Raw genomic sequence first — 566306 nt, forward strand, 5'->3', positions numbered from 1 at the left:
AAAGAGTCTCAAAGGTGAGTTGCGTCAAAATGGATATAAATATGGGTCAATTCCAGTACCCCACTCTGTACATTTTAAAGAAATACACAAGAAGCTGACAAATATTAAATATGAAGAACATTTGGATGGCATGTACTGACTGAAGTCGGGTTACACAAAAATTCCTTGCTTTTTGTGTGCGTCTCCGTAGCCAGGTGAGCAGGAGCAGCAGTGCGTAGCACACGCTTCTTGATTAGACCGGGGTTCGAGCCCGTGACCACCAAATACGGAGGATGCGAAAAGGTCAGGAAATGACCACCGCATATCCCCGGAGCCATATGGCCTTAGTTGCTAATGCTCCTAAAAACCAAATAACAAACCTTGCTTTTTGGTTTAACAAAAAACAAACCTTGCTTTTTGTATGAGTCGGGCAAGGAGTAAGCACTGGAATATAAAGGGGGCTGGTCAAAAAGAGGCAGTTTGTTGCCCGGATCAAAAAACATGGTTACATGTTTTTTGATCCACCCACTGGTGGATCCCATATCCTCCTTCTACCCTGGCACATAAAACTTGGTTTGATAAAAGTTTGTGAAAGGTTCGCATCAGGAAGATCCAAGCTTCAACTGTTATACTAAATGCCCATTGAACGCCCGAGAGTAGCTAAAATAAGGTATTTTTGTTAGACCTCAAATTCGCAATCCGATGAGGGACCATGATCGTGACGGAACTATGAACAAAAAACACCAGGTATGGATTACTTCAGGTCTGGTTTTGAGAACTTTGTTGGGAAGAACAAGGATCCAGTCTACAAGAATATAGTTGAAAATATGTTGCTGAACTTCAGAAAGTTGGGCTGCAACATGTTAAGGTATGTTTTTTACTCTTACATTGACTACTTCCAAGAAAATTTGTAAAGTGTTAGTAAGAACAGGGTGAGAGGTTTCACCAGTACATTGAAGACATGGAAATGAGGTACCAAGGTAGGTGGAATGTTAATATGATGGTGCTCTATTGCTGTATGCTGAAAAGGGACTGTAAAGTAGGTACCGCAAGAAAATCAAAGCAACGAAATGCTGACCCATCATAGATCAGATTTTAAAATGAGAGGTGAATGTTTAGTGGAGTTTTGACCACACTGCCCTTTTTAATACTGTGTTCAACATGTATTTAAGTATAAAAGTATCTCGTAAAAGTAGCATCTTGTTAAAATTTCAGTGTATTAATTCTGCCAAAATTAATAAATATTTGTGAATTTTGAAAAAAAACCCGATGTAATGGAAACGAACTAATTATTTCTGAAATCAGCATTATAAAATTATTTGGAAACGCCCTTTTCTGCAAAAACATCAATGAATTTTTTTCAAAATGCAGAAAGGTCTATATGTTATCGATATGCTATCGAAAGGTCTTGTACATTTTCATACAAGAAAAATCTAGTTCCTCAAACCAAATTTTACTCCAAGTTTAAATTTCTGTATGTTGGTTGGAAAAGAAATTCTCACTCAAGAATTAGTTGCAATCAATGGCAGCTTGTATGTTTGGGGGTACTGCGTCGTAAAGTTACATTAAATTGCCTTGGTTATAAGACATGTAGACATACACAGTAATAATAATAAGCAAGTTAAAAATACTACAAAACATTAACTATACATTTACCATTAACAGACTGAACTTTTATTTAAAAACAAAATCCATTCTTCGGTTTTTATTTGTTGAAAATAGATTAACTTTTTCATTCAAGTTTGGTGCACTGTTGACCAAGCTTTTCTCTATTGAAAGCATTGCTTGAGCATTTACCCTTTCCTGATTCATAGTGCTTAAAAATGTTTTTATTTTTTTTAATGTAGAATGGCAGCTAGGGATGACTACTTCAGTTCGGGCTCTGAAGTAGCCATCGGAATGGTCAAAAGAACTTATGAGTTTTGTAAGTTCACCAAGAACTTCAGCTAGATTATTTTATCAGATAAATTTCAGCAAGTCAGTTAATTTGCAATAATTGTGTAGAACATGTCTGCTATAGAAAACTTGCAATTTCTTTCAATCATGGGATATGCCTCAGTAGCCGCCCGTACCTCTTCCATGAGCATTTTCGTACGAAAAATAACAAAGTTCTCCTTGTTAAACAATTTAGCAAGAACTAATTGCTTTGTAAAAGAACATCTCTCACCTTTATCAACGATTATATATAGTCGCATACTTCCTTCGCTTCAATAATGAGCGTTTTTGAAGGATTTTCACAGTACATTGAATTCCTGATTTTTAGAATGGCATTCTTAGTTTCCTATATATTCATGTATTTTAACTGCCTCAATTTCTCGAGATTGCATTTGATCCACGTATGGCATTCTCTGATGGAAAAGTTCTAACGAGAACTGATCTAGAATTTTTCATTACTCAAGATGTGCAAAATTCCATTTGCCTCTGAAATCGTCTTAGTTACTCCATGCACTTTTTTAACGATTCAAAATTTTCATAAAAGCTGTTCACGGTGCGTATATATTGAAGTTCCATCTTGTAGGGTACGGTCGGGCAACACGGCTGTCCATATTCTTTCTGAGAACAGAGACGCTGTACTGATCTCGAGAAAAATGTTGGTTTTGACATGAGATTCGAAAAGAATATTTTTGAATCTCGGGTACTACTTGCTGCATTTCTCATCATCAGATTCAGTTAGTGTGCATAGCAGTCAATAATATGTGCATTTTTGTACACTTCTTTTTTTAGCCTGAACTCCCTCATTCATCAACACTTGCACCATCAAATGTCTGAGCAACCAGTCTTTGAGTATTTCCTTTGAGGATTATGTCTAACTGATCTAGAATGAACTTCGATATTCCATCTGCCGTTTGATTTACCGGAGTGAAAAAACTCCAAACGCAGTTCAGTTCGATATCTCAGAACAATTACCATTTGTATATGAACTGAAACATGTCATCAGTCATGACAGCTACGAATGAAGCTTCTTTAATTTGTCTTTTTATTTCATCCTGGCATATATGCAGCAAACAGTAAAGAATATCATTCTGAATAGTTTTTGAAATGCCTTTAAATGCTTCATTCCTCGTGCATTTAGCCCTTAAATGCCCTATCAATAAATCCACCTCACCCATGCATTTCCGATCGAACCAGAGAGCATGGATAACAATATCTCTCTTTGAGGATTGGTTTAAATGCTGCTTCATTCCAGAAGTTGAAAAATATTGTAAAGATAAAGTTCCTTTCAAGATTTTGCTTCTATTAGATAATGCTCCTGGACATCCTACGCATCTAGATGATTTCAATTCGAACGTGAGTCATATTTCTACCACCAAACACTACTTCGCTCATCCAACCTATGGATCAGGATGTTATTTTGAATTTAAAAGCATACTATTTATACACGACATTTGCTCAGGCAACGTCTGCAGTAGACGATGAGAAAAATTTTACGTTAAGACTTTATGAAATCTTACATTTACCACGGCATCTCAAACATTTAATAAGGCCTGGGCGGAAATTATTAAAAGTTAAGTGGCGTAAGGAAGAAAATATGCCCATGGCACGTAAAAGGCTTTGAAAAAGACGAATCACATGAAGAGTTTATAGATAAGATTTGGAAAGGTCGCCGCAGAGCTACTTCAGTTGGAGGAAGATGCCAAAGATGTGGAGTTAATAGAGGAAGAAGAGAAGGAATTATTTAAAGAACTTATTGACTTGCAGGCAGCGAAAGTGAAAGAAGAAAATGCTGACAAAGCTCAAGATGAACCAAATGAGGAGCTGAGACGCTACATCACCAGAGAGAGAGAGAGAGAGAGAGATGGCAATGGCATTTCATGGAATTGCATCGGCAATGGTGAGGTTTGAGTTGGATCCCGACAGCTGATTCTTTAAAGCTAACAGAGGGGTGAATGATATGCTTGCTTTCTACAAAGAAATCTACGATGAAAAGAAAAAGGCCACTGTCCTCCCTTAATATGTTCTTTCGTAGGGTTGAGCGGCCAACCCCTTCTAAATCTCTGCAGTGGTGTGCTGTTGAGCTGAAGACGCCGGGCAACAAAAACTGGAGACAGGTATACTGACATTATACCTGTCTCCAGTTTTTGTAATTTTATAAATTTGAAGTATTTTTAAATTGCATGCTGTTGTAATTTTTCCTGCGCATGAGATAAAAAAAAATTTAACAAACACAATAAATAATTCTATTTACCTTTTCCCTGAAAATAGATTTGGGTTTTCTCAAACTATGTATAATTGACATGATACAGTAAACCCAGATTTGTGAGAATGACGTCAGGCACATTAATACATATCCTGTATAATACAAGTATGCCCCTTACAGTTCTAGTTACGTTGGTATTTTTATTTTTAATTTAGATGAATATTTGTTGGTTACTACTAATATATACAGAAACGTTTTGTTCAAATTCTTGGTAGGGACAGTGGCGGCTTTCCGCACAGGAGCACACCTGGGGCCTCTTAAATCGAGGGGACCTCAAATCTCAGGAGTCAAAGAAAATTAAAATTGTTTAATTTTAAATTTTTACACTCATCTTTATTACCGTTAACTGAAGAAAACTATAATTTAATATGAGAAGTTAGTAAACTCTAATGCGAATATCCCTACATATCATGAGTAGATAAGGTTGGGGTTCTAACCGAGTACGGCTCTATGAATTTTGGCGTCAATTTTCGTGCATGCTGCCACCTCGGTCGCTTGTTTTGCCGTTTAGGTTTTGAGCATGTGCCGGTGAGGCGAGCCGAGGTTTAGGCTTAGCTGTTGCGCCGAGGCTTAGTTGCCGATTAGGAGGAAAAAATATTTTAGTTGTTGTTTCGCTCGCAAGATGGCGCCACTTATTTCCCGAGTTTAATTAAATTATAAATTTTTTTTTTTTTCCGAGGCTCGAACCCATGTCATTGTTACTGGCGGTCCAGTGCTTATCCCCACGGCTACCCTTTCGGTTGTACAAATATGTGCAAATGTCCCTGTTATAGTTAAGAGTGTGTGTGAGTGTGACGTAGGAAGATTGTATTTTGCATACGAGCTTTGTTCTGATTGGAGGGGGATATGAACCGGTGTGCTGATTGGTTGAGGGGTATAAACCGAGTACGGCTCGAGTTTGACGGTGATTTCTCGTCGGTTGCTGCTGTAGAAATTGTCTGTTTTTTGCCGCATTGGTTTTCAAGCTAGCGTTGGAGGTTGCAATGAATTGTGGGTTAGCGCGATCTGAAACAAAGGATTTGGCGGGAAAAACATGGACGTTGTAGACTTCGACTAACATACGGATACAGGGGGGGCCACAACAGTTCGCGCACGGAGATTGCCATGACAACAGAAACATCGGAAGACCCAGATATTGTGTCGCTATCTGTTGAGCCATTCTCAAAGTTGAAAATCTGAAATTAAGGTTGTTCTGATTGGAGGGGGGTATGAACCGGTGTACTGATTGGTTGAGAAGTATAAACCGAGTACGGCTCTGAGTTTGCCGATGATTTCTGGTCGGTTGCTGCCTTAGAAATCGTCTGTTTTTTGACGCGTTGGTTTTCAGGCTAGCGTCGGAGGGTGCACAATGAATTGTGGGTTAGCGCTCATGCACGAACATACACACAAGCGCGCGCGCACACATACACACACAAGAAAATCGAACAGCAGACATACTGCATTCTTTCCCAAGATCTGAAACAAAGGATTTGGCGGGAAAAACGTGGACGCTGTAGACTTCGACTAACATATGGGTACCAGGGGCCACAACAGTTCACGCATGGAGATTGCCATGACAACAGAAACATTGGAAGACCCAGATATTGAGGCGCCATCTGTCGAGCCATTCTGAAAGTTGAAATTAAGGATTTTATTTAAGGTGGTTTGATATAATATATTTTTACTTTGATAAAATATATTTTTACCCATAGTATGTATGTTTGTATGCTGGCTCCATCTGGTGTTACTATCTGCAAGTTGAAAGTTGTCAATCTGAAATTATTTTCTTTTCTTTTATGAACTTTAAAACTTTGCATTTTTAAGTTAAGGTGGCACCATCTACTGTGTCGTTCTGCAAGTTGATTTTTTATTTATTTTATTTTGTTGTTTTGAAATAGAACGATTTTACATGAATGTAGTTTTTATTTCTGATTCTTGAATATCTGTAACCCTATGTTTTTAGAGATAACCATCACCATTGAAAAGCTGAAAAGTTAAGGCTTTGCTCTGTATAATTATTTTTTACAAACTCCGTGAATAGCGATGACCGATTGAACTGCAAAGTAAAATTAGAATCACAGAAAATGTATCTTTTTTTTTTTTTTAAACACACACTGCTTTCAAAAATTGCATTTCAAAGCAAGAACACAAGATGACTTTGCATTTTTAAGTTAAGGTGGCACCATCTAGTGTGTCGTATTTAAGAGTTTAAGTTGGCGCCATCTAGGGAGTGTTTCTGCAAGTTGATTTATTATTTTTTTATTAGCTGACTACTATTCTTAGCAAGACAAGCATGTGATTTTGTGTTTTCTTAAGTTCATAACATTCCTTAGAAAGACAAAATAGAATCACAGCAACCAAATATCTTTTTACCCCAACACATTGCTTTCAAAACAGTAAAGATTTTTTTTTTTCTAACGCTCATTGCTTTCAAAAATGCATTTCAAGGCAAGTAACAAGTTCCATGACATGGTATATTTTAAAGTTAAAGACTGGCTCCATCTAGTCTGTGTTTCTGCAAGTTGATTTATTATTATTTTTTCAATCTGTTTAATCTCAAAATAACACGGTCACTTTATGATCACATGCTGTATCTCACACATATAACGGAAACAACTCATTTCCTTTTCTCACAACCAAAATGGCGACTTTGTTTAAAGTTGATTTATTATTATTTTTTATTAACTGGACACTGTTGTTAGCAAGACAAGCATACGATTTTTTTTTATTAAGTTCATAACATTCCTTAGAAAGACAAAATAGAATCACAACAACCAAATATATATATATATTTTTTTTAACTCCAACACAATTCTTTCAAAACAGTAAAGATTTTTTTTTTTCTAGCATTCAATACTTTTCAAAAAGCTTTTAAAATTGGATTTCACAGCACCAGCCATTCAAACCATACACTTTAATTACACACAACGTATGGGATGTACAAGAGCGAACTTGGAACACAGAAACCAAAAAGACAAACCAAACGCAATGTGCATACACAGGCCTTCTACTTCGCAGAAGGATTGTGAATGTTCGACTGGTTATGCCTACAGTGCCAATGTCACTTACTGCATACGGATTCCAAAATTCGATATCATCGGCAAGCTGCAAATCAACGTCATTGTTCGCAGCCTGGAACTGGTCAAGGGAGTATGATGATTACTCTGAATATGAACTAGGCATACATTTCAAAGCAAGAGCATAGTACAAGATGTACGATGACTATTTCAGCAAGTTGACTTATTATTTTTGGTCTATTTTGAAATATAAGCACTTTACATTATAAAGTAACTTACCAAAGTTTAAGCTTATTGATTAATGGAAAAAAATTACCTTATTTTCTAGTATCTAAGGAAAAAAAAAAAAAAAAAAAAAAAAGAGACAAACAGACATTATTTTGCCAAATACAAATAGCTGATTTTATTGGTTTAACTTTACAGACTCGAATAGTAGTAAAAAGATTTAAAATACAAAGAAAAATGCTAAACCTGACTGCAGTAGCCTGTATCTGGTGTGAGTTCATCACCGCTTCCATCACTCAACATGAATGGTTCTGTAGTGGCACCTGACGTTGAAAACACAGTGTCACTAGTGGCATAAGGGTTCCAAAATTCGTATGTTATCTTCAACCTCAAAGTCTACGACGTTATTAGCACCCTGGAACTGAACATAATTTTCAATGAAATATGAGGATTCATCTGAAAAGGACCTAGAAGTAATAGTCGATGTCAGATCACCATGGTAATCAGTGCTTGAAGCTTCAGACATTGAGCTTTCACTGAACGATACAGGTGTTGAGCATTTAACACTTGTAAAATTTAAATCAAGATCACTATTAAATTCATCGTCAAAGTCCACTGTATGTAAAATGTTTTCCATTTCACAGGAACCGAGAGAGTTGTTCAAGGTAAAACTTTCACAAGCCGATGTACAAGATGTGTGAAGATATGCCATTTTTAAAGTTTAAATTGAAATTTAAGCTTTGCGGTGTTTTGTGTGCGTATTTATAACTGCTCATCAACACGTAGTAGAGCCAAAGTACAGATACACAATGTCGCAATAAAGAAAAGACTTGAACTAAGGTAGTTTTTACAACCTATGGAATGTACATGAGTGTCCTTCGAACACTGGAACCACATAGCCAACCGAGCATCAACAGCCTTCGGCGAAACTGAATGGCTGTGGGAATGCTTTTTCTGATTTGCACCGACCAGTCAAACCAAACCTAATGCATAAGAAGGATTAGATACAGACCATCAGTAATGATGACATTGGGTTCGAACCTCAGAAAATAAAAATAGAGAAATACATGGCGCTTTTTCTTAGGAATAAGAAAAACAGAGAGAGAGACAGGGAAAAGTTTTTATTTCCCATGAAGGCAACCTTCTCTTGTGTAATTTTTGTAATTGCTTTTTCCAAGGCGAATCATGCATTAACTCTCACAGGGCAAACAAAACTTGCTCTGAAGTGCATCGCTGTACCATTTGTTTGTGCACTTTTCTTACCAATACAGCACACAAATGCATCGATCCTGACTTTTGTAGCCTCGATCCTTTTCCTAACAATATTCAAAGTATCGCTTCTAAGTTTAATGAAAAAAATATACTTTTATTCTGAAATCAAAAAAAAAAAAAAAAAAAATGGTTTAAACTATCAATGAAATTTAAGAGTTTAAGTTGGCGCCATCTAGGGAGTGTTTCTGCAAGTTGATTTATTATTATTTTTTATTAACTGACTAGTATTCTTAGCAAGACAAGCATGTGATTTTGTGTTTTGTTAAGTTCATAACATTCCTTAGAAAGACAAAGTAGAATCACAGCAACCAAATATCTTTTTACCCTAACACAATGCTTACAAAACAGTAAAGATTTTTTTTTCTAACGCTCATTGCTTTCAAAAATGTATTTCAAGGCAAGTAACAAGTTCCATGACATGGCATATTTTAAAGTTAAAGACTGGCTCCATCTAGTCTGTGTTTCTGCAAGTTGATTTATTATAATTTTTGCAATCTGTTTAATCTCAAAATAACAAGGTCACTTTATGATCACATGCTGTATCTCACACATATAACGGAAACAACTCATTTCGTTTTCTCACAACCAAAACGATGACTTTGTTTAAAGTTGATTTATTATTATTATTTTTTATTAACTGGATACTATTCTTAGCAAGACAAGCATACGATTTTTTTTTTTTATTAAGTTCATAACATTCCTTAGAAAGACAAAATAGAATCACAGCAACCAAATATCTTGTTTTTTTAACTCCAACACAATTTTTTTCAAAACAGTAAAGATTTTTTTTTTCTAGCACTCACTGCTTTTCAAAAACTGCATTTCAGCTTTTAAAAGTGCATTTCAAAGCGCCAGTCATTCAAACCACACACACACACACTGAGCATCAAATAAAAATAAAAATAGAGAAATATATGGTGCCAGCTAGGACACGAAATAAGAACTTTCGTTTTGTGTGTGTGTTTTACAACCGCTCAAGAGTGAACTTCGTACGATGGAACCACAGCCAATCCAAACGCACCACAGACCTTCTGCATCGCAGAAGGTCCCGTTTGTGGTTTCATCGTACGAAGTTTACTTTTGAGCGGCTGTAAATACTCACAGAAAACGAAAGTTCTTATTTCGTATCCTAGCTGGCACCATATATTTCTCTATTTTTATTTTTATTTGATGCTCAGTGTGTGTGTGTGTGTGGTTTGAATGACTGGCGCTTTGAAATGCAATTTTAAAAGCTGAAATGCAGTTTTTGAAAAGCAGTGAGTGCTAGAAAAGCAAAATCTTTACTGTTTCGAAAGAATTGTGTTGGAGTTAAAAAAAAGATATTTGGTTGCTGTGATTCTATTTTGTCTTTCTAAGGAATGTTATGAACTTAATAAAAAAACAAAATCGTATGCTTGTCTTGCTAAGAATAGTATCCAGTTAATAAAAAATAATAATAAATCAACTTTAAAGAAAGTCGCCGTTTTGGTTTTGAGAAAACGAAATGAGTTGTTTCCGTTATATGTGTGAGATACAGCATGTGATCATAAAGTGACCTTGTTATTTTGAGATTAAACAGATTGCAAAAATTATAATAAATCAACTTGCAGAAACACAGACTAGATGGAGCCAGTCTTTAACTTTAAAATATGCCATGTCATGGAACTTGTTACTTGCCTTGAAATGCATTTTTGAAAGCAATGAGCGTTAGAAAAAAAAAATCTTTACCGTTTTGTAAGCATTGTGTTAGGGTAAAAAGATATTTGGTTGCTGTGATTCTACTTTGTCTTTCTAAGGAATGTTATGAACTTAACAAAACACAAAATCACATGCTTGTCTTGCTAAGAATACTAGTCAGTTAATAAAAAATAATAATAAATCAACTTGCAGAAACACTCCCTAGATGGCGCCAACTTAAACTCTTAAATTTCATTGATAGTTTAAACCATTTTTTTTTTTTTTTTTTTTTGATTTCAGAATAAAAGTATATTTTTTTCATTAAACTTAGAAGCGATACTTTGAATATTGTTAGGAAAAGGATCGAGGCTACAAAAGTCAGGATCGATGCATTTGTGTGCTGTATTGGTAAGAAAAGTGCACAAACAAATGGTACAGCGATGCACTTCAGAGCAAGTTTTGTTTGCCCTGTGAGAGTTAATGCATGATTCGCCTTGGAAAAAGCAATTACAAAAATTACACAAGAGAAGGTTGCCTTCATGGGAAATAAAAACTTTTCCCTGTCTCTCTCTCTGTTTTTCTTATTCCTAAGAAAAAGCGCCATGTATTTCTCTATTTTTATTTTCTGAGGTTCGAACCCAATGTCATCATTACTGATGGTCTGTATCTAATCCTTCTTATGCATTAGGTTTGGTTTGACTGGTCGGTGCAAATCAGAAAAAACATTCCCACAGCCCTTCAGTTTTGCCGAAGGCTGCTGATGCTCGGTTGGCTATGGGGTTCCAGTGTTCGAAGGACACTCATGTACATTCCATAGGTTGTAAAAACTACCTTAGTTCAAGTCTTCTTTATTGCGACATTGTGTATCTGTACTTTGGCTCTACTACGTGTTGACTGTGAGCGGGTATAAATACACACAAAACACCGCAAAGCTTAAATTTCAATTTAAACTTTAAAAATGGCATATCATCACACATCTTCTACATCTGCTGGTGAAAGTTTTACCTTGAACAACTCTCTCGGTTCCTGTGAAATGGAAAACGTTTTACATACAGAGGACTTTGACGATGAATTTAATAGTGATCTTGATTTAAATTTTACAAGTGTTAAATGCTCAACACCTGTATCGTTCAGTGAAAGCTCAATGTCTGAAGCTTCAAGCACTGATTACCATGGCGATCTGTCATCGACTATTACTTCTAGGTCCTTTTCAGATAAATCCTCATATTTCATTGAAAATTATGTTCAGTTCCAGGGTGCTAATAACGTCGGGGGACTTGGAGGTTGAAGATTACATCGAATTGTGGAACCCTTATGCCGCTAGTGACACTGTGTTTTCAACGTCAGATGCCACTACAGAACCATTCATGTTGAGTGATGGAAGCGGTGATGAACTCACACCAGATACAGGCTACTGCAGTCAGGTTTAGCATTTTTCTTTGTATTTTAAATCTTTTTACTACTATTCGAGTCTGTAAAGTTAAACCAATAAAATCAGCTATTTGTATTTGGCAAAATAATGTCTGTTTGTCTCTTTTTTTTTTTTTCCTTAGATACTAGAAAATAAGTTAATTTTTTTCCATTAATCAATAAGCTTAAACTTTGGTAAGTTACTTTATAATGTAAAGTGGTTATATTTCAAAATAGACCAAAAATAATAAGTCAACTTGCTGAAATAGTCATCGTACATCTTGTACTATGCTCTTGCTTTGAAATGTACGCCTAGTTCATATTCAGAGTAATCATCATACTCCCTTGACCAGTTCCAGGCTGCGAACGTTGATTTGCAGCTTGACGATGATATCGAATTTTGGAATCCGTATGCAGTAAGTGACATTGGCACCGTAGGCATAACCAGTCGAACATTCACAATCCTTCTGCAAAGTAGGCCTGTGTATGCACATTGTGGATGCGTTTGGTTTGTCTTTTTGGTTTCTGTGTTCGAAGTTCGCTCTTGTACATCCTATACGTTGTGTGTAATTAAAGTGTATGGTTTGAATGGCTGGTGCTGTGAAATCCAATTTAAAAGCTTTGAGTGCTAGAAAAAAAAAATCTTTACTGTTTTGAAAGAATTGTGTTGGAGTTAAAAAAATATATATATATATTTGGTTGTTGTGATTCTATTTTGTCTTTCTAAGGAATGTTATGAACTTAATAAAAAAAAATAATAAATCAACTTTAAACAAAGTCGCCGTTTTGGTTGTGAGAAAAGGAAATGAGTTGTTTCCGTTATATGTGTGAGATACAGCATGTGATCATAAAGTGACCGTGTTATTTTGAGATTAAACAGATTGCAAAAATAATAATAAATCAACTTGCAGAAACACAGACTAGATGGAGCCAGTCTTTAACTTTAAAATATGCCATGTCATGGAACTTGTTACTTGCCTTGAAATGCATTTTTGAAAGCAATGAGCGTTAGAAAAAAAAAATCTTTACTGTTTTGAAAGCAATGTGTTAGGGTAAAAAGATATTTGGTTGCTGTGATTCTATTTTGTCTTTCTAAGGAATGTTATGAACTTAAGAAAACACAAAAATCACATGCTTGTCTTGCTAAGAATAGTAGTCAGTTAATAAAAAAATAATAAATCAACTTGCAGAAACACTCCCTAGATGGCGCCAACTTAAACTCTTAAATACGACACACTAGATGGTGCCACCTTAACTTAAAAATGCAAAGTCACCTTGTGTTCTTGCTTTGAAATGCAATTTTTGAAAGCGTGTGTTAAAAAAAAAATCTTTACTGTTTTGAACATTGTTAGGAAAAAAAAGATACATTTGGTGTGATTCTAATTTTACTTTTCAAAAGGATATGAATCCATATGAATTTAAGAAAATAATGTATACAGTAAAATGGAAATAATCTCCCTCTCACTGTAGTGCTTATTCTTAAGAAAAGGAAAGCAGGCATTTCAGTTGCATTATTATTATGGAGTTTCAATCTACTAGACCACACAGGAGCTGAGGAATGGGCTCTGAAAGTCGACCTCACCATATTTAAGTCACGAGTTTCATCGGTGTTATCTATTCACCTGTGTGTGTATGTGGGGATGAAAAGTGTGATTTAAACGTCAAAGTTGATAAAAGGAAAGAAAATAATTTCAGATTCACAACTTTCAACTTTCAGATAGTAACACCAGATGGAGCCAGCATACAAACATACATAGCTATGGGTAAAAATATATTTTATCAAATTAAAAATATATATCAAACCACCTTAAATAAAATCCTTAATTTCAGCTTTTCAACTTTCAGAATGGCTCGACAGATGGCGCCTCAATATCTGGGACTTCCGATGTTTCTGTTGTCATGGCAATCTCCATGCGCGAACTGTTGTAGTCCCCCCCCTGTATCCGTATGTTAGTCGAAGTCTACAACGTACACGTTTTTCCCGCCAAATCCTTTGTTTCAGATCTTGGGAAAGTATGCAATATGTCTGCTGTTCGTTTTCTTGTGTGCGCGCGTGTGCTTGTGTGTATGTGCGTGAGCACTAACCCACAATTCATTGCACCTTCCAACGCTAGCTTGAAAACCAACACGGCAAAAAACAGACGATTTCTACGGCAGCAACCGACCAGAAATCAGCGGCAAACTCAGAGCCGTACTCGGTTTATACCCCTCAACCAATCAGCACACCGGTTCATATCCCCCTCCAATCAGAACAAAGCTCGTATGCAAAATACAATCTTCCTACGTCACACTCTTAACTATAACAGGTACATTTACACATATTCTTACAACCGAAAGGGCAGCTGTGGGGATAAGCACTGGACCGCCAGTAACAACGACATGGGTTCGAGCCTCGGAAAAATAAAAAAAATTTATAATCTAATTAAACTTAAAAAACAAGTGGTGCCATCTTGCGAGCGAAATAAGACTAAAATATTTTTTCCTCCGAATTGGCAACTAAGCATCGGCACAACAGCTAAGCCTAAACCTCGGCTCGCCTCACCGGAACACGCTCAAAACCTAAACGGCAAAACAAGCGACCGAGGTGGCAGCATGGACGAAAATTGACACCAAAATTCACAGACCAGTATTCGGCTAGAACCCCAACCTTATCTACTTAATAAAATTTTATTGGATGATTGCGAACTAAGTGAATCTGAAGTAGAATACATATCATTTTATCTCCTCGGGTTCAGTGGGCCCAGTTCAAAGGTCAACCAATAAATTCTATAATTTTTACTCTGGACAGAGCCGAAATTCGCTATAGGTGAAGCCAGAACTGTTTTTTTTTTCGATTTTCCCACTTCAATTTTCAAAAATTTCTATTGCATTTCACACAAATGACAAAAATGTGACATCTAGTGTGAATATTTTTAGGCGTTTTTATGTTATTTTTCTAAACACACCCTAATTGTCACACAGATAAAAGGAATGCAGAACTGGAATTTTGGGAGTACGTCTACAAAAAGGTTAGGAACAGAGGAGGGATTATGCTATTAGTTAAGGAACACATAAAATCCAAGGAAGTGAAGCCAGTCGACATCGCTGGACAGTGCAGTGTCGAGTCAGTTTGGTATGACACTGGAAGATCAAAACTGAGAGTACGAGTGTGCTATAGGCCTAATGACTCTAATGAGTATAATAAGAAACTGTACAGGGAAATAGGTTGCTTGTTATTTGGTTTTTAGGAGCATTAGCAACTAAGGCCATATTGCTCCGGGATACGCGGTCATTCCCTGACCTTTCCGCATCCTCCGTATTTGGTAGTGATGGGCTCGAACCCCGGTCTAAACAAGAAGCGTGTGCTACGCACTGCTGCTCCTTCCCACCTCGCTACGGAAATAGAGTGGGCCAGTAAATCAAAGTCTCACATAATGCGGGATTTTAATTTCCCAGATATTGACTGCAATTTGTGGGTTGGTCACTCACATACTAGCTAGGCTTTTGTGGATTTATTGGATGATTGTTTTCTACATCAGAATTTCAGGGAGGCAACTAGACGGAGTAATACTCTTGATTTGATTATCAGTAGTGATTCTTCATGCATTAAGAATCTGCTGATAGAGGAACCACTAGTTGGCAGGGATCACAGTGCGCGACTACGATGGTCTGAGATGGTCTAAATATTTAAATTCTATACATTGGGACCAACTGATGATGTTACCAACAGCAAATTCAAAGTTCTACGATGGTCTGTATTTAAATTCAAAAATTGGGACCAACTGATGAAGTTATCAACAGCAAATTCAAAATGGGAAGCATTCAAAGAACTTATCTTGGAAGCTACTAGGCTTTACATACCAACTAAGAAATACTGTCATGTTTTAGGCCTAAATGGATGTCTGATGAACTAATGAGACATATGACAGAGAAGAAATATGCTTGGGATGCATATCAATTAACGCGTGACACAGAAACCTATGATAGATATAAGTTGATCTGTAACCAAGTTACAAAGGAGGTTAGGCAGGCGAAGGCAGATTTTTTTTTTTTTTTTTATGTGAACCCCAAACACGAGAGGTATTAGAACCTATAGTAATTAGTACCGTGCTTGGGTTATGGCTGAAAGAGAAGTATGGGGGGGAATGCTGGAAACTTTGCTCTACAGACTAAACATGGGTTTACGAGAAATCTTTGGCAAAGGATGCAAAGAAAAACAGTAAAGAGTTCTTTTCTTATGTAAACTCTAGAAGGAAGGGGATGAATCAGATTGGTCCACTTGATATCGATGGTTCAACTGTTGATGATCCTGCTCAGGTAGCTAACGAATTAAATGAATATTTGCATCGACATTCACACATGAGGAGTTATTCAGCGAGGGGGATGTCAGAGGTGTATTCAACTCTGGAATTAAGCTAGATAATCTTGTAATAACTGAGTGTAAAGTGGAGGATAAATTGTTGAAGATAAACACAAGAAAGGCACCTGGGGTGGATGGGATCTACGCAGCTATATTAAAGGAGGCAGCAAAGGAAGTAAGCAAACCCTTAGCCATAATCACGAGAGCTTCCTTGGATTCAGGGGAGGTAACCATAGATTGGAGATGACCCCAATTCAGAAAGGCTGACACAAGTAATTATAGACCTGTGAATTTAATTTCTGTTACAGGAAAAAGTAATGGAGGCATTGGTTAAGGAAGCACTACAGGATCATCTAGACAAGACTTCAGTTATAGCTCAGACACAGCATGGTTTTGTTAAGGGGAAGTCTTGCCTGACCAATTTGATTGCATACTATGATGCAGTCACAAAAGAACTGTATGCAGGGAATAACTTTGATATTATATACTTGGATCTTAGAAAAGCTTTTGATACTGTTGCACATGGAATCCATTTAGGCCTAAAACTTGACAGTATTTCTTAGTTGGCATGTAAAGCCTAGTAGCTTCCACTTTTTTTAGCATTAGTAGAGGCATTTGATGCAAGAAAGCAAGCTTATGCAGCATCAGCCAAAAAAAAAAAAAAAAACCCACTTTCACTTCACCCCTCTGTTCGTTCAAAATACCTGTCCAGCTGAGCCTTAAACTTATTTAGGCTATCAACCTCCACCACAAGGGATGGAAGTCTGTTCCACCAAACAACCACCCGCTGGCTAAAGGCAAATTTCTGCACGTCTCTCCTACATCTGTCTTTCTTCAATTTGAATTTATGCCGTCTCAGGTGATTTTTCTGAGCTAGAGGAAGAATCCCATCAGCTTTGAGCATGCTTAAACCATTCAAGGCTTTATACACCTCTATCAGATCACCTCGCTATTGCCTAGTCTCCAGACACTGTAATTTGCAAAACTTAAGCCTTTCTTCGTAAGGGCACCCCTTTGTTCCATTCACTAATCTTGTTGCCCTTCTCTGTACTCGTTCCAGCAGCTCTACATCTTTCTTGAAATGAGGCCTCCAGACCTGTATACAGTACTCTAGGTGTGGCCTGACCATTGGCCTTATACAATGGAATAATCACCTCCTTATCCCTGCTGGAAAAATTCCTGTATATCATTGACAATACTCCATGAGCTACTCTTGCATCCCGTCTGCACTGCTCAGAGAACTTCATATCTGCCTGCACAACCACTCCCAAGTCCCTTTCATTCTCTACCACTATCAGTGTAGTACCACAGAGTTGATACGTTGCTGTTTCCCATGTGAAGTACTTTACAATTGTCAATGTTAAACTTCATTTGCCACCTCTCAGCCGATCTGCTCAACCTTTCCAGATCCTGTTGCAGCAGCATACTGTCAGTAGTGTCCTTGACAACCCTGCCAACCTTTGTATCGTCTGCAAACTTGAACATTAAGCTTGATATACCATCATCAATATCATTTATAAATACAGAAAACAATAATGGACCCAACACTGAGCCCTGAGGGACTCCACTAATAACATTAGTCCACGATGAGCAGTGTCCATTGATTACCACTCTGTCTTCTCCCCCTCAACCACCCCTTTATCCATAGCAGCAATTTGCCTCCAATGTCACACTGCTCCAATTTGTGTAGCAGTCTTCCATGTGCAACAGTATCAAAAGCCTAAGATCCAAGTATATAATATCAAAATTATTCCCTGCATCCAGTTCTTTTGTGACTGCATCATAGTATCCAATCAAGTTGGTCAGGCAAGACTTCCCCTTAACAAAACCATGCTGTGTCTGAGCTATAACTGAAGTCTTGTCTAAATGATCCTGCAGTGCTTCTTTAACCAGTGCCTCCATTAATTTTCCTGGAACAGAAGTTAAGCTCACAGGTCTATAATTACTTGTGTCAGCCTTTGATCCTCCTTTGTGAATTGGGGTCACATTTGCACATTTCCAGTCTATGGGTACCTCCCCTGAGTCCAAGGAAGCTCTCATAATTATGGCTAAGGGTTTGCTTACTTCCTTTGCTGCCTCCTTTAATATAACTGGATAGATCCCATCCACCCCGGGTGCCTTTCTTGTGTTTATCTTCAACAGTTTCTCCTCCACTTTACTCCCAGTTATTTCAAGATTCTGTAGCTTACTGCTAGAGTTGAATACACCTCTGGCATTCACCATGAACTCCTCATGTGTGAATGTTGATGCAAAATATTCATTTAGTTTGTTAGCTGCCTGAGCAGGATCATCAACAGTTGACCCATCAATATCAAGTGGACCAATCTGATTCATCCCCTTCCTTCTAGAGTTTACATAAGTAAAGAACTCTTTGCTGTTTTTCTTTGCATCCCTTGCCAAGGATTTCTCGTAATCTGCCTTCGCCTGCCTAACCTCCTTTGTAACTTGGTTGCATATCAACTTGTATCTATCATAGGCTTCTGTGTCATGTGTTAATTTGTAAGTATCCCATGCATTTTTCTTCTCTGCCATATGCCTCATTAGTTCATCTGACATCCATTTTGGCCTAAACCTTGAACAATATTTCTTAGTTGGTATGTAAAGCCTAGTAGCTTCCAAGATAAGTTCTTTGAATGCTTCCCATTTTGAATTTGCTGTTGGTAACATTATCAGTTGGTCCCACTGTATAGAATTTAAATACTGTCTCAGTCCATCGTAGTCGCCTTTACGGAAGCAATAACCCCTCCCTTTACCCCTAATGGTAGTTACCTCTTTGAGTAAATCCCACTTCAGCACACTGTGATCACTGCCACCTAGTGGTTCATTTATCTGCAGATTCTTAATGCATGAAGAATCACTGCTGATAATCAAATTACGAGTATTACTCCCTCTAGTTGCCTCCCGAACATGCTGATGTAGAAAACAATCATCCAATAAATCCACAAAAGCGCTGCTATTCTTTGAGTAACCAGCCCCCAAATTCCAGTCAATATCTGGGAAATTAAAATCTCCCATTATAAGACTGCCGGATTTACTGGCCCACTCTATTTCCGTGTACAGTTCCTTATTATACTCATCAGAGTCATTAGGCCTAAATACATATAACGACTTAGATTACAAACGTAACATAATTAATTAATATATAACTTGACACCGCAGTTATATAAATGGAACTCGTAGTTAATATTTGACACTGAAAAATATATATAGCGTTATAACTGTGTTGGGATACAAGTTTAGGGTTATAATTTTGTACCGAAATTGAAATTAAATCGAAATCATGACTCAGACCAGAGCAGCAAAGCAAAAGGGACAAGATAATGGGAATGCTGTCGCTCAGAGGAGAACTGGGGGCGGGGGGGCAAATGCCCTCTGAATCACAGCCTTTTAAAATGCAATGCTTGCATGATGTTTGTGGAACAATCAAGAACGGGACATGATATTTCCATGGGGGATGTCTTTATGTGTGCGCGATGCAAGGAGTGCAACGAAATCAGACGACAACTCAGCGTTCTTATGGACCTGTAAGAGAGATTAAAGGCCAGGGTGGATGCCCTCGAAGGATCAAAAGTGAGGAGCCCATCACGTTCTCTGCAGTCCGCATCAACGCCAGAGCTTGCACTTGGTCATCACACAAAACAGCGGCAACCACCAAAAAAATGCACTGATCCCACAGAAACTAGTAGTTGTTGGTGACTCTATTCTCAGGGAAACAGGGGACATGCTTTGTAAAAAGGATAGGTTGAACAGGACCAGGGTATGTCTACCAGGGGCAAAGGTTGTTGACTTTGTAGAGCGGATATCATCTTTTAAGGGCACAAAAGGTGATATAGTTGTACACGTTGACACTAATCATATTAAGAGTTGGAGACCGGCAGAATTACTTAACAAGTACAGGTCACTTGAAAAAAAAAAGCCGTGAATTAGGGTTGAATTTGAAAGTGTCTGCAATTCTGCCCAGACACGATAGCAGGGAGTATATGATGAGAGCCTTGTCAATCAATTCGGCCCCGGAAAGATTGTGCAAGGCTCAAGGGGTAGAATTTTTTTTAAGCCTGATCTGTACTTTTAACAGAAGGGACTGTTTCTACAGGGATGGGATACACATAAATAGAAAGGGTGCAAGAATATTTACTGATGCTATCAAGGCAGTGTTAGGTGGGTCGGAAAACTGCTAGCTTGGGGGGGATACAAGGACTAATATATTAACGGTAGTCATTGGCAGAGTAGAAAGTGATTCTTGCACAGTTTCTATTGGAATGAGCAGAAGCCTGGAAAACAAGATGCAGGATATTTCAGAAACTGCTGGGAGTCATTGTGGTACTTGGGTTGCGTTAGGGTAGCTAATAATAGGAACAGGTGCTTGTATACTTGCGTGTACACCAATGTTAGGAGTTTGGTAAATAAATGATAAATTTGAGGTATTACTCAAAACATCAAAGGCAGATATTGTTGGGATATCAGAGACGTGGTGTCACACAGATAAAGGGAATGCAGAACTGGAATTTGGGGAGTACAATGTCTACAGAAAGAATAGACAGGGAGGAGGGGTTATGCTATCAGTTAAGAAACACATAAAATCCAAGGAAATGAAGCCAGTCGACATCAGTGCAGTGTCAAGTCAGTTTGGTGAGACATAAGCATTGGGAGATCGAAATTGAGAGTAGGAGTGTGCTATAGGCCTAATGACTGATGAGTATAATAACAAACTGTACAGAGAAATAGAGTGGGCCAATAAATCAGAGTCTTATAATGGGGGATTTTAATTTCCCACATATTGATTGCAATTTGTGGGTTGGTCAGTCACTCACACACTAGCAAGACTTTTGGGGATTTATTGGATGATTATTTTCTACATCAGCATGTTCGGAAGGCAACTAGAGGGAGTAATACTCTTGATTTCATTATCAGTAGAGATTCTTCATGTATTAAGAATCTGCAGATAGAGGAACCACTAGGTGGAAGTGGGATTTACTCAAAGAGGTAACTACCATCAGGGGTAAAGGGAAGGGTTATTGCTTTCTTAAAGGCGACTATGATGGTCTGAGTCAGTATTTAAATTCTATACAGTGTGACCAACTGATGATGTTACCAACAGCAAATTCAAAATGGGAAGCATTCAAAGAACTTATCTTGGAAGCTACTAGGCTTTACATACCAACTATGAAATATTGTTCAAGGTTAAGGTCTAAATGGATGTCAGATGAACTAATGAGACATATGGCAGAGAAGAAAAATGCATAGGATACATATAAATTAACACATGACACAGAAGCCAATGATAGATATAAGTTGATCTGTAACCAAGTTACAAAGCAGGTTAGGCAGATTATGAGAAATCTTTGGCAAAGGATGCAAAGAGTTCTTTACTTATGTAAACTCTAGAAGGAAGGGGATGAATCAGATTGGTCCACTTGATATCGATGGTTCAACTGATGATGATCCTGCTCAGGTAGCTAACAAACTAAATGAGTATTTTGCATCGACATTCACACGAGGAGTTATTTAGCGAGGGGAATGCCAGAGGTGTACTCAACTCTGGCAATAAGCTAGATAATTTTGTAATAACAGAGTAAAGTGGAGGAGAAATTGTTGAAGATAGACACAAGAAAAGTACCTGGTGTGGATGGGATGTAACCAGTTATATTAAAGGAGGCATCAAAGGAAATAAGCAAACCCTTAGCCCTAATTATAAGAGCTTCCCTGGACTCAGGGGATGTAAGCATAGACTGAAGATATGCAAATGTGACTCCAGTTCACTAAGGAGGAGGATCAAAGGCTGAAACAAGTAATTATAGACCTGTGAGTTTAACTTCTATTCCAGGAAAATTAATGGAGGCACTGGTTAAAGAAGCACTGCAGGATCATCTAGACAATACTTCAGTTATAGATCGGACACAGCATGGTTTTGTTAAGGGGAATTCTTGCCTGACCAATTTGATTGGATACTATGAGGCAGTCACAAAAGAATTGGATGCAGGGAATAATTTTGATATTATATACTTGGATCTTAGAAAGGATTTTGATATTGTTGCTCATGGAAGACTGCTGCACAAATTGGAGCAGTGTGACATTGAAGGTAAATTGCTGCTATACATAAAGGTGTGGTTGAGGGGGAGAAGACAGAGAGTGGTAATCAATGGACACTGCTCATCGTGAACTAATGTTATTAGTGGAGTCCCTCAGGATTTAGTTTTGGGTCCATTATTGTTTTCTGTATTTATATATAATATTGATGATGGTATAGCAAGTTTAATGTCCAAGTTTGCAGACGATACAAAGGTTGGCAGGGTTGATAAGCACACTACTGACGCTATGCTGCTGCAACAGGATCTGGAAAGGTTGAGCAGATGGATTGAGAGGTGGCAAATGAAGTTTAGCATTGACAAATGTAAAGTACTACACATGGGAAACAGCAACCCCAGAGCAACGTATCAACTCTGTGGTACTACGCTGACAGTGGTAAAGAATGAAAAGGACCTGGGGGTAATTGTGCGGGCAGATATGAAGTTCTCTGAGCAGTGCAGACTGGCTGCAAGAGTAGCTCATGGTGTCTTAATGATATACAGGAATTTTTCTAGCAGGGATAATGTGGTGATTATTCCCTTGTAGTATACAGGACTGGAGGCCTCATTTCAAGAAGAATATAGAGCTGCTGGAACGAGTACAGAGCAGGGCAACAAGATTAGTGAATGGAACAAAGGGTTGCTCTTAGGAAGAAAGGCTTAAGTTTTACAAATTAGTCTCTGGAGACTAGGCACCGGCGAGGTGATGATAGAGGTGTATGAAGCTCTGAATGGTTTGAGCATGCTCAATGCTGATGGGATTTTTCCTCTTGCTCAGAATAATCACCTGAGAGGGCGTAAATTCAAATTGAGGAAACACAGATGTAGGATAGATGTGCTGAAATTTGCCTTTAGCCAGCGGGTAGTTGGTTGGTGGAACAGACTTCCATCCCTTGTTGTGGAAGTTGATAGCCTAAATAAATTTAAGGCTCAGCTGGACAGGTATTTCGAACGAACGGAGGGGTGAAGTGGAAGTTTTTTTTCTTTTTTTTTTTGGCCGATGCTGCATAAGCTTGCTTTCTTGCATCATATGCCTCTACTAATGCAAGATTGCTGCACAAATTGGAGCAGTGTGGCATTGGAGGCAAATTGCTGCTATGGATAAAGGGGTGGTTGAGGGGGAGAAGACAGAGTGGTAATCAATGGACACTGCTCATCATGGCCTAATGTTATTAGTGGAGTACCTCTGGGTTCAGTGTTGGGTCCATTGTTGTTTTCTGTATTTATAAATAATATTGATAATGGCATATCAAGCTTAATGTCCAAGTTTGCAGACGATACAAAAATCGGCAGGGTTGTTAAGGACACTACTGACGCTATGCTGCTGCAACAGGATACGGAAAGGATGAGCAGATGGGCTGAGAGGTGGCAAATTAAGTTTAACATTGACAAATGAAAAATACTACATACGGGAAACAGCAACCCCAGAGCAACATATCAACTGTGATACTACACACACAGTGGTAGAGAATGAAAGGACCTGGGGGTAATTGTGCAGGCAGATATGAAGTAGCAATTTTTTTTTTTTTTTGTAGTTGTTGGCGCATCGGCTTCTGTGGCCATAACGCACCTCTCAAGGTTTTTTTTGCAGTACTGTGATCCAAGCCCGAGGTGGGATTCGAACCCGTGACCTGTGGGTTGCCAGGCAGGCATTTCGCCCACCTGGCTAGCCCGGTCGACACACAGGAATTTTTCTAGCAGGGATAAGGAGGTGATTATTCCCTTGTATAAGGCAATGATCAGGCCACACCTTGAATACTGTACAGGTCTGGAGGCCTCATTTCAAGAATGTAGAGCTGCTGGAAGAAGTACAGAGAAGGGCAACAAGGTTAGTGAATGGAACAAAGGGCTGCTCTTATGAAGAAAGGCTTAAGTTTTGGAAATTACAGCTGGAGACTAGGCACCAGTAAGGTGATCTGATAGAGGTGTATAAAGCCTTGAATGGTTTGAGCATGCTCAATGCTGATGGGATTCTGCCTCTTGCTCAGAATAATCACCTGAGAGGGTATAAATTCAAATTGAGGAAAGACAGATGTAGGATAGATGTCCAGAAATTTGTCTTTAGCCAGCAGGTAGTTGGTTGGTGTAACAGACTTCCATCCCTTGTTGTGGAAGTTGATAGCCTAAATAAATTTAAGGCTCAGCTGGACAGGCATTTCGAACGAACGGAGGGATGAACTGGAAGTTTTTTTTTTTTTTTGGCTGATGCTGCATAAGCTTGCTTTCTTGCATCATATGCCTCTACTAATGCTAAATCTAATTAGCCCAGGGCTTATGAAACATGATACTTGATTCGTTTATTTTGGAGCAGGAGTTTCTGTTTACGGAGCGAAATTGTTTTCGTGGAGCGGAGCATGAGAAAAACCATTGAACATCGAGAGAGTGCCAAGACATTCTTATGTCTCCGCGTGGTTATATCGGGACCGCTAAGAAAATAAACAAAAGCCACCAAAAGCTACAGTTAGTTGACATAAAGAAGCGATAAAGCGAAACACTAGCAACAACTGTTTATGAAAGGTGAACAGATCGTATTTCCTTTCTTCAACGTTTATTTCTCCTACGAACAGAAGATCAAGGAAATCCATCTGTTGGAAACGGGAAAAACTGATAACAGTGCAATGTGCACTGTTATCAGTGTGCATTGCACTGTTATTGTTTTTGTAATTGTTTTCAGTAAACAATATTGGAACAGCAGTTTCTTTTATTATCGTCTAACGAAATTTCGAGAAAAGATTTCTAATTATAGCTGAATCAAACTTCGAAAACTGGTGCATCAAAGAAAAGAAAAAAAATAAATAAATAAAATAAAATAAAAAAAAATCATCCAATATGAATAACGGATTGTTTCTTGAAATGTGTATTGTTCACCAAACTGCAATTTTTTTTTGGTAGTTGTTGGCACATCGGCTTCTGTAGCCATAATGCACCTCCCAAGGTTTTTGCAGTACTTTTGATCCAAGCCCGAGGCGGGATTTGAACCCGCGACCTTTGGGTTGCCAGGAAGGCACTTTATCCACCCGGCTAGCCAGGTTGGCACAAAACTGCAATATTTCTAACAATAGAAAGCTAACAGATTACGACTAACGGCTGCTGAAAAAGTATTGTTAGAAGATATTTGCTTGTTACGCTTTGATGTCATCGCAAATGGAGAAATTCTGTTTTAGTACAGAAGCCGAATAAATCCGTGGTCATCTGCTGTTCTGAGCTGTAATAAAAAAAAAAAAAAAAAAAAAAAAAATTCGCTGAAAAATAGATTTTCTCCCCACCACTTCTCTTGTTTTGCTGTGGTTTATGGCGGGCAATTTCACACAAGTCCGTGATTGCTAAATGAAGTGCGGTTTCTTGTACTCTCTCTCTCTCCATTTCGGGATCTCTGGCCGTGTGGTCATCCCGGAGTATAAACAGAAAATTTGTTCATCAAATTCTGCCCACCAATGGCACCAATTATCAACTCTTTTACTGTCCTTCTAACTTTCAATGTGTGCAGATAATCAACTTGGGCAAAATTCGAAACTGCTACTTCAATTAGGAGCAAAAACCGTTTCCCCCCAACATAATGAATTACTTTTGGTACAATAAAGGACCACTACTGATGATTTTACTGACTGGAATGAAGTGTCCACAATAAAACATCTGTACAAGGTGGTCACTCAAGGGAAAGTAACCGTAGTCATTTGTATTCAAGGACAAGCTATACAGCGATGTTTGAAAGGTATAATGCAGTTCACTGGCTAATATTTCCAGAGGGATTACTGTAAAACAATTACAGTAAAGCAAAGAGGGTGTTTTTATCGAATGCACACTGGACAAAAATCGGACTAATCCGAACCTAGGCATCCTACGATGAATCTCACTTATTAGAACTTTAGCATCTGTTGTTAAACTGAATGCAATAAAGAAATAGACTCAGAACTTTCGAATCCACGATGAAACTGACTTACTAGAACTTCAGCATGTGATGTGAAAGTCTCATTTGTGGACCTTTGACAATCTCCTGGCCTTCCCCCACCAAAAGAGTATTTTTATTTCTTTCTCTCTGTCTCTTTCCCTTAGGGTCGGACCAGAAAGGAGAACTCTCTCTCTCCTAAGGAGTTTTCCCCCCAGGTGAATGAAAGGAACTGGAAATTTCAGGAAAATGAACCCTGTTTTCCTTCATTTGGCAAACAGCTACTCTGTCAGTGCAAGAGAAGTGAAATTACATTTGCAGCTCAGAATGAAATTCAGGCATCCAAACATATGACACTTTATGGTGAATTTTTCGGGGGTGTATGTGATAATGAAAATTCAATTTTTCCCTCGTAAATTTTTGATGGTATCAAATGCATATCAAGGAAATATCGAAGTAAAGGATTGTGAAAACAATCCGTTATTCGAGCACATTTTTCTTTTTTTTTTCATTTGCACACCAGGTGAGATGAAGGCGAAGTTTCTTCGTCATAAATTTTCGAAGTTTATAACGCAGCTATCAATAGAAATATTTTGTTGAAAGTTCGTAAGATCAAATATGCATCCATGAAACTGCTGTTCCGATTTAGTCCTCTAAAAACAATTACAATAAAGTGAACTTTTTCATTTTTATGAAATGTGCGTTGTAGTGATCAGCTTTACGACAGTATTTTTTTCCCCCCTTTTTCTTCTGTTTCCAATAGATGAATTTCCTTGATTTTTTGTTAGTAGATACAATACATACTGAAGAAAGGAAATGTGATATTTTAGTTTTTCAATACCAATTCTTTCATACAACAATTACGAAAAGCAGTAAAGCAAACTGTTGTGAGAGAGCCATGCAAAATAGTTTTCGCAAGTAATGATGCTCAACTGTTTGTTTTCCACGAAAGTTGTTTAGTTTTATTTTCTTCTTGGGTCACCTTGGTAACGCTAATGACATAAGCTTGACCAATTATATCTCCATGTCTGTTGATTCGTTTTAGCTAGAGGCGCCGAGCTAAGGCGCAAATTTTTGAACAAATGCTGTAACGCGTTTTATCTACAAAGCTTGGATCTTGTTTTCCCGACATCAAAATTTAATAAATTGAAATGTGAGCGTACATTTTTGCTGTTTTAGAGTGAATAGCTTTTGCTGAGCGCTAAAGGTAGGAAATCAAAGAATATATACTGTTTATGTATATTGAGTAGAAATTATTCGTTTCTCTCAGTGGGGGACAATTTTCAATTGAGATTGAAAATTAGGGTTATGGGATAAAGGTAGGGTTAATGCTTAAATTAAACACTTAGTTTTTTCCTAGTGGAGGTAATTCCATGAGTGAAGAACCCTGTAATGATATTGCTCAAGAAACGATATTAGATTTGTTCACGGAGGCAGTTCAAAACTATTTGCAACTAACTGGGAACCAATAAGCAAGCGCAGTAGCTTTAAAGCCTCTGAAATCACTACAGCGCTGGCTCACATGTAACGGAGCATCGTCTTTTTTAATACCTTTCGGAACTAACATTTCACTCACGAATCTGTTACAAATTACTAGAGTTTGGTGTTTTAGTGTAGGAGTATTTTTGTTTTATCAAGTATCTGTAATATCTTATGTATTTATCAAAACGGAATTTTTTGACAAGGCGTGACATTTATAGTGTGATAATTGGGAATTAATTTTTTAATTTCCAATTAATAAAATATGTATGAAAGAATTGTGCAACCAAAATGATTAAAACCGCAACACCAAATCTAGAGTGTGTGTCATAGTAAAAACGTGCACGTAGAACGCACTGTAGTTGTACTGAAAATATTTAGAAGGGGGCCTCAAAATTGAATTGCGCCTGGGGCCTCTCAAGTGTTAAATCTGCCACTGGGTAGGGAATTCAAATTTTTAATTGTTGTAAATAGGTAGCTCTAACATAAAACTGGATAGCGTAATACATATCACTGCATTTATGATTCTATTATATAGTGTAGTATTGATAATTAAATTTATTGATCTTATTAATTTTCAATATCATGCCCTAGACTAGAGAAGCAAAGCAACAGGCACAAAGTGGCAGGAGTGTTGTGACTCTAGAAACAGGATCTAGAAAATTTGGGCAGATGGGCTGAGAAGTGGCAACTGAAGTTTAACCTTGACAAATGCAAAGTACTGAATATGGGTAGAAGTAACCCCAGAGAAACATACCAACTGTGTAGTAACACTTAAGGTAGTAGAAAATGAAAAAGACCTGGGAGTAATTGTGGTCAGATATGAAGTTTTCTGAGCAATGCAGATAGGCTGCCAGGGCAGGTCATGGGGTGTTGTCAATGATATTCACTGCAGGGGTGGCCAACTTAATTTGTGATGCGATCTACTTTTTCCCTTCAAAATGTGCCGTGATCTACCATCTCAAAAATTTCATTGCACAAATTGAGGGAGGACTGTATATTTCAAATTCGTTGTGATCGACCGAAATTAAATCCGTGATCGACTCGTTGGCCAACTCTGATATACAGGAATTTTGCTAGCAGGGAAAAGGAGGAAGGATGTAGATTTGCTTGGGCATGTACAGAGAAGGGCAACAAGATTGGTGAGGGGAATGAAGGGATCCTCTTACCAAGAGAGGCTTAAGTTCTGCAAATTGCAGTGGCTGGAGACTACGCACCTGCAAGGTGATCTCATTGAGGTGTATAAGGCCTTGAATGGATTGAGCACGCTGAATTCTGATGGGATTCTTCCACTTGTTCACATTACGAACCTAAGGGGCATAAATTGAAATTGAGGAAGGACGGATGTAGAATAGATGTGCGGAAATTTGCCTTTAGCCAGCGGGTGGTTAATTGCTGGAACAAACTTCCATCTGTTGTTGTGGAAGTTGATAGGTTAAATAAATTTAAGGAGGAATGGGACAAATATTTAGAGGGGATTGTTTTGAATTTTTTTTTTTGGCTGATGCTGCATAAGCTCATACACTTGCTTTCTTGCATCACATGCCACTACTACTACTACTCCTCAGGGGAGAACTGAGGCGGGCAATTCTCCAACTAGTGAAATGTTTGCCGAACTCTCTGGAACAGAACATGATCTAGCCAATGAGGTTGTCTTAGGTGCAGAGTGTCTAGAAATTAGGTGCCAACTGAGCATTCTGATGGGCATCTATGAGCTTCAGGAGTAGGGAAGATGCATTTGAAGTAATTAATATGAGGGGCCCATTAAGCTGTCAGCTGGCCAAATCAATGCCGGAGCTCACTCATGTGCATCAAGCAACACAGCAGCGATCTCCAAAGCACAGAACAGTTAAAATACAATAGAGTTCACTGAAATAAAATCTGAAATGTGAATATACTAAAATCAATAAATACACAGAATATAAAAAGCGATCACTGGTCCCACAGGAGTTAGTTATTGTTGGTGACTCTACTGTCAGGAAGACGGGTAATAGTGTGTAAAAAAGGATGAGGAATAGTGTTTGCAAGGGGCAAAAGTTGATGATGATGTTCCTGTTGGCACATTAAAAGTAGATCTGCAAATTTACTCAAGTACAGGTCAATGGTGAAAAAAAGTCGTGACTCGGTTAAATTTGAAAGTGTATGCAATTCTAGCCAGACACGATAGGAGGGAGTATATGATGAGAGCCTTGTAAATCAATTTGGCCCTGGAGGGATTGTGCAAGGTTAATGGGGTAGTATTTTTTACAGTATGGTCTGTTCTAGTTAACAAGAGAGATTGCTTTTACAGGGATGGGATACACTTAAATAGAAGGGGCACAAGTGTTTGCATTTGCAGATGCTATCGAGACAGCATTAGGTGGGTCGGAAAACTGCTTGCTTGGGGGGATTAACAAACTAATAAGTTAAAAGTAGCCCCAGAGAGAGGCGATTCTTGCACTTCTATTAGAACAAACAGCATCCTGGGGGTTTCAGGGAGTCATCATGAAACAAATAAATACGTGGGCTGTTTTAGGAGAACTAAGAATGACAATAGGTGTATGTATACTTGCATGTACACCAATGCTAGAAGTATAGGGAATAAATCTGATGAATTTGAAGTGCTGGGCAAGACATCAAAGGCAGATGTCGGGATATCACACAGCTGTAAGCAGTGTAGAATTGGAATTTGGAGAGTACAATGAGTAGAGAAAGGATGAGGAGGGCTTTATCCTGTTAATTAAGAAAAACAAAATCTAAGGCAGTGCATCCAGTTGACATAGATGGACAGTGCAATGTTGATTCAGTTCGTTGTGACGTAAGCACTGTGAAAGCAAAAATCAGAAGAGTGTGTTATAGGCCTAATGACTCTAATCAGTACAACGAACAACTGAACAGAGAAATAGAATGGGCCAATAAATCAGATTGTGTCATAATGGGGGATTATAACTTTCCAGATATTTACTGGAACTTGTGAGTTGGTCACTCACACACTAGCAAGACTTTTGTGAATTTATTGGATGATTGTTCAAGAGGTAACCAGAGAAGGCAATACTCATGATCTGGTTATCAGCAGTGATTATTTGTGCATTAAGAATTTGCAGATAAAGGAACCACTATGTTCCTTTATTGGCAGTGATCACAGTGTACTGATGTGGGATTTACTTAGATATATTTACCGTCACGGTTCAGGGAAGGATTTTTGCTTCCATAAAAGTGACTACAGTGGGACCAACTGATGTTACCAACAACAAATTCTAAGTGGGAAGCATTCAAGGAATTAATTGTGGAAGCTACTAGGCTTTTCATACCGATTAAGAAATATTATTCAAGGTGTAGTCCTAAAGGATGTCAGACGAACTGATGAGACTCGTGGCAGAGAAGAAAAATTCATGAGATGTATATAAATTATTAGGCGACACAGAAACCTACGGGAGGTATAAGCTGGTCTGAAATCAAGTCACAAAGGAGATTAGGCAAGCAAAGGCAGATTATAAGATGGCAAAGGATGCTATGAAAAACAGCAAGGACTTCTTTACTTATTCCACAGACTGGAGATGTGTAAATGTATCCCCAATTCACTAAGGGTGACACGAGTAATTACAGACATAATTTGTTCCAGGTAAAATAATGTAGCCACTGGTTAAAGATTCATTGCAGGATCACCTAGAAAAGGCTGCTGCAATAATTCAGACACAGCATGGGTTTGTTAAGAGAAAGTCTTGTCTGACAAATTTGATTGGATACTATAATGTGGTTACAAAGGAACTTGTCATTGTTATTTGGTTTTTAGGAGCATTAGCAACTAAGGCCATATTGCTCCGGGGATATGCGGTGGTCATTCCCTGACCTTTCTGCCTCCTCCGTATTTGGTGGTCACGGGTTCGAACCCCAGTCTAATCAAGAAGTGTGCGCTATGCACTGCTGCTCCTGCCCACCTGGCTATGGAGGCACCCTACAAAAGAACTGGATGCAAAAAATAATTTTGATGTATACTTGGATTTCAGGAAAGGTTTTGGACACTGTTGCACATGGAAGATTACTGTACAAATTGGAGCAGTATGGTATTAAGAGTAAGTTGCTACAATGGATAATAAGGGTGGTTGAGTGGGAGAAGACAGAGTGGTAATGAATGGACGATGCCCTTCGTGGGCTAATGTTATTTAATGGAGTCATGCAGGGTTTGGTGTTGGGCCACTGTCCTTTAGTAAATTTATCAATGATATTAATGAAGCTATATAAGGGTTATTGCCGAAGTTTGCAGATGATACAAAGGTTGGCAGGATTAATGACAATAATGGCAGTGTTCTACTGCAACGAGATCTAGAAAATTTGGCAGATTGGTTTAAAGTGGCAACTGAAGTTTAACATTGAGAAATGCAAGGTACTGACTGCATATGGGTAGAAGTAACTCCAGTATAATGTGTCAACTGTATGGTAGAAAATGAAAAAAAAAAAAGACCTGGGAGTGATTGTGCATTCATGTGAAGTTTTCTGAGCAATGGAGACAGGCTGCCAGTGCTGGTCATGGGGTATTGTCAATGATATACAGGAATTTTGCTAGCAGGGAAAAGGAGGTGATTATCCCTTTGTATACAGCAATGGTGAAGGTCCACCAAGAGCACTGCGTTCAGGTCTGGAGGCCTCATTTTAGGAAGGATGTAGTTGCTTCAGCGCGTACAGAGAAGGGCAACAAGATTGTTGAGGAGAACAAATGGGTCCTCTTACTAAGAAAGAATTAACTTCTGCAAATTGCAGTGGCTGTCTTCTGCTTGCTTAGATTATGAACCTGAAGGGCCATAAATTCAAATTTAGGAAAGACAGTTGTAGAATAGATGTGCATAAATTTGCCTTTAGCCAGCGGGTGGTTAATTGCTGAAACAAACTTCCATCTCTCGTTATGGAAGTTGATAGCTTAAATAAATTCAAGGAGCAAATGGACAAACTTTTAGTGGGAATGGATGTGTGAAATTGTTTTTTTTTGGCTGATGCTACATAACCTCATACACTTGCTTTCTTTTATCACATTCCTTTAGTACTACTACTACACTTTTGAACTAAAGTGAAGATGATGGGAACAATTTTTCCATTGATAAAAAAAGTAGTTGATAGGCAATATTTTAAAACAGAATTGTAAAATTTAAATGGTAATATCTAGTCCAATTATATCAAATTCTAAAATAATCATGGTCTACATATATACTACTAGCCTACTATTTAATATCAAGATACCCCTCCACTGATAGCTGGTCACAACCTACCTAAGCACCATGTATCAGACAACTATAAATATGCTCATAGGCCTTCAAGGAGGGACTTATTTGTGATTGCAAGATGCTACATTCCAGAATATTTTCAGAAAAACAGGGGCGCCAGCAATTAGTCTTTAACTGACATTTCAACTTCACTGAATATGCTTAGGCTGACAATATTATCTGCAAGGTAGCAGATTGGTACTGAAACAGCCAAGAAACAACCCCGGGAAACTTTAAAACTGATGAAATGTGATGAGAGCACTGCAGAGTTATCGACTAAGAATGCAGCTCAGCAAACTTGCAGCACAGAAAAGCCCTCAGAAAGACTATTGGGACCCAAGTAAAGTGAGCAGCATGCTGCATAACATAAGTGTCCATGGTCATGCCACCATCCACAAGCCATTAATCACAACCAATCCCAAATGCCATCCAGCTTTGTGTAAGGTTTGCCATTGTACAACTGTAGCACAATGGAAAGCTGTGCTTTGGATAATGAGCCATAGTACACGATCGAAGTCTGACAGTTTGCCTAGGTGCGGCAGTTGCACAGAGAAAGCTACCTGCCTGACTGTATCATCCCAAAAATGAAGTTTGGCAGAGGCATGATCATCTCAGGATGTTTTGGACAAAAACAATGAATACTGGTCAGTTTATTTGTTTTTAGTGCAACATTAGCAACTAAGGCTATTTTACACCAAGATCTGATAATAAAAAGAAAGGATTTTCAGAATATTTTAAAAGTTAAACTCATAAAAAATATACAAGTATAAAAATATGGTATAAAGAGTAAAACTAAATTCTCTGTATTACATATTAATCGTTTGTTAAAATTTAAAGAGATGACATATAGTGTCTAATAAAATCTGATTGGTTGTATAAGGGAGTATCAAAAAGTTTCTATCCTTAGAAAAAATAGAAACTTGGAACTTGAAAGCAGGAACTTTAATCCTTTTCTATGTACTCTCCATGTACACATTTCTCCCATCTATGGATCGGTTGTTTAATGCCTTGATCATAGAAGTCTGCACTTTTTGCCTGAAATTGCAATTCCACTTCACTGATTACTTTCTGAGACAAATCAAAGAGGCGTCCACGCAACGGTTTCTTCATGACAGTATACAGTATGAAATCAGGCATGCAACAAAACCCCATCCAATTTCTCCATGTTCAAAAGACAACTTTGGCTACTCAAATCTTAGCAACAGTGTGAGACAGATATTTCCTATGTCTAGTAGTTCCAATTGAGCTAAATATAAGTCTGATGGTGCTGCAGTAGTTTGAAGCCACACTGGGCAACGAAGTTGGTGGTGGCAAAGGCCGTGTGAGCCTGAGCATTGTCTGACACCATTTGGTTAACATTCCACAGCTTTTCACCTTCAAAGCATCACGTAACTTTTTCAAAAGATTTCTGTAGTATTCTCTGGTAAGTGTGGAACCACGAGATAGGTAATCTGTCGGGATAACCCCTTTTATGTCCCAAAACACAGACATCACCTTCTTTGCAGATGGAGTGGTCCTTGCCTTTTTGGGAGGTGGGCTTCCACTGCTTTTACGAGTCTTTAGTCTCCGGATCATACTGGTATACCCCAGCATTTGTCACCAACCAATCAAAAAAGTTCTCAACATCCACATTACACAAATCTAACAGTTGGTGAGAACACTGCATTCAATATTGCTTCTCAAAGGTGCCAGCAATCTTGGAACCTATCGTGTGAAGACCTTAGACACGTGCAGATGGTCATGTAAAATGCTGTGGGCAGCAGACCCATAACTAATGCTCACTGCACCTGCGATGAAATGAATTGTCACATGTTTGTCACTCAATACCAGCTTCTTAACCTTTGTAACTGTCTCACTGTCTGTGGACGTTGATGGCTCTCCTTCTACTGGCTCGTCAAAGACACTTGTAACTGCACTGGAACTCCCATTTCCACTTTTTTAGTGTCATAGGATGGACAATTCTGCCAACACACAACCTTCACTTCTTCGTCAATTTCCTGAGGTTTATTGCCCTGCAAATACAGGAACTTAATCACTGCTCAATACTTCACGTTGTCAACCATAGCATCCTTCCCCAGATTCCGAGCTCCACCTCTGGTGTACAATCACCTACAGGAATAAAATTTCACATTAGTTATTAAATATGTACACAACTTATATTAAAAACATCATCTTCCTACTGATGTTTTAGCTAGGTCAGGGCAAGAACTTTATGATATCCCCCTCATATAAGTCTTAGTCAGATAGGTAAAACAAATTTCATGGAATGGTACAATTACCACATTGAAGTAAAACATAGCCAGATGACTGTATCCTATGCAGAGCCAAGCAAGAACAACTTCCTCTTTACAACTGTGGCAAAGACTGGAATTCCATGTTTTGATTACAGGCTTAATCTGATCTAGTTTGCCCATGTCATGAATATTGTCATTGAGAGTCTAACTCATAAGTTGAACATTCACCACCCACTGCATGTTTTGGCATAAGCAGCTAGTCAGAGGACGACTAGCTAGCTTAGCGAAGGTAAGAATGATTGCTTGTTTGTTTGTTTGTTATTTGGTTTTTAGGAGCATTAGCAACTAAGGCCATATTGCTCCGGGATATGCGGTGGTCATTCCCTAACCTTTCCGCATCCTCCGTATTTGGTGGTGACAGGATCGAACCCTGGTCTAATCAAGAAGCGTGTGCTAAGCACTGCTGCTCCTTCCCACCTGGCTACGGAGGCACCTAAGAATGATTGCCTTGAGCCAGGCATCTGGAAACCAATCTTCAAGGAAGTGATCCATAAATTTTATAAAAATGCCCTCAATGATTTCACAATAGATGTTATCTATTGTGCTGTGTCCAAGCTATAACATCTAGACAAGACTTCAGTTCTAGCTCGGAAACAGCATGGGTTTATTACGGGAAGTCTTGTCTGACTAATTTGATTTGATACTATGATGTAGTCACAAAGGAACTGGATGCAAACAATAACTTTTATATCATATATTTGGATCTTATAAAAGCCTTTGATACTGTTGCACATGGAAGACTGCTGCACAAATTGAAGCAGTGTGGCACTGGAGGCAAACTGCTGCTATGGATAAAGGGATGGTTGAGTGGGAGAAGACAGAGAGTGGTAATCAATGGACACTGCTCTTCTAATGTTATTAGTGAAGTCCCTCAGGGTTTAGTGTTCGGTCCATTGTTGTTTTCTCTATTTATAAATGATACTGATGATGGTATATATCAGGCTTAATGTCCAAGTTTGCAGATGATACGAAGCTTGGCAGGGTTGTTAATGTCACTAATGACAGTACACTGTTGCAACAGGATCTAGAAAAGTTGAGCAGATGGGCTGAGAGGTGGAAAATGAAGTTTAACATTGACAATTATAAAGTACTACATATGGGAAGCAGTAATCCCAGAGTAATGTATCAACTCTGTGGTACCACATTAACAGTGGTAGAGAATGAAAAGGACCTGGGGGTAATTGTGCAGGCAGATATGAAGTTTTCTGAGCAGTGCAGACTGTCTGCAAGAGTAGCTCATGGTGTCTTGTCAATGATATACAGGAATTTTTCTAGCAGGGATAAGGTGGTGATTATTCCCTTGTATAAGGCAATGGTCAGGCCACACCTTGAATACTGTATACAGGTGTGGAGGCCTCATTTTCAGAAGGATGTAGAGCTGTTGGAATGAGTACAGAGAAGGGCAACAGGATTAGTGAATGGAACAAGGGGTTGCTGTTATGAAGAAAGGCTTAAGTTTTGAAAATTACAGCGTCTGGAGACTAGGCAATTGCAAGGTGATCTGATTGAGGTGTATAAAGCCTTGAATGGTTTGAGCATGCTCAATGTGGATGGGACTCTTTCTCTTGCTCAGAATAATCGCCTGAGGGGGCATAAATTGAAATTGAGGAAAGATGGTTGTAGGATAGATGTGCAGAAGTTTGCCTTTAGCCAGAAGGTGGTTGATTGCTGGAACAAACTTCCATCTGTTGTTGTAGCTGATAGCTTAAATAGATTAAAGGCAGAACTTGACAAACATTTGGAGGAAGTGGATGGGTGAAATAAGGGTTTTTTTTTCTTTGCTGATGCTATATAAGATTGCTTTCTTGCATCATGTGCCTTTGCTAATGCTAATCCCACAGCATTTGCTTAGTAATGGTTAGATCTCTTTGTAGCTCCTGCAGATAAGTGTACAGAGTACACAACCTGCTCTTGTATCCACACTGACTGACTGTTATCAACACCTTTGCCTGCACTGGGCATGGGAGCACCATTCCTTTGGCAGTGATTGGAAAAGACACTTAGTACAATTAACCAAAGTTCCAGTTCCATCATGCTGTTTTTGATGAGTAGTTGGAATAGCTGCAAACAGACTGCACAGGTTGCAGCTATTCAATTTGGGGATATCTTCATGGACTGGGTCACTATCAGATCTTACATAATTGTGTTGGACCAAATTTTGACCAAGTATCAAGATGGCACTGGACTTGAATTTGAACCAGAAATGCCCCGTGTCACAAGGACCACATTTCACATTGCTCCCATTGGACATTTCAGGGATGCAGCAATTGACCGTCCATGCTAGTTCTTGCTCTGAAACAACCTTATGGTGCATGATTTCCGAGGACAACTTCAATGGTCTCATGTATTCAATGCCATTCCAGGTACAAGCAGTCATCATAGCGAAAGGTAGCCCAACACACTATGGCCACCTATCTAAATAGGTGGCCATAATGTTTTGGCTTGTGAGTGTAGTTATCCATGTTCCACCTAAGTTTCTAATATCTTTTTAAATTTTATAACAGTGCCTTAACAGGCATATCTGATACACATTTAAAAACTGAGACAGCCAGAACAGCCATCTCTAAGGCTTCTATTATCAAAGTACGCAAACTGTGTGAATAATGTCTTTCATGTAAGTAAACAGCCAAACAGTACATGAAGAAGTAACTTTTATTTAAATAACTCTTGTGTGCACAGGGTTAGCAGAGCCACAGAATTAAGCTCTGGTTATCCTATGTAATATAAAATGACAGGATTGCATGGGATAATTCAATGCTCAGCTAATCATAGATAAAAAATATTAATATTTATAAAGTTTGGCATGTGTGTGTTAATAGAGATCGGTTTCCAACTGATCAGAAGCCAATAAGCTTTGAAGCAGCTGTCCTGGCAAACAGGATCTTAAATCTTAGATTTTTGAATTCATGGTGAGTTCATCTATTCAGATGACACTAAATGATTTCAAGATATTAGCAAGGCAAAAGTCTTAAGTGCAGCTTAGAAGCAAATACTCTTAGGGGATAATGGTATTTGCTTCTAAGTGGGACTTAATTCCAAGTTTGAGCACAGAGTTCTTTGTGTGAATCATCTGAGGGAGCAGAATGATCCATGTGAGTTTATATCTAACACACAGAATCGCATCCTAAGTTTATTTGATTTTGATTTCTATGTGGAATTATCCCTCCCCAGCCAGCAATCCTATATTAATAATTTATATAAGTTTAATTACTCAAAATCTCCAAAAATTATTTCTTACTATTCACCAGTAAGTCCACTTTCACTGGATAAAACTTTTCTAATAAATAAATGCCAGTTACACATGACCAATATCATGTGTAACTGGCATTGTTGGGTTATTTGAATTCTGTAAATACTTAAAAACAAATATAACATTTTTTTTGCTTCAATAAACCAAATAATTTGCTCAAATGTGTGGAATGCCACTTTCAGTTTACAATATTTTCTGTATTTGATTGATGATGATTTCTACAGAGCATGTTGAAGCCATAATTCAAAAAGAAAGACATTCAATAATTTTCAATCAATAACATAATTTTTGCATTAAAACATCTTGCATGTTTCCACAAAAAGTGTCTTGTAACAGAATTTTAGAGCACTGTGTGGTAGTTTTATGGCAGTTAGTTTGAACAGAAGTTCCCACTCTGATGAAGCAGTTTAGAATTATACAGTGGACCTCCCACTTTACGATATGTGGTAAGCACCAGTCATTGTAATCACATTTGCGAATTGAATTTTAGTTCAATCAAACAAAGATTCTAATAAGTGAAAATAGGAGGAATATTATCCACAGGCTATAAAAGTAGATATAAAGCACAAATTTATAATTTGTTACCTTACTAATTAACAAAATTAAATGATACGTGAAAATCGGAAGAATATTTTCCACATATTAGCAAAATAAAAAGAAATTTAAGCTTACATACATAGCTTAATTAATACTGCAATATGAACATACCAATTGATATTTCTGTTCACTGACTTTTTTTGTAAAATTTGAAACAGTAAAAAAAAAAAAAAAAAAAGCAATCAACAGCCATCTCTAAGGCTTCTTAGATAAAGAACACAGCACACACCACATTGCAACTAAAAAGCAAATGAAATATGGAGCAACCAAGTTTATGAAGCTTAAAAAATATAGGAATAAAGTGAAGATTGCAAAAATTTATGATTTTTATATGGCATGATTTCATGGAAGGGGCAACACATTTCACCATAGTAACGCAAAAATCCACAGAATTCCAGCTATTGATATTATCACAAGCGTGATAAGACAAGAGTTTACCATCCGTTTATAATAGATTGCACTAAGAGTAAAGTCCAATAAACTGGAAACTGCAAATTGCTTTTGTTTTATGGTTGTGAAATGTGCTTTAGAAAAATATCACAAAGGCATTCAAAAATTGACTCTCATAACCAAATACGATAATGGTGAAAGTGTAGTGCATTTTAACGATTTGAATTGTTTTTTTGAAATTTGATTTGATATGAAGCAACTGATTCTACTAACCAGTGATCACACTAACCGGCACCTACTTATTTCACAGGCGCCCCCGTAGCCAGGTGGGCAGGAGCAGCAGTGCGTAGCACACACTTCTTGATTAGACCGGGGTTCGAGGCAGTGCCCACCAAATATGGATGATGCGGAAAGGTCAGGGAATGACCACCGCATATCTCCGTAGCAATATGGCCTTAGTTGCTAATGCTCCTAAAAGCCAAATAACAAACAAAAGTATTTCACTTTATGATGGGCTTATGATTGTCTCTGACTGGAACACATGGTCTTTCCCTCTCAGCCAAGAGCAGCATTTATTTATAAACGTGTTGGCAGCATGTTTTGTTTGCATCCTTTAGTTGAAGTGATTTTTTGTGTTGTGCTCTAATCAATATATTAGTTTTAATTATTTTTTTTAACCAATATGTAAAAATCCCATTTTAGAGAGATAAATAGCTTAGTTATATAGCAAAAATTTCAACTTCTGAGGTTTTGGAACAAATTACCAAAGAAACCAATGTGTTATGGTTCACATTACGATGGTTCTTCTGGAACGGATTAATATTGTACGGTGGGGTCCACTGTATATGCAAAACACACAGAAGAGAATAGCATTGGTTTTAATTACCCACAGGAAAGATGCCCTTTTGATTATATTTGTGTATTCTGCTTTCTATGTAGCATGCTGTTTAATAGGTTACAAGTAGGATTACTTATTGTGCAGTGAAACAGGCTTAAACTGATGCCTTCCAACACAAATTCAATGGGAGGACTACAGATTTCTTTTTCAAAAGGAGAGTTAACTTACTCAACAGAGTAATGCTGATGCCTTAAATTACAATCTAATAAAACAAGATACTACTTGCCAACAGATTACAAGTGTGTTTTATAATATTATCTAAGATTCCATAATTATTTTAATTACCATAAGACTAACACGAAAATGAAAAGAACAAAATTTGTCTCTTATGCAAGTGAACAATGCTGAATGTGTTCACTGAAACAAGAACTTCAAATAAAGTTTTATTGATAATTAAAACAGAATCCCTTTGTGACAACATGAAATACTTATTTTTCACACATTAACAAATTGCTGATATTGGAATTCCAACATTTCAAAATTATGTAACTTCATATACCCAAGAATAAACTGAAAAATCCAGCCTATACCATAAATGTCAATTACAATAATGTTATAATGAGAGGTATGTGTCTATGAAATATACAGATGTAACATAACTGCTTATGCAAAAAATAAGGGCAGAGCTGGTACAGTTTATGTACTTGTTCCCAAGTGCATTAAATTTGTTTAAATTGTACATCTAGAAAGATAACAAAAGAATATCCTCTATAGAATTCTGCCAGTGATTGATTTATATGTCCTAAAAAAACTAAGATGAGGATATAGCTGCAAAACACATTATTATAAACATGATTTTTTAGTGGCAAACATTTTTTTCCCCTTTCTACTTCTATCACAGTGAAGCAAAACTTAGATGTAAAGGTCTCTTTTGCGGGCAAGCAGGTAGCTGGAATGAGTTGTCATTGGTAAATCCAACAATAACAGTAATGAATCTAGAATGCATTTGATATTTTTAATAAAAGTAAAGTTTGAGGAGATTACTACTGCAGGGAGCCTCATAACATTAAATGGGGAAAGCACTGGCATAATGTATATCTTATCCACTTCTTTAAGTATAGTAGCAAGTCTAAATTTGTGCACAAAAGGCTTCTGCTGTAGTAATACAGATGGTGTAATCTGAACCCAAGTGTTTAAAAAAAGTGCCCTTTTCCATCAGAATTTTCATAAACACAAGACAAATGTGTTACTCCTGTGAGTATAACTGTTTGGAGAACAGCATTATTCACACATTTGCAGCAGGCAATCTGCAGTAGCTTTCAAGATACATGAGGTACTTCACAGTTTTAGATTTAAATGCCCATATTAGAAACCTCATTTAAACTTGAAATATTTACTCCAATAAGGCCTACTGTGGTCCAGACACAGCACATTCCTCATATCCATAAATGAAGTCCCTGAAGACAATATGCAATAAACACTCCATTAAAATGTTGTCAAATTACCAACTTCTTTGGAATTTCCCATGGAAATTCAGGTCGTCCAAAATGACCATACACACTTGTTTTAAGATATATGGGTTTCTTGAGATTTAGTTCCCTAGAAGAAAGAAATAAAAATTTGTGTTATATCCCATAAACCTGATCTTAATGCAAAATTATTTTTCAAAAATAGCAGTCATTCAACTCAATCTAATGGTTAATACATTAGGATAAGGGATATGCATTTTTGAGTTTTATATATATAAAAAAAGTCACTATAATATACACCGATGAGCTAAAACATTATGACCACCTACCTAATAGGATGTTGGTCCTCCTTGTGCAGTCAAAACAGCTCGTAACCAGCAAGGCATGGACGCTAAAAAATTTCTAAATGTATCTTGTGGTATCTAGTACCAACACATAACCAGCAGATCTTTTAACTCCTGTAAGGTCTGTGGTTGAGACGCCACAGATCGGAGTTGCTGTTCCAACACAAACCACAGATGCTTGATGGGATCAATGTCTGGGGAATTTGGAGGCCAGGGCAATACCTGGAAGTCTTTGTGTTCTGTGAACCAGTCTCGAACAATCCGGGAGGTGTGGCATGGTTCATTATCCTGCTGAAAGAAGGCACCGCCATGAAAGGGTGTCAGCAATAATGTTTAGGTAGGTGGTAGATAGAATGCCTGGCACATGGATGACTGGACCCAGGGTATCCCAGCAGAACATTGCCCAAAGCATGACACCACCGCTACCAGCTTGTTTTCGTTCCACAGTGCAATCACTTCCCCAGATAAACGATGCACACGTACCCGGCCATCCACATGGTGCAATAGGAAACGTGATTCACAGGACCAGACTACCTTCTTCCAATCACTCAAGGTCCAGTTTCGATGCTTACACGACCATTGTAGGCATTGTTGCTGGTGAACTGTGGTTAGCACGGGCACTCTGAGTGGCCTGCGGCTACGCAGCCCCATTTTCAGCAGGGTTCGATGTACTGTGTGTTGTGACACATCACTCCCATCACCAGCATTCCAATTACCGGCGAGTTGTGCCACAGTTACCCTTTGTTGCTACGTACCATCTGGAAGAGCCTTCACTCACCTCAAGAATTCATGAGCCGTGGTCGTCCAACACACCTTGCCGGCAGTTTGTGGGTTTTCCCTCCTCAGACCACTTTTGGTAGGTACTAATCACGGCTGACCACGAGCATCCTACCAGCCATGCCATTTCGGATATGCTCTGACCCAGTCGTCTGGCCATTACAATTTGGCCTTTGTCAAACTTGCTTCAGTCCACTGCTTTTTCCATCTGAAAAACAAGAGTAACACTGATTAACGGAGCTCAGTATCGGGTGTTTTTTATACCGTGTCCCGACCCGTGCTGTAGTTCACCTGCAGTTGCTTCTATTTGCATGATGACTCAGGGGTCATAATGTTTTGGTTCATTGGTGTATATATAGGGACCTTTTTTTTTTATGTGCCTACAAAAAAGTTTTTGGGATGCTGTTTTTTCCCATTTTTCTGAACTAAATATAACATTGTTAAAAGTAATATATAATTTTTCAATTTAATATGGTAATTAACATTATCATAATAAATGGCACCCTTTTTACATTTTACATCTAACATTAAAGACAGCAAAATCTGTGACCTATTATCTCAAAAGACAGTTCACAGATTTTAGCAGCATCCTAATGCATGCACACTGACATGTGCTTTGGAGTATTAATTAACCAACAGCAATCTGAGCCAACCACGCTCAGACTGCTTCATATAGCACACAATAACTGTCAGCTTTTCAAAGTCAATGCCAATACAGGTAGCCCTCAGTTTACAACGGGGGTTCCATTCCTGAAGGAACTACCGAAAGAGGGAAAAAAAAAAAAAAAATGCGTAAAATGAACCTAATTATATTTAAAGCACTGAAATAAATTCTTTGAATGTAAGTAAAAACAGTATTTTTAAATATAAGTCAGTTCAATATAATGCAATATAAAATAACCAAACTATAAAACTAAATTTAATCAAATAAAAAATTAATTTTTGTACATTTACTTTGATGTTCAAAGCTCAGACCAAAAGTTTTTGTAAGTGCCAGTCATCTTTGATTTGACAGTGGCGCAATGCAGAGATTTTACTTCTCTGATGAAGTCCCTGGTTGAGGATCTTCCCTTTTTTGAAGAAAGCATGCAGTGCTGACAGTTGAGATTTCCTCTGTCTTTCTGGATAAGTCCCAGTTATGGTCAATCTCACAGAGCTCATCAGTGAGGGTCTCCATGGCTGAAAGGATGTGCTGTAGATCACTTGTACTTTTAGAGGTGGCACTTCATCTTTTTCTTTCTCTTCCTGTTGGCTTAGTTCTTTAACCAATTCTTTCAAGTCTTCATTGGAAAGCTGCAGTGCATGGCTATCCAATGGCTCTGTTACATCTTCAGCTGTAACCTCCAATCCCGCCCCTCTTGTGCCAGCCTGCTAACGTCTTCAACAATGTTCTCCACTAGTCCTGTGAAGCCGTGCATAAATTGTGGGAAAAGGTTGCACCACACTCCATTCAAACAGTTCACTGACACTTCCTCCCAAGCTGTGTTGATGTTATTAATGCCCTTCAAAACGTTGAAGGAGTGCCAATAATCCTTGATAGTTTTGTCTAACCTGCCCAAAACTCTCACCATGTCCATGAAGGTAATAGGCTTTAGACATTGCTATTATCCCCTGGCCAATTGGTTTCAAAAAGTGGTGTCTGGTGGAATGTAAACAACACTGAGGTCCAGAGATGTTCCGACTTGAGCAAGGTTTGCAGGGTGACTAGGGGTATTATCCAAGAGAAGAAGAGCCTTAGATGGCAACTTATTCTCTTCACAAAAACTGAGCACAGCAGGGCAAAAATGGTTTGTGTACCAATCCAACAAGATTTCCTGTGTCACTTGTTCCATTTCCAGTAGACTGGCAACATGGCTGTTTAAGCCATTGAGAGCACGTGGTGTTTGCGAATGGTACAAAAACATTGGTTTTAATTTTAAAGTGACAGAGATATTTGAACCCAGAAGAAGCGATAGCCTGTTTTTATGGCCTTGAAACCCGGTCTCATCAACATAAAAAAAATGGCTGAATGCACTCTCATTCATATATATCTTACAGTTATGGGTTTGTTTCAAGTGTAAAGTTTGGTTGTCCAGCATAAATTGTTCATTCTTTTTATAAGCATGTCTATATACAACATAAATATGATTTTGCTGTCAAATGCTCCTGGGTCTTTATGAGTTACTATAGGGTTTGTTGTTTGTTTGGTTTTTATGAGCATTAGCAACTAAGGCCATATTGCTCCGGGATATGCGGTGGTCATTCCCTGACCTTTCCGCATCCTCCGTATTTGGTGGTGACGGGCTCGAACCCCGGTCTAATCAAGAAGCGTGTGCTACGCACTGTTGCTCCTTCCCACCTGGCTACGGAGGCGCCTTACTATAGGGATACCATTTAGTTTCAGCTGGACGACCATAGGTGGTTTTCAAGTACCTCAAAATTAGTCTTTTGTAGATTTAGGACCAAGAAAAACAAATTTCTTTTAAGTACATAAACAATTTAAAATCTGCAATACCAGTTACAATCAAATGTAGCGATAAAGATTCTCTCTCAGTAAAGAGGAGTCTATACAGGACGTCTACAAGGGGGAGGTACTCTATGGACTGGGCATTGGAGGATCTGATTATCTGCACAACAATATACGGATCAACAAGTTAGTAGTTATCGCAGAAAATTAAGTATATCTTTTTATTTGGAAGGCATATTTTGGTAGATGAAATAGGTCATGTAACAGGCGGTTATAAAATAAGTTTTCCTATGCAGGAGACCCTAGTGTCAAAATGTTTAGAGATAGTGCTGTGAAAATCGGTGGGTATGTCATTTAGGATATGGGGAAGCGATTTGTAGAAGGAAAAAAAAAAAAAAAAAAAAAAGTTCAAATTTCTGCCACCAGGGGAGAAATTGGCACTGTACCGTGTGGACCACACTGACTGTGTGGTCCAAGACGTACACACGGTCAGGAGTTCACAAGGTAGAGAGAATACAAGAAACAGCACCGTATTCAGCAGTCACGGGCTTGAACCAGGGTCAGTCAAAGCATGTGTACTTATGCACCCCGCACCTGACCACTCGGCTATGGCAACTGTTGAATGAATACTTAACTTAGGATTAGATTTTAATATCATAACTTAGAAATCTACAGATATTGTTCTATGTGCTTCCCTTCACTTGAGATGACATTCCGAAAACAGAGGGCTGTATGCAACACAGTTTCGTGTAGCATCTCATTGGGAGGCTACATGCTGTTTAATGCTTACTTTCAAATCGAAAAGCATCTGTATCTAAACTCTTTCAGGTATCCCCATGGTCAGAAATCATAGGGATTGAGATCTGCTGATCGGGCTGTCCAGAACTGTTGAAAGTCTCTAGAAATGAATCAACCATTTCCGAATGTTGAACGGAGCCGTTGTTTGGTTTTTAGGAGCATTAGCAACTAAGGCCGTATTGCTCTGGGGATATGCGGTGGTCATTCCCTGACCTTTCCGCATCTGGTGGTGACGGGCTCGAACCCCGGTCTAATTAAGAAGCGTGTGCTAAGCACTGCTGCTCCTTCCCACCTGGCTACGGAGGCGCCTAATTTTGAACGGAGCAGTACCTTCACTTGTCGACCATTGTGGGGAGTGGGCACCATCGTGCATGAATGCTAGTCTCCAAGCATCGCCTTTCTTGCAGAGCAGGAAAAATGTTATCTCAGTACCGTGCACTAGTTACCATACACTTTACAGGGCCATGAGGTGAGACTCTTCAAAGAAAAATGGTCTGATTATAAACACTGCTGTGAATTCACAACACCATACTGTAATGTGTGCATGAAAGACCACTACTTTGTAGTGGTCTTTCATTCACAGCAGATGGATGAGAAGTTCCCCATATTTGGCAGTTTTGTGCATTTACAATCCCACGAAGAGTGAACTATAACATAATCAGGCCACAAGATCATTTGAGCCCACGTACCTTCAATTTCTATATGAGCCAGAAATCTTTGTTGCTGATCATAAGACTTTAGTTCTTGCACGGGAACCAGCATAAAATTATTTGAAGTACTTTACGTACAGTAGACAAAGGAAGGTTCAAGTCTCTTGACACACCTCTGGTACTACTGACTGGTAGTGTTTTGCATTCTGACCTCTAGACGATTGCAACCGCCACTTCATCCACTACCTCCATTCTGATACATGGTCGTCCCCTGTCTGGAATTACATGTCTGGAATTACACGTAACTCCACGATCGCTTCAAATTTCTTTATTAGTTTTCGAAGCCCACTGACATCAAAGGTCCTTTACACAAACCTTTAAGTTTCTGATATTCACAGAATGATGCATTAATGTTACTATTATTCTGGTAGAACAGTTTTATTAAAAGAGCACATTCCTTTTTGTAAGTCATAATGGTGGCCTTTCTGCTTTTATCTAACAGGATGTCATTTGCGCAAGCAGTGTCTTGAAGTAAATGACAATTTTTACACGTATGTGCAGAACTGTTTCCCCCTGGTGGCAGACATTTCAACTAAATTTTTATTCTTCTACAAATCACTTCCTCATACCCTAAATGACATACTCACCTATTTTCACAGTGCTAACTCTAATCATTTTGACACTAGGGTCTCCCGAATAGGGAAACTTATTTTATAACCACTCAGTACATATCAGCATATATTATTTTTTCCCCCTCCTCACTGATCTAAGGGAAGGCTTCACTTCTTATGTTTAACAAAAAATAAAATATATAAAATAACACATACAGAGGTTAGTATTAGAAATGTGACCAGGTGCATCACTGAACTTTGATTGATGACAAGCTGTTACATTTATATTAAATAAGCTTTGCTTTCCAGTGTTCTTAACTTATGTATTTATATATCTTTTTTTCTTATAAACACTAGCTGAATTGTGGTTTAAGAATGAAAAACCTTGTATTTAGTCAAACTAGGATTTTTTTTTACTATACATTACATTTTTGTACATGGTTAGAAACAATTTTGTTAAAAAGTTATCATTACCACATATAAGGCTTTCTGGCTGTTGGTGTTTAATTAATTTATTTATTTTTATTAATAAATATTTCTATCTGTTAGTGTATAGTTCAGGTTTTTTGTCCAGTATCTGCTCCATCAACTTTGGCAGTAGCGTTTTGTTAGTATTTACAAGTGTGGTGGCAGTGTGAATATATCCTACAGCACTTCACAAGGACAGGCCTTTGAATTATTGCATAGAAAACTGCACTTTACCGAAGTACAGAACCCGATCATCAACTCCTGCTGTCTTAGTGGCTCCAAAAGAGTTAATATTCTGTATTAGTGCTTCTTTAATAATGACAAGATTCATCTCATCATCAATCAATGAACCCAATCAGTCTCCACAATATGATCCACCCAAGCTTCTTCATCAAATTCCTACTAAGCAGCAATGTTGTATGATGTGAGGTGGCTTTCCTGTGGCAAGTGTCTTTTTTATGTAGTAGTTGTTTTTTGCTTTAAATTCATCCCTATTAAATGTTGCTCTGGCTGTGGTAGTGAATTCTGCCCTGTACACTATTTGAAACTTTCTATTTGTCATGTAGAGTTTGCTTTAGTTTAAACAAAAATATTAGACATAGTATCCCGCCAGTCTTTTGATCTCGATGATATTCTTATTACTTTGAAAGTGGTAAATACTGCAGGGTTTATCCAACTGGTTAGAAGAATTGTTGTTATGGTACTACATGTTAAAAGATTCTACTGTGAGATACAGCTGGCTCTACTATTTTCCCCTGATATCGAAGTCAATATATGGAAGCATTATGAGGATTGCAATTTGACTGTGACTGGATGAAAAATTAAGGCTTTATAACAATTAGACACTTACCAGAAGACAGAATTAGGTCAAATTTATTTTCACCTCTTGTGGGTTGGTCATTGATAACAAATATTACACTACAGAAGATTATTTAATATGGTATCAAGCTAGGACGTTGCAGGTTACAATTACCACAAATAGCAATTTTAACCTTCACCAAATACATGGGTGGTTGACAAATGTAATATGTTGAGAAGTGCCAGTCTGCTATATATATGTATATATAGATAACCTTTAACAGAATGGGTAATATCTCAAAGTTCCAACTCAGCAATGGAGACAGAAATGATTCTGAATCCTGTTTCATGCAAAAACCACTGCCCCCCCCCCCATTGCATTTAGCTCTCAATTTGAAATAGGCCTTGTGTCCCACAATACCAAGGGATTCGATGTGGCTGATGCAAGGAGCTAGGATGCTAGTTCTAATTTGTTCCACATGCTTCTACCATTTTGATAAAATATCTTTACCATGTTTGATGGTTTTATCTGTAATCTAGTAGGTCTTCTAAGTAGTATAGTTTTTGTGATGAATCACCTGTCTGGTAGATACGTTAGGAATAGCTAGATTCGTGTGTGACCGACACTGAGATTCATTGGCATTCATCTATTTTTGTATAGTACAGTAATACCCCGACTTACGCGAACTCGGAGTTACGCGGTTCTTGATTTTTTCGTTTGGCAACGCTGCCGCCCACTATCTTCAAGGTCGTTTTTCATATGTTATCGATATACGGTGCGACGGCGGAGAATGAGAGCGAAAGATGAACAAAATTCAACTTTGCTGCTTTTATGTTTTTTTATATCAGTGAAGGGGAAACACATTTCACCGTAATAACGTAAAAAACAACACAATTCCAGCTATCGGTATAATCGCAAATGCAATTAGATCGAGTTTACTACCAGTTTATAACAGATTTCACTAGCAGAAACGCAACTGGATTTTTATTGTTTTATGGTAGTAACCCCTAGAAATGTGAGGTGTTAATAGTGTATCTCTGACTTTATGGTGTTGTTTATTCAGTTGCTACATGCGCGCAGCTTTGTTTATGCGTATCAAGCGTGCCTCCTCGTTTTGTAATTGTGCTTTATTCCCTAAAAATGAGTAAAATACTTAATTAAAAAGGTATGAAAAGGAAGCGTCCTGGTGAAGACACTGCAGATTCAGAGAGAAAAAGAAAAGCAATTATCGATAAACAGAGGCGGACTGGATCAAAAATTCTTACCCACCGGGAATATTTATAGTGGCCTCATACTATGGTTTATGGACAAAATCACACTGGCCCACCGGGGTTTCCCCGGTAAGGCTTATGGCCAGTCCGCCTCTGTCAAGAGAAAAAATATGAAATTGTGAAACGCTTTGAGCAAAATGAAAGACCATGTGATATTGCACGTGCTACAGGCCTAAATGAAGCAACGGCGAAAAGCACATGACAATTGCAAACTTGACAGGTTGAAAATTGAAAAGGGCTCAATTGTAAAGGGCTTAAAAATTTTAGAAAACATAGACTCCAACGTAGAACGCGTTATAGCTACAAAGCAAGGAATAAAAAAAATTATTAGCTTGCTACGAAGAAATTCTGCGTGAAAAAAAGAACGCGCTGTGTCGTCAGACGAATTTGTTAGATTTTATGAAGCCATCGACATCGAAATAACTTTTTAACGTAAGTAATTTGTTTTTTTAATACATATTTTGTATTAATATGTATAAAGAACTGCAATTTTTTTTCTTCTAAACTAGTGTTTATGTTAGTCCTTGGTCCCAATTAAGCAAAATTTATATGTATTTATATGCAAAGTTGTACCCCGACTTAACGCGATTTTCGTCGGACCCACCTATCGCGTAACTTCGGGGTATTACTGTATACTGTTCAGCCTATTTGGCACATGGCTATTGACCCATTGTACAACATCCTAGATTTGGGGGAGGGTACTAGGCTGACTGGTACATGAAGTGACAGTTTCAAAACATGGCCATTCATTGCAGCCTTTGTTACAGTAACTCTGGTTTTTAAAATAAGAATTTAAGCTCCACAAGGGATTATTTGAACCACAGAATGTGGGACTAAGCAGTAACATGACTACCCAATTCAATTCTGTGCTTTTGCCGTTGCTGACTGTGACATGGAACTTTCCTCATGGCATGCTGGTATTTCAATTTCAGGGTTAGTGGAATCTGGAGAGTTTGAGCATGACTTAACAGAGACTTAACTGTGTAGATGGGGTTATAACGTGGGATCAGCTGCAACAATATTGTCAAATGCCATTCTTCTTTGCAAGTAGGGGATGAAATCCACAGTCATGGTAGCATGAGTCAGAGGCAATGGCTAATATGCAGAGAGACTGATCATCACAGAGCAGGATACCCCTTCCTTAAGATGAATTTTGCCATAGATGCCAAGGTTCTGCCACCCCCCCCCCTTATTCACTGGACTTAGCCTCGTGTGATTTCTTCCTGTTTCCATGTCTGAAGAAAGCTCTGAAAGGCAAGCGTTTCATGTCCAACATTGATGCTCGCAGAGCCACAATGGAAGCATTTTACAGTCTTTCGAAAAATGGCTTTTGCAAGAAGCATTTAATGCATGGGTACGATGGTGGTGAAAGTGTATCAAGTTCAAGGAAGGGTATTTCGAGAAGGAGAAATCCACAGAAGATTCAGATGATGACAAAAAGATAAGATCTTGCACCAATCCGTGAATTCTTAAAAAAAAAACAAAAAAAAAAAAAAAAAACGAGGGGTGATCTTTTAATTCACAGACTGGTGCAGGATCTTATCTTAATTCTTACTAAAGTACTGCTATAACTTGGACAGCATAAATTTTCAATATATCAATATATTATTATTATTTTTTTGTTCATTCCTACTTTCAAACAACTACAGAATCAACGAAAGTTGAAGTCTTCAGTGTTGCAGAATTTAACCACTGCAGTCTCAATTAGGAGTTGTGGGCTGTGAAGGTGATTACCAAGGAAGGAAACTCACCACCAACCACACTTTCCCCCAGATTTTACTACTTGCTCAGACCCTACACATAAAGATCTCAGAATATTTATTTATTTATTTCAAGCCACTCATGCCATAAAAATTGCCCAGACACGACTTTCAGCAGTTTACACTAATGTGTCTGCTGCACCACAAGCCTACACTAATGGATTAATTACGACAGCAGCCACAAACTGTAAGTTTGTGCTTGTAGGGCCGCCTTTAGTTTCATTTTCAGTTGTTTCAAAGAAAATCTGTTTGCACATGTTGACACAGTTATTCTAGGTTCTGCCTTCTTGAGGACAGTGGTGGAGAGGTAAGTAAAGTAATCACTTCGTGACACCATAGCCGTTGACGGTGATTGTTCTTTGGTAGGAACACTTGTTCCGACTCACTTTTGTTTATTGGGTGGGGGTAGCAAGGACTAAAAGACATACTGGACTCTTACAAATGGTGATATTCTTACACAGCTATGCTATAGCAAATTCTTTTCGTTAGCAAACACCCACGAAACTTATCACCCTTTTCGATCACTATTCTATTTGATACTACAGAGTAACACTTAATCATAGAATAAAATGTATTGACATTCATTATTCATACATATTATTTACGTTCTTTTCAAAAATATGTAAATTGTTATAAGCTTCTTTCAGTACACTAATTATATGAAATATTAACGATAAGCAGACTTGGACGGTAGTGGCATCTGAATTGAGACCAACTATGATAAAATTTTAATTAACTTAAACACGAAAATAGCAGTAAAAAGTTTTAACTTTTTAAAAGAAAGAAGTACATATTCCCATGAACCTCTTCATTATGCAAACTCACTATGCACATTTTGCATTATACCTTTGGCATTTTTGCCATTCTAAATGTGACCTTATAGCTTTGAAAAGGATGTCCTGTCCATTGTTCACAAAAATATATAATTGAATTAATAACAGGTGGCACGTTCTCATTCCTGTCTAAGAGAGAAAAATGTCTAGTTTTGTGAGTTTCCAGTATGCAATTATCATATCAGTGATGTACAATATTGTGTATGTGGAGTTTACCGAGTCTCTAATTGAGGCAGGAATGAGTCTTGTTTTTTATAAAAATTTAATTGCTAACTGGTAGAATACACAGCACAAGGGAATATAGTAACTCAATGGCATGCTTTTGGAAACCAAAGCATTAAATGGTTCTGTTTTTGTGAGATATGGGGATTCATTCCTCCTGAACTTATGCCCACTCATGCATGTATAGTCTCTCAGCAAGAGGAAGAATGCCATCAACATTAAACTCACTCAATCCATTCAAGGCCTTAATCTCCAAATGCTGTAATTTGCAGAACTGAAGCCTTTCTGTTCACCTAACCAATCTGGTTGCCCTTCAACAGCACTTGTTCCAGCAGATCTACATCCTTCCTAAAGTAAGGCATTCAGATCTGTATAGAGTACTCGAGATGTGGCCTAACCATGCCTTTGTACAAAGGGTTAATCACCTCCTTATCCCTGCTATCAAAGTTTCCACATTTCACTGACGAAATGCAGACAGGCTGTTCTGACAGCCTGTCTGCACTGCTTAGAGAATTTCATATCTGACTGCACAATTACTGCTTTGCTCCCTGAAGATCCTTTTCATTTCCCACTAACTTGAGTGTAGTACCACACAGCTGATATGTTAATCTGGGAGATTACTGCTACCTATATGCAGAACACTGAATTTGTCAACATTAAACTTAAACTGCCATTTCTCAGCCCATCGATATAATTTCCCCAGATCTTGTTGTGGTGACATACTTTAATCACTCTGCCAACCATTGTATATCTGCAAACTTTGCCATTAAGTCTGATATACCAACATCAATATCAATAATAAATACTGAAAACAACAATGGACCCAGCACTGATCAATGGGGGTGTGGTCCTCCACAAATAACACTGGTCCACAAAGAGCAGTGCCCATTGCTAACTACTCTGTTTTCTCTCATTCAATCATCTCTTTATCCATAGCAGTAACTTGCCCTTAATTCCACATTGATCCACTTTGTACAGCAGTCTTTTATGTGCAATGGTATCAAAAGCCTTCCTGAATTCTAAGTATATCAAAATTATTTTTTTTTTATCTGGTTCCTTGGTTGCTGCATCATGATATCCAATCAGACCGGTCAGACAAGACTGCCTCTTAACAAATCCATGCTGTGACTACAGTATAATTACTGCATTCCTGTCTAAATAGTCCTGTATTATTTCTTTAACCTATGACTCCCATCATTTTCCCTAGAACAGAAGTTAAGCAAATAGGTCTGTAATTACTCTTATTACCGTTTGATCCCCCACTGTGAACTGGAGATACATTCATACATCTTCCCTTAATCAAATGCTCTCATAATTATGGCTCAGGGTTTGCTTATCTTCTTTGCTGCCTCCCTTTAGATAATTGGGTAGATTTCATCTACCCCAGGAGCCTTTTTTATTCAACAAATTCTCTTCTGCTTTCCTTTCAATTATCACAAAATAATTTATCTCCCTGTTAGAGTTTAATAAACTTTTGGGATTCCCTTCCCTGAAGAATTTCTCAAGTGTGAATGTAGATGCAAAATACCTATTCAATTTGTCTGCAACCTGAGCAGGGTCATCAACAGTTAACTCCTTGATATCAACTAGTTCAATGTGATTTAACTGCTTTCTTCTACTGTGAACATAAGCTGCTGTTCTTTGCATCCGTTGCCAGTCTTCTCATAATCTGCTTAGCATGCCTAACCTTCTTTGTGACTTGATTTCAGTCAACACCACAAATTCCAGTCAATGTCTGGAAATCAAAATCCCCCATTATAAGACATTCAGATCTACGTAGGGGCCACTATTTCTCTGTATAATTGTTTAGTATACTCATCTCAGTAATTAGGCCCATAGCACCAAAATGACTCGCCATTGCAGTGGTCACCCATGTCAACTGGATGCACTGCCTTAAATTTATTATGCTTCTTAACTAAGAGCACAATCCTCACCCCTCTGGTCTTGTCTGTCCTTCCTGTATTGTACTCCCCATATGCAAATTCAGCATCACTTGTATCTGACTGACACCATGTCTCTGCTATTCCGATAATGATGACTTAATCAGTACTTCAAATTCATCAAATATACATACATACGTTCTTAGTCTTAGTTACCCTAACACAGCCCATGTACTTTTATACTTGTTCCATGATGACCCACAGCAGAGCACGAAATCCCCGACACCTTGCTTTCCAGGCTGCTGCTGCTGCTTGTTCCAATAGAAGCAGTGCATCTTTGTCAGTGGCTCTAGTCCTCCTCCCACACTGGCAGTTTTCTGACTAACCTATCCACTGCCTTGATAGCATCAGCAAATATTCTTACATCCCCTTCTATTTAAGTGTATCCATCCCCATAAAAGTCCCTCTCTCTCTCCTGCTAACAAACACAGAATACGTTCAGAAAAATTCTACCCCGTGAATCTGACATGGTCTCTCCAGGGCCAAATTGATTGACAAGAATCTCCATATGTATTCCGTCCTATCATGTCTGCACAGAATTGCACACTTTTAAATTAAATCCTAACTTGCAACTTTTTCCTAACACTGCTCAAGGTGGTCTAACGACTTACTTGACACGATTATGTCAAGTAAGTCTTTAGACCTTCGTACTCTTAAAATCTGTGTGTTCGACAAAACCTGCATCATTTTTCGTATTCCCCCTTCCAGGACATGTTCACACTTGCATTACACCTGAAACGGTGTAATGCAAGTGTGAGGCACAGTATATATCAGGGTTGTACTGTATTTAATAGGGATATCATTTGTCACAATTTTTCTGTCAGATTTTCTCGTTATCACCAGAAATGGATTTTAAAAAATTTTTAACGATTCATCAAGGAAAGATAAATGGATCAACCCACAAATTTGTATTTTATTGCTTGCCTTTCACACTCCATTTATTTATTATTATTTTATAAATAGCTAGTATACCCTTGGGCTGTTGGTAAAAATTCGTCACCGTGACAATGCAGTATTCACCATGGGAAAGTGCAGGTGAATTTTTGTAAGTAAACAGCCCAAATCAAAATTAATTAAAAAGTCATGTACTTATATTTGCAGAAGATACAAAGGTTGTCAGGATTAATAACACAAGGTATACTACTGCTGCAAGACTTGCAGCAGTAGGCAAATGGGCTGAGAAATATCAATTGCGATTTAAATTGGTAATAAAGCAAAATTTAAATTTAGAAATCAAAATCTAAATTACAATTCTTAGTCCAATTTTAACATCAAATTCAAAAATTCGACAGAAATATTACAAAAAAAATCCTTTCAAAATATCAAGGATTCACAAACCCAGTGAATGGTTTCAAACACTGGCATAACATTTAAAAGGAACAAGCAAAATACTTTATTCAACCTAGTAGATATGAACAGAATTTCTGCATATGTAACTATTATCTGCTTGCTTGGGATACTTATCATATTGCTTGTACCAGAATGATTTAGTTCTTTTCTTTTAGGAATTCAGTAATTTGTGTTGCTTCAAAATTTTGGGCAATGAACTGGATTTTCATTACAAGCCATTGTCACTCACCAGTGATTGCTAGCTGAACTTTAATTTAGTAAATTTTAAAAGTGATCAAATGAACTCTCTTAGCACTCTAACCTTTTCCTTAAATAAAGATATCAGAGGCTACCACTGTTATACTGGTCTCATTTTAACGAAACTGGTAGAACAGTGAAAGGGTGAAATATTTTTTTCTGTCTTTCCTTTTAGCATGTCTATAGATAACAGTAAATTCACTGATTTTCAAAGGTTACTATTAATCACATTACAAGAAGAGCCCAATTATGAAATTAATTTGATGGCAAGGAGAATGGTTCACAGTCCTCATTTAATATCCTTTCTACTAGTTTGTAAATCTACCATAACATCACGATTATTAGGACTAAGTGCCAGACACTTTTATAAATGAATACTACACTCTTTTAGGTTGGTCAAAAGATTTCCGATATTGTACCTTGTTGAGTCACCTAACAATGACACTGGGTATAAGGTGCTTTTGATTAATGATTTTTATGAAAGGAATGGTCAGTCACCACAATGGGATATAATTTGGAATAACTTTGATTATTGACATCTTTAACAAGTAAAATGGCATTATTTTTCAAAGCAATAACTATAGCTATTCTTTTTTTCTTTCCTGTTCCACTTAGTTAATTTATAGAACTTCTTAATGTGCCGTTATTTTAAAATTCGACTTAATGAAAATAATAGCAAAGCTTAACTGACAGTACTCAACCTCAGAGGTGAGTACCATCAGTTAAGCTTTGCTATTATTTTCATTAAGTCCAAATTGTTCCTTAAAAATGCCTGCTCTTTTTAATTCTTTTACACTCTTTTTCATTAATCAGGAACCATATTTCTGAACAATGAGCCTACAAAATCAGCAAAGCTCAGAGTAAAATTTGTTCCAAGAAGTGATGGGAATAAGCACTCAGCATGAATATCACATCATTCATCTTGGAATGTAACTAAACACTATCATTGTCACTACAAAATTCTTTTTATTTCTAAATCTCTTTTTGCATTACTTTCTTGAATTTTCCATTGTTATTATTAGTTTACAAATAACTGAAACTGAACACTAAATACAGTATACAAAGCATTCAGTGCAGCATGTAGAATTGTTACTCCTTTCCTATTTCAGGAATAAACAGAAATTTTAGAAGTGCCTTCTTAACTGACATTCATTTGGTTTCTTGCTGAAGGACATTTTCAAATCAAATTTAGCTTTGCACCATGCATACAAAGAAAATATTGCATGGTTTAATGTTGAAGTATATCTATTATTTTAACTGTTCCACATACCCTATATCCAACATATTAGAAAAAATAAAAAAACTTCAGAATCCCTTAATACCATTTGTGCAGAATTAAACTACTTCAGCCAAAACCAATTAAAATCTTAAATTCCTAAAAGGTAATCTTAAAATATTGATATCAATTTCCAGCATTATTAACACAGTGGTGATGGCACCTAAAATGGTGGCAGGTCAATGGGACAGGTGGTCAACTTTCTTTTTAATTTTTGAATAATGTTTTAGGTTTACCTGAATTATGCTTAAACAGTGCCAATATTTCATCTTTTCTTATTGGATTTTATTTCTTATGTACTTTTAAAGATTTAATGAAAAATAAAATTTTAAAATATGCTATTTATTTTCAAAGAACAAAAAAAATATTAATTCTGTTGAAAATTGCACATAAACAATTTTAGACATAAAATAAACACTTATCCTCTTCCATTTTCCAGCTTAAGACTGATAAGTACAGGTAGCCCTCGTTTTGCACTGATTCGCAATAGCACCGATCACTAACCACAATGCCATTTTTATTTTTATTTATTTATTTTTGCAATTTTTTTATACACTGAAAGTTTAAAATTGTCAGACAAAATTTATCGGTATCATACTGTGCTACGTATCATATACTGTTCACATGATTTAGGACAATCTGAGCCAATCAGCAATGAGCGCATCCTTATCAGAGACGAGAAAGATACCTGCCCTCAAAGTAGCCACTCGTGGATGAGGGTGGTAAAGGTCCACGTGGTGAAGCATTCAGTTGGTTGTTGTTTATGCTATTTACACGTTTTGGGAATTTATTACACTAACATTTTTTTTATTAATTGTGCTATTAATAAATTAAATAATAATAATAGTGATATCGTGTGCAGTTTTTGCCAATCACATTATAAAGTTTTTATTTTAATAGAATAAAGAGATGCCATGTCTGAAAGAAGTTCATTAAATCCTAGTGCAATATTCAGGGGATGGAATCTGGTGAGAGCTGCCTTAATGTGTATGTAGTGCTATGAATATGCCTCCATCGACCATTACTACAATTATGAAGAATGGTAATAAAATAAAGCAATTGATGCAAAGTGGTAGGTAATATTTTTGGTGCCTGGAACCTAACCCTGTGATTTCCGATTGACTCCATTATATAAGGTTCCATTTGAACTGGTCTCCCCATGTCGCCATTTTTGAGGAAAAATTAACTCCTACGTAAATCGAGGGCTACCTGTACATGAAATTCAAACATGTGCATGCCATATATTTATGCTTATTGTGTATATAAATATTATTAAAAAAAAAAAAAAAAAAAAAAACACACACACGCATATATTTGGTACTAGTAGTTCTGCTTTCAGGTTTATTTCAAATGTGTGCACTTCGTTACAGCATATTGAGTTTTGTTCTATTGTCTTTACAAAGTAAAGACAATAATTCTTTCCAAAACAACCAGGGTAAGACTGGGATGTTTATTGAACAAGTGGGAGAAAGAAAAACAGGTAACAGGAGCTTGTCTGGTATCACGTTACTCTTCAAAAAATAAGTCAAGTAGTTGTCATCTTTTCTTGGAAACAGGAAAGACTGTTTTTATAGGGGTGGAATTAGATAGTATGAATCAGAGCTGTAATACTCAATATGTTCTACGTTCTATTGTAATACTCAATACGTTCTTATTATTTTACTAATAATATTAGTAAAATAATAAGAGGAGTTTACCTCAGTATAGTACGTAGAACACTTCTGTATGATACCCTCCAGAAATTAAAACGGAAAAACCGAAAAAAAAAAAAAAAACCGACAACTTACCGGTACATTAGAGTAAAATATAAATAATTAAATAATCTATTTAACACAATACAAATCAATTTAAAACAATCAAAAATCAAATTAACGCAATTAAAAGAATCTAACAAAAATATTCAAAACGATTTTCCTTCCTGAAGCTGACAACGCTTTCTGACCGTATGTCGTGATCACAGGAATGAAAATTACCGAATTGGGTTAAACCTGAAACTTAAATAGTGATTATTTGTCTTCGCGCATGTGTGAAAAGGTCCATGCATCGGAGATCAAATATGGCCGCAGAACATTAACAGAATTCTTGTGTAATTTAATTTCAACCGTTTCTGCAATTAATAGTCGCGTATAATTACATTGAACGTTAAGTATTTTGGCCTCGTTAAATAAAAAAAGTATGTTTTTCGTTAATGGCATGAAAGGCTAATTCTGACGCTGCTGAACGAGAAGCATGAACTGAGGCTTCATGTTGATTTACACGAATTTTAAGAGAAAATCGCGTCGAACCTTGGTAAGACGAGTCGCAATCACCGCAAGAAATGTTGTATACCAGATCATTAATTTGTGTTGCGAACACGGAAAGAACCGAGCGATTGTTCAGTATAGTGTGTAACTTCCGTATTGGCCTAGCTACAATTTTAAATTCGGTATCTTTAAAGAATCTGTTAAGCTGTTTGTGCCACTGTTCAACATATGGGACAGAAATAAAGTATTTTTTGATATTACTATTGTTGATTGGTGTAGTATTTTGTATCCTATCCTGTAGTATTTTGTAGCCTGTACCCTAATTCGGTTTATTGTGGTAATGGAATAACCCCTGTTTAAGAATCTGCTAGTTAATATTTGTATTTCTGAGTCCAAAGCAGATTCCGTCGTTGAATATTTATAGGCATTTAGAAATTGATTAAAAATAATCGAAGTTTTGTAGGTGAACGGGTGATAGCTATTATAATGTAGAAGCATACCGGTGTTTGTAGGTTTTCGATAGATGCTAAATTGTATTTTATTTGAGTCCAGCGTAAGCATGAAATTTAGAAAGTTTAATGACTTTGTATCCGTATCCTCCCTTTCCAATGTAAATTTAAGTCTAGAATGAATATTATGAAACGAATGTAAAATGTCTTGGATAGTACTACTATCGGTAGTAACTAGAAAATCGTCTAAATACCCTCCATAGTATGTGATACGGGGTCGAAAAGGTGTCAAATGTATATGCTCAATTGTTGAGAGATAGATCTCTGACATTAAGCCACTCAGGCTCAAACCCATTGGTAATCCAAAAATTTGTTTGTACACCTTGTCTCGAAATGTGATGTAGTTGGCCTCAACTAACAGTTTAATTAAGTGAAAAATTTCCTTAATAGGTAGCTTCGTGTAATTAATCGGTGTTGAGTTTTTATTTAACATATCCCAAATAATATCTAATGTGTATTCAATGTTTACATTCGTATATAACGAGGTAACATCTAGTGAGAATAAATTGTCATTGTCGCCGAGTCTACAGTCTTTAAGATTATTAAATAATGTATCGTAGTTCTTAATCCCAAATTGTATTATCTGTCTAAAGGGTTTTATAATGTTATATACATGTGTGACTAAGGATGAAAATGCCGAGTTCCTGTAGGAAACGATAGGTCAAATAGGAAATCCAGTCTTGTGTAATTTTACCTGACCAAAAAGTGCAGGAATATTGTATGTTCTGGACTTCAATTCCTTTAACTGAACCATAGTAATGTAGTCGTTTTTTCGATACGTGGTTAATGCTTTATTGTATTGATTGACCAAATTGATAAACGGTGCTGGGTTTACGTCACGATAAGTGGAGGTATCTGACACAACTGAATCTAACTTATTAATATAATCATGTTTATCTAGTATTACTACTGTATCTCCTTTATCTGCCCTCTGTATAATAATGCCCTTATTTCCCCAAAGTTCTCGTAAAGCTGAACTGTCATGTGTATTCAATTTAGGAAGTCGCGTTTCTTTTATGTTATTCACTACTCGGTTAACTTGTTGAATAAATACATCTTTTTGTGGAACATTACGAAGTCCAAATTCAATATCAATTACGCATTGTTTTTTAGGTAGTTTTCGAGGTGGTAAATTATAATTTAGTCCTTTGGATAAAAGTGAAATCTGGTCCTGCGATAGTGTACACGAGGAAAGACTTGTAACCTGTTGACATGTCGGTTCGTTGAATACTGGGTGAGGGGGTGTTTGTGAACTAGCTGACATATTCTGTGGTAGTACGTTGTGTGTCTGTGGGGGGGGGGGGTTGTCACCCAACTCGTATGAACTTGGTCACAGATGTTACCTTGTTATATACGAATGTAAACGTTGAATACACATTAGATATTATTTGGGATATGTTAAATAAAAACTCGACACTAATTAATTATACGAAGCTACCTATTAAGGAAATTTTTCACTTAATTAAACTGTTAGTTGAGGCCAACTACATCACCTTTCGAGACAAGGTGTACAAACAAATTTTTGGATTACCAATGGGTTTGAGCCTGAGTGGCTTAATGTCAGAAATCTATCTCTCAATGATTGAGCATATACATTTGACACCTTTTCGACCCCGTATCACATACTATGGGAGGTATTTAGACGATGTTCTAGTTACATTCGTTTAATAATATTCATTCTAGACTCAAATTTACATTGGAAAGGGAGGATACGGATACAAAGTCATTAAACTTTCTAAATTTCACGCTTACCCGGGACTCGAATAAAATACAATTTAGCATCTATCGAAAACCTACAAACACCGGTATGCTTCTACATTATAATAGCTAGCACCCGTTCACCTACAAAAGATTGATTATTTTTAATCAATTTCTAAATGCCCATAAATATTCAACGACGAAATCTGCTTTGGACTCAGAAATACAAATATTAACTAGCAGATTCTTAAACAGGGTTTATTCCATTACCACAATAAACCGAATTAGGGTACAGGCTACAAAATACTACACCAATCAACAATAGTAATATCAAAAAATACTTTATTTCTGTCCCATATGTTGAACAGTGGCACAAACAGCTTAACAGATTCTTTAAAGATACCGAATTTAAAATTGTAGCTAGGCCAATACGGACGTTACACACTATACTGAACAATCGCTCGGTTCTTTCCGTGTTCGCAACACAAATTAATGATCTGGTATACAACATTTCTTGCGGTGATTGCGACTCGTCTTACCAAGGTTCGACGCGATTTTCTCTTAAAATTCGTGTAAATCAACATGAAGCCTCAGTTCATGCTTCTCGTTCAGCAGCGTCAGAATTAGCCTTTCATGCCATTAACGAAAAACATACTTTTTTTATTTAACGAGGCCAAAATACTTAACGTTCAACATAATTATATGCGACTATTAATTGCAGAAACCGTTGAAATTAAATTACATGAGAATTCTGTTAATGTTCGGCGGCCATATTTGATCTCCGATGCGTGGACCTTTTCGCGCATGCGCGAAGACAAATAATCACTATTTAAGTTTCAGGTTTAACCCGATTCGGTAATTTTCATTCCTGTGATCACGACATACGGTCGAAAAGCGTTGTCAGCTTCAGGAAGGAAAATCGTTTTGAATATTTTCGTTAGATTCTTTTAATTGCGTTAATTTGATTTTTAATTGTTTTAAATTGATTTGTATTGTGTTAAATTGATTATTTAATTATTTATATTTTACTCTAATGTACCGGTAAGTTGTCGATTTTTTTCAGTTTTTCCGTTTTAATTTCTGGAGGGTATCATACAGAAGTGTTCTACATACTATATTGAGGTAAACTCCTCTTATTATTTTACTAATAGGGATGGAATACATTTAAATAGCAGTCCAAGAATATTTACTGGTGCTTTTAAAACAGTGTTGCACCAGAAAACTGAAACACAAACTAATACATATTGTAACAGCAGACACATGAAGATGCAATATTAATTAATGGGGGGGAGGGGTCCTCAGGCAACAAGCAAATACATGGTCTCTGTTCCTAAGAGCAAAACTGGGCACATGAGTCATTGCTTTCACATAAATGATAAGTGTATAATAAATATATTTAATGAATTTGAAGTACCGTTTAAGTCATCAGATGTGGACATTATAGGGAAACAGAGACCATGTATTTGCTTGTTGCCTGAGGACCCCCCATTAATTAATATTGCATCTTCATGTGTCTGCTGTCACCAAGACATATGGGATTGAGAATTAAAATAGGGTGAGTATAGCGTGTACACAAAAGATCGTCAGGAAGAGTGGGGAGGGGGGCTTGACTCTACATAACAAGCACATAGAATCTAAGCACTGAGTTCACATGGGCAGTACAATGATGACTCAGTTGTGAGAGATATGCTAAGTCATCAAATGTGGATATTATATAGAAACGGTGTCACCGAGACATATGGGATTGAGAATTAAAATACGGTGAGTATAGCGTGTACAAAAAAGGTCGGTAGGATGAGTGGGGAGGGGAGTGTTTGATTCTACATAACAAGCACACAGAATCTAAGCACTGAGTTCACATGGGCAGTACAATGATGATTCAGTTGTGAGAGATATGCATTGGGGGATATTTCAAATGACTGATGGGTATAAAAATTATGCAGGCAAGTTTCAATAAATCAGTCCTCCATTGTTTTACAATGAAGATTTCAATTTTCCAGGTAATGACTAATCTTGTGGGTTATGCACACAGTAGCAGAACTTTTCTGCATTTACTATATGATTTTTTGATACCTGTACATTAGAGAGGCAACCAGAGAAAGGAACACTCTTGATCTGATCATCAGAAGTGATAATGGTGTAATGATATAGGCTTTACATAAACTTACTACTGTCAAGGGTAAAGGAAAGGGATTTTACTTTCATAAGGGCAATTACAATAGTCTTAGGCAGATTTAAATACGTTTCAGTTTAACCGAATAACTATGTTACCAATTGAAAGCTGTATATGAGTAGTATTCGGGAGGGATCACAGAAGCTACCAAGCATCCTTTTCAAATACATTCTTGGATTTTTCCCTCCTAGTACAAGAAGCTATCATAATACAACTACTAAAAATATCAGTATAAGTTAATTAGGATGATTTCATTATAAAATGCATGATGTTGGTACAATTACATTTTTATCGCATTTACAGTTTAAAGCCAAGACACTTTATACACATATTTAAAAATAATACAGTACACACTATTTTAAAAAAAAAAGATATTCACAATGTGCAGATGATTTCCTTTGGTACACTTTGTCTGGAATGTTGCAGTAGAACATTCATCAGTAGTCTGCCAACTATGCTTGTTCCAGAAACCTTGGTAGCAATTTTCCATTGACTTAATGCGTTGACAGAATTGATCACTCTTCTCATCATTCACCACATCAAGATTTTTAGGAAGGAAGTCTAAATTTGAATGAAAGAAATGAAATTTCAGGAACATAAGACATCTAATTTCTTTATAGGCATCAACAAGTCTCTGAATTCCATCTTTGCATGTGGGATATCTGTGGTCATCCAAAATATTTCCACAAAGCCATTTGAAAACCTACCGTGTTCTAATACATGAAATACATTTCAAAGCTTTCCGCAAATTTTTCAAGGTTTTATATTTGGAGAGAAGGTAGTTCTCTAATGAGGCCATTCAAACTCATTTTTGGATAAACAGCTTTGGCCCCAATGTCTCTTTCTTGGGTGGCACTCAAGATTAGCAGTTGTTGTTGTTATTTGGTTTTTAGGAGCATTAGCAACTAAGGCCATATTGCTCCGAGGATATGCGGCGGTCATTCCCTGACCTTTCTGCATCCTCCGTATTTGGTGGTCACGGGCTTGTTTTTTTTTTTTTTTTTTGGTAGTTGTTGGCGCATCGGCTTCTGTGGCCATAATGCACCTCCCAAGGTTTTTTTGCAGTACTTTGATCCAAGCCCGAGGCGGGATTCGAACCCGCGACCTTTGGGTTGCCAGGCAGGTGCTTTACCGACCTGGCTAGCCGGGTCGGCCACGGGCTTGAACCCCGGTCTAATCAAGAAGCGTGTGCTACGCACTGCCACTCCTGCCCACCTGGCTATGGAGGCGCCAAGATTAGCAGTTTCTCAGGTCTCTATCACATGCACCTTTATTACATTCCATTTAATATTCCAAAGAATCTAGTAGTCTCTGGAGGTACTGGAACAGCCATACAATTGTTTTGTAAAAATTTCATATTTGAACAGTGAAGTGAAGCAAGGAAGTTCGTAATCACTTTAATCTTTCCATTACAGAAACTAAAGAACTTGATTGAGTATGTGACCTCTTTACTATTTAGATTGAAGCAATTTTTATGTACTGTTATGCTCCCACAAATATTTGCTACATTGTAGAATAAGAGGTTACGTATTGATGAGACTGATTGAAATAGTTTTATTTTAGCAATAATGTGATGGACAAGTTTTTTCCCTAAACACTTGTGTGTCAAAGTAAGATGCACAAAAGTGAATATACTTGCAATAACTGGCACTACATTTGTTCCATGCTGCCACTGGTTAGAAAAAAAAGGGAAAATTTTTGAAATATAAATATTTGTATTTGATAATTGTTAAAAAGCAGTTTTTGGAAAAGAAAATGCTTGCATAAAATCAACAGATGTGCCGGATTATGTGGGGCAGTCCTGGATATGTAGCCTCCATACTTATCATGAATCACGATTTAGCATTTTTTATTTTATTCTCCATCCTTGCGATTTCTTTTGTCACAGATAAACAACTTAAAATTCAAATTAAAACTAAGAATGGATATGCAGTATCTACCACTCAATTTTACACAATCAGTTAACAAATTTAGAAGAAAATGGTTGCTCCAAAAAATGACTTCATTTCCAATGTGAACAGTTTTTATTTAGAACTCCACACATTTTCAAAATATTGATTGTTTTAGATGGATCAATCTTAAAAATTATGTTAATTTACAATCAAATAATTGTGTTATTTGAAAAAAAGTTTTGAATACATTTCAATGTATGATAAAATGAAGTTAATTGATGCAGATGATTCAAAAATAAAAGAATGGAATTACAAAAGAATGCCAACAGACACGAGGCGGATACTAAAATATTTAAACATTTTTACACAAGGGTCATACCATGTAAGCACTTGAAAGGAATAATTGGATTCACATTATGTTTGCTGGCAACCAATGGTGCAATGGAAAGTTTTTTCAGTATTAAATAAGCTGTCGAAACAACTGACCATAAAAACACTGAAAGCAATACCACAAGTTAAGTGAAATTTTGCTAATTCTTGTGAAGAATTTTACAAAGAAATAGCAAATAATGAAAAATTATTAAATAATTTAATAATTTCTTGTTAAAAGAAATTTTTTTTATTGTTAAAAGAAGTGTATATTTTTATTATTATTTCACAGAAATACCTATATAAATATAGGTGTTTCTGTGAAATAAAACAAATACAGGCACTCCAAGAAAATAAGTAATACTTGACTTACGGAAATTCGACTTTACGCAAGTTTTTGCCAGCTGGTGCAAACTTAAAAAAATCGCGGAAATGCATTTTGCATCCCGTAGGAATAAATGGAGGTATTTGAAAATATAATGTGAACCCAATAACATATTGGTTTTTTTTTTTTTTTTTTTTTTTGGTAATTTGCTCCAAGTTGAAATTTTCACCATATAACTGAGAGGGTATAAATTCAAATCGAGGAAAGACAGATGTAGGATAGATGTGCGGAAGTTTGCCTTTAGCCAGCGGGTGGTTGGTTTGTGGAACAGACTTTCATCCTTTGTTGTGGAAATTGATAGCCTAAATAAATTTAAGGCTGAGCTGGACAGGTACTTGGAACGAACGGAGGAGTGAAATGGGAGCGTTTTTTTTTTTTTTGGCTGATGCTGCATAAGTTTGCTTTCTTGCATCATATGCCTCTACTCATGCTAATGCTATATTTTTATAAATTGGTGCTACTGAGTGTTTTTTCCTTTTTTTGCAGTACTGCAAAATTTATAGCGTTTATTGTGTTGTTTATCTAAAATAGTGCATCTTTGATGAATGGGGAGAAGACATATTACTCTATTTTCTAATTTTGGAGATGTTGGCTTTCATTTATGCAATGATTAGCCCCCGGGGGCTCACATCTGGTATGGGCTTTGCACATCCCGGGTCCTGACCTGGATATCAACATTCTTCTCTTTCATGATTCCCTTGTATTTCTGACAAACTCTCTCTCTCTCTCTCTCTTTGTGTGTCAGGGGTAACTAAATTTTTTTTTTTTTTGGCTGGTGCAGCAAAAGCCTCACGCTTCCTTGCACCATAAAGCTAATTATAATAATAATAATAATAATAATAACTAAGCTCTCCAAAAGGTCATTTTTATAATGGAAATTGCACTACACTTCCATCATTATCATATGTTCCATTATAAGAACCAATTTTGAATGCCTTTGTGATATTTTTCTAAAAATACCTTTCTGGATGTCACTACCAAAATAAAAACAATTTGCACTTTGTTTTATTGGGCTTTTCTGTTAGCGCAATCTATTATAAATGGGTAGTAAACTCAATCTTATTGTATTGGAGATAATACCGATAACTGGAATTCTGTGGGTTGCTATGTTTCGGTATTATGGTGAAGTGAGTTCTCCTTCACTGAAATATTCAACCACATAAAAACATTTTCAGAATCTTCTCTTCATTCCTATTTACTTATTCCAATGGTGAAGGGAAAGGGGACTAATGGAAAGTGCAAGTGCTGGCAGTACTAGGAAATGAAACAAAACTGATTTAGAAACGAAGATAATTAATTAAGAAATGCAAAGCAGGAAAAGTGTCATCTATTGCATGGAATTAGGTCTTGCTGCTTCAACAGTGAATACAATTTTAAGGGATAGCATGCATATAAAAGAACATGTTAAAGGATCAACGCATTTACGATCAACAGTGATCACAAAACAGCATTCAGGTGCTATATCTAAGATGGAAAAGCTATTAATAATATGGATGGAAAATCAGATTCAGAAGCAAGTGCCCCTGAGCCCAACGGCCATTCAAGCAAAAGCAAGAAGTATTTATGAAGATATTAAGGATAAGTATGAGAAACCTCAAACCAAGTCCATGGCAAGCAAAGGGTGGTTTAACAGGTTCAAGCATCGCGCTGGTTTCCAAAACATTAAAGTATGCGGTGAAGTCAGCAGTGCTGATTCTGCAGCTGCAGAGAAATTGTGATGTGTTGGAAAAACCCCCTTCTAAATCTCCACAGCCCTCAAACTTCTGCAGTGGCATGCTTATCAGCTGGAGAGTTAATTCTGGCAACGATGCTCGAAAGGTAAAACTTGTTGACGTCATGCCTGTCTCCTCTCTCTTTTTGTAATTTTGTACACTTTTGTAATTTTTCCTGTGTGTGATAAAAAAAATTGAATAAATAATTTTATTTACATGTTCGCCGAACACTTCTTTTTTGCTTCAATCAAATTCAGCTGCCATAGTTGTGAGTGCTGCATAAGCATTCAGGGAAATTCCGACTTGCGTAGAGTTCTGCGGAATGCAACCTTTATGTAAGTCAGGGAGAGGCTGTATATGTGAAGGAAAAAAAAAAAAAAAAAAAAAACGGGTGTATATATATATATATATTTTAGGAAGTGTGATATTTTATTTTATAAGTTTAGTTCAAAGTATATGTATTTATTGTTTTTTTGGGGGGGAGGGGGTTGTAAAATGTCTTGCATTGGAATACTAAGGTCACTATGTTTGCAGCTTTTCGAAATGCTATTTAATTGAAGAGAAAATTCAAGTTTCAGATAGACAGTACAAAGGAATAATTTAGGCTGTGATAGCAAGTATTTATTATTATTATTTTTTATGTAAGCTAATTTGTTCTTAAATCAAAGATTAATATATTAATTTTTTTTGAAGAGTTTTTGAAATATTTTAAATGCAATCTTAATAAAATGTCAGTCAACAAACTAAAGGGAGCACAAGGTTTCTGGGCCTGTGCATCTGATAAAGGGCAACTCACGAATTTTAGATTATAGTTGTTGGGTTAGGAATACATTCTAGGGTGTTTGCGTGTGTCAGGAGTGGAGTGCAACGAACCTGTGTTTTGTACACTGTTATGTGTTTCATTCAGCCTATATTTACCAACCATCAAACCCTTACTATTTAGTTCTTATTCATGTCAAGATCACAATTATTCTGATTTGAGCTGTAATTTTTGAAGTGCGGAAAAAGGCACTGGAGCACATATAAGGGGACCAGAAACAATACTGTCACTGTGAGGAACTGGTCTCATTTCTGAATCCAGGGAACGAGACCAACATTTGCCCATGATATGGCAAACCACATTGACATTTTCCTTTGTCTCAACCAAAGATGAAATCCGTTTGAACAAGCTGTACAAATAACATGTGGCACCTAGAGGACAGCCAAAATATAACTCGTAAATCTTCCGAATATCTGTTGAAATTGTATGCAGTTATGATTTAGCTAGGAAAGAGCTGCACATGTATTAGAATTTCTGTTGGGGTGACTTTTAAACTTTCAAGGAATGATGATGAATGTGTTTCAGTAATTCATTGGATATTAACTGAAAGAATTTATAATAAAATAATTACATTATGAAATAACAAGGATGTAGATATATATTCAAACAATTATTAAACAGAATTGGAATCAGTGTCCAAAGATACTATCTTTTCCTTTTTTTTTTCTTGATGAAAAATACTCCATTGACTGTGTGGAGGAGGAAACTTACAGTATAACAATCGTGGCACCCCTAGGGGGGCCACGAGATGGTCCATAGGATGCACGATATAATCCCCAACAAAATCGTGAGCGCTGTTTTCCACACTGATATGTAATCTCGATATAATGCATACCATGTAAATTATTTCTATATAAATCAAATAGTATTGCTTTACATTTACTACACTTGTTACATTAATGATTTCTTATCATTCTGTACTTGAATTTCAATTTAATTTTTGTTTTGCATTTTTTAAAGATTATATGTGATTTTAGATATAATGCCTTTCACATAAATGATTTATAAAAAAAAAAAAAATATATACCGGTGACCCCTGCTTAACACTGACAACATATGTATTTGTGAGTTGCGGTCGGTGCCATAGGATATTTTCTAATCAATAATAAACGGTAATGAAAAGATGCACAAATGTCGGTCAAAATATTTAATATTCAAATATTTGTACATATAAAATATTCTGCATTACATACATATATAATTATGTGGTAGCTACTTATGTTACCAAAATTAAACTTAAAATTCCAATTAAAATTATGAATTTAATTTATCTAAATTTATTTAATTTAACTGATGAATTTAATTATGAACAATATGTCTATTTTGGGTTGTACTTTGGCCCACTTTCTGGTAAACTAAAAGGGGTTTTAATTTTAAATCCCCCCCACAGCATTACCACCCAACAATAAAGTCAACCAATCCTTTGCCGGTTTGAAACTTGGCATGTTTTTTTTCTTCTTTCAGTATAAAACTTCATTTAGGCATTTGTTTTCAAAAAAGTCCTGCTTCATCTTTGTTAAAAACTTGTTGAGAAGTATAACACATAATACCCCTCTTCAATAATTTTAACAAGTTCTTTTTTGAAAGTTTCGGCTCCTTGGTCTGCACTTGCAGCTTCTCCCTGGATTTTAAATCAATTAAACCAGCCTTAACTAGTTTTAAATGGTTCCACATTTTTTTTTTTTTTTTTAGGCGAGTTTTCTTCAGATCATCATATAGGCTAATCTCTCTCTCTTTTTTTTTTTTATAATATTGAACTTAACTGAATCATGCACTGGATATTATCTTCAATAAAATTAGTTAAAGTCTCTCCATTTCAATCCTAATAGCAGACCTAGCCATAGTTGCTTGCAGTGAAACAGTTATCTTTCCCGCTGCTAACATTAATTTTTTACAATTGTTCTTACAGTTAAACCTGCCAGTCCTAAATTATGGCACACATCCGTTTTTTGTTGACCGGAATCTTTCTGCTTCAAAACATCTAATTTAATTTTCAAATTTAGTCTTTTTCTTACATTTGTAGACTTCGTACTGTGTCCAGACGTTGCCTTTTCATTCTAATCCACCATTTTCTTCGAAAATATAACTGTGTTGGTTGCATTAATTATGATACAATGTTTGAGTAAATTGTCCGTACGCATGATGTCTAATACTGTACTGAGTGATGATTAGACTTCGGATAAATGCATATAACCAATGTTGATCATATTTTAAAATGTTAATCCCAGAACTACGTAAGTTACTGTACTGCAATTAAATTAGCGGGTGGGAAAATTTCTCATGTCAGCATGGGTAACGTTTTAATGCTATCTACTCCCACAAATGAAATGATCTTGTTAAATATGCCAAAAATACAATCCGTAAAAAGAGCGTTATAGTCAGATACGGGTTATAATATAAGAACAGCGTTATAGCAAATCAGCGTAAAGCGAACAGCGTTATAACTCCATTATTTTACCCGAAACAGAAGTTAAACTAACTTCTGTTCCGGGTAAAATAATGGAGTCACTGGTTAAAGATGCATTGCAGGATCATCTAGACAAGACTGCAGCAATAATTCAAACACAGCATGGGTTTTCTAAGGGAAAGTTTTGTCTTACAAATTTGATAGGATATTATGATGTGGTTACAAAGGAACTGGATGCAAAAATTAATTTTGATATCATATATTTGGATTTCAGAAAAGCTTTTGACATTGTTGCGCATCGAAGACTATTGTACAAATTGGAGCAGAATGGTATTAAGGGTAAGTTGCTACAATGGATAAAAGGATGGTTGAGTGGGAGAAGACAGAGGGTGGTAATTAATGGGTGCTGCTCTTTGTGGACTAATATTATTAGTGGAGTCCCACAGGGTTCGGTGTTGGGTCCTCTGTTGTTTTTATATTTATCAATGATATTGATGAAGGTATATCAGGCTTAGTGTCGAAGTTTGCAGATGATACAAAGGTTGGCAGGGTTGTTAATGACAGTGTACTACTGCAACAGGATCTAGATAATTTGGGCAGATGGGCTAAGAAGTGGCAACTGAAGTTTAACCTTGACAAATGCAAAGTACTGCATATGGGTATAAGTAACCCCAGAGAAACGTACCAACTGTGTGGTACTACACTTAAGGTGGTAGAAAATGAAAAAGACCTGGGAGCAATTGTGCAGTCAGATATAAAGTTTTCTGAGCAATGCAGACAGGCTGCCAGGGCAGGTCATGGGGGTTTTGTCAATGATATATAGGAATTTTGCTAGCAGGGAAAAGGAGGTGATTGTCCCTCTGTATAAGGCAATGGTCAGGCCATGCCTTGAGTACTGCGTACAGGTATGGAGGCCTCATTTTAGGAAGGATGTATATTTGCTTGAGCATGTACAGAGAAGGGCAACAAGATTGGTGAGGGAATGAAGGGATCCTCTTACCAAGAGTGGCTTAAGTTCTGCAAATTGCAGTGGCTGAAGACTAGGCACCTGCATGGTGATCTGATTGAGGTGTATAAGGCCTTGAATTGGTTGAGCACGCTGAATTCTGATGGGATCCTTCCACTTGTTCAGATTACGAAACTAAGGGGGCACAAATTCAAATTAAGAAAAGACAGATGTAGAATAGATGTGCGGAAATTTGCCTTTAGCCAGCAGGTGGTTAATTGCTGGAACAAACTTCCATCTGTTGTTGTGGAAGTTGATAGGTTAAATAAATTTAAGAACTGGACAAACATTTAGACTGTGAATGTAGGAATGGTTATGTGAAATTTTTTTTTTTTGGCTGATGCTGCATAAGCTCATACACTTGCTTTCTTGCATCACATGAAACTACTACTACTATAACAAGGGCCTGCTGTATATCAAACTTATATATTTAAATTTTTTTTTTCTTCCTGGGTACGTGCCAGTCGTTTTAAGTAAAATGAGGGTGAGTGACAAAAAAGTTTGGAGAGCACTGATCTAGTCTGCAATCAAGTCACTAAGGGAGTTAGGGGTAAGATAGACTACAAGAAGTCTCTGGCTAAGGATGTAAAGAAACGTAGTAAAGAATTCTTTACTACTTGCTAAAAATAAATAAGCACAAGGGGTCGAATAAATATATCCCATTATATTAAAAGAAGCAGAAGAAAGCAAACCTTTAACCAAAATGGAGACATGCAAACGCCTCTCCTATTCACAATTTTTTTTTTAAGGTTTTAATGAAACATCAGCTACAAAGACTATAATGCACAAGTCCTCCTTTAGAGCTTTAAATGAATAATAGCAGTGAGATTTTTAAACAATTGTGTAACAGTGGGAGAGAAAATAATGATGTTAATTAATAAGTAAATACATAAGTGGTAATGTTTTTTTTTTGCTTTCTTTCTTTCTTTCTTTTTTTTTTTTTTTTTGGAAATCCCCAACTGGTCTGACCGAAAGTTACTGATGAAAATACTTCCACAGTATAAAATTCAGCTTTCTGGATTAATATTTCATTTATTAAAATGACTTGTCTCCAGACTGGACATCAACCTGAGATTGCATGAACTAACTCCAATTTCTCACTAGCTACTTTTTGTGACAGGGACTTCACATTACATGAACTGTAGAACTTCAATGTCTTATAATGAAGTGAGTATTAATCAGTGGCTGTAAATCAGCCAATATCTGTGCAATATTTTAAATAGGTGGCAGGGTTGCCAGAAAAGCTGGCTGGGACAGCTTAATACAATAAATAAATAAATAAAATATACATTTGTTGGAGAAGTGTGGAAAGCACCTGCGGCAACACAAATGACATGATGATGGATTGGATCTAATCATTGAAAGGCAGTTTGTAGTTGATGCATAGCTGAGCACTGTAGTCAAGTTTGGACAGAACCAATGCCTGGTAAAAACAAAGAGGCACTCATGGATGTGTAAAACAGAGCTCCCAATGGATGATACATTTTGTCTGTAGTAGGAGCAGGAAGATATGCTGAACAAAGGCCAGCTTTTGATCAATTATAACCCATAGAAACATTGCATCTAATTAAACCGAAGAACTCCCATGTTAAATTAGGGTCAGGGTGGAGAATCTACTTAGGACAGAAATGAACACAGGGTGTTTTCTGCAATGAAAGCCCAACACCATTGTCTAGTGCCCATTTACTAATAAGATGACTGACAGCATGCTGCAGTTGTCAATGTCAAGAGCACTGGAAACTGCTGGTGATAACTAGGCTGCTACAGAATTTATCTTGATAGCAAATATTGCTACGCTTAGCACACAGCCACATGTTTCATTTAAAAGAGTGAGCGAAAGAATACTGTACCAGGAATGTAATGGTCGATTAAAGTTTAAAGTTTTTTTTTGTTTAAATATAAAAAGGGGGGGAAGAGATGTCACCTCAGTCAAAATTTACAAAGGCCCTTTAAAACTCCAAAATCTCCAGGCTGTGTCATAAGCTTTTTCAAAAGTATTAAACCCAAATGTCATCCAAGTTTGCAGATGATAAAAAGGTTGGCAGGGTCGTTAAGGACACTACTGACGCTATGCTGCTGCAACAGGATCTGGAAAGGTTGAACAGATGGGCTGAGAGGTGGCAAATGAAGTTTAACATTGACAAATGTAAAGTACTACATATGGGAAACAGTAACCCCAGAGCAACGTATCAACTCTGCGGTACTACACTGACAGTGGTGGAGAATGAAAAGGACCTGGGGGTAATTGTGCAGGCAGATATGAAGTTCTCTGAGCAGTGCAGATGAGCTGCAAGAGTAGCTCATGGTGTCTTGTCAATGATATACAGGAATTTTTCTAGCAGGGATAAGGAGGTGATTATTCCCTTGTATAAGGCAATGGTTAGGCCACATCTTGAGTACTGTATACAGGTCTGGAGGCCTCATTTCAAGAAGGATGTAGAACTGCTGGAACGGGTACAGAGAAGGGCAACAAGATTAGTGAATGGAACAAAGGGTTGCTCTTACGAAGAAAGGCTTAAGTTTTGCAAATTACAGAGTCTGGAGACTAGGCACCGGCGAGGTGATCTGATAGAGGTGTATAAGGCTTTGAATGGTTTGAGCATGCTCAATGCCAATGGGATTCTTCATCTTGCTCAGAATAATCACCTCAGAGGGCATAAATTCAAATTGAGGAAGGACGGATGTCGGATAGATGTGCGGAAATTTGCCTTTGGCCAGCGGGTGGTTGGTTGGTGGAACCGACTTCCATCACTTGTTGTTGAAGTTGATAGCCTGAACAAATTTAAAGCTCGACTGGACAGGTATTTCGAACGAACAGAGGGGTGAAATGGGAGTGGGGTTTTTTTTTTTTTTTTTTTTTTTGGCTGATGCTGAATAAGCTTGCTTTCTTGCATCATATGCCTCTACTAATGCTAATGCTAAATGCTCTGAATTACAAATGCATCATGGATGCTTGTTTCCAAAGTAATCAGGTGATTGTGCATTTGCCTCATTGAAAACCAATGGAAACTGAGTGAATTACAAGACTTTGCTTAGGCAACTAATTAATGTATATGGTATATCCTAACAAGTATATGGTATATCCTCTTGCACTAGGAATCTGGAAATTCCTTCAAGAAGTATTTACCAGGTACTTGAATTATATATATATATATATATATAATTCATAATACAAATTATATATATATATAAAATTGTGTACTACAGTGGTTTGACTTTTTTTTAAATAACGGCACCCCTACTCAATTTTCTGCCTGTTAGATCCGATTCTCTCCCTCATATATATATATATATATATATATATTAAAAAATATGTTATATGATAGTTATTACAATAATAACTATAAACAAAATTACAATTCCTAATACACAATTATATATATATATAATTTGTATTATGAATTGTAATTTTGTTTATAGTTATATTATTGTAATAATTATCATATAACATATTTTTTTAATATTATATATATATATATATAGAGAGAGAGAGAGAGAGAGAGAATCAGATCTAACAGGCAGAAAAAAAACACACACACACACACAATGATTTTATTCTTTATATAGAGGTACTAATCGCTACAAAATTAAAGATACCGTACACCTTTTTATAATGAAAAAAAAAAAAAAAAAAAAAGTTTAAGTAACTTCAACCCAAATCACGTGGCACCTCTGGAACGTTGTTGCAGCACCCAGTTGAAAACCACCTAGATGTAGAGAGGAAAAGAGCATTGCTCATCAGATGAACTGTCTGCGTAGCTTAAGAGAATTTCACCTGATTGCACAATTACCCCCGACACCATTTTAATTTTCCACTACCGTGAGGATAGTAACACACACACACACACACACACACACACACACACACACACACACACACACACACACACACACACACACACACACACACACACACACACACACACACACACACACACGGTACTGCTAGCGATATACCATTGGATCAGTATTAAACTTCAATTGCCATTTCTAACCCCATCAACCTAATTTTCCTATATTTTATTGCAGTAGCTCACCCTGATTGCTGTTATTAACCATCCAACCAACCTTTTCATCACCTGTAAAATCTTCAACATTAAACCTAATATACCTTCATCAATATCATTAATAAATACTAAAAACAACAATGAATTCAGCACTAAACCCTAGGAGACTCTACTAATAACACTAGTCCACAAAGAGCAGTGCTCATTGATAACCACTGTCTTCTCCCACTCAACCACCCCATTATCCACAGCAGTAATATGTGCAACAGTATCAAAAGCCTTCCTGAAATCCAAGTATATGGTACAAAAATTAAATTTTGCACCCAGTTCCTTGGTCACTGCACCGTAGTATACGATTCATGCTGCGAATGTGATATTTCTGTCTAGATGGTCCTGCATTTCTTCTTTAACTGTCATACATTATTATTTTCTCAGAATCAGATGTTAAGCTAAGTCTAATCTGCATCAGTAGAGGCATAAGATGCAAAAAAAAAAAAAAAAAACCCATCTTTCATAAAATGAGGCTGCCAGACCTGCATGCAGTATCAAAGTGTGGCCTGACCACTGCCTTATACAAAGAGATAATCACCTCCTTATCCCTGCTAGCAAAATTCCTGTATATCTTTGACAAGATACCGTGAGCTACTCTTGCAGCCTTTTTGCACTGCTCAGAAAGCTTCATATCTGACTGCACAATTACCCCCAGGTCTTTTTCATTCTCCACTACCTCAAATGTAGTACCACACAGTTAGTACATTACTCTGGGGTTACTGTTACCCATATGCAGTACTTTGCATTTGTCAATGTTAAACGTGGGCTGAGAGGTTGCCACCTCAAAGCACACCTACCCAACTTTTCTAGATCCTGTTGCAGTAGGCATACTGTCATCAACACCCTGCAAACCTTCATATTGTCTGCAAACTTGGACATTAAGCCCTTCATCAATATTATTGATAAATATAGAAATAAACAATGGGCCCAACACTGAATCCTGGGGGATTCCACTAATAACATTAGTCCACAAAGAGCGGTGTCCATTGATTACCACTCAACCATCCCTTTATCCATAGCAGCAACTTGCCCTTAATGTCATATTACTCCAATTTGTACAGCACCTTTTATGTGCAACAGTATCAAAAGCTTTCCTGAAATCCAAGTATATGATATCAAAATTATTTTTTGCATCCAGTTCCTTTGTAACCCATTGTAGTATATAATCAAATTGGTCAGACAAGATTTCCCCTTAACAAATCTATTTTGTGGCTGAACTATAACTGCAGTCATGTGTAGATGATCCATCCTTCTATGCTTCTTTAACTAGTGACTCCATTATTTTCCCCGAAACAGAAGTTGTCAGAATAGAATATACCACCTTTTCACCCCCCCCCTATGGACTGGAGACATATTCACACATCTCCAGTTCACAGGGAACTCCCCTGTATTAACTCATAATTATGGCTAAGGGTATGCTTGCTTCCTTTGCTGCCTCGCAACATAATTGGATAAATTCCATTCACCTCAGATACCTTTCTTTAAGATTAGCTTCAATAATTTCTTTTGCACTTTCCTTTCAGTTATCAAAAAACGATTTAGCCCCCTGTTTGAATTTCATGAACTTCTGGCATCCCCTCCCCTAAAGAATTTCACACGTGTGAATGTAGATGCAGAACACCTATTCAATTTTCAGCAAGGCCATCAACAGTTAACCCAATGATATCAAGTGGCCTAATGTGATTCTGCCCTTTATAAGTAGTCTTCAGAAGTCTTTGCTACTCCTCACCAGAGGCCATTCTTTGCCAGAGACATTTCATAATCTGCCTTGCCTAACTTCCTCTGTGACTTGATTACGGCTAATTTATATATGCCATAGGAGCCTGCTTCACCTGATCCTACTTTATATGCATCCCATGCATTTTTCTTCTTTGTCAGAAGTCTCATCAGTTCATTTTTACATCATAAACTTTCCATAAGGCTTTTGATACTGTTCCACATGAGACTGCCATACAAACTGGAGCTGTGCATCATTAGTGGCAAGTTACTGTTATGGTTAGGTTAGAGTGAGAGAGGCCATTTATTAATGGGCATTGATATCTTCATGGAATAATGTTATCAGGGGTCAAAGATCAGGGTCCAATACTGGGCCACTTATTGTTTTCAAAATTTACTAATGATACTGATACTTATAATGATAAAGGTTAGAAGTATAATTAATAACAGGAATAAGCGTATGCTACAAACACACTCAGAGAAATTACACAGACTGGTCGAGCAGATATGAATAGCAGTGAAGGTTTAATACTGATAAATGCAAGGTATTGCATTTTGATAGCAGAGTAATGTACCAAATGGGGGCTACCACATTCAAAGTAAGGAACAAAAAAGACCTGGGGTGTGGGGTAATTGTACAGTCAGTCAGACAGGTTGGACAGGAATATATAGGTATACAGGAATTTTGCTAGGAGGGCCATGGAGGTGATTATACCATTGTGTGATGCACTGGTTAGGGCACATCTTGAGTAGTGCAGTTCCATCTTCTGATGGAACAGGTAAAGAGAAGAGAAGAGTAACAAGGTAAGTCAGGGGCACAAAGTATACTCTTACCAAGAAAGAGTTCAGTTGTGTGAATTGCAGCATTTGGAAACTAGACAAGGAGACATGATCGAAGGATTTAAGGTTTTAAATTGATTAAGTAATCTAGATGCTGCTGTCATCCTTACTCTTTCACAGACAACTACTACCATCAGTGGAACTAAATTTAAATTGAAGAAGGATGGTTGCTGGATGGATATGTGAAAATAATTTTCTTTCATCCAGAGAGCAACTGATTGCTGGAACATTGTGTTGTAGATCTGGTGGTTTTAATAAATTTAAAGAAATATTTGACAAATTTATTAGAGGGAATGGACAGGTGGATAAGTTGGGATTTTTCTTTTCTTTCTTTTTCTTAGAATAAGCTTGATTCCTAGCAACATTTACCACTAAACTTAACAGATCAAATGGTTAAGAATAAAGCAAAATAAGAAATAAAGTTTTTCAGATGGATATCGAAGCGCACAACTACCAGTTCTCATTAGTGGAGGTCTTGATTTTGACAAGAAATGCAGGGGTTAGAAAAACAAAGATTTGTACCTGTGTGTGTGTGCGTTTTAATTACAAAAATCCCAGTAACTATCTTCTGAGAAGACAAGATAGCTGTTGACATGGATCTCAATTTCTACAGATTGTAATCAAATAAGTATTTAAGAAAAGGCAAGCGGCAGAAACAATGTCTGTGTGACAGAGTGGAGTCTCTCTGTAAGGAATAAGTTATTAATTAACCCGACTGCCCACTTTTGAATGGCATGAAAGCTGGAGATGTGCAAACCACATTCCCTAGAGCAGTGGTCTCCAAACCTTTTTGGTCACACACCCTTATTTTACTTAAAAGCACCCCGGAATAAAAAATTAAATACACAAGTTATATATTTATATATAATATATTTTTTCTTTATAAATCATTTACATGAAAGGCATTATATCTAAAATCACATATAATTTTAAAAGATCACAAATAAAAAAATAAAAAACAAAATTAAATTGAAGTTAAAGTACAAAATGCATGTATTTGAACATGCACGATTGATGGCATAATCAAATAAACCTGTGCGATCATACAAATCCGCATACTGAAGTATTAAAAAAACATTTATTTATAATTTTTATTTTCAATTATGTTTCAAAAAACTAAAGTTTTCATAATTAATAAATATTGATTTATTGCTGATCATCTTGCACACCCCACTTTGGAGACCACTACCCTAGAGGATCTGCGATTTATACAAAGTGAGTGGTTGTCTAGAAGAAAAGTACTGTCACGAGTGAAAAAAATATTAGGTTTCCTCTGATGCCAAGGAAGTGTGCTTATGCTAAGATAAAGCTAATTTACAACCAGCAGTCTTAAATAATGATAATGCAATTAATGTTTTTGATAAGAAATAATAAAAGGCAAATGGATTTTGATAATTTCATTAGAACTATTTCACTTTTACTACATTTTGGACTGTTTTAGCATTTTTGAGTATGCTTGGCTGGTAAACTTGATTAATAGCTTCATTTCAGCATTTGTACCTTTCTCTAATTAAGAATATATGAAATTTATATGAATTTTGAAAGGGAAAATAACTTGAATTGCTATGAGATTTTGGAAAAAAAAATTGTAGTTGCTCCATTTTATAGATTTATAATTTTTGTAATGATTCTTTTTCTATGTCTTGCTAAAGGGATTTTAAAAATTCAAACTACTATTGTGCTCCACTTCACAAGCACATTCAAGCCTTTCTTCACTGAAAAGAACTGAACAACATCTGGTTTTCCTACCAATATTTATATTGTTAATGAAGCCTCCATACATTTTGACCTTGAGAGGAGATGGATTTAAATATATTTTTTTCAATGTTCATTAGATAAAATTCAGCAAACGATGAAATACTGACTTATCATCTGTATGTCATCCACTTGTAGTATTTCTGTTTTAGGTGTCACAGATGCCAAACTGGACCTTCAAAAAAAATCAGGTCAGGTGTTTATAAGTAGAGGAAAACAGGAGGTTTCTGGGACAAAGGGTGAAAAAAGGAAGTATACTGCAAAAATCAGGAGTGCTTCCCTAAAAACAGAATGAATGAATGGGAGAATTTTCAGGAAAGCAGGTTCTTTTTTGAAAATTCCACACTACACTAGAAATTAAATTTTACGGGCAAAATACACATTTTATATTAAAATAAAAGCATAGGATATAGACCAACATAGTAGTGTTTCTCAACCTGTGTGCCGCAGCACATTAGTGTGCTGCTTCAAGGGTGCTGTGGAAAATGCAAATTAAAAAAAAATAATAATAATAAAATAAATAATAAATTGAAGTTTTATAATAATAATTAATTCAAACAAAAAATTCATTTATTCATGCTGCGCCAACCTGATCACCTTCCAGCAATCAATATGACGTCACGTTTTGATTCCTAGATCGGTTCGCCTATACTACACAAATAATAAGTGTATTATTAAATATTCCCAACAGAAATAATTTTCCACAAAGACACTGTTACAGCCTTTGCCTTCGTCAGAAATGTTGAGTCAAAGTTTTATTAATTAACCTGGTGAAGCTTTGGAAATGATGGCTGTCAGAAGCATTTCCAAATGCTTCACCAGAAAGAGAAGATCCGAATTGTTTTTGTGTCTTTATAAGTTGGCTGAATATTCTTTTAACTCAGTATTGCTATGAAGAACTGTTAAAATGACAAGCATGACTTATGATAATGTGTTATATTTCATGTTTTCCTATGCATCAGTAACCTAAGGACCACTATACATCAATTTGTTTTTCTTTCATAACAGTGTCGAGTAGTTCTTACACTGTAACTGACATAGCAGATGCAAAACATCTACTGCTTGTTCTATTTATCTCTTTGGCATCAACAAGTACCAGAAAATTGTCTTCAAAAAATTTCAAATTTGAAAATGATACATTTATAGTTGATGGAATTTGTGCTGAGATATTTACAAGAACATTTTTCAATGGCAAAGTACTTTATCACTTAGCAAAAGAACATAGTCTTCTCCACTTGTTTTAGACACTCCATGACCATGGCAGCACAAATGCCTACAACTAAGTCAGAATCACTGTTCTGGTGTAATCTGCTATGGTAATCAATTTCAAAAATGGAAGTGAAAGGTTTGAAAACTGCTGATGAAATAAATTTTCACATAAGATTCGTCAATGTATCTAGGAATAAACCTCAATACATGAAAGTCAGATACACTGAGCTGAAGAGCTATGTTCAGATTTTCAAACACTGGCATAATATTTAAAATAAACAAGCAAATTGCTTTATTCAAGACAGGATAGAGGAACATGAAGAGACTTTCTGCTTAAGGGATAGCATACCTAGAATTTTCAGCTTGCTTGGCCTGTTTTGGATTGCTATCAGAATTTTGTGATTATGAAGTTTCTTCTTGGAAAGTTTATTGATTTATCCTCTTTCAAAACTTCTTCGATCATGAAATGGATTTAGATATCAATCAGTGTGATTCACTAGTGATGGCTTGTACTTTTCAATTCGTGAACTCTGAAAGTGCTTGTATGCTTATGCATTTCTCACAACTTCTAACCACTTCGTTAACACATTTACTGCCACTTATATTTGTGAGATCCTTTATGTGTGCTTTTGGGTGGTTCTGTGGGGCACTGGAACAAGTAGACACTGCTTTTTAGTAAACAGAGGGGATTTCATCTGTGAAGAAACATCATATGTACAAACATACATCTGGTTGTAGCATTCTAACATTAACAGATGCATATGAACAAGATTCAGAATCCGAATCACTTAAATAGAATTCTATTTCAGTTGACATATTATAAAGAGTAGATTCAAAGTCATCAGCTTCAGCATACTTTCCATCTCTGTTCCTCTTCAATCCCAATGTCCCAAGATGTGGATCCACAACAACCCTATAGTGCAAAATGTTATAGGAAAATAATTTTAATTTAAATTTTCTAAGTAACCACATGCTAAAGATTGGTTTTTTTTTTTTTTTTTTTTTTTGTTTCCCTCAGAAACTAAGGAATGAAAATAACAAAGCCCAAAGAAATAGAAGAAATGGAAAGACTGCTAAGTATATGGATTGACGACCAAACAAACAAACAAAACAACAACAAAAAAAAAAAAAAAAAAAAAAAAAAATTAAATTAGCACTAGCTATACATGAAGACCTTGAAAATAAATCAATCACTAAATCCTGCAGGCTCCTTTTAATGCTAGTAGTGGCTTCAAACACCGCTACTCTTTTCACAAAGTTAAGCTATCTGGTGAAGCCACAAAGGCTTCACCACATTGGAACAGATTTTCAATTTTGATGAAACAGGACTCTATTGGAAATGTATGCCTTCAAGGATGCACTCTGCCAACACACGAACTTTAAAAGGAATTGTGAAATCCAGCCTTGGTGTTCACTATACGTCTAGCAAGAAAGGTTGGATGACTGGGCAAATCTTCACTGATGTTTTAGTTGAAGCTCACCATGATGTTTTCAAGAATTATTGCAAGAGGAACTTAGATTTTAAAATTCTTATAATTCTTGATAACGCACCAATCTATCCTCAGACGGTTGCCGAACTCACACCAAATATCAAAGTCATCTCTTTACCTCCGAACACACCTCTCTACTACAGCCCCCTGACCAGAGTGTGATAGCAGCATTTAAGGCTTACGATTTAAGGGAAACATTCAAGATGTTAATTGCTGCTAAGAAATTTAACATCAAAGTTGCCACTGATATGATTGTAGAAGCCTGGAATAATGTAACAAAAGACTACTTGCATCGTGTGTGGCCGAAACTTATATTCCTAATTTAATTTGCAATTTTGATGGCTTTGAGAACCTTCAGAGCAACTAAAACAAATCAAAGCAAGTTGTGTTGCTCTTACAAAAGAAGTTTCTTTCGAGAAAGTAGAAAATGATGATGTGGAAGAGCTTCTAGAGCCTCAACAATGAGGATCTATCTACCGAAGACTTGCAACAACTTGTTGCAGTCAGCCAAGTGGAAAGTCAAGATGAGGATGCAGGCTGCCCCACGAGAACTTAAAACAGCAGTTATCAGCTGCTTTAAGTGGGATTGAAAAGCACCTGCAGTGGATTGAAGATAATGATTATAATGCTGAACATAGTAGGATAGTGCTTCGTGGCATTTGGAATCACACTGGCAGCTCCAGTATGAAAGAGGGAGGCAGGAAAAGCAACCAAAGCTCGATAGCTATTTTAAGCCAGCACAGAAGAAAGAAAAGCAGGACAGTGAGTCAAACCCTTCCACATCAGGTGTAACAACATTTTGTCCTAAGAATGATAACCCTCCTTCTACCTCACCAGCTACAAACTTTTTTTTGTAGAGAGGTAAAGGGCTATATTTACTGTAATATTTATTTATTAGAAATTTAAGATGTTTAAACCTTAGCAATTTTATTGGGTTTCTAACTTTTTTTTAGTGTATTAATATATTACTTACCAGGCTGAACATTTCTCTTTGACTGCTCTGCCCTATCCCTATTTTCCCCATAAGCTGTCGTTTTTAATGTGTGAAATACCATAACGTGGTGATTTTTAGGAACACATGTTCAGTGTTATAGCAAAAAATGACTATATATATAGCTTTTACAGTGCTCTCTAGATAGTGCGACTAAGGCTAAGCAAAATCCCAGCCTTTGCTATTAAATATGCCATAATAGGCTTATTTTAACAATACTAATTGTAAGGCAATTTTTTTTTGAGGAATCCACATGCTTTCAGAACATTCTAATATCATTACCTGTAGTCACCTGTCAATGCTGACAGTGAGAGCAGCTGCTTTTGTTTTTGACAGAGTGGTGTTCTGTTTAATTTCTTTTCTTTTTTTTTTTTGTTGAAATATTGCCTCAGTGGCATAGAGCTAAGGATTACTTTGATTATTGTCATATTTAGCAATCAAAAACAGCCCAGTTTTCCTCTTCTTTCCTTAACAATGTCTGTTCTTTTTATTTTTCTACAATTTTTTTTTTTTCCCCTTCCTATTTCACCACTGGGAAACATTTCATAACAAACTGTCAGCCCACTCAGAGGAAGATTTTATTCTATGACAAAAGATGCAAATAAACATTGGGCACATGTAATATTATCATAAATTGCAAAACGATACATCTATTTTTCAATATCTTTCAATGCGCTACACATTTATTTGATTGCAAATGTTTGATTAACAACACATTTCTGCCAATTGAAATTTTCGCATACAGTTCACCAAGCAACAAGTGTTACCTTCTCCAGATTTTAGAATATGTGAAAAATCTTGAGTATGTCTTAAAATTTCACATCATATTTCTTTCACATCTTACCCAAACGATAATGTTATATAGCTTCACACCACACAAACACTATGAAATGATCACAGATTAGAGAGGATAAGACTATTTTTCCTGTATTTCTATTTTGCAACACATACACCCAATTATTTCAGAAAAATAAGCATAAATTCACAAAATATCCTTAAAAACTCTGGTTTACACAGTTTTACTCGTTTTTGTGAAATCATACAATTTGATGAGAGCCTTCTCAATTATTTCGGCATTGGAGACTGTGCTAGGCTCATGGAGTAGAATTTTCCCCACCATGATCTGTGCTTATTAATAGGACAGACGGCTTCTACAAGGATGGGATACACTTAAATAGAGAGAGTGCAAGAATATATGCTGAATCGAAGCAGTGATGGTGGGTCGGAAAAGTGCTAGTTTGGGGGGATATGGAAATTATCAAATTAACAATAGCTGCAGCCCCAAGAAAGCAAGGTACTGAGGAATCCAAAGCCTGTGGAGTCCATCGTGGAACAAGGAAATACATGAACTGTTTTAGGGTACTAAGAGCAAAAGCAGATGAATATATACTTGCATGTACACCAATGCTAGGAGCAGAGTAAATAAATTTAACAGAGTGCTGGTCAATTCATAAAATGCAGAAATTGTGACTGGAGACATGGGGTCACCCACACAAGCAATGATGAACTTGAATATGGGGTGGGAGTACAATGTATACAACAGGGGTGGAGGGGTATGCTCTTAGTTAATCTAGGAAATCAGAATGTCTTATAACAGGGGATTCCAAATATTGACTGAAACTTGTGGGTTGGTCACATACACACTAGCCTAATAAGACTTTTGTGGATTTACTGGATGACTGCTTTCTAGAGCAGCATGTTAGAGAGAGAGAGAGAGAGAGAGAGAGAGAGAGAGAGAGAGAGAGAGAGAGCAAGTAAACTCTTTATGTCTTCATGCACAGTCTGAGAGAATAATACTGATAAACCTTCTAATTATCAGCAGTGCATTGATTGTGGATTTACCTAAAGATCTAACTACCATCAAGGGAAAATAGAAGGATTTTTGTTTTCGTAAAGGTCACTATGGTGGGACCAACTGATGATGTATGAGAAATTCTAAATGAGAAGCATTCCAGGAATTAATTACATAAGCTACTAAGAAATTCATACCAACTTTGGTCCTTGAGGTTGTTGCAGACATTCTCTCAGATATGCCAGGTACTTACAACCTGGAAGTCTGAAACTCCGACGGAACTGATATTCGGGTGACACTCAAGTCAAGTGGACCCAATTTCTGAGAAGTCCGGACAGCCGACGGAACTGATATTCGGGTGACACTCAAGTCAAGTAGACCCAATTTCGGAGAAGTCCGGACAGCCGAATACTCTGCTTCTACCTTCAAGATGGTTGGACTGTTAGTAATCCTGGGTATAACCCACATGCACAAGTACATGGTGGGTGACCATCCAGGTGTGAACCAACGTAAGCAGGGGTCGAAGTGTGGCGCCCACACCACATGGAGGAACGTTGCCCCTCTATGTTACCAGGCAGTACTAGGTGGTAGATGACTCATCAACTGGTGCAATACCACCACTACTTTGCTTATTAATGTATTACTTGAAATGGTGGAATCCATGTTTAGTCTCCAGAGCTAAGTTCAGGTCAACCCTTCCCCATCTCTTACAACAAGCAGTAAGACTGATGTTTTTGGAGGTTATGATGGACATCAATGCAAGATCCAAACTTCCTTACATTTCAAGGGTACAGCTCTAAAACTGTGTTCGCAGCCCAGCCGCTAGTTAGTACATCGGACTGAACCTATTGGTAACTCTTTAGGAGACTTCTGGATCAGCTAGTGTATAATCTTGTTACCTCTACTCTGTTAGATAGTGACTGGAGGGAGTCGGAGTAGTGTGTATGCAGGGGACATTGTCGAGGCTGTATCATGTCAAGGATCTGGGTATATTCTTACCGTGTGAACGCCATATCCAAAAATTTCATTACTTCATACAGCATGTCACCCCCATTTTTTCTTACTATTGAATACACCAAGAATTGTCAAACTAATAGAGTAAGCTTACTAATCATTCCTAGCATGTCCATTCATTGTCTCCTGTGGTCTTCGGCCAAAAGGATGTCAGAAGAATTTTGATGAATTTTAATGCTAAGAAAGCTCCAGGCCCTGATGGTATTTCTCCACTTGTTTCCAAAACCTCTGCTCCAGAACTTACTCCTTTGTTGCCTTTTTTTCAGTTTCTTATTCCAAAGGTGTTTTTCCTTCTGCTTGGAAATTTGCTCATATCCAGCCAGTTCCTAAAAGGAGTGACAAATCCCTCCCATCCAATTATCATCCCATTGCAATTACTTCTACTCTTTCTAAAGTAATGGAGAAATCAATTAACTGCCAACTCTTAAAACTACCTAGAAACCTTCCATCTGATCAACGACTGCCAGTATGGATTCCGTCAGTGTCGATCCACTGGTGATATTCTGGCTTATGTTACACATTTATGGACAAATTCAGTGGAAAATTTTGTTGAAACACAAGCAATTGCTTTTGACATTTCAAAGGCTTTCGATCATGTTTGGCATAAAGGTCTTCTAAACAAGCTTTTATCTTATGGTTTACCAACTGTTCTTTGTAATTGGTTATCCAGTTTTCTCTATGATTGCTCACTGAGGGTGATGATAGATGGCTCTGTCTTCTAACTTCTCCACTAATGCTAGTGTCCCCAAGGTTCAGTTCTTTCCCCCCACTCTTTTCCTCTTGTATATTAATGACCTTCTTCCATTGACCGGAAATCCTATCCATAGTTTTGCCGACGATAGCACATTGCCATTCCACTTTTAGAAAAGTTGCCCTGCTCATTCAGCTTCAACTTCTCAAATATCTGCTACCAATTCCTTAAATGCCGATCTCCAGGTAATTCTCCAGTGGGGCAATGACAACTTAGTTGATTTCAATCCTTCTAAAACTCAGTCCTGTCTTATATCTCACAAAAAGGATTCTTCTGCTCCTATGCTTTGGTGACACTGCAATTTCTAGGCAAGATGATATATCTCTTTTGGGGATTACCCTGACTTTTAATCCGTCTTGGCACAAGCACATTACAAATAATGCTTCCTCTGTATCTAAAAAAAAAAAAAAAAAAAAAAAAACTTGGGTTTCGCTTTCACTCTCACCGTTACTTTTCTTCCAAACAGCTGTTCACTGTGTACAAATCGCAAATCTATCCTGCAATGGAATATTGTTCCCACATATGGAGCGGTGCCCCCAAAACCTCTCTCAGGTTCTATATTCCATTCAGAAGAGGGCAGTTAGGTTAATTAATGACTCATTTCTAACAGAGCGTCTCCACCCTGTCTTATAGAGTACTGTTTCTGCTGCATGCCTTTACTATAGATACTTCCATGGGCATGGAATTGGCTTCTATAATTCCAGCTCTCTCTTTCAAAATAGTCCGAACAAGTGCCGCCACCAGCCAATGTCCATTTACTGTCCAACTTTGAACTCATAGAACCAACTTTTCATTTTCCTTGTTTATTCATTCAACTGCCATTTTCTGGAACAACCTTCCTTCATACGTATTTCCTGAAAATTAGTCTACAGAAGTTCAAGACTAATGTCAACAAATATCTTCTTTCATCTTCCCAGCCTCCGACCCAAGCACGGTACCAAGTACAGTAATACCTCAAAGTTATGCGATAATTGGGTCCGTCAAAAATCGCTTAAGTCGAATTCGCGTAAGTCGGGGTACAACTTTGCATATAAATACATATAAATTTTGTTTAATTGGGACCATGGACTAACAAAAACACTAGTTTAGAAGAAAAATATTTAATAAAATTGCAGTTCTTTATACATATTAATACAAAATATGTATTAAAAAAATAAATGAGTTACGTAAAAGTTATTTCAATGTCCATGGCTTCATAAAATCTAACAAATTCGTCTGACGACACAGCGCCTTCTTTTTTTTCACGCAGAATTTCTTTGTAGCAAGCTAATAAATTTTTTTATTCCTTACTTTGTAGCTATAACGCTTTCTTCGTTGGAGTCTTGTTTTCTAAAATTTTTAAGCCCTTTTCAATTGAGCTGAGACCTTCTGTCAAGCTTGCAATTGTCATGTGCTTTTCTGGTGGAACTGGGTCAGAAGTGTCGGATACTTCAGTGATGCACCTCTATGAGCTCATTCACTGTCAGCTCTTGACTATGTGAATCCAACAGCTCATTGACATCATCACCATTGATTTCCAAATCTAATTGCCTGGCAAGATTAACAACTTCTATCACATGAGTGACATGATCAAAAATGGACAAAGTTTCTTCAATGATTTTTACGGCATCTAAAACATTGAATTGTTTCCAAAAGTCTTTAACAGATATCTCACTATTTTGTCTCATAGCTTCATTCAGATGTGCAAACGAACGACTCGTGTAGTAAGCCTTGAATGTTTTGATGACTCCCTGGTCCATCGGTTGAAGCAAGCTGGTTGTGTTTGGAGGCAAAAACACAACTTTCACACGTGGGTCGAAATTAATTAGAGTGACAGGAGGGTGACCGGGTGCATTGTCAATAAGAAGCATCACTTTAAATGGAATCTGTTTAGACTTGAATAACATTCAACTTCGGGTGTGAAGTCGAACGTTTTTCTACCAAACCAGTCCTCAAAAATGGAAGCTGTCACCCAAGCTTTATGATTTGACTTCCAAACCACTGGTAAGCTAATTTTAGATATATTTTTTTAAACTCTTGGGTTTTCGGAGCGATAAATTAAGAGAGGTTTTAACTTGCAGTCACCAGCTGCATTCCCGCCAACCATCACTGTCAATCGGTCTTTGGAAACCTTAAAGCCTAGAAAGTTTTTTTCTTCACGCGCAATAAAAGTTCTTTTAGGAATCTTCTTCCAGAACAGGCCAGTCTCATCCACGTTAAATACGGTTTCACTGCTATAGTCACCTTCTATCATAGCCTTGAGTGTCTCAGGAAAAGAAGACACAGCTTCTTTATCGGCACTTGCCGCCTCTCCACTCTCCGTGATACTGTGCCAGTTACAGAGTTTTAAATCGGTTGAACCAACTGTTGCTAGCTACAAAGTTTTCATCTTTGCCTGCCTCCCCAGCTTCTTTCAACCTCTCAAAAATCAGCTTAGCTTGATAGCACACAGTGTTCTGATCAACTGGACAATTCTTCACTTTTACTTGATTATCACACCATAATTTCAGCATTGTTTCCATCTTTTTTTTTTTTTTTTTTATGTGAACCCCCAAACACGAGAGATATTAGAACCTATAATACTTACTACCGTGCTTGGGGTTGGAGGTTGAGAAGACGAAAGAAGATATTTGTTGACATTGGACTTGAACTTCTGTGGATTGTAATTTTCAGGAAATATGTATGAAGGAAGGTTGTTCCAGAAAATGGCAGTTGAATGAATAAATGAGGAAGATGAAAAGTTGGTTCTGTGGGTTTGAAGTTGGACAGTAAATGGATGTTGGCTGGTGGCGGCACGTGTTCGGACTGTTTTGAAAGAGAGAGTGGGAATTATAGAAGCCAATTCAGAAGAACAGTGCCCATGGAAGTATCTGTAGAAGAGGCTGGCAGCAGAAACAGTGCATCTATGAGAAAGTGAGTAGAGAGACTCTGTTAGAGAGGAATCATTAATTAACCTAACTGCCCTCTTCTGAATGGAATCAAGAAGCCTGAGAGAGGTTTTGGGGGCACCACCCCAGATGTGGGAACAATATTCCATGGCAGGGCGGATTTGCGATTTATACAGAGTGAGCAGCTGTTTGGAAGAAAAGTAACGCTGAGAGCGAAAGAGAAAACCAAGTTTTTTAGATGCAGAGGAAGCAATATTTGTAATGTGCTTGTGCCAAGAGAGATTAGAAGTCAGGGTAATCCCAAAAGAGATATATCATTTTGCCTAGAAATCGGAGTGTCACTAAAGATAAGCATAGGAGCAGAAGAATCCTTTTTGCGAGATATAAGACAAGACTGAATTTTAGAAGAGTTGAAATCAACTAAGTTGTCTTTGCCCCACTGGAGAATTACCTGAAGATCGGCATTTAAGGAATTGGTAGGAGATTTGAGAAGTTGAATGCAATGTGCTATCATCAGCAAAACTATGGATAGGATTTCCAGTCAATGGAAGAAGGTCATTGATATACAAGAGGAAAAGAGTGGGAGAAAGAACTGAACCTTGGGGGACACCGGCATTAGTGGAGAAGTTAGAAGCCAGAGAGCCATCTACCATCACCCTCAGTGAGCGATCACAGAGAAAACTGGATAACCAATTACTAAAAACAGTTGGCAAACCATAAGATGGAAGCTTGTTTAGAAGACCTTTATGCCAAACACGATCAAAAGCCTTTGAGATGTCAAGAGCAACTACTTGTGTTTCACCGAACCTTTCCATTGCCCCACTTATGTTACTAATTCCATTGAATTAGTCCATAAAAGGGTAACATAAGCCAGAATATCACCAGTGGATCGACACTGACGGAATCCATACTGGCGATCGTTGATCAGACAGAAGGTTTCTAGGTAGTTTAAGAGTTGGCGGTTAATTGATTTCTCCATTACTTTAGAAAGAGTAGAAGTAATTGCAATGGGACGATAATTGGATGGGAGGGATTTGTCACCCTTTTTAGGAACTGGCTGGATATGAGCAAATTTCCAAGCAGAAGAAAAAACACCTTTGGAATAAGAAAGTGAAAAAAGGCAGCAAAGAATAGGAGTAAGTTCAGGAGCACAGGTTTTGAGAACAAGTGGAGAAATACCATCAGGACCTGGAGCTTTCTCAGCATCAAGATTCATCAAAATCCTTCTGATATCCTTTTGACGGAAGACCACAGGAGGCATTGAATGGAGCATGTTGGGAATGGTGGGAGGTGTTTTACCAAGATCATTAATACATGAGCTGGAAGAAAAATGGGATGCTAGCAGGTCAGCTTTATCCTTGGCTGAAGTGACAACAGAACCATCTGGTTTGGACAGAGGTGGGAGCAGAGATGGGCAAAAGTTGCGCCCAATGGCTTTGGCAAGAGACCAGAATGCTCTGCTACCATTAGGGCAAGAAGCAAGTTTTCTACTCTTAGCCTGTTCAAACTCTAGTTTGGACTGATTAATAACTGCTTTACAAATGTTGCGAGCTTTTGCAGAAAATGAAACTGAAGAATTAGAAACAAGCCAATTATGATATGCAACATTCTTCTCTTGGACAGCTTTAGCACATTTATTGGAAAAATCAAGGTTTAGATAAAGGACGAGATTTTAAAGTGGAGTGTGGGATAAAGGATTCCATTCCTGCAAGAATAATTTCACTGACACGATCTGAGCAAACATTGACATCAGAAGTTTTGAAACAGTAATCCGACCAAGGAAAAGAAGAAAAGAAGTCTCGCAGGTCATCCCATTTTGCATTCTTGTAATGCCAAACAACACAAGGTTGGGAATAGCCATGAGATAAAGGTTCCATTGGAGAAGAGATAATCACCAAGTTGTGATCTGAAGTGCCTAAAGGACCTCTCACCTCGACCGTGTACTTAGAAGGGTTGTTTGTGAGAAAAAGATCAAGCGTATTGGCTGTATGATTAGGAATTTCCGGTATTCTTGTAGGTAAATGAACAATCTGTGCTAGGTCATTAGTAATTGCAAAAGCCTCAGCATCTCGACCTGCTGGGTCGGTGTGACTGGAAAACGGAAGCTAACTGGAGTTGTGAACATTAAAATCACCAAGGAAAATTACCTCACTGTTAGGAAAGTTGGACTGGAGAAAGTCAAGTTGCAAAGAGAGAAGTCAAAGAGCTCCAAGTGATTAGTGGAGTTGGGAGAACGGTAGAGACTACAGATGAATTTGACACAATGAGGTAGAGAGATTTTAAGCCAGAAAAGATCAAAGAGAGGAGATTCCAAATTGCCAAGTCTCTGACAGGGAATATCAGAATGGACATATACACAAGTACCACCTTTGAGGCGAAAGGAATCATACAGCGAATAATTTGGGCATCTGAGATGAGCAGTAGTTGAATCAACCGATAACTGAGATTCTGTCAGAAAAAGTACATGGGGTTTGGCAGACTGCAAGTGGAAATGGACATCATTGAGATTAGAATTGAGACCAGTCAATCAACTTGGCTCTAGAGACTAAACATGGGTTCCACCACTTCAAGCCTCCAATAAGCAAAGTGGTGGTATTTCACCGGTTGATGAGAGTCATCTACCACCTAGTACTGCCTGGTAACATAGAGGGGCGGCGTTCCTCCATGTGGTGTGGGCGCCACACCTCGACCCCTGCTTACATTGGTTCACACCTAGGTGGTCACCCACCATGTACTTGTGCATGGAGGTTATACTCAGGATTACTAACAGTCCCACCATCGCGAAGGTGCAAGCAGAGGATTTGGCTGTCACAGACTGTCCGGATTTTGCCGAAATTGGGTCCACTTGACTTGAGTGTCACCCGAATGTCAGTTCCGTCAGCGTTTTAGACTCCCAGGTAGCAAGTACAGCTTGCCTGGCATATCTGAGAGAATGTCTGTGACAACCTCAAGGACCATTCTCAGCAATAATACCATGATTATGCTTGAGTTCAAGGACTGAACTTCGAGAATTCTCTCTTTATCTTTTATGATTGTTCTCACTGTGGATTCTGGTAGCTCAAACTTCTTTGCCAATTCACAAATTTTCATTCTATCAAAATCCTTGATAATGTTAAGTTTACATTCCAAAGATATCGTTTTCCTTTTCTTACTAGGTGCAGGAGAATCAGATTTACTTCGTTTGAATGACAGTTTTTTTAAGGGTTTAGAAAACGTATAACAAAACAATCTTAACTTCCGTCGATAGTAGAATCATAATTGTGCACGTAGAGTTCGTGTGAAACACATTCAACGCGTATCACAGCAAGAGAAACACTGAAGGTCGTTTTTCATATGCTATCGATATACGGCTCGACCGACGCGATCCATTTCTCTCGTGAAAACGATGTAATTTCCGACAAAAGCTGAGCATGAATTCGAACGCACACATATAAATATGACAGTTGAAATACAAATTCTTGTATATGTGTGCAGCTCATGCGGAAGCAAAGTTGAATTTTGTTCATCTTTTGCTCTCACTCTCTGCCGTCGCACCATATATTGATAGCATATGAAAAACGACCTTGAAGATGGTGGGCGACAGTGTCGCCAAACGAAAAAATCAAGAACTGAGTAAGTCAGGGCATTACTGTACTATAAGTTCTAATACCTCTCATGTTTGGAGCTTTCATATAAAAAAAAAAAAAAAAAAAAAAACACAACATTAAAAATATAAGAAATATTCTGAGGCTTAAATGGATGTCAGATGATATTGGGCAGAAAAGAAAAATGCATGGGATGCATATAAATTACAAGGTGACACAAGCCTATGGTATTTAGAAACTAGTCTGCAATCAAGTCACAAAGGAGGTTAGGCAAACAAAGGCAGATTACAAGAAATCTTTGGCAAAGGATAGAAAGAAATCAGCAAACACTAGAAGAAAGGGGATGAATCAAATTGGTCCACTTTATATCAATGGTTGAACTGATAATATCCTGCTCAGGCTGCTGACAAATTGAATGATTATTTTGCATCTACATTCACACATGAGGAATTCTTTAGGGAAGGGAAGGCCGGATTTTTATCAAACTCTAGCAGAGAGCTAAATGATTTTGTTGTTGTTGAGTTTAACAACACACAGGCTGCTAGGGCCATATTGTGTCGTTCTAATGGTGAATATGAAATAATAACTATATTTTATGATATATTCCTATCCGATTTAGGAAAGTAAATAGTTCTTTTTTTTAGGATCATCTCCCAGAATCTGCATTAAATTTATTGACGACGGCGTATTAGCAATTGATTTAAAGGTGTCTAAGCAGATATTTTGAAAGTGGGGACAGTCCACTAGCAAATGGCGAATGGTCAGTTGTACTTGACATGATGTACATTGGGGAGCACTGTCATTAGTTAATAGATATAGGTGAGTGAGATGAGTATGCCCAATCCTAAGCCTTCCTAAAATTGTTTCTTCTCGTCTGCTTTTCCGGAAGCTGGAGAGCCACAGCTTTGGTTCTGGTTTTATTTGGTATAGTTTGTTTCCTGGATAACCTCTCCAGATTAGTGACCAGCTTTGTTACAGATGATCAGTTTGAAATCGGAATATGGAACTTGACAATTCTGTAAAATAGAAGTATCTGGTTGTTTGGCTGCAAGATCTGCCTTTTTATTTCCTGCTCTACCAGAATGCCCTGGGATCCAGCAGAATGTCACAGTTTAGTTTGACTCATTACACACACAAGTAATTTAGATTGGATTTGTTTTATTACAGGGTGAGAGGAGGTGGTATTACTATTTATGGCAGGGACAGCACTGAGCGAGTCAGTGTATATTAAGGCAGACGAAATTAGAAGTTGAGCAATGTGATCTAGAGCCAGGTTAAAAGCATAAAACTCAGCAGTGAAGATACTGCATTCTACAGGTAATGAGACAGAAGTGGTGAATGACGGGAACATTGCCGCAGTGCCTACTTGGGTCTCAGTTATTGAACCGTATGTATAGATCTTACAGGCCTGTGAATTAGAAGCAGAGTGAGTTTCATGTAACTTTGAGATACTGAAGGAAGACAAGGTGTTCTTTCTCCACTGTTGGAAATAGTCATCGTAAATTGCAGGGATTATTTGTCCACGGTGGATCAGGCTGTGTCATGTCCTGATATATATTGCCGATTTCTATGTTCCATGTTTGAATTAGTTCTTTAAGTCTAAGTGCAGCAGGTCTGTTTTCATTTGGTTTACTGTTGTAAAATGACTCTCATTCGGTATTGTACAGATATCTACAACTAGGGTGAGAGGGAATACTGCGGATTTTTGCGACATAAATCAAAAGCAGTGTTTTCCTCCAAAGATGTAAGGGAGGTTCGTGGGCTTCAATGTAAAGGCTCTGAACTGGGGAGGTTCTGAAAGACCCTTGAGAAACTCTCAGAGCACTGTGCTGGATTATGTTCAATCGCTCTAAAGTAGTTTTTCTAGCAGAGTACTGGAGAGCCATAGTCTAAGTGGGAACTGATGAGAGCTCAATAAAGATGGAGCAGGGTATGTTGATCAGCACCCCATGACATAGATGACACACACTGGAGGATATTCAATTTGTTCAAGCAGATGGTCCGAAGGTAGGTCACGTGTGCTTGAAAGTTTAGTTTCCTATCTAGCACCAGGCCAAGAAAACGGACAGTGTGAGCAAGGAGTATTGGCATGTTATTGATCTTTAGTTCAGGATCAGGATGAAGTGACTGTAGCTTGCAGAAGTGAGTAGTGGTGGATTTCTGCTCAGCAAGATGATATCGACTGCGTAAGGTACAGGCTTCTATTTTGAACAGAGCAATTTGCAACTGTCTTTCGATAGTATTCATACTTTGTGATTGGCAGGATATAGTGAGGTCATCTGCATACATGTATATTTGAATTGTTTTTGGAAGATCTTCCAATATGTTGTTCACCCGAATTGCAAATAGGGTAGCACCCAGTATTAAACCCTGCGGGACACCCTCCTCCTGAATGAGAGATGCTGACAGCATGTTTCAATATCGGACTTGAAAGGTGCGTAATTTTAAAAAGTTCTGAATCATTTCAGGAAGATAGCCTCTCAGCCCCAACTGATGCATATCTTTAATAATGCCATGGTGCCAAGTGGTATCGAATGCTTTGTGAATATCTAGGTTGACCGTCACCAGATGCTGTTTCATGACAAAGGCATTTCGTATGTTGCATTCAAGTTTTACAAGTAAATTGAGGGTAGATCTGCTTTTTCAAGTATTGGTGATCAGAAAGAAGATTCTGGGAATCTAGAAACCAGGTGAGCCTCTCATGCACCATCCTTTCAAATATTTTGCCCAAACAGCTTGTTAATGATATTGGTCTGTAGTTCTGGACCAGAGTGGGATCTTTGCCTGGTTTTGGAATAGCACAGATATAGGAATGCCATCAGGACAGAGGATAATAAGTATTTTCTGAAAAGATACAGTTATAGAATAGTAATAATATGCCAAGGTCGGCTTCACGTAGATGTTTCAGCATCCTGTAGTGAATGCCATCTGGTCCTGCTGCACTATTTGATGATTTGCTTAAGCATTCCTTGAGCTCAACTAGAGTAAAAGGCTGGTTATAAGGAAGTGAGAGTCTAGTTTGAAAATTCAATTTTTGACATGCTTCATTAATTTTAATGTGTTGAAAGGAGGTCACATAAGAGGATGAGGCAGAAATGTTATAAAAAGACAATTCCTGCCCATTACATTGTATTATTAGTGATTGCAGCAGTAGAAATTTCCCATTGAGTGCTTGTATTTTTTTTCAGATAATTCGAGTGTCAGTATTTTTGTTAATGGATGAGGCGAATTTAATCCAGGATTCATGTTTTGCTTTTTTTCTAATTTGTCTTGCTTTAGTTCTGAGTGTTTTTGTAAACAATTAGGTTGGCGATAGTTGGGAATTTACGAAAGTGGTCCAAGCTCGGTTTTTATCACACTTTGCTTTGGAGCATTCTTCATTCCACCACTGATTTTGGTGTACACTCTTGCGCTGGTTAGATTTTGGAATGGAAATTTCTGCTGCAGATAATACATGGTTGGTAATGTGGTCAGTTACGTCATCAAGATTGCATTTGCTGTACATACTGCTTTTCAAGTATGACACAACCGGAATAAGTTTCCAGTCTGCTTTGTGGAAGTTCCAAGAAGTACGGCCTTTAGGATATGACACAACCTTGTGTTTGAATTGAGCTGGATGGATTGAGGAAAATGGTCACTGTGGAATGGATTATTTAGCACTGACCATTCCATGCTTGGAAAAAGAGATGCTGAACAGATGGATAGGTCTATGGCTGATGTAGCACCTGCAGGTAGTTGAACATGAGTTGGAGAGCAAGAATTTAACGGAGTTAGGTTATGGTTATCCAGGATTTGTTGTTGTTGTGGTGTTTTATTGGCGCATTAGCATGGTTATCCAGGAATGTTTCGATTAATTGGCCTCTCCTATCCATGGTGGAAGATCCCCACAATGGATGGTGACCATTGGAATCACCAAGTAAACAGACAGGAGGTGGAAGTTGTGTGATAAGACTGTCCAGTTCAGTCTGGGAGCAAGGATAATTCGGTGATATATAAATGGATGCAAGGGTAAACAATATTCCCATTGCTATCCAGACTGCTACAACTTCTAGGGAGGTTTGTAGTTGGAGATGTCTTGAGGGTATTGTAGATTTCACAAGTATAGCTACCCAACCACAAGCAGGAGAGTCAGAAACTCTGTCTCACCTAAATATAGTATAATTTTTGAATTTGACAGAAGCGGGTGGTGATAAAAATGTTTCCTGTAAGCACACACCTACTGCATTAGTAAATCTCTGAGGTTGTCTATATTACTGTGTAATCCTCTACAGTTCCATTGTAAGAATTTATTCATTGGTTGTGTTTGATTGAGGGAGATTGATCTGACTGTTTTTTCTGAGAAGGTTTCTGTCTGCTTGGTTTTTCGTTTCTGGGAAATGATTGAGCATCCTGTATCCATAATATCATTAGCATGTAACTCTAGTACTGTGTCGTCATCCTCTGATTGAACATCAGTTTCCATGTTGCTATTTTGTGGTTTCACCTTTTTGTGATTTTCAACAGTAGTTGATTTTGTTGTTTCCAGCAAGGCTGAGATAGCATCATTTGGGATGCTGATCGGCATATTGCTGGTTTCGTTGACTGTAGGTTTCTTATTGCATGATAACACAATTTTGGCCCAGGTGACAAAGGAAATGCTTGGTTCTATGGAGACATCTGTTTGAGTTGCAGTTGAGCGGCTGCTTCTGGTGACAGATGCATATGATTGGCTAGGCATGGTTAATAGCACTTGCTTTCTTGCTTCAGGGTAAGTGACTTTATGTTCCACTTTATATTTCTGGATTTTTTTGCCTGTTTTCCAAAGGTCACACGCTTTAGAAAATGCAGGGTGGTTTTCCTTACAGTTTGGACAAATAGGAGTGGAAGCTGTACAGTCTTCTTGAGAATGCTCCTTGGAACCACAAAGAGGACACACAGCATCGCCTCGGCATGCTGTTTGAGAATGGTTGTACTGCTGACATTTAAAGCAGTGAATGGGGTTCGGGATGTAAGGCTGAATCTTGCAATTTAGGTAACCTGCTTTAACAGAAGATGGAAGAGCTGGAATACTGAATTTTAAAATGGTGGACCTGGTTGGTAGCCGGTTGCAATCTTTTTTGGTCATGATTCTCTGTGCACGAGTCACTTTTTGTTCACTAAGCTCTTGTATTATTTCTTGTTCAGAGACATTTGCTGATAACACCTTTAGGAGGTGTTCAGAGTGTTATGGAGCATACTGACACTGGAATGCTGATGTCAATTTTAACAGTTTTTCTGAATGGCTTGGAAGCTTCAATTAGGTCTCCAGATTGGAGACGCTTCACCATTTTAAGGGATCCAACAACCGATTCTAAGCATTTCTGTATTAGAAACGGCGATAACTTGCTGACAAGTTGTGTGGATAATGAGTGCATTGTTAGAAATGCTGGCATATCTGCACTCTGTTTTTCAGGCCGTTGTCTCTTCGGACGATTCAAGTCATGTTCTGAGACTGAGGTAATAGGTCTTGAGCCTGTGGGCTCTAGCGATGGATATGCATTGCTATCTATCACTGCTCTTTTTAGCCCTGGAAGAGGGGATTCCTTCTTCCAGGTTACTGATCCCGCGTCGTGGAGGCAGGAGCGGTGCCACCAGTGACCAAGCGATCAGCAGAAGAGGAGAGCCGTATATTGCTAGCATTAGCAGTGACGTTGCTCAGTGAGGGAAGCAGTAATGTTGTGAGCGGTGGAGGGTTTATTAAAGCACTAGTACTCACGTAGGAAAAAATCCTAGAAAATCGCACTAGAAAGATCGCTTGGCACTTGGGGCCAAATGATTTTGTAATAACTGAGAAGAAAGTGGAAGAGAAATTGCTGAAGATAAACATAAGAAAAGCACATCTGATTTTCTGATATGTGTAACTTCAACCATAGGTCCCACCCCACTGAGTGGACGGGACTTATCCAATTATATTATGGGAGGCAGCAAAGGAAATAAGCAAAGCCTTAGCCATAATTAAGAGAGCATCCTTGGATTCAGAAAGAGATCAAGGGTCACTGGTAAAAGAAGCAATGTAGGATTATCTAGACAAGGCTGCAATTATACTTCAGACAGAGCATGGGTTTGTTAAATGGAAATTTTGTCTGACCAATTTGATTGAATGCTATGATGAGGTCACAAAGGAACTGAATGCAAAAAATAATTCTGATATTCATATACTTGGATTTCAGGAAAGCTTTTGATACTATTTCACATAAAACACTGCTGTATAAATTGGAGTGTGGCATTAAGGGCAAGTTGCTCCTGTGGACAAGTGGATAGTTGAGTTTTTTTTTTTTAGGAGCATTAGCAACTAAGGCCATATTGCTCCGGGAATGCAGTGGTCATTCCCTGACCTTTCCGCATCCTCTGTATTTGGTTGTCATGGGCTCGAACCCCGGTCTAATCAAGAAATGTGTGCTGTGCACTGCTGCTCCTTCCCACCTGGCTACGGAGTCACCTGGATAGTTGAGTAGAAGAAGACAGAGTGGAAATCAACCGACTTTGCTCTTTATGTACTAATGTTATCAGTGGAATCCCCCCATGGTTTGCCATTGGCCCATTGTTTTCTGTATTTATCAATCATACTGATGAGGGCATATCGGGCTTAATGTCCAAGTTTCAAATGACAAAGGTTTGCAGGGTGCTTAACGACAGTATGCTACTGCAACAGGATCTAGAAAAGTTAAGCAGATGGGCTGAAAAATGGGCTAAAATTTAACATTGATAAATGCAAAGTACTGCATATGGGTAGCAGTAACCCCAGAGTAACATTCTAACTATGTGGTACTACACTCAGGTAGTGGAAAATGAAAAATACCTGAGGGGTAATTGTGCAGTTGGATAAGAAATTCTCTGAGCAATGCAGACTGGCTGTCAGGACGTTTCATGGGGTTTTATCAATGATATACAGGAACTTTGCTAACAGAGTTAAGGAGGTGATTATCCCATCAGGCCACATCTTGAGTACTGCATACAGGTCTGGAGGCCTCATTCTAGGAATGATGTAGAGCTAATGGAACAAGTACAGAGAAGGGCAACGAGATTGGTAAGGCTAACAAAGGGGTGTTCCTGCTAAGAAAGGTATCAGTTCTCCAATTTGCTGCATCTGGAGACTAGGCATCTGCAAGGTGATCTGATTGAGCTGTTTAAGGCTTTGAATGGACTGAACAAGCTCAATGCTGATGGGATTCTTCCTCTTGTTTAGACCATACACGAGGGGGTACAAATTCAAATAGTGGAAGGACAGTTGCAGGATAGATGTGCAGAAATCTGTCTTTATTGTGATTGGTGGAGTAAACTTCCATCTGCTGTGGCAGGTGATAGCTTAAATAAATTCGAGGAAGAACTAAAAATAAGTGGAGGGATTGGATAGGTTTGAAACTGGTGTAATTTTTTTTTTTTTTTTTTTTTTTTTTTGCTGACGCTGTATCAGTTTGCCTTCTTGCATCATTTACTAATGCTAATATCCACGAAAGACAGCCTTGGTAAATTCACTGACACAGTTGTACACAAACACACCGCTCTGAATTCCACAGGCCTCTCCTTGATCAGAATCAACATGATTTCTGTAATGGAAAGTCTGTGATCACCAATATTGGCAACATACCTCTGAAGCTCTTGATAATCATCTTTACAAGTTGATTGTTAGAAAAAGTATTTTCTAACAATATTTTTTGAACAGCCCATTAGACACAATCCGTTAGTTTTGTATTGTTCGAAAATATTGCAGTTTTGTAAAAAATACACGTTTGAAAAATCAATCTGTTATTCACAGCGAACGATTTTTTTTTTTTTTTTTTTTTTTTTTTGTGCACCAGTTTGTGCATGAATAGAAATATTTTTTTGAAGTTTCGTTAGAAGATAAAATATACATCCAGGAAACTGGTGTTTGATATTGTTTCCTAAAAACAATTACAATAGATCAAACTATTGTTTTTTCCAAATGCGTATTGCAGTCTTATCAGTTTTACATCAGTTTTTCCCGTTTCCAGAGTGACTTCCAATAGATGAATTTCTTTGATTTTCTGTTAGTAGGTGCAATACACATTGAAGAAAGGAAATACAATCTTTTCGCTTCTTAGAAACAATTGTTATTACTGTTTTGCTTTATTATTTCTTATGTCAACAAACAGTACCACACTTTTGTCTTTTTTTTTTGCCTTCTCGATGAATTTGAGGTGTTGGTCAAAGGCAGATATTGTTGGGATATCAGAGACGTGGTGTCACACAGATATAAGGAATGCAGAAATGGAATTTGGGGAGTACAATGCATACAGGAAGGGACAAGGGGGAATGCTATTAGCTAAAAAACATAAAATCCAAGGAAGTACAGCCAGTCAACATACCAGTTAACGGTGAAGTAACTGGTATGTTAATTTTTTAATTATAAATCAAGAGGGATTACCTTTATTTTAGATATAGGGAGCTTCTTTCAAAACTCTCCTAGTCCAACTCACTAATAATTCTTGAGGATGGCGATATCTATTTTGTAAAGTAGGTGGGACATCTTCCCCACAGTCAGAACCGTAGTGTTCAGACCGTGCGGTCTCAACAATGAGCGCTCATGGCTGCTGTCTACAAACACCATACTTCTGGCAGCATGGAAACCATTACTTGGATTGGCATAAAATTAGATTTTGAGGTATAAACTGTTTAATAAATATAGACCGATTATTTCTTTCGGTCCTATAGCTGGACTTTAGAGTTTGATTTAGGGTTCTAATAAAATTGGATATGGGGGGGGGGATTATTCTCTACATTCCTTAAGTTGGACTAGAACTTTTCGGGCGTTGTGTTCACAGGAACGGAGCAACTCACAATTAATTCGAAACTTTTGTCTTATGTTGTAGTGTTTGTTCTTCACGCATGCATATAAGTGACCAATCGTCGGACAATAGGAATGGCCTACGGATATTGATTGAAGTTTCATGTAGTTTCATCTCTAAGGTTTCTGCAATAAGTAGTTTGTGATAGTTGTGTTGAATATTTATTTTTGTTTCATTAAAGCTGAATGAATGTCGTTCATTTATTGTGTGGAACGAAAGTTCCGATGCATTTGAACGACCCGCCCGCACAGAAGCTTCGTGTTGTTTTGCTCGAAGCAGTGCCACTCCCATGGTAGATCCTACATAGACAGCGTCGCAATTTTTGCATGGGATGCTGTGATTGGAATGTGGTGTTTGAAGGTCGATTTCTGAAGAATGTGTATAATTTGTTCATGGGTTTTGCTATGATTTTCATGTCGGTTCCCTTGCATATTTGATTAAATTTATTGTACCAGTGCTCGACATATGGAATTGTGATGAAATGTAGTTTGGTCTTGTCAAATTTTTTGTGCAAAGAAGCTTCCTATATCTAAAATAAAGGTAATCCTTGTTGATTTATAATATAATAGAATATAGGAATTATTAAGCATTTAATAGCTCTCAATTACAAAATTTATCAAATACCACAGATTGTCGACTCTACACTTCGCTTCTCCCTCTCCGCTCTAAATTCAAAATTTGATTGCTCCATTTAGAACTATACTTCACGCATACGTGTATACTGACTTAATTGATCACTCAAGTTATACATTAATATACAACACTATGACTGAATGGTTAACAGGGTTAAAACAAGACTATACTAGAATTACACTGAAATATGCGGCCCAAAAATATCATATCCAGTTTCTTAAACAATGTCTTTCTAAAAATTTAATACCGAAATTTGCTAAATTTCGGCTAGGTTTGAAAATCCAAGGATACAAAAATTAGTTCTTACCACGTCAAGTAACATAGTAAAACTAGCTTTAAAATCTCGATTTAATCTAAAAAAGATATATTTTAAACAGATTCAACGATATCGCAATATTTTTGGAAAAACACCTAAACAGTAATGATTGGAATACTCTAAAGCAAGCCATTCAATTAAAAATCGACGCCTAATCCTCCACATTAGAGAATAGACATAACCTAAAATTACAAGCCCTTAGGGGTTTCCCGCACAACAGAAGTCATCATTCGCCTCACAATCGTTTTGAAAATCAGAGTGCATACCGAAACACCAAAAATGCAGGTAAAATTCTTACACCTTTCTCAATAGAAATCTACCACATATTAATGACTTTCGGGTCAATTTAAACACTGGTTCACTAAACGACCCCCAATCCATCAGATAATGTAAAGAACTTATCACCTGTTACGCTAACTTCTCAGCAAATAGCCCCATTAAATAAAGGTTTAAATAATAATTTACCGCTGAGATTCCCTCCCCCCACCCAAGAAACAAATGATTATTGATCTTGAGTTCGCTCTTAGAGATTTGCCTCAAAAAAAACGTATTAATCCAACAGACTAATCGAATCATAAACCAAACTATCCCCTCAATATCAAAACGACATAGCGAAGAAGCAAAAGCTTTACACACACTTAGACAAAACCAAGATATCATTATTCAAAAGGCCGACAAAGGCGATACAGTAGTTATTCTCAACAAAGGAGACTATATAAATAAATTATACACCATTATTTCAGACACAACGACATACGAAGAGGTTGCACCATCAGAGTTCAACAGCTTAGTTAACAAATATAACAAAATGCTCACCACCTATAGGAAGATGACCACATCACTATGGCCCCAACTTACACAAATTAAAGCCTGCACATACAATATCCCAACCTTATTCGGCCAAATAAAATTACACAAAACAGGATACCCAATTCGTCCAATCGTGTCATATAAGAATTCAGCTTTTGCTTCCTTAGCCAAGTTCATCTACCCAATTCTAAAACCACTCCGAGAACTCCTAACATATAACATAAATAACTATGATGCTTTATTCAGGAACCTCAAAGATCTCCATATCAAGGAGGATATGAAGTTATATTCACTGGATGTGACTTCACTATACACTAATGTAAATGTACCTTACGCCCTAGACATAGTCTGGGCCTACTTAAACGATGATAATATAAAAATTAATAACACCAGACTCCCCAAAGACAGAATATTCGAACTAACAAAACTATTAGTAAATGCAAATTACATTCTCTTTCAAGAAAAAATATACAGACAGATTTTCGGCCTCCCAATGGGCCGAAACATCAGTGTACTCATTGCCGAACTATACTTAGACAAATTAGAAAAGATCCATCTTGATCCATTTATACCACAGATCACATATTACGGAAGATATCTGGATGACATTCTAATTATCACAGATAATTTGACCATAAACAATATTCTTCAGGTTTTTAATAACATCCATCAGAGATTAAAATTTGAATTAGAAATTGAAGCAGAAACCCACTCTATAAACTTCCTTAATTTTACTATACACAGATTAGGACAAAATCTAAATTTCAGCATATATAGAAAACCCACTAATAAGGGGATGCTTTTGCATTTCCACAGTTATCATCCCCAACCATACAAAAAAAATCGGTCATGCTGAACCAATTTCTTAACGCCTTTAAATATTCTTCCACCCAAATTTCTCTAACCACTGAAATAAATGAATTAACTACAAGTTTCTCAAATAGGGGTTACCCGCTAACCTATATAAACAAAGTCAAAACAATAGCCCATGATAAAATAAATAACAACAACCTCGCAACAAACATTGCACAAAAATCTGACAAGACCAAAATACATTTCATCACAATTCCATGTTGAGCACTGGTACAATAAACTTAATCAAATATGCAAGGGAACCGACATGAAAATCATAGCAAAACCCATGAACAAATTATACACATTCTTCAGAAATCGACCTTCAAACACCACATTCCAATCACAGCATGACCTCGTATACAGCATCCCATGCAAAAATTGCGACGCTGTCTATGTAGGATCTACCATGGGAGTGGCACTGCTTCGAGCAAAACAACACGAAGCTTCTGTGCGGGCGGGTCGTTCAAATGCATTGGAACCTTCGTTCCACGCAATAAATGAACGACATTCATTCAGCTTTAATGAAACAAAAATTATAAATATTTAACACAACAATCACAAACTAATCATTGCAGAAACCTACATGAAACTTCAATCAATATCCGTAGGCCATTCCTATTGTCCGACGATTGGTCACTTATACGCATGAGCGAAGAACACACATAAGACACTACAACATAAGACAAAAGTTTCGAATTAATTGTGAGTTGCTCCGTTCCTGTGAACACGATGCCCAAAAAGTTCTCCAACTTAAGGAATGTAGAGAATAATCCCCCCACCCCCATATCCAATTTTATTAGAACCCTAAATCAAACTCTAAAGTCCAGCTATAGGACCGAAAGAAATAATCGGTCTATATTTATTAAACAGTTTAGACCTCAAAATTTAATTTTATGCCAATCTAAGTAATGGTTTCCATGCTGCCAGAAGTATGGTGTTTGTAGACAGCAGCCATGAGCGCTCATTGTTGAGACCGCACGGTCTGAACACTACGGTTCTGACAGTGGGGAAGCTGTCCCACCTACTTTACAAAATAGATATCGCCATCCTCAAGAATTATTAGTGAGTTGGACTAGGAGAGTTGGAAAAGAAGATTCCTATATCTAAAATAAAGGTAATCCCTGTTGATTTATAATATAATAGAATATAGGAATTATTGAACATTTAATAGCTCTCAATTATCAGAGTTAATTTTTTAAGAACTGGGAAAGCAAAATAGAGTAGAAGTGTGTATTAGGCCTAATGACTCTGAGGATTATAATAAACGACTGTACAGAGAAATAGAGTGAGCCAGTAAATCAGTGTGTCTTATAATGGGGGATTTTAATTTCCCAGATATTGACGGGAATTTGTGGGCAGGTCACTCAAACACTACCAAGGCTTTTGTGGATTTATTGGACGATTGTTTTCTATAGCAGCATGTTTGGGAGGCAACTAGATGGAGTAATACTCTTGATCTGATTATCAGTAGTGATTCGTCATGCATTAAAAATCTGCAGATAAAGAAACCACTAGGTGGCAGTGATCATAGTGTGCTGAAGTGGAATTTACTCAAAGAGGTAACTACCATCAGGGGTAAAGGAAATGGTTTTTGCTTTCATAAAGGCGACTATGGTGGGCTGAGATAGTATTTAAATTCTATACAGTGGGACCAACTGATGATGTTACCAACAGTAGACTCTTAATGAGAACCATTCAAAGAATTAATCTTGGAAGCTACTAGACTTTTCATACCAACTAAGAAATACTGTTCAATGTTTAGGTCTAAATGGATGTCAGATGAACTAATGAGATATGTGGCAGAGAAGAAAAATGCATGGGATACATATAAATTAACAGGTGACACGGAAGCCTATGATAGATATATGCTGGTCTGAAACCAAGTCACAAAGGACGTTAGGCAGGCAAAGGAAGATTATGAGAAATCTTTGGCAAATGATGCAAAGAGTTCTTTACTTATATAAACTCTAGAAGGAAGGGGATGAATCAGTTTGGTCCACTTGATATCGACAGGTCAAATGGCGATGATCCTGCTCAGGTAGCTAACAAACTAAATGAGTATTTTGCATCTACATTTACACATAATGAGTTATTCAGGGAGGGGAATGCACGAGGCGAATTAAGCTCTGGTAGTGAGCTAGATGATTCTGTAATAACTGAGAGCAAAGTAGAGGAGAAATTGTTGAAGATAAACATAAGAAAGGCACCTCGGATGGATGGGATCTATCTATTTATATTAAAGGAAGCAGCAAAGGAAGTAAGCAAATCCTGAGCCATAATTATAAGAGCTTTCTTGGACTCAAGGAAGGTACTCATGGACTGGAGACGTGCAAATGTGTCCCCAATTCACAAAGGAGGATCAAAGGGAAACAGAAGTACAGTAAACCCTCGCTATTCGCGGGGGTTACGTTCCTGAGAAATGTCGCGAATACCAAAAACGCGAATACTGAGTTATGGCTCCCATAGTAATAAAGGGGTTCCGTTCCAAAGTATGAAATATATAAGAAAAACTAGTCTAAAATTTTGTCTATGTATGTATTATATGTACCTTCATAATGACTGTACATGACAGTACATAGTGAAATGCAAGCATATGGCATCGAAATGAAAATAAGAAACAATTTAATATTAAATGTAATATTTATTAGAAATTTCAAACAAATCTTTCAAATCAGCGCCTTTGCTAGCAAAAAAAAACATCCCGCCAGTGCTATCACCAGTTTCGCTAAAGTGTTGATAAAGAAGTTTTGCCTTTTCACGAATGATGAGTGAACTTAAAGGAATTTTATATTGAATTCGGTCTTCTATCCACAGATTTAAAGCTTTTCCATTTTTTTAAATTTAACATCAAGAGTTACAGAGCAAATTTTTGAAGCAATTAGCGCGGTTTCACGGACACTACGGCAGATTTTTTCTTCCGATTTCTTGATTGATCGTACCGTTGACTCATCGATTTTATAATGTTTTGCCACTGAGGAGACACTTTCACCTTTAGAAATTTCGTCTAATAACTCAATTTTATTCGCTAGTGTCATCACCTTCTGTGATATTTTCACATTTCTCTTTTTATTCGTAGCCATATTTTTGTAGGGGTTAGAAAGAACTTGACCACAATAAAGTCACTTTCTTCCGTTAACGCACTCGAAAAAGTCTATTTTACACTGCAAAACGGTAGAGTTATCATTTTTGTAAGCATATCAATTTATAAATTGATAAATTTATTGAATTTATAAACATATAAATTAAAATCAAACGACGAAACCTTCCATGACTAACACATACTGAACAAGGATTAGCGAGAAACATCCACGCTCGTGATTTTTTCACCCCTCTCCCCCCACCCACTGAGCGCTGTTTTGACCGGGAAAGATAATTTTAGCCACGCCCATGTTTTCTATGGCGGAAAATATTTACGGCGTTTTAAAATTCACATTTTTTTAGGTTTCATTTTATATTAAATCGGCGATCGCGAATACGCGAAACCGCGAATAGCGGGGGTTTACTGTAATTACAGACCTGTTAGTTTAACTTCTGTTCCAGGGAAATTAATGGAGGCACTGGTTAAAGAAGCAGTGCGGATCATCTAGACAAGACTTAAATTATAGCTCGGATATAGCATGGATTTGTCTTTTCTGACCAGTGACTATAATGTAGTCACAAAGGAAATGGATGCAAAGAATAATTTTGATAACATATATTTGGATCTTAGAAAGGCTTCTGATACTGTTGCACGTGAAAGATGCTGCATAAATTGGAGCAATGTGGCATTGGAGGCAAACTGCTGCTATGGATAAAGGGATGTTTGAGTGGGAGAAGACAGTGGTAATCAATGGACTCTGCTTTTCGTGGACTTATGTTATTAATGGAGTCCCCCAGGGTTCAGTATTGGGTCCATTGTTGTTTTCTGTACTTATTAATGATATTTGTCCAAGTCTGGAGACAATACGAAGGTCGGCAGTGTTGTTAATGACACTAATGACAGTATGCTGCTGCAAGAGGATCTAGAAAAGTTGAGCAGAGAGGTAGCAACTGAAGTTTAACATTGACAAATTTACCAAATTACCCGGGGGGTAATTGTGCAGGCAGATATGAAGTTTTCTGAGCAGTGCAGACAGTCTGCAAGAGTAGCTCATGGTGTCTTGTCAATGATATACAAGAATTTTTCTAGTAGGGATAAGGAGGTGATTATCTCCTTGTATAAGGTCAAGCCACACCTTTAGTACTGTATACAGAGAAGGGCCACAAGATTAGTGAATGGAACAAAGGGTTGCTCTTACGAAGAAAGGCTTAAGTTACGCAAATTAGGTGTCTGGAAACTAGGCACCTGGGAGGTGATCTGATTGAGGTGTATAAAGCCTTGAATGGTTCGAGCATGCTCAATGCTGTTGGGATTGTTCCTCTTGCTCAGAATAATTGCCTAAGAGGGCATAAATTCAAATTGAGGAAAGACAGTTGTAGGACAGATGTGTGGACGTTTGCCTTTAGCCAGCAGGCGGTGATTGCTGAAACAAACTTCCATCTGTCGTTTTAGAAGTTGATAGCTTAAATAGATTCAAAGCAGAACTAGATAAATATTTGGAGCGAGTGGTCGGGTGAAATAAGGTTTTTTTTTTTTTTTTCAGCTGATGCTATATAAGTTTGCTTTCTTGCATCATGTGCTTTTACTAATGCTAATGTTAAAGCTGTTAACATCACCATAGTTAAAGCACATCATAGCCTTGCTGCCCTTGCGCCGTAAAGCGTACAAAGAAACAAACAGCTAAAGCTGTATGGATGTTGTTACTGTTGTTGTTATTTGGTTTTTAGGAGCATTAGCAACTAAGGCCATATTGCTCCAGGGATATGCAGTGGTCATTCCCTGACCTTCCCACACCCTCCGTATTTGGTGGTCACGGGCTCGAACCCCTGTCTAATCAAGAAGCGTGTGCTATGCACTGCTGCTCCTGCCCACCTGGCTATGGAGGCGCCAGCTGTATGGAGAACTGTAACGCAATTCTGGAGGAAAGCATTTTCATGCTTCGCTCTGAAAAGAAAACTCCCCTCTGTAAACAAAGGCGCGTGCGCTCTCTTTAAAACAACACACGAATGAAGTATCATGTTTCATAAGCCCTAGGCTAGTTATGGAGGGGGGCAAAAAATAATTGTAAAAGGCTTAAAAAATGCTCAGTTGATGTCACACATTTTTGTCATTTCTGTGAAATTGAACAGAAATTTCTGAAAAATGAAGTCAGAAAATCGAAGAAAACAATTCTGGCTCCAGTTACAGAGTTTCAGCTCTCTAGATAGAGTAAAAATTATAGAATTTATTTGTTGAACTCAGTACGTACCAACAGACACGAATTTAATGACCTTCCTTCTTACATCAACACCTCAAAGATTCTGACAAGTTGATCTCTATGCAGATGACTTCAAGATCTATTTGGCTGTGAAAAAGATGAAAAAGATAAGCAATTCTAAGCAGCTTCAATGCTGCCTCGATAAATTTTCTCTGTGGCTGTCCTGGGTGTCTTGTCTGTTAAACTCTTGAAACATAAAGCAATATCTTTATTATCCTGCAGATACTTGCAACTAATAAATATGGAATTATTATCCCTGTGGTCACAGAAAGGTGTCACAACATCAGCAATTTGGTGATAACAGTCTCCAGTAGTGCTAAATTTCATGCCGGTGTCCTTAAAATCACATGCTTGTTTGTTGTTTGTTATTTGGTTTTTAGGAGCATTAGCAACTAAGGCCATATTGCTCCGGGAATATGCGGTGGTCATTCCCTGACCTTTCCGCATCCTCCGTATTTGGTGGTGACAGGCTCGAACCCCGGTCTAATCAAGAAGTGTGCTACGCACTGCTGCTCCTTCCCACCTAGCTACGGAGGCGGCAAAATCACATGCAAGGCATTCAAAAACTAGATATGTTGTTATCTTATTTAGTCAATTTATAGAACTTCTTAATGTACTTCCTGCTATCTTATATAAAACCACAGTACTGGCAATCCTTAAATTCAGCTCTCACATGAGGAATTCTCATACCAAGAGTACTTAACAAAATAGAAACAGTGAAAAAAAAAAAAAAAAAAAAAATTTCCTTTGCTATCTCACATTTTGTAACCCTCTGTCTCATCTCTCAGTATAATACAATATGAATCATGGTGTGACTACTTTCATCTGACACCTCTAAACACTAGAAGAATTATTGCTGACATCACCCCTCTTGCCAACTGGAACCTATGAAATAACTCATTTCATAAACAAAATTAATTTCCACGTTCCTGCTTAGACAAGTCAGGATTTTATGAAGTTCAACCCACTAAATATAATAAAAAAGGTGCAGTCTAATTCTCAGTTATTTTTACATATTTTTATTTATTTCATTTTTAAAATATTATTATTTCTGCTGCTGGTAATTAAACTTCTGTACACTTCTTATTATACACAAGATTTTAATGTTTGAACCTATTTTAATGGTTTATTCTACTGTTTTCGATTTATCTGTTATAATAATTATCAATTTTTGTATTATTCTGCTCTCAGACACACTCTCAATGGTTACTTTTTGTGTATCTTGTTATCAATAAAATAAAAATATTTCTTCTTTCCAAAGTACAAGACGGAATTGCACCATACTTGACAAAATTTAATAAAGAAATTTTAATGTTTCACAAGAGCAACCTGTTTAACTTTTGCACAAAGCAGGGAGGGGAGGTCACATGTGTAAAATGTTTCTAGTGCAAGAATGACATGTTTTTAAACAGAATCAGCTCAAAGCTACATTGTTCTGCTTGTCCACTTTTACATCTATTTATCGCTTGTCCACTGGCAATGTGAATGGTTTCATTAAATCAGTGTGTAGTAAAACAATACCCCCATCACTCTCTTGCCAATGTGAATGTGCCCTTAGATTAAATATGCTTCTTAACTAAGAGCGCCGACCGGGTTAGCCAGGTGGATAAAGTGCCTGCCTGACAACCCAAAGGTCGCGGGTTCGAATCCCGCCTCGGGCTTGGATCAAAGTACTGCAAAAACCTTGGGAGGTGCATTATGGCCACAGAAGCCGATGTGCCAAAAAAAAACTAAGAGCATAACTCCAACCACCTCCTGTCCTGTCTACTCTTCCTGTATACCCAGTATTCAAATGCTTCATCCCCTTATGTCTTAGTGACATCATGTCTCTGATATCCCCACAATGTCTGCATTTGATGTCTTAATCATTACTTCAATTTTATTAACTCTGCTTCTAGCATTAGTATAAATGCATCTGTTCTTACTCTTAGTTAACCTAACACAGCTCGTGTATTTTACTTGTTCCATGATGGCCCACAGCAGGGCTCGAAATCCCCGACATCTTACTTTCCAGGCTGCTGCATGTTCCAACAGAAGTAGTGCAAGGATCACTTTCACCTCTGCCTGTGGATCTAGTTAACTTATTAGTTTGTGTATCCCCCAAGCTATCAGTTTTCTGCACCTAACACAACCTCAACAGCATCAGCAAATATTCTTGTATCCCTTCTATTGAAGGGTATCTCACCCCTGTAAAAACAGTCCTCTTTTAACAAGCACAGACCATGCTGAGAAAAATTCTATCCTACGAGTCTTGCACATTCTCTCTACAGCTGAAGTGACTGGCAAAGAGGCACTTTCAAATTTAATAATCCTAACTTGAAACCTTTTCCCAACATGTACTTCTTAAGTCCTTAGGTCTCGATCCTGCATTTTTACTGGTTGTTACCAGTTGTGAAATACCCAATGGGATTTCTTGAATTTTATAGAGAAAAATAAAACATTTTTTTGAAATTTGTAGGAGAGTTTCAGCTGTGTAAATGGAATAGACAAAGACCATAAAATCATTAAAATTCAAAGTGGGTTGCAAAGACCATGCACACCTACTCTGGGGTTAATTCTCCCCCACTGCTAATTAAAACTTGGATTCTCAGGTAATCAGAACTGGTCATCATGCAAGACTATCTGATTAAAAAACTTAATTCACTTGCTTTCTGCTAATTTTTTTTAAAATTCCCTTTTTCTTAATTCCACCTGACCCTAAAATACCCACTTACATGGACTATACAATAGACATTTTTAATTTCAATGGTGGGTGAAACTGAGAATTGTGTTTGTTTGTTCTTACTGCAGATTTTGAAACAGAACTTAGGTTTCGGTATCTAATTGTCTTAAAACTAAAATATTTAGACCCCACAGTAGTATATATTCTGTATTTGGATAATAGAAAATCAAACCAATTAAGTTTTAATCTGTAAGCAATATTTCATACTGTTGACATGGATTTTTAAAATGGCACTTACTTCATAATGATCCAGGACGCAAATCAAAGTTGTGTTTTACAATCCTTAATAGTTCACTTTGGTTTTTTTCTGAAGTTCCATATGAAAAAACTGTGATAGAAAGTGGTTCTGCAATTCCAATTGCATATGACAACTGTAAAACAATTAAGGTAATTATTTACCAGAGATAAAGGAATTATATAAAAATTAATCTTATTTATAAAATCAAAAACATTTCTTCTAGAGTATACTCCAAGATGTGTTAAGTTAACAGGGCTGTTTATTTATACAGCTGGAAAATTCTGGATACAGCATAAAAGAAAAAATACACAGAATGGGTTTCAGGATGAAATTTTTATTTAGGACACATTTTTATATAATCAGATCAATCCTGTGCAATGGCTGAAAAGGAGAGTTTCTGACTGTGTGAATCAATGAGTAAAATCAATAAGAAATACCATCTAGTCTTCTGAAATCAAGGAAAAGGCTAAAAAGTCTTTACCAACACTTGATGGTGAAGAGTGGCAAAACAGGGAGAAGTTTTATTGCAAGTAATGGGTGGTATGGCTGATTTTAAGATAATGCAAATTTGAATAGCATAAAAGTAAGTGGTTATTTGATAGAGCATGAATTGGCTAAACTTTCAGCTATCCTTTCCTCTCTTTCCGGCACAGGGTATGGTACCTACCCTTTTTGTTAACACTGTTGCTGGCACCCTGGTCATCGCTCCTTTCACTTCCTGGCTGGGCTGTGGGAGCAAAAATTAATTTTTTTTATTTTATTTATTTATTTATTACTATTATGTATTATCCCCCCCCCCTCCCCTTTTGTACTCTGCCCTGAGCTGGGGCTCCCCAGGCTAGAGAAGCAAATCCTCTCTCTCTCATTTATTATTATTTTTTTTTTTCCAGTCTCTAACAATTATCCTGGATTGGGGCTCCTCTGTGCCGGGAAGTCCTCCTCCTCTTCACTTTGCACTTACTTTCTTTTCCTACCTGGGAAACTCATTCCCCAGGAGGAGGAGGGCGAGCAGATAGTAGGGAAGGCCTTGCCACCCCACAGCTAGGGATGAGTACCTTGGAAGCGGTTGTCCAGGTGATCACTGCTTCTCAGTAGCCAAAAGGCCAAAACAAAATACTATACTGCAGAACACACATATAAGTTCACAGACAAATTTTTTTCTGTTCTATCACTTTCTCCCATGTGGGATGACTAAAAACAGAACAGAGCAGCGAGGCAGAGAAGAAATTTTGTTCTAGGAACCACTCATACAAAAACACAATCTTTTAGAACACAACGCTTGACTGTATGTACATTCCCTATGTGTTTAAAAAAAAACCCACTTCCATTTCACCCCTCCGTTCGTTCAAAATACCTATCCACTTGAGCCTTAAATTTATTTAGCCTATAAACTTCCAACAACAAGGGATGGAAGTCTGTTCCACCAACCAACTACCCGCTAGCTAAAGACAAATTTCCGCACATCTATCCTACATCTGTCTTTCCTCAATCTGAATTTATGCCCTCTCAGGTGATTATTCTGAGCAAGAGGAAGAATCTCATTAGCACAGAGCATGTTCAAACCATTCAAGGCTTTATACAACTTTATCAGATCACCTCGCTGGTGCCTATTCTCCGTAAGAGCAACCCTTTGTTCCATTCACTAATCTTGTTGCCCTTCTCTGTACTCGTTCCAGCAGCTCTACATCCTTCTTGAGGCCTCCAGACCCGTATACAGTATTCAAGGTGTGGCCTGACCATTGCCTTATACAAGGGAATAATCACATCTTTATCCCTGCTAGAAAAATTCTTGTATATCATTGACAAGACACCATGAGCTACTCCTGCAGCCCGTCTGCACTGCTCAGAGAACTTCATATCTGCCTGCAAAATTACCCCCAGGTCTTTTTCATTCTCTACCACTGTCAGTTTAGTTCCACAGAGTTGACACATTGCTCTGGGGTTGCTTGGTTCGGTTTGGTTTTGATTTTATTGGCGCATTAGCTACTAAGGCTATAATGCGCCAAGACCAGGTAATTTATAAAAAAATTTAAACTTTCAGTGACCTAATTAGTTAGGTCACTATGTCAAAAGGTATAACAAATATATAAATGAAAAATGTAAATTTTATACACGAGTAAAAATATTTATTGATTTTAAAAAGCTAAAAACAGCAGACACATTGTCATTGTCAGATAAAATCTAACTGAGTGTATACGGCTCAGTCAGATGGTTAAAAGTGGTAAAACGGATATTGCTAAAATCTGGACAATCAATTAAAATGTGTCTAATTGATAAAATTGTGCCACAGGACTCACACATAGGAGGGTCATCAGCCCTCAGCAAAAAAGAATGTGTCAAATGACTATGTCCTATGCGGGTCCGGGCAAGAACAACTTCCTCCTTACGATTCCTGCGCAGACTAGACTGCCACGGTTCAATTACAGGCTTTATATGATATAATTTATTCGCAGTCTGTCTATTCCACGAATCCTGCCATTGGAAGTGTATTTTCTCGTGTATTATTTGCCTGTAGTCTGTATAGGGGACTACTCTGGGGTTGCTGTTTCCCATATGTAGTACTTTACATTTGTCAATGTTAAACTTCATTTGCCACCTCTAAGCCAATCTGCTCAACCTTTCCAGATCCTGTTGCAGCAGCATAGTGTCAGTAGTTTCCTTAACAACACTGCCAACTTTTGTATCGTCTGCAAACTTGGACATTAAGCTTGATATACCATCATCAATATCATTTATAAATACAGAAAACAATAATGGACCCAACACTGAACCCTGAGGAACTCCACTAATAACATTAGTCCACGATGAGCAGTGTCCATTCATTACCACTCTGTCTTCTCCCCCTCAACCATCCATTTATCCATAGCAGCAATTTGCCTCCAATGTGACACTGCTCCAATCTGTGCAGCAGTCTTCCATGTGCAACAGTATCAAAAGCCTTTCTAAGACCAAATGTATAATATCAAAGTTATTCCCCGCATCCAGTTCTTTTGTGACTGCATCATAGTATCCAATCAAATTGGTCAGGCAAGACTTTCCCTTAACAAAACCATGCTGTGTAGGAGCTATAACTGAAGTCTTTTCTAGATGATCCTGCAGTGCTTCTTTAACCAGTGCCTCCATTAATTTTCCTGGAAGAGATGTTAAACTCACAGGTCTATAATTACTTGTCAGCCTTTGACCCTCCTTTGTAAATTAGGGTCACATTTGCACATCTCCAGTCTATGGGTACCTCGCATGGGTCCAAACAAGCTCTCATAATTATGGCTAAGGATTTGCTTACTTCCTTTGCTGCCTCCTTTAATATAACTGGATAGATTCCATCCACCCCAGGTGCCTTTTTTATGTTTATCCTCAACTTTCCTCTCAGTTATTACAAAATCATCTAGCTCACTGTCAGAGTTTACTTCACCTCTGGCATTCACCTTCCTGAATAACTCCTCGTGTGAATGTAGATGCAAAATACTCATTTAGTTTGTTAGCCGCCTGAGCAGGATCCTCAACTGTTGAACCATCAATATCCAGTGGATCAATCTGATTCATCAATTTCCTTCTAGAGTTTACATAGGAAAGAATTCTTTTCTGTTTTTCTTTGCATCCTTTGTCAAGGATTTCTAATAATCTGCCTTTGCCTGCCTAATCTCCTTTGTGACTTGGTTACAGAACAGCTTATATCTATCATAGGCTTCCATGTCACCCATTAATTTATACCATGCATTTTTCTTCTCTGCCATATGTATAATTAGTTCATCTGACATCCATTTAGGCCTAAACCTTGAACAATATATCTTAGTTGGTATGTAAAAGCTAGTAGCTTCCAAGATAAGTTCTTTGAATGTTTTCCATTTTGAATTTGCTGTTGGTAACATCATCAGTTGGGCCCACTGTATAGAATTTAAATACTGTCTCAGACCATCGTAGTCACCTTTATGAAAGCAAAAACCCTTCCATTTACCCCTGATGGTAGTTACCTCTTTGAGTAAATCCCACTTCAGCACACTGTGATCACTGCCACCTAGTGGTTCCTTTATCTGCAGATTCTTAATGCATGAAGAATCACTACTGATAATCAGATCAAGAGTATTACTCCCTCTAGTTGCTTCCTGAATATGCTGATGTAGAAAACAATCATCCAATAAATCCACAAAAGCCTTGGTAGTGTTTGAGTGACTAACCCACAAATTCCAGTCAATATCTGGGAAATTAAAATTCCCCATTATAAGACTCTCTGATTTACTGGCCTACTCTATTTCCCTGTACAGTTTCTTATTATACTCATCAGAATCATTAGGCCTATAGCACACTCCTACTCTCAATTTTGATCTCTCAATGCTTATGTCACACCAAACTGACTCGACACTTCACTGTCCAGCGATGTCGACTGGCTTCTCTTCCTTGGATTTTATGTGTTTCTTAATAGCATAACCCCTCCTCCCTTACTATCCTGTCTATCCTTTCTGTACACATTGTATTCCCCAAATTCCAGTTCTGCATTCCTTACATCTGTGTGACACCACGTCTCTATTATCCCAACAATATCTGCCTTTGATGTTTTGAGCAATACCTCAAATTCATCAAATTTATTTACCAAACTCCCAGCATTGGTGTACACGCAAAAATACATGCACCTGTTCCTATTCTTAGCTATCCTAACACAACCCATGTGTTTACTTGTACCGCAATGACTCCCACCAGTCTCTGAAATATCCTGCACCTTGTTTTTCAGGCTGCTGCTCATTCCAATAGAAGCAGTGCAAGAATCAGTTTCACCTCAGCCAGTGCCTACTGTTAATCTATTAGTCCGTGTATCCCCCCCCAAGCTAGCAGTTTTCCGACCCACCTAACACTGCCTCGATAGCATCAGCAATATTCTTGCACCCTTTCTATTTAAGTGTATCCCATCCCTGTTGAAGCAGTCTCTCCTGTTAACAAGTACAGACCAGGCTGTAAAAAATTCTACTCCTTGAGCCTTGCACAATCTTTCCAGGACCGAATTGATCGACAAGGCTCTCATCATATACTCCTCCTATTGTGTCTGGGCAGAACTGTAGACACTTTCAAAGTCAACCCTAATTCACGGCTTTTTTTCAAGAGTGACCTGTACTTGTTAAGTAATTCTGCCGGTCTCCTACTCTTAATATCATTAGTGCCAATGTGTACAACTATATCACCTTTTGTGCCCTTAAAAGATGATATCTGCTCTACAACGTCATCAACCTTTGCCCTGGCAGATATACCCTGGTCCTGTTCCACCTATCTTTATTACAAATAATGTTCCCCGTTTCCCTGACAATAGAGTCACCAACAACTACTAGTTCCTGTGAGACCAGCGCATTCTGCCTTGAGGGTTGCCGCTGTGTTGACCATGTAGAGAGTTCTGGCGTTGATGTGGGCAGCTGAGAGCTTGATGGGCTCCTCGATTTAGATCCTTCGAGGGCATCCACCCTGTCCTTCAAGCTCTCATATAGGATCGTAACAACGCTGAGTTGTCACCTGATTTCCTTACATCGCGCGCGCACACACAAAGACATCCCCCATGGTAATATCATGTCCCATACCTGATTGCTCCACAAACATCATGCAAGCAGTGCATTTTAAAAGGCTGTGATTTAGAGGGCAACTGCCCCCCCCCCCCTCAGTTCTCCCCTGAGCCACAGCACTCCCATTAGCTTGAGCCTTTTGCTTTGCTGCTCTGGTCTCAGTTATGATTTCGATTTATTTTGATAATTTCAGTACAAAATTATAACCCTAAAATTGTATCCCAACACACAGTTATAACGATATATATATTTTTCAGTATCGAGTATTATCTATGAGTTCCGTTTACATAACTTCCGTATCAAGTTATGTATTAATTAATTATGTTACATTTATAATCTAAGTTGCTATATGTATTTAGTTAAAAAGTACAATTTAATTGACAATGAAGTTTAACAAGATTAATAGATTTTACTGATTGATTGACAATATTATATTGTATACTATACTAAGCTTACGCTATCTAGTTCGGGATATAATGTTGTATCGTATAACAATGGCGCCAAGTTATGAACGGTAAATCTACGGACACTTAAGTATTAATTAACTTCCAAATGTTGCTGTCTCAATTCAGAATAAACTAAGGATCCTGACTAAGTCTATAAGCTACTTATAGAAAATAATTTGATATAACAATTGGTCAACGAAGCGGCTAAATATGGCTAAAAAACTTCTCGTTCAGCGGAGCTGCAACTTGTAATACGTGGATTTGATACCCTTACTGATACTAAGTAATACCTACAAAATCTCTATATAAATTAAGTATCGTAACTAGGAATATAAAGCTATTCTAGAAAATAAGTTAATATGCCAATTTTAGCTAATAAAATAGAAAAAACTTCTCTATTCCAGGAGCAGTAAAAAAACTTCGCCTGCACAAGACTACTCTCGTTCTCGAGGAAATACGTTTGAGGAGATATACAGGACATTTCCTCAAGCCATCCAAAGCTACATACAGGCATGACTCTCTGGATAGTGTGTCTGCTGGCTTTTGGGATGTGATTTGTTTATGCCTGTCTAGTCTGGTTTTTTCCCTTTTTGGGAACATTGGTCTGCTGATGTCCATGTCCTCCTCCTCTGCATGAATTTCAAGAAGTGGTTCATCTTTGTGTGATTTTATGTCTACGTCCATCATATTGTTACTGGATTTTTGACTATTTCTTTCAGAACTAGCTTGCTTGCTTGCTTTACTGGCTGCTGTATAGTGTTTTTATCTGGTGGTATTGTCTGTGGTGTGTTTACCGAATGAGTTACATGCTGGTGGGTAGGCTGTTCATTTAGAGTAGGGGACTGATCTTGCCCAATCAGATATTGAGATGCTTGGCAGAACTGAACAGTCTGTACTGTTATGGAGCGTTGCTTTTGTATATAACTGAAGCATAAGATGCCGATTTATTAGAAGCTGAAAAATGTCTTTTTGCTTCTTGGTGTGACATCTTGTGTTCCATTTTGTATTTCTGAATATTGTTTTCTGTCTTCCACTGGATGCACTCCTTGAAAACGCTGAGTGATTTCCCTTATAATTTGGGCAGCATTGCATTTCAGTGGTGCAGTCTGTGTGAACATGATCTTTTGATCCATAGGAGGCATAGGTGGTTACACCTCTGCAGACTGCTTGCGAGTGTCCAAATTTTTGGCATTTAAAACACCAGACTGGGTTTGGAATATAAGGTCAAATTTTGCACCTTAAATATCCAGCTTTAAGAGTTGATGGTAGAACTGACATTTTAAATGTAAGAATGACAGTGAGTAGGAGTAAGAACTTCATCTTTCTTAACGACTATGCTTTTGATATTCATTACATTTTGATTGCTTAGTTCCTGAATGATCGCTTCTTCAGATACATTAAGGAGTCCCACTCTGCTATTACCCCCTTTAAGGAGTTTAGGGTGACATGTGGGGTAATCTTTGTAGGAATTCCACCAAAAGTCCATGTTTTTAATAGTCTTTCTAAGTGCTTATGCTCACTCATCTCCACTAGGTCTCCAGATTTTAACCTTCACACCATTTTTGGAGGGCTAACCACATTCTCAAGACATTTCTTATTAAGTTTGTTTGTTTGTTATTTGGTTTTTAGGAGCATTAGCAACTAAGGCCATATTGCTCCGGGATATGCGGTGGTCATTCCCTGACCTTTCCGCATCTTCCGTATTTGGTGGTGACGGGCTTGAACCCCGGTCTAATCAAGAAACGTGTGCTACGCACTGCTGCTCCTTCCCACCTGGCTACGGAGGCGCCTTCTTATTAAGTATGGGGAGGCTTACTTAAAGGAGGATCAGTCAAAGAATGCAATGATCAGGGTTTTCTGTTCCTTTTTTCTGCCGTTTTGCATTAAATGCATTTAAGTCATCTCTGTTTGAGAGATCTGGACCTTGAAATCCACAAGTGACATGCCTATTTATGTCCACCTTTACTTCTTTTAGCCCTGGGAGAGTAATTTTCTTCACCCAGGTTACCGGCCTTGCCACATGGAGGCAGGAGCGGTGCCATCAGTGGCCAAGTGGTTGAGAAAGTTAATTAGATTAGTACGGATTATATAAATATATATGCAAGGAAAGAAAGGTGAATTTCTTTCTGGATTTCTACTTCAAACCTTTTAAACAAAGAATCACTTATGAAAAACAGGAAGAAAAGACAATGGAAAATAAATTTAACTAATATGCTGAGAAACAGCACTATGTATTGCATAAAGGATCGCTTGGCACTTGGGGCCAACAACAGAGTAAGCATATTCTTCATATGCACATGCCCAGGCAAAGGGGCCTGTTTCATCTACATTAAAAACTTGTTGGGGAAGATGACTATCATTCTCAACAAGCTCTCAAAACCCCACCTTAAAGGCTTCAGCTACTTCTTGATTAGCACTGGCAGCCTTTCAATGTCATATGACACTTTTAATATCAACCTTTTCCTCAAGCAGCTGAACCAATCATTGCTGGCTTTAATGTCATCATACTGTGTGTGTTGAGGATGCTTTAGCTTTGAAGTTATCGAAAACATAATATCCAGAAATTGTTATCACTCTTTGTTTTTCTTTTATCCACAGTAATAAAAGCCTTTCCATGTTTACAATCAGTATTCTGCCTTTTTGCACTGTACTGGATTTGTCACTTTAACTTTCTTAAGGATTTTATGTTGTTAACTATGGCAGAAATGTTGGACTGGGAGAAATCAATGCACCAATGATCATCATGTGTTTTCACTATTTCTTATTTAATTTTAAGGGAAATTTCTTCTTACTTCTTGGTCAAGACTACAGTATCAGTTTACACAATGTTGTAATTATAAAACACAAATTCAATAATAAAAAAAAAAAAAAAATTCAAATAATTACACTACACATGCACATTATACATGTAGGTAAGCACAGCACACAGCCTCTTTAAATAAAGAAGCACAAACACTTCCTTTCCTCCATACAAATGGCTAAGATGTTACAAATGCTACTATTGGCTGAAACACTATCACTCCATCAGCCCACATTACTCATGAGGTCCAGGCATTGTAAAGTGCATATTTTATCACAATGTGAACCTTATGACATCATGGAAAGCCCATCTTAAAGTGGGTGGCCCACTGTAATATTTTTTTTCTAGGTTCTGATTCAATATCATTGTTAAGTATTTTTAATCAAGTGTCTTTTTCCACAAAGGCACAGGAAATGAACTTTGCTGAATGGATGTTCAATGACATGCATTCACAACAACAATTAGCGATAGTTTTTGTTTTCCCACACCATGTGAATAAAGGCTTGGACTCAAATTCAAGCAAGATAATTTATTTTGTGATAGTCTTTATTAAATTATAGCTGAATTATGCATGGTAAAAACCATGAAATCCTTGCCCACTGGCACAGGTTGCATGGTTTTACCTTGTGAAAGCTCATTTTTATCTGGTAAGATAGGCAGAGACCAAAGAATACATGTAAGCTTACAGAAACAATACACTGATGCACTGTAGCTTTAGGTACTTTGTGGCAAAAAAACAAGCACACAAACATTTTGAATAAAATTACCATAGTTTCTGTAAGAAATTATTTCTAGTTTATATCAGTTATATTTCAATGTAGCTCTTTATGATAATCCACAAAGCAGTTGAAACAAAGCACTGGCTTCTTGCAATAGTGTGTTGTATCTTTTCTTTTGCCAGACTGATGGCATAATTACATCTTTGCTGCATTAAAATGTCCTTTCATATTTAGAGGGAATTTCATAATGTATGAGGAATGTTTTTTGACATTCTAGTTATAGCAACTGGAGTAGTAGATAATCCCTGACCTTTGAACAAAAGTTCTCTTATGAGAGCAAGGCAAAAGTCATAAATTCATTTTAATCCCTAAGTGCTTATTAAAGAGATGAAAGGTATCCAGAAGCATAGTTTGAAAAATATGAATTGCTAGTTTTTTTTTTTTTTTTTTTTTGTAATCAATGAACTGTCTTTCTTTCACATGGATAGCAAGCCATCATTTGGTCTTTATGATATACACTGAAAGGACAGCATTCCTGGGATACCCAGTTCCTGGGCAATGCAATGCTGTCACCCCTCTCACTAGTGGACGAACTCACTGCTTAGCAAGTATATAGGTACACTGCATTCATGTAGACAGTAATTCGATGTCAGTATGGATAAACGTCATGAGTTAACCAACTTTGAAAGAGGGATGATAGTGGGTACCCAATGCATGGGTCACTCCAAATGGGATTGGTGGTACAGAAATTGCACTATCACCATTTGACAGTATCAAAAGTGTATCAGGAATATGCCATTTCTGGAATAATATCTCATCGTGGCACAGTGGATGGCGCTGTGGATGAAAGGTGGTGAATGAACGTGGCCGCCGATGTCTGTCTCGCATTGTTTCGGCCAACCGGACAGTGGCACAAATCACTGCAGACTTCAACGAGGGAGGTGCCAGAAATGTCTCCACCAAGACCATCAGGCGATCATTAGGCACAACAGGTAATGGGAGCCACCTACAACCCACCAGAGTCCCATTGCTAACACCATGACACAGGATTCTACGCTTCACCTGGGTGAAAGAACATTCGCACTGGACCTTAGATGATCGGAGAAGGGTCTCCTGGTCCGATAAGACCCCCTTTCCAGTTATTTCGAGCAGACGGGAGGGTGCGTATTGGTGGAAACTGCATGAAGCCATGCACGTCAACAAGGAAGTGTTCAGGCAGGTGGATGGTTGGTAATGGTCTGGGGCGTGTTCACTGGCACACATTGGCACGCTGGTACATCTAGATGCACCTCTGAACAGTCCAGGTTATGAGTCCATCCTTGCACACCATCTGCATCCCTTCATGGTCATCGTGCACCCGCAGGGCAATGTCCCCCCCCACAGAACGGTGGTGAGTAGAACATGGTTCGAAGAACATTCCACAGATTTTACCACCATGTAATGGCCTCCCTGTTCATGGACATGAACCCCGTGGTGCATCTTTGGGATGCTATGGAAGGTCCACTCAAGCTTTGGATCCTCCACACAGGAATGCGACGGAATTATGGACAGCATGCAGCAAGCATGAATGGAAATACCTGTGGAATGCTTTCGTAAACTAATGGACTTAATGCCTCGCCGTGTGACTGCCCTTATCCGGGTGAATGGTGGGCCTACCATTCAGGTATCTCATGATTTCTGTCCACTCAGTGTACTCCAGACATATATTTGTTATATTCAGTAATGGCTGCGGGCTTCATTTTCGTTTGGCCTCTCTTGTCTTTGCATTTGGGAACAGCTACACCCTTGGAATACATGCATACACAGATTTTGACCCTTCTTTAAGTTTGCTGTGGAAATATTCTTTGGAAATTTTTTTTTTTTTTTTTTTGTTAGCATGTAAATGTACCTATTGGCCAGTACAGTACAGTACCTATTGGCCTCAAGCAATTGTATTGTGAGAATACAAGAACTAAAAATTATCCATATGAAAAGAGTGTCCAAATGTACAGTTTCTCATCTATCAGTTTCAGAACTACATTTGCAGAACATCCTTTTCTCTCCCATTTCATCCGACACTCCTGGGAACACTAAACACTTCAATACCAGGCCACTTGGCTGTTAGTATGTATGTCTTTTATTTTGGTTGCCTTTTTATTTTGCATGCATTGCGTGCGACATGCTGTTTTTTTTGGATAATAAATTTTTAGCACTGTGCTGGTGCTGTTTAGGTGATCCAATAAAGGCTAGATTTTATAAAATTCAAGATTTTGGGAAAGTGCAGGCATCTCATTGTTACTGTTTTTTTTTTTTTTTTTTTTTTTTTCCCTCAGTAATCTTGGATTTTTAGTGCACAAATTGTTCCTGTGTGAAGAATCCCAATAAAATTTTCATCTATTCCACACTAATAGCTTTCCGTTCAATTTATTGGTGAGCAAGTTTCATACCTGCTTCACATCTTACGGTGGCTGCATAACATTTTCATTGAAGAACAACTGAAAAAATTTCAGTTGCAAGCAACTCAAAATAACCAAATGGATTATTTTTCTAGGGTGTGGAACAAGTAGGTACTGCATTTGAATGAGATTTAGAATTCGCATCACTTGAATAGATTCTATTTCAATACCATCAGCTTCAACATACTGTTCATCTGTGGTAAATGACTTTCATCAACCGGTGAAATACCACCACTTTGCTTATTGGAGGCTTGAAGTGGTGAAACCCATGTTTAGTCTCTAGAGCAAAGTTTCCGGCATCCCCCCTCCCCTCCCCCAATACTTCTCCTTCAACCCATGCACGGTACTAAGTACTATAGGTTTTGATACCTTTCGTGTTTGGGGTTTTAATAAAAAAAAATCCTTTTCAGTCCCAACGTCCCAAGCTGGGGATCCATTATAACAACTCTTTAGGGTAAAACTTTATAGGAAAGAACTTTTTACACAATATTTTATCACACTAAGGATAATGTTTTGTTTTTTCACAAACCAAAGAATTAAAAGTCAGCAAGCATAATCTTCAAAAAATTTTACATTTTCTTCTTATGGAATATACTAAACTAGATAAAATAACTTCAGCAAAGAACTGAAACAGAGAACCAAGTATACAGCTTTTACAGTGCTCTCTAGATAGTGCAATTGATGCTAAGCAAAATTCCAGCTGTAATGCAACTAGCCCATAACTTCAGTGTGCCAATATCGCTCACTTGGTCATTTATATGCCTTTCCTTTTACAACACTGTATTGATCACAATTTTTCTCCCTGACTGGGATCCACCTCATGATGGGTACTGGTACCAGGTGCACAGGGTGGTTTTTATATCCGGCTGTTATTACTGTTTGTCAAGGAACCTGCTCACTATCCTACAGGTGTTCTCTGGGAAACCTATTACTGCTAAGCTCTCATGTAGGGTCTTTTGGCACCATAACAGTGGTTGACACAGTAATCAAAATGGTCGTTACTTGTTCCACTTGCCACACCTCTTTGATCTCCTCTCTTAGGTCTATGCACATATTTTCCTTGTAGGTTTTCTGGAGGTTGCCAGCCTTGGGCATTGATATATAGATCAGATAGGTAGTATTTTCTTTCTTGTCAATGAGGGTTATGCCCGGTCTATTGTAATTATTATTATATATAGACAATATGAATACAAGATGGAATTTTTGGTCCGTTGCAGATTTGTATTCTACCCAAGAATCTAAGAATAAGTAAATCCAATCTGTCTTTCTGTTATCCTGTCTCTGCCAATTTCATACAGATGTTTCCTTATACCTCTTGCAGTTGCACTCAGTACTCCTAATTATTACTAGAATAACAGTTGCTTTTCTTTCCCAGAGCCTGGACTATTGTAGGTTTTGGTATTTTGAAATTTTTGCTTTTCGTTTCCTTCAATTCTGACATTTCCTGGGATGGCCACACTGATCAGTGTAATTGCTTCTACTCAACCATAGTGATGCCTGGAGTATTATGTCCCAGTTACTTATCAGTTTGGATTTTAAAATGACACAATATTTTAACATATTTGTTTTCAGCAATTTTTTTGTGTAAGTTCTAATGCAGCATTACAGCAACTTTATCATGAAGGTTTTTGTAGTTAGCTTGTGTGATATTACTGCACAGATGTCAGTTTTTTCATACTACACAGTTGACAGTTTCATTTTTTCTTTGTACTAGCTGCATTTACTTTCATTTCTAATCTTTTCAATTCTCAACTTCATGATATTTGTTTTCAAGTGCCTGTTCCTGTGCTGCATATTTCATGTTCCATTTTTGCAGCCATTTCCAATTATTCCCCTTGTCAATTTTACCTTCAATGTTCTTTGTATATTTAACATGTAGTTGTTTACTCTGGAATGCATCAATATGATTTTTTAAGGTTTCTCTTCTATTTTTGTTTCTTTTCTTTATTTTGCGCACTTTAATTATATCTTCTTTGCAGATGTCAGCCAAAGTTTCTCCTTCTTACTCTTGATTTAATCGTTCAGTCCTTTTTTTCTTCTTCTGCTGTTTTTTTCACTTGAAGTAATCATCAGCCACCATTACTTTGTGGTAAAAAAGAGTCACTCAACATCACTTCGAGGGTGTAGGGCATGATTACTTGTCATGATTTTTCTAATGTGTCCAATCAATTATTTCAGCACTATATTGATCACTGAATGGCCCTTTGGCCTATTTCTGCCAATTTACTGTTTTTATGTATTTAGCATTGGTCTTATTTTTTGCTATTTGTTGAAGATCTCCAGTTTGCAATATCGGCATTTATTTGTGATTTTCTTTGTAGTCAAGGCTTTAAATTACATTGTCATCTGCTAGAACTGCATCTGATCTAGCAATTTTTCCCCTACTGATTGATAACACTATATTATATATTTTTTTATTCTAAAGTCAACAGCAATATCCTGGCTAAATATTCTAACTGTATTTAGTGATTATTCAATTTCTGCTTGAGATTTACCATATAATTTAAGATCATCCATGTGTACAGCCAATGGGAAATTTTTCCAGATTGCTTTGATATTTCATAACTGCAATTCATTTTATTTGGCATTATTGATCATGATACACTATGTATAAGTATAGTGTGAAAGCATCAATAATACATAGCCAAATCTGAATGAACAGAATATTAGTAAAGTGGCATCGTTTTAAGTTATATCTCATATTGTGAATACCTTCACACCGAGTTGCCATGATATTGCACTACTTCGAATAAGTAACGCTTCACCTGAGGAAAAGACTAATGTTACTTATTCTCAGATGGATACCACCCAGACAGCACCGTTTCAGGGCTACTTGGCCCTTCTTTGGTGGGTGGGTAGGTAGGTAGGTAGGTAGGTAGGTACCCGAGTGATGCAATGATGGCAAAACAGTTATGAAGTATATCTCCACAATATGAGAGATGCCTGATGGTGTATGATGTATTTAGACTATAAAGCGTTTAGAGCATAAGCCTCAAGCTATGGAAAAGTCTAAACTATGTATAAGTATAGTGCGAAAGCATCAATAATACATAGAAGAAGGGCCAAATAGCCCTGAAATGGTGCCGTCTGGGTGGTGGTATCCATCTGAGAATAAGTAACATTAGTTTTCTCCTCAGGTGAAGCGTTACTTATTCGAAGTAGTGCAATATCATGGCAACTCGTTGTGAAGGTATTCACAATATGAGATATAACTTAAAACGATGCCGCATTACTAATATTCTGTTCATTCAGATTTGGCTGTGTATTATTGATGCTTTTGCACTATACTTATACATAGTCTAGACTTTTCCATAGCTTGAGGCTCACGCCCTAAATGCTTTATAGTCTAAATACATCATACACCATCAGGCATCTCTCATATTGTGGAGTTATACTTCATAACTGTTTTGCCATCATTGCATCGCTCGGGTACCTACCCACCCACCGAAGAAGGGCCAAATAGCCCTAAAACGGCACCAGGGGGAGCTTGATGATGTCCGGAGTTTCCAAGAATAGGTAACAACAGTCTTCTTCACTGGCGAAGCGTTGCCTATTTGAGGAGTTTGAGTTTTTGAGTGGTGTGAGTTGAAGGAGTTACTGTTCCTTTCATTCTTCTACACCGTTTCTTTTCCTCTTCCACTCCTATTACTTTCCCTCTATCTTTTTGCTTTTCTAAGTCTAATAGGGACAACTGGATAGTTGAGTTATTATCCCACACAAATACAAAATAGCCCTGAAACGGTGTCGTCTGGGTAGTGGTATCCATCTGAAAATAAGTAACATTAGTCTTTTCCTCAGGTGAAGCGTTACTTATTCGAAGTAGTGCAATATCATGGCAACTCGTTGTGAAGGTATTCACAATATGAGATATAACTTAAAACGATGCCGAATTACTAATATTCTGTTCATTCAGATTTGGCTATGTATTATTGATGCTTTTGCACTATACTTATACATAGTCTAGACTTTTCCATAGCTTGAGGCTTACACTCTAAACGCTTTATATGATCATGATACAGTAATGATGCAACATTCTATGTCTAATGCTGATACTTCCTAGTTTCTCTCCACTGACTGTCACTAGGGTGTTCGATTTTTTCACTACTGCTAATAATTTTCTGAAAAAGGGGTGATGGGTTTGTATTATTTTAATAAAAATCTAAGCTAAGTGCTCATAATAAAATTTTGTTTATTATTTCAAAATTTTGAAATAATTTCACTAAAATTATACATAATGGGTAATCACATTAATATTTAAGTTTACCTACAAAGTCTCTATCAACAACTTTTTCAATTTCATGAAGAAATCTGGGAAATTCTTCCAATAATTTGGAAGTTTTTTAACCAGAACTGTGTATCCCACTGAATACTAATATAGCTCTGGGTCCAACCACATCCAAGACCCTCAATCAAATGTTAAAAGCAAATTATCTCTATCCCCCCCCCCCACCACTAGTCTTCATCGTTCTTTTGAAATCTTCATTCAAAATCGATTTTCAATTTAAACATCACCAATGCCTGACATTTTCTTAACAAACTGAAATCTCCAATACTTGTAATTATTAATTTATTTAAAGAAATATTTATATTTAAAAAATCTAAATTTTTATCAATTGGAAGAAAAAAAAAAAAAGAGAAAAACACAAAACAGAAACCTGAAACTAAATCATATTTTAAAGTTCACGAAGCATGTGAAAATTTCAACTAATGCACATGCACCTATTGCTGTTTACTAATTTCAAATAACTATCGTTTATATAGTTATTTGAAATTAATATTGTTCCAAAAACTAGAGCAATAAAACTATATTTTAGTAAGCTCTAGCTTCCTAAATAAAGTTTTATGGCTCTAGTTTCTTAACAAACACTGCACATTTTGGAACATGTTTTTCAGGTGGTTCTGCAAAATCTTACACCACCACTGGCCGGCAAGTTAAATGAAGTAAAGATAAAACATACCAGAATAACCGATCTTACTTGAACAAGGCACCGCCTACAGAGTTTAGCTTTTACCAGAGATTTGGCAACCCATCGAGCTGCATATGCTGCTGATCGGTCTACTTTTGTTGGGTCCTTACCAGAAAATGCTCCACCTCCATGAGCACCCCATCCTCCATAAGTATCAACAATAATTTTCCTACCAGTTAAACCAGCATCACCCTAAAGAAAAATGGATGCTAAAGTTTACTGAAAAGCATAAATACATCCATATACACAGACACATTTCATTCAATTAGTTAAATGGAAAGTACATGAACTTACTAAATAATAACCAAAGAACTCAATGATTTGAATTAAGATTTTTATGTGATTTGATTGACAAATTTGGAAGCACACTATACCAGTATTTAAAAAAATAATAAAAAAATAAAAAAAAAAAATCAAAGAATAATGTGTAATACTTACAGTATCTAAATGTTTTAGTTGAAATATGCTTTGGGAAGGAGGATAAGAGGTGTTTTGGTCACTCTGTAGATGTTTATTTTTCATAGGGGTTTTAAAAGCTTTTTTTAAAAGTTTCTCCAGGTTTGAGGCCATGAATTGTAAAGGCAGAGAATTCTGAGCTCTTGGAAACAGAATTTTTTTTTTTTTTTGGAAAATATGGCCTTTTTCAACTTAATTAAGCTTATTTTATTTTTTGTTCTTAGCAAAGAAATTCTATTTGTAGTCAGGCTTGTTGTTGATATTAAGTTTAATGACAAAAGGGCTACATGTCCAAATTGTGTCAGTTCATAGTTTATTTCATATATCTTTTTTAACAATTGATTTATATACATGCATATAGGCCAGTACAATTTAAATATGTTAAGAGTTCTACATTTGCATGATTACCAAGAAACTGGGATAAAGCCTGGGCTTCGTTCAATTTGCTGAATGACCAAAAAGTGCTAGAATGGATAGAAAAGTAAAGAGGACAGTCTACAAGAAAGTGGTGGAATGTAAGTTGGGTGTGACAGGATGTGCACTGGGGCGGATTTTCTCCTAATAATAACAACAGGTATGTAATATGAGTATGCCCAATTCTCAGTCTTGCCAATACCACTTCATGTCTGTTTTGTCTGAATCTGGTAACTACAACTTGGGATCTTGTTTTACCTGGTCAAGTTTGTTGTTGGTATTACTCTTCCAGATCAGTGACCAGTTTTCATAACAAGCCTTGCGAATTACAGGCTTGTAATCCGCATAAGGAACTTGAAGGTGCTGTGAGGATGTGGTAAGATGTTTAGCGGCAAGATCAGCAGTCTCATTTCCCAGAATGACCTGTTATCCAACTAAATGTTACTGATTGATTGGACTCTCTGCATGAGAGCAACTGATAGTGAATAGTTTTCAGTGTAGGATTCCACGAATAGAAATTCTCTCTCTTATGTCAAAGACCATACTGAGATAATCAGTATAGATTAGAGGATGTGAAATTAAACATTCAACAATCTGGTTGAGTGCTAGCTTTATGGCATACAGCTCAGCAGTGAAGATACTGCGTGTGGCTTGTAACGAGGCTGTAACTCTAAATGAAGGGGAAACTGCTGCCACACCTACCATTGTCAGTTTTCGATCCACCACTGTACATTATACAGGAATTGCAGCTGAGATTAGAATGGGCTGCATGCAACTGTCTGATATTGGAAATAGCTAAAACATCATTCCCCATCGGAGAAAGTGATCATCATGAGAGGCAAGAAAATGTAATCAGGTAGGGTAAAAGAAGAGTGGTGTCCAAAATATGTCACTTAGATCAACATTCCAAGTACGAAGAAGTTCTTTAAGTCTGAGCGATGCAGGTTGGTTTTCATGTGGTTTACTCTCATAAAAGGAATCCCACTAGGATTCAGATATACAGATACTCCCAACTAGATGGGATGGGAGGCTTTGGATCTTAGCAGCAATCTGTGAAGTTGTAATGGCAGATCATGAACTTCAATATAAAGGCTACAGACTGGAGAAGTCTTGAAAGCTCCCAGGGCTGTCCTCAGAGCACTGTGCTGGATGACGTTTAGCCGTTCTAATATGTTTATCCTAGCAAAATCATATACCGGAAAACCTCTAGCATTAGAAACTTGTACAGGTGTAGTAAGGTATACCGATCAGCTCCCCATGACGTGGATGAGACTGATTGAAGTATATTCAAATGCCTTAGACAAGTACAGGCAACCCCCGTACAACAAGGTACGTCTACAACATGGTTTCGCTATAACATGATTGATAAATTGCGGCAATCCTCGCACAACACTGTTTTGCTCTAACATGGTTAATTTCAGTAAACTCACACAATGGGGTATTTTTGAGCTTTTGTGTGGGGAAAACCCTGCTACTATGTTGGATGTAATTTTTCAGCGTTTCCACTCTTTTTGAATCCCCACTGTTGACTCGCTAGTCAAAACAAAAATTGAGAAATTCCTGTATTTTATTGGGAAATGCCCCTGTTACGTTCTGTGCTATTGAACTTGTGGAAAAAATCTAGATTTAAAAGTTTTATTATTATTGGATAGCACACCAGGCCATCCAAAAGTTGAAGTTATGTTCCTACCACCACAGTTGTACTAGGTTAATACAACTTGTTACATTCAGCCATTAGATCAAGGCATTATATATCCACCTTTAAAACTCATTCCATCAGAAAATCGTTACAATGGATTTTGGAAAAAAAAAAAAGATTCTGAATCTATCAAATATATCTAAATTGTGGACTGTATCAGAATCATAGGTTTATTGCTGAAAGAAGTAAAACCGTTAATATTAAATGCATGGTCTGAGTCAGTTCATTCAGGAAATATGATCGAACAGGCAGAAAACGGAATCTGTGTGATAGTAGAACTTGTTACATTGGTAGGAGGGGAAGGTTTTGATGATATAACTACTGAAGCCCTCATGGGTAGCACAGCTCATAAAATCGCCCTCCTCTCCACACCGGCTGGAAAAGACCCAAGATCGAATCCTGTCGATGAAGGGAGGAGTTTTTATGGGTCTTTTTCACAACTTGGCTGAGTTAGTCGGGCGAGGGTAGTAAACAGAAAATTGACCTTGGGACATGCAATTTATAGACAATATACACAGAGTAACATGGCCTTAGTTGCCGAATGCTCCTAAAAAAAAAAAAAAAAAAAAGATGATTAGAATTACTGGTAGAAAGAGAAGCCAGCATGCTGGATTTGGTGCAAATGCCACCGGAGATAAAATCAAATCAATTCAGATGACGATATCGCAGATGAACATTCTAAACTTCCAAATTTTACACTAAAAAGCATAGGGGAAGCATAAAGCCGAGCAATTAGAATCTTATTTTTTGAATGCAGATTTTTGAATGAAAGGAGCCCAAAGTTCAAAAGGGAGCTTCAACAATGCTTAGTTCCATATGGTGAAATTTACAAAGATTTATCAAGCAAAAGTAAACAAACCAAGATTACTGATTTTTTAAAGATAGCAGAAGATACAAGAAATATAGAATGGTGCATTTTTGTTAACATCTTTTTAATAAAATAGCATATTTTTGTTAGCTTTTGGAATGTAACCCCCCCCCCCTGTACTTTTTCTTAGTCCCGTATAACATAGTTTTGCACAACAACATTTTAGAGGAACTTAATAACTGTGCTATACGAGGGTTACCTGTAGTTCTTAAATGAGCAATGTGAGCTTCGAAGTTTAGCTTGCTGTCCAATATCAGTCCAAGAAATCTAACGGTATTAACAAGTGGAATTGGAGTTTTGTTTATTTCTAGTTCAGGATCGTGATGGAGAGCCCGTAACTTGCAGAAGTGAGTGGCAGCAGATTTCTTTTCTGAGATTCGATATTATAACCATTCTGTGAAGTCCCAGATTCAACTTTGGTTATGGCTAGTAGGAGCTATGGTTTGATGGTACGTTGCGAATATGAGATTCAGCTTTGATAAGCATGTCTAGCATTGATCTGTTCTTCTGAACGTCATACTGATGATCTGGAAGGAGATGCTGTGACTCCAGGATTTGAGTGAGCCTCGTATGAACCATCTCTTCGAAAATTTTTCCTACACAGCTCGTGAGAGTTGTGTAGGAAAAAATGACAGAAATTATGGCCTATAATTTCGAACCAGGGAATGATCTTTGCCTGGTTTTGGTATGGCGATAATGAAAGAATGGCACCAGAAAGAAGGATAGGCATTTTCAGAGAATATTCAATTGTAGAAAATCAACAGGGTGCACAAGTCCTCTTCATGTAACTGCTTCAGCATAATGTAATGAACACCATCTGGGCCTGCAGCACTGTTGGAAGATCTATTTAATGATTCTTTCAGTTCTATTAACATAAAGTTGTACAGAAAGAAGCGGCATGTTGAGAAGTAATTTTATACTGTTCTCCACCATCTCTGATGCTCCGGAAAGAGGATGCATAGCAGGCAGAAGCAGAGATCATGGCAAAAGATTCTGCTGGCGCATTGGCAACTTCTTCAGGAGTAGACATGTCTTTCCCTTCCCAGTGAAGTATCGGAAAGGGCAGCCAAACAAATTTGCTATTTAGCATCTATATCCTTCTCCAGATGATCTGTGTGTTGGTATCTTTTGTGATGGCTGATGCAAAAGCAATTCACGAATCACATTTCACTTTCCGTCTAACTTGTCTTCCTTTAGCTTTAAGCCTTTTATCAGCAATTAAGTTACTGGTGGTAGGATACTTGCAGAAATATTCCATACACAGCTTTTCTCTTGTTCTCATACTCCCAACTAGATGGGATTCAACTGGTGATTTCAAAGAGTGCAATATGTCTTGGATTTTAGAATGAAAGCATTAGTCGCAGTCAGAATCTGATTGGTGATGTAAGTAGTTACATCATCAATAGGTTTCAGTTGAACATAAATTCTGTCTAAAAGCATTTTGGCAGAATAGCTATCCGAGTTCAAGTTATTAAATTTCCATTTGGATCGTCGATCAGGATTTTGAGTTACCACAGATTGTATTAAGTAAATAATTGGAAAGTAATCACTATTAAAGGGATTGGATAATACCGATCATGTCATGATTGGAAAGATGTACGGTGAATAAATTAACAAGTCAACTGTAATAGTAAATCATGTAGGTAGGTGACCTAGAGTTTAGTAAATTATGATTCATAAATTCCACAATCAGTTTGCCTCTTCTGTCTATTGCAGTGGACACTCACTGTGGATAGTGTCCATTAAAGCCACTAAAAAGACCAATTAGAGTTGTGTAATGAGATTGCGAGTTTGAATGAGGAAGAGGTACAGATTCAATGGGCGAATATAAACGGAAACAAGGGAAACTGGTGCACCAGCTGCAATATGAGTAGCTGCAGCTTCTAGATTGGATCTTAACTGGAAAAGCCTGGATGGCACGTTAGAATCGACAAAATGGCTACTCCTCCACATGCAGTGGGACTGAGTTGCTATCTTGTCTGTATACATTGTATAATTTGAGAATTTTGGAAAAACTTGGAGTGACAAGAATGTTTCCCCATAAGCAAACACCTATTGGATTGAATTGAGCTAGTAACTCCCTTAATTCATCAGAATGACTGCTTAGTTAGCATTAGTAGAGGCACATGATGCAAGAATGCAAGCTTATACAGTTTCAGCAAAAGAAAAAAAAAAAAAAAAAAAAAACCCTTCCCATTTCACACATTCATTCGCTCCAAATGTTTGTCTAGTTTTCCCTTGAATTCATTCCAGCTGTCAACTTCTACAAAGACAGATGGAAGTTTGTTCCAGCAATCAACCACCCGCTGGCTAAAGGCAAATTTCCGCACATCTATTCTATAACTGTCTTTCCTCAATTTGAATTAATGTCTCCTCAGGCAATTAATATGGGCAAGAGAAAGAATCCCATCAGTATTGAGCTTGCTCAGACCATTCAATGCCTTATACCCTTCAATCAGATCACCTCGCATGTGTCTAGTCTCCAGACAGTGTAATTTGCCAAACTTAAACCTTTCTTTGTAAGAGCAAACCCTTGTTCCATTCATTAATCTTGTTGCCCATACCTGTACTCGTTCCAACAGCTCTACATCCTTCCTAAAATGTGGCCTGACCGCTGGCTTACATAAAGGGATAATGACATCCTTTTTCCTGCTAGAAAAATTCCTGTACATCATTGACAAGACACCGTGAGCTACCCTTACAGACCGTCTGCACTGCTCAGGAAACTTCATATCTGACTGAACAATTACCCCCAGGTCCTTTTCACTCTCTACCACCCTCAGTGCAGTATATGCGTAACAATAACCCATTACTCTCGGGTTATTGTTACGCATATACAGCTGAGAGGTGGCAACTGAAGCTTAACATTTGTCAATGTTAAACTTCAGTTGCCACTTCTCAGCCCACCTGCTCAACACCTGCTCAACTTTTCTAGATCATATTGCAGTAGCATATGGTTATTAGTGTCATCTGGAAACTTAGACATTAAGCCTGATATTCCATCATCAATATCACTAATAAATACAGAAAACAACAATGGACCCAACACCACTGAAACCTGACATTAGTCCACAATGAGCAGTGACCATTGATTACCACTCAACCATCACTTTATCCATAGCAGCAGTTTGCCTCCAATGGCACACTGCTACAATTTGTGCAGCAGTCTTCTATGTGCAACAGAATCAAAAGCCCTCCTAAGATGCAAGTTTATGATATCAAAATTATTCTTTGCATCCAGTTCCTTTGTGACCAAATCATAGTATCCAATCAAATTGGTCAGACAAGATTTCCCCCTTAACAAACCCATGCTGTATCTGAATTATAACCGAAGTCTTGCCTAGAAGATTCTGCAGTGATTCTTTAACCAGTGCCACCATTAATTTCCCCAGAACAGAAGTTAAACTAACAGTTTGGGAATTACTTGTGTTACCCTTCGATCCTCCTTTATGAATTGGGGTCACCTTTGCACATCTCCAGTCCACAGGTACTTCTCGTGAATCCAAGGAAGCTCTCATTATTATAGCTAAGAGTTTGCCTACTTCCTTTGCTGCCTCCTTTAATATAAATACCATCCACCACAGCTGCCTTCCTTATGTTTATCTTCAAAACCATTTATCTCACTGTCAGAGTTTAATACACCTCTGGCATTCCCCGACCCCCGCCGAATAACTCCTCATGTGTAAATGTAGATGTAAAATACTAATTCAGTTTATTAGCTACTTGAGCATGATCATCAACAGTTGAATCATCGATATAATGTGGACCAATCTAATTCATCCCTTTCCTTCTAGAGTTTACATAGTACAGAACTCTTTGCTGATTTACTTTGCATCTTTTGCCCAAGATTTCTCATTATCTACTTTGCCTGTCTATCCTCCTTTGTGACTTGATTACAGACCAGCTTACAAATACCATGGACTTCCGTGTCACCTGTTAACTTATATATATCACATGCATTTTTCTTCTCAGCCACATGTCTCAATTAGTTCACCGACATCTGTTTAGGCATAAACCTTTTTTTTTTTTCTTAGTTGGTATGAAAAGCCTAGTAGCTTCCAAGATTAATTCTTTGAATGGTTCCCATTTAGAATTTGCTGTTGGTAGTGTCACCAGTTGGTCCCACTGTACAGAATTTAAAAAATGTTTCAGACCACTGCAGTCACCTTTATGAAAGCAAAAACCCTTCCCTTTACCACTGATGGTGGTTACCTTTTTGAGTAAATCCCACATCAGCACACTGTGATCATTGCCACCTAATGGTTCCTTTATATGCAGATTCTTAATGCATGAAGAATCAGTATTGATAATCAGATCAAGAGTGTTACTTCCTCTAGTTGCCTCCTGAACATGCCGCTGTAAAAAAACAAATCATCCAATAAATCCACAAAAGCCTTACTAGTGTGTGAGTGACCAACCCACAAGTTCCAGTCAATATCTGAGAAATTAAAATCCCCCATTATAAGACAATCTGATTTACTGGCCCAAGCCCATATCTTGTGAGTATGGGCTTGACACATCCAGGGTCCTGAGCTGGATATCATCATTCTTCTCTTTCTTGGCGATTCCTTTCTACTTCTAACTCTCTCTCTCAGGGTAACTCAGGAATTTTTTTTGGCTGGTGCAGCTTAAGCCTCAGGCTTCCTTGCACCATACAGCGAATAATAATATCCATCACAAAGTCATTTGGCCTATATAACACACTCCTACTCTCAATTTTGCTTTCCGGTGCTTATGTCACACCAAACTGACACGACATTGCACTGTCGACCCATGTCAACTGGCTGCACTTCCTTAGATTTTGTGTTTCTTAACTAATAACATAACCCCTCCTCCCTTTCTATCCTTCCTGTATACAAATTCCAATTCTGCATTCCTTATATCTGTGTACACCATGTCTCTGATTTTCCAACAATATTGGCTTATGATATTCTGATCAACACCTGAAATTCATCAAATTTATTTACCAAACTCCTCGCTTTGGTGTACACACAAGTATAGATACATCTGTTCGTATTCTTAGCTACCCTAACACAGCCCATGTATTTACTTGTTGTGTGATGACTCCCAGAAGTTTCTGAAATCCCCTGCATCTTATTTTCCAGGCTGGTGCTCATTCCAATAGAAATAGTGCAAGAATCACTTTCACCTCTGCCAGTGGCTACTGTTAATCTATTAGACCGTGTATCTCCCCAAGCTAGCAGTTTTCTGACGCACCTAACACTGCCTCGATAGCATCAGCAAATATTCTTGCACCCTTTCTATTTAAGTGTATCCCATCCCTGTAGAAGCAGTCACTCCTGCTAACAAGCACAGACCGGGATGAAAAAAAATTCTGCCCCATGAGCCTTGCACAATCTCTCCAGGGCAGAATTGACTGACAAGGCTCTCATCATATACTCCCTCCTATTGTGTCTGGGCAGAATTGCAGACACTTTCAAATTTAAACCTAACTCATGGCTTTTTTTTTAACATTGACCTGTACTTGTTAAGTAATTCTGCCGGTCTCTTACTCTTAATATCATTAGTGCCAACTTGTACAACAATATCACCTTTTGTGTCCTTAAAAGATGATATCTGCTCTACAACGTCATCAACCTTTACCCTTCGCAGACACACCCTGGTTCTGTTCCACCTATCCTTCTTGCACAATATATTCCCCATTTCACTGACAATAGAGACATCGACAACAACTAATTCCTGTGGGAACAGCGCATGCTGCCTTGGGGATTGCTGGGATGTTGCCTGACGTTCAAGCTCTGGCATTGATGTGGGCAGCCGAGAGCTTAATGGGCCCCTCAATTTAAATCCTTCGAAGGCATCTACTCTCTTCTTCAAGCTCACATATAGGCCTATAACAATGCTGAGTTGGTGTCCGATTTCCTCACACTCATTACATCGGGCACACACAAAGACATTGTCCCTTGGCAATATCATGTCCCATTCCTGAATGCTCCACAAACATCAAACAAGCAGTACATTTCAATGAGCTGTGATTCAGAGGACAACCCCCCTCAGTTCTCCCCTGAGCCTCAGCACTTGCACTAGCTTGAGCCTTTTGTTTTGCTGCCCTGGTCTGAGGCATGATTTAGATTCAATTTCAAATTTAATACAATTAACAATACAACACTATATACATAGTAGTAATATTGTATTGTAAAAAAGCAAAATAAGCAGTAGAGGGAGAAAAAATGAAAAAGCGAACATATGTCTAATGCTCCAAAAATGTGTGGGGCAGCATTAAGGAAGCAAAAGGATATAAACAATGTGTGGTTTGAAACAAATATAGTGTCTGTAAATTATATATATATAATTTGTATTAATATTAAATTAAATTAAGTAAGTATAAATGGATGTGAAAGTTACACAAGGTACCAGTAACTATAAGGGTGAGGAAAGTAGAAAAAGAGAGTAATAGATCAGTGAAAGGTGTGTTGTTTGGTTTTTAGGAGCATTAGCAACTAAGGCCATATTGCTCAGGGATATGCGGTGGTCATTCCCTGACCTTTCCGCATCCTCCGTACTTGGTGGTGATGGGTTCGAACCCTGGTCTAATCAAGAAGCGTGTGCTATACACTGCTGCTCCTTCTCACCTGGCTACGGATTCACCTCAGTGAAAGGTGAAAAAAATGTTAATATCCTAGAGGTTATGATGAATTAAGTAAATTATGGGCTGAATTGCCAAGCCAATATAAAGAGGAGGAACTGTAAAGTAAAATTAGAACAACAAAAATTGCAAATAAAAATAAAATGGTATAGCTATCATCTCTGATGATAGCTATACCATTTCTTCCCCCATATATCATGGGGGAAGAAATGTAGTGTAATATATTTATAAGTAAAAATTAATTGAGGTAAAAATAAGCATTGAGTTGGGATAAAAATGGATAATATCAATATGTTTAATATTAATATAAATATGTGGAATTTAGTGTACGATTTAATATTGTTTAGATAAGAAATCAGTGTATTTTAAAAATAAATTTGGAACAAGCAAATGGTATAAGGGTGAGGTATTAAATTGAGGATGGGGAAGGGAAAAGGAGTATTTTAAATAAATAAAGATGAAAAAGAGCAATAGAAGTAGAATAGCAGGAATGTTCATTTCACCCTATTACACTGTGTTGGGACTACCTTGTCCATACTGTATTAAAAAGTGCTAATTTCATTTCATTCCTTTTTTGGCCTTTCACTTTTTTTCTACTACTATGGACAAGTTTGTTATTTGATTTTTAGGAGCATTAGCAACTAAGGCCATATTGCTCCGGGAAATCAAAATTGAGAGTAGGAGTGTGCTATAGGCCTAATGACTCTGATGAGTATAATATGGGTTGGTCACTCACACACTAGCAAGGCTTTTGTGGATTTATTGGATGATTGTTTTCTACATCAGCATGTTCGTGAGGCAACAAGAGGGAGCAATACTCTTGATCTGATTATCAGTAGTGATTCTTCATGCATTAAGAATCTGCAGATAAATGAACCACTAGGTGGCAGTGATCGCAGTGTGTTGAAGTGGGATTTACTCAAGGAGATAACTACCATCAGAGGTAAAGGGAAGGGTTTTTGTTTTCATAAAGACGACTATGATGGTCTGAGACAGTATTTAAATTCTATACAGTGGGACCAACTGATGATGTTACCAACAGCAAACTCAAAATGGGAAGCATTCAAGGAACTAATCTTGGAGGCTACCAGGCTTTACATACCAACTAAGAATTATTGTTCAAGGTTTAGGCCTAAATGGTTGTCAGATGAACTAATGAGACATGTGGCAGAGAAGAAAAATGCATGGGATATATACAAATTAATGGGTGACATGGAAGCCTATGATAGATATAAGTTGGTCTGTAACCAAGTCACAAAGGAGATTAGGCAGGCAAAGGCAGACTACGAAAAATCCTTGGCAAAGGATGCAAAGAAAAACAGAAAAGAGTTCTTTACCTATTTAAACTCAAGAAGGAAAGGGATGAATCAGATTGGTCCACTGGATATTGATGGTTCAACAGTTGAGGATCCTGCTCGGGTGGCTAACAATCTAAACGAGTATTTTGCATCTACATTCACGCATGAGGAGTTATTCAGAAAGGAGAATAATGTAGGTAAAGTAAACATTGGCAGTGAGCTGGATGATTTTGTAATAACTGAGAGGAAAGTGGAGGAGAGATTGTTGAGGATAAACATAAAAAAGGCACCTGGGGTGGATGGGATCTATCCAGTTATATTAAAGGAGGCAGCAAAGGAAGTAAGCAAACCCCTAGCCATAATTATGAGAGCTTCTTTGGACTCAGGGGAGGTACCCATAGACTGGAGTTGTGGAAATGTAACCCCAATTCACAAAGGAGGATCAAAGGCTGACACAAGTAATTATAGACCTGTTAGTTTAACTTCTGTTCCAGGTAAATTAATGGAGGCACTGGTTAAAGAAACACTGCAGGATCATCTAGACAAGAATTCAGTTATAGCTCAGACGCAGCATGGTTTTGTTAAGGGCAGGTCTTGCCTGACCAATTTGATTGGATACTATGATGTAGTCACAAAAGAACTGGATGCAGGGAATAACTTTGATATTATATATTTGGATCTTAGAAAGGCTTTTGATACTGTTGCACATGGAAGACTGCTGCACAAATTGGAGCAGTGTGGCATTGGAGGCAAATTGCTGCTATGGATAAGGGGATGGTTGAGTGGCAGAAGACAGAGAGTGGTAATCAATGGACACTGCTCAACGTGGACTAATGTTATTAGTGGAGTTCCTCAGGGTTCAGTGTTGGGTCCGTTGTTGTTTTCGGTGTTTATGAATGATATTGATGATGGGATATCAAGTTTAATGTCCAAGTTTGCAGATGATACAAAGGTTGGCAGTGTTGTTAAGGACACCACTGACGCTATGCTGCTGCAACAGGATCTGGAAAGGTTGAACAGATGGGCTGAGAGGTGGCAAATGAAGTTTAACATTGACAAATGTAAAGTACTACATATGGGAAACAGTAACCCCAGAGCAACGTATCAACTCTGCGGTACTACACTGACAGTGGTGGAGAATGAAAAGGACCTGGGGGTAATTGTGCAGGCAGATATGAAGTTCTCTGAGCAGTGCAGACGAGCTGCAAGAGTAGCTCATGGTGTCTTGTCAATGATATACAGGAATTTTTCTAGCAGGGATAAGGAGGTGATTATTCAATTGTATAAGGCAATGGTTAGGCCACATCTTGAGTACTGTATACAGGTCTGGAGGCCTCATTTCAAGAAGGATGTAGAGCTGCTGGAACGGGTACAGAGAAGGGCAACAAGATTAGTGAATGGAACAAAGGGTTGCTCTTACGAAGAAAGGCTTAAGTTTTGCAAATTACAGAGTCTGGAGACTAGGCACCGGCGAGGTGATCTGATAGAGGTGTATAAGGCTTTGAATGGTTTGAGCATGCTCAATGCCAATGGGATTCTTCATCTTGCTCAGAATAATCACCTCAGAGGGCATAAATTCAAATTGAGGAAGGACGGATGTCGGATAGATGTGCGGAAATTTGCCTTTGGCCAGCGGGTGGTTGGTTGGTTGGTGGAACCGACTTCCATCACTTGTTGTTGAAGTTGATAGCTTAACAAATTTAAGGCTCAACTGGACACGTATTTCGAGCGAACGGAGGGGTGAAATGGGAGTGGTGTTTTTTTTTTTTTTTTTGGCTGATGCTGAATAAGCTTGCTTTCTTGTATCATATGCTTGTACTAATGCTAATATGTGGTGGTCATTCTTTGACCTTTCCGCATCCTCCGTATTTGGTGGTGACGGGCTCAAACCCCATTCTAATCAAGAAGTGTGTGCTACGCACTGCTGATCCTTCCCACCTGGCTATGGAGGAGCCCTATGGACAAGTATAGAAACACAGTTCCTGATACATGGTCAGGTGTAGTCCCCTGATGAAATACCTAATTATGTATCAATATTTATTTCTGCTGACATCAGATCAAGCATTTTTGCATTACCTATTTAGACCTCTTTCTAAAATTGTCTCTCCTCCATATCTGATGACACCTATATCGTTTTCATTTTATTTTTATTTGCAATTTTTGTTGTATTAATTTTACTTTACAGTTCTCCACTTTATATTGGCTTGGCAATTCAGCCCATAATTAACTTAATTCATCATAACCTCTAGGATATTAACCTTCTTTCACTAATCTCTTCTTTTTCTACTTTCCTCACCCTTATAGTTAATGGCATCTTGTGTAACTTTCACATCCATTTATACTTAATTTAATTTAATTTATTTAATATTAATACAAATTACATATACTCTTGCATCCTTTAATGCTGCTTTGCACTTTTAGGTGCATCTGTCATACCTAATTTATTAATCTTGCTTTCACTGAAACCATTTCATCTATTGTTTACCTCTTTTCTACATGACCCTTAACTTTTCTTAAACTTTCAAAGAGTTACATTAAAAACCCATTTATATTCCTTTAAGTTTTAGCTTTATGCTGCTTTGCGCAAAGCTATTCTTTAAAACACACCCACTTAATACTTCTTAATGGATTTGATTTTTACACATCTTGCTATATAAAATTTTCTTTCTATACCTAACACGAATAGCAAACCATAAATAAAAATGGTAAGTCAATGCTGTGTCACCTCTAGTGCTACTAGAAAATGTCTTGCATTCATTAGCATTAGTAGAGGCATATGATGCAAGAAAGCAAGCTTATTCAGCATCAGCCAAAAAAAAAAAAAAAAAAAACCCCACTCCAATTTCATCCCTCCGTTCGTTCGAAATACCTGTCCAGTTGAGCCTTAAATTTGCTTAGGCTATCAACTTCAACAACAAGTGATGGAAGTCGGTTCCACCAACCAACCACCCGCTGGCCAAAGGCAAATTTCCGCACATCTATCCGACATCCGTCCTTCCTCAATTTGAATTTATGCCCTCTGAGGTGATTATTCTGAGCAAGATGAAGAATCCCATTGGCATTGAGCATGCTCAAACCATTCAAAGCCTTATACACCTCTATCAGGTCACCTCGCCGGTGCCTAGTCTCCAGACTCTGTAATTTGCAAAACTTAAGCTTTTCTTCGTAAGAGCAACCCTTTGTTCCATTCACTAATCTTGTTGCCATTCTCTGTACCCGTTCCAGCAGCTCTACATCCTTCTTGAAATGAGGCCTCCAGACCTGTATACAGTACTCAAGATGTGGCCTAACCATTGCCTTATACAAGGGAATAATCACCTCCTTATCCCTGCTAGAAAAATTCCTGTATATCATTGACAAGACACCATGAGCTACTCTTGCAGCTCGTCTGCACTGCTCAGAGAACTTCATATCTGCCTGCACAATTACCCCCAGGTCCTTTTCATTCTCCACCACTGTCAGTGTAGTACCGCAGAGTTGATACGTTGCTCTGGGGTTACTGTTTCCTATATGTAGTACTTTACATTTGTCAATGTTAAACTTCATTTGCCACCTCTCAGCCCATCTGTTCAACCTTTCCAGACCTGTTGCAGCAGCATAGCGTCAGTATTGTCCTTAACGACCCTGCCAACCTGAGCAGGATCCTCAACTGTTGAACCATCAATATCCAGTGGACCAATCTGATTCATCCCTTTCCTTTTCGAGTTCAAGTATGTAAAGAACTCTTTTCTGTTTTTCTTTGCATCCTTTGCCAAGGATTTTTCATAGTCTGCCTTTGCCTGCCTAATCTCCTTTGTGACTTGGTTACAGACCAACTTATATCTATCATAGGCTTCCATGTCACCCATTAATTTATATGTATCCCATGCATTTTTCTTCTCTGCCACATGTCTCATTAGTTCATCTGACAACCATTTAGGCCTAAACCTTGAACAATATTTCTTAGTTGGTATGTAAAGCCTGGTAGCCTCCAAGATTAGTTCCTTGAATGCTTCCCATTTTGAGTTTGCTGTTGGTAACATCATCAGTTAGTCCCACTGTATAGAATTTAAATACTGTCTCAGACCATCATAGTCGCCTTTACGAAAACAAAAACCCTTCCCTTTACCTCTGATGGTAGTTACCTCCTTGAGTAAATCCCACTTCAACACACTGTGATCACTGCCACCTAGTGGTTCATTTATCTACAGGTTCTTAATGCATGAAGAATCACTACTGATAATCAGATCAAGAGTATTGCTCCCTCTTGTTGCCTCACGAACATGCTGATGTAGGAAACAATCATCCAATAAATCCACAAAAGTCTTGCTAGTGTGCGAGTGACCAAACTGTAAATTCCAGTCAATATCTGGGAAATTAAAGTCCCCCATTATAAGACTCTCTGATTTACTGGCCCACTCTATTTCCCTGTACAATATCTTATTATACTCATCAGAGTCATTAGGCCTATAGCACACTCCTACTCTCAATTTTGATTTCCCTATGCTTATGTCACACCAAACTGACTCGACACTGCCCTGTCCATCGATGTCGACTGGCTTCACTTCCTTGGACTTTGTGTTTCTTAATTAATAGCATAACCCCTCCTCCCCTCCTGTCCTGTCTATCCTTTCTATACACATTGTATTCCCCAAATTCCAGTTCCGCATTACTTATATCTGTGTGACACCACGTCTCTGATATCCCAACAATATCTGCCTTTGATGTTTTGAGCAATACCTCAAATTCATCAAATTTATTTACCAAACTCCTAGCATTGGTGTACACGCAGGTATACATGCACCTGTTTCTATTCTTAGCTACCCTAACACAACCCATGTGTTTACTTGTACCGCAATGACTACCAGCAGTCTCTGAAATATCCTGCATCTTGTTTTTCAGACTTCTGCTCATTTCAATAGAAGCAGTGCAAGAATCACTTCCACCTCTGCCACTGGCTACTGTTAATCTATTAGTCCTTGTATCCCCCCCCAACTAGCAGTTTTCCGACCCACCTAACACTGCCTCGACAGCATCAGCAAAAATTCTTGCACCCTTTCTATTTAAGTGTATCCCATCCCTGTAGAAGCAATCTCTCCTGTTAACAAGTACAGTCCAGGCTGAAAAAAATTCTATCCCTTGAGCCTTGAACAATCCCTCCAGGGCCGAATTGATCGACAAGGCTCTCATCATATACTCCCTCCTATCGTGTCTGGGCAGAATTGCAGACACTTTCAAGTTCAATCCTAATTCACGGCTTTTTTTCAACAGTGACCTGTACTTGCTAAGTAATTCCGCCGGTCTCCTACTCTTAATATCATTAGTGCCAATGTGTACAACTATATCACCTTTTGTGCCCTTAAAAGATGATATCCGCTCTACAACGTCATCAACCTTTGCCCCTGGCAGACATACCCTGGTCCTATTCCACCTATCCTTTTTACAAAGTATGTTCCCCGTTTCCCTGACAATAGAGTCACCAACAACTACTAGTTCCTGTGGGACCAGCGCATTCTGCCTAGGGGGCTGCTTCTGTGTTGCCTGATGACCAAGTGCAAGCTCTGGCGTTGATGTGGGCAGCTGAGAGCTTGATGGGCCCCTCAATTTATTTCCTTCGAGGGCATCCACCCTGACCTTCAAGCTCTCATAAAGGCCCATAACAACGCTGAGTTGTCGCCTGATTTCCTTGCACTCCTTACATCGTGCACACACAAAGACATCCCCCTTGGCAGTATCATGTCCCGTACCCGACTGCTCCGCAAACATCAAGCAAACAGTGCATTTTAATAGACTGTGATTCAGAGGGCAACTGCCCCCCTCAGTTCTCCCCTGAACCACAGCACTCCCATTAGCTTGAGCCTTTTGCTTTGCTGCTCTGGTCAGAGTCATGATTCCGATTTAATTCAATAAAATTCAAAACAAAAATTAAATCCTTAAGTTATATCCCAAAACAGTTATGTTATATATATATATTTTTTCGGTATCTAGTGTTTTCTACGAGTTCCCTTTTACAACTTCCGTATCACGTGTACCACTATAGTTATGTATTAATTATTTGTTATGATTAAGTCGTTATATATATATATATATATATATATAGAGTTAAAAGTCCAATTTAATTGACAATAAAGTTTATCAAGATTAATAGATTTACTGATTAATTGACAATATTATATTATGCACTATACGACACTAAGCTTATGCTATCGTGTAAAAATGGCGGGAATTCACGAACGGTATTTCTACGGACTCTTAAGTATTGATTAGCTTCCAAATCTCGCTATCTCAATTTAGAATAAACTAAGGATCCTGACTAGGTCTATAATCTACTTATAGAAGATAATTTGATATAACAGTTGGTTAATAAATCGACTAAATTTGGTTAAAAAAAAAAAAAAAAAAGACCTCTGGTTCAATTTGTGACACGTGGATTTGATACCGTTACCGATACTAAGTAATATCTAAAAAATCTCTGTCTAAGTTAAACTTTAAACTAAGTATCGTAACTAGGAATATAAAGCTACTCTAGAAAATAAGTTAATATGACAATTTAAACTAATAAAGCAGAAAATAAATCAGGAAAAACTTCTCTGTTTGAAGAGCTTTAAGGAGCAATGGCCGCACAGGCTAACCTCGCACCCAGACTCCTAATCAAAAAACGTAGACACTCATGTGGTAACAAAAATATAAAGTTTGATTTTAATAACTTACTCAGTTCTTGGGACCTTACATAATAAAATAAACCATTTCCTTCTTAACATCAAAAAAATCTATCCTTAAAGCCTTAGCCTTCTGTCAAAAATTTAGGTTTAATAATATCCAACTAAAACACATTATACAAGACATTGGTCTTTAGAGAATTGGCAATATTGCTCCCTACTGCAGTGAATTTTGAAATAGAATTTATACAAAAATGGTTTGACAATATATCATGGTCCTCATTGCTCAATAAGCATAATAACCTAATGCCCTCAAACAGCCTATACAAATTTGATATATATCATACGTAATCAACATGTTCGGGAGGCAACTAGAGGGAGGAATACTCTTGATTTGATTATCAGCAGTGATTCTTCATGCATTGCGAATCTACAGATAAATGAACCACTAAGTGGCAGTGATCACAGTGTGCTGAAGTGGGATTTGCTCAAAGAGGTAACTACCATTAGGGGTAAAGGGAAGGGTTATTGCTTTCTTAAAGGTGACTACGATGGACTGAGACAGTATTTAAATTCTATACAGTGGGACCAACTGATGATGTTACCAACAGCAAATGCAAAATGGGAAGCATTCAAAGAACTTATCTTGGAAGCTACTAGGCTTTACATACCAACTAAGAAATATTGTTCAAGGTTTAGGCCTAAATGGATGTCAGATGAACTGATGAGGCAAATGGCAGAGAAGAAACATGCATGGCATACATACAAATTAACACATGACACAGAAGCCTATGATAGATACAAGTTGATCTGTAACCAAGTTACAAAGGAGGTTAGGCAGGCGAAGGCAGATTACGAGAAATCTTTGGCAAGGGATGCAAAGAAAAACAGCAAAGAGTTCTTTACTTATGTAAACTCTAGAAGGAAGGGGATGAATCAGATTGGTCCACTTGATATCGATGGGTCAACTGTTGATGATCCTGCTCAGGTAGCTAACAAACTAAATGAATATTTTGCATCGACATTCACACATGAGGAGTTATTTAGCGAGGGGAAAGCCAGAGGTGTATTCAACTCTAGCAGTAAGCTAGAGAATCTTGTAATAACTGAGAGTAAAGTGGAGGAGAAATTGTTGAAGATAAACACAAGAAAGGCACCCGGGGTGGATGGGATCTATCCAGTTATATTAAAGGAGGCAGCAGAGGAAGTAAGCAAACCCTTAGCCATAATTATGAGAGCTTCCTTAGACTCAGGGGAGGTACCCACAGACTGGAGATGTGCAAATGTGACCCCAATTCACAAAGGAGGATCAAAGGCTGACACAAGTAATTATAGACCTGTGAGTTTAACTTCTGTTCCAGGAAAATTAAGGGAGGCACTAGTTAAAGAAGCACTGCAGGATCATTTAGACAAGACTTCAGTTATAGCTCGGACACAGCATGGTTTTGTTAAGGGGAAGTCTTGCCTGACCAATTTGATTGGATACTATGATGCAGTCACAAAGGAACTGGATGCAGGGAATAACTTTGATATTATATACTTGGATCTTAGAAAGGCTTTTGATACTGTTGCACATGGAAGACTGCTGCACAAATTGGAGCAGTGTGACACTGGAGGCAAATTGCTGCTGTGGATAAAGGGGTGGCTGAGGGGGAGAAGACAGAGTGGTAATCAATGGACACTGCTCGTCGGGGACTAATGTTATTAGTGGAGTCCCTCAGGGCTCAGTGTTGGGTCCATTATTGTTTTCTGTATTCATAAATGATATTGATGATGGTATATCAAGCTTAATGTCGAAGTTTGCAGACGATACAAAGGTAGGCAGGGTTGTCAAGGACCCTACTGACACTATGCTGCTGCAACAGGATCTGGAAAGGTTGAGCAGATGGGCTGAGAGGTGGCAAATGAAGTTTAACATTGACAAATGTAAAGTACTACACATGGGAAACAGCAACCCCAGAGCAACGTATCAAATCTGTGGTACTACACTGACAGTGGTAGAGAATGAAAGGGACCTGGGGGTGGTTGTGCAGGCAGATATGAAGTTCTCTGAGCAGTGCAGATGGGCTGCAAGAGTAGCTCATGGTGTATTGTCAATGATATTTAGGAATTTTTCTAGCAGGGATAAGGAGGTGAATATTCCCTTCTATAAGGCAATGGTCAGGCCGCACCTAGAGTACTGTATACAGGTCTGGAGGCCTCATTTCAAGAAGGATGTAGAGCTGCTGGAACGAGTACAGAGAAGGGCAACAAGATTAGTGAATGGAACAAAGGGGTGCACTTACGAAGAAAGGCTTAAGTTTTGCAAATTACAGTGTCTGGAGACTAGGCACCAGCGAGGTGATCTGATAGAGGTGTATAAAGCCTTGAATGGTTTGAGCATGCTCAATGCTGATGGGATTTTTCCTCTCGCTCAGAATAATCACCTGAGAGGGCATAACTTCAAATTGAGGAAAGACAGATGTAGGATAGACGTGCGGAAATTTTCCTTTAGCCAGCGGGTGGTTGGTTGGTGGAACAGACTTCCATCCCTTGTCGTGGAAGTTGATAGCCTAAATAAGTTTAAGGCTCAGCTGGACAGGTATTTTGAAAGAACAGAGGGGTGAAGTGGAAGTGGTTTTTTTTTTTTTTTTTTTTTTGGCTGATGCTGCATAAGCTTGCTTTCTTGCACCAAATGCCTCTACTAATGCTAATGGTAACTATGATCCTCCATTAGGCTTAAAAATTTGTAACTATAAACATCTAGTTACCAACATAGGAAATATTCTACCCACTGATCTCCCATGCCACTGCAATAACCCTATTTATGCCCTTTATATTGATCAACATCATGGGCATATTATTACAGGCAATCTTAACAGAATCAAGAACCATGACCTAAAAACTGCTATGAGCAAAGGTTTTTAAATACAGACCTATATGTAATGTTAAAATTAATAGTATCAACCAAGTATTATATTTAAATCTAATACCTTTTGCTAACAAACTGGCTTCTAAATACAACATTCCACATGAAGCATACCAAAATTGGAACACTATCATCTATCATGACATTGTAAAAGCTATATCTAATGCCCAAACTGTACAATAACTTTTACACATCCTACTACAACCTTAAAAGAACATAGAATTACAAGACAATTTTATCATCACCCCGGTAGATAAAGCTTCTACATTTTCTACATTTTGTAACTTTCTACATTTTGTAAGCAATTTTACTGTATTCAGTTAAAAAATGAAATAGAAAATAGTTACACTTTCACTGAAACAAATTGGCTTCTAAATACAACATTCCACATGAAGCATACCAAAATTGGATCACTATCATTTATCATGATATTGTAAAAGCCATATCTAATGCCTATAAACTGTACAATTAGCATTAGCATTAGTAGAGGCATATGATGCAAGAAAACAAACTTATCCAGCATCAGCCAAAAAAAAAAAAAAAAAAACCCTCCCACTTCACCCCTCTGTTTGTTCGAAATACCTGTCCAGCTGAGCCTTAAATTGATTTAGGCTATCAACTTCCACAACAAGTGATGGAAGTCGGTTCCACCAACCAACTACCCGCTGGCTAAAGGCAAATTTCCACACATCTATCCTACACCTGTCTTTCCTCAATTTGTATTTATGCACTCTCAGGTGATTATTCTGAGCAAGAGGCAGTATCCCATCAGCATTCAGCATGCTCCAACCATTCAAGGCTTTGTACACCTCCATCAGATCACCTCGCCGGTGCCTAGTCTCCAGACACTGTAATTTGCAAAACTTAAGCCGTTCTTCATAAGAGCAACCCTTCGTTCCGTTCACTAACCTTGTTGCCCTTCTCTGTATTCGTTTCAGCAGCTCTACATCCTTCTTGAAATGAGGCCTCCAGACCTGTATACAGTACTCAAGGTCCATTGTCCTATACAAGGGAATAATCACCTCCCTATCCCTGCTAGAAAAATTCCCATATATCATTGATAAGACACCATGAGCTACTATCGCAGCCTGTCTGCACTGCTCAGAGAACTTCATATTTGCCTGCACAATTACTCCCGGGTCCTTTTCATTCTCTACCACTGTCAGTGTAGTACCACAGAGTTGATACGTTGCTCTGGGGTTGCTGTTTCCCATATGTAGTACTTTACATTTGTCAATTTTGAACTTCATTTGAAACCTCTCAGCCCATCTGCTGAACCTTTCCAGATCCTGTTGCAACAGCATAGCGTCAGTAGCACCCTTAACAACCCTACCAACCTTTGGACATTAAGCTTAATAAACCATCATCAATATTATTTATAAATACAGAAAACAACAATGGACCCTGAGGGACTCCACTAATAACATTAGTCCATGATGAGTAGTGTCCATCGATTACCACTCTCTGTCTTCTCCCCCTCAACCAGCCCTTTATCCATAGCAACAATTTGCCACTAATGCCACACTGCTCCAATTTGTGCAGCAGTCTTCCATGTGCAACAGAATCAAAAGCCTTTCTAAGATCCAAATATATAATATCAAAGTTATTCCCTGCATCCAATTCTTTTGTGACTACATCATAGTATCCAATCAAATTCGTCAGGCAAGACCTTCCCTTAACAAAACCATGCTGTGTCTGTGCTATAACTGAATTCTTGTCAAGATGATCCTGCAGTGCTGCTTTAACCACTGCTTCCATTAATTTTCCTGGAACAGAAGTTAAACTGACAGGTCTATAATTACTTGTGTCAGCCTTTGATCCTCCTTTGTGAATTGGGGTTACATTTGCACATCTCCATTCTGTGGGTACCTCCCCTGAGTCTAAGGAAGCTCTCATAATTATGGCTAACGGATTACTTAATTCCTTTGCTGCCTCCTTTAATATAACTGGATAGATCCCATCCACCCCAGGTGCCTTTCTTGTATTTATCTTCGACAATTTCTCCTCCACTTTACTCTCAATTATTACAAGATCATCTAGCTCACTGCCAGTGTTTATTTCATCTATGGCATTCCCCTTCCTGAATAACTCCTCATGTGTGAATGTAGATGCAAAATATTCATTTAGTTTGTTAGCTACCCCGAGCAAGATCATGAACAGTTGAACCATCGATATCAAGTGGACCAATCTGATTCATCCCCTTCCTTCTAGAGTTTACATAAGTAAAGAACTCCTTGCTGTTTTTCTTTGCATCCCTTGCCAAAGATTTCTCGTAATCTGCCTTCGCCTACCTAACCTCCTTTGTAAATTGGTTACAGATCAACTTATATCTACCATAGGCTTCTGTGTCACATGTTAATTTATATGTAACCCATGCATTTTTCTTCTCTGCCATATGTCTCATTAGTTCATCTGACATCCATTTAGGCCTGAACCTTGAACAATATTTCTTAGTTGGTATGTAAAGCCTAGTAGCTTCCAAGGTAAGTTCTTTGAATGCTTCCCATTTTGAGTTTGCTGTTGGTAACATCATCAGTTGGTCCCACTGTATAGAATTTAAATACTGTCTCAGACCGTCGTAGTCGCCTTTACGAAAGCAATAACCCCTCCCTTTACCCCTGATGGTAGTTACCTCCTTGAGTAAATCCCACTTCAGCACACTGTGATCACTGCCACCTAGTGGTTCCTGTATCTGCAGATTCTTAATGCATGAAGAATCACTACTGATAATCAAATCAAGAGTATTGCTCCCTCTAGTTGCCTCCCAAACATGCTGATTTAGAAAACAATCATCCAATAAATCCACAAAAGCCTTGCTAGTGTGTGAGTGACCAACCCACAAATTCCAGTCAATATCTGGGAAATTAAAATCCCCCATTATAAGACTCTCTGATGTACTGGCCCACTCTATTTTCCTGTACAGTTTCTTATTATACTCATCAGAGTCATTAGGCCTATAGCACACTCCTACTCTCAATTTTGATCTCCCAATGCTTATGTCACACCAAACTGACTCGACACTGCACTGTCCAGCATGTCGACTGGTTCACTTCCTTGGATTTTATGTGTTTCTTAACTAATAGCATAACCCCTCCTCCTTTCCTATCCTGTCTATCCTTTCTGTAGACGTACTCCCCAAATTCCACTTTTGCATTACTTATATCTGTGTGACACCACGTCTCTGATATCCCAATAATATCCGCCTTTGATGCTTTGAGCAATACCCCAAAATCATCAAATTTATTTACCAAACTCCTAGCATTGGTGTACACGCAAGTATACATGCACCTGTTCTTTTTCTTAGCTACCCTAATGCAATCCATGTGTTTACTTCTACCCCAATGACTCCCAGCACTCTCTGAAATATTCTGCATCTTATTTTCTAGGCTGCTGCTCATTCCAATAGAAGCAGTGCAAGAATCACTTTCACCTCTGCCAGTGGCTACTGTTAATCTGTTAGTCCTTGTATCCCCCCAATCTGGCAGTTTTCCGACCCACCTAACACTGTCTCAATAGCATCAGCAAACATTCTTGCACCCTTTCTATTTAAGTGTATCCCATCCCTGTAGAAGCAGTCTCTCCTGTTAACAAGTACAGACCAGGCTGAAAAAAAATTCTACCCCTTGAGCCTTGCACAATCTTTCCAGGGCTGAATTGATCGACAGGGCTCTCATCATATACTGGGCAGAATTGCAGGCACTTTCAAATTCAACCCTAATTCACGGCTTTTTTTCAACAGTGACCTGTACTTGTTAAGTAATTCCGCCGGTCTCCTACTCTTAATATCATTAGTATCTTAATATAATTACAGAACTCAACCATACCATTTCTCTATATGATTGCAAAATTCCAGAAACAACCCATAGGTTTCAGATTCATTACTAGCTCCAAAAACAGTGGCTGCTACCTGCCAGCCAAACATTTTTTCAAGCTTCTAAAAACTATTTTTAATAATCTACTTGGGTAATTAATAAAAACCTAGCTGTCACCTACACCTTGAAATCTAATATTACCATAACAAACATAGAAACATTTGATTTTACAAACCTTTTTACCTCCATACCACATAATCTACTGATTTTTATGGTAAAACAGCTTTATCACAGATACAAAGATAAATTACCATATTTCCCCATGTATAAGATGCACCTTAATTTTGGGGCCTGAAATTTGAGAAAAAAAAAAAAAAAAAAAAAAAGTATGACATAAAGTTATTGAACTCAAGTTTTATTCATCATAAAATTCGTACCACTCCTCATCACTGTCAAAACTCCCATCCATTAGCTTGTCCTCATTTGTGTCTGATGACGAATCACTGTTTTCAAATATTGCCTTATCCTCAGTTCCACCTATGGAATTTGAAATGCTACACTTCTTAAATGACTTGACAACGATCTCAATCTTGATATTATCCCAGGATCTTTTCACCCAGGTACAAACTTCTCCTCTAGTTGGTTTCTTCACTCTTCCTGCTGGTGTCAAATTGTCCCCAGAAGATTTCATCATTTGTATGTCATGGCAGCTTTGAAGGGTTTGTTAATGCTAACATCAAGTGGTTGGAGCTGGGATGTCAAGCCTCCAGGTATGACGGCAAGTTTTGTTTTTTGCTCTGCAGCAATCTTCTTTGTGTTTTTTGTTATGTGTGCCCTGAACTGATCAAGCACCAATAGGGCAGGTTTGCATAAGAGCCCACCTGGTCTCCTGCTCCAAACTTTCTCAAACCAGATCTTCATCCCATCCTGATCCATCCAACCCTTGTCATGAATGTGGACAATCACTCCTCGAGGAATGTCTTCTTTTTGCATTGTTTTGCGTTTGAAAATCAGCATAGGAGACAGCTTGGTTCCGTCGGCACAACAAGCTAGAACAACCGTATAATGGCTCTTTTCATGTCCACTTGTCTTCACAGTTACAGTTTTCACTCCCTTCTTATCAACAGTTCTGTTACTTGGGACTTCAAATTGAAGGGAGACTTCGTCCATATTTGCAATCTGTCCCAACTCAAACTGATGTGTCTTCGGACATTGAATGACAAAACGATGAAATTCAAGGACCTTCTGCTCATAGCTTTCAGGCATCTTTTGGGCAAGTCTGGTGCATATACGCATGCTTAGCCCATTCTGTTTCATGAACCTAAAGCACCAATTGTGTCCTCCTTTGAAATGAGTAACTTCTTTTTCATCAGCAACACTTCTTGCCTCATGCTGAACCATCTTTGTGGACACAGGATTTCCAATTGCCCTTTGCTCTTCAATCCATATCTTCAATTCCCTCTCTAAATCAGGCCATTTTGCTGAATTGCCTCTCATGGCCTTCTGCAGTGGCGTTTTCAGTAGGGTTTCTTCTTCCCGTAGCCAGTCTCTGATTGTTTTCTCAGTTGGAGGAGGACCAAACTTACGTTCAGCAGCACAATTTCCACTCTCTTTTGCAAACTGGATCACTTTTAACTTGAATTCAGCACTGTACGAAAATCTTTTCTGAGCAGAACGTGGCAAAAAGTAACCTAATATACCGGTAACAAGTACGAAACAATGAGTTTTTATTTATTTTTATTTATGTGAACCCCAAACACGAGAGGTATTAGAACCTATAGTACTTAGTACCGTGCTTGGGTTGAGTGCAAAGACAACAAGCGCGAAAAAGCAGGAAATGCAAGTAAAAAAATCTACAACCACTGTATAAGATGCACCCAGTTTTTAGACCCCATATTTTTCGAAAAAAGGTGCGTCTTATACATGGGGAAATACGGTAAACATAAATGAAAATACATGGAACAGCTATGTAAACCTCTGTTTACTCAATAACTATATATCTGATGGCAAACTTACCAATAAACAAACTATTGGTGTTCCTATGGGTTCCCAAATATCAAACTTAATTTCCAACCTTTTCCTGCATTATTATGAAGAACAATACACCACAAATAATCCAAATTATAACCTATTAGCTTTTAGATATGTAGATGACATCCTAGTCTTAAATACTAACTTTGAACCTATAGCCAAAGCTATTTACCCTGGTGAACTTAAGCTAAATAAAGAAAACTCCACCAATTGCATACCCAACTTCCTTGACCTCAATATTACTATTAACAATACTTCTCCTCCATATAACATTAACATATATGATAAAAGAAATAAATTTAACTTTGATGTCATCTATCAACTGGCATTCCAATATATCCAACAAAATACATAAAAATAAAATAGGTACCCAAACCATAAGACTAGCTAATATATGAAGCAACCAAGTACACCAAAGCTCTACAACTCCTTTATAATAAGCTGGTCGACAATAATATCCCTATCTACTTTATAAAGTACTGTTTCAATATAGTTTCCCATGTTATCAGTAATAAATTCAGTTATAATTTACTATATACTGGTCAGTTCTAAATGTATATGTATAGTCGTATATTATCTGGTGGAATTCCACTACTTAGTAAGTAAAAGCTATACATGATTTCCGAGGTAACTATTTTCTTCGGATTGATGACTATGACTCTACTCACTAAGTTTCTACTCTTTTGTTTTCACTTCTCTCATATATCCAATGGATCTGTTTTAATAACACTACTTTACAAATTTAAGTTTGTTCACAGGGGTTTGAATTTCAATAGGTCCTACTGCCGAAATATGTTGCTGTGATTTCAAATATGACTTAGATTTTTTTCTATCACATCCAGATACATCACAATTTAATAAATAAAAAAAGTATTGGTTTTTACGAAAGTATATAACTTTACTGATAGGATTATATTTTCATATATCAAAAAATACGTAAATACTAACAAGTATTAATCAAAATTCTGAAACTTCCATTAATCAGACCTTAGTCTCTTTATTTGAAAAGAACGTTTAATCATTTTTCTTTTATGTACAGTGCCAGGTTTCTCTCTTTTAAACACCAGCAGTAGTCGGCCATCATGCTCGTATTCCACCTTCCCTGGTACCTCTGCTCCATTTCCTTTATGTCCTGATGGAATCTCTCCCCTTGTTCTTCACTCACTGTGCAAGATTTTCGGGGGGGGGGGGGGATCAAGATGGACATGCAAAAATTGAATTTTGATGCTCATATTGCAACCTAAATTGCAAAGCTTTTCGAGCATATTTTAAACAATTTTCTCATAATCCTGTGATTTATGATTTCCTAGGAAGTTTTCCATTACACTTTTAAAAGCAATCCAGGTTTCCCTTTCAAAGTCAGTCATAGTAGTTTCAAACTGACCATCTAAAACCAATTTTCTAATTTGGGGACCAATGAAGATACCCTCCTTAAGTTTTCATCAGATAAACCGGGAAATTGACTGCAAAGGTACTTAAAGCAGTTGCCATCCTTATTCAATGCTTTAACAAATTGCTTCATTATGCTTAACTTGATATGCAGTGGAGGTAAAAGTATTTTATCTGGCTTCACCAATCTTTTGTGCTTGTTGTTGTTGTTGTTATTTGGTTTTTAGGAGCATTAGCAACTGAGACCATATTGCTCCGGGATATGCGGTGGTCATTCCATGACCTTTCCGCATCCTCCGTATTTGGTGGTGACGGGCTCGAACCCCGGTCTAATCAAGAAGCGTGTGCTACGCACTGCTGCTCCTTCCCACCTGGCATCTTTTGTGCAAAATATTTTTTGACCCCTGTGTAAGATTGTGCCTCCGAGGCCATTGCTTCTTTGTCCAATGCAGCGCTTTAGCTCTGCTATCCCATTCATAACTCTGGAAGACCTAAGTCCCTTACCAAATCGTTCAGTTCGATTTGCGTGAATTGCTGCGGAGTTAAAATATTTTCTGGTTGATAACATTCCTCTTCACTAACCTCTTTAGCTTCTGCTTTGGTAGAAGAAGATGTGGACTCCAAGGTTTCTGGTGGAGGTTTTACAGGCAGATCCGGATATTTGATGTCCTTTTTATTTTTTGAATTGTAACCTTTAACGTCGCATACACAAAAGTAACATTCGGCATGGCTTACTGGATTGCGCCACACGATAGGAATAGCTAATGGGAAGCACAGCACATCTTTTTTCCTTGCCTCCATTTTCTAAGATGTTCGACACATGCATGGCATACTTTATGCGGTGCCCACGATTTATCCTGATTGCCTAGTTTTATGTCAAAGTATGCAATATTTCTCCACTGCTTTACAGGAACAAACAACCACATATGTAACAAAATATGTCGGGACTGTTTATACACTTTCTGGTTACCATACTAACACACAACGAGAGCTCACGACGGTTTTTACAGGAGTACTGCATAAGGGATGTGCCACTTATATAGGCTCTGTGGTTGAGTGGACTGTACAAACAAGTGAGTGCATGCTCAGACAAGTTTAACCCGTCTACCTTCCTGGGTCAAGGTCAGGTACCTTGCAGTGTGTGTGTGTGTGTGTGTGTGTGTGTGTGTGTGTGTGTAGTTACAGGCTAAACATGCACAATCTGTTGTATTTGAGGCAAATATTTGATACTGATTATGAATATAAAACTTGTAAAACATTGCAGAAACTATAGATATGTACACATTTGCATATAATACCTAGGTAATATTTTGTTAATGAATTGTGAAAAATCTTTACATGACAGAAACAAACGGACTTCGGTTCAGTTATCAGTAAAACTGCATAAATAACTGCCACATACCTTTACTCAAATCTCAGATACACCGTAAACCAGTGTAATCATTCATGAAATTACTTATTAGCTAAATTAGTATTTAACTAAATTTAGCTAAATTACTTATTAGCTTCCCTTCTTGAATCTTGGCTTACGCATATTTATCTGCCCATATTGTGTCTTAGCTGACTTTAATCATTTGTTTTAGGATATGGTTGATATCATATGTACAATTTACCTTGGGGTTCTTGGATTTTTCAAGCTTATGTTAACGTACATCCTTTGAATAACTATTTCTAGTTTTTTCCACTAAATTCATATAAAAACCCTCTGATTTTAGTGACTCTGATATATACCACTTAACTGTTTCATGTCCATAAAATTGTTTCTTGTCATTTTATAACTGTATTCTTAACTACATTTCCAATGGATTTGTCAACTGGTTCTTTATCCTGGGATAAATTTACTATTTCTTTCCACAGTGAATCTCCAAATGATACTAAATGTAGATATATCTTAATGGATATACATGGAATTATTTCCTGTTCTTACATACTGTAGTTAGTTCCTTGGAATTATTTTGTTTACATGGACTTATTTCCTGTTCTTTTATAATTGGATCCATAATGCCTTTGATGTCAAAACATCAAAGGCAGATATTGTTGGGATATCAGAGGCATGGTGTCACTCAGAGATAAGGAATGAAGAACTGGAATTTGGGGAGTGCAATGTGTACAGAAAGGATAGGAAGGGAGGAAGGGTTATGCTATTAGTTAAGAAACACATAAAATCCAAGAAAGTTAAGCCAGTCGACATCGCTGGACAGTGCAGTGTCGAGTCAGTGTGGTGTGACATAAGCATTGGTAGATCAAAATTGAGAGTAGGAGTGTGCTATAGGCCTAATGACTCTGATGAGTATAATAACAAACTGTACAGGGAAATAGAGTGGGCCAGTAAATCAGACAGTCTTATAATGGAGGATTTTAATTTCCCAGATATTGAATGGATTTTGTTGGTTGGTCACTCACACACTAGCAAGGCTTTTGTGGATTTATTGGATGATTGTTTTCAACATTAGCATGTTTGGGAGGCAACTAGAGGGAGTAACACTCTTTATCTGATTATCAATAGTGATTCTTCATGCATTAAGAATCTGCAGATAAAGGAACCACTAGATGGCAGTGATAACAGTGTGCTGAAATGGGATTTACTCAAAGAGGTAACTACCATCAGGGGTAAAGGAAAAGGTTTTTGCTTTCGTAAAGGTGACTACGGTGGCCTGAGATGGTATTTAAATTCTATACGGTGGGACCAACTGATGATGTTACCAACAGCAAATTCAAAATGGGAAGCATTCAAAGAATTAATCTTGGAAGCTACTAGGCTTCACATACCAACTAAGAAATATTGTTCAAGGTTTAGTCCTAAATAGATGTCATATGAACTAATGAGACATGTGGCAGAGAAGAAAAATGCATGGGATACATATAAATTAATGGGTGACATGGAAGCCTATGACAGAGATATAAGCTGATCTGTAACCAAGCCACAAAGGAGATTAGGCAGGCATAGGCAGATTATGAGAAATCCTTAGCAAAGGACACAAAGAAAAACAACACAGAGTTCTTTACCTATTTAAACTCTGAAAGGAAAGGGATGAATGAGATTGGTCCACTGGATATTAATGGTCAACTGTTAATGATCCTGCTCAGGTGGTTAACAAACTAAATGAGTATTTTGCATCTACATTCACACATGAGGAGTTATTCAGGGAGGGGAATGCCAGAGGTGAGTTAAACTCTGGCAGTGAGCTAGATGATTTTGTAATATCTGAGAGGAAAGTGGAGGAGAAATTGTTGAAGATAAACATAAAAAAGCACCAGGGTTGAATGGGATCTATTCAGTTATATTAAAGGAAGCAGCAAAGGAAGTAAGCAAACCCTTAGCCATAATTATGAGAGCTTCTTTGGATTCAGGGGAGGTACCCACAGACTGGAGATGTGCAAATGTGACCCCATTTCACAAAGGAGGATCAAAGGGCAACACAAGTAACTATAGACCTGTTAGTTTAACTTCTGTTCCAGGAAAATTAATGGAGGCTCTGGTTAAAGAAGCACAACAGGATCATCTAGACAAGACTTAAGTTATAGCTCGGAAACAGCATGGTTTTGTTAAGGGAAAGTCTTGCCCGACCAATTTGATTGGATACTATGATGTGGTCACAAAGGAACTGGATGCAGGGAATAACTTTGATAACATATATCTGGATCTTAGAAAGGCTTCTGATGCTGTTGAACATGGAAGACTGCTGAACAAATCTGAGCAGTGTGGCATTGGAGGCAAATTTCTGCTATGGATAAAGGGATAGTTGAGTGAGAGAAGACAGAGTGGTAATCAATGGACACTGCTCATCGTGGACTAATGTTATTAGTTGAGTCCCTCAGGTTTCAATGTTAGGTCCATTGTTGTTTTCTGTATTTAAAAATGATATTGATGATGGTATATCAAGCTTAATGTCCAAATTTGCAGATGATACAAAATGTTGGCAGGGTTGTTAAGGACACTAATGACAGTACACTGCTGCAACAGGTCTAGAAAAGTTAAAACAAATGGTCCGAGAGGTGGCAAATGAAGTTTAACATTGACAAACGTAAAGTACTACATATGGGAAGCAGTAACCCCAGAGTGACGTATCAACTGTGTGGTACTGCACTGACAGTGGTAGAGAAAGAAAAGAACCTAGGGGTAATTGTGCAGGCAGATATGAAGTTTTCTGAGCAGTGCAGACAGTCTGCAAGAGTAGCTCGTAGTGTCTTGGCAATGATAAACAGGAATTTTTCTAGCAGGGATAAGGAGGGGATTATCCCCTTGTATAAGGCAATGGTCAGGCCACACCTTGAGTATTGCATACAGGTCTGGAGGCCTCAGTTTAAGAAAGATGTAGAGCTGTTGGAACGAGTACAGAAAAGGACAACAAGATTAGTGAATGGAACAAATGTTTGCTCTTACGAAGAAAGAGCTTAAATTTTGCAAATTACAGTGTCTGGAGACTAGGCACCTGCGAGGTGATATGATTGAGGGGTATAAAGCCTTGAATGGTTGAAGCATGCTCAATGCTGATGGGATTCTTCTTCTTGCTCAGAATAATCACCTGAGAGGTCATAAATTCAAATTGAGGAAAGACAGATGTAGGACAGGCGTGCGGAAGTTTGCCTTTAGCCAGCGGGTAGTTGGTTGGTGGAATAGACTTCCATCCTTCGTTGTGGAAGTTGATAGCCTAAATAAATTTAAGGCTCAGCTGGACAGGTATTTCAAACGAACGGAGGTGTGAAGTGGAAGGGTGTTTTTTTTTTTTTTTTTTTTTTGGCTGATGCTGCATAAGCTTGCTTTCTTGCATCATATGCCTCTACTAATGCTAATGTTACTTATATCACTACATTTTTGGATATAAAGTCAACTGATTATTTATTCATACCTGATTCTACCTATGGATACTTCTAGTTTTATATACATGAAATTATTTTCTGTTCTTCAATACCTTAAATGTTTCCTTGTAATTGTTGCATTTTCATGGACTTATTCCATCATTAGTCACCATGTTACTTATATGCCTGGAGTTATATCACTTCATAATTGGTTTTATGTACTACTATTTCCACAGTAAATTCTCACTTGATACTACCTGTGAATTTATCTAGTATTATATACTTGGAATTATTTCCTGTACTATAAATGTCTCCTTGGAATAGTTTCATATACATTTTTTTTTTTGTTTTTTATGTGAACCCCAAACACGAGAGGTATTATAACCTATAGTACTTTGTACCATGCTTGGGTTGGAGGTTGAGAAGATGAAAGAAGATATTTGTTGACATTGGACTTGAACTTCTGTAGATTGTAATTTTCAGGAATACGTATGAATGAAGTTTGTTCCAGAATATGGCAGTTGAATGAATAAATGAGAAAGATGAAAAGTTGGTTCTGTGGGTTTGAAGTTGGACAGTAAATGGATGTTGGTTGGTGGCGGTACGTGTTCAGACTGTTTTGAAAAAGAGAGCAGGAATTATAGAAGCCAATTCAGAAGAACAGTGCCCATGGAAGTATCTGTAGAAGAGGCATGCAGTAGCAACAGTACGTCTATGAGAAAGCGAGTGGAGAGACTCTGTTAGAGATGAATCATTAATTAACCTAACTGCCCTCTTCTGAATGGAATCAAGAAGCCTGAGAGAGGTTTTGGGAGCACCACCCCAAATGTAGGAACAATATTCCATGGCAGGGCGGATTTGCGATTTATACAGAGTGAGCAGCTGTTTAGAAGAAAAGTAACGCCAAGAGCAAAAGAGAAAACCAAGTTTTTTTAGATGCAGAGGAAGCAATATTTGTAATGTGCTTGTGCCAAGAGAGATTAGAAGTCAGGGTAATCCCCAAAAGAGATATATCATTTTGCCTAGAAATCGGAGTGTCACTAAAGTAAGCATAGGAGCAGAAGAATCCTTTATGCGAGATATAAGACAAGACAGTTTTAGAAGGGTTGAAATCAACCAAGTTGTCTTTGCTCCACTGGAGAATTACCTGAAGATCGGCATTTAAGGAATTGGTAGCAGATTTTCAAGAAGTTGAAGCTGATTGAGCAGGACAAGGTTTCTCAAAATGGAAAGTGGAATGCAATGTGCTATCATCGGCAAAACTATGGATAGGATTTCCAGTCGATGGAAGAAGGTCATTAATATACAAGAGGAAAAGAGTGGGGAATGAACTGAACCTTGGGGGACACCGACATTAGCGGAGAAGTTAGAAGACAGCCATCTACCATCACCCTCAGTGAGCGATCACAGAGAAAACTGGATAACCAATTACTAAAAACAGTTGGCAAACCATAAGATGGAATCTTGTTTAGAAGACCTTTATGCCAAACAAGATCAAAAGCCTTTGAGATGTCAGAATATCACCAGTGGATCGACACTGACGGAATCCATACTGGCGATCGTTGATCAGACGGAAGGTTTCTAGGTAGTTTAAGAGTTGGCAGTTAATTGATTTCTCCATTACTTTAGAAAGAGTAGAAGTAATTGCAATGGAACGATATTAGATGGGAGGGATTTGTCACCCTTTTTAGGAATTGGCTGGATATGAGCAAATTTCCAAGCAGAAGGAAAAACACCTTTTGAATAAGAAAGTGAAAAAAGGCTGCAAAGAATAGAAGTAAGTTCAGGTGCACAGGTTTTGAGAACAAGTGGAGAAATAACATCAGGACCTGGAGCTTTCTTAGCATCAAGATTCATCAAAATCCTTCTGATATCCTTTTGACGGAAGACCACAGGAGGCATTGAATTGAGCGTGTTGGGAATGGTGGGAGGTGTTTTACCAAGCTCATTAATACATGAGCTGGAAGAAAAATGGGATGCTAACAGGTCAGCTTTATCCTTGGCTGAAGTGACAACAGAACCATCTGGTTTGGACAGAGGTGGGAGCAGAGATGGGCAAAAGTTGCGGCCAATAGCTTTGGCAAGAGTCCAGAATGCTCGGCTACCATTAGGGCAAGAAGCAAGTTTTCTACTCTTAGCCTGTTCAAACTCTAGTTTGGACTGGTTAATAATTGCTTTACAATTGTTGCGAGCTTTCGTGTAGGCAGAAAATGAAACTGAAGTATTAGAAACCAGCCAATTACAATATGCAACATTCTTCTCTTGAACGGTCTTAGCACATTTATTGGAAAACTAAGGTTTAGGTAAAGGACGAGATTTTAAAGTGGAGTGTGGGATAAAGAATTTCATTCCTGCAAGAATAATTTCACTGACACGATCTGAGCAAATGTTGACATCAGAACTTTTGAAACAGTAATCTGACCAAGGAAAAGAAGAAAAGAAGTCTCGCAGGTCATCCCATTTTGCATTCTTGTAATGCCAAACAACACGAGGTTGGGAATAGCCATGAGATAAAGGTTTCATTGGAGAAGAGACAATCACCAAGCTGTGATCTGAAGTGCCTAAAGGCCCTCTCACTTCGACTGTGTACTTAGAAGGGTTGTTTGTGAGAAAAAGATCAAGCGTATTGGCTGTATGATTAGGAATTTCTGATATTCTTGTATATAAATGAACAATCTGTGTAAGATCATTAGTAATTGCAAAAGCCTCAGCATATCAACCAGCTGGGTCGGTGTGACTAGAAAATGGAAGCCAGCTGGAGTTGTGAACATTAAAATCACCAAGGAAAATTACCTCACTGTTAGGAAAATTGTACTGGAGAAAGTCAAGTTGCAAAGAGAGGAAGTCAAAGAGCTCCAAGTGATTAGTGGAGTTGGGAGAATGGTAGAGACAACAGATGAATTTGACACAATGAGGTAGAGACATTTTAAGCCAGAGAAGATCAAAGAGAGGAGATTCCAAATTGCCAAGTCTCTGACAGGGAATATCAGAATGGACATATGCACAAGTACCACCTTTGCGGCGAAAAGAATCATACAGCGAATAATTTGGGCATCTGAGATGAGCAGTAGTTGAATCAACCGATAACTGAGATTCTGTCAGAAAAAGTACATTGGGTTTGGCAGACTGCAAGTGGAAACGGACATCGTTGAGATTAGAATTGAGACCACGTATATATTCGTGAAATGAATTAGGAAGTGCTTGGGAGGTTTAGATCTTTTCGCAGATAAGCTTGCTCTATTAGTTTGACAATTCATGGTGTATTCAATAGTAAGAAAAAGTGGGTGGGACATGCTGTATGAAGTAATGAAATTTTTGGATATGGCGTACATGTGGTAAGAATATACCCAGATCCTTGACATAACATGGCCTCGACAATGCTCCCCGCATACACACCACTCGAACCCCCTCCAGTCACTATCTGGCAGAATAGAGGTAGCAAGATTATACACTAGCTGATCCGGAAGCCTCCTAGAGAGTTACCAATAGGTTTAGTCCGGTGTACTATGTTGTTATTGTTGGTTTAGTTTTATTGGCGCATCAGCAACTAAGGCTATAATGCACCAAAACCTTGTCATGAAAATGGTAAAAATCTTTCAGTGACCTAACGAATTAGGTCACTAAGTCAGGGTATAAAAGCCACGTATAAATTGTAAAAGACGAATATCAGTAAACAGAGTAAAAATAATAAGATTTTTTAAATATGATTAAAAAGGTTTACTGATTTCAGGAAACTAAAAATAGCAGACACTTAGTCATTGTCGGATAAAATCTGACTGAGTGTATAAGGCTCAGTCAGATGGTTAAAAGCAATAAAACGAGCATTACTAAAACTGGAACAGTCACATAAAATATGTTTAACGGATAAAATGGTGTCGCATTGCTCGCACATAGGAGGATCATCCGCCCTCAGCAGAAACGAATGTGTCAGATGACTGTGTCCTATGCGGAGTCGGGCAAGAACAACTTCCTCGCTCCGATTCCTGCGCAGACTGGACTGCCATGTTTGTATTAGAGGCTTTATTTGGTATAATTTATTTGTTCTCTCTCTATGCCATAATTCTTGCCATTGGGAATATATCTTCTGGTGTATTATTTGCCTGTAGTCTGTATAGGGGACTGACAGGCAACGATTGTTAGTGGGAGCTGCTGATTTGGCTGCAGTGTCAGCCAAATCATTTCCCTTTATCCCAATATGGCTAGGAATCCAGCAGAAGCGGATATCAAATTTATATTTATGAAGAGAATATATCTTCTGCTGAACCCGAGAGAGAACTGGATGACAGTTGTGTCTCAAAGATAATAAAGCCTGTAATACACTCAAAGAATCAGAATATATTATTGACCTTTGGCATTGAGAAGTTCGAATGTGATCCAAGGCTAACTCTATAGCATGCAGCTCTGCAGTGTATATGCTGGATTCAGGAAGAATCTGCTGAGATATTATAGTGTCCCGAAAGACAGCAGCAGATCCTACGCACGATTCAGACTTCGAGCCGTCTGTGAAGACGGGCAGGAAGTCGGAATACTCAGCTCGGTGTGCAGAAAAGAGCTGATGGTAGACAGATGACGAGGTCTCAGATTTTACCCATTTCTTAAGGGAGAAGTCGCACAATGGAGTATGAGCATGCCAGGGTGGAAGAGTCTCTTTTGGTGTTTGTGCAATCTTGTCTACCATGATGTTAAACTCTCTTAGTAGCTCTTGGACACGAATACCAAAAGGTCGGTTGGCAGTCTGACGGGTATTGTACAAGTTTTCCCAACGTGGCTCAAAGATAGATGTCCACGTAGGATGGTCTGGCAGGGATTTCAACTTTAAAGCATAGCTTAAAGACAACTGCTTACGTCGAAGGGATAACGGTGGTTCGTTTGCTTCGACGTATAAGCTCTGGACAGGAGATGTTCGAAATGCTCCAGTAGCTATACAGATAGCCTGATGGTGGACGGGATCCAACCATCGAAGGACACTGTCTCTAGCGGAGTATACCTGGGCCCCGTAGTCCAATTTGGATCGTACAAGTGCACGATAAATACGTAGTAGGGTGCACCTATCTGCTCCCCAACGCGTAGAGGAGAGTGAACGAAGAATATTTAGTCCCTTCGTGCACTTTGTATGAAGCTGACGAATATGTTCAAGAAATGTCAACTTTTTGTCAAACACAAGTCCCAAGAATTTTGTGCTTGACGCCACTGGAATAGCATTTTGTCCGAGCATTAATTCAGGTTCAGGATGAAGATTACGCTTGCAACAAAAGTGTACGCAAACGATCTTCTCCGGTGAGAACCTGAAGCCATTAGCAAGTGCCCAGGAATTAAGGCGATCAATGGCTGTCTGCAGTTGTCTTTCAATAACCCTGATGTTGCATGACTGACAAAATATGCTAAAGTCATCAACATAGAGGGCACAGTTTACAGTTGGAGGAAGTTGTTCTGTGATGGAACTGACTTTGATGGCAAAAAGCGTGACACTTAATACTGATCCTTGTGGTACTCCCTCCTCTTGGCTGAAGGGACGAGAGAGTGAGGATCCCACACGAACTTGGAAAGATCGATTGGCTAAAAAGTTTTTAATAAAAATGGGGAGTTGCCCCCTAAGGCCAAGGCTATGCAGATCTTTTAAGATGCCAAATCTCCAAGTTGTGTCATACGCTTTCTCCATGTCGAAGAACACCGACACCAAGTGTTCGCGTTTTAGGAAAGCACCCCGGATGGATGCTTCCAATCTAATAAGATGATCCAAAGTGGACCGGTTCCGTCGGAAGCCGCACTGGATGTTGGAGAGAAGGTCATTTGATTCCAAGTACCATATTAAACGGGAATTAACCATTCTCTCCAGGATTTTGCACAGACAGCTGGTCAGAGCAATAGGACGATAATTGGTGGTGACTTTTGGATCCTTTCCTGGCTTAGGAAAGGCAAGAATGATTGCCTTTCGCCAGGAGTCCGGAAACTGCCCATCAATAAAGATTCTGTTATACAGAAGGAGCAGACAATCCATAGATTTTGGTGAGAGATGTTTAATCATTTCATAATGGATGCCATCTGGTCCAACAGCACTTGCTTTGGAAAGAGCGAGGGCTCTTTTCAGTTCCTGAATAGTGAAATCCCCATTGTAGGGATAAAAGCAATTAGATTTAAAGTTAAGTGCCCGTTTTTCAATTTTATATTTCAGGGCCAGGAACTTTGGGGAATACGAAGATGTTGCAGAGATGTTAGAGAATGTTTCCCCAAGAGAATTGGCTATTGCAGTTGAATCTGCAATAGCGCATCCATTATAATCTAGGATTGAAGAAGGGTGGGATGTATATTTTCCCTTCATTTTCCGGATTTTATCCCAGACTACCTTAGAGTTGGTAGACTGGTTAATAGATGATGTAAAACGGATCCACGATTCCTTTTGACTCTGACGACGGATGTATCGTGCTTTGGCTCGTGCACGTTTGAAGGCTATAAGGTTGTTTGTGGTAGGATATCGGCGAAATATCCCCCACGCTTTGTTTTGAGCCTTTTTTGCTGCTGTGCATTGTGAATTCCACCAAGGTTTGGGAAATGGTGGAAACCGGGCAGATGTTTTTGGAACAGCATTCGCAGCTGCTTGGACAATATTTTCTGTGATGTACTTAACTGCATCATTGATAGGCTCTTGACTGACCGTGCTAAGATCAAAAATTGCCTGATGTTGGAAGGCAGTCCAGTCAGCCTGATCAATCTTCCACCGTGGTAACCTGAAGGGAAGACATGGTATCCCACTGTGTAACGAGGTTATCACAGGGAAGTGATCACTTCCGTATGGATTCTCCTCCACTTCCCAGGTGAGTGAAGGGAGTAGAGAAGGGGAGCAGATAGAGAGATCAATGGCAGAAAAAGTACGGGTAGGCATGTGGAAGAAGGTGTTTGTTCCAGTATTTAGAAGGGAAAGGTCATTGTTATTGAGCATACGCTCTATGACTCGTCCCCTTCTGTTCATGTTAGCACTACCCCACAGGGTGTTATGTCCGTTAAAATCCCCGAGAAGTAAGAAAGGAGGAGGCAGCTGCGTTAGAAGATCATCAAGGTCTGCCTGGGTGATGTCAGTCCCAGGTGGCAAATAAATGGAGCACACAGTTAATAAAAATCCCACTGAAAGGCGAATTGCAACAGCCTCTATGCTGGTGGTAATTAGCAAAGGCTGCACTGGGGTCTGGTTACCCACAAGGATAGCCACTCCCCCATGTACAGTGCCATCCGCAATTCTATCCTTTCGAAAAAAAAAAAAAAAAAAAAGCACGAGCAAACTGGCTCGTGCTTTTGCAGGAGGGCCTTGATGTCATCAATATTTCGCCGGAATCCACGACAATTCCATTGTAGGAATTTAGCCATTATTTTGGCTTGGTGGGTCCATCAGGCAGCTTCCGAGGTGCTGAGGGCTTACTTTTATCAGTCTTGGATTTATCTTTTTTGGGGAAGAATGGACGCTGTCCCGTGTCCATTTCTTCCTCCGCAAAGAGTTCCAAGACTGAATCTTCGGGTACCTCCTTCTGCTCGACCTCCATGTTTTCTTGGGTTCTAGGGGGGGGGGGGGGTACTTCCCCTTTTTTATTCTTATCTTTCATAGTTACCTTTGTTGCTTGTGGAGCATTAGGAGGTACCGATATAGGAGTGGCAGCTGATTGGTCCTTCTGTGCAGGTTTTTGTGAACTTAAGAGATAACGCGCGATGGGAGTGAAAGACTCCTTTGGAGGAATGGTCATGTCCGTCTGAGTTCCGACGGAACATCTCCCTGCTACCTTCTGGGCGTAGGTAGGTTTGTTAATATTTAGGGGTTTGACCGATTTCCTTGCCTCCTGGTATGATATATTTAGCTCTGCCTTCAGCCGTTGAATTTATTTTTCTTCTTTCCACCTCTGGCATGCTCGTGAATAGGCCGGGTGTTCGCCTTCACAGTTAATACAGGTGGGTTTTGCGGCTGAACATGCTGTTGTTTCGTGGTCCTTTGCACCGCATTGAGCGCATGCAAGGACTCCGTGGCAGGCCATTTGAGAATGTCCATACTTCTGGCATTTAAAACACCGTAAAGGGTTCGGAACATATGGATGCACTGAACAGTTGATGTATCCAGCTTTAATCTCGTCAGGAGGTTTAGGAGAGTTAAAAGTCAGGATAACGCTCCTGGTTTTAACGATTTTTCCATCCCTTCGCGCAGTAATTCTCTTGACGGCAATAACTCCCTGGGGTTTTAATTCGGAGCAGATTTCCTCCTCAGTTACGTCGAGAAGGTCCCACTCCGAAATGACACCTCTCGATGAATTGAGTGTTCCGTGTGGTGTCACTGTTATAGGGATTCCTCCAATTGATGTTGTTCGGAGTAGATGTTCGGATTGCCTGTCATTTTTGGTCTCAATTAAAAGGTCTCCAGAACGAAGCCTCTTAACTGATTTGGGTGAACCTGCTAACCCGTCTAACCCTTTTTGAATAAAAAAGGGAGACATTTTACCAATTGGTGTTTCATTGGTGGAATGCATAATTAAGAACCTTGGGACAGGCCCTGATGGTAATTCGGTTCGCTGCCTTTTTTTAGCAATAATGCTATCTGTCTCCTTTTCATTGATTTCAGATAGGGACCGGGTTGGGGCCCCTGAAGAATTTAGTTTATCAGGATTCATAGAGATTTTTATATGGTTCAGTGCCCGGGCTCCCCACCCACCACGGAGCCCAAAGGGACGCCCACTACCCGGCATGCAATAAATGCGCTCGGGAGTGGGACGCCAGGGCTACCCAGACACTATACCCGCACCGCCGCCAGCCTGAATCCTGTCCCTCGGACCATGAGGGTAGGGGCGTGGCATTGACACGGTTGACCCTCGCAGGCGAGCCTACTAGCCAATTGATCCTAGCCGGGCCTTCCAGGACCACCCATCTTGTCGAAGCAGGGGCCAAAGTGGTGTACTGAAGCTCGGCCCCTCAACCACCAGGATCCCCCTTTCCGAATTTCCACGGGTCGCAGCGCACGGCAAACACGCCGGATTCCATTGATGTAAGCCTGGAACCTGGGCTGTGGGCGTTGGATCCCAGTGATGCTAGTCTGGAAGTCCAGCAGCGTCACTGGGAGGTCCCCTCACCACGTACATCCGGTGTACTAACTAGTGGCCGGCCTGCGAACCGTTTTAGAGCTGTACCCTCGAAATGCAAGGAATATTGGATCTCACCACGATGTTCATCATAACCTCAAAAGTCATCAATCATACTGCATGATGGAAGAGATGGGGAAGGGTTGACCAGAACTTAGTTCTCGAGACTAAACATGGGTTCCTCCACTTCAAGTCTCCAATAAGCAAAGTGGTGGTATTGCACCGGTTGATGAGTCATCTACCACCTAGTACTGCCTGGTAACATAGAGGGGCAACGTTCCTCCATGTGGTGTGGGCGCCACACCTCGACCCCTGCTTACGTTGGTTCACACCTGGATGGTCACCCACCATGTACTTGTGCATGGAGGTTATACCCAGGATTACTAACAGTCCCACCATTGTGAAGGTGCAAGCAGAGGATTTGGCTGACACAGACCGTCCGGACTTCGCCAAAATTGGGTCCACTTGACTTGAGTGTTACCCGAATATCAGTTCCATCAGCGTTTTAGACTCACAGGTAGCAAGTACAGCTTGTCTGGCATATCTGAGAGAATGTTTGTGACAACCTCAAGGACCCTCAAGACTAATACAATCAGTAACGGCCAGAGTTTAAAGTGATTTCTGCACTATTGGAACATGCAGCAGCCTGCAAAGCAAGGTGTCAGGGATTTCAAGCACTGCCATGGGTCATCACAGAACAAGTAAATACATGGGCTGTGTTAAGGTAACTAAGAGTAAGAATAGGCACATGAACACTTGCATGTTCACTAATGATAGGAGCATTGTAAATAAATTTGATGAATCTGAAACACTGATCAAGTCATCAAATACAGACATTGTATGTATAACCGAAAAATGGTGTCACTCAGATATAAGGATGTAGTGTTTGAACAGCAAGACCGTCACCACCAAATATGGAGGATGCGGAAAGGTCAGGGAACAACCACCACATATCCCGGAGCAATATGGCCTTAGTTGCTAATGCTCCTAAAAAAAAAACCAAACAGCAAGAGTATGTGTACAGTTTGAACATACAGAACAAAATGGGGGGGGGGGTTATGCTCTTAGTTAAGAAGCATATCAAATCTAAGGCAGTGCAATCAATCAACATCCAGCCAGTGCAATGTTCAGTCAGTTTGGTGCTACATAAAAACTAAGAAAATGAAAATGAGTATAGGAGTGTGTTATAGGCCTAATGACTCTGATGAATATAACAAACAACTATACAGAGAAAGAGTTGGCCAGGAAATCAGAATGTCTTATAATAGGGGATTTTAACTTTTCAGATAGTGACTGGAACTTGTGATTGATCACTCACACTAGCAAGATCTTTTGTGGATTTATTGGATGATTGTTTTCTACATCAGCGATTCTTCATGCATTAAGAATCTACAAGTAAAACGCCCACTCAAAGGGTTTAAGTAAATCCCATGTCGGTGTACTGACATGGGATTTACTTTGCATATAAAATATCAGGTGATTCAGAAGACTATGGCAGATATAAACTAGTCTGCAATCAAGTCTCAAAGCAGATTAGGCAAGCTAAGGTAAATTATGACAAGTCTCTGGCAAAGAAAAGCAGTAAAGGCTTCTTTAATTATGTTAAGAGTAGAACAGAACTGATGGTGGACTTGGTGCATGGCAAGGTTTCTCAAACTGTAAGGTAGAGGGTAGTATGCTATCACCAGTAAAACTATAGTCTTCAACATACTAGAGAAAAAGAGTGTGAGAAAGAGAATTTTGGGGAACAGCAGTATTCATGAAGCAGGTAGAAGACCAATAATCACAGTGAGTAGTTAGTGAAAAAAACTGGATATCCAAATGTAAAATGTGGGTGATCCATAAGATGGGACCTTGTTTAGAAGATTTTTATGTCAAAATATGATTCAAGGACAAATACAGATATATACAGTTATACCCAGTTATTTATTAACAAATAAAGTACAAATAAAATAAAAATACAAAACCAGTAGCTTTCGGAACGCGTGTCCCTTTATCAACTGATAAGTTAATATAAAATTTGAATACATTACAAGCAAATGTGGCACGCTAATCATGCGTCATTGTTGTAGCACGGACGTGTGCTGCTTTACGCCAGTGATCATCCATCAATAAAACGGTTGTTTCTAGGATTGGATGTAGACGCATGCCTTTCTGGCGATTTAATGCCTATTATGTTTAGTGACTCTAGAGTCACTAAACATAATAAACAATCCTAAGGCATTAAATCGCCAGAAAGGCATGCGTCTACATCCCATCCTAGAAACAACCATTTTATTGATGGATGATCACTGGCGTAAAGCAGCACACGTCCGTGCTACAACAATGACGCATGATTAGCGTGCCACATTTGCTTGTAATGTATTCAAATTTTATATTAACTTATCATGTTTAGTTTATTATTTTTTATTAACTTATCATGTTTAGTTTATTATGTTTAGTGACTCTAGAGTCACTAAACATAATAAACAATCCTAAGGCATTAAATCGCCAGAAAGGCATGCGTCTACATCCCATCCTAGAAACAACCGTTTTATTGATGGATGATCACTGGCGTAAAGCGGCACACGTCCGTGCTACAACAATGACGCATGATTAGCGTGCCACATTTGCTTGTAATGTATTCAAATTTTATATTAACTTATCAGTTGATAAAGGGACACGCGTTCCGAAAGCTACTGGTTTTGTACTTTTATTTTATTTTATTTGTACTTTATTTGTTAATAAATAACTGGGTATAACTGTATATATCTGTATTTGAACTATGGACCCCAGTACTCCAGGCCCATTCGTTACTATGATTCAAGGAATTAGGAATGTCGAGAGAAACTGCCTGTTTCATACTTTTCCATTGAATTTGCTGGCTTATGTTACTCATTCAAAGATGAGTAACACTATCAGTCACTACTGATAGATTCTGTACTGGCAAATGATGATGAAATGGAAGATTTCAAAAGAGTGTAAGAACTGGCCATTGATGGATTCCTCCAGTGGAATAAGGAAGTGTAAAGAAGTGAGACAGTAAAGGAGCACTTGATCTCAAAACCTAGGCTCAGGAGCATAGGTTTTGCAAGTGCAGAAATGCCTTCAGGACTTGGCATCAAGATTTGTTCAAAATTCTGACAAGCTACTGTCAGAAAACCAAAGAGGTATAGAGTATAGTGTACTGGGTCTAGCAGGAGCTGAAATAAAATTTGGATACTAGTAAATCAGCTATTTTTAGCTGAGCATGCAACAAAACTTTCAATAGTAACAGAGGTGAGAGTATAGTTGGAGTAAGTTTCAGCAATGTCACTAGAAAGGGACCAGAATGCTTGAGCACCATCTCGATAAGAAGCAAGTTATCGAATTTCAAAAATCAAACTTGTGTTCAAGCTAATTGCAATATGCTGCATTCTTACCTTATTCAGCCTTGGCTGTAAGGTAAGAAAATTGAATAAGGTATCTAAAACCATAGTTGAGATAAAGGAAGAGATTTTAGGGTAGAAAGTGAAGTAAACGATTTCATCACTATAAAAATAATTTTACTGCAAATAATGGGATCAGAACATTTCAAACAGCAATCCATCCAAAGAAAAGAAGAATAGAACTCATGTGCTAATGCCAAATTTCATTTTGCATTGGCATATGATGCAAGAAAGCAAGCTTATACAGCATCAGCAAAAAAACCACCCCATTTCACCTATCCATTCACTGCAAAAGTTTGTCCAGTTCTACCTTGAATCTATTTAAGTTATCAACTTCCACAATGACAGATGGAAGTTTGTTCCAGAAATCAACCACCTGCTGGCTAAAGGCAAATTTCTGCACATCTATTTAACAACTGTCTTACCTCAATTTGAATATTTATGCCCCCTCCAGTGTGTAATCTGAGCAAGAAGAAGAATCTCATCAGCAGTGAGTTGTTCAAACCATTCAAAGCCCTATACACCTCAATCAGATCAACCTCACAGGTGCCTAGTCTCCAGGCATTGCAATTTGCAGAACTTAAGCCTTTCTTGGTAAGGACACCTCTTTGTTCCCCTTACCAATCTTTGCCCTTCTCTGTATTCTTTCCAGCAGCTCTACATCCTTACTAAAATGAGGTTTCCAGACCTATACTCAAGGTATGGCCTGACCTTGCCTTGTACAATGGGATTATTACCTCCTTATCCCTGCTAACAAAGTTCCTGTATATTATTGACAAGACCTCACGAGCTGCTCTGGCAGCTTGTCTGCACTGCTCAGAAAACTTCATATCTGACTACACAACTACCTGCAGGTTTTTTCATTCTCTACTACCCTGAGAGTAGTACCGCAGTTGGTATGGGGGTCACTGCTACCCATATGCAGTACTTGGCATTCGTCAATGCTAAACTTCAATTGCCAAGTCTCAACCCATCTGCACAACTTCCAAATCCTGTTGCAACAGTGTACCATTATTACTGTCTCATTAGTGTAACACAGCAGACAACTTCTGACCATCAACCTGGAGATCAAGGAAAAAAAGTAATTTTTGGGACAAAATAGGCAAAAACCAGATTTTTGAAAGAAACCAGGAAGAAATAATTTGGGTAACTGAGATGAGTGTTGGTTAAAGCAATCAATAATTGAGATTATGTTGGAAAAGTGAGACTTATCAGACTTATGTGGAAATGGATGGACATTATTCAGATAGTACCATATATATTTGTGAAATGAATGAAGATTTTGCATGGTTTAGATCTTTTTGCAGATAAGGTTTTTCTATTTGCTTGACTATCCATTCAGTAGATAAGGTAAAGAAGCTAGAAACATTATGTATGAATTCATTAAATTTTTGGACATGGCATAACACACATAAAAGAATATACCCCAACTCTTTGACATAATCTGGTTTTAACAACTATATCAACTTTATGGAAACAAATTTCCACCAATACACAAAACAAAAATTAACTATTGAATACTCATATCAAGCAAGCGTCTTCATAAGATTATCAGTAATGATGATAACACACACAGTAATCCCCTAAACTTGCAAGTTTAACGTTTACAAGATCCACATATTTGGAAAACTTTTTGGAAAAAAAATAAAAATAAATAAATGAATAAAAAATTGTAAAACAAAAACAATTATACAGTAAAATATTATACTATTAAAAAAATATTATTACTTAGGGCCAGGCAATGGCTACTGGCTCTCAGTCCAACCTTGAGGTTCCCCAAGGTTCAGTGTTGGGTCCTTTGTTGTTTTCAATATTTATCAATGATAAATATTGAAAACAACAGGGGCTCACATCTGGTGAGTATGGGCTTGGCACACCCAGGGTCCTGAGCTGGATATCATCATTATTCTCTTTCTTGGTGATTCCCTTCTCTCTCTCTCTTTCTCCCCCCCCCCCCCCGGGTAACTCGGAAATTTTTTTTAGCTGGTGCAGCATAAGCCCCAGGCTTCCTTGCACTATTATGGCTAGTAATAATAATAATAATATTGATAGTATATCAGGCGCCCCAGACTATACGAAGATTGGCAGAGTGGCTAACAACAGTCATCAAGGTGAGTTACTGCAGCAAGATCCAGGAAAATTGGGTCAATGGGCTGAGAAATGGCAGTTGAAGTTTAACATTGACAAATGCCATGCTGCCAGAACAGCTCATAAGGTTTTGTTAATGATATATGGAAATTTTCCTAGCAGGTGATTATCCCTTTGTATAAGGACATGGCTAGACTGCATCTTCAACACTGCATACAGATCTAGAGGCATAATTTTAGGAAGGATGTAGATCTGCTGGAACAGGGCCAGATTGGTGAAGGGAACAAAAGTGTGCTCTTACCTAGAAAGGATCTATTTCTGCAAAATGTATCCTGAGACCAGTCACAGGTGGGAAGATCTGATTGAGGTGTTTAAAGTCTCTTGACTGGATCGAGTAACCTGAATGTTAAATGGTACTCTTCCACTTGCTGAGACTACACACAAGAGGGGGCATAAATTCAAGTTGAGGAAGGATGGTTGCAGGATAGATGTGCGAAAGTTTGTCTTTAGCCAGCAGGTTGGTTGATTGTGGGGGATATCTGTTGCTTCCATCTGTTGTTTTCAAAGTAAATGGGTTGAATAAATTCAAGGGAGAACTAGACAAATTCTGGGAGCTACGGTTGGGTTTTTTTTTTTTTTTTTTGCTGATGCTATATAAGCTTGCTTTCCTGCATCATTTGCCATCTACTACTACTACCTCCACATACAGGTTTGGAAGTCTCATTTTAAGAAGGATATGGATCTCTTGGAATTTGTGTATAAAACAGCAACCAGATTAGTCAAGAAACAAAAACAAACTCTTACCACAAAAGACTTCAATTCTCCATACCACAGCACTTAGAAATTAGGCACCTGTGGAGTCTTGAAGTGTTTAATGCTTTAAACAGATTGAGTAAATTAAATGCTGATGGTATTCTTACTCTTACTTGGATTGCACACAAATCTATGTGGAAAATGATGGCTGAAGGACATATGTGCAAATGTGTGCATTTAGCCAGGGAGTAACTGATTGGAACAAACTACCCAACCAAGAAGTAGGTAATTTGAACAAACTACCTACCTCTTGGTTGAGTAGTTTTTTTAGCTGATGCTGTATAACCTTGCTTCAATTCATCATTTCCTAATACAGGTACTGGACCATTTATCTGGCTTTCAGAAAACTGGCTATTTTTGAAACTGGTGGGCTTTTTTTTGACAACGTGCAGGTGTGGAATATACCAAGCATGAATTATAGCAATCAATTGTACGTCAGTTTCAGTATGATAGCTGTTGCGTACACTTGCCCCTCTACAGTTATGTAATTATTTGTTCCAATTTATTATAATTTTCATTTAATACCATGTCTAAAAGGAAACATTTTGTGCTCAGTATATACCGAAGAAAGTAGAGTTACTTATGAGACTCAATAAAGGTACTTCACACAAATGCTAGTGCAGCATTTGTGTGAAAATGTTTCCACTTGATCGTTCCATTATAATGGTCCAAGCTAAACTTTTTCACGAAGAATTAAATTTGACAACTCCATGTGAATATTCATCTGGGTGGTTCAACAGATTTAAACAAAAGGCACAGCATTCGCAAGCTGAAGGTTTGTGGAAAAAAGGCTTCTGCAGACCACGATGCTGCAGAGGCCTATTTAGATGAATTTGCCAAGCTGGTTTCTGATGAAGGACTGTCAGATGAACAGGCATACAATGCAGATGAAACTTCTTTATTCTGGCATTACATAGCAAGGAAATCTTTTGTAACACAAGATGAGTCAGCGTCAGCATCAGCAGGGTATAGGGATTCCAGGGATCGATTTACGATTCTTGCATGTTCCAACACAGCCGACACCCACAAATGCAAATTACTCACTGTTGGGAAAAGTCAGAATCCTAGGGTATTTAAGGGAGTCAGGAGTCAGGGTGTTTACTGTGATTTATAAGGCAAATAAGCGAGCTTGGATTACAAGCATGCTTATTTGCTTATCAGATTTTCACCGATTGGTTTCTAAAGAACTTTGTGCCTGATGCCAGGGTTCAATGTAAATCTGTGGGACTACCTGATGACTGCAAAATTATTTTAGTGCTTGATAATTGTTCTGCACACCCTTGCTCTGCTGCTGAAGTTCTAGTCAAGGACAATGTATGTGCTGTTTATTTGCATCCCAATTGTAGTTCGCTAATTCAACCTTTAGACAAAGGCATTCTTTGTATGTTCAAGTGCAGGTACAGGGATGTATTTCTGTGGAAAATGCTAGCTTGCAACAAAGGTACAGGGATAAAAGAATTTCAGAAAGCATTTAATGTTAAAAAAAACACTTTGGAGTGCAGCAGTTCTGGAACAATGTACCCAAAGATACTTTGATAAATGGCTGGCATAAACTATGCCCATCTAACTTATTTCTTGACAGTGAAGATGATGATGAACCTGATTTTAATGGTTTTCATATGTCTGGTGAGTCAGAAATAGTGAAGAATTTATTGGAATATGCAAAAGGTTTGTCCCGTGAAGTAGCCAAGATGAAGGGGCTATACAAGAGTGAATAAACATTGATGGCAATGCTCAAGTTGTGCTCCAACTCACTGATAGTGAAATTGTAGATATGGTAATGAATGCTGATAAGAACAAATCAGATGAGAGTGATGATGATGATGACAGTGCATTGAAAGAAGAAGAGAAAGTATTAGTGGCATGTGATGCAAGAAAGCAAGTGTATGAGCTTATGCAGCATCAGCCAAAAAAAAAAAAAAATTTCACATAACCATTCCCTCTAAATGTTTGTCCAGTTCTTAAATTTATTTAACCTATTAACTTCCACAACGAGAGATGGAAGTTTGTTCCAGCAATTAACAACCTGCTGGCTAAAGGCAAATTTCTGCACATCTATTCTGCATCTGCCTTTCCTTAATTTGAATTTATGCCCCCTTAGGTTCGTAATCTGAACAAGTGGAAGAATACCACCAGAATTCAGTGTGCTCAACCCATTCAAGGCCTTCTACACCACAATCAGATCACTGCACAGGTGCCTAGTCTCCAGCCACTGCAATTTGCAGAACTTAGGCCTCTCTTGGCAAGAGGATCCCTTCATTCCCCTCACCAATCTTGTTGCCCTTATCTGTACATGCTCAAGCAAATCTACATCCTTCCTAAAATGAGCCCTCCAGACCTGTACACAGTACTCAAGGCGTGGCCTGACCATTGCCTTATACAGAGGGACAATCACCTCCTTTTCCCTGCTAGCAAAATTACTATATATCATTGACAAAAACCCCATGACCTGCCCTGGCAACCTGTCTGCATTGCTCAGAAAACTTCATATCTGACTGAACAATTACTCTCAGGTCTTTTTCATTTTCTACCACCTTAAGTGTAGTACCACACAGTTGGTATGTTTCTCTGGGGTTACTTCTACCCATATGCAGTACTTTGCATTTGTCAAGGTTAAACTTCAGTTGCTACTTCTCAGCCCATCTGCCCAAATTTTCTAGATCCAGTTGCAGTAGCACACTGCCATTAACAAGCCTGCCAACCTTTGTATCATCTGCAAACTTCGACACTAAGCCTGATATACCTTCATCAATATCATTGATAAATATACAAAACAACAGTGGACCCAACACCGAACCCTGTGGGACTCCACTAATAACATTAGTCCACGAAGAGCAGCACCCATTGATTAACACCTTCTGTAAGTGTCTATAAATAGGTGCATCGGCCTGACTGGATAACTGATTCGGGGAATTCAGAGCAAAAGAGTTTCATCATCGAGCAGCATATAATCTGGATGTATAAAATACAAGAGGTTTTCATTAAATAAAAACCAAAGTATATGAAACAACAGGATCTGATATTTCCAAAGATCAACCAGAAACTTTCAAGTGAAAGCCTAAGCTTGAGCCTCAACCTTCAACGTATGTGCTTCTTCGCTTCTGTAAGTGTCACCCCCAGATGTTGAATTGCCTTCAGATGAAGATTAGTGGATAAATATTGATTAAACAAACTTTGATTTAGAAATGTATTAATTTGTATCTGTCAAATACAATTTCTTTCTTTACTTTTCATTGTTCATTTTATATTTTAAGTATATATTAAGCCTTGGTCCAGAAAAGCAGAAAATCCAGGAAAAGTCACTTCCGGTCCCAAGCTTGCTGGATAAATGGTCCGGTACCTGTACTAATTAACTTAAGATAATTAGTATTAGGAAGTTAATTACTTAAGTAATTAGGAAGTTAATTACTTAACTGCATTACTTAAGTAATTAATGCAGTTAATAACTTAAGTAATTAACTGCATTAAGTTAAGTACTAATTAACTCGTGGTTTTTTTATTTGTTTCTTCACAAACTGGGCTTAATTTAATACAATATTAACTCATGTAACAGAATTAACATATATGACAGAAACACACAAGTCAAAGTTCATAACTGACATTTCTTAAATTTTACCTATTGCTCCAAATTTTTGCCTTTCCCCTTTTGTTTATATCAGTAAGAGTGCTTTGATTACTTTAATAACAATATTTGAATTCAGAATGCAGCAACAGTGAACAGTAACCTAGCATTTTAATTGTCTTATTTAAAATAACAATCAGATAATAATCAAAAAATAAATAAATAATTACAACTGATGCTCTGGTGTTTTTGACTAGATTTAGCATAACGTGCCTAAGACAAGAAATGAATAAGTCTCTTCTCAAATTTATTCATATTATCCGTTTTCACAGCACCAGAAGGAAGTGTGTTCCAACAATCAATAGTTGATTGTTGAAACAAAACAAAACAAAAAAAAAAAAAAAGCAATCAACAAATAGAAAGCAAAAGCAAATTTTTGAACATGCTTACTCAGGTCAAACTTAAAGAAGTTTGTCAATGCGCTCACATCTGGTGAGTATGGGCTTGGCACACCCAGGGTTCTGAGCTGGATATCATCATTCTTCTCTTTCTTGGTGATTCCCTTCTATTTGACTCTCCCTCTCTCTCTCTCTCAGGGATAACTCAAATTTCTTTTTTTTTTTTTTGGCTGGTGCAGCAAAAGCTTCAGGCTTCCTTGCACAACATGGCTAATAATAACAGACACTACAATGATCTCCATGAAAATTACAAATAAAATTGCTTCCAATGCATGGTTCACAAGTGGGACGCTCTTAGAGCATGAATCCTTCAAGACTGAAGAATTCATGCTCGCCATCCAAGACCAGGTAATCAACACCAGGAACTATAGAAAATACATCGCCAAGAAGCCCGGCGTGTCCGATGACACATGTCGACGATGCCACCTGAACTCAGAAATGATCCAACACGTCACTGCGGAATGCAAGGTGATCAACCAGACTGAGTACACTAATAGACACAACCAGGTAGCCAGGATAATACATCAGAAGCTAGCAAGGAAATACCAGTTGATCGAAGAAAGTGTACCGTACTACAAGTACGAACTCTGGGCAGTACTAGAGACCCGAACCCACAAGCTGTACTGGGACCGCGCCATAACAATGGATAGGACAATCCAACACAACAGACCGGACATAACCCTTGTGGACAAGAAGGAAAAGGCTACCCATCTGATTGACATAGCGGTACCCAACACTGACCACCTGCAGAAAACCCATGGGGAAAAAATCAGGAAGTACATGAACCTAAGACAAGAGATCAAAGAGATGTGACATATGCAACAAGTAACTACCATCCTGATCGTGTCAACCACCGATATGGTACCAAAGACTCTACTTAGCAGCAATAGGTCTCCCAGCAAACACCTACAAGGAACTCCATAAAGTCACAATCCTGAACACCTGTAAGATATTCAGAGAGTTCCTCGACCAACAGTAACACTAGACATAACAACAACTACCCTGTGTACTTGGTAGCAATACCTGTCATGAGGTGGCACCCCCAATCAGGGAGAAATAATATAAGAATAATAATAACCGAGAAGCAACTCCAGCAAACTACTTCAGATCACCGAAGAATTCGGCAAGGACATCAGGATGGAATTTGGTCTAGACAAATGTAAGACCCACACACTGCACAAGGGAAAATTAGTTGGCCGAAAGTACCAGCTGCTGACTGGTAAAGAGATCGAAGCTATGACAGAAGGAGAGACCCACAAATACCTAGGGATGATGCAGGCTAAGCAGTTAGAGCACAAGGAAATCAAGAAGTGCCTGACCGAAAAATAACATCAGAGACTCAGAAGTCTGCTGAAAGCAAAATTGAACGGAGGGAACACAGTTAAAGCCATAAACACCTATGCAGCTCCAGTACTAACATACACCTCCGGGGTCATAGATTGGATTAACACCGAGCTAGAAGATATCAGGCGAAAGACAAGGACAATGATGACCAAGAGACGCCAACACCACCCGAAGTCAGCAGTGGAAACACTAACAATAGCTCAGAAAGAGGGAGGAAGGGGCCTGAAAGAACAATAAACAACAGCGATAGTTAACCCCGAAGGATTACTTTGAGAACAACACAGTACCACTCCACCAGGCCATAAAGAAGATAGATAAGTGGTATACCCCACTCAACCTAAGCGAGGAACCAAGACGGCACAAGAAACAAAGTTAGAAAGATGGGCAAAGAAGACACTCCATAGCAGACACTACAATGACCTCCACCAAGATCATATCGATAACACTGCTTCCAACGCATGGCTCACAAGCTGTTGTTGTTGTTATTTGGTTTTTAGGAGCATTAGGAACTAAGGCCATATTGCTCTGGGAATATGCGGTGGTCATTCCCTGACCGTTCCGCATCCTCCGTATTTGGTGGTGACGGGCTCGAACCCCAGTCTAATCAAGAAGCGTGTGCTACGCACTGCTGCTCCTTCCCACCTGGCTCACAAGCAGGACACTCTTCCCCGAGACTGAAGGATTTATGCTGGCCATCCAAGACCAGGTAATCAACACCAGAAACCATACAAAATACATTGCAAAGAAGCCCAGAATGTCAGATGACACATGTCGACGATGCTAGGTGGCATCGTCGACATGTGTCATGATGCCACCTGGCTTCAGAAACGATCCAACACATCACCATGGGTTGCAAGGTGATCACCAGACTGAGTACACTCATAGACACGACCAGGTAGCCAGGATAATACATCAGAAGCTAGCAAGGAAATACCAGTTGACCAAAGAGAGTGTACTGTACTACAAGTACGAACCCCAGGCAGTACTAGAGACCTCAACCCACAAGCTGTACCGGGACCGCGCCATAATAACGGATAAGACCAGACCGGACATAACCCTTGTGGACAAGATGGAAAAGGCTATCTACCTGATTGACATAGCGGTGCCCACACTAACAATGTCCAGAAAACCCATGAGGAAAAAATTAGGAAGTACATGAAGTCAAGGAGATGTGGCATATGCAAGAAGTATCGACCATCCCGATCATCGTGTCAACCATCGGTATAGTGCCAAAGACTCTACATAGCAGCAATAGGTCTCCCAGAGAACACCTACAAGGAACTAGAGAAAGTCGCAAGCCTGAACACCTGTAGGATAGTCAGAGATTTCCTCGACCAACAGTAACACCAGATATTACAACCACCCTGTGTATTTGGTAGCAGTACCTGTCACGGAGTGGAATCCCCCAATCAGGGAGAAATAATATAAGAGCAACAACAATAATAATGATATACAGGCTTTGTCAACAGGGTTAAGGAAGTGATTATCCCAATGCATAAGGAAATGAATTGGTCACAGATTGAGGAGGAGCAGTAGTATGATACAAATCTACCACTTGCTAGCTGAAGACAAACTTCCGCACATTGCAACATAGTATCAGGAAGAGGATGAATGCTATTAACATTCAGCTTACTCGATCCATTCACGCTTTAAACATTTCAATCAGATCTCCTCGCAGATACCTAATCTCGAGACTATGCAGTTTGCAGAACTGAAGCCTTTCTAGGTAAGAGCACCCTTTTGTTCCCTTCACCACTCTGGTTTCCCTTCTCTGCCCTCTTCCCAGCAGATCAACATCCTTTCTAAAGTGAGACTTTCAGACCTGTATACAGTACTCAAAATGGGGCCTAACTATGGTGTTATAGGGATAATCACCTCTTTATCCCTTCTAACAAAGTTTCTGCATATCATTCCTTTTCATTCTCCACTACCCTGAGTGCACTATCACACAGTTAAGTTATTCTGCGGTTACTCCTACCCATGTTCAGTACCTTGCATTTGTCAATGTTAAACATTAAGTGCCATTTATCAGCCTCGACCAAATTTTCTTAGATCTTGTTGCAGTAGCTCACCCTGGTGACTGTCTTTAAACACTGTGCCAACCTTTGTATCACCTGCAAACTTAGACATTAAGCCTAATATACTTTCATCAATATCATTGATAAATATTTTAAACAACAATGGACCCAGCACTGAACACTGGGGAACTCCACTAATAACATTCGTCCACAAAGAGCAGTGCCCATTGATAACTTCTCTTTGCCTTCTTCCACTTAACCATTACTGTATCCATAGCAGTAACTTGCCCTCAATGCTACATTGTTCCATCCACTTAACCATCCCTTTATCCATAGCAATAACTTGCCCTTAATGCCACATTGTTCCAGTTTGCACAGCAGTCTTTTATGTGCAACAAAAAAGACTGCTGTGATAAAGGGATGGTTATTTGCAACAGTATCAAAAGCATTCCTGAAATGTAAATATATGATGTCCATTATTTTTTGTATCCAGTTCCTTGGTCACTGCATCATAGTAACCTATCTGATTGGTTAGACAAGACTACACCTTTATAAATTAATGATATTATTGCAATATAATTGCATTTCTGTCCACACAGTCCTGCATTACTTCTTTAACCAGTGAATCCATATTTTCCCTACAGACGTCTAGCTAACAGGTCTGCAATTACTGATGTCTCCTTTTGATTTCCCTTTATGAATTGGAGATATATTCGTACTCCTCCAGTTTGTGGGGACCTTCCCTGAATCCAGGATGCTCTCATAATTATGGCTAAGGGTTTGCTTACCTCCTTTAATATAACTGAACAGAGTCCACCCATCTCAGGTGTTTTTTTTTATGTCCATCCTCAGCAATTTTTCCTACACTTTCTTTTCAGTTATCACAAAGTCAGTTAGCATCTTAAACTTCTGGCATCCCTTTCCCTAAAGAATTCTTCATGTGTGAATGTAGATGCAAAATACCTATGAGTATTGTATACAGGCTTAGAAGATTCAGTTTAAGAAGGATGGATGTGGATCTCTTGGATAGGGTGCAGAAAACAGCAACCAGGTTAGTCAAAAATAAGAAAGGATACTCTTAGCATAAAAGACTTTTCTGCAAACTGCAAGTCTAGTCACCTGCAAAGAGATCCGACTGAGGTGTTTAAAGCTTTGAATAGTAAGTAGGTCAGAGCTTCCATAGGCTCAATTTACACTACTTCATATTAAAATTCAAGAATAAACAAAGGAATTACCTTTATTTCATCTACAGGACTTCTTATCCAACTCTCCTAGAATGCTGATAAATTACAAATGATGATTTAAAATAATTTTTAAACTAAAAATGTGTTCCTCACCATCATCACAGCCCACGAGTAATTCAATATTGACTGATCAATAAAAAATATTTTATTACAATTCCATATATTGAACGCTGGTACAGACAACTTAAAGGTATGGAAACGAAAATAGTGACTAAATCGATACATAAATTACATTCAATATTAAAGAATCACTTGGTATTATCTTCTTCCGAACAGTCACATGACTTGTTTACAACATTTTTTGCAGGGATTGTGGTTCTGGTTACGTTGGATCAACCAGATCATTTTAAATCTTAGGGTTATACAGCATGAAGGATCTGTTCATGCATTGTGTGCCAATGCTTCAGAACTAGCATTTAATCCAATAAACAAAAATCACCATTTCTTTTTAATAAAGTTAAAATTCTGAATATTCAGTATAATTATACAAAGTTGTTAACTGCTGAAACTTTAGAGATGAAACTACAAAGTAATTCTATAAACATCCACCGACCATTTCTCATATCTGATTCATGGTCGTTCGAATGCATGTGCACTAAAAATTAATCTCCTATTAATAATGTAACACACATGCACAATATTCGTCACTTTTATTCCAACTTGAGACAACACATGTCAAAAAGTTTTCGTCCACTTTAGGAAGGAAATTTTTAGTGGATTTTATATATTTATATTGTTGATCGTATTCTAACTTATATTTTTAACATGTGCTTTTAATGACATAATGTCTTCCATCACTAGAGGTTACATGTGGTATGATATTTCTGGGGTGGGGTTGGGGTCTATGACTGCAAGGAACACATTTTGAGTTTTAAAATTATTTTAAATTGTCATTCATAATTTATCAGCACTCTAGGAGAGTTGGGTAAGAAGAAGCCCTATAGACAGAATAAGGGTAATTGCTTTGTAATTGTTAACAGGAGAGACTGCTTCAACAGGGATGGGATACACTTAAACAGAAAGGGTGCAAGAATATTGCTGATGCTATCGAGGTAGTGTTAGTTGGGTCGGAAAACTACTAGCTTGGGGGGGGGATACAAGAACGAATAGATTATAACAGTAGCCACTGGCAGAGGTGAAAGTGATTTTTGCACTGCTTCTATTGGAATGAGCAGCAGCCTGGAAAACAAGATGCAGGGTATTTCAGAGACTGCTGGGAGTCATTGCGGTACAAGTAAGCACATGGGTTTTGTTAGGGTAGCTAAGAATAGAAACAGGTGCATGTATACTTGCGTGCACACCAATGCTAGGAGTTTGGTAAATAAATTTGATGAATTTGAGGTACTGCTAAAAATATCAAAGGCAGATATTGTTGGGATATCAGAGACGTGGTGTCACACAGATATAAGGAATGCAGAACTGGAATTTGGGGAGTACAATGTGTACAGAAAGGATATCCAGGATAGGAAGGGAGGAGGGGTTATGCTATTAGTTAAGAAACACATAAAATCCAAGAAAGTGAAGCCAGTTGACATCGCTGGACAGTGCAATGTCGAGTCAGTTTGGTGTGACATAAGGGTGTGACATTGGGAGATCAAAATCTAGAGTAGAAATGTGTTATAGGCCTAATGACTGTAATCAGTATAATAAGAAACTGTACAGGAAAATAGAGTTGGCCAGTAAAGCAGAGTCTTATAATGGGTGATTTTAATTTCCCAGATATGCACTGGAATTTGTGGGTTGGCCACTCACACACTAGCAAGGCTTTTGTGGATTTATTGGATGATTTTTTTCTATATCAGCATGTTTGGGAGGCAACTAGAGGGAGTAATACTCTTGATCTGAATATCAGTAGTGATTCTTCATGCATTAAGAATCTGCAGATAAAGGAACCACTAGATGGCAGTGATCACAGTGTGCTGAAGTGGGATTTACTCAAAGAGGCAACTACCATCAGGGGTAAAGGGAAGGGTTTTTGATTTTGTAAAGGCGACTACGGTGGTCTGAAACATTTTTTAAATTCTGTACAGTGGGACCAACTGGTGACACTATCAACAGCAAATTCTAAATGGGAACCATTCAAAGAATTAATCTTGGAAGCTACTAGGCTTTACATACCAACTAAGAAATATTGTTCAAGGTTTAGGCACAAATGGATGTCAGATGAACTAATGAGACATATGGTAGAGAAGAAAAATGCATGGGATACATATAAATTAATGGGTGACATGGAAGCTTATGATAGACATAAGCTGGTCTGTAACCAAGTCACAAAGGAGATTAGGCAGATTATGAGAATTCCTTAGCAAAGGATGCAAAAAAACAACAACAAAGAGTTCGTTACCTATGTAAACTTTAGAAGGAAAGAGATGAATCAGATTGGTCCACTGGATATTGATGGTTCAACTGTTGATGATCCTGCTCACGTGGCTAACAAACTAAATGAGTATTTTGCATCTACATTCACACATGAGGAGTTATTTGGGAAGGGGGAATGCCAGTGGTGAGTTACACTCTGGCAGTGAGCTAGATGATTTTGTAATAACAGAGGAAAGTGGAAGAGAAATTTTTGAAGATAAACATAAAAAAGGCACCCGGGGTGGATGGCATCTATCCAGTTATCTTAAAGGAGGCAGCAAAGGAAGTAAGCAAACCCGTAGCCATAATTATGAGAACTTGTTTGGACTCAGTGGAGGTACCCATGGACTGGAGAAGTGCAAATGTGACCTCAAATCACAAAGGAGGATTAATGGGCAACACAAGTAATTATAGACCAGTTATTTTATCTTCTGTTCCAGGAAATTTAATGGAGGCACTGGTTAAAGAAGCACTGCAGGATCATCTAGATAAGACTTCAGTTATACTTCGGAAACAGCATGGTTTTGTTAAGGGCATCAACTCAGCGTTCTACTGGGTGTCTATCAGAGCTTCAGGTGTAGGGTAGATGCCCTTGAAGAAATTAATATGAGGAGCCCGTCAAGCTCTCAGCTGCCCAACTCAACGCCAGAGCTCACTCCTGGGCATCAGGCAACACAGCGGTAATCTCCAAGGCAGAATGCGCTGGTCCCAAAGGAACTAGTTATTGTTGGTGACTACTTTCAGGGAGACAGGGAATATACTGTGTAAAAAGGATAGAGAGAACTGGACCAGGGTATGTCTGCCATGGGCAAAAGTTGATGACGTTGTAAAGCATATGTCATCTTTTAAGAGCACAAAAGGTGATATTGTTGTACACATTGGCACCAAAGTGTATCATGAAATATCTGAATGTACCAATCTGTTGAGTTTTTTCTTTGAGCACTAAAGTTAGATTCTAACTTATGCAGGGAGAAATGCTTCACTTCCTTCAATTGGATTTCCAATATACCCATACACCATGCCACTTAAAGAGAATCTAAAGAAATCATTATTGGGTAAACAGTGGATAATGGAATGAGAAATAAATGATAGATAAAACAATCAATGTAAGAATAGCAAACACAACAGGAATAGGAAGAACAGGATAAAGTTGGGGTAATGACAAAGTAACTTTGCAGATGTTTGCCATGGGTGCTAGGTGGTGTGACAAACATCTCAGAGAAATTCAGTTTCCTCTCAACTTTATGGGGCATATCAGGAACTACTTAGGTGATAGCAATAATAATCATTTCAGTTCATTGTTAGAACATTGTAATGGATCGTGACAAACTGCATCTTCAATGCATTATACCTTTAATGCAATTTTATATCAGTTGTAATACACTTAAGAGGAGGTCACTTAAGGGAATTCCATAACTAGTTTAGTGGCTTGGGAATTAGATTTAGACGTGTGATAAACAGTTGAGGATCCTGCTCAGGTGGCTAACAATCTAAATGAGTATTTTGCATCTACATTCACGCATGAGGAGTTATTCAGGAAGGAGAATGATGTAGGTAAAGTAAACATTGGCAGTGAGCTGGATGATTTTGTAATAACTGAGAGGAAAGTGGAGGAGAGATTGTTGAGGATAAACATAAAAAAGGCACCTGGGGTGGATGGGATCTATCCAGTTATATTAAAGGAGGCAGCAAAGGAAGTATGCAAACCCCTAGCCATAATTATGAGAGCTTCTTTGGACTCAGGGGAGGTACCCATAGACTGGAGATGTGCAAATGTAACCCCAATTCACAAAGGAGGATCAAAGGCTGACACAAGTATGAGACCTAGAGATTTACTTAAGTACAGGTCAATTTTGCAAAAAAGTCGTGAATTAGGGTTAAATTTGAAAGTGTCTGCAATTCTGCCCAGACACGATAGGAGGGAGTAGATGATGAGAGCCTTGTCAATCAATTCGGCACTAGAGGAAATTGCAAGGCTCAAGGGGTAAAATTTTTTTCACCCTGGTCTGTGCTTGTTAACAGGAGAGACTGCTTCTACAGGGATGGGATACACTTAAATAGAAAGGGTGCAAGAATATTTGCTGATGCTATCGAGGCAGTGTTAGGTGGGTCGGAAAACTGCAGGATTGGGGGGGGATTCACAGACTAAAAGGATAAAAGTAGCTGCAGGCAGAGGTGAAGGTGATTCTTGCACTATTTCTATTAGAATAAGCAGCAGTGTGGATCGAGGGGTGTTGGGGGGTTTCATGGACTGATGGCAGTCATGGTGAAACAGGTGGGTATATGGGATGTGTTAGGGTAACTAATAATAAGAATACGTTCATGTATACCAATGCTAGAAGTATAGTAAATAAATTTGATGGATTTGAGGTGTTGGTAAAGACATCAAAGGCGGATATTGTTAGGATAGCAGAGACGTGGTGTCACACAGATATAAGGAATGCAGAACTGGAATTTGGGGAGTACAATGTGTACAGAAAACAGACAGGATAGGAAGGGAGGAGGTGTTATGCTGTTAATTAAGAAAAACTTAAAATAAAAAGAAGTTCATCCAGTTGATACAGATGAACAGTGCACTGTTCAGTCAGTTTGGTGTGACATAAGCACTGCGAAAGCAAAAATAAGAGTAGCAGTGTGTTATAGGCCTCATGACTCTAATGAGTACAATGAACAATTGTACAGAGAAATAGAGTGGGCTAGTTGTTTTTTTGTTTCTTACTTGGTTTTTAGGAGCATTAGCAACTAAGGCCATATTGCTCCGGGAATATGCGATGGTCATTCCCTGACCTTTCCGCATCCTCCGTATTTGGTGGTGATGGGCTTGAACCCCGGTATAATCAAGAAGTGTGAGCTACGCACTGCTGCTCCTTCCCACCTGGCTACGGAGGCCGAGTGGGCTAGTAAATCAGAATGTCTTATAATGGGGGATTTTAACTTCCCAGATATTGACTGGAACTTGTGGGTTGGTCACTCACACACTAGTAAGACTTTTGTGGATTTATTGGATGATTGTTTTCTGCAGCAGCATGTTCAGGAGGCAACCAGAGAGGGTAATACACTTGATCTGGTTATCAGCAGTGATCATTCGTGTATTAAGAATTTGCAGATAAAGGAACCACTAGGTGGCAATGATCACAGTGTACTGATGTGGAATTTACTTAAATATATAATTACCATCAGGGGTAAAGGAAAGGGTTTTGCTTCTGTAAAGGTGAGTACAGTGGTCTCAGACAGTTTTTAAATTCTATACAGTGGGATCAACTGACAATGTTACCAAAAGTACATTCTAAGTGGGAAGCATTCAAGGAATTAATCGTGGATGCTACTAAAAGTTTCATATCTCTTAAACAATATTGTTCAAGGTTTAGGCCTAAATGGTTATCAAAGGAGGTTAGGCAGGCGAAGGCAGATTACGAGAAATCTTTGGCAAAAGATGCTAAGAAAAACAGCAAGGATTTCTTTACTTATATAAACTCTAAAAGGAAGGGGATGAATCTGATTAGTCCACTTGATATTGATGGTTCAAATGTTGATGATTCTGCTCAGATAGCAAACAAACTGAATGAGTATTTTGCTTCTATATTCACACATGAGTTATTAAGGTTTGAAAATGGCAGGTTATCAAATTGTAGCAGGGTGCTTAATGATTTTGTAATAACTGAGAGCAAAGTGGAGGAGAAATTGTTGAAGTTAAACATAAGAAAGGCACATGGGGTGGATGGGATCTATCCAGTTATATTGAAGGAGGCGGGAAAGCAACTAAGCAAACCCTTAGCCATAATTATGAGAGCATCCTTGACTCAGGGGAGGTCCCCACATACTGGAGATGTGCAAATGTATCCCCAATTCACAAAGGGGGATCGAAGGGTGATACGAGTAATTACAGACCAGTTAGTTTAAATTCTGTTCCGAGTAAAATAATGGAGTCACTGGTTAAAGATGCATTGTAGGATCATCTAGACAAGACTGCAGCAATAATTCAGACATAGCATGGGTTTGTTAAGTGAAAGTTTTGTCTGACAAATTTGATAGGATATTATGATGTGGTTACAAAGGAACTGGATGCAAAAAATAATTTTGATATCATATATTTGGATTTCAGGAAAGCTTTTGACACTGTTGCGCATGGAAGACTATTGTACAAATTGGAGCAGAATGGTATTAAGGGTAAGTTGCTACAATGGATAAAAGGATGGCTGAGTGGGAGAAGACAGAGGATGGCAATTAATGGATGCTCCTCTTCGTGGACTAATGTTATTAATGGAGTCCCACAGAGTTCAGTCTTGGGTCCTCTGTTGTTTTGTATATTTATCAATGATACTGATGAAGGTATATCAGGCTTAGTGTTGAAGTTTGCATGGTTGTTAATGACAGTAATTGCATTGTGCTACTGCAACAGGATCTAGATAATTTGGGCAGATGGACTATGAAGTGGCAACTGAAGTTTAACCTTGACAAATGCAAAGTACTGCATATGGGTAGAAGTAACCCCCAGAGAAACGTACCAACTGTGTGGTACTACACTTAAGGTGGTAGAAAATGAAAAAGCCCTGAGAATAATTGTGCAGTCAGATATGAAGTTTTCTGAGCAATGCAGACAGGTTGCCAGGGCAGGTCATGGGGTTTTGTCAACGATATATAGGAATTTTGCTAGCAGGGAGGAGATGGTGATCGTCCCTCTCTATAAGGCAATAGTCAGGATGCACCTAGAGTACTGCGTGCAGGTCTGGAGGCCTCATTTTAGGAAGGATGTAGATTTGCTTGAGCATGTACAGAGAAGGGCAACAAGATTGGTGAGGGGAATGAAGGGATCCTCTTACCAAGAGAGGCTTAAGTTCTGCAAATTGCAGTGGCTGGAGACTAGGCACCTGCGCGGTGATCTGTTTGAGGTGTATAAGGCCTTGAATGGGTCGAGCACGGTGAATTCTGATGGGATCCTTCCACTTGTTCAGATTATGAACCTAAGGGGGCATAAATTCAAATTAAAAAAAGACAGATGTAGAATAGACGTGCAGAAATTTGCCTTTAGCCAGCGGGTGTTTAATTGCTGGAACAAACTTCCAGCTCTTGTTGTGGAAGTTGATAGGTTAAATAAATTTAAGGAAGAACTGGACATGCATTTGGAGGGAATGGTGTGATTTTTTTTTTTTTTTTTTTTTGGCTGCATAAGCTCATAACACCTGCTTTCTTGCATCACATGCCGCTACTACTATTGCTATTTGGATCTTAGAAAGGCTTTTGATACTGTTGCACGTGGAAGACTGCTGAACAAATTGGAACAGTGTGGCACTGGAGGCAAACTGCTACTATGGATAAAGGGATGGTTGAGTGGGAGAACAGAGTGGTAATCAACAGACACTGCTCATCGTGGACTAATGTTATTAATGGAGTCCCTCAGGTTTCAGTGTTGGGTCCATTGTTGTTTTCTGTATTTATAAATGATATTGATGATGGTATATCAAGCTTAATGTCCAAGTTTGCAGACGATATGAAGGTTGGCAGGGTTGTTAAGGACACTAATGACAGTACGCTGCTGCAACAGGATCTAGAAAAGTTGAGCAGATGGGCTGAGAGGTGGCAAATGAAGTTTAACATTGACAAATTTAAAGTACTACATATGGGAAGCAGTAACCCCAGAGTAACGTATCAACCCTGTGGTACTACACTGACAGTGGTAGAGAACAAAAAGGACCTGGGGGTAATTGTGCAGGCAGATATGAAATTTTCTGAGCAGTGCAGATAGTCTGCAAGAGTAGTAGCTCATGGTGTGTTGTCAATGATATACAGGAATTTTTCTAGCAGGGATAAGGAGGTGATTATCGCCTTGTATAAGGCAACGGTCAGGCCACACCTTGAGTACTGTATACAGGTCTGGAGGCCTCATTTTAAGAAGGATGTAGAGCTGTTGGAATGAGTATGGAGAAGGGCAACAGGATTAGCGAATGGAACAAAGGGTTGCTCTTATGAACAAAGGCTTAAGTTTTGCAAATTACAGTGTCTGGAGACTAGGCATCTGCGAGGTGATCTGATTGAGGTGTACAAAGCCTTGAATGGTTTGAGCATGCTCAATGCTGATGGGATTCTTCCTCTTGCTCAGAATAATGACCTGAGAGGGCATAAATTCAAATTGAGGAAAGACAGATGTAGGATAGATGTGCAGAAGTTTGCCTTTAGCCAGTGGGTAGTTGGTTGGTGGAACAGACTTCCATCCTTTGTTGTGGAAGTTGATAGCCTAAATAAATTTAAGGCTGAGCTTGACAGGTATTTGGAACGAATGGAGGGATGAAATGGGAGCGTTTTTCTTTTTTTTTTTTTTGGCTGATGCTGCATAAGCTTGCTTCCTTGCATCATATGCCTCTATGCTAACTTTGTAAGCTTTGAATGGACCGAGTAGTCTCAATGTTCATGGAATCCTCTCTTTTCCTCAGACTACACAGCATAAATTCAAATTAAGGAAGGAAGGTTCCGGGACAAATGTGCATATTTACCTTCAGCCAGTAGGTAGTTTGAACTCATTGAAGAAAGAACAAGACGACCTATTAGATGGGATTGATAGGGCTCCCCTCCTTTCTTGAACTGTTTGCACACTACTAAATTTATGTAGTCTCGTGTGTGTGTGTGTGTGTGTGCGCGCTGTCTGAACAAGACAAACAATATCTTTAAAAGTTACTTTATCTATATCTTTACTATATCTATATTTTATCTATATTTTTATCTATATTTCTATATTTATCTATATTTTATCTATCTTTATCTATATTTTTACTATATCTTTAAAAGTTAGATCTCTTTAAAAGTTACAGCTGTCAGTTACAGGCTCCGCAAAAACGATAAGTGTTTGCCTTTTATTTACATGATTGTTATTTTATATTGTACTTAATACGTAGTCATATACAATATAGTTACGCTGGTTATTTTTTATTTTTAATTTAGATAAAGAGTTTTTGTGGATTTTACTTACGATAGGTAAAACCGTTATTTCGTTCCATTTTTGTAGCCATTGTTTTTGGATATAGTGGTAGGGAATTCAAATTTTTTAATTGAGGTAGCTAGGTAGCTCTAACGCATAATTATATAGTAATACGCTTCACTGTTTCTATTCAAATACTATTGACATTTAATTTATTGATTTTATTAATTTAAACTACCATGCCCCAAACTAGAGCAGCAAAGCAACGGGCACAAAGTGGCAGGAGTGCTGTGACTCGGGGGAGAACTGAGGGGGGCAGTTCTCCAACGCATCACAGCCTAAAAAAATGTGCAACTTGTGAAATGTTTGCCGAACTCTCTGGAACGGAACATGATATAGCCAAGGGGGATGTCTTTGTGTGCGCGCGATGTAAGGAGTGTAAGGAAATCAGGCGACAACTCAGCGTTGTTATGGGCCTATATGAGAGTTTGAAGGACAGGGTGGATGCCCTCGAAAGATCTAAATTTAGGGCCCATCAGGCTCTCAGCTGCCCACATCAACGCCAGAGCTTGCACTTGGTCATCACGCAACACAGCGGCAACCCCTAAGGCAGAATGTGCTGGTCCCACAGGAACTAGTTGTTGTTGGTGACTCTATTGTCAGGGAAACGGGGAACATGCTTTGTAAAAAGGATAGGTGGAACAGGACCAGGGTATGTCTGCCAGGGGCAAAGGTTGATGACGTTGTAGAGCATATATCATCTTTCAAGGGCACAAAAGGTGATATAGTTGTAAACGTTGGCACTAATGATATTAAGAGTAGGAGACCGGCGGAATTACTCAACAAGTACAGGTCACTGTTGAAAAAAAGCCGTGAAATAGGGTTGAATTTGAAAGTGTCTGCAATTCTGCCCAGACACGATAGGAGGGAGTACATGATGAGAGCCTTGTCGATCAATTCGGCCCTGGAAAGATTGTGCAAGGCTCAAGGGGTAGAATTTTTTTCAGCCTGGACTGTACTTGTTAACAGGAGAGATTGCTTCTACAGGGATGGGATACACTTAAATAGAAAGGGTGCAAGAATATTTGCTGATGCAATCGAGGCAGTGTTAGGTGGGTCGGAAAACTGCTAGTTTGGGGGGATACAAAGACTAACAGTTTAACAGTAACCGCAGGCAGAGGTGAAGGTGATTCTTGCACAACTTCTATTAGAATAAGAAGCGGCCTGGAGCGAGGGGTGTTGGGGGTTTCAGGGACGGATGGCAGTCATCATGGAATAGTTGGGTATATGGGATGTGTTAGGGTAACAAGGAATAGGCATAGGACCATGTATACCAATGCTAGAAGTATAGTAAATAAATTTGATGAATTTGAAGTGTTGGTCAAGACATCAAAGGCGGATATTGTTGGGATAGCAGAGACGTGGTGTCACAAAGATATAAGGAATGCAGAACTGGAATTTGGGGAGTACAATGTGTACAGAAAGGATAGACAGGACAGAAAGGGAGGGTGTGTTATGCTGTTAATTAAGAAAAACATAAAATCAAAGGAAGTGCACCCAGTTAATATAGACGAACAGTGCTCTGTTGAGTCAGTTTGGTGTGAGATAAGCACTGCGAAAGGAAAAATAAGGGTAGGAGTGTGTTATAGGCCTAATGACTTGAATGAGTACAATGAACAATTGTACAGAGAAATAGAGTGGGCCAGTAAATCAGAATGTCTTATAATGGGGGATTTTAACTTCCCAGATATTGACTGGAACTTGTGGGTTGGTCACTCACACACTAGTCAGACTTTTGTGGATTTATTGGATGATTGTTTTCTGCAGCAGCATGTTCGAGAGGCAACCAGAGAAAGTAACACTCTTGATCTGGTTATCAGCAGTGATCATTCGTGTATTAAGAATTTGCAGATAAAGGAACCACTAGGTGGCAGTGATCACAGTGTGCTGAAGTGGAATTTACTCAAAGAGGTAACTACCATCAGGGGTAAAGGAAAGGGTTTTTGCTTCCGTAAAGGGGAGTACAGTGGTCTCAGACAGTTTTTAAATTCTGTACAGTGGGATCAACTGACGATGTCACCAACAGTAAATTCTAAGTGGGAAGCATTCAAGGAATTAATTGTGGAAGCTACTAGACTTTATATACCGATTAAGAAATATCGTTCAAGGTTTAGGCCTAAATGGTTATCAAATGAACTAATGAGACTCGTGACAGAGAAGAAAAATGCATGGGATGCATATAAATTATCAGGTGACGCAGAAGCCTGTGGCAGATATAAGCTAGTCTGTACTCAGGTAACAAAGGAGGTTCGGCAGGCGAAGGCGGATTACGAGAAATCTTTGGCAAAAGATGCTAAGAAAAACAGCAAGGATTTCTTTACTTATATAAACTCTAAAAGGAAGGGGATGAATATGATTGGTCCACTTGACATCGATGGTTCGACTGTTGATGATCCTGCTCAGATAGCAAACAAACTGAATGATTATTTTGCATCTACATTCACACGTGAGGAATTATTACAATTTGAAAATGGAAGAGGCTTATCAAATTGTAGCAGTGTGCTTAATGATTTTGTAATAACTGAGAGCAAAGTGGAGGAGAAATTGTTGAAGTTAAACATAAGAAAGGCACCTGGGGTGGATGGGATCTATCCAGTTATTTTAAAGGAGGCGGCAAAGCAACTAAGCAAACCCTTAGCCATAATTATGAGAGCATCCTTGGACTCATGGGAGGTTCCCACAGACTGGAGATGTGCAAATGTGTCCCCAATTCACAAAGGTGGATCGAAGGGTGACACGAGTAATTACAGACCAGTTAGTTTAACTTCTGTTCCGGGTAAAATAATGGAGTCACTGGTTAAAGATGCATTGCAGGATCATCTAGACAAGACTGCAGCAATAATTCAAACACAGCATGGGTTTGTTAAGGGAAAGTCTTGTCTGACAAATTTGATTGGTTATTATGATGTGGTCACAAAGGAACTGGATGCAAAAAATAATTTTGATATCATATACTTGGATTTCAGGAAAGCTTTTGACACTGTTGCGCATGGAAGACTACTGTACAAATTGGAGCAGAATGGTATTAAGGGTAAGTTGCTACAATGGATAAAAGGATGGTTAAGTGGGAGAAGACAGAGGGTGGTAATCAATGGGTGCTGCTCTTCGTGGACTAATGTTATTAGTGGAGTCCCACAGGGTTCGGTGTTGGGTCCACTGTTGTTTTGTGTATTTATCAATGATATTGATGAAGGTATATCAGGCTTAATGTCGAAGTTTGCAGATGACACAAAGGTTGGCAGGGTTGTTAATGACAGTAATGGCAGTGAGCTACTGCAACAGGATCTAGATAATTTGGGCAGATGGGCTAAGAAGTGGCAACTGAAGTTTAACCTTGACAAATGCAAAGTACTGCATATGGGTAAAAGTAACCCCAGAGAAACGTACCAACTGTGTGGTACTACACTTAAGGTGGTAGAAAATGAAAAAGACCTGGGAGTAATTGTGCAGTCAGATATGAAGTTTTCTGAGCAATGCAGACAGGCTGCTAGGGCAGGTCATGGGGTTTTGTCAATGATATATAGGAATTTTGCTAGCAGGGAAAAGGAGGTGATTGTCCCTCTGTATAAGGCAATGGTCAGGCCACGCCTTAAGTACTGCGTACAGGTCTGGAGGCCTCATTTTAGGAAGGATGTAGATTTGCTTGAGCGTGTACAGAGAAGAGCAACCCGATTGGTGAGGTGAATGAAGGGATACTCTTACCAAGAGAGGCTTAAGTTCTGCAAACTGCAGTGGCTGGAGACTAGGCACCTGCGCGGTGATCTGATTGAGGTCTATAAGGCCTTGAATGGGTTGAGCACGCTGAATTCTGATGGGATCCTTCCACTTGTTCAGATTACGAACCTACGGGGACATAAGTTCAAATTAAGAAAGGACAGATGTAGAATAGATGTGCGGAAATTTGCCTTTAGCCAGCGGGTGGTTAATTGCTGGAACAAACTTCCATCTGTCGTTGTGGAAGTTGATAGGTTAAATAAATTTAAGGAGGAACTGGACAGGCATTTGGAGGGAATGGTGTGATTTTTTTTTTTTTTGGCTGATGCTGCATAAGCTCCTACACTTGCTTTCTTGCATCATGTGCCACTACTACTATATCATCAGCATTTAGTTTATTCAATCCGTTCAAAGCCTTAAAAACCGAAATCAGATCTCCTTGCACATGTCTAGTACCCAGATGCTACAATTTGCAGCACTAAACCCCTTGTATCTTGATATCCTTCTCTGCAACCATCCCAACAGATAATACGAGTATAATTACATTATAATAATATGTAATTAGAATGGAAGAATCATCTCCTTATCCTTATTGGCAAAATTACTGTACATCATTGAAAACATCCATAACTATACTGAAAGCATGTCTGCACTGTTCATAGAACCTCACTTTTTACAAAATTATCCCCAAGCTTTCTTTGTAATCCAATAACCTGAGTATCGTACCACACAGTTGGTATGTTATTCTTGGGTTACAGATACCCATAAGTACCTTGCATTTGTCAATGCCAAATTTCAAATGCAATTTGTCAACCAAGTTTTCATCCTTAATTTTCTATATTTTGTTGCAGTAGTCTACCCTGATTACTGCCATTAACCATCTTTTGTATTTGGAAAAACCCAGATATTAACATTAAGAAATACTGAAAATAATAATGGGCTTGGCATTGAACCCTGGGGGATTTCACACTGATAATCATTGATAATTACTATTTGTATTCTCTCTTTCAACCATCCTCCTTTACACCCAGACACAGAGACTATGCTCAAAAGTGCTGCATGCTTTCTGGGGCATGAAACACGACCTATGTAAATCTCACATAAAGAGACCATCAGAAAATTAATTCATCCTCTATTACTTCAGATCTGTCCTGGGATATGCAGTGGAAATCTGGTCTGCCACTCCCACATCTACCTTGAAGATGTCTTTGGGGTCTAGAATTGTGGGTCCTAAAGTGGGCCAACAATTAGGCTCACCTGCCGTATACTACCTCAAAATCTTAGCTCTGAATCAACCTCCTCTACACTCTCAGAAGTCATCTGGTACTCTACGCAAATCTTCAGAGGCCCTCATCCTTCAAGCAGCACTTTTGCAACTGCATCATTGATGTACTGAATAAATCTGATATTGATTTTGAATTGTGGTCCAGGGACTCTACCGATAGAATCAGTAGGTGCAAATCTTTCTTCATTCTTGCAACTATCGAGACAATTAATCCTGACTCTGCAGTGAGACATCCACATTCAACTCTTGTATGTTAGCTACTATTTTCAGTTGTAATCGAATATACAAAGGGTACTAGGAAAGTTTTGCAATACAGCTTTGTTTATTTAATTTTTTCAAAGTAATTTCCTCTACATTCAATACACCGCTCCATCCTCCGAAACCAATCTTTAAACCAGTTCTGCCAAGTTTCACTAGAGAGTAAAGCACACTCGTTGTCCCAAGCCCGTAGAAGGTCCTCATCACTGGAAAACCGCCTCCCTTTTAGCTTCATTTTCACATGCGAGAACAGTGCAAAGTCGCAGGGAGCAAGGTCTGGACTGTAGGGAGGGTGCTCGAGAAGTTTCAGTCCTGTCGTGGTCAAATATTCGGTGCAGGCTTTGGCGCGGTGAGCTGCAGCATTATCGTGATGGAGGTACCAGGTGTCCATTCTTGACTTTGGCCGCAGGTTCTTCATAGATCCAATGACTTTAGGCAGGCATTGTTCAGTATACCACTTAGCTGTGACTGTCTTCTGCGTGTCCAAAACGACACGTTCCACAATTCCACTCGATTTGAAAAATACAGCTATCATTTTCTTCTTTACAGATCGGGATTTTCTAACAATTACGGGTGTGTCGTCATCATCAAAGACCCAAACTTTGTTTTGAGCCTTCGTCGGCAGATCGTAATAGTACAGCCAAGTCTCGTCACCTGTCACAATGTTGTTCACATACCGAGATTGTCCCTTATCAAACCTTTTTAACATCTCCCGGCACCAAGTCACACGTCGTGTCATCTGCTCTTCAGTCAGTTGATGCGGCACCCAGAGAGAACAAAGTTTCTTCACGTGCAAATGATCTTGCAGAATCGAACGAATTGCTGGTGCATTTAGGCCCAAAGTATCCTTTATCTGTTGGTAGGTCACTCGCCTGTTTTCGTCAAGCATTTTCCTCACAGCAGTAACGTTTTCCTCCGTAACTGACGTTCGTGGCCTTCCCGGCCTCTCAGAATCCTCCAGAGTGAAATTTCCCCTTTGGAATTCTCTATACCACCTGAATATCGTTGTACGATGTGGACAATCATTATCTAGTGCAAGAGTCATTTCTTCTAAGCACTGGTCTATGGTTAAACCACGCACGAAATTATACCGCAAAACTGTCCTTATCTCATTTCGTGACCACGATGCCATCGCAAGAACTTTACACTCTCACTACTAATGAATAACTGAGCCCATCGACTTGGCGCGGCGGCTACTATGCATGTATGAACATGTCTCAACATGCAGCAACAAGCAGCTTCCTGTGATTCATTGTTGCATCATATTGCAAAACTTTCCTAGTACCCTTTGTATATATATATGTATCTATCTATCTTTTTAATTTTATATCAGTCACAGTTAGCGTGTTGATTCCTCTGGTTGTCTAATGGTAATAATGTCTTGTACTTTTTTTTGGTTTGGTGATTAAGGAATTTTTTTTATTATTATGATTACAGTAACTTGACTCAATTCTACACTTACCCAATTTGAACAGCAGCCTTTGATTTGGACCAACAATAACAAATGCTTTTCTGAAATCATAGTAATAGTATATGATGTCAAAATTATTTTTTGAACCTAGTTCTTTTGTTAGTGCAACACAATGTCCAATCATATTGCTCAGAAAAGATTGCTCCTTAATAAATCCATGCTGTGACTTCCGTTTAACTGCATTCCTGCTGAGATGCTCCTCTTTTACTTTTTTTTTTTAAACTGGCACCTCCATTATTTTCCTTGGAAAGAAGTAAAGCTTACAGGTCTGTAATTATTCACTTCATCGTTTGATTGCTCTTTGAAACTGGGGATCAAAGGATGAAGTAATTATGTTCTCATAACTATGGCTCAGGCTCAAGGCTTGTTGTCTCTCAATATGAGGTTTGTTTGTTTGTTATTTGGTTTTTAGGAGCATTAGCAACTAAGGCCATATTGCTCCGGGGATATGCGGTGGTCATTCCCTGACCTTTCCGCATCCTCCGTACTTGGTGGTCACGGGCTCAAACCCGAGTCTAACCAAGAAGCGTGTGCTATGCACCACTGTCCTGCCCACCTGGCTACGGAGGCGCCCTCAATATGAGGATAGATCCCATTGGCTCCAATGGGATCTATGCTTATGTGTGCTTTACTTATGTTTAGCTTCAACAGTTTCTCTTTTACTTTCCTATCGGTTATCACAAAATCATTTACCTCCTTGTAATTTGATATACTTCTGGCACCCCATCCCTAACAAATTCCTCACATGTGAAAGTTAATGTAAAATATCTATCCAGTTTGTCAGAAATTTGAGGGGGATCATTAAGCATGTAATACCATTCATATCTAGTGGACCAGTGTGATTCATCACTTTACCTCTATATTTCCATAAGTAATGAAGTCTGCATTCATTGTCAGAAACTTCTCTTAATCCTCTGTTCTTGAGGCTGTTATAGACATTCTCTCAGGTATGACAAGCTGGACTTACTACCTGGGAGTACTACCTGATGGAACTGATATTTTCTGTCCACTTGACTCAAGTGGACAGAATTTTGGCACAGTCTGCTTGTTTTGCAACAACCAAATCCTCCACTTGTAATGTCATGATGGTGGGACTGTTCGTAATCATGGGTATAATCTGCGTGTGCAAGTCCTGAAACACAGTATACTGAAAGTGACCAGCCAGGTGTGAACCAATGTAAGCAGGGGTTGAGGTGTGGTATCCATACCACACAAAAAAAAAAAAAAAGTCCCCCCCCCCAGTGTTAGCAAGCAATATAAAGTGGCAGATGACTCTCATAAACTGGTGCAATACCACCGTACATTCGAGGGGCTTGATGTAGTGAAACCCATGTTTATTCTCCAGAACAAAGCTATGGCAACCCCCATCTCTTCCATCAATCACAGCAAGTTCCAATATTCCTTATATTTTGAGGGGACAGCTCTAAAATGCTGTTCACAGGCCACACTAGACAGCCCACTGGACTGAACCTATGGACCACTGGACTGACAAAACAGCAATTTAAAAGTTCACTGCATTTTTTGACATTCGGCTACTTTTCTCGGCAAACTTACTTCCAAAATTCCTTTTCTGATGATCTGGCTTATAGCAAGATATCATTTTCACAATGTAATAACTTCATTTTGAAGTAATATTTTCTGCATATGAAAAATTTCAGCGATTTTTTCTTCAATTTGTTTCATATCTAAGTCGACATTAAATGGATAAGAAATATATTGAACAATGTCTTGGATTGTTTTAAAATCACTGAATCTGGTTTCAAAATCATCCACAACTTTCTCAATTTCAGAAACATATTTCTGTCTATTAAATTCAAAAACACGATATTTTTGCAAATGATCTTGCATATTTGCAAAATGATCGAATTTTTTGTCTTTGAGATCCTTAGTCATTGGCAAAAATTGATATTTATATGCAGAAATACTACTAATCATGTCACCCACTTTTCATTTTTTCCTTGTAATTCCAAATTCAGATCACTTAATTTACTGGTAAAACTGGCAAAAAAAGCCAGATCACACCACCCCGTACCTTGTAGCTGCTGATAATCATCTCTCCTTTGATCAACAAATTTTTTAATTTCATTCAGCAAATTTCAAAATCTCAGTAGAAACTTACTCCGACTCAGCCACCTCACATCTGTGTGTAATATCAGATTTGGTTAATTTTCATCGAGATGCATTTTGAAGTCTCCTTTGAAGAGATTGCCCTCTGATGGAATTCACAATTTTGAAAGCTATGTCCATAACACTTTTAGTATTTAATCTTTTGCTGGCTAACACTTGGTGGATGATACAGTGGTAAAATAAAAAAATCTGGGAATTCATCCTTTTGGCACAATGCGATGAATCCGTTAAGATGCCCTGTCATTGCTTTAGCTCCATCTGTTGTTATTGATAACAGCTTAAATAGTGGTAATTTAATTTTTTCAATAAAAATTTTGAATGCGTTACATATATCAAGGCCTCTATAGTTATTTCATTTAACAAAACCATACCCAGCAGTTCTTTAGTTGTAGAATCATTGAAAACTGACTACGAATAAAAACTAGCAATTGAGCTGTATCACTTATGTCTGTAGATTCATCCAGTTGTAAAGAAAAGGACACAATTTTATTAGCAATATGAGCATGCAATTGTTCGCTCACATTCTTACTAATTTTTTCGATGCATCGCATCACGGTATTTCGAGATAATTGCAAATCTTGAAGAGCACTTCTAATTTCATTTTTGTTCTTAAAATTTTCAAAAAGAGAATCTGTTATTTCTAAAAATGCATCTTTGATGAATTAACCATCAGAAAATGGTTCGCATTTTTTTTGCAAGAAGGTGTAAATTAGGTGTCATGAAGAAATTTTGTTGTGCAAATAATCTGGATTTAAGTTCTTTTAATTTATTTTTTTCTAAAGTCACTATTAGGCGGAAAATCTTCGATTGGTATTTACCATGGAGTGCATTGAAGTGCCTTTCTAAATTTCCTTTTTTGGGTATAGCTATGGAAGCATTGCAAATCAAAAAAAATTTTTTTTTTATCATTACAAAAAATGTATTCTAGTTCCCACCCTTGATGAAAATGATACATTTTACTCTTTTTCGTAGTATTCAATTTAAATAAAAGGGTATTAAATTAAAGTATTAGTACTGCCCAGTTATTTATATTAAGTAAGCTAAATAAGAATTCGACAGATACACTATGCTCTCTACAACGTGACCGCGTGAATTTTCCTAGCGTCTGCGTGGCAACAAGAGTAGTCACGCTGTTCAATGGATAAAGGAAATATTTAAAATTCGTAGTGATTGACCAAAATTAAAGCCGCGATTGACTGGTAGATCACGATTGACCTTTTGGCCACCCCTGGTCTACTGGATTTTGGAATGGGCATTACTCCATAAATATTCCATTGCTGAAACAAGTAATTTTATTTTATCACAGTACTGTATCTTCTTAATAGGGGATCAGCAATATATGGACTAAAGCATTTTAACACGAAGCATGGCAGTTTGTCAGCAACCATCTGAGGGCAGTAATGCTTTAATGGCATGTAACAGTTGTGATGATGATCCTGTTAAGGATATTCCATTGGTTGGAATTATTCGGGACCTGGAGATTGGTGGGTATGGCATTTAAGAAATGTGTGATATGGTCGAGCCACTCCTGGGTTGAGATTCTGCAGGCAGTTTAACTGAACATTTGCACAAGGAGCTTTCCTTTTTTTTTTTTCTAAACTAGCGCTAAAATAGTTCTTTGGCTTGCAGCTTGGTCCGATTAAAGGTTGCTCTTGCTCTGGAGTGGATTGCCCGTTTCCTTCCAGATGGCATACAGGTGTTGACTTAGCATGAAGGTTGTGCTCAATAAAGACCATTTTTGAACAACCAGTCCCTGAGACACCTGCCCAAATTGACCATGCCCTCCAGCAGAGATCACCAACTTCAAAACTTCTGCAGGCTCTTTTAATAATAATTCTGAAATTGTTGATGTGTATCTTGACATACAATTGGCATTTGACATTAATATTGGGGCTCTTCTCCAGCTACTGGTTGATTGGCTGTTTAAGGGTTTTATGGTGCATTAGCATCTAAGGCAATGGTTTTCAACCTTTTTTTTAATAACGGCACCCCTACTCAATTTTCTGCCTGTTACATCCGATTCTGTGTGTGTGTGTGTGTTCAAATATTCAAGTAATAACTGGAATAGGTATAAACAGATATTTATTTTGCAAGTTGTAAATAAGCGACATTATAAGTCGTCATTGGAAGATTAGTGTACCTATTATCTTCCAATCCCCGTTGCCTTCACACCCGCTGCTAAAAAAAAAAACCAAATGTTTAGTTTGTTTTAGTGCATCACGTTTGATTGTTGTGTTCCGTTGCAGTGCAAAAGGACAAATTTTGTTTCTTTATTTATGTCAGGGATGTCAATTTGTTTTAAAGCAAATTATTTTTTTGTTTAGAAATCGCGAAATTGGTGGGTAAACGCAAGAGTTGCATTTTCAGTTAAACAAAAACTTGAAATTATTCAAAAGTTTGAAAACGGTGCACCCGTTAAATCTCTAAGGAATCATTATAATATAATGTTGGTAACCAAACCATATGCAACATCGTAAAAAATAAAGGGAAGCATTGTATTGGACAAGCGAGTAGTACATGGCAAGTTTTTTCGTTTTTTATCTATCACCATATTTTTTACATAGGTTGCTGAACATTTTTCAGTACAGTAAGTCCTCGACTTACGCAACTACGGATTTATGTAAATTTTTTTTCACTCAATTTTTTTTTCCCCCCTTAGGATTGTAAATTTAAAACAAATAAAAATAATAAATAAATAAAATAAGCAATCAATAACGACAATCACGGGAAGCACAAATTGCACAAGTAAGATATGGAGTAACAAGCAAAAAAATAGAAAAGAAGAGAAGATTCTTAATTTATTTATAGTTTTTTTATATGATTTAAGATTTCAGTGAAGGGGACACACACTTCACCATAATAATGTAAAAACTCACACAATTCCAGCTATCGGTATTATCGCAAATGCAATAAGATCGCGTTTACTACCTGTTTATAATGAATTGCATAAACAGAAAAGCCCAGTAACCTGAATGGTGCAAATTGTTTAATGGCAGTGACCTCCAGAAATGTGCTTTAGTAAAATGTAAGTTCACGTAAGATGATAATAGTGCGTTTCCCCCTTAATCTGGTGAAGTTCTTTTCAGAAAATTTCATTTTGACCGTTATCATGGTGCCAACTAAGAGAATAAGTGACAGCGCTACTAATAAATCTACCAACAAAAGGAAAGCCATTGACTTGGATCAGAAAATTAAAATAATAAGGATGTATGAAAATGGCCAAACTTTAACAAGTATCATGCGGAATTCAGATTTGTCAATAATAATACGGTAGCAATATGTTATTAGTCACTCCCGAGTTACACAAAACTCTATGAAGTAAGAAGTCCTGGAATATATCTCTTACGTATGTTGGGACTTTTGTATTTTTGATTAACTGGGAAATCAATTATCTGGGATTTGTTTTTTACCATCTATCCTGGAAAATCGACTCTACTGTATAAAAAATTATAAAGATGCAATCAAATTATGAAAGTCTTATCAAACAGGAATGAGCTGTTAGAGTTTATGCAAAATAAAATAATTGCTCACTTCCCTGTCACACGGGTACAGTTCCGGTTTACAATTTCACCCCCCCCCACACACACCACACGGGGCTACTTCAACTGACACATATATACACCGCAAGTGAACACTCAGCTCTTTCCTTCAATCACCATTGACTTTCAATGTCTGCCAGTCCATTCATACAGTAAGTTTTCTTGTTTTGCCCCATCTCTCAGAATTTTTTTTTTTTTTTTTTGAGTTAACATTTCATTCTTCTCTTTCCACAGGATTTTATTTATCATTATTATTTTATAGTTTTTTATTCTTCCTTCTGGTCTCTGTCAGGTTGGCTATGATGTCCCATTTTCGCTGCTGACCCTTTGAAGTAGTTAAAGTATTATTCATGTTAAAGCTAAAATCTCTCTATCCATATGGGCTTAACAACAAATTAAATCATAACATTATCACAAATAATATTACAGATATTTGCATATATGATAAATTCCAAGTAACCAAAAGGTATTTCTGCTTCAAAACCCTATAAGAAACACAAATCTGATAGTATAACCACACCTAAATATAAGCTTGGTACATTTCAATAGACCATTACTGAATGGGATACCAGTCAGTTCAATGTAAAAAAATATTCACGATCTACTATTTTGTACAAAGCACAGCATATTAAAAGCACTTTACAGATTCATTCTCTCTTTCAATTTTAAATCAAAACACCTACTTGACCTTATTACAGATATATGCAAATTTAGATTAAAATCTAATTTCAAGCTTACCAATAATAATACCAACATCATTTTTAAATTCAATTCTTGCCTAGACAACTTCAATATTAACATCTCAAATAATCTACTTCCAGAGGTTGCCGTAACTTGAACCACTCAGCATGGTTCTGTAAAGGGAAAATCATGTTTAACTAATCTTGTTAGCTATTTTGACAGGGTCACTCAAGAGCTGGACTTTGGGAATAATTTTGACATTGTTTATTTGGATTTTGGTAAAATATTTGACTCAGTCCCACATGAACGTTACTTTATAAGCTGGAACAGGTTGGAATCACAGGGAAAATCCCTAGATTGATAGCTGGATGGTTTCAGGGCAGGAGGCAGAGGGTTGTGATAATTGGTTGGGAAGTGGAGTTCCCCAAGGATCAGTATTAGGACAACTGTTGTTTTTGATTTTCCTAAACGACATCAATGAAGGGATAGAGAGCGTAATGTCTAAATTTGCAGATGATGTAAAGATTGATAGGGTAGTTAATGATTGCCGCCAAGCAGAGCTTCTTCAGAATGACCTAGGTAGACTTCAGGGATGGTCAGAAAAATGGCAGCTATGCTTTAATCCAGCAAAGTGAAAGGTATTGCACCTGGGAACAGTAATCCTAAAATAACTAATACACTTGGCAGAGTTGAACTAAAGCCAGTAGTGGAGGAAAGGGATTTGGATGTTACAATACGGTCAGACTTTAAGTTCTCTGAGCATTGTAGACAGGTTGCAAGGAAGGCCCAAGGTGTCCTATCGATGATTTATTGAACAATTTCTAGTAGAGATAAGGATGTCAAAATCTCATTATACAAGGCTATTGTTAGACCACACTTGGAATACTGTGTTCAGGTATGGAGACTGCACCTAAAGAAAGACATTGTGCTTCTTGAAATGGTCTAGAGACGGATAACTCGCCTGGTGAGATCGGTAAATGGGCATCCATAGGAGGAAAGGCTTCGAATATGTGGGTTGCAGAACTGGAGGTGTTTGGGGCTCTGAAAGGCATAAGCAAAATGAATGAGGATGAAATTTTCAGGGTTATAAATGCTTCTAGAACTAAGGTCCATAATTTCAAGTAACCGGGAAAATGTTTAGACTGGATTAGAGGAAGTTGTATTTTAGCCAGCGAGTTATAAATTACTGTAAAAGTTACCTACATGGGTGGTAGAGGCCAACAGTTTGGGGAAATTCAAAGTTCAGCTGGATAATTTACCTACGGGAGGAGGGAAACGCTTAGGTTGTCCATTTCCTTTACTCTTATTTATTATTATATCTATTTGTTTAATTTTCTTCTTATTATTTATTTTATTTTATTTATTTATTTGGCTGGTGCAGCATAAGCCATAGGCTTCCTTGCACCATGTGGCCATTGCTAATACTAATACTGACCTGACATTTCTGTTTGGATGTTCTATTATGTATCATTGCAGACTTTGTTCTCTTCAGAAATGCTGAGTCAATTTTTGAGAGTCAAGTATAGACAGCAGGGTCAACAATGGCCCTGCTGTATACACTTGGCTGCCAGGAGCATTTCCCAAGATTTACTAGAAAGAGGTCTAACAGTTTTTATCTTTCTAACCTGACTGAATATTCCGATACACTCAGCACTGCTATGAGGAACTGTTAAAATTCCATGCATGACTTGGAATAATTTGTTATATTTCAAGCTTCCTTGTACACTTGTCCATTCAAGGTCCACTGCACATTAATCTTTCTTCTTTCACAACAGCATCTGGAAGGTTGTCACACTGATGAGAGAAATGATGCTGCTAAACATTATTTCTTTTTCGTTAATGATACTAAGTACTGAAATCTTGTCCACAAAAAAAAAATTTCATTCAAATTTGAAAATGATGCACTGCAGCATTTATAAAAAAATTATTTTCCAATGAGAAGTTGTGCACTACATAACACTACATAGTCCCATCCACCCACAAAGTACTTACCAACTTAGGTAAAGACCAGAGTCTTCTCTGGTTGTGTTATCTCATCATGACCTTGACATTAGAAATGCCTATGACTAAGTTAGAATCATCTTACTAGGTTAGTCTGCTATAAGTAAACTTCCAAAATTAAACCGGAAATATGAAAATTGTTCGCAAAATAAATTTTCACATAACATTCTGCAGCATATCTTGGAGCAAAGACCTCAGTATATGTGGATGTGATGGGTTGGATTGAAGAGCTATGATCAATCTAGAAAACTGCTTTATTTAAGCAAAAGAGAGAAACAGGAACACTTTCCGCATAATTGAGGATAACGTGCCTCAGCCTTCTTGGTCTGTTCAGGAATGCTTTTACTAAAAGTTTGCAATTTAGAAATTCATTTCTCTGAAGTAATTTGATTCTTTCAAGTTCTGAACTATAAATTCAATTTAAAAACAAGTCAGTGCCACTCACCAGTGATCGCTTGCTGTACTTGCACATCATCATCATCATCATCAGCCATTTTCAATCCACTGCAGGATGAAGGCCTCTCCAGCAACTTTCCAGTTCCTTCTGATTTGTGCAATGGCCATCCATTTCTACCCACAAACTTATGAATTTCATCTATCCATCTCTGCCGTTGTCTTCCAGGTTTTCTTCTAGCTCCTCTTGGATACCATTCTGTTATTTTATTAGCCCATCTGTCATCATGTCTTCGAGCTGTGTCCTGCCCAAGACAATTTTAGTTCTTTAGTTTTGATAAGAATGTCCTTTATTTAAGTTTGCTACCTAATCCATGTGTTTCTGTTCTTATCTAACAGTCTTATTCCCAATATAATTCTTTCCATTCTTCACTGTGTAGTTCTCAGCTCTTCCATTCTTTTGGTGAGTGCCCAAGTTTCACTTCCATAAGTAATGGTGGAGAGTATACATTGGTTCATTATTTTATGTTTCAGACAAAATGGGATATTGCTTTACAGTATGTGACTATATTTCCTGAATCCAGGCAAAATTTATTCTTCTCTTGTCTTCCAGCCATTTATCATTATTACAGCTAATAACTCGTCCCAGATAAGTATATGACTCCACCTTTTCAATTACTGCTCCTTCAATCATTATGTCCCTTTCTGTGGCACACTTGTTAATCATTTACTTTTGTTTTAGCCATATTCATCTTTAGTCCAAAATCCTTATTAACTCTGCATAACTAATTAAGATTTTCCTCTAATTCTTTGGAATCGTGGCTTATGACTACAATGTCATCTGAAAATCGTAAATGGTTTAGGTACTCTCCATTCACATTGACTCCTTTCTGCGACCAGTCTAATCTTCTGAAAGCTTTTTCAAAGGCAGTAGTAAACAACTTTAGAGATATTGTGTCTCCTTGTCGAACTCCTTTCTTGATTTTAAATTTGCTACTGTCTTTGTCTAGTCTAATAAAGGAGGTAGCACTCTCATATATTTTTTTCAAAATCATAATATATGGGGTATCTATGCCTTGTCTTTCCAGTGCCCGAAACATTGCCTTATGCTGTATGGAGTCAAATGCCTTTTCATAATCCACAAATGCCAGGCATAATGGTGTTTTATATTTATTTGCTTTCTCCATTAGCTGTGATATTACTTGAATGTGATCCATAGTTGAAAATCCTGTCCTAAAGCCAGCTTGCTCTTTCGGTTGATTCTCATCAAGTATTCTTTCTAATCTGTTAGTACAGTCAGTCCTCGTATAGCACGATAGTTGTGTTCCTAGAAACTCTCGTGCAATGCAAAATCATGCAATATAAACAACAAGCCCTATGGGAAAAATAGGAGTTTGGGGTTTTTTTTTTTTTTTTTTTAGGAGCATTAGCAACTGAGACCATATTGCTCCGGGGATATGTGGTGGTCATTCCCTGACCTTTCCACATCCTCCGTATTTGGTGGTCACGGGCTTGAACCCCGGTCTAATCAAGAAGCGTGTGCTACGCACTGCTGTTCCTGCCCACCTGGCTATGAAGGCGGGAAAAATAGGGTTAGGTGCCGACCACCAAAGATTGAACACACATTTGTAACCAAAACATTACCAAACACAATAAATAATCGTAATAAAATACTTACGTATTTTATTACGATTATTTATTTTAGTCGTAATAAAATACTTACGTATTTTATTACGACTATTACGTAATAAAATATTGCTAATGCTTTTGCTTCTATCATAAGCAAACTTGTTTTTCGTTTGATTTTCTATCCAAACAGATAACAGCCATTCCATCTCTTCCAATTCTTTGTGTCTTAATCTAATGGATTTTAATTACACTTTGGTTCCTGATATGAAAGTTGTTTTTATTTTCTCTAAATTCTTTGTAATTCTCGGCGTTGCCTCATTTAGGCCTGTAGCACATGCAATATCACATGGCCTTTCATTTCGCTCAAAGCGTTTCACAATTTCATATTTTTTCTCTATCAACAGAGGCGGACTGGCCATAAACACTAGTATGAGGCCACTATAAATTTTCCAGGGTAAGAATTTGACCCAGTCCGCCTCCGTTTATCGATACTGCTTTTCTTTTTCTCTCTGAATCTGCAGTGTCTACACCAGGATGCTTCCTTTTTACACCTTTTAAGTATTTTACTCATTTTTAGAGAATAAAGCACAATTACAAAACGAGGAGGCACGCTTCATACACAAACAAAAAGCTGTGCGCGTGTAGGAACTGAATAAACAACACCGTAAAGGCAGAGATACACTATTAACACCTCACATTTTTCTAAAGCACATTTCTAGGGGTTACTACCATAAAACAATAAAAACAATTTCCAGTTGCATTTCTGCTAGTAGAATCTGTTATAAACTGGTAGTAAACTCTATCTAATTGCATTTGCGATTATACCGATAGCTGGAATTGTGTTGGTTTTTACGTTATTATGATAAAGTGTGTTTCCCCTTCACTGAAATAAAAAACATAAATACATTTTCAAAATCTTCTCTTCATTCCTATCGTGTTGCGTTTCACTGCCATTTCTTGTAAACACAAAGGCGAATCGTGCATAAGCGAATTCGATTTGTGTTATATAAGATATTGTTCCCCTATTTATAAATCGTGTATGATCGAATTTGTGTAAAGTAAACAAGTGTTATACGAGGACTGACTGTAATGACCCTTGTGAACAACTTGTAGATGTGGGATAACAAGCTAATTGGTCTATAATTTCCAATTTATCTCCTTTCTTATGCAGCAAAACTATGATTGCATTATTCCACTGCTTAGGTGTCACACGTTTTCTAATGCATTTTGTGAAGAGCCTTGCCAGTTTTTGTGTTATCTCTCTTCCTCCCAATTTCAACAACTCTACAGTAACTTCATCTTCCTCCGGGGCTTTCTGATTCTTCATTTTTCTTCAATGCATGTTCTACTTAATCAGGAAGAATATCAGGTATGTTGTATGTGTTGCTAATTTGCGATCCACCTTCTCCACTGCTGGCATCATCCCCTCGCTCCTTGTATAATTCTCTATAGTAAGCTTCTGCTATTTGAATTATGCCTTCTCTGCTATTTATAACTACACCATCGCTATTCTTCAGTTTCAGTAGTCTTTCTGTATTACTGCTCATGGCTGCTGATTTAAGTCCTTTGTTTTCCCTTAATGCTTGTTCTACTTTTCTCGTGTTAAATCTTCTTATCTCCTCTCTGAGTCTCTTTCTAATGGCTTTGCATAACTCAGTATACTCAATTTTCTCCTTGTCAGTGTTTATTTTGTTGTTCATTTGTCGCCTTCGGTTCACCATAACAAGTGTTTCTTGATTAATTTTTTCTTCTTGGATTTCTTTTTCCCTATCTTGGGCTTTATCACTTTCAGAAAGTTGTAATATTCCTCATCGATATCTTGGTCCTGAGCAGTCTGCAGAAGCTGCAAACTTGTTCTTACGTTCCAATTAGGACTTGCATAAAACCGAGAAATTTCAAAACCGAGTTTAACCGAAAAGTTTATTCTTAAAACCGATTTTCTCAGACTTAGGGAAAACAATTAAAAGCTTATAACACAAGTATTTATTTTATCTTGGGTAGATTGTACAAATCGTAATCAAATCTTTTAAACAAAATCTATCACCTCTTATAGTAAAAAAAAATAAAAAAATTAAAATGCTCCAAAAAGGTAACCAGCTTAAGATTATACAAAAAAATAATAAGCCCTATAATAATACTAAATAAATAAAAATAAACAGCTTGGGGAAATTACTTTACTATTTATTGCTCAGCTTTTTTCTGAAAATGGTCCTTTAAAAAACAGTATATTAAGCATTTTTCCTGATAGACGATCTTATTTTTGTGTTAAAGAGACCAGTGATCGAAAACACTCTCTCAGATTGGACACTTGTTGGTTTAATGGTCAGCAGTGCTCTATTAACTTTATCCAGCTTTTCACTTCTACTGCTAGTTGCCTCAAATTTTAAATTCTTTGCTGATTTCCAATTCACTCGGATATTTTGAAGGCTCTTCAGTTAATCTCTTTATTACACTATCATACTCTTGCATGAGTGTATCTCCAACATCGGAACTAGACGAGTCTTTGTTTTCTTCTAAAAGAACAGTTCGTTTATTTTCAGTTTCTTCATTCAACGCTAAGACTCCTTCGGAATGTTTTGCAAATAATCTCTGAGAAATCTCTTCAGCATGCTTTTTCAAAACTTGCTTACTTGGAAAATCAAAAGTTCTTGAACCTTAATCTTCTTTCCTAAACTTTTTGGGGTTGTGTAGATAGCTCAGCAAAGCCACAGTTCAGCAATTTCGTCTTACCATTGTAACGCTGCTGCAAAAGGCTTTGGTGAAACTTTAAGGCGAATGGGGTTTCTGCTGTATCAAGCTTAGCAAGCAGAAATTCTATTGAAGACTCTGCTTTAAGTAAGTCTGTATCTTCTGAGGTTATAGCCTTCAGAATCATTTCAACTGGTCGCAAAGTTTCACATAGCAATTCAAGTGTTTTCCAGTCATCGTCAGATACAGCTTCAGTTGACAGTACTGCACATAGAGCATTTGGAATGCAATTTTTCAATTTCAAAAATCTCTCAATCATATAGAATGTGCTATCCCATCTAGTCTTGCAATCTAATATAAGTTTATTTTCTTTTCCATTAAATTTTGCTTTAACAAAATTTTGTTATACTGTATGTCATTTTTGGTAGGCGATTTTTGAAAAAGCTTGCAAAAACTATTAACACAAACTATTTGCACAAACTATTAACAATATGTTAATAGTTTGTGCAATACTGGCCATTGGATTGAAGAAATAAATGAGCTCATCGGTAAAGTCGGTTTGATAAAGCATGCCTTGCTGTCTTTTTTCATCATCACTACTTTCTTCATTATTTTCATTTTCTTCGTTGTCTTTGGGAGACTCAGAGACTGTCGCACCATAATTGATTGCTTTTTCATAAAGTACATCTATAACTGACAGATGTAGACAATGGGCTATACATTGTTGATGATTAGGCATAATTTTCTTGCCAAACTTAATCATCATTGCTGCTCCATCGGTGGTGCAGGCAACAATATCCTCATCCAAGTTTTAACCAAATTCCTTCCAAGTGTCCATTCACAATTTGCTCAGTTCTTCTGCTATCAAGTGAACCATTAAACTCAATAAGACCTAACGACCAATGATTGTCTTTTGAATGCACATTTATATTCATATACCTTTTATTTTGAATAGACGTATATTCGTCTAGAGTCAATGAATATCGTGCACCCAAAACCAATGAATTTTTGAAATGCTGAATGAGTTCTTCTTTCTTAGTTTTATGATAATTCAGAACCATATTTTTAATTCCATTCACTGAGGCTGGTGGTAATTTATCTTATTTATTTCTCTGAAGGTGAAGGCTTGATTGTACAAACTCACTCTTGATAATTGAATTAAAAGAAAATCCATCTAAAGCAGCTAATTTTGAAATCTCTTCTTCCATAGATTTTTTAACGATAAAGTTTTCTAATGTTCTTACCATTTTTAAGTAAGGTTCACTGTTATCTTGTTTAATGTCAATCTGATGCATTTTCTTTAAATGCAACATCAGAGATGATGTAGATCCTCCAGACGACTTCATTATCTTCTGACATTTCGAACACTGTTTTCATCTTTGCTTTTTCGAGCAAAATAATTCCATACATTTGATTTCATCTTATTAAGAGTAATAAATATTAATTAGTAGGAATTTATATCACCGACAATTTTAAATAAAAATATTGAAGATAACAAAGGCACAATACTATGCATCACTCCCACAAGCACTGAATGAAGAGTCTAAACAAGGCAAGTTTCAAAAGATACAGGTGGGAAGATAAAAGGTACCCCTCCTAGATTTGGGCCACTTGCCCATGAGATTCGTACCGAAACATAAAATAAAAAACATGTTTAAAACATAAAGCAGTTGAACGATCCAGATAAACGAACAAACAAAAGAAAATGTGCGTAACAAAAAACTATATTTGAGGGCTAACTAAAAAAATATTCGAATCCGGTTTTAGAAGCTCGGTTTCGGTTTTAACAACTCAATATGAAAACCGGATTTAACCGGTTTATAAAACCGGTTAGCAAGCCCTAGTTCCAGTACATACTATTTTTTCACCTCTTCTGTTACCTCAAAAACCTTCGTATTATTTACTCAAGTCAGTTTTTTCCTTTCCTATATCAAGTGTGCATCCTACCATTCTGTGATCACTTCCAACATTTACCTTATTAAGGACGGTAACTTCATTCACGATATATCTTCTGTTAGTGAGGATGAAGTCGATTTCATTAGTTGTTAATCCACTTGGACTCTTCCATGTCCACTTTCTGTTCTTTTTTTTTTTTTTAATGAAAACCCCAAACACGAAAGATATCAAAACCTATAGTACTTAGTACCGTGCATTGGTTGAAGGAGAAGTATGGGGCAAGGGGATGCCGGAAACTTTGCTCTAGAGACTAAACATGGGTTTCACCACTTCAAGCCTCCAATAAGCAAAGTGGTGGTATTTCACCGGTTGATGAAAGTCATCTACCACTTTTATTTTCTTGAAAAAAGTGTTCGTTACTGACAATCCTGGAGATTCTGCAAATTCCACAAGTCTTTCACCAGTTCCAAAATTTCCTATAATTCCCCTTTCTGCATTGTTTTGTCTTTTTCCAACCTTAGCATAGTAGTGTAGTGGGTTTTCTACACTACTACGCTAAGGTAATAACAGTATAGGGGGTTTTCTGCTCATTTAGAAGACTCTCAATTTCGGTGTACATTTCTTCAACCTCTTCTTCATCATAGCTCGATGTTGGTGAATAAATCATTATAACCTTTAGTTTATACCTCTTAGAAATCTTGAGTATTAGCCTTGACACACTTGGTGATGTACTTTTGAATTCCAAAATGTTGTTTTTTATATCTTTATGGACCAGAAACCAAACTCCACCTTTGCTCCTTTCACTGTTTCCATTGGTGTAGGGCAGATTTCCACTTGGTAAAATTATAAGTGATTCGTTTCTTCTTGTTTCAGCCAAACCGATGATATTCCAAATCACATTTTCTAGTTACTTTTCCAGCTATAATATCCTGTCTTCACCGATGAGCGATTTTACGTTGTAACAGGCCACATTCAGTTTCCGTGCATGGCAGCCTGGTCGTACCCAGAGATTCTTAGCACCCTCTGCTTCCACTCTGATCCTCTTGCTGCTGTAAGAGGGGAAGTGAAAGCCGCTGGGGACTGAGGGCCATTTGTTTCATCGTGCTGTCATATGCTGGAGGGTTTGGTCTTTTCCTCTTCACGCTGACCAGGCGTCTTGAAGAGAACCACTCTACATGTTTGTTGCCACCTAAGTGGCGTAACAGGGCTTACCATCGAGAAGGTGTGTATGAGTGGATTTTAGGGAGGCAGGCCAACCAGACTTCTCCTAAATCTTCTGTAATAGAAAGATATTAGAAAGAAAGAAAGATATCTATCAGTGTTTTAGACTGAGTGTCTGATAACACGCAGAATACCTGTTCCCTTCTAAGTTTGCAATTCAGAAATTACTTTCTCTGAAGTAATTTGATTCTTTCAAGTTCTGGACAATGAATTCAATTTAAAAACAAGTCAGTGCCACTCACTAGTGATCGCTTGCTGTACTTGTACACCTTTAAAAATCTTTTTTAATTCGCCAAAATGCATCACTTAAATTTGTTTAAATCTATCTTTCCTTTTAGCACTTATTTCTAGATAGAAGTATATTTGCACCAAGTGTTCATTCACTTCTACAGGAAGGCATGCATATGCTTTTTCAGTACCCTAATTAATAGGATGACAGGGACAGCCTATTAACACCAAGTGGTCAATAGCTTCTTTTAGGATCCTTTTCACTCATATTTTAGACCCACCATAACAGTCACATTATCAGCACTAAGTACCACACAATTTTTTGAAAGAATCCTACTTGCTTTCAAGTTAGTCAAAAAAAGATGTTTAATGTTGCCATTTTCCAATGCAGCACAGAATATGCTGCTTTCAATATGATGATTTTTCTTTTATAAAAGGCCACATGATATATAGCTTGGAATCATTTCAATATCTGAAGCAATCAAAAATGGGTCATTTTGCAGAGTCATCGCAACTTCTTTTCCTATCTATGCAATTTAACAATGCCCGTTGTTTTTGTTCCTTCACAACAATTTTTATTATTATTTTTTTTGCTATTTCACTATCAGGAAATATATTTAAGAACAATACACCTGCACAAAGAAAAAGATTGTATCTATGGCAAAATATGCAAATAAAAATTTAGCACTTCTTTCATTACCTGTTTGCAGATGTCTACTTATATCATTTCCTGCTACTTTAAATTGAAAAAACCATATTTAAAAAAAAAAAGATGTGTTACCTTTTCCAGATTTTACGATACCTGAAAATCTTTGATTATGTCTTCTGAAATTTCACAACACAATTCTTTGGCATCTCACTGAAAAAGGACATTGTTAATCATGTTTACAGTATACAAATACAATGGAATGACCATACATAACAGAGAACAGTGTTAATACCCAGTATCTCTATTGTGCAAGGTTATGATAGCACATCTTACAGCCAATCCATTAACAATATAGACTGTTTATATATTTATAGTTATAGTTCAGACACAGCATCGATTTGTTAAGGGGAAGCCTTGTCTGACAAATCTGATTGGAAACTATGATGTGGTCACAAAGGAACTGGATGCAAAAATTAATTTTTGCATCCAGTTTGGTTGAGTGGGAGAAGACAGAGAGTGGTAATCAATGGGCGCTTTGCTTCGTGGACTAATGTTATTAGTGGAGTCCCCCAGGGTTCGATGCTGGACCATTGTTGTTTTCGGTATTTATCAATGATACTGATGAAGGTGTATCAGAGTTAATGTATAAGTTTGCAGACAATACGAAGGTTGGCAGGGTTGTTAATGACAGTAGTGATAGTATGCTACTGCAACAGGATTTGGTAAAGTTGAGCAGATGGGCTGAGAGGTGGCAAATGAAGTTTAACATTGACAAATGTAAAGTACTGCATATGGGTAGCAGTAACCCCAGATTAATGGATCAACTGGGTGGTACTACACTCAAGGGTAGTGGAGAATGAAAAGGTCCTGGGGGTAATTGTGCAATCAGATATGAAGCTTTCTGAGCAGTGCAGACAGGCTGCAATGATATACAGGAATTTTGCTAGCAGGGTCCCATTGCATAAGTCAATGGTCACGCCACACCTTGAGTACTGTATACATAATATACAGTATTTTCCTAAAATGAGGCCCCCAGGTTCATTTTAGGAAAAATGTAGAGCTGTTGGAATGAGTACAGAGAAGGGCAACGAGATTGGTGAGTGGAACAAAGTGTTGCTGTTACCAAGAAAGGCTTAAGTTCTGCAAATTGCAGCTTCTGGAGACTAGGCACCTTATACACCTCAATTATCTAATTGAGGTGTATAAGGCCTCAAATGGTTTGAGTAAGCTCAATGCTGATGGGATTCTTCCTCTTGCTCAGATTATTCACGTGAGGGGACAAATTCAAATTGAGGAAAGACAATTATAGAATAGATGTACGGAAATTTGCCTTTAGCCAGCTGATCACTGATAGTTGGAACAGATTTCCATCTGTTGTAGTGGAGGTCAACAACTTAAGTTCAAGGCAGAATTAGACAAACATTTGGATTGAATGGATGGGTGAAATGGGAATTTTTTTTTTTTTTGGCTGATGCTATATAAGCTTGCTTTCTTGTATCATATGCCTCTACTAATACTAATGAGGAGAAATTCTCAATTTTTTAAAGTTTTGTCATTTGTTGGAGGAAAAAAAAAAAAAAAAAAAAAAAAGATGTAGAAACTCTCTGTTGGTAACTATGATGGTGAGATGAAGAAAAGGTTATGACTGGGTAAAAGAGATGGATTTTTTTTCATTGTAAATTTAAAGAACAGCTACGAGAACCCATTCTTTTAGAGCAGTGTTTCCCAAACTTTTTCAGTTATGGAACACTTTTCATCTCAATATATTTACAGAAAACTTAAGAAACACAAGTTTAGCGGAAGCCAAAGAACTGTTTGCTAATATTTTATTAAATAGGAAACACTGTGCATCAGGAGCATCTTTACTGGGTAATGTGCTGTAAGAACAGGGTCACGTGCAATGCATTCACTATCTTCAGGGCTGTTTTATACACCAACTTAAATATCACTCCCTGAAGAGTATGCTGACTGGCGTAATTGATGCCCCAGTAATGATAACCCCCTACCTACCATTGCACTCTATACTGTCCAACCTGTGCTGTCTGAAGAATTTCTTCTCAAACAATGCAGTGAACCTTTTCAATTCATTGGCAACAGACCTTGTGAAATACTCCGAAAGCAAGCAGTGTAAATAACTGCATTTTGTAAATAACATTGTAAACATATGCATTTGTTTAAATAATTGTAATTCTTGCATTTTTGTACACCCTTCTGGCCGGTCAGCTGTGTATAAGGGATGAAAGCAAACACTTGCTACATTAATAAACGGATTTAATAATAATAATAATAATAATAATAATAATTTATTTCCAATACTTGTAAAGCCAAAATTCAAATAACTGTCATCATACTTTCATTTTGGTCTTTTATTAGTTGGTTCCTGTTTTCTTCATTTTGGAGATCAAAAGGCTGTGATTGTTCATCCTCACTTTGAAGTGTGACAATATTGTGTTTGTTTTCATCGATCACAGTTGCACTACCAGAAGCACTTGCTTCTCGTTTTAAAGTTCCTTTTTTTAACCACAAATCCATGGTCATTTATTTTAATAATAATAATATTTTGAAACTGATAATTAGCAAAAAAAATTTATACAAGGAAGTGAGTTTAGTTATGATATTGGTTCGCTTTCCCCTCTCCCTCAACCCGTGCACTCCAGGCTAAATTGCATACGAATGGCATATTATATCACTGCATTGCTTCTTTTTCATAGGTGTCATTACCTCTATGCATACTTCTCTATGCAAAGCCTGCAAAATAAAGTGTTCCGCAATCTATTTGATTATTAGTCTATGCCAGTATATTAATAACTGAAAAAAATGTGACAATTATAATGATACAAAAGTGGTGTACGCTACAAATATGCAAAATTTATTTATTTCATTATTATTTTTGTATTTATTAATTACGATTTTGAACGGAACACTTGTTCACATCTCACGGAACACTGGCGTTCTGCAGAAAACAGTTTGGGAAACGCTTTTGCTTCTTGGTGGTGCTACAGAAACTTAAGTGATCAGAGCAATACCAACTGAGTAATTTTGTATATTATTTAGATATTTTAGTATTATTTTTAAGAAAACTGAGTATCAAGTAGTCTTTAGTTTCATTTGGATAATCATTTTCATGCAGATATTGTTTTCAAACCTTTATATTGTTATTGTTATTTGGTTTTTAGGAGCATTAGCAACTAAGGCCATATTGCTCCGGGATATGCGGTGGTCATTCACTGACCTTTCCGCATCCTCCGTATTTGGTGGTGACGGGCTCGAACCCCAGTCTAATCAAGAAGCGTATGCTACGCACTGCTGCTCCTTCCCACCTGGCTACGGAGGCGCCACTCAAACCTTTATAGGTACACTTTACATACACCTCAACATTTTACACAAACTCCTTCCCTAAAAGTTTGGAATCACAGCATGACAATGTAAGAAGGTTTAATGTAAACAAAATATTTTTTAAGATTTTTTTTTTTATTAAGCAATGAAAAACTTACAGCAAAAAATACTGAAATGATTCATATTAACAATTATACTAGTTTTTCATCAAAATATCCTTTACAAGATATTTTCACTGCCTTACACAGACGTTGCATTCTGGTGATTAATTTTATAATAGTGTGTTGGCTAACATTATTCTAAGTAATCTGCAAGGTTCCCATAAATTTTGGGAAGTTTGGCAAACTTCACAGTCTAGATGATTTGTATAAAATAGAAACTCTATAAGGCAACTGGGGTGGCCACACCATAATTTGAAATACCACCCCTTGTTTAGTTGCTAGAAAGTACCTGCACAGTTTAGAGTTGTGCTCTGCATCATTTTCTCCCCAAATTCGAAGTCAAGTAGATACTGCACTATGTTCAAGAATCTCTTATAGCCTTCTTTTCTTAAATCCTTTAATTTTGAAGATCTCACTCACTCCAGAAAAACCGAAGCAATCCATAGATCAGATCATGATGGAAACACCACTGTGTTTGCCTGTAGGAATTAAACAAAGTGGCATATCCCCCCCCCCCAATTGATCATTTCACATAAAAGGATTTCTATCTTTTCTATGCTTAGATCCAAAAATTTGAAAATTGGATTCATATGTCCACAGTATGTTTTTACGCTCTTTGATTGATCAAAGTTGATGGCTCTTAGACCAAGCCAACCATTTCTTTCGATTTTCTGGTTTATTAAGGTTTTCAGACCTTAATAAAACTTGTTTGTTTAAAACAAAGTTTTACATGCGATGTACACACGGGAGTTTCTCTGGTTGATTTATTAAGTACAGCTCTTACTCCTGAATTTACATTATTGCATAACATTCTAGAATCACCTACAATCTTCTAGAATTATCTATGTTCTACCACATTCAGGAATCTTTCTAAACCTTTCTGGAATGTTCTCCAATATTCTAGAAACTTCTTGAATTAAGTTTTTTGATTTTTATACATAATAGAAAATATTTTAATAAAAATTGGTAAACGAGTTGGTGTTATTTTAATAAAATCCTTGAAAATTAGGAAAAATGAAATATGATCCCAAACTTTTAGGCAAGTGTATGCGTGTGTGTGGCCTGAAGTTGAGCGAAGCTTACCCACCCCCGATTCACACTTTTGAGAAACTATGTATACTTCTATAGCATGATTCTTCACTGTCAGAGGCATAACACATCCATCAAAATAATACCTAAATTATAAAAATTAACTTGAAACAAACAATGCATAGAAAGGTTCATGAAACGTTTTTAGAGAATTACTTAAAAGATTAACATTCAACTTCAAATAATGATGATAATAATTATAATAACAATAATAAAAAAATTTCTTGTCGAATGCTACACTTCTCTAAGTGTGGAGAGGATATTCAAGATACTTACTATAGGTCCACCCATGACAAATTTCCCACATGGATTAATATGAATTATAGTTTTTTTATCAAGGTATTTGGTTGGAATGACTGCTTTGATGACCCTCTCCATTATTTCACGGCGCACATTATCAAGAGATATTTTATCAGAGTGTTGTGTTGAAACAACAACTGTGTGAACACGAACAGGTACTGCAGCACCATGATGGAAATAGTATTCACATGTTACCTAAATGAAAGTAAAAGCATTGTGTATTTAGAAATGATTTTTACCAATATCAATTGCACAAAAACATATGCACTTGAACTGAAATATTTACATCATTATGTAAGATTGAAATTATTTTATTATCAGTTTATATTCTTATCAGTAAAATCAGTTGCTAGATGATGACAGATTCTAACTAGATGATGCTAATGGATGCCCGGTAACAAATGATGTTTTGGAGTGTTTAAATGATTTGAGGGCTGTACTTTACATTACTAAAATACCTATGTGTTTGAGTAATGTAAAGTTATGCGAGACCCACAAACAATCATTATATGATATAATTATGTGCTGCTGATTGCTGAAATGAATTACTACCATGGGGAAGTTCAAACGTTAGCTGGATAAACTGGTTATGCCTACTTCGTAGTTCTTAAATTTTACAAATCATTATAAAAATAGCATATTACATTATTTTTAAAATGCAGTAATTCACACTTTACTGTTATTTTGCACTATATTTTTATTATCAAATTTTATTTTATTTTTTTTGAGAACTTTTTAATTTAACACAGCACATGTCTAGTGTTTTTGCATGACTTTTGCAGAGTAAATGGTTAACTAATATTTTAGAAGTTATTATTTGCTGATCATGATTAAATTTATATAATTTACTTTATAAATTTATATTGGCCACATAGTATAGTTTTACAGTATTAAAAAAATGAATATTTTACACAAAATTAAGTGATATTTTTAATTGTTAACTTTTATGATTACAAATTTTGAGTATTATATTAGAGAATAAAACCATTTTATTTTGCCAATTTGCCAGTCTCTACCACCTGTACTCTGAAAGGGCAATACTTTCCAAACAACTGTAAGGGTAGTTGTCACCTTTTTCAATAAACAGTAACATCAGATAGATTTACATTTAATCAGGTTTGTAATGGTCATACAGGAACTTGCATTACTGTGATTAATTTGTTTGTATCTAACAACATGTATCCATTTTGTCAGCCTTTCATTCCAATGTATCTCTGCCAGCTCAAGTATCATCTTATTATCATTTTTTACAGTATTAATCTAACAATATCTCCCTGTATTACGGTTTGCTTAGTGTGTTAGTAACTAACCAACTAAACTAACACTGAGACATGAGAGCAGTTTTAGCGATGCATGCTGTTGATGATAACCAATCAAGAACCACAGCATTGCGCTCTCAATTAATCATTGTTTACTATTCAGGCTTAACTGGTGAGAAGCAGGATGACATTGTCACTGTTCTTCATATAGCACTGAATATGAAGGCCAGCATAGTTTTACTCATCATTCTGAATAAAAAAACAGCTTCCCATGTGGCTGACTTTCACTGTCAGAGGCAAATATTCAATCTTGCCAGTCTTCATGTAGATCAGAATAAGCTGATCTTTGAATATGGTCAGCTATAACTGACTGTCTCAGTGTTGGCCTATTGCTGACATCAAAATTCAAATTAGAAATGCCCAAAGATATGACAGTGACCAATATGTTTTGCAATGAATATCCCATTGGTAAGAAATAAGTTTAATGTACATTTTGTTTTCAGTTTATTTTTAAAATTATTATTCAGTTTCCCCTACCTAAAAAAAAAAAAAAAAAAAAAGTTCTGTAATCCACTCTTCATCAAGCTTCACAAAATATTAATTATATTGATCACTTTGTGGAGATAGGAGAGTGCTTGGCATGTAAAGTGAGTAGGGAAGGGGGAAGGGCAGATCTCCTGGTTTACTACATGTTCAGTTGTTACATTCTTCTTAGCCTATCATGTCGTGTGCTACGCACTGCTGCTCCTGCCCACTTAGCTACGGAGGCGCCACTGGAATGAGCAGCAGCCTGGAAAACAAGGTGCCAGGGATTTCAGAGACTACTGGGAGTCATTGCGGAACAAGTAAATACACGGGTTATGTTAGAGTAGATAAGAATAAGGACAGGTGCATGTACACCGGTGCTAGGAGTAGTAAATAAATTTGATGAATTAGAGGTGCTGGTCAAAACATCAAAGGCAGATATTTTTTGGATATCAGATACATGGTGTCATAAAGATATAAGGAATGCAGAATTGGAATTTGGGGAGTACAATGTGTAAAGGATAGGAAGGGAGGAGGGGTTATGCTATTAGTTAAGAAACACAAAAATCTAAGGAAGTGCATCCAGTTGACATGGGTGGACAGTGCAGTGTTGAGTCAGTTTGGTGTGATATAAGAACTGGGAAAGCAAAATTGAGAGTAGGAGTGTACTATAGGCCTAATGACTCTGATGAGTATAATGAACAGCTGTACAGAGAAACAGAGGGGCCAGTAAATTAGATTGTCTTGTAATGAGGGATTTTTTTCCCAGATATTGACTGGAATGTGTGGGTTGGTCATTCATACACTAGCAAGGCTTTTGTGAATTTATTGGATGATTCTTTTCTACAGCAGCATGTTCGGGAGACAACTAGAGGGAGTAATACTCTTGATCTGATTATCAGTACTGACTCTTCATGCATTAAGAATTTGCAAATAAAGGAACCACTAGGTGGCAGTGATTACTGTTTGCTGATGTGGGATTTACTCAAAGAGGTAACTACCATCAGGGGTAAAGGGAAGGGTTTTTTTCTTTTGAGACATTTTTTAAAGTCTATACAGTGAGATCAACTGATGATGTTACCAGCAGCAAATTCGAAATGTGGAGCATTCAAATAACTAATCTTAGAAGCTACTAGGCTTTTCATACCAACTAAGAACTATTGTTCAAGGTTTAAACCTAAATGGAGGTCAGATGAACTAATGAGACATGTGGCAGGGAAGAAAAATGCATGGGATACATATAAATTAAAAGGCGACACAGAAGCCTATGGAAATATAAGATGGTCTGTGATCAAGTCACAAAGGAGTTTAGGAAGGCAAGGGCAGATCACGAGAAATCTTTGTCAAAGGATGAAAAGGAAAAACAGTACAGAGTTCTTTACTTATGTAAACTCTAGTTGGAAAGGGATGAATCAAATTGCTCCAGTTGGTATTGATGGTTTAACTGTTGATAATCCTGCTCATGTAGCTAACAAACTGAATGAGTATTTTGCATCTGCATTTACACATGAGGAGATATTCAAGGAGGGGAATAACAGAGATGTATTAAACTGTGGTAGCGAGTTAAATTATATTTTAATAACTGAAAGCAAAGTAGAGGAGAAATTGTTGAAGATAAACATAAAAAAGGTGGATGGGATCTATCCAGTTATATTAAAGGAGGCAGCAATGGATGTAAGGAAAGCCTTAACCATAATTATGAGAGCTTCCTTGGACTCGGGGAGGTATCCATGGCCTGGAGATGTGTAAATATGAACCCAATCTACAAAGGAGGATCAAAGGATGACAAGTAATTACAGACCTGTTAGTTTAACTTGTGTTCCGGGGACATTAATGGAGGCACTGGTTAAAGAAGTGCTGCAGTATCATCTGGACAACACTTCAGTTATAGTTCGGACACAGCATGGGTTTGTTGAGGGAAAGTCTTGTCTGACCAAACTGATTGGATACTATGATGTGGACATGAATGAACTATATGCAAAAAATAATTTTGATATCGTATACTTGAATCTTAGGAAAGCTTTTGATACTGTTGCACATGGAATACTGTAAAATTGAAGCAGTATGGCATTAAGGGCAAAATGCTACTATGGATAAAGGGATGGTTGAGTGGGAGAAGGCAGAGGGTGGTAATCAATGGACACTGCTCATCATGGACTAATGTTATTAATGGAGTCCCCAAGGGTTCAGTGTTGGATCCACTGTTGTTTTTTGTACTTATTAATGATATTGATGAAGGTATATCAGGCTTAATTTGTAAGTTTGCAGACAAAACGAAGGGAGGCATGGCTGTTAATGACAGTACGCTACTGCAAGAGGATCTAGAAACATTGAGCAGATGTGTTGAGAGGTGAAAACTGAAGTTTGGCATTGACAAACGTAAAGTACAGCATACGGGTAGCAGTAACACCAGAGTAACATTAACTGTGTGGTACGACACCCAGGGTGGTAGAGAATGAAAAGGATCTAGGGTAATTGTGCAGGCCGATATGAAGTTTTCTGAGCAGTGCAGACGGTCTGCAAGAGTAGCTCATGGTGTCTTGTCAATAATATACAGGAATTTTTCTAGCAGGGATAAGGAGGTGATTATCCCCTTGTATAAGGCAATGGTCACGCCACACCTTGAGTACTGTATACAGGTCTGGAGGCCTCATTTTAGGAAGGATGTCCTGCTACTGGAACGAGTACAGATAAGGGCAACCAGATTAGTGAATATAACAAAGGGTCGCTCTTACGAAGAAAGGCTTAAGATTTGCAAATTACAGTGTCTGGTGACTAGGCACCTGCAAGGTGATCTGAATGAGGTGTATAAGGCCCTGAATGGTTTGAGCAAGCTCAATGCTGATAGGATTCTTCCTCTTGCCCAGATTAACTGCTTGGGGAGATATAAATTCAAATTGAGGAAAGACAGTTGTAGAACAGATGTGCAGAAATTTGCCATTAGCCAGAGTGTGGTTGATTGCTGGAACAAACTTCCATCTGTCATTGTAGAAGTTGACAGCTTAAATAAATTAAAGGCAGAACTAGACAAACATTTGGAGCAAATGGATGGATGAAATGGGAAGGTTTTTTTTTTTTTACTGAAGCTGTATAAACATGCTTCCTTGCATCATATTGCCTCTGCTAATGCTAATTTCTTAGCAAATCCTCTTGAAAAAGTGGCGAGTCAAAACCATGCTTTTAATACTATATTCTCATATGAGACTTCTTTCAAGATCTTTTCAGTGTTTTTAACACCATTTAGTAAAGATGCTAATGTAGAAAGCAATGGGAGATGATGATGTGTGTAGCTTCTTTCACACACCATTTAGTAAAGGTCATTATGTAGAAAGCAATGGGAGATGATGTGTGTAGCTTCTTTCTTTACCAAGAATCAAAAACAGTTATGTTGTCAAGAATCAAAACCAGTTATGTTGCCAAGCATCATACGTGTTCCATCTATGCACAAATACCAAGATTTTTCTCCTAGCCGAAATTTTGCTTGGAAAAAAACTCTTTACTGTTTTGAAGGCCTTTATAGTTTCCAGAAGAGGTTCACAAAGTAATTCTTTTTAATAGCCTCGGTGTGCAGATAAAGGACAATAAACACGGGCTGACAGCACCAATAGATATATTAAGCATACACACAAACTAGAATTTATTTATATTGCATTGAAATATAAATCTCTCTGATCATGAGTTCTTTTGCCTTCTTTTTGCTTGGCACTGCAATAAGCAACCTTTTTTAGGATGATTACAAGAAAAGGCTTTTCTGTTGAGGTAAATTCAAATTTTGATATAAAGTTTCGGCCTTTTCAAATTGAGCTTTCTTTGCACCAAAAAGATCCACACTATCCAATGAATCAGCAGTAAACCGTATCCATTCCATCCACTGCACTGCACGCTCCATGGAGCTTTATGAATTTATTCAACTTCCAACAACTACACTTTGTTACAGTATCCTTTCACAGGCAGGATAAATAAGAAATAATAACCAAAAATTGCTATCATAGCAGAATATGCATTAGTTATACTTTTAATTATATTTTGTATCAATACTATCTACTGTCCTTTTTAAACTTTGCAAATAAACAGAAAACAACATAACTTACAATGAACTTACTTGGGATTTTGAGTCTGGACCTGCCCACCAGAAAGTACCATCTCTTCTTAGAATAGCTAATTTTTCATTGAGTCTATGAGCTAATACTACAGTTAAAGGCATGCATTCATCTGTTTCATCAGTAGCATAACCGAACATTAGTCCCTAAAAAAAAAAAAAAATGAATTGAATTAAAATTATATACACCAAAGTGGCTTTGCAATAAAAACACTCCCAACTGTGGCTTTTGGTTGGACACTGTCTCTACAATAACAGCAGAGCCTGGCATTGCACCATCGAATGACTAATGATCCACACAAAGCAAAGCATGGGTCAGCAAGGTGCCCTTCCAATGAATATTTTAACCCCATTACTGGACGAGCGCATGTCTGACTACCACTTCTAAGATGACTGCTAAGAGTAGAAAACCTCAGCCAAAGATAAAGCTAACCTGCAAGCAAAGTACTTTCCTTCTAACTTGTGTATTAATAATGATCTTGGGAAATCACTTCCTACCATTCAAGTAGGAATGGTAGGAATTATTGGAAGAGAGTATGCCTGATTACCACTTCTAAGATGATTGCTAAGAGCAGAAAACTTGCTTTCAATGCCTGCCTGCCTGCCTACCATTCAATGCCTCCTGTGGTCTTTTGATACTAACTCTAAATCCTGATGGTATTTCACACTCAAAATTCGTTCTCAAAACCTGTGCACCTGAGCTTACTCCTGTTCTGTGTCATCTTTTTTCACTTTCTTATTCCAAAAGTGTTTTTCCTTCTGCTTGGAAATTTGCTCATACCAGCCAGTTCCTAAAAAGGGTGACAAATCCATCCCATCGAATTATGTTCCAATTGCACTTGCTTCTGCTCTTTCTAAAGTAACGGAGAAATAAATTAACCACAACTCAATTTATCTAGAAACCTTCCACCTGATCAATGATCACTAGTATAGATTCTGTCAGTATCAATCCACTGGCAATATACTGGCTTACGTTACCCATTTATGGACAAAATCAATTATACATATATATACAGTGATTCACTACCAGTGCGACAAACTTGCAGGAGATGTAGGGGACACAAAGATGAATCGGAATCACATAGCATTGCAGGGTCAGAAATGCCTTCATCATGCGGTAGAGGACGTTGAACGGGAGGTCGCGTGAACAGCGATCCCGCTGGAAGTCAGCATTTGCAAACCATTTCTGTTGAAGAAACCAAGTAGCAAAAGTCCACCACAGTGGATAATCCGCAGGCTCCAATGATTGGACGCACTGCAGATGGTATGAACTCTGGTTTGTTGACAGTATCCTCCAATACAGTGGATTGGGAAATACCCAATTGTTGACCTATCGCTCGAGTACTCATACTCTGATTGCCTTCTGCAAGACGTAGGACATTCTCCTCATTGTCTGGTGTCCTCGTTGTTCGCTCTCGATTCATGGTACCTCTCGTGAAACAACCAGTCTCACACCTTCTGTGCACACGTGCAAAAATCGTATGATGAGGAGCACGCCTGTGCAGGAAACATTCCTGGTACAAGCGCAGAGTGGTGTGCCCGTTACAGTCCGCAGCTCCATACGCGAGGTGCATGTCGGCCAGATCAACGTTTGAATACTCATCCATCCTACTGCCCCGGGAACCGGTTCACAAATGCTGACTTCCAGTGGGATCGCTGTTCACACGACCTCCCGTTCAACGTCCTCTACTGCATGATGAAGGCATTTCAGACCCTGCAATGCTATGTGATTCCGATTCGTCTCTGTGCCCCCCCCTATACCTCCGGCAAGTTTGTCGCACTGATAGTGAATCACCCTGTATATAATATCAGTGTAGACACACCATAGTTAATCCATAAAATTAAAATATGGATGTAGTGTAAAGCCATCGTTTTAATTATATCTCATATTGTGGCTACTTTCACAAGAAACCAGGTATTGCACTGTCATAGTCGTGAAGGCAGACACAATAAGTTATAATTAAATAATGCCTTTACACTACATATGTAGTTAGTTTAATTTTATGGGTTTAACTATGGTGTATCTACACCACAGTTAACCCATAAAATTATATAGTTAATTTAAACCCACATGGAATTATGCCTAGTGCATTTAGTCTTTAAATACAGGCAATTCTCAGTTTAGGAACATTTGCTATAACGAACGTCACAATTCATTCAAAATTTCTTAAAGTCACCAATAGATAGAGTTCCTTACAAAACAAAATGCCAAACGAATAGTGAACATAATTGTAAGGTTTAAATAAATAAACATTTTTTTTTATAAATGTATTTTTTACAATTATCAGAAAATTATTATATAATTACCCTGAACTGTTCTTGGATAATAAAACTAATCTAGCCAGTAAAAACACGGTTTACATGCCACGCCGAGTAGAATGTTTTCTTGTAGGAAAGAAATCGGCGATTCCCCTATTATAATATAACAGGATCATCATTTGCTTTGACTAGGTTAGCTTAGACGGTCAACCGTTGGTTCGCTTATGGTCTGGAAAAGGGAAGCTTCCCATCCATTTCTTTTCCAGTCGCAAAGTACCTGAAACAGATAATAGCAGCACTGCAAAAACACAGAGCAAAAAATGCACCCGACCGATCTTTCGCATTGCACAACAACAAACATAAGTCAGTTGTTTTATAGACACCGTTAAGTGTAGTTCTTCATTTGGTGACTTAAAAATATATTTTTAAAAATTTAAGTGACCATGGATCCAAAGTAAAATAGCAGTGGTTGTGCTGATAGCGGTAGTAATAAAAGACACACAGTATTAGTTTAGAAACTTTTTGAAGAAAAAAAGAAATTAACTGTGCATTCTTCTATAAAAACATATTTTAAAAAAGTGTAACATCCAGCTGTTTCTTCATTATCAGACGCCCTTTCATCTGCATCTAGTGTGACTTATGTGGAAAATATTGAACTCCAATGGAGATATTGACGAGTAAAGTTGAATACATATGTATGTACAGTACATACATTATGTTAGTAATCATTTTCTTTATCTCTATTTTGTAACTCTGTTTTTAATTACAATTAAAAGGTACGATAGCTTGTTTTTTATTCTTTTCTTATTTTATTTTACGTTACATATCATATACGAAAAACCATAACACATACATACATTATAATAAAAGGCATTGTATAGACCTGTGGTGGCGAACCTATGACACGTGGGTCAGATCTGACCCACGAAGGCTTTGTAAGTGACAAAGCCTCCACGCACACGCGTTTATTGAAATATTGGCCTACTTTTTTTTAATTATAACAGAGAGAAAAGATAATCGAAAATATTAAACAATTATAAAATATAAATATGTAATGTCAGATTTATAAAAAAATAAATAAAAAATAACAAAAATCCGAGTGGAATGTGGACGTTGTGCGTCGGCAAACAGTGTTCTATTGTATTAAACTACACGTGTGGGTGACTCATTACATTGTGACATAAACTTGGCACGATTTGTCGTTGCATTGAAGAACGGAGATGTATCGGGCTAGTACAAAGTTACCAGCTCACACTCTCGCAGTATTGGACTAAGAGGCAGACTTGACGTACGCGTCTAGAAGTGTTAATAATAAATTGATTATAACTTAATTTTTCTATTGTCAAATTTTCTCATCTACATAACCGATGTAAGTATATTAAGTGGGCCTACGTTTATAAAAGTTCATCTAAAATTATTGCATCTACATATATAATATATATGTAGGTTATAAAAATATATATTTTATATATATTTTTTGCAGGCGTAGCCCTGAATTATGTCAGTGGTTAAAAAATGGAAACTAAACGGTACAAGCTCCAGACAATATCAAACAGAATGGTTTGATAAATATGGTGTGATTGAAAAGAATAAAACAACTCTGTGTGTTATTTGTAACGAAAAAGTCGCCTCTCGTACATTCAATGTAAAAATACATTTTGAAAAGTTGCATTCAAATCTCGGTTTCTCAACAGACGAAGAAAGGAGAGAATATTTTTTATAAAAGAAAAAACAGAATGATTCACAAACAAGTGTTTTTAAAAACTTTTTTGACTCCGAAAAATAACATTATAGTGGCTAGTTTTCAAGTAGCCCATTGCATTGCTCGCCATGGGAAACCACTTTCAGGAGAGTTTGTAAAACAAGCATTTTTAGAATGTAGTGCTACTCTGTTTTCAGATTTTAAAGAAAAAGACTTGATTATAAAGAGTATAAATGAGTTACCAATAAGTCGCAATACTATTAAAGATCGAGTAATAGAATTAGAAAGAAATATTTCTTCTCAAATACATAACGACTTAAAAGTCTGTAGAAATGTAATCGATTGCTTTAGATGAGAGTACTGATGTAGTAGTAGTGGCATGTGATGCAAGAAAGCAAGTGTATGAGCTTATGCAGCATCAGTCAAAAAAAAAAAAAAAAAAAAAACACACAATTGCCTCCAAATGCCTGTCCAGTTCCTCCTTAAATTTATTCAACCTATCAACTTCCACACAACGACAGATGGAAGTTCGTTCCAGCAATTAACCACCCGCTGGCTAAAGGCAAATTTCCGCACATCTATTCTACATCTGTCTTTTCTTAATTTGAATTTATGCCCCCTTAGGTTTGTAATCTGAAAAAGTGGAAGGATCCCATCAGAATTCAGCGTGCTCAATCCATTCAAGGCCTTATATACCTCAATCAGATCACCGCACAGGTGCCTAGTCTCCAGCCACTGCAATTTGCAGAACTTAAGCCTCTCTTGGTAAGAGGATCCCTTCATTCCCCTCACCAATCTTGTTGCCCTTCTCTGCACACGCTCAGGTAAATCTACATCCTTCCTAAAATGAGGCCTCCAGACCTGTACGCAGTACTCAAGGCGTGGCCTGACCATTGCCTTATACAGAGGGATAATCACCTCCTTTTCCCTGCTAGCAAAATTCCTATATCATTGACAAAACCCCATGACCTGCCTGGCAATCTGTCTGCATTGCTCAGAAAACTTCATATCTGACTGCACAATTACTCCCAGGTCTTTTTCATTTCCTACCACCTTAAGTGTAGTACCACACAGTTGGTACGTTTCTCTGGGGTTACTTCTACCCATATGCAGTACTTTGCATTTGTCAAGGTTAAACTTCAGTTGCCACTTCTTAGCCCATCTGCCCAAATTATCTAGATCCTGTTGCAGTAACACACTGCCATTACTGTCATTAACAACCCTGCCAACCTTTGTATCATCTGCAAACTTCGACATTAAGCCTGATATACCTTCATCAATATCATTGATAAATATACAAAACAACAGTGGACCTAACACCGAACCCTGTGGGACTCCACTAATAACATTAGTCCACGAAGAGCAGCACCCATTGATTACCACCCTCTGTCTTCTCCCACTTAACCATCCTTTTATCCATTGTAGCAACTTACCCTTAATACCATTCTGCTCCAATTTGTACAATAGTCTTCCATGCGCAACAGTGTCAAAAGCTTTTCTGAAATCCAAATATATGATATCAAAATTATTATTTGCATCCAGTTCCTTTGTAACCACATCATAATATCCTATCAAATTTGTCAGACAAGACTTTCCCTTAACAAACCCATGCTGTATCTGAATTATTGCTGCAGTCTTGTCTAGATGATCCTGCAATGCATCTTTAACCAGTGACTCCATTAATTTACCCGGAACAGAAGTTAAACTAACTGGTCTGTAATTACTTGTGTCACCCTTCGATCCCCCTTTGTGAATTGGGGATACATTTGTACATCTCCAGTCCGTGGGAACCTCCCCTGAGTCCAAGGATGCTCTCATAATTATGGCAATGGGTTTGCTTAGTTGCTTTGCCGCCTCCTTTAATATAACTGGATAGATCCCATCCACCCCAGGTGCTTTTCTTATGTTTAACTTCAACAATTTCTCCTCCACTTTGCTTTCAGTTATTCCAAAATCATTAAGTATCCTGCTACAATTTGATAACCTTCTGCCATTTTCAAACCTTAATAATTCCTCATGTGTGAATGTAGATGCAAAATACTCATTCAGTTTGTTTGCTATCTGAGCAGGATCATCAATAGTCGAACCATCGATGTCAAGTGGACCAATCAGATTCATCCTCTTCCTTTTAGAGTTTATATAAGTAAAGAAATCCTTGCTGTGTTTCTTAGCATCTTTTGCCAAGGATTTCTTGTAATCTGCCTTCGCTGCCTAACCTCCTTTGTCACCTGATTACAGACTAGTTTATATCTGCCATAGGTTTCTGAGTCGCTTGATAATTTATATGCATCCCATGCATTTTTCTTCTCTATTACGAGTCTCATTAGTTCATTAGATAACCATTTAGGCCTAAACCTTGAATAATCATTCGTACGTTGGCATTCGAGGTGAGCGGACGCGCTTAGACAGGGCTCCTCAGTTAAGTGGTTTACTTTTGGATAGTGCTTTTAAATATTTGATTTATTTAAATATTGTTGGATTATTTTGTTATAGGTTTTCCTGTAACTGTTTGATTTTAATAATATTATAGATATAATTTTTTAAAGTTACTTTCATTAATATTTATTTAATTTTATAATGGTTGTTACGAGATCTGCCTTAAACACGTCACAGGGTATCGTGAGTCACACGGAAATAGCAGATGGCGATTTACGGGTGAGTCATGATTTAATCCGTTGTGGAACCTGTGGAATGTTTTCCAAGCTCGACCTGGTGACTAATCCTACCTCACCTGGTGATTCTTTTCTTTGTGATCGATGTAAGGAGTGCACCGATCTTAAATTACAATTTGGTGCACTGATGGAACAATTTGAGTCCCTGAAAAAACGAGTGCTTGCCCTCGAAAATAATGCTTCTGGGAGCTCGTCAGGGACTCAAAACTCCAGCAATCTACCAAGTGATGCACACCCGATTCGAGCCTCAAAACAGAAAAACCAAGTGCAAACTACCCTGGTTAGAAAGGACATTGTTTTATTAGGAGACTCCATTGTCAGGGAAACGGGGAATATTTTTTGTAATAAAGATAGGTGGAGCAGAACCAGGGTATGTCTGCCGGGAGCAACTATTGATGATGTCACCAACAGACTGTCGGATTTTAAAGGGGGTAAAGAAAATATTATTATTCATGTGGGGACAAACGATATTAAACGTACACGATCTGACGATTTGTTGGAAAAATACAGGACCATGCTGAGGAAATGTCGCGAGCTAGGCCATAATGTCTATGTGTCTGCAATTCTGCCCAGACACGATAGGAGGGATTATATGTTAAGAGCCTTGTGGATTAACTCAAGACTTGAAGGAATCTGCAAGGCTTTAGGGGGTAAATTTCTATCAGCATGGCCCACACTTGTAGGTAGAAGGAATTTGTTTTGTAGAGACGGGATACACTTAAACAAAGGTGGTGCAAAAGTTTTTGCCAGTATTATTGAGGATACCTTAAAGGCTCAGGGAAACTGCTAGTTAGGGGGGATGTGGGTAATACTGACACGCGTTTATCTGATAATATTGGTCAATGTAACTCTTGCACATACCTTAAGAGTTCTTATCTGTTACCCCAACTGGACGTATTATCTAGATGTTCTGGGGGCAAAGACGTTTCACGTGAGCAGGTAGCTAATATCAGGGAAGAGAGCCTAAAAAACTTCAAGGGTTGTGTTAGGGTTGTTAAATATACAAGAACAGTAAATCTTAATTGTTTATACAGTAACGTTAGAAGTGTCGTCAATAAAATGAGCGAATTCGAACTGCTGGTTAAAACAAGTAACGCAGACATAATAGGGCTTACGGAGACGTGGTGCCACCCGGAAATTGGGGATGATGAGTTTCAGTACGGCTTGTATAATGTATTTAGGAAGGATAGAGTAGATAGAAGGGGTGGTGGGGTAATGCTTCTTATCAGAAGCAGCCTGAGTGCGACGATAGCTTTCCCAGATTCAGACATTTCACATGCTAGTATAGAGTCTGTATGGTGTGAGATAGTTGGAAACAAAGGTATAATGCGAGTAGGCGTAATCTACAGACCAGGTGATTGTGAAGACTATGACAAAAGCCTCTACATGCAAATGGAATGGGCAAGTAAGCATCAATGCCTTATTATGGGTGATTTCAATTTGCCTCTAATTGATTGGAGTAAATGGGAAGGAAACTCGACAGGGGGAACAAAATTTTTAAATCAACTAGATGACTGTTATTTGTATCAACATGTCAGGGAAAGTACTAGAGAAAAGAATATCCTAGACCTCATCATCACACATGAATCAGATGACATAACAGGGCTGACAGTAGAGGAACCAGTAGCAGGAAGTGATCACGGAGTTCTACGGTGGATGATGACGAGAGAGGTAGCAGAAGTAAAAGGCAAAGGAATGGGTTTTAATTTCAGAAAAGGAAATTACGATGCCTTAAGGTACTACATGGCCTCTATTAACTGGGTAGATATCGCGCAGAGAATGAATACAATTGAACTGTGGTACGCTTTTAAAACATTAATCACAGATGCCTTGAATGCGTATATACCATTAAAAAAATACTCCACGAGAAGGGTTCCAAGTTGGATGAATAGTGAAGTTGCCACATTACTTGAGCAGAAAAAGGTGGCATGGAAACGTTACAGAGCAATAAAAAGTACTGAAGCCTATAACAGCTACAAGGTGGTGTGTAATAGAGCCACAGAAAAGGTTCGACAGGCAAAGGCAGTTTATGAGAAATCACTAGCAAACAGAGCATAGAGGGGGGATAAAGAATTCTTCACATATATAAATGCCAAGAAGAGCAGGACAAACCAGATCGGACCTTTACGTAAGGGAAAGGGGATAGTAATAAATACACCAGCTGCCGTTGCAGATGAACTCAACAGTTATTTTGCATCGATATTTACAAATGAAAAGCCTTTTGTGGCAATGGGAAATTGTGGGAGCGAAGTTAAAAAATATGTAATTAATGATATTGAAATTTCCCAAGATTATTTAATGAAAAAACTTTCGAGCCTACAGACTAGTAAGGCTCTTGGAGTTGATGGAATATACCCTATAATCTTGAGAGAGGCGGCAAGCGAGTGCATTGAACCACTGAGGCTGGTTATGCGAGCATCACTAGACTCTGGGGAGATTCCCTTGGATTGGAAAAGTGCAAATGTATCTCCCATACATAAGGGTGGCTCTAAAGGTGAAGTTGGAAATTATCGACCTGTCAGTCTGACTTCAGTAGTAGGGAAAATCATGGAGGCATTGATCAAGGGTGGAATTCAGGATCATTTGGATAGAATTGAAATTCTCAAGGATACTCAGCATGGTTTTGTAAAGGGAAAATCATGTTTAACAAATCTGGTTCGCTATTTCGAAAGGGTCACTCACGAGTTGGATTTAGGGAATAATTTCGACATTGTTTATTTAGATTTCAGCAAAGCTTTTGACTCAGTCCCACATGAGCGGTTGCTTTATAAGCTGGAACAGGTTGGAATCACTGGGAAAATCCTTAGATGGATAGAAGGATGGCTTCAGGGCAGGAGGCAGAGGGTTGTGATAAATGGCTATTCCTCAGATTGGGTTGATGTAAGAAGTGGGGTTCCCCAAGGATCAGTATTAGGACCACTGTTGTTTTTAATTTTCATAAACGACATTGATGAAGGGATAGAGGGCGTGATGTCTAAATTTGCAGATGATGTTAAAATTGGTAGAGTAGTTAATGATCACTGTCAAGCTGAGCTTCTTCAGAGAGACCTAGATAGACTTCAAAAATGGTCAGAAAAATGGCAGCTGTGCTTTAATCCAACAAAGTGTAAGGTATTACACCTGGGAAACAGTAATCCCAAAATAACTTATTCACTTGGTGGAGTTCAACTAAACCCAGTACTGGAGGAAAGGGACTTGGGTGTTACGATACGGTCAGACATGAAATTCTCTGAGCATTGTAAACAGGTTGCAAGGAAGGCCCATGGTGTCCTATCGATGATCTATCGAACTTTTGCAAGTAGAGATAGGGACGTGATAATCCCATTATATAAGGCCTATGTTAGACCACACTTGGAATACTGTGTTCAAGTATGGAGACCGCACCTAAAGAAAGACATCGAGCTTCTTGAAAGGGTGCAAAGAAGGGTAACTCGCCTGGTGAGATCGGCAAAAGGGCGTCCTTATGAAGAAAGACTTCGAATATGTGGGTTGCAGAGTTTGGAAACTAGACACCTTAGAGGAGATTTGATTGAGGTGTTTAAGGCTCTGAGAGGCATCAGTAAAATGAATGAGGACAAAATTTTCAAGATTATAAATGATGCTAGAACTAGGGGACATAAATTCAAGTTACGGGGGGAAATGTTTAGATTGGACTGCAGGAAGTTTTATTTTAGCCAGCGAGTTATAAATTACTGGAATAAGTTGCCTTCATGGGTGGTAGAGGCCGACAGTTTGGGGAAATTCAAAGGTCATCTGGATAGTACTTTCGGGTAAGGGAAGCGCATAGGATGATAGGATTAATTTCCTTTTTATTTAATTTTTAATTTCATTTTATTATTTTTATTTATTTATTAATTATTATTATTTATTTATTTAATTTTTGTTTTTATCATTGTTTTGTTCGGATTTTTTATTTTTTATTTTATTTTTTTTTATTTTTTTTTTTTTTTGGCTGGTGCAGCATAAGCCATAGGCTTTCTTGCACCATACAGCCGTTACTAATACTAATATTTCTTAATAGGTATGAAACTTTTAGTAGCTTCCACGATTAATTCCTTGAAAGCTTCCCGCTTAGAATTTACTGTTGGTAACATCGTCAGTTGATCCCACTGTACAGAATTTAAAAACTGTCGGAGAGCACTACTAGCAGTTTTTGCTCGAAATAATGCAGGCAATATAATGAAAGAAGAGTTAATAAAACTAATAACATTGAAAGGAAGGTGTACCGGTCTTGATATTTTTAAAGAATTTGATAATGCATTTAAAAAAATGGAAATTGACCTACAAAAAATTGTTTCTGTAACAACAGACGGTGCTCCCAATATGGTGGGAAAAAACATTGGTTTTATTCAGCAGCTTAAGCAAAATATTAGACATTCTCTGATAGAATTTCATTGTATAATAACACCAGCAAGTTCTACGTGTGAAGCAAGGTTTAAAAACATTTTCTAATGTAACGCCAGTTGTAATTAAAGTTATTAACTTTATAAATGCAAGAGGTCTTAATAAGCGAGAATTTGCACAATTATTAGAGGAAATTGAGTGCCAATATTCTGGGATTTTGACATACAACAATGTTCGATGGCTCAGTTGCAGCCAAGTTCTTAATCGGTTTGTCATTTTATTAGACGAAATAAAGCTCTTTTTTGAATGAAAAAAAAAACAAAAAAAAAAAAACAATAGTTATGACGAATTTTCAAATATAGATTGGCTAAATGATTTAATGTTCTTATGTGATATCACTCAGCATTTCAATGAACTGAATAAAAAAACTTCAGGGCCATGGACAAATTGCATTAATGATGTTTGAAAATATCAAAATATTTATGAAAAAACTTGACATCTTTACTAAAGATTTGGAAATGAGCACCATGAAATATTTTCCTCAATTACAAAAACATTTTCAAAATATTCTTGACATTCAAGAAAATGCAATTAAAAAATATTTAACCATTTTGCAAGAAATAAAACAAGCTTTCCATGAGAGATATAATCAATTTAAAAGTTTTTAAAATACATTTCGCTTTATTTTATGCCCACATAAACCAGAGTACGATACAATGCAGCTGAACGATTTTATGTGGCTAGGTATCACTAACTTAGAAATGGAATTAACTGAATTCCAAAGCAGCATAGTGTGGAAAAATAAATTTGAAAACTTGATTTTCAAAGTAGAAGGAAAAATTTCAGAAAGTAATGCAGATAGGCCTAATGAAGATCCCACACTAAAAGTTGAAAATATTATATTAAACGCATGGTATTCTTTACCGAACAATTTTACATGTATGAGGAAACTGGCTAACGCTCTTCTCACAATGTTCGGGTCCACATATTCACGTGAAAAATTGTTTTCCTCAATGAATTTTGTTAAATCTTCCAGCAGGAATAAACTTGGAAATGAATTGACTGCAAAATGTATTAAAGTAATGAACACGAAGTATGTACCTAATATTAAGAAACTGTCTGAAAGTAAGTAACAACAAATTTCGCATTAAATATACTTTTATCAACTTTATTACGCATACTGTATCTGTAATTATGTTAATTATTAATGAAGAATATTTCAAAATAAAAGCTTTTTCTTTTATTCCTTGTGCATTCAATACTTTGTGCAGAGGCAATACTGGTCATGATGTCACCTGGTGCGGTACAAGATATCAAATCAAGCTTCGATATTTACTTTTTTTTTAGCTTTTCACTTGCAAAAGTTAGTTATAAATCAAAAAGGAAACTAAAACCTTTTTTTTGGATTATTTCAAAAGTGAGAACCAAAAAGATTCAACTGTCAACTTTATCTCTTAACAAAATGTTTGATGTTTCCAAATAATTGGCGCCCTTTTTACCCCCCCCCCTTCTAATTGAGGCCACTAACTTATGACTCACGGGCTAGTATTTAAAAAAGAAATAAAAATAATTGACCCACTCTTCAAAAAGGTTTGCCATCACTGGTATAGACTGTTCAATGTTTAGTACAGTCAGTTCTGCTATAATGCACATTTGCTCCAACGAAACTGATATATTAGGGAACAATGCTGGTATAACATGATTTTCGCTTTGGCTCATGCACGATTTCTTGTGAGTAACATCAGGAGACTGCAAAACCCAGCACCAAGCTGAACATAGCAACCTGCACAACAATACTTACAAGTTTACGAGGCTTAAAAAATGTCAAATGTGCGAGAGCTATATTTTCAATTTATTGTAGTTGTATTGGTCAGACATTCTCTGATTGTCATTTGTTGTATTTACAAGATAACATGTGATATCGTAGGCAGACTCATGTTTTTAGGAGTTTTCAGATGCTCACATTTTTCAGTTTGAACAATAATATTGTGAGGGGTGATAGAGCAGAGGAATACATTTCTGGAGGTCACTAACAAAAAACAATAAAAACAATTTGCAGTTCCTAGTTTATTGGGTTTTTCTGTTAGTGCAATCTAATTATAAACAGGTAGTAAACACAATCTTATTGCATTTGCGATAATGGAATTCAATGGGTTATTATGGTGAACTCTGCTTCCCCATTCCATGAAATCTTCAATCATATAAAAAACAAATAAATTTTCAGAATCTTCTGTTCATTCCTATTTTTAATGCGCAAAATTGTTATTGCACATCTCACTTGTGCAATTTGTGCGTACCGTGTTCTTCATTATTGATTGTTTATATTTTTTACGGTTTTAAATTTTACGATCCAAAAAATAAAATAAAATAAAATAATGAACAGTGATAATAAGTATGTGTATATTACAGTTCTATACTTACTGTACTTTTTATTTATTAGATATTTAAGATGTTTAAACCTGTGTTAGCAATTTTAATGGTTTAACTTTTTTTAGTGCTTTACTTACCACACTGAACATGGTTTTTTTTTTTTTTTTTTTTGAGTGCTCTGCCCCTATCCCTATTCTCCCCATAAGCCCTGTTGTTTTTAATGCACAAAATGCCACAACGTGGAGATTTTTAGGAACACATGTACAGCGTTATAGCAGAACTGAGTGTACATGGTTTTAATGCTTTAAAATGGCTGCCAATGTATATGATCAAACAACATAACAAAACTTCTTTGAACAGAACTTTTTAATAAAGAGAGAGTTGCCTGTACAGGACAAAATCAGAGGAAAAGTCTGGCAAAGCTCAAGCAGCTGCTTGATCATGTTTCGCTTAAAGGTCTAAATAAGGTTCCATCTTATTTGATTGACAACTGTTTTTTTATAATTTGGTAACCAGTTTTCTTTACGACCAGTCTCTTCTGGTGATAGTAGATGGCTCTCTGTCTTCTAATTTCGCCAATAATGTTCCCCAAGGTTCAGTTCTTTCTTCCACTCTTTTCCTCTTATATATTAATGACTGGAAATCCTATCCTTGGTTTTGCTGATGACAGCACACGTTGCATTCAACCTTCCAGTTTGCCCTGCAAACTGGAAGGTTTGCTGAAGCAAACAGCTCTAGCAAATATTCACCCACTTATTCCTTAACTGCTGATCTCCAGGTGGTTGTTATTTGGTTTTTAGCAGCATTAGCAACTAAGGCCATATTGCCCCGGGGATATGCGGTGGTCATTCCCTGACCTTTCCGCATCCTCCATATTTGGTGGTCATGGGCTCGAACCCCGGTCTAATCAAGAAGCATGTGCTACGCACTGCTGCTCCTGCCCACCTGGCTATGGAGATGCCACCGATCTCCAAGTAATTCTCCAGTGGGGAAAGATAACTTAGTTGATTTCAATCCTTTTATAAACTCTAGAAGGAAGGGGATGAATCAGATCGGTCTACTTTATATCAATAGTTTGACTGTTGTTGATCCTGCTCAGATACTGATAATATGAATGAGTATTTTGCATCTACATTCGCACATGAGGAGTTATTCAATGAGGGGAATGCCAGAAGTTTATCGAACTCTAACAGGGAGCAAAGTGGAGGAGAAATTGTTGAAGTTAAACATAAGAAAAGCACCTGGGCTGGATGGGATCTATCCAGTTATATTAAATGAGGCGGAAAAGGAAGTAAGCAAACCCTTGGCCATAATTACGAGTGCATCCTTGGACCCAGGGGAAGTCCCCAACGGACTGGAGATGTGCAAATGTATCCCCAATTCATAAAGGGAGATCTAAGGGTGACAAATAATTACAAACCAGTTAGTTTAACTTCTGTTATGGGGAAAATAATGGAGTCACTGGTTAAAGATGTATTGCAGGATCATCTAGACAAGACTGCAGTAATAATTCAGACACAGCATTGGTTTGTTAAGGAAAAGTCTTGTCTGACAAATTTGAGATCGGATAATATGATCTGGTTACAAAGGAACTGGACGCAAAAAATAATTTTGACATCACATACTTCGATTTCAGTAAAGCATTTGACACTGTTGTGCATGGAAGACTACGGTACAAATTGGAGCAGTATGGTATTAAGGGTAAGTTGCTACAATGGATAAAAGGGTGGTTGAGTGGGAAAAGACAGAGTGGTAATCATTGGACACTGTTCTATGTGGACTAATGTCATTATTGGAATCCCCCAGGGTTCGGTTTTTGGCCCACTGTTATTTATTATTATTATTAGCTATGGTGCAAGGAAGCCCGAGGCTTATGCTGCACCAGCCAAAAAAAAAAAAAAAAAAATTCCCAAGTTACCCTGAGAGAGAGAGAGAGAAAAGTAGAAGGAAATCACCAAGAAAGAGAAGAATGATGATATCCAGCTCAGGACCGACCCTGGGTGTACCAAGCTCATACCCACCAGATGGGAGCCCCTGGGGATGTTGCTTTGTATATATATTAATGATATTAATGAAGGTATATCAGGCTTAATGTCGAAGTTTGCAGTGATACACAGGTTGGTAGGGTTTAATGACAGTAATGGCAGTGTGCTACTGCAACAGGATCTAGAAAATTTGGGCAGATGGGCTGAGAAGTGGCAACTGAAGTTTAACATTGACAAGTGCAAAGTACTGCATATGAGGAGTAACCCCGAGAAACATACCAACTGTGTGGTAGTGCACTTAGGGTGGTATAAAATGAAAAAAAACTTAGAAGTAATTGTGCAGTGAGATATGAAGTTTTCTGAGAATTGCAGGCAGGTTGCCAGAGCAGGTTAAGGGGTATTGTCAATGTTATACAGGAATTTTGCTAGTAACAAAAAAGGAGTTGATTACCCCTTTGTACAAGGCAATGGTCAGGCCACTTCTTGAGTACTGTGTACAGGAATGATGTAGGATGTAGAGTTGCTTGAGCATGTACAGAGAAGGGCAACAAAATTGGTAAAAATAATAATTCTCAGAAAAATTAATCATGCTGCCTAATAGGAAAAAAATAAAATAAAAAATGACACAATGCTACCTAGTGCTAACCAAATTTCAAAAGAACCCAAATGGTTTGAGGTTTATAATCAGCAGTAAAATCACCAAGTGTTCTGCTTGGCTTTGGTTTGCTTTTTGGCACATTATAGCAGCAACTAAGGCCACACATAATGTGCCAAAACCAGGTCGTGTAATACATTTTTAATAGTTAAACATATCAAAAGAAGAGCGTTTCAAATGAGGGTAGGTTTGGACTGATAAAAGTGAGAATAATATTTCTGGTAGATGTCAGTATATTGTCTCTTTTGACAGCAATTACATTTTGCTCCTGAAGCTCTCCTTTAATTTCTTCCTCTGTCACATTCAAAAGGTCCCAACTAGATATAACACTCTTAGATGTATTTAGGGTTGCGTGGGGAGTTACTTTCACTGAATTTTAGCAAAATTTGTCATTTGTAAGACTTTTTCAGAATGAAAAACTGCAGTTTACACTTTCAACAAGTAAGTCCCCTGATTGCAGCCTCTTAACCATCTTCGGAGACCCTGCAATATGTTCCAAGTGTTTTTGGATTTTAAAGGGGATAGCTACCTAAGACGCTGTTCTGATAATGATAAAAATGCAGGAAAGTCTGTAGCTGAGAAATTGGTTTTTTACCTCCTTGGTTGCAGCAAATCATGGTCATTTTCTGTCTCGAGCTGACAGCTTGTCGGTTCTAAAGAGGGAAATATATTGTGTTCCATATTGGCTCCTTTTAGCCCTTGGCAGATGAACTTTTCTGCCAAGGTTACTGGCCCTGCCATGGGGAGGCAGCAGCCTGGTGTGACCAGGTGAAATTAGGAGTTAGTCTATAAAATATGAAAAATAAAGAAGGGTTACTTTCTTTTCTTGCTCTCTACCAGTACTTTTGATACAAGAGTTGCTATTAAAATGATTTCTTAAGGAAAGGAACGTAAAAGAGAACTAGGATTTTTATCTTACTGCTGTTTTCTGGAACAACCTTCCTTCGTACGTATTTCCTGAAAATTACAGTCTATAGAAGTTCAAGTCTAATGTCAACAAATATCTTCTTTCATCTTCTCAACCTCCAACCCAAGCACGGTACAAAGTACTATAGGTTCTCTAGTGTTTGGAGTTTTCATAAAAAAAAAAAAAAAAATCACCTTTTGGAAAATTGCAGTGAAAGGACAGAGAAATCACTCAGTCACAATTGCTTGGCAACCAGGGCCAGCAAAATTATGACTGCATTATTCCACTTCTTAGGCATCACACCTTTCCTAATGTATTATTTGAAATCTTGCCATATTGTGTCATGTGTCTTCCTTCTAATTTTAACAACTCTAAAGTAACTTCATCTTCACCTGGGACTTTTTGATTCTTCAATGTTTTCCTGGTGAGGAAAGCATTGAAGAATGCTTTCCTCACCAGAAAAGATATTGGATATGTGCTGCTAATTTGTGATCCATCTTCCCCACTACTGACATCATTCTTTGCTCCTTATATAATAGTCTTCTGCTATTTGAATTATGCCTTCTCTGCTATTTATAAGTACACCAACACCATTCTTCAGATTCAGTATCATTTGTCTTTCTGTACTACTGCTCATGACTGCTGATTTATGTCCTTTGTTTTCCCTTAATGCTTGTTCTATTTTTCTTGTGTTAAATCTTCTTATTTCCTCTCTGAGTCTCTTTCTAATGGCTTTACGTAACTCAGTATACTCAATTTCAGTGTTTATCAATTCCATAGGGTCTTCAGTTAATCATGAAAGAGTTCTTGACTAATCTTTTCTTCTTTAGATTTCTTTTTACCCATAGGTTTCTCGGGCTTTATCACTTTCAGAAAGTTTTTGTATTCTTCGTCAATATCTTGATCCTAAAAGGTCTGCAGAAGCTCAAACTTGTTCTTAAGTTCTAGTACATACTGCTTTTTCTTCTCTTCTGTTATCTCTAAAGCATTTGTATTATTTACTCGAGTCAGTTTTTTCTTTTCTTAGATCTATATCAAGTGTGCATCTAACCATTCTGTGATCACTTCCAACATCAGGACTAGGGCTTGCAATACCAAGATTCTGGGATCCCGGGCATTTTTTTTTCAGGATTTGAAATACTGGTATTGATAAAAAAAATACCGATTTTTTGGTACTAATTTAAAAAAATAATTGTTTATGATTTATTCACATAAAGGTTATAAAATTGACAACAATAAATCATTAATATTACAGAATGTAATATTAATATACCTTATATTGTGAAGGTATTCACAACATGATATATACTCAATGATGCCAATTTATAACTACTTAAGTAGTTGGCTACATACAGAAATTATGCAATTGCACTAACTTCTACGCTAGTTAAACTCCCTAAGTAACCTGAGGCTCTTCTGAAGCTCTAGCCCTAAACTACACTGTAATCTAAATTACTCCACACCATCACGCATCTCTCATGTTGTGGAGTTATACTTTGCAACTGGGTTGTCATCACTGCAACACCAGGGTACCTGCCCACCCACTGATGAGGAGCCAATAAGCTCCGAAACGGTGCTGTATAGGGGGTGCTTTACACTGCCCTGAGTTTCCGAGAATAGGTAACAACTTCCCCACTGGGTAAGCATTGCCTATGAGTTTTTGAGTGGTATGAGTTAGTTCCTTTCATTCTTCTACACTGTTTCACTTCTTCTTCCTCTCCTACTATATTAGACTTTCCCAAGTCTAATAGGGACAAGTGAATAGTAGAGTTATTACTCAGAACATATACAATAAGCTCTGAAATGGTGCCGTATTGGTGATGGTATCCGCTGAGAATAAGTAACAATATCATGGCAACTCGCTGTGTAGGTATTTATGGTAAACAATGGTATGGCAGGTGTGGAAGGGTCACAATTAAAAGCTTCTGAACAATAGTTTATTCCCTCTATTACACAGCTACTTGAGAATGCCACACTTAGTGCATTTTAGAAAAATGCCATCCATATGGAGCAGTACAAATGTATTGTCAGCAGGTGATCTAGAGGTAAAAGATTAAAGAGTTTTGTTGTGTGGGAAAAAATGTTTTTCCCACCAAAGGAAGAAGAGTGAGTTTAAAGAATAACACCGTGATTGGGTCAGTTTTAAATTAGATGGGCAGAGATACATAAATGAAAGGAAATAAATAAGGTTCTCGTGCCAAAATAGTGGGTTGTTGTTCGGAGGGGTTACAGACTTGCAGTGGTAGTTCTGGGTTCAGTTCTGGAAGTGTCCCGCTGGGCTCACATCTGGTGAGTATGGGCTTGGCAAACCCAGGGTCCTGAGCTGGATATCATCATTCTTCTCTTTCTTGGTGATTCCTTTATACTTATCTCTCTCTCTCTTCTCTCTCTCTCTCTCTCTCTCTCTCTCTCTCTCTCTCTCTCTCTCTCTCTCTCTCAGGGGGTAACTCGGGGAATTTTTTTTTTTTTTTTTTTTTTTTGGCTGGTGCAGCATAAGCCTCAGGCTTCCTTGTACCATATGGCTAATAATAATAATAATAATAATAGTGAAGAGTTCCGCCGGGCATGTTCCTATGCTAGAAGTTAATCCGGAGGCCAAGTAGCAATCCAATCATATAGTGCTCTGACTTCTTCTACTACAGCTGTGGTAATTTCCTTCAATATTAACAAAGAACTGTTCCTGAAATAAGACAGTACTGGAAGAGCTATACGGTAGAATTCAACTAAGAAGAAAGATTTCACCGCACTCCGTGGAAGGAATCCCACCGTGAATGAGAAGGAAAGTAAGTCTTCTGAACTGTGTTGTATTGAAAAGGGTGCTTAGACAAAACTGTAATTATTTTAAAGTAAGAATGAAACTGAAGAAATTACGAGAAATTTACAGAAATGTTTAGTATTGAGTTGGTTTATTGGCTGAAGTTGTAAATAAAATTGATATTGCTAAATTAAGACAGAGATATACACCATTGAGCCAAAACATTATGACCACCTACCTAACATGATGTTGGTCCTCCACAAGCAGCCAAAACAGCTCTTACCTGGCGAGGCATGGACGTTACAAGATTTCTAAATGTGTCTTGTGGTATCTGGTACCAACAGGTAACCAGCAGATCCTTTAACTCCTGAAAGGTCCGTGGTTGAGATGCCGCAGATCGGAGTTGCTGTTCCAACACAAACCAAAGATGCTTGATGGGATTGATGTCTGTGGAATCTGGAGGCCAGGGCAATATCTGGAAGTCTTCCTCATGTTCTGCGAACCAGTCTCGAATCCAGGCAATGTAGCAGGGTGCATTATACTGCTGAAAGACGGCACTGCCAGAGGGGAAGACCGTTGCCGTGAAAGGGTGTCAGCAATGATGTTTAGGTAGGTGGCAGACAGAGTGCCCAGCACATAGATGACTGGACCCAGGGTATCCCAGCAGAACATCGCCCAAAGCATAACACCGCCGCCATTGGCTTGTTTCTTCCCATGGTGCATCCAGGCACCATCACTTCCCCAGGTAAACGATGGACATATACTCGACTGTCCACATAGTGTAACAGGAAACATGATTCACTGGACCAGACGACCTTCAATATGTATATTTTTTGTTAGAATATTTATTATTGTAATAAAAGTTTGATTTAAAACATGAATTCAAGTAATTACTTGTTCTTTTTTTCTTACTTTATTGCACCTAATTGCCATCAAAATTTATTGGGATTTGTATATATATTTTTTGGAATATCGGTATCCTGGTTTCATAAATTAAAAATACTGAAATACCGGTATTGTGAACCCTAATTAGGACGGTAACATTGTTCACAATATATTTTCTGTTAGTTAGGATGAAGTCAATTTAATTAGTTGTTAATCCATTTGGGCTTTTCCATGTCCACTTTCTGTTCAACCTTTCCGTGAAATAAAGTGTTCATTACTGACATTCCTTGAGATTTGGCAAATTCCACAAGTCTTTCACAAATTCCAAAATTTCCTATAGTTTCCCTTTCTGCACTGTTTTGTTTCTTTCCAACCTTAGCATTGAAGTCACCCATAATAATGGTGTAGTGAGTTTTCTGTTCATCTAGAATTGAGATTCGGAGTGTAATGTTTTTAATCATAGGTGGGCTGAAGACTATTTCTTCATTGGGTACGACGAAAAATCAGTGTGTTTGGTATGTAAGGAGACCGTGTGAGTTTTTAAAGAATATAATTTAAAACAACACTATGATTCCAAGCATAAATGTTACGATCAACATAAAGGAGTGCTGCGAATAGAAAAGTCTTCAGAATTACAAAACACACTGAAAACATACCAGTCAAAAAAATTTATATACTGTAAGTGCCAGCTATCAAGTTGCACTTTTGATCACGTTTGAAAGTAAACCATTCAGTGATGCAGAATTTGTTAAATATTGTTTGTTAAAAATCATGGAAAAATGTGTACGGAGAAACAAACAATGATACAGACATTAGTTTGTCTCAGCAAACAATTATGCAAAGAGCAGAAGATATTGGAAAGAATTTGTTCGAAAACAAAACAAATGAAATATTTTAGTGTGGCACTGGATGACAATACTGATGTAATTGACACAGTCCAACTCTATCTTCATACGTGGAATTAATGATAATTTTGTACCAGTTGAGGATTTAGCTGACCTACAGAGTATGCACGGAATAACTGCAAGCGAAAATCTTTTTTGAAAATTTTTGCTAATCTATTGAAAAGTTAGGATTAAATATTAAAAACCTGGTAGGAGTCACAACCGGCTGTGCAAAAAATTTGATTGGTAAAACATTGGGCTTATGGGTAGAATAACCAAGAAAATGATAGACATTGGAGCTGAAACTCCAACACATTACTGAAATTCACAGCATTGTGTATCAAGTACTGGATCTCCAACACATTATGAATGTAGTTATTTCAACTGTAAAATTTATAATATCACACGGCCTTAATCACTGAATGTTTCAATGGCTTCTTTCAGAAATTGAAACTGAATACGAAGATGTCATTTTATATTGTGCAGTGATGTGACTTAGTCATGGCAAAGTATTACACATAGGGTGGTAGAAAACGAAAAAGACCTGGGAGTAATTGTGCAGTCAGATATGAAATTTTCTGAGCAGTGCAGATGGGCTGCCTGAGCAGGTCATGGGGTATTGTCAATGATATACAGGAATTTTGCTAGTAGTGAAAAGGAGGTGATTATCCCTTTGTATAAGACAATAGTCAGGCCATGCCTTGAGTACTGTGTACAGGTCTGGAGGCCTCGTTTTAGGAAGGATGTAGAGTTGCTTGAGCAAGTACAGAGAAGGACAATGAGACTGGAGAGTGGAACCAAGGTTTGCTGTTACTAAGAAAGGCTTAAGTTCTGCAAATTGCAGCATCTGGAGATTAGACACCTGTGTGAAGATCTGACTGAAGTGTATAACCCCAGGGGCTCACATCTGGTGAGTATGGGCTTGGCACAACCAGTTGCCTGAGCTGGATATCATCATTCTTTTCTTTCTTGGTGATTCCCTTCTACCTCTACCTCTCTAAGGGTAATTCAGAAATTTTTTTATTTTTGGCTGGTGTAGCAAAAGCCTCAGGCTTCCTTGCACCATTTGGCTAATAATAATAATGCCTTGAATGGGTTGAGCAGATTCAATTCTGATGGGATGGTTCCTCTTGCTCAGAGTATGAACCTGAGGGGCATAAATTCAAATACTTTCATAAATTCGAGGGAAGACAGTTATAAAATAGATGCGTGGAAATTTGCTTTTAGCCAGCGGGTAGTTGATTGATAAAGGAACAAACTTCCATCTGTCATTGTGGAAGTTGAGAGCTTAAATAAATTCAAGGAGGAACTGTTTGTTTGTTATTTGATTTTTAGGAGCATTAGCTACTAAGGTCATATTGCTCCGGGGATATGCGGTGGTCAATCCCCTGACCTTTCCACATCCTCCATATTTGGTGGTCACGGGCTCGAACTCAAGTCTAATCAAGAAGCTTGTGCTACGCACTGCCCCTCCTGCCCACCCGGCTAAGGAGGAACTGGACAAACGTTTAGAGGGAAGGGATGTACGAAAATTTTTTTGGCTGGTGATAAATATATTTTTTTTTTTTGGTAGTTATTGGCGCATCGGCTTCTGTGGCCATAGTGCACCTCCCAAGGTTTTTTGCAGTACTTTGATCCAAGCCCGAGGCGGGATTCGAACCCGCGACCTTTGGGTTGCCAGGCAGGCACTTTACCCACCCAGCTAGCGCGGTCGGCTGGTGATAAACTTGCTTTCTTGCATCACACACTTCGATTACTATTAACATCGGTTTTTTAAACTACATCATGAAATTAACATTTTTTTGACATAAAAAGGGAAACCAATAAAACTATAAAATATGGAGAGGCTGTTTGATCTTACAATTCATACGGACATTTCTAGTAATTTAAAAGTACAAAGGAATGGAAAATTGGTCTCCAATTAGTCTGGTGACATCAAATCATTTCAGAAGTTATTATTTTAATCCCAAATTGAGCACGACAATTTAGTTCACTTTGAATGTTGTACCGAGCTAAAAGAGAAACACATTTCAAAAAGAATCATTGCCTCTCATTATTACAATTACTTTTTGGCGAGTTTGAAAATCCATTTGCTGATACAAGATCCCATGAAAAAGACATAAGCTTGTTTGAGAACCCATTTATTTCTATGGCTGAAAAATAAAATCCCGGATTGCAACTTGTAATTACTGATCTTCAAGCCAAAGCATAGTTCAAAAATAAGTACAGACAACCCCCCATATAACATGGTACTTCTATCACTCTGTTTCACTCTAACATGATTGTAAAGTGCAGCAATCCTCGCACAACACAGTACTTATATAACACAGTAAGAGAATTGTGGCAAACCTCACATAACATGGTATTTTTGAGTTTTGTGCTGGGAAGACTGATGCTGGATGTAATTTTTAAACATTTCCATTTTTTTTTTTTTTTTTTGTGAATCCCTGCTTTTGGCTCACTAATCATTATGCAAAAAAAAAACAGAAAATATATATATATATATATTGGGAAATCCAACAAAGGTTCTGTGCTATTTAACTTGTGGAAAAATCCAGATTTAAAAGTTTTATTACTATTGAATAACAATGTTGATGTAATGTTCCTACCACCTATTACAACTTCTTTAATTCAGCCATGAGATCAAGGCATTATATGTACCTTTGAAACTCATTACATCAGAAAATCATTAAAATAGATTTTGGAAAAAAATATTCCGAACTTAAGTGATGGAGGCATGAAAACATCTTTCAATTGTGGACTGTATCGGAATCATAGCTTTATCGCTCAAAAAAGTAAAACCGTCAACATTAAATGCATGTTGGAAAAATGTATGGTCAGAGTCAGTTCATTCAGCAAATATGATAGAACCGGCAGAAAACGGAATCGGTGCAATAGTAGAACTTGCTAAGTTGGTAGGAGGGGAAAGGCTTTGATGATATGACTACTGAAGTCCTCACGGGTAGCACAGTTGGTAGAATCATCATCCTCCCCACACCAGGTGCAAAGACCTAAGTTCGAATCGTGTTGATGATGGGAGGAATATTTATGGGTATTTTTCACAATGTGGCTGGGTTAATTGGTCTCAGGAGAGGTTAGCAAGGTTTTTTCTCCTGGAAACTCAGTTTTTTGTCCAGCAAAATATAAGATCAACTGCAGAACACATGAAATGTATAGACAATATACACAGAGTAACATGGCCTTAGTCGCCAATGCTCCTAAAAAAAAAAGTATGATTACTGAAGACTTTCAAGAATTACTGGTGGGTGAAGTGGATTTAGTGGAAATGGTATTAGAGAAAAATCAAATTAATTCAGAGGATGATAGCACAAATGAAAATTCTGAAGTTCCATAATTTACACTAAGAAGCACAGGTCGACCATCACTAATCCGGCAGTGTTGGGACGTGTGTGTGTGTGTGTGTGTGTGTGTGTGTGTGTGTGTGTGTGTGTGTGTGTGTGTGTGTGTGTGTGTGTGTGTGTACTAGTTCAGGGTGGTTCCCAGGCAAATGCCCATCTCCACCTAAATCATTTAAAACAGAAAATCTGTAAAGTGGACCTGATAAATAAAAAGATAGCTAAGAAATAAGAAGACAAAACATATTTTTGAAAAGAGAAGTAAAAAAAAAAAAAAAAAAAAATTTTAAGTTAAGTGTATAAACAAGAAATTTTGAATAGAAAAGAATAAAAGTAAATATAAGAGAAATGTTTGTGAGTGTAGTATGTTGTTTATGTCAGGTCACTTTGCCATCAGAAAGCAGCTGAACTCTTCAACTGCAATCTGATGCCCATCCCTGGCACGTGGAGCCGGACCTGGTTCTATCTTTAAAAGCTGAAGCGCCAAAGCGCAATTAAACACTCAACAGAGAGAGTGCTAGACTGTTGAGCACCAGCTGTCCAGCCTTGGGCCACCCAAACCCAAGAACTGAACAAAAAAAAAACAAAAAAAAAAATAAAATAAATAAAAAAAAAAAAAAAAAAGTGCCGGAACACCGGTGGTTATTTTAGAACATACAGTTTACCCAACAGCTAACCCCCTCCTCCCACCTTTAACACGTTGACTGCCAAGCCAGTTAAAGAAAAATTCCCCAGAGGCCAAAAAATATTTTTTAAATAATTTGATTCATAATTCTAAAATAAATATTGTAATGTCAGTGTTGTCGTTTTTTCGCTTATAAAAAAAAAAAAAAAAAAAAAAAAAGAGAGAGAGAGACTTTATGTTGCATATTATGTGGCCAACGTGGCCCAGTACGTTACTTTATTTCTTGAGAAGTCATGTCAGCCACATGTGTGATGCTATTACGGCATACATATGAAGGTTGTTTGTGATTAGTTTATTGCAAGGGTGGCAAGCGCTGCAATAAAACAAACTCTCAAACGTTGCAATAAGTTTGTCAGTATTGTTAGAGATTTTGTGAAAACAAGTTCGTTACACGCTGTATCATCCATCATATTGTGTTGTGTTTTTCTGCAAGTTTGTACTAGCGTGTTGATAAAAAAAAAAAAAAAAAAAAAAACTAAAAGGAATGGCTAAAAGAAAATTACTAAAATAAGAGGACCTGAGAGAAATTGCTGGAATTTACAAGGCAGAGTTAAACTTCTCACAGGACACACAGCTGTCGAGTTTTTTCTGAAGTTCAACTTTATCTGTTATGGACAATGTACAGTGTTTGCACTTTACACCACGAGAGGCACTTCCTTTATGCATTGGAGCATATCATTACATCAGAAAATCATTAAAATAGATTTTGGAAAAAAACATTCCGAATTTAAGTGATGGAGGCATGAAAAGGCTGGGGTTAAATGTGAGCAGGTTATAATAATAATAAATGCAGAAAAACAAGTGGGAATGGCTTCCCAGTGTTTACAAGTTTGCGCCAACAGCTGATGCTGCAACCAACGCCACCGAAACAGTAGCAGCAGGTCTGTGCGCCGACCCGGAAAATTTTAAATTACATTCGTGGAAATTATGTCCGAATTAGCAGTAGAACCGGATTACTGGTGGCCGAATTAGTGATGGTCGACCTGTATACAGGAAGTCAAAGTTAGCCGAGTAATTAGAATCTTATTTTATAAATACAGATCCTTTGACTGAAAGGAACCCAAAGTTCAAAAGGGAGTTTGGGTTCCTTTAGAATAGAAGGGTGTATTTTTGTTAGCTTTTGGAATGTAACCCCAATTTTTGTACTGGTTCTTAGTCCTGTATAACACCGTTTCACACTATGCAATATGTTATAGGAACCTGACTACCATGTTATCCGAGGGTTACCTGTATATTGACTGTGAAAATAACTACTTGAATTCTACAAGGCTCTCCCATCTGAATATTTTCCCCTAATAATATAAAATGCCATGAAAATGGCTACTTTCTTCGAATCAACATATGTTTGCAAGCAATTTTCTTTCATGCATGAAATCAAATAAATATTTAAAAAGAAACAGAATAACAGATGATCACCTTCATTCCGTATTGAGAATTAGCTTCACAAATTTTGAATAATTATCTAAAAACATCCAGCTTCAATCATCTCATTAAATGTTAAGTTTTGTTTAGTAAATTTTATTGTGTGTTGTACTAAAATAAAATATTCGAATATTTTCAAATTTCAGTTATATCATTACACTTATTTATTCATCTTAATATTGAAAAGTAGTGATCCTTTTGAGGTTGTAAATTTTCTAAAGTGAGAATTTAAAAGCAAAAGTAAGGTATTTAAAAAAAAAAGTCATATTTTTATAATTTTAATAAAACTAAAAAATAAATCACTGAAAGATTTGTTGTACATAAGTGTTGGGCATTTGCATTTTTTATATATGTAGCCTGAAAATAAAAAACAGTAACACGAAAATAGAAACTTTCTTTTACATGTAACAAGATATGGATAATGTAGCACACAATTTTTTCTCGAATCACTCAGTGTGACCCACAAAACAAATCTAACTTTGAATACGGCCTCCATACGTGAGTGGTAGTCTTGACACCCTTGGTGATGTACTTTTGAATTTTCCAAAAATGTCGTATTTTATATCTTTATGGACCAGAAAGCCAACTTCACCTTCACTCCTTTCACTGTTTCCATTGGAGTACAATGGATTTCCACTCGATAAACTTGTGATTCATTTCTTCTTCTTGATTCAGCCAAGCTGATGATATTCCAATTTACAGTTTCTAATTCCTCTTCCAGTTTTGTATTGCTTGAACCACTTGTGTAACACAGGACAAGTTCAGTTTCTGTTAATGGCAACCTGGTCGTACCGAGAGATTCTTCACATCCTCTGCTTCCACTCTGATCCTCTCGCTGCTGTAAGAGGAAGAGTGAAAGCTGCTGGGGACTGAGGGCCATTTGTTTTGTCATGTTGTCATATTTAATAAGTGCTGGAGGGTTTGGTCCTTTCCTCTTCACGCTGACCAGACGCCTTGAAGAGAACCACTCCACATGTTCATTGCCACCAAAGTGACCTAACAGGGCTTACCAATGAGGTATGCATGAGTGGATTTTAGGGAGACAGACCAACTGGACTTCTCCTAACTCTTCTAAAATAGAAAGATATTGGATCCATCAGTGTTTTAGACTGAGTGTCTTATAAAACATAGAATGACTGATATCCTCTCAAGATGGGTGATATCTTCATTGTATTGCTAAACCACTTGTGTGGGCCCAAAAACACAGTGCATTGTCATCTTGGAAGATCCTGTTTCTGTCTGGGGAAAAAATGCAATGCAACAGGGTGCATATGGTCTCGCAAACATGTCCCATATTAAGCAACAACTGCCACTCACTACTCAAGGCAGGTGGCAGTGGTTGCTTGCAACACACACACACACACCTGACAAGCACACTCATTTCCAGTCCGCCAGTGTCCAACCAGCATGTTTATGACACCACAGCATTCATCAGCGACGATGATCAGCAGTGAGGAGAGAGTGTCTTTTGGTCATGTGCTGTAGAATCCCATACACCCCAGTGAGCAGGGGCGGCATTCTTCCATGTAGTGTGGGCATCACACCTCGACCCCTGCTTACGTTGGTTCACACCTGGGTGGTCACCCATGGTGTGCTTGTGCATGGAGGTTATACCCAGGATTACTAATAGTCCCACCATTGTGAAGGTGCAAGCAGAGGATTTGACTGTCACAGACTGTCCAGACTTTCAACTCAACAGTTACTTTGCATCGATATTTGCAGAAGAAAATGAGTGCATTGAACCACTGAGGCTAATTATGAGAGCATCACTGGACTTTGCAATGATTCCATTAGATTGGAAAAGTGCCAATTTCCAATACATAAGGGCGGTTCTAAGAGTGAAGCGGGAAATTACCGACTAACTAGTCAGTCTAACTTCAGTAGTAGGGAAAATCATGGAAGCAATGATCAAAGGTGAAACTCAGGATCATAGAAATGGAATTCTGAAGGAATCTCAGCATGGTTTTGTAAAGGGAAAATCATGTTTAACAAATCTGGTTAGTTATTTTGCCAGGGTTAGTCATGAGCTGGATTTAGGGAATAATTTTGACATTATGTGGATTTCAGAAAAGCATCTGACTCAGTTCCATATGAGCAGTTACTTTATAAGCTGGAAAATCCTTAGACAGATTGGGTTGATATAAGAAGTGGGGGTCCCAAAGATCAGTATTAGAGCTACTGTTGTATTTTTAATTTTCTAATTTTATGGATTCATTTTTGAAATTAATGTTTTTTTTTACCATTTGGATAATACAACATTTTAATTGTTAAGTACTTTGGATCTAATTTCTAAACTCGTTACAAAGACCGTGTTCTAGGATTGCATCATCAGAATGTACAGAACATAAGGAGAACATGAGAGCATCACTGGATGCGGGAGTGATTCTGTTGGGTTGGAAAAGTGCCAACATATCTCCAATACATAAGGGCAGTTCTAAGAGTGAAGGAAGAAATTACTGGCCGATTAGTCCAACTTCAGTAGTAGGGAAAATCATCGAGACCACACTTGGAATACTGTGTTCAAGTATGGAGACCGCACCTAAAGAAAGACATTGAGCTTTGTTGAAAGAGCCCAAAGATGGGTAACCCGCCTGATAAGATCGGCAAAAGGGCATCCATATGAGGAAAGCCTTTGAATATGTGGGTTGCAGAGATTGGAAATTAGGCACCTTAGAGGAGACTTGATTGAGTGTTTAAAGGTCTGAGAGGCATAAGTAAAATGAATGAGGCCAAAATTTTCATGGTTATAAATGATTCTAGAACTAGGGGCCACAAAGTCAAGTAATGGATGGAGATTTTTAGACTGGACTGCAGGAAGTTTCATTTTAACCAATGAGTTATAAATTACTGGGATAAGTTAACTAAATAGGTGGTAGAGGCTGACAGTCAAAGGTCAGCTGGATACTTACCTACAAAGGAGGAGAGAAACACACAGCTTGTCTAATTCTTTTCCTTTTATTATTTAAAATGTTCTTATTCTTATTTTCTCCTTTTTTTTTTTTCTTGGCTGGTGCAGCATAAGCCATAGGCTTCCTTGCACTATGTGGCCATTGCTAATACTAATAATAAATACTTCAAGGAAGTATTTAGTATTAGTATTAGCAGAAGTTTACTAAATCGACTTTTGATTGTTCATGCATATCACTGTACATATTGTAAATACAGTCAGTTCTCGCTTTAGGAGTTCCCGGGTTTACGAGTTTTTTTTTTTTTTAAAGTAACAAGTATCAACAAAATCGAAAATATGAACATTAATTGCAAAAACTGAATGTGAAATATTCATAAATACCGCATTTCAAACCATGCATGTAGCTATACAATACAGTGTACCCCGCTTTATGGTATTAATCAGTTACCACCGCGTATCGCAAAAATATCGTAACGTGAACCCAATAACACATTGTGTTTTGATAATTCATTCCACGACCCCGGAAGTTAATTTTTGCTATATAACTTTCTAAAAGGTTGTTTTTGTGGTGTAAATTGTATTAGTTACCAATTCAAATCATTAAATGCACTACACTTTCATCGTTATCACACGTTCCGTTATAAGAACCAATTTTGAATGGCTTTTTTCTAAAGCACATTTCTGGAGGTCACTACCATAAAACAATTTACATTTTCTGGTTTATAGGGCTTTTCTGTTACTGCAAGCAATTATAAACGGGTTGTAAACTATGTTATTGCATTTGCAAAAATACCGATAGTTGGAATTGTGTGGGTTTTTATGTTATTATGGTGAAATGTGTTTGCCCTTTACTGAAATCTTCAATCGTATAAAAAAATAAATTTCCAGAATCTTCTCTTCATTCCTTTTTTTTTTTTTTTTTTAAGCTTCGTAAACTTGTTATTCTGCGCAAATCGTGTTAGTTGCAATTTGTGCATTCCGTTAAAAGATGATTATGCATTCTATTGAAATTTAGAAAGAAAAGAGATTATCTTGGAAACAAATGCTTCTTGAAGCATTCTGAATAAGACAACTCCTTGTGCAACAAACCAACGAGTGCCTAGCCAATAATGAGTGATCAACGAGTGTGCATTTAGTCGATGATGAATAATAAACATTCTTCAACATATGCAGGTCATAAATAATTTCGGGCGCCTCCGTAGCCAGGTGGGAAGGAGCAGTAGTGCATATCACATGCTTCTTGATTAGACCGGTGTTCGAGCCCGTCACCACCAAATATACGGAAGGTGTGGAAAGGTCAGGAAATGACCACCACATATCCCGGAGCAATATGGCCTTAGTTGCTAATGCTCCTAAAAAACCAAAACAACAACATAAATAATTTCTCTATTATTATAATTTGCTTGATTTTACAGGCTACGTTTTAATTTCTTTGGATAAATCAATAATTGTTTAAACAAACTATGTATATAAAGTGCTTAGCATCATAATACATATATCTGTATTATGATGCTAAGCACTTTATATACATAGTCTAAATTTGTTCGCAGCTTGAGGCTCTAGCCCTAAATGCGCCTTAGTCTTTGTTTAAACAAACTAATTTCATTGTTGATAACGTAACCCCTATTTTTAACATTAGGTCTATGGGAAAAAAATTCCCGCTTTACGAGCGCGTGCTAGGAACGAATTAACTCGTAAAGTCGAGAACTGCCTGTACTATTAACATGTATTGTAGACAAATTGTTGGAGGGGGATGGACAGGCAATGTGGGAAGGATTTTTTTTTTTTTGGCCGATTCCTTATAAGTTTCCTTCTTGAATCGTTTGCCACTTCTAATACTAAAATACTAACAACTTTAATGGATCAAATGGATGAAAGCAGTTCAACTATTAATACAAAATACTTTATTCAAAAATATATAAATCTGGCATTGAATAAGACTGGGTCTTTACCCCCTAGGGTTCACATCTGGTGAGTATGGGCTTGGCACACCCAGGGTCCTGAGCTGGATATCATAATTTTTCTCTTCTTGGTGATTCCCTTCTATTTTTGACTCACTCTCACTCTCTGTGTCTGTAACTCGGAAATTTTTTTTTTTTTTTTTGGCTTGTGCAGCATAAGCCTCAGACTTCCTTGCACCATATAGCTAATAATAATAATAATAAAAAAAATAATAATACACACAACAGAAGTGTACTAAATTGAGTTTTGATTGTTCGTGCATATCACTGTACATACTGTAAATACTATTAACATGTATTGTAAACATCTTTTTCGAACAGATCCTTCTCGCTCACTCTTTATTTCGATATTTTTGTTAATGCAGTGGATTGTGGTTATTTGGGCTACCAGTTAATCAGGGCAGCCGTTTATTTGGGGAAAATCTTAAAAAACAGAACCCAATCGAGAAATTAGCCAGGGTTTGCTTCACTTAATTGGGACAACATGCCGTTTAATTGGGGCAGGAGACCGCAGCACTGGAGATTACCCTACAGTTGTCTCCGACCGTACCACGTGGTTCGGTTGGATTTCTGGAGGTCACAACCATAAAACAATTAGCAGTCACCTGTTTATTGGGCTTTTCTGTGCAATCTATCATAAACGGATAGTAAACTTGATCTTATTGAATTTGCGATAATACCGACAGCTGGAATTCTGTGGGTTATTATGATGAAATGTGTTTACACTTCCATGGAATCTTCAATCAAATAAAAGAATTAATTTTCAGAATCTTCTCTTCATTCATATTTTTAAAGCTTCGTAACTTGCTACTCCGTTCTCAGTTGTGCGTGTCATGTTACAATTTGTGTGCTACGTTCTTTGTTATTGATTGCTTATCTTTTTACTGTTTTAAGTTTTAACCCCCACCCACAAAAGTCAGTGAACAAAAATATCAACTAGTTAGTATGTACATATTACAGTGCGTATTAATTATTCCGATTATCAAGTGTATAACCCCAGGGGTGCACATCTGGTGAGTATGGACTTGGCACACCCAGAGTCCTGAGCTGGATATCATCATTCTTCTCTTTCTTGGTGATTCCTCTCTCTCTCCTCCTATTTTTGGTAATTAGAATTAAAATTCAATTCACGCACGCGATCACAATGATCGGTGCTTACTACACGTTGTATAATGAACGGTACTTTACTATGGTGACTCCATCGTAACATGATTTGATTATACAGTGAACAAATTGTAAAGCAGGGGTCCATTGCATTTTTAACTTTTTTTACGTGAAACTTCGTATAACTGGGGCAGCCACTTAACTGGGTCAAAATGCACTAGTTCCGATGTGTCCCAAATAACCGGAATCGACTGTACTTTCTTTTATTAACACTACTTTCTCTCTTTGTTATTCGAATATAACACAGATATTATTAGCATTAGCAGAGGCATATGATGAAAGCAAGCAAGCTTATGCAACATCATCCAAAAAAAAAAACACACCTCCAACTTCATCCCTCCGTTTGTTCCAAATGCCTGTCCAGCTAAGCCTTAAATTTATTTAAGCCATCAACTTCCAGAACAAAGGATGGAAGCCTGTTCCACCCATCAACTACCCACTGGCTAAAGGAAAATTCCACACATCTATTCTACAACTGTCTTTCCTCAATTTGAATCTGTGCCCCCTCAGGTTCTTAATCTGAGCAAGAGGAAGAATCCTATCTGCATTCAGCTTGCTCAACCCATTCAAGGCTTTATACACCTCAATCAGATCACCTTGCAGGTGCCTACTCTCCAGGCACTGCAATTTGCAGATCTTAAGCCTTTCTTGGTAAGAGACCCTTTGTTCCCCTCACCAATCTTGTTGCCCTTCTTTGTACTTGTTCTAGCAACTCTACATCCTTCCTAAAATGAGGCCTCCAGACCTGTACACAGTACTCTAGGTGTGGTCTAACCATTGTCTTGCATAATGGGATAATCACCTCCCTGTCTCTCCTAGCAAATTCCTATTTATCGTTGACAATACTCCATGACCTGCCCTGGCACCCTTCTGCACTGCTCAGTGAACTTCATATTTGACTGCACAATTACCCCCAGGTCTTTTTCACTTTCAACTTCCCTGAGTGTAGTACTACACATTTGGTACGTTTCTCTTCGGTTATTGCTACCTATATGCAGTACTTTGCATTTGTGTTAAACATCAGCTGCCATTTCTCAGCCCATTTGCCCAACTTATCTAGATCCAGTTGGTGTAGCACACTATCTTTAACAACCCTGCCAACCTTTGTATAATCTGCAAACTTGGACGTTAAACCTGATATATGTTCATCAACATCATTGATAAATATACAAAACAACGGGCCTAACACCGAACCTTGGGGAACTCCACTAATAATATTAGTCCATTGATTACTACTCTCTGTCGTGTCCCACTTAACCATCCCTTTATCCATTGTAGCAACTTACTCTTAATGCCATACCTCTCCAATTTCTACAGAAGTCTTCCATATGCAACAGTATCAAAAGCTTTCCTGAAATCCAAGTATATGTTATCAAAATTATTTTTGACATTCAGTTCCTTTGTGACTACATCACAGTATCCAATCAAATTGGTCAGACAAGATCTCCCTTTAACAAACCCATGTTGTGTCTTAACTATTACTGCAGACTTGTCTAGATGATCCTGCAATGCTTCTTTAACCAGTGATTCCATTATTTTTCCCGGAACACAAGTTAAACTAACAGGTCCATAATTACCTGTGTCACATTTTAAACCCCCTTTGTGAATTAGTGATACATCTGCACACCTCCAGTCCATGCGGACCTCCCCTGAATCTAAGGAAGCTCTCATAATTATGGCTAAGGGTTTGCTTACTCCCTTTGCTGCCTCCTTTAATGTAACTGGATAGATCCCGTCCACCCCAGGTGCCTTTTTTAATGTTTAACTTCAACAATTTCTCCTCCACTTTGCTATATATTCTTTTCAGCCTCCAGGTTCTACACAACTACACATCATACTCCAAATGAAATTAGCTCATTTTGAACATGGAGCTGTATGGATCAGATTTGCCAGCTATGCAAGTTACAAATTGGTTTTATTTTGCTTTTATGCTGTTGTTTGAATTTCCAGGGTCTTATTCTAACTGAATTTAACATGTTTACTATCAAAGCTACTGCCAACCATAATTAGAATATATGCTAAAATTTTAAATTCACATAACACTTTAGGTCAATGCAATTGGTAGTCACAAGAAAATTACAAGTATTTTGGGCTTCTTTGGCAACTGAACCAACAGACTAGGAATCATTATTTGAACACTACTGAAGAAAATATTTCATTACTTATTTTTTTCCCTTTATGTTAATATTGTTTAAAACAGATGATAAAGTTGTTATGTGTGTTATTTGATAAAATAAGTGAAAAATTTTCTTACTTAGCCTTCAAAATTGCTTAATAATCAGTGTCAGAAAAATAGGCAATTCTGCCATGTTTGCTAGTGGTAAGTGAATTGAGATTTCACATTCTTTTCATATTCCTTTCTGTAGTTCTAGAGGAGTGGAATTACTATTAGAAGTGTTTCTCCTAAGGCTATTAACTAAGTTCATAACACTGTAAATGTAACAGTACTGTTCAATATGTAATGCTATAATGTAACTTGGTAGCTTATTAAAAAAAAAAAAAAAAAAAACTCAGTAGCATAACATATTACTGAGGCATAAGTAAACTGTGAACAGAATTCCTTATCATTGCATTTATATTAGTATAGAATTCCCAAACTGAAATGAATTTAAACAGAAATCACACCTCTGACTAAAGCAGCAAAGAAAGAGGCCAAAGTAGCAGGAGTTTTGTGGCTCAGGGTGAGAAGTGAATTGGGCAGTTCTACGAATAATGGAACTATAAAATGTGCTACTTATTAAATATTAACTGGCACAATCTCACTTAACTTTCTTTGTGACTTGATTGCAAAAAGCAGTCTACATCTACAGTATACTTCTGTATCGCTTGACAATTTAAATTCACATCATACATACTTCTCTGCCATGACTCGCTGGAACACCTGGCATCCATTAGGTCCGATCCTTGAACAGTATCTCTTAGTTGGTATAATAAGCCTGATAGCAGGTAAAAGCTTTCCATTTAGAATTTACTCTTGGTAACATTATCAGTTGATACTCACTGCATAAAATATATAAACTGTCTGTGATCATTGCAGTCACCTGTGCAAATGCAAAAACCCTTCCCTTTTCCCTCAGCATAGTTACATCTTTAAGTAAATCCCAAATCAATACTTGTGATCACTATCACTAGTGGTTCATTTATATGCAAATTCCTAATGCATGTAGGTTTGCTGTTAATAATCAGATCAAGAGTAGTAGTAGACATGTGATGCAAGAAAGCAAGCTCATGTAGAATCAGCCAAAAAAAAAAAAAAAAAAAAAAAAATCATTTCATACATCGATTCTCTAAAAGAATGTCCAGCTCCTCCTCGTATTTATTTATGCTATCAAACTTCCAATGACATATGGAAGTTTGTTCCAGCAATCACCTACCACTAGCTAAACGCAAATTTCCACATATCTATTCTACAACTGTCTTTCCTCATTTTGAATTTATGCCATCTCAGGTTGATGATCTGAGCAAGAGGAAGAATCCCATCAGAAATAAGCTTGCTAAACCCATTCAAGGCCTTATACACCCCAATCAGATAACCCTGCAGGTGCTTAGTCTCCAGCTGCTGCAATTTGAAAATCTTAAGCCTTTCTTGGTAAGAGGACCCCTTCGCTCCCCTCACCAATCTTGGAAGCTCTTCTCCGTACTTGCTCAAGAAACTACATCCTTCCTAAAATGAGGCCTCCAGACCTGTATGCAGTACTCAAGGCATGGCCTGACCATTGCCTTATACAAAGGGATAATTGCCTCCTTTTCCGTTCTAGCAAAATTACTGTACATCATTGACAACACCCCGTGACCTGCTCTGGCAGCCTGTCTGCACTTTTCAGAAAATTTAATATCTGACTGCACAATTACCCTTAGGTCTTTTTCATTTTCTACCACCCTAAGAGTAGTACCACACAGTTGGTACATTTCTCTGGGATTATTTCTACCAATATGCAGCACTTTGCATTTGTCAATATTAAACTTCAGTTGCCACTTTACAGCACATCTGCCTGACTTTTATAGAATCCTGTAGCAGTAGCACACTGTCATTAACAACCTTACTAACCTTCGTATCGTCTGCAACCTTGGACATTAACCCTGATATTAATATCATTGATAAATACAGAAAACAACAATGTGCCTGACAAGAAACCCTGGGGGGACTCCACTAATAGCATTACTCCACAAAGAGAAGTGTCCATTGATTATCACTCTGTCTTCTCCCACTCAACCATCCTTTTACCCTTGTGGCAACTTGCCCTTAATGCCATACTGCTCCCATTTGTACAATAGTCTTCCATGTGCAGCAGTATCAAAAGCTTTCCTGATATCAAAATTATTTTTTGCATTCAGTTTCTTTGTGACCACATCATAGTATCCAATGAAATTAGTCAGACAAGACTTCCCCTTAACAAACCCATGCTGTGTCTGAATTATTACTGCAGTCTTGTCTAGGTGATCCTGTAATGCTTCTTTAACCAGTGACCTCATTATTTTCTTCAGAACAGAAGTTAAACTAACTGGTCTGCAATTATTCGTGTCACTCTTTGTGAATTGGAGATATATTTGCACATCTCCAGTCTGTGGGGGACCTCCCCTGAGTCCAATGATGCTCTCATAATTATGGCTAAGGGCTTGCTTACTTCCTTTCCCGTCTCCTTCAATATAACTGGATAGATCCCATCCATCCTCAGGTGCCTTTCTAGAGTGACATGAATAATTGCAGATCAGTTAGTTTAACTTCTGTTCTGGGGAAAATAATGAGGTCACTGGTTAAAGAAGCTTTGCACTCAGTTATTACCAAATCATTTAGCTCCCCGATAGAGTTTAATAAGCTTCTGTTTTCCACTTTCCTACAGAATTCATCATGTGTGAATGTAGATGCAAAATACTCATTTAGTTCATCAGTTATCTGATCAGGATCATCAACAATCAAACCATCGATATCAAGTGGACCAATCTGACTTATCACCTTCCTTCTAGAGTTTATATAAGTAAAGTCTTTGCTGTTTTTCTTTGCATCCTTTTCCAAAGATTTCTCATAATTTGCCTTCACTTGCCTAACCTCCTTTGTGACTTGATTACAGACTAGCTTATATCTACCATAGGTTCTGTGTTGCCAGATAATTTATATGCATCTCATGCATTTTTTTTCTTTGCCACGAGTCTCATTTGTTCATCTGACATCCATTTGGGCCTTGAATAGTATTTCTTAGTTGGTATGAAAAGAATAGTAGCTTCCAAGATTAATTCCTTGAATGCTTCCTATTTAGAATTTAAAGTTGGTAACATCATCGGATGGTTCCACTGTATAAAATTTAAAAAAATCTGGGACCACTGTAGTCCCCTTTCCAAAAGCAAAAATCTTTCCCTTTACTCCTGATGGTAGTTACATCTTAGAGTAAATACCACATCAGTACACTGTGATCACTGCCACCTACTGGTTCCTTTATCTTTAAATTCTTAATGCATGAATAGTCAGTGCTAATAATCAGATCAAGATTATTACTCCCTCTGGTTGCCTCTCAAAAATGCTGCTGTAGAAAACAATCATCCAGTAAATCCACAAAGGTCTTGCTAGTGTGTGAGTGAATAACCCACAAGTCCCTGCTAATATCTGAGAAGTTAAAATAACCTCTGCGTGCAGCTACTGTTAATCTATTAGTCTGTAAATGCCCTCAAGCTAGCAGTTTTCCGACTAACCTAACACTGTATCAATAGCATCAGCAAATATTCTTGCACCTTTTCTATTTAATTGTATCCCATCCCTGTAGAAGCATCTCTCCTGTTAACGAGCACTGTAATATTCACTGTTATCCTGTAATTTATTCACCAGAGATGGCAAGTTACCATTTGCAGAAAGACATCAGTGCAGTGGTGTCTCTGTGGTGGGATTCTACCACGAAGTTCATTAATGAGTTTCATGGTAGGATCTGATGAAATCGAAGTTCAGTTGTTGTACCAGGCTAAGCAACTGAGTCAGGATAAACCTTTCTGTGATGCATAGTCAGTGTTTATTTTGACATGGGGAACCTCCAGTTGTACCAGCAAGAAGTTTAACAGTAGCTGTTAGCCTGATGTCTCTTATTTTTGTTGGTCAGTCTGGGAATGCAATTGCATTTGCAAAATCGGTGGTTCTATTACCGGCTGTCTCAGACAGTGGTGCTTGTAGGCAGTCCATCTAAACAGCCAGAATTCCTGTGCAAACAGTCACTTCAGAGTAGTGGCAGCATGACATCCCCACAGTTTTTGTTATGCAAAGGGCTCAACATATTGCTTTGCATTCCATTTCAACTTCTGCATTCTTGCTGTGATGATATCAAGATGATTATTGAATGTGTGCTTCATGCCAAAAACAGCTCCTAAATTAGTGTACTGCTCAGTTAGGGAGATGGATGGATCTGTTTGGCATCATCTCAGTGAGAAGCCCTTGCTGCACTGAATTTAGTATTTATTTTCATTCCATATCAGTGGCAATGTATTCTGATAGCTGGCTAAGCTCATGGTTAATTAGCTGGGTTATAATTTGGAGATCATAATTTGCTTGAGTGGTTGTCAACAGCTTGATATCATCAGCATAGCTTATGAAGTTTGGTTTTCCTTTAAGGAATAGTAGCAAAATAGCAGCAAGTTTGACATCACATCATCCCGAAGGACCTCTGCTGTTATATGTCTGTATAATGTTTTTTGGCCAAATTTTAGGTGTAGCACTCTTTCTGCTAATAGGGTTTTATTAATTCAATATGTCACCCTTGATATTAAAATAGGTTAAGTTCAGTCTGCCTAATTTATGAATTGATGATGAAAATTGATAAATGCAAGGTGCTGCATTTGGGTAGCAATAAACACATTTGGAGAGTGGATTCAAGCCAGTTACCCCCAAGGTAACTGTACAATCCAGCATGAAATTCAACTTCAATATTAAGCTGATGATGTCAATCAGTTTAGCCTTGGAAAGAGAATACAAGGCTCATGAGGTATAATTTTACTCACCAAGATCTGTTTTGCAGGATGGGATACACTTAAATAAAAAGGGTGCAAGAATTCTTATGGATGTTTAGGAGGTTTAAAATAGAAATAAGCTTAATTAATGATGCAGCTACATGTAAAAATACTTATAAATTTTATACCTGTTATAAAAAATAAGAAAACAGTAAATCAGATTACAAAGTACATAAACCTCCACTATTAGCAAATATCATTAGAATTCTTACTACTAAATTTAGAAGTCAGTATTAACCTCTGATTTTAATACAAGTATCATGATAGAGATTGGAAAAAAAAAAAATAAAAAAATACCTTACCTGATCTCCTGCTCCAATTTCTTCCTCTGCTTTATTCATGTGTACACCTATAGCTATTTCAGGACTCTGCTGTTCTACGGCAACCAGGACATTACAAGTTTTATAGTCAAATCCTAGGGCAATGGCAAACGTTAATACCAGGAAAACAATGCATAGTATTTATCACAGAATGTATATATTATCCTAACTCTGACTATACTTCCAGAGCACAAGTTGCAGATTCTCTCTAATCCCACTACAGGAAAATTAATCCACTGATTCCAAAATACAATACCAAAATTATATCTCTGTTATGTTGCCATTAAAAGATATACTGAAATTTTAGTAAATTAAATGAACAACCAATTTCAAATATCATAAGATTATACATATGCTATCTTAAAAATTGATCATATTCATTTTAAAACATGTTGATCAAACAATGCACTACACACATTAATGTTTACTATTATAATTAATAATAATAATTATTTATCCCTATTTTATGTTACACTTTTTTTCGGAGATAACAGCAAAAAGGGAGGGAGAATACATAAGCCGATGGCTTTTTAGGGGTGTTCCCTTAAAAAACGATGAATATACAAATATACAGTTCTGAAATTGTATAAGTAATTTTCAACAGAAAAGACATAAATAAATTGGAGTTTTTTTTACATTTCTTTACAGAAGACTTTGTAAACCATCACTACTTATAATATCATTGTGAACATTTTTACAATTAAATTAAATGATGAGAGAAAAGAAAAATGATCAAATATATGCACAGAAATTTACAAACTATTTGCTATCTGCTTCCTTTTAACATTTGTACATTATTTCCATATTGATAATGATTTCCTCTGTTCTAATATAGTTGGGGGAAGGATGTTATGTGGTTGTTATCCATTAAGAATTATTAATGTATAATTAATCACTCTTTTACCACGTGGAGTTTTTAATATATATTTTATTAAGCATAGCCTAAACTAATATAGGGGCTTAGAGGGGAACAGGTATCTTGTGTGTTATCAGACACTCAGCCTAAAACACTGATGGATCCAATATCTCTCTATTACAGAAGATTTAGGAGAAGTCCGGTTGGCCTGCCTCCCTAAAATCCACTCATGCACACCTTCTCGATGGTAAGCCCTGTTATGTCACTTAGGTGGCAAAAACATGTAGAGTGGTTCTCTTCAAGATGCCTGGTCAGCGTGAAGAGGAAAAGACCAAACCCTCCAGCATGAGAGCTCAACAATACAAATGGCCCTGTCCCCAGCAGCTTTCACTCTCCCTCTTACGGCAGCGAGAGGATCAGAGTGGAAGCAGAGGGTGCTAAGAATCTCTGGGCACGACCGGGCTGCCATGCATGGAAACTGAACTTGGCCTGTTATAACGTACAATCACTCATCGGTGAAGACAGGATATTAGAGCTGGAAAAGGAATTAGAAAATGTGAATTGGAATATCATCGGTTTGGCTGAAACAAGAAGAAGAAATGAATCACTTATAAGTTTATCAAGTGGAAATCTGCTGTACACCAATGGAAACAGTGAAAGGAGTGAAGGTGGAGTTGGGTTTCTGGTCCATAAAGATTTTAAAAACAACATTTTGGAATTCAAAAGTACATCACCAAGGGTGTCAAGGCTAGTACTCAAGATTTCTAAGAGGTACAAGTTAAAGATTATAATGATTTATGCACCAACATCGAGCCATGATGATGAAGAGGTTGAAGAAATGTACACTGAAATTGAGTCTTCTAGATGAGCAGAAAACCCACTACACTATTATTATGGGGGACTTTAATGCTAAGGTTGGAAAAAGGCAAAACAGCGCAGAAAGAGGAACTACAGGAAATTTTGGAATTGGTGAAAGAAATAAAAGAGGTGAAAGACTTGTGGAATTTGCAGAATCTCAAGGACTGTCAGTAATGAACACTTTTTTCAAGAAAAGGGTGAACAGAAAGTGGACATGGAAGAGTCCAAATGGATTAACAACTAATGAAATCGACTTCATCCTCACTAACAGAAGATATATTGTGAATGATGTTACCATCCTGAATAAGATAAATGTTGGAAGTGATCACAGAATGGTAAGATGTACACTTGATATAGATGTAGGAAAGGAAAGGAAAAAACTGACTCGAGTAAATAATACAAAGGTCTTTGAGATAACAAAGGAGGAGAAAAAGCAGTATGTACTGGAACTTAAAAACAAGTTTGAGCTTCTGCAGACTGCTCAAGACCAAGATATCGACGAGGAATATTACAACCTTCTGAAAGTGATAAACAGAAATCTATAGGGAAACAGAAATCCAAAGAAGAAAAAATTAGTCAAGAAACACTTGTCATGATGAACCGAAGATGACAAATGAAGAACAAGAAAAACACTGACAGGGAGAAAATTGAGTATATTGAGTTATGCAAAGCCATTAGAAAGAGACTCAGAGAGGACATAAGATTTAACACAAGAAAAGTAGAACAAGCATTAAGGGAAAACAAAGGATTTAAATCAGCAGCCATGAGCAGTAATACAGAAAGACAAATGATACTGAAACGGAAGAATAGCGATGGTGTACTTATAAACAGCAGAGAAGGCATAATTCAAATAGCAGAAGACTACCATAGAGAATTATACAAGGAGCGAGGGAATGATACCAGCAGCGGGGAAGATGGATTGCAAAGTAGCAACACATACGACATACCCGATATCCTTCCTGATGAGGTAGAACAAGCATTGAAGAAAATGAAGAATCGGAAAGCCCCAGAGGAAGATGAAGTTACTGTAGAGTTGATAAAATTGGGAGGAAGAGACATAACACAAAAACTGGCAAGGCTCTTCACAAAGTGCATTAGAAAACGTGTGACGCCTAGGCAGTGGAATAATGCAATCATAGTTTTGCTGCATAAGAAAAGAGATAAATCAGAAATTGGAAATTATAGACCAATTAGCTTGTTATCCCACATCTACAAGTTGTTCACAAGGGTCATTACTAACAGATTAGAAAGAATACTTGATGAGAATCAAACGAAAGAGCAAGCTGGCTTTAGGACAGGATTCTCAACTATGGATCACCTTCACGTAATATCACAGCTAATGGAGAAAGCAAATGAATATAAAACACCATTATGCCTGACATTTGTGGATTATGAAAAGGCATTTGACTCCATACAGCATAAGGCAATGTTTCGGGCTTTGGAAAGACAAGGCATAGATACCCCATATATTAGGCGCCTCCGTAGCCAGGTGGGAAGGAGCAGTGGTGCGTAGCACACGCTTCTTGATTAGACCGGGGTTCGAGCCCGTCACCACCAAATACGGAGGATGCGCAAAGGTCAGTGAATGACCACCGCACATCCCGGAGCAATATGGCCTTAGTTGCTAATGCTCCTAAAAACCAAATAACAACAAACCCATATATTATGATTTTGAAGAAAATATATGAGAGTGCTACCTCCTTTATTAGACTAGACAAAGACAGTAGCAAATTTAAAATCGAGAAAGGAGTACGACAAGGAGACACAATATCTCCGAAGCTGTTTACTGCTGCCCTTGAGGAAGCTTTCAGAAGATTAGACTGGTCGCAGAAAGGAGTCAATGTGAACGGAGAGTACCTAAACCATTTACGATTTGCAGATGACATTGTGGTTATAAGCCACGATCCCAAAGAATTAGAGGAAAATCTTAATCAGTTATGCACAGTTAGTAAGGATTTTGGACTAAAGATGAATGTATGGCTAAAACAAAAGTAATGATGAACAAGTATGCCACGGAAAGGGAAATAATGATTGAAGGAGCAGTAATTGAAAAGGTGGAGTCATATACTTATCTGGGACAAGTTATTAGCTGTAATAATGATAAATCACTGGAAGTCAAGAGAAGAATAAATTTTGGATGGATAGCATTCAGGAAATATAGTCACATACTGAAGAGCAATATCCCAGTTTGTCTGAAACGTAAAATAATGAACCAATGTATACTCCCCACCATGACTTATGGAAGTGAAACTTGGGCACTCACAAAAAGAATGGAAGAGAAGCTGAGAACTACAGAGAAGAATGGAACGAATTATATTGGGAATCAGACTGTTAGATAAGAAGAGAAACACATGGATTAGGCAGCAAACTCAAGTAAAGGACATTCTTATCAAAACTAAAGAACTAAAATGGTCTTGGGCAGGACATATAGCTCGAAGACATGACAAATGGGCTAAGAAAATAACAGAATGGTACCCAAGAGGAGCTAGAAGAAAACCTGGAAGACAAAGGCGGAGATGGATAGATGAAATTCATGAGTTTTTGGGTAGTAAATGGATAGCCAGTGCTCAAAACAGAAGGAACTGGAAAGTTGCTGGAGAGGCCTTCATCCTGCAGTGGATTGAAAATGGCTGATGATGAAACTAATATATATACAGTAGTGTGATGTTTCAGGTGTCTTGCCTGAAACGTCACACTACTGTATATATTAGTTTAGGCTATGCTTAATAAAATATATATTAAAAACTCCATGTGGTAAAAGAGTGGTTAATTATACATATTAATAATTCTGAATAGATTTCCTCTGTTTTAAAAATCCAGGCGTTGAGTGGGAAGTAATTTGAATCAGACATCCCTGGTGATATGTTCAATTGGTAGTTTCTTGAATCGGTTTAGTGAAGTGACATTTTTGATTTTTTCAGGAATCTTTGTTCCAGGTTTTAGCATTAGTAAAGGCATATGATGCAAGAAAGCAAGCTTATGCAGCATCAGCCAAAAAAAAAAAAAAAAAAAAAAAACACGCTCCCATTTCACCCCTCCGTTCATTCCAAGTACCTATACAGCTCAGCCTTAAATTTATTTCGGCTATCAACTTCCACCAACCAACCACCCGCTGGCTAAAGGCAAACTTCTGCACATCTATCCTACAACTGTCTTTCCTCAATTTGAATTTTTTATATACTCTCAAATGATTATTCTGAGCAGGTGGTAGATGACTTTCATCAACCGGTGAAATACCACCACTTTGCTTATTGGAGGCTTGAAGTGGTGAAACCCATGTTTAGTCTCTAGAGCAAAGTTTCCAGCATCCCCCTCCCCCCACACTTCTCCTTCAACCCATGCACGGTACTAAGTACTATAGGTTTTTGATACCTTTCGTGTTTGGGGTTTTCATAAAAAAAAAAAAAAAAAGGAAGAATTCCATCAGCACCTTTGTATTTTATATTTTTCTGACCTATGGCTTGTCTGAAAAGCGGAACCATCAGGTTTGCTTCATTTCTTAGTTTGTATGATATTTCTTCTTCTTCTATCGTTAAGAAAAAGGATCTGAAGAGGGGGGGGGAAACTCTGGTGTCTTCAAAGCATTGTAAACAAAGACCGCCTCGGTTTTCTGCAGAGCTGATAGATGCTGAGGAGTCTCACTTCCTTGTATCTCGAACTAACCGATGCATTCCAAGGAAGGCTCAAAATTGAATGAAATGCATTGATTGAGAATGGAGTTTATTCTCGCAAGGTTTTCCTGGCTGGTGGTACTCCATGAGATAATTCCATAGGTGAGGTGTGGCTGCATTGAAGAAAAGGATACTAGTCAGAGAAGGGAAGGAGACACCCAGGCAGAGGCCCTGGCAAGTATTCCCACTAGTGACGAAGTTTTCTTTCATAGGGTTATCATTTGTTATACCCAACTTAGCTTATCATCTACTTCGATTCCGAAAAACTTGGTTTCATTCACCCTTTCAAGTTGTTTTTCTTTGTATGTCTAAATCAATATTTAGTGGTTTGTTTTTCATTCTAAACACCATGTATTTTGATTTCAAAATATAAGAGCAATGAAGTCCAATCCTTCCTACTTAAGTACAATTGTAAAATATAAGAGAACTCCTCATACCTTTTTATAGGAAAATTCTTCAGCTGAACACACAAATTTATAACGTGATATTTTGCTTTTTAAAAAATAAAAAAAAAAAAAAAAAAATGGTTAATATATACGGATTTCCTAAAAACTAATCTTGTATTCAATTTCCATTATCCACTTACTGCTAAAATTTTGGTTGCTTTGCTCTTCCTTTTTAGCAGTAAGTAGATAATGGGAATTGAATACAAGATTAGTTTTTAGGAAACCCATATATATAATAGACTCTCAATTTTCCGGGATAGATGGTAAAAAACAAATCCCAAATAATCCAAAAATACACAAGTCCCCGACATATGTAAGAGATATGTTCCAGGACTTCTTACTTCGTCCAGTTTCACGTAACTCAGGAAGGACTAATAACATACTGCTACTATATTATTATTGATCTGAATTCTGGGCGATATTTGTTAATGTTTGGTCATTTTGATTACATCCTTATTATAATAATTCCTTAGAGATTTAACAGATGCACGTTTTCAAACTTTTGAATAATTTCAAGTTTTTGTTTAACTGAAAACACAACTCTTTTGCGTTTGTCCATCATTTTTTATTTTTGCAATTTCTAAACAAAAAAAAAAAAAAAAAATTACTATTAAAAAAATTCCGACATCCCTGACATAAATAACGAAACAAAATGTCTTTTTGCGCTGCAACCGGAACACAACAATCGACGCGACGCACTAAAACAAACTAAACATTTCTCACTCTCTCTTTTTTTTTTGAGCGGCAGTTGTGAAGACAGTGGGAGTTGCAAGATAATAGGTACACTAATCTCCCAATGACGACTTATAATGCCGCTTGTTGCTTATTTACGACTTGCAAAATATCTGTTTATATTCCAGTTATTATTTGAATTTTATGATTTCTGGTTGATTATTATTATTTTTTTTTAAATTTGGAATCTTGAAGTGTCCCAGTTAATCGTGAGTCTGCTGTATTAACAATTTTTTAAAAAGCATAATATCGCATTATAAATTTAGACCTTTTGCATAATGTATTAACCAGATCAATTTGATGTGAGCATCAGGCTGGAGAATTTTCCTATAAAAAAGGTTTGAGAAGTTCTCTTATATTTTACAATTTGATTTTTGTGGATTCAGTATAAGCTGATTCTTTTGAAGCCAACTATGCATCACAGAGAGCAAGGCAGAGATTGAGTTGAAGCTGATTAGGGTCTTTATCTTTATCTGTGATCAGAATGGAAATATCAATCGGCATACGCTACTATATGGGAAGATGGGGGGGGGGGAGAGAGAGAAATTCATCGACGTAAAGAACATATAGGATAGGTCTGAGAAGTGAGCCCCTGGACAAATAACAGATGTCGGAGTATGATTGATTTGTTCTTACGACAAACGGCCAATCAGTAAGGTAGTCTTAAAGGAGAAGGCTAATTTTCCCTCTTGAGCCAAGATTGAGTTTTTGTTAAGTAGAATATTATGGTTTATGCAATCAAAAGCTTTACATAAGTCAAGAAACAGTGCTATAACATAGTGACCATTTTCAAGACTGTCAATGATCCTTGAGCAGAAGTCAACAACTGCAAGATCAGTGGATCTTTTAGAGCAATAAACATACTGTTGTTGATGAATGAGCCGATTTAATTCAAGAAAACCCATGAGTCTGCTATGAAGAATTTTTTCGATTAATTTTGCAAAAATTGAGAGTAGAGCTATTGGGTGAAAGTTGTTGATAAAGTTACAATGGTTCCCTTTGGAACAGAGATGATTATTGCTTTTTTGAATTTAGAAGGGAATTTACCAGATTGAAAGGAGAGATTGAATATATACTTGAGTGGTGTAAGAATTCAGCAGAGAAGGAGATATTTCATCAAAGCCGGGGGTGGGGGGGCTCCCTTTTCTTTCAATTGATGTCCTGCCTCTAAAATCTCTTGATCGGAGAGGGGAGCAAAAAAAAAAAAAAAAAAATTTCTGATTGTGTACTTGGCAGATTCTCTCATTTCACTGTCTGTGAAGTAAAGTTTGTCTTGAAAGAGGTTATTCACACTTGATATAAAGTGGTTACAGAAGGCAATAGCTTTTAGCTTGTATCTGAAATGAGTACCTCGTTTACAACCACACCTCCAATGTAGCTGTGTGATTTCAGTTTCCTTCCCGGTAATAGCTTGTTCAAAACTGTCCATTTTTTTCTTGCTTGTTATGATACCTATAAGTTGAGAACTATGGTACAGTAAACCCCCGCTATTCGTGGTATCTGTATTCGCGGTTGCTGATTTAATACAAAATGAAACCTAAAAAATGTGAATTTTAAAGCGCCGTGAACATTTGCCGCCATAAAAAACATGGGCGTGGCTAAAATTATCTTTCCCGGTCAAAACAGCGTTTAGTGGGTGGGGGGAGAGGGGTGGCAAAATCGCGAGCGTGGATGTTTCTCGCTAATCCTTGTTCAGTATGTTTTATGCACTTGTCATGGAAGGTTTCGTCGTTTGTTTTTAATTTATATGCTTATAAATTGAATAAATCTACCACTTTGCAGTGTAAAACAGACTTTTTCGAGTGTGTTAATGGAAGAAAGTAACTTTATTGTGGACAAGTTCTTTCTAACCCCTACAAAAATATGGCTACGAATAACAAGGGAAATGTGAAAAGATCAAAGAAGGTGATGACATTAGTGAGTAAAATTCAGTTATTAGACAAAATTTCTAATGGTGAAAGTGTCTCCTCAGTGGCAAAACATTATAAAATCAATAAGTCAATGGTACGATCAATCAAGAAATCGGAAGAAAAAATACGCTGTAGTGTCCGTGAAAACGCGCTAATTGCTTCAAACATTTGCTCTGTAACTCGTGATGTTAAATTAGAAAAAATGGAAAAGGCTTTAAATCTGTGGATAGAAGACCGAACTCAAAATAAAATTCCGTTAAGGACACTCATTCGTGAAAAGGCAAAACTCCTTTATCAACACTTTAGCGAAACTGGTGATAGCACTGGCGGGATAAGTTTTTTTTGCTAGCAAAGGCGCTGGTTTGAAAGATTTGTTTGAAATTTCTAATAAATATTACATTTAATATTAAATTGTTTCTTATTTTCATTTCGATGCCATATGCTTGCATTTCACTATGTACTGTCTATGTTCATAGTCATGTTATGAAGGTACATATAATACATACGTAGACAAAATTTTAGACCAGTTTTTCTTATATATTTCATACTTTGGAATGGAACCCCCTTTATTACTATGGGAGCCATAACTCAGTATTCGCGGCATTTCTCAAGAACGTAACCTCCTCGAATAGCGGGGGTTTACTGTATTTTCTTTTCTCTGACCAAATGCAGTCAATGACTTTGTTTCTGTATGTTGCGTATTTATTTTTATCTGCATCAATTCCTGTTGCTCCAGCAATTCTTGCAAGGTTATCTCTTTTCTTTAACATATTACGGATCTTGTTTGAGAAGAACAGACATTTTCCCTCTTGGCCTGGTGGTCTTTTTATTCTCTGGGCTCCTGATATATGACACATTTTTTATAGCTATTTAGGATATGCTTAAAAAAGCAGTTCGTGGCAATTTCAGGATCACTTGTAGCAAGCACTCCAACCCACATTGACAGCTGCAGGTTGTGACAAAGCTGACTGACAGAGTCTGGAGTGACAGATTTGAAAGTGTGTATGATCTCTGCTTCGTGTATTTCATTTTCAATTACCATTAAGATGGGACAATGATCCGAAATAGTTGTATGTGAGAGAGCATTCCCCAATTGCGAAGTTAAGAAGGGAATTGTGGGACTCTGATTCTAGTTGGAATATATCTCCATCAGTAAGAACAGAGAAACCATTTGAAGTAATGACATTTAGGTGGTCTTGCATATGAGAGGAAGAGCTTTGAAGAATGTTAATATTAAAGTCACCAAACAGCAGAAGGCTTAGGGATTTGCTTGTGAAATGAGATAGAGTATTGTCAAGAGTTACAAGGAAGCTGTTAACTGAAGCTGAGGGAGATCAGTATAGTCCCGATCACCAAAGAGGCAATGCGGATAAAAGTGAGTTCACAAGCTTGATCAGGCAGATTTGAGATAGGAAAGGCAGAGCATCACAGATGACCATGAACATAAATAGCAACTCCATCACCTCTGCAACTTTGAAAAAGAGAGTAGCCAGGAATTTGGATTGAAACCTCAGGAGAGAACCAGGTCTCAGTAAAAACAATCAGGTCTGAATGCAGATTCCATGATGTCAGTTGAGCAAGGATTTCATCATTATAATTTACAAGACTGCATGCATTCATATAGAATACAGTAATTGCATCTTTTGATGCTGCAGGAAGGCATAAGTTGTTTGGCTTAATTGTTGACAAGTGACAGGGTAGAAAGATGTTTTCACAAGAGTTAGTGTCATTCAAATTCTGATAAGCTGAAGAGAAAGACGAATCATTTGTAGACATTAACTTCCTGTAGAGATTCCTGAATATCTGAAAATTGCACGGATTGTCATTCATGGTCACTTGTTTCGATAGCTAAGTCACTAGCTGGTAACCTGGGATCAGGAAGAGGGGGCTGTCCATAGAAAGGCCGAATGATGGCTCCCACAGGCCAACAGTGGTCTTTCAGTAATTCATCTAAGTCTGTTTGCTAACAGTGAATGTAGAAAGAGCTGTATGACTCTTGTTTAGAAATCATTTTTATTACCTTTGCTTCTATCTGCAGTTCAGTTCTGATATGCTTCTCTACTTCTGTATTGCAGAGTTGGAGTTCTAGTCTCAAGATAAAAATACCCTTGGTTGAACTTTTGGTTCTGGGGATTGCTCTGATTGTAGAGGTGGTGGCTGTTCCCACAACAGGAGGAGGATGTCGATATCTGCCTGTGTGATTAGAGGCAGATAGATTCTATTGTCTTCTGATGTGATTGTCTGCTGCCTAGAGGAAATGACATCTTCTAGGAGAGGCTTTGCAGTTCGATTGCCATCCTTAGATGTTTTCTGCGGCTGACTGATGACAGGAGCATATACTGGAGTGTATGAAGTTTGCTTTACAATAGATGCGCAAGTGGCTTCTGCAACAGGAACAGGGGTTGGCTGGAAAGTAGAATTTTCCATAGGTTTTGTCCAATTGTAGGTAGGACTTAATGATCTACTGGACTTTCGAACAAGATCTGTCAAATCCGAAATTTCCTGTAGTAAAATAATTAAATTCATGCAGTTCAGTGTGTTTTCCAACCTGATTTTTTTAGTTTCATCAAGAAGAGAGACCATCATGGATTTGTGAGTGTCCAAGATTTGAAAAATGAGTTGTGGTCAGTTCATTTTGATTTTCATCTTGTGAAACTTCTTGGTTAAGGATGTGAGAGAAGGAGCAATTTGTCTGCTCTGATGCCACATCTTGAGGTATGGCCTTGGATAGCCCACTCTGCAAAGTAGCCATCGATGTTGAGGGAGTTGAAACACTGAGGTTCACAATCAGGAGGGCTTGAAGCATCAGCTGGGCTGGATCCTGTTATTTTCATGTTTCATCTGCTTTTACTTTGATTGCCTGTGATTTAAACAACTGCAACTTTAAACGTTAAACAACTGCCCTTCCACGAGTTGATCGCTGCCCGTGACATATTTTTCCAGTTCACTGTTGACATATCTATGCATTTAATGCAGTACACAAGACCACATTCCTATCAAGACCGTATCTACACCGATATTATATTTCACACCATCATAGTGTGAAAGGCACCAACCAATGAAAAGCCAACTAACTTTGAAACAGTGCCGTCTGGGTGGTGGTGCCCACTGAGAATAAGTAACTGTAGTCTTCTCTATTAGTGAAGCATTGCTTGTTCGAGGTAGTGCAATACATAGTAACTCGTTGTGAACGATGATCACAATATGAGATGCAATTAGATCCATGCCTTTACACTACGATTGTAGTTTTTCTTTTACGAGCTATCTAGATATAGTATCTATATAGATATAGTAACATATTTAGTACGGTTTTAACGTGATGTATTTATAGCTGAGGAAGAGACACTGAGTATTTTACTAATATGTAAGTATTTTTTTTTATTTTTATCAAAAGAAGCGAGCGGAGCAAGCGAAGCCCCCTAGTATTATATTAAAAATATAATATTAGTTACTGAAATTTCAGTATTTCTCTTATGATATTTAATTTTTACATGTTAAACCCTTGGAACTGCCGCCGAGGCTATATGGTGTTTGGATTGCTTTTTGAGGGTTACTAAATGTAATTTTATTACACTTAAAAAAAAAAAAAAAAAAAAGAGATTGCATTTTATCTTTTGCTAGAATTCTGTAATTTATGACTCTATTTATACCTATTGTCTCGGTGTTTGGGAGCTAATTTTGTATGTAATCATCAGCGCAGAAGAATAGTACAGTTTTAATGTGATTGATAAGTAGTTTGAAGGTTTTAATCACTTGTTGGGCACATCTTTTGTATTTAGCTAAAGATATAACTAAATTAATGTTGTGATTGTTACGGTTTGTTTGTTATTTGTTATTTGGCTTTTAGGAGCATTAGCAACTAAGGCCATATTGCTCCGGGATATGCGGTGGTCATTCCCTGACCTTTCCGCATCCTCTGTATTTGGTGGTGACGGGCTCGAACCCTGGTCTAATCAAGAAGCGTGTGCTACACACTGCTGCTCCTTCCCACCTGGCTACGGAGGCGCGTGATTGTTACGGTATAGCGCAACTTGATAGTGTATATCTTGAACTTCACTGAAAAGTGTAACGTAAAACTAGATAGCGTAATACGCATCACTGCATTAGCTTAGTGTAGTATTGTAATTTAAATTGTATTTAAATGAAAACCATGACCCAGATTAGAGCAGCAAAGCGACTGGCACAAAATAGTGGGGGTTCTGTCGCTTGGGGAAGAACTAAAGGGGCAATTCTCGAACGCATCGCAGGTTTCTAAAAAATGTGCAAACTGTGAAATGTTTGTGGAACTTTCTGAAACATGACATGATCTAGCCAACGAGGATGTCTTTGTGTGTGCTAGGCACAGAAAGTGTCAAGAAATTAGGCACCAACTCAGCATTCTGATGGGCGTCTATGAGAGTTTGAAGATGAATTAAAAATGAATTAAAATGGAGCTCATCAAACTCTCAGCTACCCAACTTAATGCTGGAGCTCACTCTTGTGCATCAGGCAACACAGCAGCAATCTTCAAGACAGAATGCTGTTGTTATTTGAATTATAAGAGCATTAGCAACTAAGGCCATATTGCTCCGGGGATATGCGGTGGTCATTCCCTGACCTTTCTGCATTCTCTGTATTTGGTGGTCACGGGCTTGAACCCCAGTCTAATCAAGAAGCATGTACTATGCACTGCTGCTCCTGCCCATCTGGTCAAGACAGAATGCATTGGTTCCTCAAGAGCTGGTTATTGTCGGTGACTCAATTGTTAGGGAGACAGGAAATATATTGTTCCAAAAGGATAGGTGGAATAGGACCAGGGTATGTCTTCTAGGGGCAAAATGTGATGATGTTGTAGAGCAGATATCATTTAAGGGCACAAAGGGTGATATTGTTATAAACGTTGGCACTAATGACATTAAGAGTAGGAGATCTGCGGATTTACTTAACAAATACAGGTCAATGTTGAAAATGTGATTCTCTGTTCATTTAGAATTTGCAGATAAAGGAACCACTAGGTCACAGTGAGCACAGTGTACTAACACGAGATTTACTCAAAGATGTAACTACCATCAGGAGTACAGGGAAGTGTTTTAGCTTTCGTAAAGGTGACTACAGTGGGACCAACTGATGATATTACCAACAGCAAATTCTATATGGGAAGCATTCAAGGAATTAAACAGAATAAAAACTTGAACAGTATTTCTGGGTCGGCTTTTCATGCCAACTCAGAAATACTGTTCAAGGTTTAGGCCAAAAATGGGTGTCAGATGAACTAATGAGACTTGTGGCAGAGAAGAAAAGTGCATGGGATGCATATAAATTATCAGGAGCCAAAGAAGCTTATTGTAGGCTAGTCTGTAATCAAGTCACAAAGGAAGACAGGCAAGTGAAGGCAAATTACGAGAAATCTTTGGCAAAGGATGCAAAGAGTAACAGCAATGACTCTTGCTTATATAAACTCTAGAAGGAAGGGAGGATGAATTGGATTGTCCCACTTCATGTCAATGGTTTGACTGTTTATGATCCTCCTCCTCCTCAGGTAGCTCACAAGCTAAATGATTATTTTTCATCTACATTCACACATGAGAAGTTATTTAGAGAGGGGAATGCCAGAAGTTTATCAGTCTGTAACAGGCAGCTAAAGGATTTTGTAATAACTGAGAGCAAAGTGGAGGAGAAATTGAAGTTAAACATAAGAAAGACAACTGGGTTGGATGGAATCTATGCAGTTATATTAAAGAAGGCAGCAAAGGAAGTAAGCTGACCCTTAGCCTCAGGGGAGCTCCACATGGACTGAAGATGTGCTAATGTATTCCCAATTCACAAAGAGGGATCAAAGGGCGACACGAGAAATTACAGACCTGTTAATTTAACTTCTGTTCCGGAGAAAATAATGGAACCCACGAAATGGCTATTAACATCGGCCACAAGTGCAGAGCATTCTACCTCTTCACGGTGTGGGCCAGACAGGCAAATCCGGGATAAAGAGGTTCTGTTATCTCATGACATCAAAGAAACGGAATGAGCAAGACTAGTAGCTGCAAGCTAATGGCAATAATGGTTCACTGTATTGAAGATCATCACCCTGTAGTGGGGCTGTAGACTCATTGCTGTGGACCCAGCATTATGTTCCCAAAACTTTAAAAAAGACTGCAAGTTAAAAAAGCCCATCCAGTTCAGGCAAATGAGAATATCGACATTGAGCGTTCCAGGTCCAGATGGAGGGAAGAAGAGGTACAAGCACCTTGCCAACGCGGAAGTTGAGTTGAAAGCTTTTCGTGATAAGAATATCAATCAGTTGCTGCAAGCCCACTTTCCTCAAAGAACTATTCAGGCCATAAAATGTAGAAGAAAGTTGCCATCTTTCATATAATATCGGTGTAGATACACCTATAGTGTATCTACACCGATATTATATAGAATCTTAAAATGTTATGCCTTGTTGCATTTAGTTTATTTAAATAAATACGTTACATATGGAAATCAAGAATGGTACCATGTGGTCGTTCTAGATAAACAAAGCACAAGCATGAGGTTAATCTAACATGATCACGCTAAAACAGAAGCTTGTTTTATCACAGTAAAACAAGCTTCTGTTACATATTTTAGTATTTGTTACTTATTATCACGTAACCCGCATCTCTCTTCTCCCATGGGCTGAATAACACATGATAACATCGGTTTAGTTATCACTTTATTCACTTTTTATTTTCTTTCTTTACATTAAAATTATTTTAATGTGTTGTCTTATTAGTATTATTATTGAAATCAAATATTATAATAAAATTTTGAAATTGTTAAAACTAATACTGCATTGTATTGTATTGTATTTATTATTACAGCTTCCAACTTTTGACTTTCAAGAGAGCTGGAAATTAGGTAACTGTAAGCAGAAGGAATCCGGTTTTTTTGGAAAATGCAGTTTTTTTTTTTGTAACAGCCATACTGCAGAAGACATTAAAATTCACTAATATATGGATTTTATATTATAATACAGCCACAGGACTGTTACTGGCACACTATGCTTCCAAACATTAACTTATCTAGGATTTTCCATGAATTTGTTTGGATTGTCTGTTCGACAACTGATATGGTTACTTTGAAAAACATAATATTGTACTTTGACTCAGCATTTCTGAAGAATGCAAAGTTAGTTCTGTTTTGTTCTTGGCTGTGAAGAGCAATTCCAAAGCTTTCACAGAATGAGATCTGAGTTCATCCCCGCACAAGTGGTTAGTTATTCTCTGACACTCCATATTACTAGGAGGAATTAGTAAAATGCCAAAAACTACTGGGATAATAGTTATATTTTGAGCTTCCATATGTGTTGGTTCCCCAACCAAGGACCACTTCCATTCTTTCTCATTCATAATGGTATCTGATATATTCTTACACTGAAAATAACAGAGCTGATGCTGCAAAACATCTATTGCTTCACCAAAAATTACTGAAAAAGTGCCAACAAAAAATTTTAAGTTTAAAACCGTTGCACTGATAACTGATGAAATCATTTACATGAACATTATTTTTGAATGGAAACTTGTGCGCCATATAGACACATGTAGTACTAAAGTACTTCCTTACTGAACAAAAGAAGGAATCCTCTCCCCTTGTTTTAGACATTGTAAAGCCTCAGAAGTAGAAATGCATATAACTAAATATGCATATATATGTGTTTATATGTCTGTTATGGAAATCAACTTCCAAAATGGAAGTGGAAGATTTAAAAACTACTGGTATAAATTTGCACATTCTGTCCATCATAACTAGGAGTAATGACTTCAGAACATGGATGTGAATTACGTTGAATCGAAAAGTTATGTTTGGATTTTCAAACTTTGGCAGCAAAGGTAAAGAAAGTCAACACGAGAACGACGACAACAAACATCGGATAACTTACGCGAAAAATTAGTTTCCCGATACAGCACTCTAGCACTGCTCGCTTGGTAAACAGATGGTAGGTGTTGTCGGTCTAGAGCAGAAGTCAAGAACAATATATTGACTGACAGGTAGGCGTGGCAAATGATGTGCTGATTGGCGCATCAACACAACACATGATAACATCGGTTTAGTATCACTTTATTCATTCAGAAGCACTAATGGTCACTTGCCTCAATGGTAACGTGACCTAATGAATGCATTCCATAATGGTGAAGAAAAAAAGGTCACATTTCTATAATGGTGAAAAAAAAATAAAAAAAAATAATTTTTTTTATGACTATTTTTATTTTCTTGTTCAATAATATGCCCTAATGGTGAAAAAAGGTCAGGTTACCTCCACTTGAATCCCATGGGTGGGGGGGTTAGGTTACCCCTTCCCAAAATGGATGGGGTAACCTAACCTTTTTTCTTTAGACTCATGGGTGAACTAGCGCATAAATTGTTTATCAACAAAATATTAATTTTTTATTACTGTGCTTTTATTTTTAAAGACACTCGTGTGGATACACACGTATCATAATGTCAATCAACACCTCAATAGCTATTCAATAAAAGAATCTTTCTTTCTTTTCCTATTATTTCCTAACCTAACGTTTAAGGTTAGGTCATGAAATATAAGAAAACCTTTTCTATTATTTCCTAACCCACTGTCTAAAGGTCAGGCTACAAAATATAACAAAAAAGAAAGAAAACTTTTCCTTTTTTTGTAACCAAACCTAAATCAGTAATACAGTAAAAACACTGATGAACTCCAAAAATCTGCTTTTAATAATGAGAAAAAAACATAATGAAAAACATAAAAATGAACAGAACAAAACTTTTATTAATTTAGTTTTCATCAAAAAATCAACCAACGTTTTATTTTCCTTACAAATTTCTTCCATCTTTAAAAGATTCATCACTACTATTATCTGTTTACCGTTCATCACAAAACTATCGTGCACCATTCTTTACTCATAAATACACATTATAATGCCAGCCAATGACTACACAATAGCTTGTCTTCTGTCGTGCCCACCACCAATCATTTCATTGTTTGCCACGCCTACCTGTCAATCAATATATCCTTCTCGATTTTGGCTCCAGACTGATAACACCTACCGTCTGTTTACCGAGCAAGCAGCACTAGAGTCTGGTGTCGGGAAACTAATTTTCCACATAAGTTATCCAACATTTCTTGTCGTTCTCGTGTTGGCTTTCTTTACCTTAGCCACTTTGGCATATCACTGAAAATAAACAAGCAAACTGTTTTAATGAAACCTGAAAAGAGCAATGAACAGACTTTCTGCACAAGTGAGGATAATATGCCTGGAATTATCAGCATATGCTTGGCCTGTTTATGACTATTTTCATCAGAAGATGGTTCATTTTCTTTTGCTGTCCTCTCTTCAAACTTCTTTTGGATCATAAACTTGATTTGAACGAGGCAGTGGCACTCATTAAAAAAAAAAAAAAAAAAGTCATCACTAATTGCACATTTTAATCTGGTAACTCTGCAATTTGCTCATAAGGAATTTCTGACCACTTCTAACCTCTAAATAGATTTATCAAAGGTTGTCACTGTTCTACCAGTCTGGTTACAAATTTAACCAAAGATAAAAAATGTACAGAGATGATTCAAAATACTTTGATTATTGCCATCTGCAACAAAAAAAAAAAAAAAACATACTACACTTAGCATGCTGGAGGTGACCGGCTCAGATGTGAATTAATGTAAGCAGGAGCTCAAATATGCATCACAAATATTTATTTGAGCAAAAGTGAAATACTACCACCTTGTTGAATGGAATCATGAATGGGGAAAATTATTTTTGTCTGATATCTCCCCATCTCTTCTATCATAAGTCATGTTTTTTGCAGTTATGATGGGCATCACCAATATTTCATACACAGCAGCCACCAAATATTCCACCATGCCAAATCACTAGCAAAATTGTAGGAGGCATCTGGATCGGCTCTACTCTTCCAGCTGTGAATGGAGGGACCCGAAGTAGTATGTATGCAAGGGCTCCCTGTCTTGGTTGGAAATATACCATATTTTAAAATTTCATGAATTAATATATTCCCTTATATTTTACCTCATAATATTCAATTAAGGAAATAAATTTATCTGTGAAAAGATCTAAACCAACTCTTTACAACTTCCTTATTCGTTTCCCAAACATGATCTAAGCTCCAATATAATTGTCCATATAAAATCACCGAAGCCTCACTTTATTCCCTGTAGTGCTTCATTCAGAGGCAGCAAAAACTACCACTCATCTCATTTATCTTAATTATTCCCTCTATGATTCTTTTGCTTTAAAGGTGATGCTTGCACACATGCCCACCCTGATATTACTTGTCGGATTTCTTAATTTGAAATCTCCTATGGCTTTAATCTGTTCCGTTTGTTGCCTCTATTAGTCCCAAACTACAAATTGATGAAAACTACGACTTTCTTTCTTTGAAACTACTTTCTTCACGCTAACTTTTGTTTTCTAAAAGCACATTAATTTTCCTTGGCATTTTAACATTTGTAACTCCAGCTGGCTTCAAATTTTACATGGGCCTAGCTAGGAATATTACGCTTTTGCTATTACTAATGAGCTTTCACAAATTGTTTAAGAGTAAGAAAATTTGTTCATTCCAAATTGAGCTACCTGGTCTCCAGCCAAAGCTGCTAGCCACAACTTTCATCCATCCAATTAACTATTTTTTTTTAACTAATATTTTTCTAATTTTTTTTTTTTTTTCAATATCAGGTTTTATATGCCCAAGTGAAATATGTGGGTATGTATATATCTCCATTGTGTATACATATGAGTGCTATTAAGCAGATATACTGAAACCATGTGTACATCCTAAATCTCATTCCCTTTGTCTTGTGACAGGTATTTTGGCTGTTTGTTTTAATATTTTCCAGTGCATCAGTTGCGATGGCTGTAGGGTACCACAGAAGTCTATAGTTCAAGACAGCATTTTTCCACTTATTCTTAAAACCACTGCTCCAGACATAACCTTTGGTCTCATTTCTTTTTTAAACTCTTATTCCATTGTATTTTTCCATCTGAATGAAAATTTGCTAACATCCAGTCAATTCCTAAAATGATAGTGTAAATCTCTCCCTTTCAATTATTCACCCACTGCACTCACCTCAATCTTTCCAAAGCAATGGAAAAAATCTAAAAACTGTCTCATCCACCTGCGATGGATGAGATCTATCCAATTTATGAAGGAAGTAAGCAAACACTTAGCTATAATTATGAGTGCACCCTCAGATTCAGGGGAGTTACCCACAGACTGGAGATGTGCGAATATATTCACAAAGAGGATCAAAGAGTGACAAGAGTAACTTTTTATCTCGTGTGCAGTAAAAATTGCAAAGCGTGCAATTTAAAAAAAATTTAAAATTACAAAAAAAAAAGAGAAAGGCATAACGTCAATAAGTTTTACCTCTCGAGCATCATTGCCAGAATCAACGTCTTCAGCTGATAAGTACACCGCTGCGGAGGTTGAGGGATGTGGATATTTGGAAGGGGTCGGCCGCTCAACCTTACGAAAGAATATATTAATGGATGACTAGATGGTGGCTTTTGCTTTTCATCATAGATTTCTTTGTAGAAAGCAAGCATATCATTCACCCCTCTGTTAACTTTTAAGAATCGTTCGCTGTCAGGATCCATCCTCTCAAACCTCGCCATTGCCATCTCTCTAGTGATGAAGCGTCTCGGCTCCTCATTTGGTTCATCTTGAGCTTCGTCAGCATTTTCTTCTTTCACTATTGCTGCTTGCAAGTCGATAATTCCTTCCCTTCTTCCTCTTCAACTCCTCCATGTCTTTGGTATCAACCTCCAACTGAAGTAGCTCTGCAATCTTTACAATCTTATCTATAACCTCTTCATATGATTTGTCTTTTTCAAATCCTGCGAAGCGTTTTACATGCAGTGGGCATATTTTCTTCCATGCACCATTTACATAACTTTTAGTAATTTCTGCCCAGGCCTTATTAATGTTTAAGATGGTGTGGTAAATATTGTAAGATTTCCAAAAGTCTCTTAACGTAAAATGTTTCTCGCCGTCTACTGCAGACAATGCCTGAGCAAACGTTGTGTGTAAATACTATGCTTTTAAATTCGAAATAACACCCTGATCCACAGGCTGGATGAGTGAAGTCATGTTTGGTGGTCGAAATATGACTCTTAAGTTTGAATTGAAATCATCTAGATGCATGGGATGTCCAGGAGCATTATCTAATAGAAGCAAAATCTTGAAAGGAACACCGTTGTCTTTACAATATTTTTCAACCTCGGGAGTGAAGCAGCATTTAAACCAATCCTCAAAGAGAGAGATTATTATTATTAGCCATATGGTGCAAGGAAGCCTGAAGCTTATACTGCACCAGCCAAAAAAAATTTGAGTTACCCTGAGAGAGAGAGAGAGAGAGAGAGAGAGAGAGAGAGAGAGAGAGAGAGAGAGCAGTAGAAGGAAATCACCAAGAAAGAGAAGAATGATGATATCCAGCTCAGGACCCTGGATGTGACATACTCACCATATCCAAGCCCTCTGGGTTCGATCAGAAATGCACACGGGAAGGGTGGCTTTATTGATGCCCTTAAATGCACGAGGATTTCCAGAATGGTACACAAGCAGTGGTTTTAATCTGTAATCTCCCACTGCATTAGCCCCAAGCAAGAGCATGGCCCTATCTTTTGACACCTGGCATTGTATTTTCCTCTTTGGCAATGTATGTTTTATTCAGCATTTTTTTTTTTTTTCCAACACAGAACGTTAAAAATTTGCTGTATTGAATAGCTGCCTTCATCAATAATAATAATTTTTTCCAATACATCACAAAATTTCTCTGCAGCTGCACAATCGGCACTTTAATGTTGTGCAAACTAGAGCGATGCTTGAACCTATTAAACCACCAGTTGCTTGCCACGAACTTGGTTCGGGTTTGGCATGCTTACCTTAATATCTTTATAAATACTTGTTACTTTTGCTTGAATGGTCATTAAACTAAGGGGCACTCGCCTCTGAGTCTGATTTTCCATCCATATTATTAAGAGCTGTTCCATCTTCAATATAGCAACTGAACGCTGTTTTGTGATCACTGTTGATCCTTTGATATGTCTTCTGTCCTTTAAAATGGTATTCACTGTTGAAGCAGCAAGACCTAATTCCCTTGCAATGGATGACAAATTTTGTCCTGCTTCATACTTTTAAGCATTCTTCTTTCCAAAAGTCTCTTTGCCACTGATTTGCCAGTGGTGAAAAAGCTGAGCTGGACAGGCAGTTGGAACGGATGGAGGGGTTAAATGGGAGGGGTTTTTTTTGGATGATGCTGCATAAGCTTGCTTTCTTGCATCGTTTGCCTCTACTAATGCTAACCTGACCAGTTGGGTCAGCGTGAGTAGAAAAAAGGAAGCTGGCTGGAGTTGTAAACATTAAAATCACCAAAGAAAATTACCTCACTTTCAGGAAAGTTGGACTGCAGAAGGTCAGGTTTCCAAGAGAGAAATTCAGAGTTACAAGTGATTGGTAGGGTTGGGAGAACGATATAGGCAACAGATGAATTTGACAGACATAACTTAACATATCTTATTAATTTTCATTGTTAATGAAGCAAATTGTATTTAAACAGAAATCATCCCCTAGACTAGAGCAGCAAAGGAACGGCCACAAAGTAGTGGAGTACTGTGGCTCGGAGGAGAAACAAAGTGGGCGATACTTGAAAGCATTCCAGTCTAAAAAAAATATGCAACTCGTAAAATGTTTGCAGATCTTTCTGGAACAGAACATGATCTAGCCAAGGAGGATGTCTGTGTGTGTGTGTGTGTGTGTGTGTGTGTGTGTGTGTGTGTGTGTGTGTGTGTGTGTGTGTGTGTGTGTGTAGAAAGTGTGAAGAAATTAAGCACAAACTTGGCATTTTGATGGGAGTCTATGACAGTTTGAAGAATAGGGTAGAATGATTTGAAGGAATTAAAATGGGGGCACCATCAAGCTCTCAGCTGCACAACGGAATGACAGCGCTCACTCTTGTGCATCAGCCAAAACAGTGGTAATCTTCAAAGCAGAATGTGCTAGTCCCACAGGAGCTAGTTATTGTCATTGACTATTGTCAGCGAGACAGGAAATATACTGTGCAAAAAGGATAGGTGGAATAGGATCAGGGTATGTCTGCCAACAGCAAAAGTTGATGAAGTAGGGCAGATATCATCTTGATATCTGCTCTACGTGATATTGTTGTACACGTTGGCACTAATGAGATTAAGAGTAGGTCTGCAGATATACCTAGCATGTACAGGTCAAAGTTGAAAAGTCGGAGTTAGGGTTAACTTTGAAAGTGTCTGCAATTCAGCCCAGATACGATAGGAGGAGTGTATGATGAGAACCTTGTCAATCAATTCGGCCCTGGAGAGATTATGCAAGGCTCATGGGGTAGAATTTTTCCCACCATGGCCTGTGCTTGTTAAGAGGAGAGACTGCTTCTACAGGAATGGGATACATTTAAATAGAAAGGGTGCAAGAATATTTTCTGATGCTATCGAGGCAGCATTAGGTAGGTCGGAAAACTGCTAGTGTGGGGGGGGGGAGTCACAGACTAATACATTAAGAATAGCTGCAGGCAGAGCTGAAAGTGATCCTTGCACGGCTTCTATTGGAATGAGCAGCAGCCTGAAAAAAAAAACAAGGTGCTGGAGATTTCAAGGACTGCTGGGAGTCATCGTGGAACAAGTAAATACATGAGCTGTGTTATGGTAACTAAGAGTAAGAACAGGTGCATGTACACCAATGCTAATAGTACAATAAATAAACTAATCTAGAAAAATATTATAGTAAATCAACGGATAGCTAAGATTCTGTCATAAAAAGTATATGGGATCTGTCCAATTGTAAATGCATATGAACATCATTGAGATTAGAACTGAGACCATGTATATTTGTGAAATGGATGAGGAAATGTTTGGGAGGTTTAGATCTTTTCACAGCTAATTTTGCTTTATTAGTTTCACAATTCCTGATATAGTCATTATTAAGAAAGGATGAGGGGGGGGGGATGCTGTATGAAGTAATGGAATTTTTGGATATGGTGTACACATGGTAAGAATATACCCAGCTCCTTGACATAATGTGGCCTCCAAAATCCCCCCCCCATACCCACTACTCAGACTCCCTCCAGTCACTATCGGGCAGAGTAAAAACAAGTGTACAGTCAGTCCTCGTATAGCATGATAGTTATGTTCCTAGAAACCCTTGTGCAATGCAAAATGGTGCCATATAAATAACAGGCCCTATGGAAAAAATAGGGTTAGGTGCAAACCACCCAAGATTGAACACACATTTGTAACCAAAACATTACTAAACAATAAATAATCGTAATAAAATACGTATTTTATTATGACTAATACGTAATAAAATACTGCTAATGCTTTTGCTTCTATCGTAAGCAAACTTGTTCTATGTTTGATTTCCTATCCAAACAGATGACAGCCGTTCCATCTTTTCGTCTTGATCTAATGGATTTTATTACACTTTGAGTTGTTACTGCTATGAAAGTGTTTTTATGTTCTCTGCATTCTTTCTAATTCTCAGTGTTGCCTCATTTAGGCTTGTAGCACATGCAGTATCACGTGTTCTTTCATTTTTGCTCCATAAGCCTTACCAGAGAACCCCGATGTGCCAGAGGCCGGTATGATTTTGGCCATAAACGCTATAATTTTTGACCCAGTCCACCTTTGTCTATCCATATTGTTTTTCTTTTTCTCTCTGAATCTGTAGTGTCTTCACCAGGACGCTTCCTTTTCACACCTTTTAAGTATTTTACTCAATTTTAGAGAATAAAGCACAATTACAAAATGAGAAGGCACGCTTGATACACATAAACAAAGCTGGCATGTGTAGCAATTGAATAAACAACACCATAATGGCAGAGACATTATTAATACCTGACTAGCTCACATTTTACTAAAGCACATTTCTAGAGGTCACTACCATAAAACAATAAAAACAATTTCCAGTTGCGTTTCTGCTAGTGGAATCTGTTATAAACTGGTAGTAAACTTGATCTAATTGCATTTCTGATAATTCCGATAGCTGGAATTGTCAGTTTTTACATTATTATGCTGAAATGTGTTTCCCCTTCACTGATATAAAAAACAAAAATACATTTTCAGAATCTTCTCTTCATTCCTATCGTGTTGTGTTCAGTTGGGGTATTTCCGCATTGGACTGCTATTTCTTGTAAACACAAAGGTGAATTGGGCATAAGCGAATTTGTGTTATATACGACCTCGTTCCCTTATTTATAAATAGTGTATGATCGAATTTGTATAGCATAAACACGTGTTATATGAGGACTGACTGTATACACTATCTGATCCAGAAGCCTCCTAGAGAGTTACCAATAGGTTTGATCTGGTGTACTAACTAGTGGCTGGTCTTTGAACACAGTTTTAAAGCTGGACCCTTGAAATGTAAGACTGGATCTTGCCATGATGTCCATCATAACCTCAAAAGACATCAATTACACTGCATGATGGAAGATATGGGGGAGGGTTTACCAGAGCTTTGCTCTGAAGACATGGGTTACGCCACTTCAAGCCTCAGTAGCCAGGTGGGCAGGAGCAAAAGTGTGTAGCACACTCTTCTTGATTAGACCGGGGTTCGAGCCCGTGACCACCAAATACCAGATGCAGAAAGGTCAGGGAATGACCACTGCATATCCCCGGAGTAATATGGCCTTAATCGCTAATGCTCCTAAAAACCAAATAACAACAACTTCAAGCCTACAATAAGCATGGTGGCAGTATTGCACCAGTTCATGAGAGTCATCTACCACCAAGTATTGCCTGATAACACAGAGGGGCGGCACTGTTCAATGTGGTGTAGATGCCACACATCAGACCCTTCTTATGCTGGTTCACACCCATAGTGTACTAGGTGCCATATTTCAGGACTTACAAATAGGGTTATACCCAGGGTTACTAACAGCCTCACCATTGTGAAGGTGCAAGCAAAGGATTCGGCAGTCACAGACAGACAGGATTTCACAAAAATTAGGTCCACTTGATTTGAGTGTCACTCGAATATCAGTTTCATCAAGATTTTAGACTCCCAGGTAGCAAGCATAGCTTGGCATATCTGAGAGAATGTATGTGACAAACGCAAGGGACCTGGTATGCTACTGCACCAGGATCTAGAAGAGTTAGGCAGATGGTCTGAGAAAAGGCAGTTGAAGTTTAACATTGACCCCAGAATACTGAACCAACTGTGTGGTATTAAATCATCTCTAAATATGAAAGACTTAATTGTGCCGTCATATGAAGTTCTCTGAGCAATGCAGACAGGCTGCCAAGGCAGCTCATGGAATTTTTCTAGTAGGGATAAGGAGGTAATCATTCCATTGTATTAGGCAATGGTCAAGCCACATCTTCAGTACTGGAACTGGATCTGGAGACTTCATTTTCGGAAGGATGTAGAGCTGCTTGCTGGAACGAGTATAGAGTAGGGAAACAAAAATGGTGAGGAGAAGAAAGCGGTGCTCTTAGAAAGGCTTCGGTTCTGCAAATTGCAGTGTCTAGAGGCTGGGCATCTGCAATGGGATGATTGAGCTGTTTACAGGCTTTGAATAAATTGATCAAGATGGGTTACGCCACCTTGGTGATGGATTCTTCCTCTTGCTCAGACTACGCACATGAGGCACAAATTCAAATTGAGGAAGGACAGTGCAGATTAGATGTTTTGCCTTTTTCAGGAGGGTGGCCGATTGTTGGAACAAAGTTCTATCTGTTGTTGTAGAAGTTGATAGAGCTAGACAAACTACTGGAGGGAATGAACAGATGAAATGGGAAGTTTTTTTTTTTTTTTTTGGTCGATGCTGTATATTGCCACTACTAATGCTAATGTAAAAATTGCAAAATGGGATGATCTGCAAGATTTTTTATTTTCCTTGGTTGGACTACTGTTTTAAATCTTTCGATGCAATGTTTGCTCAGATTGTATCAGTGAAATTGTTCTTGTATGAACAAAATCCTTTATTTTACACTCCACCTTAAAATCTCATCCTTTATATAAATCTTGGTTTATCCAATAAACTTGCTAAGGCTGTTCAAGATAACAATGTTGCATATTGCAATTGGCTTGCATCCAAATCTCCAGGTTCATTTTCTGCTTACAGCAAAGCTAACTACAATTAAAAGCAGTTACTAATCAGCCCAAACTCAATTTTGAACAGGGGTAGGAGTAGAAATCTTGCTTCTTGTCCAAATGGTAGTTGACATTCTGGTCTCCTGCCAAAATTATTGGCCACAACTTTTGCCCACACCTCTTTCAAAAACAGGTGATTCAATTGTCGCTTCAGCAAAAGATAAAGCTGTCCTGCCAGCATCCTATTTTTCTTCTAACTGATGTATTGAAGACCTTTGTAAAAAAAAAAAAAAAAAAAACACACTACTATTCCCAAGATACTTCATTCAATGCCTCATGCGGTCTTCTATTATAAGGAGGTCTCGATGGTATTTCTCCAGTTGTTCTTAAAACCTGTGCTCCTGAGCTTCTTCTAGTACTCAGTCGACTTTTTACATTTTATTACATTAGTGTCTCCACTTCTACTTGGAAATTTGCTCAAATCCAGCCAGTTCCTACAAAGGGTGATAAACCTCTCCTGTCTAATCATCCCATTGCACTTAATTTTATTCTTTCTCAAGTAATGGAAACATACATTAACTGCCAACTCCTAAGCTATTTAGAAACCTTCCATCAGACCAATGATCGCAAACATGGATTCTGTCAGTGTCGATCTACTGTTGACATACTGGCAAATGTTACCCATCTGTGGACAAATTCAATAGAAAAATTTTGGGAAAAAGTGGTTTCTCTTGACATTTCAAAGACTTTTGGTCATATTTTGCATAAGTGTCATCTAAATAAATTTTAATCTTATGGTTTGCCAACTGTTTTTTGCAACTTGGTATCCAGTTTTCTCTCTGGCCACTCACTGCACGTGATGGTAGACTGCTCTCTGCCTGCTAAGTTCTCCACTAATACTGGTGTTCCCAAAGTTAATTTGTTTCTCCCACTCTTTTCCTGTATATATTTATGACCTTCCATTGACCAGAAATCCTATCCATAGTTTTGCTGATGATAGCACATAGCCCTCCTTCTTCCAGTTTGAGCTAAAACAGCTTAAATTTTTTTCAAATATCCACTATCTTAAATGCCAATCTCCAGTGGGGCAAAGAAATTGGTTAATTTCTGTCCTTCTAAAACTTGTCTTAGACCTGTTCTGTCTTATATCTTGTAAAAAAATGTAAGATATGCTTATTTTGATACACTGATTTCTAGACAAGATCACATATCTCTTTTAGCCATTACACCCCGACCTGAATTCTAAACTGTCTTGGCATAAGCACATCACAAATAATGCACCCTCTGCATCTAAAAGATTAGATTTTTCTGTTTCACTCTTGGCATTACTTTCTTCTAAACAGCTACTTACTCTGTACAAATCTCTAATCCTTCCCTACCATTGAATATTGTTTCCACATCTCAGGCAGTGGCCCAATAACCTCTCTCAAGATTCTAAATCTCATTCAAAAGAGGGCAGTTAGGTTAATTAGTGATCCATTTCTAACAGTCTCTCTCCGCTATCTAATTGCCATTCTGTTTTTGCTGCATGCCTTTTCTATAGATACTTCCACGGGCACTGTTCATCTGAAATGATTTCCATAATTCTCTCTTTCTTCGAAACCAGTCCAAACATGTGCCACCACCACCACCAGTAAGCATCCTTTAACTATCCATTTCAAAGTCAAAGAATGAACCATTTCTTTAACTTCCATTTTCTGGAACAATCTCCCTTCATATATATTTCCTGAAAATTACAATCTACAGAAATTCAAGTCCAATATGAGTATAAGTATCTTCTCTCATCTTCTTAACCTTCAACTTACATTTACGGTACTAAGTAATTTTGTTAAATATAAAAGAAATTCTCATACCTTACTATAGGAATGCTCTTCAACCAACACTCACCCCCACAACTTATCCATTATGAAAAAAAGGTTAAAGTTAGTAATGTGATATTATCTATTTACTGCTAAAAAAGGAAAAGTGAAGCACAGTCAACGTACATTGAACCACCCAAGACTAAACCAACTCGCAATAACAGACCGGGAATCGAAGACAATTTGTCAAATTTTCCTCATTATTTTCAGTTAAACTTCTTTATAAGTGACTAAGTTATTTCAGTTGAAATCCATGCTTACAAGAAGTAAAATGACAAACTAACAATATCCACTCTCTTATAAAACCAAATTTAACACTACACTGAGTGAAGATTATTTTTGTTAACCAATGTGAATACAACTATTCACACATACACGTAAAGGTCCATGAATCTGAAATAATGTATGGTCTATGAACATTTATAGAATTAAAATTTAACTTAAATTTCAAGTGTTTCAGCTATTAAGAGTTTTATATATTCATTTTGTGTATTAATTAATAACTTTAGCCTCATTAAAAAGAAAAACATGGGTCTCATGGATGGCATGAAAGGAAAGTTTAGAAGCACCTATCCTTTTTGCCCTCACTGATGCCTGGTGCTGTTGTATTCACTCTGAAAGGTAATTTTGGGTAGAACCAATGTAAAAAGAGTTACATTTCCCACATGCAATGCTATAAACTATGTTGGTACATTCCATGTTAGAGATTGAGGATTTTTTCATCTTCAATACATTGTGGAGTTTACATATAGGTTGTGCCACTATATTAAACTCTGTATTTTTTTAAAAATATTAATAAACTGTTTATACCACTATTGTACAGTGGTATAAACAGTTTATTATGGACTTGTATTTATTAATTACATTTATTAATTAATTACAGTGGAACTTCTCTATTACGAACTTCTATTTAACGAATTTCTCTATATTACGAATTTTTTCGCAAAACATTGCACCTTGAAACGAAATTACATGTAAAAATTAACACCATATAGCGAAGTGTTAGTCTCTCTATAACGAATTTTTTAAAAAATCAGTAAAAGCATTTTTGAAGATTTTCAAGCATATATTGCTAAACAGCTGCTCAAATATATGGCCTCCTTCCCTCCAAAATTGCACATTAGCATCTGGAATTAATCATCCTTTTAGTGAATACTTGTGGCCATTGACGCCACAAGTATTCACTAAAAAATGAAACAGACTCGTAGGAGGGTCTTTGTTTCATTTTTGTTACAATTATTAAACCAAACGGGTTTTCTTAAAAGTGGTCGTAAACTTTACAAAAACTTTTCCACATCCTCCGTATTTGGTGGTCACGGGCTCGAACCCCAGTCTAATCAAGAAGTGTGTGTTACTCACTGCTGCTCCTGCCCACCTGGCTATGTAGGTGTAGTGTTTTGAAATATAGTCATTATATGGTGTCATTGATTCAGTCATATAATGTTGAGTGTTTCTGATATTTCCTCTCTCCCCTCTTTCATTATGTGCCATATTATTTCCACTATAGAAGTGTGTATTGTTAACTATTCGTACTCCATGTCTGTTATTTACCATAAGTAAACTGTGTATTTTTTTTATGTCGTGTTTAATTCTATTTCTAATGCTTTTTTTCTAATTTCAATTACTGACTTCAGATGATTCCAATCATTCAAATGCAGATATCTTTTACCTTGTACTAAGTAATGTAGGTTCTAATACCTTTAGTGATCATGATTTTCATGAAAAAAAAAAAAAACATTTTTTACCGCAGTGAAATAAGGTTTAATGTAGCATTATTCCTTTTGATCTTAGTTTTGTGGGTTGTTTTTAAATTAAATTTAGACTAAAATCATGCCTCAGACTAGAAGCTGCTGCTGTTGTTTTTTTGGTTTTTAGGAGCATTAGCAACTAAGGCCATATTGCTCCGGGATATGCGGTGGTCATTCCCTGACCTTTCCGCATTCTCCGTATTTGGTGGTGACGGGCTCGAACCCCGGGCTAATCAAGAAGCATGTGATACGCACTACTGCTCCTTCCCACCTGGCTACGGAGGCACCAGACTAGAAGCAGCAAACCAAAGGGCTCCAAGTAATGGGTTCTCCTTTGGTTCATGGGAGAACTTTCAAAGCTGGTTCTCCTACAAATCAGAATTATGTTTTGTTGGTTACCTGTGCCTGCTTTGTGAAACTATTTTTAGCAGATCATGATATGACCATAGGAGGATACCTTTGGGTATATTCACTGCAAAGAGCATAAAGAGATTAAGTGCAAATTTGACTTTTCTGGTCTGATTATGTGATAGCTTGAAGAATAGAGTGGATGCCCTCAGAAGAATTAAAAAAAGGACTCATCAAGCAGTCAGCCCCCTAGCTCAATGTTATTCAGTTATTGTTTGGTTTTTAGGAGCATTAGCAACTAAGGCCATATTGCTCGGGGATATGCGGTGATCATTTCCTGACCTTTCCGCATCCTCCGTATTTGGTGGTGACGGGCTCGAACCCCGGTCTAATCAGGAAGTGTGTGCTGCTCCTTCCCACCTGGCTACGGAGGTGCCCTAGCTCAATGCTTGAGCCCATGCCCTAGCATCAGACAACACAATGATATCCTGCATGGCAGACATCCTTAGTCCCACGGGAAGTAGCTATAGTTGGTAACTTGATTGTTAGGGAAATCAGATATAAACTGTGCAAAAAGGAGAGGTGGAATAGGACCAGGACATGTCTGCTAAAGGTGATGACACAGAGCAACTATCAACTTTTAAGAGCATAAAAAGTGACATTGTTTTATATGGTACTGCATTCACACATGAGTTATTTGGGAAGGGGAATGCCAGAGGTGAATTAAACTCTGACAGTGAGCTAGATGATTTTGTAATAACTAAGAGCAAAGTGGATGAGAAATTGTTGAAGATAAACATAAGAAAGGCACCTGGGGTGGATGAGATCTATCCAGTTATATTAAAGGAGGCAGCAAAGGAAGTAAGCAAACCCTTAGCCATAATTACAAGAGCTTCCTTGGACTCAGGAGGTACCCACCTCCTCTGAGTCCAAGAGGAGATGTGCAAATGTGACCCCAATCCACAATGGAGGATCAAAGGGCGACAAGTAATTACAAACTTGTTAGTTTAACTTCTGTTCCAGGGAAAGTAATGGAGGAACTGGTTAAAGAAGCACTGCAGGATCATCTATGCAAGATTTCAGTTACAGCTCAGACACAGCATGGGTTTATTAAGGGGAAGTTTTGTCTGACCAATTTGATTGGATACTATGATGTGGCCACAAAGGAACTGGATGCAAAGAATAATTATGATATCATATATTTGGATCTTAGAAAGGCTTTTGATACTGTTGCATATGGAAGGCTGCTGCACAAATTGGAGCAGTGTGGCATTGGAGGCAAATTGCTGCTATAGATAAAGGGATGGTTGAGTGGGAGAAGAAAAAGTGGTAATCAATGGGCACTACTCTTTGTGGACTAATGTTATTAGTCGAGTCCCCCACGGTTCAGTGTTGGGTCCACTGTTGTTTTTCTGTATTTATTAATGATATTGGTGATGGTATATCAGGTTTAATGTCCAAGTTTGCAGACGATACAAAGGTTGGCAGGGTTGTTAATGATAGTATGCTGCTGCAACAGGATCTAGAAAAGTTGAGCAGATGGGCTGGGAGGTGGCAACTGAAGTCTAACATTGACAAATGTAAAAAGTACTGCATATGGGAAGCATTAACCCCAGATTAACATATCAACTGTGTGGTACTACACTGACAGTGGTAGAGAATGAAAAGGACCTGGGGGTAATTTTACAGGCAGATATGAAGTTTTCTAAGCAGTGCAGACAGTCTGCAGGAGTAGCTCATAGTGTCTTGTCAATGATATACCGGAATTTTTCTAGCAGGAATAAGGAGATGATTATTCCCTTGTATAAGGCAATGGTGAGGCTACACCTTGAGTACTATATACAGGTCTGGTGGTCTCATTTTAAGAAGGATGTAGAGCTGCTGGAACGAGAAGGGCAACAAGATTAGTGATTGGAACAAAGGGTTGCTCTTACAAAGAAAGGCTTAAGTTTTGAAAATTACAGTGTCTGGAGACTAGGCACCTGTGAGGTGATCTGATTAAGGTGTATAAAGCATTGAATGGGTTGAGCAGATTCAATTCTGATGGGATGGTTCCTCTTGCTCAGAGTATGAACCTGAGGGGCATAAATTAAAATTGAGGAAAGACTGTTGTAGGATAGATGTGCACACGTTTGCCTTTAGCCAGCGGGTAGTTGATTGCTGGAACAAACTTCCATCTGTCGTTGTAGAAGTTGATAGCTTGAATAGATTCAAGTCAGAACTAGACAAACATTTGGAGCGAGTGGATGGGTGAAATGAGAAGGGTGTGTGTGTGTTTTTTTTGGCTGATGTTATATAAGCTTGCTTTCTTGCATCACGTGCCTTTACTAATGCTAATCTGAGGTTCTAATTAACAAGTACAGATTGAAATTGAAAGTGTCTGCAAATTCTGCCCATTCATAGTAGGAGGGGTACATGACAGCCGAGTCAATGAAGCTGGCAAGGTTTTCATGGGGTTTTTCTCAGCTTTGTGCTGGTGAACAGTTGTGAAACTGCCAGCCTGGGGGGGGGGACACCACAAACTAATAGATTAACAGTAGCTGCAGGCAGAGGTGAAAGAGTCTTGCACTGCTCTTATTGGAATATGTAGCCACCTGGAAAACAAAGAATTGCACATTGACCTGTGGGCCCTCATGGAACAAGCAAATACACAGGCTGTTAAGAGTTACAGTAAAAACATTTGCATACATACTTGCATGTATACTAATAATAGGAACGTAGTAACTAAATTTGATGAATTTCAAGAACTGATTAATCATCCAATGAAGGTATTTTCTGGATATCAGACACATTGTGTCACAAAGATATAAGGGATTCAGAATTTGATTATGGGGGAATACAATGTATATTCTCTTATGCTCTTAGTTAAGAAACCCATAAAATCTAACACTGTGCATCCAGTGGTTGCACTGTACGCACAGCCTTAAACAATATGGTTTAGTCAAGATCACCCCCTTAAATTTTTATTTGCTATGGATAAATGGATGATTGAGTGGGAGGTTAAAGAGAATGGTTATCGGTGGCACTACTCTTCTTGGACTAAAGTTATTAATGGAGGCCCCCAGGGGGTAGTGATTATCCCATCACTGTTTTCTATATTTGTCAATGATATTGGTGAAGGCATATCAGCCTTAATGTCTAAGTTTAAGATAATACCAAGTTTGTAGGGGGGGGGGGGAATATGACAGCAATCAGGGTATGCTACTGCAACAAGATATATAAAAATTAGGCAATTAGGTGAGAAGTGGCAATTGAAGTTTTGCTTTGATAAATCAAGGTGTAGGGGGCACAAAGACGAATCGGAATCACATAGCATTGCAGGGTCCGAAATGCTTTTGTCATGTGGTAGAGGACGTTGAACGGGAGGTCGCATGAATAGCGATCCCACTGGAAGTCAGCATTTGTACTGAATGTACTGTAATGTACTGAATACAGGGAGCAGTAATCCCAGAATAATGTACCAACTGTATGTTACTACAATCAGGGTAGTGGAGAATGAAAAAGAATTGGGGGTAATTGTGCAGTCAAATGTGAACTTCAATCTGAGCAGTGCAGAAGGCTGCCAGAAAAACCATGGGGTTTGCCACTGAAATACAGGAATTATGTCAGCAAGGAGGCAATTATCCCTTTGTACAAGGCAATGCAAGTTAGGCTACATGTTGAGTAATGCATATTTTAGAAGCCATAGACTATTTTAGAAGTCTAGAAGCCATATTTTAGGAAGGATACGAATTTATTGAAATAGGTGCAGAGAAGAGCAGTGAGATTAGTGAGGGAAACAAAGAGGGTGATAATACAAGGAAAGGATTAATATCTGAAAATTTCGGAATTTAGAGTCTAGGCACCTGTGAGGAAATCTGATCGAGCGAAACTACGCACATGAAGGTGTGTAAATTCAAACCAAGGATGGATGGTTGCAGGGTAGATTGTGTGGAAATGTTCACTCAGGTGGGTGGTTGATTGTTAGAACAAATTCCCAACCAGCGTTGTAGAGGTGGGTCATTTATATAAATTCAAGGAAGAACAAGACAAACTCTGAGAAAAGATAGACAGGTGATATGGGAGGTATTGGCACCATTTTTTTTTTCTTTGTCTTTTCTCTCTTTTTTTGATTCTGTATAAGCTTGCTTACATTATTTTCAAGTACTAATAAAAAACCTTTATTATTCAACCTATTGACAGGAATTATATGTGCGAAACATTTTAAAAAATTAATAAAGTAATTCAGTTATAACTACAAGGATACAATTGATATTAGTGGGGCATTGACAAATGTGTCACCAAAGTGCCAAAATGGTGTCTGGGGATAAAAAAAAAAAAAAAAAAACACAATGGCTGGAGGACACTGGTTGAATGATGTTTCCATTTTGAGAATTGAAGATGTTGCTGAGTTAAAAGGAACTGACTGAAATAATTCAACTACTCATTAGAATGATGCTCTGAATTTGTTTAATTTCTACCAAAAATTATGAAATGAAGAGGGCACACAATTAGATAACCTACGGGAAGATGTTGGAAAATTCAACTGAAGGAAATCCAAAAGTATTTTCTATTAAAGAGGACTTGGCAGTTTTCAAATATGATCCTGATCAATTTGAATTTGAAGTGCTGGTCAAGACATCAAAGGCAGATATTGTTTGAATATCAGAGAGTGTTTCACACAGATGTAAGCAGTGTAGAACTGGAATTTGGGGAGTACAATGTGTACAAAAAAGAGACAGGATGGAATGGGATGAGGGGTTATGCAGTTAGTTAAGAAACACAAAATCTAAAAAAAATTTTTTTTTTTTTTTTTTGGTAGTTGTTGGCGCATAGGCTTCTGTGGCCATAATGCACCTCCCAAGGTTTTTGCAGTACTTTGATCCAAGCCCGAGGCGGGAATCGAACCCATGACCTTTGGGTTGCCAGGCAGGCACTTTACTCACTCGGCTAGCCCGGTCGGCTATAAAAAAGTGCATCCAGTTGACATAGATGGGCAGTGCAGTGTTAAGTTCAGTTTGGTGTGACATAAGCACAGGGAAAACGAAAATGAGAGTACAAGTGTATTATAGGCCTAATTATGAGTACAATTAACAACTATACAGAGAAATAGAGTGGACCAGTAAATCGGTATGCCTTATAATGGGGATTGTAACTTCCTAGGTATTGACTGGAACTCGTGGGTTGGTCACTAGGACACTAGCACAACGTTTGTGGATTTACAGGATGACTGCTTTCTAGAGCATCATGTTTGAGAGGCAACCAGAGAGAGTGATTATCAGCAGTGATTATTCGTGCATTAAGAATTTTCAGATAAAGGAACCACTAGGTGGCAGTGCACTGATGTGGGATTTACTGAAAGATGTCACTACAATCAGGGATAAAGGGAACGCTTTTTGCTTTCGTAAAGGTGACTACAGTTGTCTCGGACAGTTTTTATATTCTATACACTGGGACCAACTGATGATATTACCAGCAGCAAACTAAATGGGAAGCATTCAAGGAGGTAATCGTGAAAGGTACTAGGCTTTTCATACCAACTAAGCAACTGCTCAAGGTTTAGGCCTAAATGGATGTCACATGAACTAATGAGACTCGTGGCAGAAAAGAAAAATGCATGGGATGCATATAAATTATCAGGCAACACAGAAGCCTTTGGTAGATACAAACTACTCTGTAATAAAGTCACAAAGGAGGTTAGGCAAGTGAAGGCAAATTACGAGAAACCTTTGGCAAATGATGCAAAGAAAAACAGCAAAGACTTCTTTACTTATATAAACTCTAGAAGGAAGGGGATGAATCAGGTTGGTCCACTTCGATGGTTCACAGCTGAACAAGTATTTCGCATCTACATTCACAAAGAGGATTTCTGAAGGGAAGTGGAGACCAGAAGCTTTTCAAACTTTAATGGGGAGACAAATGATTTTGTAATAACTGAGAGCAAAGTGGAGGAGAAACTGTTTAAGTTAAACATAAGAAAGGCACTTGGGATTTATCCAGTTATATTAAAGGAGGCGGCAAAGGAAGTAAGCACACCATTAGCCAAATTTATGAAAGCATCCTTGGAATCAGGGGCCATCCCCATGGACTGGAGATGTGCAAATGTATCACCAATTAACAAAGAAGGATCAAAATGTGGCACAAGTAATTACAGACCTGTTAGTATAACTTCTGTTCTGGTGAAAATAATGGAGTCTGATTAAAGAAGCATTACTGGATCATCTAGACAAGACTGCTGTAATAATTCAGACACAGCTAGGGTAGGTTAAGGGGAAGTCTTGTCTGACCAATTTGATTGGATTCTATGACGTGGTCACAAAAGTACTGGATGCAAAAAATAATTTTGATATCATATACTTGGATTTCAGGAAAGCTTTTGATACTGTTGCACATGTAAGACTACTGTACAAATTGGAGCAGTATGGCATTAAGGGCAAGTTGCTACAATGGATAAAAGGATGGTTGGGTGGGAGAAAACAGAGGTATAATCAATGGACACTGCTCTTCATGGACTAACGTTATTAGTGGAGTCCCCTAAGGTTCGGTGTTAAGCCCATTGTTTTGATATTTATCAACTGTTGTTTTGTATATTTATCAATGTATATCAGGCTTAATGTCAAAGTTTTCAGATGATACAAAGGTTGGCAGGGTTGTTAGTGAGAGAAATGAAAGTATGCTACTGCAACAAGATCTAGAAAGTTGGGCTGATCGGGTGAGAAGTGGCAACTGAATTTTAAACATTGACAAATGCAAAGTATTGGTAACCACAGAGAAACGTACCAACCGTGTGGTACTACACTCAAGGTGGCAGAGGTTGAAAAAGACCTGGGGATGATGGTGCAGTCAGATATGAAGTTTTCTGAGCAGTGCAGACAGGCTGCCAGAGCAGGTTATGGGTTCTTGTCAATAATATAAAGAATTTTGCTACAGGGAAAAGGAAGCGATTATCCCTTTGTATAAGGCTATGGTCAGGTCATGCCTTGAGTATTGCGTTCAGGTCTGGACGCCTCGTTTTTGGAAGGATGTAGAGCTGCTGGAATAAGTAGAGAGAAGGGCAACAAGATTAGTGAATGAAACAAAGGGTTGCTGTTATGAAGAAAGGCATCTTAAGTTATGCAAATTAGTGTCTGGAGACTAGGCATCTGTGAGGTGATCTGATTGAGATATATAAGGTCTTGAATGGTTTGAGCAAGCTCAATGCTGATGGGATTCTTCGTCTTGCTCAAATTAATCACCAGAGAGGACAAAAATTCAAATTGAGGAAAGACAGTTGTAGAATAGATGTGCGATAATTTGCCTTTAGCCACGGGTTGTTGATTTCTGGAACAAATTTCCATCTATCGTTGTAGCTTAAATAAATTAAAGGCAAATTATCGCACATCTATTCTACAATTGTCTTTCCTCAATTTGAATTTATGGACAAACTTCTGAAGCTAATGGATGGGTGAAATGGGATTTTTTTTTTTTTGCTTGTTGCTGTATAGGCTTGCTTTCTTGCATCATATGCCTCTACTAATGCTAATTACTCCGTTACAGTGTCAGGAGACATGGATCATATTTGGGGATTGCTATTTATAAAGAAATATGTAGCGGATTAAAGCATCAATCTTTATTTTAGTAAAAAATAAGTAACCTTTCAATGTATGTTGTTTTACTTTCTTATTTTAATTTCAATTGCAACTGCATAGTTCATTGTATACAGGGTGATTCACTACCACTGCGACAAACTTGCAGGAGGTGTAGGGGGCACAAAGACGAATCGGAATCACATAGCATTGCAGGGTCCGAAATGCTTTTGTCATGTGGTAGAGGACGTTGAACGGGAGGTCGCGTGAACAGCGATCCCACTGGAAGTCAGCATTTGCGAACCGGTTCCCGAGGCAGTAGGATGGATGAGTAGTCAAAACGTTGAACTGGCCGACATGCACCTCGCGTATGGAGCTGCGGACTGTAATGGGCGTGCCGCTCTGCGCTTGTACCAGGAACGTTTCCCGCACAGGCGTGCTCCTCATCATACGATTTTTGCACGTGTGCACAGGTTACGCGAGACTGGTTGTTTCACGAGAGGTACCATGAATCGAGAGCGAACAACGAGGATGCCAGACAATGAGGAGAATGTCCTACGTCTTGCAGAAGGCAATCCGAGTACGAGTACTCGAGCGATAAGCCAACGATTGGGTATTTCCCAATCCACTGTATGAAGGATACTGTCAACAAACCAAACAAGTTCATACCATCTGCAACGCATCCAATCATTGGAGCCTGCGGATTATCCACTCCGGAGGACTTTTGCTACTTGGTTTCTTCAACAGAAAATGTTCGCAAATGCTGACCTCCAGAGGGATCGCTGTTCACGCAACCTCCCATTCAACGTTCTCTACCGCATGACGAAGGCATTTCAGACTCTGCAATGCTATGTGATTCTGACTCGTCTTTGTGCCCCCTACACCACCTGCAAGTTTGTCGCACTGATAGTAAATCATCCTGTATATGTAGAGACGTGTATCTAATAACATTACTATGTGCTTTCCTGCTGTAAATATGCTGCACTATATTTACATTCTTTTTGCACTCTCAATATTACCTTCATGAGCCTTTCTCAGTGTAGCCAAGTTAGGTCTGGATGGAAAATCAGAAACTTGGGTGACAAAATAATGCATTTACATGATTTTTCACCTGCAGTAGTCATAAAACTTACATCTCTTATTTTTGTATGTATCTAACTTTTTACATAATTTTCTCTGGAATTTCAATTTGCCTGATATGAAACTTGGAATCCATCTCTCACAATGAGCAGGCATTATTACCTATACTGAATCATTCAGTTCAGTTTGTTCGTTTAAGGTGTAGTTCTTGCTATTCTGAGGAATAGCACTTGGATCTCCCAGTGGATCTTCTTCTTCACTGGAATGTGAAATTCTCTCCAGTTAATTGAAGATCTGTTTTATATAAAACATGTATGGAAATTCAATTTACTTTTTTGCTGTTAATCAAAAAATTAATAAAAGTTTTTTGTAAGAAAGAAATATGTCTATTTGGTTTCCACAATACCACATTTTTTGGGTTGGTTGTTTATTAGGAGTTTCATAGCACATCAGCATCTAAGGCTATTGTGTGTCAAGTATAAAGGTAATAAAATATAAAGATATAGGAAATATGTAAGTATATATAAAATAACATATCTAGTTAATATATTATAAACAAATATATGGCATAAAACATTTATAACATATTAAACATTAAAGCAATCTAAATAAAACTTTATAGATTAATCAGTTGTAAAAATCTGAATATATCTGACACATTATCATCGTCCTATTTGTTTTGTTTTTTTTTTTGGTTTTTAGGAGCATTAGCAACTAAGGCCATATTGCTCCGGGATATCCGGTGGTCATTCCCCGACCTTTCCACATCCTCCGTATTTGGTGGTGACGGGCTCGAACCCCGGTCTAATCAAGAAGCGTGTGCTACGCACTGCTGCTCCTTCCCACCTGGCTACGGAGGCGCCCATCGTCCGATAAAAGCTGTCCGAGTGTATAAGGCAAAGACAGATGGGTAAAACATAAACGGTGTTCATTACTAAAAGATGTACATTGTACTAAGATATGACATATTATGGGGGACTTCGATGCTAAGGTTGGAAAAAGACAAAACAGCGCAGAAAGGGGAACTATAGGAAATTTTGGAATTGGTGAAAGAAATAAAAGAGGTGAAAGACTTGTTTTTTTTTTTTTTTTTTTGATTTGCTAGTTGTTGGCGCATCGGCTTCTGTGGCCATATTGCACCTCCCAAGGTTTTTTTGCAGTACTTTGATCCAAGCCCGAGGCGGGAATCGAACCCGCGACCTTTGGGTTGCCGGGCAGGTACTTTTACCCACTCGGCTAGCCCGGTCGGCTGAAAGACTTGTGGAATTTGCAGAATCTCAAGGACTGTCAGTAATGAACACTTTTTTTCAAGAAAAGGGTTAACAGAAAGTGGACATGGAAGAGTCCAAATGGATTAACAACTAATGAAATCGACTTCATCCTCCCTAACAGAAGATATATTGTGAATGATGTTACCATCCTGAATAAGGTAAATGTTGGAAGTGATCACAGAATGGTAAGATGTACACTTGATATAGATGTAGGAAAGGAAAAAACTGACTTGAGTAAATAATACAAAGGTCTTTGAGATAACAGAGGAGGAGAAAAAGCAGTAATGTACTGGAACTTAAAAACAAGTTTGAGCTTTTGCAGACTGCGCAGGACCAAGATATCGACAAGGAATATTATAACTTTCTGAAAGTGATAAAGCCCAAGAAACCTATAGGGAAACAGAAATCCAAAGAAGAAAAAATTAGTCAAGAAACACTTGTCATGATGGACCGAAGACGACAAACGAAGAGCAAGAAAAACACTGACAGGGAGAAAATTGAGTATACTGAGTTATGCAAAGCCATTAGAAAGAGACTCAGAGAGGACATAAGATTTAACACAAGAAAAGTAGAACAAGCATTAAGGGAAAACAAAGGATTTAAATCAGCAGCCATGAGCAGTAATACAGAAAGACAAATGATACTGAAACTGAAGAATAGCGATGGTGTACTTATAAACAGCAGAGAAGGCATAATTCAAATAGCAGAAGACTACTATAGAGAATTATACAAGGAGCGAGGGAATGATACCAGCAGTGGGGAAGATGGATTGCAAAGTAGCAACACATACGACATACCCGATATTCTTCCTGATGAGGTAGAACATGCATTGAAGAAAATGAAGAATCGGAAAGCCCCAGGGGAAGATGAAGTTACTGTAGAGTTGTTAAAATTGGGAGGAAGAGACATAACACAAAAACTGGCAAGGCTCTTCACAAAGTGCATTAGAAAACGTGTGACGCCTAAGCAGTGGAATAATGCAATCATAGTTTTGCTGCATAAGAAAGGCGATAAATCAGAAATTGGAAATTATAGACCAATTAGCTTGTTATCCCACATCTACAAGTTGTTCACAAGAGTCATTACTAACAGATTAGAAAGAATACTTGATGAGAATCAACCGAAAGAGCAAGCTGGCTTTAGGACAGGATTCTCAACTACTATGGATCACCTTCATGTAATATCACAGCTAATGGAGAAAGCAAATGAATATAAAACACCATTATGCCTGGCATTTGTGGATTATGAAAAGGCATTTGACTCCATACAGCATAAGGCAATGTTTAGGGCTCTGGAAAGACAAGGCATAGATACCCCATATATTATGATTTTGAAGAAAATATATGAGAGTGCTACCTCCTTTATTAGACTAGACAAAGACAGTAGCAAATTTAAAATCGAGAAAGGAGTACGACAAGGAGACACAATATCTCTGAAGCTGTTTACTGCTGCCCTTGAGGAAGCTTTCAGAAGATTAGACTGGTCGCAGAAAGGAGTCAATGTGAACAGAGAGTACCTAAACCATTTATGATTTGCAGATGACATTGTGGTTATAAGCCACGATCCCAAAGAATTAGAGGAAAATCTTAATTCAGTTATGCACAGTTAGTAAGGATTTTGGACTAAAGATGAATGTATGGCTAAAACAAAAGTAATGATGAACAAGTATGCCACGGAAAGGGAAATAATGATTGAAGGAGCAGTAATTGAAAAGGTGGACTCATATACTTATCTGGGACAAGTTATTAGCTGTAATAATGATAAATCGCTGGAAGTCAAGAGAAGAATAAATTTTGGATGGATAGCATTCAGGAAATATAGTCACATACTGAAGAGCAATATCCCAGTTTGTCTGAAACGTAAAATAATGAACCAATGTATACTCCCCACCATGACTTATGGAAGTGAAACTTGGGCACTCACCAAATGAATGGAAGAGAAGCTGAGAACTACACAGCGAACAATGGAACGAATTATATTGGGAATCAGACTGTTAGATAAGAAATGGATTAGGCAGCAAACTCAAGTAAAGGACGTTCTTATCAAAACTAAAGAACTAAAATGGTCTTGGGCAGGACACATAGCTCGAAGACATGATGACAGATGGACTAAGAAAATAACAGAATTGTATCCAAGAGGAGCTAAAAGAAAACCTGGAAGACAAAGTCGGAGATGGATAGATGAAATTCATGAGTTTTTGGGTAGTAAATGGATGGCCAGTGCTCAAAACAGAAGGAACTGGAAAGTTGCTGGAGAGGACTTCATCCTGCAGTGGATTGAAAATGGCTGATGATGATGATGACAAATAGTTAAATTTGCTTTACAATTGTCTACACACAGGACAATCATCAGCCCTCAGTAAATACGAATGCGTCAGGCGAGAAAGTCCTATGCTTACCCAAGCAAGAACTACGTTCTCACTTTCTCCTGGCAAACCCTGTGCTGACTAGAATGCCAATGCATTATTACAGACTTAATTTCATTTAGCTTGTCGGTAAGGCACCCATTCCAAGATTCTTGCCAATGTGCACATAATTTTTTGTGGATTAGTTGTTTGCAGTCTGTATAGGCTGCAACAAGCAGATGCGACTTTGTGGCATTTCTGATTTTGCTGCTGCATCTGCCAAGTCATTGCCTCCGATACTAACATGGCTAGGGATCCAGCAAAAATGAATATTAAAGTTTAAATAGACAAATTCTGTATGATTCAGTAAAGTTTTAATAATAAATGAAATGTTGCTTTCAAGGTTATATGGACCCCTTCTTCAGCACAATTCTAAAGTGATAAAGACAAATTTAACAGATACAGCGTTGTGCGTGCAGTGATGCGTACATGAGATTAAACATTCAACTACTAGGATGCTGCTCATTGTTGTTGCACGGACATGTGTGGATTTGCTGCCAGCATTTATCCAGTTTCAAGATAGTTGCCTCTAAGATAGGATGTAGCCTTGTACCCTTGAAGCAATTCATAGTTCTTGAATTGCACGAGATGTTAAGCGACTCTAGCCAAAGGAGGTGGCAAGTGTCAGGACTGGTCACTCACTTTGTAGTCGTGCTTGGGATTAAGATCATGGTGGGTCTCCCAGATGTATTCTGCAATTGCGAATTGGTCAGTCTCACCAAGGCGGTCTTGAAGGAGTCTCAAACTCTTCCCTATCTAGCAGTTGCCACAATCTTTACAAGATATGTGGTATACCACACCGCTGGGCAAAAAAGGGGCTATCGGAGTGTTCACGTTAGAAACAAGAGAACGCAGCTTCTACCGGGTAGTTGCATGCATTTTATGCGGTATTTTTCTGGAGAATTTTTGAAATCTGGCCCAGCATGCCTGGATAGTAGGGAATGTAGGCAGTAGGTGTATTGTCACATGTTGATGATGGTCCCGGGTGGATCGAGAGCTCTTGCGCTTGCAGTAAGCACTTGTCCAATATGTGGGTTGGATAGCCACAACTGACCAGCCATCTCAACTGCACCCTATTCTCCCATGCTTGGAGCCATTCCAGCATAGATGAAGCTAGGTGTACCGAGATTTTCAGAGTGAGAACAGACCTGGTCAGTTGTTTTTTTTTTTTTTTTTTTTTTTGGTAGTTGTTGGCGCATAGGCTTCTGTGGCTATAATGCACCTCCCAAGGTTTTTGCAGTACTTTGATCCAAGCCCGAGGCGGGAATCGAACCTGCGACCTTTGGGTTGCCAGGCAGGCACTTGACCCACCCAGCTAACCCGGTCGGCCTGGTCAGTTGTGGCTACCCAACCCACATATTGGACAAGTGTTTATTGCAAGCGCAGGAGCTCTCGATCCACCCGAGACTGTCATCAACACGTGACAATATATCTACTGCCTGTATTCCCTACTATCCGGGCATGTCGGGACAGATTTCAAAAATTCTCTGGAAATAACCACATAAAATGCGTGCAACTACCCGGTAGAAGCTTGCGTTCTCTGGTTTCTAACGTGAAGACTCCGATAGTCCCTTTTTTGTACAGCAGTGTGGTATACCACATAACTTTCAAAGATTGTGGCTGAGCTTGAGATGCCTTCAAGACCGCCTTGGTGAGACTGAATAATCTGCAATCGCAGAACACTTCTGGGTGACCCACCATAATCTTAATCCCAAGCGCGACTACAAAGTGATTGACCAATCCCAACACTTTCGCCACCGCCTCTGGCTAGAGTCTCTTAACATCTCGTGCAATTCAAGAACTATGAATCACTGCAAGGGTACAAGGCTACATCCTATCTTAGAGGCAACTATCTTGAAACTGGATAAATGCTGGCAGCAAATCCACACATGTCCGTGCAACAACAATGAGCAGCATCCTAGTAGTTGAATGTTTAATCTCATGCATGCATCACTGCACGCACAACGCTGTATCTGTTAAATTTGTCTCTAACATCTTTATCGTGTTAGGATTTTGCTGAAGAAGGAGTCTATTTAACCCTGAAAGCAACATGTCATTTATCGTTTATTATTAAAACTTTACTGGATCATACAGAATTTGTCGATTTATCTACAATGGAATCTAGTACAACAGGCCCATTTATCTACATATAAAAGTTTAACTCTGAGAGGGTGTGTAATATTTGCTGCACCCAACAAGGGTGAGTGTTTCTCACATTGAATAAGGCTTATAATACGTTTAGAGAGCCAGTGTGTGTTATATACTACAACTGTTGGGTGCCACTACAAGAAGACAAAAGTTGGCCATGCCAAATTCTGTCTTGATGTAGTGGCACCCAAAGTAGAGATAATAAGCACTTTTAACTGTTTACAGTGCGATCACCTCAAATGAGAACACACGAAAATCTGAATAACTTTGTGTAAGAGATAGGGACATGAGGTTTACAAGTAACATTCTTTATTCTATTATGTTTTAAATTGTCACAGAAAATGTTAAATGATCACTATGGTGATCAAAACATAACTGGACATGACAAAGCATGTTTGAAACCCCTGCCTCAGTCATAAAAGTTGACACATGAACATGACTCACATTCCTAGTCTTCTTGAACATTTTCACCTGCTTCCATATCAGAATCTGATGATGCCTTATGTCAAAATTGCCCACACAAATGTTATAGAGCTTTAAATGACTGTTCATGGTTAAAGACTGCCTCAAAATACACCACTGTAATGCAGTGTTTCTCAACATGTGGTGCATTAAACCACCAGTCGTCTGTGGGAAGGTAAATTTTATTATTAGTATAAAATATAATCACAAATAAAATTAAAATTGGCAATGAACTGTTTACTTTGTAAAAGAAAGCAGGCACAACCATCACATTAAAATTTAAAGCCCTTTTTTACTTCTATTATTTTCAATAAAAAATATGACAACATATATATTTTTCTTTCTTTTAAAATTTCCCTTACCATTTGTATATTATTACCACCGATTCATTACTTATCAGAGCTAATTATAAAAGAAAAAACTATAGATTTGTCAGGAAAATTCTTATAAAAATGTAAAGAAACCCTACCCAGTGGTCTGTGGTAAGTAAAGAATGGTTGAAGTGGTATGTGAATGATAAAAGGTTGAGAAGCACCGCTCTAATGTAAATACCATGTCTGCGCTAAATATTCACATTCATAGTTTTACAGGTTGTTGACAGATGGTGACAATGCACCAAATAAAGAATGTTACTTGTAAATGTCATCTCTAGCACTCTTTCATGGTTCCTGTTTAAAATTATAATTCTGTGGTATAGACCAGGGGTTTCCAAAGTAGGATGCACAAGATCCATAATATCGATATAGTAATCCATAATAAATAAAATTTATTAATTATGAAAACTTTAGTTTTTTGAAACTTAATTGAAAATAAAAATTATAAATAAATGCTTTTTTAATACTTCAATATACAGCTTTGTTTGATCATGCCAACGGTTTCGCCCATGTCTGAAACGAAGCAGTCATGTGCTCGCTTTGGGTTCGGAATATATCTTTCATGCTTGTTCAACTTACAGAACAAATGTACATCAAGAAAGGATGGACCATGCTTGCTGCTATTGCTGAGCTGTACTGCTACCACGAGCGTTGTAGCTGTATTTGTCCACAGGCTGTCGTTACTTGCGGAACTGTTTTTATGTTTTAAAAACACACCACAAAACCACAGTAAGAATCTTCACATATATTTATCACCAGAGCTGGGAAGCATTTCAATAATATAAAATACTTTTAGTAACTTAAATACCTTTTATTCTCAGTATCTTGTATTTAAAATGAAAGATAATTTTGAAAAAATTATAATTAAGGCGATGTTTTAGAATGTGCGAGAAGGTAACGGGAAGACTTTTAGAAAAAAAACTCGCACTCTGGAGAGAGCAGTTTGAAAAAGGATGTTTGGAAATGTTTCCATCATTAAGTGATTTATTTTTCTGTCGAAAATGATTTGAATATATCACTAATAAAAACAACTATACTTGAGCACTTACAAAAATTGGAAACAGAATTAAAATTTATTTTTAAAATATGTCAAACGAGGAATATCAATGGGTTTTGAGTCCATTTGTTCAAACCGTAAAGATCACTGCCCAAGAACAGCTGATTGACATTATGGTCCTTGAGGTTGTCACAGACATTCTCTCAGATATGCCAGACAAGCTGTACTTGCTACCTGGGAGTCTAAAACGCTGATGGAACTGATATTCGGGTGACACTCAAGTCAAGTGGACCCAATTTCGGCGAAGTCCGGACGGTCTGTGACAACCAAATCCTCTGCTTGCACCTTCACGATGGTGGGACTGTTAGTAATCCTGGGTATAACCTCCATGCACAAGCACATGGTGGGTGACCACCCAGGTGTGAACCAACGTAAGCAGGGGTCGAGGTGTGGCGCCCACACCACATGGAGGAATGCCGCCCCTCTATGTTACCAGGCAGTACTAGGTGGTAGATGACTCATCAACCGGTGAAATACCACCACTTTGCTTATTGGAGGCTTGAAGTGGTGGAACCCATGTTTAGTCTCTAGAGCTAAGTTCCGGTCAACCCTTCCCTATCTCTTCCATCATGCAGTATGATTGATGACTCTTGAGGTTATGATGAACGTTGTGGCGAGATCCAATATTCCTTACATTTCGAGGGTACAGCTCTAAAACGGTTTTCGCAGGCCGGCCGCTAGTTAGTACACCGGACCGAACCTATTGGTAACTCTCTAGGAGGCTTCCGGATCAGCTAGTGTATAATCTTGCTACCTCTACTCTGCCAGATAGTGACTGGAGGGAGTCCGAGTAGTGTGTATGCGGGGAGCATTGTCGAGGCCACGTTATGTCAAGGATCTGGGTATATTCTTCCCACATGTACGCCATATCCAAAAATTTCATTACTTCATACAGCATGTCCCACCCACTTTTTCTTACTATTGAATACACCATGAATTGTCAAACTAATAGAACAAGCTTATCTGCGAAAAGATCTAAACCTCCCAAGGATTTCCTAATTCATTTCACAAATATACGTGGTCTCAATTCTAATCTCAACGATGTCCATTTCCACTTGCAGTCTGCCAAACCCCATGTACTTTTTCTGACAGAATCTCAGTTATCGGTTGATTCAACTACTGTTCATCTCAGATGCCCAAATTATTCGCTGTATGATTCCTTTCGCCTCAAAGGTGGTACTTGTGCATATGTCCGTTCTGATATTCCCTGTCAGAGACTTGGCAATTTGGAATCTCCTCTCTTTGATCTTCTCTGGCTTAAAATCTCTCTACCTCATTGTGTCAAATTCATCTGTTGTCTCTACCGTTCTCCCAACTCCACTAATCACTTGGAGCTCTTTGACTTCCTCTCGTTGCAACTTGACTTTCTCCAGTCCAACTTTCCTAACAGTGAGGTAATTTTCCTTGGTGATTTTAATGTTCACAACTCCAGCTGGCTTCCGTTTTCTAGTCACACCGACCCAGCAGGTCGAGATGCTGAGGCTTTTGCAATTACTAATGACCTAGCACAGATTGTTCATTTACCTACAAGAATACCGGACAATCCGAATCATACAGCCAATACGCTTGATCTTTTTCTCACAAACAACCCTTCTAAGTACACGGTCGAAGTGAGAGGTCCTTTAGGCACTTCAGATCACAACTTGGTGATTGTCTCTTCTCCAATGGAACCTTTATCTCATGGCTATTCCCAACCTCGTGTTGTTTGGCATTACAAGAATGCAAAATGGGATGACCTGCGAGACTTCTTTTCTTCTTTTCCTTGGTCAGATTACTGTTTCAAAACTCCTGATGTCAACGTTTGCTCAGATCGTGTCAGTGAAATTATTCTTGCAGGAATGGAATCCTTTATCCCACACTCCACTTTAAAATCTCGTCCTTTATCTAAACCTTGGTTTTCCAATAAATGTGCTAAGGCTGTTCAAGAGAAGAATGTTGCATATCGTAATTGGCTTGTTTCTAATTCTTCAGTTTCATTTTCTGCCTACACCAAAGCTCGCAACAATTGTAAAGCAGTTATTAATCAGTCCAAACTAGAGTTTGAACAGGCTAAGAGTAGAAAACTTGCTTCTTGCCCTAATGGTAGCCGAGCATTCTGGTCTCTTGCCAAAGTTATTGGCCGCAACTTTTGCCCATCTCTGCTTCCACCTCTGTCCAAACCAGATGGTTCTGTTGTCACTTCAGCCAAGGATAAAGCTGACCTGCTAGCATCCCATTTTTCTTCCAGCTCATGTATTAATGAACTTGGTAAAACACCTCCCACCATTCCCAACACGGTCCATTCAATGCCTCCTGTGGTCTTCCGTCAAAAGGATATCAGAAGGATTTTGATGAATCTTGATGCTAAGAAAGCTCCAGGTCCTGATGGTATTTCTCCACTTGTTCTCAAAATCTGTGCTCCTGAACTTACTCCTATTCTTTGCCGCCTTTTTTCACTTTCTTATTCCAAAGGTGTTTTTCCTTCTGCTTGGAAATTTGCTCATATCCAGCCAGTTCCTAAAAAGGGTGACAAATCCCTCCCATCCAATTATCGTCCCATTGCAATTACTTCTACTCTTTCTAAAGTAATGGAGAAATCAATTAACCGCCAACTCTTAAACTACCTAGAAACCTTCCGTCTGATCAACGATCGCCAGTATGGATTCCGTCGGTGTCGATCCACTGGTGATATTCTGGCTTATGTTACCCATTTATGGACTACTTCAATGGAAAGGTTCGGTGAAACACAAGCAGTTGCTCTTGACATCTCAAAGGCTTTCGATCGTGTTTGGCATAAAGGTCTTCTAAACAAGCTTCCATCTTATGGTTTGCCAACTGTTTTTAGTAATTGGTTATCCAGTTTTCTCTCTGATCGCTCACTGAGGGTGATGGTAGATGGCTCTCTGTCTTCTAACTTCTCCACTAATGCCGGTGTCCCCCAAGGTTCAGTTCTTTCCCCCACTCTTTTCCTCTTGTATATCAATGACCTTCTTCCATTGACTGGAAATCCTATCCATAGTTTTGCCGATGATAGCACATTGCATTCAACTTTCCATTTTGAGAAACCTTGCCCTGCTCAATCAGCGTCAACTTCTCGAAAATCTGCTACCAATTCCTTAAATGCCGATCTTCAGGTAATTCTCCAGTGGGGCAAAGACAACTTAGTTGATTTCAACCCTTCTAAAACTCAGTCTTGTCTTATATCTCGCAAAAAGGATTCTTCTGCTCCTATGCTTATCTTTAGTGACACTCCAATTTCTAGGCAAAAGGATATATCTCTTTTGGGGATTACCCTGACTTCTAATCTCTCTTGGCACAAGCACATTACAAATATTGCTTCCTCTGCATCTAAAAAACTTGGTTTTCTCTTTCGCTCTCAGCGTTACTTTTCTTCCAAACAGCTGCTCACTCTGTATAAATCGCAAATCCGCCCTGCCATGGAATATTGTTCCCACATTTGGGGTGGTGCCCCCAAAACCTCTCTCAGGCTTCTTGATTCCATTCAGAAGAGGGCAGTTAGGTTAATTAATGATTCATCTCTAACGGAGTCTCTCCACTCGCTTTCTCATAGACGTACTGTTTCTGCTGCATGCCTCTTCTACAGATATTTCCATGGGCACTGTTCTTCTGAATTGGCTTCTATAATTCCCGCTCTCTCTTTCAAAACAGTCCGAACACGTGCCGCCACCAGCCATCATCCATTTACTGTCCAACTTCAAACCCACAGAACCAACTTTTCATCTTCCTCATTTATTCATTCAACTGCCGTTTTCTGGAACAACCTTCCTTCATACGTATTTCCTGAAAATTACAATCTACAGAAGTTCAAGTCCAATGTCAACAAATATCTTCTTTCGTCTTCTCAACCTCCAACCCAAGCACGGTACTAAGTACTATAGGTTCTAATACCTCTCGTGTTTGGGGTTCACATAAAAAAAAAAAAAAAAAAAAAGGGAAGATGGAAATTTACGAGCTGAATGTCAAAAGAAACCGTTGCATAATTTCTTGATGGGTTTGAAAAATGAGTATCCTGATTTGGTAAGCAGAGCGAGCAATGCAATCCATCCATTTAGATCAACCATGTTTAGAAATAAACTTAACTTGGAACCAGATCTTCAGGTAGCTGTTTCCCAAAATATGAAAGCAATAAATGGCAATTTTATTTATTGATTTTAGATATAATGCCGTCCGTAAAAAGTGCTGTTGATTTGATTTATACCACTTTGTACTTTAATTTCATATCGTTTTGTATTTTTGCATCGAATTACATTGTGTTCCTTTCTACATTACATTTACTACACTTGTTACATTAATGATTTCGTATCATTTTGTACTTGAACTTCAATTTAATTTTGTTTTGTATTTTTTTTTATTTGTTATCTTTTAAAATTATATTTGATTTTAGATATAATGCCTTCCATGTAAATGATTTATAAATAAAAAAAAATTAAACTTATATATTTAATTTTTTATTCTGGGGTGTGTGATATGCCATTTAAGTAAAAATAGGGTGCACAACCAAAAAAGTTTGGAGACCACTGTTTTAGACCATGTGATTTGAGTGTGTAAACTCCGCACATGTATCAAAAATTGTCCGCTGAATACTCACACAGCATGGTGGTGCTGTTTCTTCATACTGCTTGTCAGAAAATTATTCTTATACAAGGAAGAACAAATAACACTGGTACAAATTAAAATTTTCTTCTGCAATTCTTAATGCGAATAGGTGAATCAATTTTCTTGTGAAAAATGAAAAATAACTACAGGAAAATAAGTGTCATTAAAGCATATCTGAAATGATTTGGAAGAGATAGAATTACATATGGGAATTCAGAAGGCCAGTGTTCATGGAAGAGTATGTGTTGGAAGGCAATAAAAATGTAATGTCAATGAAACAAAGGCTGGAATGAGTTTAAGAATCAGGTCATTAATTAACCGAGTGTTTTCCCCTTTGGATAGAGCTGTTCTTATCTAGTATGATGGGAACAGCTTTGAATAGAGCTGTTTCCATCATGCTAGATGTGTGAACAACATTCGTGGTAGGGCAGATATAACTTTTTGTACAGAGCCAGTAGCTGTTTAGAAGAAAAGTAATGCAGGGACATAGCTATTTTCTTTTTTTTTTTTAAATTATTAATGCACTGAAGAAGCAACTTATTGATGTGGCTATGCTGAGAGAGAGAGAGAGAGAGAGAGAGAGATAGAAATCTGAGTGCAGATGAAGGTGAGCAACATGGAAACAGCAAAATCTTTTTTGGCAAGTAGTAATACAGAGCAGAGTTTCAGAAGGCTTAAGGTAAAGCTTTTTTTCTTCCTACCAGAGGATTAACTGGAGATCGGTATTTAGCAATTAGCTTCTTGTGCAGAGTACCATTTATCAAACAGGAAGGTGAAATGTAGTGTGCTATCATCGGCAATACTATGGACAGGATTTCCAGCCAGGAAAACACATTTGTTAATATGCAAGAAGAGAAAAGAGTGAGAGAGAACTGAACCTCTGAGAACTTCATTATTCTACATGAGGGTGATGAGTGAAATTGCAAGTGGATGAGTGAAATTTGAGCTCCAAGAAATATATGTTTCTTGCCATTTTATTTACTTGATTGTCATATATCATACTTTATAAGTAGCCTTATAGACCAAGTTATTCTTGTTATTTTACTTTTAATTTAGATAGATTTTGTAGATTACTGCTTAATATATGTAAAACTGTTGTTTCATTCGATTGGTAGGGAGTGAGTGGTAGGGAATTCAAATTTTTAATTGTGGTAAACAGGTAACTAACGCAAAACTATGTAGCATAGTACGCATCACTGCATTTAGAAATCTATTAGACAGTAGTATTCATAATTGATTAATTAAATTGATTAATCTTATTAATGTTCATTGTATGCAACCAATTCAATCATGTCCCAGACTAGAACAGCAAAGCAACGAGCACAAAGTAGCAGGAGTGGTGTGGCTTGAGGGAGAACCGAGGAGACCAGTTCTCCAAAGTATCACAGCCTCAAAAAATGTGCGACTTGTGAAATGTTTGCGGATCATTCTCGAACAGGACATGATCAAGCCAAGGAGGATGTCTTTGTGTGTGCTAGGTGCAGAGAGTGTCAAGAAATTAGGTGCAACTCAGTGTTCTAATGGGCACTTATGAGAGTTTGAAGAGTCAAGTAGATGCCCTGAAAGGTTTTAAAGTGAGGGACTCATCAAGCTCTCAGCTGCCCAACAATGCCAGAGCTCCCTCTTGTCCATCAGGCTAAACGGTGGCAATCTCCAAGGCAGAATGTGCTGGTCCCTCAGGAGATAGTTATTGTCAGTGAGACAGGAAATATTGTGTAAAAAGGATAGATGAAATAGAACCAAGGTATGTCTGCGAGGGGAAAAGATTGATGACGTCGTACAGTAAATATCTTTTAAGGTCACAAAAGTACAGGTCAATGTTGAAAAAAGCTGCAAGTTATGATTGAATTTGAAGATGTCTGCAATTCTGCCCAGACACGATAGGGAGTGTATGATGAGAGCCTTGTTGATGAATTCGGTCCTGGAGAGATTGTGCACGGCTCGTGAGGTAGAAATTTTCTCAACCAGTTCTGTGCTTGTTAACAGAAGAGACTGCTTCTAAAGGGATGGGATACATTTAAATAGAAAGGGTGCAAGAATATTTGCTGATGCTATTGAGGAAGTGTTAGGTGGGTCAGAAAACTGCTAGCTTGGGGAACCATGGACTAATATTTTAACAATAGCTGCTGGCAGATGTTAAAGTGATTCTTGCACTGCTTCTATTGGAATGAGCAGCAGCCTAGAAAACAAGATGCAGGGGATTTTGGAGACTGCTGGGAGTCACTGCAGAACAAGTAAATACATGGGCTGTGTTAGGGTAGCTAAGAGTAAGAACAGGTGAATATATACTTGCGTGTACACCAATGTGAGTAGGGGTGTAGTAAATAAATTTGATGAATTAGAGGTGTCAGTCAAAACATCAAAGATATTTTTGGGATATCAGAGACGTCATACAGATATAAGGAATGCAGAATTGGAATTTGAGGAGTACAATATGCACAGGAAGGAGAGACAGGATAGGAAGGGAGGATTAACAAAAGTATTAGATTAGAGGGTGGGGTGCTGGGGTTTTCAGGGAATGGTGGGCGTCACCACAGAACAAATAAATATATGGGCTGTTTTAGGGTAACTAAGTAGGTGATTATCCCTTTGTATAATGCAATGGTCAGGCCACGCACTAAGTACCGCATACAGGTCTTGAGGCCTCGTTTTAGGAAGGATGTTGAGTTATTTGAGCGAGTACAGAGAAGGGCAACAACATTGGTGAGGGGAACAAAAGGGTAGTTTTACCAAGAAAGGCTCAAGTTCTGTAAATTGCAGCGTTTGGAGACTAGGTACCTGCGAGGTGATCTGAGTGAGGTGTATAAGGTCTCGAATGGGTAGAGCAGGCTCAATTCTGATGGGATTTTTCAATTTGCTCTGATTACTAACTTCACGGGACAAAAATTCAAATTGAGGAAAGACAGTTACAGAATAGATGTGTGGAAAATTGCCTTTAGCCAGCAGGTAGATGATTGCTGGAACAAACTTCCATCTGTCGCTGTGGAAGTTGATAGCTTAAATAAATTCAAGGAGGAACTGGACAAATGTTTAGAGAGAATGGATGTACGAAATGGGTTTTTTTTTTTGGACTAATACCACATAAGCTTGCTTTCTTGCATCACATTGCCTCAATTACTACTACTACTATTAGTTGAGAAGCTAGAAGAAAGTCACCTACGGTGATCTGTTGAAGAGTAAACTGGCTATCCCGTTGTAAAAACAAAAAAGGAAACCAATAAATGATATATTGTGTAGAAGACCTTTATGATAAACAAGCCTGATAAAAAATATCACGAGCAATTGTGTCACTATCTCGAACTTCCAATGAATTTGCCAGTGCTGAGTAACTGTAGGCCAAAGACATCACACCAGTGGATTGACTGACAGCAATCTCTACTGATTAAATCATTAATCAGATGGGAAGTTTCAATATAGCATATAGAGTGTTTAGTAGCCAAGGGAGCTCCCTGTAAAAATGATGCTGATGGCATCTTAACTCCTGCTTCGGCGACACAGATAACGGAACATGAATTTAAATTGAAAAAGGGGTTGTGGAAGATCGGGGTGATTGTTCTCCAAATCACAGTATTATGAAATGTACTGCTTTGTAGTCTAATGTTTGTAGATCTATCTGGAACAGGATGTGATATTGCAAAGGGGGATGTTTTTGTGTGTTTGATGTAAAGAGTATGAGTATGAGGATATTAGGTGCCAACTCAGCGTTATTATAGATCTCTATGAGAGCTTGAAAAACAGCATGGATACCACTGAAGAATTTAAATTGGGGGCCCATCAAACTCTCAGCTACCCACATCAATACAACAACTTGCACGTGATCATCAGGCAACAGAGTGGACAGCAACCCCCAAGGCACAATGCATTGGGATCAACAGGGATGGGATACACTTAAATTGAAAGGATGCACAAATATTTGCTGATTCTCTCAAGGCAGTATTAGGGTCGGAAAATTGACAGCTTGGGGGAAGGGAATACAGAGTGATAGATTAACAATAGCTGCAGGCAGAGGTGAAAGTGATTCTCGCACTGCTTCTATTGGAATGAGCAACAGCCTGGAAAACAAGGTGCTGTGGATTTAAAAAACTGAGTGTCATAAATGAAACAAATAAATACATGAGCTGTGTTAGGGTAAGTAAGAGTAAAAACAGGTACATGTACTGGAGATGTGAAAATGTATTCCCAATTCACAAGGAGGATCAAAGGGTGACACGAGTAATTACTTACCTGTTAGTTTAACTTTGTTTCAGGGAAAATAATGGAGTCACTGGTTAAAGAGGCAATGCAGAATCATCTAGACAAGACTGCAGTTATAGTTCAGACAAAACACGGGTTTAAGGGGAAATCCTATCTGACCAATTTGAATGGATACTACAATGTGGTCACAAAGAAACTGGATTCAAAAAATAATTTTGTTATCTTAAACATGGATTTCAGGAAAGCTTTCGATACAGTTGCACACGAAAGACTGCCGAACAAACTGGAGCAGTATGGCATTAAGGGAAAGTTGCTGCTATGGATAAATGGATGCTTGAGTGGAAGAAGACAGAGTGGTAAATGGACACTGCTCTTCATGGACTAATGTTATTGGTGGTGTCCCCCAGGATTCGATATGTTTGTTTGTTTGGTTTTTAGGAGCATTAGCAACTAAGGCCATATTGCTCCGGGAAATGCGGTGGTCATTCCCTGACCTTTCCGCATCTTCCGTATTTGGTGGTGACGGGCTCGAACCCTGGTCTAATCAAGACGCATGTGCTATGCACTGCTGCTGCTTTCCACCTGGCTACGGAGGCGCCCCCAGGATTCGATGTTGGGCCCAATGTTGTTTACAATATTAATCAATAATACTGATGAAGGTATATTAGGCTTAATGTCTAAGTTTGCAAATGATACAAAGGTTGGAAGGGTGGTTAACAACAGTATGCTACTGAAACAGAATCTAAAAAAGTTGGGCAGAATGGTTGAAAAGTGGCAACAGAAGGGAGTGCTTCTACAGGGATGCGATACACTTAAATAGAAAGGGTGCAAGAATATTTGCTGATGCTATCTAGGCAGTGTTAGGTGGGTCGGAAAAACTGCTAGCTTGGAGGGATATAAGGACTAATAGATTAACAGTAGCCACTGGCAGAGGTGAAAGTGATTCTTGCACTGCTTCTATTGGAATGAGCAGAACCCTGGAAAACAAGATGCAGGATATTCCCGAGATTGCTGGGATTCATTGCGGTACAAGTAAACACATGGGTTGTGTTAGGGTAGCTAAGAAAAAAGAACAGATGCATGTATACTTGCGTGTACACCAATTCTAGGAGTTTGGTAAATAAATTTGATGAATTTGAGGTATTGCTCAAAGCATCAAATGCGGATATTGTTGGGATATCAGAGACGTGGTGTCACACAGATATAAGGAATGCAGAACTGGAATTTGGGAAGTACAACGTCTACAAAAAGGATAGACAGGATAGGAAGGGAGGAGGGGTTAGGCTATTAGTTAAGAAACATAAAATCCAAGGAAGTGAAGCCAGTCGACATTGCTGGACAGTACAGTGTCGAGCCAGTTTGGTGTGACATAAGCATTGGGAGTTCAAAATTGAGTGTAGGAGTGTGCTATAGGCCTAATGACTCTGATGAGAATAATAAGAAACTGTACAGGGAAATAGAGTGGGCCAGTAAATCAGAGTCTTATAATGGGGGATTTTAATTTTCCAGATATTGACTGGAATTTGTGGGTTGGTCACTCACACACTAGCAAGGCTTTTGTGGATTTATTGGATGATTGTTTTCTACATCAGCATGTTCGGGAGGCAACTAGAGGGAGTAATACTCTTGATTTGATTATCAGTAGTGATTCTTCATGCATTAAGAATCTGCAGATAAATGAACCGCAAGGTGGCAGTGATCACAGGGTGCTGAAGTGGGATTTACTCAAGGAGGTAACTACCATTAGGGGTAAAGGGAACGGTTACTGCTTTCGTAAAGGCGATTACAATGGTCTGAGACAGTATTTAAATTCTATACAGTGGGACCAACTGATGATGTTACCAACAGCAAATTCAAAATGGGAAACATTCAAAGAACTTATCTTTGAAGCTACTAGGCTTTACATACCAACTAAGAAATATTGTTCAAGGTTTAGGCCTAAATGGATGTCAGATGAACTAATGAGACATATGGCAGAGAAGAAAAATGCATGATTTTTTTTTTTTTTTTTTTTTTTTGTAGTTGTTGGCGCATCGGCTTCTGTGGCCATATTGCACCTCCCAAGGTTTTTGCAGTACTTTGATCCAAGCCCGAGGCGGGAATCGAAAAATGCATGGGATGCATATAAATTAACATGTGACACAGATGCCTATGATAGATATAAGTTGATCTGTAACCAAGTTACAAAGGGTTAGGCAGGCGAAGGCAGATTACGAGAAATCTTTGGCAAAGGATGCAAAGAAAAACAGCAAGAGTTCTTTACTTAATGTAAACTCTAGAAGGAAGGGGATGAATCAGATTGGTCCACTTGATATTGATGGTTCAACTGTTGATGATCCTGCTCAGGTAGCTAACAAACTAAATGAATATTTTGCATCGACATTCACACATGAAGAGTTATTCAGAGAGGGGAATGCCAGAGGTGTATTCAACTATGGCGGTAAGCTAGAGAATCTTGTAATAACTGAGAGTAAAGTGGAGGGGAAATTGTTGAAGATAAACACAAGAAAGGCACCTGGGGTGGATGGGATCTATCCAGTTATATTAAAGGAAGCAGCAAAGGAAGTAAGCAAACCCTTAGCCATAATTATGAGAGCTTGTTTGGACTCAGGGGAGGTACCCATAGACTGGAGATGTGCAAATGTGACCCAAATTCACAAAGGAGGATCAAAGGCTGACACAAGTAATTATAGACCTGTGAGATTAACTTCTGTTCCAGGAAAATTAATGGAGGCACTGGTTAAAGAAGCACTGCAGGATCATCTAGACAAGACTTCAGTTATAGCTTGGACACAGCATGGTTTTGTTAAGGGAGAGTCTTGCCAGACCAATTTGATTGGATACTATGATGCAGTCACAAAAGAACTGGATGCAGGGAATAACATTGATATTATACACTTGGATCTTAGAAAGACTTTTGATACTGTTGCACATGGAAGACTGCTGCACAAATTGGAGCAGTGTGGCATTGGAGGCAAATTGCTGCTATGGATAAAGGGGTGGTTGAGGGGGAGAAGGCAGAGAGTGGTAATCAAGGGACACTGCTCATCGTGGACTAATGTTATTAGTGGAGTCCCTCAGGGTTCAATGTTGGGTCTATTATTGTTTTCTGTATTTATAAATAATATTGATGATGGTATATCAAGCTTAATGTCCAAGTTTGCAGATGATACAAAGGTTGGCAGGGTTGTTACGGACGCTACTGACGCTATGCTGCTGCAACAGGATCTGGAAAGATTGAGCAGATGAGCTGAGAGGTGGCAAATGAAGTTTAACATTGACAAATGTAAAGTACAGTCAATCCTCGTATAACACGATTTATAAATAGGGGAACGATATAGTGTATAACACGAACCGAATTCGCTTATGCACGATTCGCCTTTGTGTTTACAAGAAATGGCAGTCGAACGCAGAATCACCCCAAACGAATGCAACACGATAGAAATGAAGAGAAGATTCTGAAAATGTATGTTTTTTTTTATATCAGTGAAGGGGAAACACATTTCACCATAATAAAGTAAAAACCCACACAATTCCAGCTATCGGTATTATCGCAAATGCAATCAGATCGAGTTTACTAACAGTTTATAACAGATTCCACTAGCAGAAACGCAACTGGAAATTGTTTGTATTGTTTTATGGTAGTAACCCCCAGAAATGTGCTTTAGTAAAATGTGAGGTGTTAATAGTGTATCTCTGCCTTTACGGTGTTGTTTATTCAGTTGCTACACACGCGCAGCTTTGTTTGTGTATCAAGCGTGCCTCCTCGTTTTGTAATTGTGCTTTATTCCCTAAAAATGAATAAAATACTTAAAAGGTGTGAAAAGGAAGCGTCCTGGTGAAGACACTGCAGATTCAGAGAGAAAAAGAAAAGCAATATCGATAAACAGAGGCGGACTGGGTCAAAACTTCTTACCCGGGAAAATTTGTAGTGGCCTCATACTAGCGTTTATGGCCAAAATCACACCGGCCTCCAGCCCACCGGAATTTCCCGGGCAAGGCTTATTTATGGTCAGTCCGCCTCTGTCGATAGAGAAAAAAAATATGAAATTGTGAAATGCTTTGAGCGAAATTAAAGACCGTGTGATATTGCACGTGCTACAGGCCTAAATGAGGCAATGCCGAGAATTAGAAAGATACATAAAAAAAAAAAAAAAAAAAAAAACTTTCATAGCAGGAAACGTAAAGTGTAATTAAAATTCATTAGATCAAGACACAAAGAATTGGAAGAGATGGAACAGCTGTCATCTGTTTCGATAGAAAATCAAACAAAAAACAAGTTTGCTTACGATAGAAGCAAAAGCATTAGTAATATTTTATTACATAATATTCGTAATAAAATACTTACGTATTTTATTACGAATTATCGTAATAAAATTATCGTAATAAAATACTTACGTATTTTATTACGATAATTTATTGTGTTTGGTAATGTTTTAGTTACAAATGTGTGTTCAATCTTGGGTGGACGGCATCTAACCCTATTTTTCCCATAGGGCCTGTTGTTTATATTGCACGATTTTGCATTACAAGAGGGTTTCTAGGAACACAACTATCGTGCTATACGAGGACTGACTGTACTACATATGGGAAACAGCACCCCCCCCCCCCCCAGAGCAGCGTATCAACTCTGTGGTACTACACTGACAGTGGTAGAGAATGAAAAGGATCTGGGAGTAATTGTGCAGGCAGATATGAAGTTCTCTGATCAGTGCAGACGGGCTGCAAGAGTAGCTCATGGTGTCTTATCAATGATATACAGGAATTTTTCTAGCAGGGATAAGGAGGTGATTATTCCCTTGTATAAGGCAATGGTCAGGCCACACCTTGAGTACTGTATACAGGTCTGGAGGCCTCATTTCAAGAAGGAAATAGAGCTGCTGGAACGAGTACAGAGAAGGGCAACAAGATTAGTGAATGGAACAAACGGTTGCTCTTACGAAGAAAGGCTTAAGTTTTGCAAATTACAGTGTCTGGAGACTAGGCACCGGCGAGGTGATCTGATAGAGATGTATAAAGCCTTGAATGGTTTGAGCATGCTCAATGCTGATGGGATTCTCCTCTTGCTCAGAATAATCACCTGAGAGGGCATAAATTCAAATTGAGGAAAGACAGATGTAGGATAGATGTGCGGAAATTTTCCTTTAGCCAGCGGGTAGTTGGTTGGTGGAACAGACTTCCATCCCTTGTTGTGGAAGTTGATAGCCTAAATAAATTTAAGGCTCAGCTGGACAGGTATTTCAAACGAACAGAGGGGTGAAGTGGAAGTTTTTTTTTTTTTTTTTTTGGCTGATGCTGCATAAGCTTGCTTTCTTGCATCATATGCCTGTACTAATGCTAATGCTAAGGTATATCAGGCTTAATGTCTAAGTTTGCAAATGATACAAAGGTTGGAAGGGTGGTTAACAACAATATGCTACTGCAACAGAATCTAAAAAAGTTGGGCAGAATGGTTGAGAAGTGGCAACTGAAGTTTAACATTGACAAATGCAAAGTACTGATAAATTTGTAGCAGTAAAATTAGAGTAACGGGAGAACTGTATCATACTACACTCGGTGCAGTGAAGAATGAAAAAGACCCGGGGATAATTGTGCAGTCACATATGAAGTTTTCTGAGCTGTGCAGCCAGAGAAGCCCATGTTGAATTATCAATGATATACAGAAATTTTGCTAGCAGGGATAAGGAGCTGATTGTAAGGAGCTTCTCTGTACTCGTTCCAGAGCTGCTGGAACGAGTACAGAGAAGGGCAATAAGATTGGTGAGGGGAACAAAAGGGTGCTCTTACCAAGCAAGGCTTAAGTTCTTCAAATTGCAGCTTGAATGGTTTGAGCAAGCTCAATGCTGATGGGATTCTTCCTTTCTCAGAGTATGCAGAACCCGACAAATGTTTGGAGAATATGGATAGGAGAAATGGGAAATGGTTGTTTTTTTTTTTTTTTTTTTTTTTTTGGCTGATGCTGTATAAGCTTGCCTCCTTACATCATATGCCACTACTAATACTTATGTACACTTGCACATACACGAACAATGCATTTAAATAATCTGGGAATTTGAAGGTCTTGTCACAACATAAAATACCATTGTTGGGATATCAAAGATGTGGTATCACTCAGACTTAAGCAATGCAGAACTTGAATATAGGGAGTACAATATGTACAATAAAGAAAGACAAAATAGGAGGGGAGGTTATGCTCTTATTTAAGAAGCACATAAAATCTAAGGCAACGTGTCCAGCTGTATGGGTGGCCAGTGCAATGTTGCATCAGTTTGGTGTGACACAAGCAAAGAAAAGCAAAATTGAGAGCAGAAGTATTATAAGCCTAATGACTGATGAATACAAAGAACACCTATACAGAGAAAGAGTGAACCAGTAAGTCAGAATGTCTTATAACAGGGGATTTATCTTTCGAGATATTGACTAGAACTTGGGGATTGATCACACACTAGCAAGGGTGGATTTATTGGATGATTGCTTTCTACAGTAACATGTTAGAGAGGCAACAAGGAGTAATACTCTTGATCTGATTATCGGCAATGATTATTCATGAATTAAGAAATGGCAGAAAAAAGAACCACAAAGTGGCAGTGATCACAATGTATTGATATGGGATTTACTTACAGGTGTAACTACCATAAAGAGCAAATTTAAGGATTTTGCTTTTGAAAAGGTGAATTTTATTCCCTACGACAGTTTAAATTCTATACAGTGAGACCAACTAATGGTGTTCCCATTAGTAAATTTTAAATAGGAAGAAGCTACTAGGCTTTTCATACTGACTGAGAAATATTGTTCAAACTATAGGCTTAAATGGATGTCAGTTGAACTAATGGGACTCGTGGCAGAGAAGAAAAATGCGTGGGATGAATATAAATTATTGACACAGAAGCCTATAATAGATATAAAGAAGTCCTCAATAAAATCACAAAGGAAGTTAGGAAAGAGAAGGTATATTACAAAGAAATATGTGGCCAAGGGTGCAAAGAAACACAGCAAAGACTCCTTTACTTGCATAAACACTAAAGGGAAGGGGATGAATCAGATTGGTCCACTTGATATCGATGGCTTGACTGTTGATGATACTGCCCATGTTGTTGCCAAACTGAATGACTATTTTGCATCTACATTAACAGGTGACGAATTCTTTAGGGAAGTGGATACCATAAGATTATCAAACTGATAGGGTGTTAAGAATTTTGTAATAAGTGAGAGGGAAAGGGAATAGAAATTGTTGAAGTTAAAAATAAGAACGCAAAGGAACCTGGGATGGATGGGATCTATCCAAATATATCAATGGAAGCAGCGAAGGAAATAAGCAAACCCATAGCCATAATTATGAGAGCATCACTGGATTCAGCAGATGTCCTCGTGGACTGGAAGGTGTGAAAATGTGTCCCCAATTCACAAAGGAGGATCAAAGGGTGACACAAGTAATTACACACCTGTTAGTTTGATTTCTGTTGCAGGGAAAATAATGGACTCACTGATTAAAGAAACATTGCAGGATCATCTAGACAAAATTGCAGTTATAGTTCAGAAACAGCATTGGTTGTTAAGGGGAAGTCTTGTCTGGCAAATTTAATTGGATACTATCATGTGGTCACAAAGGAAATGGAAGTAAAAAATATTTGATTTCATATACTTGCATTTTTGGAAAGCTTTTGATACTGTTGCAAATGGAACAGTGTTGTGCAAATTGGAGCAGTTTGGCATTAAGGGCAAGTTACTACAAGGGATAAAGGGATGGTTGAGTGGGAGTAGATAGAGTGGTAATCAATGGAACTGCTCTTCGCAGATTAATGTTAATGTTATTAGTGGAGTCCCACAGGGTTCAGTGCTGGGCCCATTGCTTTTTTCTGTATTTATTAATGATATTGATGAGGGTATATCAAGGTTAACATGTAAGTTTGCAGTTGATATGCTATTGCAACAAGATCTAAAAATTAGGCAAGATGGGCCGCCGTAGCCTAGCGGTCTGGTGTGCGGGTGCATAAGTACATGTGCCTTGAATGACCGGGGTTCAAGCCCGTGACTGCTGAATACGGTGCTGTTTCTTGTATTCTGTCTATCTTGTGAACTCCTCTGACCATCCCGGAGTATAAACAGATAATTTATTTATTTATTATTTTAAATTGGAATTGAAGTTTAACATTCACAAATGCAAGGTACTGCATATGGGCAGCAGTAATCCCAGAATAACATATCTTGTGGTACTACACTCAGAATAGTGGAAAATAAAAAGGACTCTGGAGTAATTATGTAGTCTGATATGAAGTTCTCCAAGCAGTGTAGGCATGTTGCCAGGACAGCTCATTGGGTTCCGTCGATCATATACAGGAATCTTGCTAGTATGGATAAGGAGGTGATTATTCAATTGAACAAGGCAATGGTCAGGCCACATCTTGAGTGCTGCATACACATCTGGTGGCTTCATTTCAGGAAGACTATAGGGCTGCTTGAGAATGGATACAGAGGGGGGGGGTAATGAGACTGGTGAAGGAACGAAGGAATGCTCTTACCAAGAAAGGTTTCAGTTATGCTAATTGCAGCATTTTGAGATTTGCACTTGTGAGGTTATCTGTTTGAGGTGCTTAAGGCTTTTAATGGTTTAACAAACTCAATACTGATGGGATTCATTCTCTTGCCCAGACTACGTACATGATTGGACATAAATTCAAATTGAGGATGGAGGGTTGCAGAATTTATGTGCAGAAGTTTGCTTTCAGCCAATGGGTGGTTGATTGCAGGTATAAGCTTTCATCTGTTGTTGTGGAAGTGGATAGTTTAAATAAATTGAAGAAGGAACTAGGTAAATTATTGGAGTGGAGGGGATGGATAAGTGAAATGGGACTTTTTTTTTGACTGATGCTGCATAAGCTTGCTTTCGTGTATCATTTGCCACTATTAATACTAATATTAATTTAGTATTATGTCTCTATCGATAAAATTCTTTAGTTGAAACTTACTGAATATGAAGTTCATAAATTGCTATTCCTACCTTTGGAGCAATCATCATATCCAATCTTCTTCACTGTGTCTCTGACAACTCTCTGATAGTCTACTTGTGCATTTGAAGTTATTTCACCAAATACCATTATCATACCAGTTTTGGTGGCTGTCTCTACAAAATAATAATCATGTTATTGCAAAGCAATCAGCAAACCATACAATTCATATATTTTTTAAAAGAATGGCAAAAATAATGTGCATGCACAAGTTTCTAAATGGATGGCAAAAATTATACCATATTTTCTACCTCTAAGACACACTTATTTGAAAAATATTATTGGCCTGCCATAGCAAATAATTAAAATAACATAAAATGTTTAATATGTATGAACACAGTGGACTTTTAATATTTTTTAAGTATCCGCTGCAGCGGACCTTAAGTCGTTTCCTTTCATTTATCAAAAATCAGTGTTACAACCACTAAGAGAATACTGCAGTGTAGCCATATTGAAATAAATAAGTGTTGAAAACCTTCGTGGTGAAATTTCCCATAAAAATAATTGCAACTTAAAATTACTACAGTGACCCCCAGAAAACACTTTGTGGCCCCCTTGGGGATTGCGATCCACAGGTTGGGAACCCAGGTTATAGAGTATCAGTCAAAAAAAAAAAAACCCCCTTCCCATTTCACCCATCCATTTGATCAAAACGCTTGTGCTGTTCTTCCTTGAATTTATTTAAGGCTATCAACTTCCACAGCAACACATGGAAGTTTGTTCCAGCATCAACTACCTGCTGGTTAAAGTCAAATATCTGCCGCACATCTCTTCTACAATTGTCTTTCCTCAAGTTGAATTTATGCCACCTCAACTGAGAAATCTCAGCATTGAGTTTGCTCAAACCCTTAAAGGACTTGTACAAATCAATCAGATGACCTCGCAGGAGCCTAGTTACAACATGCTGCAATTTGCAGAACCATCCTTTCATGGTGAGAGCAACCCTTTGTTCCCCTCACCAATCACTGTCTTCCTTTGCACTCATACCAGGGGCTCTATGTCCTTTCTAAAATGAGGCCTCCAGAACTGTATGCAGTACTTAAGGTGTGGCCTGACCACTGCCTTATACAAGGGAATAATCACCTCCTTATCCCTGCTAGCAAAATTCCTGTATATCACGGACAAGACATCATGAACTGCTCTGGTTGCACTGCTTAGAAAACTTAATATTTGACAGCACAATTACCCCTTCACTGCCTTCATTTACCCCATTTTCATTCTCCACTATGCTGAGTGTTGTATTGCACAGTTGTTAGATTACCATGGGGTTACTGCTACCAATATATGTAGTACTTTGCATTCAATTGTTAAATTTCAGTAGCCATCTCTCAGGCAATCAGCCCAACTTTTCTAGATCCTGTTGCAGTAGCATACTGCAACTAACAACCCAGCCATCTTTTGTATCGTCTGCAAACTTGGACATTATTGATAAATACAGAAAACAACAATAGGCCCAACACCATGAGTGGCATTCCCTTGGGGACTCCACTCATAAACATTAGTCCACAAAGATCAGTGTCCATTGATTACCACTCTTTATTGATTACCATCCCTTCATCCACAGCAGCAACTTGCCCTTAATGCCAAACTGCTCCAATTTGTATAGTATTCTTCCATATGCAACAGTATCAAAAGCTCTCCTGAAATCCAAGTATATGATATCAAAATCATTTTTGCATCCAATTTCTTTGTGACATCACAATATCCAATCAAGTTGGTCAGACAAGACTTCCCCTTAACAAACCCATGGGGGGCGTGTGTGTGTGAGCTATAACTACAGTCTTGTCTAGATGATCCTGCAATGCTTCTTTAACCAGCGAGTCCATTATTTTCCCCAGAACAGAAGTTAAGCTAACAGGTCTGCAATTACTCGTGTCACCCTTTGATCCCCCTTTGTAAATTGGGAATACATCTGCACATCTTCAGTTTGTGGGGACTTCCCCTGAATCCAAGGATGCTCTCATAATTATGCCTAAGGTTTGCTTACTTCCTTCTTTAATATAACTGGATAGAACTCATCCACTCCAGGTACCTTTCTTATATTTAACTTCAACAATTTCTCCTCCACTTTGCTCTCAGTTATTATAAAATAATTTTGCTCCCTGTTAGAGTTATATAAAATGGCTTCATCTTCAATCACATGTAACATTTATCTTTAAAATCTTTAATAAAGGAGTAGTGTGCAACTGTACAAACAAAAAAACTACTCACCTTATCTGTCCAATTCAAATATCAAGCTGAACCAACTTCTTATATGGACAGTAATAAAGTGTAGCACTAATAAATTAAATACAAACCAAGGACTTACTTTGGGATTCACCACTGCCACGTCAGAAATAAATTAAGTTTACATAGCTTTCTCAGAGAAGTCCAGCACTGTTATCTTAAGATTCAATTTTTTGTTATCTTATGAGGGACATATTTATTTTCTAAATTAGGACAAGAGGAAACCCCTTATTCTCTTTTCTCACATGTGGTGCTGCCGCAAATGGGTAGTGTGGTAGGTGTCACTTACAGGTGGGAGTTCAAGAGGGAGCCAAACATTTTTTTGCCATTGCTTTCTGATAGTAAATGTTTATCAGTATTGAACATTTGCTCACATTTGCCTTTGTGCAATACATCAATACTTGTGAATTATAACTATCTATTGGCTGCTTTTCTGGTATTATTTTTTAGTGCTTCGTTTGATAGCCTTGCAAGTTTTGATAAAAGCCAACAGAAATGCCACAATGCAATTAAATATCTCCTGAATAGAATATTGGTTGCTCTGTGTCCACAATCAGCTGCAGCATATGCCATTACAGGAACAAATGAGCAATTACAGGGCACTTCATGGACGTGCCCCAAAATCGCCATTCCACACTGGCTAGTCTTCTAAACTTATAGCCATATAGAAAGTGAACTCCTAGAAATGAATACCTGTGAGCAGTGATTCTAGAAAAGAGTCAAAAATTAAAGCAGATTTTTTTTTTTTTTTATAAATAGAAATTGCTGGGTGCTACCAGACAAGCAATCTTCAAAGTTTTTGTAAAGAAATGTGATAAGATGTTGATTATTGGGTAAATTAATAAGTGCAAGACACTCACCTCCATTCCTTATATCTTGGAATTATACTAGTGAGTAAATTTTTCTGCATGAAGTAAAGGGTGGTTAAAATTAAAGTATCCCTATGTAGAGTGGCCTGGAGCAAGTTCTAAGGCTTGTATTGAAGAGAAATTTGGACAACTGGTACAATAAAGAATGCGCTCGCCATTTATTGAAAAAAAAAAAAAAAAAAAAAAAAATTAGTTACAAAATTTGTCACTTTATGGCGCGTAACTATCTTAGTTACGATTATGCAAATAACTTACATTATTTCATAATCATAAGTTATTGCCACAGTGCCACTACTCAGCTCTACTGTACTGTATAAAAGCAAAGCAGCGGCACTACAGCAACAATGCCAACAACGTTGCAGGAAAAGGTGCTATTACTGAAGCTGTACTATCAGAACAGCAACAATGCAGCTGCACTATCAGAGAATTCCGGCGTCAGAAGCGCATAAGGAATGGACCTATGACTGCTTGTGCTGTCTGCAAATTGATTGAGAAATTTGAAGCGACAGGACATCTTGGTGTTCAACCAAGTAGAGGTTGTTGTTGTTATTTGATTTTAGGAGCATTAGCAACTTGGCCATATTGCTCTGGGGATATGCGGTGGTCATTCACTAACCTTTTCGCATCCTCCGTATTTGGTGGTCACCGGCTCGAACCCCGGTCTAATCAAGAAGCATGTGCTATGCACTGCTGCTCCTGCCCACCTGGCTACAGAGGCACCCAGGTAGATGTCGAAAACATAGTGGCCTCCTCTCGTGTTGAAGATGTGGATATGGCTGTCGTGGATTTATCAAGTCAATCTTCATGTGGTAGCACAAGTGTGCCAGCTGTTTCTCGTGATGTGGACATGCCGTATTCCACTGTAAGGCTAGTAATGCGTCAGGTATTGCAGTACAGGAAACCCTTGATTAGTGCGGTTAATGAATCCTTGAAATATACCGCACTATTAAAACCGCACTAATCAAACTTAAGAAACAATGGGAATAATTATAATGAATCCTTGAAAATTATGAAATTGTAAAAACATTTTTTCTTACTAAATACGTACCTATAATGCACTGCATAGTTCTTAAATTATTAAGGAATAAATTTAAAAAAAGATAGTATGATTTAAATTTTATTTTTTGCAAAAAAAAAAAAACTTATCTAACTTCAATTGAACAGTGGTAGCTTTCTTCCTTTCCTCCATGATTTTGCGATAACAATCAATTTGCTTATCTAACCCTCGACGAACGTTCATGCTTCTCTCTGCATCTGGATCAATCTCTACTATGAGTTCTTTTGCTTTTTAAAGTGTATTAAATAGTTCAAGTTTTTTGAATGAAATTTCTTCGGGAGCAAATTGCTTTTCTTCTGCTTCATTTACGTCTTCTTCCTCGTATGCATGTTGATGCTCAATTTCAAGAATATCGTTGTTACTTAAGTCTTTTGAATGCGATTCCAATAATTCTCTTAACGTTTTCTGAATCTACTTCCTCAAAGCCAAGGTCTTTTCCCAATTGTAGTAATTTCATCAATAGCTTTGTTGACAGGATTAATGAAAACACAAAAATTATTTGCGCATTCAGGCAAAAGATTCTGCCAGACTGCTCTCATGCAGCTGTTCGTCATTTCTTTCCACGATTTGTGTATGTTCTCAACTGCTTCTTTAATATCATATTATATTATTATATTTATTATATTATATTATGAGAGCTTCCATGGACTCAGGGGAAGTACCCATGGACTGGAGATGTGCAAATGTGACCCCAATTCACAAAGGAGGATCAAAGGGCGACAAGTAATTATAGACTTGTTAGTTTAACTTCTGTTCCTGGAAAATTAATGGAGGCACTGGTTAAAGAAGCACTGCAGGATCATCTAGACAAGACTTCAGTTATAGCTCAGACACAGCATGGTTTTGTTAAGGGGAAGTCTTGCCTGACCAATCTGATTGCATACTATGATCCAGTCACAAAAGAACTGGATGCAGGGAATAACTTTGATATTATATACTTGGATCTTAGAAAGGCTTTTGATACTGTTGCATATGGAAGACTGCTGCACAAATTGGAGCAGTGTGGCATTGGAGGCAAATTGCTGCTATGGATAAAGGGGTGGTTGAGGGGGAGAAGACAGAGTAAAGTAAAGTGCAGCCATTATCAACCCACTGCAGGGTGGAAGCCTCCTCAACAATTCATGCTGAGGGAAAATGGACCATAATCTGCCACGCTGGTCCAGTGCGGGTTGGCAGATCAACCGTATTCAGCAGTCGGGGGCTTGAACCCCGGTCTACTCAAAGAGCGTGTGCTACTGCACTCCCGCTCCTGCCCACTCGGCTACGGAGAAGACAGAGAGTGGTAATCAATGGACACTGCTCATCGTGGACTAATGTTATTAGTGGAGTCCCTCAGGGTTCAGTATTGGGTCCATTATTTTTTTCTGTATTTATAAATGATATTGATGATGGTATATCCAGCTTAATGTCCAAGTTTGCAGACGATACGAAGGTTGGCAGGGTTGTCAAGGACACTACTGACACTATGCTACTGCAACAGGATCTGGAAAGGTTGAGCAGATGGGCTGAGAGGTGGCAAATGAAGTTTAACATTGACAAATGTAAAGTACTACATATGGGAAACAGCAACCCCAGAGCAACGTATCAACTCTGTGGTACTACACTGACAGTGGTAGAGAATGAAAGGGACCTTGGGGTGGTTGTGCAGACAGATATGAAGTTTTCTGAGCAGTGCAGACGGGCTGCAAGAGTAGCTCATAGTGTATTGTTGATGATATATAGGAATTTTTCTAGCAGGGATAAGGAGGTGATTATTCCCTTGTATAAGGCAATGGTCAGGCCACACCTAGAGTACTGTATACAGGTCTGGAGGCCTCACATCAAGAAGGATGTAGAGATGCTGGAACGAGTAAAGAGAAGGGCAACAAGATTAGTGAATGGAACAAACGGGTGCTCTTATGAAGAAAGGCTTAAGTTTTGCAAATTACAGTGTCTGGGGACTAGGCACCAGCGAGGTGATCTGATAGAGGTGTATAAAGCCTTGAATGGTTTGAGCATGCTCAATGCTGATGGGATTCTTCCTCTTGCTCAGAATAATCACCTGAGAAGGCATAAATTCAAATTGAGAAAAGACAGATGTAGGATAGACGTGAGGAAATTTGCCTTTAGCCAGCGGGTGGTTGGTTGGTGGAATAGACTTCCATCCCTTGTCGTGGAAGTTGATAGCCTAAATAAGTTTAAGGCTCAGCTGGACAGGTATTTCGAACGAACAGAGGGGTGAAGTGGAAGTGGTTATTTTTTATTTATTTATTTATTATTATTATATTTTATTTGTGGCTGATGCTGCATAAGCTTGCTCTCTTGCATCAAATGCCTCTACTAATGCTAATGCTATCGTAATATTAAAGAAGTTTAATATTAATAATAAAAGAATGTTGTTGTTGTTTGGTTTTTAGGAGCATTAGCAACTAAGGCCATATTGCTCCAGGATATGCGGTGGTCATTCCTTAACCTTTCCGCATCCTCCGTATTTGGTGGTGACGGGCTCGAACCCCGGTCTAATCAAGAAGCGTGTGCTACGCACTGCTGCTCCTTCCCACCTGGCTACGGAGGCGCCTAATAAAAGAATAAAAGAATATGAGTTACCAGAGCAAATTTCAATTTCAGAGTGGTATGGGGTGCTGCTGTCGAGCGTTTTGGAGTCGATTCCCATTCATTTAAGTTAGAAGACCCTGGTGAGTGCGTGTCACATATTTGCCGCTTCAGGCCACGTTGTGAGTTGCCAAGCACCGCAAGAAAAAAACAGCGCAATAATCAAATTTGATAAAGCATATATTAAGGGGATAGTATCAAAAAAATTTTGCGGACTAATTAAAACTGCATTGTTCAAAACCGCATTAATCAAGGGTTTCCTGTACTATCCTTACAAGATGCACATGCTACAGCAGCTAAAGCATGGTGATGCAGATATTCATTTCACAGAAACTTCAGTTTCTGGCACGAATGACAGTGGATATCACTTGGCCATGGAACATCCTCTGGAGCGACAAAGCACACTTCTGCTTAAATGGACAAGTGAATATGCGCCACTATCACATTTGGGAAACAGAAAATCCTTGAGTTATCCAAGAGGTCCCGTTGCATTCTCCAAAAGTGACAGTGTGGTGTGGATTTACGGCCACATTCATGATCGGGCCATATTTTTTTGAACAGGTAACACCAACCGGATCCCACACCTGTTCGGTCACTGGATAGCAATATTATGAAATGTTGGAAAATTTTGCAATACCAGAGCTGCAAAAATGTGGGTGCCTTCAGGATACCATATTCATGCAAGTTGATGTGCCATCCCACATCCAACGTGTCCAAAGATTGCTAAGGCCACACTTTAGAGACAAACGGGTCATCGGCTGTTGTTTCCAGACATCTTGGCCACCCCGATCACCGGACCTCACCCCATGAGACTTCTGGTTGTGGGGTTTTTGAAGAACCAGGTGTATCGGGAAGAATGTCAAACTCTGGCAGATCTGAAGGACAGCATTAGATATGTGCTGGCTATTCCAGTTGAAATGTTACGTTCAGCTGTAAAAAATGCTTTGAATGGAAACTGTTGCTGATCAAAATGGAGGACACATTGAACAATTGTAGCACTGTTCAAGTGATTTGTATTGCCACAGCGCATGTAGTGACAAATTTTGTAACTAATTCCCCCTCCCCAATAAATGGCAAATGCATTCTTTATTGTACCTGTTGTCCAAATTTCTCTTCAGTACGAGCCTTAGAACTTGCTCCAGAGCCCTCTACACATGGATACATTAATTTTAACAACCCTGTACTTCATGCAGAAAAAAAATTACTCACTAGTATAATTCCAAGATATTTGACACTTGAATATAAGGAATGGAGGCGAGTGCCTTGCATTTATTAATTTACCCAATAATCAACATCTTATCACATTTCTTTACAAAACTTTGTTGATTACTCAAATACTGCACTGAAACAAGTCAGTCACTGAAACAAGAAGGATATTCGTATTCTTCACTGACTGACAGCCATCAGAGCTTATCAGATGCACTGGCAAAATCAATAAATAAAGCTAGACCATATTTATTTTCTGGCAACGAATCAAATTATTGATTTGATTCATTACTGGAACAAGGTCACCTTTGGTTCTTCTGCCCTTAATAAAGCTATACTTGTAAATTAATCTTACCACAAGCAACGTTTCATAAATCTTCCCTAGAACAGGCTACAGTGCTATGTGGCAATGCAACTTTCCAGTTGTATCTGTCTTTGTCCACAATCTTCCATTGTGCTGGGTTCTTGATAACATTGACCTCAAAAGTCAATTCCTGGTGTTTTACCAATTTGGTTGTATATACAGAATTATTCAGTTTTTCTCTTATGAATTCAATCTCATTTTCCTCTTTAAAACCACTTAGAAAAAAATCACTCTGTAAAATCACCAAGTTAGTTTATCATCCTCACTATGTAATCTTATTGTTGAGAAGTACTGCACTAATCAACTAATTCACTGCAACTTTGTACATCACATTAAGGGCACAAAAGGTGATATAGTTGTACACGTGGGCACTAACGATATAAAGAGTAGGAGACCGGCAGAATTGCTTAACAAGTACAGGTCACTGTTGAAAAAAAGCCGTGAAATAGGGTTGAATTTGAAAGTGTCTGCAATTCTGCCCAGACACGATAGGAGGGAGTATATGATGAGAGCCTTGTCAATCAATTCGGCCCTGGAAAGATTGTGCAAGGCTCAAGGGGTAGAATTTTTTTCAGCCTGGACTGTACTTGTTAACAGGAGGGATTGCTTCTACAGGGATGGGATACACTTAAATAGAAAGGGTGCAAGAATATTTGCTGATGCTATCGAGGCAGTGTTAGGTGGGTCGGAAAACTGCTAGCTTGGGGGGATACAAAGACAAATAGATTAACAGTAGCCACTGGCAGAGGTGAAAGAGATTCTTGCACTGCTTCTACTGGAATGAGCAGAAGCCTGAAAAACAAGATTCAGGATATTTCAGAGACTGCTGGGAGTCATTGCGGTACAAGTAAACACATGGGTTGTGTTAGGGTAGCTAAGAATAGAAATAGGTGCATGTATACTTGTGTGTACACCAATGCTAGGAGTTTAGTAAATAAATTTGATGAATTTGAGGTATTGCTCAAAACATCAAAGGCAGATATTGTTGGGATATCAGAGACTTGGTGTCACACAGATATAAGGAATGCAGAACTGGAATTTAGAGAGTACAACGTCTACAGAAAAGATAGACTGGATAGGAAGGGAGGAGGGGTTATGCTATTAGTTAAGAAATACATAAAATCCAAGGAAGTGAAGCCAGTGGACATTGCTGGACAGTGCAGTGTCGAGTCAGTTTGGTGTGACATAAGCATTGGGAGATCAAAATTGAGAGTAGGAGTGTGCTATAGGCCTAATGACTCTGATGAGTATAATAAGAAACTGTACAGGGAAATAGAGTGGGCCAGTAAATCAGAGAGTCTTATAATGGGAGATTTTAATTTCCCAGATATTGACTGGAATTTGTGGGTTGGTCACTCACACACTAGCAAGGTTTTGTGGATTTATTGGATGATTGTTTTCTACATCAGCATGTTCGGGAGGCAACTAGACGGAGGAATACTCTTGATTTGATTATCAGCAGTGATTCTTCATGCATTAAGAATCTGCAGATAAATGAACCACTGAGTTACAAAGAGGTAACTACCATTAGGGGTAAAGGGAAGGGTTATTGCTTTCGTAAAGGCGACTACGATGGACTGAGACAGTATTTAAATTCTATACAGTGGGACCAACTGATGATGTTACCAACAGTAAATGCAAAATGGGAAGCATTCAAAGAACTTATCTTGGAAGCTACTAGACTTTACATACCAACTAAGAAATATTGTTCAAGGTTTAGGCCTAAATGGATGTCAGATGAACTGATGAGGCATACGGCAGAGAAGAAAAATGCATGGGATACATACAAATTAACACATGACACAGAAGCCTATGATAGATACAAGTTGATCTGTAACCAAGTTACAAAGGAGGTTAGGCAGGCGAAGGCAGATTACGAGAAATCTTTGGCAAGGGATGCAAAGAAAAACAGCAAAGAGTTCTTTACTTATGTAAACTCTAGAAGGAAGGGGATGAATCAGATTGGTCCACTTGATATCGATGGGTCAACTGTTGATGATCCTGCTCAGGTAGCTAACAACTAAATGAATATTTTGCATCAACATTCACACATGAGGAGTTATTTAGCGAGGGGAAAGCCAGAGGTGTATTCAACTCTAGCAGTAAGCTAGAGAATCATGTAATAACTGAGAGTAAAGTGGAGGAGAAATTGTTGAAGATAAACACAAGAAAGGCACCTGGGGTGGATGGGATCTATCCAGTTATATTAAAGGAGGCAGCAAAGGAAGTAAGCAAACCCTTAGCCATAATTATGAGAGCTTCCTTGGACTCAGGGGAGGTACCCATAGACTGGAGATGTGCAAATGTGACCCCAATTCACAAAGGAGGATCAAAAGCTGACACAAGCAATTATGGACCTGTGAGTTTAACTTCTGTTCCAGGAAAATTAATGGAGGCACTGGTTAAAGAAGCACTGCAGGATCATTTAGACAAGACTTCAGTTATATAGCTCGGACACAGCATGGTTTTGTTAAGGGGAAGTCTTGCCTGACCAATTTGATTGGATACTATGATGCAGTCACAAAGGAACTGGATGCAGGGAATAACTTTGATATTATATACTTGGATCTTAGAAAGGCTTTTGATACTGTTGCACATGGAAGACTGCTGCACAAATTGGAGCAGTGTAACATTGGAGGCAAATTGCTGCTGTGGGTAAAGGGGTGGCTGAGGGGGAGAAGACAGAGAGTGGTAATCAATGGACACTGCTCGTCGTGGACTAATGTTATTAGTGGAGTCCCTCAGGGCTCAGTGTTGGGTCCATTATTGTTTTCTGTATTCATAAATGATATTGATGATGGTATATCAAGCTTAATGTCGAAGTTTGCAGACGATACAAAAGGTAGGCAGGGTTGTCAAGGACACTACTGACACTATGCTGCTGCAGCAGGATCTGGAAAGGTTGAGCAGATGGGCTGAGAGGTGGCAAATGAAGTTTAACATTGACAAATGTAAAGTACTACACATGGGAAACAGCAACCCCAGAGCAACGTATCAACTCTGTGGTATTGCTCTGACAGTGGTAGAGATGAAAGGGACCTGGGGGTGGTTGTGCAGGCAGATATGAAGTTCTCTGAGCAGTGCAGACAGGCTGCAAGAGTAGCTCATGGTGTATTGTCAATGATATATAGGAATTTTTCTAGCAGGGATAAGGAGGTGATTATTCCCTTGTATAAGGCAATGGTCAGGCCACACCTAGAGTACTGTATACAGGCCTGGATGCCTCATTTCAAGAAGGATGTAGAGCTGCTGGAACGAGTACAGAGAAGGGCAACAAGATTAGTGAATGGAACAAAGGGGTGCTCTTATGAAGAAAGGCTTAAGATTTGCAAATTACAGTGTCTGGAGACTAGGCACCAGCGAGGTGATCTGATAGAGGTGTATAAAGCATTGAATGGTTTGAGCATGCTCAATGCTGATGGGATTCTTCCTCTCACTCAGAATAATCACCTGAGAGGGCATAAATTCAAATTGAGGAAAGACAGATGTAGGATAGACGTACGGAAATTTGCCTTTAGCCAGCGAGTGGTTGGTTGGTGGAACAGACTTCCATCCCTTGTCGTGGAAGTTGATAGCCTAAATAAGTTTAAGGCTCAGCTGGACAGGTATTTTGAACGAACAGAGGGGTGAAGTGGGAGTGGTTTTTTTTTTTTTTTTTTTTTTTGGCTGATGCTGCATAAGCTTGCTTTCTTGCATCAAATGCCTCTACTAATGCTAATCGCATCCTATGGATCATCATCCCCAGAGCTCTCACTAAAGCCTTCCAGCATTGAAATATTTTTAAACTTAAATTCATGTTATGATATCCTTGCTTGTTTACACCTCACCTTTATCTCAAATATATTCAAACATAATCTTCTTGTATTCTGATATTTTTTTTTCCTTAATTTACTAACTAATTTTAAGAGTAAAGTCATAGGACAGTCCTTTTAAACTCACAGATAAAATTTCAAGGACTGATTGTGCAAGTCTACCATCACGCTCTTCTCTCCTCCCTTTCTCTTGTGCACATATAGATTTTGATCTATAAGAAACACATTCTACTAAATCTATTCTAAGTGGTAGTTCTTACAGAATCTCTTCATTTCAAAGCTTTGGTTATTTAAATCATAACTTAAATGAAATACAGTGGTGAATGCTGGTAGTATAAGTCAATATTATCCTTTCAATTTTTGATCGTTTACAACAAATATGAAGTTACTTTCCCCTTTATCTCAAATATATTCAAACATAATCTTCTTGTATTCTGATATTTATTTCCTTAATTTACTATATTATATTCATCATGAATGTTATAATGTGTATGTTCTTGTCCCGGAGAATTTTCTATTTCCAGATTTGTGGAGATTAAAAAATTCTCCAGCAACTCACCTCTTTCATCAGTACTGGACCCATCACAAGGCAGAGGATGAATGTGTCCATTCCAGTAATAATTTTCTCACCTGTTAATTTATCAACTGTATTTTGAAGGAACACAGGTAAAACTATTCAAATACTTTATACACCATAATAAATAATTTTAATAAATGAGTGTCATGTTCTTGTTCATAATGAGTCGAAACAAGGATTAAAAAATTTGTCTTTCTCTAACTGCTCAGATCATGTATCCAATTGATCACAAGTCTCCAATTCAGCATCTAGTGTTTTCACAACCTCTCATTCCCCAGCTCCCTCCATCTATAACACTTCATTAGTTCCTACTAAATTTATTACTGAAAAGCTCATTCTACAGTTCTCCCCACATTTCTTCCCTTGCTTCTTTTATTTCTCTCTTTTCAAAGTTTCTTCTCCCCACCTCCCCAACTGCCACAAAGTTCCTATCACTGTATGCTTGAATACATTCCAACTCATGTTCTGCCAATTCTGATATTGTACCCATATTGTAAATAATTATAGAACTTTATTTAATTGGCAAAGTTCCTTGCACAAAGATGCAAAGAGACTTCCCAATTCATTGGCCTTAATCTCCAGGGCAGCTCTAGAGTCGGACCATACGACAAGGACTAGGCAAAAGCTAGGGGATAAACGTTGGCAAAAGCTAAGGGGTAAACCCCATGAAGGTCCATCCCCAGGAGCTTGTCCAGGACAACCCTGGGAGACACTTCTTGTGACTGTCTGAAATTTGGTGATAACCTGCACTCTTCTGTCTTCAAGATATGATCTAATGTAGAGGTTGCTGGATATTTTAGCCTGTTGGAGTTTTTGAAGGACGCTGGACCACCACAGCCGATTGAAGGCCCAGGGAAAATCAATCATAATAGCCAGGGAATATTTAGCTTCCGTCTGGTTGCCTGAGCAATGAGTATGTGGATGGTGTCTTCTGTGCTGCATTCAGTCTTGAAGCTAAATCAGCGTGGGGGATGAAAGTTGTTTATCAACATATCAGTTGGTGAGTCGGTAGAGTAAGAACAGTTCCTGGAGTTTCACTAGGACAGATAAAAGTGCAATTGGTCTGTATGATGCTGGAGGCTGTGGCGGTTTTTCTGGATTAATTTGAGTGTAGCTATTTTCCAAGAAGTGGGGAAGGTTCCATTGGCCAGACATCTCTTGAAAAGACTGAGCAAGGTGGTGGGGTAGTATTCAGCAAATTTCTTAATGACATCTACCTTCAGGAGGTTGCATCCAGGTGTCTTCCTTTCTTTTGCTTTGGCCAGGGCCATATACAATTCTAAGGCTGTGAATTGGTTTCTGATCTGTAAGCTGCATTGCTGAGACCAATCTGTTGTTGTTCTGGGGATAGTTGTGGGTCTACTGTCAGGTATATGGAGTGCAAAATGTAGTTCAGTGAGTCCAGCCAGGAGTAAGTAGAGGTCCCGTCAGGCTTGCTTCCAGGAATTTCCCACTGGACAATGTGTTAGTAACAATTCGGAAGACAATTTGCCACAGGCTATTGTTTCCAGAGGTAGGGTCTGCCATGATGCCTTCTTGCATCCGTGCATTTCCTGAGTATAGTTATAGCGCAGCACATGGTAGGCCTCGTGCGGCTTCAACTTCGAGGAGTTGAAGGTAAACTCAGGCCTGTTGGAACGTTTTCCAGGCATGGTGTTTCCTCAAGTCGTGTAGGCCGACATTCCACCACGGAACAGGGTACTGATATGGTTCCCTTTGAGGAATAGATGCATCACAGGCTCTTCTTATCTTTGTTATCTTATTTACACAATCCTCAGGAGGGCCGTATTCCTTTGCTTCAGTCCATTCTGAATTTCTGTTGTGAGATAGGGGAGCCCGTTCGGCTGATGACGTTAGCCTCATCCTCCCAAATTACCTCCCCCCAACTGTTGTTGTTGTAAACATTACAAAACGTGCATTGTGTAGGTTAGAAGTGAATTATTTTATTGTGAAGTTTTTGTATTTTTTTAAATTTTCTCTCGTTTAGTTATTTATTATGCACTTCTGTTTATGTTTTATTAGCATTTGGTTTTACAAACATGTCTGACAGTCCAATGTGGCGATTTTTGAAGATGAGGTGCGAGATGGAAGAGGAAAATTCTAGGCTAGGCCTACGGATAGTTCTGATAAGGTTAGTGATGAAGAATACTGTCTTCTGAGTCATTTCACTGCACTAGTGCAACAAAGGACAAAAAAAGTCGGTCTTGACATCAGCTAGTAATCAAAGTTGTCCTGTTCCATTGTGTGTTGTCTATGTAAAACAACTTACAAATGCAGCAATGTCACCAGCAAAATTGAAAAGACAACTACAAATCACAGCCATTTGACAAGTAAAGGCACTGATTATTTTAAAGATATTGGAATCTCAAAATAAAGAGTAAACATTTGTTAAAAAAGCCACATTTGGTGAAATGGCTCAGGACGCAAGTTATTTAGTAGCAGAACTTATTGTCCAGAAAAGGAAAAGTAACACAATTAGGGATAACCTAATAATGCCAGCATTAATTTTACAGTGAGTAAAATGCTAGAACAAGATGCAGTATGAGAAATTAGCATTAGCAGAGGCATATGATACAAGAAAGCAAGTTATGCAGCATCAGCAAAAAAAAAAAAAAAAAAAAAACCACTTCCACTTCACCCTTCCCTTCATTCGAAATACCTGTCCAGCTGAGCTTTAAATTTATTTAGGCTATCAATTTCCACGACAAGGGATGGAAATCTGTTCCACCAACCAACTACCCGCTGGCTAAAGGCAAATTTCCGCACATCTATCCTACATCTGTCTTTCCTCAATTTGAATTTATGCCCTCTCAGGTGATTATTCAGAGCAAGGGGCAGAATCCCATTAGCATTAAGCATGCTCAAACCATTCAAGGCTTTATACACCTCTATCAGATCACCTCGCTGGTGCCTAGTCTCCAAACACTGTAATTTGCAAAACTTAAGCCTTTCTTCATAAGAGTACCCCTTTGTTCCATTCACTAATCTTGTTGCCCTTCTCTGTATTCGTTCCAGCAGCTCTACATCCTTCTTGAAATGAGGCCTCCAGACCTGTATACAGTACTCTAGGTGTGGCCTGACCATTACAAGGGAATAATCACCTCCTTATCCCTGCTAGAAAAGTTCCTGTATATCGATGACAAGACATCATGAGCTACTCTTGCAGCCCATCTGCACTGCTCAGAGAACTTCATATCTGCCTGCACAATCACCTCCAGATCCTTTTCATTCTCTACCACTGTCAGTGTAGTACCACAGAGTTGATACGTTGCTCTGGGGTTGGTTTCCCATATGTAGTACTTTACATTTGTCAATGTTAAACTTCATTTGCCACCTCTCAGCCCATCTGCTCAACTTTCCAGATCCTGTTGCAGCAGCATAGTGTCAGTAGTGACACAACCCTGCCAACCTTTGTATCGTCTGCAAACTTGGACATTAAGCTTGATATATCATCATCAATATCATTTATATATACAGAAAACAATAATGGACCCAACACTGAACCCTGAGGGACTCCACTAATGACATCAGTCCACGATGAGCAGTGTCCATTGATTACCACTGTCTTCTCCCCCTCAAGCATCCCTTTATCCATAGCAGCAATTTGCCTCCAATGCCACACTGCTCCAATTTGTGCAGCAGTCTTCCATGTGCAACAGTATCAAAAACCTTTCTAAGATCCAAGTACAGAGAAACTTCTCCTAACGGACACCTCTCGTTAACGGACATCTCTCTACAATGGACATTTTCAAATTCCCCAACTCACCTCCATTGGTTTTAACGTGTTTGCAGCTTCTGTCTAGCGGACATTCTATGTAACGGACGCGGACAGGCAATCTGCACTGTTTTGTTTAGATTAGCAGTTAATTTGATCTCCCCATAACGGACAGCGGGCGAGCTCACGGCCCTTTTTCTAGGAACGTTTCTTCCACGTATTGCCTCAATCGTGTGTTTATTTTCTGTTTCCAATTCTCTGAATTTTATCAAGGTTTACGTCGCAGTTCTAAGCCCTTTTTCAAGAATTTTAAGGCACGTGTAAAACTTCTGATGAATTCGGTGTGTTCAGGTGGGGGGGGGATATGGTCAGCCTTTCGTCTTTTCAGTTTCGGTTTTGTTCGGTGTTGTGTGAAGTGCACAATGTCTTCTCGTAAACATTTAACTTTAAAAGATAAAGTCGAACTCATTAATGCGTATGATCGGCAAAAAAATAGTGTTCGCAATCTCGCTGCAAAATTCAAAACCGGGAAGACGCAGGTAAGCGACATCCTAAAGAAAAAAAATGAACTGCTCAAACAATTTTGGCAACACGGAAATGATCAGGTTCAAAAATCATTCCCGAAAATTGTTGAACTTTAAATTTGTCGCGCACGTGCTAAAAATATTCCCATTAATGGGCCTATTATTAGGGAAAAGGCTTTGGAGGTTGCGAAATCTATGGGAGTAAATGAGTTCAAAGCTTCTGTGGGATCGCTAGACAAGTTCAAAACTCGGCATAAAATTTCTTGGAAAACCGTAAGTGGTGAAGGTGGATCTGTTGATACTGGGGTTGTAACAGAGTGGACTGTCAAATTGGAAGATTTATGTCGTGATTTTGAAGCTAAGGATATTTACATCTGTGCCGAAACAGGGTTGTTTTTTTAAAGCTCTTCCTGAAAAAACAATGAGTCTTAAAAACGAAAAGTGCCAGGGCGGAAAAATTTCTAAGGAACGTTTGACTGTACTATTGTGTACAAATATGCTGGGAGACTTTGAACAACCTCTTGTTATAGGAAAACCACAAAATCCTCGTTGTTCCAAGGGCATAAAGTTGAATCTTTTGAATGTTGACTGGAAGTCTAATAAAAAAGCGTGGATGACACGAGATATCATGAGCGAATGGATAAGTCACTTTAACCAAAACATGATTCATCAAAACAGAAAAATTATTCTTTTCATGGATAATGCTGCATCTCACCCGCACATTGAATTGTCCAACATTCAAATCATTTTTCTGCCACCAAACACATCTGCAGAGTGTCAGCCCTTGGATCAAGGGATAATAAAAAATTTTAAACTTCACTACAGAAAACGTGTTTTAAGACATCTCATTGCAAACATGAACGATGTAACATGTGCGAGTGACCTTGCAAAGAAAATCAGCATCCTAGATGCGATTCGATGGATTTCCACTTCAGTAAACGCAATTAGAAAACAAACTGTCGTGAACTGTTTTGTAAAGTCTGGCTTCTCAAACGCAAAAATTGAAGTTGTGAACAGCAATGTGGAGCACCAAGAAAAACAAGAACTTCAACATCTATTGATAATGCACGATACTTCCGCTGCAAGTGACCCTGGCTACAAAGATATAGACTCAAACCTCACTATAGAAGATGGTGCTCTAGATATCAACGACATTATCATCGATATTTTTCAAGAAGTTCCTCATGAGGATGAAGAAATGGAAGGAGGTCATTCATTCTGTCGAAGAACATATTAACGACGAACAACCGATGAAAATAGAAGCGCTCATACAAATCAATTGTTTAAATATGTTTTTCGCTGCTGAAGAAGATACTGAAGGACTTTCGATGGTTTCTTCACTCCAAACAAATGTTGAAAACAAAATTATCAGCCGGAAGAAGGTGCAGAAGAAAATAAGTGATTACTGTATGTATTTTTCTTAAGATAAAGTCATAATATGCATAGCACAATTGTATGTATATTATTTACAAAAATATTGTGCAAAATCTGTATATAATTTAATTTAATTTTACATTAAACTTTTAATGATTTTTCTTTATCTCTTGTGTATGTAATTGTATATTATTTACAAAAATATTGTTCAAAATCTGTATATATTTTAATTTTACATTAAACGTTTAACAATTTTTCTTTCTTTCTTTTTTTTTTTCTCCCTCAGACTTCTTGTTAGCGGACACTTCTCTCTAACGGACACATTTTCGTTCCCCATGGCTGTCCGTTAAAGGGAAGTTTCACTGTATATAATATCAAAGTTATTCCCTGCATCCAGTTCTTTTGTGACTGCATCATAGTATCCAATCAAATTGGTCAGGCAAGACTTCCCCTTAACAAAACCATGCTGTGTCCGAGCTATAACTGAAGTCTTGTCTAGATGCTCCTGCAGTGCTTCTTTAACCAGTGCCTCCATTAATTTTCCTGGAACAGAAGTTAATCTCACAGGTCTATAATTACTTGTGTCAGCCTTTGATCCTCCCTTGTGAATTTGGGTCACATTTGCACATCTCCAGTCTGTGGGTAACTCCCCTGAGTCCAAGGAAGCTCTTCTAATTATGGTTAAGGATTTGCTTACTTCCTTTGCTGGCTCCTTTAATATAACTGGATAGATCCCATCCACCCCAGGTGCCTTTCTTGTGTTTATCTTAAACAATTTCTCCTCCACTTTACTCTCAGTTATTACAAGACTCTCTAGCTTACTGCCAGAGTTGAATACACCTCTGGCATTCCCCTCGCTGAATAACTTCTCATGTGTGAATGTCGATGCAAAATATTTATTTAGTTTGTTACCTACCAGAGCAGGATCATCAACAGTTGACCCATCGATATCAAGTGGACCAATCTGATTCATCCCCTTCCTTCTAGAGTTTACATAAGTAAAGAACTCTTTGCTGTTTTTCTTTGCATCCCTTGCCAAAGATTTCTCGTAATCTGCCTTCGCCTGCCTAACCTCCTTTGTAACTTGGTTACAGATCAACTTGTATCTATCATAGGCTTCTGTGTCATGTGTTAATTTATATGCATCCCATGCATTTTTCTTCTCTGCCATAAGTCTCATTAGTTCATCTGACGTCCATTTAGGCCTAAACCTTGAACAATATTTCTTAGTTGGTATTTAAAGCCTGGTAGCTTCCAAGATAAGTTCTTTGAATGCGCTTCCCATTTTGAATTTGCTGTTGGTAACATCATCAGTTGGTGCCACTGTATAGAATTTAAATACAGTCTCAGACCATCGTAGTGGCCTTTACAAAAGCAATAACCCTTCCCTTTACCGCTGATGGTAGTTACCTCTTTGAGTAAATCCCACTTCAGCACACTGTGATCACTGCCACCTAGTGGTTTCTTTATCTGCAGATTCTTCTCCCTCTAGTTGCCTCCCGAACATGCTGATGTAGAAAACAATCATCCAATAAATCCACAAAAGCCTTGCTAGTGTGTGAGTGACCAACCAACAAATTCCAGTCAATATCTGGGAAATTAAAATCCCCCATTATGGGACTCTCTGATTTACTGGCCCACTCTATTTCCCTGTACAGTTTCTTATTATACTCATCAGAGTCATTAGGCCTATAGCACGCTCCTACTCTCAATTTTGATCTCCCAATGCTTCGACACTCAACACTGCACTGTCCAGCGATGTCGACTGGCCTCACTTCCTTCGATTTTATGTGTTTCTTAACTAACAGCATAACCCCTCCTCCCTTCCTATCCTTTCTGAAGAAGTTGTACTCCCCAAATTCCAGTTCTGCATTCCTTATATCTGTGTGACAGCACGTCTCTGATATCCCAACAATATCTGCCTTTGATGCTTTGAGCAACACGTCAAATTCATCAAATTTATTAACCAAACTCCTAGCATTGGTGTACACGCAAGTATACATGCACCTGTTTCTATTTTTAGCTACCCTAACACAACCCATGTGTTTACTTGTACCGCAATGACTACCAGCAGTCTCTGAAATATCCTGCATCTTGTTTTTCAGGCTTCTGCTTATTCCAATAGAAGCAGTGCAAGAATCACTTTCACCTCTGCCAGTGGCTACTGTTAATCTATCAGTCTTTGTATCCCCCCCCAAGCTAGCAGTTTTCCGACCCACCTAACACTGCCTCAATAGCATCAGCAAATATTCTTGCACCCTTTCTATTTAAGTGTAACCCATCCCTGTAGAAGCAGTCTCTCCTGTTAACAAGTACAGCCCAGGCTGAAAAAAATTCTACCCCTTGAGCGTTGCACAATCTTTCCAGGGCCGAATTGATCGACAAGGCTGTCATCATATACTCCCTCCTATCGTGTCTGGGCAGAATTGCAGACACTTTCAAATTCAACCCTAATTCACGGCCTTTTTTTCAACAGTGACCTGTACTTGTTAAGTAATTCTGCCGGTCTCCTACTCTTGATATCATTAGTGCCAGGGTGTACAACTATATCGCCTTTTGTGCCCTTAAAAGATGATATCCGCTCTACAACGTCATCAACCTTTGTCCCTGGCAGACATACCCTGGTCCCGTTCCACCAATCCTTATTACAAAGCATGTTCCCTGTTTCCCTGACAATAGTCACCAACAACTACTAGTTCCTGTGGGGACCAGCGCATTCTGCCTTGGGGGTTGCCGCTGTGTTGTGCGATGAACAAGTGCAAGCTCTGGCATTGATGTGGGCGGCTGAGAGCTTGATGGGCCCCTCAATTTAATTCCTTCGAGGGCATCCACCCTGTCCTTCAAGCTCTCATATAGGCCCATAACAATGCTGAGTTGTTGCCCGATTTCATTACACTCCTTGCATCGCACACACACAAAGACATCCCCCATGGCAATATCATGTTCCGTACCTGATTGCTCCACAAACATCATGCAAGCAGTGCATTTTAAAAGGCTGTGATTCAGAAGGCAACTGGCCCCCTCAGTTCTCCTCTGAGCCACAGCACTCCCATTAGCTTGAGCCTTTTGCTTTGCTGCTCTGGTCTGAGTCATGATTTCGATTTACTTTCAACATTTCAATTTCAGTACAAAATTATAAACCTAAACTTTTATCCCAACACAGTTATAACGGTATATATATATTTTTCAGTATCAAGTATTAATTATCTACGAGTTTCCTTTATATAACTTCCGTATCAAGTTATGTATTAATTAATTATGTTACGTTTGTAATCTAAGTCGTTATATATATTTAGTTAAAAGTACAATTTAATTGACAACGAAGTTTAACAGATTTTACTGATTAATTGACAATATTATACTATATTATACTAACGCTATCTAGTTCGGAATATAACGTATCGTATAACAAAGGCAACAAGTTATGAATGGTAAATCTACGGACACTTAAGTATTAATTAACTTCCAAATCTTGCTGTCTCAATTCAGAATAAACTAACGATCCTGACTAGGTCTATAAGCTACTTACAGAAAATAATTTGATGTTGGTTTTTGGTTTTTTTTAGGAGCATTAGCAACTAAGGCCATATTGCTCCGGGATATGAGGTGGTCATTCCCTGACCTTTCCGCATCCTCCGTATTTGGTGGTGACGGGCTCGAACCCTGGTCTAATCAAGAAGCGTGTGCTACGCACTGCTGCTTCTTCCCACCTGGCTACGGAGGTGCCCATAATTTGATTTAAAAAATATTCAATAAAGCTGATAAATATGGCTAAAAAACTTCTCGTTCAGCAGAGTTGCAACTTGTAACACGTGGATTTGATACCCTTACAGATACTTTTATGCAATTACAAGGCCGAGTAAAGAATAAATACACCAGATTAATCAGAAAATCACAAAATAATGCTATACTACTAAATTAAAATCAGAAGTTTTAGAAAAACAATAATTTCAAATCAATAAATAAGAAAAATCCACTTAGCGGCTTTGAACATGTCTGGCTGAAATTGAAAAGGTTTCACTCTCAAACAGTACAATAAATCAATGTATTGATGACGTGTCGCATGACGCTGAAGAAATTGTGTAATAAACTGAAAAGTTTATTACACAAAATCTTTTCTCTATCCAGGTCGATAAGTCAACAGGTTTCACCAATAAATGTCATGCTGCAGCATTTGTAAATGATGGTGAAATTCAAGAAAACTTTTTCTACTGCAAAGAGCTGCCTGAAACAAGTAAAGGCCAAGATATATTTAATGTTTTGTCTTTGTATATGGAAACAAAAGGTCTGTCTTGGAGGAATTGTGTTGGCATCTGTACCGATGGTGCCCCATCAATGATTGGTTCCATGAGAGGTTTCGCCTCTCTTGTAAAAAAAGAAAATCCTGACGTTGTCATAACACACTGCTTTCTTCACAGAGAGGTGCTGGTGTCAAAAACTCTTGGATATGAAATGAAAAAAATTCTGGATGATGCTATAAAAATGATTAACTTTATTAAACAAAGACCAGTTCACTCAAGAATGTTTACTTTCAAGAAGGAAAAAGATTTTGCTGAGTGCTTTGAAGACGAAGAATGGCTGCAGAAACTAGCTGACATTTTTCATCACATGAACCAGTTGAATAAGTCACTGCAAGGCCCTGGAGAAAATGTTTTGACTTCAAGTGACAAGATTCCTGAATTTAAAAGGAAACTGACTCTTAGGAAAAATCATGTTGCAAAAAAAAATCTTGAAATGTTTCCACTGCTGCTTGGGCTTGAAAGTGAGGAAGCATATCAGAAAGTCTCAAGTCTTATTGAAAACCACCTGGAAGAACTGCAGAACAAAACTGAACAGTATTTTCCATCTCTTTCAACACAAACATATGACCTGGTGAGGGATCCTTTCTCTGAATCTTGTGCTCAGCCTGAGAACTTGACTTTGAGAGAAGAGGAAGAACTTTGTAATCTGCAGTCTGATTGTACACTTAAGATAAGATTTACTGATCTGCCCCTAGACAAGTTCTGGATTTCTTTGAAAGAAAAGTATACTGCCATTCATACGAAAGCGATGAAAATTTTGCTGCAGTTTTCGACATCTTACATGTGTAAGATAGCTTTTTCTTGTTCAACAAGCATTTAGAGCAAAGACAGAAATTGTCTCATTTCGGTTGAAGATGAAATCCACGTGTGCTTATCTGAAGTTCGACTCAGAATTGAGTATTTGTGCAGCAAAAAACCAAGGACAGGTTTCACATTTTAAGAAGTAAATTTCATTCTTTATTTTTACTTTCAAAAATAACATTTTATGCATATATAGGCCTATAAAAGAGATCAAGAAACCAATACGTGCATATAAATAATTTTTTTAACTGCTAGGCCTATATTTGAGCTTGATCATGTCACTCAGCAAGAAAGCGTCTTTTTCAAAGTCTTGTATAAAATTGTGACGGGCTATATTTTTATTCATATTGCTTTGGCTTATGGTTTTAGTAGCTTTACTATTCAACTTTGTCAATAAATTTTCATGTTGTAAATAACATTAATTAAAATCAATTTACAACCTTTATTTAAATTAAATCTATCGAGACTACCTTTAGAAAAATTAAATCCCATTTTGGCTTAAGCAAGTTATTTAACAGAAATTTATTATTAGCATTAGCAGAGGCATACAATGCAAGAAAGCAAGCTTATGCAGCATCAGCCGAGAAAAAAAAAAATGCTCCAATTTCACCCCTCTGTTCATTCCAAATACCTGTCCAGCTCAGCCTTAATTTTATTTAGGCTATCAACTTCCACAACGAAAGATAGAAGTCTGTTACACAAATCAACTACCCACTGGCTAAAGGCACACTTCCACACATCTATCCGACAACTGTCTTTCCTTAATTTGAATTTATCCCCTCTCAGGTGATTATTCCGAGCAAGAGGAAGAATCCCATCAGCATTGAGCATGCTCAAACCATTCGAGGCTTTATACACCTCTATCAGATCACCTCGCAGGTGCCTAGTCTCCAAACACTGTAATCTGCAAAACTTAAGCCTTTCCTCGTAAGAGCAATCCTTTGTTCCATTCACTAATCTTGTTGCCCTTCTCTGTACTCAACAGCTCCACATCCTTCTTAAAATGAAGACTCCAGACCTGTATACAGTACTCAAGGCGTGGCCTGACCATTGCCTTATACAAGGGGATAATCACCTCCTTATCCCTGCTAGAAAAATTGCTGTATATCATTGACAAGACACAATGAGCTACTCTTGCACACCGTCTGCACTGCTCAGAAAACTTCATATCTGCCTGCACAATTACCGACAGGTCCTTTCCATTCTCTACCACTATCAGTGTAGTACCAGAGTTGATACGTTACTCTGGGGTTATTGCTTCCCAGTGCCTCCATTAATTTCCCTGGAACAGAAGTTAAACTAACAGGTCTATATTTACTTGTGTCGCCCTTTGTGAAATGGGGTCACATTTGCACATTTCCAGTCCATGGGTACTTCCCGAGTCCAAGGAAGCTCTCATGATTATGGCTAAGGGTTTGCTTACTTCCTTTGATGCCTCCTTTAATATAACTGGATACATCCCATCCACCCCAGGTGCCTTTCTTATGTTTATCTTCAACAATTTCTCCTCCACTTTCCTCTCAGTTATTACAAAATCATCTAGCTCACTGCCAGAGTTTAGTTAACCTCTGGCATCCCCCCCCCCACCGAATAACTCCTGATATGTGAATGTAGAGGCAAAATACTTATTTAGTTTGTTAGCCACCTGAGCAGGATCAACAGTTGAACCATCAATATCCAGTGGACCAATCTGATTCATTCCCTTCCTTCTAGAGTTTACATACGTAAAGAACTCTTTGCTGTTTTTCTTTGCATCTTTTGCCAAAGATTTCTCATAATCTGCCTTTGCCTGCCTAACATCCTTTGTGATTTTGTATTCAGCAGTCACAGGCTTGAACCCTGGTCACTCAAGGCATGTGTACTTATGCAACCTTGTGTCTGACTACTCAGCTACAGCAGTCACAACTGGAAATCATGACAACCAAACATACACTTTATTGTATTTACATGTACAAACTGAAATGACAAGTTAACGTAATCGTATTATGTACTGTAAATCAGCAAAATAAGTCCTCAATATTTTGTTGTGAGTGCTCCTTTAGTAACAGTATCATGAACACATGATGCTGTTACTAAATACAGTGTATTCCGGTTAATTGGGGCGCCGGTTAATCGGGTCAGCCGCTTATTTGGGACAAATTATGACGAACAGAAACAAAACAAATATTTAGCCTGAATTTGTTCTGCTTATTTAGGCCAACTCGCCGCTTAATTGGGGCAATGAAGGTCTTGATTAAACAATAAACTATATCTAGATGGCAAGCACAAACATCTAAATATAATTTATTGAACAATAAACTAATTTAGATGGTTCGTAACAAAGAGATCATGTGGGCAGCAGCCGAATCAGTTATTGCAAAGTCGGCTGTACAGTAGTTGTTTTACGTTTGTTCTGTGTCGTGGTAATCAGATTCTGAAGAAATTTTGCTTGCAGTTGTTTAAGATCGCACTAGGTAGATATGTATATATCTTGTGGGTTAGAATAGATTAAAAACTGTACCAAACAGTACACTGATTTTGGTTTCCCCCTCTCCTTTTTTTTCAGTACATTTAAGACCCCTGTCAAGATGCCATGTAAAGATTTGTTGCTTTCAGAAAAAAATCGCTATTCTTGACAAGATAAAAAGTCAACTTCCTAACATCAGTCATCGTCAGCTAGTGGAGATAATAAAGGTGCCAAAATCTACAATTTCACGACTGCTACAGCAACAAGTAAAACTTCGAGAGGAGTGGACACTGCACATGGATTTAAAGAAAACATCTCATAAGCGAAAAAGGGAAGGAAAAGATCCGGACATCTAAGATGCTTTGATCAATGGTTTTCCACTGTATCTAAATGAGGAGTGCATGTAAGCGGCCCTATGCTAAAAACAAAGTCAGAAGAGTTGGCCAAAAAGCTGGGTCACGTAAATTTCAAAGCGACGGATGGTTGGTTGTCTCGATGGAAGTGTAGACATGACACTAGTTACAAAAAAGCACATGGCGAGAAGGACAATGCTGATGCTACGAGTGCTGATCAATGGAAATATGAAAAACTGCCAGAGTTGATTAAAAAATTTAGTGGGGATGACATTTACAACGCTGATGAAACAGGTCTGTATTATCGTGCTACGCCGGATGGTTCCCTCAGCTATCAACACATAACACTGTCTGGTTCAAAGAAAGCAATGGATCGTGTAACAGTGTTGTGCTGCTCAAACATGTCAGGAAATGATAAACTCAAACTTTTGGTTATTGTTAAAAATGCCAAACCTCGTTGTTCCAAGGGGCTTACAATAGGCAGTTTGCCAGTTTCGTATTATGCAAATAAGAAGGCGTGGATGACCACATATATTTTTACACAATGGCTAATGAACTGGGACATGGAACTGCAACGGAAGTCCAGAAAAATCCTGTTGATATTGAACAACTGCACCACACACTCTAATGTAACTGGTTTAAAAAAATATTTAACTGGAATTTTTACCCCCTAACACCACATCCCTGATACAGCCAATGGACGTGGGAATTATAAAAAATTTGAAGACCTATTATCACGGAAATCTGGTTAATCACATCCTTGAAGCAACTGAGGAAAATCTGCTGATATCATCTTTGAAATCAATAGAGGTTAGCGCAAAAGTTTCAATGTTAAAAGCTGTACAATTTATCGCTGATAGCTGGCCAGGAATAAGCAGCAAAACAGTTCGGAATTGTTTTGCTAAATGTGGTTTGACAACTAATTGTGATTCAGACGCGATAAGCTGTACAGAAAATGAAATGGCTTTGGAACTGCAACAGGTCCAAAATTGTGAAGAATTTTTAACGATTGACAATAACCTTCAATGCCACGATGAAAATGAAGATTATGAGGAAACGATTATAGAACAAATTGCGGAAAAACACTCAGACAGCAAAAGACCAAGAAAATGATAACGATGATATACCTAAGCGAGTGACTAACCAGGATGCTATGAAATGTATCGCTGAACTGAGATGTTATTAGATATCTAATAAAGTATCTAATAACATCTAATACCAGCATTAGATACCTATGCCGACTTTGTTCAATTGCAGTCCATAAAGAGAACACGTCACGGTACACTTCATAATTTTTTTTCAAAGTAAGAACCCTTAAGTATGTGTAACCTTTGCTTTACACGGACATTATTCTGTACTGTATCTTCATTTTACATATGTACATTTTGTTTGCTTTTAGCTTTGGTTATATTTAAATAAATGTTTGTACAATATAACTTAAATACAGTGTATTTAGCATTAGCATTAGTAGAGGCATTTGATGCAAGAAAGCAAGCTTATGCAGCATCAGCCAAAAAAAAAAAAAAAAAACCCACTTCCACTTCACCCCTCTGTTCGTTCAAAATACCTGTCCAGCTGAGCCTTAAACTTATTTAGGCTATCAACCTCCACCACAAGGGATGGCAGTCTGTTCCACCAACCAACCACCCGCTGGCTAAAGGCAAATTTCCGCACGTCTATCCTACATCTGTCTTTCCTCAATTTGAATTTATGCCCTCTCAGGTGATTTTTCTGAGCTAGAGGAAGAATCCCATCAGCATTGAGCATGCTTAAACCATTCAAGGCTTTATACACCTCTATCAGATCACCTCGCTGGTGCCTAGTCTCCAGACACTGTAATTTGCAAAACTTAAGCCTTTCCTCGTAAGAGCACCCCTTTGTTCCATTCACTAATCTTGTTGCCCTTCTCTGTACTCGTTCCAGCAGCTCTACATCCTTCTTGAAATGAGGCCTCCAGACCTGTATACAGTACTCTAGGTGTGGCCTGACCATTGCCTTATACAATGGAATAATCACCTCCTTATCCCTGCTGGAAAAATTCCTGTATATCATTGACAATACTCCATGAGCTACTCTTGCAGCCCGCCTGCACTGCTCAGAGAACTTCATATCTGCCTGCACAATCACCCCCAAGTCCCTTTCATTCTCTACCACTGTCAGTGTAGTACCACAGAGTTGATACGTTGCCCTGGGGTTGCTGTTTCCCATGTGTAGTACTTTACATTTGTCAATGTTAAACTTCATTTGCCACCTCTCAGCCCATCTGCTCAACCTTTCCAGATCCTGTTGCAGCAGTGTAGTGTCAGTAGTGTCCTTGACAACCCTGCCAACCTTTGTATCATCTGCAAACTTGGACATTAAGCTTGATATACCATCATCAATATCATTTATAAATACAGAAAACAATAATGGACCCAACACTGAGCCCTGAGGGACTCCACTAATAACATCAGTCCACGATGAGCAGTGTCCATTGATTACCACTCTCTGTCTTCTCCCACTCAACCACCCCTTTATCCCTAGCAGCAATTTGCCTCCAATGTCACACTGCTCCAATTTGTGTAGCAGTCTTCCATGTGCAACAGTATCAAAAGCCTTTCTAAGATCCAAGTATATAATATCAAAGTTATTCCCTGCATCCAGTTCTTTTGTGACTGCATCATAGTATCCAATCAAGTTGGTCAGGCAAGACTTCCCCTTAACAAAACCATGCTGTGTCTGAGCTATAACTGAAATCTTGTCTAAATGATCCTCCAGTGCTTCTTTAACCAGTGCCTCCATTAATTTTCCTGGAACAGAAGTTAAGCTCACAGGTCTATAGTTACTTGTGTCAGCCTTTGATCCTCCTTTGTGAATTGGGGTCACATTTGCACATCTCCAGTCTATGGGTACCTCCCCTGAGTCCAAGGAAGCTCTCATAATTATGGCTAAGGGTTTGCTTACTTCCTTTGCTGCCTCCTTTAATATAACTGGATAGATCCCATCCACCCCGGGTGCCTTTCTTGTGTTTATCTTCAACAGTTTCTCCTCCACTTTACTCCCAGTTATTTCAAGATTCTGTAGCTTACTGCTAGAGTTGAATACACCTCTGGCATTCCCCTTGCTGAATAACTCCTCATGTGTGAATGTCGATGCAAAATATTCATTTAGTTTGTTAGCTACCTGAGCAGGATCATCAACAGTTGACCCATCAATATCAAGTGGACCAATCTGATTCATCCCCTTCCTTCTAGAGTTTACATAAGTAAAGAACTCTTTGCTGTTTTTCTTTGCATCCCTTGCCAAGGATTTCTCGTAATCTGCCTTCGCCTGCCTAACCTCCTTTGTAACTTGGTTGCTTATCAACTTGTATCTATCATAGGCTTCTGTGTCATGAAATAATTTGTAAGTATCCCATGCATTTTTCTTCTCTGCCATATGCCTCATTAGTTCATCTGACATCCATTTTGGCCTAAACCTTGAACAATATTTCTTAGTTGGTATGTAAAGCCTAGTAGCTTCCAAGATATGTTCTTTGAATGCTTCCCATTTTGAATTTGCTGTTGGTAACATCATCAGTTGGTCCCACTGTATAGAATTTAAATACTGTCTCAGTCCATCGTAGTCGCCTTTACGGAAGCAATAACCCTTCCCTTTACCCCTAATGGTAGTTACCTCTTTCAGTAAATCCCACTTCAGCACACTGTGATCACTGCCACCTAGTGGTTCATTTATCTGCAGATTCTTAATGCATGAAGAATCACTGCTGATAATCAAATCAAGAGTATTACTCCCTCTAGTTGCCTCCTGAACATGCTGATGTAGAAAACAATCATCCAATAAATCCACAAAAGCCCTGCTAGTGTGTGAGTAACCAGCCCCCAAATTACAGTCAATATCTGAGAAATTAAAATCTCCCATTATAAGACTCTCTGATTTACTGGCCCACTCTATTTCCCTGTACAGTTCCTTATTATACTCATCAGAGTCATTAGGCCTATAGCACACTCCTACTCTCAATTTTGATCTCCCAATGCTTATGTCACACCAAACTGACTCAACACTGCACTGTCCAGCGATGTCGACTGGCTTCACTTCCTTGGTTTTTATGTGTTTCTTAACTAATAGCATAACCCCTCCCCCCTTCCTATCCTGTCTATCCTTTCTGTAGACGTTGTCCCCAAATTGCAGTTCTGCATCCCTTATATCTGTGTGACACCACGTCTCTGATATCCCAACAATATCTGCCTTTGATGTTTTGAGCAATACCTCAAATTCATCAAATTTATTTACTAAACTCCTAGCATTGGTGTACACGCAAGTATACCTGCACCTGTTTCTATTCTTAGCTACCCTAACACAACCCATGTGTTTATTTGTACCGCAATGGCTCCCAGCAGTCTCTGAAATACCATGCATCTTGTTTTTCAGGCTTCTGCTCATTCTAATAGAAGCAGTGCAAGAATCTCTTTCACCTCTGCCAGTGGCTACTGTCAATTTATTGGTCTTTGTCTCCCCCCAAGCTAGCAGTTTTCCGACCCACCTAACACTGCCTCGATAGCATCAGCAAATATTCTTGCACCCTTTCTATTTAAGGGTATCCCATCCCTGTAGAAGCAATCTCTCCTGTTAACAAGTACAGTCCAGGCTGAAAAAAATTCTACCCCTTGAGCCTTGCACAATCTTTCCAGGGCCGAATTGATCGACAAGGCTCTCATCATATACTCCCTCCTATCGTGTCTGGGCAGAATTGCAGACACTTTCAAATTCAACCCTAATTCTCGGCTTTTGTTCAACAGTGACCTGTACTTGTTAAGTAATTCTGCCGGTCTCCTACTCTTAATATTATTAGTGCCAACGTGTACAACTATATCACCTTTTGTGCCCTTAAAAGATGATATTCGCTCTACAACGTCATCAACCTTTGCCCCTGGCAGACATACCCTGGTCCTGTTCCACCTATCTTTTTTACAAAGCATGTTCCCCGTTTCCCTGACAATAGAGTCACCAACAACTACTAGTTCCTTCGGGACCAGCGCATTCTGCCTTGGGGGTTGCCTCTGTGTCACGCGATGCCCAAGTGCAAGCTCTGGCGTTGATGTGGGCAGCTGAGAGCTTGATGGGCCCCTCAATTTAGTTTCTTCGAGGGCATCCACCCTGTCCTTCAAGCTCTCATATAGGCCCACAAGAACGCCGAGTCGTTGCCTGATATCGATACACTCCTTGCATAGCGCACACACAAAGACATCCCCCTTGGCAGTATCATGTCCCGTACCCGATTGCTCTGCAAACATCAAGCAAACAGTGCATTTTATAAGTTATATTGGTACAAGTTATTGGTATTTAAGTTATATTGGTACAAGCTTTCTTTAAATACCACATTCCCTTTATTTTATTCATACCTTTTTGCTCCGTTAGAATGTGCTTTTCAGCTCATTAAAAGTTCGCTTAATTGGGCCAAAGTGATCTGTCCCAATTAACCAGAATCGACTGTACCATCTGATATAAAAAAGCAAGTGGATCCATAGAGATGCTGCATTTGTGCTAGTCGGTGCAGGATGAAAGGTTTAAGGTGACATGGTAGTCAGTATCAGTCAGCCAGTACAAATATCTCATAAACTGCAACCCCCTGGAGATTTTTTACATAACACCTCATCTCGGGTGTATCAAGAATGGCCAAAATAAATAACAATCTGATTCACACTTTGGTCATAATCAGCTCTTGATGTCAGATGCCAACAGCTACTGACAAGACTTGTGCAAGCAATGGAAAGGCTGCAGTCTTTCAATCCCCAATATAACTGTGGTAACTAACTAAAGAGGCATTTCAAAATGCACAATTTGTTATACTTAAGTCATGGGATATTGCATCAGACAACTGAAACAGGTCTTGCACCTATCACAAAAAAAAAAACAATGAACAGTTATAGTAGGCCCAGAAAAAATGATGCTTTTGCACTAATCTACATGTTAGTCAAGAGATATTAGAAACATAATAATTCCCTAACAGAGCTATGTGATCTTGTAATGAAATTGGAGTTGCATCAAAGATGAGCATGGGAATAACATTCTTCGGGACCTTTTTTTTTTTTTAATGAAAACCCAGAAACACAAAAAGGTATTAGAACATGCAGTAATTAATATCATGGGTGGGTTCAAGGTTGAGAAGATAAAAGAAGATACCTGTTGACATTAGACTTGAATTTTGTAGATTGTAATTTTCAGGAAATATGTGAAAGGGAGATTGTTCCAGAAAAGAAGTTAAGCAGTAAACAAACTGACTGGTTGCAACCCGTATTCATACTGGTTCGAAGGGGGGGATGATAGAAGCCAATTCAGAAAAACAGTGCACATGGAAGTATCCATAGAAAAGGCATACAGCATAAACAGAACATCTATGAGACATTAATGACCCATCTGTTACAGGTAGAGACACTGTAAGAGATGGGTCATTAATTAACCAAACTGCCCTCTTTTGGATGGAGTCTAGAAGCCTGAAAGAGGTTATGGGGGTACCGCCCCAGGTGTAAGAAAATATTCCATGGCACGGCAGATATGAGATTTGTACAGAGTGAGTAGCAGTTTAGAAGAAAAGTAATGCTGAGAACAAAAGAGATAACCCAATTTCTTTAATGCAGAGGAAGCAATATTAGCAATGTGCTTATGACAAGAAAGAGATTAGAAGTCAGTGTAATTGCTAATAGAGATATGTGATCTTGTCTAGAAATCAGTGTCATCAAAGATAAGCATAGAGCAGACAAAACCTTTTAACAAGATAAGAAAGGGTTTCAGAAGGAGAGAAATAAACCAAATTATCTTTTCAACACTAGGGAATTACCTGGAGATCAGTATTTAAGAAATTGCTAAATGCCATTTGTGCAAAGCAAGGTTTCTCAAACTGGAAGGTGGAATGCAATGTGATATGAGACAGCACATTGCATTCCATCTATGGATAAGATTTCCAATTTATGAAAAAAATTGTCATTAATATATACAAGGAAAAGAGTAGGCGAAAGAAGTGAACTCTGGGAACACCAGCATTAGTGAAGAAGTTAAAAGACAGAGCATATACGTCACCCTCAGTGAATGGTCAGAGAGAAAACTAGTTACTCAATTTCCAAAAAAAAGTTAACATTGGGGGATATGATAGAGCCCTCAAGACTGCCAATTACAGAGGTTCAGCCATAGCCGAACATGCCTGGGAAACTGGGCATGGCATTACAACTAAAGGCATGATCGTGGATAGGGCACATGGCTTTTGGAACCGGAAATGGCTAGAGTTTAAGAATATGTTCGTCAAAGGCTACAGTCTTAATAGGGATAAGAGCTGTCACATTCATCAACTCTTTGAAGCCCTTATCCTAAGAAGAGACGAATGGTTTAGAGTGGCCCGTCCAATTTCCAGTTCCAATGCACGAGAAGTGAACCATGGGCAGAAGCCATAGTTCGTGTCGCAGACCTGATGAGACGTGTAACAATTATTGCTGATGAAGGTGGCTGCTGCTGCTGCCAAAAGCTCCTCTTCTAGTGGTTCTTAGTGATTTTAAACTTTTTTAGTGCTTTTGACTTTATATTTTATCGCATTTTATTTTTCTTATAGATCATTTTATTTTATTTTATTTTATTATTATTTTAATATAAAGTTTATACGATCAGTACACATATAATTTTACGTTATTTTATATTTTTATCTTTACATTATAATAAAGGCATTTTATAGAGTTGAGTCAGTGTTTTTTTAGTAGCATCACAGATGAATTATGGAGTTCCTAATCCAGAGGCCTCTTCAATGCCTCTCTTATGTTTAACTTCAATAATTTCTCCTCCACTTTTCTCTCACTTATTACAAAATCATTTAACTCCCTATTAGAGTTTGATAAACATCTGGCCCTCTCCTCCTTAAATAACTCCTCATGTGTGAATGTAGATGCATTCACTATCTGAGAATATCATCTACAGTCAAACCATTGCTATCAAGTGGACCAATATGATTCATCCCCTTCCTTTTGAGTATACACTGGTGTTCAAAGAAAGTGTAATCCGAATAACTTAAGTATATGGCAATATTTCTTACAGATTGTATCAGATAAGACTGACACGCATAGGTGATGATGAAATATTGCATTAGCTTTTACTTTCAGCTATATAAGCACACTCTGCAAGAGTTGCAGTCATTCCTTGCTTGTGTCAGGATGGAGAGTTATGTGCAGTTGATTACACGAAGAAAGAATGCTACTGTTGCTTTACGCGAGGAAGATGTTCTTCCCCTCATATTGCTTATAGTGTCTTGTAAATCAGTCGACAGTGAGTAGATTTCTTTCCAAACTCAAGAACACTGGTTCTGCTGATAGGAAAAAAAGGAACCATATGCAAATGAGTCTCTACGCCAAAACAGGACCACATTTTGAAGCACTTGTCTTAAAAACCATAAAGCTTCTTCGTCTGAGCTGAAAAGAGAATGGGAAGTACAGGAGTGGTAGCAAGTGCAGTAAGTCAGAAGACGCCTCATAAAAAATGGACTTGTAGCCCATCTTCCTAAGAAGAAGCCCCTCCTCACACAATAAATGAAAAAGGCCCAATTAATTTGGTGTAAGGAGCATGTGAAATAACTGACCTCCCGAGCAGTGGAGGTCAGTTATTTTCTCGGATGAGAAAAATTCAACCAGAATGGCTCTGATGGGAGACAAACGATTCGCCATAGAGTACCATCCAGACTGTATGGTGTCTACAGTGCCTACCAACCAAATGATATATGGGGGGTGCATTTCATATCATGGAGTAGGTCACCTGCAGTTTATAAAAGGTTCCATAAATGCCAATGGATATCTGGCTATATTGGAAGGCAAATTGCTGCCAACCATTAGAGACCATTTCAACCTGCCAAGTAACTGCATCTTTCAGGATGACTCTGCTCTTTGTCATTGGGCAAAAAGTGTAAGTAAACACTTCTGTAGTTACTTTCTGCATTAGAGGTTCGACAGTAATGTGTTTACATTTGTTACAGGTAAAAAAATGGTTGGAAGAACAGTCCATTACAACTCTTAGCTAGCCAGGAAACAGCCTGGACCTGAATCCTATAGAGAACTGTTGGCATTGTGTGGAACCTGCAGTTGCCAGAAAGAAACCAAAGACCCTTCATGAAGCCATAATTCGTGTTTGGAACCTTGAACTATTAGTTGATTATCTTCAGAAATTGATCTTGTCAATGCCTCGATGGAGTGCTGCTGTCATCAGGGCCAGAGGCGGTTTAACTAAATATTAGTTTGCACCTGAACTTTTCATTTTGTTTTCCATTTAAAATGATAAACTGAAGCAAACTGAGAGTTTCTAATAACATTTCAGCCATAACTGTCATGTTTAACAAGGCTGTTATATAAAGTTTCCAAATGCTCATTTTGGAATATTTTGAAATCACCTGTCAAATATTAACTATTAATAAATATCTTTTGATTATATTTCTATTTGTGATGCTAGTCATTAATGTACCACACCATCATGAAAAAGGGTTAGAAATGTGAAATTCCTAGGTGATGCACTTTCTTTGAACACCAGTGTAAAGTCTTTGCTGTTTTTCTTTGCCAAAGATTTTTCATAATCTGCCTTCGCTTGCCTAACCTCCTTTGTGACTTGATTACAGATTTGCTTGTATCTACCATAGGCTTGTGTCACCTGACAATTTGTGCATCCCATGCATTTTTATTCTCTGCCACGAGTCTCATCAGTTCATCTGGCACCCATTTGGGCCTTAACCAAGAGCAGCATTTCTTAGTTGGAACAAAGTACCTAGTAGCTTCTAAAATTACTTCCTTGAATGGCATTTAGAATTTGCTGTTAGTAGCATCATCAGTTGGTCCCACTGTACAGAATCTAAAAAATCCCTGAGACCACTGAAGTTGCCTTTACGAAAGCAAAAACTCTTTCCTTTACCCCTGATGGCAGTTACACCTTTAAGTAAATCCCACATCATTACATTCTGATCACTGTCTCCTAGTGGCTCCTTTATCTGTAAATTCTTAATGCATGAATAATCACTGCTGATTATCAGATCAAGAGTGGTACACCTTGTTGTCTCTCTAACATGCTGCAGTAGAAAACAATCATCCAATAAATCCACAAAAGCCTTGCTAGTGTGTGAGACCAACCTCAAGTTCCAGTCTATATCTGGGAGGTTAAAATCCCTCATTAAAATACACTGATTTCCTGGCCCACTATTTCTCCGTATAATTGTTCATTGTACTCATCACAGTCATTAGGCCTATGACAAACTCCTACCTTCATTTTTGCTTTCCCAGTGCTTATGTCAACACCAAAGTGAGTCAATATTGCATTGTCCATCTATGTCAACTGGATGCACTTAGATTTTGTGTTTTTTTAACTAACAGCATAACCCTCCTCCTTTCCAATCCTGTCTATCCTTTCTGTACACATTGTACTCCCTAAATTCCAATTCTGCATCTCCCTTATATCTGAGCGACGCCATGTCTCTGATATCCCAACAATATCAGTCCTAGATGTCTTATCCACTTCAAATTCATCAAATTTATTTACTATACTCCTAGCATTGGTGTACATGCACCTGTTCTTACTCTTAGTTGCTCTAACACAGTCCATGTATTTACTTGTTTCATGACTCCCAGTAGTTCCTGAAATCCCCAGCAACTTGCTTTCGGGGCTACTGCTAATTCCAATAGAAGCAGTGCAAGAATCATTTCCACTTCTGCCTGCGGCCACTGTTAATCTATTAGTCTGTGAATCTCCGCAAGCTAGCAGTTTTCTGACGCACATAGCATTGCCTCGATAGCATCAGCAAATATCCTTGCACCCTTTCTATTTAAGTGTATCCCATCCCTGTAGAAGCAATCTCTCATGTTAATAAGCACAGACCACGGTGAGAAAAATTCTACCCCATGAGCCCTGCACAATCTGTCCAGGGCCGAATGGATTGACAAGGCTCTCATCATATACTCCCTCCTATCGTGTCTAAGCAGGATTGCAGACACTTTCAAATTTAACCCTAACTAGCAACTTTTTTTCAGCATTGACCTGTACTTGCTAAGTAAATCCACAAATCAACTGACGATGTTACCAACAGTAAATTCTCAGTGGGAAGCATTCAAGGAATTAATCGTGGATGCTACTAAAAGTTTCATACCTATTAAGAAACTGTTCAAGGTTTAGGCCTAAATGGTTATCTAATGAACTAATGAGACTTGTAACAGAGAAGAAAAGTGCATGGGGTGCATATAAATTATCAAGCGACTCAGAAGCCTATGGCAGATAAAAGGTAGTCTGAAATCAGGTCACAAAGGAGGTTAGGCAGGCGAAGGCAGATTACAAGAAATCCTTGGCAAAAGGTGCTAAGAAACACAGCAAGGATTTCTTTACTTATATAAACTCTAAAAGGAAGGGGATGAATCTGATTGGTCCACTTGACATCGATGGTTCAACTATTGATGATCCTGCTCAGATAGCAAACAAACTGAATGAGTATTTTGCATCTACATTCACATGAGGAGTTATTAAGGTTTGAAAATGGCAGAAGGTTATCAAATTGTAGCAGGGTGCTTAATGATTTTTTATAACTAAGAGCAAAGTGGAGGAGAAATTGTTGAAGTTAAACATACGAAAAGCACCTGGGATGGATGGGATCTATCCAGTTATTAACATTAGCATTAGTAGAGGCATTTGATGCAAGAAAGCAAGCTTATGCAGCATCAACCAAAAAAAAAAAAAAAAAAAAACCACTTCCACTTCACCCCTCTGTTCGTTCAAAATACCTGTCCAGCTGAGCCTTAAACTTATTTAGGCTATCAACCTCCACCACAAGGGATGGCAGTCTGTTCCACCAACCAACCACCCGCTGGCTAAAGGCAAATTTCCGCACGTCTATCCTACATCTGTCTTTCCTCAATTTGAATTTATGCCCTCTCAGGTGATTTTTCTGAGCTACAGGAAGAATCCCATCAGCATTGAGCATGCTTAAACCATTCAAGGCTTTATACACCTCTATCAGATCACCTCGCTGGTGCCTAGTCTCCAGACACTGTAATTTGCAAAACTTAAGCCTTTCTTCGTAAGAGCACCCCTTTGTTCCATTCACTAATCTTGTTGCCCTTCTCTGTACTCGTTCCAGCAGCTCTACATCCTTCTTGAAATGAGGCCTCCAGACCTGTATACAGTACTCTAGGTGTGGCCTGACCATTGCCTTGTACAATGGAATAATCACCTCCTTATCCCTGCTGGAAAAATTCCTGTATATCTTTGACAATACTCCATGAGCTACTCTTGCAGCCCGTCTGCACTGCTCAGAGAACTTCATATCTGCCTGCACAATCACCCCCAAGTCCCTTTCATTCTCTACCACTGTCAGTGTAGTACCACAGAGTTGATACGTTGCTCTGGGGTTGCTGTTTCCCATGTGTAGTACTTTACATTTGTCAATGTTAAACTTCATTTGCCACCTCTCAGCCCATCTGCTCAACCTTTCCAGATCCTGTTGCAGCAGTGTAGTGTCAGTAGTGTCCTTGACAACCCTGCCAACCTTTGTATCATCTGCAAACTTGGACATTAAGCTTGATATACCATCATCAATATCATTTATAAATACAGAAAACAATAATGGACCCAACACTGAGCCCTGAGGGACTCCACTAATAACATTAGTCCACGATGAGCAGTGTCCATTGATTACCACTCTCTGTCTTCTCCCACTCAACCACCCCTTTATCCATAGCAGCAATTTGCCTCCAATGTTACACTGCTCCAATTTGTGTAGCAGTCTTCCATGTGCAACAGTATCAAAAGCCTTTCTAAGATCCAAGTATATAATATCAAAGTTATTCCCTGCATCCAGTTCTTTTGTGACTGCATCATAGTATCCAATCAAGTTGGTCAGGCAAGACTTCCCCTTAACAAAACCATGCTGTGTCTGAGCTATAACTGAAGTCTTGTCTAAATGATCCTGCAGTGCTTCTTTAACCAGTGCCTCCATTAATTTTCCTGGAACAGAAGTTAAGCTCACAGGTCTATAGTTACTTGTGTCAGCCTTTGATCCTCCTTTGTGAATTGGGGTCACATTTGCACATTTCCAGTCTATGGGTACCTCCCCTGAGTCCAAGGAAGCTCTCATAATTATGGCTAAGGGTTTGCTTACTTCCTTTGCTGCCTCCTTTAATATAACTGGATAGATCCCAACCACCCCGGGTGCCTTTCTTGTGTTTATCTTCAACAGTTTCTCCTCCACTTTACTCCCAGTTATTTCAAGATTCTGTAGCTTACTGCTAGAGTTGAATACACCTCTGGCATTCCCCTTGCTGAATAACTCCTCATGTGTGAATGTCGATGCAAAATATTCATTTAGTTTGTTAGCTACCTGAGCAGGATCATCAACAGTTGACCCATCAATATCAAGTGGACCAATCTGATTCATCCCCTTCCTTCTAGAGTTTACATAAGTAAAGAACTCTTTGCTGTTTTTCTTTGCATCCCTTGCCAAGGATTTCTCGTAATCTGCCTTCGCCTGCCTAACCTCCTTTGTAACTTGGTTGCTTATCAACTTGTATCTATCATAGGCTTCTGTGTCATGAAATAATTTGTAAGTATCCCATGCATTTTTCTTCTCTGCCATATGCCTCATTAGTTCATCTGACATCCATTTTGGCCTAAACCTTGAACAATATTTCTTAGTTGGTACGTAAAGCCTAGCAGCTTCCAAGATACGTTCTTTGAATGCTTCCCATTTTGAATTTGCTGTTGGTAACATCATCAGTTGGTCCCACTGTATAGAATTTAAATACTGTCTCAGTCCATCGTAGTCGCCTTTACAGAAGCAATAACCCTTCCCTTTACCCCTAATGGTAGTTACCTCTTTCAGTAAATCCCACTTCAGCACACTGTGATCACTGCCACCTAGTGGTTCATTTATCTGCAGATTCTTAATGCATGAAGAATCACTGCTGATAATCAAATCAAGAGTATTACTCCCTCTAGTTGCCTCCTGAACATGCTGATGTAGAAAACAATCATCCAATAAATCCACAAAAGCCCTGCTAGTGTGTGAGTAACCAGCCCCCAAATTCCAGTCAATATCTGGGAAATTAAAATCTCCCATTATAAGACTCTCTGATTTACTGGCCCACTATTTCCCTGTACAGTTCCTTATTATACTCATCAGAGTCATTAGGCCTATAGCACACTCCTACTCTCAATTTTGATCTCCCAATGCTTATGTCACACCAAACTGACTCAACACTGCACTGTCCAGCGATGTCGACTGGCTTCACTTCCTTGGTTTTTATGTGTTTCTTAACTAATAGCATAACCCCTCCCCCCTTCCTATCCTGTCTATCCTTTCTGTAGACGTTGTACTCCCCAAATTGCAGTTCTGCATCCCTTATATCTGTGTGACACCACGTCTCTGATATCCCAACAATATCTGCCTTTGATGTTTTGAGCAATACCTAAAATTCATCAAATTTATTTACTAAACTCCTAGCATTGGTGTACACGCAAGTATACCTGCACCTGTTTCTATTCTTAGCTACCCTAACACAACCCATGTGTTTATTTGTACCGCAATGACTCCCAGCAGTCTCTGAAATACCATGCATCTTGTTTTTTAGGCTTCTGCTCATTCTAATAGAAGCAGTGCAAGAATCTCTTTCACCTCTGCCAGTGGCTACTGTCAATCTATTGGTCTTTGTCTCCCCCCAAGCTAGCAGTTTTCCGACCCACCTAACACTGCCTCTATAGCATCAGCAAATATTCTTGCACCCTTTCTATTTAAGTGTATCCCATCCCTGTAGAAGCAATCTCTCCTGTTAACAAGTACAGTCCAGGCTGAAAAAAATTCTACCCCTTGAGCCTTGCACAATCTTTCCAGGGCCGAATTGATCGACAAGGCTCTCATCATATACTCCCTCCTATCGTGTCTGGGCAGAATTGCAGACACTTTCAAATTCAACCCTAATTCTCGGCTTTTGTTCAACAGTGACCTGTACTTGTTAAGTAATTCTGTCGGTCTCCTACTCTTAATATTATTAGTGCCAACGTGTACAACTATATCACCTTTTGTGCCCTTAAAAGATGATATTCGTTATATTAAAGGAGGCGGCAAAGAAACGAAGCAAGCCCTTAGCCATAATTATAAGAGCATTCTTGGACTCAGGAGAGCTTCCCACGGACTGGAGATGTACAAATGTATCCCCAATTCACAAAGGGGGATCGAAGGGTGACATGCGTAATTACAGACCAGTTAGTTTAACTTCTGTTCCGGGTAAAATAATGGAGTCACTTGTTAAAGATGCATTGCAGATTCATCTAGACAAGACTGCAGCAATAATTCAGACACAGCATGGTTTTGTTAAGGAAAAGTCTTGTCTGACAAATCTGATTGGTTATTATGATGTGGTTACAAAGGAACTGGATGCAAAAAATAATTTTGATATCATATATTTGGATTTCAGGAAAGCTTTTGACACTGTTGCGCATGGAGGACTATTGTACAAATTGAGCACAATGGTATTAAGGGTAAGTTTCTACAATGGATAAAAGGATGGTTAAGTGCTAGAAGACAGAGGGTGGTAATCAATGGGTGCTGCTCTCCGTGGACTAATGTTATTAGTGGAGTCCCACAGGGTTCAGTGTTGGATCTACTGTTGTTTTGTATATTTATCAATGATATTGATGAAGATATATCAGGCTTAATGTCGAAGTTTGCAGATGATACAAAGGTTGGCAGGGTTGCTAATGACAGTAATGACTGTGTGCTACTGCAACAGGATCTAGATAATTTGGGCAGATGGGCTAAGAAGTGGCAACTGAAGTTTAACCTCGACAAATGCAAAGTACTGCATATGGGTAGAAGTAACCCCAGAGAAACATACCAACTGTGTGGTACTACACTTAAGGTGGTAGAAAATGAAAGACCTGGGAGTAATTGTGCAGTCAGATATCAAGTTTTCTGAGCAATGCAGACAGGCTGCCAGGGCAGGTCATGGGGTTTTGTCAATGATATATAGGAATTTTGCTAGCAGGGAATAGGAGGTGATTGTCCCTCTATATAAGACAATGGCCAGGCCACGACTTGAGTACTGCGTACAGGTCTCGAGGCCTCATTTTAGGAAGGATGTAGATTTTTGCTTGAGTGTGTGTGTGAACAGAGAAGGGCAACAAGATTGGTGAGGGGAATGAAGGGATCCTCTTACCAAGAGAGGCTTAAGTTCTGCAAATTGCAGTGGCTGGAGACTAGGCACCTGCACGGTGATCTGATTGAGGTGTACAAGGCCTTGAATGGGTCGAGCACGGTGAATTCTGATGGAATCCTTCCACTTGTTCAGATTACGAACCTAAGGGGGCATAAATTCAAATTAAGAAAAGACAGGTAGAATAGACGTGCAGAAATTTGCCTTTAGCCAGCGGGTGGTTAATTGCTGGAACAAACTTCCATCTCTTGTTGTGGAAGTTGATAGGTTAAATAAATTTAAGGAAGAACTGGACAGGCATTTGGAGGGAATGGTGTGATTTTTTTTTTTGGCTGATGCTGCATAAGCTCATACACTTGCTTTCTTGCATCACATACCACCACTACTACTAAATCTCCTACATGTAAGTCATTAGCGCCAATGTGTACAATATCATCTTTTGTGCCCTTAAAAGATGACATCTGCTCTACAACATCAACTTTTGCCCCCTATCCTATACTTTTTACACAATATATTTCCCGTTTCTTTGACAATTGAGTCACCAACAATGGGACCAGTGCATTCTGCCCTGAAGGTTGCCGCTGTGTTGTCTGGTGCAACAGAGTGAGCTCTGGTGTTGAGTTGGCAGCTGAGAGTTTGATGGGTCCGTCATTTTAATTTCTTCAAGGGCATCCACCCGACTCTTCAAGCTCTCATAGACACCCATCAGAACACTGAGTTGGCACATAACAAATAGCCTAATTTCTTCACATTCTCTGCACCTAGCACACACACACACAAAGACATCCTCCATGGCTAGATCATGTCCTGTTGAAGAAAGATCAGCAAACATCTCGCATTTTGCACATATTTTCAGACTGGTGCATTGGAGAATCGTCCTCTTTGGTTCTCCCATGAACCACAGCACTTTCGCTACTTTGCACTCATTGCTTTGCTGCTCTATTCTAGTCTAGTCTAGTCTATTCTAGCAATTTAATTAACAATAAAAATTAAAAGGATTTATAAATTCAATTGATTAATTGCCAATACTATACCAAGCTAACAGATTCCTATCTACCCTAGAGTTCTACGTATTATGCTATCTAGTTTTACGTTATACTTTACGCTAACGAGATATATGTAATCATCATCATCATCATCAGCCATTTTCAATCCGCTGCAGGATGAAGGCCTCTCCAGCAACTTTCCAGTTCCTTCTGTTTTGAGCACTGGCCATCCATTTACTACTCAAAAACTCATGAATTTCATCTATCCATCCATCTCCGCCTTTGTCTTCCAGGTTTTCTTCTAGCTCCTCTTGGGTACCATTCTGTTATTTTCTTAGTCCATCTGTCATCATGTCTTCGAGCTATGTGTCCTGCCCAAGACCATTTTAGTTCTTTAGTTTTGATAAGAATGTCCTTTACTTGAGTTTGCTGCCTAATCCATGTGTTTCTCTTCTTATCTAACAGTCTGATTCCCAATATAATTCGTTCCATTCTTCGCTGTGTAGTTCTTAGCTTCTCTTCCATTCTTTTGGTGAGTGCCCAAGTTTCACTTCCATAAGTCATGGTGGGGAGTATACATTGGTTCATTATTTTACGTTTCAGACAAACTGGGATATTGCTCTTCAGTATGCGACTATATTTCCTGAATGCTATCCATCCAAAATTTATTCTTCTCTTGACTTCCAGCCATTTATCATTATTACAGCTAATAACTTGTCCCAGATAAGTATATGAATCCACCTTTTCAATTACTGCTCCTTCAATCATTATTTCCCTTTCCGTGGCATACTTGTTCATCATTACTTTTGTTTTAGCCATATTCATCTTTAGTCCAAAATCCTTACTAACTGTGCATAACTGATTAAGATTTTCCTCTAATTCTTTGGGATCGTGGCTTATGACCACAATGTCATCGGCAAATCGTAAATGGTTTAGGTACTCTCCGTTCACATTGACTCCTTTCTGCGACCAGTCTAATCTTCTGAAAGCTTCCTCAAGGGCAGCAGTAAACAGCTTAGGAGATATTGTGTCTCCTTGTCGAACTCCTTTCTCGATTTTAAATTTGCTACTGTCTTTGTCTAGTCTAATAAAGGATGTAGCACTCTCATATATTTTCTTCAAAATCATAATATATGGAGTATCTATGCCTTGTCTTTCCAGTGCCCGAAACATTGCCTTATGCTGTATGGAGTCAAATGCCTTTTCATAATCCACAAATGCCAGGCATAATGGTGTTTTATATTCATTTGCTTTCTCCATTAGCTGTGATATTACGTGAAGGTGATCCATAGTTGAGAATCCTGTCCTAAAGCCAGCTTGCTCTTTCGGTTGATTCTCATCAAGTATTCTTTCTAATCTGTTAGTAATGACCCTTGTGAACAACTTGTAGATATGGGATAACAAGCTAATTGGTCTATAATTTCCAATTTCTGATTTATCTCCTTTCTTATGCAGCAAAACTATGATTGCATTATTCCACTGCTTAGGCATCACACCTTTTCTAATGCACTTTGTGAAGAGCCTTGCCAGTTTTTGTGTTATGTCTCTTCCTCCCAATTTTAACAACTCTACAGTAACTTCATCTTCCCCCGGGGCTTTCCGATTCTTCATTTTCTTCAATGCATGTTCTACCTCATCAGGAAGAATATCGGGTATGTCGTATGTGTTGCTACTTTGCAATCCATCTTCCCCATTGCTGGTATCATTCCCTCGCTCCTTGTATAATTCTCTATAGTAGTCTTCTGCTATTTGAATTATGCCTTCTCTGCTGTTTATAAGTACACCATCGCTATTCTTCAGTTTCAGTATCATTTGTCTTTCTGTATTACTGCTCATGGCTGCTGATTTAAATCCTTTGTTTTCCCTTAATGCTTGTTCTACTTTTCTTGTGTTAAATCTTCTTATGTCCTCTCTGAGTCTCTTTCTAATGGCTTTGCATAACTCAGTATACTCAATTTTCTCCCTGTCAGTGTTTTTCTTGCTCTTCATTTGTCGTCTTTGGTTCATCATGACAAGTGTTTCTTGGCTAATTTTTTCTTCTTTGGATTTCTGTTTCCCTATAGGTTTCTTGGGCTTTATCACTTTCAGAAAGTTGTAATATTCCTCGTCGATATCTTGGTCCTGAGCAGTCTGCAGAAGCTCAAACTTGTTCTTAAGTTCCAGTACATACTGCTTTTTCTCCTCCTCTGTTATTTCAAAGACCTTTGTATTATTTACTCGAGTCAGTTTTTTCCTTTCCTTTCCTACATCTATATCAAGTGTACATCTTACCATTCTGTGATCACTTCCAACATTTACCTTATTCAGGACGGTAACATCATTCACAATATATCTTCTGTTAGTGAGGATGAAGTCGATTTCATTAGTTGTTAATCCATTTGGACTCTTCCATGTCCACTTTCTGTTCACCCTTTTCTTGAAAAAAGTGTTCATTACTGACATTCCTTGAGATTCTGCAAATTCCACAAGTCTTTCACCTCTTTTATTTCTTTCACCAATTCCAAAATTTCCTATAGTTCCTCTTTCTGCGCTGTTTTGCCTTTTTCCAACCTTAGCATTGAAGTCCCCCATAATAATAGTGTAGTGGGTTTTCTGCTCATCTAGAAGACTATCAATTTCAGTGTACATTTCTTCAACAACTTCATCATCATGGCTCGATGTTGGTGCATAAATCATTATAATCTTTAGCTTGTACCTCTTAGAAATCTTGAGTATTAGTCTTGACACCCTTGGTGATGTACTTTTGAATTCCAAAATGTTGTTTTTAAAATCTTTATGGACCAGAAACCCAACTCCACCTTCACTCCTTTCACTGTTTCCATTGGTGTACAGCAGATTTCCACTTGATAAACTTATAAGTGATTCATTTCTTCTTCTTGTTTCAGCCAAACTGATGATATTCCAATTCCTTTTCCAGCTCTAATATCCTGTCTTCACCGATGAGTGATCGTACGTTATAACAGGCCAAGTTCAATTTCCGTGCATGGCAGCCTGGTCGTACCCAGAGATTCTTAGCACCCTCTGCTTCCACTCTGATCCTCTCGCTGCCGTAAGAGGGAGAGTGAAAGCTGCTGGGGACTGAGGGCCATTTGTATTGTTGTGCTCTCATTGCTGGAGGGTTTGGTCTTTTCCTCTTCACGCTGACCAGGCGTCTTGAAGAGACCACTCTACACGTTCGTTGCCACCTAAGTGACGTAACAGGGCTTACCATCGAGAAGGTGTGCATGAGTGGATTTTAGGGAGGCAGGCCAACCGGACTTCTCCTAAATCTTCTGTAATAGAGAGATATTGGATCCATCAGTGTTTTAGGCTGAGTGTCTGATCCCTGTTCCCCTCTAAGCCCCTTGTAATGCTTGTAATGCTTGTAATGTAATGCTATTCTGTATCGATACTACACAATGGCGGGAAGTTTCAAATGGTATAAGTTTCACCAATATTAAGTAATAATCCACAAAATCTCTATCTAAGTTCAAGATAAACTAAGTAGCGTAACTAGAATTTTATAAAGCTACTTCTAGAAAATCAATTAGTATGCCAATTATTCAATAAAATGGTAAAAATTTAAGAAAGACTTCTCTATTAGCTGAAGCCGTAAAAAATTCGCCTGCACCAAGCTAACCTCGTTCCCACTCTGGATGGGAGTACAGATGAGAAGACACCTTCTGCAAGGGACCAGAATGCTTAACTACTGTTTGTACAAGAAGCAAGTTTTTTACTCTTTGCCTGAAATCTAATTTAGACAGATATATGCAGAAAAGAGATATATTTTGGTATAGACAGAAAATGAAGCTGGAGATTTCAATATGAGCCAATTGTAATAGAAACATTCTTATCTTGAACAGCCATAGCACATTAATTAGAAAACCATGGTTTAGAAAAAAGAGAGAGATTTTAAGGGTGAGTGCGGAATAAAGGATTTCATCCCTACAAGCATAATTTCACCAACCCAATCTGAACAAATACTGACATCAGAATATTTAAAACAATCTAAAGAATGTACAAACTATCGAAGAGGAGAAAGAAAAACTCTGGAATTGTCTCTTCCCCAAAGAACTGTCCCTTACTTGACCTTTTAACCCTTCTCGACCAACTGTACTATTACATCTCTCTCTCAACAACAACCCTCCCACAAGGGTCTCAGAAATCTTTTCAATCACTTTGCCCAAGTTGTGATTATGCAGTTGTCTTTTTCACAAGGCAGCTCATTCTCAACATTCTTAATATTTTCTTCCACAGAGTTCCACCCCCAAAGGGAAGTCAGGATGAAAAGCTCATCAGTAAGTCCTATCTACCCTAAATAACGGCTAAAGTATAAGTACTGTTCTTTGAGCTAATACAGTTCAAGATACCAGTCATATCAGCATGTAAAGTATGCAATAGTTGGTTCGGTGGGATATTATTCAGGGGTTTTGAATCAATTGAGTTTCACTCTTGAGCACCAGTACTGCATCATAACCTATCCCCTGCATCCACTGTAACATCTGAAATGTTGAGATGCTGCTTTGTAACTGCATTTTTCATTCCTTGCAAGGACTGGCCTTTCTTCTTATCAGAAGAGTTACCACTGTATCCTAGAGATGTATCAGTCACAGAAACTGAGAGACACTGACCTCTTAGTATTCTCTACTATAGATCCCTCATATTAAACCCTAACAACCCATAGTTTGTGTGGACGGGTGTTCACATAAACCGTGCCACACAATCTTTGTCAGTGGATTCGTCATGTGTTGCATCCAAATATGCAGAACCTTCACTTCCTATCACTGTATCAGCACAATCACCATTTCCATTATTACTTTGATTGTCATTAGTTTTAGGACAGCCACCAGCATCAGCCAGAACAGACCCGTAGCCGAGTGGGCAGGACTAGGAGTAGTCGCACATGCTTTTTTTTTTTTTTTTTTTTTGAGTAGACCAGGGTTCAAGCCCCTGATTGCTAAATACGGTTGATCTGCCAACCCGCACTGGGGCCAGCGTGGTAGATTATAGTCCATTTCCCTCAACACGAATCATTGAGGAGGCTTCCATCCTGTAGTGGATTGGTAATGGCTGCACTTTACCTTTACCACCAGAATCAATAACAATTGATGGTAGTCATTAATATTGCAAGACTCCTTCAAGGGATACACCTTATGGAAACATGATCTGCAATCAAATCATTACAGCTCTTTCCTCCATAAAAACCATGTAATTCATCCTGATCTACTTCCAAAGATAAGATTATTAATGCCAAAGGCACACCTTAAGTCTATTTGAAACTTGTACAATCCACAAAGCACCTCAAATCAATCTGTTTACAATCTTGAAACATTCTCTAATATGTCTGGACCAAGAACAATATTCCTTGCTTCAAGCACTAGGTTCGCCATTTATGTAGTTCCCTTTGACAAGTGTCTCTCCTAACAGTTCATGTCCACTCACTTTCACTCTTTATAGTCCATTTCCCTCAACACGAATCATTGAGGAGGCTTCCATCCTGCAGTGCATTGGTAATGGCTGCACTTTACCTTTACCACCAGCATCAATAACAATTGATGGTAGTCATTAATATTGCAAGACTCCTTCAAGGGATACACCTTATGGAAACATGATCTGCAAATCAAATCATTGCTCCCAGTAACAGTAACCTTAGTTTGACATTTTTCTTTCCTCCCCCCAATTTATCATTACTTGCCATTAATATATAAAAAAAAAATTAAAATTAAAATTTCTGTTTATACTCCGGGACGACCAAACAGTCAGGAGTTCACAAGATAGACAGAATACAAGAAACAGCACCGTATTCAGCAGTCACGGGCTTGAACCCTGGTCACTCAAGGCACATGTACAATATGCTCAGTTAGTTTATCAAAACCCCTTCTAAAACACTACTCCTTCAAATAGCAGTAGTAGTAATGAAGGCATATGATGCAAGAAAGCAAGCGTATGAGCCTATGTAGCATCATCCAAAAAAAAAAAAAAACCTAATTTCACACATCCATTCCATCTAAATGTTTGTCCAGTTCCCCCTCTAAGGCAGGGGTGGCCAACCTATGGTGCATGCACCAAACGTGGTGCTTTGGAAGATTACAAGTGGCACATTTCATCATAAAATTTCTCAAGTACCCAAAGCTCATATTGCCGATTCTTTGGTTTTATTTCCTTTCATTTCAGATCCTTCCGCATATGGCTTAAGACACTCACCAGCTTCTTTCCACTTACACGCACATAAACGTGTCAATTCCCTCAATTTAGCAAAAGAAATAAATTAAATAGTCTCCAAAAAAACGTATTTCTGAATTTTGACCGTAAGTGATCTATGGCTATGAAAATATATCGAGCACCTAGTCATCCATTCTTTTGTACGGCCGTTGCCTCCGGCACCCGACTCTATGCACAAGTGGGAAAATAAATGCAATACGTGACTTTTTCAGGGGACTGAGAATATACAAATAGATCCTTTGTCGGAAGTCTTTCAAGTTAAAAGGAAACAGCGAAATGATAAATTTGAGGTATTTTCATCTACGAGAAATTTCCATCAATCGCATTTTGCCAACTCAAGAAATAGTAGGAGGGAGCTCCCCCCCCCAGGTCGCACCTGCTCATCAGTTCAAAAATTTTCGACAGTTTACAATTGATATTCTGTGTGATACGACGTACATACTTGTGATCTGTTTTTTCTTTTTCAACATTTAGACTTCAAGAATTTTGTACTTTTTTTTTTTTTTATTCCTTCTATCCACCACAGTGCAAAAGAAAATGAGCAAAAGAAAAGCAGAAAGTGATATTAAACATGAATTTAATGAACAGTGGGAAAATGAGTTGTTATTTATAGCAAGTTCATCAGGAAAACAGTTTTGCATTGTTTGTGCAAATATTCTTTCACATAATAAAAGACATGATCTTAATAGACAATATAAATCACAGCATCAGACTAACATAGAAGGAAAAATGAAGCTCGTTCTTGGGTCTGAGCTACGAAAAGAATATGTGACTAAGAAAAAGGAAGATATCAGAAAAAGACAAAATATATTTGCTAAAGTAAGTTGTGAAGACTTGGCAATGATAGAAGCGTCCTATGAAATTGCTTTAGTACTGGCGAAAAAAAAGAAACATTTTTCTGACGGGGAAGAAATTGTTAAGCCTTGTCTCCAAATATTTGCACGCCATCTTGGTAATAAAGGTATTGAAAGGAAAACAGACGAAATTGCTATATGAAGGCAGACAGTTACGAGACGTATTGAGGAACTCTCTCAGGATGTATCTCAGCAACTGGAAGATCTTGTCCATTCTTGTACTTTCGTTTCTCTAGCTTTGGATGAATCAACGGACATATGTGATGTAGCCCAGTTAAGCATTTTTATAAGAGGAATTGATGATAATTTTAATGTCTTTGAAGAACTTGCCAGTCTGGAGTCATTGCCTGGTAAAACAAGAGGATCAGACATATTTGAAAAAGTAAAATCATGCCTAGAAAATCTAAAATTAGATTATAGTAAACTCATCAGTGTGTGTACTGACGGAGCGCCATCAATGATAGGTAAAGCCAATGGCACTACAACTTTGCTTGAAAATTTTTTATATCGTCCTGTACTAAAATATCACTGCATTATACACCAAGAGGCACTGTGTGGAAAAACTTTAAATATGCAGCATGTTATGTTAGCAGTTGTGAAATTTGTGAATAAAATTAGAGAAAGAGCATTAAACAGACGAGAATTCAGAGAATATTGTGAGTTGTTAGATTTGGAATATGGTGAACTTGTCCTTCATTGTGAGGTGTGCTGGCTTTCTGGAGGACAGGTTCTGAGTAGATTTTGGAAATTGAAAAATGCTGTTTATAATTTTTTAGAACAGGAAAATGAACTACCTGATGAAAGAACCTTATTATTAGATAACAACTGGCTATTTGATTTGGCATTTTTAGTTGATGTTACTAGTCATCTCAATGATCTAAATTCTAAACTACAAGGCATGAATAAATTATTTCCTAGCTTAGTAAGTAGCATCAATTCATTTAAAATTAAATTAAAACTGTTCATCTCTAAGTTAGAAAATCAGGATTTAAGTCAATTTGAAAGTTACTTGAAAGAGCAGAATGAATGTGCTGTGGATGATAGCAATTGGACCAAATATCTTGAAAAAATTAATAAACCCATTTTTACTTAGTAAACAAAACATAATTGAGATGCCTAGTAATATACAAAAGGAACTTATTGATTTAAAAACAAATTCATTATTAAAATGAAATTTGATGAGCTTTTTTCAGATCAAAATGCTTCTGACATGATTAATTTCTAGCGTTCATTACCCTGTGAACATTTCCCAGAACTAAGAAAATTTGCAAAAAATTATATATGTCGTTTCAGAACGATATACAGATGTGAACAAGCATTTTCATCCATGAAAATGCTTTTTTGATTTTGATGGATTTTCATCCATCAAAAGCAAAATGAGGTCGCGAATGACTGATTCAAATTTGAAGAATTCTCTGCTGCTCTCAGTAACAAATCTAACACCAAACATTGAAAGACTGGCAAAATCCAAACAGGCTCAAAAGTCTCATTAATGATAAGTAATGTTTATGTGCTGTAATAGAAATTGCTTTATATACAATAATTAAATCATTTAAAAATGTTAATTATGTTCATAAACATACTTTTATTAAAAAGGTTATTAAGGATATGCCTGGACTCCTTCTAGCAAGCAGAGAGAACAGACGACTCCAAGTTCCAACCTGATCTCGCTCTCTGTGCTCCATCTCGCTCAGAGCTCTCTCTCTCTCTCTCTCTCTCTCTCTCTCTCTCTCTCTCTCTCTCTCTCTCTCTCTCTCTCATCACATCCAACAACTGTGGTACAGAGCTATCTTCACCAAACGAGACTCTCCGGCAGCTGTAGCACCATCAGCGGGTTCAACGACAGCAGTCGCCCTCTCGTCCAAGAGATCATCTCTCACTATTGTAGATTGGTGCCCCAATAAACATGTGTCTTTTGAACTGGCGTACATTATTTAATTTAGTTGCGTGTTTGAGTTATTCTTTTTCCTCCCTTAAGCGAAGAAGATCCTACCCCTATCCCTATTTTCCAACCCCAACCATGAACATAAGAAGGTAGAAAAGGTGCTTGAGTTGTATGGCGCATCTGAACTCTTATGTGAAAAAATTGGCGCATGGTACGTAAAAGGTTGGCCACCACTGCTCTAAGCTATCAATTTCCACGACTGATGGAAGTTTGTCCTACCAATTAACCACCTGCTGGCTAAAGGCAAATTTCCGCACATCTATTCTACAGCTTTGGTATATGCAGAAAATGAAGCTAGATATTTCAATATGAGCCAATTGCAATAGAAACATTCTTATCTTGAACAGCTCTAGCACATTTACTAGAAAACCAAGGTTTAGAAAAAGATGAGATTTTAAGGATGAGTGTGAAATAAAGGATTTCATCCTTACAAGTATAATTTCACCAACCCAATCTGAACAAATATTGACATCAGAATATTTAAAACAGTAATCAAACCAAGGAAAAGAAATCTTGCAGATCATCCCATTTTGCAACCTTGTAATGCCAAACAATATGAAGTTGAGAATGGCCAAGAAAGGCTCCATCACCAAGTCACTCACTTGGACTATGTAAGCGGAAGGGCTGTTTGTAAGAAAAAGATTGTCTGGTATTCTGGTAGGCAAATAAACAATCTGTGCGAGGTCATTAGTAATTACAAAGGTCTCAGCATCTCTACTAGCTGGGTCCATAAGACCATTGAAGCTGCAGTTGTGAACATTAAAATCCCCAAGAAAAATTACCCCACTGTTAGGAAATTTGAACTGGAGAAAGTAGAGCTTCAAAGAGTTCCAAGTGATTCTTGGAATTGGGAGATCAATAGAGGAAAAAGTTAAATTTGACAGAATGGGGTAGAGAGATTTAAGCCAGAGAACACCCCTGGGGGCTCACATCTGGCTTGGCACACCCAGGGTCCTGAGCTGGATGTCATCATTCTTCTCTTTCTTGGTGATTCCCCCCTCTCCCTCCCTCTCAGTAATTCAGTTTTTTTTTTTTTTTTTTTTGCCTGGTGCAGCATAAGCCTCAGGCTTCCTTGCACCATATGGCTAATAATAATAATAATAATAAAAAGGTTGAAAAGAGGAAATTGAATTACGAAGTCTCTGACAGGGCCTTAATCACAGAGTGGACATATTCACAAATAACTTTGAAGCTTACGGAATTGTGCGAATAATGAGGATAATTGAGATGAGCAGCCAATCAACTGATAATTACGATTCTGTCAGAAAAAGAAAGTGGGGCTTGGCAAACTAAGTGGAAATGGACATCAGTGAAATGAGAACTGAGACATGTATATTTGTGAAATAAATGAGAAGTGTTTGGGAGGTTAGATCTCTTTGCATAATTTTGTTCTATTAATTTGACCATTTGTGTTTGACTACTCAAGAGTAAGAAAAGGTGGCAAAATGTGTTGTATGAGGTAATGAAATTTTTGGATATGGTATACGACAAGAATGTAATCAGTTCCTTGACATAATGTGGCCTCAACAATCCCCCCCCCCCCTGCACACAGACTACTCAAACTCCTTCCAGTCACTATCTGGCAGAGTACAGGCAGCAGAATTTCACACTAGCTGATCCAAATGCCTCCTAGAGAGTGATAAATAGGTTCGGTTCAGTAGACTATCTAGTGGCCAGCCTACAAACACCGTTTTAGTACTGTACCCCCGGCAACCCAAAGGTCGCGGGTTCGATTCCCGCCTCGGGCTTGGATCAAAGTACTGCAAAAACCTTGGGAGGTGCAATATGGCCACAGAAGCCAATGCGCCAACAACTACCAAATCAAAAAAAAAAAAAAAAGTACTGTACCCTCAAAATGTAAGAAAGATTAGATCTCACCATGATGCCAATCACAACCCCAAAAGACATCAATCATACTGCATGATGGAAGAGATGGGGTGGATGCCAGAGCTTTTCACTAAAGACAACATGGATTTAATTACTTCAAGCCTCTAATAGCAAAGTGATGGCATTGCAATGGATGAGTCATCTAACACTTAGTATTACCTGGTACCACAGAAGTGCAGCATTCCTGAGTGGTGCAGATGCCACACCTTTATACCCCTGATTACTTTGGTTCACATAGGGGTGGTCACTTCCAATATAATAGTGCCATATTTCAGAACTTGCAGATGGGTTATACCCAGGGTTACTAACAGTCCCACCATCATGATGGTGCAAGTAGATGATTTTGTTGTCGCAGAACTACAGGACTTCACTGAAATTCAGTCCACTTAACTCAAGTGTCACTCGAATATCAGTTCCATCAGCACTTTATAGAGTCCAGGCCCCAGCTTTTCATACCTAAAAGAATGTGTGTGACAGCCTTAAGGACCACAAGCTTTAAGACTGAGTTCTAGGATTGTATTAAGTAATCTTTGTCCCTTCAAGAGGAAAAGACCAAACCCTCCAGCACATGATAGCACGATGAAACAAATGGCCCTCAGTCACCAGTGGCTTTCACTCTCCCTCTTACAGCAGCGAGAGGATCAGAATGGAAGCAGAGTGTGCTAAGAATCTCTGGGTACAACCAGGCTGCCATGCACAGAAATTGAACTTGGCCTGTTACAACGTAAGACTGCTAATCTGTGAAGACAGGATATTAGAGCTGAAAAAGGAATTAGAAAATGTGAATTGGAATATCATTGGAATAATATTGGATTTGGCTGAAACTAGAAGAAGAAATGAATCACTTATAAGTTTATCAAGCGGAAATCTGCTATACACCAATGGAAACAGTGGAAGAAGTGAAGGTGGAGTTGGCTTTCTGGTCTATAAAGATAAAAAAAACAACATTTTGGAATGTTGTTTTTATATATCTGTTTTTATATTTGGAATGTTGTTGTACTTGGTGAAGTACATCACCAAGGGTGTCAAGACTTCTACTCATGATTTCTAAGAGGTACAAGCTAAAGGTTATAATGATTTATGTACCAACACCGAGCCATGATGATGAAGAGGTTGAAGAAATGTACACCAAAATTGAGTCTTCTAGATAAGCAGAAAACTCACTACACTATCATTAAGGGGGACTTCAATGCTAAGGTTAGAAAGAGACAAAACAGTGCAGAAAGGGGAACTATAAGAAATTTTGGAAAGGTGAAAGAAATGAAAGACTTGTGGAATTTGCAAAATTGTGAGGATTGTCAGTAATGAACACTTTTTTCAAGAAAAGGGTGAACAGAAAGTGGAAGAGCCCAAATGGATTAACAACTAATGAAATCTACTTCACCCTCACTAACAGAGGATATCAGAGACGTGGTGTAACACAGATACAAGGAATGCAGAACTGGAATTTGGAGAGTACAACGTTTACAGAAAGGATAGACAGAATAGGAAGGGAGGAGGGGTTACGCTATTAGTTAAGAAACATAAAATCCAAGGAAGTGAAGCCAGTCGACATCGCTGGACAGTGCAGTGTCGAGTCAGTTTGGTGTGACATAAGCATTGGGAGATCAAAATTGAGTAGGAATGTGCTATAGGCCTAATGACTCTGATGAGTATAATAAGAAACTGTACAGGGAAATAGAGTGGGCCAGTAAATCAGAGTCTTATAATGGGGGATTTTAATTTCCCAGATATTGACTGGAATTTGGGGGTTGGTCACTCACACACTAGCAAGGCTTTTGTGGATTTATTGGATGATTGTTTTCTACATCAGCATATTCGGGAGGCAACTAGAGGGAGTAATACTCTTGATTTGATTATCAGTAGTGATTATTCATGCATTAAGAATCTGCAGATAAATGAACCGCAAGGTGGCAGTGATCACATGGTGCTGAAGTGGGATTTACTCAAAGAGGTAACTACCAATAGGGGTAAAGGGAAGGGTTATTGCTTTCGTAAAGGTGACTACGATGGACTGAGACAGTATTTAAATTCTATACAGTGGCACCAACTGATGATGTTACCAACAGCAAATTCAAAATGGGAAGCATTCAAAGAACTTATCTTGGAAGCTACTAGGCTTTACATACCAACTAAGAAATATTGTTCAAGGTTTAAACCTCAATGGATGTCAGATGAACTAACGAGACACATGGCAGAGAAGAAAAATGCATGGGATACATACAAATTAACACGTGACACAGAAGCCTATGATAGATACAAGTTGATCTGTAACCAAGTTACAAAGGAGGTTAGGCAGACGAAAGCAGATTACGAGAAATCTTTGGCAAGGGATGCAAAAAAAAACAGCAAAGAGTTCTTTACTTATGTAAACTCTAGAATGAAGGGGATGAATCAGATTGGTCCACTTGATATCGATGGGTCAAGTGTTGATGATTCTGCTCAGGTAGCTAACAAACTAAATGAATATTTAGTTTGTTAGCTACCTGAGCAGAATCTTTTGAAAAATATTTTGCAGAACCTGAGAAGAATATTTTGCATCGACATTCACACATGAGAAGTTATTCAGCGAGGGGAATGCCAGAGGTGTATTCAACTCTGGTAGTAAGCCTGAGAATCTTGTAATAACTGAGAGTAAAGTGGAGGAGAAATTGTTGAAGATAAACACAAGAAAGGCACCTGGGGTGGATGGGATCTATCCAGTTATATTAAAGGAGGCAGCAAAGGAAGTAAGCAAATCCTTAGCCATAATTATGAGAGCTTCCTTGGACTCAGGGGAGGTACCCACAGACTGGAGATGTGTAAATGTGACCCCAATTCACAAATGAGGATCAAAGGCTGACACAAGTAATTAAAGACCTGTGAGTTTAACTTCTCTTCCAGGAAAATTAATGGAGGCACTGGTTAAAGAAGCACTGCAGGATCATCTAGACAAGACTTCAGTTATAGCTCAGACACAGCATGGTTTTGTTAAGCGGAAGTCTTGCCTGACCAATTTGATTGGATACTATGATGCAGTTACAAAAGAACTGGATGCAGGGAATAACTTTGATATTATATACAGTCAGCCCTCGTATAGCACGATAGTTGTGTTCCTAGAAACCCTCGTGCAATATGAACAACAGGCCCTATGGGAAAAATAGGGTTAGGTGCCGACCACCCAAGATTGAACACACATTTTTAACCAAAACATTACCAAACACAATAAATAATCGTAATAAAATACTTACATATTTTATTACGACTATTACGTAATAAAATATTGCTAATGCTTTTGCTTCTCTCGTAAGCAAACTTGTTTTTTGTTTGATTTTCTATCCAAACAAATGACAGCCCTTCCATCTCTTCCAATTCTTGTGTCTTAATCTAATGGATTTTAATTACACTTTGAGTTGTTCCTGCTATGAAAGTTGTTTTTATTTTCTCTGCATTCTTTGTAATTCTCAGCGTTGCCTCATTTAGGTCTGTAGCACATGCAATATCACATGATCTTTCATTTCACTCAAAGCATTTCACAATTTCATATTTTTTCTCTATTGACAGAGGTGGACTGGCCATAAAACTTACCGGGAAAACCCTGGTTGGCCGGAGGCCGGTGTGATTTTGGCCATAAACGCTAGTATGAGGCCACTATAAATTTTCCCGGTTAAGAATTTTTGACTCAGTCTGCCTCTGTTTATCGATATTGCTTTCCTTTTTCTCTCTGAATCTGCAGCGTCTTCACCAGGACGCTTCCTTTTCACACCTTTTAATTAAGTATTTTACTCATTTTTAGGGAACAAAGCACAATTACAAAACGAGGAGGCACGCTTGATACACATAAACAAAGCTGCGCGTGTGTAGCAACTGAATAAACAACACCGTAAAAGCAGAGATACACTATTAACACCTCACATTTTACTAAAGCACATTTCTAGGGGTTACTACCATAAAACAATAAAAACAATTTCCAGTTGCGTTTCTGCTAGTGGAATCTGTTATAAACTAGTAGTAAACTCGATCTAATTGCATTTGCGATTATACCAATATCTGGAATTGTCTTGGTTTTTGCATTATGTTGAAATGTGTTCGTCCTTCACTGATATAAAAAACAAATACATTTTCAGAATCTTCTCTTCATTCCTATCGTGTTGCGTTCGGTTGGGGTGATTCTGCGTTCGACTGCCATTTCTTGTAAACACAAAGGCGAATCGTGCATAAGTGAATTTGGTTCGTGTTACATAACATATCGTTCCCCTATTTATAAATCGTGTATGATCGAATTCGTGTAATGTAAACACGTGTTATACGAGGACTGACTGTACTTGGATCTTAGAAAGGCTTTTGATACTGTTGCACATGGAAGGCTGCTGCACAAATTTGAGCAGTGTGGCATTGGAGGCAAATTGCAGCTATGGATAAAGGGGGTGGTTGAGGGGGAGAAGACAGAGTGGTAATCAATGGACACTGCTCATCGTGGACTAATGTTATTAGTGGAGTCCCTCAGGGTCCATTATTGTTTTCTGTATTTATAAATGATATTGATGATGGTATATCAAGCTTAATGTCCAAGTTTGCAGATGATACAAAGGTTGGCAGGGTTGTCAAGGACACTACTAACACTATGCTGCTGCAACAGGATCTGGAAAGGTTGAGCAGATGGGCTGAGAGGATACAAATGAAGTTTAACATTGACAAATGTAAAGTACTACATATGGGAAACAGCAACCCAGAGCAACGTATCAACTCTGTGGTACTACACTGATAGTGGTAGAGAATGAAAGGGACCTGGGGGGTGGTTGTGCAGGCAGATATGAAGTTCTCTGAGCAGTGCAGACGTGCTGCAAGAGTAGCTCATGGTGTATTGTCAATGATATACAGGAATTTTTCTAGCAGGAATAAGGAGGCGACTATTCCCTTGTATAAACAATGGTCAGGCCACTCTTTGAGTACTGCATACAGGTCTGGAGGCCTCATTTCAAGAAGGATGTAGAGCTGCTGGAATGGGTACAGAGAAGGGCAACAAGATTAGTTAATGGAACAAAGGGGTGCTCTTACGAAGAAAGAGCTTAAGTTTTGCAAATTACAGTGTCTGGAGACTAGGCACCAGCGAGGTGATCTGATAGAGATGTATAGGGCCTTGAATGGTTTGAGCATGCTCAATGCTGATGGGATTCTTCCTCTTGCTCAGAATAATCACCTGAGAGGGCATAAATTCAAATTGAGGAAAGACAGATGTAGGATAGACATGTGGAAATTTGCATTAACCAGAGGGTGATTGGTTGGTGGAACAGTCTTCCATCCCTTGTCGTGGAAGTTGATAGCCTAAACAAGTTTAAGGCTCAGCTGGACAGATATTTCGATCGAACAGAGGGATGAAATGGAAGTGGTTTTTTTTTTTTTTTTTTTTTGGCTGATGCTGCATAAGCTTGCTTTCTTGCATCAAATGGTAATATCATGAATGATGTTACCATCCTGAACAAGGTAAAAGTTGGAAGTGATCACAGAATGATTCTTCAAACAGGCCTCTGAGGTTGGGTATATTCATACTGTAGATTTTAGTGTTTTGCACCAACCTTACGTAAAAATAAAAACATAAAGGAAACTGGACTTTTAATAACTGTGTTTATAATAAATTATAATAACCTGTATTTACAATAAATTTAACTTTACGATAAACTATACATATAAAATATTAAAATCTGCTACATTAAGAACAATAAAATGCAATAAAATATACTAAGTTAAAAGCGATAAAAAAACCATAGCTTTCAAAGGCTCCAGCCTTCTTCAGCGGTATTTTCTTATTCTGCAGTACATCTTTAAATATCAGCAGGTTCATGGTACTCATCACGTGTTTCATTCTCACGCATTCCGTTCTCTTGCGTTGTGGAACCGGAAGTGGCTCGAGCGGGAGTCATACGGAACCGTTCATCCCTTCTGAGGATAGTGGCCTCAAAGAGGGGATGAATCCGCGTACCTCTATCTCTATTAATGTTGATTGTAGAACAGATCCGCAAACTCTCGAGCCACTTACGGTCCCAGAACTTATGCGCCCGATCGGTGATGATAGCATCGTCCGGGGAGATCTGGTGCTGCTTCTCCCAAAAATGTTCGGCCACGGCGGATTTGCCATACTCCGCATTTCTTATTGCCTTAGTGTGTTCTCCCAGACGATCTTTGAGACGGCGTTTTGTTTCCCCTACATAACATTCCCCACAATCCGGGCATCTAATGCTATATACGACCCCACTTGTGTTCTCTTTTTGAATGGGGTCCTTAACCTGAGACACGATTGTGTGCAGCCTCCGCCCCGGAAGCTGCACACAACGTGTCTGGTACTTTCTTAGTATTCTAGCTATATGATCAGTCAGACCCGGATAATAGGGAATGTATGCAGTGGATGTTGGTGTAAAAGACTCGCCTCTCCTCTGATTTCCTTTAACATATTTATCTATAATCCTCTGGGGGTAACCACATTTTGCAAGATCCGTCGTGACCCGTTCATACTCTAACTTCCTATCATCGGAGGTACTACAATGTGATTTTGCTCTATCAACTAATGTTCTTATCACACTGTTCCTATGATGGTTGGTCTGAGCTGAACTGTAGTGCGAATACTGCCCTTTACACATGGATTTCCTGTATACCTTAGTCTTTAGCTGTCGGTCTTTCTGAATATAGTATTAAAGATAGTAAAGATTTTGTGCATTTTATTAGAAGCCAACGCATAGAAGAGAATGAAATCATGATATCTTTCGACGTGAAATCGCTATTTACATGTATTCCGATTGACCATGTGGTGTGGTGTGCACACATGGCATTACGGAGGGACACCACCCTAAATACTAGAACACAACTAGAGCTAGAGGATATTGGGAAAGGAATAGTTATGCCTCTCAAGCACCACTATGGTGTTTGACAATACTATGTATAAGCAGGTTAATGGTACAGCCATGGGCTCCCCCATTAGCGCAATTGTAGCTAATTTAGCTATGGAGGAGCTTGAGGCCAGAATATTTAATGGTAGTGTTCTCCCTATGCACCCCTGGAAAAGGTACGTAGATGATACGTTTTCTATCATTCGGAAGGGGAGTGAAGATCAGGTGTTGAACATCTTAAATGGCTTCTCCCCATTCATACAATTTACATCGGAGGCAGAAGAAGGAGGAGTTTTGCCGTTCCTAGATGTGTTGGTCTGTAGGGAAGACCGACAGCTAAAGACTAAGGTATACAGGAAATCCATGTGTAAAGGGCAGTATTCGCACTACAGTTCAGCTCAGACCAACCATCATAGGAACAGTGTGATAAGAACATTAGTTGATAGAGCAAAATCACATTGTAGTACCTCCGATGATAGGAAGTTAGAGTATGAACGGGTCACGACGGATCTTGCAAAATGTGGTTACCCCCAGAGGATTATAGATAAATATGTTAAAGGAAATCAGAGGAGAGGCGAGTCTTTTACACCAACATCCACTGCATACATTCCCTATTATCCGGGTCTGACTGATCATATAGCTAGAATACTAAGAAAGTACCAGACACGTTGTGTGCAGCTTCCGGGGCGGAGGCTGCACACAATCGTGTCTCAGGTTAAGGACCCCATTCAAAAAGAGAACACAAGTGGGGTCGTATATAGCATTAGATGCCCGGATTGTGGGGAATGTTATGTAGGGGAAACAAAACGCCGTCTCAAAGATCGTCTGGGGGAACACACTAAGGCAATAAGAAATGCGGAGTATGGCAAATCCGCCGTGGCCGAACATTTTTGGGAGAAGCAGCACCAGATCTCCCCGGACGATGCTATCATCACCGATCGGGCGCATAAGTTCTGGGACCGTAAGTGGCTCGAGAGTTTGCGGATCTGTTCTACAATCAACATTAATAGAGATAGAGGTACGCGGATTCATCCCCTCTTTGAGGCCACTATCCTCAGAAGGGATGAACGGTTCCGTATGACTCCCGCTCGAGCCACTTCCGGTTCCACAACGCAAGAGAACGGAATGCGTGAGAATGAAACACGTGATGAGTACCATGAACCTGCTGATATTTAAAGATGTACTGCAGAATAAGAAAATACCGCTGAAGAAGGCTGGAGCCTTTAAAAGCTATGGTTTTTTATCGCTTTTAACTTAGTATATTTTAATGCATTTTATTGTTCTTAATGTAGCAGATTTTAATATTTTATATGTATAGTTTATCGTAAAGTTAAATTTAATGTAAATACAGGTTATTATAATTTATTATAAACACAGTTATTACAAGTCCAGTTTCCTTTGTGTTTTTATTTTTACGTAAGGTTGGTGCAAAACACTAAAATCTACAGTATGATCACAGAATGGTAAGATGCACACTTGATATAGATGTAAGAAAAGAAAGGAAAAAAACTGACTCGAGTAAATAATATGAAGGTCTTTGTGATAACAGAAGAGGAGAAAAAGCAATATGTGGAACTTAAGAACAAGTTTGAGCTTCTGCAGACTGCTCAGGACCAAGATATCGACAAGGAATATTACAACTTTCTGAAGGTGATAAAGCCCAAGAAACCTATAGGTAAAAATAAATCGAAAGAAGAAAAAATTAGTCGAGAAACACTTGTCATGACGAACCAAAGACGGCAAATGAAGAGCAAGATAAACACTGATAAGGAGAAAATTGAGTATACTGAGTTATGCAAAGCCATTAGAAAGAGACTCAGAGAGGACATAAGAAGATTTAACACAAGAAAAGTGAAACAAGCATTAAGGGGAAACAAAAGACTTAAATCAGCAGAAAGACAAATAATACTGAAACTGAAGAACAGCAATGGTGTACTTATAAACAGCAGAGAAGGCATAATTCAAATAGCAGAAGACTACTATAGAAAATTATACAAGGAGCGAGGGGATGATGCCAGCAGTGGGGAAGATGGATCGCAAATTAGTAACACATACTACATACCCGATATCCTTCCTGATGAGGTAGAACATGCGTTGAAGAAAATGAAGAATCAGAAAGCCCCGGGGGAAGTTAAAGTTACTGTAGAGTTGTTAAAATTGGGCAAGACTCTTCAGAAAATGCCTAAGGAGTGGAATAATGCAATGATAGTTCTGCTGCATAAGAAAGGAGATAAATCAGAAATTGGAAATTATAGACCAATTAGCTTGTTATCCCACATCTAAAAGTTGTTTACAAGGGTCATTACTAACAGATTAGAAAGAATACTTGATGAGAATCAACCGAAAGAGCAAGCTGGCTTCAAAACAGGATTCTCAACTATGGATCACCTTCATGTAATATCACAGCTAATGGAGAAAGCAAATGAATATAAAACACCATTATGCCTGGCATTTGTGGATTATGAAAAGGCATTTGACTCCATACAGCATAAGGCAATGCTTTGGGCACTGGAAAGACAAGGCATAGATACACCACACATTATGATTTTGAAGAAAATATATGAGAATGCTACTTCTTTTATTAGACTAGACAGACAGTAGCAAGTTTAAAATTGGGAAAGGAGTTCGACAAGGAGACACAATATCTCCAAAATTGTTTACTGCTGCCCTTGAGGAAGCATTCAGAAGATTAGACTGGTTGCAGAAAGGAGTCAATGTAAATGGGGAGTACCTAAACCATTCACGATTTGCAAATGACATTTTGTTCATAAGCCATGATCCCAAAGAATTAGAGGAAAATCTTAATCGGTTATGCAGAGTTGGTAAGGATTTTGGACTAAGTTGAATATCGTTTGAATTTCGGTTGATGAGAATGAAATGAAACACATGGAAACGGAGCATGTGCAGGTACCATAGTATGCCCTGGGTCTGCTGGGCTTAGTACTTTATAATAAATTGTTAATGCAGCACTACTTATGTTGAGAAAGGCAGCAGATGCTGCTGAAAGCTTCAGTTTTACAGTAGTACAGGTTTAACGCTTTTAATGTATAATATTTTTATTTTTAATATATTCGTATGATTTATTGTATTTTTATTGTATGTTTATAAAGTTATAATTCGTCAGAGTTGGAGGCATCAAATATGGATATATTTCCTGACCACAGATGTCTTTTTAGTGTAAAGATGAATATGGCTAAAACAAAAGTAATGATGAACAAGTATGCCACAGAAAGGGATTATGATTGCAGGAGCAGTAATTGAAAAGATGGAGTCATATACTTATCTGGGACAAGTCATTAGCTGTAATAATGATAAACAGATGGAAGTCAAGAGAAGAATAAATTTTGGATGGATAGCATTCAGGAAATATAGTCACACACTGAGGAGTAATATCCCAATTTGTCTGAAACGTAAAATAATGAACCAATGTATACTACCCACCATGACTTATGGAAGTGAAACTTGGGCACTCACCAAAAGAATGGAACGAATTATATTGAGAATCAGACTGTTAGGTTAGATAAGAAGAGAAACACATGGATTAGGCAGTAAACTCAAGTAAAAGACATTCTTATCAAAACTAAAATGGTACCTAAGAGGAGCTAGAAGAAAACCTGGAAGACAACGTTGGAGATGGACAGATGAAATTCATGAGTTTGTGGGTAACAAATGGATGGCCATTGCACAAAACAGAAGGAACTGGAAAGTTGATGGAGAGGCCTTCAATCCTGCAGTGGATTGAAAATGGCTGATGATGATGAATCTTTGTCCCATTGGAGAATTACCAGAATTTGGAACCAGAGTGGTGATTTAATAGTGCAAAGGCTACTATAGCCAAATTGCATCTGGAAATACCAGAGATCAGCATTAAAGGAATTGGTGTTGGATATGTGAAGAGCATGGCATGGTTTCTCCAACTGGAAAGTGGAATTGTGTGTGCAAATAGCAAAATTATGGATAGGATTTCTAGTTGGTGGAAGGTGGTCATCAATTTAATAAAAAGGAAGAAAACTAATCTTTCAGGGAATGCAAGCATTAGTGGAGAAATCAGAACATAGACTGCCATCTACCCTCAGCTGCAGTGAAAAAACTGGATATCTACCAATCACAGTGAGCACCGACAGAAACCTGGATACCCAGTTGCAAGAAAGTCAGCAATCTATAAGATGTAGCTTGTTTAGACCTTTATGCCAAAAATTATCAAAAGCCTTAAAAATGTCAACAGCAACTACTTGAGTTTCACCAAATTTTTTCATTGAATCTGTCCAAAGATTGATAAACCAACATATCACCAAGATTGACACTGACAGGATCCATATTGGTGATCATTAATCAGGTGGAAGGTTTTGAGATAGCTGGCAGTTGACAGAGTCTACAGCTGAGGAATGAGAGTAGAGCTACGTGCAATGGGACAATAATTGGATGGGATGGATTTGTTGCCCTTTTTAAGAAATAGATGAATATGAGCAAAATTTACAACAAATCTGGAAAGCAGCTGAGTTAAAATGGATGGATGGATCAGCATCTCTGCGGCACTCTTTCAACATCTTGTTGAGTCCATACTATAATGAACCTAGGCTGTTCTGTGGACTAAGAGGGACCTACTAGCTATTAAGTGTATCTAATAAAATGGCCCCTTGAATGTATTTTTATTAGGATCTCTACTTCAAGTTTAATCTCATTTATTTTTAAGAGAATATCTAATGATTGTTTGGACAGTAATGGACATGTAACGAGAAGGTTTTTTTTTTAAGAACTGGTACCAGGACATCAATTCATTTGCCTTCCACACCTATGTACATTTTTGTCTGTTCAAGTGTCTGTATAACTCACAATCCAATTGGCATATTTCGCAAACTGAAAAAACACCAGAATAATAGGGGAAAATTCTTAGTCCTTCCACCTGAAATTAGTAAATCCAGCTCCAATTCTCTAGACCTTTAACCTGGCAATGGTAGCAACCCCATCTGTAGAAAAAATTGGTAGTGCAACAACATTAGCACTTGTCCAGTACCATGCCATTTCTGAAGCAAAATCCATATACAGTAATTGCAAGAATGATAGTGGAGCGGCACCTGGTGGGTTCTCACACCCAATTTCTATGTGAAAACCATAAGAAAATCACTTTTTATGAAATTATTGCAGTAAAAATCTCAGATTCTTAATCACCGATTAACAGTTAATGTGGGAATATTAGTATCAACAGACACCTGTCAGGTGGCCAGCCACTAGTGTCAGGTTAATAATTCTTGCAGTCACCAATGTAATTCAAACCCAGCCTTTTCCAAAGGACAGTAGACTATTTTTTCGGATAGATGGTAAAAAACAAATCCCGGATAATCAATTTCCCGGTTAATTCAAAAATACAGGAGTCCTCGACATACGTAAGAGATACGTTCCAGGACTTCTTACTTCATCAAGTTTTACACAATTCGGGAATGACTAGTAACATATTGCTACTATATTATTATTGACAAATCTGAATTCAGCGTGATACTTGTTAATGTTTGATCATTTTCATACATCCTTATTAGTAATTTTCTGATCCAAATCGATCACTTTCCTTTTGTTGGTAGATTTACTAGTAGCGCTATCACTTATTCTCTCATCGGCACGATGATAACAGTCAAAATGAAATTTTCTGTAAAGAACCTCACAGGGTTAAGGTGAAAACTCACTATTATCACCCTGCACAAGCCCACATTTTACTAATACAAATTTCTGGAGGTTAACAATTTGCACTTTCCGTTTTATTGGGCATTTCTGTTAGCGCAATCTATTATAAACAGGTAGTAAACTCGATCTTATTACATTTGCGATAATACCAATAGCTGGAATTCTGTGGGTTTTTACGTTATTATGGTGAAGTGTGTGTCCCCTTCACTGAAATCTTGTCATATAAAAAAAAAAAAAAAAAAAAAAAACCCATAAATAATTGTAAGAATCTTCTCTTTTTTTTCCTATTTTTTTTGCTTGTTACTCCGAACTCACTTGTGCAATTTGTGCATGCCGTGTTCGTCGTTATTGATTGCTTATTATTATTATTATTACTTGTTGTTTTAAATTTTACAATCCTAAAAAAAAAAAAAAAAAAAATTGAGTGAAAACAAATTTACGTAAATCCGTAGTTGCGTAAGTCGGGGACTTACTGTATCATAAAATGTTCAGCAACCTACATAAAAAATTGGCAATAGATAAAAAACTTACCACATACTACTCGTGTGTCCAATACAATGCCTCCTTTTATTTTTTACAATGTCGCGTATGGTTTGGTCACCAACATTATAGTGGTTCATTAGAGATTTAACAGATGCACCGTTTTCACACTTTTGAATAATTTCAAGTCTTTGTTTAACTGAAAGCGCAACTCTTGCATTCACCCATCATTTTCACGATTTCTAAACAAAAAAAAAAAAATATATATATATATATATATATATATATTTACTATAAAAAAAATTGACATCCCTGACATAAATATCGAAACAAAATTTGTCCTTTTGTGGCGTGACGGACCACAACAATCGATGCAACGCACTAAAACAAACTAAACATTTGTTCTCTCTCTCTCTCTCTCTCTCTCTCTCTCTCTCTCTCTCTCTCTCTCTCTCTCTCTCTCTCTCTCTTAATTTGGAGTCTTTGAAGTATCCCGGTTAATCCAATCCCGGGAAATCGAGAGTCTGCTATAAATGGCAAAACCATCATACTATACTATCATTTTTTTTTTTTTTTTTTTTTTTTATGAAAACCCCAAACACGAAAGGTATCAAACCTATAGCACTTAGTACCGTGCATGGGTTGAACGAGAAGTGTGGGGGGAGGGGGATGCCGGAAACTTTTCTAGAGACTACACATGGGTTTCACCACTTCAAGCCTCCAATAAGCAAAGTGGTGGTATTTCGCCGGTTGATGAAAGTCATCTACCATCATGGGTGATCTTAAAAAAAAAAAAAAAGGTAAGGCTTAAAATCAGATATTTACTAAAAATCTCAGGAAATTTATTCAAACAAATCAGTTAAGGAAAACTTACCACAAGCAACCTTAGCATTGGGATCTTGAGTGAGATGTGCATCCAAAATTGCATCACTTATTTGATCACAGATTTTATCTGAAATAGGAAATTATTAAATATTATCAAAAATTTATTTAAAGAAATTAAACAATATGAGCAATAATAACATGGTAATAGTGGCCTCCCACCTTGTACATCTTGTTTTCAAATGATTGTACTCGTCATAACCTGACAGTGGTACCACAGCTATTGTAACAAAAGTGGTTAAAATATAATTTGAGAAGGATTATCTATGGATTAATTTTTCAAATTAATCACTCCTTTTGATAATGCAAAATTAATGCCTATGTTAGTATTATAGTATTAGCAACGGCCACATGGTGCAAGGAAGCCTATGGCTTATGCCGCACCAGCCGAAAAAAATAACAAAAAAATAAATAATAAAATAAAATAATAAGAGAAAAGGAAATAGACAGCCTATGTGTTTCCCTCCACTCATAGGCAATTATCCAACTAATTATTCAGTAATTTAAACTCATTGGCTAAAATAAAACTTCCTGCAATCCAGTCTAAACATTCCCCCTCTATAACTTTAAATTATGGCCCCTTGTTCTAGAATCAATTATAACCGTGAAAATTTTGTCCTCATTCATTTTGCTTATGCCTCTCAGAGCCTTAAACATCTCAATCAAATTTCATCTAAGGTGCTTAGTTTCCAAGCTCTGCAACCCACATTTTCGAAGTCTTTCCTCATATGGACACCCTTTTGCCGGTCTCACCAAGTGAGTTACCCGTCTTTGCACCCTTTCAAGAAGCACAATGTCTTTCTTTAGATGTGGTCTCCATATACGAACACAGTATTCCAAGTGTGGTCTAACAATAGCCTTATATAATGGGATTATGACATCCTATCTCTACATGCAATTGTTCGATAAATCATTGATAGGACACCATTGGCCTTCCTTGCAACCAGTCTAAAATGCTCGGAGAGCTTCGTGTATGACTGTATCGTAATACCAAAGTCCAATTCCTCTACTACCGGCTTTAGTTCAACTCTGCCAAGTGTATAAGTTAATTTGGGATTACTGTTCCCCAGGTGCAAAACTGGATTAAAACATAACTGCCATTTTTCTGACCATTCCTGAAGTCCATCTAGGTCACTCTGAAGAAGCAGCGGTCATTAATTACTCTACCAATATTTATATCATCTGCAAATTTTGACATCACACCCTCTATCCCTTCATCAAAGTCATTTATGAAATTCAAAAACAACAGTGGTGCTAATCCTTGGGGAACCCTACTTCTTACATCAACCCAATTTGAGGAATAACCATTTATCACAACCCTCTGCCTCCTGCCCTGAAGCCATCCTGCTATCTGTCTAAGGATTTTCCCTGTGATTCTAACCTGTTCCAGCTTATAAAGTAACCGCTCATGTGGGACTGAGTCAAATTCATTGCTGAAATCCAAATAAACAATGTTGAAATTATTCCAAGTCCAGCTCTTAAGTGATCCTGTCAAAATAGCTGACCAATTAGTTAAACATGATCTTCCCTTTAGAAACCATGCGGAGTATCCTTTAGAATTTCATTTCTATCTAAATGATCCTGAATTCCACCCTTGATCATTGTCTCCATGATTTTCTCTACTACCGAAGTTAGACTAATCGGCCAGTAATTTTCCAATTCACTCTTAGAACCGCCCTTAAGTATTGGCACTTTTCCAATCCAACGGAATCATTTCAGAGTCCAGTGATGCTCTTATGTCCTCTTTATGTTCTGTATGGTCTAATGATTGGACCCTAGAACACAGTCTTTGTAACAAGTTTAGAAATTAGATCCAAAGTATGTAAAAATTAAAATGTTGCATTATCCAAATGGTAAAAAAACATTAATTTCAAAAATGAATCAATAAAATTAGATGCACCACTGCTTGACTTTTTTTTTTTTTCTGAAAAATGTTGTAAGTTAACTTTAATTCTGCTTGAAGTATATCGGTGCATGACCTGTAATGAATGTCCTGCATTAACACAGAGCATTCAGCTTATACTAATCAAAGAAAATGTTAAAATCCAGATAACATTTTTTTAATTACTTTTATGACGTCCTGAACACACATATACTAATTTTCAAATGTTATTTCAGTAATTTTGTGAATTTAATTCTTAACTTTTCTACAGTATCTGATAAGTTAAACAGTGAAATTATTTCAGATAAATTAAATACAGTAACTTAGGTAGCATATTTCAACTTCACTAGTGGATAAAGTCTTAGTTACAGTTTCATTTTTGTAATACTTTTGCTAATTTAAATTCTCTAATACAGTTAGTCCCAACTTCCATTCCCAAGTCATGTAAATTCAGACTTGTGTCATTTTTTTTTGGTAAAATCGTAAAGATACTTTCTGTAAAATTTTTAAGAGTGAAGTCGAATGAAGGAATAATAAGTTTTTATTTTCGTTCCCATAAAAACTATGTTGGATAATAACCTGTGGCATAACTAGAATCTAGTTAATAAATTTAATTTTCTGCTTTAAAAATTCTGAAGAAATATTCAACATGTTTTAGACAGGTGAACTACGTTGAAGCACTTCAGAGAAACCTCCGCAATATTTAAGCCACGTGGACTGTGTCCCATTGGCTATTTCTTTGGAGAATTATACTCTAGATCTTTAACATCTTTGATGGAATACACAACATTTCGTGAGCCTGGAATGATATGACAACTTGTATGAGCGGAGTTTGGAAAAATATTCTAAAAAATTCCGAGCTTAACAATGAAGGCTTCAACAAAGATGAGCTAATGTCTTCTGTTACCAAAGAAATTGTAAACTTAGCCCAGAAGTTCTGGGCTCTGTTTAGCCCAGAAGTTCTCCTGGAGAACAAAGGTTTAGACGAGCTTGTGGATGAACGAGTGAAGATTTAAAAACAGAAGACCTATTCCAGTTGAATGCGCAAATTTTTTGAGGAGCAAGGGAGAGCCAAATCCGTTGAGGAACCGGAGCAACCCAAGAAGCAGTTAAAATTAAAGGAAATGGCAGAAGCATTTTGTAAAATTCAGGAAGGCCTATGTTTGATGGAATGGATGAAAACACTGAAAGTTTCTTGAAAACAGAAAGAAAAGTTCAAGATTGCTTATCGCAAAATTTATAAAGAGAGAAAAAAAAAAAAAAAAAAAAAAGCATACGAAACAGATGAAGTTATTATAACTACTTTTCTTCATTCTTCTGAGAATATTATGTGGTTTTTGTAATTTTGACATATCAGTGATATAGTAGCAATATTTTATTAGTCATTCCCAAGTTATGTAAAAATTGACTTACATAAGAAGTCTTGGAACATACCTCTTATGTATGTCGGGGACAGATTGTATATTGTAAATTTGAATTTTGTAACCTTTAAGTTAAAATTTCACCTAAATAATGGATGTTATAGGATCCAATTTCAATACACTGTACAAGGATATCATGACTCACAAGAAAATGCCTGCAGGCATTTCCAGAATGGGTCTTCAATTTTGTCGCTTTTACAGCCTGTGGAATGTATTCTAAGGTCTGTATAGTAGAGAAACCAAGCTACACTGACAATTCTTTTCTTTGCAACTGATGTAAGGAGTGTAAAAATCTCAAATTAAAACTTGGTGCAGTACTAAAAGAAGTTGAGTCAGCGAAGAAATGGTGCTTGCCTTAGAAATAAATGCAATTGGGAGGTTGTTAGTAGTAATAATGGCAACTAATAGAAATAAACTATCTGCAAAAAGATTTAAACCTCCCAAACACATTCCTGTTCATTTCACAATTATGTGGCTTCAGCTCCATTTTTAATGATGTCCATTTCCACCTACAGTCTGCCAAACACCCCAGATACTTTTTTTGATAGAATTGCAATTATCGGTTGACTCATCTCAGTTATCCTAATTATTCACTGTATGATTCTTTTTGCTTCAAAAGGTGGGTACTTGTGCATATGCCAGATCTGATATTCACTATCAGAGATTTAGTAATTTGGAATCTCCCCTTTTCAATGTTCTCTGTCTTAAAATCTCTTCACAACACTGTCTTATTCATCTGTTGCCTCTCTAGTTCTCCCAACTCCACTAATCACTTGGAACTCTTTTCCACTCTTTGAAGCTTGACTTTCCCCAGCCCAACTTTCCTAACAGTGATGTAATTTTCCTTTGTGATTTTAACGTTCAACTCCAGCTGGCTTCCATTTTCTAGTCACACGGACCAAGATGGTCGAGATGCTGAGGCTTTTGCAATTACTAATGACTCGCAAGATTATTCAATTACATACCAGAATAACAGACAATCCTAACCACGCAGCAAACATGCCTGATCTTTTCTCAAACAGCCCTTCTAAGTACACTGTCGAGGTGAGTGGTCTTCTAGGCACTTCAGATCACAACTCGGTGATGACCTCTTCTGGAATGGAGCCTTTCTCTTATAGCCATTCTCAACCTCTTGTTGTTTGGCATTACAAGAATGAAAAATGGGATGATATGAGAAATTTCTTTTCTTCTTTTCACTGGTCGAATTCTGTTTCAAATCCTCTGATGTTAACATTTGCTCAGATCATGTTAGTGAAAGTATTCTTTATGGAAGAAATTTGCTATTCCACACTCTACCTTAAAATCTCATTATAAATCTACACCTTGTCTTTCCAATTAATGGGCTAAGGCTGTTCAAGATAAGAATGATGCATTTTGCAATAGGCTTGCATACAAACACCCAGGTTCGTTTTCTCCTACACCAAAGCTCTTACCAATTATAAAGAGAGATTAATCAGTCCAAACTACATTTTGAATGGGCTAAGAGTAGAAAACTTGCTTCTTGCGCTAATAGTAGCCGAGCATTCAAGATCATCAATACACTTCCAACTCGTGTATTGATGATCTTGGTAAATGACCTCCCACCATTCCAAGTATAATCTATTCAATGCCTCCTGGTGTCTTCCGTCAAAAGGATGTCAAGATTTTGAACAATCTTGATGCTAAGAAAGTTCTGGGTCATGATGGTATTTCTCCACTTGTCTTTAAAACCTGTGCTCCTGAACTTACTCCTGTTCTGTCTCTTTTTTTCACTTTCTTATTCCAAAGGTGTTTTTCCTTCTGCTTGGAAATTTGCTCATATCCAGCAAGTTGCTAAAAAGGGTTACAAATCTCTCCCATCCAATTATCATCCCATTGCAATTACTTCTACTCTTTCTAAAGTAATGTAGAAATAAATGAAATGATATATGTATATGATATATAAATGAAATAATAAATGTAGAAATGATATACAGGAATTTTTCCAGCAGGGATAAGGAGGTGATTATTCCATTGTATAAGGCGATGGTCAGGCCACACCTAGAGTACTGTATACAGGTCTGGAGGCCTCATTTCAAGAAGGATGTAGAGCTGCTGGAACGAGTACAGAGAAGGGCAACAAGATTAGTGAATGGAACAAAGGGGTGCTCTTACAAAGAAAGGCTTAAGTTTTGCAAATTACAGTGTCTGGAGACTAGGCACCAGCGAGGTGATCTGATAGAGGTGTATAAAGCCTTGAATGGTTTAAGCATGCTCAATGCTGATGGGATTCTTCCTCTAGCTCAGAAAAATCACCTGAGAGAGCATAAATTCAAATTGAGGAAAGACAGATGTAGGATAGATGTGCGGAAATTTGCCTTTAGCCAGTGGGTGGTTGGTTGGTGGAACAGACTTCCATCCCTTGTGGTGGAGGTTTATAGCCTAAATAAGTTTAAGGCTCAGCTGGACAGGTATTTTGAACGAACAGAGGGGTGAAGTGGAAGTGGTTAGTTTTTATTTATTTTTTTTTAATTTTTTTTTTTTGGCTGATGCTGCATAAGCTTGCTTTCTTGCATCAAATGCCTCTACTAATGCTAATGCTAAATTAACCTCCAACTCTTATTAAACTATCTAGAAACCTTCCTCTGATTATCAGTCACCGGTATGGATTCCATCAGTGTTAATTCACTGGTGATATTCTAACTTATTTACCCATCTAGGAAGAAATTCAATGGAAAAGTTAAGTGAAACTCAAGCACAGTTGCTCTTGACAACTTAAAGGCATTTTATCGTGTTTGGCATAAAGGTCTTCTAAAGAAGCTTCCCTCTTATGGTATGCCAACTGTTTTTTGTAATTGAGATCCAGTTTTCTTCCTGACCACTCACTGCAGGTGATGGTAGATGGCTCTCTGTCTTCTAACTTCTCCACTAATGCTGGAGTTCCTAAGGTTCAGTTCTTTCTACCACTCTTCTATATACAGGGTGTCTCAAAAATAATAGTACAAACGTTTAAGGGAAGTAGGTAACATCTAAAGGAATGTGAATCGCACAGGAACCCATAACCGGAAACGTCACGGAAAAGTAGTAGCAGAGACACAAGAAGCAGAAATGACACACAGTAATTAGTGGCAAACATTTATTTGACATAATATTAACAATGTATGCATTTCATGATGTTATAAAAGATGCTCGAAGGTTCCACCATGAGACGCGATGCATGCGTGACACCGACGCAGCATGGATTGGCGGACATGGTCGAACACACCTGGAGTTTCTTTGACAGTAGCAGCAGCACAGACGAGTCTCGCCACGAGATCCATTTCCGTCTCCACAGGCGATTCATACACAATAGATTTGAGGGCCCCCCCACAGAAAGAAATCAAGGCTCGATAAATCAAGTGAGAACACACCTTCCATAATGGGCAGGCGCCCCATCATGTTGGAACCAAATTTTGCGTCTCACATTTGCTGGAACATCGTCAAGTAACACTAGTAGAACTTGTTCAAGAAAGATCCGATATTTAGCGGAGTTCATGCGGGATGGTAACAGGTATGGGCCGACTAAGCAGTCACCGACCATACCTGCCCACACATTTATTGCGAAGCAATATTGTGCCGCATGGGGGTGCACACCGTGTGGGTTGTCATGGGCACACACGAGCATTGTGCTGATTGAATAAGCCTTCCCGAGTGAAATAAGCTTCATCCGTGAACAAAACATAAGCTGGAAAATTCAAGTCTTGAACACTTTCTTGGAGAAACTACTGGGCAAAAGCCACACGTGCAGGATAATCTTGGGGGAGCAGTAACTGAACCCTTTGGAGATGAAAGGGGTGTAAGGAATAGTCGTGCCAGACATGCTGTACACTGCAACGAGACACTCCTAAGGCAGAGGCAACGGCACATGTGCTAGTAGTAGGATTATTTATTCTGGACGGCATTCAACACACTTTCTTCCATGATTGGAGTTCGCTTCGAACGTGGTCTGCCTGCACACTGGTCCTGTTACCTCTAAATGACCCATAATCACACAAATTTTGATGCACACGCACAAACAAACGGTGGTCCAGTACGTTCTCCATAAATTCGTTGAGCGGCTCATCCATTTCCCTCTGCTAATCCATACACTAGGTGCATGTCTGCAAGCTCACAGTTCGTATATCGATGCATACTCTTCGTGCGGCAACTACTGCTTGAATGAGTAAACCAGAAATTTTCCCTCTGGCGAACTGACGAACAGCGCCGTCTACCGACTTACAGTGACGTTTCCGGTTATGGATTCCTATGCGATTTACATTCCTTTAGATATTACCTACCTCCCCTAAATGTTTGTAACAATATTTTTGAGACACGTGTATATTGTATAATAATGATTGTATACTAATGACATTATTCCATCAATCAGAAATCCTATCCATAGTTTTTCTAATAACTGTGCATTATATCCCTTCCAGTTTACATCCCCACCATGCTCTGCACATCTCCACTACCAGATCATTAAATGCTGATTTCCAGGTTATTCTCCAGTGGGGCAAAGGTAACTTAGTTAATTTCAATTGGTCTTAAACTCAGCCCTGTCTTATATTCATCTGCTCCTCTGCTTATCTTTGACAACACTCTGATTTCTAGACAAGATCACACATCTCTACTGGGGATTACTCCAGTAGATCTCTCTTGGCATAAGCACATTACAAACGTTGCATCCTGTGCACCTAAAAAATATGTTTTCTCTTTCACTCTTGGCATTAATTTTCTTCCAAACAGGTGCTATATGCGAAAATCACAAATCTGCCACACCATGCAATATTGTTCCCACATCTGGGGCAGTGTCAGTGTCACCAAAACCTCTCTTGGGCTTCTAGATTCCATTCAAAGTAGAGCAGTCAAACTAATCGAGGCCTTATCGCTAACAAAGTCTCTACAGTCATGCAGCAGAAACAGATGTTCTGTTTCTGCTGCATGACTAAGGACCCAATTGGTTAAGATGTTCTTAACCAATTGGGTCCATTTAACTAGAATATCCAAACCTTTCTCATTACAAGGTCTGAACCCCACCCCACAAACAAAAAGTGTTCAAAATTCAATGTGTAACTCACAGTCCACCATATTAGCATTAGTAGAGGCATTTGATGCAAGAAAGCAAGCTTATGCAGCATCAGCCAAAAAAAAAAATTAAAAAAAAATAAATAAAAACTAACCACTTCCACTTCACCCCTCTGTTCGTTCGAAATCTAGTTTAGTAGCATTAGTAGAGGCATACGATGCAAGAAAGCAAGCTTATTCAGCATCAGCCCAAAAAAAAAAAAAAAAAAAAAACCCTCTCCCATTTCACCCCTCCGTTCGTTCGAAATACCTGTCCAGTTGAGCTTTAAATTTGTTTAGGCTATCAACTTCAACAACAAGTGATGGAAGTCGGTTCCACCAACCAACCACCCGCTGGCCAAAGGCAAATTTCCGCACATCTATCCGACATCCGTCCTTCCTCAATTTGAATTTATGCCCTCTGAGGTGATTATTCTGAGAAAGATGAAGAATCCCATTGGCATTGAGCATGCTCAAACCATTCAAGGCCTTATACACCTCTATCAGATCACCTCGCCGGTGCCTAGTCTCCAGACTCTGTAATTTGCAAAACTTAAGCCTTTCTTCGTAAGAGCAACCCTTTGTTCCATTTACTAATCTTGTTGCCCTTCTCTGTACCCATTCCAGCAGCTCTACATCCTTCTTGAAATGAGGCCTCCAGACCTGTATACAGTACTCAAGATGTGGCCTAACCATTGCCTTATACAAGGGAATAATCACCTCCTTATCCCTGCTAGAAAAATTCCTGTATATCATTGACAAGACACCATGAGCTACTCTTGCAGCTCGTCTGCACTGCTCAGAGAACTTCATATCTCCCTGCACAATTACCCCCAGGTCCTTTTCATTCTCCACCACTGTCAGTGTGGTACCGCAGAGTTGATACGTTGCTCTGGGGTTACTGTTTCCCATATGCAGTACTTTACATTTGTCAATGTTAAACTTCATTTGCCACCTCTCAGCCCATCTGTTCAACCTTTCCAGATCCTGTTGCAGCAGCATAGCGTCAGTAGTGTCCTTGACGACCCTGCCAACCTTTGTATCATCTGCAAACTTGGACATTAAACTTGATATCCCATCATCAATATCATTCATAAACACCGAAAACAACAACGGACCCAACACTGAACCTTGAGGAACTCCACTAATAACATTAGTCCACGTTGAGCAGTGTCCATTGATTACCACTCTCTGTCTTCTGCCACTCAACCATCCCCTTATCCATAGCAGCAATTTGCCTCCAATGCCACACTGCTCCAATTTGTGCAGCAGTCTTCCAAGTGCAACAGTATCAAAAGCCTTTCTAAGATCCAAATATATAATATCAAAGTTATTCAATGCATCCAGTTCTTTTGTGACTACATCATAGTATCCAATCAAATTGGTCAGGCAAGACCTGCCCCTAACAAAACCATGCTGCGTCTGAGCTATAACTGAATTCTTGTCTAGATGATCCTGCAGTGCTTCTTTAACCAGTGCCTCCATTAATTTACCTGGAACAGAAGTTAAACTAACAGGTCTATAATTACTTGTGTCAGCCTTTGATCCTCCTTTGTGAATTGGGGTTACATTTGCACATCACCAGTCTATGGGTACCTCCCCTGAGTCCAAAGAAGCTCTCATAATTATGGCTAGGGGTTTGCATACTTCCTTTGCTGCCTCCTTTAATATAACTGGATAGATCCCATCCACCCCAGGTGCCTTTTTTATGTTTATCCTCAACAATCTCTCCTCCACTTTCCTCTCAGTTATTACAAAATCATCCAGCTCACTGCCAATGTTTACTTTACCTACATCATTCTCCTTCCTGAATAACTCCTCATGCGTGAATGTAGATGCAAAATACTCGTTTAGATTGTTAGCCACCTGAGCAGGATCCTCAACTGTTGAACCATCAATATCCAGTGGACCAATCTGATTCATCCCTTTCCTTCTCGAGTTCAAGTATGTAAAGAACTCTTTTCTGTTTTTCTTTGCATCCTTTGCCAAGGATTTTTCGTAGTCTGCCTTTGCCTGCCTAATCTCCTTTGTGACTTGGTTACAGACCAACTTATATCTATCATAGGCTTCCATGTCACCCATTAATTTATATGTATCCCATGCATTTTTCTTCTCTGCCACATGTCTCTTAACCAATTGGGTCCATTTAACTAGAATATCCAAACCTTTCTCATTACAAGGTCTGAACCCCACCCCACAAACAAAAAGTGTTCAAAATTCAATGTGTAACTCACAGTCCACCATATTAGCATTAGTAGAGGCATTTGATGCAAGAAAGCAAGCTTATGCAGCATCAGCCAAAAAAATACCTGTCCAGCTGAGCCTTAAACTTATTTAGGCTATCAACTTCCACGACAAGGGATGGAAGTCTGTTCCACCAACCAACCACCCGCTGGCTAAAGGCAAACCTCCGCACGTCTATCCTACATCTGTCTTTCCTCAATTTGAATTTATGCCCTCTCAGGTGATTATTCTGAGCAAGAGGAAGAATCCCATCAGCATTGAGCATGCTCAAACCATTCAAGGCTTTATACACCTCTATCAGATCACCTCACCGGTGCTTAGTCTCCAGACACTGTAATTTGCAAAACTTAAGCCTTATCTTCGTAAGAGCACCCCTTTGTTCCATTCACTAATCTTGTTGCCCTTCTCTGTACTCGTTCCAGCAGCTCTACATCCTTCTTGAAATGAGGCCTCCAGACCTGTACACAGTACTCTAGGTGTGGCCTGACTACTGCCTTATACAATGGAATAATCACCTCCTTATCCCTGCTAGAAAAATTCCTATATATCATTGACAATACACCATGAGCTACTCTTGCAGCACGTCTGCACTGCTCAGAGAACTTCATATCTGCCTGCACAACCACCCCCAGGTCCCTTTCATTTTCTACCACTGTCAGTGTAGTACCCCAGTAGTTATTTACCAGTGTAGTACCACAGTGATTATACTTTCTTCTGTTAATTTATTACCTGTATCTATTGCTATTTTTGTTCCTTGATATAAACTCTGTATTATTTTTGTAAGATGCTTTGGGTATCCTTTATTACTCTATGTCCCATAGTTTGTCTGTTTACTCGATCAAATGCTTTTTCATAATCTATAAATGTTAGATGCGTTTCTAAATTAAACTCTTTTCGTTTTTCTATTATTTGTTTTAATACAAATATTATCTGTACATGATCTTCCTTTTCTGAATCCTGCCTGTTCTTCTATTAATATTTCATCAGAGATAATTTTAATTCTATTATTTATTATTTTACTATACATTGTATGTACTGTATTAACTATGCTAATCCCTCTATAATTCTTTGTATCATTTCTATTTCCTTTTTTTAAATATTGAAATAATTTTTGCTATCTTCCATTCCTCTGGTATTTTATATTGTTCCCAACATTTATTAAATAAATTTAGTATCCTATCTTTTAAAAAACTTCCTCCATACTTGATCAGTTCTGCATTTATACCAGCCATTCCCACTGCTTTCCTATTTTTTGTAGCTTTCAATGCCTTTTCCAATTCTTTCTTCGTTATCGGATCTATGTCACTAACTGGATCTCTTCTGTTTGATATGTTGGGTCTTTCCACAATTCTTCATAATGTTTTTTCTATTGTTCTTCCTTTATTATATTTATTCTTGAAGTGTCTTTCTCTGTGCTATTCAAGTGTTCATTTTATATGCCAAATTTTGTCTTCCAAGAACATTGCATTATGTTGTACTTATAAACCTATCCCATGACTCTGCTTTAGCCTTCCTTATTATATCTTTAGTTTTATTACGTTCTTGTTTATATATTTCTTCACTCTCCTGTTTTGTATATATTTAAGATATTTATCTTGTTTGTCTTGTACTGCTTTAGCTATTTCTTCATTCCATATCTTTACCCCCCTCTTCTTATAGTTTTTCCTGAATTGTCCTAGTGTGTCTTTTGCTATCTTTTAAATATTTCATACATTATTCCATTCTTCTTCTATTTGTTCTCTCTCTCCAATGTTTTACTTATTTCGTCTTTAAGCCTCTTTTCATATAAATTTTGTATACTTTCTTCTTGAAGTAGATACACTTTGTAATCTAACTCCTCTGTTTAATAGCTTTTCTCTTCTTCCATTTAGCCCATAACTCTACTTTTGAAGCCATTAAAAATGATCTGAATTAATATCACATCCTCTAAACACCTTAGTATCTCGACATTGTTTTTTCATTTACTATTACATAGAGGCGCCTCCGTAGCCAGGTGGGCAGGAGCAGCAGTACGTAGTACACGCTTCTTGATTAGACCAGGGTTCAAGCCCGTGACCACCAAATACGGAGATTGTGGAAAGGTCAGGGAATGACCACTGCACATCCCCGGAGCAATATGTGCCTTAGTTGCTAATGCTCCTAAAAACCAAACAACACTATTACATAGTCTATTATTGATTGTGTACCTCTTGCCGACCATGTATATCACGTTTTCTAAAAAATGTATTTGTTATCTTTAAATTATTAAATGTTGCAAAATCTCTTAATTTATATCCATTTCCATTCACTTTATTTCGCAATTATAAATTTTAATTCCGAATATTCTTCTGATATTTTAGGAATAACATAACCTTCGTTATTTGTAATAAATCGTGAATTTTTTTTGTGATACACAAAAAATGAATTTTTTTTGTGATACACATTAAGTTTCCCAAAGTCAAAATTATTGCTTTCATTTGTGACAGCATTAATATCAAATACTTTCCAATTGTTTAATTCATCAGGAAATCTGTTATCTAAGTGATCACATACATGTTTGATAAAGCAAATTATAGCTGCAGTGTCAAATCACTTTGAATTTTTGATACTTCTTTCACATTTTCACTGCAGAAAATATTTTTTCCAAGATATTGGCTTCTTAATTTGTTTATTTTAGCTTTAACATATTGATGTGCATCAATAATGTTTAAACAACTTTTTTGTAGATATTTGGAAAGTGATGCAAGCTCGCCTAATACATCATTGAGCGCAATTAATGCCACATGATATTGTGAATTTGTCAAAATTTGTAAACAGTGCTTACTAATAGGAACATTCATTAACCTGCTCATTACAATATTCAATTAATATTTCATAATATTTTACTAAAGTATCAACTGCAAAATGTCTGGATAACCATCTGACTTCATTTAATGGTCTAAAAGATACAACATAGTGTTCTGTAACCTGGGCTAGTTCTTCTAATTTTCCTTTTTTATGCTAGACCTGCTAAACATTGTGTATACAGTTCTAAGCAACATCTCTATATCTTGCATAATAGATACATTTTTCCATGCGTCATCCAATCCTAAATCTTCTCAGTGTGCAACACAATATTGTTCAGATAGATGTAATATTTCCTTTTTGAGAATTGCTGCTACTCCATTTTTCCTTCCAAGCATAACACTTGCTCCATCTGACATGAACATTACCATCTTTTGAACATCATGATTATATACATCGTAAAAATTTTTTATTTTTTCTAAAATGGACATACCTCTTTTCATACTTCATTTTTCATGAGAAATTTAAAATAAAAAATTAGCTTTTTGTACTGAAATATCAGTACTTTCGTCTACAATTAATGTATGGAAAGTAGATTCTCTTATTTTGTTCATATTTTTTATGAGAACAGAATTTATACATTCAACAAATTCAAATGAATAATTTTTCACTTCTCCAATTTTTAGATATATCTATAAATTTTTCCATGTGTTCATGGATGTCTTGTACAGAGTTCATTGATGCATTAATTTTTATGGCTAATATCACATCATTAATTAAAACTTTAACCATATCAAAATTTGATTTCAATCGTTCACTTCTTTCCTTTTTTATGTTACGTACTTCTACAGTTTCCATCAAAATACTTAAACCACCTTTTTTCAGATTACATAACTGCGCCTATATGTATCTTCTGACTTAGATGCTGTTTTAAATAATCTAGTTTCCATTCTTCCCATTTTCTTCCTGTACTAAATTCTCCTGCAACTTTTGCTTCTGCACAAAAAGTACACAGGACTACACTATTTTCTTCATTGTATTGAAAAATATCTCCTAGTTTTAGGCTTTGCTTTTTGTTTGATGATGGAATTTAAGCATCAATTTGCTTTAAAAGCCAATCCTTTTTAAATATTTTGCAAGTTTTTTTTATTTACATCTTCAGCTTTTCTTTTGGACATTTTTTATCTGAAAAATTTAGAATTTTATTAATTCTCTGTATTTTTTAAATGAAGTTATCATAAAATATTATGAAAAATCACAAATTTTTAACACATTATTAAAATAGTTTATAAAAAAGTTTATAAACTATTTTAATAGTTTATAAAATTTTTCATATTTTACATTCTTCAACAAAATATTAAGTAATACTAAACGTTTTTGATTATACATAAAAAAAAAAAAAATCCGGATTAGTAGATCCGCCAACATTGGCCCACATATTTTTACGTATTAATTAGTAAAAATTAATGCGTAAAAAAAAAAGTAGACTGAAAATTTTCGCAATCACAATACATTCCTTATACACTCTACCCCCACACATACTGTGTATGTGTGTGGTTGAGTGGATGGAATGTAAAAATGCTGACCTTCCCTATTATATCGTATTTATATTATTTTTATAACAATAAACTCGCCTTAAACTTATAACATAAACTACAACCGCTACAGTCCTTTATATATTCGTAATGTAATAATTTTTTTCATGTAAATAAAAATCAACACTTTTCACTGTGCAATATGTATTTGCAATGCACTATGTATTTGTAAATAAAAGATATGGGAACATGTCATGCGATAGTGAATCTTATGGCATGAGCTATCCCCCCTTCCTCCATCTAGTATGTTGACTGTGTGCACAGGAAGTAAAAGCACCTGTGCAACTTCATAGAAATCAGTGCGCAGCCGCACACATGCACAGCTTTAAGGGAACAGTGGATATCGGTAAGATACCCAAAACGCCACCCTAATGTATAGTAATGTAGGCAAACAGCTAATAAACTATATTATCAATTTTCATGTGGTATAAGAATGGCTTTAATATAATAACCTTATCTATCCTGCAATCATCCTTTTTCAATTTAAATTTATATCCTCATGTAGCCTCTTCTCAAAGATAGCTGTAGTGGGATATGATGCAGCCAAATGGTATTTGTACGCGCTCGTTACAAAAAGTGCGAGATCAATCACAAATGCAGCATAGCATTCCGATGAGCATATATGAGTATCTGAAGAAAGGGTTGATGACCTAAAGGAATTGAAATGAGGGACCCATGAAGGATTCAACTGCCCAACACAACATCACATCATCAACCAATGGCAGAGATCTCTGATCCCACAGGATATAACTATTCTCAGTGACTATTTTCTGAGAAATTTAAAATATACTGTGTATAGAAGATAGGTAGTATAATAGTAGTGGCATGTGATGCAAGAAAGCATGTGTATGAGCTTATGCAGCATCAGCCAAAAAAAAAAAAAAAAAAAAAAATCACACCATTCCCTCCAAATGCCTGTCCAGTTCCTCCTTAAATTTATTCAACCTATCAACTTCCACAACAACAGATGGAAGTTTGTTCCAGCAATTAACAACCCGCTGGCTAAAGGCAAATTTCCGCACATCTATTCTACATCTGTCTTTTCTTAATTTGAATTTATGCCCCCTTAGGTTCATAATCTAAACAAGTGGAAGGATCCCATCAGAATTCAGCGTGCTCAACCCATTCAAGGCCTTATACACCTCAATCAGATCACCACGCAGGTGCCTAGTCTCCAGCCACTGCAATTTGCAGAACTTAAGGCCTCTCTTGGTAAGAGGATCCCTTCATTCCCCTCACCAATCTTGTTGCCCTTCTCTGTACACGCTCAAGCAAATCTACATCCTTCCTAAAATGAGGCCTCTAGACCTGTACACAGTACTCAAGGCGTGGCCTGTTTGTTTGTTATTTGGTTTTTAGGAGCATTAGCAACTAAGGCCATATTGCTCCGGGAGATGCGGTGGTCATTTCCTGACCTTTCCGCATCTTCCGTATTTGGTGGTGACGGGCTCGAACCCCGGTCTAATCAAGAAGCGTGTGCTACGCACCGCTGCTCCTTCCCACCTGGCTACGGAGGCGCCCAAGGCGTGGCCTGACCATTGCCTTATACAGAGGGATAATCACCTCCTTTTCCCTGCTAGCAAAATTCCTATATATCATTGACAAAACCCCATGACCTGCCCTGGCAGCCTGTCTACATTGCTCAGAAAACTTCATATCTGCCTGCACAATTACTCCTAGGTCTTTTTCATTTTCTACCACCTTAAGTGTAGTACCACACAGTTGGTACGTTTCTCTGGGGTTACTTCTACCCATATACAGTACTTTGCATTCATCAAGGTTAAACTTCAGTTGCCACTTCTCAGCCCATCTGCCCAAATTATCTAGATCCTGTTGCAGTAGCACACTGCCATTACTGTCATTAACAACCCTGCCAACCTTTGTATCATCTGCAAACTTCGACATTAAGCCTGATATACCTTCATCAATATCATTGATAAATATACAAAACAACAGTGGACCCAACACCGAACCCTGTGGGACTCCACTAATAACATTAGTCCACGAAAAGCAGCACCCATTGATTACCACCCTCTGTCTTCTCCCACTTAACCATCCTTTTATGCATTGTAGCGACTTGCCCTTAATACCATTCTGCTCCAATTTGTACAATAGTCTTTCATGCGCAACAGTGTCAAAAGCTTTCCTGAAATCCAAATATATGATATCAAAATTATTTTTTGCATCCAGTTCCTTTGTAACCACATCATAATATCCTATCAAATTTGTCAGACAAGACTTTCCCTTAACAACCCCATGCTGTGTCTGAATTATTGCTGTAGCCTTGTCTAGATGATCCTGCAATGCATCTTTAACCAGTGACTCCATTATTTTACCCGGAACAGAAGTTAAACTAACTAGTCTGTAATTACTCGTGTCACCCTTCGATCTCCCTTTGTGGATTGGGGATACATTTGCACATCTCCAGTCCGTGGGAAACTCCCCTAAGTCCAAGGATGCTCTCATAATTATGGCAATGGGTTTGCTTAGTTGTTTTGCCGCCTCCTTTAATATAACTGGATAGATCCCATCCACCCCAGGTGCTTTTCTTATGTTTAACTTCAACAATTTCTCGTCCACTTTGCTCTCAGTTATTACAAAATCATTAAGTATCCTGCTACAATTTGATAACCTTCTGCCATTTTCAAACTTTAATAATTCCTCATGTGTGAATGTAGATGCAAAATACTCATTCAGTTTGTTTGCTATCTGAGCAGGATCATAAACAGTCGAACCATCGATGTCAAGTGGACCAATCAGTTTCATCCCCTTCCTTTTAGAGTTTATATAAGTAAAGAAATCCTTGCTGTTTTTCTTAGCATCTTTTGCCAAGGATTTCTCGTAATCTGCCTTCGCCTGCCTAACCTCCTTTGTGACCTGATTACAGACTAGCTTACATCTGCCATAGGCTTCTGAGTTGCTTGATAATTTATATGCATCCCATCCATTAGGTGAAACAGGACTAAGTATGCCTGCCATGGACTGGCTGGTTATCAAAAGTTTCATGGAACATCTTTTAAATTTGGGCCACTACAGTTATAGTGGTCCAAATTAAAAGATATAAATATATAAAAACATTTAATTAATATTAGGTAAGGCGACTATGATGGTCTGAGACAGTATTTAAATTCTATACAGTGGGACCAACTGATGATGTTACCAACAGCAAACTCAAAATGGGAAGCATTCAAGGAACTAATCTTGGAGGCTACCAGGCTTTACATACCAACTAAGAAACATTGTTCAAGGTTTAGGCCTAAATGGTTGTCAGATGAACTAATGAGACAGGTGGCAGAGAAGAAAAATGCATGGGATACATACAAATTAATGGGTGACATGGAAGCCTATGATAGATATAAGTTGGTCTGTAACCAAGTCACAAAGGAGATTAGGCAGGCAAAGGCAGACCACGAAAAATCCTTGGCAAAGGATGCAAAGAAAAACAGAAAAGAGTTCTTTACATATTTAAACTCAAGAAGGAAAGGGATGAATCAGATTGGTCCACTGGATATTGATGGTTCAACAGTTGAGGATCCTGCTCAGGTGGCTAACAATCTAAACGAGTATTTTGCATCTACATTCACGCATGAGGAGTTATTCAGGAAGGAGAATGATGTAGGTAAAGTAAACATTGGCAGTGAGCTGGATGATTTTGTAATAACTGAGAGGAAAGTGGAGGAGAGATTGTTGAGGATAAACATAAAAAAGGCACCTGGGGTGGATGGGATCTATCCAGTTATATTAAAGGAGGCAGCAAAGGAAGTAAGCAAACCCCTAGCCATAATTATGAGAGCTTCTTTGGACTCAGGGGAGGTACCCATAGACTGGAGATGTGCAAATGTAACCCCAATTCACAAAGGAGGATCAAAGGCTGACACAAGTAATTATAGACCTGTTAGTTTAACTTCTGTTCCAGGTAAATTAATGGAGGCACTGGTTAAAGAAGCACTGCAGGATCATCTAGACAAGAATTCAGTTATAGCTCAGACGCAGCATGGTTTTGTTAAGGGCAGGTCTTGCCTGACCAATTTGATTGGATACTATGATGTAGTCACAAAAGAACTGGATGCATTGAATAACTTTGATATTATATATTTGGATCTTAGAAAGGCTTTTGATACTGTTGCACATGGAAGACTGCTGCACAAATTGGAGCAGTGTGGCATTGGAGGCAAATTGCTGCTATGGATAAGGGGATGGTTGAGTGGCAGAAGACAGAGAGTGGTAATCAATGGACACTGCTCAACGTGGACTAATGTTATTAGTGGAGTTCCTCAGGGTTCAGTGTTGGGTCCGTTGTTGTTTTCGGTGTTTATGAATGATATTGATGATGGGATATCAAGTTTAATGTCCAAGTTTGCAGATGATACAAAGGTTGGCAGGGTTGTTAAGGACACTACTGATGCTATGCTGCTGCAACAGGATCTGGAAAGGTTGAACAGATGGGCTGAGAGGTGGCAAATGAAGTTTAACATTGACAAATGTAAAGTACTACATATGGGAAACAGTAACCCCAGAGCAACGTAACAACTCTGCGGTACTATACTGACAGTGGTGGAGAGTGAAAAGGACCTGGGGGTAATTGTGCAGGCAGATATGAAGTTCTCTGAGCAGTGCAGACGAGCTGCAAGAGTAGCTCATGGTGTCTTGTCAATGATATACAGGAATTTTTCTAGCAGGGATAAGGAGGTGATTATTCCCTTGTATAAGGCAATGGTTAGGCCACATCTTGAGTACTGTATACAGGTCTGGAGGCCTCATTTCAAGAAGGATGTAGAGCTGCTGGAACGGATACAGAGAAGGGCAACAAGATTAGTGAATGGAACAAAGGGTTGCTCTTACGAAGAAAGGCTTAAGTTTTGCAAATTACAGAGTCTGGAGACTAGGCACCGGCGAGGTGATCTGATAGAGGTGTATAAGGCTTTGAATGGTTTGAGCATGCTCAATGCCAATGGGATTCTTCATCTTGCTCAGAATAATCACCTCAGAGGGCATAAATTCAAACTGAGGAAGGACGGATGTCGGATAGATATGCGGAAATTTGCCTTTGGCCAGCGGGTGGTTGGTTGGTGGAACCGACTTCCATCACTTGTTGTTGAAGTTGATAGCCTAAACAAATTTAAAGCTCAACTGGACAGGTATTTCGAACGAACGGAGGGGTGAAATGGGAGTGGTGTGTTTTTTTTTTTTTTGGCTGATGCTGAATAAGCTTGCTTTCTTGCATCATATGCCTCTACTAATGCTAATGCTAATATATTTCACGATCACAATACATTCCTTATACATTCTACCTCCACACACACACTGTGTATGTGTGTGTGTGGTTGAGTGGATGGAATGTAAAAATGCTGACCTTCCCTATTATATGGTATTTATATTTTTATAACAATAAACTCGCCTTAAAAAAAACTTACAATATAAACTACAATATGACATAAAACAGTTATAAATTATTAAACAATAAAGCACTCTAAATAAAACTACAGGTAGTTCTCGACTTTACAAGTTAATTCGTTCCTAACACGCGCTCGTAAAGCGGGAATTTATTTCCCATAGACATAAGGTTAAAAATAGGGGTTACGTTCTCAACAATGAAATCAGTTAGCTAATTAGGTTATGTTTAAAAAATGATTGATTTATCGAAAGAAATGCAAATGTAGCCTGTAAAACAAGCAAATTATAATAATAGAGAAATTATTTATGACTTAAAAATATTAAAGAATGTTTATTCTTCATCATCATCGACTAAATGCACACTCGTTGATCACTCATTATTGGCTCGGCACTCGTTGATTTGTTGTACAAGGAGTTGTCTTCTTCAGAAATGTTTCAAGAAGCATTTGTTTCCAAGATAATCTCTTAATTATAATTTTCAAGATTGCATGCATAAGCAATTTTTAACTGCAGCACACACAAATTGTAACTAACACAATTCATGTGGAGTGACAAGTTTACGAAGCTTAAAAAAAAAAAAAAAACAAAGAAGAGAAGATTCTGAAAATTTGTTTTTTTACGATTGAAGATTCCAGTAAAGGAGAAACACATTTCACCATAATAACACAAAAAAAAAAAAAAAAAAAAAAAAACCACACAATTCCAGCTATCGGTATTTTCGCAAAATGCAAGATCGAATTTACTACCTGTTTATAATTGCTTGCAGTAACAGAAAAGCCCAATAAACTGGAAAGTGCAAATTGTTTTTATTGTTCTACACGTTCATCGTTTTCATATGATAACGATGAAAGTGAGTGCATTTTAATGATTTGAATTGGTAACTAATACTAAAACCATGCTCGTGACCTTAAAATGACATTTAGAGATATAAATAGCTTAGTTATACAGCGAAAATTTTAACATCCGAGATCTTTAAACGAATTACAAAAAACAATGTGTTATTGGGTTCACATTACGATATTTTAATGATACGATGGTGTCTCTGGAACGGATTAATATTGTAAAGCAGGGTACACTGTATTGCATAGCTATGCATGTGGTTTGGAATGTGTTATTTATAAATGTTTAACAGAACTCTCTCTCTCTCTCTCTCTCATATATATATATATAAGCTTCAGGCTTCCTTGGGCCATACGCCTAATAATAATTACATACATCACCTTTTGATCCTCCTTTGTGAATTGGGTATACATTTACACTTCTCCAGTCCATGGAAACCTCTTCTGAATCCAAGGATGCTCTTATAATTATAGAATCAACAATTTCTCCTCCATTTTCCTGTCAGTTATTACAAAATCATTCAGCTCCCTGTTATAGTTCGATAAACTTTTGGCCTCTACTTCCATACAGAATTCCTCATGTGAATGCAAAATATTCATTCAGTTTATCAGCTATGTGAGCAGGATCATCAACAGCCAAACCATCAATATCAAGTGGACCAATATGATTCATCCTCTTCCTTCTAGAGTTTATATAAGTAAAGAAGTCTTTACTGTTTTTCTATCACAAGTCTCATTAGCTCATCTGACATCCATTTAGTCCTAAAACCTTGAACACTATTTCTTAGTTGGTATGAAAAGTCCAAGCTTCCAAGGTTAATTCCTTGAATGCTTCCCATTTAGAATTTGTTGTTGGTCCCATTGTATAGAATTTAAAAACAGTCTGAGACCGCAGCAGATCATGGGGTATTGTCAATGATATACAGAAATTTTGCTAGTAGGGAAAATGAAGTGATGATCCCTTTGTAAAAGGCAATGGTCAGGCCGTGCCTTCAGTATTGCATACAGGTCTGGAGGCCTCACTTTAGGAAGGATTGCTTGAGCAAGTACAGAGAAGGGCAACAAGATTGGTGAGGGGGAATGAAGAGGTCCTCTTACAAAGAAAGGGCTTAAATTTTGCACATTAAGTGTCTGGAGACTAGGCACCTGAGAGGTAGTAGTAGTACTGGCATGAGATGCAAGAAAGCAAGTTTATGAGCTTATGCAGCATCAGCCAAAAAAAAAAAAAAAAAAACACACACCATTCCCTCCAAATGCCTGTACAGTTCCTCCTTAAATTTATTTAACCTATCAACTTCCACAACAACAGATGGAAGTTTGTTCCGGCAATTAACCACCCACTGGCTAAAAAGGCAAATTTCCACACATCTATTCTACATCTGTCTTTTCTTAATTTGGATTTATGCCTCCTTAGGTTCGTAATCTGAACAAGTGGAAGGATCCCATCAGAATTCAGCGTGCTCAACCCATTCAGGGTGATCCGGTTGAGGTATATAAGGCCTTGAATGGGTTGAGCAGGCTCATTCTGATGGGATTCTTCCACTTACTCAGATTACGAACCTGAAGGGGCATAAATTCCAGTTGAGGAAAGACATTTGTAGAACATATACGCAGAAATTTGCTTTTAGCCAGCAGGTAGTTTGCTGGAACAAACTTCAATCTGTCGTTGTAGAAGTTTATAGTTTTAATAAATTCAAGGAGGAACTGTACAAACTTTTAGAAAGAACGCATGTGTGAAATTGTTATTTTTTATTTATTTTTCCAGGCTGATACTACATAAGCTCATACGCTTGCATTTCATGCATCTACTATTACCACCATAATCACCTTTACGAAAGCAAAAACCTTTCCCTTTACCCCGATGGTAATTTCATCATTAAGTAAATCCCACACAGTACACAGTGATCACTGCCATCTAGTGGTTCCTTTATCTGCATGTTCTTAATGCTTGAATAATCACTGCTGATAATAAGATCACGAGTATTATTCCCTTTGGCTGCCTCTCAAACATGCTGCTGTAGAAAACTTATCTAATAAATCCACAAAAGTCTTGCTAGTGTGCAACTGACCAACCCACGTTCCAGTCAACATCTGGGCCAGGAATTGAATCTGGGCCTCCTGGGTGAAAGCTAGGTATCCTAGCCACTAGACCACATGGGATGATCCCCTTTATGAATTGTACATCTCCAGTCCATAGAGCTGATAATAAGATCACGAGTATTATTCCCTTTGGCTGCCTCTCAAACATGCTGCTGTAGAAAACTTATCTAATAAATCCACAAAAGTCTTGCTAGTGTGCAACTGACCAACCCACGTTCCAGTCAACATCTGGGCCAGGAATTGAATCTGGGCCTCCTGGGTGAAAGCTAGGTATCCTAGCCACTAGACCACATGGGATGATCCCCTTTATGAATTGTACATCTCCAGTCCATAGAGATCCCCCCCCCCCCCGATTCCAAGAATGCTCTCATAATAATGGCTAAGCATTTGCTTACCTCCTCGCTGCCTGCCTTAATATAATTGGATAGTTTCCATCCACCCCAGGTGTCTTTTTTATGTCCATCTTCATCAATTTCTTGTTCACTTTAGTTTCAGTCATCACAAGTCATTTAGTTGGATATTAAACCTGATATACTTTTATTAATATGATATACCTCATATTGTGATATAATTAAATTCTGTGAGAATGAAAAGCTTAAATATTTCTTGGTGTAACCAAATTTTATCTTATATGTTAAGTTAATCACAAAAGATCAATTATTAAGAAACACAATTGGAAAAACATAATAAAAAATTTCATGTCAGTTAAATCAGTTTCAGAAAATTTTCCAGCTGACTATTAACAGGATTTCTTGAATGTTAGTTATAATGTGAAATGCTGTTATGAAAAATTGGAGATTATTCGTTACAGAAAATAATGACTGCACAATGCAACTCTGCACAGATTGTTCATTTACCTACAAGAATACCAGACAATCCTAATCATACAGCCAACACACTTGATCTTTTTCTCACAAACAACCCTTCTAAGTGCACGGTCGAAGTGAGAGGTCCCCTTTAGGCACTTCAGATCACAACTTGGTGATTGTCTCTTCTCCAATGGAGCATTTATCTCATGGCTATTCCCAACCTTGCGTTGTTTGGCATTACAAGAATGCCAAAATTGGATGACCTGCAAGATTTCTTTTCTTCTTTTCCTTGGTCGGATTACTGTTTCAAAACTTCTGATATCAACGTTTCCTCAGATCGTGTCAGTGAAATTATTCTTGTAGGAATGGAATCCTCTATCCCAAGCTCCACTTTAAAATCTTGTCCTTTAACTAAACATTGGTTTTGCAATAAATGTACTAAGGCTGTTCAAAAGAAGAATGTTGCATATCATAATTGGCTTGTTTCTAATTCTTCAGTTTCATTTTCTGCCTACACCAAAGCTCGCAACAATTGTAAAGTAGTTATTAATCAGTTCAAACTAGAGTTTGAACAGGCTAAGAGTAGAAAACTTGCTTCTTGCCCTAATGGTAGCTGAGCATTCTGGTCTCTTGCCAAAGCTATTGGCCACAACTTTTGCCCATCTCTGCTCCCACCTCTGTCCAAACAAGATGGTTCTGTTGTCACTTCAGCCAAGGATAAAGCTGACCTGCTAGCATCCCTTTTTTCTTCCAACTCATGTATTAATGATCCTTGTAAAACACCTCCCACCATTCCCAACACACTCCATTCAATGCCTCCTGTCAATGTCAGAAGGATTTTGACGAATCTTGATGCTAAGAAAGGTCCCTATGGTATTTCTCCACTTGTTCTCAAAACCTGTGCTCCTGAATTTACTCCTATTCTTTGCCGCCTTTTTTCATTTTCTTATTCCAAAGGTGTTTTTCCTTCTGCTTGGAAATTTGCTCATATCCAGTTCCTAAAAATGGTGACAAATCCCTCCCATCCAATTATCGTCCCATTGCAATTACTTCTACTCTTTCTAAAGTAATGGAGAAATCAATTAACCGCCAACTCTTAAATTACCTAGTAACCTTCTGTCTGATCAACGATCGCCAGTATGGATTCCATCAGTGTCCATCCACTGGTGATATTCTGGCTTATGTTACCCATTTATGGACTAATTCAATGGAAAGGTTCGGTGAAACACAAGTAGTTGCTCTTGACATCTCAAAAGGCTTTCAATCGTGTCTGGCCTAAAGGTCTTCTAAACAAACTTCCATCTTATGGTTTGCCAACTGTTTTTAGTAATTGGTTATGCAGTTTTCTCTCTGATCGCTCACTGAGGGTGATGATAATGGCTCTCTGTCTTCTAACTTCTCCACTAATGCCGGTGTCCCCCAAGGTTCAGTTCTTTTCCCCACTCTTTTCCTCTTGTATATTAATGACCTTCTTCCATTGACTGGAAATCCTATCCATTATTTTGCCGATGATAGCACATTGCATTCTACTTTCCATTTTGAGAAACCTTGCCCTGCTCAATCAGCTTCAACGTCTCGAAAATCTGCTACCAATTCCTTAAATGCCGATCTTCAAGTAATTCTCCAGTGGGGCAACGACAACTTAGTTGATTTCAACCCTTCTAAAACTCAGTCTTGTGTTAAATCTCGCAAAAAGGATTCTTCTGCTCCTATGCTTATCTTTAGTGACACTCCGATTTCTAGGCAAAATGATATCTCTTTTGGGGATTACCCTGACTTCTAATCTCTCTTGGCACAAGCACATTACAAATATTGCTTCCTCTGCATCTAAAAAACTTGGTTTTCTCTTTTGCGGTCGGCGTTACTTTTCTTCCAAACATCTGCTCACTCTGTATAAATTGCAAATCCACCCTGCCATGGAATATTGTTCCCGCATCTGGGATGGTGCCCCCAAAACCTCTCTCAGGCTTCTTGATTCCATTCAGAAGAGGGCAGTTAGGTTAATTAATAATTCATCTCTAACAGTCTTTCCACTCGCTGTCTCATAGACGTAATGTTTCTGCTGCATGCCTCTTCTACAGATGCTTATCGGCAGGCAATGTTGTTCTGAATTGGCTTCTATATTTCCCACTCTCTCTTTCAAAACAGTCTGAACACGTGCCGCCACCAGTCAACATCCATTTACTGTCCAACTTCAAACTCACAGAACCAACTTTTCATCTTCCTTGTTTATTCATTCAACTGCCGTTTTCTGGAACAACTTTCCTTCATACGTATTTCCTGAAAATTACAGTCTATAGAAGTTCAAGTCCAATGTCAACAAATATCTTCTTTTGTCTTCTCAACCTCCAACCCAAGCACGGTACTAAGTACTATAGGTTCTAATACCTCTCGTGTTTGGGGTTTACATAAAAAAAAAAAAAAAAAACTGCACCAACCTGTAAGTGTAAAACATACAGTAAACATGTCAGAAAGTTTACTTCAGGTTTTATTTAACCTATCAGCTGCATAAGTCTGAAAATACCTACACAGATTCCTCCTTTCACCAGGATTTTAAATTTTCTTTAAATTATCAAGTGCAATTTAAAAGACAATAGTTCATCCTTTGACAGACTACTATGTTCGAAGGACACACCATCATATTTAATGCACACCATACGTTCAATAGATTTTAATCTTGCCACTCTCACATGTAACAAGATAGGAAAATCCAGAAAAAATTTGTTGTAAAATGAATGCCTGACACACAAGAGAAAAGCGGTAATCACTTAAAACTTTGCGCATGCCAAGTTCAGAATTTACTCTCATTTATCTCTAAATGGCAGTTACTGTAATGTACTGAATTAGTGTTACATATAAGAATAATCAGTGCAAGTAATGCAAATTTTATATTGAGATTACAATTAAACAGTTTTTATAATTATATAAAATTATATTAGTGATGTGAATGAAGACAACGATTGATAACACAACTAAGTCATTAAAAGAAATTGAACAGTAAAAATAACTCCATATTACCAGTGAAAAGTAATGGAAGGAACATCTCTGGAGATCGGTCATGGAAGGCAGAAAGTTATAGAATTATGTTATACGGAAAGAACAGTACAGAGTAAGGAAAGTAAAAATTATAACGTGTAACTTTTGCAGAAACTGATCAGAATTACAAGATTCAGCGGCTGAAATCCATTTCATATCTGTCAAGGCACAGAATTTGCTGGAACAATCAACCGTCAACAGATGCAGCACTGGAAAGTTTGAAAGATTTAGCTTGTCATAAGACCATATTACACAACAGTATGGCCTTTATAATCTGTACAAACCACCTGTGACAAGATGCAAAATGAAACAGTTCAAATGGAAGAGATGACTGTTTACCATAAATTTACACTCAGACAAAATATACCTTTTTCACAAAGGACATAGTCTTCATACTCTTAAATACTGAGACTGTTTTTTGATATCACTGTATGACATTTTATGACGATTAAAAAAAAAAAAAAAAAAAAAGTGTCTGAAGACACAAGAAGTGCCATCACTTATTTTACCAATAAATTACAACAAATTAAAAATGAGCAAACTTTCTCAATACAATTATCATATTTAGCAACCACCATTGTATGTGTGGGTACAGAAAATCATCTTGTACTCTGTATAATATAAATTTCCAACAGTGGAAATCTAAAACCAGAAAGCTATGTCACCACTGTTTATGATAACTTGTTTTTGGAATGTATCATGAAATGTGGTATACGGAAGTTTCACGAGTTCTGATAAACTCATGAAACAAACTGGAGGATCAAGATCATAAACATCACAAGTTATGAGTTTGCTTTTGACACATTTTAATAAAAATACTGTGACCAGAAGATTGAACAATGTGGATTTAGCAAGCATAGTGGTTATATGCTTTCTGGTTTCACTGCCAGCAGAAGCATAATAATAAATGAACTCACCAAAATGTAAGTATTTCATTAAATATTTCATTCAATGGCAACATATGTAAGATTCTTTTGTGTAATAAATGTGTTATAATAAATATAACATGTTTATAATATTCATATTAGAAATAAGATTAAAAAGGATGTGTGTTATAATGAATTTCCTCTAGGCATTACAATAACAGATGATCATTTAGAGATAAGTGAGGCATGTTTTGAAACATGGCACACAGAATTATAATGATTACCAGTACCCCTTTTTCTTTTGTGATTGGCATTTCACAATGCAAGTATTCTTTCTGTATTACATTTTAAAACTGAATAAGTTAAAATCTAGCAATATCATACACTAATCTTCCGTGTTTCGGCATCGTCCATGTGTTCTATCAATTTAGTAGGTCTTGTGAGGGATTGCAGGTTGTGAACAGCAATGCGAATTAAAATAAGAGTACAATTTCTGGGCGATGTGGCAGAAAGATATAAAATTCTGGTTAAAGGATGAAACCATATTAACAGAAAACCCATTTATTTGTGATCAACTTTTTCGGGGAAAAGGTTGGTTGATTTCGTTTTTAAGGCGCATTATTGGAAAAAAGGTTACTTTTGGTGGTGGTGCAATTCCATGACGTGAAGATCTTTAGAAAACACTTAATTTCCTTTAGGGTAATTCTATAATAAAAGCTCAGTATCAATGACTACTGCAATATGAACTCGGCCAGCTGCTTATAAAATAAATTTTGTCCTTTGTTCATTAATAACAAAAATTATCAGGCCAAACAATAGATTTCATCTCTTTTGTCGTTTTAATTATTTATTTTTGTAGTGTGTTATTTCTCAGGCATGCAAAAATCTAAACAAAAGTTATTAATAAATTTCATGGAGTGTGACTTGAATTTACTTCAGCCTTACCTGGATGTCCTTCACCTACAGATTCAGATGTAAACAAAAAGGTATCCAAGCCATCATCAATACTTTCTACGCCGTTTACCCCAACAAACTGTATTTCTGACATTCCGCTAAAATAAAAACACAACTTTATTGTTCCGATTGAATGGAAAAGAGACCGGGAATACTCTTCCTAACACTTTTATTGTGCTTTTCTTTCTCCCTTAGGCACGTGTTCCGAAATGGAAAGTTGATTGGTTGTTTGTTGGTTCCCTGTCTCAACTATTATGATCATTTTCCAAAAATTTAATGGTGACTGACTGACTCCGATTGTGTGGATTGGGAGATTTATGGCTCACTTATTTTTGAGATATAAACCTAATCAAATAATTCTGCCACCCACAAGACACCGGATGTTTCTTTGTTTGTTAGGCTAAACAATTTCTTCATATTCAACATACAGAACATTATATACAAGTTTTATTTTTTTTTTAATTATTTATTTTCGTAAAAACAAAGTGGACTTTTATACAGGAAAACTGATATGATGGTACAATATATATATATATATATATATATTTAGATCGGCCGAATAATTATATTCATCTGCCGCACTGGGTCTTATGTCTGTTAATTGCGGGTGTTCTATGGTCGATTTGTTTGTTTGTTTGCTGGACGAAAAACCCCAGTTTCTGGGGGAAAAAAAACCTTGCTATCTATGCCTGAGACCGACTAACTCAACCGCGGAGTGAAAAAAGCCCATTAAAGTTCCTCACATCATTGACGGGTTCGAACTCGTCAATGATATATATATATATATATATATATATATGCACTCACTGATCAGTGAATTATGGCCACCCTTATGGAAAGTGAATGCGACCCGTTGACCACGAGAAGTACGAGAGTACGGAGTTAATCGGCCAACATAGCATAGATAAGGTGTCAGTGGTTCAGTAGGGAGTAAAATTTCAATCGTGATGGATAAAAGGAATGATAAAGGACAAAGTGTCCTTTATCAAAGGATAAAGGACACTTTGTGTGGAGCTCGACGAGCTGCTGCCTCGATTTCCCAAAGGGCTAAACTGGTGGGGTGTCCAAGAGCCGCTGTAGTTAAAGAGTACCAGGATTGGCGTCAAAATCTTCAAACGACGACTCAACAGCAAAACTGCAACGGTCAGCGAAAGGTTGAAGTTAGAAGTGAACTCCGGGTCTGACGACTCGTACAGGTGAACAGGCGCAGCACTATTGAAGAGTTGACTACCCAATACAACATGGGCCAACCGGGAACAATATCTGGCATGACCATGGTCGCACGCTCGCACATATGGGCTGTACCAGCAGAGGACCCCTACAGCATCATCTCCTAAACAAGGTTCATCGGCGTAAAAGACTAGCCTGGTGCAAAGAGCATACCAGTAAGACGTTAGAAAACTGGAAGAAGGTGTGCTGATCGGATGAGTAACGTTATTTGCCGTCAACAGCATGAAGCTCTTGATCCATCATTCATGGTATCAAAAGTGCAGGCAGGTGGAGGCGGTTATATGGTGTGGAGCTTGTTTCACTGACAGCAACTTGGACCCAATGTGCATGTGGAACAAAGTATCAGTGGTCTCCGCAATGGTCAACTATTTGCTAACTGTGTACAGCCAACTATGTTACACTTTCTCCCGACTGGTGATGGTGTCTTTCAAGTTGACAATGCACAGAGCCATCGGGCATTTGTTAGCATTAGTAAAGGCACATAATTCAAGAAAGCAAGCTTATATATCAGGGGTGGCCAACGAGTCGATCGCGATCTACCAGTCAATCGCAGATTTAATTTCGTTCGATCACGACAAATTTTAAATATACAGTCATCTCTCGATTTGTGCACCTTGTGCAATGAAATTTTTGAGATGCTAGATCGCGGCACCTTTTGAAGGAAAAAAGTAGATAGCATCATAAATTAAGTTGGCCACTCCTGTTATATAGCATCAACCAAAAAAAAATCTTTTATTTCACCCACCCACTAGCTCCAAATGTTTGTTTAGTTCTGCCTTGAATCTTTAACCTATTAACTTCTACAACGACAGATGGAAGTTTGTTTCAGCAATCAACCACAAGCTGACTAAAGGCAAGCGAGTGGTTGATTGCTTCCGAACATCTATCCTACAACTGTCTTTCCTCAATTTGAATTTATGCCGTCTCAGGCGATTATTCTGAACAAGAGGAAGGATCCCATCAGCATTGAGCATGCTCAAACCATTCAAGGCTTTATGCACCTTAATCATATCACCTCGCAGGTGCCTAGTCCCCAGACAGTGTAATTTTCAAAACGTAAGCCTTTCTTCGTAAGTGTAACCCTTTGTTCTATTCACTAATCTTGTTGCCCTTCTCTGCATTCGCACCAGCAGCTCTATATCGTTCCTAAAATGAGGCCTCCAGACCTGTATACAGTACTCAAGGTGTGACCTGATCATTGCCTTATACAAGGGGATAATCACCTCTTTATCCCTGCTAGAAAAATTCCTGCATATCATGACATGACAGCATGAACTACCCTTACACACCGTCTGCACTGTTCAGAAAACTTCTTATCTGCCTGCACAATTACCGACAGATCCTTTCCATTCCCTACCATTGTTAGTGTAATACCACACAGTTGATATTTGTATTACTCTGAGATTACTGCTTCCGGATATGCAGTACTTTAATTTGTCAATGCTAAAATTCAATTGCCACCTCTCAGCTCATCTTCTCAAATTTTCTAGATCCTGTTGTAGCAGTATAGTGTCATTATCAACCCTGCCAACCATCGTATCGCCTGCACACTTGGACATTAAGCCTGATATACCATCATCAATATCATGAATAAATACATAAAACAACAATGGACCCAACACTGAACTCTGGGGGACTCCACTAATAATGATAGTCCATAAAGAGCAGTGTCCATTGGTTACCATTCTCTGTCTTCTCCTACTCAACCATCACTTTATGCATAGCAGCAATTTGAATCCAATGCCATACTGCTCCAATTTGTGCAGCAGTCTTCCATATGCAACAGTATCAAAAGCCTTGCTAAGATATAAATATATGATATCAAAGTTATATCTTGCATCCAGTTCTTTTATGACCACATCATAGTATCCAATCCAATTGGTCAGACAAGAGTTCCCCTTAAAAAAACCAAGCTGTGTCCGAGATATAACTGAAGTCTTGTCTAGATGATCATGCAGTGCTTCTTTAACCAGTGCCTCCATTAATTTCCCTGCAACAGAAGTTAAACTAACAGGTCTGTAATTACTTGTGTCGCCCTTTGATCCTCCTTTTGGAATTGGGGTCACGTTTGTACATTTCCAGACTATTGGTACCTCCCCTGAGTCCAAAGAAGCTCTCATAATTATGGCTAAGGGTTTGCTTACTTTCTTTGCTACCTCCATTAATATAACTGGATAGATCCCATCCACTCCAGGATGGGATTCTTATGTTTAAATTTTTAATGTATGCGAAGTTTGTGACTTCATCTCATCTGCTAAGCTTTGAAATTCGGGAATATACTGTAATAAGCCAACCGTAAAGAATCTTCTGTATGTAATTCCGTAAAAGTAGAGCAATTCTTCGTCTTTGTTTTTTTTTTTTTTTTTTTTTTGAAATACGAAAAGGCCGATTCACATGGATATGTGGAACCAAAACACGAATTTAAAAGTTCACTGCACTTTTTTTTACATTTTGGTAATTTTCTTGGCAAACATGTTTCCAAAAGTCTTTTTCTGATGATCTGGCTTTTAAGAAGATATCGTTTCGCAATATAATAATTTCATTTTCAAGTAATATTTTCTCCACGTGAAAAATCTCAGTAGATTTGTTGTGCAATTTGTTTTGTATTTAAGTCGACATTAAATGGATAAAAAATATATTGAACAATATCTTCAATTGTTTCAAAATCATCCACAACTTTCTCAATTTCAGAAACGTATTTCTCACTATTAAATTCAAAAACAGGATATTTTGGCAAATGAACTTGCATATGTGCAAAAATGACGGAATTTTTTTTCTTTGAAATCCTTCGCCATTACCAAAAATTGATATTAAATGCAGAAATATTACTAATCATGCCACCCACATTTTTATTTTTTCCTTGTAATTGCAAATTGAGATCACTTAATTTACTAGTAAAATCTGCCAAAAAAGGCAGACCACACAATCACTCTGTATCTTATAGCTCCTGATAATCATCTCCCCTTTGATCAACAAATTTTTAAATTTCATTCAGCAAATTTCGAAATCCCTGTAGAAACTTACTCCGGCTCAGCCACCTCACATCTGTGTGTAGTATCAGATCTGGTTCATTTTCATCGAGTTGCATTTTGAAAAGTCTCCTTTGAAAAATTGCCCTCTGACAGAAATCACGATTTTGAAAGCTATGTCCATTACACTTAATATTTAATGTTTTGCTGACTAGCACTTGTTGTTGGATGATACAGTGGTAACTCAAAAAATGCGATGAATCCGTTAAGATGCCTTGTCATTGCTTTGGCTTCATTTGTTATTATTGATAGAAGCTTAAATAGTGGTAATTTAATTTTGTCGATAAAATTTTTGAATGTGTTAAATGTATCAAGACCTCTAGTTCTTTCTTTTAACAAAACCATACCCAGCAGTTCTACTCTAGTGGCAGAATCACTGAATAAAAATTACGAATTTTATACGAATAAATTTTATTCGTATAAAACATACGAATAAAAACGATCAATTGAGCTGTATTACTGACGTCTGTAGATTCATCCAGTTGTAAAGAAAAGGACACACATTTAGCAATATGAGCATCCAATTGTTCGCTGACATTTTTAGTCATTTTTTCGATGCGTCGCATTACAATATTTCGAGATAATTGCAGATCTTGAAGAGCATTTTTAATTTCATTTTTGTTCTTAAAATTTTCAAAAAGAGAATGTGTTATTTCTAAAAATGCGTCTTTGATGAATTGATCATCAGAAAATGGCTTGCATTTTTTTGCATGATACTACAGTTAGTATTAGTTAGTACCGTTAGCTTTAGTTAGTATTACTAATCAAGTCACCCACTTTAGGTGTCATGAAGAAATTTTTGTTGTGCGAATATACTGAATTAAAGTTCTTTTAATTTATTTTTTCGAAGGTCACTATTAGGCGGAAAATCCGATTGGTATTTACCATGGAGTACGTTGAAGTATCTTTCTAAATTTTCTTTTTTGGGTCTAGTCACGGAAGCATTGCAAATCAAACAACAACATTTTTCTTTTATCATTACAAAAAAAGTATTCTATTTCCCACTCTTGATGAAAACGATACGTTTTACTCTTTTTCGTAGTAGTAGTGGCATGTGATGCAAGAAAGCAAATGTATGAGCTTATGCAGCATCAGTCAAAAAAAAATCACACCATTCCCTCCAAATGCCTGTTCAGTTCCTCCTTAAATTTATTCAACCTATCAACTTCCACAACGACAGATGGAAGTTTGTTCCAGCAATTAACCACCCGCTGGCTGAAGGCAAATTTCCGCACATCTATTCTACATCTGTCCTTTCTTAATTTGAATGTATGCCACCTTAAGTTCGTAATCTGAACAAGTGGAAGGATCCCATCAGAATTCAGCGTGCTCAACCCATTCAAGGCCTTATACACCTCAATCAGATCACCGCGCAGGTGCCTAGTCTCCAGCCACTGCAATTTGCAGAACTTAAGCCTCTCTTGGTAAGAGGATCCCTTCATTCCCCTCACCAATCTTGTTGCTCTTCTCTATACACAATCAAGCAAATCTACATCCTTCCTAAAATGAGGCCTCCAGACCTGTACGCAATACTCAAAGCGTGGCCTGACCATTGCCTTATACAGAAGGACCTCCTTTTCCCTGCTAGCAAAATTCCTATATATCATTGACAAAACCCCATGACCTGCCCTGGCAGCCTGTCTGCATTGCTCAGAAAACTTCATATCTGACTGCACAATTACTCCCAGGTCTTTTTCATTTTCTACCACCTTAAGTGTAGTACCACACAGTTGGTACGTTTCTCTGGGGTTACTTCTAGCCATATGCAGTACTTTGCATTTATTATTTTTTGCATCCGATTCCTTTGTAACAACATCATAATATCTTATCAAAATTGTCAGCCAAGACTTTCCTTTAACATACCCATGCTTAGTATTCATTTTAAATCAAGGGATATTAAATTAACGTATAAGTACTGTCCAGTTATTAATATTAAGTAAGCTAAATAAGAATTAGATACATACTCTATGCTATCCACAACTAACTGCATGAGTTTTCACTAGACACGCCTAGCTGCTGCGCGGCGACAAGCGTAGTCGCGTGGTTCAACGGATTTGTAATAAGCGTATGCAGTGGGGCCTCTAATAATAATAACATTTAGATTTGACTAATCTATTTTTTTTATGAAGGTGTCCGCTAGGTGGCGGTGAACAGTGAGTTATTGAATTCAGTGCTCCGTTAAAATATTCAAATATCAAAGTAAACCTAAAAGGATTATAGACGAATTACATATTGACAGAGAGCTTATGATGACCGGAATCTGGATATAGAGTCCGCTAAAGGAATCCTGGACAGGTAATATGTTAATATTTAATTTTTAGGCATGTGTGCTTCGGTGTTTTGTTGTAATGAACAGTCAGTCTATAGTTGACTCAGCAGCGGAATGCAGCAATAGTCGCTTAAGATAATACGGTGCTTACAAGGTCAAGGATACGTCACGTGGCGACAAAGTTAGGGATTAAACCCTCCCCACTTTCCTTCTATTATTCTCACAGGCAATAAGTTGCTTTGCTGTGAGATATTTTAGGAATCTGTGGCCTTTTGTGTGCCTTAAGGGACAAACTTTAGCTGAAGACATCTGAAGCGGATATAATTAAACTGCATTTAGTTCGTGTGTTTTCTTTAACCCGCTTAAACCTACGCATGGATGACAAACAACTTCCTAATACTGAGGAGTTTCTTCTGCCAGTATCTACGGCTGAAAGTTCTAGGTTATTAAATCCACAAGTTGCCCTCGAGGGATCGGATGATTCTGAGTCTTCGCAAGATGAAACTTTTCGTCAGAAATGTCTTTCCACTGAGCAGATGGAATTGGATGGCTCATTGCAGGACCCTGCAACGCAAAAAACACTGGCTAAAAATATACAGTCAGAGTTGGACAGTGATATCGCAAAGGGGAAGCCAACGAATGACAAGTTGGATACAGGCTCCGAAGATGAATTGAACTTACAAACAGAGCTAAATGAAATGGACGCACCTGTCATTCTGGGTACCATATCGAAACTGCATAATGATTTTTCTGGGTTTCTCTCCCAAGAGGGAAACAAGATTACTAAAACAGCTGGTAACATCCTAAGAGAAAAGTGGCATAATTTGGAAACCGTGACAATGTCACTTCTCATTGAAAACGAAAAACTAAAGGCGCTTAATCAGGAGGTACAAAACAGAACAGATCTCCTTGATAGAATTATAAATACCTGCCCGGCATTCGTGATGAATTCAGATACGGCCAGACAAGAGAAATCAAAGGATCTGATGGGATCCGAGGTTATCGATTCTCAGCTGATAAGGGAGCCACACCTGTCATGTTCAGAACCTAATCATTCTGAGTTACTACCTGCTTCTCCTGTTCCTAGATCATATGCAGACACTGTTCGAATATCGGTACAAAAGACTGGACAACGGAAAGTTAAAACTGATAATGTTATTATTCTTCGAGCTTCAGACACTAGTGGGTGCAAAACAAGTGGCGATGTTAAAAATCTCGTTACTAAGACCCTCAAGTCTGATCTTAAGACTGTTAAAATTAAGTCCCTATGCATGATACGAAATAAAGGAGTTATTGTAGAAACTGCTACCAAGACAGACTTAGAAAATTTATCTGCTTCTGAGTCTCTTACTTCGGCTGGCGTCTCTCTCGGTCGCCCTCGCATGGGAAACTCCTCTTTGCTTCTTTCCGACATTCCAAAAGATTTAACTAAAGAAGAAATAATCGAAAATCTTCATGTGAAAAACTTGGCTGACTATGGATTTTCCTTAGAGGAATGTAAACAGGAAATTGCTCTCAGATTTACTACATGTGCAAGATCGTCGTCACTTGTGAATTGGGTAATAAGCTTCCCGCCAAGAATGTACAAACGCCTTCTGTCCCAAGAAAGGATTTTCTTATCTTGGAGTTCTCACAAATTCCGTCGGTTTACAATTGTAACCAAGTGTTACCTCTGCTTAGGATATGGGCACACTACACAGTTTTGTTCCCACGAATCCCCTTCGTGCGATCACTGTGATCGCAGTGGTCATGTTTTCTCTGAGTGCCCTCATAAGGAAGAGGCGGCTTGCTGCGTAAACTGCAAGCGACGTAAACGGGAGTACAGCCATTCTGTAAAGGACAGTGAATGTCCTGAATATGGACATCGTTGTTATGGGCCTATATGAGACCTTGAAGGACAGGGTGGATGCCCTCGAAGGAAATAAATTGAGGGGCCCATCAAGCTCAGCTGCCCACATCAACGCCAGAGCTTGCACTTGGTCATCTTGCAACACAGAGGCATCCCCCAAGGCAGAATGCGCTGGTCCCACAGGAACTAGTAGTTGTTGGTGACTCTATTGTCAGGGAAACGGGGAACATGCTTTGTAAAAAGGATAGGTGGAACAGGACCAGGGTATGTCTGCCAGGGGCAAAGGTTGATGACGTTGTAGAGCAGATATCATCTTTTAAGGGCACAAAAGGTGATTTGGTTGTACACGTTGGCACTAATGATATTAAGAGTAGGAGACCAGCGGAATTACTTAACAAGTATAGGTCACTGTTGAAAAAAACCCATGAAGTAGGGTTGAATTTGAAAGTGTCTGCAATTCTGCCCAGACACGATAGGAGGGAGTATATGATGAGAGCCTTGTCGATCAATTCGGCCCTGGAAAGATTGTGCAAGGCTCAAGGGGTAGAATATTTTTCAGCCTGGAATGTACTTGTTAACAGGAGAGATTGCTTCTACAGGGATGGGATACACTTAAATAGAAAGGGTGCAAGAATATTTGCTGATGCTATCGAGGCAGTGTTAGGTGGGTCGGAAAACTGCTAGCTTGGGGGGAGACAAAGACTAATGGGTTAACAGTAGCCACTGGCAGAGGTGAAAGAGATCCTTGCACTGCTTCTATTGGAATGAGCAGAAGCCTGAAAAACAAGATGCAGGATATTTCAGAGACTGCTGGAAGTCATTGCGGTACAAGTAAACACATGGGTTGTGTTAGGGTAGCTAAGAATAGAAACAGGTGCATGTATACTTGCGTGTACACCAATGCTAGGAGTTTAGTAAATAAATTTGATGAATTTGAGGTATTGCTCAAAACATCAAAGGCAGATATTGTTGGGATATCAGAGACGTGGTGTCACACAGATATAAGGAATGCAGAACTGGAATTTGGGGAGTACAATGTGTATAGAAAGGATAGACAGGACAGGAGGGGAGGAAGGGTTATGCTGTTAGTTAAAAAACACATAAAATCCAAGGAAGTGAAGCCAGTCGACATTGATGGACAGGGCAGTGTCGAGTCGGTTTGGTGTGACATAAGCATAGGTAAATCAAAATTGAGTGTAGGAGTGTGCTATAGGCCTAATGACTCTGATGAGTATAATAAGATACTGTACAGGGAAATAGAATGGGCCAGTAAATCAGAGAGTCTTATAATGGGGGACTTTAATTTCCCAGATATTGACTGGAATTTGTGGGTTGGTCACTCACACACTAGCAAGGCTTTTGTGGATTTATTGGATGATTGTTTTCTACACCAGCATGTTCGGGAGGCAACCAGAGGGAGTAATACTCTTGATCTGATTATCAGTAGTGATTCTTCATGCATTAGGAATCTGCAGATAAAGGAACCACTGGGTGGCAGTGATCACAGTGTGCTGAAGTGGGATTTACTCAAGGAGGTAAATACCATCAGAGGTAAAGGGAAGGGTTTTTGCTTTCGTAAAGGCGACTATGATGGTCTGAGACAGTATTTAAATTCTATACAGTGGGACCAACTGATGATGTTACCAACAGCAAATTCAAAATGGGAAGCATTCAAGGAACTAATCTTGGAAGCTACCAGGCTTTACATACCAACCAAGAAATATTGTTCAAGGTTCAGGCCTAAATGGTTGTCAGATGAACAAATGAGACATATGGCAGAGAAGAAAAATGCATGGGATACATGCAAATTAATGGGTGACATGGAAGCCTATGATAGATATAAGTTGGTCTGTAACGAAGTCACAAAGGAGATTAGGCAGGCAAAGGCAGATTATGAGAAATCCTTGGCAAAGGATGCAAAGAAAAACAGAAAAGAGTTCTTTACCTATTTAAACTCAAGAAGGAAAGGGATGAATCAGATTGTTCCACTGGATGTTGATGGTTCAACAGTTGAGGATCCAGCTCAGGTGGCTAACAATCTAAACGAGTATTTTGCATCTACATTCACACATGAGGAGTTATTCAGGAAGCGGAATGTCGTAGGTGAAGTAAACATTGGCAGTGAGCTAGATGATTTTCTAATAACTGAGAGGAAAGTGGAGGAGAAATCGTTGAGGATAAACATAAAAAAGGCACCCGGGGTGGATGGGATCTATCCAGTTATATTAAAGGAGGCAGCAAATGAAGTAAGCAAACCCCTAGCCATAATTATGAGAGCTTCTTTGGACTCAGGGGAGGTACCCATGGACTGGAGATGTGCAAATGTAACCCCAATTCACAAAGGAGGATCAAAGGCTGACACAAGTAATTATAGACCTGTTAGTTTAACTTCGGTTCCAGGAAAATTAATGGAAACACTGGTTAAAGAAGCACTGCAGGATCATCTGGACAAGAATTCAGTTATAGCTCAGACACACCATGGTTTTGTTAAGGGCAGGTCTTGTCTGACCAATTTGATTGGATACTATGATGTAGTCACAAAAGAACTGGATGCAGGGAATAACTTTGATATTATATATTTGGATCTTAGAAAGGCTTTTGATACTGTTGCGCATGGAAGACTGCTGCACAAATTGGAGAAGTGTGGCATTGGAGGCAAATTGCTGCTATGGATAAAGGGATGGTTGAGTGGCAGAAGACAGAGAGTGGTAATCACTGGACACTGCTCAACGTGGACTAATGTTATTAGTGGAGGTCCTCAGGGTTCAGTGTTGGGTCCATTGTTGTTTTCTGTATTTATAAATGATATTGATGATGGTGTATCAGGCTTAATGTCCAAGTTTGCAGACGATACCAAGGTTGGCACGGTTGTTAAGGACACTACTGATACTATGCTGCTGCAACAGGATCTGGAAAGGTTGAGCAGATGGGCTGAGAGGTGGCAAATGAAGTTTAACATTGACAAATGTAAAGTACTACATATGGGAAACAGTAACCTCAGATCACCGTATCAACTCTGTGGTACTACGCTGACAGTGGTAGAGAATGAAAAGGACCTGGGGGTAATTGTGCAGGCAGATATGAAGTTCTCTGAGCAGTGCAGACGAGCTGCAAGAGTAGCTCATGGTGTCTTGTCAATGATATACAGGAATTTTTCCAGCAGGGACAGGGATGTGATTATTCCCTTGTATAAGGCATTGGTCAGGCCACACCTTGAGTACTGTATACAGGTCTGGAGGCCTCATTTCAAGATGGATGTAGAGCTGCTGGAACGAGTACAGAGAAGGGCAACAAGATTAGTGAATGGAACAAAGGGTTGCTCTTACGAAGAAAGGCTTAAGTTTTGCAAATTACAGAGCCTGGAGACTAGGCATCGGGGAGGTGATCTGATAGAGGTGTGTAAGGCTTTGAATGGCTTGAGCATGCTCAATGCCGATGATATTCTTCCTCTTGCTCAGAATAATCACCTCAGAGGGCATAAATTCAAATTGAGGAAGGACGGATGTCGGATAGATGTGCCGAAATTTGCCTTTAGCCAGCGGGCAGTTGGTTTGTGGAATAGTCTCCCATCGCTTGTTGTTGAAGTAGATAGCCTAAACAAATTTAAGGCTCAGCTGGACAGGTATTTCGAACGAACGGAGGGGTGAAATGGGAGTAGTGGTTGGTTTTTTTTTTTTTTTTGGCTGATGCTGAATAAACTTGCTTTCTTGCATCATATGCCTCTACTAATGCTAATGCGAATATAAAAGAGCATTAGAAACCGCAAGAATAAGGACCGCTTATGAGTAATTTGACTCATTGCTCTGTACATAATGTAAACAACACTACCTCTCTAAACGGTTCTACGCCAATTTCGTCTGTGAGGGAGAAAGACCATCTGAGGATTATGCAGATAAATGGGCAGCAATCTCGGGCAGTAGCTGACGAGATTAGGCTTTCTGCCGAGACAAATTGTATCGACATTGTCGCTATACAAGAGCCTTATTTTGCACGCGTCCAGTCTGGACCACAGTCTAAAATCCTGGGTTACTCGTTAAAAATGAGAATAATACAACCCGTTGACCAGAATCCCAAATCTTGTATATTAATTCTTAATGACTCTTTAGACATCACGGTTCTTCATGGATTTTGCACTCAGTTCTCTACCTGCGTTCTTGTCACACACTCCGTAATGAATTTTTACTTAATTTCTCTCTACTGCCCTCCATCGGAGGACTTTAGTCACTCTCGTGCTTACCTAGAGACTGTCATAAATACTTTGGGACCGAACAGCAATATATTGATCTCATCGGACGTCAACGCAAAATCAAACCTTTGGCACAGCTCTTCTGCAGATGCACGTGGCCTTCTCTTGGAGGAGTTCATAATTAATCATTGTGTTTCAATTCACAACAAGCCTAATCACCCTCATACTTTCTCAAGTTATGCAGGAGAATCTAATATAGATATAACGATGACAAACTCTCACTTCGATTTGCGGCTTACTGACTGGACCGTGTATACGGACTGGTGCACCAGTGACCATAGAGTCATCTATTATATGCTTTCCCCTGATTCTACCGTTCCATCTTCACACACTTTCTCGCATCCAGAATTAATAAGATTTTCCATCAGAAACATTGACTGGAATGCTTTTGACTCTTCCATTCTTCTGGACCTTGACGAACAGAAACTTGCTTCTTTTGAAACCTCACCTATTTCTCATCAAGTGAACTATATTCAAAATGCTATAATAAAAGCGTCATATAAGTCTTCTAGGAAAAAGAGGGTTAACCAGAAGACGTGCTCATGGTGGACGCAGGAGTTATCGCAGTTAAGAAGGGAAGTTCATCGAGCCCGTAGGTACTACCAAAGGCATAGTGACTGGCCCCCAAGCCGACGTTAATCGTTTTTACCAGTAGTATTCTTCATTGAGGAAAAGCTATGTGAAGGCCATTGCCTCTCGAAAGCGTGAAACGTGGATGAATTTCGTTCACACCTCTGGAAATGCTAACCCTTGGGGTCTTCTATACAAGATTGTAAGAGGAAAAACCTCTAGTTCTAACATATTTGGCTCAATTGTGGCAGACTCCGTGGAAACACTGAACTGGCATGATTCTACAAATGCAATCTTAGATGCTCTTTTTCCGTTGGATGATCCTAACTCAGACTTACCTATTCATTCTAAAATCCGATCAGACAATGAATTTTATGTGTCCTCAACAACCACCGAACCTTTTACGTTGGATGAACTGCAGGCTGTCTCCCATAAAGTTAATGTTCAGAAGTGCCCAGGACTAGATCTTATAGAAAACATTTTTATCATCAGAGTCTTGAAATTAAAACCTTACGTTCTTCTAAACTTATTCAACAGATGCCTTCAGGAAGAAACTTTTCCGGAAATTTGGAAGGTCGCTCTAGTTAAGTTGATCAGAAAGCCGGATAAGCCTCCTGGAGCGGCTAGATCGTACAGGCCGATCGCACTGCTGGTTAACTTGGGTAAATTGCTAGAGCGACTAATGGCCATTAGATTGAATACCCTACTGGTAGAACAGGATCTGCTTTCAAGAAGTCAATATGGGTTCTGTCCCGGACGTTCCTGCGAGGATGCTCTTGTGGACTTTGTCTCTTCAGTTCAAAACTCGGTACATAAATATACCCTGGCCGTTTTCATCGACTTCGAGGGTGCCTTCGACTCCCTTTGGTGGGAGAGCGTCCTGGAGCGTCTGCGATCGGCTAGGTGCTCCAACCACCTTTACCTTTTAATCCGCAATTACTTTGCCAATAGAACCATAATAGTCAAGGCTAAACATAGCCAAGTATCACGATCAGTATCTAGAGGGTGCCCACAAGGCCCTATATTAGGTCCTTTTACATGGAACATGGTGCTGCAACAGTGGCTCTCCCGATCTTTCGGTAACGTCAAAATAATAGCGTATGCAGACGATCTCACCCTCTTGGTAAATGGTAATTCTAGGGCCGATCTTGAAAATACCGCAAATTTTGTTCTCCGGGATCTCTACGATTGGACTGCGGCCAATAAGCTTAAAATCAGCTTGTCAAAAACAAAGATGATGATTCTTGGATCAAAGTTGGATATCACTCGTCCTCCGTTGGTCAAGATCAACAACATTCGTCTCCTCATAGTTGTTGTTGTTGTTATGGGCGTTTAATGGCGCATAAGCTACTATGGCTATAATGCGCCTTAGTCTCCTCATAGTTAAAGAGTACAAGGTTCTAGGAGTGGTAATTGATTCCAGTCTCAATTTTATTCCTCATTTGACAAACTTATCATCTAAAATACGTAGATTTACTGGTGCAATTGTTAGGGTGTCCCGTGTTGAATGGGGGCTGTCCAGAAAAACTTTAAGGATTTATTACAATGCAGTTTTCCTCCCTCTAATCACGTATGCTGCCGGTGCATGGTTTCACAGGGCACGGCTCAAACACTTCATTACAAAACTCGCCTCATTGCAGAGAACCATTTTGCGGTGTTTAGTTAAGGCATGCAGGAGTCTCGACGCAAGCTCTGCAAGTACTAGCCGGAAAATTACCTTTAGACTTGCAAGTTATTTATAGAGGATTTTTATACAGACTGAAAAAGCAGATCGAGACTGAATTTCTTGGAATAACCATCAACCTTCAAGATGATGCTAAAAGAGAAAGAAGGAGACTGTGGAACGAGTTAGTTAACATCTGGCAGTCTCGATGGGATACAGCTCCCGTTGGTGCAACAACGAGAAAATTTATACCACAAGTTTCATTTCTCCTTGATAAACGTGTTCGATTGTGGTTCTGCATGGACATATTCACGTCGTACCTGTTGACAGGACATGTATCGATGAACCAGAGTCTTCTTAGGTTCAATTTATCACAAACAGACCTCTGTTCGTGTGGATCGCCAGAGAGTTGGGATCACATCTTGTTTCATTGCTCCCTGTATGACGATCTCAGACTTCCTCTTCAAGCACTTACTAATTTTCAATCAGGACAGGAGTCGTCTCTGCTTCAAAGCTCGGAGTCATTTCAGATTCTTCAGACTTTCGCTCAAGGCGTATTTCTTCGAAGGCGTTCAGTGTCGACAGATCTCAACAGGATGCAGCACAACGGTCCTGCTGATGCATAGCTGGTTAGATCTCCTTTAATAATACATAAACTAAAATCCTCAAGAAATGAAATTCTCCTCGGCCTGCAGACAAAATTAAGTGCTTTCTTCCTTTTTTTAATTTTATTTTATTATTTATTTATATAAATGTTTTATTTTAATAATTTTGGTTCCAAATCCAGCACCACGGGTGATCATTTTTTTCCCCTCTGGAATGGGCCCCCAGAGGATCCTGGCCTACCTTCTGACAACATTAGGTGGGTCAGAGTCTCTCTTGAGACAGTACGTGCTTTACATGGAATGGCCCACCTTCCCGTGGTGTGGACGAGTACCCAGAATCATCTGTCCAGGTGACTGATGCTTCTGGGTAGCCAAGCGGCCAGAACAGAACAACAAAACACACACATAATACGCACAAACCGACGTCATGCACATATCTGGCCCATTTGTAGTGCTACTGTTCTTCACAGAGATACGAGGCGGAGTTGAACAAACGTTCTAGGAGCCGCCCTTTACATAAACACATGTCCACACATGTCCAATCTATTTTTTATATATGTTTAAAAGTCGTCGTTATCGACCGAAAATAAACCCGCGATCGACTTGTTGGCCACCCCTGCCGTATAGAATTTTAATACTGTCTCAGGCATCCGTAGTCGCCTTTACGAGAGCAAAAACTTCACTTTACCCCTGATGGTAGTTACCCCTTTGAGTAAATCCCATATCAACACATTGTGATCACTGCTACTTTGGTGGTTCAATAAAGAATCGCCGTGACCTAGCTGCAGAGGTGCTAGCCTGTTGATTTTTGTCACAGGTTTTTTCTTCTCTACATGGCCACCGTGAAGATTTACACATTTTTCCTATCGATGGATGAGGCTACGGATAGCGTTTTTGTAGAAGTGGTGAGGTTGGTCTTTGAACCAGGGCTGTGTTGCAGAAATGAGTGTCTCGTCGTCTGGGAAGTGGGTCCTCCGAAGAAATGATTTGTGGGAAGGAAACAAGAAATCCGATGGTGCAAGATCGGATGAGTAGGCTGGATGGGGCGGTATTTCATATCAACAAGTGGCCGCTTGTGTTCTTGCAATTTCAGAAATGTGAACTGGGGCATTGTCTTGAAGCATTCTCACACCTTTGGACAACATGCCACGCCTACATGTTTTGATTTTCTCCCGTAATTTTGTGAGTAAGTTGGCATAATAGGCATCTGTAATTGTTCTACCTTTCGGCAGGTAATCAGTCATTATTACGCCTTTCTCATTCCGAAACGCTGTCAGCAAGAACTTTTCTGCTGACGCTTGGACTCTTGCCTTCTTGAGGGTGGGGAACCACGATGTCGCCATTCCATGGATTGCTTTTTAATTTCAGGGTTGAAATGGTGTATCCAACTTTCATCCTGAGTGATTAGATGAGAGAAAAAGTCTTCCTCATTTTTTGTCAGAGGGCTGACAACTCTTGTGATTTCTGTTATCGATCAGCCTTCTGGAAACCAGTCAATAATCGTGGAATCCATCTTGCACTCAATTTCCGTAAATGGAGTTGGTCACGAAGGACTGTTTCAAAAGTGCCCACAATAATCTTCACTTCCTGGAACAATTCACGCACCGATATCCGGCCATTTTCCATGATTAATGACTCCACTTTTCTGATCGTGCTGTCATCAATGGCTGAATGGGGACAACCTGGAATCGGCTCAGATTCTACTGATGTCCGACCACAACTAAACTGCCTATGCAAGTGCATCACAATGCCATAGGATGGCGCTTCATCCTTATATACAGCAGTCATCTCTTCATGGATTTCTTTAGGAGATTTGCCCTTCAAGAACAGATATCGGATTACAGCTCTGGCTTCAACTTTGTCCATGATGCTACTTTGCCACACATTCAGCTCTGAAGGAGAAAAACAAAATAAGACACATGGCTGAAATTTTGTACCTTTAGTACAGAGATATGTATGATGCTATACACAAAATAACATGACACTGCGATATGTTGAAGTAGGTGAGGGCGATTCTTTACTGCGATTCTCTGGTATCCCACCCTCGTACCTTATGGTTACTTTATTTGCAGGTTCTTAATGCATGAAGAAGCACTACTATCTGCAGATTCTTAATGAATGAAGAATCACTACTGTCTGCAGATTCTTAATGCATGAAGAATCACTACTATCTGCAGATTCTTAATGCATGAAGAATCACTACAATCCGCAGATTCTTAATGCATGAAGAATCACTACTGATAATCAGCAAATATCTATGACCAAACAAAAAGCATCAACAGCAATTAAAGCAATTTTTTCTTAGGTCCTAGCCACTGAAATCTGAGGAAAGTAGGTGGCAGGACCTGCCAGAGTATTTTTTACTGGTAACACCTGGCTAGCCTCCACGTAGCGCAGTATGGGCAACGTCGGGTCCCATCAGGGGCCCGATGTCCAAAAGCTATTTGAACAATGGGCATACAACATACACGATCCACACACTTTAAATATCTGCCTTGACAGGGTACTGTCACTCAATACAGAGAATACCGCGGAGATCGGAGAATTCCCAGGAGCCGCTAGACCCACAACAAACCAAATACCAAATACTGATAATCAGATCAAGGGTAATACTCCTTCCAGTTGCCTCCCGAACATTCTGCTGTAGAAAACATCATGCAATAAATCCACAAAATTGTGTGAGTGACCAGCTAGTGTGTGAGTGACCAACCCACAAATTCCAGTCAATATCTGAGAAATTAAAATTCCCCATCATAAGACTTTCTGATTTACAGACCCACTCTATTTCCCTGTACAGTTGCTTATTATACTTATCAGAGTCGTTAGGCCTATAACACAGCCGTACTCTCAATTTTGATTTTTCAGTGATTATGTCACACCAAACTGACTCGACAGTCCAGCCATGTCGACTGGCTGTACTTCCTTGGATTTTATGTGTTTCTTAACTAATAGCATAACCCCTCCTCCCTCTCTATCCTGTCTATCCTTTCTGTACACATTGTATTCCCCAAATTCCATTTCTGCATTCCTTACTCTGTGTGTCACCACGTCTCTGATTTTTCAACAATATCTGCTTATGATATTCTGACCAACACCTCAAATTTACCAAACTCCTAACATTGGTGTACACGCAAGTATACATGCACCTGTTCCTATTCTTAGCTACCCTGACACAGCCCATGTGTTTACTTGTACCGCAATGCCTCCCAGCAATTTCTGAAATCCCCTGCATCTTGTTTTACAGTATGCTGCTCATTCCAATAGAAACAGTGTAAAAATCACTTTCGCCTCTGCCAGTGGCTACTATTAATCTAGTATTCCGTGTATCCGCTCAAGGTCGCAGTTTTCCGACCCACCTAACACTGCCTCGATAGCATCAGCCAATATTCTTGCACCCTTTCTATTTAAGTGTATCCCATCCCTGTAGAAGCAGTCACTCCTGTTAACAAGCACAGACCGGGCTGAAAAAAATTCTACCCATTTAGCTTTGCACAATCTCTCCAGGGCCGAACTGATCGACGAGGCACTCGTCATATACTCCCTCCAATCGTGTCTGGGCAGAATTGCAGACACTTTCAAATTCAGGCATAAGTCATGGCTTTTTTTTCAACAGTGACCTGTACTTTTAAGTAATTCCACCAGTCTCCTACTCTTAATATCATTAGCGTCAACGTGTACAATAATATCATCTTCTGTGCTCTTAAAAGATGATATCTGTTCTACAACATCATTAACCTTTGCCCCTGACAAACATACCCTGGTCCTGTTCTATCCATTATTTTGCACAATATGTTCCCCGTTTCCCTGACAATAGAGTCACCGACAACTACTAGTTCCTGTGGGACCAGCACATATTGCCTTGGGGGTTTCCACTGTGTTGCGTGATGTTCAAGTGCAACCTCTGCTATTGATATGGGCATCTGAGAGCTTTGGCATCCTTCGTGGACATTCACTCTGCCTCTGGTGGGTGCGTGATTTTTGGTGCAAATTTCACTGACAGAGCAGTAGACCCTGGCCCAGCTTCATATGTTACGAATAAGCGCCAGGTGTCAGGCACTCAGATGGTGCCTGCTCCTTGGTGGCAAAGAAGCCTGTATTTATTATTATTATTTTTTTTATTGATACAGAATATATAGGTGGAGATGGACATTAGTCTGGGTGCCACCCTTGAGATGTTTACATACAATACAAAAAAAAAATACCCTGTCCTTCAAGCTCTCATATAGGCCCATAACAACACTAAGTTGTCACCTGTTTTCCTCACACTCCTTACATTGTGGACACACAAAGATATTCCCATTGGCAATTTCATGTCCTGGCCCTGATTGATCCACAAACATCAAATAAGCAGTACATTTTAAAAGGCTGTGATTCAAAGTAAAACTTCTCCCCCCCCCCAGAGCCACAGCACTCCCATTAGCTTGAGCCTTTTGCTGCTCTGGTTCGAGTCATAATTTCGATTCAATTTCAATACAAAATCATAACCCTAAACTTATATCTCAATTCAGTTAATAACACTATATATACAGGGTGTCTCAAAAATATTGGTACAGACGTTTAGGGGAGGTAGAATGTGAAATGTGGAATGTGAATACCATGGAATGTGAATCGCATAGGAACCCATAACCGGAAATGTCACGGGAAAGTAGTAGCAGAGGCACAAGAAGCAGAAATGACACAAGACAGTGATTAGCGGCAAAAACATTTATTTGACATGGAGTACAAGATGGATGCATTTCATGATGTTACAACAGCTGCTCGAAGGTTCCACCTGAGACGCGATGCATTCGTGACACCGACGTAGCATGGATTGGCAGATACGGTCGAACACACATGGAGTTTCTTTGACGAGTTTCTTAGCAGCGCAGACGAGTCTCGCCACGAGATCCATTTCCGTACACAGGCGATTCATACACGATAGATTTCAGGATCTCCCACAGAAAGAAATCAAGGCTCGATAAATCAGGTGAGCGTGGGGGCCAGGCAACGGGTCCACCATGGCCAATCCATCGACGCCCAAAACGCCTGTTCAAATGGTCACGAACACATCTTCCATAATGGGCAGTCGCCCCGTCATGTTGAAACCAAATGTTGTGTCTCACATTTGCTGGAACATCGTCAAGTAACCCTGGTAGAACTTGTTCCGATATTTAGCGGAGTTCATGCGGGATGGTAACACGTATGGGCCGACTAAGCAGTCACCGACCATACCTGCCCACACTTTTATTGCGAAGCGATGTTGTGCCGCATGGGTCGCCGCCTTGGTTCTCTCCTGGCCTCTACTGTACATATATTATAACTGGACATGGCTCTATAAATTATAAGTTGACTACTATCTTGGGAATCATCAATAACCCCTACGGTATATGTGGAGAAATTGAAGATTGGGACCATCTTCTTTATAACTGCCCAATTTATGACGATCTTCGAGGAACACTATACACCAGACTCCAACACATACCTGAAGGACAGGAGCACCTGTTAATTTCTGGAGAACAATATTACAAATTATTAATGGAATACGCACAGAACCTCTTTTCTAGGCGCAGGACTCTACAACCAACTCAAGCTAGGGATACAAACCTGTGTGGGACTTACTCAAACTTGAAATAAAAAATCTGTACTTGAACGTTTTACCAGCATCGACTTGCTAACCCTGGAACATCCAAGGTAGGATTACCTGCTAACTCACCCACATGGTTGGGTAGGCTCCAGTGGTCTTGACCACTCCACCGCAAAATATGTCACACTCAGCACCCTCGCTTAGTGGCTTTTCTACCCTTCTGGAGTTATCCCCTCCCCCCTTTTCTCCTGGTGGAGCATACGCTCCACTGTCAATTTAGGGGATGCCCTCACCTACATCTCCTTACTCTTACTTTCATCCCCCATCTTCTTCCGTACACCCTGTACTTCTGCACTCTACCTTATTTTTTATTTATTTATTATTTTTTTTTATTATTTAATATATTTTAATTTTAATTTTTTTATTATTATTATTTTATTTATTATTTTTATTATTAATATTATTTTTTTATTTATTTATTTTTTTCATTATTATTTTATTTATTATTTTTATTATTTTTGTTTATTTATTATTTATTTATTTTTATTTTTATTTTAATTTTTTTTTAATTGGTCTCCGACCTGCCAGAGAATAATGGGCAGCCTGGCTACCTCCTAGTGGTGTATGCGGGCAATGTGGGTTCCATCAGGGATCCTGCGGCCAAATGCCAGGACACACAACAGAACCCAACACAATACTACACATTCAACACACTACACTTTTTCTGGCATTTACAGTGTTCTGTATTCCTTCACAATGTACATATGGCGCAGATGTGGGAAACCACAGGTGGCGTCCGACACTAACACTATACACACTATGTGCCGCTTGGGGGCGCACACCGTGTGGGCCCTCTGCTAATCCATACACTAGGTGCATGTCTTTGCGAATTTCGGATTATCGAACTTTTACGGATAATCGGAGTTCATGAGGTCCCGCGTGAAAGAGCTCGTGGAGGTGAGCAAGAGGCCTCCTTCGTCAAGTCTCTGTTTGAATTTGGAACTGAATAGTCCTTCAGCGAAGATTTTGGGCTAATCCCCCTCTGTCACTTGGGGTGGGGGAGAAACAGCCAGATGTGGAAATGCCCCTAGAAGAATGGGGTTAATTTCCTATTGGGTAGTTTATATCGGCGAAGACGTTGGTAGTGTTATTTTGTTGAAGAGATCGTCGGAACAGAAGTGGCTACTCTCCATGGTCAGTTTATGGTAGAGGAGGGAGGGAAACAAAAATCATCGTTTCCAGTTGGAATTTCACTAAGTTGATAGGAGTTAGTTGGGACACAATCACTGTTCAAAGTAAGTGATGACAGATTTGCTGTACAGGTCTTTATGCCGATGGTGAAAATTTGCGCCGCATGCGTGCAACAAGCATTGAAACATCAAGTATTGAAACAAGCACTGGGTAAGTGTGAGAAGGAAGTAAACACCGGAGGCACAAAACGGTGAAAACTGTTAGCTCCGATGCGACGCCCGTCCAAGGTCACGGAAGGGGATAAATATCCCCAGTCAAATTAGCGAGAATAGACTGTGGTGGTCAGGCAAAGGAGTGGCTACCTCCCTAAAGCTTCATGGCGCCTAAGCGGAGTGACCAAAGAACAATAGCGGTGAGAAGAAAATGGAAGAAACTCGAAAGAGAGCTCTAATAACACAAAACTATGCTTACCAACAGAATCATCAAGTTGTAATTATCCATTTGGTAACAAACTGCACTTTTAACACGAAGTAAATCCATAGTTTTGACACGATAATGCAGGAGCTAAAAATAACGTGACCGCTATGCTACCCTCACCGTCTATTCGTACTGCAAAGTCTGCAAAGTATTTTTGTATGATACTGGCGGTATCCAGGGTTTCCCCTATATCCGTCGTGTGTTAAGCGTTTATTTTGCCAGCAGTAAGTTGAAATTCCTCTAAATTTAAAGTTTTAAATTTTTGAAAAATATAAGAATAAGAATAACCTTAATAAATAACATAATTTTTAATTAGAATAATAAAGAAAAGTAACCTTATATGTGAGTTTAAGATGTGTGTAGTGTGTTGTTCCTGTTGGTTGTGGCTGGCGTCTGGCATTTAGCAGCAGGGAGTCGAGGGCAAGGTGTGCCCCGACCCCCCGCTCCCATCCCTAGCCACGTGGAGGCAGCCAGATTCTACTTCACTATTTAAAGAGGGGGGGAGCACACATGCCCCTTCTTGCAGGGCTCAATCCTGTCCTAGAAGGGTCACATGTGGGGTTTCGTTGCATTGCCCGCTCCATGCGGGGCCCAACCCGCCCAGTGCGGACGTGCAACACAATAATATATGACTTACTAAAACTGTTCTTTCTCTCTTCCCTCTTCGCTTCCTTCCCCTTTCTTTCTTTTTCTTATCTTCACCCTTTCTATGTTGTATGAATTCTAATTATAATGTTCTAAAATTCTAAGTTTCTAGAATTATTTCTAAAATTATTTCTAAAATTATTTCTATTTGTCCCAGTGCCAGCTCTCGCAGGGCTCATCCTGGCCTAGAGCTGACGCCTGGCACTTGTCAATTGTCCGGGCTCCCACACTCACAGGGCCCAATCCTGTCATAGTGGGGAGCCCAGCACCCTTGTTTATCTCATATCTTGCCACAACCCAATGCGCGACAATATGTACTTTGTGTTCTCACTAGTGGTACTCTGTGCGCAGCACAGTATGCTTTCGAAATTTTCATTCATTGTTCCCTACACAGCTTGTTGGTTTCAGCCTCATGCATTAGCTTTACATTGGGTACTTGTTAGGCTTAAGTATAATTCACATCTGTATGTGACAAGACAAGGCAATACATAATCGTGCTCTTTTCTTACAGGCTACTCAATATTCACCTGCAGCAGCCGTCTGCTGTAGCAGGCATGACAATATGCCATGCCAGGATGAAACAGCAAAGCAGTGTGGCAGGGTTGCATCTACCTATTTAACCAGATCCACTTTTAACTTAAGTTTACATAAGGTAATACATATTGAGTCACATACTATTGTTCATCTTGTCGGTAGACAGTTACCCTTTCATTCATTGTTCCTTAGACAGCTTGTTGATTTCAACAACTTACAGTAGTTTTACATTGAATGCTTGTTAGGTTTAGGTATAATTCACATTTGTATGTGACAAGGTAAAACGATGCATATAATTCATTCTATTTAACCTTCCCAATCAGTACTCAGTTGCTTTATCCGACATTAACCTGCTTATTTCAGGAAGCTCACAGTTATTTGGATTGTCACAACAGGTATACTGTGCACATAACTGTGGATGTATAGTTAGTGATTATATTACTATACCTATAAGTGTAGTCTTATGGTTGGGCATCTTTTTAATATTTAGTTAGTCATAATTCTGCTCTTATTTTACATGAAGTACACTCTAACTTAGGTTTACTTAAAGTAATGCATATGAATCATATACTATCGTTCACCTTGTCAGTATACAGTTACCCTTTCATTCATTGTTCCATGCACAGCTTGTAGATTTCAACATCATACAGTAGTTTTACTTTGTGTGCCTGTTTGGTTTAGGTATATATTTGTATGTGACAAAACAAGGTATAGTTTTTACTGTTTTACCTTCCCAGTGAGTACTCAGTTACTTTATCCTACATTAACTTGCTTAATTCAATAACTCACAGTTAATTTGATTTTCACAACAGGTATAACAATGCATATAACTGTGATATATAGTTGGTGATTATTTTACTATACCTATGAGTGTAGTCTTCTTGTTGGTCATCTTTTTATTGTTTAGTTTACCTTGGTCTTGCTCTTATCTTACAGGCTACTCAATATTCACCTGCAGCAACCCACTGCTGTAGCAGGCATGACAGAATTATTCCATGTCAGGACAAAACAGCAAGGCAGTGTGGCAGGGCTGCAACTGCCTCTTTAACAGAACACACTTTAACTTAAGTTTACATAAAGTAATACATATTGAGTCTTATATGCCATGCCTAGAAAACAGTAAGGCAGTGCAGCAGGGATTCATCTGCCTGTTTAACATATATTATTGTTCATTTTGTCAGTGTACAGTTACCCTTCCATTCATTGTTCCTTACACAGTCTGTTGATTTCAACATCATGCAGTAGTTTTACATTTTGTGCTTGTTAGGTTTAGTTGTAATACACATTTGTGTGTGACATGATAAGACAATACATACAGTTCATTCTACTTAACCTTCCCAATCAGTGCTCAGTTGCTTTATCCTACCTTAACCTTCTTATTTCAAGAAGCTCACAGTTATTTGGATTGTCACAACAGTTTTAGCTGTGCACATAACTGTGGGTATGTAGTTGTGATTATATTACTACACCTGTAAGTGTAGTCTTCTAGTTGGTCATCTTTTTAGTATTTAGTTAGTCTTAATCTTACTCTTATCTTTCAAGAAGTACACTCTAACTTAGGTTTACATAGAATGATGTATATTGAGTCATTTACTATTGTTCATTTTGTCAGTATACAGTTACCCTATCATTCGTTTATTCCTTGCACAGCTTGTTGATTTTAACATCTTACAGTAGTTTAGGTATAATACCCATTTGTCTTACATTAACTTGCTTATTTCAATGAACTCACAGTTAATTTGATTATCACAACAGGTATAACTATACATATAACTGTGGTTATATAATTGGTGATTATTTTACTATACCTATGAGTGTAGTCTTCTTGTTGGTCATCTTTTTAGTATTTAGTATAACTTAATCTTGCTCTTATCTTACAGGCTACTCAATATTCACCTGCAGCAGCCCAGTGCTGAAGCTGGCTTGACAGAGAAATTCCATGCCTAGACAAAACAGCAAGGCAGTGTGTTTGGGCTGCAACTGCCTATTCAACAAGAACATACATTAACTTGGTTTACATAAGTAATACATATTGGGTCATGTATGCCATGCCAGGAAAACAGCAAGGCAGTGCAGCAGGGATGCTTCTGCCTATTTAACAGCAGATTACTTTAACTTAGGTTTGCATAAAGTAATACTTATTGAGTCTTATGCATTGTTCATTTTGTCGGTATACTGTTACCCTTTCATTCATTGTTTCCTGCACAGCTTGTTGATTTTACATCATGCAGTAGCTTAACATTGAAAACTTGTTAGGTTTATGCATACTACTCATTTGTGTGTAACAGGATAAGATAATACATATAGTTCATTCTATTTAACCTTCCCAATCAGCACACAGATGCTTTATCCTACGTAAACCTGCTTATTTCAAGAAACTCACAGTTACGTGGATTGCTACAACAGGTATAACCATGCACTCAACTGTGGAAATATAGTTGGTGATTAAATAACTACACTTATAAGTGTAGTCTTCTAGTTAGTCATCTTTTAGTATTTAGTTAATCTTAATCTTGCTCTTATCTTACATGATGTTGTTTCATTTTAGCAATTTTCTAATTACAACAGGGCCAGTCCATTAAATCCATGTTCTTTGGTGTTGGTATCTTGAATTATTTGTCCATTTGCCTCTGCTCTTGCAGGGCCCAGTCCTGTCCCAGAGCGGGGTTACAGGATTTAACAATATAATTCAGTTACTGTTTTTTATCATTCGTACTATTACTCTCCACCCTCTATGATTACTTAGCTTCGCAATACTATTATTCCTTTATTATACATATATTTATTTATGAAAACCCAAAGGCCAGAGGTATTAGATCCTTTAGTACTTAGTACAGTGCCTGGGTAGGAGGTTGAGAAGCTGAAAGAAAGTATTTGTTGATGACAATATTTGATGAAAACATTTGACTTAAAATTCTGTCGATTGCAATTTTCAGGAAATAAGCATGAAGTAAGGTTGTTCCAAAAAACGGAAGCTGAATGAATGAATAAATGAGCAAGAAGAAAAGTCGGTTCTATGAGGTTGAAGTTAAACAGTAAAAGGACGTTGACTCGTTGAGGCACGTGTTCAAACTGCTTTGAAAGAGAGAGAGCTGGAATTATAGAAGCCAATTAAAAAAAAACAGTGCCTATGGAAGTATCTACAGAAAAGGCATGCAGCAGAAACACAGCATCTAGAGTGGAGAGACTCTCTTAGAGATGAGTCATTATTTAATCTAACTCCCCAGGTTTGGGGAGGGGGGGCAGCTCCCCAGATGTGGTTACAATATTCCATGGTTAGGTGGATTTGCGATTTTTACAGCGTGAAATTAATAGGAAATAATTAATAGGAAAAAAAATTAATAGGAAAATGGTGAGAGAAAGAACTGAACCTTTGGGAACACTAACATTAGTGGAGAAGAAAAGTAACGAAAAGAGCGAAACAGAAAACCGAGTGTTTTAGATGCAGAGGAAACAATATTTATAATGTGCTTCTGCGGAGAGAGATTAAAAGTCAGGGTAATCAGCAACAGAGAAATATAATCTTGCCTAGAAATCGCGCTGTCATTGAAGATAAGCATAGGAGCAAAAAAATCCTTTTTGCGAAATACAAGACAGGATTGAGTTTTAGAAGAATTGGAATCAACTAAGTTACCTTCGCCCCACTGAAAAATTACCTGGAGATCAGCATTTAAGGAATTGATAGTGGATATTCAAGACGTTGAAACTTTTGAACAGGGCAAAATTTCTCAAACTGGAAGGTGAAATGCAATATGCTATAATCGCCAAAGCTATGGATAGGATTATCTGTTCAATGGAAGAAGGTAATTAATATATAATAGGAAAATGGTGAGAGAAAGAACTGAACCTTTGGGAACACTAACATTAGTGGAGAAGTAAGAAGATAGACAGCCATCTACCATCATCCACAGTGAGCAGTCAGAGCGAAAAATGGATACCCAATTTAAAAAATGGTGGAAAGACATAAGATGGCGCTTATTTAGAAGATCTTTATGCCAAACACGATCAAAAGCCTTGGAAATGTCTAAAGCAACTGCTTCAGTTTCACCAAAATTTTCAATTGAATTTTTCCATAATGGATAACATAAGCCAGAATATCACCAGTGGATCGATACTAACGGAAACCATACTGCCAATCGTTGATCAGATGGCAGATTTCTAGATAGTTTAAGAGTTGACAGTTAATACATTTCTCCATTGCTTTAGAAAGAGTATAAATAATTGCAATGGAACGAAAATGGGATGGAATACATTTGTCACCCTTTTTAGGAACTCACTGGATACGAGCAAATTTCCAAGCAGAAGGGAAAAATCTTTGGAATAAGAAAGTGAAAAAAGGCGACATATAACAGGAGTAAGTTGAGGAGCACACGTTTTGAGAACAAGCGGAGAAATACCCTCAGGACCTAGAGCTGTCTTAGGATCAAGATTCATCAAAATCCTTCTGGACATCCTTTTGATGAAAGACTACAGGAGGAATGGATTATACTGGGTGGGAATGGTGGGAAGTGGTTTACCAAGATCATCAATAAACGAGTTGGAAGTAAAATTGGATACAACAGGTCAGGTTTATCCTTGGCTGTGGTGGCAATAGAACCAGCTGGTTTTGAAAAAGCAGGGAACAGATAGGGGCAAAAGTTGCGGCCAATAGTTTTGGGAAGACACCAGAATAGTCGGCTGCCATTCGGACAAGAATCAAGTTTTCTAATCTTGCTAGTAACTGCTGTACAATATTTGCAATAAGACAAGGATTTCTTTACTTATATAAACTCTAAAAGGAAGGCGATGAATCAGCTTGAACCACTTGATATTGATGGTTCGATTGTTAATGACCCTGCTCAGAAAGCTGACAAACTGGATGATTATTTAGCATTCACACATGAGGGAGGAATATTAAGGGAGGAAAATGCCAGAAGTTTATCAAACTTTATCGCAGTAGCACACTGCGTATAATCAACGTTTATCCTACACTAGAGTGAAAAGTGGCCGGGTTAAAATCTGCCCACGATGCCAGAAATTTTATGCGAGGTTTTTTCACATTCTGGTTGAGTTATTCGCTGCCATGCGAGGGTTGCATGGTTTTATCTCCCAGAAGCTCTGTTTTTCGTCCGTGCATAGGTAACGCGACAATAGAATACATACAATTTACAGTGAACTGGAAGAATATGCTGATTCTTTACAGCTTAAGTTGTTTTTGCACTTAATATAAACACAGTGAACAAAAAGTTCTGTAAATTTATTTTTCGTCCAGTAAAAGGAAAATTATTAGAACCAGAACAGAGTAAACCCTTGTTCTTATAGTGGTAATATTCGCAGAGGGATAATAATTGCCTTCTACCCCATGCCGGTTGGAGATAGAAAGGGTTCGTATTGCATTATTAATGTGAGGAACAATTAAGGTCACGTTTTACATGATGGATTAGTTATCTGGTCTCAGGCGAGGGCAGAAAGTTTTTTCTCAAGGAAACATGAGTTCTTCAGCCAGAAAACAGTAAATCTCTAAACAACACATGCAATATATGGACAAAATACACTGAGTGGACAGAAATCATGGGATACCTATCTTAGTAACGGGTTTTGCCCAGAAAAGGGCAGTCAGATGGCGAGACATTGAATCCACTAGTTATAGTGTACAGTGTGTTCGTGTCTAACGGCACCAGGGGTTTCCCCCAGCTCCGCGTTGCTTTCATTGTAGGTGTAACAGTTCACTGTAAAGGCCAGAGATTTAAAAGTGTATGGATATTGTATGAGTGTAGTGTTGTGTATCGTTGTTCTTCTGCTTGTTTGTTTGTATTGAGGTTTAATGGCGCATGGACTACGCAGGTCATAAGATTGTGTCCGGCTGTCTGTATGATGTGCTCCGTAAACTTTTCTTGATTTGTGTGTTCTTTTAATTAAAGTATTAAGTTCCTATTAGTGCCACCAGATAAGGATAGGCCCTTGGATTGCCAGGTGCAAGTACTTTATTATTTGAAAATATGGCTACGAATAACAAGGGAAATGTGAAAAGATCAAAGAAGGTGGTGATGACATTAGCGAATAAAATTGAGTTATTAGACAAAATTTCTAATGGTGAAAGTGTCTCCTCAGTGGCAAAACATTATAAAATCAATGAGTCAACGGTACGATCAATCAAAAAATCGGAAGAAAAAATCTGCCGTAGTGTTCGTGAAAACGCGCTAATTGCTTCAAAAATTTGCTCTGTAACTCGTGATGTTAAATTAGAAAATATGGAAAAAGCTTTAAATCTGTGGATAGAAGACCGAACTCAAAATAAAATTCCGTTAAGTTCACTCATCATTCGTGAAAAGGCAAAACTCCTTTATCAACACTAGCGAAACTGGTGATAGCACTGGTGGCATAAGTTTTTATGCTAGCAAAGGCGCTGGTTTGAAAGATTTGTTTGAAATTTCTAATAAATATTACATTTAATATTAAATTGTTTCTTATTTTCATTTCGATGCCATATGCTTGCATTTTACTATGTACATATTCTAATATGAAGGTACATATAATACATACATAGACAAAATTTTAGACTAATTTTTCTTATATATTTCATACTTTGGAACGGAACCCTTTTATTACTATGGGAGCCATAACTCAATATTCGCGTTTTCGTTATTCGCGACATTTCTCAGGAACGTAACCCCCTTGAATAGCGGGGGTTTACTATATATATGTACTACCATTACATATTGACAAAAGTTAGCTTATGTTTTATTTTATTTAATTTAAAAATATATATATATATATATATATATATATGTATATATTACATTTACATATAAAATTACATTTCATAATACAAATTATATATACAGGGTGTCTCAAAAATATTGGTACAAAGGTTTAGGGGTGGTAGGTAATATCTAAAGGAATGTGAATCGCATAGGAACCCATAACCGGAAACGTCACCGTAAGTGGGTACACGGCGCTGTTCATCAGTTCGCGAGAGGGAAAATTTCTGGTTTACTCATTCAAGCAGTAATCGCCGAGCCGACCGTGCTATCCTAGTGGGTAAAGTGCCTGCCTGGCAACCCAAAGGTCGCGGGTTCGAATCCCACCTCGGGCTTGGATCAAAGTACTGCAAAAACCTTGGGAGGTGCATTATGGCCACAGAAGCCGATGCGCCAACAACTACCAAAAAAAAAAAAAAAAAGTAGTCGCCTTACGAAGAGCATGCATCGATATACGAACTGTGAGCTGGCAGACATGCACCTAGTGTATGGATTAGCAGAGGGCAATGGACGAGCCGCTCAACGAATTTATGGAGAACGCTTCCCATACAGACATGTACCGGAACACCGTTTGTTTGCGCGTGTGCATCAAAATTTGTGCGATTATGGGTCATTTAAAGGTAAAAGGAGTAGTGCGGACAGACCACGTTCGACGCGAACTCCCGCCATGAAAGAAAGTGTGTTGAATGCCGTCCAGAATAATCCTACTACCAGCACACGTGCCGTTGCCTCTGCCTTAGGAGTGTCTCGTTGCAGAGTACAGCGTGTCTGGCACGACGATTCCTTACACCCCTTTCATCTCCAAATGGTTCAGTTACTGCTCCCCCAAGATCATCCTGCACGTGTGGCTTTTGCGCAGTGGTTTCTCCAAGAAAGTGTTCAAGACTTGAATTTTCCAGCCTATGTTTTGTTCACGGATGAGGCTTATTTCACTCGGGAAGGCTTATTCAATCAGTACAATGCTCATGTGTGGGCTCACGACAACCCACACGGTGTGCGCCCCTATGCGGCACAACATCGCTTCGCAATAAATGTGTGGGCAGGTATGGTCGATGACTGCTTAGTCGGCCCATACCTGTTATCATACATCCCGCATGAACTCCACTAAATATCGGATCTTTCTTGAACAAATTCTACCAGGGTTACTTGACAATGTTCCAGCAAATGTGAGATGCAACATTTGGTTTCAACATGACGGGGGGCCTGCCCATTATGGAAGGTGTGTTCGTGACCATTTGAACAGGCGTTTTGGGTGTCGATGGATTGCCTGGCCCCCACGCTCGCCTGATTTATCGAGCCTTGATTTCTTTCTGTGAGGGGCCCTCAAATCTATCGTGCATGAATTGCCTGTGGAAATGGAAATGGATCTTGTGGTGAGATTCGTCTGCGCTGCTGCTACTGTCAAAGAAATGTGGGGGGGATGAGAAATGAAATATATATATACTTTATATATCCTTTTGTTTTTTTGTTTCCCCTTTAATTATTATATCCCCATTATAATATCTCCCCACTTGCGCATCTGACTATTGCTTCACAGAAAATTCTAAGTTCAAGGGGAAAGCTCCTTAATGTGTTTATTTCCCTTTGGATAGGCTTGTGCCCAGAACAACAAAAGACACACACAAATATTGTATAAAAAAAATCAGTTTATTATACATATTTACATGAGCATAATTAAACCAAATAATAATTGAATTCATACATATGACTACATGATTTGGTCTCACCTACATGTGTATATATACATCATATTCATACTTCAGTAAAAGTCATCAACAAGCTAATATCAATCCCTTCCTTTGTTAATATATTTATCCTGCATCCTCTAAATACCATTAGTAAAAAAATATCCCTCCCATTCTATCCCCTTCTACATATGTTTAATACTGCATCAGTTAAATACCATTAAGAAGATATATCAATTCCATTCCTTTCTACATAGACTTAATACTGCTTCATTTAATTACCATTAATAAGAACCATCAATTCCATTCTATTCCTTTCTACATATATTTAGTACTGCACCAATTAAATACTATTAACAAGAATTATCAATTCCATTTCCTTCCTCCCTACATATACTTACTACTGCATCAATTAAACAAGAAATATCAATTCCATTCCATTCCCTCCTACATATACTTACTACTGCATCAATTAAATATCTTATATCTAATAAATTTCCCCCTTTTTAATGTTCTTCCTTCCTGATTCTTCCCTAAACTATCTTTACAATTTGTTATTTCTAAAGTTCTGCTGACCAATTTACTGGGTTTCTACAGTTCTTTGTGTATGTGAAGGTACTATGTACTACAAACTAGCGACTTACTTGTAGAACTCGGCGGGGCGTCATCTTTCATCCTTCCTATCAGGTACAGCTCATCTTCACTATCTGGGGCGGCGTCTTACTATTCTTGAAGAATTAGGCACTGGTAGTAAAATTGAATTGTATTACTAGGATTTAGAGTCAAAATCCTATTATCTTTTGTACATATGTAAATATTTACTTTTTTTTTTTTTTTTTTTTTTTTTTGCTGGTTTCCAGGTTTGGGCAACCTGGGGACGGGATTGCTGGCACCCACCGGTATTGCACTATCTCCGGTGGGTGTGGGATTTGTGCCCATGGCACTTAAGGTAATAGTAGACCCAGGCTTGGCTGCTTGTGCCTGGGGGCAGGCAGCGGCTGCCTGGGTGTTGGCTGCTCCCTGATGGCAGGGTGGACATACACAAGCGATAAAAAGCTTGCTGAGTTTCTGCACCACCACAGACGTGCAAGGTGGAGATGGGCTAAGGCCTAGGAGCCACCCTTGATACAGGTAAAACACACACACACACACACTGGTAGTAGGGCTGCCAGGTAGGTTTTTATTCAGGCCGCTTGATTCACTTCTCCTGTTTCGGAATGGCTTTTCTCATGTCGGTCGGGGTTCTGATTCCATCCGATCCTGCACTGTGCTTTCCAAGATTTCAGGAATCTTGGCCCTTTTTCGGCAGATTTGATTTCACCTTTTTCTTTGTGAGAGACTCGTTTGTCTTTCACATATTTCTTCCCAACTCCTAGACGATCCAAAGAACCAACATTGACTATTTCCACTCAAAAAAAGAACTCTGACTTCCTCAACGACTAACCCATTCTTACTAGCACCGACCAAAATCTAAACTTGTGTCTGACTAAACCATTCTTACTCACACCGCCAAAATCTCAACTTAGTGCCCTCCTAAACCATTTTCATTCACACTGCCAAATCTCAACTTATTTTTTTTTGCAACTCGTTCACTGCCTTTTTTCTTCCTCTTACTGCCGATTTCGCCACGCCCATTTCCCAGTGACTTCTACCAATCTTACATTTACTTTCGGATTCTATCTCATTCCATTTGTTGGAAAACCCCTTATTCCGCCGGCCCAGTAGCACGTGATCAATACACCCCTATTTTACAACCTGCTGGATCTGCAGCCATCCGGTGTGCCCTTTGAAGTAGCCGGTTGTCCAAAAACAACACTTTACCCTTCACATATAACGCCTTGTCTCCATAACGTTCTAAAACCACAAAAAGTGACATTAGTGACCACAGCATCTATATTTGGAAACTTGTGTGTGCGTTTAAGAACCGATTTCCGGTCTAGCGACTGAAGTAAATTGCCCCTACTATATTGACCTTGCATAAACATTAACTTGTTTGTTTCGCAAAACCACTTGCTGCATTTGCCGTAGTATTCACCGTCTATTCCCTGCTTTACAACGGAAGTTATGCTAATGGCTCTGTTTTTCATTTCATTACTTTTCATTTTTCATTATTGCCCTCTAGCGGCCGGGGGAAGGGGTAGACCGCCCCCTGTCAGTTTGATGCGCCCTCTAGTGGCCGGGGGGCAGGGGGTACACCCCCTGGTCAGTTTGGTTCAAAGTGCCCCCACTCCTACTGACATAAGCACTGATAAAGCAACAATGAGAATAGGAGTGTGTTATAAGCCTAATGACTGCAATGAGTACAACGAACAATTCTACAGAGAAAGACAGGGCCAGTAAATCAGATTGTCTAATAATACGGAATTTTAACTTCCCAGATATTGACTGGAACTTGTGGGCGGTTAATCACTAGCAACAATTTTGTGGATTTGTTGGATGATTGTTTTCTGCAGCAGCATGTTCGAGAGGCAACCAGAGAAAGTAATACTCGTGATCTGGTTATCAGCAGTGATTTTTGGTGCATTAAGAATTTGCAGATAAAGGAACCATTGTGTGGCAGTTATCATAATGTAGTGATTTAAGATTTACTTAAAGATATTACTACCATCAGGGTTAAAGGTTTCCTTTTGTGGTCTCAGACAATTTGCAATTCTATACAGTGGAAATACCAATAGCAAAATCTAAATGGGAGGCATCAAACGAGTTAATCGTGAAAGCTGCTAAGCTTTTTATACCAATTAAGAAATGCTGTTCAAGGGTTAGGTCTAAATGGATGAAAGAGGAACAATGGGACTCGTGGCAGAGAAGCAGAATGCATATAAATTATCGGGTGACTCAGAAGCCTATGGTAGATATAAGCTAGGCTGTAATAAAGTCACAAAGCAGGTTAGGCAAGAGCAGGCAGATTATGAGAAATCTTTGGCAAAAGGGGCTAAGAAAAATAGCAAGGATTTTACTTATATAAATTCTAGAAAGAGGGGGGTGAATCAGATTGGTCCACTTGATATCGATATTTCGACTGTTGACCGTGCTCAGATGGTTGACAAACTGAATGAGTATTTTGCATTTACTTTCACACATGAGGAATTCTGTAGTGAAGTGGAGGACAGAAGCTTATTAAACTCTAACAGGAACTTAATGATTTTGTAATAACTGAGAGCAAAGTGGAAGAAAAATTGGTGAAGTTAAACATAAGAAAGACACCTGGGGTGAGTGGAATCTATTCAATTATATTAAAGGGGCGGCAAAAAAAGTTAGCAAACCCTTTGCTAACTTCTTTTGCCTTCTATAAAGTGAAAATACCAATAGCAAAATCTAAATGGGAGGTATCAAACGAGTTAATCGTGAAAGCTGCTAAGCTTTTTATACCAATTAAGAAATGCTGTTCAAGGGTTAGGTCTAAATGGATACCAGAGGAACAATGGGACTCGTGGCAGAGAAGCAAAATGCATATAAATTATCGGGTGACTCAGAAGCCTATCATCATTAAGCCTCTTTACCTTAATGATGAGAGCATTCTTGGACTCAGTAGATGTTCCCACGTACTGGAGATGTATCCCGAATTCACAAAGGGGATTCAACAGGTGACACGAGTAATTACTAATTTGTTACTTTTGCTTTTGTTCTGGGGAAAATAATGAAGTCACAGGTTAAGGAACCATTGCAGGATCATCTAGAGAAGACTGCATTAATAATTCAGACACAGCATGGGTTTGTTGAAGGAAGAAGTAGAAAAAGCCATCAGAGAACTGACGTGTGGCAAGTCACTTGGAATTGATGAAATCCCAGCGGAATTGATTAAAGCTACAAGTGTGAAGGACGCCAAGTATTTTCATAAAATGATTGTAATAATTTGGGGAACGGGACGGTGGTCCTCAGATTGGAAAAAAATCAATTTTCATTCTCTTCCCAGAAAAAGGAGATCTGAAAATTTGCTCAAATTACAGGACCATAAGACTAATTTTGCACCTTAGCAAGATTCTTCTTAAAATCATATTAAACAGAATCTGATGAAAACTTGAAGAAGAAATGCCAGAAGAGCAAGCAGGTTTCGGAAGGGGCAATGGAACCAGAGATTAGATCTCAAGTCTATGGCTGATTATTGAAAAATGCAAAGAATTGAATGTTCCAGTCGTTTCGTGTTTTATAGATTATGCAAAAGCATTTGATTGTGTTCAACATGAGAAACTATGGGGAACAGTGGCTAATATGGGTTTCCCAATCCACATAATTCAGCTGATTAAGCTACTGTACCAGGAACAGGAAGGAACTATGAGAACCAACATGGAAAACATGGACTTTTTTACAATAGGTAACGGTGTCAGGCAGAGCTATATTTTGTCACGTCACCTTTTTAATATTTATGCCGAAGATATCATGCGTGAAGCTTTGGAAGATTTAGAGACTGGCATCAAAATTGGAGGACTGAAGAACAGCCTTCATTACGCAGATGATACTGTGCTAATTTGCAACTCTAAGGATCATCTTAAAGAAACTCTGAGGAGAGTATGTGAAGCAACTAAGAAAAAAGAGATTGTTTCTGATGATTGGCGATAATCTCGATTCCAGTAAAGTGAAGGTTAACGGGCAAGATATCGAAAACGTTGATGAATTCGATACGTAGGGAAAAGAATAAATAAAAATAGTGTCTGCTCAAACGATGTAAAGAGACAACAAGCAATTGCTAAAACGTTGATTACTGATCTGACAAAATTATGGAGAGATCAAGATCTGCCCCTAAAGACGAAACTGAAAATCATTGATTCGTTAATTTTTTCAGTTGCAACTTATGGATCTGAAGGATGGAATCTGAAGAGAGTTGACAGGAAGGAAATTGAGGCATTTGAATTGTGGTGTTACAGGAGAATACTGCTTATTTCTTAATTAGATCGAAGAACGAATGAGTTGGTATTGAATAAAATTGGCAGGCCTAAAATTCTACTTCATAGCATCAAAAAAAAGAAAACCCAAGTTTTTTGGTCATATAGTAAGAAGGGAAAACTTTTTGTTGAAGAATAAAATGGAGGGAAAAATCGAGGGGAAGAGGTGCAATGGAAGGAAAAATCGAGGGGAAGACCTGCAACTAGGGGGAAGGATGGGATCAGTGCACTTCTGGGCATGACACTTTGCGATGCCGCTCGTAGAGCAGACGATCGATGCGGTTGGTGGAATTTGTTGGTGGCCACAACAGCTCCTCAGGGAGCTATGTAACTGGAACAAGAAGAATGGGTTAGTTTAGAGTAAGTGTTGTATGACAAATTTTATTGGACATTATGATGTGGTTATAAAGGAACTGGATGCAAAAAATAATTTTGATATCGTATACTTGGATTTCAGGAAAGCTTTTGATACTGTTGTGCATGGACGATTACTGTACAAATTGGAGTAGTATTAAGGGCAAGTTGCTACAATAGATAAAAGGATGGCAGAGTGAGAGAAGACAGAGAGTGGTAATCAATGGACGTTGCTCTTCGTGGACTATGTTATTAGTGAAGTCAGTTCCCCAAGATTCGTTGTTTGGCCACTGTTGTTTTGTATATTTATGAATGATATTGATGAAGGTATATCATGCTTAATATTCAAGTTTGCGGATGATACTAAGGTTGGCATGGTTGTTAATGACAGTAATAGCAGTGTGCTACTGCAACAAGATCTAGAAAAGTTGGGCAGATGGGCTAAGAAATAGCAACTGAAGTTTAACATTGACAAATGTAAAGTTCTGCATATGGGTAGAGGTAACCTCTGAGAAACTTACCAACTGTGTGGTTTTATAGGGTGGTAGAAAATTAAATAATACCTGGAAGTAATTGTGCAGTCAGATAAAAAGTTGTCTGATCAGTGCAGACAGGTTGCCAGAGCAGGTCATGGGGAATTGTCAACGATATACAGAAATTTTGCTAGTAGGGAAAGGAGGTGATTATCCCTTTGTATACTGCCTTGACTACAGCATACAGATCTGGAGGCTTCATTTTAGGAAGGATGTATAGTTTCTTGTGCGAGTAGAGAGAAGGGCTACAAGTTTGGTGAGGGGAACGAAAGGGTTCTCTTAACAAGAACTGCTTAAGTTCTGCAAATTGAAGCGTCTGGAGACTAGGCACCTGTGAGGTGATCTGATTGAGGTATATAAGGCCTTAAATGGGTTGTGCAGGCTTAATTCTGATGAGCTTCATCCTCTTGCTCTGATTACCAACCTGAGGGAGCATAAATTCAAATTGAGGAAAGACAATTTTAGAATAGATGTGCGGAAATTTGTCTTTAGCTAGCGGGTAGTTGATTGTTTGCCACGGTCTACTACTACACTACAGGCGCCCAGTGTTCAGACGCTGCAATTTTAAGGACCGAAATATAACCTAACGTGATCATTGAGAATAAAAATAAACAAGCTGTACACTGAGGGATAACCGAATTATGATCACCCCATCCCTAATGGCCTATGCTGCTTAACTCGTGGTATCAAAAGCCAAAGAAATTTGTTTCAGCCATCAACCACCAGTTGGCTAAAGGCAAACGTGGGCACATCTATTCTACAATCTGTTGCTGAACTTAATTCCGTGCATGGTCTCCAGACGTTCCAATTTGTAAAAATGAAGTGCTTCTTGTAAGAGCACCTTCTTCGTTTCCCTTCTCTGTACTCTTTTCAGCATCTCTATATCCTTTTTAATTTGAAGCTTAAAAACTTGTATGCAGTACTTATACACCAATGAGCCAAAACATTATGACCACCTACCTAATATGATGTTGGTTTCTCCAGCTGCTGCCAAAACAGCTCGTACCCGGCGAGGCATGACGCTACAAGATTTTAAAATGTGTCTTTTGGTATCTGGTACCAACACGTAACCAGCAGATCCTTTAAATCCTGTAAGGTCCGTGGTTGAGACGCCGCAGATCGGAATTGCTGTTCCGACACAAGCCACATATGCTCGATGGGATTGATGACTGGGAAATATCTGGAATTCTTCCTCATGTTCCGCGAACCTGTCCCGAACAATCAGGGCTGGTATGGCGCATTATCCTTCTGAAAGACGGCACCGCCAGAGGGGAAGACCGTTTTCATGATAGGGGGTACCTGGTCAGCAATAATGTTTAGGTAAAGTGTAAAGTGTAAAGTGTGTTATTGTCATACGGCACCAGAGGGTTCCCCTATCTCCGCGTTTCTTTCATTGTGTTAGTCATACGGCACCAGAGGGTTCCCCTATCTCCGCGTTTCTTTCATTGTGTGTGTGTGTGTGTACCATTTCGCTGGGAAATGCCAGAAATTTAAAAGTGTGCGGGAGTTGTTCATGTGTAGTGTCGTGTATCATTGTTCATCTGGCCATTTAGCCACTAGACCCCTGTTGGAGCCCAGCGGTTCCCCACCTTCGCCCCGTGGAGGCAGACCAGGAACCCAGTAGACTTAGTTATCTGGCAGTTCCTGCCGCGTAATTTCCTGAGATTTCGGCGGCTAGGACCTAAAAAAAAAAAACTTATGTACACATACACGTATAAGAACATATATATGCACATATACACAACAGTGATACATATATATAAATATATACGCATCCATGCAGTCGTAATTACTTTGGATGTTTGCATACAGCACGTGTGTATGCATTCATATGGCAGGAGCAAGGCAATTCGGGGGATAATTAGGCCGAGACTGGGCGAAGATTATTTTTGGGCTAGATTAAATTTAGTGTGTCGATCGTTCCGTCGTGTATAGGTAGAGTGTGAGAGGGGAGGGAGAAAGTTGGGGGTAAAGGCAGAAGTATGGGGGCGACAGATGAGAGTCCCCCAGGTGGTCAGTGAGGCATGCCCATGCCTCACCAGAAGGAAAAGTGGGGTAGCAGGGGGGCGAGGCGACTAGTCGTCCTGGCCCCCTGCCAGGAAGGGGTGTCAAACGAGAGCCTGGCTAGGGCTTGGTTCAGGCCGCCAAACGGCTGCTATTCGTCCTTCATTCAGATCTTTTGTCCATCTTCATGGTTGCTCGGTAGGGGTCCTCTTTGGTGTTCTGCACATTTTGGCTTCTAGCCATTATGTGGCTAATGTGCGTTCAAGTCCCGTCTTCTGTACAATTCAGCAAACTTGGAGAAGGCAACATATTCTTGCCTCCCGTCCAGGAGAGGTGTTGTTCTCTATCTCTGGGCAAAAAGGTGATAAGGGTGATGAGCTGGAAGCGGAGGTCATCATAAATCTTGCATTCATGCATGAGGTGGTACCAGCTCTCCAACTCTCCACAGCAGCAAGTAGGTTCATCTGTAATGCCCAGGGCTGTAAGTTAACCCTTAAAGGCACCGTGTCCCGTTAGCAGGTAGGTCCCGTGGAGTCCCGGCGTAAACCATGCATTTGGTAGAGTTTTCCAATGTTGGGGAAGAATCGTTTTGTGACTTCTCCTTTTGGGGAATTCTTCCATCTGGTTTGGTAGTAGACCTTCTGGTTCTGCTACGCCCCCTATGTCGTATGCACTAGCGACACAGCTCTATACCCCTACACAAAGTATTGCTACCAAACAGGGAATAACAACAAACATTCACAGCAGCAGCATGTGATTTTAATTAAGGCTCAGGAGGGCAGTACCTTTTATACCAGCAAGGAGATCAGACATGAAATAAAAACAAAACTGTCATCAAGGACGTCAAAATAAAGTTTATGAGAAAAATAAGAGCAAACGGAGTTCTTATTGAGACGGCTACGTCTCAGATCTGCAGAAGATTAGAAACTGTCCTAGACTGCGAGAGTGCGGTCTTAAGTCGGAGACGCCTAGGAAATTAGGCCATACTGCCGTAATATATGACATATACAAAGACGTAAAGATAGATGATATAAAGACGTAAAGATACTTGATATAAAGACTTAAAGATAGATGATATAAAGACGTAAAGATACTTGATATAAAGACTTAAAGATAGATGATGATATAGTGGCGATATCTTTCACAAGAACTTGAAAGATCACGGTTTCACACCTCAGGAGGTCAATGAACAAATAAAGCCGCATTTTTCTATGAAGCCTAAACCAAATAACTCAAGTGTGAATTGGATTCTTGAGGTCTCAAGAAATATTCGCAAGATTCTTTTATCTGTTAGCAGGGTATATGTCGGTTGGATCTCACACACAGTGAATGACTACATCATTGTTCCCAGGTGTTTGAAATGCCTGGGATATGGCCACTCTGCAAGAGTTTGTACTCAGGAGCAGCAAACCTGTAGGCATTGTGGAATTACGGGTCATAATTTTGGTGACTGCCCAAATAAAGATAACCATCAGAGTGTCCAAATTGTTAGAAGAGGAAAAGAAATTGTGAGTATTCATTTAGGGATTGGAAATGTCCTGAGTATTTAAAAGCTGTTGATATGATTCGGTCAAATACCTCTTATGGATAGGACACCATCAACAGGTAGAGCTTCAAGTTGAAATTACCCCAAACTTAAATTCTTGCAACTGAATTGCCAGCGGTCAATTTCAATTACGAACGACCTCACTATTGCTCAAGAGCATTCCATACAGGTTCTTGCTGTTCAAGAACCTTATTCATATAAAGGTTTTGTTAAGAGTCTACCTATTCGTTATCAGATTGTACAGTCCAACCCTATCACAGTAGGGACTGGCGGAAATGCTCGACAATGGATCTGGGCTTCAATCGTGATTACAGATCCAACCTTGACGGTTACAAAGATTCCCAGTCTGTGTTCCACGCATGCTGTGTATGTTTAATTGGAGGGTTGATTCGGCCAGATTTATCTCGTCTCGCTTTATTGCCAGTGCTCACAGTACCGGGATTCTCTTCAATCTTTCATGGATCATCTGGATGCAACATTACGATCCCTTTCGGATAAACTGGTCATCGTTTTGATGGATGCGAATGCAGAGTCCACCTTGTGGAATAGCCCACAGACAAATCTAAAAGGAGAGTTGCTGGAGGACCTTATTCTTGAATTCTCAATACTTCTGGACATCCCCCGACTTGTGTAACCCCTCAAGAACATTTCTACATCGATGTGTCTCTTGTTACCTCATCCATTGCCTCCAAGATCAGTGATTGGAAATTACACACAAGCTGGTCCACTAGCGACCATGTAATCACTTTCTGTTTGGCTGCTGACATCTCTAGAACCACATCGAATACAACTGATGACCCTGGGTATCATACAGAATCGGCCAAATGGCAAATTTTTGAGAGTTCCCTAAAGGACTCTCTTTCATCGGACAAGCTGAACGTCATGGAAACTTTCTGTTGACAACCAGGTAAATTTCATTCAGGACAATATACTACAGGTGTGTGACAAATCGATGAGTTTTAGGAAGAGGATACTTTATCATGTGCCCTGGTGGTCACCAGTTTTATCGAACCTAAAATCGCTAACCGGACGAGCACGACGTGAATTTCAGAGAGCAAAACTGGATAGAACCCGTTCATCCCTGGAAATACTGGTGTTACAAAAGAGATATAAGCAAGCTCGACGGCAATCTCACCAAGAGATATATAGATAGAAAAAGGCTTCATGGAAAAGTATGGTGAGTTCTCAGGAAAATGCTGATCCCTGGGGACTAGTGTACCAGTTACTGAGTAACCAGATCCCCCCTGGAGAGGTGTTCGCTTCAGTTAAAACTGCAGAGAATCAGGACACCCTTTCGTGGACGTCTACTATTAATAGAATTCTTGATGTAATCATACACCAGGACGATGGAACGCGTGAACTCCCAGAGCAGGTGGAAATTAAATCTAAAAATTCGACTTATATTGGACAGTCTGAAGAGCCTCCTTTCACATTTGAAGAGGTAGATAATGCAATAAATTCAATGCGCTCTGAGAAATGTCCAGGTTTTGATGGTCTTGAATTGGACGTCCTCAAAAGAGCCTGGAAAGTTGTTTCTCCTTTTATTCTCAAGCTGTTTAATTCTTGTCTGCAACATGGAATTTTTCCTAACGCCTGGAAAATTGCAAATCTTAAGATGCTCCTTAAACATCCGAAGAAACCTCAGGACGACCCGGCTTCATACAGGCCGATTTCCTTGCTACCAGTTATGGGCAAGGTATTCACACCAATAAAGCATTGTCATCTCCGGATCAATTCGGTTTTTCTCGTAGTAAGGGGGCTGAGGATGCAATTGCCAGACTCCTTACTTTGCAAAAGGAAACTGATACAAAATACCTAATGGCCTCTTTGTGGACTTCAAAGGGGCCTTTGACACCCTTTGGTGGCAGAGTGTTCTGGAGAGGTTCCGGGTGGCCAGGGTTTCTAGACCAATCTTCAAATTACTTACAGGTTATTTTTACCAGCGCTTTATCATAGTTAAGAGTGGTACTAAACAGGTCTCTAGACATATTACAAGGGGTTGCCCACAGGGAGCAATTCTTGGCTCCCTGTGTTGGAATGTTGTGCTTGATTCATGGCTCACCAGGAAATTTGAAGGAACAAAGATGATTGCCTATGCAGACGATCTTACCATCCTTGTCCGCGGTAATTCAAGGAAGAATCTGGAAGACACAGCTAACTGCGTCTTACAAAAACTTTCAACTTGGTCTTCAAAATCACAAACTGCAAGTATCAACAATTAAAACATCGCAGATGCTTTTAAAAGGAAAATTAGATAGAGAACGTCCACCACTTGTAGGAGTATAGAGGAGAGACAATTAAATATACTGCCATTACAAAATATTTAGGTATTCAACTTGATGATGTCTTAAATTTTCTGCCACATACAAGGTATGTGAAAGAGAAGTGTAAGCCTTTCTTATCCAGACTGAGACAGGTAACCAGGCAGGAATGGGGGCTGAGAAGCCATTCACTCAGGTTATACTATAATGTTTTTTTACCTATCATTGTTCATGCAGCTGGAGCGTGGGGACATGGGGCTAACAAGACTGCAATTATGAAACAGCTTCTGCAGGACTCAGCTCTCTCTTCTTCCGGGCACGCTTGAAATACATCCGTAAGAAGATACGGGGCTATATAGTCCTTGTTACCACAGTCGCAAAAAGCGACTGGGGATAGAAAAAGAAGACCCTCAAGCTTTTTTGTACAAAGCCGTCTTCCTGCCGATAGCCACTTATGCTTCCGGAGCAAGATAACTCAAAGTTACCATGACTGTAAATTGCAGAATTCTCGACTCTATCCATAGAGCCATGCTGCTCGCTATAACCCGAGCGTGCAGCACAGTTAGGACCCAGGCGCTGCAGGTGCTGGCGGAAACTCTACCTTTAGACCTCGAAATGGCTAAATATGGAGTATTATATGAACTCTCGAAGGGCCTGTACCTTCGCCGGCTTCGACGCAGATCCTACCAAAAACCGTTTGACTGAGAAAAAGACTTACAAATCATCTGAAGCAGACCCAGCAAACCAAATTTATATTCAGGGGATATTCATGTGTTGTTGAGGCGGATCCCAGGGTTTCCCCCATCAGCCGCCGTTGTACATCTTGTGTAGAAGCTTAAGCCAAAACCGGCCATTTTTATATAGTGTGTTGGATGTGTAAGTGTAGTGATATGGTGTGTTGTTATGTTTTTGGCCGGTACCTGGCTCTTAGCAGATGAGAAGTAGCAACATCTAATCACCACGTCCCACCCCCCATCCTCGTCACGTGGAGCCAGGATCTACTATCACCTGCTGGACTAGCCCAGGGCAAAAGACCCGAGAGAGCCCAAATTAGGAAGAAATGAAAAGGCTATAGAAGAAGACATTTGGAAGCTGGAGAGGCAGGAAAGAATAGAAGAGAGGGGAATCAAACAGAGGAACCCTCCAATAGTTAGAAGGTAGAAGAAATAAAGCAAGACTAAATGAAAGAGATGTGGAGAAGTGGACTGACTTCTCATGCTATGGGAAATAATCGCATGGAGGATCCCATCCTAGAAGCTAGGATCAGCAAGATTTCTTGAGATATAATTATGTCTGATCTCTTGTAGACATTGCTCCAGCCACTTCCTCGGAGAAACAAGTTTTTTTTTTATTTATTTGTTTTGTTTTATTTCTTTATTATCATTTTTTTTTTAACTCCGCTCACGCTATATACAGGCTCCACATCTTCAGAAGAACACCAAGAATTTACACTATATGCAGCAACACGGTCAATGTCCAGCAGGATATATTTGATTACAATGAGCATCCAGTCATCATCAACTGAAAAAAATTATCCCAAATTATCAAGTCTAGGCTCCTCTCTTCTTTTAACAGCACGTGAGGCAAAGGTGTTCAGTGCTATAAATGCTGCTTGAGATCGGATAAGCGCAGGTTTATTTCCCGTTGTGAAGGTATCTGAAGAAAGCTGCAGTTCACGCCAGTAGTTCTGATAATATTGACAATCAAAAATAATGTGGTAATACTCTCTTCCTGTCCACAGAGACAAAGTGAGGTAAGAGACAACCGTAATTTGAATAATTTGCTGTTAATACCCGTGGCCGGTGAGTAAAAATGTACCATGCAAGCCTGGTACAAACCACAAAGATTCTCTCATCCTGAACTCCTTCGCCGATGGCAAAAACTCTCTGGTCACGGCGCCAAGTTCCGAAGCTGACCAGTCTTTTTGCCATTTATTAACATAAATGGAACGAAGCCTTCTTCTTTCAGATGTTAAAGCAGCATCTAGGTCAAGTTGCACATCATCCACAGTAACAGGTATTATTGCCTTTAAGTGAAAGGAATGTACATTAACAATTTTGGATGGGATAAATAAGAAAGTTTACAAAGATGAATGTTTTATATATATATATATATATAAATATGTTAGCCTCGAATGTAATATAATGGCTGGTCTGAAGTTATGTTATCAGTATATAAACATGATAACTAAGATAAATTCTAAATATTATGTCTGACTCAACTGTATTGAGATAAATTTGGAATAAGAGGGGTGTAAATTCTTTACCTGATTGTATTAATGAAGATCTGATTGTGGGATCTATGTTGATCCAATAGAGACGAAGTGAGTAGCTTAAGAGAAATTAGTGTCAATTAAATTTGGAAGTGTTAATACCCAAGTGATATAAAGAAGGGTGATGTACAGGAATGCAGTTAACCTAAACAATATTACATACCTTGTGCCGTTTAGATAACATTATCAAACTGAATTATGTACACTACTATTGACCAATTATTTAATGTAAATAGTTTTAATAAACAATTTTTATATGACTTATATGAGTTTGTGTTTGGTCTTTTTGAACACAGCCAATTCCGAAGGAGGAGCACACTAATACAGAAACCCCCTAGAGTCTGAAATCTTCTGGGAAATAATCAAGTCAGATGCAAAGTGGGAGGAAATAGTTAGGGGTATAGAAGGGGTTCGGTAAGGAAAAGGGAATTAACTAAAATTAATGAAGTAAAATGGATATTAGAATTAAAGAATAAAGTATTAAAACCTTCCCCCCACAGATTCTTCTGTTCCTATGCTTATCTTTGGTGACACTCCGATTTCTAATCCCTAAAAGAGATATATCATCTTGCCTAGAAATCGGAGTGTCACCACAGATTCTTCTGTTCCTATGCTTATCTTTGGTGACACTCCGATTTCTAGGCAAGATGATATATCTCTTTTAGGGATTACCCTGACTTCTAATCTCTATTGGCACAAGCACATTACAAATATTGCTTCCTCTGCATCTGAAAAAAATTGGTTTTCTCTTTTGCACTCGGCGTTACTTTTCTCCCAAACTGTTACTTTTGTTCACTCTGTAAAAATTGCAAATCAGCCCTACCTCTCACATCTTGGGCTGTGCCGCTAAAACCTCTCTCAGGTTTCTAGATTCCATTCAGAAGAGAGCAGTTAGGTTAATTAATGACTCATCTCTAACAGAGTCTTTCCACTCTCTGTCTCATAGACGTACTGTGTCTGCTGCATGACTTTTCTACAGATACTTCCATCGGCACTTTTCTTCTAAATTGGCTTCTATTATTCCTGCTCTCTCTCTTTCAAAACAGTCTGAACGCGTGCCACCACCAGCCAACATCCATTTACTGTCCAACTTCAAACTCACAGAACGAAATTTTCATCTTCCTCGTTTATGCATTCAACTGCCGTTTTTTGCAACAACCTTCCTTTATACGTATTTCCTGAAAATTACAGTCTACAGAAGTTCAAGTCCAATGTGAATAAATATCTTCTTTCGGCTTTTCAACCTCCAGCTCAGGCAGAGTACTAAGTACTATAGGTTCTAATATCCCTTATGTGTGGGATTTTCATAAGAAAAAAAAAAAAGGAAAAACCGCAAATCTGCCAAGCCATAAAGACGGTGATGAAAGATAGACAAACAGCACACAAAACTCAATCTCAACAAGGAAACTACACTTGCACAGACAGAAGAAAAAAAGACAGAAAAATGAGCAAAGAAGTCACTTTATAGCAGACACTACAAAGACCTCAATCAAGACTACACAAATAAGATGGCTTCCAATGCTTGGCTCACGAATGGAAGGCTCTTCCCCGTGATCGAAGGAATCGTGCCGCCATTCAAGACCTGCTAATCAGCACTCAGAACTAAAAAAAAAAAAAAAAACTACCAAACTATTATATGCAGGTCACACTGTAATTTCTTACATATACTCATGCGTATTTTGTCTGTGAATTGCGTGTGTTCTCTGGTCGATTTCCCTGTTTTTCTGGACGAAAATCCCCCAGTTCCCTTGGAAAAAAAATGCTATCTGCGCTGAGACCGACCAACTCAGCCATGGAGTAAAAAAAGCCCATTAAAGTTACTGGCGTCATGAATGGAATTCCAACCTTGGCCTTTTCCACCCGGTGTGGAGAGGATGGTGATGATAGTGGGTAGCATACCAACGCAGACACCACTAAGAACTACAAACGAATTTTGAACTGCAAAAGAATTAGGGCCTCCCATAATTTCTTATATATATGTATTATGTCTGTAAATTGTATGTTCTCTGATCGATTTGGCTGTTTTGCTGGACAAAAAAACCACAGTTTCTGGAGCTAAAAATCTTGCTATCCAAGTCTGAGACCGACTAACTCAGCCACAGAGTGTAAAAAGCCCATTAAAGTTAGTAGTTAAGGTTGGGGTTCTAACCGAGTACGGCTCTACGAATTTTGGCATCAATTTTCGTGCTTGCTGCCGGCTCGGTCGTTTGTTTTGCCGTTTCGGTTTTGAGCATGTGCCGGTGAGGCGAGGCGAGGTTTAGGTTTAGCTGTCGCGCCGAGGCTTAGTTGCGGAGTCGGAGGAAAAAATATTTTAGTTCTTATTTCGCCCGCTTGATGGCGCCACTTATTTTCAACATTAAATATATAAATTTTATTTTTGCTTTACCTAGGCTCAAACCCATGCCTTTGCTACTGGTGGTCTGGTACTTATCCCCACAGCTACCCTTTCAGTTATAAGAATATGTGTAAATGTAGCTGTTATAGTTAAGAGTGGTGTGAGTGTGAGTGTGACGTAGGAAGTTGTATTTCGCCTTGTTCTGGGTTGGAGGGGGATATGAACCGATGTGCTGATTGGTCTGGGGGTATAAACCGAGTACGGCTCTGAGTCTGCCTGTGATTTCTGGTCGCTTGCTGCTGTAGGAATCGTCTGTTTTTGCCGCGTTGGTTTTTCAAGCTACCGTGCTCACAATGGATCGTGGGTTCACGCATGCACACACACACACACACACGGGGCCCACAACACTTAGCGCACGGAGATTACAACGACAACAGAAGACCCCAAAACAGTATCGCCATCTGTTGAGTTATTCTGAAAGCTGAAATTAAAGATTTTATTTTATTTAAGGTGTTTAAATATACGTATATTTTTATTTCCTAGGCAGCTATGACTTTGCCGTTTAAATATATTTCAGTGGCTTTGCAAGATGTGGCGCCATCTGTGGAAGCAATCTGAAAGCTGAAAATCTGAAATTAAGATTTTTTTTAAATATATATATATATTTTTTTTCACATATGTGTATTTGGGGTCATAACAGTTAGTGCATGGAGATTACCTTGACATCGGAAGACCCAGATACTGTGTCGCCATCTAGCGTGTCATTCTGAAAGCTGAAATCTGAAATTAAGGACTTTATTTAAATATATATATATATTTTTTTTTCCCACATACGGATACTTGGGGTCACAATACTTCTTGAACGGAGATTGCCACGACATCGTAACAACCAAGAAACTGTGGCGCCATCTAGCGAGTCATTCTGAAAGCTGAAATCTGAAATTAAGGATTTTATTTAAATATATATATATTTTTTTTTCCGCCACATACTGATACTTGGGGTCACAATACTTCTTGAACGGAGAGTACATTGACATCGGAAGACATAGATACTGTGTCGCCATCTAGCGAGTCATTCTAAAAGTTGAAAAATCTGAAATTAAGTATTTTCTTTAAGTTGCTTTGATGTTTAAATTTTTTTTTTTTTTACCAAAAGCACTGAGACTGTCATAACATCGTAATTACCAAGAAACTGTGGCGCCATCTACCAGGTCATTCTGAAAGTTGAAAATCTGAAATTAAAGATTTTATTTAAGATGTTTAAATATATATTTTTTCCAATAGCTATGACTTTGACATTTAAATATATTTCCGTGGCTTTGCAAGATGTGGCTCCATCTACCAGGTCATTCTGTAAGTTGAAAATCTGAAATTATGTATTTCATTTTATGTGGTTTTGTTTAATGTTATGTGTGTGTTTTTTTTTTTTTTGATGGTTAAATTTATATGTATATATTTTTACCTATAACTATTTGTGATGGTTCCTCTGCGAGTTGAATTTGTATCCCTATGTTTAGCCTATCTTGGAAAAAAAAAACTGAAAAGTAAAATGTATTGATGTGTATATTTATTTATTTACCGTCTTCGTGATATGGTGGCTCCATCTTCAGATTCTATCTGTAACTTTGAATTTTTTTTTTTAATCTATATTTGAAATCATTTTATGTCTTTTTTGTTTCCTAAAAGTAACTTCTCAATTTTTAAAAAAGGTTATTGATTAATGGAAAATTAAAACCTATTTTCTACTTTCTAAGAAAAAAGACAGACAATATTTTTTCAAATAGATATGTTTTATTGGTAAGTTTTACCGATGTAGTTACTAATCACAATAAAAAAAAAAAAAAAAAAATCAACACAAGCACTTACATATGTACATTGCTTTGATCAGAACGGATACTTCGTATATTTCGTAATGTAAGCAGTTTGAAGTTCTTCAATCGTCGAAACTACAGCATTGTACAATGCATAAAGGTTGAACACTGTAGCTACACCTTCTTTCAAACACTTAGCAGAAAAAATTTTAACACTTGTAGATGGTTCAGCATTTCTAAGAAAATAAGCATATACATTGTTAAACGAAACATCGATAGAGTCGATAAACACGTCATTCTTTATACGCTCTCTAATGCAGTGAAGATGCTCCAATATAACTGTTTGCATTAACAGAAATGCAGGTTTTTCGTCTTCTAGATGCTGAAGAAAAGAATCTATGTCTATGATTCTAGTATATATCGATTCTATTTCAGAAAGGTGTAGAGTCATTCGCCTCTATGCAGCTAGCGAGAATTGCTTCCAATAGAAATCACAAGCACCACCATCGGTATTGATTCGGAGTCCATGTAGTAGGATTTCATCTTTAGATTTCACTCTTATGGAAAGCATGATATCATCCATTTTGTCTTTGAATTCATCCCATTGTCTTCTCGATAACATCATATGCGTATTAGCTGTCTCGATCGTAACATGTGGCTCGAATTTGTGGCAATAAACACGAACTGTACTACTGTGACTCAGACGTCTGTAGAAAGTTACGTTCAGTTTTCTTACTTCGTCAAACATTTCATGCAGTGGCATTTTAGGGAAAAACAACAGGGGAAAAATTTACAACCTCACTGAGAAAGTTCCAAACTGTAAATGTGGTCCAAGGGCTATAACAGCATGTGCTTAGATTCTAGCCGTATTGTTACTGGCTCATAAACTCGTGACGTATCAGTAACAAGTAGAGGCATGTCGTACAAAGGTTGTATAACCACATATAGTTAGCGCAGGTGTCGCTCCCAAGTCTTTGTTCAAATTTAGAAGAGCTAAAGCAGAATATAACTCAACTTCAAAAGGTTTTGCTTGGTCACAGCTAGACACAAGACGTACAAAGACTATATATAACTAAAGGAGATACCACCCCCAAATCGGCTCTACCGCTCCCAAAGCCTTTTGTTCAAAACCTTTGTACGACATGTGCCTGTACTACCGCTCCCTAGGCTTCGTTCAAATGTAGTGTGACAAAAAGCAAAAAGATGTTGATCGGTCAGGAACTGGGTAGGCACATGTCATATAACTAAGGGTGATGCCAATCCCAAGTCTTTGTTAAAATTTAGAATAGTAAAAGCTAGTTCAACTTCAAAGGTAATGGTTGGGAACAAATAGAAACATGTAGTACAAAGGTTATATAACTATAGCTGGTATCGTTCCCAAGCCTTTGTAGTAACAAAAAAAAAAAAAAAAAAAAAAAGATAACTCAACTTCAAAGATTACCTTCAAAGATGTCACACCCTTACTGATGATTAAGGATTTCACTCTCATACCATAGTGATTTCCTATAGGCTGTGACTTTCACTCTCATACCGTAGTAATTTCCTATTGGTTGTGACGTTCACATACTCTTGAATCTAAGCACAGGTTGGTTGTCGTCAAGTAAAAATTAGCATGTTAACTAATAAGTTGGTTTTTAGCAACAGTATTATATACAATAATTCCGATACGTACGTACAAGCTGGGCACGTACTCACCTTCATGAACGCATCTCATTGGTTAAATTTTCACCTTTCCATACCAATCTGATTGGTTGTATTAGGTTAACATTTGAACCTGTTTGAGTTTAAAAGGGCTAGTTTTGTGTTTATTTCTTCATGCTACTCTCGTGTTTTTTTTTCATCCTTGCAATGTTGTGTACGTACAGTTTGTGCATGTGTTCAGGGTCAGGTGTCAGTTCTGATAAAAGTTCAGTGCTGTGACCCGTGGGTTTCCGGCAACGACATAGACCTTTTGGAAGTTGCTGACGGTTGTGAGACCTTTGACTGGAACGTCCCCACATATTTTCCGAAAATACGGAGTTCAACTCCCATTAGTATGGGGCAGTCCTTTTGCAATTACACCAATTCATCTCTATCGCTGGATGATAGCCTTTGTTCATGGGAAGCGCCTATGAAACTTTCAACCTCTGCAAGTTGGCATCTTTCATGCGACGGTGATATATCCACATCCAACTCCTCACGGTCGACATCGGAAATGTCAATAGGATCGGCAAACGTTGATCGTGAGGTTCAGTCACCGGATATAATTATTGTCAGGGAGTATGAAGAAGAAGAAGAAGAAGAAGAAGAAGACAATGTAAATGATGGTGGTCCTCGGAATCCCTATGCCGCTGACGAGAGCGGTTTTTCAATGTCCGGTGCTTCCACCGTACCCATCATTTGGCACGATCAAAGTAACGATACTTTAACAACAGATGATGGTTACAGTAGCTTGATTTATTTAGATTATGGGAATCTTTAGTTGTAAGTATTTTGTATCTTTCTTTAGTTTTTAAGAATAAAATAGAATATTCTTTTGTAACTTTTATCTGCGTCTCTTTTTTTTTTCTGTCGAGGTACCGTTTTCTGTCCGGAGAGACAAACGTACTTCTCGTCTCCTTGAGTCCTCAGTAACAAAAAGGTTTGGATTTACTTTCGCTAAACGTGTGGTAGGAGACGACACACGCACTTACCCTTATGGATATTTCCAAGACACATAGTGAAAGCTAACCACCTAGTCATCATACTATCAACATTAGAAAAAACCCCAGTGAAATCCCCAATGTTTTTGACACTAAGCAGTTTTTCAGTGGCTACCTCTGGTGACGTCTCCTTTTTTTTTCAGGATGTTGGAGAGTTCGATCGGGCACGGACTTCCCATCCTATTCCCAGTCACATTCATGACGGCACTCGGCTGGGAATCGCAGGGCGCCGGGGCATGGTGGGGATCGTGGCACTCCTCCCACCCGTCACGAAGTGCCGGGCGTGCACTGGGGGGATCGCGGCACCCCTCCCACCCGTCACGAAGTGTCGGGCGCGCTTAGAGGGAGGAATGCACACAACCCTTTTTCCGTGTCAAGAATGGTTTCATGGAAAAGACAACTTCCAAAAAAAAAAAACACCTTTTTCATAACTGACAGTTTTTTTAAAAAAGGGACAATGTTTTGTTTTTCTGGAGACGTCACCTTCTGTCTTTACCTTTGATAGTCCTACCTCTCGCATCGGCGCGCGAACACACACATAAATACTTGGTCCAGACTCACGCGCGATCATTTACATAATGTTTCATCACCCCTTCACAGCGATAGTCTCGGGAGCAACACAGAGTGGAAAGACAACGTTTGTGTTGTCGCTATTAGAAAATAGTGAAAATTTAATTTCGCCACCACCTCAAAGAATCGTCTATTGCTATTCAGAGCTTCAAGATACGTTTCGGTGTTACTCGCAAATCGAGTTCTTGGAGGGTTTAAACATCCCCGAATTTGATCCAACAGTAAACAATTTACTCGTTTTAGACGATCTCATTAACCAAGCAAAAGATAGTATTGTTGTGTCTGAGATATTTATAAAGGGATCACATCATAGAAATCTGAGTGTTATTTTGTTAACACAAAACCTGTTTTCGCAAGGCACCCAGTTCCGTACTATTAGTTTGAATTCGCACTATCTGATTGTTTTTAAAAACCCTCGCGACTCGAGACAAATCTCACACCTAGCAAGTCAAGTGTTCCCCGGAAGGTCACGTGTTTTAGTTGACATATATAAGCATGCAACACGCGATCCTCATTCATATTTACTGTTTGATTTTTGTCAGAACACTGATGATAGATTGAGACTGCGCTCACACGTGTTACCAAACGAAGGATCTACGATCGTTTACATACCCATATGGCTCTGCATCTAAAACACAATGCTAACTTTATAAAGTATCTGTCAGAAGTTTGACCGAAACAGGCAACCGCTCTATTAAGGAGTTCAGATCAAACGTAAATAAATTCACTCTGTGAAATATGTAAAAACATAATCAAAGGTAGCATTCCTTTGACAGACAGAGTGAAAAGCAAGTTACAACGCAAAAAACGTCTGCTCAGAACACTAGCAAATAAAAAAGTAGCATTTAAAACTAGGCGGAAATTAATACTTCAACAAGGAGATTCACTGTTCCCCCTGATAGCGAGTATAGTGGCTCCACTCATTGCAAGTTTGATCAGAAGATGAGTGAATCTTTCCGTAAATTCTTGCTTGTAGCTGCACCGCCAGAACAAAAACAGATGCTCTCTTTAGACGAGCAAATGTCTGCAATCTTAAAAAGACAGGATTTGCAGCCCGAGTCTAAAGTTAAAATGTATCTTCAGATACTACAGTCATATTTAGGCCTGAAAACTAATGCCGCAAAACAAGCATCACCGTCGGCATCAAGCGATATCGAGACCAGCGTATCGAACGTAACGGCGTCGCTACCCACAATTCCCTCTGAAGCGCAGGAACAACAGCACTCCGAGAGCGGTGTTATAAAACCTCGTAAGCAGGTCAAGCGCAGATATACAGCTTTGATATCGCCTCGTCGTTTGAGACGTAAGCATACGTGGATATCGTTGTGGTAAGTTTTTTTTCAATAAAACAGACACTTTTTAAAAAAATAAATAAAATTTTATTTTGTAAGTAAATGCTGAATTACATGTAAGGTGGCAAATACATCATTTGCCCACAAATCTTTACAATAATATTTGTTTACAATCTTTGGCATAGAAATGTTTCTACATCTATGAGTTAGGGAAAAAATACAATGTAGTCCACACACTATAGATTCTGGATGTTGAATCACCACTTTGTTATAAGTCCATTTCTTACTGTTTTGGTTAAGGAACTCTGCAACGTCCTGTGTCGGCGGTCTTGCAAAACCGTCGAAATATTGACTTTCTCTTTTTCCTAGGAAAATGCACACCCAATGAGTACCTGGCATATGTGCCAAGTCAGTATTGATGACTAACAATACTGGTTTTCTCGGTATTCTTGACGGTAATTCGTCCCTGGCACAGACACCTATCAGATGTTTTCTCGATTCACTGTCTCTTTCTAAAACCTTCAATATTTCTCTAGTGTTCATAATTAATGAGTACTGATCGGTCTTTAGTCACAGAAAGAATGTTTTCGAATTCGGCATACAAGATCACTGTTACGTTTTCGGGAAGAGGTTCTGCGAATTTCAGTTCGAGTCGAACTCCACCTTGTCGTAATGAGCTGATGTGTTCGCCGACCGCGTTGTTGTCTGGAGTCAGGTTGAAAGCATAAAGCACATTCCCTTCAGTATAATCCAAGAGTGATATGTCGTTTCCACAGTCTGAATTCCACTTGTTTAGCGATGTAAAAAGCGATAAGTAGGACCTGGTATAATGTCCGTTCTTATAATCGGGTGTTAGTGGTATGGAAGGGTGCTGCACACCATCAGCCATCAGAAGTAAATAACACAGGTTGTAGTGACCAAAATTGAATGGGTTGGTTTTGAGGGAGCCATTGAAACTATCACTGGACACAATACCGACTATTAAATGAGCGGGGATCTGGCCTAGATATATATTGTCTCTGGTAGAGTCTACCATACCTTTTGGTATTGAGAAGTAAGTAACATTAACTCTGTTAATGGGGTATACAAGAGGGTGTTTTTCAAGAACGTTCATGTGGGCTAACTGTATGCTGGGGTTAAGTTTAACTTTACGCACAAAAAGACATGCTTCGCGTATATGAATCTTCGCAGTATTGTCGAGAGACAACAGACAGAACTCGGGCGAACTGCGAACCAATCTCAGACGGAGTGATACGTTGTTAACAATATATTTGGCCTGATGGCACAAATCTAGTCTGAGACGACCCAGAAGTTCCACAGTTTTGGTTTTCGAAAAAAAACTTCATACATTGATTCATACCACTGTCAGGCTGAGAAAACATTTGCGAAACATCGGAAACATTGTCTTTTACGAACAGTTCTGTAGTGAGTTGGGATTTTTTTGCTCCTCTGTCAAAATTGAAAAGCGTTTCTAAATAAGCTCTATAGGCATATGTGTCACTGCTAGGATTTATTAATTTGTCTTGAACGAAAAGATCTACATGTTTAAACATGGAGTGAAAAAAGTTGTTGACAACGCCTACACTCGACTGTAATTCTTTTCCGCCACTTTGAGTCAACTGTACTTTGAGTCGCAAATAAGTTTTTCCCAGGTCCAAATATTCTTCCGATGTTCCCGGTATGGAAAATTCTATTGGCCTCGGCATGTCCACAGAAGCTAAAGGCAAGAAAGTAATGTATGAAGATCGCTCGATGCACAGATTAGTAGCCGGCTGGGCAAACAGGTCTAGTTCGGACATCATAACTTCGGCCATCATGAAAAGATATCCTGATATTTTTTCTTTCGACGCTTGCCTCCACTCTGACTACGGACTTTTTGCCTAATGGCCTGTCCAACTTCAGAAGCTCGATTTATAAATGATCGTTTCACGGGTGCTCCCGAAATTACATCATCGATCATATTACGACCTGCCGACAGCACTTGGCGACCGATGAACTTGGCTGCGGGCTTCAGAAGAGGAGAGAGAAATGTAAATGCAGATCTGAATATACTACCTAACCCTTGACCTCTCTGGATCGCTGCTCCTGCAAAGTAGGGATTTCCCCCCGCTTGCACTGAGTAGTAATCAATGTACACGTTCATTGGGGTCGAAAATGTAACTTAATTAGAGTTTTACCACCTCTGAATGGAAATAACTGACCGCTGTCTGTGCGAATTTGAATAGAAATGGATTGAATGTTTGAGAGAAGTACAGGGTAATAATCCAAATGTAAGAATTCACCACTGCTTCCGAACGGTACTACTCGCAAAAGAGGCGCTCTGATATCACCCACAATCTGGTCTTCTATCACACTACTATAAACAAAATAAGAGCTTACACCTCTATTTATATCTCCGGGAAATTTCGATCTCACTGTTCCTTCGAAACCATCGGGCATACGCTCAAAACCGAGTAACTCACCGAGTCCTGTCTCAGGGAAGCGAAGATGCACACCGCTTTCTATTTCGAAAGAAACAAAGCCATGGGCATTAACAGAACCTTTAATTTCGGGGGCTATAAAAGTCATAACCTTTAGAATTTCGGAGATGCTATCGTAATTACCATAAGGAATTTTATACTCGTGAACATCACAAGTCGGTGGTTGTACGAACACAAGCCTCCTATCAACACACTCACTGTTAGACTTTATTGGTGGTATCACTATTTTACCTTTAGTTATCCACTTTCCGATGTACTCCCCTTTGAAAGTTCTAGATTTGTCAACAACTTCACTCACTACTGCTTTGTGTACTAGTCCTAGAATTCTGGCAGTTCGTAAAGTCATACGCAACTCACAGCCATTTTTAACACGAATTGTAAATCTCACTTTGGATTCTGTCTCTTCTACTTTAAGCTCTAAATTGGTATTAAGACCACACATATGTTCAATCAATTTAGACGAATTTTCGTACTCATCGTTCAGCATGTAAACCTCAGGGTTCCTAACTGTCGGTTCTTTCTGCAGAGTTGCAAACTCAGCCCAACCTTCGGAAATATTGTCCCATGACTTAGGTATGTGTATTTCAGCCAGTGCGACTTCCCACTTGCTCTTGAGAGGTATAGTGCGGGTAATATAATAGTAAAATTAGATTGCGTATTCTGGGGATGGAAATCCATACACGCATTACTCGGTAGGGTTAAGAAGAACATCCTTAGCCGAAACCCAACTGTTGTAGGAAGCCGGATATCCTAACCACTTAACATGCAATTGACGCTCTCCTTTCACACGTCGCTCCTTAAGTACTTTTTCAATAAGATATGTGTCGAGTGGCAACTTGTCATGGATATTAACAAGTTGTAGCTGTTGCTCATAAAAGCTACCTTCGATCGTGTCGCCTGTTTTGTCTTGTACTCTGTACACAACTGGCTTTCTTCATTTCAATACTTGAGATATAGTAAAAATATCACGAGTCCAGCAACCCCAGAATCCTTTGCGGCAAAGATGTGAACCTGTACTTAGAATGACATGATCCCCCAGTTTAAATTTAGGAATCTGTTCTTTGGTTTTTTTCAAGTACAATTTCCTGTAGACATCTTCTTCATTATGCAAGTTGACATCGGCTGGTGGCATTCCTATGGCTCGATGTGGCGTTTGATTATAAGTAGACACAATATCAGGAAGAACATGCACATATTTCTTACTTTCAGAATAAGTTATCCATTTAAATATTTTTTCTTTCAGAGTTTGAATGAAACGTTCAGCTATTGCTGCTTTTTTTTCAGATCTAGTTGTGTAGAAATGAATGTTGAGAGATTTAAATAAGGCCCTAACATCTTTGCTTGTAAATTCTTTGCCCTGGTCGCTGTTAAGACTGAATGGTGTTTCTTCCTTGAAAATTGATTTGAATGCTTTTACCATCTGCTTTGATGTTTTATTTCTAAGTGTTCTCACCCAGGCGTATCTAGAAAAAGCGTCTATACAGAGGAGTAAATAGCACACTCTGCCATTAGCATCAGACAGATTGGAAACTTCTGCTAAGTTGCACTGAAACGTATGGTGTAGTCCAGGAACTATTATTTGCTTTCTAGGAAAATTAACTCTTTGAGGTTTGTGTCTGACATAAGCAGGTTGAGATGACAAGTACTCTTTCACAATATGTCTGGGTAATTTTGTATGTTTTTGTAATGCATTAACACCACTAAAACTACCCACAACACGTGGATCATTGTAATCTTCTAACATTTTTTTTTCCAGACGGAGATGTACTTCTTTCAAGATGCACAAGATTACTCGTGGCGCATTTGACTGTTACTATTGAAAGAATGGGGTAAACTGATGATAATCCCCACTAAGCTGTAATTTTTATTTATTTATTTATTTATTTTTTATTTATCAATAAAAACATATCTATTTGAAAAAATATTGTCTGTCTTTTTTCTTAGAAAGTAGAAAATAGGTTTTAATTTTCCATTAATCAATAACCTTTTTTAAAAAATTGAGAAGTTACTTTTAGGAAAGAAAAAAGACATAAAATGATTTCAAATATAGATTAAAAAAAAAAAATTCAAAGTTACAGATAGAATCTGAAGATGGAGCCACCATATCATGAATACGGTAAATAAATAAATATACACATCAATACATTTTACTTTTCAGTTTTTTTTTTCCAAGATAGACTCTAAACATAGGGATACAAATTCAACTCGCAGAGGAACCATCACAAATAGTTATAGGTAAAAATATATACATATAAATTTAACCATCAAAAAAAAAAAACACACACATAACATTAAACAAAACCACATAAAATGAAATACTTAATTTCAGATTTTCAACTTACAGAATGACCTGGTAGATGGAGCCACATCTTGCAAAGCCACGGAAATATATTTAAACGTCAAAGTCATAGCTATTGGAAAAAATATATATTTAAACATCTTAAATAAAATCTTTAATTTCAGATTTTCAACTTTCAGAATGACCTGGTAGATGGCGCCACAGTTTCTTGGTAGTTACGATGTTATGAAAGTCTCAGTGCTTTTGGTAAAAAAAAAAAAAAAAATTTAAACATCAAAGCAACTTAAAGAAAATACTTAATTTCAGATTTTTCAACTTTCAGAATGACTCGATAGATGGCGACACAGTATCTATGTCTTCCGATGTCAATGTAATCTCCGTTCAAGAAGTATTGTGACCCCAAGTATCAGTATGTGGGGGGAAAAAAAAATATATATATATTTAAATAAAATCCTTAATATCAGATTTCAGCTTTCAGAATGACTCGCTAGATGGCACCACAGTTTCTTGGTTGTTACGATGTCGTGGCAATCTCCGTTCAAGAAGTATTGTGACACCAAGCATCCGTATGTGAGAAAAAAAAATATATATATTTAAATAAAATCCTTAATTTCAGATTTCAGCTTTCAGAATGACTCGCTAGATGGCGCCACAGTTTCTTGGTTGTTACGATGTCGTGGCAATCTCCGTTCAAGAAGTATTGTGACCCCAAGTATCCATATGTGGGAAAAAAATATATATATATATATATTTAAATAAAATACTTAATTTCAGATTTCAGCTTTCAGAATGACACGCTAGATGGCGACACAGTATCTGGGTCTTCGGATGTCAAGGTAATCTCCATGCACTAACTGTTATGACCCCAAATACACGTATGTGGAAAACAATATATATATATATATTTAAATAAAATCTTTAATTTCAGATTTTCAGCTTTCCGATTGCTTCCACAGATGGCGCTACATCTTGCAAAGCCACTGAAATATATTTAAACGGCAAAGTCATAGCTGCCTAGGAAAAAAAAAATATACGTATATTTAAACACCTTAAATAAAATAAAATCTTTAATTTCAGCTTTCAGAATAACTCACCAGATGGCGACACTGTTTTAGGGTCTTCTGTTGTCGTTGTAATCTCCGTGCGCTAAGTGTTGTGGCCCCCGTGTGTGTGTGTGTGTGTGTGCGTGCGCGAACCCACGATCCATTGCGAGCACGGTAGCTTGAAAAACTAACGCGGCAAAAACAGACGATTCCTACAGCAGCAAGCGACCAGAAATCACAGGCAGACTCAGAGCCGTACTCGGTTTATACCCCCAGACCAATCAGCACATCGGTTCATATCCCCCTCCAATCAGAACAAGGCAAAATACAACTTCCTACGTCACACTCACACCACTCTTAACTATAACAGCTACATTTACACATATTCTTATAACTGAAAGGGTAGCTGTGGGGATAAGCACCGGACCACCACTAGCAATGACAGGGTTTCGAGCCTAGATAAATAAAATTTATATATTTAATTTAATGTCGGAAATAAGTGGCGCCATCTAGTGGGCGAAATAAGAACTAAAATATTTTTTCCTCCGACTCCGCAAGTAATCCTTGGCGCAACAGCTAAACCTAAACCTCGGCTTGCCTCACCAGCACAAGCTCAAAACCGAAATGGCAAAACAAACGACCGAGCCGGCAGCAAGCACGAAAATTGACGCCAAAATTCATAGAGCCGTACTCGGTTAGAACCCCAACCTTAACTACTAAAGTTCCTCGCGTCATCGACGACATTCGAACCCCAGCCACTGTGCTACATGCGCAGACATTAAGAACTACAGCAAATAAATTGCTGAGGACCCGCAATAACAGATGACACATGTCAACAATGCCACCTAACCCCAGAAACAATCCAGCACATCACCAAAGGATGCATGTTGATCACCCAGACGGAGTACCCTCACAGACACGACCAGGGTAGTCAGGTTAATACATCAGATCTAGTGAAAAAATTCGAGCTGTTCAAATCAACATTTCCATATTACAAGTACGAACCTCAGGCCCTACTAAAGACCTCTACTTGCAATATATATTGGGACCGTGTCATCATAACGGAGAAGATCTTGCACAACAGCCCAGACATAACCCTTCTTGACAAGAAGGAAATGACTACGCCTGGACGACATAGCGACTCCCAACACCAGCAACCGCTAGAAAATATACGATGAAATATACAAGGAAAAACACGACGAAAGTTTAGGAAGTACTCAGATTTAAGACAGGAAGTCAGAGATATTTGACATCCCGCTCATCGTATCAACAACCGGTATGTTTCCAAAAACCTTCCACAATTTTTTCCATACTAGTTGATACATGGAGAAAAAAATCGCAAAAAAGGAGAAAAAGTTTCATAATAATAATAATAATATTAATAATACGCATTTTTCTCAGATTTTATTTTATTTATAAGATGAACTAATTAAAAATAAAGAATATAATACAAATGAAAATAAAATATATATATAAAACATACTCAGATGACACATGTCGACATTTATGATGTTAAAATATCACAAAATAGTAAAAGAAACATTATAGTTTTAATAATAAAAGAAACAAACAAACCGTTTAGTAAATTAATTTAATTTAGAGTGAATTCAATTTAATCGCACATTTTTGTCTTATATGCGTTCTTAACTTCTAACACCCACTATCAGATGCAATAGTTGTTTCTTTATAAACGTTAGACAGGAACCAGTATGTTCAATGCATTTCAGGCATTTATTTAGAAGAAGAATCGTTGATAACAAAGCTGCATCACTTTGCTTGGTGCCCAGCAACTCTTCTGAAGTGGGCGTTGCTATGGTAACAGCTTCAGCGTCTTCCTCCTGCTCCTCATAAAAAAAAAAAAAAAAAAAAACCTCATGGAATTCTCCAACAAAATTCATATCTCCTTCAGCCTTTCCCATTTCTCAACGTTACTGTCATATATCCATTGCTGGACCATGTTTTTCTACCAGATTTTTTCGAAAGCCATTCTTTTAGAAGTAGTTGATTATTACGCTTGATGCAATACTATCGCAAGTAGTAAGAGTATTATGAAGAGCATCCATAACGTCACACTTTATTTACTTTGATCATGATTTAAATCTTCCAAAATTTGTCAAATTTAAATCTCGAAATCATTTTAACGCTCTTACCTCATTAATTTATGATGTTATTTGTGACATTTAAATGAATTTTCCAAACCTTATCAGGTGTGCACTTTCATATTTTCTAAAGGTTATAAATATGCTTTGCTCCGGTGGCTGTACGAAACTTGTAGTATTGAGAAATAAAACCAACGATCAGGAATGTTAACTTCAGCATCTTAGCAGAATGCACTGTGTAACAATTTAGAACTAGTGACATATTCCTTTTGTTTTTATTTGAAACTGTTCTTTTGATCACTCTTAATAACCAACGATGAAAATTTTGACCATAAGCTACTTCCACTGGCCTCGTAATCGCAAATAAGCAGATTAACTTCTTTAAAAATCTTTTCATATGCACTGTAACTTGATATAACAGAAGAGTGATTCTTTGTTTCCTTAAATTTCCATCATCGCAAGACTCTCCTTGATTAGCAAACGTTTAGTTTGGAAGAAATTTCCAAAATATATCCATCGCTTCACGGTGAAAAATATCCTTTGTCTCATAGTTTCGAGAATGAATCGTACAGAATACAACCAGTCTTTAGCTGTTTCCTTTTCAAGTGATCCAGACCAGCAACAAGCATTTTAAAAGACTAAGTAATTGCTATCTTAAGCTTTAGAGCCAGCCACTGCTGCATTTGAGGTCGATAATTTCATGATCGAGAACAAAATAACTAGCCTTTTCTTCCAAAATCGGTTGTGTCATCGATAAATTAGATACGCATCTGGTGCTACCACTCGAAAAGTCGTTATAAGCTTCTCATGTTCTGCACCCTGAATACATTTTTTCTTATTGTACAACAGCGGTTAAAAAAAATAAAAAATAAATAATAATAAATAAATAAATAGTGGGGAACAAGAGGACAACTGTGCAGAGCTTTGTATTAACCGTACAAAATAATATTATTTTTCACTGTAGTTAAAACGGACCTATCCTTTCTCAGGAAATGTTAATAATGAGATTCGTATCTTTCTCGTTTATCTCCGAATTATCGTTTGAACTTCGCACATATGAGTAATTTGAACAAACCGAGTTTATATATAGCACTCCATATTTTAGTTTATCCAGAAGAAATGCAATTTAGAAAGATTGCTCAGAGCAGTTTGAACAATTCATTGAAATGTCACGAATAACATCATATAACTTAATGAAGCAAGGGTGTAAAACTGATTTCAAGATTTAAATTGTAAAAATTTAAAAAAATAATTTTGATAATAACAGCGTCCATTGAAAAGCGAATTAACAGTTAAGCATTGCTGCAATTGAGCATTATTTATGAAAAGGGTGCCGAATGATGTCTTGCTTAGAATAAATGTATCCAGAGTGAGAAGGTGAGAGGATCATCGATTTACTGTCAGTAGCTCGATCCAAATTTTCATAATTTTTGTAACCAGCTTGATATTGATTATTATTATTATTATTATTATTTAATGAAAAGTGCTGTTGCTCTGTATGCGATATTTGATGGTAGCTTTCTGGAGGAGATGATTTATATACTGGTACACTTGATTGATAATTATGTTGAAGCAATTTGTGATGAGAATTTTCCGAATAGGCTGGTTGCTGGGTATTGGAGTGATAATTTCCATGAACTACATGCGAATGATGATGGTTTTTTTGAAGATTTCCTGGAGTAACATGGTGATTCGGTGCTACATACACTTGACGGGGAGAAACAGTATATATTTCGGGTCCCTGATTGGTGAAGAATGGAGACTGATTAGAGACACCTCTGTAATCGTTTTGATCAAGAGAGTATTGGATTTTTCCATGATAATTTTCATTTGAGTGGTAGTTGTGATTATTATTTCTGTCACTATGATGAAGATGCTGTTGAGGAGTATGAAAAGAATAACCCTTTGGCTCTTTAAACTGGCCTGTAGTTTGGGCATTTGATGACACTTGAGCAGTTGGAGGACCCGGCTGATATAAATTATATGATGAAAGACTAACTGTATTCTGCTGAGCATTATATCCTTCTGGAAACACACTTCTTGTGTTAGGTTGGGACGACTGAAACGGTGCAGAGAAATGCTTTTGGTCATAACTATTTTGATGGGCAGCATTGTAATTGTCTTGTGAACCATATGACTGAGAAGTTGGATGATGAAAGGCCTCTATCGGGTAATAGGATGAAGGTTGAGGTATGCCATAATTATGAATATTGTAAGTACTTGGTAAACTGTAATAAAATGGTGCACCAACTGGCTGCTGTAACGTTAGTCGAGAAGAATGATGGTGATTACTAACTTCTTGCTGTGGTGAAGAGGAGAAGACTTCAGATGATTGGTAACTACTGCCCTCTTTGTGATGCTGATTTTGTTGTAAATCCGGAAGTCGACTATTGTTGATCTGTTGTGTATAACTTTCTTGGTATTGTGGAAAGATCTGACTATCAGTATTGCCAGAATGATAATTATGCGGCAAGGATTGACCATGACTTCGAATAGCTTGGACAGCAGTGTAACTAGTACCATGCTGAGGTTCACGATTTTGTTGGGAATAATCATAGAAACGAATATAGCTACTCTGAGGATTATTATAAGATTTTTGATTCATTCCATATATTTCTGGAGAACTGGAGGGAATGGAAGACTGGTAGCCAAATAAATCCGTATGTTCTGTAGAAGCATTGTCTATATTTAGGTGGTATTGGCTTATAGGCACTTTGGAAGATTTCGATAGAGGAACAGTCAGAGAAGAGCTGCCTTTGTAAACAGGTATGTATAATGTTTTTACGGCCACCTTTTGCCCTTCCAAAATGTCATCCGTCCAACCTATTGCAAAAGAAGATGTTGCCCAAAGAACTACAAGAAAGCAGGGAAACTTGATAGGTGAAACCTGTAAAAAAATTATCAGATTAATCGATAAAATGTTAATTAACATGTCACTGTTTGAAAATACTACATAGTTTTAATACTAATACATTATCCAAAAAAAAAAAAAATGCGAACCTTTGTATTAAGGTCACAGACAGAAGAACTGCAAATAGATGCAAAGAAAACTGTGATGTGCAATGGTAAGTGTTGCCTCGTTGAGTACAAAGTCTGCATAGGCTGTTCGACTGCAGTAGTCGTCTGAAACCAGAATGGGGAAAATGCGTGATCTATCAGACTTTGTAAAGGCGTTATTGTGGGTGAATGTTTAGAAGGAGCCACGATTCAAGAAACGAAAGAAATAACTGGTTTCTCAAAAGCATCCATCTCAAAGGTTTTTAAAGACTGGAAAGCAAGTGGTCTGAGAGGCGTAAATATGGCTCAAATAAAAAAAAAAAAACTTCAACAGTGAAGCTGTCGAATCTGAAAGGCGTAAATGTCCGCTTTGAAATTCTAATAATTTGGAAAAATACAATTCATAACTGGTTACGTAGAGTTTTTTTTATTGAATATACGTAGTTATACACGTGTTTCAATTAATTAACGTTTATTTACTTCAATTAACTAACCCAACTTTTAGTAACGACATAATTATTTTTATTAAAAATTAACATAAATTCCAAAATGAAATTCTCTTTCTTATTATTTTATACTTGATTTTAGCAATATTTTCATTATGGATAATTAGATCACTTTCTAGTTTTAGTCCATATTCATCGATTTTGCTAATAGAATTTTTAAATGTAGTAGGATACAATCTCCTTCCCTTTAATTTGGTCAAATCTCCGTAAGCTTCTCTCTCTCTCTCTTCTTAAATTTTTGAATACAGTCCTGCCACAAACAGCAAGAAATTTCATTTCTTAAAATTAGCACGCAATTTTAAGAAAATTTCCTAGGCATTACGCAAGTAACGGCTGGTAAAATTTCGACCAGTATTCTAGGGAAAATCTGCATACACGAACAAACTTCGTATTTAACTACTTAAACGACTACAATTTCCCACTGTCGACTGAAAATAGCATGTGACGGCAAGGGAGAGTTTTCATTGTCCTTAATTTAAAAAGCTACATGTCACTAAAGCAATTACGAAAGTAATGTAACGCATCGCATAGTGATTTCATCAAATATACAGGAATATAGAATCTATGGGGTGTCCAAAAACAATTACAAAACTAAAACGTTATTGCGTGAATAGAGTACATGATACAAATCTGAAACCACTTCCAAGTGATAGAGGATATCTTCAAGATTTTATTCACCCGGAAAATGTTCGCGCTGCAGTCGATGGCAGCACAATCGCAAAACTGAATTCATGGAGAAATTTGCCAACACAATTCCAACCTCTTTATTTTGTCATCAGTTAACGGCTTATGGAACTTGTAATATAGGCTTATGTAGCTGTACTTGTCTGGGTTTCATAGTCACACTGTATAATATGTCACGAGGTGTCACGAGGTGACATGTTATACACTTTTAACCTTGGCATCTTAAACTCATAATTGACATCATATGGATTTCCGTAGGCTCTTTACGCGAAACTTCCTGGAATTAGCTCCGCCGCGCCCTCACTGATCTTTGTTCGGCCAAGACGTCTGCCGTGATGATTGCACAAACAGGTATCTTTTATGAATTTTCTGCACCATTACAAAATTGTAGGTCTATTCGGTAACTTTTTCAATCGTATTCTTAATTAACCCATAACATTGGCAAACTGCAGCTTGTTGAAGAACCAAAGTGAGCACTGCGCCTTTTCGCGGATTGATAAATTCAGCCATGATTACATGTTACCGTTTTACATTGATGCTGCCATCTGCAGCAGAGCACACCTTTGTGGTTGATCAGTAAAACTTGATGGCATCCTATTTCACTTGGGCATATGATACAAACCTATTCAGGTTTGTATCATATGCCCCACCCATACAATACTGTTTAGGTATTGTAAAAGAGGTTTGTGAATTCGGAAAATCCTCATTGTCAAAATTATTTGTGCACTCCGTTCCTGCATACAGGCTTGCTGAATCATGCACACAGACTTACTGCAGTATTTTTTCTCTTTTCTTTTCTTTTTTTACCTTCTTTTCTTTTAATTCTGGAAGAGACAGCAACTCTCCGTTCGGCTAACCGATACGCAACAAATAATGGAACTGCATCGGACAGCCCACATATGTTTGTAAACATTTCTTACCAGAAATGGTGAGAACCCTATAGCGGTGGCACAATACCTCTGAGGCGCACTCGAAAATATCAGAGCCCGTATTAATTGTTGGTAGGCTATAAAAAAATAAAAAAAAATTGTGATTTTCTGTACCTTCCAACATATAGACAAATTTTTAATAGTTTTGTCTTTTGAATTGCGTTTTATCCTTTTCCCAGAGTTATAGCTTTATTTTGCACCCAGCAGGAACAACGCAAATCATTTGTCAGTGTTTGTGAAACACACTTTTGCTGACTGGCAAAAGTGTGTTTCACAAGTTGTATTGCAAAATATTTCCTGATTTGGCTGCTGGCTATTTTTGCGTTATTTTCTGTCTAGCTTTAAAAATGCCTTGAAGTGACACGTTGAAGTTTATGTGAAATAACGTTTTCGCCACAAGTGGCGAGGCAGTTATTGTGAAATAACAACTTTTTGTTTCATAGCGTGTTGGATGTTTTGTCTTGATTGTTTCGGTTTCACGTTTGCTTCAGCCATTTGTATCCAAGCAGCCAAAATCTGCCATTGTTGTATTTAATGGAGCTCTAACTGTAACAGTCATATCTCGTTTTTGTACATCCTTTTCTACTTGCATCCATATTTATACCAAATTTTTAGATTTCTACATGGTTTCTTTATATTGCGCTCCAACTAATAATATTGAGGTACCGATGCATCTTTTGGAAGAAATTTTAAGCACTTTTCCTAGTGCAAATATATTGGTTTCAACTGACTCCAATGCAAAATCTCAACTTTGGTTTAGCGAACGTAACGACGCTAGAGGTTATGTGTTTGATGAGTTTATATTGACTAACCATTGGAATGTGCATAATCTTCCCAACATGCCAACAACCATTTGGAAAGTTCACGCACGGTCTAACATAGACCTTACCCTTTCCTCTCCATGCTTGTCGCAGCATGTAAAAAACTGGATGGTCTGCCCGGATGTATGCAATAGCGATCACCGTGCTATCACTTTTGATTTGGTATTAAATGTTAGGGATGGAGGTTCTTCAGGTCACCTTCAGGATTTAAACCGCTTCTCTATCAGAACCACGAACTGGACGACCAAATTTAAGAAAGTCTTGCAACAAGAATTTTCAGATGATAAAATTGCACAATTGAACAGTTTATCTGCACTAGAATATGCGTATTTTGTGCAAAACACTCTTTACAGAGCTTTGACTGAATCCACTAAAAGAAAAGTTAAGAGACCTGGCTCCAACCACATGGTGTAATCCCCAATTATCTCTTTTGAGAAGATGGGTTATAGATGGAAGGAAGAATTTCCAGAGGCACAGATACTTAACAGAAACAGACGTTAAGCGACTAAAAGAAGTCTATTGTCAATTACATAAGGAATATTTCAAAGTTATTGTGGAAGCCAAAAGATCCTCGTGGCAGAAACTAGTGTCCCATACAGGTAATTCTGATCCATGGGGATTAATATACAAAATTTGGCGTGACAAACTTGTAACTCCTGAGACATAGAGTTCTGTTTACTCTAACGGAAGTCTGACTACTGATTGGCTCTCCACGGTTGAAGCTATTATAGAGAGACTTTTCCCTGATGATCACCCAAAGCAAGACACAACCGAACAAGCTCAGATAAGGTTCGTTAACGGATCTTACAAGGGATAAAATGACACAGAACTATTTAGTCTAGATGAACTTGCACTTGCAATTTCTAAAATCAATCTGTCAAAATGTCTTGGAATGGACTTAGTTGAAAATGCGGCAATCACAAGATTTCACCAATATTTTTCACATATATCGTTGAATGTATTCAACAAATGTCTATTAGAGGGGACTTTTCCAAATTTTTTGAAGATTGCTTTTGAAGATGCTCAGGAAGCCTGGAAAATTGGCAACAGATCCCAAGGCATATCGCCCTGTATCCCTTCTAGGAAATCTTGGAAAGCTTTATGAGAGATTATTAGCGCCTAGGATGCAGAAGGTTTTGGCTACAAGTAATATGATTTCTAATTCACAATTCGGCTTTAAGAAAGGCTCCTCCACTGAAGATGCCATCAGAAATTTGGTGAATCTATGTAAAACTACGGACAAGAAATACATTATGGTTGTTTTTATCGAATTTGAGGGCGCTTTCGATACACTCTGGTGGGAGAGCCCTCAGGTCACTTCGAGAGGCAGAATGTGATGATTTACTATATCAGGTTATTAGATCTTATTTTTCGAATAGGCAGATAAAAGTCATCTCACAGCATTTCGTATTTTCAAAATTCATTTCCAGACGATGCTCACAGGGCTCAGTCCTTGGAATACTGTTTTAGACCAATGGTTACTAAAAGAAAGTCAAATTTGCAATAAAATAGCATATGCAGACGATTTAGTGATATGCATACCAGGCAGGTCAAGACTTTTGCTAGAAACACATGGGAAAGAAATCTTGGATGTTTTGCTGGATTGGTTCATAAAAAACAAATTAAAAATTTCTGAGGCGAAAACTAAAATGATGATCTTCAATAATAAACTGGATTATAACAGACCGCCTAAACTTCATATCAACAATGTCCAAATTCCTTATGTTTCTCGAAATAAAAATCTTGGTCTCTTAATTGATGATAAATTTTCTTTTATCCCCCACGTAAAGAACTTAGCTGAAAAGATTAAGAAGTTTACTCTTTTTTTTCAAATAGGCAGATAAAAGTCATCTCACAACATTTGGTATTTTCAAAATTCATTTCCAGAGGATGCCCACAGGGCTGGGTCCTTGGGCCAATGTGATTAGGCTCTCAAGAGCTGAATGGGGTATAAAGCACAAAACTTTGGCATTATATTATAATGCTATATTTTTACGAATTGTAGTATATGTGGCTGCCATATGGTTTCCTAGGGTTACTCACGTCACAGTGAAGGCTTTTTATCATTGCAGAGAAAGATGATATTGGCAAAACACATATGCTGCAGAACAACCAATGCATTACAAGTGATCTCAGGTTGTATTCCGATTGACCTTTATGTGGCATACCGAGGCATGATTTCTAACTTAAAGAAAGGTTTGGCAACTGCAATCCTCGACATTACAAGTAATCCGGATACGGACATTCGGCAGGAGAAAATTAATCTTTGGACAAAATTCACTGAGAAGTGAAAATACAGATGGCGATCAAGTGAAACAGGATTCACTACCAGGGAGTTCATTGAAGATGCAACGTTTGCTGTAAATAAGAAAGTTATGGGATGGATTTATCCTTCAGTGACAACGTCATATTTAGTTACTGGACATGGTTCACTGCGGGATAAATTGTGTAAATTTGGGCTTGAACCTGACCCTTTGTGTTTTGTGGGGCAGTATAAGATTGGAGGCATGTTCTGCTGAATTTCCCGGCATATGACGACTTCAGACAAGAACTATTTAACAGCACTCAACTTTTAGGACTGATCACTTCGATATTTTGATTCAAGATGCCAAGAACTTTGCAGCATTCCAAACTTTCAAGGTGTTTAAAAGAAGACGCACCTTGTTTACTAACTCTAGAAGTGGACAGTAGACTGATGTATTCATGAACTTATATTTCTATCTTACTAGGTCAAACAGCTGTTAACTTAGAAACTAAATGATGTCTTCTTAAATTAGTAATAATATAGAATGTATACAGGGTGATTCACTACCAGTGCGACAAACTTGCAGGAGGTGTAGGGGGACAAAGACGAATCTCAATCACATAGCATTGCAGGGTGCGAAGTGCCTTCGTCATGCGGTAGAGGACGTTGAACGGGAGGTCGCGTGAACAGCGATCCCGCTGGAAGTCAGCATTTGCGAACTGGTTCCCGTGGCAGTAGGATGGACGAGTAGTGGTCAGGCGCGCGGGTGCATAAGTACACGTGCCTTGAGTGACCGGGGTTCAAACCCGTGACTGCTGAATACGGTGCTGTTTCTTGTATTCTGTCTATCTTGTTAACTCCTCTGACTGTTTGGTCGTCCCGGAGTATAAACAGAAAATTTATTTATTTATTTATTCAAACGTTGAACTGGCCGACATGCACCTCGCGTATGGAGCTGCGGACTGTAACGGGCACGCCGCTCTGCGCTTGTACCAGGAACGTTTCCCGCACAGGCGTGCTCCTCATCATATGATTTTCGCACGTGTGCACAGAAGGTTATGTGAGACTGGTTATTTCACGAGAGGTACCATGAATCGAGAGCGAACGACGAGGACACCAGACAATGAGGAGAATGTCCTACGTCTTGCAAAAGGCAATCCGATGGAGTGCATCAACTGTGAATCGATCTGGTTTGAATCCGTACTGGTTTGGTGAGGGTAGGTTTGCCTGTTGGTAGTGGTGATTTATTCTGGATAACAATAGTCGTTCAAAAAGTTTACTTAGTACTGTGAGTAGTGTGATCGGTCTGTAGGAAGATGGCTCTTCTGGTGGTTTGTTTGGATTCTTAATTATTAGTTTAACGTTGGCGAATTTCCAATCTTGCGGGTATGCTCCCACTGTCAGGCATAGGTTAAAGAGTTGGAGTAAGAGTTCCGGTTCTATTTCTACGACTTTTTTGATTATTTCTGGCTCTGGGAGGTCCGGACCTATGCATTTTTTTGCCGCTATACGTGAAGCCCCCAGGATGAGCTCATCCGTCGTGAATTGCGGTTCTGCATTATCTGTTCTGCACTTATCATTTTCCTTGCAGGCCTGGATCTGCCCCTCCGTTTGTGGGTCTTTGTGGGGATGAAAGGTGACATCTAGTATATTGTTTATTGATGCCTCCCACGAGCAGGTTTCTTCTCCTTGAGGTGTGACAGTGGTTGTAAGCACTTCACCTCTGGGGAGCTTTTTTGTGACAACCTTGTACACAACACCCCAGGGGTCAGTGTTCGCTGCGTTTGCTACTAGTCTCTCCCAGGTTTCCTTTTTATTTTTTCTTATGAAGGCGGTATAAGCATTTCGCGCTTCTCAATGCAGGTTTCTGAGCGCGTCCACCTCCCGCTTAGGCCAAGTTCTTCTTGCCATTTTGAAATTTGTCCTATTGGTCTGGAGGTCCTTGTGAAGCTGTTGAAGTTCTTGGTTCCACCAAGGTACAGTTTCTGGTTTGGGCCGTCTCCTTTTGATTGAGGTGTTTTCAGCCACTGCTATAATTTCAGTGATGGTCTTCAGTTCATCAGGGTTGCCAGCCGTTTTGATTTCTTGCATCTTTCTGTTTTTGTTGTCAGTGAGGGTTTTCTGGAACAGGTCCCAGTTTGCAACTCATAGCGTTGGGGCATTCATTCTGCTGGCGGTTGTCGACTTAGAGTCCTGTTCAGTTGGAATGTCAGGGCCCTATGGTCTGAAGTGGTCCAGGCATCCTGGACCATCCAGTCTGTTGTGTTTCCTGCTATGTTTCGAGTGGCAAGAGAAACATCTATTGTAGCCTCCCAACGGAGGTTGCAAAAAGTTGGCAGCTGGTTTGCAGCTGCCAACTTTATTGAGGACTACGATAGATGAACTCGTAATAAATTTCTCCAGTCTCTGGCCATTCCTAGTACCTTGCCTGTCTGGGGTTTGGCTGTGCCATGCTGATGATCTACAATTTGCATCCTTTCCGATGATAATTGTTTCCTCGCTTAGTAAGTTGGTAGCATGTTGGAGGTATCTGGTGGCTGTGGTGATATCTTCACCAGGTCTGCAATATAGCGAGATTATGTAGAGGGCACCTAGTGCGGTGATAATTTGAGGGCAGGCTGCCCAGTCTGTGAACAGGTGGAAGACTTTGGTTGCAGTGATATCGGGATTTCTAATTAGGATTGCAGGCCACGGGGTGGTATCATCTGCTTGTATTAGTTTGTAGTTAAGGGGATACCCTCTGGCTAGTTTTGAGTGGGTATACGGCTCTTGTAATATGATTACATCTGCATTAATTTCATCGGCCTTGAGCCTGACTTGGTCGGCTTCGGCCCTTGCCCGTTGTGCATTCAGTTGGATGAATTTGATTTTTGTGGTATTATAGTGGTTATGGTGTGTTGCCATAATTGATTCTGGCTTGGTTTAAACTCTTGTTTTTGACGTAAATAGGACATTTGTTGTCACGAGCTGAGTGTGAAGCGTCCAACTTCTGACTCTTACAGTTGGCACATGTTGGTTCCTCATCTTTCTTTGGGCAGTCCTTGTAGCCATGGCGTTTGTCGGCGCAGTGACCGAGCCAAAACACCCCAGTGGTTGGGGTGTTTTGGCTGCAAGTGTGGGTAGTGTGGCCAAACTTGCAGCATCTGTAACATTTTGGAACTACTATATATTCGTGGAATCTATGGCTGCTCCAGTTGATGAAGATCCGCGTTTGCTTTGCTAGGATCTGCCACGCTGTGGAGCTGAGCTCGACAACCCAGTTCGCATCTAGGCATTATTTTCTTTCTGATGTCGGTTTCCGGTAGGGATTTCGGTAGGTTCCTGGCGTATATTTCTGAGGCTCCATAAATATATATGGCATTCAGGCCATAGATTTTTATGGAGGGTCCTTTCCTTTTTGGTTCCTCCGCTTTTAACCCTATGTTAGTTATCTTGGGGTTGGTTATTATTTCGGTAGCTTCCTCTTTGGTTTCGGTCTCCACGAGTATACCCGGGTTCCTGGTTTTCCTTATTGTTTTAATTCTTGTTGACTTTAAATCATTAACTAGTTCCTGTATGAATTGTCTTGATACTTTCGCTGGAGGTATCATCATCTGTGGTAAGCGGTCTCAGGATAACAATGTTGGGGGTAGGTAGCAGGGTTTTCCTTGAGGCTGGTTGGCATTTTATTTGGGGTTTTCTGTTGTATTTGGTTGTTTTCTCAGCGTTTCCGTGTATGTGGGCGCACGCTGTAGCATTTTGTTTGTCCCACACTTCATGTAGGCTTGACGTTTAGCCGTCGCTTTCTCGCTGTCGACATAGGTTTCTGTCAGTAACGCTTCTAATTTATTAAATATGGTAACGATATGGGACCGAACTCCACCCGATACTCTATTGGGGTAGCCTTTAATTATAGTTTCTAGTGCCGTTTTGAGGTACACCGTTTTTGCCTGTAGCGTACCTTTTGGTAGGGTGGGGTCCAAAGGTTGATCTCTGGTCTTTCCTTGTTGGGGTCCTTTTGAGTTGGTTGTGGTATAGATTTACCTGAAATACCTTTGGTATTCATTTTAGGCGCCGGAGTGTATAGCTGAGTAGCCTGAGCATAAGATAATGTAGGCACAGCTTGTGTGGGATGAACATCTTCTGAATTACCAGAATTTTGTAAAAGTTTTTTCCATTTGAGAATCTTTTTCTTCCAGTTTTGCCTTGAAGCGTTCATTCTCCATAATTACATTAGATAGAATCTCCCGTAGCTCCCGTAGCTCCCGTAGCCAGAAGTAGCAGGGAGAAAAGAGCTTAGTAGCAGGAGAAGAACAATAATAGCCTTTAGGCATTCAACGGTCAATATTGTTTCTGTCTTTGATAGTGAAATGATTCAATGAGTATCACTGTGCGTACGGAAGTTATACTAAAAATTTAAAATAAAATGTACTTAACTCGGGACTCCTGATTCCGCTGTAATTTCGATAGCTTCTGGAGCTGCTGTGATATATTAATAAGTTGGCAGGATTCAGTAAACCACTATTTTTGACAATAAAACACAGAGAACAAAAATCACACAACTTACTAGACTCTTGTTTGATAGTTGTGGAGTATCAGGAACGGGACATAATATTGCCAAGGGGAATGTCTTTATGTGTGCGCGATGTAAGGACTGTGAGGAAATCAGGCGCCAACTCAGTGTTGTTATGGGCTTGAAGGACAGGGTGGATGACCTCGAAGGATTTAAATTAAGGGGCGCATCAAGCTATCAGCTGCCCACATCAAGGCCAGAGCTTGCACTTGAACATCACGCAACACAGCGGCAACCACCAAGGCAGAATGCGCTGGTTCGAAAGGAACTAGTTGTTGTCGGTGACTCCATTGTCAGGGAAACATGTGCAAAAAGGATAGGTGAAACAGGACTAGGGTATGTCTGCCAGGGGAAAAGGTTGATGACGTTGCAGAACAGTCTCATCTTTTAAGGGCACAAAGGGTGATATTGTTGTACACGTTGGCAATAATGATATTAAGAGTAGGAGACCGGCGTAATTACTTAACATGTAGAGGCCAATGTTGAAACATGATGAAATATGATGAAAGCCTTGTCGATCAATTCGGCCTTAGAGAGATTCTGCAAGGCTCAAGGGGTAGAAATTTTTTCAGCCTGGTCTGTACTTGTTAATAACTGTTTCTACAGGGTTGGGATACACTTAAATAGAAAGGATGCAAGAATATTTGCGGATGCTATTGAGGCAGAGTTAGGTGAGTCGGTAAACTGCTAGCTTGGGGGATACACGGACTAATAGATTAACAGTAGCCGCTGGCAGAGGTGAAAGCGATTCTTGCACTGCTTCTATTGAAATACAATTGAGCAGCCGCCTGGAAAGCAAGGCAATGGGGATTTCCAGGACTGCTGGGAGTCATAGTGGAACAAGTAAATACATGGGCTGTGTTAGGATAACTAAGAGTAGACACAGGTGCATGTATACTTGCATGTACACCAATGCTAGGAGTACAGTTAAAAATTAATGAGCTGGAAGTGCTAGTCAAGACATCAAAGGCAGATATTGTTTCGATATCAGAGACGTGATGTCACACAGACATCAGCAGTGCAGAATTGGAATTTGCGGAGTACAATGTGTACAAAAGGATAGACAGGATTGGAAGGGAGGAGCGGTTATGCTGTTAGCTAAAAAATACATAAAATCTAAGGAAGTGCATCCAATTGATGTTGGTGGACAATGCAATGTTGAAGCTGTTTGGTGTGCATAAGCACTGGGAAAGGAAAAATGAGAGTAGGTGTGTGTTATAGGCCTAATGAATCTCATGAGTATAATGAGCAATTGTGCAGAGAAATAGAGTGGACCAATAAATCAGAGCGTCTTATAATGGGTGATTTTAATTTCTCAGAGTTTGACTGGAAATTGTGGGTCGGTCACTCAAATTGTGGGTTGGATGATTATATTCTACAGCAGCATGTTCGGGAGGCAACTAGAAGGAGTAATACTCTTGATCTGATTATCAGTAGTGTTTCTTCATGCATTAAGAATCTGCAGATAAAGGAACCACTAGGTGGCAGTGATCACAGTGTGTTGAAGTCTGATTTACTCAAAGAGATAACTACCATCAGGAGTAAAGGGAAAGTTTTTGCTTTTGTAAAGGTGGCTGCGGCAGTTTGTGACAGTATTTAAATTCTATACGGTGGGACCAACTGATGATGTTACCAACAGAAAATTCAAAATGGGAAGTATTCAAAGAAATAATCATGGAACCTATGAGGCTTTTCATACCAACTAAGAAATAGAAGATTTAAGCCTAATGGATGTCAGATGAACTAATTGGACATGTGACAGAGAAGAAAAATGCATGGGATACATATAAATTAACAGGTGACACGGAAGCCTATGATAGATATAACCTGGTCTGTAACCAAGTCACAATGGAGGTTAGGCAGGCAAAAGCAGATTACGAGAAATTCTTGGCAAATGGTGCAAAAAAAAAAAAAAAAAACAGCAAGGAGTTCCTTACTTATGTAAACTCCAGAAGGAAGGGGATGAATCAGATTGGTCCACTTGACATCGATGGATCAACTGTTGATGTTCCTGCTCAGGTAGCTAACAAACCAAATGAATATTTTGCATCTACATTCACACATGAGGAGTTATTCAGGGAGGGTAATGACAGACGTGTGTTAAACTCTGGCAGTAAGCTAGATTATCTTGTAATAAATGAGAGTAAAGTGGAGGAGAAATTGTTGAAGATAAACATAAGAAGGCACCTGGGTTGGATGGAATCTATCCAATTATATTAAATGAGGAAGCAAAGGAAGTAAGCAAACCCTTAGTCATAATTTTGAGAGTTTCCTTGGACTCAGAGGAGGTACCCATGGATTGGAAATGTACAAATTTGACCCCAGTCCACAAAGGAGGATGAAAGGGAGACACAGGTAATTACAGATCTGTTAGTTTAACTTAATGTTCTAGGGAAATTAATGGAGGCACTGGTTAAAGAAGCATTGCAGAATCATCTAGACAAGATCTCAGTTATAGCTCGGACACAGCATGGGTTTGTTAAAGGGAAGTCTTGTCTGACCAATTTAATTGGATACTATGATGTAGTCACAAAGGAACTGGATGCAAAGAATAATTTTGATATCATATATTTGGATCTTAAAAAGGCTTTTGATACCGTTGCACATGGAAGACTGCTGCACAAATTAGAGTAGTGTATCTTTGGAGGCAAATTGCTGCTATGGATAAAGGGATGGTTGAGAGGGAGAAGACAGAGTGGTAATCAATGGACACTGCTCTTCGTTGACTAATGTTATTAGTGGAGTCTCCCAGTGTTCAGTGTTGGGTCCATTGTTGTTTTCTGTATTCATTAATGATATTGATGATGGTATATCAGGCTTAATGTTCAAGTTTGCAGACGATACAAAGGTCGGCAGGGTTGTTAATGGCACTAATGACAGTACGCTGCTTCCCAACTTTTCTAGGATCTATAAAAGTTGAGCAGATGGACTGAGAGGTGGTAACAAAAGTTCAACTTCAGTTACAACAAATGTTAAATAAAGTACTGCATACTGGAAGCAGTAACCCCAGAGGAACATATCAACTGTGTGGTGCTACACTGACAGTGGTAGAGAGTGAAAAGGACCTGGGGGTAATTGTGCAGGCAGATATGAAGTTTTCTGAGCAGTGCAGACGGTGGTGCAAGAGTAGCTCATGGTGTCTTGTCAGTGAGATACAGAAATATCATTAGCAGGGATAAGGAGGTGATTATCCCCTTGTATGAGGCAATGGTTAGCCACACTTTGAGCACTGTGTACAGGTCTGGAGGCCTCATTTTAAGAAGGATGTAGAGCTGTTGGAAGGAGTACAGAGAAGGGTAACAAGATTAGTGAATGGAACAAAGGGTTGCTCTTACGAAGAAAGGCTTACGTTTTGCAAGTTACAGTGTCTAGGTGCCTGCGAGGTGATCTGATTGAGATGTATAAAGTCTTGAATGGTTTGAGCATGCTCAATGCCGATGGGAATCTTCCTCTTACTCAGAATAATCGCCTGAGAGGGCATACATTTAAATTGAGGAAAGACAGTTGTAGGATAGATGTGCGGAAGTTTGCCTTTAGCCAGCGGGTGGTTGATTGCTGGATCAAACTTCCATCTGTCGTTGTAGAAGTTGATAGCTTAAACTGATTCAAGGCAGAACTAGACAAACATTTGGAGCGAGTGGATGGGTGAAATGAGAAGGGTGTGTGTGTGTGTGTGTGTGTGTGTGTGTGTGTGTGTGTGTGTGTGTGTGTGTGTGTGTGTGTGTGTGTGTGTGTGTGTGTGTTTTTTTTTTTTTTTTGGCTGATGCTATGTAAGCTTCCTTTCTTGCATCATGTTCCCTTGCTAATGCTAATGCTAATTTACAGCACGTGTGGTAGAACCATTGGGCCGGATCCACAAAGTCAGCAGTTACGAAAAAATTCAAACTACACGTAGGCCTGACCATTGCCTTGTATAACATATATATATATATATTTGTTTATTAACACACAACTGTATATACATTCTCAAGATACATATTAATCAATTTATATACAAGATTTATATACAGATTTTGTATACATACTCTTATATATACTGTAGTCTTTCTGTACATCTGTACACGTGTCGTCCAGTGTGGCTCATGTGTAGTGAACGTGCTCCTGCTTTTTGAGATATTTAATGCGTTCATTGACAACCCCCTTATGTGTATAACATATTCCGAGAACACCTGCTCACCAGAGAAGAACAATATTAGGAGAAACTGGTCGTACAGGAAAGCGGAAGCGAAAATATCACCAGTGCCGCCGAAGCAGCCATGAAGAGGAAAACCTCCAGATCCGGGGACAGCCCTGGTGAACCCCGGAGCTCCAGAACCTCAGGAGATACATGCGAAACAAGCGAAAACAGTACCAGAGGGCCCGAACAACATGGCCTCCTGACGATGTAGCGGAACTACTATAACAATATAAGCAAATCAGGAACCTATATACAGAGACAATAAAAAGGAATAAGAGAACATCCTGGGAAATACTCGTCCAAATAACAGGAAAAAACTACCCCCTGGGGAATGGTATACAAAATAATCACAAATAAACTACCTAGGGGAGAAGTGATAACTGCAACAAAAATGCCGCAAGGAGATCTAACCAAAACCTGGGAGGAATCAGTTACAAGCATTCTAAATGCCATAATACAAGATCAGCATGAATTACTAACGGAGGACCAGCAAGCAATTTGCCAGCCAAACGAGGAATATAAAACACACCAAACAGAGCCCCCTTTCACAATAGAGGAACTGCATGAAGCTACGGCAAGAACAAGGGAAAAAATATGTCACGGCCCGGATCTAATAGAACCAGAGATGATCAAAAAAGCCACAGAAAACATCCCGGAACTTTTACTTCGACTATTCAACTGCTGTCTAAGGACAGGCTACCTCACAGATAGACGGGTAGAGGTAGAGACACCCTTCCGAAGCTTAAACAGGCCAGTCCGCAGGGGCTGCCCTCAGGGATCGGTCCTGGGGCCGCTCTTGTTTAATATGGTATTCAATGAACTACTCACCACGGATCTGGGCGAAGTCGAGGCCCAATACTGCGTGGACGACTTGGTGCTACTCTGCAGCAGACTCACGATCCGGATTGGAAGCACATGCAAACCAAGCCGTTCGAATCCTACAGGACTGGGCCATGCTCACTACTCTCAAAATTTCGCCCTCAGTACTACTCAAGGAAAACTTGAACTTGAGAAGTCCACCGCAAATCAAGATAGCGGGGAAAACAATAAAACTGTCAAATCAGATTAAATACCTTGGAATCATCCTTGATTGAAATTTATCCTTCAAGCCACAACTTGTGTACCTAAAAGATAAACTCAGAAAATAGCGGCATTGGCGGCCAGAGTTACCCGCAGGGATTGGAGACTAAACGGAAGGACCCTATCTCTGTACTACAAAGCAATTTTTATCCTGGTTATTACTTACGGGTCTCTCGTATGGTATTTGAAAGTGGGTAATGCAGTGAATATAAGATTAATGGAGACGATTCAACGAAACATTCTGCTCACAATAACAATGGCGTGTGGTACAATGAGCACATGGACATGTGTTATGTCTTATGCAAGGCGGCCCCTAAACGTTAGTTCATCTCTGTCATGGTTCTCTCTGTGACAGGTAATTCCCAGAATCTGGGGTTTTTCGTCCAGCAAAACAGACAAATCCACCATAGAACACACGCAATTAACAGACATTTGACACACAACACGGCAAATGAATTTAATTATCCGGGTGGCCTAAAAATAATAGTTTGGGTGTGACAGGTAATTGCTGGTACCATGCCATTGGATTTATTTATTGCATACAGAGGTTTTTTGTACAAATTGAAAAAGGGTGTGTTGTTAACGTTTTTGGTTATCACAATCGATTTGGAGAATAATATTAAAGAAGAAAAACAACAAATAAGGAATAAATTAATGGATTTATGGCAGACCAGATGGCAAAGTGGTGATGTTGGACCTGTGACGAGGAAATATATTCCCGAGGTGAACTATGCATTTTGAAAAACCATGGAAACTTGGTTTGTGCCTTCTATATATACTTCTTTTAAGTTAACAGGAGATGGCTCACTTTGGGTCAAAATATATGAGAGAGGATTGGAGACAGACTCTTTCTGTATATGTGGCGAACAGGAGACTTGGATGCATGTAATTTTTTTTCTTTTTATGTCGGGAGTATGAAGACCAAAGGCAGACTTTGATGGCACATATTCCTGGCTTATCGTTTGATACAGTACATTTACTTACTGCAAATCGTGACTGTTTCAATTCATTTCAGGAGTTTTCAGCTGCTGTTTTTGCAAGAAGAATTGTTCTTAGAGCCTTTCTTTGAGAGGCAAACCTGGTGACTGGATTGTCGTCATGGAGTTTCTTGTTGGACCCGATTCCTTGTGACGGTTCTGTGATTTTGGAGAACGTTGCATTCAACTATTGGTTTCTACCTCTGGCTAACAGCTGGAGTGCTGGACCTGATTCATGGTGTTGGGTCTGGTGCTTTGGTTAGTTGCTTTTGTGCAGTGATAATGAATACCTCTGGATTCTGGGGTGCTGCAACTGATTCATTAGGTCGGGTCTAGTGCTCTAATGGTTTTATTATCCATGGCATATAGTTGGACATTTGCTGGACAGTACCTTTAATGGGTTTGGAGGTTCCAGTGCATGTGGAACAGCAAATGAGGAAATATTCAGTTGGACTGTGATTTTTGAAGTTTATAGTTGTGCCATCCAGACTATTAATTATTTATGTTTTTTTTTTTTTTTTTTTTATTTCTGCTGGCTCCCTAGTATGGGCAACCTGGGGAGTGGGATTTCTGGCACTCACTGGTATTGCACTACCTCTAGTGGGTGCGGGATTTCATGCGCGAATTGTGCTACAGTAACATCAGACCCAGATACTTCAACATATTTTTCCAGGCCTGCTGTGTAAAGACTACATATTCACAAGTTCTCAAGGTAGAGTTTGGCTTTGCCTGGTAGATACCCTGATTAAAGAACACACTTACGCACACATATACTCGAGTGTTTAATGATATGTACAGAGCATCTAATTATATGTAAATATGTATTGTATATAAATCATGTATATTAATATTAGTATTAGTAATGGCCGCATGGTGGAAGAAAGCCTATAGCTTATGCTGTACCAGCCAAAAAAAAAAAAAAACAAACGGGAATAAAACAATGATAAAAAAATAAATAATAATAATTAATAAAAAAACAGGAAATTAAACCTATCAACCTATGTGCTTCCCTGACCCGAAGGTACTAACCAAATGACCTTTGAATTTCCCCAAACTGTCAGCCTCTACCACCCATGTAGGCAACTTATTGCAGTAATTTATAACTGGCTGGCTAAAATAAAACTTCCTGCAGTCTAATCTAAACATTTCTCACCGTAACTTGAATTTATGTCCCCTAGTTCTAGCATCATTTATAATCTTGAAAATTTCGTCCTCATTCATTTTACTGATGCCTCTCAGAGCCTTAAAAACCCCAATCAAATCTCCTCTAAGGTGTCTAGTCTCCAAACTCTGCAACCCACACATTCGAAGTCTTTCTTCATAAGGACGCCCCTTTGCCGATCTCACCAGGCGAGTTACCCATCTTTGCACCCTTTCAAGAAGCTCGATGTCTTTCTTCAGGTGCGGTCTCTATACTTGAACACAGTGTTCCAAGTGTGGTTTAACAAAAGCCTTATATAATGAGATTATCACGTCCCTATCTCTACTTGCAAAAGTTCGATAGATCATCGATAGGATACCATGGGCCTTCCTTGCAACCTGTTTACAATGCTCAGAGAATTTCATGTCTGACCGTATCGTAACACCCAAGTCCCTTTCCTCCAGTACTGGGTTTAGTTGAACTCCACCAAGTGAATAAGTTATTTTGGGATTACTGTTTCCCAGGTGTAATACCTTACACTTTGTTGGATTAAAGCATAGCTGCCATTTTTCTGACCATTCCTGAAGTCTATCTAGGTCTCTCTGAAGAAGCTCAGCTTGACAGTGATTATTAACTATAATTTTAACATCATCTGCAAATTTAGACATAACGCCTTCTATCCCTTCATCGATGTCGTTTATGAAAATTAAAAACAACAGTAGTCATAATACTGATCCTTGGGGACCCCACTTCTTACATCAACCCAATCTGAGGAAAATAGCCGTTTATCACAACCCTCTGCCTCCTGCCCTGAAGACATCCTTCTGTCCATCTAAGGATTTTCCCAGTGATTCCAACCTATTCCAGCTTATAAAGCAACCGCTCATGTGGGACTGAGTCAAAAGTTTTGCTGAAATCTAAATAAACAATGTCGAAATTATTCCCTAAATCTGGCTCGTGAGTGACCCTTTCAAAATAGCGAACCAGATTTGTTAAACATGATTTTCCCTTTACAAAACCATGCTGAGTATGCTCAGCATGGTTTTGTGAGAATCTCAATTCGATCCAAATGATCCTGAATTCCGCCCTTGATCATTGCCTCCATGATTTTCCCTACCACTAAAGTCAGACTGACAGGTCGATAATTTCCCACTTCGCTCTTAGAGCCACCCTTATGTATGGGAGATACATTGGCACTTTTCCAATCCAAGGGAATCTCCCCAGAGTCTAGTGATGCTCGCATAATTAGCCTCAATGGTTCAATCCACTCACTTGCCGCCTCCCTTAAGATTATAGGGTATATTCCATCGACTCGAGGAGCCTTACTGGCCTGTAGGCTCGAAAGTTTTTTCATTAAATAATCTTGCGAAATTTCAATATCATTAATTACATATTTTTCAACTTCGCTCCCACCCCATTACCACAAAAGATTTTTCATATGTAAATATCGATGCAAAATAACTGTTGAGTTCATCTGCAACGGCAGCTGGTGTATTTAATACTGTCCCTTTCCCTTAAGTAAAGGTCCGATCTGGTTTGTCATGTTCTTCTTGGCATTTATATATGTGAAGAATTCCTTATCCCCCCTCTTTGCTTTGTTTGCTAGTGATTTCTCATAAAATGCCTTTGCCTGTCGAACCTTTTCTGTGGCTCTATTACAGATGATCTTGTAGCTGATATAGGCTTCAGTACTTTTTGTCGCTCTGTAACCGTTCCATGCCACCTTTTTCTGCTCAAGTAATGTGGCAATTTCATTATTCATCCAACTTGGAACCCTCCTCGTGGAGTATACTTTGATGTACATAATTTTTTATGTATATTGTGTGTAATTAATAAAAGAATAAAAAATGAATGAATGTGATGATATACAGTCTGCGCGGTAGCACACTGGGTGGAAAAGGCCCGGGTTCAAATCTCGTGGACGATGTGAGGAACGTCATGGGCTTTTTTCACTCCGTGGCTGAGTTAGTCGATCTCAGATGTAGATAGCAAGGTTTTTTCGCCCCACACGCAATTACAGACATAATATATAAATGTGTATATGTAAGAAATTAGGGGTTGCTCTAATATAATAATTGTATTTTGTATTCATGATGATATACAAGACTTGTACAATGGCCAGAAATGAGTGTAGCGTTATTTTTGCGTAGTGTGTGTGTGTGCTGTTGTTGTTTAGCTGTTTCTGGCCGCTTTACTACCAGGAAGCAGCGAGCAACGGGAAGGCTGCTTCCCAGTACCCATCCACGCCCCGAGGAGGCGGGTCCAGCTATACACGCACTAAACTAAATGTAATATTTCCAGCACCCATAGGAATAAGCGTGAGTCCTGTGGGTGCAGCAGTCTCCTATAATCACGTACGGTGGTGAATACCACAAAGAATCCCGCATCCACTGGAGAAAGTGTAATAGCAATGGATGTCAACAGTTCCTGTACCCAGGATGCCCAAATCTGCATACAAGCAGTTTAAAATCTCGTCTCTAATAAACTGGAGACCAGCGAATCCTTCCTCCTAAGGGACTAGCATAAAAAAAAACTGTTTCCAAGGAACTAGCATAATTAACAATTTTAGGAGAAAAAATTAATGGACAAAATATTATTAAGTTGAAAAATATAAATAATAATTTTTTTAAAATAAATAAATAAAAAAATAATGGAAAATAATAATAAATTTAATAGATAAAATGCTAACATAATAAAATAATAATTATTATGTAAGAAAAAGAAATAAAATAACGAAAAAAAACAGTAGCCTTGTTCAGCATATAAATCAGCTTAGTAATCCACGTTGTCTGTTGTAAACCTGTGTAGCAAATTCCTGTAGAGCTAAGAAAGCATTTTGATTTGCAATAAGATATCTTTCATTCCAGGAGAGAAATTATGCATTGTATTAGATAATGTTTGTCTTAAATCTTGGTAAATTGGGCAGAAGAATAAGACATGATTCCAGTCTTCGGAGGCGCTGCAGAAACAGGTATCTGACGTTGCTAGATTGAATTGAAGAAGACGAGGGTTCAAAGTATCGTGGCCAATTAGAATGTATGATGTAAGAAGGCTTGGGTAGAACCGAAACTGATTACTTTTTGAGGTAGTGAATTTAACATCAGGTGTAAAATATGTGGTCACTGCTCCTTTGGTTGAGGAACTCCATCTCACTTGCCATCTTTTATGAAGCTCAGTCCGACATTTCGCTTTTTAATTCTTTCGATCGGCAGTAGGATCATAGGTCAAATCGGAAAAAGTTAAAGGATATCCTTTGCGAATATAGTAAACAAAGCCTTTGTACATAAGGTACAGATTCAGAGGTAATAAGCCTGCGATGGCTTGCAGAGATGAGGTTGAAATTGTTCTACGGGTTCTCAGGTGAGCTAGCAAAAAAGGTCCGTTGAACACTGTCTAGTTTGGTTTGAACTGTAATATGTTTGGTTCTGTGAAACCATATGCTGGCTGCATATGTAACGATTGGAATAAACACTGTGTAGTATAGAATTCTGAGGGTTCCCTTTCTTAAACACCAGTCCTGACGAGAGATTTTGAATAACATGGTCGTAAAAGTTTTTACTTTTTTGGAAAGATTCTGGATGTGTGGTAAGAATGACAATTTTTCATCAAAAATAATACCAAGATGCCTATGAGTGGTAACAAGTGGCAGAGATACTCCGTTAAACTTGACGACCGGAGGTCTATTATGGTCTGGTTTTCCGTGAAATATCATCTTGGTTTTAGATGGTGACACTCTGAATTTATTTTTCAGAGTCCAATCCAACAAGTTATCGAGTACAGAGTTAGCCCGTTGTTCCAATTGGGACCTGGAGTTACCATGTACTAAAATGGATAGATCGTCGGCAAAGGCAAGCATTTACGAATCGACCGTGTCGGAGGGAGAAGACAGCCAATCATCAAGGACGAGGCTGCACACAATAAGGGGGCCAAGAATGGAACCCTGGGGACGCCCTAGAGAAACAGCTTTAGATAACGACTGATTTTTGGTTTGGATGTAGACAGTACGTTCAGTAAAGTAACTTTTGAACAAAAGGAAGAGTTGTCTAGAACAACGAGCGATTCTAAGCGTCTTCAAAATCAATAAAAACTGCCATTGTATATTTGTAAGTGTATAGTGAGCACAAGTGCACTGCAGGTTCTGGCCGGGGTGCTACCTCTGGATCTAGAAGTGACACGCTGCGGGCTTATGTATCATCTATCCAAGGGAATGCCGACCACGATAAATGACTTTACCATCGACATTACCAACAATCGGAAGAGAGAAAAAACGAAGAATAGTAGATCACTGGACATATAGCATAGAATCACTTGACATATATGGCAAAACAGATGGAGTGAAACCAGCAAGGGAGCGATAACATGCAAATTCATCCCGTACATCACCAAACTATATACAAAGGCCCTAGAGTGGTTATACCCGGGATTAAACACAACCTTCCTACTCATGGGCCATGGGCCATTTAAAGCCAAACTGAACGCGTAGGGCATCACAGAAGACTCTGGCTGTACCTGCAGAGAACAGGAACATGGCAGCATATTATGCATGAGTGTGAATTGTATGAGGACCTTAGAAGCCTCTTAATCACAGCGATCCAATACGTACCGAACAATAAAGAACACCACCTACTAGACACGCCCGAGGAGTTCACAGCCCTCAGCCGCTATGCACAATAACTCTTCTCTGGAAGGAAGACGTTAAAAGCCATCTACCAAGATGGACCAAACTGAAAAACCCCATGCTAAAATGACAAATAGCGGAGACATATCCAGCCAAATACAACACGAAAACTCAATGACCAAAGATGGGATAAACCCCACACATGAAACGGACACCGGATTGACACTATAAAGCCATGTTACGGAGGAAGAAGAAAGAGACAAACGACATTTGGAGGGAATCTGGACCTGTGCGTATTGTGGTAAGTCGGTCCGAACAAGCCAGCAGAGACACTGCTGTTACGTAACAAGACGTGTCACACTCACTGGACTGAGCTCTACTCCAGGAATGAAGCCATCAAGAAACAGACAACTACATCGGACTAGACAAATGCAGTGATGCTGCAAAGAAGCCATATGACTACCTGTAGCGCGGTACCTTTTCTTCCACACTCCCTGGCAGGGGAGGGGGAAGGCTCCGCCCCTCCTCCTCGCCACCCACCTTTCCCTCTAAAGGGGCATGGGCATGGGCATGCCCCATTGCCAACTTTGGGGTCGCCTTCCCTACTGACCCCATATTTCTGGCTTTTCCCCCCAACCTGCAGTCTCCCCTCCCCCTACTCTGCTTCATCAGCGTACGCCCCACACAGCTACCAAAATTCACAAATACAAATATGAGGACCTGCCAAAGTAAATATTTAAAACTACTGGGTACCTGGTCTGCCTCCACGGGGCTGAGTGCGGGCAACGTTAGGCCTCAGCAGGGATCCAGCGGCTAAATGGCCAGCGGAACAACGATACCCAACAATATACTTACAAGACCCACACAATTTTAAATCTCTGGCCTTTCCAGTGAACGAGTACACCTAAAAAAGAAAGCAACGCGGAGATGGGAGAAATCCTTGGCACCTTTTCACACGAACACACTTTACACTTACCTAAACATCACTGCAGACCAGGTACACTCTTTAATGGCAACGGTCTTCCCCTCTGGTGGTGCCGTCTTTCAGCAGGACAATGCGCCATGCGACACCGCCCGGATTATTCGAGACTGGTTCGCGGAACATGAGGAAGACTTCCAGGTATTGCCTGGTTTCCAAATTCCACAGATATCAATCCCACCGAGCATCTGTGGTTTGTTTTGGAACAGCAACTCTGATCTGCGGATTCTCAACCACGGACCTTACAGGAGTTAAAGGATCTGCTGGTTACGTGCTGGTACCAGATACAACAAGACACATTTAGATATCTTGTAGCGTCCATCCCTCACCGGGTACGAGCTGCTTCGGCTGCACGTGGAGGACCAACGTCATATTAGGTAGGTGGTCATAATGTCATAATCGGTGTATCAAGCTTGGCAATAATGATAAATTATTTTCGTTAGATGTCAATTCCCTGTACACTAATGTAAATGTAGACTACACTCTCGATGTAGTTTAGGAATTGTTAAACAACGATACCATCACGATAAATCACACGAAATTACCCAAAAAAGAAATTTTCCAATTAATCAAGCTTCTTCTTCTTGAAGCAAATTATTTTGCGTTTAAAGACACTATGTACAAAGAGATATTTGGATTACCTGTGGATTTAAACCTGGGCGGCCTAATAGCAGAAGTCTATCTTGTTAATATCGGGCACATACATTTAACATTGCTTCTTTCCCGCATTTCTAACTATGGGAGATATATTGACGATTTAACGGATCATGACAACACTTAGGACATTCTACAGGTATTTAACAACATTCATACGGACTACATTTTACATTGGAAGAAGAACATATAGAAACAAAAGCTCTAAATTTCTTAAATTTCACTCTCACACGAGACATGCAAAAAATACAATTTAGTATTTACCGAAAACCCACTAATACGGGGATGTACCTGCATTAGAGAAGCTATCATCCATTTACTTATAAGAGGTGCACAATATTTAACCAATTCTTTAACGCTTACAAATATTCTACTTCTGAACCCACCTTACACTTAGAAATAAATTGATACACTAACTAACAAGTTTTTGAATACAGGCTATCCACTTTCCATTATAAAATAAATCAGAAAATACGATACCTATTAATAAAACCAATAAAAAACACTTTATTTCTATACCATACGTCGAACAATGGTACAATGTACAAGCAACTTAATGAGCTCTTAAAAATACAGAATTCAAAATTATAGCCAGGCCTATGCAGAAGCTCTATAATATATTAAAAAAATCAGGCAGTTCTTCCTTTTTGCTCGGTATAGGTAAATGATCTTGTACACACGATTTCTTGTAGCAGTGCGATTCATCATATGAAGGGTCGACTCGGTGTACTTTAGATTTACGCGTCAAGCAACATGCAGCTTCGGTCCGCAAATCGCGCGCAACCGTTAGGAATTGGCCTTTCATTCTGTCAATGAAGGTCACGTATTCAACAACGTACAACATAATTTCAAAAAATTATTGATCTCTGAAACTCTTGAAATGAAACTACACGAAAATTCTATCAATGTGCGACGCCCTTACCTAATGAACAGCGCGATCAGTCGAAAAGCATTGTCTGCTTAAGGAAGGGAAAACCTGTCGTTTAATTTGTGTGTTCATCCAAATTTTTAATTGTGATTTTAATTATTTATTCTCGTAAGCCGTTTTCCGATTTTAATTATTTATTCTCGTAAGCCGTTTTCCGATTTTAATTATTTATTCTGACACAATGTCTTCTCATACTCACGGTCTTGCTGAGTTGGTTTGATGTGTTTCGGGGTCGGATGGGGGCTATCGGCTTTCGATTCCGTTCCGCGTCGAATCGGTCATATCTCTATGAGTGATAGAATTCATTAAATTATTTTATCCGTTTATTTTATTTTATTTTATTCTTTACATTTGAAGAGCATTGACTGGAAGCATTCTACGTAAACGATTGAGGTAATCTCTTACTCTTTTAAATATACTGTATATTTAATACGGAAGCCGTTTTCTTTACTCCATCAGTGTGAACGATAGGCTTGACCGATCGGGCTGGAAGTGGTCTCAAATTGAAGATATTTCTTCCTAGGTGTGCACTAAGTTGTTAAAATTTAAAAATTCCGAGTAGTTTTATTTTACGGAACGGGCCAGTTTTGTACAACAAATGAGAATAGTTCAACATTCTTTTTATAGATGGAGCCACAGGAAGATGTTAATTGTTAAACAGTTCTCAATGTCCCCACTTTACGCACGCGAGCTCATACACCACTGCCATTCGTTACGTTTAATACGTTCAGAACTCATTATTTTATCGTTATCAACTTCGAGTGTATTTGTTTTTTGTTTTGAGGTTATTTAAGGTAAGTAATTTAAGAATTTAAAAGTATGTCACAGTCAGAAAGCAGATATGTCGGTTACAAAATGCTACTCTGACTGGTCGTGTTGAACGTACCTTGCGGCAAAAAAGAAACACGCCTTTTCGTGGTTCTGCAAATGTATTCAGGATCGTTCTGAAAGACCGATCCTGAATACATTTACAGGTATATATTGATACGCATGGGTACTACACTTCTTAAGGACAGCTAGAGAAGAACTCTGCTACCAATTGCGAAATTTTCGCAACGGGTACAGCTAGCTGTAGCCATTCGCACGATAGGCCTAATCGATTTGGTCTCAAACTGAAGATATTTCTTCCTAGGTGGTCAGAAACATGGGAAAATATAAAATTCCGAATAGTAAAAAATCCGAATAGTTTTATTTTACAGAACGGGCCAGTTTTCTCTACTAGCGCTGCCTACCTTAAAAGCACACCAAAGAATAGTTTTATTTCACAGAAATGAGAAATGAGAAAGGATTCGACGCGTACTGGCTTATCTGCTCACGTTCAAACACGGACTACATTTCTTTAGGACAGCTAGAGAAAAATTTTGCTACGAATTGCGAAATTTTCGCAATTGGTAGCAAAGTACTGCTAGTATTTATGTAATATACAATGCATAAGCTAAATGTCACAGCATACAAAATGGTAATTTGTGAGCATAAATTAAGAAGGCTAAGTGGCATTTCCTTACGATCCATAAATGTCACTTTTATGATTTAGTATAAGGAAGAAAGCTTTGCATCTTCACAAAATGATTTGGTTATAAAAACACACTTAAATAAAATTAGAACAGACTTACCGATTTCATTGCTATAGTTGAATATGGTGTGCTGATCTTAACAGGAATGAAGTTGTTCCCCTTAGATCCCAGTATATCTAGATTCAACTAGCAAATCATGAACCGTGTATTTTTTTTTTCTTGTTCCTTCCTTATTTTTTTTGTTGAATTCAAGGCCGAGCACAATTTTCCGCGAGCGTCATATTACTTCCTCCAAAAGCTCGAAGATGAGAAGCTGTTTTTAAAAGCTGGAGGACGCCGACCTGTAATACCTTACCTCCTCACCTGGCGGTAGAGAACAGACGACCCAGAAAGAGAATGGTTTTAACCCTTCTTAACCCTACAGGCTAATAATATAACCCTGTGATAAATGTTTCAAAGTATCGATTATCAGGTTATTTGACTATCAGAGGTTAGTGGAACAAAACTGACTTGATTACGTCTTTTCTGAAAAGTTCACAGGTACTTTGGGCAAAGTGATTAATTTTCGAGATAGTTAAGTGATATTGTAGTGTAATATGGAGAAAATCTGTGATGGTGGTGTTGGAGATTAGTTTTATTACCGAAAAATTCCTCGTGAAAATTCGGTCATATCTTAATAAATCAAGAGGTTGTAAGTTTTGTCGTTATTAATATTTTAAGCTATTTTGTTCAGAGTATGTAAATTGCTGCGTAGGCAACAGCTCTTCTTCCCACTTATAAATTTCGGTGATCGAGCAATTTATAAGTGCTCGATAAGTAATAATTTGATGTAGGTTAGTGCAATGCAGCATATAACATAGCTATCTACCAAAGTAATTAAATTAAATTATGAGATATAACCAAAACGATGCCAATTTAATTACTTTGGTAGTTAAAATGATGCATTTGCACTAACCTACATATTAGTCATTCTACCTCGTAGCATGAGGCCTTAAATACTTTATAGTAATAATTTTATTTATTTAATTAGTTATTTATGTATTTTTTTTCCATTTTAACTGAAATTAAGGAAAAAATTCCTTAGTTTAGCCATATATAAACCTTACTTATCCACAAACAAGTAAATAAATATTTTTTGTGTTTATACTTTGGGATGGGGAGAGGGTTCACAAGATAGAGAGAATACAAGAAACAGCACCGTATTTAGTAATCATACAGGCTTGAACCATGGCCATCAAAGCACGCCTGCTTATGTACCGTCGCTCCTAGCCACTAGAATACTACGGCCTTGAAAGAAGTCACGAGACTTTTATCAAGTTCAGTTATGTTGTTGTTATTTGGTTTTTAGGAGCATTAGCAACTAAGGCCATGTTGCTCTGGAGATATGCGGTGGTCATTCCCTGATCTTTCCGCATCTTCCGTATTTGGTGGTGACGGGCTCGAACCCCGGTCTAATCAAGAAGCGTGTTTATCAAGTTCGGTTTGGTTATTAATCTGCGTCGGTATTTATTTCTCTTTGACAACATTTCTTGACGTGGCAGTGCAGTTTTGGATATGCTTCTTTTACCATTATCTGAGCAGTGGCCTATTATCCTATATTATGGATGTGGTGTGTGGATATAGATATATTATGGATATGGATGTGGGACCGTAGGTTAGACACCACTGTCCCATAGGACAGTGGTGTCTAACCTACGGTCCGCGAATAAATTTTATACGGCCCTCGCGGAAAGAACTAAAACAGGATTTTAGAAAGTCGCGTCTCTGCTCGTACAGGCATGCAAGCGTTAAGCTCGACTGTATCAAACGTGTACGTGTAGTTCAGTGCAGTCATATGTGTGCTAAATACAGTTACGTACGTATCACTCTTTTCATATTGAAAAATTTTGCTATTTTGATATAACTTGTTCATTGTATTGAATGGCGCATAATGGCCTTTAGCTGCCGTTGCGCCGTAAAACATACAACAACAACAATTGTATTGAATTATTATTAATTTGCAGTGAATTAAAAAATCATCCTTAAAAATGTTCCGAAAGAGGAAAGTCGATTCCGTTTATGCAGATAAAGTACCTGACATGTATGCATATGCGCAAAACGACATTCTAGGCCAAGTGATCAATATGCCTGTTTCAGTCCACACGATGGCTCATTGTTTGTCAAGGGAGAGTGACGACGATCATTGTATAATCGTGCATATAAAACGCAAGAAAATACACAAGTCCAGCTGTTTGATCGGGTTAGTAAGAAAGGGAGAGGTTAAAGCGTGGGTTCAATATTTGATCGGCACGCCTCTCTATTGAGTGTATCAAATCATTCACGATAGATCAGTCATTCTTTGATGAAAGTCACATTGAAATGAGGCTATTAGGCATAAATCCATTGTATCTTGTCTTCCAGCTGAAATTATAGAAAATTGTGAATGATCAATAAAATATTTACAACACAAAATCTCTTTTATTTCGTAATCGATATATACAAATCAAAATACCTAAAATAATGCGAGGATTAATAAATTTTACAGAAATAACAGCATTTTGGTCATTTTCATCTCGCATTTTGGTTACTACTTTAGTTCAGTCCGCTATTTACTCTACCGAATCAACGTTAGTTGATTCGGTAGAGTAAATAGCGGACTGAACTAAAGTAGTAACCAAAGTACAGTAGTAACCAAGAGGTAAGTAACGGATACTTAGGAAGTGACGTAATTCATGAAGTTGTAAGAGTACAATCTTACAAATATAATGAATATATTTGTTTTATTTGAATTAAATGCATGTAGGGCAGAGAAAAGTGAGAAATATTATTAAGGTTTGAATATTACGTTTGAATTAATATTATATTTGAATTAATATTAATAATAATAATAAATATTATTATTATTATTATTATTATTATTAAATCCGTTTATTATTATCGCAAATGATTGCTTTCACCCCTTTTACACAGCCGACCTGCTAGAAGGGTGTACAAAAATGCAAGAATGGCAATTTTTACAATATAATATTTACAAAACATGTTTACAATGTTTACAAAAGTGTGAATCATTTACAGTATTATTTACAGAATGTAATTATCGACAACATTAGAAGAGGTAATTATTCACAGTATCATATAAAAGTAGATGTCCCACAGTTATTTTATATTTTGGTCATTCCATCCTATTTATAAAGCTGGATATCATCATTCTTCTCTTTCTTGGTGATTCCCTTCTACTTTCTCTCTCTCGAGGTAATTCAGAAATTTTTTTTGGCTGGTGTAGCATAAGCCTCTGGCTTCCTTGCACCATATAGCTAATAATAATAATAATAATAATAAAGTTCAAGTTCTTAGCTTCTTTCTAGTTCAAGCTTCTTTTCTTCATACTTCTATATTTCAAGCAAGCTGTAAGCTTCAGAGAATTTCAAAGCAGTCACCCTTTATTCAGAGAATAAAGGGTGACCCTTTATTCACTCACCCTTTATTCAGAGAATAAAGGGTGACTGCGTTGTTCCGAAAGAAGTTCTTCAGACAGCACAGGTTGGACAGTGTAGAATGCAACGGTAAGCAGGGGTTGTCATTACTGCGTCCAGTACGTGGAGTAGCGATAACTCAATGAAGACTGAAGGCGTCAATCACACCGGTAAGCATCTGAGAAAGAAGAAGAATATTCCTGGACGCAATGTGAACTCTCCACGGAGTGATATTTAAGTTGGTATATAAAACAGCCCTGGAGATGGTGAATGCATTGCCCGTGACTCTGTTCATCCATCGCATTACCCAGTACTCGACTGCTAGAAATCTGTTTATGTACGACGTCGGGGCAGAAGACCAGATTGGTGATGCACATAGTGCGATAGGTTGTAGGCACCGTTGGATGTATCCTCCGACTACCTCGACGTTGAGTAACTCCGTCAGCTCTTGTCGAATTGCCCACATCGTCGAGAAAGTCTTAGTTTTCATGGCCAAAAAATGGTTCTGAAAAGTGAGGCCCTTTGTCTCAAGTCAAGCCGAGGTCGGTGTGAGACTTCATTTTCCTTATCTGCACTCCGTTGTGATAGGCTCTGATATCAATTTTGATTATCTTTTTAGCCATATATAAACCTTACTTATCCACAAGCAAGTAAATAAATATTTTTTGTGTTTATACTTTGGGATGGGGAGAGGGTTCACAAGATAGAGAGAATACAAGGAACAGCACCGTATTTAGTAATCATACAGGCTTGAACCATGGCCATCAAAGCACGCCTCAAATGTGAGTTGGGCTGATTTAGATATGTTTAGCTCCAGACCTATCTGCAGTAGATAGGTTGCAAGGCTGTTGATAAGGACGGCGACTCGCTAATTTATCAGATGGATTTGTTCTGGGTCTTTTGATTTTATATATAATTTGAGGTCATCTGCATATGAGGAGAAATCAGTGTACCTTGCGAGGAAAAGTTCAAGGGCCGGGGGGAACAACAAACCGAACAGGACACTTTCCTGCGGTACTCCCCGCGTTATAACACGCTCCTGTTGGAAGGATAGGATTTATGGCTGATGATGAGTTGTCTTGGCGTAAGGATGAGGTTGATGGTTTTTAACAGGCTTCCTGTAATACCAAAGCATTTTTCCAGAATGTAGTTGAGAACGGGAACTGAGAGCTTATCATAAGCAGATGAAATAGCAAGGAAGATGATGTCCAGCTAAGATTTACTGTTGAGAGCAGTTTGAATTTTAAATAGGGTGACCAGTGGGTTTGTATATGTAGATCTTTTGGGGATCACAGTATGCAAATATTTGGGTCTATGAGAGAAGCATTGGTTGATCAGTGCTGATAAGATAGTTTTCTCAAACACTTTTAATAGAGAGCAGCCCACTGAGATTGGTCTGAAGTCCTTAGGCTACTTAGGGTTTTCTTCTTTTGAGTATGGGTTGTACCCTGTAGTGATTCCATATTGTCAGGATTGATCCGGAATTTAATATCTGATTAAAGATTGATAGTAGGGGCTCCACAATGAAGGCACTGCACACTTTAATCGTGAATAGAGGAAAACCGTCAGGACCAAATGTAGTTTTATTGGGAAGTCTATTGATGGCATTTATAAGGTGTTGTTTTGTTAGAAATATAGTTGAAGGGGCTGTCTGGAGTGTATGAGGAAATCGCTCAGTTTTGGGGTTTTTGGGTCTGATGCCCCGTTGAAAGTCAGAGATACCCATTCCTGAAATACCTTCTCTTCCATCTTTGTTGCATTTAGATGCAATACGTTTGGAGTGATTTATTCTGCTGAGTACCAGCTGCCGGATTGCTTTTCTTTTATATTTAAGTAAGGTTGCTCGCTGTTTCTTGGTAGTCGTGTCATTTCTTCTTCTTGTGCCTCTGCTACTACTTTCCCGTGACGTTTCCGGTTATGGATTCCTATGCGATTCACATTCCTTTAGATGTTACCTACCTTCCCTAAACGTTGTACCAATATTTTTGAGACACCTGTATACAATGTGTTAACAGATGATAATATAACAGATAAGATTCTAGGTAATGTGTTCATGTGTAAAAGAAAAATATATATTTTGTTGGGAGAAAGTTGAGAGAAAGGAGGAACCCTACCCTGTGTTAGAAAAGGGAAGTAACAAAGATATTTGTGAATGAGGTTGTACACTGGTGTGCAAAATTGAAGGACCAGTCAGGTTTTCACCTGTAGCTTCTCATAGGAGTGGCCTGGATATGGGAAAACATGCCAAAGGAACCTGCTCGGGTACAGAAATGATGAAGGAAACAACACCGACACAACAACGGAAACAAAATACATCGGTAACTCTAGATTAGAGATATCGAGGAACTTCTTCTTCAAAAGAACATTGGCACTCATGAACTAGTTTGATTTGGATATGGCTGTGAACAAGAAACAGTTTCACAGAACTCTTTGGAGTAGGTTGACTGATTGATGGATGAGTTCTGGGCTAAAGATGTCCTCATTAATTCGTGTGTGTTGATGTCTCCTGCAGCAACCTGCTCTCTGCGATTTTTCATGGCGCTGGACTTGACGTCATGAATATCTTTTTATTTTCGTGAATTGGACTTTTCCCGTTTGAATGAACTTTCATTGTACATGCGCAGATGTGGGAAACCACAGGGGACGCCTGACCCTAATACTATGCACACTATGCACACTATGTAGAGTAACTCGCTAATATGAGACCCCAAACGTAATTCGAAAACAAGAGTCAATCGACACATTTTAATGTGATTTTCGTGTTCAGCAGCATAAAAAAAAAAAAAAAAATGTACAAAGTGTATTATTCTACTATTTATTTTTATGTTTTGTTCAATCTTTGTTCTGTTATTTTTTTTCTACTCTGTTATACAAATTAACAGGGCGCATGCCTGTTGTGTATATTATACGTTAAAAATAAATAAATAAAAACGGTACAGAGGGACTTTATTCAAAAATAGCAACGGAACTTTCGTTCCACGCATTAAATGAACGGCATTCATTCAGCTTTAATGAAACAAAAATTATAAATATTCAACACAACTATCACAAACTACTTATTGCAGAAATCTTAGAGATGAAACTGCATGACACTTCAATCAATATCCGTAGGCCATTCCTATTGCCCGACGATTGGTCACTTATACGCATGCGTGAAGAACAAAACTACAACATAAGACAAAAGTTTCGGATTAATTGTGAGTTGCTCTATTCCTGTGAACATGACGCCCGAAAAGTTCTAGTCCGACTTAAGGAATGTAGAGAATAATCCCCCCCATATCCAATTTTATTAGACCCCTAAATTTAACTCTAAAGTCCAGCTATAGGACCAAAAGAAATAAGATGTCCCACCTGGGTTACAAAATAGATATCGCCATCCTCAAGAATTATTAGCGAGTTGGACTAGGAGAGTTGGAAAAGAAGCTTCCTATATCTAAAATAAAGGTAATCCCTGTTGATTTATAAAAAATAGCAACATAGCACTGGCTGCCATGATACAGATGCATCACTGCCAAAGATGAAACAAAGGGAAGAGGTGGTTCTCAGTAGGAGATATGGCCACCCCTAATGTTGATGCAGGCTTTGCACTGCCTGTCCATACTTAGAACAATGTTGTTGATAATTTCTTGCGGTAACATCGTCCATTCCTCTGTCAGCGCCATCTTCAGCTGGTGAACATTTTCTGGTGGGTGTGGACATGCCGCTAGGCATCTCCCCAGAGTGTCACATATGTGTTCGATAGGATTTAGATCGAGGGAAACGGGCAGGCCAGTCCATACGAACAATGTCCTCACTTTCCAAAAGCATATCAACAGCTGCAGTACGATGCGGTGTGGCGTTATAATCCATAAACACGAACTCGGGGCCAATGGCACCTTGGAACAGACGCACTTGGGGAAGGATTACCTCAGTACAGTAGTGCACAAGTTACAATACCCCCTCCAGTATCTGGAGTTGTGTACGTCCATCCAAGTTAACGCATCCCCAGACGAGAACACCTCGACCGCCATATCAGTCCCTTTCAGTGATGTTTGCTGGGTGATACTGTATGCCGACCTCTGGCCAGATTAGCTGACGTCCAGAATCGCCGCTGAGACCGAATCTACTCTCTCATCAGTAAAGAGTACCTTACCCCATTGCGCTGCTGCCCAGTCGTTGTGTTCGATGCACCACTGTAAACGGTGTTTTATACAAATGCATCGAAAACTACTTATCAAATAGGAAAATTACAGTCTCCTCAACGTACCGAAGAATTACCAGGTCAATCTACAGAGGTTGCCCCCAAGGTTCAATCCTTGTTGTTGTTCTTATTTGGTTTTTAGGAGCATTAGCAACTAAGGTCATATTGCTCCGGGATATGCGGTGGTCATTCCCTGACCTTTCCGCATCCTCCATATTTGGTGGTGACGGGCTCGAACCCCGGTCTAATGAAGAAGCTTGTGCTAACGCACCGCTGCTCCTTCCCACCTGGCTACGGAGGCGCCTTAGGTTCAGTCCTTGGTCCTTTTGTGTGGAACATTGTCCTGGATGAGCTCCTTGGACTGGACCTAGGTCCCGTAGCTATACAAGCCTTTGTTGATGATGTGACCATCTCGATTGAGGCTGACAGCAGAGCTTCTCTGGAAGCCAGAGGAAACCAGGCACTTCAAATCCTTCAGAACTGGGCAGCCCTACACAAACTAATACTCTCACCCCAAAAGACACAATCCATTCTCCTGAAGGGATCACTGCAGCCTACTAGAAACCCCACTATCAAACTTCAAGGCCAAACCGTCAAACTAATTTCTACGTTAAAACTACTGGGAATAGTACTTGACCCTAAGCTCACTTTCTCTCCGCATCTTGCACGCCTCCACGCGAAAGTGAGAAACTACACTGCTCTCATTGCACGGGTGAGTCGTCGTGATTGGGGATTGAACCGACGCACCCTTAAGATTCTGTACAAATCAATCTTCCTTCCCTTCATAACGTATGGATCAGGGGTCTGGTTTCGTAGAGCAACTTTTTACAACAACAAATGTAAACTGGGAACCATCCAGCGCACCATCCTTCTTACTATTACAAGGGCATGCTGCACAGTTAGCAACCCAGCCCTTCAGGTTTTTGCGGGCATCCTTCCGCTTGATCTGGAGGTTATTCGAAGGGACCTCCACTACTGTCTATCCAGGGGTATACCAGCAACTATCCTTGGACACTCCATCAATAATCTGAATGAAATCAGGCAGGAAAAGAAAAAAATTGCCATCCTACTACTTCAGACCTGGCAGGACAGATGGACTGCTACCGACAAGGGCCCAATCACCAAGAAATTTATACCTTATGTGAATGCCGTATTTCCTAAATGTCCAAATTGGTTTTCTCCTGGTCTTTATACCACCTACCTCATTACTGGACACGGATCAATAAACCATAAATTAACATCCATGGGAATCATTGACAACCCCTACTGTGCATGTGGTGAAATAGAAGACTGGAACCATCTAGTATATACCTGTCAACACAATGAGGACCTCCACAGCATCCTGTTTACTCGTATACAAGATAACCCTCAAGGAAATGAACACTTATTCATCACAGAAGAAAACTACTACTATGAGTTTACCAAGTTTGCACAAGCCCTCTTCACATGACGGAGCACCCTATTGCCAAAACAAAATAGGAACAACCCAAACATCTGATCCTAACCTAACTGGCCAACCGATCTTAACCTGGATAGGATCAACTAGCGTACGGGCCACCTCATTCCTCAGTGGCAACTTGCACACGGCTCTCTTGCTGTCTTATTTATCGTCCTTCCCGGGTTCCCCTTTCAACTGATGGCGCTTATTGCTCCATTGATAACCTGGAGGATACCTTCGCCTACATCCTCCATATTTCTAGCTAAACCGTCCTTTCTTGAGTAAACTCTGTACTTCCCCGACTCTACCTTTTTTTTTTTTTTTTTTTTTTGTCCCCATCCAGGAAGCTCTGGCGACCCTGGTGGAGACAAGCCAGAGAATAATGGGCGGACTGCCTACCTCCTAGTGGTGTGTGCGGGCAACGTGGAGTCCCACCAGGGGCCCTGCGGCCAAATGCCAGGACACACAACATAACCTAACGCAATATGTCATATACAACACAACACTTTTCTGGCATTTACAGTAGTACTGTATTCCTTCACAGCGAACATATGGCGCAGATGTGGGAAACCACAGGTGGCGCCTGACCCCAATACTATGCACACTATGCACACTATGTAAACGGTGTCTTCGATGGGCAGGTGTTAAGGGGACACAGCGCACTGGCCGTCGAGCAAACTGTCCATTTATGTGGAATCGCCTGGCCACGGTAAACCACGATATCCTGTGTACTGTACTGTGCTCCTGTGAACTTGGTTTGCAATGGATCCCGCTGTCTGGAGTCGGTCCCTCTTGGCCTGTAGGAGTATATAGCGGTCATCATTGAGCGTTGTTTTTCGTGGACGATTACCACTGGTCCTTCGAATAGTTGTATCTATCGTTCTGAAGGTCGACCACGCATTTGAGACGATGCTATGGGCGATACCGAACCCTGCAGCCACACTCCTCGCACTTCGACCTTCCCAATTATTCGACTGCGGGTAAAATCATTCAGTTGTTGTCTACTCGCTATTTCGTTGTCTGTAGCACTGTATGAAATCAGTTGAACGTCTGTAACAATCGTGGTCCCCATTCGGTAATTTGCACATAACTGCTGAACTGCTGCTTTTATTTGTTTATGTGAGCCCTCTCATCACGATTCGAATTTTTGCATGTGCACCAACTTTTTACTGAACGGCCACAGTTATGCAAATCGCCACAGGCTGTTTCGTTTGATTTTGTGGTTGTAACCTTTAGAAATAGTGTTGATCTTTAAGTTTTCCAAACCAGTATAGTAAACACTACTGATGTAAGGTGAAATAGTAATTGATTCGATAGATAGTGATTTGATAGGAATAAGTGATTTGTAATAAATATCACTGGTGTAAGCTGATGAAAATAGTAACTGATCTGATAGGCATTAACGGTTGTAGTAAGTATTACTGATGCAAGGTGATGAAAAATAGTAATTGATTCGATATGTGTTGATAGGTGATTGACAGACATTGGAGATTTGTAGTAAGAGACAACTGATGAAAAGTGATATGTGTAAACCTGTAAAGGAAGAGAAGCACATTTTCCTAAGCAATAGTTGGAATTTATTAATTGTGTGAAAGAGATTACCAATAAGGAAAATAAGGAAGGGTTGTGTTACCAACGTAAATTATGCATATATATGAGGAATATTTGAGCATAGTTGATATGTGTGAGATAGTTAATTTTTTGGTATCATAGTTCCTAACTGTATATATGAATTTAAGTTTGGAATTTTTATGTATATATGTAAATTTTGTTTATGTAAGGCTCATTAAAATTTGTTATTTATGTAAGGCTCATTAAAAATTTGTTATTTATGTAAATTTTGTGTCGTCTTTATGCACTGCTATCTCACCGCTTTGCAACTTTAGAATTGGGAATTTTCTGAAATTAGCAGTCAGAGTTGCAGTTTGTGTCCGCCTGGGAGTTCAGTAGGGCGTAAGATAACAACAACAATTATCTTAAAGAAATATAAATAAATCAAATAAAGTAAACGGGCAACCACAGTGACGTCATTTATGAAGAGACGTAATTAACGACATTTCCGAGTCGCATTTTCTTGACAAATTGGTTTTACTTCAGTTTAAAATTTAGTAGGTGCCCCAAAGATGTTTTCATATCAAAAAACAAAAACAAGCAGATAAGAAAATACAAACTATGTGCTTCCTTCCTCACACAGGTAACTATACAGTTGACCTTTGAATTTATTCAAATTGTCAGCCTCAACTACCTGCGAGGGCAACTTGATCCAGCTATCAACGACTCGCTGGCAGAATGAAAACTTCCTACAATCTCATCTAAACTTCAAGCCCTGTAGTTTGAATTTATGACCCCTAGTTCTGGAATTCTTTATAACAGTGAGAATTCCACCTTCATTCATTTTACTAACACCTCTCACAATCTTGTACACCTCAATTGGGTTATCTCTGAAGTGCCTGGTTGTCAGGCTCCGAAACCCACATAATCGGAGTCTTTCTTCATACGGTCGTCCTTCTGCCAATCTCATATTCCAGTTGCCTGTCTTTGAACCCCTTCAAGAAGCTCAATATCTTTTTTCAGATGAAGTCTCCATACTTGAACACAGTATTCCAAATGTGGTCTTACAATTGCCTTATACAATGGGATTATGACCTCCCTGTCACTACAGGATAGATTTGATAAATCATCCACACCATGGGCTTTCCTGGCTGCCTATTTACACTGTTCAGATTGTTTGTTTGTTTGGTTTGGATTTTATTGGCGCATTAGCAACTAAGGCTATAAAGCGCCAAGACCAACACTGTTCAGAAAACTTCGTATCCGCCTGTATTGTAACTCCAAGATTCTTTTCCTCTTCCACTGTTTTTAATTGAAATTCACCAAGTGTGTAATTTATTTGTCGATCGGGGTTCCCCAAGTGTAAGACCTTGCATTTAGCAGCATTAAAACATAGCTGCCACTTCTCAGTCCGTCTTTGTACTCTGTTCAAGTCATCCTGAGTGCTGCTTGGCACTGATCATTAACGACTCTACTAATCTTTAGGTCATCTACAAATTTTGACATCGTGTCTTCTATCCCTTGGTCGATGTCATTTATGAATATAAGAAACAACAGTGGTCCAAGAACCGATCCTTGAGGGAACCCACTACTGATGTTACACCAATCTAAAGAATATTCATTAATTACAATCCTCTGTGTTTTGCTCTGCAGCTACCCAAAAATCCATCTTAGAATCTTACCAGTAATCCCTACCTGTTCAAGCTTATACAGTAACTTCTGATGAGGGACCGAGTCAAAAGCCTTTCTAAAATCAAAATAGACTATATCAAAATTATTCCGTGAATCCAATTCATGAGTAACTCTGTCAAAAGATAAGCACGATTTACCCTTAACAAAGCCGTGTTGTGTGTCCTTCAGAATGCCATATCTATCTAAATGTCCCTGGATTGCACTCTTAATCATTGCCTCTAAGAGTTTTCCTACCACTGAAGGCAGACTAATCTACCTGTAGTACCGTTGTTGTTGTTGATTAATGGTTTTAAGACACAAGGGCATCAATGGCCAAGATGTGTCTATCCAAGTTTTTAATGTAAATCAAACATTTTTTTCAGATTTGTTTATCAAATCTGATTTGCCGAATAAAATTAAACAATTCATGTATATTCGCATTATTGTCTAAGATCTGTTGAAGGGTAACTGGATTCTGGTTATTGTATGAACTCTGAAAACAAAGGAATCTGGAATTTCTGAATCGAGGGCATACCAAAAGAATGTGTTTTACTGAAAGCTGGACTTGACATTGAACACAGAGTGGAGGATTTTTGTTTGTCAATAGATGAAAATGAGTAAGATGAGTATGGCCAATTCTCAGTCTGGTAAGTATTACTTCTTCTCTGCGACTCTCTCTGATGCTGCAGTTCCATATTTCTGGATTAGGTTTTATTTCCTGTAGTTTATTGTTGACTTCATTTTTCCATATTTGGGCCCATTCATTTTCACTTTCTCTAATAATGATTGGACTAAAATCAGTGTGTGGAACTATTCTTGTTCTGTTTGGCAGTTCTGATGCTGACTTAGCTGCAATGTCTGCTTTTTCATTGCCTTCTATTCCGCAGTGTCGTGGGATCCAGCAAAGAGTTATTTCAGAGTGTTTCTTTTGACAGAGGTTGATTAGAAAGTCAATTTCTTGTAGAAGAGGATGACGAGAATGTCATTTACCCTGTATGGCTGAAATAGCACTGAGTGAATCCGAGTATATTAAGACAGAGAGGGACGACTGTTGAAATATTTCACTTATTGCAAGCTGTATAGCATACAGTTCTGCAGATAGAATGCTGCACTCAACTGGAAGAGATTTTGAAATTACATGCGAAGGGAACACGGCTGCTGCACCTACATGTGACTGGGTCTTAGATCCATCCGTATAGATTATGAGTTTTCAGTGTGTTGTGAAGTATAGTTGGCATGCAACTGTCGGATATTACATAGTGGAATGGTATTTTTTGGCCACTGAGCGAAGTAAAGGTCAATGTTTATATGATGTCTATTCCATGGAGGTAAAGGCATATTTGCACTTTCCACAATTTTATTGAGATCAAGTTTCCACTTTTTTATTACTTCTTGAAGACGAATTCCAGCAGGTCTGGGTTCATTAGGTTTGGATTCATAAAGTGTTGACCATAAAGGTTGGTTGAGATATACCCAACAGGGGTGAGTTGGAAAGCTTCTTATTTTGGCAGCGTATTGGCAGAGTAGGCGTTGTCTTCTAAGATAAAGGGGAGGGTCGTGTGCTTCTATATACAAGCTTTGTACTGGCGAGGTTCTGTAGGCGCCTAGTGCTGATCGAAGGGCACTGTGTTGAATGGTGTTCACAGACCGTAAGATGCTGTTTTTAGCTGATGCCTATACTATAGCTCCATAGTCTAATCGTGACCGGATTAGAGAACGATATAAATTCAGCAATGACTGTCTGTCAGCACACCAAGATGTTGAGGATACTGCACGAAGGATGTTTAGTTTCTGGAGGCACGTAGTTCGTAGATAGGTTACATGTTTACGGAAATTTAATTTGTGTCTAAGTTCAGACCCAATAATCTTAAGATTATTGGAATCTGTCATCGGTATTTCTCTGCCTTTCAGTTTTAATACAGGTTCCGGATGAAGCGATCGTAATTTACAAAAGTGTATTGCTGCTATTTTCCCCTCGGTTAATTGATAGCCGTTGCTTTCTGTCCAAGTTTCAATTTTGTTTATTGCTATATGTAGTTGTCTTTCAATGGTAGCCATGTTCAATGATTGACAGGAAATAGCAAGATCGTCTGCATACATATAAACTTCTACCGTGGCTGGGATGTCTCTTATAATGCTACTGGTACGTATTGCAAAGAGTGTGGCACTTAAAATCGATTCCTGAGGTACTCCTTCTTCTTGTGTGTGAATTTTGGACAGCTCATTCTGGAATCTTACTTGAAAGGTCCTGAGGTGAAGAAAATTCTGAATGAATTTAGGCAGGTTACCTCTCAGTCCAAGTTTGTATAAGTCTTGGAGGATTCCATATCTCCAGGTTGTATCGAATGCTTTGGTAATATCGAAAGTTATCATTACCATGTGCTGTTTTTTAAAAGCACATGGTAATGATAACATGGTAATGATATGGTAATATGGTAACATGGTAAAAGCACATGGTAATGATAAGCATATTTTTCGAATGTGAGCTTCAACCTTGATGCCGTGAGCTTCAACATCAGTTGTACTCCTGTTACGGCGGAAACCAAATTGATGGCATGATATAGCATCTTGATCTTCAACAATCCAGACAAGTCTCTTGTGAACCATCTTTTCTATTATCTTTCCTAAACAGCTGGTCAAAGATATAGGACGATAACTATTGGGGGAGGAAGCATCTTTACCGGGTTTCGCTATGGCTACCACAACTGACTGATGCCATGTATCAGGGTAAACATTCTCCTCAAAGATTCTATTGTAAAATTTCAGTAGTATAGATTTTGAGTTTGAATTGAGGTGGCGAAGCATCATGTAGAAAATGCCATCTGGTCCAGCAGAACTATTTCTAGAATTCTGGAGAGCTTCGTTGAGTTCATTCATAGTGAACGGAAGGTTATAAGAATAAGATTGTTTTGTAACAAAGTTAATTTTATATTTTTCCACGGACATTTTTTTGGGTCTAAATGAGTCTTCATAAGATTGAGATGATGAAGTGACTGCAAATGTTTCTGCTAAAGCCTCTGCAATATCAGTTGGAGAAGAAATATCTATTCCTTTCCAGGACAAGATTGGGGCTTTGGTTTGTTGACACTTTCCACTGAGAATGCGGATCTTTCTCCAAATTATTCTGGGGTCAGTGTTTCTGCAGATGGTAGAACTGAATCGAATCCACGCATCCTGTTTAGCTTTTCTACGAATTCGGCGTGATTCAGCTTTCAGCCGTTTATAGTTTATAAGATTCTCCATTGTAGCATTTCGGCGAAAAATGTTCCAAGCTTTGTTTTGTTTCCTTTTGGCAAGATAGCAATCCCTTGTCTACCAACTATTATACCTTTGTTTCGTAAGGTTAACTTTTGGTATTGCGCTAACAGCAGCTCCAAGTAGTTATTCTACTATATGTCTATTGGCATTATTAATAGGTGCAGTAAGAATCAAATTGTTATCAAATTGCACTGTTTTCGAAAACTTCTCCCAGTTAGCTCGGTGAAAATTCCACGTAATTCTTTGACGAGTAATATCCAGAGCAGAGCTAAAACCTGTAGGCAAGTGGATATAAGTATGCACACCGGTATTCAGTAGTGTTAAGTGATGGTTATCAAGTACAGTTTCGATCATGCTCCCTCTACGATCTATGTTCGGGGAACCCTACAAAGGATGATGAGCATTTAGATCACCTAGAAAGCATACAGTTTGGGGTAGTTGATTAAGTAAGTTGTCAAGTTCTGCAATGGAACATGAAACGTTTGGTGCAATATAAATTTAGATAAGAGTGAGATTAATTCCAAGAACAATACGAACGGCTACTGCTTCTAGATTAGTGGAAAGCTGAACGGGTTTCTATGGTACACTACTACGAACTAATATTGCTACTCCTCCTCTTGCCGGAGACTCAGAACATCTGTCACGTCTATATAGCGTATACCGTGAGAAGTATGGGGTATAATTTGATGATTAAATAAGTTTCCTGTAGACAAATACATGCAGGATCATGCTGGTGCATTAAGTATTTTAATTCGTCAAGATTGCTTCTTAGTCCTCTACAATTCCATTGAATAATTTTCTGCATTACTTGGGTTTAGGTTAGGTGGATTGATATGATCGTTTGTTTTTCCCTCGATCCTGTTTATATTTCTTTCGTTTTGAAAAGACTGGGGGAGTAATATCCATCTCATCATCAGCATGAAGCAGGAGAACAGCATCTTCATTATCTAACTTCTCATCGATTTCCATAGTTCGTTCAGTTGGTTTTATTTTGTGTACGATGAGCATCTTTCTCCTTTGATAATGTGCCTGAGTTGAGAACGTCTTGTGGCTTGGATGGCTTTGTATTAGTAACATTTGATGGACTCTTTGTCTTTGTTGCTGTCAGTGTCTCACCATCCGCAAGGATGGATCTAGCCCATTGAGTAAGAGATCATTTAGGAGGAATAGTAATATAAGTCTGTGTAGAAAATTCTTTAGTGTTTTTGACTGCACTGGAATATGTTTTGGCAGGCATCACATTTAATATCTGTTTACGTGCCTCTTGGTAAGATACATTTTTCTCTACCTTGTACTTCATGATTTTCTTTCCCGTTTTCCATAATTCGCAAGTTCTAGAATATGCGGGGTGAGTACCCTGGCAATTGGGACACTTTGGCGTTGCTGCTGTACATTCAGTTTGGGAATGGTCTGATGAGCCACACAGGGGACAGATTGTCTTACCTTGGCATGCTGTTTGAGAATGACCATACTTCTGGCATTTAAAGCATCTAAGTGGATTTGGTATATAAGGTCGGATCTTACAGGAAAGGTTGCCAGCTTTTACTGATTCTGGGAGATTCGGACTGCTGAAGGTAAGGATAACATTTCTTGTGGGTGTAAGGACACCATCTTGTTTGGTCATAATTCTCTTAGCACCGACAACACGTTGTGCTTTAAGTTCTTCGGCAATTTCTTCCTCAGAAACATTAAGGAGGTCCCATTCCGAGATGACTCCCTTTGAGGTGTTTAAACTTCTGTGCGGGGTCACCGAAATGGGAAGGCCTCCGAAGGTCGTTTGCTTCAGGAGTTGTCTAGAATGACTGGGATTGGAAGTTTCTATAAGATCTCCTGAGCGAAGGCGTTTGACAATTTTGGGAGTACCTGCTACAGCCTCTATGCTATTCTGCACAAGAAATGGTGATAAGCTACTAAGAGGTTTCGTTGATAAAGAGTGTAAAATTAGAAAAGCAGGTAGGTCATGTGAAGAATCATCTTTTTTGATTCTTTTTGCTTGAGATGAAGTTCATGCGAGCACGTAGGCTCTACAGTCGGTGATATTAATGGGTCCATAATTGCTCCTTTTCGCCCTGAGTATTGGATTTATACTCAGACTACCAGCCCCGCCACGGGAGGCAGGAGCGGTGCCACCAGTGACCAAGCGATATGAGATTAGTGGTTAGTTTGTTAGAGTAATTGGTTATATATATATATAAAAGAAAGGTGTCTTTCCTTCCTTGATACGAAGCTTAGTTCTTTATTTAGAAAAAGACAAAATTAAATAACTTTAAATAAAGAGGGTTTTAACAATCTCTACAATCTGTCGCTTAGAGAAAAGACGCTTTCAAATTACTTTGTAAATATCGCTATGATCACTCGCTTGGCACTCGGGGCCTTATACTACCAATTTCATTCTTAGTATCGCCTTTATGTATTGGCGATACACTGGCACTTCTTCTCCAATCCAAAGGGATCTTCTCTGAGTCGAAAGATGCTCTCATAATTAACCTCGATTGTTCAATACACTTCCTCGTGCTCACTCTCAAAACTATCGGGTATATGCCATCAACTCTGAGGGCCTTACTTGCCTTTATGCCCAAAAGTTTCTCTTAAATTCTTCTCCAGAGCTGCTGTTTTAAACGTTCAGGAAATATTACACAAATCAAAGAAGATTAAAATACAATTTATTATTCTGACGAAAACGTTGACATTACTAAAAACTATGACATGATTTGTGGATATGAATGCTGTATCATTTTTCTTTGATGAACAACACATATACTAGATGTCGCCACTTTCTTATGAGAAAGGCAGGTTGTTGTTGTTATCTGGTTTTTAGGAGCATTAGCAACTAAAGCCATATTGCTTCGGGGATATATGGTGGTCATTCCCTGACCTTTCCGCATCCTCCGTATTTGGTGGTCACGGGCTCGAACCCCGGTCTAACAGAAAGGCAAGAAGGAAGTAATAGAATATTTCTCTGTAATAATCTGCATTCAACAATGGATATTTATATTTAAAAATATAAACAGCAATGTTTATTTTTCAAACGTACAATGAGTAGCCATTTTATTAGGAACACCTACCATTATAAAAGGCACAATCCGTTAGTTATAGCATCACATTTCTATTATGATATAAAGCAAGCGGGCAGATACGTAGAGATGCTCTATGCGGCCATTAAGTCCAAGAATGGAGAAGACGAAAAGATTTACCGTATTTTCCCATGTATAAGACGCACCTTTTTTCGAAAAATTTGGGGTCTAAAAACTGGGTGAGTCTTATACAGTGGTTGTAGATTTTTTTTTACTTGCATTTCCCGCTTTTTCGCGCTTGCTGTCTTTGCGCTCATTGTTTCGCACTTGTTACCGGTATATTAGGTTACGTTCTGACCAGAAATGGCTCAGAAAAGATTTTCGTACAGTGCTGAATTCAAGTTAAAAGTGATCCAGTTTGCAAAAGTGAATGGAAATCGTGCTGCTGAACGTAAGTTTGGTCCTCCTCCAACTGAGAAAACAATCAGAGACTGGCTATGGGAAGAAGAAACCCTACTGAAAACGCCACGGCAAAAGAAGACCTAATTTAGAGAGGGAATTGAAGAGCAAAGGGCAATTGGAATTCCTGTGTCCACAAAGTTGGTTCACCATGAGGCAAGAATTGCTGATGAAAAAGAAGTTACTGATTTCAAAGGAGGACACAATTGGTGCTTCAGGTTCATGAAACGGAATGGACTAAGCATGCGTACAAGCACCAGACTTGCCCAAAAGATGCCTGAAAGCTATGAGCAGAAGGTCCTTGAATTTCATCGTTTTGTCATTCAATGTCGGAAGACACATCAGTTTGAGTTGGGACAGATTGCAAATATGGACGAAGTCCCCCTTCAATTTGATGTCCCAAGTAACAGAACTGTTGATAAGAAGGGGTAAAAACTGTAACTGTGAAGACAAGTGGACATGAAAAGAGCCATTATACAGTTGTTCTAGATTGTTGTGCCGACGGAACCAAGCTGCCTCCTATGCTGATTTTCAAACGCAAAACAATGCTAAAAGAAGACATTCTTCTAGGAGTGATTGTCCACGTTCATGACAAGGGTTGGATGGATCAGGATGGGATGAAGATCTGGTTTGAGAAAGTTTGGAGCAGGAGACCAGGTGGGCTCTTATGCAAACCTCCCCTATTGGTGCTTGATTAGAAGGGCACACATAAAAATCACAAAGAAGATTGCTGCAGAGCAAAAAACAAAACTTGCCGTCATACCTGGAGGCTTGATATCCCAGCTCCAACCACTTGATGTCAGCATTAACAAACCCTTCAAAGCTGCCATGAGAGACGAATGGAACCAATGGATGAAGTCTTCTGGGGAAAATTTGACACCAGCAGGAAGAGTGAAGAAATCGACTATAGGAGAAGTTTGTACCTGGATGAAAAGATCCTGGGATAATATCAAGATTGAGATCGTTGTCAAGTCATTTAAAGTGTGGCATTTCAAATGCCATGGATGGAACTGAGGAAGAGGCAATATATGAAGACAGTGATTCGTCATCAGACAAGATGAGGACAAGCTAATGGATTGGAGTTTTGACAGTGATGAGGAGTTGTATGAATTTTATGATGAATAAAACTTGAGTTCAATAACTTTATGTAATACATTTTTTTTTTCAAATTTCGGGCCCCAAAATTAAGGTGCGTCTTATACATGGGGAAATACGGTAATTGACTTTGAACGTGGCAAAATAGCAGGCGCTAGAAGCGCAAGTATGAGCATCTCAGAAACTGCAACCCTCCTGGGTATTTTACGTACGACTCGGGAGTATCGAGGTCGATCGTCGCTACCGTAATAATAATGCCTTATCACTACGTCATCAGTGGGCTAATCCGTTGTTCTAAGTGGGTAGAGGGTAAAGGTCAAGAAATTCTAGTAGATGGAGCTTAAGCCCCTTCGTTGCCTTTGTTCACTACTAGCATTGCTGCTTCAGCGCGGCTGTGTCGTGTGTTATTTCATCTCATAAAAGTGCTTTGAAATTTTTAATAATGCCTGGAAAACGTTGTGTTCCTGGATGCCGTGGAAATTATTAAGGTGGTTATAAAATTATTATAAATTATAAACAAATGGTTGAAAACAATACCAAGGAAAGACTTTGTGCCATCTGAACATTCAAAGGTAAGTTTACCAAAATAGGTCTGTGGTACGTTAGCATTAGCATTAGCATTAGTAGAGGCATTTGATGCAAGAAAGCAAGCTTATGCAGCATCAGCCAAAAAAAAAAAAAAAAAAAACCCCACTTCCACTTCACCCCTCTGTTCGTTCAAAATACCTGTCCAGCTGAGCCTTAAACTTATTTAGGCTATCAACCTCCACCACAAGGGAAGGAAGTCTGTTCCACCAACCAACCACCCGCTGGCTAAAGGCAAATTTCCGCACGTCTATCCTACATCTGTCTTTCCTCAATTTGAATTTATGCCCTCTCAGGTGATTTTTCTGAGCTAGAGGAAGAATCCCATCAGCATTGAGCATGCTTAAACCATTCAAGGCTTTATACACCTCTATCAGATCACCTCGCTGGTGCCTAGTCTCCAGACACTGTAATTTGCAAAACTTAAGCCTTTCTTCGTAAGAGCACCCCTTTGTTCCATTCACTAATCTTGTTGCTCTTCTCTGTACTCGTTCCAGCAGCTCTACATCCTTCTTGAAATGAGGCCTCCAGACCTGTTTACAGTACTCTAGGTGTGGCCTGACCATTGCCTTATACAATGGAATAATCACCTCCTTATCCCTGCTGGAAAACTTCCTGTATATCATTGACAATACTCCATGAGCTACTCTTGCAGCCCGTCTACACTGCTCAGAGAACTTCATATCTGCCTACACAACCACCCCCAAGTCCCTTTCATTCTCTACCACTGTCAGTGTAGTACCACAGAGTTGATACGTTGCTCTGGGGTTGCTGTTTCCCATGTGTAGTACTTTACATTTGTCAATGTTAAACTTCATTTGCCACCTCTCAGCCCATCTGCTCAACCTTTCCAGATCTTGTTGCAGCAGCATAGTGTCAGTAGTGTCCTTGACAACCCTGGCAACCTTTGTGTCGTCTGCAAATTTGGACATTAAGCTTGATATACCATCATCAATATCATTTATAAATACAGAAAACAATAATGGACCCAACACTGAGCCCTGAGGGACTCCACTAATAACATTAGTCCACGATGAGCAGTGTCCATTGATTACCACTCTCTGTCTTCTCCCCCTCAACCACTACTTTATCCATAGCAGCAATTTGCCTCCAATGTCACACTGCTCCAATTTGTGTAGCAGTCTTCCATGTGCAACAGTATCAAAAGCCGCTCTAAGATCCAAGTATATAATATCAAAGTTATTCCCTGCATCCAGTTCTTTCGTTACTGCATCATAGTATCCAATCAAGTTGGTCAGGCAAGACTTCCCCTTAACAAAACCATGCTGTGTCTGAGCTATAACTGAAGTCTTGTCTAAATGATCCTGCAGTGCTTCTTTAACCAGTGCCTCCATTAATTTTCCTGGAACAGAAGTTAAGCTCACAGGTCTATAATTACTTGTGTCAGCCTTTGATCCTCCTTTGTGAATTGGGGTCACATTTGCACATTTTCAGTCTATGGGTACCTCCCCTGAATCCAAGGAAGCTCTCATAATTATGGCTAAGGGTTTGCTTACTTCCTTTGCTGCCTCCTTTAATATAACTGGATAGATCCCATCCACCCCGGGTGCCTTTCTTGTGTTTATCTTCAACAGTTTCTCCTCCACTTTACTCCCAGTTATTTCAAGATTCTGTAGCTTACTACTAGAGTTGAATACACCTCTGGCATTCCCCTTGCTGAATAACTCCTCATGTGTGAATGTCGATGCAAAATATTCATTTAGTTTGTTAGCTACCTGAGCAGGATCATCAACAGTTGACCCATCAATATCAAGGACCAATCTGATTCATCCCCTTCCTTTTAGAGTTTACATAAGTAAAGAACTCTTTGCTGTTTTTCTTTGCATCCCTTGCCAAGGATTTCTCGTAATCTGCCTTCGCCTGCCTAACCTCCTTTGTAACTTGGTTGCTTATCAACTTGTATCTATCATAGGCTTCTGTGTCATGTGTTAATTTGTAAGTATCCCATGCATTTTTCTTCTCTGCCATATGCCTCATTAGTTCATCTGACATCCATTTTGGCCTAAACCTTGAACAATATTTCTTAGTTGGTATGTAAAGCCTAGTAGCTTCCAAGATAAGTTCTTTGAATGCTTCCCATTTTGAATTTGCTGTTGGTAACATCATCAGTTGGTCCCACTGTATAGAATTTAAATACTGTCTCAGTCCATGGTAGTCGCCTTTACGGAAGCAATAACCCTTCCCTTTACCCCTAATGGTAGTTACCTCTTTGAGTAAATCCCACTTCAGCACACTGTGATCACTGTCACCTAGTGGTTCATTTATCTGCAGATTCTTAATGCATGAAGAATCACTGCTGATAATCAAATCAAGAGTATTACTCCCTCTAGTTGTCTCCCGAACATGCTGATGTAGAAAACAATCATCCAATAAATCCACAAAAGCCCTGCTAGTGTGTGAGTAACCAGCCCCCAAATTCCAGTCAATATCTGGGAAATTAAAATCTCCCATTATAAGACTCTCTGATTTACTGGCCCACTCTATTTCCCTGTACAGTTCCTTATTATACTCATCAGAGTCATTAGGCCTATAGCACACTCCTACTCTCAATTTTGATCTCCCAATGCTTATGTCACACCAAACTGACTCAACACTGCACTGTCCAGCGTTAATAGCAGTTATCTTAAATAAGAGTATTTTAACAATAATGAAACGAAAATATATAAGAATATGAAACAGATATATTCTTGTCAGAATATAAAAGTACATTTTGTCAGAATTTCGGCTTTTGTGGTTTCATTTATATATAAAATATTCCTTTCATGTATTGGATACACTGAAGGAAAGTGCGTGCATGCTTGTTTAATAAATTTAAAAAAATCTCAGTATTTGTACGATATGTAATATTAATTTTATTTATTGAAACTTTTAGTGTGGATAAATACACGAAACATAATTATATGCAACTTCGATAAACTATAGGCTTGTGTACGCGAACTGAGGTATCCTTAGTTGCAAAAGTTAATAACAATCGTCTAAGCTGTAAAGTGAAATTCGGAAAAGATCCGAATTTCAAATTACATTTTATTTATATATTTCAAATTGTTACAGATGTGTGTGAGATTCATTTCGAGCCATTCCAGATAGACGGGCATCTAAATTTGATGAAAAAAAAAAAAAGAGAATCGCAGTAGATTTCAAGCATCCAAAATTAATTCACGGAACGGAACTGTTCCGTCACATATTCCTAACTGTTCAAGTCATCAATGGCATTTATAAGACAGTCCCGAAAAGAAGAAGCGAAGATTAGAAGAAAAAAACTTTGAGAAGGCCCTGTAAAATAGTATTAAGAGTAAATATGATTATGAAAAAGCTCGAAAATTTCATACGTTCCCAAAACTAGCAAAGTACCTGAATAGACATACAGTACCTGAATTCCGGCAAATTATTTCAAAAAATAACTGTATCGTGTTTTTATATTTAATATTTCAGCCAGCACCTTCCATTGCCTATTCATCGTGATTAGTGAAGATTTGATGTTGTCGGAATTTGTACAGAGCGCTGAAATTCATAATTTAGGAAAATCAAAGTCAATGGAACTTCCTATGAACGTGAATAGTTTCAATCAGATTACTGATATCTAAGAACAGATACCAGTATTGCCAACAGCAGTGATGCTAATAATATTTTTTTGTTTTAAATGCTGCTTGTAGTTTACTGAATTCAATTGTGGGAAACATTAATAGCGAGAGAGCATCAGTGTTTAAATTTATATGCTAACAATTACATTTGTTAGAATGTGAAAAGAATGCATACAGATATTCCACCGAAGTATTAATATTTTCGTTTTTGGTGTTTTCGATATCTCCACATGTCTACAAATTTCTACAGCATTCTGTGCATTCCTACTTCTTCCTCATCCAAGAGTGTACTACTCGTAGGCTCTGCGCTTTTCTAAACCCAAAAATTCCAGATGACCAGCATCATTATCTGATGTATGCTAAACAGAAATTGGCTATTTTAAATCCTTCAGAACGCAGAATTAGTTTAATGATCGATGAAATTCATCCGAAACCTTGTATTGATTACAAAGGTGGAAAAGTACTGGGAAATTCTTTTGATAGTACTGATGCAGCTACAAGTGCATACGAATTTATGATTCTAAGCTTATTGTCAAATTACAAAGATGTCACTTATATTTTATCCGTGACAAAAATTACTGCAGAAAAATGACATTCAGTTTTGAAAATAATTCTTGTAGGCTTGAAGAAAATTGGTTAGAATGTAGCAATTGTAAGTGATAATATTTCAATTAACAGAAAAAGTACTTCAGAGAAATAATTAAAATTTTTCTAATTAATAGAAATCAATATTTTGCTTAACAATTATTGCTGACCCCTGCCTGTACCTGTGGATGTATTAAAAACAACGTATAAACGTAAACTTCAAACATTGAAAATGAGCTAAATTTAAAAGTAAAATAATTTCTATTCAATTATAGCAATCAAATTATTAGATTCGATTAATATGCATTAGAATGTTATTTCAGAATGTTATGATTAACAAAAATTATCACTCTTAAGTATCTTAAGTATCAAATCTGATATTTTTTATTTATTCGTTTCATTTATTTTTTTCATATTTAAACCTTGCAACATACGATTATCTTTCGTTATGCACAGAAAATAAAGTAGATTGGCATTCAACTTTTGCTTTCGCTTTTCTCAGTTCTGTGCAACGATGTAAAGCTGCACAGAACTGAGAAAAAAGCTGGTGTACGTAAAGCTTATGTACTTCTTACTTATGGCCCACTTATGATGACGTCATACACGCAGTGATCAGGCATTATTATTACGGTGGCGACGGGTGGATCCACTAACGAAATAGCATGCAGAGGAACTTCCCTGTGGTTACAAACAGCTAGTTAAGATTAGAGAATAAAGAAGACCGAAAAGTCTTTTAACGAAAATGATACGGTCAATCAAATAAAACCTGTGTATCCAAAGGGAAATTTCAGAATGGACAACTCCTCGTTCTAAATAGGCTCTATAAGCGTACGTTTCTTAAGCTGGGTTGACAAGCTTATCTTGCACAAAAAGATCGACGTGGCTAAACAGAGTGGAGGAAATTATTAACAACGCCCACCTTTTCTTGCATGTCAGTAGTAGCGGAGATCGGTTTGAACCGAATGTCAGTATGATAGGTTCGCCACTCAGAGTGCGGGAGAAAGAGAAATCGGTTTATATTTTCTGGAATTGGTTTGTTTTTCTCTCAGTAGATGGCGGTAGGTGTAATTTCAGAATTTAATTTTTAATTTATTTTTTTTATTTTGGGGAGTGGTGCGTATACTGCAGTTGTTGATGTACAGCGGGCTTTGACGATTCCTCTCAGATAATGACTTCCCCCGTTGGCTTCGGGTTAGATGTAGTCTTTGAATGTATCGATTGTGATGGCATAGTGAATTTTTATCCAGTGATGGACACTTCAATTGGCCTCCAGAATCACACCTTGGCAGAAAACACTGCAGACCCTGATCTTCCGAGGATGAAATCCTCTGTGCTGACCACTGCCTGGGGCAGGATATATGCTGCTGACCCCCACCTAAGTTGGGACCTTCACTGTTAACCCCAACTGGAGCAGGATCTTTGCTGCCTGCTGACCCCTACCTGGGGTTGGGATCTTTGTTGCTGACCCCTACGGAGCAGTGGGATCTTAACTGCCTACTGACCCTACAGAGGGGTGGGATCTTTGCTGCTGACCCCATCTGGGGGTGTAGTTTTCACTGCTTGCTGACCCCTGCTTGGAGGCGGGATCTTCTCTGCTGACCCCTACTGTGGGTGGAAGCTTTGTTGTGACCCCAGCCTAGGGTGGGATCTTCACTGCCTGCTGACCCCCTGCTTGGGGTGGGGTGGGATCTTCACTGCCTGCTGACCCCTACAGAGGGGTGAGATTTCAGTTACTGATCCCCACCCGGGAGTGCAGTCTGCACTGCTGATCCCTATTAAGGGGTGGGATTCCTGGACATACTGTCTAGTGCTCTACTCTATCACTTTAACTAACAATTCCTACTTCCTATTTCTATGTGGATGCCTCTAACTATCATCCCCATCTTTCTATCACTATATTCCTCCCAGTCCCTCCTATCCCATCTTCTCCCTGGTATGCATCCACTCTCCTTTCCTATATTTCCACGGGCTTCCCCAGACCATTAGTTCTGGGGTCGCTCAGCAGGAGCTAAAAGATGAATCTGGCCTGCCTCTGCGCAGCTAGAGATGTGCGCAGGGGGCAATCAAACTCGTGTTTATTGTCCCCGGATGCTAAATCGCCTGACGCCGGCCACTCAACACAAAAAAAAAACATCACACCTTCACATATTCCAACACGACACACAAACGGCCAGCGATGGCGCTTTCTCACTACAAGACGACAAAGCGGCGAATGGGGGAACCCTAGAAGCCGCAAAAAAAACCCACTAATAATAATAATAATAATAATAATAATAATAATAATAATAGTGAATTTTTATGAATAATTTTAACGTTCATTATGTAGCGTTCCATAGTGAGTCTTAATAGGGCAAGTCTATTTTGGGGGTGGTTATGTAAAGTGTAAAATGTGTTTAGGGTCAAACGGCCCCAGGGGTTCCCCCCAGCTCCGCGTAGTTTACACTGTGGTGTGATACAGTTCGGTGTAAAGGCCAGAGATTTAAACGTATATGGATCTTGAGGTGTATGATGTGGTGTACCGTTGTTCCTCTGGCCATTTAGCCGCCAGACCCCTGCTGAGCCCGACGTTGCCCACATTTCGCCTCGTGGAGGCAGACCAGGTACCCAGTAGTTTTAGTTTACTCTGGCAGGTCCTGCCAGCTAGTTTCCTGAGATTTCAGTGGTCAGGACCTAAAAAATAAAAAAAAACACTTTTACGTTTACATGGGTTAAACGCTAGATTGAAAGATCAAAATGTGGGCGAATTTAATTTGGATGATTAAATTTTGATCTGTGGGGTATACACTGGCGTACAGTTAGAGACGGAGAGGAAACTGAAGACTTGGGGGAAAAAGACAGAAGAAATGGGGTCAGTAGAGGAGACAATCCCATTATAAGTCAGTGAGGCATGCCCTTGCCCCACAAGGAGGAAATCTAGGTTGGCAAGGAGTAAGTAAAGTGTGTAAAGTATGTTGATGTCAAACTGCACCAGGGGTTTTCCCCATCTCCGCATTGCTTTCATTGTATGTGAACCAGTTCACTGTGAAAGCTAGAGATTTAAAAAGTGTTTTTTTTTTTTTTTTTTTTTTTGTAGTTGTTGGCGCATCGGTTTCTGTGGCCATAATGCACCTCCCAAGGTTTTTGCAGTACTTTGATCCAAGTCCTAGGCGGGATTCGAACCCGCGACCTTTGGGTTGCTAGGCAGGCACTTTACCTACCCGGCTAGCCCGGTCGGCTTTAAAAAGTGTATGGATATTGTAAATGTGTCGACTTTATCAACGCCATCGCGACTGGCCTCCCTGTGAAGTAGCTAGATTCCACAGCAATTATATCGCTAAAAAGAACGAATATACCAAAGCTATAGCTGCCCAGAAGAAAACCACCTGGTCGGAGTTTGTCCGAGACTCAGGGAATTCCAACCCCTGGGGACTTCTATACAAAATAGCGAGGGAAAAGACTTTCAGGCATGAAATCTTTGGCACTGTAACTACTGGGAACACCGAGACTTCTAACTGGACCGATGCGCTGTATGCAAACATTCAAAAATAAATTACAACTGCATGTGTATATATATATATATATATATACACACTTATATATCTTCAATTTTTTTTTTTTTTTAGGTCCTAGCTGCCGAAATCTCAGGAAATTAGGCGGCAGGACCTGCCAGAGTAACTTAAGTCAAGTGAGTTCCTGGTCTGCCTCCACGGGGCGAAAGTGGGGCAACGTTGGGCCATTTAGCGGCTAAATGACCAGATGAACAACGGTACACGACACCACACAAATACAATTCCTACACACTTTTAAATCTCTGGCTTTTCCAGTCAACTGGTTCACCCACAATGTAAACTACGCGGAGATGGGGGAAAACCCTGGTGCCGTTGAACCCTAAACACACTTTCACTTTCACTTTCACTTTCCACACTTGACAGACTGTTTCCTGAAGATAATCCAGCAGCCGATATACCTGAGCACAGAGCAATACGATTAGCTAATCAAACCTATGCTTCTGAGGAAGAAACAAATCCCTTTACAATGGAAGAGCTCACAGCCGTCCTCAACAGGATCAATCCCCAAAAATGTCCAGGAATGGACCTGGGTACAATACTGCTCATTGAGTATTGTTCAAGCTTAGACCCCTATATCTCCAATTGCTCTACAACAAATGTCTTCTTCAGGGAGTTTTTCCCAAGGCGTGGAAAGTGGCCCTGCTGCGACTCATAAGGAAGCCCGGAAAACCCCCAGGAGATCCACGCTCCCTTAGACCAATTGCACTCTTGGCAAATCTAGGCAAAGTTCTAGAAAGGCTCATGGCTCTCCGAATCACACACCTGTTCCAGGAAAAGAACCTATTCTCCCCAGCGCAGTATGGCTTCACACCAGGGTGATCTACAGAAGAGGCGCTGTTTGACTTCGTCCTCCATATTGAAAACTCCACATCTAAATATGAACTGGCCATCTTGGTGGATTTTGAAGGTGCCTTCGTCTGGTGGGACAGTGCATTGGCATGCCTCCGCCTAGCTAACTGTACCTTCCATCTCTACAAGCTCTTCCAGAACTATTTCACAGAGCGCACTATCGTGGTTAAATCCAATCTTCTGCAGATAACTAGACCAACCTCTCGGGTTGGTCTAGTTATCTGCAGAAGGGGGTGCCCACAGGGTTCTGTCTTGGGGCCCTTTGTGTGGAACATGGTCCTGCACAGCTGGCTTTCTAAAACTTTTGAAGGATGCAAAATTGTGGCGTTTTCAGACGACCTCACTATGGTTGTTTCTGGGAAATCACGCTCCGACCTTGAAAACAAAGAAAATCTTGTCCTAGCAGATCTCTACTCCTGGACAGTTCTCAACAAGCTTCAAATCAGTACCAGCAAAACAAAAATGATGCTTTTTAAATCAAAGCTTGACCTACTTCGCCCAACACAAATCAAGATCTCCGGAAAACAGCTTCCTATTGTGACACAGGCTAAAGTCCTAGGGGTGATCATTGACCATAAGCTGAGCTTCCTTCCACATCTACAATACCTAGGGGTCAAAACGAAAAGATTTTCAGCTGCAATCATGAGGATCGCCAAGAGCAACTGGGGACTCTCCAACAAAACACTCTCTCTGCATTATAAAGCTGTTTTCATCCCCATTGTGACCTACGCAGCAGGAGCGTGGTTTCACCGGGTTCAACGAGTACATATGAAAGTCAAGGTCAACTCCATTCAACGTGCTATGCTCTTGGCCACGCACAGATTATGCCGAACAGTGTCTACAGCTGCCATCCAGGTGATAGCTGGAACTCTGCCGCTTGATCTATTTGTTATCTTCAGAGGGCTTAACTTCAGAATTAAAAAGAAAATACCAACGAAGATACAGGGCCTAGAACTAAATCTCCATGCTGACCCCAAAGCAGAAAGAGCTCGCTGTTATAAGGAACTCGTCAACATTTGGCAGTCTAGATGGAACACCTCACACACACACACAGGTTCCGTTACCAGAAAATTCCTCCCTGATGTCACTTTCAAAACCCTGAAAACGGTAAAGACTTGGCTTTCTCTCACTTGGGAATCCTCCTTACTTGGTTACCGGACACGGGTCCCTCAACGAAAAGTTACATCTACTGGGTTTGCTACCAACAGATCGCTGTTTCTGGGCAGTTCAGAGAATTGGAAGCATCTTCATTTCGAATGCAGGTTGTACGATGACTTAAGAAGGACCCTGCTGCAGGCTGCGCCAGGTATCTCAGAACAGCAACCAGAGCCTCTACTCCAAACACCTGACAATCTAAAGGCATTCCAATCCTATGCATCCCAAGTCTTTGAGCGCAGGAAGCAGAGCTACATAGTTGTTACTGCACCTAACAATACCTGTTCAGTGACTTAAAGAGTTCTATATTCGCATGCCACCATCTTCTTCATTTTTTTTATCTTCAACACGTGCTGTCTGGAGTTCCCACTCTAGTGCAGCCAGTTTATTTATTCATTCATTTTCATTTCATTTCATTTATTTATTTATTTATTTTATTTTATTTGTTTTTCTCTTCTTTATTTTCTAAATCAAATTATTCTTTTCTTTATTTTTATTAAATTATTATTTTTCTTATTTATTTAATTTGTTCTTCAGGCGCTCTGCCTTGAGATCCCACTCTAGTGCAGCCAATTTATTTAGTTATTTTATTATTTTATATCAATTTTTTTTTCACGCGCTCTGCTTCGAGTTCCCACTCTGGTGCAGCCAATTTATTTATTTATTTTATTTTATTATTTTTATTTCTATTTTTATTTTTTATTTTATTTTATTATTTTTATTCCTATTTTTTTTTATTATTATATATATATTTTTTTAATTAGTTTTTTTTTCACGCGCTCTGCCTTGAGTTCCCACTCCAGTGCAGCCAATTTATTTAAATTGTTTTTTTCTTCTTCTTATTATTATTATTTCTTTAATTTTATTATTATTTGTTTTATCATTATTATTTAATATATATTTTTTTTATTAATTTATTTATTATTATTAATTTACTTTTTTTTTTTTTTGGGCTCTTCTGTCTTTATCTCCTCCCTCTGGAATGGGCCCCCAGAGGAATCTGTTCCACCTTCTGGCAACACTAGGTGGGTCAGAGTCTCTCTTGAGACAGTACGTGCTTTTCTGGTACTGGCCCACCTTCCCGTGGTGTGGACGAGTACCCCACAATCATCTGTCCAGGCGACTGATGCTTCTGGGTAGCCAAGTGGCCAGAACATAACAACAGAACACACACATAATACACACAAACGTACGTCACACACATATCTGGCCCATTTGTAGTGATACTGTTCTTCACAGAGACACGAGGCGGAGTTGAACAAACGTTCTAGGTGCCGCCCTTACATATATACATTGTCCACATGTCCACATTGTAAATGTGTAATGTCGTGTACCGTTGTTCCTCTGGCCATTTAGCCGCTGGACCCCTTCTGAGGCCCAACGTTGCCTCCACGAGTATTTTAAGAGAATTTTAAGTAAATACTCTGGCAGGTCCTGCCGCCTACTTTCCTGAGATTTCAGCGGCTAGTACCTAAAAAAAAAAAAAAAAAAAAATATATATATATATATATATATATATATATATCGATTGCGTTGGGGTGTCGCTTGAAATGAATAGGCCGAGATTGGTCAAAACTGTAAATTTGGACGAGATTAGATTTGATGTGGTGTGGGGCGTTTCATAACTGCTCTGTTCCTCTGTCCATTAATCTGCAAGATTTTTATTCCCTTGAAATTGTAATTACCCAATAACGGGTTTGAAAAGCCGTACTATTCATATTGGATTCTCTTGTTTACCATTTCGACTGCCTTTATGTATTCCGGACATTGGTTGTCTCGGATTGAACGTTGATAATCTTTATTTCTTCGTTTGCAGTTGACGCACTTGAGAGTGTCATCCTTATGCGGACAGTCTGCATATACATGGCCGTCGTTAGCACAGTGGCCACAAGAAACTGTTTTGTGGGCGCAGTTTTGGACCAAATGGCCAAAGCCCAAACAGCGAAAGCACTTAGTGACCACCGTGAAACTTCGGAATTTATGTGACGTGAAGCCTAAATAAATGCTGTCGTTTTGCATAAGGTATTTCATCAATTTAAGGGCAAAGCCTATAACCCAGTTGATTGTTTTGTTTCCTGAGCCCGAACAGAAACGAACCAACCGACTCGTTTCAGTTTCGGCTCAGGACACGGCTTAGAGTAATCAAAAGATTACTCTAAGGAAGATATCTTAGAAGAGTAATCTTTTGGTACACTGTATATTAGAACCGTGGGGTTTTGGAGCCTTGGTTTTTGGAGCATTGCTAATCCAGCCTCGGTCAAAGAAGAAGATTTTCTTATCATGTTTGCATCCGAGGGGTTGATAGTCTCGACCAATACGCCATTATTTCTCAGTAATCTTATATTTTTGATCTTGATATACCGATGTTCCTTTCTGATATTCTCTGTCACAGTGTTTTGTATGTCTGGACTGGAAGCAACATTACTGTCAGGTAAGGGTCTCATAACAATTATATTGTTAGGGTCACTTACTCTAGTAGTCTCTAAACGTGAATCTCCTAGTATTGTTGATTGCGGAGGAGGGGAAAATCGAGTTCTACCTTCTTGAGAAGTAATCTGCATTGTAAGGGTTTGAGGAAGCTGATGACCACTGCCTGTGTCAACAGTACCTCTAACAATATCCGCAAAGGAGCCACGTTTGGGCTGGTCCCGAAAAAGATTATCTAAATGATTGGCTCTGATCTGGCATTCAGCTGATTTAGCTTTAAGACGTTCATTTTCTATAAACAGAATTGTCGTGACCGCCTCAAGGTTTGACCACAGACACCGAATGTAATTCGTGGCCACCTTTGTAACTTTACTGCTCGCCGCAGCAAGATATTCCCTCAATGCTTTCTTTATCTTCGAAACTGTGTTGAATACAGTTGTGATATCAAGAGGCTCAGATAAATCAAGGCCCTCGGTAAAAAGAGTTATTTTTTTCAACAGTAGCAGATGTTTGAGAATCGTCAGTGTTTTTATTCAGCCTTTTGAGAGCTAGATCCACTGGTATCTGAGTTAATTGCCGTTTTTTCCTCAGGGGTGACACTGTAGTCACAGTGGGTAATAATCACTTTAGGACATTTCTTCTCAGTAGATTTGCTTGTTGTTTCTGCAGCCAATATAGCTGGAAGTGCAGGAACATTGTCCGAAGACTCCTTCTGTTCTTTTTTAGCAGTACTTGCTGTCCTGGTAGAAGGAGTTTAGTGAATCTGAAGCAGATTCACTAAACTCCTTCTCACTCTTTTTGTCAGTTTGTTTACCTGTATATTCAGCAGCTGGCTTGGCTGTGGAAACAGGATCCGAGTCAGTGAGAACCTTATGTCGTTTCTTTCTGGCTGACTTTGCCGGGACCTCAGCAAACTTCTTGGATCCATGATCAGACGGAGAGTCTGATGTTCCACCTCAAAACTCTGGGACGAAGAAGATTTTTCATCCAAACTAACGTACAGAGAAATTTACTGTAATCACAGGATATCTTAAAACTAAAAGTGCGGTTCCGGTCTGGAGAGTAAGAATGTACACACAATTGAGTGGTCCTCTTCCAATATCCACCCCAAAAGGCAAGAAAACACTATGTAAAACTCACCAGGACTCCACCACCAATTTTCAGCGCCAGAGGAAAAAAAAAAAAAAAAAATATATATATATATATATATATATATATATATATATATATATATATATATATACAGCTTTAGCACTAAAGACCAACTTGGTTATAGATAATATCCAATAATAAAAATATTTTTCCAGAACAAAACAATACTTTTCCTACTTTCTAAGAGAGAGAGAGAGATAATCTTTAATGCCCTTCACGGCCAAAAAGCCAGGGGTTTACATTTTTACAGCCTCCCGAAACTTCCGGGAAAATCTAACAATTATTTACAAAAACAGGTAATTTTACAAATGAAAACATATTTTGATACAAAGGAGAAACTCCTTGCGAGAGTTAAGTTTGATTGAGCTGACTTAACATCGAGATAAGAGCACTCAGCTCAATCAGACAAGAACAGATGCAAAGTACACATCAGTCATTGCTGATTAGTCCTGCTAGTCATAATTTTTTTCCGGTAAGTCCGGTCAACAGCGAATTTGTTCAGCTCGGCATCAAGTGCCTGGGTTTGCTTGAACATCTGCTGAGGGCGGAATCTGTCCGAGAGATGGAGTCGTGCTGAATGCGAGTAGAGCTCGGGATTGGCCCTAAGGGCAGCAGGGGGGATCCTCCAGCCACAGGTATCCCAGAATGAAGGCGTAGCAATTATGCCTGTTATCATCTTGACTGTTGCTAGGAGGCGTTGGTCGTCGACTAAGGTGGGAAGCCGTGGAATCTCGAGAGAGTTGGCAAGCTGCGTGGTACGAATCAGAGCTGGAAGGTTGTGCTTCATGTTGGCCCACTTTAGGAGCCAGAATTCTGTGGCAAAGAGTGGTTTCTTTATTGACGGTGCTGCTAACGTCCAAATTTCAGCAGCATAGATGTAAAGCATAGATAGCGATGTAAAGGTGGAAAGATGATTGTTCTCATGTACCTCACGGTTGTCTTTTTATCTCTGATATGAAGGAGATGTTGTTTTGCTATCCACCGGAGTCTTAAAGCACGTGTGAGAAGCATGTCTATGTGGGCGTTGAATCGAAGTTTGGAGTCGAATACAACGCCCAGATCACGATGGCTGGACACAATTGGGATGAGGGTGTTGCCGACCGAAGGCTGGAGAGACGAAGGAGTTTGCTTCAATGAATACACCATGAATTCGGACTTAGCAGGATTGATCTTGAGCCCAAACTGGCAGAGGTAAGATGTGACTGCAATGAGAGTATTGTTAATTTCCGTTTTTACCAGATCAAGGTCTTGACCAGGGATGAAGGGAGTGAGTATCTTGATATCATCTGCATATGTTAAACACCAGGAAACCTTAAACAAATATGACGACGTCTATCTAATCAAACTCGCGAAAATTTCTCGCCATTTTTACAATGATATTCCAATATCAAGTATAATACTATATCTTAATTCACAACAACCAATAAGAATCTGTTAACTCAAAAACGTCACTTCCAAGATGGTAGCGTTCTATAAGTGTTTCCCTCCAAAATCTTCGCGCCACAGCGCCATATTGGAGAAAACAACGAGGAAGACAAGATGGCAGGCCATTATAAATAATTTCATTTTTTGAGCTGGAGCCAAAGGTAATAGAAAAAGAAAAACTGGCTATCGATTGTCGGCTATACATGAACAAAAAAAAAAAAAAAAAAAAAAAAAAAAAAATACCCATCATCAGCAGCGACTCTACAGTCCAGAATTTTGTCAAATATAGCAGTTCTACCTAATATTTGAGGAGGAAAAGGCTCGAATATAAACTATCAAGCTGACAGTCAGAGTCTTGTATTTTTCATAGCGACCCTTACACAGAAAAATAAGTTCAAAGCTGAAGAAAAACAGTTTTTGAAGATCTCCTCAGGGAGGACTAAAGCCCCAAATGTCAGTCTGAAAATTGAACCCTCGCACTTACCAGAAATTCATGGTCTTTATGGCAATATTTACTAAAGGGAGGGTTGCCTGAAAACACAGAATTATAGTGCATAATCCACAGCTAACTAAAACAGCTCAACGGGTTAGTGTCTTGCGGACATGTGTATATGTAAGGATGGTACCTAGAACATTTGTTCAACTCCGCCTCGTATCTCTGTGAAGAACAGTATCACTACAAATTGGCCAGATATGTGTGTGTGTGATGTAGGTTTGTGTGTGTTCTGTCGTTATGTTCTGGCTTCTTGGCTACCCAAAAGCATCAGTCACCTGGACAGATGATTCTGGGTACTCGTCCACACCAAGGGAAGTCCCAGCAAAACACGTACTGTCTCAAAAGAGACTCTGATACACCAAGTGTTGCCAGAAGGTGGGCCAGATTCCTCTGGGGGCCCATTCCAGAGGGAGGAAGAAAGGAAAGAAGAGCGCAAAAAAAAAAAAAAGAAGTAAAGAGGAAGGAGGGAAAAAAAACAAAACACAACCACCCGTGGTGCCGTTAGGGAAAAAAAAAAATAAATAAATAAATTAATAAAAAATTAATAAATAATAACAATAATGATAAAAAACGAAGAAATAATAAAAATAACAATGAAATAACTTAGCTGCACTAGAATGGGAACTCAGGCAGAGCGTGTGAAAAAAAAATAAAAATAAAATAAATAAATTGGCTGCAAGTAGAGTGGGAACTCAAGGCAAAGCGCGTGAAGAACAAATTAAATAAATAAGAATAATAATTTAATAAAATGAAAACATAAAATAAAATAAATAAATGAAATGAAATGAAAATAAATGGATAAATAAACTAGCTGCACTAGAGTAGGAACTCCAGGCAGAACGCGTGAAAAAAAAAAAAAAAAAAAAAAAAACAGAAGAAGAAAGAAGATGGCGGCCTGCGAATATGGATCCCTTAAGTCACTGAAGAGGTATCGTTAGGTGCAGTAACAACTCTTCGTTGAGGGACCCGTGTCCGGTAACCAAGTAGGAGGATTCCAAGGTGAGGGAAGGCCAGGCCTTGACCGTTTTTGAGGTTGTGAAAGTAACAAACATCAGGGAGGAATTTTCTAGTAACGGAGCCTGTGTTTGAAGTGGACTGCCAAATGTTGACGAGTTCATTATAACAGCGAGCTCTTTCTGTTTTGGGGTCAGCATTGAGATTTAGTTCTAAGCCCTGTATCTTCTTTGGTATTTTCTTTTTAATTCTGAAGTTAAGCCCTCTGAAGATTACAAATAGATCAAGCGGCAAAGTTCCAGCTGTCACCTAGATGGCAGCTGTAGACATTGTTCGGCATAATCTGTGCATGGCCAGAAGCATAGCACGTTAAATGGAGTTGACCTTGACTTTCATATTTACTCGTTGAACCCGGTGAAACCACGCTCCTGCTGGGTGGGTCACAATGGGGATGAAAACGTCTTTATAATACAGAGAGTGTTTTGTTGCAGAGTCCCCAGTTGCTCTTGGAGATCCTCATGATTGCAGCTGAAAATCTTTTCGTTTTGACCCCTAGGTATTGTAGATGTGGAAGGAAGCTCAGCTTATGTCAATGACCACCCCTAGGACTTTAGCCTGTGTCACAATAGGGAGCTGTTTCCTGGAGATCTTGATTTGTGGTGGGCAGCGTAGGTCAAGCTCTGATTTAAAAAGCATCATTTTTGTTTTGCTGGTACTGATTTGAAGCTTGTTGAGAACCGTCCAGGAGTAGAGATCTGGTAGGACAAGATTTGCTTTGTTTTTCAAGGTCGGAGCGTGATTTCCAAGAAACAACCACTGTCAGGTCTTCTGCACACGCCACAATTTTGCATCATTCAAAATATTTAGAAAGCCAGCTGTGCAGGACCATGTTCCACACAAAGGGCCCAGGACAGAACTTTGTGGGCACCCCCGAGAGGTTTGTCTAGCTATCTGCAGAAGATTGGATTTAACCACGACAGTGCGCTCTGTGAAATAGTTCTGGAAGAGCTTGTAGAGATGGGAGGTATAGTTAGCTAGGCGGAGTGCGTGCCAATGCACTGTCCCACCAGACAGTGTCGAAGGCACCTTCAAAATCCATCAAGATGGCCAGTTGAAATTTAGATGTGGAGTTTTCAATATGGAGGACGAAGTCAAACAGCGCCTCTTCTGTAGATCGCCCTGGTGTGAAGCCATACTGCGCTGGGGAGAATAGGTTCTGTTCCTGGAACAGTTGTGTGATTTGGAGAGTCATGAGCCTTTCTAGAATTTTGCCTAGATTTACCAAGAGTGCAATTGGTCTAAGGGAGCGCATATCTCCAGGGGGTTTGCCAGGCTTCCTAATGAGTCGCAGCAGGGCCACTTTCCACGCCTTGGGAAAAACTCTCTCAAGTAGGCATTTGTTGTAGAGCAGTTGGAGATATAGTGGTCTAAGCTTGAACAAACGAAGGTCAAAGACATACTCAATGTGGTCCATTCATGGACATTTGTAAGGATTGATCCTGTTGAGGACTGTGGACATGTGTGTGTGTGGACATGTGTTTATGTAAGGAGTGGCTCCTAGAACGTCAGTTCAACTCCGCCTCGTATCTCTGTGAAGAACAGTATCACTACAAATGGGCCAGATATGTGTGTGACGTCGGTTTGTGTGTATTATGTGTGTGTTCTGTTGTTATGTTCTGACCGCTTGGCTACCCAGAAGCATCAGTCACCTGGACAGATGATTCTGGGTACTCGTCCACACCACGGGAAGGTGGGCCAGGTCCAGTAGATGGGACACCTATGGTCTCAGAGTATGAGACAAAAAAAAAAAATTTTTTTTTTCCTTCTCTGGGCCCCACTCCAGAGGGAAAAAAAAAAAAAAAAAACCCGAAAGGAAGAGAAAGAAAAGAATAAAAATAATTAACTAAGATAACAAAAAAAAATAATAATAAAAAAAAAGTAAATAAATAAATAGAAAAAAAAAAAAAAAATATATATATATATATTGGTTTTTAGCATATATACGCAAACATACATACATATATATATCAAAAAGTGAAAAGGGAAAAACAAGGGGGGGGCGCCTGCTGTTGAGGACTGCTGTGAGCTCTTCCATTGTAAAGGGATTGGTTTCTTCCTCAGAAGCATAGGTTTGATTAGCTAACGGGTTAGGGTCAGAAGAGCTCGGCGGCCAAGAAATGGGACCTCCGCGACCAATCCAGTGATTCTGGTAACGATCTTTTAAGTATGTTCTTACTTGCCGCCCAAAGTGTGGAGGCACTCCGTCGTTCTTAAACTACATATTGGCATGTATGCTTAAAGGAATATTTGCCAGAAGTGTTGGTAATGCCCTCTACAAAAATTGCAAGTAATGATCAGCGTTTAGGCTGGCAGAAAACTCGTGATGAATAAAGTTATCTCCTACAATTCAGCCCACATATTGACACTAAACCCTACTTGGAAATGGGATTGCCGAATAGCGTGAAGATTTTCCACTGACCATTTATGGAGATTGTTCATGTTGAATATCCCAATTGGTGTAAATATTGCTTCATCGATATAGGATACTGACAAAAAGTCAGAGCTGTTGTTGATACGATTAAGTATCGATAATCAAAATTGCTCACGCGCAAGTGAATCTCCTTCTCGCCTGAACCTCTATGCATATGATATGCATACAGCCAGTGTTCACGAAGTGTGCGCAAACGAAGGTTTTGGGATGACCAAAAGCAACTCTTCAATTGCTTGTGGAGGGATCTATTGTCCCGATATCCGACTTCTGCACTTGTTAAAAAAAAAAAAAAAGTGAATTGTGTGTGTTCTCCGGGTGTTTTGCTGACGAAAAACCTGAGTTTAAGGGGGAACTGAAACTTTTCTATCTACGCCTGTGGCCGACTAACTCAGCCAAGGAGTGAAAAAAAAAAAAAAACAAAAAAAAGTCCTCGGGATTCAAACCCGGGCCTTTTCCATCCACTGTGGGAAGGACAGTGACGATGTTACTGTGCTACAAGCGAAGACCCTCTGCATGTGTAGAATATGATAGGGGCCAGCCTCGGTCGTGTTGCTTTCACTGTATCCCATCCCCTCAAATTACGGTGGACGTTAACACGCCAATGTCGCCTTTTTTTTGGAAAACGACGCTGGTATTCGGTGGCTGCAGCTCTTAGCATTTCCTTCACATTACACTATGCACAAAGCGAATGTCTGCATATTCTGCTAACGTTAATACTCTTCTACTCGCCATACAGTAATGAAACTGATGTGCCGCCGTAGCCTAGTGGTCAGGCGAGCGGGTGCATAAGTACACGTGCCTTGAGTGACCGGGATTCAAGCCCGTGACTGCTGAATACGGTGCTGTTTCTTGTATTCTGTCTATTTTGTGAACTCCTCTGACCGTCGTTCCGGAGTATAAACAGAAAATTTATTTATTTTTACTACATTAACAACCGTTCATTGCAGCCTCACATTTCCTTCACATTACACTATGCACAAAGTGAATGTCTGCATATTCTGCTAACGTTAATACTCTTCTACTCTCCATACACTAATAATGAAGCTGATGTACTACAGTAACAACCGTTCACTGCAGCCTCACATTTTCTTCACGCATTTTATAAAAAAGTACAGTACAACAATTTACATAACATTTTGTGCAACAAAACTGATTTGCGTACTCCACTTTGTGGCGTTCGCAAAACGCTAGAAGCGGAAGTGAATCAGTAATCTGTTTAACGCTCTAACTATAAACCTGTTTCTCCTACTTGAAATTAAGTATAGACTTTTCTTCTTTTATTTTAATGAACCATTCC

The 566306-nt window shown here is 38.5% G+C and overlaps 1 protein-coding gene across 1 annotated transcript; it reads right to left on the reverse strand.

Annotated features, from left to right (window-relative positions):
* Positions 1 to 39211: 39211 nt before the first annotated feature.
* LOC150081755 (S-adenosylmethionine synthase-like) lies at positions 39212 to 434349 on the reverse strand. The gene is given in 9 exon segments (XM_090378855.1): positions 39212 to 41707; positions 114372 to 114508; positions 131292 to 131474; positions 226214 to 226432; positions 232124 to 232267; positions 272321 to 272433; positions 336946 to 337068; positions 405114 to 405191; positions 434056 to 434349. Coding segments are annotated over 9 exon segments (1203 nt in total). The 5' UTR covers positions 434159 to 434349; the 3' UTR covers positions 39212 to 41604.
* Positions 434350 to 566306: the final 131957 nt, after the last annotated feature.

The sequence above is a fragment of the Mastigoproctus giganteus genome, chromosome 8 (genome assembly GCF_048544385.1).
Source record: "Mastigoproctus giganteus isolate SK-2022 chromosome 8, ASM4854438v1, whole genome shotgun sequence".
Classification (NCBI taxonomy): domain Eukaryota; kingdom Metazoa; phylum Arthropoda; class Arachnida; order Uropygi; family Thelyphonidae; genus Mastigoproctus; species Mastigoproctus giganteus.